Genomic DNA, 449,124 nt, shown 5'->3' on the forward strand with positions numbered 1-449,124 from the left:
GCCCTTCCAGCCCCATTTAACCTCAGACCCTGTCCCAAGCTTCACGCACCGGCAACACTGCATGAACCTGGCCGTCCCTTGCCTCCACGGCTTTGCTCTTGGTGGTTCGTATTTTCCAATCTTCTTCTTACAGTCACTGGTCCTTCAAGACTCAATTCAAGCACTATCTCCTACAGAAAAGTTTCCGAGACCCTCCAGGCTAAGTCCCCCTCCTCCAGGCTCCCAGAATGTGCGTGCCAGCACTCTGCACGGTGCCCCACGCATCAGTGTTTGCCGAGTGAATAAATGAATACAGAAACAGTCCGTTACAGTTAACAGGTGCACCACAGAGGTGAGAGAGATGCTTCCGGAGCGTGGTGGAGGTGCCTCCGCCTCCTGGAGAGTCAAGAGAGGCTCAGTGAGCAGGAAAAACAGAGCTGAGCTTGGGAGTGACACAGCGGGAGGGGAGGAATCATGTGTTAGACTCTGAAGTCACACAGGGACCCGGGGGGCTCTCTACCCGCGCTCTCTACCGCCATCTCAAAAGTCGTCATTTTTGAACACGGACACCTGTGTCTTCCCCTCGTACTGAGCCCACAACTTTGGTACCCAGTCGTGCAGAAAAGGCTGGCTTGTCCAAAGGCGTAGGAACCTAAGAGTTTGAAGGGGCTCATCAGGACCCCTGACCCTGGCTACGGTCTGGCTGTGCCCCTCCAAGCCAAACACTCAACCACATAAGGGTGCGTCTTGATCTATTTATAAACGTCTAGAGTTTAGGTGGGAAACACCATATTGTCTGTTCAATACGTAAGCATGTATATAGCATGGGGCACATCAAATCCACACGGTTCAAATTCATTTACACTTTGCTCATCAAAATGCCTCCCGGCCCTCCCCATGAGGCTATCTAATGTCCAGGAGGCCATCTTGACTCTAGCGGACCTTTGGATTTTAAAAGGGTGGGAGGCGCCTGGGTGGCTCAGTCTGTTGAGCATCTGACTCTTGCTATCGGCTCAGGTCGTGATCTCGCAGTTGTGGGATCGAGCCCCACATAGGGCTCTGCACTGAGTGTGGGGTCTGCTTGGGATTCTCTCTCTCCCTCTCTCTCTCTGACCCTCCCACTTGTGCTCTCTCTCTCAAAATACATAAATAGACATTTAAAAATAATAAATCATAAACTAAAAGGGGGGGATTTGAAAACTCTGCATGTGATGAAGACAAACTAGATTTATCTGAAAAGTTCTGATTATATTCTACAACTCTACATTCCCCCAGATCAAGGGGGGACTTGGCTTATCTGAGTCCCCCAGTCACCCCCAACATCCCTGTGCCAGGCACAGCCCCAAGGAAGGACACTTTCTCCCAGAGAGACAGTGCCTCAAAAGGACACTTTCTCCCAAGGAGACAGTGCCTCGATTGTGCATTAAGAACTGGAAACTTGGGAGAAACCATTTCAATAGCTGCTTGAGAAAAAATAAGCCTCTGGCTTACACTGCTGCATTTAGAATCACAAATCTCTAGGACTGAAAGGAATAACTGAGATCATCTACAATAATAACTATCATCTGCACAGCACTTTCCACTTGATAAATCACTCTCTTATCTAATCTTTGCAGCGATTTTGTTAGACAGGTACTGTTCTCATCACCCTCAATTCTACCGCTAGGAAAATGAGGCTCAGAAAGGTTATGTGGATTTCCCAAGCTCACACGGTAAATACAATGGGGGGGGGGGGGGCTCAGACTCATGCCCTTGACACGCCCCCCTCCAAGGCTTGTCACCAACCCCACTCGCCGCTTCTCAGGGTGAAACGAGGTCAGGATTGGCCACTGCCTGGCCAGTCTGGCCGGCGTCCATCACGGGCTGGGAAGGATAATAAAACCAGAACACCCACCTCCTGCCTGGCGTCCTTTCTGCCTCTCTCAGTGTGGCTCCTCTCCCTTTATTGGAAGAAGTCAGGAAGGAAAGGAGCTTATCTCTTCTCGTGGGGTTCAAAGAAACGGTTTCTGACATTGCCACCCCCGTCCCTTTGAAAGAGTCACAAACAGAGCAATTCACTTTAAAGCACGTGTTATCTTTGCAATTCTTATAACCACCTGGTAAAGTAGATATTCCGCCACCCATCTTCCTCCAAGAGGAAACTGAGAGTCAGTGAGAATAAATAATGGCCCCCTGTGACATAAATGGCAAAGAGCTAAGAGTGCCAGGACTTAAACCCAAGTTTTCTGGCACCGACCGAAACATCTTTCCGCAGCACTGATGGCATTTGGCTCCGATCCCACGAGGACAAGCGGTGGCAGAAGATGGAGCTGATGGAGGGAAAAGGGAGGGAGGAAAGTTACCTCCAAGGGCCGACAAATGGGACAGATGACTACACAACCTGCCTGTTTGGCCAGGATCATCGCATGCATGAGGAGCAGGACAGACGGAGAGGAAGGACACGGGCTGGTCTAGAGCAGAATGTGAGTTCATATGTATATGCAAGCAGGCGACATACCACTCTACCTCTTCAAATATATGCAAACTAAGCTATAAATTAGTACTAATCAGGACCCATGAGGTGAATTAATTAAAAAGTTATAATTCACAAGAGGCCTACATTACTCGATAATGCAGCACGAAAGCTTATGAATATGAGAATTAATTACTCGGGCCAGATGTCGAAGGAATGCTTAATTTCTTGAGCTCTTGGTTTCAAGCAACCACTGAGTTTACACGGCTTTGAGACGAAGCTAACATCATTGTGTTTACGAAGTCATTAGTTTAACAAACGACACCACTTACTAACGAGTGGATATCCAGTGCCTTGCTGTGCTGGAAGTCTCAACTCATCACCTTACGTAACCCTCACAACAACTATATGAGACGGATATCATTATCATCATGTTAGATGTGCTAAAAAAAAAAAAAAATTCTTGCGCCCCCAAAAAACCAAAGTTACACAGATTACATAAAGAAATGCCTATATGAACTTGCATCTGCCAAATTCTGCCCAGGCAATGGCACCTATGCCAAATGAACCCCTCGGCAACTCTGGTTTACTAAACCCCGAATGACTGAGAATTCATTCCATTTGTAAACCTTTTGGCTTTGCCTGTTTTTCATTTGAAACTTGGAGATACTCTTGAATCTTAAATCTGCAGGCACATCAGTCCATTCATTTCCATGCTATGTGTTTGCTCCTAATTGTTTCTCAATCCCACTTTAACCAAAACCAAAATCAAATGTTTCTGCTTGGTGGGTTGCCCAAAGACAGAGCCAAATTCCAGTCATCGCTGTGAGGTCTGAGGAGCAGAATGAGCACAAATAAGTCATAGCCACAAAGTCCCAAAACCTCACTGTGTGCAGCTACAGGAAAAAGGAAGCATGGAGAAATGAGAATTTAAAAATATGGATTCCATGTGGTTTTAAGTTTTTAAGACGTTTTAAATTGCAATAGTGTTTTTTTTTTTAATTTTCTACAATAAGCCTATTTTTCTTTGGTAATAGGAAAATGCATGATAATTATTCAAATTACCAAGGACAGTTTGGCTGGGTATCGAATTTGTGAATCACAGACTTTATACAAGTTGTTCCATTGACTGCCTTTACCCAACATAGTAGAGAGAAGTCTAATGGCTCTTTGATTTTTTTTTTCCACTGTACTTGTTTGGTGCTTTTGCTTGTTTTGCTTTTTTCTGTCTGAAGTTTTTTAGGATTCTTTTGTTATCCATGGAATTCAATATTTTCACAGGCTATGTTAATATGTTTGTCAGACTTTTTTAACTCTTCCCGATAAGATTCACATGACAGGGCCACAGATGACTTTCAGAAACTTCTTATTCCATACTAGTCTGAATACTGTTTAAGTCATCTTGTATCTCTTTGTCATTTTTTTTTTCCTCCACTTGTTTTTCTCCAAGAGTCACTCATGATTTGGTACTTTACCATATTTCTGTATGACTCAGGATTTCTACTCTGCTATTATTTGCATCCTGGCATTATTTTCTGGAGTCTGCTTTATCCTAACAATGATAATGTAATTACAATCAAAATGCAATGAAATATCTTGGGAGATTTAACATCCTAATGTGTATGTTTAGGAACAAATCTATAAAACGACGCGGGACGTTCTGAGGGCGGAAGTGGGGAACGGGAGACATTACAAGAAGGGAGCCAGACAGTAAAAGATACTAACATGAATTTTGAAACTAGAATAACAAAAATAGTCCTTGCCCGTTGTCAAAATAAGCAGGCAAATCAATGGACCAGCATAATTTTGTTTATTCTTCAGAAGGTATTTCAACTAGGAGGAAAAAGAACTCTACCTGGCAATGGTGACGAAATTCCTAGTTAAACATTGAGGGGAAACCCTAACCTACATCTGATAACTTAAGTTCTAGGTGAATTAAAACTTTCAGTTTTTAAAACACATCAAAATACTTAGATAAAATTAATGAATATTTATCGAATCTTCATCTATAAGAAGGCTGGGGAAGTATTTCCCCAAAGATAAAGGCCGTAATGTAAAATAGAACAAATTTAAGTCTATGAAAATCAATCAGAAAAATAAACGTTGAAAACAGTGAGGAAGACACCCATGGGAAATTCTCCAAAAAGAAATAGAGAGAGAGAGAGAGAGAGAGAGAGAGAAAATATCTATGACCAAACACAAGAAAAACATTTAACCTTACTAAAATGAAAACATTATAAATTGAAGGAAACTCTTCACATATTCTCAGCTTCAGTCTCTTGCTTCATAGCCTCTGTTTTTATGCTTTTGTGAGACAAAAAAGAAAGATTTGATTGGGAGAGCTTGGTAAGATCTCAAGGTGGCAGAACTTGCTGGAAATTGGTTAGAGAGAAGACAAACATGAGATGGAATAACATAACCGTGCCTCGCGATAAAACACACAACAGGTACAGGGGCGCCGGGGTGGCTCAGTCAGTTGAGCATCCGACTCTTGATTTCGGCTCAGGCCACGATCTCACAGTTTGTGAGTTTGAGCCCCACATCGGGCTCTGCACTGACAGTGGGGAGCCTGCATGGGATTCTCTCTTTTCCACCCCCACCCTCTCTCTGCTCCTCCCCCTGCTCTCAAAATTTAAAAAAAAAAAAAAAAAATCCCAGGTAGGACTGGGCTCACATGACAGAAAAGTCACTATGGACTGGTATAGTCAAAGCAGACATTTAGGAAAACTGGACCCTCGAACTTGAACTTGAGAAAAGAAAGAAACAACCAGTACAGTGGACGCGGGTATCCTCCAAACTTAGCAAGCTGCCTCAGGTGCTCAAGACGGCTATGAATTCACAGAAGATAACCAGGCGGTAGGAAATTATTTCAGTCTAGATGGCAAGAAAATGTGCTTGTCCGTCATGCTTTACAGCTCAAAAAAGCCCTTTGATGAGCTATTTTCACCTAATCTTCTTGCTATGCTTGGTATTAGGCAATGCTGAGATCGTACCCTCATTTTAAGAAGAGGAAACCAAGGCTACGGGAGATGCGCTCACGTATTTGTGGTTGCACTGCTAGGTGTTACCAGAGTAGGCACTTAACCCCGGCACACAGGGGAACCCTGCCTTCTTCTTTACCACTGTCATGTGGAATAAAAGCAACCAGTTCCATGCTTCTACATCACAGCTTCCTGGAGTTCAAAGAGTGGATTCCCATCCAAATTTCAAGTGGCTGTCCTAAGGAACACCAACTGGTGTTGGATATAAAATGTTAGCAGAGAAGAATGTTCTCAAAGAACGCAGACGCTCTTACCACCAAGAAACCTTGCTGGCTATGTCGGAATCGCCTTCTAGAAAGAGTAGGGAAACGTTACAGTGAAAGTAGAAAAGTACCTTGCACAAGAGCATCACAGCTGTAACCACGGAACTTAGAATACACTTACTGGGGCCATGTCCTTGACCAAGAAGGAACTCGCTGTATTAATCCTTCTCGCATCGAGCCTTGGTTTCTCCGGGTATAAAACTAAAGGTAAGACGCCCACTAAATTGCCTTTCACCTCTGACTCTTTTAGGCAGCGCAGACTGAGTTTATTATGCTCCTGTCTTAATGTTTATCTCTTAATGTTTATTTATTTTTGAGAGAGAGAGAGAGAGAGAGAGAGAGAGACAGAGTGCGAGCGGGGGAGGGGTAGAGGGAGAGGGAGACACAGAATCGGAAGCAGGCTCCAGGCTCTGAGCCATCAGCACAGAGCCCGACGCGCGGCTCGAACCCACGAACCGGGAGATCATGACCTGAGCCGGAGTCGGACGCTGAACCGACTGAGCCACCCAGGCGCCCCAACTCCTGACTTGATCTTGGACATGCGTGACTTCTAACTCCTATGACAATTTTAATTCGTGGGCATTATCAACCCCCGCCCCCCCTTCCAGGTCGGAAAACTGCGACTCAGAAAGAAACCATCGGGTCGACATCAGGGGTAGTGGGTTCTTGAAATGTGCCATCAAGGAGGATGCTCAAACAGAGGATGGAATACCAATTCAAACGGATTTAGGCATCACATGTGGCAGGATGGGGAAAAAAAGCATCAAGATTTTTATCTTTATCTTTATGATCCTTTCCAGCCAGGGAATCTCATGATCCTATCGCTCAAGGCCAGTCTTGTGTGACAGCAAGTGCCATCTTCCGAACGGCCCATTCTCTCCCTGCCTCCTCCTGCAGGCTTCCACGCCTGCCTTGCACCTGACAACAGAACGTACCACATCAGGAAGTAGGGGAGCGGGCTTGGGACCAGTCCCTGACCCCGTGGCTTTTTCAAAACTGTGCCCTCCGCACATCGCCACCACAAATATCCCTCCAGTGGCTACTGCGCTCCTTGAGAAACCTAAAGAACTTGATAGCTTGGGAAGCATCTGACGGACTTCTAGGCTCCCCAAGACGGCTCCGGGCCATGGTAGCAATGCCATCTGAAAGCCCTCCCCACCTAGCCACAGGAGGCGGGAGGCCACCTTGCAGAGCCTAGCTCGTTTGAGAGACTCACCGCCCCCCTGTGCCACCTTCCCTCGTAAGGGAAGGCCTGCCTTCCTCGTAAGGTGCGAAGGCCATCCGGAACTTTCCTCACGCTCAGCAATTTTTCCGACTCTCCGGCTCTTTCAGCTGAGGCTGCAATGTTAAACATGTAGTTTTGTAAATTAATTCTTTGAAGATTCACTCTTGTCAGCTAACTTTTCTCGCGGCAGTAAAGCCAAGGAAGTCGCTTACTAGCAACTAAATTTTCTCCTTTCATGTACTCCCGAGTCTCTTTAATTTAAGACAGTGTTCCGAAACCCCTATTCAGCAAAACTCACCAGTTAGGTGCAGGGATCTCAAAAATGTTCACTGAAAATTAATGGGGGAAGTTACAATCTCATCGTGGCCTTAGATATTTTTAAAAAGTGTCTGGGTATATCATCGCGGGGGAAAGGAGGCAGAAGACGAATAAGTCTTCGGTGAGCATTTGCTTCAAATCCACCCCGGTTTATGGGGCGCCTGGGTGGCGCGGTCGGTTGAGCGTCCGACTTCAGCCAGGTCATGATCTCGCGGTCCGTGGGTTCGAACCCCGCGTCGGGCTCTGGGCTGATGGCTCGGAGCCTGGAGCCTGTTTCCGATTCTGTGTCTCCCTCTCTCTCTCTGCCCCTCCCCTGTTCATGCTCTGTCTCTCTCTGTCCCAAAAATAAATAAACGTTGAAAAAAAAAATTAAAAAAAAAAATCCACCCCGGTTTTTCGGTTTTCGTCTCCTCTTCTCAGCTGTCGTTTGTGCCATGAATAGACTTTGCCAGGCTCTAGAAGAATGCCCCGCAGGTGAGAACTAAGAAGCATTCACAGGTGAATAGGAAAAGGACATACGACCCACCACAGGACAGAGCAGACAGTCCTCAGGGGTGCAGGGGTGACCTGGGGCAGCTCTGGGCTAGGAGACCTGAGCCCTGGACGTGGGCTCTTCTGCGCCCCTAATTTACTCCATGCATTTGGACAAAGTCGCCTCCTCTCTAAACTGACTCTACGAAGACAAACAAACAAAAAAGTAGAACCAGATCATAACTGAGATTCCTCCTACCGCTAGCTTCCTAAGAGTCCAGAATAGCAAAACGTTCCAGGAGAGAAACAAATGTTCTAGCAGGCATGAGGAGAGTGGTTCTCCCTGGGTTGATCCGGGCAAGTGCTGGAAAGGCTGCAATCCTGTGCTGGTCTCTGCAGAACACCCAGGATGTGGGCGGATCTGAGAGACATTCTTGTAAAGGAAACAGATGACACCCCTACTGCTGCTAAAGAGGAGTAGAAGGGGAGGTGGGGAGGGAGGGGAGGGGAGGGACAGGAGGTTGAAGAGAAACCGAATAATAACAATAATAATAATAATACCTGCATAGTCCTTTGTAGTTTATGGAGCGGCTCTGTATACATCGGCTCATTTAGCTCTCAGCACGAAGCTAGGGGACAGGGATAGGCATTTCAGCCCACCTTTATGGACTCAGGAGTTGACCACACATCTAGTAAGTGGTGGAACCAAGGTTCCAAACAAGGTCTAACCAACAGCAAGCCACACATCATACAACCATGATCACAGGCTCAGTATGCCACCACCACATGCTGTGGTGTCCAAAGGAGCCCCGCACACACGCATTCAGCGATGTTGGCGGCCAATACGGTCTCCAGAGGCAATGAAGGAGAGCGCTGACCGCCTCAGGACCACGGCTTTCACTTCTGGGCCCCACACTTCGTAAGGAAACTTGCCCAACTGGAACATTTCGGAGGGTGGTGAGAATCTTTATAGCCAAGTCATATTGGGTACAACTGAGGCATCTTGGGTCGCTCTCATGGAGACGGGAGGACACGGTAAGTACCTAGCATTGTTTCAGAATCATCTTAAGGGCTATTGTATCAGCCAGGGTCCCAACTGGAAACAGATGGCTTTATCAAATTAGGTTAATCAGAAGAAGATCTGCGTACATTGGGACTATTTGCAATAGTACTGATGTACGGGAGTCAAAAGGATAAGGCTGATACCAAAGGATCCATCTCTCCTAGACACAGAGGATGTGGGCACGAAGTAGCCATTGAGGCCTGAAGAGAGTCATGCAGAGGAAAGGTGTCCTTGAAGCAAATGGTGACCATCAGTTGAACAGTAAGGGCCAAGCCAGTCAAAGGCAACCTCAGGAGTAGGAGCCTAGGGAGTATAGACATTGAAACTCATTCTTCTCTCTCCCATCAATTTGCTGTTAAGACACCATTGTGGCCAAATCCAACCAGAAGTAAGAGCCTGCAGGACCCCACAGATTAAGTTCCAGGTCAGCATCGCAGGGCAGAGAGCAGAGTGAAGAAGGGTGAAGGCAGTGTCTGGAGGGAAGACATCAGACACAGCTATTCCATGGTAGAGTTAGAAATATTGTGAGACCACTAGGGATTGGGTCGGGGACAGGGAAAAAGAATTAGGATCAGGGGATGATACAAGGAAATGGATCTTGGCTAAATTTTATTTTTTAAATTTTTTTTCAACGTTTATTTATTTTTGGGACAGAGAGAGACAGAACATGAACGGGCGAGGGGCAGAGAGAGAGGGAGACACAGAATCGGAAACAGGCTCCAGGCTCCGAGCCATCAGCCCAGAGCCCGACGCGGGGCTCGAACTCACGGACCGCGAGATCGTGACCTGGCTGAAGTCGGACGCTTAACCGACTGCGCCACCCAGGCGCCCCTGGCTAAATTTTAACACAACAAAGGAAGAAGCTGATAGCCAAAGAGAGCTGAACTAGGAAGGAAGGTTTCCATAAAGTCTACCGAGCTCCCCAGCATTGAACTTCAAGTCAAGATTAGAAGAGTCAAGAATGGACTAGAGGAAATCCAATGTTAGGTTGAATTCAGTGACTTACAACATTTCTTCTAACTCTGATATTCCAACATTTTATGAAAAAAAAAAGAAGCAAAAATACAGAAGGGATTTTTAAAAATTAGTCTTGGAATATTCCCCCAGTTTTCCTCCTCCATCTTCTCCCAAAATAAGTATTTGCATCTACCTACCTGGCAGCTAAGAGAAGATGCCTGTTGATTATGAATGGCACTAGAGTTCAAGTTCAGATTAGGCAAAACTTTGAAATCACGTAAGGTTTTTACTAAGGAGCTTCTGCCTTGTTTATCGTGGATGACCTTGGCCAGGAGAGAAGACGTACTGTCTAGTCCAGACAACCTCAAACCACTTTCTTCGTCTTCTCAAGGAGTAGCACATTTGCTCACAAGATTGGGTCCATAATTTCCCACCATCTCTCTAAAGCAAGGAGCAGATTACAATGCAAGAGCGGCTGACAGATAATTGGACAACGCTACTAACTTTTTAGGCTTTTTTCTCTCTTGTCTTCCAGATAATAATAAGTGTTTCCCTCCTTAATCACCAAAAGAGTTTCACTGTGAACACTATCGAAGTTAGCTAAAATCTAGATTTGCTGAGGCTTCCATTTCCTAAATTTCCAAACCAATGCTTCCGAGAAGTTTAGCGATCGCGTTATTACCCGTAATGTATTGTATATACTAGAGGCATCTTGTGGACTTTTTATCAAGTGAATAATACCAATGTCGTCTTGAGTGAATAATCGTTCCGTTAACTCCATTGTTACTAATTACACTTAGTTAGAAAACCAAGAAGCTTGTTTGGAAATGTACGCATTGGAACCTGCCATTTCTCGGTTACACAATATGCTTTTCATTACTTCCCAATGTCTCGAAGAATGGAACTAATAAAGCTGATATTTCACGGTGTCGGGGGCAGACTGGCAGTTTGATGTAATGTTTCAGCTCATGATCCCTTGTATGCAAAGGACAGATTAATCTATCCAACTGGAGAGAAAGACCACCCAAGGTTTAACTGCGCAGGTGAGGCGCAAAAGGCTGGCTCACGACTATTTCCTCCCAGAATGAATGTAACCAGTTGGCATGACTCCAAAACGAGCATGGCAGAACCCTCGTTTGATAGGTTCAATTCCTATTCTAGGAGAACCATGAATCAATTCAGTTATGTTCAGTGAGCCAAAATGCTGCAGCTATTAGGGAATCCTTTAGGAACAATGGTTTTGATTTCTTTGTTCCCACAAAGCCAATAGTTAGCTGGAAGGCTTGATCTTGTGATCGGTCCATGTTACGGCACGTTGAGCAGAGAGCCGTTCGCGCACAGGCGTGCCCCGTAAGGGAGGAAAAATGAACCCCGTGTGCCTGGCAAAATCATCAAAACGCAATTCTCAGTGCCAGAACTTCACCCAATCCCCAAGAAATCCCTGTCGCCTCCATAATCTCTCCTACCCACACCCCAGGATGAGCTTGTTCGGTCCTCAACTGAACGGGCGATGCCTACCTCGTCTCTGCATTTCTCGAGCAAAAGCTGCCTTCATTCACACATTTCTTCAGGCATCATTTATAGATACTCACAGGCGCTCTGCCCACACTGTGCAGGAGGTTTTCACAGACCAGATCTCATCTCGTCCACATACCGATGCATCCCTGTATGTCATTCCTGGGTTTATCATTATTTTCCACATCTTCGCTCCCTTCCAGCAATGCTGATCCGTGTGCTTGCTAATGAGGCTGGGGAAAACAGACTCAGAGGGGGTAATGTACTTGCCCAAATCACCTGCTGTCTTTGCCTGTTCAGGCTGATATAACAACAACAACAACAACAACAAAAACGGAGGCAGGGTAGCTGGTAATCAACAAAAATGTATTTCTTGCATTCCTGGAGGCTGGAAGTCCAAGGTCAAGATGCCGGCAGGTTCAAAGTCTGGCAAGACTTTGCTTCCTGATTCTTAGACAGTAGCCTTTTTGCTGTGTCCTCACGTGGCAGGGAGGAGGGAACTCTCTGTGGCTTTTTTTTTTTTTTTTTAGTAGGGCACTAATCCTATTCATGAGGGTTCCACCCTCCATAACGTAATCACCTCCTAAGACCACCCCCCCCCCCCACCTCCTAATACCATCGCCTTGGGAATTGGGTTTCAACATAAAAATTTGAAGGTTTGGGGAAAAGGACACAAACTCAGTCTATCACACCTGGTTAGAAAGTCATAGAGCTGAAGTCAGATTCCAGGTCCGTCTGAATGTAAATTCCACGATTTTTCTACCGTAGCAAACTATTTCACACACTGCAATGTGTAGCACTGTCGTATTTATTGAGAACTTACTGTGTGCCAGGCACTGTTCTAAGTCCTTTACAGGCTGTTTACACATCATTCGATCCTAATGACGATAACGAGGGAAGTTACTAATATTACCCTCACTCAACAGATGAGAAAACGAGGCACCAAGGTGTTAAGCAACTTTCTCGAGGTCACATGGCTAGAAGTAGGAAAGTCGAAATTCAAATCCAGGTGTGTGGCTCCAGAGAGTGTGTTTTGTTAATGTTTATTTATTTTGAGAGAGAGAGACAGCATAACCTGGGGCGGGGCACAGAGGGAGGGAGAGAGAGAGAGAATCCCAAGCAGGCTTCACGCTGTCAGCGCAGAGCCCCACGCGGGGCTCGAACTCACAAACTGTGAGATCGTGACCTGAGCCGAAGCCAAGAGTCGGATGCTCTACCAACCGAGTCACCCAGGCGCCCTCAGAGTCTGTGCTTTTTTTTTTTTTTCAACGTTTTTTATTTATTTTTGGGACAGAGAGAGACAGAGCATGAACGGGGGAGGGGCAGAGAGAGAGGGAGACACAGAATCGGAAACAGGCTCCAGGCTCTGAGCCATCAGCCCAGAGCCCGACGCAGGGCTCGAACCCACAGACTGTGAGATCGTGACCTGGCTGAAGTCGGACGCTTAACCGACTGCGCCATCCAGGCGCCCCGAGTCTGTGCTTTTTTTCTTTTTTCTTTTTTCTTTTTTTTTTTTTTTAATTTTTTTTTCAATGTTTATTTATTTTTGGGACAGAGAGAGACAGAGCATGAACGGGGGAGGGGCAGAGAGAGAGGGAGACACAGAATCGGAAACAGGCTCCAGGCTCCGAGCCATCAGCCCAGAGCCCGACGCGGGGCTCAAACTCACGGACCGCGAGATCGTGACCTGGCTGAAGTCGGACGCTCAACCGACTGCGCCACCCAGGCGCCCCGAGTCTGTGCTTTTTAATCTCCACATTGCTCTGCCTTGACAGTTCCTCCAGCAACACAGAGACGTTTATGTATTGACAGAGCAACTGTTTACTAAATGACTCGTGTGCACCAGCCCTGAGCAGGTCCTAGGCACCCAGGAGTTAATGAGACAGTGTGGTCCTTCCCGTGCTAGAATTTCAGCATAATGGGAGAGGTGGGTATTAGGCAAGCGCTATGAAGGAAAACACGGACTACTGATGAGGCACAGGGGAGAGACAAGATCCTTTTAGACGGAGTGGTCAGAAAAGGCTTCCTGGCTCTAATTCGCTGACATTTGCACTCCAAAGAAATCTAAGTGACACGTGGGAATGATACCAATTCTGTCTTCACAGTTCATCTTCTCAGCCTGACTTTGCATCTCAGCTCGGACCTCTACGAGCTTGGTGGCTTTGGATGAGTTACGTCCTTGAGATACTGTCCTCTCAGCTACAAAAGGGAAGGTATAACAAAGGCTTCATGGGCTGCCATGATCATTAGAAGGAATGTAGACAAGGCACCTAGTCGAGTCCTTGCCACACCGGAGATACTGAACCAAGGTTTGTCCTCGCCCTTCGTTCTCCTCATTAGCCAGTGCTGGGGCCATGGCACCAGTGGGGGGCAGGTGTCAATGCGAGGGGTACAGCTCGGCCACTCTCACACCTGAATCTTCGTGGCCAGGCACGTGACCTGCTGAGCAAGTGTCTGAAATAAAGCAGATTTGAGCGTCAGCCGTGGACGCAGCACTGTGAGGGCTGGGTGGCCAAAAGGACGCCATCTACTTTTCAGTATCCACCATCACGTGCGTGGCACCAGGACCGACTGGGAGCGTCCGCTGTATGTCGTCCTCTGTCAGGGACCTAGAAGCGCCACCCCTGTTCCCAGCATGGCTGAGACTGGCCAGAGCACAATGGCAAAGTGAATGCTGGCTCTTGAGGCTTCTGCACAGACACGGCACAGGTCACCTCTGCCCGCGTTGTATTGTCCGTGGCAAGTCACGTGGCCACACCTAATGTCCAGGGTCCAGGGAAGAGTGATCCCCCCGGGTACCCAGAAGAACAAGAGATAGTCGGTGGACAGCTTGAGTGACCCCCACAAGGAGTCTGTAAAGACACCGCACGTGATGGGAGAAGCGCAATCCCACCCACCTCTCTTGGGGGGGGGGAGGGGCAGAGATTCTCTTCCAAGGGGGCTGCTCCCCCTGAGCACGGTCGGCCTGGCGCCCGGCAGGCTCTCCTCCCCTCTGGGAAGCTCGTCGACTTCACTCGGAGCTTTCCAAGCACTTCCGCCCAAGGAGTCCTCCTGGCTGGGAAAGCGGAGCTCACACCTCTGTGCGGTTGAGACCACAGTCCCCCCCCCCCACCCCCTGCTGTGCAGCTTCCCTGAAGCCTGTGATTTCGCCCTAGAAGCTCATGTGGCTTTTGCCTCCCGGTCCGTCACACAGCACTGTGCGTTTTAACACCGAAGTCGGAGCTTAGCAAAGGCGTGCGGGGCTCACCCCGTGTCCCTGCGTCACCCGCCCCTGTCACCCCATGCTCCTGGAAGAGCCGAGTGACAGATCCCTCTACGACGAATCTTGGAATTTTCACAAATTGCCCAAATCTCTAAACCTTCATCTTCTTCCCCAGGCCGTTTTTCTTTCCCTGAATAAAAACACTGACATTTGCCGAGAACCTGCTCCTCTAGGCCAGCCGTGCGCTCGTTGACTGATTCCATACATCATCTCCGTTGAGTCATTGTCCACGGCTCAGAACTGTTCTGAGCGGCAGGCGCAGCGTGACTGGGGTTCCCACTAATGATAAGAGGCTCAGGAAGGTCGATGGTGTGTCCGAGCCACACAGTACGTGGCCGAACAGGAATGCGGACCCCGCTCTGAACGGCTCGGAATCCCCCCCGCTTATGCCACTGCAACCACTCAGCTCGGATTCCCGTCAACACAAAAGAGAACCTGCAACACCAACTGCATTTCCTTCCATCCTTAGCATGGGATCTTGGCTTGCTCTCTTGCGGGGACGAACTTCATCAAGAAACAGCCCGGTATCGGCTGTAGGTATTGGCCCAGTGTTGCAGGTAGGACCGTGGAGCCCCAGGGAGTGGGGTCGCTGGACAGGAATGGCTTCACTCGTCAACCCGCTTAAGCAGCTCAGTCTCACACGTGAGCCTTCAAACCACTGGGATTAAAATTCTCACGTGGGGAAAACACAAACTCCTGTGTTCCACGGGCCCTTGAAGTACCTGGAGACAAGTCCCCCTGGGATTATAAAAGACTCCGAGAGGAGCTTGATGGAGCCTCCTGGTCAGGAGGGTGGGGGGTTGGGGCCAAGGGTAGGAGGCACAGCGGTGGGTTTAAGTGAGGTGCGGTTTTCATGATGAGCTATACAGCCACACCACCGGGCGACAGAGGGCCTTGGCTGATCATCCCTGTGTCAGTTAAACGGGGACCCCGGAGGCAGTTCACACAGGCTCAGCTGGAGGGGAAATTGGCACACAGATCAGCTCCACCTGTCAGTTCCGCTTCCAGAGACAGACAGCCCTTCTGAGCACCGCACTGCTGAGCGACAAAGCCACGACACCTCACGGTTTTTACGACGTGGATCAGAAATGACATTGTAAACATCAAAGCAAAGGCTGTTGCAGGAAAAGAAAGAAAAATAGATGCAACAGTGACAAGTTTGAAATAGATCTCTACGTGTCAAAAAAAAAAAAATCCCCCAAACAAAAGGCAGATGACAACCGTAAGGGGAAAATATTTGTAACTTACATGATAATGTGTCAATTACATTAATACAGGGGAATTCATACAAATTGACTTAAAATGGACATGTTTTTTTTTAAGGAAAAGGACACTCACTGAAGAACTCTAAATGGTCAATAAGTATTTCTAGGACGGTTGTCCTTGAGGGAATACAAATTAAAATAAGACATCATATTTTTTTTTTGGTCCAATTGATCTTTTTTCTCTTTTTAAGATAATACTTAGCGCTCTAGAGAGTGCCGTAATGGGGGAAGAGTGGTCCCACCCACCCTTTCCCTTTCCCTGTGGAAAGTGCTGTGTGAGAGTGAATTCCAGGAAAGCAATTCAGCAATATGTATCAAAAGCCCTATGGATGTCCTTGTCTTTGAGCCAGTAATTCACTTCTGGGAACCTGACTTGGGAGAATCATCAAAATGTGGATGAAGGTTAAATAAAAATATGGCGGGGCTGCAAAAGAGTATGGAAAGAATTATTTGATGACATGGGGAAACGCTCATCATATAATAGCAATTAAAAGGCAAACCTTGGGGGCGCCTGGGTGGCGCAGTCGGTTAAGCGTCCGACTTCAGCCAGGTCACGATCTCGCGGTCCGGGAGTTCGAGCCCCGCGTCGGGCTCTGGGCTGATGGCTCGGAGCCTGGAGCCTGTTTCCGATTCTGTGTCTCCCTCTCTCTCTGCCCCTCCCCCGTTCATGCTCTGTCTCTCTCTGTCCCAAAAATAAATAAACGTTGAAAAAAAAAAATTTTTAAAGGCAAACCTTGTCACCATTCTTCTTAAAGAAAATATCCCATAAACAAACGCATACACAGTCATACACTCACTCGTATGTTCATGAGACAGGAAGACACGTACTAAAATGCTGATCATTATCTCTGAATGGTACGTTACAGGTGATTTCTTTCTTGCTTTAAATTTTTCCACGTTTCCCCAATCTCCCAGGTTAACATTACATACATACACACATGCGTCCACATTTTATAATAAAGAATGGTTTTTTGTAAACAGAATAGAGCAGATGGAAAATTTTGCCACAAATGATTCCCTCCCTGCACCCATGCCCTTGGGGGGTGTCCTACCACTGAGTCTGAGCTTAGTCACATAACTTGGCCAGAAGGACACGGGCCACCGTGTTGCAAACAGAGATTGCCAGGTGCTTACAGCCTGGAGCTTGTCTCAACTTGCTGGTCTTGGAATTTTGTGACAACGACAGCATGAAAGATCCTGAATTAGTCTGTTGTGTGGTGAGAGACACGTGGTCCGGCTACCCCTCACCGCTCCTAAGCCAGCTAGACTCCAGAAACAAAGCAGCTGACTACAGGCGCATGAGTGAGCCCCGCCAGCATCAGCAGAAAACCACCCAGCTGAGCCCAGCCCAGATTGCCAACCCAGAGAATTATTGAATGCATTGTCATTTTAGTCCACTAAGATTTGGGGTTATTCGTCATGCAACAGAAACTCAATGAAACAGAAGAAAATTATACTCTAGTAGTAACATGGAAAAACCCTGGGCTTCTCCATTGGGTGCATTATTTGACCCCTCTGTAACTCCATTTCTCAAATCTGTAATGCCAGACTAATACCACAGGCTTCCCTGGGTGGCTGTGAGCATCAAAAGAATTAGTGTACGCGAAAGCAGCTGACATACGGTAAGGCTAAGTAATTATGCAACGACTCTGAATTGCCATTAGTTGTTAGGAACTATTAGGAGGAAAGAAGCATTAAGGAACTCGAAGGATAGATGAATCAGGATCCATCCACCACCACGGCTTACGAGTGGGTTAAAAATGTTATTTTACAAGTCAAAGGAGTTCATTACTACGAACAACGGATAAAGCCTTGGGCTGGAATTTGGGAACGTGAGTTTTATATCCTAACTCTTGCACTGACGTGGAAGATGGCATCAGACGCCTTTTATATCAATCAATGCAATTAATTCCAAAGTGGCGGTCCCTCACGTCTGAGCCAATTGCAGTGGAGCAAGGGAAGAGCCGGGGGCAGGGTTATTCCAGATGTAAAGCTTAGACTTTCACAGACTGACATCAACCTATTTCTCCTGCCACTCACGGCCCACCCCAACCCATCTGCTTAGCCAAATAAAATAGCTTGATGTTCTCAAGACACAGTACGTGACTCTTGTACCTTGCCTACCCTGTTCTTCTGCTTCCAATACCTTTTCCTATGATGAACGCCTAGCCGTCCTTCAAGACCTGCCCCCAGGAAGACTCCTCTGAGCTCCCAGACAAAACTGTCTGCTTCCCACGTGTTCCTACAGAGCTGTTCGTCTTAGGCCAGGGTCTCTGGAAGTAGGAACTAAGACAGGAATGGTGTACACGTGCTTTATTAAGGAGTTCTCACGAGAACCCTTGAGGAGGAGCGGGAAGCAGGAGAGGACAGTGGGAAAAGCTAAATGAAGATGCGGGCTCGGCTGAAGTCTACATGGAACATAGCTGAAACCACAGAGTTGTCTCGCCTCGAAACAACATCGGTCTGGTCTTCGGTATCCCATTGGCTAGAAACCATCCTCAGGGACAGGGCATAACCTTCAAAGCACTTCCAGGGCTGCACCCACCATCCAAGGCGATACGCAAGAGGAGGGAGCAGCCACAGCTAAGAACGAACTATCAGCTAAAGGGATCTAGACGGGTGCCCACAATGGCTGCCTGAGTGCACTGCCTGCGCCACTCAAACGCCCCTGCCACTCACATCAAGTTCACTCCATTTAGCTTCTTCAGGATTCTGACTGGCCATAATTCCTGGGGAAGCTTACAAGAGAGAGGCTGTTGCATTGGTGCCAAGGTCATGTCTGAAACTCATCACTTCCCTCCTCCTCCACCCACACTAAGTTTCTCTCCCTATTAGCTAGCACTTCTGCTGATCTCTGTGGATTTTCCCGAGGGAGAGGGAGACCTTCATCTTTGCCTTTCTCCTAATCACTGTGCCCTTATCAGGCCACAGCTTGCCCATTTACTGTGAAAACTGAGTGTGGGAGTACCTAGAGATGCCCAGGGGACCACCTCAATGCCAAACACATTTCTCCCGGTCCCCATTATGAAGCAGCAGCCCCACTTCCACCTGAGGGTCAGAACCAATTCCCGCTACCAATATGGCAACTCCTTCGGGCGCCTGATGATTACTGGCACCAAAACACCAAAATGGCAGCGACGGCTGTAGCTTCAAGTCGAGCGGGCTTTCGCTATATTCCCCAGTGGTAACGTCTCCACTGTGGGACCCAAGACCTCTAGACCCTCAGAGCCTGAAATTGCAGAGCGGACGGTAAGCACAAATTCCTTTAGCGGGTCATGAGGGGTGATGGTGAGCAGAACTCTCGTCTCCTAGCTTCTGGACCCATGGGTCCTATGTATTCTACAGCTTGACTCGTTCCAGAAGCTATGCTTGTACCTGTCTTCCCGTGCCTCCTTGCCCAACGGCTCCCTGAGGGCAGGTCTAGTTTTCTTGATCTCTGTATATACAACAACCCACATTACCCAGGGAGAAGAGGAGCAAAGTGCTTTCTCATAGCATACACACCATGCCTCTGGACGGTCTGACTCATATTCCACCCACAAAGTATCAAGAGGATGGTCCTAACACCTAATACAGGGACCGTGGGTCAGAATGTTAAGTTGGGACAACCCAGGATACCTGAAAACAAATGACTATCCAGTTTGGGGGGCAGTGCCGTAAAGAGCTAGCAAAGTTAAAAATACAATGAGCAGTGTCTGTGTGGTCTGGAAGAAGGAAGGAGATGGCCAAAGGCAAGGGCTTCCAAGGGCTCTGACCCTGGAGAAAATCAGACTTGGAAGATGAGATCCATTTCCCTGCCAGGCAAGGCTCCCTGATGTGGGAATCAGGGCTGAAAGGGGTCACAGCAATGTCAGGTCTCTGTCCCCAGGCCACATCTGTTCTGGCTCTGGGAGCGGAGGCAGGATGGGCGGACGGGTGACTATGGAAATCTCCCTGGCCACAGCCAACCGTGAATATCCTGCCGTGGCCAAAAGGGGCCTGGAAAGGAAGCAGACTCAGAACAATTGGGAAAGGTCTAAAAACCACAGGAGTCTGATGAATAAGGCCACGAGGCGGCCCAGTGATGCAATTCACGGTAGACAAAAAAAGAAAGAAAAAGAAAAGAAGAAAAAAAGAACCCTCCAGTCCTACCCAGGAGCATTCATCATTCAGCGTGACCTTCCAGGAATCTGCTGACAGACACAAAGTGTTCTGTGTGACTTTCTGCCTGGGTCCTGTAATGACTGGGGCCCGCAGAGAAGGGGAGGAAGGCAGGAAAGGGGGCTGGAGCTCAGGGAGGTTGGGCCGGGTGGCCTCCGTCCTGGCACAGCATGGTCGGGCGCCATCTGCTGGTGGTGTGGGGAACCACACTCACCTCCCTGCCTAAACGTAACAAAAACCACGTTTCTGAGAGAAGGTATCTGAACCCGAGAGGAACAAAAAACACATTTCCACCTATGATGAGCCAGATGCTTCCACATACCTTTCATCTCCTTCGGATGTTACATTCCTGTTCGGTGAGGACTGCTATGCTAGTTTTAGAAGATGGCCAACTGAGGTTCGGGGAGATGACTGATTTCACCGAGGGCTGGAACTGACCGATTTGTTCTCCTGGGAGAATCGTTCCTCGTTCTGAGCGCACGAGAGCGGAACAGTTCCTGGAGTGTAAATGCTCACTGAGGGAATGACTGCATAAGGCCTGAGCAGCCTGTCTTTTTGTAATTTGTCTGCAGAACAGGAGAAAGTAAATACGAAGCTGAGAATGGGGGCTGTCTCTGCAGAGGGCACTCGGGAAGCACCCAGGGCATTGCCTGCCCCCCTTACCACCGTCCGGGATCACAAACCACTGGAAAGCCTGGGATGGGTTGTGTTGCTTGTTGACCTCTTCCTAGCACCGCGCTGTCCTGGAGAGGCCACAGAAGGAAGAATTGGGGACGCTGAGCTACATAGGCAAGTGCCAGATTTCAGAGACTCAGAGAGGTCCAAGGTGACATTCGCTACTGTGACAGTTCTGCTCCAGACACCCCCTTGTGTCCTGTCCAGACTGGGACCCTCCTTCCTCCCAAATGTCTAGCGATATTCGGGTACATCAAGTCTGTTCATGCTGGGCCCTACCTACCCTTCCATCCATCTTCTCCTAACCACCGTTACAAGCGTGCACACACACACACACACACACACAGAAACGCACCTATGCACCCATACTCCCATATACAGGCAAAAACCACACCAGTCATGGACTGTAGCACAGTCAGCCTCAACATCCCCAAACACACTGGGATCCGCCACATCTTTGAAGCTTTATAATACTTTTATTTCTCTTATTCTCTCTGGCTGGGATGACTGCCCTCCTCGGACTAACTCCTATTCAACCTTCAAGGCCCATCTCCGACATTACCCCCTTGTGAAACCTCCCCATTCACTATTTAGTCATCCCCTCCTCTGAATGCCCAGAGCTTTTTTTTTCATGTTTTGCTACAACACATAAAGCATCGTCTTCATGTGTGCATGCCCTAGATAGAAGTAGATACTCAGAAAGTGTTCACTGAACGAATAAATGAATGAATGAGCGCAGGCTTCTCCCCCTAAGAAAAGAGGGGAGGAGTCAAAGCTGGCTTGAAAGGGAACCTGCATGCCGCCAGCCACTACTATCCCAGATTTGGGCACAAGCCGCTCCCAACCTTGTGGTCTGGTCTGGAGCCTCTCAACAGGTACGGCTGGGTTTACTGGAGGGAAGGGGGAGTGGGAGGCCCCTAACTTTTGCAGGAAAAATGCACAGCTAGTCGAGGAGAAGAATGATCCTACAGTCGGCAGCACAGGCCCTCCCAGGCCTCCCACACAGCTCCTGCACAAGTCTGGCCTCACTGGGCACTCGGTTCTTGTGCTCAGGCTCTGCTCTCTTGATTTTTACCTGGGGAAGGTGACTCCCAGGGTGCCTACGCTAGGAAAACAACACCTTAACTGTTTCTTAAATGAACGGTTTAAAAATGAGAGGATAAAAAAATGACCAAAACCAATGGTGAATGCACTGATCTGAGAGTTTCATCCCTATCCCAAGACCCGGAGTCCTAGACTGCCACGATCCTTCCAGAAAAGGAGAAGGACGTCAACATTTAGTAGCATCTACTGTGCCCTTGCTACTTGACCGACGCAAAGTGGCTTCAAGGTAGATGTCACCATGCTCTTCTGGAGGACAGAGGCTCAGAGACACAGAGAAACTTCCCCAAGGGTGCCCAGCATGTCAGTGGGACACCAGGTCTCAATCCCAAGAGGTTGACTTCCGTTCCACCCCCGCCCCATCCCACTGCACAAGCTAGCCTCCTGCTGCATACAGGGGGCTGGAGACCAGGCAACAAAGACAAGTGGTTTCTTTCGGGACTTGTCCTCTAAATGACCCCTTTGCAAATCTTTATCCCACTCAGGGATGATATCAACTCTACAAAGGGTTTAAGAGAAACTTCCATCTACTGGGAGGGGAAACTGCAGGCAGGAAGGCAGCCCCTGAGCCGCCGGTATTCGCTCAGCGAGCACGGGCACCGCATGCCCGTCACGGGCCAGGTGTGGACCGGCCGATGGATGCTGGGCTTACAGACCAGGGGCTGAGGCCAGCCCACCCACGGCACACCGTGGATCAACCAAGCTGCCCATACCTCGTCTGGGAAGCCGGTTCCTCACGCTTTGGGAATCTAACACGAATTCTGGGTTGCCAATAGGCATGCCACCACTTTTTACTTAAGCTTGGCAAAGGCAGAGAAGCAAGATCAAATTTTGCAGGATGTGAAAGGAAGTTTCAGGCTAGCAACACTTGTTCAGCCTTTCTGTATTGTCACAGAGCATGACGGAAACGCTCATCGTAGAAGCCAAAACCGGCCTCGTTTTTGGAACACAGAGGCAAGGAAAAACACTGAGATCTGACTCTCACGGCGAGAACAAAGGGTTGATTCATTTATTAACAAAAACACACTGTGTGATTCCCAGGTTCTGGGCACCGTCCCAGGCCCCAGAGATACGATGGGGACGAGATACCATGCAGCTTCCGTACCAGTGGAGGAAGACAGAGACGAAACCGGGGAGTGAGTCACAGGCGACATGAGACGATGTGCACCACGGAAAAGACACAACCAAGTGGGCGAGGGGAACGAATGCGCAGGCAAGTGTTGTGTGAGGCTCGGAGAAGACCGGGGTGAGTAACGTCCTTCCTGTCCCCCGAGGAGCTACCGAGAGAGGACAGGAAAAGGCAGGCTTCCCAGAGGGGGTGACCCGAGAGTCAGTGTTGGGCCCCGCCACTCGGGCGAGAAAGGCCCAGGGGCACCTGACCAGGCAGCTGTCCTTGGGGGTGTTGGCCAGCCCAATGTCTTCGTCATCTTGGGCTGCTGTAACACGATTCTACAGATGCGGACTTAACCAGCAGAAATTTCTTTTCTCACAGTTCTGGAGGCTGGATGTTCAACATGAAGATGTCAGCAAGTTTGCTGTGTTTGACTTAGGGATGGCCACTTTCTCCCTCCGGCCTACAAGGTCTTTTCCTCTGGGCACGTGTGGCCTTGGTGTCTCTGCATATTCAAGTCTCCTCTTCTTGTGAAGACAGCAGTCATACTGGATTAGCGTCCACCCCCAAAGACCTCATTTTAACTAAATCCCTTCTTTCAAGGCCCCATCTCCAAATACAGTCACATTCTGAGCACCGAGGGTTGTATCGTCAACATGTGAACTCGGGGGGAACACAATCCAGCCCATAATCCTAGCTCATTAAGAAATGCCTTCCCCCCTCCCCGGGTCACGGGCTCGCTCTCTGGAGTGAGGTGTGTTCCAGTCCAGCACGGGCACACTGGTCCCACGCTCCTCCCACGGTGACTCCCACGCTCCTGTCCCCGGGCTGGGTCCTCCCGGGGGTGCAGACAGGGAGAACAACTACACGCCTCTGCTGTCGTCTCTCACCCCAGCACAACTAATACACCTGCCGACTGCCCACACTTGGCCCAAAGGGCCGTTGGGAAAGACCCACCAACCCCCTCCTCCCACCACAGGCCTCTGGACAAGAAAGGGTAGACTGTCTGCTTCCTCTTCGGCTCTGGAAGGGATGCCTTCTAGAGCACACTCTTCTAGTTGCCCAGAACTCCAGGCTTCCTCTTGTACCAAGGAGGGCCCAGGTCTCTACTGTGGGACCCTGTTGGGATCCTGTGGTCTCTACTGTGGGACCCTGTGGGACCCATGGTCTCTGTTGACCATGGAGGCTGGCTTAGCTCTGGAGGGTACCGAGGTTGAAAATACGGTCGCTTCACGTTCTGAAAATATGATTCCCACTCTAACAATAATAGCTAATATCTAGCGGTCACTTATATGCACCAGGTAGAGTGCAAAGAGCATTCTCTTCTCTTGTTTAAACTTCAAAGTAACCCTCAGAAGCCCAGCTTTACGGACGAGGAGAGGGGAAATTACTTGCCCGAGATGACGCATCTCATAAGGGACAAGTGGTGGTGACTCCGGCACTCACGTGCCTCAGCAGCACGGTGGGAGCTCCCCGGAGTGAGGACCTGAATTCCAATAGGCAGCCCAATCACCTGACCTGACTCCCCGCCTTTTTCTCTGACATCTCATGTGCCTGGAAGTCCCAGGCTCCCAGGCCAGCACCATTCCTGTCCCCCTTCTCTGGGCGCGTGCTTTAGGCTGATGGGGCACAGGCTCTCTCCTCCGTCCAGCCTGCATCCTCCCAGGCACGCCTTCCGACCTCCCGACCACTCGCCTTGTCCCTGTTCACCTCTGCTGCTGCCCTAACGGGACGACCAGTCGCCACCCTCTGTGCTGGTGTCCGTCCTCACTGGGGACCATCTTTGCCCCCATCAACCTCAACCATTCGGCCGCCAGTGCCTTCTGGGCATGTACCTGACAAGGACCACACCCCCCAGGCACTCTCAACTTCCACTTCCCCTAACTGTCCCCTCATGTCCAAACCAGCTGCCCTAGCATCCCCGATGGAGCACGGCTCTTGCAGCGATGAGGCCGCCCATCCTGTGACCCCACCCTTATCCCCCCAGGCCATCTCTTCTTCCCTGTCCTTCTGCCCCTCAGTCACCCAGCCTTGCTTCTGCGGTCCTCCTTGTAGTCAGTCCGTGGCCCGCCCACCCGTCAGCCCTCCACTGGTTCTGCGCTGGATAGACCCCAAACCCCGTTAAATACAACCATTCGCCTCCTCGGGGGCCTCCACCCAAGTTCCTGAATGTTACTGAAGAAAGTCCACGCAACCAACGCCCGCTGTTGGTTCCAAGCTCATGACCACAAATCTCAAACATGTTCTCACAGCTGCCCGGCTGTCTCTTCCCCTCCCTGAGACACTGTGTGACTCCTCCTCTCCTCCCCTCCAACTTCCCAGCAGAGGAAGCCACCAGAAAGAAATCCTTTCATTGGCCCTCTTCTCCCCCCATTCAGAGGAAGAGGGCCCAAGGCGGATCTTTCATCTGTATGCTGAAAACTGGCGCCCTTCAACTTCTCAAGGACTTTGCTTTTCTACAACCTCCCCTCTCCTCCCCATCATGCTCCCCCTTTCTCTGGGGTCACTGCCTCCAGTGATCACGCAAGCCCACCTACCTCCTGTCTTCAGCAACAGGGAGAAGAGGCCACTTGGGTACAGGACAATATGGTCCCGAACTGTATCATTCTCTCAACTTTTCTGGAACTTTGAATTTTTCAAAATAAAAAGCAGAAACATAAAGAACGAAACAATGTCCGGAAATGTGTTGAGCGTTTCGGACTGGATCCCCTTGGATATTTGTGCGGGAGTCCAGGAAAGATTTGAACTGCTTTATTTAAAAAAACAAACAAAAACTCTCCTTGACCACACCACACCCATCCATTCACTCTTCTTGGCCGCTGAACTCATCCAAAGGGTCTCCCATTGGATAACGGGATAATAATAAGTCCCATTATAGTTCCACTGCCCCACTTCTGTTCCCCTGAAAATGCTTTTGTTGGGATTCTAAAGACTCCCATGGTACCAGGCCCAGTGGGCCCACACATCCAACCACCCATCTTAAACCTTAACATGTCCCAAGCCATGTTCAGTGGACTCTGCCCTTAGTCTCCCCCAACACCATCTAGTTGAACCCCAAACACAGGAGATACCCTTGATTTCTCCCTGTCCTTTAAGACTCACATCTGAATAGTCAAACAGTCCCCCCTGGATCTACCTCTAAAATATTTCCTAAATCCTCCTATTCTCCCGTCTCCACTGTCCCCCACTTGGAGCCAGCCGCCATTTTCAATGATCCGCCATCTTGCTGATCCCTTCATCCCCCGCCGCCTCCTTGCTACTTATTCTTCCCATACCATTTCCACCCCCCAAAATACTTCAGTGACTGCCCCGCCCCACCTCCTCACTACAGCTTAGGAAGGCCCCGAGTAATCTGCCACCGGCCTTCTCGTCCCACCTCCTGTCACATGACTCCCCTCTCCTGCCGTCCTTCGCTTCTCTGAACACAGCTGGCCCTCCCAGCCCCAGGTCTCTGCACCTGCCGTTCCTTCCGTCCGGAATGCTCTTTCTCCAGCTCATCTCACGGATGAATCTTTCTTCAGTGCTTCCCTTAAACACAGACCTTACCTGATGACTTAGCTAAAGTGGCCCACCACCAGCCCCTGAAATAATCCCGCCTCACCACCAGATAGCTTCCTTCACGGCTTCCTCTCGCTCGTGGTATGATGGTCTATACTCCCAAGTATGGAGGCAATGCCAAGGTGGCAGGGACTTTGCTCCTATCACTCCTGCCGCGTGAACGGCTTGAAGCAGCCACAGGAAGGCAGAGGGATCGTGAGGAGACCTGAATGGAAGCAATGGGCCCCAAATGCTCACATAGCACCGTCCTGGACAAATACACATTCTCAGCCCTCGGATGCTCCAGCATCACCCGGCTCGGGCCGCTCAGCGCAGGTGTCTCAGGAAGGCGTCAGTCCTGGCTGTAGCTATCTTAGATGCTCCGGAAGCACATCTCCAGCCACCTCCCTGGAAAGCATCCTCGCCCCTCGGCATTTAGGGGAGACCCACCAACACAAAGACTTCTATCTCCACCCGTGTCCCTGCTTCCTGCCCTGAACACACAGGACAAAATTTCTCATTGTTCAGTTTTGCTTTTCTCCCAGAATCCTTCAGTTGCTCCCTCTCACCGACAGGTCCTCGGATCCGGCCCCGGTTGCCCATTCGGGCCTCATGTCCTACCCCCGGCTCACAGCCGCAAGCCTCGGGACACCCCACAAGACCCCATTAGGGCTTTGCTTACACTCGTCCCCCAACCTGAATTGCTCGCTTCGCTTCTCCCCATCTCTCTAGAATTAAGTTCTTCTTCTCCCGAGGCAGCGCTGCACCTTTAAATTTATCTTTCCCCCGTGGGCCGCTTACATCGACTCTTAGATCAATAGATACCAGTTCACCCCCACTAGATGGTTGTAAGACCCTAACACTAACGCTAATGTGTGTTAATAGCGTACGATCGGCCACGTGTCACCGCACAGGAAGGTCACGGCCAGGACAGGACAGCTAAGACGGATGCTACAGCAAGGAACACACAGAATGCAGCGGGAGGTGGTGGCGGGGCGGGGGGCGGGGAGAGAATGGATTTGGAGTCGGGCAGACCAGAGTTCAAGTACCACCTCTGACACTTAACCAGGCAGGCTCACCCCCGACCTGCCTTCACCTCTAAGCAAGGTCACGGGCCCGTGTCACAGTGTCACGTGACAGTGAAGCAAGACCAGGTAGGGAAAAGACGTGGCACCCGACCAGGCATCGTTCACCCCTCTTCACCTCCCCTCCCTGCCTCCCTAGGGACTCTGCAGAGAGCGGGCCCAGAGTAACTCATCTCCTTGCCCTTCCCCCGAAGGCATCTCGAGAAGTCGCACACTTGTTCCGGAAGAGAAGACCAGTGTGGCCGCTCTGCTCCCGCCTCCCACTCCCGGCTCCGGGCTGAAGTTCTAGGGCTTCTGACGGACGTGTGCTGGGACGGTGCCGCCCCGGCCTGCCTTAGCCCTCGTGCCTCTCCTGCCTGTTACTCTGAGGAAATAAGGTGTCTCCCTGCTCCAGGCCTGCCCCTCGCCTACCCCGGGGCCGGAGGGCACACGAGACTTCAAATCTCAGATGCCAGGCTCCGGTCCCAGCTCTGCCACGCCCGGGGTTGTGTGAGCCTAGCCTAGTCTCATCAGCAGAATGTGCCCTCGCAGGGTAGTCCCAACCCACTCACCAGCCCTAGACCAAATGCCCACAGCTCACGTGCAAGTGCACTTTGTCACCGCAGACCACACGCACACTCACCGCCGTCATCCTGAAGTCAGGAACGGCGTCGTCTCCACTATTCGCGTACCCGTGGAAATTAGGGTACTCGACCCAAATTACAGTCCTTTTCCTGTTATGGCATACCCCAGGATAATCTCTCTCTCTGCTGGGGTGTCTCTGCCACCTGACGGAGGGTCTCTTGCAGTCTCCTCTCTGTCTTCCACCGTGGAGGCACAGTCCTTGCCACAGAGGAGGCGTGCTCAGGATAACTTCGTTGTGGGTCAATGACTCACGGAATGAATGACTCCGATTGAACTAAATCTCGGCCCCAACATCTCTGGGCCCATTTCTTCATGCCAGATGGAGACCATAACACGTCATGAGCCAAATGGAGTGAAGGTTGTCTCTCTCAGCTTCTAGTACACTCTCGGGAAGTCTCCCTGGTGAGATGCTCACCTCCTGCCCAAGTGCCAGGGGTCCTCGGGTTCCTAGAGGTGCCTCCAGCCAAAGGAAAGCCTACAGGATGAACTGTAGACTCATCACCCTGCCTTGTAATAATATCAGCGCCTCTCTGAGCACCTCACCTGTTCAGGAACAGCTACACTCTCACAGAAAACCGATCACTTGGGATCAGAGACGGAGGGAAGTAAATCCTAAAAACGGCTGGTGGTGACAATTCAGACACAATCCCTGACACAGAGGAATTCCCTAGAGGAATACGTCTGGAGGACCTGATGTTGACCACCCAGCCAAATACCCATGGTGGGGGGACAATTCAAGCCTGGCTACTTTCTAGCCCCCTGAGCCTCGGTTTCCTCATCCCTATAGAAAAGTGACAACAATACCTACGTGAAGCGTTACTGGGAGAATAAGTAGAGTTAAATGCACAGAGTGGATGGGATAAGTAGGTAGAAGAAGAAGTCGAAACACAGAATAATTAGAAACAGGAACCCATCATATAATGGGTATATTATTGGCCTCACAGTAAGTACGCAGCAAGGGAAACTAAATTTAGTATCCTGACTCTAACACTTCTCGTGTGACTCTGGCCAGGATATTTATTCTGTGGACCCTAGATTTTTCGTCTGGAAATTAGAAACAACTCCTACCTGGCGATCCCGCGGAGAGCATAATACAGGGTCACGGGGTAAAACCATTGAGCCTGCCAGGTGCAAAATGTAATTTCCTTCCCCTGCTCTGCCATCAGACAGGAGCTTGGGAGAGCCGGAGTCTGATGTCACATGCCCCTTCCTACGGCTCCAGGCAGATACGGAGCTGCCCAGAATCGATTCTGGGATTCCAACTGAGGCTCAAAGCAATTTTTTTTTTAATTTTTTTTTCAACATTTATTTATTTTTGGGACAAAGAGAGACAGAGCATGAACGGGGGAGGGGCAGAGAGAGAGGGAGACACAGAATTGGAAACAGGCTCCAGGCTCTGAGCCATCAGCCCAGAGCCCGACGTGGGGCTCGAACTCACGGACCGCGAGATCGTGACCTGGCTGAAGTCGGACACTTAACCGACTGCACCACCCAGGCGCCCCCCAAAGCAATTTTTGAAAACGACCCAATGAACCTCAAGTTGCCATCGGTGGACGTCACCACACCTACTACGCGCGAGGCCCTGAGATGACCGCTTCCCGCCTCAGTCCCAGGCACCCGCGCGCAAGAAAGCGGACCTGACCTTGGTGAACGACAAACCTGTCTACAGGAGCTGGGAAGGCCTCCCGTGGAAACAGATCGGCCCTTCTCGGGCTGCAGACACCATGCTGAGCTTGACTCAGGGCTCACACCCACAAACCCATGAAATCATGACCTGAGTCGGATGCTTAACCGACTGAACCACCCAAGCGTCCCCAGAAAGCACTCACTTAGTAGGTGCTGGGTAGTGCTCCAAATGTTCCCGAACATTAACTCATTTAACCTGCACGGGCAACCTCCGGGTACCATCCCCATTTTAAAGGTGAAGGAGCTGAGGCACAAGGAAGTTACGTAACTTGCCCAAGGACACAGAAAGGAGCCCGGGGAGCCTGGCTCCCGAGTGATTGTTTTCAATCACTGCGTACACGCACGGGGTCACCCTCCCAGGGTTCCAGTTATCCCTGCACATGTCACATGAAATCACACCGATTTACTTGTTGGTCTGTCTCTTCCACCACCCCTACCAATGGCCTACAACCTCCTCAAAGCCAATGATCCGTTCTTTCTGTGGTCATTAGCTATGCATTGGCTTGGCCTGCGCCCAGGGGGACAGGCCTTTAGCAAATGTTGAATGGACAGGTGCCTGAAGAGATTTCTTGGGAACAAACCCCCACATCAGTTTGAAACACACACACACACACACACACACACACACAGTGGAAAGGTACAATATTCAGTCGATATTAAATCTTTCTCATATTGCAAGATTTATTCTTATTCTAATATTTATTCTAATATTAGACAGATTTAATATTGACTGAATACATATTCTGTATCAGAAACTTTATGCATCTTATCATGTTTTAATATACAAGAGAGCCCAGGAAGAGCTATCAGGCCTTATTTTATAGATGGGGAAGCTGGGACTCGGAGAAGTTAAATAACTTGCACAAAGCTCTTATCCTAGGATTCCCCAGGGTCAGAAGCCAATTTTGTAAGTCTATCAAATGGGAAAAAATGGATTCTTGGGTGTTCTTTCTAGAGCATCTTGGCAAAAATCTGCACCCGCTGCACATCTTCGTGCTATTTTCCAAACTCTGTAATTTGTAGAAAACTGACAGTAATGCAAATAATTCTTGTCCACGGAAATGCAAATGAAGCTTGGTCCTTGGAGATACAATTGATTATTGCCCTGTGGACACTGAACTGCCTTGCATCTAATTGTACATTCATTTCAGATGCCTGACTGCCTATATGTTGGTGTTCTCCGAATTCCTCACTGAATCTGTTTTTACATTTTACTGGTTTCCTCATTAATTAACGAGCGAAATAAAATCCTTGGCATGTATTCATTATATATTTCCATGAGAGTCATAATTTTACCTTATTTCAATTTTAGCACCAATTAGGATTCAAATCCGAGGCTGTTGGTTCTTTCCAATTAATTATACACAAACACGCGCGTGCACACACACACACACATCACTGTACTTCATCATTAACTTCTCTGTCAAAGGCAAACTAAGCTCTGTTAAAACATAAAAGCAATACAAATTTAAATAGGTCTTTTTAAAACTGTATTTTTCAATATTGTCTCATAAGAACTGAACCAGTGATGTCTGCCTTGAACACTATGGCAGGCCATCCATCAGTGACAGCCCTGGTTTCCTACTTTTGCACATGAATTCCAGTCCTTTTAGTTCCAAATTTTTCTCTGCTTGCCTGCCTCCAGCTCCAGCAGACCCAAAGGGCATGAGCCGTGCGTGTTCGTGTGTTTTCTCCCTAAACTACACCATGGCCCAGAGCAAACTGGCCCATAATCAGAGCTAACTAAGGCAGGTTGGATTGAACTGCATTGAACCGAATTGACCTGAGCTTAGCTTCCTGCATCTATCCATGAATACTTTTGCCTCCCCACAATGCCAGGTCCCAGAGAACAGTCTTCCAGAGATACTCTACTGAGTCTTTTCTATAAACACAAATCCAGCAGGACGCCTTCACCTTTGAGGAGTTGCGCGGTGATAGTTGCGAATTGACTGTTCCCTAGAAAGCGACATTAGAGACACCTCTGTCTTCCGGAAAACTTGAGAAATTTGCCGTGTCCGTATCTTATCTGGGAAAATCCCAGGTTTCTTCTTCCATAAGGTGACGGGCAGTTTTTCACGGCAGGAAAAAAATGGCTGCTACGATCAGCAGACTCGGGCTAATAGTCCCAGTGCCACACACACACACACACACACACACACACACACAAACAAGATAGGGTGATTCAATGGAACAAATTCTGGAGTCAGACAGCTCTCACATCCTAGCTACGCTAGTCAATACTTCGAGATTAAACGTTATCCTCTGTGCTGGTTAATTTTATGCATCAATTTGGCTAGACTCTGGTGTCCGGATGCTTGGTCAAACACCAGTCCAGATGTCACCGTGAAGGTATTTTTAGACGCGATTAACATTTAAATCCGTAGACTTTGAGTACAGCAGATGCCCCTCCAGAGCGTGAGTGGGCTTCATCCGATCAACAGATGACCTGAAGAGAAAAAGCCCGAGGTCCCCTGAGGAAGAAGGACTTCTGCCTGCTGACTGCCTTTGGACAGCAGCTTCAACATCGCCTCTCCCCGGGTCTCCGGCCAGCCACGCTGGCTGCAAATTTCGGACTTGTCATTCCCACAGCGGTGGAAACCAATCCCTTCATCTCTCCTCCAACTCTGATAGAGAAAATTATTATATGATGATCCGGGGGGTGGACTGCAGAGAACTGGGTTTTCCGGGATGTTGGGGAATAAGAAATTTACTTTCCTAGTCCCAGCAAGAGCCTGCCTTACCTGGCTAGTGTCCTGCAGATAAATGAAGGGCCAAGGAAACTATAATGCATCGTAGCTCTCGGCTCTGTGTGACCACCTCACTTCCAGTAAGTGTCTACATCTTTGGCTGAATAAATAGGAAACTCAGTCCACCCACAGAGTGGATATGTGCCTGGGATAAGGGGGTGTCAAATCCACAACCCACCTGAAATGTTGCACAACTAAAAATATTAAATACGATTTATGACAACTCCATGTCTTTGGGGGACATTTTGCGAACCCCAGGAAGGTCAGTTTGTGTGCATGTTGTTGGAAGGCATTTGAATGTTTCATGGTGCCCACAGATCCCCGGGCCATTCTACGTGGTCACAGACCAGAACCAATAGACTGGCCGCGGTCACCGGACATGGGACGCGTTCACCGGACCTGAGTCAGCCGTACAAGCATGTCTATGTGTGCAGCTGTCCTCCCGAGGGGGCCCTCACTCCCCGAGCCACGAAGCCACTCCCTCAACGCCTACTGCTGCCTCATGTGTATCACCAAAGGTTTTGAAATGGGAAAGAACAGGATATTAGTTAACTCCAAGGTCACATTTCCCTTCTTCTGAAATTCCTCATTCGATTCCATGTTGTAAATAAGTTGGTCCATATTGTCTAATACAGTCCTGGAGAGATTATACAGTGAGCCCAAATATATATCGAGGAGCACACACACACACACACACACACACATAACAGCTCTCCAACCAGTCTTAATTGTTAACTTGCTTGAAGCTAATGCATTCCTTGCTTGCTTACCCAAACTTCATGGTTTGTAGCAGAACTAACCTACTTCCCCTGAGATCCTGCAGACCGCTGGCCTTGAGGAACAAAGGACCAGACTTTCCAGAAGATAAGGCCTGATGGCACGTGAAAACAGCCACCGTGGACCATGGGATCCTCGGCAAGAGATCCCTGGGAGCCTTGACTCCTGGTACAGATCAGGAGTCTGGACTGCGCTGCCGGGATGCGGCTTATTGGCTGGGCTGCAGGGGTACCCTTCACTGAGAGACACCTGGGAGCATTGACAACTGGCAGAGCAGAGGAATCTGGAAGCTATCACAAGGACAAATGGTTACCCACTGAGCACCAGCGTCTCCTGAACGTAACCCCCTCACCATCTCCTGGGTTTTTCCCTTTAAAGTTTATTTATTTATTTTGAGAGAGAGAGAGAAAAAAAAAACATGCACACGTGTGTAAGAGAGGTGGGGGAGAGGAGCAGAATCCCAAGCAGGCTCTGCAACGTTAGCACAGAGCTCCACGCAGGGCTTGATCTCACAAACCATGAGATCATGACCTGAGCCGAAATCAAAAGTTGGACACTTAACCCCCTGAGCCACCCAGAAGCCCCTGAGTCTTTCCCTTTAAAATCCTCCTGCTTCACCTGGAGGGGGAGACGGGCTTTGAGACATTAGTCTGCTGTCTTCCCAGACTGCTGGCTTCCTGAATAAAGCAACCTTTCCTTTCCCACCAAAGTCTGTCTCTTGTGTGTTGACTTTCGATCAGCTGAACCTGAGTTTGGAACCAGTCCTCTGTCTGGCCACATATATATGTGTATACAGATGTATATATACACACACACACATATACATATGTATATATGTAATTGTATACACACAAATATGTGTGTATATATGTATACACAAGCACGTATATATATGTGTGTATAGACACACACATATATGTGTATATGTGTCTATATACACACGTGTATGTGTGTGTATATATATATTCTATATATTATATATATGTACATATATATTGTATATATGTATATGTATACATATACATATATTGTATATATGTATACATATATATATGTACATATATATTCTATATATGTACATATATATGTATATATAAAATATATACATATATATTTATATGTATTAGACAATATACATTTATATGTATACAAGACTGTATTAGACTATATATATATTGTCTATAGACTGTGTATAGACTAATACATATAAATACATAGACATATGTATATATGTCTAATACATATAAATACATAGATATATGTATATATGTCTAATACATATAAATATATATACATATACATTTATATATGTATATACATATATATACATATATATAAAATATATACAATATATATGTACATATATATATATATTCCTTTGTATCCCAAATATGGACACGGTAAATTATTTCCCATTTTTTAATCTCAACATGGGAATTAAAGGCCAAAGAAATTGAAGTCTAAAATGATTCTTTCCAATTTCTCATTTTTATCGTACACCTGAAACTAATACAACACTATAATTAACTATATTAGAATTAACATTTTTTAATTTAAAATTTAAAAAAAAAACAAAAATTTTCATTCTGCTCCGTGTTTGAGGGAGAAGGTCCTGATGGAATGGATTTGAGATGGGTTTGTTCCGAAGCTGCCACTTACCAAACTCCTTCCAGTGGAAGGGGAATGATTCTTTTAGCTCCTGCAAAGGGACAGAAATCCAATGCCCATCTCTCATAGGTCCCATTTTCCCAAAGATCCATTAACAGCCACAAGATCATCGTAGCGCCAATCCCACACCCATGAAAGTTAGAAAACCCTGGCAAATTCCAAGCCCAAGGATTATGATGGCAGAACCAGTCCCCCGTAGAGGTCAGAGCTCAGCCAAACACCATAACAGAGACTTTATAATTGCTGGGAGAAGGAAAATACATGAAAAGGCTACATATCCTTGGTTTCAGCCTCACCGGAATACCAGCGTGTCTGGCCAGTTGTTTGACATGTTTTTTTCTATTAACACAAATCCAGCAGGACGCCTTCACCTTTGAGGAGTTTCGCGGTGATAGTAGCAAATTGTTCCCTAGAAAGTGACATTAGAGACACCTCCGTCTTCCTGAAACCTCGAGAAATTTGCAGCGTCCATATCTTATTAGAGGCTCTCTTCTGCCTCTTAAAACCTCTTCGTTTCTGTTTCCCCAGATGTTTCTGGCACCCTGATGCTGAACCAAGCATCGGATCTGTCTCCTCTCCCTCCTGCCAACCGAGCACGCCACATTTATTTTTAGCTTCTTGTTTCCTGACAATTCCATTTCGGGTTTTTTTTTTTTCTCTGCATTACCCAAGAAGATGGAAAATCCCTCAGAAAACAACTGCTTCCCCTGGGTCACAAAGGTCTTCATCTTTTTATAGATAAAACCCACCATCATGCTGCTGTGGTTGAACCCACAGTCTGGTCTTTCGAATCTACAACAACCGAGAGTTTATGATGCAAGCACTACCCTGCCAAGCTGACCCCACTGGAGGGTGGAGATTCAGAGCCTCAAATTCGTTTGGTCTGGGGTAGGACTCAGGCATCAGTGATTTTTTTTTTAATGTTTACTTATTTTAGAGACAGAGAGAGAAAGAGTGCTAGCAGGGGAGGGGCAGAGAGAGAGGGAGACACAGAATCCAAAGCAGGCTCCAGGCTCCGAGCTGTCAACACAGAGCCCAAAGCGGGGCTCAAACTCATGAACCCCAAGATCATGACCTGAGCTGAATTCGGATGCTTATCCGACTGGGCCACTCAGGCGCCCCTGGGCATCAGTGATTTTTTTTAAAAACCCCTTCATATTAATTTTAATGTACAACCAAGGTTAAGAATCCCTGCTAGTGAGATCTAGAAGGTTCTCTCCTCCTAATACCCCCCACCAGCATCAGCTACAGCTGTTTTCTGATGGCAGGACACAGCTGCTGCCTCCCCTCAGGACCAGTGAGACTCGAGGCCCACAGAGAGAGTCCGGTAAACTCTGCCTCTCCACCAAGAATCTCCGCTTCGTGTAAAACTCGTAAGGTTTATTCTCGAAGATTCCTGGCCAAAATGCACCAAAAATGTATCAGTTACCACCCCCACTCAATCCCTCAATTGTAATATGGATACACATGGAGAGCTAACAGGCATGTAGGACGTAGAAGCTGGGAAGGAAATCACAGAAGAAGCTAGAATAAAGGAGGGCAGGAATGGAGAGCACCTCTGGACCAGAGGCCAGCTGAGACTCTCTGCCTATTTCTCCTCAGGTGTGAAGATGCCAGGGCCACTCCATCAGGCTTGGGCTGAGACGTCGAGGGAGAGGAGAACAGAGGCCTGAGGGCCCCACACAGGCCTTCAGGGCTGTGCCCCAGGGGGGACTCTAAGAGGGTCCAACACTTGCTCAACCCAGAAGTGAGACCTGTCCTGGCTCAGGGGAGGCCTCACTAAGCATATCCGCCCTTCCTCTTCCTGTGAAAAGGCAGCCAGGCATCACGGCGGTGCAGGGAAAGGGCGGAAAGCGGCTTTGAGAGAGGAGCCATCTTGGAACTCACCAGAATGGAACTTCTCTGGCAGGACCCGTGTCTGAATCTCTCCTGACCGCCTTGTTGGAGACAACAAAGTTACGCCCAACCCGGACACCTTACCTGCTGCTTCCTGCCACCAGGTGGGGGTTCCTCAGGGGTCAACTACACGGCATGTCTCCAGCTGACGCTACAGCTGCCCCATCGGTGCCCTTGGCTGGTTCCGGGCACCTAGGTCCTATGATGGCTACTTGGGAGTTGTGCCGGATTCCCCCTGGGCTCCCCTCTGCGGCTGCTCCTTTGCCCCATGTCACTGCCCAGGTTTGGGCCCTCAGCCTTGCCCATCCGAGCTGCCCCAACAATCTCCATGAAGTCTCCCTGACGGCCCGACCCTGGGTCCACACTCACCTCCGGAGTGAGATTTCTAACTCACCGCCCAACCCGGTGCCCCTCCTGCCCCGGCCTGACCCCCCTGGCTGCAGCCACCTCCAGGCAGGCCTCCATGGCACCCCACACCCCTCCTCTGACCATTGTCTGCTCATGGCTGCTTCCAGCTCACCACAGGACGCTCCCCAGCTGGAAAAGTTCCAGTCATCACTCCAGACTCCATACAGGCACCCCCGCCAACCCCAGAGAAGGTCTTCCTCTCCCCTAATAACACCCAATGTATCCCCACCCCCGGATGAACTTGACCCTCCCTCCCTGGTCCCCTCCCAGGGCACATTTCTGTCACGGTACCTGCCAGGCACGGTACCTGCCTGTCACGGTCCCCTCCCAGGGCACATTTCTGTCACCCCACCCCCCACCCCCAAACTTGACCCTCCCTCCCTGGTCGCCTCCCAGGGCACATTTCTGTCACGGTACCTGCCCCACAACAGCACACAATTTCTTTAGATGTCCTTCTTCCGCTGGCCACGAGCTCCTGACATTTCATTGGTCTCACAGTAGGTCTTCAGTGTGTTTTATCCCTTCAAATGCTTTTTTTTTTCCTCCAAAGTCCTAGCCCTGCAGTATAAGACACTATTCAGCCACAACGGTGATCATTTCAGACACACTCACTCCAGACATAACGCAGCTTATGAATAAATGGATCGGTACTCTCAAAACTGGCCACTAGATGGAATAAAAGGGATTGTCCTTGGAGAGACTGACTAGTGAGGAAGGCTGGTCCCTTAGAAAATACTCAAGAATGGAGAACAGGAGAGGCAAGGTCCTGGTCTGTTCCTCTCGCTAGTTCCTTTCTCCTCCTCTTCCTTCTTTCCTTCTCCTCTTTCCCATTGTTCTTTGGTTCCCTTTTCAATCTATTCTGTCGGCATCCTTATCCTTCTATAATTTTCACTCGACTTTTTTCCCAACCAAAATAATATAGTCACATCGTGCTAAAAGTCAACGAGTAGTAACAGGAAGACACAGCACAAAATCTAACCCTGCCTGCCCCCCCCCGCCTTAGCCCCACCCCACACACACACACACCCCCCAACCCTCTCCTCTCCTCGGAGTTTGGCTATTTATTCTGCTGTTTGCGTATAGATTTCTAAATGATATGAATATGCTGTCCTATTTTGATTAGTCCAATTTAGATACTATGCACTGACTTCCAGTAGATTTTCCCGTCCCCCCCAACTCCTAATTACACATTTTTAATGTCTATAACTTTTGACTTCTTCTGGGGCTGATAGCTCCAATTTTTTTTATTAAGCATCATCTTTTCAAAGTAGTGCTAACACCTCCCTCTACCAGCGCAACCTGGTACCCAAAAAAGCTTCCCAGAAGCATTTTGCATGTTGTCAAACATGTATGTCCTTTTTTCCCTTTTTTTTTTTTTTAATTTTTTTTTTCAACGTTTATTTATTTTTGGGACAGAGAGAGACAGAGCATGAACGGGGGAGGGGCAGAGAGAGAGGGAGACACAGAATCGGAAACAGGCTCCAGGCTCTGAGCCATCAGCCCAGAGCCCGACGCGGGGCTCGAACTCACGGACCGCGAGATCGTGACCTGGCTGAAGTCGGACGCTCAACCGACTGCGCCACCCAGGCGCCCCTTTTCCCTCCTTTTAAAAACGAAAAAAAAAAACACCCCGTAAAACTCAGGCTGAAGCACACTGACCCTCCCCGTCGCCAGCCCCCTCCCTGAGGCTGCTGGGCCACCGTGTCCCTCTCCCATGAGAATCTTCCTTCACCTGCCCCCTCGCCCCGCGTTCCGGGTGGGCATGCTGGCTGCTGTCACAAATAAGCCTCTGAATCTCCGAGGTTATCACCATGGAAACGTATTTCTCACCCCACAGCATCCATTTCCATATCTGGCATCCTGGCAGCCACACAGTGATTCAGGGACCCAGGTTCCTTTGATCTGGTGGCTCTGCCCTAGAGACCCTGACTTCCCGTTGATGGATGGAGAGGAGAATGTCAAAAGAGCACACTCATTTTTTTTTTTTAACTGCTTTGGCCCAGAGGCGATCACATCCCCACTGCCAAGATGTAGTGCGGCATGACCCCACCTAGAGGTGGGGCTGGGGCTGGGCAGCTGAGTCCCTGGGAGGGAGTCGCTCTCCCACCACAACTCCACAGGAAAGCGGGACTTTGATGAGGGCAGCTGGCCACCTCGGCCACACTCCTGAGTCTCAGGGTCTCCAAACTCCCTGTCCCTGCCCCATTTTCACCGGAAGCCCCAGACGGATGAACGTCTCTGCCAGGGTATTATACACCAAACCTTCAGCAAGCACACGAGTGTCCTCTTCCTTTGCGTTGTTATGCTGTTGTCGTACATGGGAGGCAAACAAAGAACAGAATACAACTCCTTTAGTCCCGTGCCCCAAACACCATGCCCTCAGCTCAGCTGATGGGTCCGATCGGTAAGTTTCAGCTACCCTGGCAAATCTTCCAGCTCAACCAGGAAGAGGGTGCCTCTGGCAAGAGCTTCATTATATATGCCTCAATCTCCCCACCCAAGCATGATGGGTCCTTGATGGTATTTCTGAGCTGAAAGGCCCAGATCGGTCGGTGAGAGGAAGAGGGTCTGGTTTGCATCTGTTTCTGGCCCAAACAGGAAGTGCTTACCCCCATCTTATGAAACGCGTTAGCTTTTTTAAGAAGCAGTGAGTGCTCTGTGGCACACACAGTGGTTTGACCCTGAGGGCTGCCTCAAGTCTCTCCACGGCCTGGTCCCTGCTCTTGTCCTCTTGTTGCCGTCAGCTCAGCCGGAAGGGACGTTGGAGCCTCTCCTGCGTGGACAGTCCCAGAGGCTGGCTCGTGTGATGGGACACGGTGGGACGACCGCCCTGATCTTTGCACACTTCACCTCTGTCGTCCCAGTGGCCACCCTTACGCCCCCCGTTCTGGGGGGGGGGGGGGGAACGAAGCCTGATGATGCTTGAACTTGCACTGGACTTGGAGACCTGAGTTCCGGCTCTGCCTTTTCCGAGTCAGAGGTCCTCCAACCGTCTCTCTGAACTTCAGTTTTCTCCTCAATAAAAAGGAGTGCGTGACGGCAAAAAGTGGTCTGAAATAGCAACGATTAATAAAGCTCAGAGGTGTGCCAGATCTCCCAGTAGCTAAAGCACACACCCCACTGTATTATGCCATTATTTGCTTCGTGGCAACCCCGTAGGACCAGCAGGAAACACGACCATCTCCCACTTCACAGATGAGAAAAGCGTTGCCCAGGTAGGACGCTGGAGGCCACGAGGAGAGACTGCAAGCGGAATAGGAGACAGTCCAGATCGTCTCAAGTCAACCCTTCTGGGAACGTACAAGGTGCCAGGCGCTGCGTCAGTTGCTTTGCAACGAAATACAAGAGCGTGACCTTATACGGGGCTCAGGGTTGACCGGGGATGACGCAGGACAGCTGGACAATCCCCATTCCCTGGCCCGGCCAGGCCTGGCTCGGCGAGTGTGGATGCGCTGAATGAGGGGCCACTCTGCGGCCAACCAGAGGGCCTCGTGGGGGCCAGTTTGCAAGAGAGCCTGGGGAAGGGGAGGCCAGGCCCAAGACGTGCTCGAGACGCGCGGCGAGGAGAGGCGGCCGGCCAGTCGCCAGGGAACGTTCAGTCCTCCGCAAACTGTGATGACACGCCTCGGGTGCGTTCGTGTAAATACAGTCCACGGGCACGCCGGTGGAGGGCTCAGGGCCCGCTTCACTGAACATATGAACAAGCATCTCAACCGTTTGTAAAGTAAACTGGCTCCAAACAGCCATGCTTTACTCACGTGCCTGGATGAGACGCTCCCCCGGACACGTAGGGACACGCTGTTTCGACGTTTGCCCTTTTCATAGCTCATGTCTTCATCCGTTGTCCGTGGACAGCTCCCGACCACGCCTTACGTCCGGATTTCCATTTTTATACACTGGCTGAGGACTTAACTCTGTCAAGATGTTACCAATCGCCAGGTGCTGCCGCTGCTGCGGGAGAGGAAGCCAGGATTCCTGTGAAGCGTGAGTCGAAGCCACTGTCCTCTCCTCCTCCTCCATGGGGACGGCAAGGGCACCTCAGGAAGGGTACTTCAGGACGCCCCAGGTCTGGAGCTTTCTCATCGGCCCGGTGTTGCAGGGGTTGGGTGGTGTGGTAGCTCAGGTGGGACACAGGAGACCCAAGGTCCCACTATCTCAAAGTGTCAAGGTAAGATCCCTCCCCCAACCTTTTCTCCAGGTGCTGAGTGGATCGGGACAGACACTGGGGCATTGGGGAGCAGCCCGGGTCCCCTGCTGCAGCTCCTGCCAGGCCAGCGTCCCCAGTCCCCAGAGAAAGCCACCTGGCATCCCAGAGTCCCCCCTAACTCCGTGCAAAGGCTCTCACCCGACCATCCCAACTTGCTCCCAAAGCAAACAAAACCGTATTTCCAAGTTCCAAGATAGCTTTGGCCCTCTAGAAGCAGAACCGGCCGCCCTGAAGGGTGTAGGTGCACGCTGAGACCATAGGAGGCTCCACGTTGTTAGAGTGACCACACACAAGCAGGTTTAGAAGCGGCCGTCCCAGGGTCTCCGCTCAGCGGCCCCTTCTTCCTCCCCACGAAGGGGCAGGTCAGGGTGGCGGGATTCCTGAGCCTCTGCCCACGGGACCAGAGCGCAGGCCAGCCGTGACCAGAAGCAGGAAGCGGGCTCTCTCCCTTTCCAAGGTGCTCAGGCACTGGAGGCGGCTCTTGCACCGGGGGAAAGACTACTTGGGAAGCCCCCCACCTCCAGGGAGCCCGAGAGGGGAGGCATTCTCCAGCTTTGAGGGTGAAGAGAGATTTAAAAGCTTCAACTTAGCTTCAGGCAACTTCAGGAACTCCCATCGCTTTGGACAGCAAAGCTGACCCACGTGTGCTCATTTGCGTCAGCTCACGCTCCATCAGTCAGAATCTTGGAGAAGGGTGAGGGGCGCCCCACACCCAATCCCCAAGCGTGCTGATGCTAGAAGCACACAAAATGATGGCAGTAATGTCCACACGGAGCTCTTGTGGCACGTCAGAGAAAATTAGGACAATGGAGTCTGGGCGGTTCAATCCAAGCCAGTGCTACATTTGTCCCGGGACAGGATTTACCGAAGGCCCCCCGCACCGTGCTTGATGTAAGAATGTCTAACAGTTCACTGGCCGCCAGCGTAGACGGAAACATGTGATAAGAACTTTCCAACTGCTGTATTTGGTGGAAGTCAGTGTCAACAAAGATTTGAATGGTGATCTACCAGGCTCAAGAGTCGAAAGACTCAAGATGACGAATGAAATATCAAAAAGAAACACAAATGCCTCTCTTAAAAGCCCGAATCCAACATCATTCCGCTAGGTTCAATTTTCCATGATACAACACTCATGTGGATTTGTGTTACGGATGTAGTTTAGCTGCACCGCCATTTTAACTGCATTTTGGTTTTATTGTTACACACGAGCTACGGTTTTACGTTTGTACCTATCTACGTCAAATTACACAAAAATAATACAGTTTGTTGCAACGTGTTGAAGATGACCGTGTTATTGGGAGAGAAAAAAAAAAGTACTGTCTGGGGGTCTGTCCGCTTAGCACCCCCTCTAATCCTAGGAAATGCATCTATTCAGATACCATAAACTGAGTTCTGTGCAAAATCAGACGAGAACGTTACCGTAGAAGACATGACCTCCATCAATCTCGTGTTTGGTGCACTGCGTGAACGTGAGAACACAAACTTCTGTCCAGAACTAAGTCTCTCTCAATAAATCAGAGGTTAACCACCTCACTGAGTCAGCAAGCGCTGTTTATTTTTAGGATATCCCTGAAATATGCATCCAGAAGACAAAGAACAAAAACAAAAGTATCAAGCCTGTCTGGAAGGAAAAATACGAAGTTCCCAAAGTGAACGTGTGACTTGCGAACCATAGAAACCATTTCTTCTTAGCTTGGCTCTGTCATCCGTCTCGGAAAAGGATGTTTTTACAATCAGAGCAGAAATATGACTGGCCCTCCTGCATTTACATTTCTTTGTTGCAAAATGAATGTAACTTGTTCAGATTCCAGCAGCGGAGAAAGCAGCAGAAGTGGTGGTTACTTTCCAAAGTGAAACTTAAAACCACAATCTCCGGGGCACAAAAGGCAGAGTGAGTCACCGGAAGAGGCCACTTGCTTGCAAAACTCATTAAAGGCAATGCAGGGCTGAATGGACTTCCTGCAGCAGTGAAAAGAGAGCTGGCATCAGGACAGCCCCTCCAGGCTCCCACCATTTGGGGGAGGAAGGGAGCCATCAGCAAATCTGGGCACGGCCCGGGTCTGCTGTTCACACGCACCCGGCGGCCCGGGGCCGGCTCGGCAGGCGGAGTCCCCTGCCTGCCACCGGCAGCCCACAGAGATGCCGGGGAAGGTGGCTGAGCCTCAAAGGGTTACCGCAACACCTTGTGACTCACTCGAGCCCCCATACTGGGTTTCCAGGGGCCACTCTCCTGCAGGTGGTCCCTTCTGCCACTCTGGCCAGGCCAGGTTGGTGCATTACACAAGCAGCCCCCCCCCTCCCCCCCCGCCCCGGGAAAGGATCTGCTCCTCAGCTGTGTCCTCCGGAACTTGAGCACGCATCAGAACCCTGGGCCAGACTCACTAGCACAGGACGTGGGACCCACGCCCCTGGTGTGGTTCAGTGGGTCTAGGGTAGGGCCCAAGAACTTGCATTTCTGACAAGCCTCCCGGTGCTGGAGCTGCAGGCTTTAAGAACCGCGGATCTACGCGGTCCTTGGACCCAGACAACAGTCAGCCACAAACCGCTCCCTCCTCGGAGCTGGTTGGTGATGTCTGACCTTGGGCTGTGCCGACCGGAGGCACCTCGGTGCCTGAACATTCCCCATGGGGCACTCCCCCCCCTCCCCACAGGCCGTCAACACACCTGGCTGGTCTCCAAGACAAGCACCAGCCGGAGGGGCCTTTGTCAAAGCCGCCGGGATCAGGTTTTGAAAGGCTGTGCCTCCAAAGCAAACCTGATTGTGCCCCCAGGTGGCCATACGGGGCCTGCAGACTTCCGGCGATCACTTCCATCAGGTCACGTTCAGGCTTCCTGTGGACACCAAGCCTTCCCGCCCGAGCACGGGGGACCTCACCACCAATTTTGGTTGTCACCGGAGTGTGACAAGGGATCCGAAGCAGGAGGGAGACGTTAATGGTGTTTTAAGCACTTCTGTTCAGGGCAGGGGCGGGGGATGCCCTCCTCTCCACCCCCCACCCCCCCCCCCACCAGGCCCAGGCCCACAGAAGCAGGGCAGTACGGCTCCCACTCAGCGCCCCCCCTGGTCTGAAGACAAAGTACAGACGTACGAAGGGAGGAAGAGGAACGAGTGCCGGGTGACAGGACACAGCTCCTGGAACAGCCGGTTCAAAGGACGCTCCTGCTGCGAGGAGATTCAGACTCCAGTGGTTCATTTTGACGAGGCCTGCCTACCTTCCCTCCACGACTGTTCTCCCGTCCCAGCGATGCACCAGGGGCCTCACGCATGACCTTTTGTAGGAAAGGGCACTTTGAGGCCTCACGTGGCTGGGCACTGCCCCCCCCCCATGTCAATGTCCCTCCCGCTGGGGTTGAAAAGGGCGATGGGCCTGGGCGGGTGTGTGGTGTGTCGATTTCGAACTGCCAAGATACAAAGTATTTTAAATCTTCCAGGTGATTACAGCTGAGACCCTGGGAAAATTCAAGCGGCCGCACGAGCTTTTCCAGCACACGTGGGAGAGCCGCCTGCATGCCGACAGAATGGCCTAGGGGTGTATCACTGAGGGAAGAGTGGCCCAGGGCGGGAGCAGGTGGGGGGCCACCGGGCCCAAAGACTCCAGTTCACGCTGATTTTGATTCTACGCGATAAGAGAGCCTACACGGTCTGAAATCAGTGGTGGAAATCAATCGGTGATGTTCCGGGGCACGAGAGGGCTTGTTGTGTTTTTAAGATACACAAGCATTAACCCGAAGACGCCCGGATGGCCCGCTTGGCTCTCGCTTCATGAGAAGCTCAGGGGGGCGCCGGGGATCCATCTTTTACCCATGTGGGGACCAATACTCGTAAACATTTGTCCCCAAACACCCGCGCTGACCCAGGCAAATCGGCGGGCTGTCTCAGGCATGCCAACGATGCGCAAAATCCAATCAGGAAAAACGACGGCGTTCAAGGGATCTGGGTCAACTAGTCCAGGGCTCGGCCTGACTCATTCAAAATGAAAAACGAATCGGGTATACCACAGACGAGCGTCCAAATTGAGGACGGTGAATGCGGGCAAGGGAACATGTATAGCCTATACATTTGTTTTCTGTATATTAGCGTTTTGACATCTTAAAACCCCTCCTGGGGGAGAGACCGGCTTAGCCACTTCCGAGAGGTAGCAAGGGGCCCAGGCAGAGCCTGCCTGTAACGTGCAAACTAACCCACCCACAGCCCGCCCTCCTCTATCTGGTCTATGCACCCAGAAGGTAATGTTCTTCCACCTTAAATATCCCAGCATCTGCTTGTGTTGAGCGTCAGTTACGGGCCGGGCCGGGGAAGATGTGCATATGCAACATTTAACCGAGCCCACCCGGCTCTCGAGTCCCCTCCACCGAGTCCCCTCCACCGGGGTAGGGCGAGCCCCGGACACCGGCCCCTCCCCTCTACTCCCTCCCAAGTGCACACGGAGGCTCAGTATTGCACCAAAGGCATCAGAAAAGACTGGCTCTTTTATTCCAAATATTGAGCAGTTCATCACCTCAAGGATTTTTTTTTTTTTGAGAATAAAATATGCTTGATCTCACACACTAGAAAGTCAGCAACTTAATAACTTACCAGGAAACTCTTTAAAATTCACACGCCTGACTTTCAGAGGAGTCTCTCATCCGTCTCATTTATTACGTTTTCTAGCTTCGCATTCAGCACAACACAGCGGAGCATCACGGGGGTTTTATGGTGGTACCAGCATGTACAAATACAGACCCAAGTTTGTGGAGAAAACACATTTAAAGTGGGAATCTAAGCCTAACACTAAAGAGGGAGCTCCCTCTGAAGGTGCAGCCATCCCTCCGTGCACCAGGTATACTTTTCTATACACCGGGTATATATATTCTCCCTCGTCACACGGGATGATCATCTGATGACGCCACTAGGGAGGGATTCATTTCCACAGGGCAACCTTGAAATGTGTGCTGCAAATCCAGCATTCCAGCACGTGACCCCAGGGTTGCCGGGTGATGGTTGTGTGAATACGGATAAACACACACACACACACACGTGTGCGGCCGTATACAAATCCCATCTTCGGAAGCCGCGAGGGGTCACGCCCTGAACTTGACGCACATCCGAACGTGCGACCTTCTGGAAGCCATGCTCTGTTCCAGAGTGCGGGGGGTGGGGGGGGGGGAGGTGTAAGGTGCATCAAAATCAGGAACACAGAGTTGCGTGCTCTCCTACCTAGAGAATGACTATAGCTGGTCATCCTGATGAAGGGCGCACGGGACGGCACGACGTGGGATACGCTACGTGTCCTCAAAGCCCAATCCCTCCCAGCACAAGGGACAAACCATGTCAGCCTCCGCAGGCCCGCGACCTTACACGTGGTTCACAACACTTCAAGCTCACCCCAAGATACCCTCATGACGGAATTCACGTAGCTTCGAGAGGTCACTAATGAACAAGCCTGGAGCAGTTAAGGCAGAACAATTTTTAATTATTTTTAAAAGGGAATCTGCACATGCACGTTCACGTCGCTAGGCAAATCCGGGATCCACAACACGCACGTGTTTGCCTTTCTCTGCGCGGCCGCGCGAACCGTTCAGCAAAGGCACCCCTTGCTAACAGAGCCCCCCCGGTCACAATGAAGGCCACACGCCTGGATTTTCTTTCACAGAAAGAGTAAAATGTCATTCAGCTGTTGCCTTTTCTGCCCCCTAGGACTCTAACAATATGCGATTTAAATAGGAAAGCACTTCAGTCATTGGAGTAAAACACTCTTTAAAAAAATAATACTTCAAAAAGTAAAGCAAAATCTTTTACCAAAATAATTCTTTCACTTTTCCAACTGTTCTCTCCACAAGCCAATTTCACAAACAGGGAATGGAATTCTCTTCCGCCGGCTTAAAGAATGTCACTCAAATTATTATTTATCCCCTTGCCCTTAATTCGAGGGGGAAAAGTGAAGGAAAATGTATTACCCAGAAATTCCAAAAGAAGGTCAGTGTCGGGAGACATACAGAATAAGGCTCTTTGGATGGTCTAACCTCTACATCTTTTTAATATATTAACGACAGTTATAATAGGAGGGATATGGCTAAAATGCTCGTAACAATAACCCAGTCAGAGTGAAGTAATAAATAACCGTGCCTACAAAGAACATAACTTCTTGGAACTATTTTCGTAAAACCACCTCGCTTCTTTTGAGAGCTCCCGACAGAACTCCCCATCGTTACCGTGTGGCACGAGCTCAGTTCAAGTCCACGTCCACAGCACCGCCCGGCTGGATAGAGGCTGCTGGCAGGGAGTCGAGCGGATGGAAAGCACTGCCCTAGTAACGTCTACTGTCATCCGAACTTAAGGCGCTACAAAGTTACAGACAGCTGGACAAAGCACATTCTAAATAAAACGTCTGCCGCAGGTGCATTAAGGCATAAATATTCCAGCCTCGGGCCACGAAACTGAGGAGGCGGGGAGGGGGGGGGCGGGGAGGGAAAGACACCCATGACCTAGATTACCTTTCACCAAAGGAACCCCAGAACTCCTCAGCTAACAATCAGACCCGTCGGCAAATACTGCAGGGGGACCCCGCGGGCCAAGCCAGCAGGGTGAGGGCGGAGACCCCGCAGAGCCAGGGACCCTCAGCCCTCCCTGCACGAGCAGGAGGTGTGGCACACAGGCCACCAATGGACACGTGCCCCTCCTCTACCGAAGTCCTGCGCATCTGGCGTTCCTCAGCCGAACTGTCATCGGCAGGGACTCCCCCCCCCCCGCCCCCCCAGGCAGCCACCTGTGCCACATGGCCCGTCAGCCCATAACGAGCTGCTGCGGGAGCGGGCGGGACCGGACAACGTTGCCACTGGCTTTCAGCCATGACCGAGGCATACCTCCCACACTTTAAACGCACCTGATCCCCCCCCCCAAGCCTGCAAAGCACCCCCTTCACACTTCACTCAGAAACGCCAACCCCGGGGCACCGGGAAGGGGGAGAGACGCCCCTCCGATTTCTCTGCTCTTAAGCAAACGACGGCACGTCAGGCTCCTGGGCTCCTGCTCCACGGCTCCCAAAACCTATCCTTTAATCGGGGGCGCCGGGTCTTCACATGACGTCAGGAGGCTGCTTGGGACGTTTTATGCGGAGGAAGAATGAACATCCTGGTTTTCAAAAGGTGGCGGTGGCTCTCTCCAAAAGGTGAAATTACTGAAAGTATCCGAGCAGGGGAAGTCCGAAGAATGGCTTCTTTTCAGCAACGGGAAGACGTGGTCAACCACTTCGCAGAGTCGCACGTACCTGGAAGGAAAACGGACAGCGTCACTGCCCCCGCCGGACACCCAGCCGAGGGGACACCTGCCTGTACCCTGCGCGGGGCCTGGAAGTTAGGAGACATCCACCAACCCGGGGACACAAGCCACCTGCTTAACACTATGGCAGTTGTTCTAGAAAAGTTCCTCACCAATTAACACGCCATCAGTGACTATGGCAAGAGGCGTGGAGAAGGCCCCCTGGGCAAGGCGGGTGGAACCCGACTTGGCAGGAAGGACAGAAGAAGGGGGACACGCGGGAATCAGCGTGGAGCTCACGGACGAGCACAGGGAGAAGAACCTCACATAAAGCCCGTCTTTGGAGCATCAAACAGAGACCGCTGCCATTGTGCAAGGAAAAGAGCCTGGGCCCTGGGTCAAGGGGACACAGACGTGACCTGCAGCTCTGAGTGACCCTGGGCAAAGGGCTTCATCCTTCTAAGCCATAACTTCCTCAACCGAAAGGGAAAGGAAAAGAAAACTGCCCCAGTGTTCGCATGAGAATTAAATAAAATACCAAATGTGACAATAAAATAATGCATATTCAGTGCTCGAGGAATTTCTTCAACATACATTATTAACATTAGGAAACAATCAGCCCTCACTAATCATGAGCCTTAGGGAAAAAGCCTTAGCTAGCATGAGGGACAAGAGACGTGGGATCTCCTCCCACCTTATTTGCTGTGCAACCTTAGGCAAGTGTCTTGCCCTCTCTGGGCCTCAGGCCCTTCATCTTTACAGAATATGGAGTTGGGGCTAGATCAGTGTTTCTCAACATTCCCTGCAATAGTCTCCCACGCCATTTTCTGTGTATTCTCAAGACACCGCGTGTTAGTCTCTGTGGCCTATGCTACAAAAAGGACGTTGCTATACTGAATATGCATTTTCAGACCTCCGGGCGCCTCCAGCTAGAAACTCCGACAGGCCCAGACCTCTCCGCACCTCCCCGGAGTCCTCCCTGACAGTCACTGGGTCCCCCTCCGGTTCCAATTTTCTAAAAACCAAAATGGGCTTTCGACACAAACTCCGGGAATTCGCATGTTCTCAGGCGTCAAATAACTTATTCCATAAGGACAAGAGTGTGTATTTAATAAAGGACCCCCGAAGGGCTTATGCGGAACCTCGTGCTTGCACAGAATCTACCCTAATGAGCGAGAATGATGCATTTCCTGGGGAGTGAAACAGATTTTTAAAACGCCTCCCGGCTTTAAGACCCATTTGAGCTCTGTGGCTGTGGGAGGCGCCTCCCCCCCCCCCCCGCCCCCTGCGGGAACAGCCCCTCGGTGGCAGGCCTCAGATCCAAACTGTGGAGTGCTCCGGGTGCAGGCTGGGCCCGTCTGCGCTCAGCTGGCACTCTACCCCGGGCCCCGCGGACCGGCAAGGCTCCATCGGAAGGCGGCTCAGGGGTTTCTCAGGGACAGTGTCCCGGGACCCGAGGTGACGGCCCCAAGTTCAGTGCCAGAGACAGGAAGGAGAGGTGCTCCCGCACAGGGAGGGCTGCGGCCCCCGCCCAGCGTGGGATGACAATGGACAGAGTCCCTCCCGCGCAGCCGCCCACCCTGGGCCAAGAGACTCAGCGAATGTGACAACCTCACAGGCCTCCGGGGCGAACCCTCCTCCCACGCCCCCTTGTGACGGACCTGCTACGTGCAGCGTCCCATCAGTTCAAGTTGTTTGTGACTCTGAAAAAGAGACTTCTTCTTAGACCTTCTCCAGACCAGGAAACCCTTGCACATGGAGGGCGCTGTGCTGAGGAACATGGGAGACGGGAGAGAGACCCAGGTGGGTGCTGTCGGGGCCAGGCCGAGCGCGGCGGGCAGAGAGACCCTGCACGGCTGGTGGGGAGGAGGCAGTCCGTCCCCACTCTCGTCCCGCCAGTCGCCAGTTGGGAGGCAGCCTCACGTTCCAAGGACGGAGGAGGCCCCTGGCTCCATTGTCCTTTCTCCCCACGTGTCTTGCGAACTGCCTAGAAGCAGGCACGACTGGGGGAGGCAGCTGAGGGGGGCCGGCCCCAGGGCTCCCTCCAGCCTGAAGCTGGCCCCCGTTTGGGCTCCACGAAGCCTGAGCAGGTAAAAGGATCATCTTGGAAGTAAAAATGTGCTCTGGGGGGAACCTAAACCTCTCCTCTACCTAAAACCACTGGAGGTGTCTGGAGAACACCAAACCCCCAGCCCCTCTCCTCCCCGTGAGGAGGGTCCCACAGGCCCCCGTGGGGTCACTCGGGCCCCGGGCTCTTTTCTAGGTCTCCACAGACCATGCAGCCTCTGGAACAGTCCAAGCAGGAGGGCAACCGTGTGCCTGGAGTCGCCCGGTGGGCAAAGCTCACCACCACGAGGGCCAAGGAAAGGCTTCCCACCCTGAGGAGCTAGGAGGCCACGGTGAAGCACCCCAGAGTCCAGAGAGATCCGGCAGCCGGCCAGGAAGCCTCGTTTCAAACAGGAGTCCAAGTCAGCCCCCTGCCTCAGTCGGACGGGGCTCCGACCAAGGGGACGAGAAGAATTCCTACATTTCTGGTGAGCGTCATCTCAGGTCCGTGTGTGAAAACACCTAGAGTGTCTCGCCTGTAAATACAGCTTCGCAGGCTATTTCAGTCTGGTTACATTTCCCGTTTGCATGCTAGGCTTTTTGAGCCTAGCTTGGCAAATCTAAACCACCAGTTTTGAAACTCGTTCCGTTCCACTCGGTGGCAGAACCCGTCCACGAAGTTTAGACTGTGGGGATCCAGAGGGGATCTGAGTTCATGCAGACGGTCCAAAAGTGAGGTTTTGGACAAAATACAAGGAGTTAAAATACATTTTCTTGGCAGGAACTGAAGATTAAAATACAGGAAACAACAGATAAAAAGGCATACTGTGAACCATAAAGCATCATTCCAAGATTGAGACCGCAACGACAACGTAACGACCCAGGAATCCCACAAAACGTGCGCGATACTCACGAGGAGGTGTTGGTCTTTGCGTGCTCCTGTACAAGTTCTCCTTTGGGGTTGACAGTAAATATTCTGTTCAAAGACACCCCTACTTGCTTATACGAATACACATCCTGTATTTGGTGAAGTATAAATTAGAAAAAAAAAAAAAAGAGTTCATTGTAAATACGAATACGCAATATTCCGGATCTGATGCAGTCTTATAGAACTCTCGTTAACCACAACTATACTTCCAAGGAGCGTAGAGAAAGAATCTCTCTGGATGTGAAATTATTAAATCAGATTTCGCCCCTGGGCCTCGGTTCGCTCATCCATGCAAGAACTGAGCTAATGAGTAAACAGCCTACCTCGTCACCTCGTCTCCTGCAATTCTCACACCCCTTGAGGCTGTTTTATTCTCTGACCCGTTTTCTCAGGCGTAAGTTTCAAAAGGGGAATTCTCTTCCTGGGAAGTTAGTACCCAACTGTATTATCCAGACTGCCAGACTCTCCAGCAAATGTGGGTAGTACACGTAAAATCTTTTACCGTAGGCAGCAGTGCTCTTAAAACCTGCGATGCCAAATTCACCGTGGCGTTAAGGCTGGGCTTTGTGGTACCCTCCTGGTAGAAAGGGGCCAAGCCTATTCGATGTTCTTGTCTTGCTAATTCAGCAAGTCATTTGGAATCTGAAGTTTCTAGTCCGACATTGCAAGCTTCAGATTGAAATCCACTAGCCGAGCTTCCAAGGCCACGAAATAATGTGCAGTCTCCTTACAACTACTGCTTGTGGGAGGGGATGCTGGCTCCACATTGTCACCCAGGCCCACCTCTCCGATGACCGCTGTCAGAAAAGACAGTAAGGTTCAAGAGCTCTCACACAGCCCATCTGTTACTTACGGCCGGTCGGTTTCCAAAAGCAGCGTAAAAGGGTTCCGTGTTTGGAAAAAACAGATTTTTGATGTCTGTCAAACACTGGACTTTAAACTTCTCGGGCTTCTTTTCAATCACTTCTCTGTGAAAACAAATAAATAATCAATGGATCAGCCTGAGAGGAGGGGCTTCTGGAGCATCAAACCACTTTTACATGCCCAAGATGCCGTGACGCCAAGAACATTCCCGTATCTTCAAAAGTCAACCCTGTGCAAGTCAGGGCGGCGGTCCCCGAAAAGCACGAGAGAGAAGGCGGAGAATCTGTACTTTCCAGTCTTCCCACAGAGCAAACGCTGAGGACAAGTGATTTTACCAAGGACCTCCACCAGGCACCCGAGTTACAAAGAATTCCAGACACAGAAGAAGGGAGAACGTCTCGACGCTCATTTTATGAGGCTAGTGTCACCTCAAACACAAGACTTAGAGGAGAAAAATATGAGCGAAGCGCGGGCCAACCTCACTCGTGAGACGGCAGTGCAAACGTCCTCACTAAGTATGGATATGCAAACTGACTGCAACAACTTTTGGCGCAGGAGTTTTATTCCAGGAACACAAGAGTAATTCGATACGTTAAACCAAGTAATGCAGTATAACAGGGTAACAGATTCAAGTACCAGAAAATATACCAGGTCAACAGATACAGGCAGGGCATTTGATACAATGTGGTATCTACCCAAGATGAAACATCTTAAACTCGGAATAGCAGGGAATGGTCCACACCCACAGCAAGTGCCCCGGTAAAAGTGGAACAACAGGTGGCCCCTATGGCCATTTCGTCCCGACAATGCGCTGCGGGTCCTCATTGGCGCAGTGATGTAAGGAAAACATAAAAGTTTTCAGGATAGGGAAGGAGAGAATAGAAGCTCTCACTATTCACACACAAAAAAATAATAATAATAATTGATTAAAAAAATAATCCACAGACGAATTACCATTATTGATAAGAGATCGATCCGGTGCTGGCTATAAAATTAGTATAGAAAAAAAATTAATGTACAAAAATCAATTGCATTTTCACGCATCAGAAGAAACAAACAGGTAAACCTGTAATTCTGTACACAGAACTCTAAAATCTCAAAGGTCTAGGAATAAACCTACTAGAAAGATGTGCCAGACTTTTATGGATAAAATTATAAATGTTATTGAAACATAATAGGGAAGAGCTAAATGAAATACACCATGTAAGTGAACTGGGAGATTCAATATGATAAGGAGATACTAATTCTCCCGAAATTGACCTACAGATTCACTGCCATTTCAGTCAAACTCTCGACAGAATTTTGTCTGTATGCTTTTATAAGACTTGATAGTCGGTAACACACAAAAGCAAAGGCCAGAAACCAAACCACACGTTGATGGACACTTGATTCACGAGCACGACGACACTTCAGAGCAAGAGGAAATGGGCAATCATTTCAGTAAATGGTGCTGGGACAACTGAACATCCCTTTAAGGAAGACAAAAAAAAAGAAGGGAAATGGACTCTCCCGCACTCCACACGCAAAAATCAATTCCTGGTGGATTACACACCGAAACCTGAAAGGCAACACCTTTAGATAAAATACAGGAGCCTACCTTCATGCCCTCGGCCAGGGAAGCCCTTTTTTAACACACAAATAGCACAAACTACAGAGGAGATGATATGTTCAAGTACATGAAACTGAGAATTTATGTTCATCACAAGCGATAGACCGGGGGACAGCTGTCTGCAGCGCTCATAACAAAGGCTACACATATAGAATCTGTAACACACGCTTACGAACCAAAAAGAAAATTGAGAAAGAAACGTGAACAGGCACTTCACAGAAGATGAGGCCCAAACGGACAACACACACACACAGACAGACATTTCACACCCACCGGACGAGCAAAAATGTAAACCAGCTGACGTGTTGGCAAGAAAGTAGAGCAGGGGGGAGCATTTCCACACCACTGCCAGTGCATAAATGGGTTCGACCACTTTGGAAAACAGTTTGGAACAAACTCGTAACGCTGAATGTGTGGCCAGAAATCCCGCTCCTAAGTGTTCACGCAGCTAGTGAGTGCGCCCCCAGCTGGCACACGCAAGAAGTGCTGCTCTCAATGGTGAAAAACGAAGTGACCCAAGTCTCCATCCGTAGTGGCACGGATGAACCGTGGTAGGTCCTACAACAGGAGCGCAGACAGAAGTAAAATGAATGGGTTACAGGTCTACCCAACAGTCACGGGAACATACTGTTGAGCGAAAACAGCCAGCCCCACAGAACACACGGTAGGTTTACGTAAAGTTCACACGCGTGCACAATTAAACATATCGGTTAGGGTCACAAATGTATGTGATAACACGGCTTAGAAAAGCAAGGGATGTTTAACAAAGATTCAGGGACAGTGGCTAATGTCACTACTAAGATTTCAAAAGGAATGGTCTGGCCCTTTGCTTTCACTGCATGGTGGGTATGCTGGTGTTCACTCTCTGATTATTGTTTATACCCCACATATATCTTAGAAATAGTCTTCTGTATCTACTCAAAATGTCATTTAGGCGTGCCTGGGTGGCTCAGTAGGTTGAGCACCTGACTGCGGCTCAGGTCATGATCTTGTGGTTCGTGAGTTCGAGCTCCACGTCGGGCTCTGTGCTGTCAGCACAGAGCCTGCTTCGGATCCTCTGTCTCCCTCCCTCCCTCTCTACCCCTCCCCTGCTCGTGCGTGCTCTTTCTCTCTCAAAAATAAACAAGCATGTTTTAAAAATGATGATGATGGTGGTGGTGGTGACATAGCATTAACCTGAGTGTCAAAAACCCCAAAGGCTGGTCCTGGCTCTGTACTGACTTATGGGGACTCCAGAGCCCTTCTTAACCTTACCACTAAAGAGTTTTATATTCTATATCTTAGGACCCTTATGGGTAGAAACATGGCTGATGTCTGATTAGGAGTCTCAAACTTCAATCCACCTGGAGGACACCATCCAAATTCAGCTTCCTGCTTCAATCTCTCTCTCTCTCTCTCTCTCTCTCTCATACATGGACATACTCACAGCCTGTGTGCTTGAGGGTGTGGGTAAGTGGCAGGTGGGGAGGAAGTTGTCTCCACGCACACATACAAGGTAAGAAATGCACACTAAGAAAACACGCTGTGGCCCCACGCCACTAGTGCAAGGCTCCTCGTGGGCAGTAAGGTGACCCGGGAAGAAGCGGTGAGGGCTCCTGTCCAGAATGCTCCCTGGCACAGCCTGTCTTCAGTGATCTGCATTTGCAATTAGTCCCTGGTCACTCAACTCACCCTTGAGGTAATTTTCCTCCAGGAAACAATTAAGTGTCATTTATCCAAGTCTCCGAGCGCCTCAGCAAACCCCAAAGGGAAAACGCGGTCGCTGTTGAAATAGCTTCTAGTTTCCCAGAGACAGAGGCCAGCCTCTGTCTCTGCCAAACTCCAGGAAGGTCACATCTGCCCAGGAACCCCGTCTTGGGACTTGGCCAAGGCTAATCTGTCCAACCTGCCTGTCATCAGTGAGATCCCCCCGCCATGAGATGCGCCGTGCGTTACTAGGAACGTGCCCTGTGTTCACAGAGGGCTTATGAAAATGATCTAAAATGCCCTGACGCCACAACAAAAAAAAGGCCAGCTGACTAAAAAGAATCACATGACTCAAAGCCAATTTCTGCTTTAAAAGAAGAAGCTCCTGAACCAAAAGATCAGGTGTGTGAAACAGATTCCATCGGCTTCTTTTTTTCAGACACGTTTCCTCGAATCATAGCATTTCAGGGCTGGAAGGGACACTTGAGATCATCGAACAGAACCCTCCCATCTGGCAGGTGAGGAAACAGACCCAGGAAGGGGAAGCACCGCTTGCCACACCTCCAATCAGTCTCCAGGCAGCATCAGAGCTTGGCGGGGGGGGGGGGGGGGGGGGGGGGGGGGGGCGGGGAGGGGGGTCTGCTTTGGGGGGGTGGTCTCCTTCCTCACTTCAGAACCCTCTCTGCTGTCCCTACAGACCGTGCTCTACCCACAATGTTTATTTTCCTTCATTCCAATTTAGACCCAGGCGGTACAATCAAAACTGCCCCCGGGGCACCTGGGTGGTTCAGTCAGTTAAGCGTCCAACTGAGGCTCAGGTCACTATCTCGCGGTTTGTGGGTTCGAGCCCCGCGTCGGGCTCTGTGCTGACAGCTCGGAGCCCGGAGCCTGCTTCCCATTCTGTGTCTCCCTCTCTCTCTGCCCCTACCCTGCTCATGCTCTGTCTCTCTCGGTCTCTCAAAAATAAATAAATGTCAAACAAAAAATTTTTTAATAAAAAAAAAAAAAAAAAAGAAGGACTGCACCCAATGAAAGCATCTTGCTAGGGAAGGTCATTCTGGCTCACACAGACTTGCCCGTCAATTCTAGAAAATCCGCAGGGCAGCCAATACCCAGAACAGCTCAGGCTGGAAAGTAGTATTAGAAGGAACAGGCTGTTGGCTGTGACCATCATCTCTGTCCTCTGAGAGGGCACACACATTGTGAGGTTTCCCGGTTTGGTTTAGTAAGTCCTCACAAGGAAAAGGCAATAGATCTTGGACAGTGGTATTTAAATAAGAGGAAAAAATGAAAAGGATTACCTTAAACATATATTTAGTGGTAGGATATCAGAGTAATAATGTCAACGTTCTGCCTTGCCTCGCAAATCCTCAGTACTTAATACCTGATAATGAGTAGCTTGCTACAAAGTGTCGACATAAGTCAGGGACCCCATTTCACTCCAGTCTGGATTTGTACCGAGACCCACACTGTCAGGACAGCTCTCAGGATCTGAAATGCACTATGGCATCCATAGGTTTTGCCCAACTTTCTTGCCCAGAAACTACAAGTTTCAATGCAAGATCTTTTACTACAGGAAAAAAAAAAAAAAATTACAAATCACACAAAGCAAAGCTGTGATAGAAAAGGGATCCACAGATGGGGCGCCTGGGTGGCTCAGTCGGTTAAGCGTCTGACTTCGGCTCAGGTCATGGTCTCACGGTCCATGAGTTCGAGCCCCGCATCGGGCTCTGTGCCGACAGCTCAGAGCCTGGAGCCTGCTTGGGATTCTGTCTCCTTCTCTCTCTGCCCCTCCCCACTTGTGCCCTGTCTCTCTCTCAAAAATAAATAAATACAAAAAAAAAAAATTTTTTTTTTCTAAAGAAAAGGGATCCACAGAGCTGAAGAACAAATACCCCAGGAGGAGCCAATATGGCGCTTTGGGCCCATCTGGATGTTTCTGTCGTTTGCATGGTTAGCGGCAGCAAGCAGCTTATCTGGTCGTCAAACTGAGGCAGAATCATACCAAAGCCTGTCACTGGGTCTTGAAGACAGAATTCTCTGATACTCAGAACCAGCCTTTGACAGGACCAGCGTCCTATTATGAGCACAGTAGATTGTGCTTTGAGAGCAGTCAGGGAGGCTGTCCTGGGTCTCAAGCTACCGGGAAGCCCAGTGGTCTCCTCTCCAACGCCAGGAGGCCAGACTCAGTTTGGCCCGGCTTCTCTGAACGCGGCCGTGGCGGGGAAGGGGGTGGTGTAGGGAGAAGGGTACTCAGAGGCTGGCTAGCGACGTTAGAGGGCCATTAAAACAGTGTTGGGGCTCCTAGATGGTTAAGTCAGTTGAGCGTCTGACTCTTGGTTTCGGCTCAGGTCATGATCTCACAGTTGTGAGACTGAGCCTCACGTCAGGCTTCACAACTCCCAGCACAGAGCCTGCTTGGGCTTCTCTCTCTCTCCCTCTCTCTCTGCCCCTCCCCTGCTCACTCGCTCTCCCTCTCAAAATAAATTTAAAAAATTAAAAACAAAACAAAACAAACGGCATAACCAGAACTCCCAAAAAGGGTGAGTGTTCTGGGAGACCAAGGCCAGGCGGCGGCTGGTAGAGGGGCCACTTAACCCGGTCCAGGCCCCCGATTAGACAGAATGCAAGTTGATTCTCAGAATCCTTAAGACTCAGACCGGCCACGGTGGAGGGACAGCTGCCCACACAGAGGGAACAGCATGTGCACACACTGGAGGCTTCAAGTAGAGAACTCCGTTCTGGAGAACGAGTTTTAAAAACTGCAAAGCAGGGCAGGGGCGAGTCAGGAAGAGTCACGTGACCCGAGCTCATGAATGTGGACTTGATCCTGAGAGCCACGATGGGCTGAAGAAGGGTGTGGAGGAGGTGACGGAACCAGACCTGCATCTTAGGACGAATCTGCTGGTGCCCACCGTGGCTCAGGAGATGGGCTAGGGCAGACCAGTTAAGAGGCTATGCTTGCAAAAACTTGCAGGGAAGAGGGGCGGGGGCGGAACTGGCCGGCAGATGTGGGGCGGGAGGCGTGTAAGCGAGCGCCATACCTGTGCAAGGCCGAGAAGAGACTGCTTGGGCTCAGCAGCAGGGGCCCCTGAGGCAGCACCGTGCCCCTCTCGTTGACCCAGTGCAAATAGCCCCTCGTCATGTCCGCCATCCCGATGGCACGTGCAGAACAGTAGAGAAACTTATATCCGTTTCTGCAAAAGAGACAAAGCATTCGGGTGTCACGGCATCCCGCGACCGAACCGCTCCGCGTTCACACACCGTGACCTGTGCTTCTCGAAGGAAGGCATTGCTCCAAGCTTCCTCACCAGCAGAAGGCCACCTCCCACACAACACTATTTGGCACTGAGAGGGAAGCCTGAACGCTTTTCGCTGTCCCTCACTGAGCCCACGTCCCTCACTTGGTGTAATCCTCACGGCAAGTCCCGTTCGGTAGGGCTTTTCCCTCCGCTTTATGCTGGAGACGCTGAGGCTGTACGCAAACTGGCCGGGCTACCTGCCCCTGCACTGCTCATCCTCCGGGTCCCCGCTCCCCGGAAAGGCCACCCAGCCACCAGCGCACAGGGCCCCTGCAGGTGCACCGCAGCACGGAGCCTGTCCCCCCGCCCCCGGCACACGCCATCAAATCCTCCCCTCGGCGGGATGATTCCCGAAAGCACATAAATACGTACCCGCCCCCTCTCATCTCGTCCTAAATACAACCCCCGCCTTGGGTTTTCCTTCTCCGCACCGATCCCCGTCGCCCCGCTCCCTCGGCCGCGTGTCTGCACTGACTGCACTTCTCCACCCGCGTCACCCCGCTCCAAGCGGACTCGGTCCCCTGCCTTGCTAGCCCCCCCAGGTCCCTGCGACGCCGCACAGGAACAGACTTCGTGGCACACACAGCACGTGTGACAGTCCCTCCCTCTGGCGCGCCTCCGTCCCCCGGCTTCCGGTCCCCACCGCCCCCAGTCTGCTTCCAGCAGCAGCCGGCTCTTCCCAGATAGGCCTGGGCCCCGTCTCCACCCAGGCTCTAGGTGCCCGAGTCCTGGAGTCCTCACCGCCTCACTCCCCGTGGGATCACGCCCACTGCCCGACGGCCCTGAATGCCACAAACAAACCGGAGCGGTGTGCGCTATTTGTGATGTTGTGATACGATACAGATCTCTGTGGTCCTCATCCCCGGGTCCCAGCACAGAGCTTCCAGACCCTTGGACTTTCTGAGTGACCAGACACCTATTATCCAACACAAGCCCCTTCCTCCACACACCCCTGAGTTTATGCTGATGAGGGGGGCCACGGTTGCCATAGGAACCAGCCATGCAATCAGAGGGCTGGAACTTTCATCCCCACCAACACCGCCCCCACCCATCCCCCCCGCCCCACGCACACAAATTCCGGGCAAGGCAGAGGGGCTGGAGATGGAATTCAATCACCAACAGTCAATGATCTAATCAATCGTGCCTACACAAAACCCCTCAACAATGGGGTTCAGGGTTGGGAGAGGCAGGTGAGTGCCTCCACGTGCCGGGACACACCCCCACCCCGCGGAGACGAGACCCTTCCAGACATCGTTCTATGTGCCTCTGCACCTGGCTGTTCATTTGTATCCTGTAGGATAAACACGAGTGTTTGCCTAAGTTCTGTGAGCCTTTATAGCAAATTATTAAACCCGAGAGGCGGTTGTGGGGACCCCTGATCTGTAGCCAAGTTGGGCACAAGCGGGGATAAACTGGGGACCTCCTATTCGCGGCTGGCATCTCCAGTGGGAGGTGTCTTTGGACCGGGCCCCTAACCTGTGGGGTCTACCCTACCTCTGGGTAGCTGGTGTCAGAAGTGGACGGAATTGTGGGACACCCAGTTGGCGCCTGTAGGGAATTTCAGAACTGCTTCGTGCGACAGCCCCACACGTTGGGTGCCAACAGTGGTTGGGAATGAAACACAGATCGCAGGCCAATTCTTCGATGACATACAACTTTACTGCTTGAGCAGGACTGCATTTCCCTCATTTTAACCCTTCAAAGCTTAGTGACCAAAACGAGATGTGCTGTTAAGATAAAATGTATGCCACGTTTCAAAGGCTTACTGTAAAAAAACAGAAGCTATCTCCCGTTAGTAATTTCTATATTGATTTTAAACGGTAATGGTTTCCATATATGTATTGGACTAAATAAAATACACTAAACATTTTTGAAACACCATCTATACCTGGCTGCCTTCCAGATTTATACTTCCAGTCCAGACGCCTCTCTTGAGCTCCAGGCCAATACGTGCAACCACAAACTGCCCCGTCACTAATGAGACAGACGACGTACCCCCGACGCGGTGCACCCACAGTCAAATGTGCGCGGGCGCTCCTGCCGCGTCCTCGCTGAGCAAGTGGCTCTCGCTGGCCCAGGTGAAAGGTCAAACCTCAGGGCCACCCGGGAGTCTACTTCTCATGACCACTGCCCCCCCCCCCGCCCCCACTGCCTCAACTCCACCCCAGCAAGGACCCTAAACCACCCCTGAGTCCCCTGCTACCGGGACAGGGCCTCTCATCTCTATTCCTGCGGCAGCTTGAATCGGCTCCCCCCCACCACACCAAGTCTGCACACAGAAAGAAACCTCAAAACACACTCACATCGTGCTCAACACCCTGAAGAGCCTCGACATCTCTCTCAGACACGATCCAAACTCTACAAGGCCAGTGAGGCCTGGTCCCCATCGCTCTCTCCAACCCCATATACTCCCTCACTCCCGCTCGCCAGAAAGGTGCCCCTGCCAGCCTTCCAAGGCACTATGCTCATTCCTGCACTGGGCACCTGCACATGCTGTTCCTTCTGCCTGGAACACTCTTCCCCACACCTCAGGCTTACTCACTCCCTCACCTCACCTAGGTCTCTGCTCAGACATCACCTCCTCAGAGGGCCCTTCCCTTGTCCCCCTACTTAATAAAACACATACTCCCGGGGCGCCTGGGTGGCTCAGTCGGTTAAGCGTCTGACTTCGGCTCAGCTCATGATCTCGCGGTTTATAAGTTCAAGCCCCGCGTCGGGCTCTGTGCTGACAGCTCAGAGCCTGGAGCCTGCTTTGGATTCTGTGTCTCCCCTTCTCTCTGCCCCTCCCCTGCTCTTGCTCTGTCTCTCTCTGTCTGTCTCTGTCTCTCTCTCTCTCTCTCTCTCAAAAATAAGCATCGACAAAACTTTTTTTAAAAATTGTTTAAAAAAAAAAGGGGGGCTGCCTGGGTGGCTCAGTTGGGTGGGCGGCCGACTTCAGCTCAGGTCATGATCTTACAGTTTGAAGGTTCGTTGCGTTCGAGCCCCGCGTCGGGCTCTGTGCTGACACCTCAGAGCCTGGAACTTGCTTCGGATTCTGTGTCTCCCCTTCTCTCTGCCCCTCCCCTGCTCATGCTCTGTCTCTGTTTCTCAATAATAAATAAACGTTAAAATAAAATTAAAAAAGTAAAACACATGCTCCCCTATCCCCACTTCAGCGACAAAACCTTTGCTCTGCTTTAGTCTCCCTAATGGCACCCATCACTAATGTTACAGTATAGTTCCTGGTTTGAAGGTGATCTCTTGTTAATCCATAAACCCCCTGAGGGCGGGGACTTGGTCTCATGCTTCGCTGTAACCCCAGGGCCAAAAACAGTGCCTGGCAAGTCACAGACACTTAGTAAATATTTGCGGAATGAGAGAATACAAGCTGCCCACTTCTCCCTGACTTAGTCCTCCAGCATGAACATCTGATGCCGGTTAAGGGGCTCATCTCTAGACTTGCTTATGAATAAATCTGGCCTTTTGTAGCAATGTGGACGGAACTGGAGAATGTTATGCTAAGTGAAATAAGTCCTACAGAGAAAGACAGATCCCATGTTTTCACTCTTATGTGGATCCTGAGAAACTTAACAGAAGACCATGGCAGGGGGGGCGGGGAGGGGGAGAAGGAAAAAAAAAAAAGGTTAGAGAGGGAGGAAGGCAAACCATAAGAGACTCTTAAATACTGAGAGTAAACTGAGGGTTGATGGGAGGGTTGGGAGGGAGGCAGGGGTGGGTGATGGGCATTGAGGAGGGCACCTGTTGGGACGTGCACTGGCTGTTGTATGGAAACCAATCTGACAAGACATTTCGTATTTAAATAAATAAATAAATACGTCCTTTAAAACCAAGAAACAGGAAACTTTTAAGAGGGAGAGAATCCAGAAATACCAGCTTGTCTGGAATCCAGGGATGCGTCTTAAAATCAAGCAACCTTTCTACTCAAACATCTTTGTATCTTAGCTCTCTGATTAATGCAGTCTTTAAAAAAAAAAAATACCCACTCTTTCTGTATATAGCTCTTCACATCAAGTCCTAAAAGCGGCCACCTGCAGGGGTTTGAGATGCTAATTTTATTCAAAACCTGATTTCCTAATACATTTCAGGGTTTGATCAGGCCACTCACTGCCTCCTTCTCACCAGGCAAGTACTCTGCTTCAAAGGCCATTGGAAAATCAGCGCCAAGACTCCTGGAGGAGCTGGGGGGGGGGGGGGGGGGTTTGCTTGTTGATGGCAGAGGCTTCGCCCCCAGGAAAGCCGCCTGAAATACCAAGCGCTCCCATCAAATGCTCAGGGGACGCCGAGTCACCAAAGCTTACTCTCAAGGGAGCCCCTGGGGGGTAAGACTGCTCACTCCTCACTCAGGAGGGCAGGACGCGCTGCTCCCACCAGCACCTCGCCTGAGCCCCGGGTGCACACGGGCGGCACAGCCCTGCCCTTCGGGAATGGGCAGGTGGGGAGACCTACCCTTGACTGCAAAAAAGGTGGACTTGTGGGCTCCCCGGGAGGGAAGGGCGAAGCCTGCCCGAGGAGAGCGTGCGCACAGACGTACAGCACACACGTGGGTCACGCTTACCCCTCTGAGATCTCGGCAACTACAACAGGACTCGGGGACATACCAGAGCCAAAAAGAAAGAGGATTCCACGTCCCGGCGTCCCACTGACGGTTTCTCCATATGTCCCAGCCTCTTGTATCTCTCTGAAAACACTTGGCCCAGGCAGATATTAAAATAGCTTGGAAAGATCACCCCTGGGGCTATTTGCCAAGAGAAGCGTCTAGGCGGACGTTTCTCCACCACTGACATCTTGGCCTGGATAAATCATTGCAGGGGGGCCGGGCAGAAGCCCCGACAAGGCCGCCCTGTTGGACGTCTAGCAGCATCCCTGGCCTCCACCTGCTAGGGGTCCTCGACACACCCCAGGCATGGCGACCAGAAAGGGGCTCCGGGCATTGTCATGGGTCCCTGGGGGCCAAAATCGCCCTCGGTGGAGAGCACTCTTGCAGAAAAAAAGGGGCCCTGTAGCCCCGTCTGCAGGCCCAGAGGGAGGATAACCGCTCGATCCCTTAAGGATGGAAGGCTGTAGGCCAAGCTCAGACTTGTCCTCAGCCCGGCCTCCGAGGACCCCTGCCCAGAGCCTCCCTTCCGCGCCCACCGTGCTCACTCCGGCCTGGCTCTCAGCCCCACCTCCTCTCGCCCTGCCTCCCCCTGTGACGAGTGCCCTTCTCTCAAACCCTGAAACCCTGCCCACCCAAGAAGCCTCGGCTCCGGGCCTCCTTCTCGCTGAAACCGTCTTGGATTTCTCGCCCCTCCGATCAGATTTAATCTCTCCCTCACTTCCGTCTGAGAAATCTGCGTCTCACCGCGCGTCCCCTTCCCTGCATCCTTACAGGGTCCCCATCACCCGCTGCTACAGGATCCCGAGCTCCCTTACGGAGAGGCACCGGCACAGCCCCTGGCGTGCAGTAGATTCACGATCAGAGTCCGCTAAATCCGGGGGGTCCTCGCGGAGGCCGGGCGTGGAAAAGAACACCCAGCTGCACGACACACACACTTGTGACAGCAACCCCACGACGTGCGGGCACGGCATTTCTGGGCTGGCGGTGACCTCAGGGACCGCCCGGCCCAATTTTCCCCTTTTAGAGATGAGGAAACCAACGCTGGGAGTGGGGGACGAGGTCTAAGCGGCCAGGGTGAGCGAAGGGCCGTCCCCTTCAGATTCCGGCCGTCCCCCCGACTCCCCATCAGACTCTCCATCCTTACTGTCAGACGTTAACGAATGCAATCCCCTAAGATCCGGAGTGGGAGAAAAAAACATCGGCGAAAAGGAGAAAAGAAAGACCCTAACGCGTCTGCTAATGATGCCTTCCGCTTTCAGAATCCTGGCTTCACACAGCAGTCTCCACGCCGCGGACGAACCCACCCACCCACGAAAACACGGGAGCGTTCATGCTCGCTAAATCACACACACGTTGATTTCTGCTTCCATCACTATAAAAATACCCATCAAGGAAGGCGGAAAATCAGAGCGGTTATTGCCCACGTTTAGCCCCTAAAAGACCCACGGGCTCAGTGAGCTGGATATTTTAGGGAAGAGTCTTTTACTTCCCTGGTGCACGTCGACCGATACTTGAACGGGAGGGGAGAGGCTCACGTCTTCCGTTTCTATCGGCTGGCGTTCTTCTTAATCAATAACCAAGCCGGCTCTTTTACACCCTCTCGCTGAACAAGGTAACACTCAGCTCCACAGACAATTTCTCACAGCTGACTGTATTCGAAAAAGTAATTACATTTGGCAAAAATAAAATGAAATAAAATAAAATTGCCCTCATTTTCCGTTGTTGTCAGGCAGGCGGCTATCGGCGAGACCGGTTCTCCCGTTAGGTAGATACTGCGGTGCAGGAATTTTAAGCGCAGCCTGCATTCCAAAAAAGCAGAGTGAGGACAGAGTGATCCGTCCCCAAATCCTAAAGTAAATAGCATCGCCTTCCTGGAACCCTAGAGCATGCCAAAGAGCTCTCTCACTAGGCCCGTGGGTAATCACAGGAGGACATCAAAAGAATAGCAGGGACTCATGAGAAGAGGGAGTCACCGCCAGTCTCACCAGTCCTCAGTCCCCACACTTGTCCCGCTGCGGCTGCCCAGGACCCCAGAGGAGGAAGCATGCGGGGCGTGGCCAGCATGGGGGTTCACTCTAACCAGCAGTCAGCTAAGGGAATGTCGCACCGAGCCCGACCTGAGCCAGGACGCCAACAAGCCAACCCGGGCCCCTGGGTGTCAGTAAAGAGCTCAGTAAGGAGGTAGGAGCCACCCGGGGTCGCCGACTCTGGCCTGGAAAGGCATCGAGAGGACTACGGCGTCTGAGCTGGGCACAACAAGCGGAAAAGTGGGGAGACAAAAATCAGGGGTACGAGCATGCCGGGCAGAAGCCATCATTTGAGCGCAGGCGGGAAAATGGGAAAACGAAGCACGGAGTGTGGGATGCGGCCTGGATTAGAGCAGGAAGGTCTGGGGAGAAACTTGGAAAGGAAGGGCCTCGCAGAAGGCGGGGAAAGCCACGCCAAGGAGCCCCCGGGAGGTGCTCCGTGCAGAACCCCGAAGGCCATGGCCGAGCTGTGTGTGCAGACTGTTCCGGAAACCTAACTGTGTGGGAGCCGCTGAGGACACACATCAAACTCAGCGAATGAACAAACGTCAAGCCCCTTCCTCTCGGCCCAAATGAAAATACAGGAAGCATTCTGTACTCATTTTGGACTACCACCCACAGCCCTCACTCACCTCACGCTAGGCAACCAACGTAAAAAATGCTCAGGCGTTCTCTGGTAAGCTACCCTACTTGACTTTCCACAGAGATCTCTTTTCTGGGGGACAAACAAAAATGCAACTGTGCCCTTTTATGTTGTATTGTCCAGTGAGGAAAGGAGTGGATTTATGTTCCAAAGCCCAAAACGATTCAGGCCGTGAGCTTCTCGGTATCCTGACGCGGGAGGGTTTCTTCCAACTAAAAATAGATGTAATTTTCAGCGTCATGCGAGTCGCGGCAGGTCCTCGGTGGATTAATCCTTCCGAGCGAGAGGTCAGCCGTGGTGAGGCCGTGGGGAAAGGGGCCAACACACAGGCTGTCTGCCAGACTGCGGGCTGGGCCTACCTCTGCGGAGGACGATCTGGCCCCACTGATCAGATCTGCTCATGTGCTCGCCCTCCTACCAGAAATTCCACTTCTGGGAATTCACTTTACGCCAGCCCCGCCCCCTGTGTGTGCCGTCCTTATTTATTTATAGGCTCATCACACACAATGGACACTGCGTTTGAGTGCTTTGTGCATCACCGTGGGAAATGGCGAAAAGACCGGTAACTACCTCCCCGGTTCGTCAACAGAGGGCTAGTTACATACAGAACGGTTGACCCACGTTACACGATTCGTGCAGCAGTGGAGAATGAGGCAGATCTCACAGGTAATGAAACAGAAAGATGTATTACTAAACGACGCACGCACGGGTGCGTCTCAGGGGCCCGGGGACAGCGCGCGTGGATTTTAAGGACAGCGGGACAGAACAAAACCGGTCACGGTGGCTCCATTTCTGGGGAGTGGATCAGCTTGGTGCGGAGCAGAGAGGAAGAAGACACAAGCTCTGTACTCTCCAATTTCTCTAACTTTTCTTATTTCTCTGCATTTTTTAAAGACCCATGTATTACTTTTGTGATTTTTTGCGGGGGGTGACATCTGGAGAAGTAAGCTCAAACCGATGAGCCGGGCATCCGAGAAATCCGAGTTCTCCAACCCACCAGGGGCTGAGGGCCACCTCCCAGCCACCCTGCCCTCACTGCGGCATCAGGCTCAGGAGGCCAGAGACCGTGTCCGCCTCATAACATCCTGTCCCTGGGCTGAGCACCAACAGGCACTCAGTAAATGCTGGACGAACGAATGAATGAGGGGCAGGAAAGTCTATTCCATTCATCTGTGCTCACAGCACCAGCGTGGCTTTGAGTGCCCATCCCCCACCCCATCGTCACCTACAACGGGCCACACAGGTGAGCGGCTCAGCCTGGGAATCACGGCCTGGTTCTCCGGCCTGACATCCCCTAACTCTGTGATTCCTCACCTTCCTCCGCCATGGCAAGGTGGGGCTGTCCTGGGTTGGCCTAAGGCACCTTCCAGCTCTGAGAGGCTGGAGAACAGGGGCACCTGGGTGGTTCAGCGGGTTAAGCGTCCAACTTCAGCTCAGGTCATGATCTCGCAGTTTGTGAGTTCAAGCCCCACGTCGGGCTCTGTGCTGACAGCTCGGAGCCTGGAGCCTGCTTGGGATTCTACGTCTCCCTCTCTCTCTGCCTCTTCCCTGTTTGCGTTCTGTCTCTCTCTCTCTCTCTCTCTCTCTCTCTCTGTCTCTGTCTCTCTCTCCCTCAAAAATAAATAAACGTTAAGAAAAATCTTTTTTAAGAGGCTGGAGAACAGAAAGCCTTGGAGGGAGAGGTTTCACTGATGAGGGAGACTCTAGTCCACAGAAAGATGGAGAAAGCGACGAACCGTGTGGGGAGGGAGAGACCCTGACGGGCCCCGACCCTGGAGACAGACCAGAGCAGACCGGGGCGGCTGTACCTCCTGTTAGCGGCCGGGGGCCTGTGGATAAACCACTTCAACCCTCCGAGTTTCTCTCTCGGTGAATTAATGCTATCGATTCTTACAGTAACTCTGAAAGGCTAGTAAGTGAAGTGACGCGTGCCCGACACAGGACGGCAGGTCGTCCCCCCCCAACGCTAGCACCCTCCTTCCGCCAACGATTCTTGAGCCTCCTATCACTTCCCTTCTCGTCTCTGGGTACTGAACTCACACTTGGGAGCCGGCGGGATTGGGACTCACTTGTGTACTCAGAATCCTCCACCCGCCCCCCCGCCCAGACCCTGCCGCCTGAGCCGCCCGCACCCCTCTTCACAGTCACCCTCACAGTCATGGCCCGTGCCATGATGTGATGGGGGCGAGGGCCCGGTACTTACTGGCTCACTTTATGGTACAGCTTAGCAATGCCCTGGTGGGTCCAATCCTTCCCGAGGGTGGGCAGGATGTGGCCAAGAGTATCTGACCTAAACAGAGAGACGAGAAAAAGAAAATAAAAAGGGCATGCCGAAAGGGGGGGGGGAAGCCCATTCCAGCTCACTGTACCAGAAATACCTCACGAGGGGCGCCAACAGGACCCGTGACTTACTTTCCGGATAGAAAAGCCCAAAACGAAAGAGATCACATGAGGACGCTCACGGAGGGATACGTTAACACACGAAAGGGCACTTTCCAACTATCACGCCTCAAGTCCGTGACTCGCTAAGTCAAAGCAAAAAGGCCGTTCGGAAAGTCGCGCTTCGGAAGCATCCGCGAGAACATCAAAACCAGGGAGGCGGGAGCCCCGATGGAGACGAGCACCGAGCCCGGACTGCGGCTGTTTAAGGCGAGGGGCGAAGACCCCAGGACCACGCCGGGAACCGAACCGAAAGGGCCCCACACGGTGCCACAGACCGCGAGCAGAAATGCCGGCTGCAGGCCCCAGGGCCCCGACACAGCCGGACCCACCTGGTGATGGTCCCGTCGATGTCCGAAATGATGACTTTGTCGTCCCAGTCCCACAGGTAGATGGTGCCCTCGCAGCGGCACGTGCCTTGGTACTGTGTGGTCACGCTAAAGACCACGTCGTTGGGGCCGTTCTTCAACTTCAAGCTTTTCTGAAAAACATGAGCCGCGGGGCCGCTTGAGGGGAAAGCCCAGACCGAGGGCTATTTGGCCCCTCTTCCAGGAGGGGCGACGTCGGGATCGCTTTTCGAGCTCTCTGCCCTAGGCCACCGTACAACTCCTCCTTTCGCTGTCCCGCTCTCCGTGAGGACGGTTCCTCCCGGGGTCCGGCCATCCCGAACCCCAGGCCCACCTGAAAGGCAGCTCACCCACTCTCTGCAGGGGGCGGGAGGTGACGGGCAGGAAGCCTTGCCCTCATCGTTCCAACTTCAGAATAGGACCCACTCGCTACTCCGCGACTAAATATGAAAGGGGACACGAAGCCAAGTGGGGAAACGTTTCCCGGAATAACCGCAGAACCCAGGACTTCACAGCAGGCTCAGAAAGCACGGTTACCTTTTGGCGGTTTTGATCTCAGTGCTGGGACCCTCAGGGTCCCCCCGGCATCGCTGGCCCGAGCCCGGTGCCACACCACTGCACAAGAGACTGCCAGGCGAGCTGGTGGCATTGAGCGGGAGTCTGGGCCTGCTATTTCCCATGAAGCACCACGCCCGGCCCCCCGCTAACTCTCGGGACAGAAGCGAAAGAGTGGGTACACTGGCTCGCTGGCTGTTCATGGGAAACAAGGGGCAGGGAAGGAAGGGTCCGGTGAAACCCGAAGACGACACTGTGACCGTGACGGCCCCCTGCCACCCGAAGCTCTCGAGAACACCCCCCCCCCCCGGCCCTCGCAACTGCTTGACCTCCCCCAGGTTCGGAGACGCACAGCTCTTGCAAAGTGGAAAGAGCCTGGGAGAGTCGAGTCTATCAGTCACTGAAACCTGAGGATAAGTTGGCTTTGTCAGGCTTCCCTCCTCCCACGCTTGGCAACAGGAGCCGGAGGGGCACCCAGACGCCCACGTCAGCCGCTGAGTCTGGGAGGCCACGCCTCGGCCGGGGCGCACGAACACGAGGGAAGGACACACTCACCAGCTGCTCCGAAGTGAGCCGGAGGGTCTTCTTGTAGCTGACGCTGGACAACAGGGGGAGGTGGCCCGCACTTGGGGGCTTGGAAGCTGCGTGTTCGTCATCACTGGAGGATGACTCATGCTTCATCCTGGAACACACAGTGACGTAACCACCACTTAGGACATGCATCGGGGCAGCCGTGAAAAATGCGTTAGGCCAGAATCAATGGCTGAGTCGATCGGGTCTCTCCCCAGGGCCGTCTCTCGGGGGGTCATTTGCCATATGCCATGACATTTCTCCGTGAAGGCCCGCTAACTCCCATTCATACACCTCCTGCATTATTCATCCGGGGCTGCCCTTCCTCGTTCACGTCCCTACTCACTCGCTATCATCACTCCACTTTCCACCAAGACGCTCCTCTTCCCGGTAAACAGGGTTAAGCTCCCTCCTTGCCGAGGGAAACATTCTCTTCTGTTCCCCGAGGCTGCTGGCCAAGCACGAGAACTCTGAATTTCCACACACCCTGACGGATCAGTTCCGTGTTCACACCTCTCCAAACACACGTTTCTTTTTTTTTTTTTCAGTGTTTATTTATTTTTGAGAGAGAGAGAGAGAGTATGAGCGGGGGAGAGGCAGAGAGAGAGGGAGACACAGAGTCCGAAGCAGGATCCAGGCTCTGAGCGATCACCACAGAGCCCAATGCGGGGCTTGAACTCACGGACCGTGAGATCATGAGCTGACCCCAAGTCAGACGCCAATGCTCCTGACTCTTCCAGACTTCTCCGTCTGGTGAAGGGCTAGGAGGTGCGGGTGGGAAGCAGGCTCATTTTCTTTAAACAGCTCATATAAAGCCTATCGGTAATTACTTGTTCCCTGGATTAAAATCCCGCTATGGCATAATCCCCAACCCAGCGGCTTCCCACTGCTTCCTGCATCCGGGGACCATTATCTCCAAAAACGTCCTAACACTGTACGAAGTTAACAAATGTTGGCTAAGGCTAAGTGGAAAAGGCTGAGTGGCCCCAAGCAGGCAGGTCCCATCCTCATGCCTGCCTCCAGAGCTTCCTGCTCGGGACATCCCTTTATGCAAGACTGATACGCTTGGGAACAAGACTCATACACCTGGGAGCTCCGTCTTCTCTTTATCTCCAAGGGCTCGGACCTCGCTAACGCCCCCTTGTCCTCTGGCCTCCCACTCTCCCCGCCTCCCCTCCCACTCCTGTGTGGCCTGTTGCTTTCCCACCCCGTGTGTGCATCCCAGAGCAACGCCTACAATCCACGGCTGCCCCGAACTAGAGAGACCCGAGGGAGGTCACCGGACACAGCTGTTCTGCTACTTCTTCTGTTACTTCGGCTACCTCCTCGTGGGGAGGAGCCTCCTTCCGCAGCTAGAATGAGCTGCGCTTCCGTGAGCACCTGACGCCCTGGCCCCACGAGAGGGAGCCTGAGGGCTTCGGGGCTGGTGGGCTGGAGCTCATCCAACCAGTGCTTGCGAGCACTGCCGCTTCGGCAAACAGCCTGGCCCCTGCACTCCCGGGGCTTTCTGTCTCAACAATCACAACACAGCGTGGTAAGTGCTATGATCGGAAAGCAGACTTGGCCATCTCCAGGACACCGGGACCGTGGGGAATAAGCCATGGGAACGGGCCACTGGGTCCACAAAGGACGACAGAGCGCGGGGGCGCCTGGGTGGCTCAGTCGGTTGGGCGTCCGACTTTGGCTCAGGTCATGATCTCGCAGTCCGTGGGTTCGAGCCCCGCGTCAGGCTCTGCGCGGACAGCTCAGAGCCCAGAGCCTGGTTCGAATTCTGTGTCTCCCTCTCTCTCTGCTCCTCCCCCGGTTGCTCTCTCTCTCTCTCTCTCTCTCTCTCTCTCTCTCTCTCTCTCTCTCTCTCTCAAAAGTAAATAAACATTTAAAAAAAATTTTAGAAGGACAGAGCATGGAGGCTAGACTCCAGGCTAGTCCGCGGCAGGGCTGGGCTACATGCAGATGAATCTAACGAGTGACATCTGTGGCCGGTTTCTAGGTAAAGTGCAGACGGCACTGGGGTTAGAACCAGAGAAGTCCGTGTTGGAAGTCCACGGGAATCAGGCCGTTTGCACAAATCGCTTCGTTTTCTTTCAGTCCTGATGTCCTCATCACCACATATAGAGGAACAAACAGCATTCCCCTCCCCCCCGCAAAACACTCAGGATGCAGGCAGATGACAGACAGACAGAACCAGCCCAGGAGACACGAGCCCCGATGAGGCCTCACAACTGGAGAATCCCCTCTCTGGGCCCCTGGCTCGTCTGTAAAGCGACATGTTCTGACAACAGCCCTTTCCGGTCCCGGCCCCCGTGGGCCCCGTGAACAACGCTGGTTCTTCTGAACCACCAGCCCACAGATTTCCAGATGGGTCGGGCACAGTCCCGGAGCACCCAGCTGGCAACCCAGAAAGAGACGAGCTGCAGGCCCCTCGCTGAATCGGAGACTGTCTACGCTCCAACCCAGCAGCCTGGAGGGAAATGAGATCCAAATGCGAACCAAAGTTCGCACGACACCAGGCTGATGTGCGCCTCTGCCCGCGGGGTGTGGAAACACGAACGAGGCGGAATCACCGTTCATTGCCATGTGCTGCTTTGCGACCAAACAGCAAAAAACCCACTAAATCCGTGCGGCTGGCCGTGCTGGAGGGAAAACAGACACAGACTCTGGAACGCAGCTATACAGTCGGCTGCCGGTAGAGCGGCCGGGGGCGAGGACGCCACCCCGCGCAACGGGGGTCCCGCCAGAGTCCGCTGGGGCTCACGAGGGCCCGGGAGCAGGGCCGCTGCCCAGCGCTGGCCAGAAGCGACGCCACAAAAGGGCTCAGCCCGCTGGAGAGTCTGTGTTCGCAGAGCAGCTGTGAACAACACCGGGTTAGCGCCCGTCGCCGCGTACATTCTGCAAGCGGAAGTTTCACGACTCGCATGGTGACAAGCAGCTTGCTCAATGAGGCGGCTTCGGGGCCTGTTCTGTCCAGCGAGTCTGTCGATGACGGCAAGGCGCCAACGTCTTCTCTGAGTCAACGGCACGAATCGAGCGGGGAGGCCGAAGGCCTAAGAACGCCGGCCAAAATTAAGACGTTTCCCTTTCTCGAATGAACTTTCAAACTCCCGATCCCTTCTCGCAAGAGTCAGCGCTTCGTTTTTCAGGGTTAATAAACGAGCGTAGCGTGATGAACTCAGAGCGCTGCGGACTCTTAAATGGGTTCTGTTTGGCCACCAACAGCATTTTCGGCAACGTCCAAAGAGGACCGTGTCAGGCGGTGGGAAAACCTGCAACGATTCTGAGAAACCGCGCCAGCTGAGGCTCCGGCTTAGCGGGCAGGAGCCACCCTAGGGTCACGCTGCTCATCGCCCTTGGTCCCCCTCGGCCCCCTGAGCCCCCACCGGCCCCCTGCGCCCCCCTTGGGCCCCCATGGCCCCCTGTGCCCCCCAGCTCCCTCCCCGGTCCTCCACGCGGCCCCTGGGAAGCGGAGAGGAACAGTATCAGAGCTGCTGCATGCCACACTGCCCGCGGTCGTCACGCTCTGTGCCTTGGATCCTCCGGCCGGGCCCATCCCAGAGCCACCCCCCGACTGTCCTGCTACAGCTGCACCCCCCACCCCCAGCCATGCGGCCCTGTGGGGTTTGCGTTCTGGACCTCCTTCCTCATGGAGGGAACCGCCCGAGCCGATGTATGTGGGGATGGCACCATCCTCCCCATTTCACAGACGGAAAGGAGACACCGCGGGGCTGACGATTCACCAAGGATCGCACGGCAGGCCGACACAGCCTCGGCTCTCCGTCCTGCTCACGCTGCCTCTCGTGTTAGGAAACCATGGCTAGGACAGAGAAGGTTCTTCGAAAGAACGGGAGAGCAGGAAGTTTCTGGTGGAGCTAAATCACTGCTTTAAATGCTCAAGGCAGGAGAGCCAGCGCTCCGTCTGTGTCCCCTGTCACCGTGCTGCCTCCCGGGCTGCCTCCCCCGCTGCTCTGGACACGACACCTGCCCCTTTGCTCGGATATGGAGACCAGTTTGCCCGAAGCCAGGACCCCAAACCAGGCCTGCCCGACTCCAGGTCTGCCGTTCGCAGCCCGCGGCTGGCCACTCGCAAGCATAAACAACGACCCGCTGAAAGTCCACCGGCTTCCATCCCTTCAGAGGCCAGCACGTTCTCGGCCCGCGCTGCACCTTGAGCACACCTGCCTTCTCCCTTCCGGGGAGTTTTTCCTACTTCCGCCAATATTTTCTATTTCCAACGGCGAATTCTAGAGACAAAATAGTTTACGATGCAGAGCGACGGCCGGGAGGCTGAGAACCTGAGATCTAAGCCTGCCCCTCCTATGAATCAACAATATATTGGGTAAAACTTATCAAGTCAGCAATCGCTCCGCAACATTTATGAAACGAACCCATGTCCGTACTTAGGAAAGTATCAGCGAAAGTCCCAGGAAGTATTTAGATGATAGGGAAAAGCAATCTCCTTCCGAAGGAAACTGATTTCCACGTTACTGTTAATGCTGGTGCTGGCCACCATCATCGCCACCGCTGCTGTTTTCTGCACATCCAGGGCCATCAAACACCGAGACCACGAGAAGGGCTCTAGTTACAGGACATGCCCGGAGTCTCACGTTCACTTCGCAAGGTAGGTATCTAAGGGCACCACTGCCACCATTTGATTCATGGGAAACGCAGTTCATTGTTCCAGTTCGCCCACGGCTGCAACCCCGGTCCGCCTGGGTCCCAGGCCTGTATGCTCGGTGCGCCCCAGCAGCCCCCAACGGCCACACGTCATGCCCTTGGACACAGAAAGGGGCCGCAAGGGCCCACGCCAACTCGCCCCGTACCTGGTGGCCATGCCGAGCTGTGACGGCTGCTCCCCGGGGCTGTGGCTCTTGCCAGCCAAGCACTGCTCTGGCTTACTTTCCTGGAGAAGGAGACGAGAAGGAGTCAGGGGAGTACCAGAGAGAAGGGCCGGTGTGCCACGACGGGCTCCCCGGAGCGCAGGGCAGAGCCCCGAATGCCGTCCCCAGTGATACGCGCCCCACGCATGGCAGGTGCTGATTAGTGCTTTGCTTGGATGCCTTGAGTGAAGCTGAGAAAAACTGTTTGACAGAAATGAGTCTGTTTTCCAGAAGTGCTGGTGGCACCAAACCAAACTTCATAATCGCCGGAGCTTATGCAAATGCTTTATCAAGGGCTGCTTGGATACCCGAATATTTTCAAAATATTTTCTTATAATTGCTGATAGAAATGCTTGAAAATATTTTCACACCACATTTTGCTTGGGAAAATGCTTCTCTCCTTCCCAACACCACACGCTCCTCATAGAAAACGCTCCTCCGATGTACCAGAAAGAGCTCTGGGACTCTAAAGAGATCTGGGCTCAGTTCTCTTCTCTTGCTTGGGAAGCTGGGGCAAGTCATGGAAACTTCCAGAGCCTTGTCTCCTCACCGGTAAAAGGGGGGGTGATAACATCTACGTCCTAACGCTGCCATGAGGACCACAGAGATGCTGTGCCCACACAGAGCCTGGCCTGCAGCAGGCAAGGGACCAGAAGACATCCACCAGCCCCCACACACGTCATAGAAGTCATCAGATGGGAGGACCCAGGGCAAAGCGTGTACAATTGAATCCCACTATTTGCGATCATCTGGTCAGGAGGCAGGTCAGTGGCTTCAGTGTTAATAAGAAAATGAGCAACGTAAACATCAGGGTGACCGTCGTAACATCGGATGAGTACAAACTATATCCAAGTATTCGTTAGCTCTTTATAAAATTGATGTGATAACATGCCCAGTAACTTTTAATCTATTTATTGAGGTAACATAGCCACCACTGTCAACAATCCTTTATTAGACTAGTTCAAAAATACGTAACTGTCTGAAATAAATGTATTTCAGTTTTTTTAAGAAATACTTAACTTCACAACTTCATGATTTCCTTCATGCTGTTATTCCCCTTAATTCAAACTGGTGCCAATGGGAATAATCTACAATAAATAGGCCTTTGAAATAGCAACCAGCCCTCTGCCTAAATTCTAGAACATTCTACTCTCTAGGAAGGGAACTAGAAAGGCCCTTTATGTTTTAAGTCACCTAAAGTATATGTTTGCTCCAATCTACTCATACCCTTGGAGATAACGGAATAATCACCCCCACTCAGGTATACTGAAAGAAAATGTCAAAGAACAATTTCCTCTTGATAAAACCTTCCATCAGACTTCTTCCCTTTGAACTCATGGAATAAACAAATTGAGATCACTGGGGTTTCTGTTAGTATTCTAACAACCGACTTGACTACTGTCCTTGGGGTTTCTCTACACTATACTCCAAAAGTAATCAGCATTCCCTCAAATATTTGCCAAACCCCTGCTCTGAGTCCAATGTGGGCACCCAGGATACCCAGGGATCAGAGCCAGACAGGGTCTCCGCCTTCATGGCGTTTAGGATTTAGAGGAGAAAGAGATGTTAATAATCACACTAATATGACTACAAACTCTTGACAAAATTTATGAAGGCAAAGTTTCACAGGCAGGACTATGAGAGCAGAGAACAGCAACCCAGACTAGTCTGCCAAGAAAGGGCTTTTTGAGACACTAGTCAATTAAGTGAAGGGCAGTGAGAGGGGTCCCAGGAACGCCAGGCAGTGTAAATGGCATATGCAAAAGTCCTGGGGTAGAGTGTATGTTCAGCCAGTGAAGCTACAGTAAAAAAAAGCAGGGGCAGAATGACAAAAACAAGTTTAAAGAGGGACGCAGGGGCTAGGATACAAGTGTTGTAAGCCATGTTAAGAATATTGGTCTCAACCATGGAGAGACCTGGGATCCCAGAAGGTTTTAAGCAAGGAATAATATAAATTGGACCAGTCTCCTAAGTCGACCAATGCACCTACGGTATAGACGATGAAGAAGAGAGGGCGAGAAGAGACCAGTCGACCACCGGAAGCAATCCTGGGAGGGACGGCACCAGCCTACGTTTGTGGGGGTGGAACTGGAGCGAGGTGGGTGCATGTGAGAAATATTTAAGATGGAAATTGATGGGACCTGACGATGAATTAAACGTGAGACGTGAGGAAAAAGGAAGGGTCTAGCCTATGGAGGGACACCGGCACCATCTTCCGACCAGGGTCCGGCAAAGGAAGAATTCACGAGAAAGCTGTGAGGTCAGTCTTCGAAATGACCAGCTTTGAAGTGTCTCGAAACATTCACATGGAATAGCCGCGTAGTTGGCTACTTGGTAAGTGAACATGGAATACAAAACAATGCCTGATTTGCAAATAAGAGGAGTCATCGCACGGGCATGGGTGGGGCTGCCCGGGGAAAAGGAGGCCCTAAGACAACCCTCGATGACCGCCCCCCCCACCCTCGCCGGCTGCCCTTACGGTCCTGGAGCCAGAGCGGGGACAGCCTTAGGAGGAAGGAAGTCGGGTGGCCACAGGGGCATGGAACCTTCAAGAAATAGGTTGAGAGGTTGGCAGAGAGCTGGAAAGAAAGCATAGGCATCTACAGAAAGGGAAACGAAAGCCATGCATATTGAGACGCGCCCTTTCAGTGACATGACTAACGGGAATCGGTCTAGCACGAGGAGTGTTACCCCATTCAAACGAGACTCACAAGCAGCAGAGGGCTGCTTAACTTTAAACAGAAAAGTAAACTCTCAGACCGAACCCCTTCTTTTCACAGATGCAGAAATCCCAGAGGGGCAGTGACTTGCCCATAGTATCCCCCGCCAGCCAGGTCGCAGGGCCAGGAGGTGAACCGAGGCTCTCTGGCCACACCTCCCCTTCCTCGGCCCCTTCCCCCCACACCCTGAGAGGCCTCTCGCTGCTTCTCGGCAGGGCTGGCTCCCAGAAACCCAGTACTGCGCCTTGGGCACATTCCGCTCCCATCCGGAGCATGAAAACGCACTCCACACACCCAAAGTCGTCTGGGCTAAGTAGAAGCACCCTTTGGTGGCCCGTGCTTACCTCTTTGATCGTGGTGTTCCTTCCCCTCCATGAAAACCACCACCTTCCACCCTTTCTGGGCATCTTATCCCTCACGAGAGCTTCCACAGTGGCCTGTTTTAAACGGATGGGAACATAAATAATGGAACCAAAAAAAAAAAAAAAAGATCCACTCAGCACAGTCAAACCAAAAGACGCACGCATGCAAACCAAAGGAAGATTAAAAAAAAAAAAGAAAAGAAGAAGAAAGAAAATCAGAGAAAACACGACATACTCTTCGTGGCTGAAAAATTTCCGAGAAGCAAAACCTAATGGCGTCCAAAATTACATGAAGATAACTTAAGCACGAAGACTTAAGAAGATGGTGAAGGGATAAACAAACAACAAATAAAAATAAAACACAACATGACGACAACAACAAAAAAAAAGAAAGCATTGAAAATCATTAGTGATTAGTACGACCAGAAGTTTGCAAATTAAAGTGATCTACGGGTTAACATACCGTTACTCTCAACATGATGAGTATAAAATAAAAAATGAAATGACCGACATGACGTATAGGGTAAAAAACCGTTTTTAAACAAACAAAAATAAATAAATAAAATGCACAGGATCTCTTTAGTGAATGTAAGTTGCCAAATTTTGACCGACTGAACCTGAGTAGATGCACTGGGGTCAAAACCTCAAGTATTAACAAGAAAACTCACACTCTTGCCCTAAAGAAATGCGCATTTAATGGGGGAAGATCAAATAATAATTCATTATTTTCTAAGTATTTGCAAAGAAGAAAATATCAATCTTGAGGCAAATCCCAGCACCGGGGAAAGGGTTCACGGAACTATCAGGGAATCGTCACCCCCGCTAGTAATGAAAAAACAGTTTATGTCTTTCAGCCAAACAGACTGCAGGTAAGCAGAAAGAGAAATCATTCACATGTTCCGCCTGAAGCGTGCTTCTTTCGGTCATTTAAAGATCCCTACCTGATACAAAAGAAACTCCTAATATACCAAAAAGCAAATCCTTCATAACCTAGTCACAAAGAGGATAATTCGTACAGATGTTGATTTCCCCATTCCTCCTAAATTCATCCATAAATGTAACAAAATCCCAATTAAAACAAAAAAACAAACTACCAGGATTATCTTCATACCTAGACAAAGTGATTCTAAAGTTCATTTATAAAACAAAAAGATCCCAGAAAATTCATAGACAGAAGAGTATTGAGTAGGTCCAAGCCGCGATGGATATTAAGAATACGTTTAAAAGCTACAGTAATTAAGACAGTGTTATGTTGGTACGTGAGTAAACATATAGATGGAACAGAAGAGTCCGGAAATGAACCTAAATCCATAAACAAACGGAACACATGATGTAGCTGTAACTGCCTAGCAGTGGGGGAAAGAGTTATCTAACAAAAGGTACTGAGATACTTAGGTAGCTACGCCAGACCCGGTTACTTGATGCTCTGGGCACATCATCCCCTTTCTTTCTTGGCAACAAATCTAAAACCCTGTTCAAGAATCAGGTGCAGTATGTTCTGACCTCGGTTGGTCTACGTCAGTCATAGTCAATGTTTTACCCGCAGCCGCTTTGGAGGTGATCACGTGACCAAGTGGTAGCCAGTGAAAAGTGAGAAATCTGTCTCCATCCTTCCTATTTGGGAGGTGGCTGTTTGAGAAGACGATGTGGGGGGACAGTCGCCTTGTGAACATAAAGGGAAAGCCAAGAAAATCACGGAGAAGCTAACCCAAATTCATCAAGCCTGAAACTACCAACCTCTAAGACTCTTAACTGAGTCGGATAAGAAACCCCTATTATTTAAGCTACTTCTAGTCATTCTGTTTTCTACAAGCAAAGCATCCTGATGCGATAACCAACTGGAAAAAACAAAAAACAAAAAAACTGATTTTGGTTCCCGATACCTCTCTCACTCTCAGAATAAAACCCAGACCGGTCAAAGATTTAAGAAAATACTAGGAAACAAGATGGTCTATTTTCCCAAGTTTTGCAAATGAGAAAGCAGGGCCGTTCAAGGGTGATACGAGACCATAAAAGACAGACAAAGTCTACATGTAAAATGAATTCTATATTAATAAACACAATAAGCAGGGTGGAAAACTTACTGACAGCTCGTAAAAAGACTTAGGATGTATATCACAAAGACTAAGTTTAGGGGCCACGCGCACTCCTTCTGTGAGCTAACTCCTTTAAGGTAAAGGAAACTTCAATTGCATTGGTCCTTTTTCTTACTGCTGTGTAAGAGCTGAGAAATGTAACATAAAAACGTATCCTGGGCCGGGGCTCCTGGGTGGCTCAGTCCGTCGAGTGTCCGTCTGACTTTGGCTCAGGTCATGATCTCACGGTTCGTGGGTTCGCACCCCGCATTGGGCTCCGTGCTGACAGCTCGGAACCCGAAGCCTGTTTTCGATTCTGTGTCTCCCTCTCTCTCTGCCCCTCCCCTCCTCGCGCTCTGTCTCTCCCTGTCTCTCAAAAATAAATAAATGTAAAATAAAAATTTTTTTTTTTAAATGTATCCTGGGCCACGGATACCAAGGAACCAGGTGGGGACCAAACAAAACCAGCAAGGGAAACGTGACCTCAGACAAAGTACCACCACCGACGGGGTCGCAGTCTCCAAATCCCAAAACGCCTCCCCACGCAGGCACGTGCGTGTGCAGGAAGGGGTGAGCACGGACTCAACAAAGTCAGAGGAGACTTTTCGAGAACCTCAGATATCGGAACTAGCTGATCTGCTACAACACCAAATGGCACAAAGCACTTGCTAAGCGGACGAGGGAGACAAGGGGAGGCACGGTGTTGGCAGCACGAAGAACGTATAATCCAGCAGGAAGACGCAACGCTGGAAACCTGAACGATTCCAAGCCCAGCGTGCAGCGGGTCCCGAGGGGAGCGTGCGCGCATGCTGGGCCACGAGAGTCCACCTGCCCTTCTAACCCTGCCTCCTCCTTGCGGCCATCACGCTGCCTCGGGTGGCTTAGGAACCGCCAGACCCTGCCCGCTCCCCGCTTGGGCCGCTCGGCCCCGGGGCCTGCTTCCTGGCTGAGCGGCACCGACACCCCCAGCGTCTGATGCGCCGTCTCCCTGCACCCAAACTGCCACCTGCTCCAGCCCTTCTCTCTCGTCCCCTCGTCATCCCTGGGCTCTGACATCCGGGCATCCACCTGCCCACCCCCCGCTGTGTCCCTAGCGCGGCAGGTGTCGGGAGAGGAACCCTGGGGGCAGGATTTGATCTGGAACCGGCAGGACTGGGAGGTCTCGCCCTGATAAAGGAGGGGAAGGCCACTCAGCGTGCGAGAGAGGCGGACTCCACGAACTCCGAAAGGACGTCACGTGATGAACTCTGTGGTGCTACGAGAACGGTTACGTTCCAACCACCCAGAGGAGTCTCCCCGTCGCTTGCAGGGCCGCCTCTTCTTCCTCGTGTTAAAGCTCACCTTTGGCAAAGGCTTCTGGAAGGCCTGCATCGCCAGGAGCAGAGGGGCCGCCGTTGTCCAGTTATAATACCTGACGGGAGAAAAGGAAACAGACGTCAAAGATCAAGGCTCATGCTGCAAGGTCTTACGAGCGTCATGAGAAAAGAGTCATGGAAAGTTCTGGAACTCCAGCTGGGTCCCTAACAGGCCAACACCCTGGCCCTCCCCCACACGCCCCTCCCCGGCAGGGCCCCTCGTCCCGCTGACCCCACAGCAGCCAGTCCCAGGGGCCAAGCACAGCCAGGCAGGCGCGGTGGCCACGGTGCCACCAACGTGCCTGTGGCATTTCTTGCCACGTTTCATAAAAAAGGCAACCAGGTACCCCAACTTAATACCTAAACACCCTTGACTTCCCCTCAGGGAGGAAAGCTTGCCAACAGGCTACAAAAACACCTGCACGTCCCGTGACCTCAGACACCCAAGCCGGGGGAGGTCCACGGTCTATTCTGTTCCCGCCTACGTATTACACAGGCCTGAGGCCCAGGGGCCAAGTGCTGAGATTGGACACGTTCCGTAATAAAACTAGGTAACGCCCCAGGATTGTACCGCTAGTGAAGAGCTAACGATAAACTGGAACGAAGACCCCGTTTGACATCTCTAAGGTTTATACGCCGTCACCATCTCTGCATTTCCCACAGCGTGGCGTGACGGCCGAAGTGACCTCCCAGAGGAACCTACTTATTCCCGATCTTCACCACAAGATTGGGGTCATCAATGAGAGCTGGGTTGTCCACAAACTGCTGATACGACACGGCTTGTTCCAGAAATGCATCTGTGAAGGCAATCGTAGGGAATAAGAAAATATAAGGAACGTTCGTTAAGGCAAGTAGGCTCGCTTTTCACTCGCTCGCTCGCTCGCTCGCTCGCAAGTGTCTTCCAGCCGCGTAGACAATTCTTCCACTGCGCTTGGAAAGGGGCTTCAGTTAGTTCTGGGGACGGGGCCTGTGCAGAAACGAAGGGAGGCTGGGAGCAGTCGGAGGGGTCGGGGAAGCGTACCCGCAGGCAGCGAGGCCGGGAGCAGGTGTGTGGAAAAGACGTTTACATACGCGGGTGCATCCGCGGAGGCAGCTGAACGGGAAGCAGGCTCAGAAACCAGGCCGCTCAGCTTATCAGTCACGCTTATTGGCGTGAGCTTGTAGTGAGCTCGTACTTCACCCCCCCATACCTCGGTTCCCTCCCTCGTCTGTAACGTGGGGATCGGAACCACGCCTGCTTCCTCGGGGGCTATGAGGCGGGACAAGGTCATGCACGGAAAGCACGGCGTCCTGAAGGGCTCAGCCAGAGTCAGGGCCCCGGTGCTGATCCCTGTCACCTGTTGCAAGTGCCGGAGACGGCGTGACACCTGCCCGCCCAGGCCCACCGCGCTCCGAGAGGCGGGAAGGCCACCGGGTCAGGAGGCCCTGGACCTCAGCCCTGACTCCGGCTTCTAGAACGAGCTCTGACCCAAAGCCCTGGCTTCCACTCGAGGTCCCCCATTCAGCTGGGCCACGTCTTGAGCCTAGATGAGGGCTGTGACCACCTCTCTAACCCTAATTTGTTCCTACCCTTTCCCTCGGGGGGGCCTGTATCCCCCGAACGAAACCAGGACCCAGGAGACCCAGGACACTGAGAGTCACCCCTGTCCAGCAGAAAAAAAAAAAAACAACCCTGGTCATGATGCCAACTCGGAGTGCCCACGACACGGATCTTTGGAATCCTGATTCGTATCACCAGCTACTCTCCTCGCGGACTCCCAGCCATGGGAATCTGGCCTCATCCGTACGGACCCCCGTGAGATGACGGTGGGGGCGAGTGTACCACAGAGGGGGTACCACCGACACCAGCCTCCTCCCACCCCTTCCCCGCCCACAGAGTGCTCCCCGCTTCGGGGCTTCAGAGTGGCCGGTGCCCGAGATCCGGAAACATGGTGTGGCTGGTTATTAGAGGGGGAGGGGGCCTGAGAAAGACTTCCTGTCATGGACCCAACCAGCTGGGTCACATTTAGCAACTTCTTTCAGTCCATCACCAGCTGCCGGATCCGCTGGTTCAGGTTCCAGAATAAAGGGCCCCAGCCTCGCGGAGAAACTCACGAAGCCCTGAAGGGACCTGAGGACGGAGACAGGAGTCTAGGATGGCTTCTCGGGGCAGGAAGGGGAGATGATGGCTTCTGAGCGCCAAGGGTTGAAGTGCACACCCTCACCTGCCAGAAAGCACCACCCCCGGTGGGGGGGGGGGGGGGGGCGTGGTGAAGAACAGTGGAGGTAGGAGGAGTGGCGTGAACGACAGAGCCCTCCGTCGACTGCAAGCCGGCAACATTTGGGCCTTGAGCGACAGTGAGTCACTTGCCCTACCCCTGAGGCAGCCAAGCGGAAGGCGACCTTGGACGGAACTAGAGAAGCCCAAGCTTCCGGACGTTGCGGACAGTGGCCACCAGGGGGCGCCCGTGGCTCAAAGACGGGCTCGGAGGCCAGGCTCTGGGGCCGCGCTACCTTTGGTTATCTCCCTGTTGTCGCTGAGGCCTCCGCAGAGGGAGATGGCGATGGACGGCAGGTCCCTCGGGCTGTCCGAGGTGCTCTCCACGCCGCTGTCAATGCCAGAGCTGCCCACGGACTGCGGGGACTGGTTGGCCGACCGGGCGCCGTTGTCGCTGGTGTGTCTGGCCAGCCCGGAAGGCTCTCCGCTGGAAGGACAGGGGAGAGACTGTGACATCGAGGACATCAAACGACTCCCGCCACACGACAGCCCTCGAAGGAGCACAGGAGGTCACCTCAGGACCACGACAGAGAAAGGCAGGCTCAACGAATCACCTTCGGAGGGAAACAATTATTTTAGCCTCCTGGGGTCCCCTCCCAAACCCATGGGAAACGAACTGAGGAGAAGGCACGCTGTCCTAAGAGGCCACGGGACCGCCCAGGGGCCAGCCCTCCCTGCAAATCCCAGAACCGAACAGGGGCCCCGAGGGCCACGGGAGAACCTCTCCTGGGGAGGGAACCTCTCCCAGGGGGCGGCTGCCCGCTCTTGGCCACCGGTTCAGGGTGTGGGCCACACTGCCCGCTGCGACACGACCGTGGGTGTCACCGCGGGAGCCAGCCGCGAGCTTGCGTTCCTGTTCCGAAGGTGGGAAGCCAGCCGCACGGAGACCCCCGCGCGCGTCTCCAGGGGAAGCCCACTGTCGTTACCGGTTGCTTCTCACAGTAAAATCTGAGCCTCCCACTGCCTTTTTCTCCCTCGCCCCTTAGTCAGCCACGAAGGAGGAAACCAGACTCACACGGAGTCACCTAGACAACGGTAAGAGGAGTGAAAATAAATCTTACTTTTTGGGAAAATACAGCGCAGCCACTTCCGGGTCCATATCGGTGAGGTCGTCCAAGTAGACGCCGTCGGCACCAAGGTGTCGGCTTCGTTTGTCTGCAAGAGCAAACGGGCCAAGTCAGAACAGCGACCTTCCGGAAGCGCGGACTTCCGAGGCGCACCAGACGGCACTTAAAGCGCAAGGTGCAACTGTGCTCACAAGCGGCCCCCCGGCCCAAGAGCACAAGGGTCAGAAGTCAGCGGCCCGACTCCAGACGCCGAGTGACCCCAGTGCGCACGTGACCCCATCACTGCCAAGCGTGTGACCCTGACCAAGTTCTGTCGCCCTGCGGCGTCTCTGTCCCCCCGCGTGCGAAGCGCCTGAAGGGTACTAGGTGCTCCGTGTGCCGAAGCGATTCCTGTCGTCATCCTCATTAGCATCACATGATGAAGGCACTCATGACACAGGCCCTTCTCTGGGCCAGGACTCCCGGGGACGACGGCCGAAACGGTGCAGGGCCGGTCGCGGCGCACCAGGACCGCAGACCCCCTGCCCACCTCTGCCAGGGCGTCACGTCACCGGCTCACACACGCCCGGAAAACCGCACAAGGCTGCGCGGTTACCAGATCAGGCGTGACGTCAGCACCTCCGGGTAGGCAGCTGGGTGTGTCTTAAGAGAGCAATTATGGAGCACCGACTGTGTGCCAGCCGCCATTCTGAGCGCAGGGGACACAAAAGGAAACCAGACCAGAAGAGTCTTGGCCTCACAGAGCACGTATACGCGAGGAGGGGCGTTCCCGGCAAAAACAGGCCAACACCCAAATGCTCATCGGACGCAGGGATAACGCGGCGCTCGCGGCAACGAAACCAGGGCAACGTGCTAGACCGAAACCCGGGGCAGGGGGAGAGGGGACCAGGATGAGCTCCCTAATCAACTTCCTACGTAGCCCCAAGTGTGTGAAAAAGACTGCATCCCCGTGGATCCCAGCACCCCGATCTACAAAGTGAGGGGGCTCACTGCACCGCCCCCAACGGCTCCTTTCGTCTGATTGTCTATAACTCAATTCTGATACCTTAACACCTTCAGCAAAAGGGCACAAACTGAACGCGACGGCTGTCCCGGTCCAGCACCCACCTTGACATGTTCAGAACAACCGAGAGAAGGAACCCAAGCATGCAGACAGAGCACCAAGTTCATGCACAAGGAGCCAGCACACGCGGGCCTTCCCACCTTTTTTCCTGGAAGGAGAATCTGTCTTGCTCGCCGTCGGGGCCACACTGGCAGACAGGGGCTTGGGGTCTTCAATCGCGGGTAAAGGCGGGGCCGCGGCTCCTAAGGCCTCGACATCTTCTTCGTTCACACACTGTACGTCCGTTGGAGGCTTGCTCGACTCTAAACCGGGCGGCACGGGAGGCCTGGCCAGCGTCGGCGACTGGTCACTGAACGCATCTGAAGATTCGCTCTGAACGGTCTGAAAGTGCGTCTTATCACAGACTTTCCTACCGTTTAATGGACTGCAGTCTTTCATCTTGTGTGGAGACTAGATCAGAAGGGCAGAGAGAGACAGACAGACGGACACACTGGTCAGAGCGTGGGCAAACAGGAAAAGAGAGTCAGCTGGGGAAAAACGATCAACCAATTACGGACATTTAAGCCTCGGGAGCCACCCGGCGATTTCCATACCGGCCAAAAGATTCTAGAAAAACCAGACTATCCGTAGCAAATGAACTTTCATATATAACATCAGCGGCCAAAGAGAAGTCAGTGGGATCAGTAAAGGCCGACAGATACAAGAGGCTCAAATAAACGTCCACCAGTAGAACGGGAAGTATATTCATACGGCGGGTATTTGGCAGCAATGACAAGAGATGAATTACAACTACACACAACAACATGATGAGGGTTGTCAAACCAACCTCTGCTGTTAGAGCAGGGGGCTGTTTATCCTTCTGGGGGGTCAATCTGGATAGTAACTACAAAGGGTGGGGCTCCCAAGTTGCTGGTTAAGCCCCACTTCTCCGTCTGGGTGCAAGTCCCGTGGACACATTCGTAGTGTGAAAGTTTATTTTCTGCGCACTTATGATCTGGGCGTTTCTCTGGACGCATGTTATATTTTAATGACGTTTTACCCCCCAAACGTGAGTGAATAAGTAAAGATTTGGCGGTCGGTTCGCCTGAGTGGGAAACTAACATCTGATTCTACTTCTCCAAGGAGTTTCCAGTTCTGGAAAAGATTTATCCAAACCAAAACCAAAATGCAATTTATGGGTTAGAGAGAGGAGGGAGGGTATTCGTTTCTGGACCCGATCTCACAAGCTTCTAGCACAAATGACAACAACACTACAGCACGTCTGTGGTCGGAAGCGTTCTGCCAGAAGAAGTGATGGGTTAGCATTTTCACGCTGTTTCTCCAGCAACAAATGACACGAGTTTGTAGAGATGGTTGGCTAGGTCAGCACTATAGCTTGTGGGCAGTGAAATCAGCGTTTTTCTGTGAGAGCTAAATATAAACCCAGAAAAGGAAAGAATCCACAACTTTGCCCCAACAGACCTTTCCTGCAAAGGGCTGTTGGTCTGGATTCTTCAGAGGAGCGCTTTCAATGTTCACTCATTCATTCGTTCTTTCATTCGTTCATATGACAAATATTTACTGGGGTTACAAGACGCTGTAGCACGTTCTAAAGGCTTTACGATATTTTTTAAAAATTTGTAAAAATATTCTCAAGATTCTTTCAGTAGACGAGAATATGAAACAAAATTTCTTGGAAGAAAAGATTATGATGCCCATTTCACATTCTTAGAAACCATCTTCGGTGTATGGCAGAACGGAGGCAGGGGGAGAAACTTACCTTTGCAGCCTGGGGCAATTCTCCCCAGAGCCAGAGCATTTCTAGGTTATTCTTCTGCACCGTCCTATCCACGGCCTTACTGACCAATTCCGAATCACTTTTAGGGGTTGAAGGTCGGGAGCCTGAAGGACTTAAGGAAACACAAATCCACGATTAGACTGGGAAGAGACACTTTTCTTAGATGTCTTCGGTCCACAATTCTACGGTTCCAACAGCCCAGAGAATGCACACAAGCTTCATGACATTCCCACCTGTGGCCACCAGGGGGCCACAGAACGCGCGGCAGGTGGAAGGCGCCTCCCAACGTGGGCCACCTGCCCGCCCTGCTGGCAAATTCCAAGAGGAGAAGGGGCATTTAGAAAGGAGAACTGAGGAAAAGGCAGATGACAATAGAAAGGGGGAAAAAAGAGTTTGTTCTCACCTCGCAACCACCCATCTTTCCCCACCTCGCCCTGAGTTCACCTCCCCTGCGTTCTCCACGTCCAAACCCAGTCTGGTAGCTCTCAGCTGCGGAGGGGTCCCGCCTCTCTCAGACACGCCCCCATCCAATTCTACATTTAACACATTTACGAATCCGCGCTGGCTTCGAAAACAGGGAACTGTTTCGCGTGCCAACTTTGCCACAAATGCCGGATGCCAAAAATACACTCGCTTAGCGTGGCAGGAGCCTCTACGTGGAGATTTTTACAAAATACGAGATCTTCCAGGAATCCGTCAAAGACCCACCCGTTGGCTACGGCTCGTTCTGTAACAACATAGCCTGAGGCTGAATTCTCAGGCCAGCTTTTAAGTGGCTAGAACTTGTGTTCTCATCCCTCTATTTTCTGTATCTCTACTCTTTGGACAGGGACGAAGCCGTCCCTCTGTGCAGCCAAGAGTGACCGGCCAAGAGTAATCACCTTAATCTATAAACTTCTCACAGCATCCTGAACAACATCCGGAGGAGGAAAACATAACTCACTTAATCATTCCCTGCCTTTATTCTCCCACATCATTTTCCCCAGCGTTAAACGATGATACTGCACGAAGCAGGGGATGACCCTCTTCCCCAGACCTTCTAGTCTTGTGAGCCACCACTCACAGCCATGCTTGGCCTCGCGGCCCTGAGTTCGAGTTCAACTCCAACCGAATACACCTTCCCGTCAGGACGAGGCGCGGTCGTGGACGACACCCAACTTGTATCAAACCAACAGGGACCCTTCATGGCCAAATCGGTCCCCAGCTCTGTCATCAAGCCATCTGGACCAGACTAACCATTCTCTCTCCCTCCTCCTTTTCACACTGAGGTGCTCATAGGCTGGTTCATCGCCCATGGCGCCCACTGCCCAGCAAACCATCTAAGCGGTACGTTGCCATGGGGTGGCCCTCACGCTCTATTTCACCGGCACGTGTACTGGACGAGTGTATACAACGGGACACGTCCCCCAACACACCAACACACCCTCTTCTGCCCTCTGGGAAGTGGTCCCACAAGAGGAAGCCGGAGCGCTCCCTACATCTGAGGGATAACGTGCTCATCACCTTCCTACCTCTCTTGCTTCCCTCTGGTCCTACAATTAGTTTTTCCCCGAAGGGCCAATGGTCTTCGGGCACTCGTGTGTCCACAATTACGTATTCAACGTACGTGAGATCTGCGGAGGGGATGTCGTGGCCGCCAGCGTACCTACACAATCATCATCACAGAAACAGCGCACTGCGATCGGCTCCCTGTCCTTAACACCACTGCACCCAAATCTCACATCGTCTGCGTCACAAGCTCCTGCTGTTCGATTCTGTCACATAACATATGATCTCTATTTTGTTACAAAGTCCGTGGAACACAGAACTGTCTTACCCGCTGCGCTCAACGAAGTAAAGCCCTTGCCACTGAACTTGCCCTAGAGGAGGAGGGGGCCAGCAAACTTTGTCTGGGAAAGGCCAGAGAGCAAACGGCTCAAGCTTTGTGGGTTACGCGGTCTCTGTCACAACTGCACACTCCTGCCACCGTGGCGCCAAACCGGCCCCGGACGACGCGGGAACGAACTGGCCGCGTGCCCACAACACCCCGAGGACGGGTGGAGGGCCGCGTGTGGCCCCACCAGCTGCAGTCTGCCAACCCCTGCGCTAGGAAGAAGGCAAATGCTGACCACCGTTCTCTCGAGGCACCAACTCCAGAATCCCTGATATTCTGATCCTTTGATGGACACCACAAGCCGTAGGTTTCCAGAGAAGTATCCAGGGCTGCAAATCCGCATTCACAGAGAACCAAACCGGGCGTGGAAGCCGTAAGCTAGGAGTCCCTTCTCTCCCGCTCAACACGCCACACAAATGGCAGCACGTGGGCACCACCGGCCTTTTCCAAAGCATTCGGTGCGCAAACACGTGCGCACGCTCTATGGGATCCAGGCTCACAGAAGGCGAACTGGGGAGAAGACTCCCAACGCCGAGGGTGACTGATGAGAACAATGTGGCTCCAAAGTTTCCCACCACCACATACTGGGCTTTCAAGATCAAGGGTTGTTCAAAGCAGGAGGCTTACAAGGTCAATGGCTGATCTTCATAAGTAATGCATTTATTAGCCACGTTAATAGTTTTCAGGATTCTGGCAGCCCGTTAGGCAAGTCAATTTTAACCATTCACCGCTTCGTGTACTCTTTTTAAAATGGTCTCTCCTCCGCACATGTAACCCCCAAATAAAGCACCTCCTGAGACCTGATTCTTTAATCACGAAGAAAAACAGTTTCCCACATAGAACTTAATCACAGCTTCGCTGTTAAAGGTTATAAAGTAAGCCATGTAGGTCCACCATGTAGCTTAGAGTATGGGCGACACGGAGGGAAGGAGGCCGAAATCGCAGACCACGGCATCCGAGGAATATACAAACCTATAATCCGAAACCTTAAGATCCCCCTGTGCTAGTCTCTGAAATTCCATTCTAGAAATGTTGTGGAAACATGACTCCATTATTCAGGAAGTCTAAAAAGCTATTTAAAGGAGTTATAATAACTTCCCCTATACTAAAGATCTTATAAACTTATTTGCTGAACAACCCTCGAGACAAAAGAAGGATCGTGTTCCCAACTTTTATTTCATTTTTCTGTTTTGCACAGCACTCCACAAAATTAGGAAGGACTCTCTGCTTAATCACTACTAATGCGCAGAGAATCAAATTTAGTAGCGAAAAAAACTTCTAATAATCTACAAATGCTTGAAAACATCGAAGGAAAATAATCATCTCTGTGTATTTGCTTCATAAGTAATTCGGTTAGTCGAATAGATTTGTAAGCGTTAGATCAAAATTTTCACTTGCGTGACCTCTACGGGTTTTCTGCATACGTCATTTGGTCAATGGTAAACGGACTTTTACGTAAGAGTTAGAGCACAATTTTTATTAGGGAAGACATCCAAGTGGGGAAAAAAGCCCCTCTACCTTTCCGAAGCATAGAAGTGGGAAGGCCGTGAAGGACAAGAGCTAGAAAGGCCTCCCTCGGCCACAACTGCCAGGCGGGGGACAGTCCCTTGGCAATCTATCAGGCTGCTGGATACCACGTGATAGACATTAAAAGAAAGAAAAATCATAGGTCAATTAAATTACATTTCATATAAATTCTTTGACTAACTCTCCACAATAACATTTGTAAGAAAATGAACATGCTTAGGCATCCGACTACCGCAGAGGACTAGGGGACCAGCTGTTGAAATCACTAGGAAATCAACATGAATCTTTTGCACCACAAGAACAGGAAACTGCCAAAAGACTCATTTCACTTTCTCTTTCATCCTTCTGCCCATAAAAGATTGTTTTTCTCTGGTCAGAATTTAGTGCTTGATCAAGCTGCATACACCAAAGACTTGATCATCTCTGCTGCCAGCTATCTCTTTAAAGAAAAGAAAATGCGTAATTCCAAGTATGGAAATGTATCTATTTATCCTAATTTGTAACTGCATTTGACAGCAGTCAGACCCACATGATCTGACATGGTCGCTGTTCCGGATTCAGACAGGAAAACGTGAGAGACAGAGAAACATTCCCAGGGTTGACTTTAAAACATTTGTTTTGGGACGCCTGGGTGGCTCAGTCGGTTGAGCGACCGACTTCGGCTCAGGTCACGATTTCATGGTTCGTGAGTTCAAGCCCCCGCATTATGCTCGCTGCTGTGAACACAGAGCCTGGAGCCTGCTTTGGGTCCTCTGTCTCCCTCCCTCTCAATCCTTCCCCCGCTCACTCACTCTCTCAAAAACAAACAAAAAATAAAATAAAATACTTCTTTTAAACTCTTAAAATGAATGTAGAGCGTTTGAACAGATTTCTCAACCCCTTAGTGGTTTCTAAGTATTCCACATAGTTTTCTTTCTAAAGTACCATGCTTTTCCCTTAGGGTTCATCTCCACAGATCTAGGGGGACAATGGAGAAGGTTCCAGAAAGGTCTAACATCTGCACTGTCCATCACGACAGCCACAAGCCACACGTGGCTACCTAGCACTTGAAATAGGACGCGTCCCAACTGAGATGGTCCACATATGTGAAATTCACAATGATCTTACACATTGCGAAATACCTCGTTAATAACTTTCTGAAAACTAGTTATTTGATGATGTTTTGGATATGGTGGGTCAAAGGAAATATACAAAAATTAACTTCATCAGTTTCTTTTAACCTTTTAAGGATGGCTCCTAGATTATTATAAATGACATACGGAGCTGGCATTATGCTTCTATTGCACGGGGCTGGTCTGCAGACAGACCCCCACAGGGAGGCCTCACAGGCCCCCAGCCCCACCCTGGTGACTAACACTCACGGTCATGGTCCTGGCTGGAAACCAGGTATGGGACACATCTATTTTTCTGTAACTTCGACCCCAGTGCATGCTGCTGACTGTGCTGTGGCATCAGCAAGGTCACTCTAGTCAAACTTGAACCAGGAGTGTGTCTGGCAGACTCTGGAAGGCAGGGAGGCAGGAAGCCTTTGTGACAGGGGCTCCTACACTTTCACTAGAAACTAGAAGTACCTCCAACACATTAGGAACAAGAACGATCCAAGGAAGTCATCAGTTCGCACACCCCTGCACACTTGAGACTTTTTTCCCCCAGTGGCCCTCCCTCCACCGTGAAATTTCAACCCCATGGCCAGACTGTGCAACTGCTTATGTGCTGTGGCCCTTCAGAGGCCACGAGCCGTTATAACATCTAAGAAGTCTTTGCTGCTCAGGAGCCAATTTTTTGGTCTCAGTGGGGGTGAGACCATCCCTGCTGAGGACACACGGCTTCCATCTGTCCCCTCCCCAGTTCTTCTGAAAAGCGCTCAGAGGGGCTCACGTGCTCTCCGAGTTGGCACTGACAGAAGTCTCTGGAGTCTTCGGGAGGGCAACCTGCACAGGGAGCAGGTCTGGTCCTCCAAGTTTATACCGGATTCTAGGGTGACTTCAGACTTCTCAGGGAAATAAATATCCTTGAATTCGGCAGAAGGCATTAAGCATGAGGACAGGGCATCATTCTAACAGCCCAGAACCACCTCGGGGGCTCCTGGAGCGACAGCTGTGTTCCTGAACCTTATCTGAGAGCTAACTGTCAGGAAAGGCTCAGTCACCTGTTCTCTCCCACTGACACTTAGCACCGAGTAACTTAAGTGGTCTTTCCTTCAGTGTCACCTATGGGGAGCCCAGAGCCACGTTGGCAGTTTGACTGGGATATCAGATAGAAGTTTCTGGTCTGCCCATGTCCTTTTTCGATCCTGATCCGTACCTCCTACTCTAAACGGCATTTTACGTCTACTTCACTCTTTTACGTCTACTTCACTCTTTTATTAAACACACCTCCTATAACTGACTTCAAATCCTCTGGACGAGGGTGGACCTACCTTGCGCTGGGTGACCACTCTCTATCAGAATTAGGGTACGATGCTGACTGAGGGTAAGTCATGATGGGGGAAGGGTTTTCCTTAGAAACCTCTTCTTGGAATGCAGATAGATCATTAGGAAGAGTTCTGGAGGAAAAAAAGAGAAGACGAAAGTCAAGGAACTATTAGTGATAGATTCACACTAAAGGCAAGTTTCCATTTCATACCGATTATCTCTCAATTGTTTATGGAGTAACATGACCTCCTTCCACCACCCGGGTATACTGCGGGCAACAGAGAGGGAAAAAGTGAGACAGAGACACATATAAATGTGTTTCATGCGCTGACCGAATTGCAAATGTAAAGTGACTGTATTCAAGCACCTGGACTGACAGACGTGTGTGATCGTTACACAGCCTGCTGTATACACTGTGACGCCAAAACGAGACCCAGGAGGCTGTCAAGGTCTCGCTGTGCACGGGTGGGGTTGCCGAATAACTGAATGATCACACACGGATAATGCTTCATCCGGCAGAATAAATACGTGATAGAGACCAAAGGAATCTTGTAATTGCAGAATGATTGCAGATCTGTCTTGTTTCAGGTAGAATGCCTTCATTAAAAAAATAGGACGCGCTATTTCACTCACGCAGAGGCCATCTGTCCGTATGTTTGGTGTTCCCTGAGGTATCTATCACCAACCAAGTTCTGGAATGAAAAGCCACACGGGCATGGCAACTATAATAAGCCCAGCCATCAGTTTCTGAGCCTGCAGCAGATTAGAGGCTATAGTTAGGAAAAGGGACATTGCCAATTTGCCTGTATTTTTAGCCAAGAAAAAAAATAATGTCCTATTTTGAATAATGAAGCAGAGGGATACTCCTGATGTCCCTTATCCCTTCTTGATGCTAACAAGATACAAAAACAGTCATCAAAAATGATAGCGAATGACATAAAAGTCTGAACCATCAAGCTCCCTTACAAAGGAGTTTTTCTCTTTGAAAACTGGCGGTTGTCACCAAAATAGTAACACACAGAAGCACAATGTCACTGCACTGTCAAAAGCAAAGCAAAGTCAAACAAGATGACCGTTAAACCTTGGGCCTAATCAAAATTGAAAACGGGGAAGTCCGTTTGGAGGGAAAACTGGCCATGTTCTACACGTGCTTGTAACCTGAAGTCTATCACAGATCAGGCCCTAGCTAGAAGCCAGTCCGACTGCCGGGAACACAACCGGCATCCAGATAAGAGCAGGCAGGTTCTGGGGTACCTGGGTGGCTCAGTCGGTTAAGTGTCCGACTCTTGATTTCAGCTCAGGTCATGATCTCATGGATCGAGCCCTGCGTAGACAGCACAGAGCCTGCTTGGGATTCTCTCTCTCCCTTTCTCTCAGCCTCTCTCTCTCTCTCTCTCTCACTAAATAAATTTAAAAAATAAAAAAAATAAGGAGTACACAGGTCAGGTTCTGAAACTATGGTTTGGTGCAGGAAGTATTAGTTTGCTCAGTTCTCTGTTCCTTGGCTCTGTCCTAGAGGTCGAAGTTACCAGACGAGGGAGGAGGTCTGATATTACCAGCTACCTCAAATCTCTATGCTACTTTAAGGCTGGGTCCACAGAATTCTAAAACTCCATCTAAAATGGGGCTCCTGGGTGGCTCAGCCAGTTAAACGGCCGACTTCGGCTCAGGTCACGATCTCACGGTTCACGAGTTCAAGCCCCGCGTCGGGCTCTGTACTGACAGCTCAGGGCCTGGAGCCTGCCTCGGATTCTGTGTCTCCTCCTCGCTCTCTGCCCCTGCCCTGCTCACGTTCTGTCTCTCTCTCAAAAACGAATTAAAAAACACTGAAAAAAAAAATGTGTTTTAAATTCCATCTAAAATACATTACCATAAGAATAAGGAATTCTGGGGGAAAAAAGAGTTTGTAAGAATCATCTTAAAAAGTTGGGGCGCCTGGGTGGCGCAGTCGGTTAAGCGTCCAACTTCAGCTCAGGTCACGATCTCACGGTCCGGGAGTTCGAGCCCCGCGTCGGGCTCTGGGCTGATGGCTCAGAGCCTGGAGCCTGTTTCCGATTTCTGTGTCTCCCTCTCTCTCTGCCCCTCCCCCGTTCATGCTCTGTCTCTCTCTATCCCAAAAATAAATAAACGTTGAAAAATAAAAAAAAATAAAAAAAAATAAAAAGTCAAAGCGCCCGACTCGGACACAGGTCCTGCCTCTTGAGAGCACTTACCTACTGCCGTCTGGCGGGTCGGCCTCCTCGTCGGAGCTCATCTCTATGGGAAACATGTCTTCGTCCTCAGATGTGTTCATGTTGTCGTCTCTCTTCAGGGTGTCCAGCTGGGACTTTCTCCTCCTTTTTCTTCTCTTCTTCACTAAAGAGCTGCTCGAAGGGGCCTCACTGGGAGGTGAGGCCTGGGCTGACGTGCTGGGGTCCAGGGTTCGGAGCCGATCTACCGAGCTCCTCTTCAGCTGACACTCCATGTGGGCAGCTCCGTCCGACAGGATAGGGGAGGTGGCCAGGTACATGGGGATCACTTCCTACGGGACAAAATCGTTTTCAGGGTCTCATGAATTTGGGCATAAGGAGCAGGATGCTGCCAAAGGCCGGCCAGGGTCCCTGTAGGAGCCTGAGCGCCCCTGGCGAGGGCCGCGCGGGGCAGGCCGGCTGGACGCCACGTCTGGGGGGTGCAGCGGCCAGACCTGATAGCCGACCACAAAGTCAACGAGGCATTAAATGCCATTTGTACCGAATCCTGCGTTTTCCTACTTGTAACAAAGCAAGGTACTTAGTGACTTCAGGCCACCAAAAGCCAGCTGTGTTTGAAATATCTAAAGCAAAGAGGAGAAAAGGGGCTTTGAGGCATTGTATCACCCTGGGATCTGGACTCAATTTTGCATTTCACTGTGGGTAAGTGTGTGTATGCATGCTTGCGTGCAAAAGGGAGAAAGAATGTGTATGTATTTTTTCATACGCACTGAATGAAGATGACAGTAATTAAAAAAAAAAAAGAAAAAAAGCACCTGACAGCCGCCATCCCCAAACCTGCCAACAAACAGAGCACATCCTGGCACATAGCTGATGATCCGATACTGACTCTCTTTAAATTTTTTTTTTCAACGTTTATTCATTTTTGGGACAGAGAGAGACAGAGCATGAACGGGCGAGGGGCAGAGAGAGAGGGAGACACAGAATCGGAAACAGTCTCCAGGCTCTGAGCCATCAGCCCAGAGCCCGACGCGGGGCTCGAACTCCCGGACCGCGAGATCGTGACCTGGCTGAAGTCGGACGCTTAACCGACTGAGCCACCCAGGCGCCCCGATACTGACTCTCTTCTTAAAAGCAAAAGGGAAAACCATAGCCTGTCAATTTAACAGTCGTTTAACAATGATTTGGCAGTTTTTAAAAAACTGTAAAGATCATTGTATTAACGAATGACTTATTTATTATGCGACACTCAGTAACAAGAAGTAAAGAACATACACAGGGGCGCCTGGGTGGCTCCGTCGGTTAAGCATCAGACTTCAGCTCAGGTCATGATCTCACAGCTGGTGAGTTCGAGCCCCGCCTCCAGCTCTGAGCTGACAGCCTGGAGCCTGCTTCAGATTCTGTCTCTGTCTCTGTCTCTGTCTCTCTCTCTCTCTCTCTCTCTCTCTCAAAGAGGTTTAGAGAACATCCGATGTGCTGCACATATACAATGAACATCTCAGGGCCGAAGCCTCGGGCTGGGAGGGGAGAGGTCATCTCAGCCAGCCGCGCAGTGGGCCAATGTGGAAATGTGGACGGCCTTGAGATGGGGTTAAGAGCAAAGAAGGGTCCACAGGCTGGATAGGGGAGAGGCAGATCGCCGCAGGTTGGGGGGGGGGGGGGGGGAGACCGCATCCTGGGGCAATCCGGAGATGAGGGACGCAGGCTTCCCGGGCTTCCGGCGGCCTTCCAGGGGTCGCCAGAGGCAGGCGTAAGGGGCAGAACGCACTCTGGCCTCCGAAGCCCCGTCCCACCCACGGGCACCCTCAAGGCCAGCACAGCAGGCCCCCGGGTCTGCACCTTCCATGACGGCCTCGCCCCAAACGCGTCTTCAACTCTCACGGTGTAAAATCTGTCCAGAGCTAAGGGACAACAGAAATGTAAAATGCAAGTATCCATCTGAGATGGAAAGAATCGGTAATTCCGAATTAATGCTTCTCAGAGCCTTCCCTTTGAATAGGAAGGTAAAGATTGGCAGGGACTCCCCCCCTCCCCCTCCTCCCAGCCCCCCCCTCCCCCGCCGCCTGGGGTTATTAAGGGATGAAGGGTATGGGATGAGGACGCTGGTCCTCCTTTCATGTCACACCTTTGGGTGGGGGCAGAGCCTGGGACGGTTTTATTCTGCAACTGAAATTACGGGCATTCGCGTTAAAGCCTGGAGCTGCTGAGATCTGCTCCTTTCCCATAAAGGTGCTATCTTCCTGTAAAGGAACTCGTCTAAGTGGATTGTACTGAGGAATCACGACAGGATCCCTCAAGGTGGCTTTCTCGATGAAGGAAAGAGTTGAAAAGTGGTTTGTCTTAGAAGAATACATAGCGGTAAATTATCATGACCTTGGATTTGGCAAAGGATGCTTAGCTAGGACGCCGAAAGCAGGAGTAACAAAAGGAAACAGAAAGAGAGAAGCTGGATTTCATCGACATTTAAGTTTTGTGCTCCAAAGGACACCATCAAGAAAGCGAAAAGGCACATATAAGGAACTCTCAACAACTCAATAATAAAAAGACCAAAACCCAAGTTAAAAAAGATCTGAGTAGACATTTCTCTAAAGAAGATATACAGGGGCACCTGGGTGGCTCGGTCGGTTAAGCGTCCGACTCTTGGTTTCGGCTCAGGTCATGATCTCACGGTCTGTGGGTACGAGCCCTGCATCGGGCTCTGCGTGGACAGTGCGGAGCCTGCCTGAGATTCTCTCTCTTCCTCTCTCTCTGCCCCTCCCCCACTTGCGCTGTCTCCGTCTCTCTCCAAATAAATAAATAAACTTAGAAAATACACATTAAAGGAAATATACAGACGGCCAATAAGCACGTGAAAAGATGCTCGACATCATTAGTCATCAGGGAGATGCAAACCACATCGAGGCACCCCTCCACACCCCCCAGGGCGGCTGGAATCGGTCAGCCGGCAAGTGTTGATGAGGATGTGGACAAATCAAAACTCTCCTGCACTTCTGGTGGGAGTGTAAAACGGCGCAGAGCTTTGGACAACGGTCTGGGAGTTCCTCAAACACTAACCACAGAGTTGCTACGTGACAGCAATTTTACTCCTGGGTACACACCCGAGAGAAATGGTAACATATGTCCACACGAAGGTGCAACATTACTCATCACTGCCAAAAGGTAGAAACATCCCACGTGTCCCTGAGCGCACGAAGGGATACACAAAATGGGGGACATGGATACAACGGGCTGTTATCTCGCCAATACGGGCTACAGAATGGATGAACTCGGAACACATGCAAAGTGGACGAAGACAGGCACAAAAGACAACATGTTGTAAGACTGAATTCGTGTGATGTCCAGAACAGGAAATCCTATACCAGCAGAAGGCAGGGTGGTTGCTTAGAGCTCAGGCAGGAATGGGGGCTTAAGAATAGGCAGGTAATGGCTAACGGGTACAGGGTTTCTTTGTGGGGTGATGAAAATGTCCTGAAATTGACTGGTGACAGTTGCACGTACAAGAGACAATACTGAAAGCCACGGACTCGTATCCTAGAAATGGATAGATCATCTGGTACCCAAACTGTATCTTAACACAGCTGTTAAAATCTTTAATAAAAAATGCAAGGGATTTGGTCACTCACTAAACAGAAATTAGAACAGTCAGACCTCTGGGATTTGACACACCAGTGCCAAAGCTGTATGCTTTGGACAACAGCTCGGATGAGCTTTGGTTCCCGTCTCCTTGGACACGGTGGGCACGCGGAAGCAGGACCGGTGAGCCTTGTGTGGACATAGCACACACCCACCCGTCTGGCGCAAAAACCCCTAGTATAGGGAAACAGCCGCCCTTCTCTGCCGTGATGGTCTACACCGCCCAGCACGAGCATTACTTCGCCACACAAACTTCCGCTGCGTCCTCTAGATAAGCACTGCTCGAAATTCAAAACTAGGAAGTAACACTGACCGCCCAGCCTTCCTTACCTGATCACTCTCAGTCTCTTGAACAAAAAACGCTTCTCCATTGTCTCCCAACTTCATGTGCAAATCCACGGATTCCCCGTTGATTTCTATGTCAACCTGAAGGAAAAACACACCCCACCGCCACAGGAAACCTCATGGGGGATGCCGTGTCTCTACATACACATCTTTGAATCACATACATCCCCGAAGGATCTCACAATTCCAAACCTCAATCAATCAACCCAGGCTTATGTGCTCTCCGCCATCGGAAGTGGAGTCTATTTGCCCCCCCACCCACCCACCCTGAGCCCGGGAAGGCTTGCGATTGTGCCCAGCAAGCAGAGCACAACAGAAGTGGCTCTATGGAACTCCCGAGGCCGGGTCAGAAGAAGGCAGGGTCCACCTGGCTCCTTTCCTCTGGAGATGCTCACCCTATATCCAGCCACCGTGTTGTGCGGCCACCCAGGCCACATGGAGAGGCCACATGTGGGCATTCTGGCCAACGCTCTCAGCTGAGAGCCCAGCCGAGGGGCCACCAGCCATGTGAGTGACCGCATCTTTGGAGTGGGTCCTCCAAATGAGGCTCCAGGTGGCAGAGGGCAGAGAAACCCCAGCCTGTCCACGCTTGGTCTGAATTCCTGACTCACAGAACCCACGAGCTTAATAAGTAGCTGGTTTTTGCCACTACGTTTTGGAGCAATTTAACACCACAGTTGGAGATAATACACTTGTCAATTCAGTGACCAGCCCCTTCCAGTGTGAAGCCACGATCCCAGAGGTCCAAAGCTCTGTGTACAGACAGAAATACGATGATTTTTCTCTGAAGAAAGAAACTGTACCCCAGGTCACCGGGCCCTACGCTCTTACCACTTTCTCTCGGGAGCGCAGGACCCCCATCTTCCCAAAGCGCACGTGGAAAGGGGAACACTGAAGGTTCCCATTGGGTTGGCGGACGACGATGATATCAATACATCCAGACAGGGTGGCAGGATTCAAGCCCTTGTAGAGTTCCTTCACGGTGACGAACACCTGGCCCGCCAACTGCCCAACGTAATTCATGGTTTGAGTCTGGAAAACAGAGACACAAACACACACACAGACGCACAAACAATTAATTCAGAGAAGGCCATCTCTCTAGAGTCAGTCCAAATGGGCTCATGGTCACGTCAAACACATGTGTTTACACGTGTGACTTTCACAGCTTGTTCACATCATCTTGGTCCACCGGAATGAGCCCGCTATCCACCAACCCCCGACCCGGTCAGCAAGCCCACAAACCTCCACGGCAGCGGCCCCAGGAACCCCAACTGGTAGCACTGGGCTCTTCCCCTCTGGGCCTACGGTTCTTGCTTACGGCACCCTTACGGCCCCTGCCAGCCTCACTCTGTCGTCACATGTAGGTTTTACACACGAAATCTCAAGACTCTCGAGAAGAGACTGTATTTGCTACCTCGTAGAATCTATCCCCCCCCCCACCCATGCCAAAGAGAACAGATCATCAATAATATGAGTTGAAAAAAGTGGCTGTTTTCACTTGAGAAGGAAAAACAATGACTTTTATTTAGAACAACTTCCATCCCGGTCTTGGCCTGTCTTGTCTATCTGACTCTGGCCCATGACTCCAGGAGACATTCATCCGAACCACTTTGGTTTGTCTGCCCAGCTAATCAACTGAAGTCCGGTCAGCAAACACCCGGGCGTCTCCTCTACAAGGGGCCTGGTGGTGGGGACGCAGAGATAAAAAAGACCAAGTCCCTGTCCCCTGAAGGGACCCACAGGCTCATGAAGGCGACAGAAGTAAAACACAAGGAACTAGAATATGTCACTGCTATGTCTGTTCTAGGTAGACGCTAAGGGCCATGACCCAGGGAGGTGGAGGGGCCACGCCAGGGCAGGGAGGTGGGAAAAGGTGGACCAGAGCCCCGCAGGGGGTGCTGTGCCCATGACAGAGGACATGCAGGGAAAAGATGGAGAGTTTAAGCCCCGCTGGGAGGTCCGGACGTTTCTAGGTGGCAACGCAAAGCCACCGCAGATTTGGGAACGACAGAACGATGATTCGATCCATGATTTCAAGGAAGTGTCATGATAATGACGTGCAGACTGGCCAGAAAAAGCCAGAGGCTGGAAGGCCAAGTGACGGCTGCTGCTGATGGTGCAGACAAGACGCCGGCCTGAAAGGAGGCCACGAAGAGGCAGCCGGACATGCTCGGGTCCAGGGGCCCGGCCGTGAGCTGGTGCCATATTCGGGCTCCCACGGCCGCCTCAGTGCTGGTCCTCACCGGCCCACCTGCCCACCTTGGCAAAGCCCACCCTCCGGTTCCACGGTCTGGCCCCGTCGCGTGCCCCGATGTGACTCGCAGACTGGCCCACAGCCCTCGGGAGCCAACCCTGCAGCCATCGTCTGCCACCCACTGCTCCTGGCTCCGCCTCCCCGGGCCTCGTGCTCTCAGAGGTGACTGCGCCCCCTCCCACCCCCACCCGGGGTACCTGTCCTCAGGATGCAGCTCCCTTGGGGCTCCCTTGTTGCCAGCCTGCGGGTCCCTTCTTCCCCGGCTTTGCTGACCTCAAGCGAAGGCCCGGTCAAACCTGCGCTCCCCTCTCCTCTCTGTGCACTTGACCGGGCCTCCTGAGGCCACGTGGCTTCACCACCTGAGCATGGAGGGTTTGCACGCTGTGACTTCCAATGGCTGGACCCCAAGACCTCAATCACGCCCCGATTCGTCAAGGTGACCACCCACCCTCCGTGGGGGTGTGAGGGACCACGCCGAGCCCACCCATCTTCGGGTCCCTGACAATGATCCCGGCGACCACGACCTTGAGGACGCACGCCTGTCCCTGACCTGTTTGCGCAGTTCGGTTCTATGAACTTTCTCGCCCTGATGTGTCCCTGACTTGGCCCTGTGGTTTTCCTGTCACTTGGCGAAGCCAGATTGTCCCGGAGGCCAAGGACCAAGCCTTCTCTTTTCAAGTGAAAAAACCAAAAACTACCTTTCGTAAGCCTCACCTCAACTCCTGTGACGTGTGCAAGTGAGAGCAGCACCCCAACCCCCCCGCTTTACAAATGAGGAAACCGAGGCTCAATGCTGGCTGGCCAAAAGCCCTGCTGGCAGGGGGGCAAACACGAACTGTTGCTTTAGGGCCAACTTAGAACAGGCCAGAACCCTAACGGCAATGAACAAAACCTCCAGAGAAAAGAGCGCAAGAAAGCCCCGACTGGCTCACTGTACAATTTTAAGTGGCACCCTCTGGATCGCCACCACCCGTCTCCCCCAGAAAGAGACGCGCAGACCCTTCCGTGCACACATGCGGAGACGCGCTCGGGCCGGCCTCCCTTGGACGGGGTCTGCGTGACGCGGCCCGGCACCCACGGCTGACGCAAGTCACGTGGACGCGAAAATAGAAAATGGCATGATTTCTAAATCTGTGTAGTCGTGCAAGCTAACTGACTTCGTGTAACAGGGGAGAGGGGACCGTTCCCGGAGATGAACAATGCGGAAAAAAAAGGATTCCTTGGAACCCGGATACATCTTGGTTTTGTTTTAGGGTTTTTTTGTTTGTTTTTTTAAAGATTTTATTTATTTTTATTTTTTTAATTTTTTTTTCATTTTTTTTTTTTTTTATAATTTACATCCAAATTAGTTAGCATATCATGCAACAATGATTTCAGGAGTAGATTCCTTAATGCCCCTGACCCATTTAGCCCATCCCCCCTCCCACACCCCCTCCAGCAACCCTCAGTTTGTCCTCCATATTTAAGAGTCTCTTCTGTTTTGCCCCCCTCCCTGTTTTTATATTATTTTTGTTTCCCTTCCCTTAGGTTCATCTGTTTTGTTCTCTTAAAGGGTTTTTTTTTTAAGGAAGACTTATGCCCAAGATGGGGCTCGAACTCATGACCCCGAGATCAAGAGTCGCAGGCTCTTCCGACTGAGCCAGCCAGGGCCAAGAACCCTGATATTTCTTCTAGGGAATCATTTTACCAAAAAAACACAAAAAAAAACAAAAAAAACAAAAAAAAAAAAACCCCACCACCTCGATGTTCAATGTGGATTTTAACATGCAGGACTCACCGAGAGGGGTAAACCTCTAACTCTATTTGGTTCTGTCAGTCCCCCTCCCTTCTCCCTGGCCCCTTCCGGCTTCATCACCCTCAGCCGTGGGCCCTGCTGGTCCCTGAGGAACAGGCGACCGCCTCCCTGCATCGAGGCCCCCAACCCGCGCCCCAGCCCCTGCCCCTGCTCACGCGGCCGGGGACCCACCGGCCAGCATGCCGTATTCCCAACAAACGGAATGCTCGTAACTGGATGGTACTCCCACATGTCGGCATCCCAGCTCCTCATCTGTGAGACGAGGACATCTGCCTGGGTGACCTGCGAGGTCCGATGGCCTGAAGATAAAGCCTGAACGGGCATCTTCAATAATTCAGACTAAATGGTGCTCTGCTCGCCCGTCCTCAAGAACAAAGCTTCCCTCCCCCGTGTCAGCGAGCAAACTCAAGGCTGTTGTGCAGAATCTGAAGATTTCGAAGATGGCAGGACCCTGGGTTGTTATTCCGACACCTCGTTTGACAGAAAGAAGCCCAGACACGGAAGGTGACAGGCAGCGCTCCCCGTCTCCAAGAGACGGAGCGGGACCCCGACAGCCTGATTCCTGGTCCTGCGATCGTCCCTTCGTGCGTGGTGTAATTTTCCCACCACAAATAACCGGAAGTTACTTTGCTATCTTCAGCTACCCCTTCTATTGAATAACGTATTTGCAGATCGGAAAATATCTCCATTTGGAAGCAGGGAGCCTGTTCCACAGTTCTTAGCAAATGATAGGATCGTGGCCCCACCTGGCAATATGCTCCTCGGTGTCTACAGGGACTGTCTTAACCAACCACGGAGAATCTTTTAGGAAGGGGACTGCTTGGATGAATACTATCTGAAACACGGGAAAAACACGGGTTGGCAAGGCTGGGAAGAAACTGGAATCTATGTGTGTTGTTGGTCAGAATGCGAAACGGTGCGGCGCTGTGTATGGAACAGTACAGAACACAGCTCCTCAGAAAATTAAAAACAGAATTCCCATATGACCCCGCCATTCCACTTCTACGTATAGATCCCCAAAAACCAAAAGCAGGGTCTCAAAGAGATTCTTGCACACCCACGTTCCCAGACGCGTCATCTCAATGGTTCCAGGAGGTGGAAACCACCCAAGTGTCCCTTGATGGATGATGAACAGATAAACAAGATGTGGTGTATCCATCCAATGGGGTATTAGCCTTAAAAAGGAAGGCAATTCTGATATACGCTACAACGTGGATACACCTTGAAGACATCACGCTAAGTGAAATAAGCCAATCACAAAAGGGCAAATGCCTTATGTACGATTCCGCCCACATAAAGTCCCTAGACCACGGAAATCCCTAGAAACAGGAAGTAGAAGAGTGATTATTACCCTCGGCTTCAGGGAGGAGGGAAGGGGAGTTAGTAAGAAACAAAAGCTGGAGCTGGAGGGAGGGATGGACGCGCCAACAGGGTGAAAGTCCTTATACGAAGGTTCTGAACTGCACACCTGCAAACGGCTGAGACAGTCCCATTTTCTGTGACGTGTACGTCACCACGATCTTAAAAGGGGGTGAGCGAGAACACCGTACCAACCAGAAGTCATTTCAGGAAGATGAATAATGTTTGCCTGGACCCAGGAGGCACGGGACAGCCTTTCAGGGGAGGAGGGGGGCGCCCGGTTCACCCCCAGCTTCTGCTTGGCTGAGTGAGGGGTGCAGGCAAGTCAGGGGGCAGGGGGGGGTCCATGGCTCTTTATCTCTCCTCTTCCAGGATTTCCTCTAAATAAGCGCTGGGCAAATACTGGGAGAACCCAAGAACAGACGAGCCGGACGCCAATCTCACTTCCTCGGATCTGGTCAAAGTGGAAGGGCTCAAGGAAGAAGGTAATCTGATTTCCCTCAAGATAAGAAGCCAGACCAGCCAGCCTGAGATGGACTCCGTCCCTTCACCGGCTCGTCAACCTCATTACCGTCCTCCTTCCCCATGGTCACTACCACTCCGGGTCGGGCAGTGAGGGGAATGTTTTGAAGAACAAAGCATCTTAACTACCTCAAGCATAACCGAAGTACCACCTGTAAAAACACAAAACAAAATGCTTACGCATCCAGTGGGACAGAGGGGCACGCTGGAGACACCTGCTCCTTAGTCACCCCATACCGAATCCCTGTGAAGTCTAGTGGTTTTCATCTCAAAACTCGGCAAATGGCTGCTTCACCCGACAGGGCTTCGTGTATCACGTGAAACAGGATCCCACGGCCTATTTCAGTGGTATTTTGAGGAGACATAAGCCAAACCCCACATAAACATCGTCTGGCCAAACGAGGGTTCTCCAGACTCTACTGTGGGTTTTCAGAGGTTAAGAAACATATAAGATGTCATACACATAAATGTATAAACACATATAAATACATATTAAATGTTATTTGTATACTTTATATATATTTTTTATATATATGTATATATTTTATATGTATATGTGTATATATATACATATATATATATTTTTTTTTTTTTTAAACAGGGCATCTTCTAGCTTTCCAGAAGATATTCTGAGGCTAATTTTCTGAGGCTATGACATCTTATGGGAATAACGTCTTTCCAGACAGTTTTCCCTAAATTAGAAACTACTGTGGTACTTATATTAGAGCCAAACAGATAAAACACAAAATCCAAAAGCATAGGGGCGCCTGGGTGGCTCAGTTGGTTGGGCAGCCGACTTCGGCTCAGGTCATGATCTCACAGCTCATGGGTTCGAGCCCTGCGTCAGGCTCTGTGCTGAAAGCTCGGAGCCTGGAGCCTGCTTCGGATTCTGTGTCTCCATCTCTCTCTGCCCCTCCCCCGCTCACATTTGGTGTCTCTATCTCAAAAATAAATAAACATTAAAAAAAATTAAAACGAGGGGCGCCTGGGTGGCGCAGTCGGTGAAGCGTCCGACTTCAGCCAGGTCACGATCTCGCGGTCCGGGAGTTCGAGCCCCGCCTTGGGCTCTGGGCTGATGGCTCGGAGCCTGGAGCCTGTTTCCGATTCTGTGTCTCCCTCTCTCTCTGCCCCTCCCCCATTCATGCTCTGTCTCTCTCTGTCCCAAAAATAAATAAACGTTGAAAAAAAAAATTAAAACGAAAAGACAAAAAAAAAAAAAAAACCAACAACAACGGGTAACACCAGTTACCCCATTTCTTTTTTTTTTTTTAATTTTTTTTTCAACGTTTTTATTTATTTTTGGGACAGAGAGAGACAGAGCATGAACGGGGGAGGGGCAGAGAGAGAGGGAGACACAGAATCGGAAACAGGCTCCAGGCTCCGAGCCATCAGCCCAGAGCCCGACGCGGGGCTCGAACTCACGGACCGCGAGATCGTGACCTGGCTGAAGTCGGACGCTTAACCGACTGCGCCACCCAGGCGCCCCAAGTTACCCCATTTCTGATGCAGAACCCAGGGCACCAGGTTGGTGAGATGCTCGGAGTAGCACGGCCAGCAGCAGAGTGAGGGCGGGAGCCCGAGCTGAACCCCGAGACTCCCCCGCTCTCCTCCACGTAGTGCTGCTTCCCAATCTCGGTGCATGAAACCGGTATAAATGGGTGAGGCCCAGTTAAAGAAAATCGGCCGCGTGGCTTTAGAAAAAGAGACCTAAATGCCACGTAATATTCAGCCCCAGTGGACAGGGTACCCAGCGCTGTACAGACGATCATAGATCGCAATTGAAGTCAGAATTACGGACAGGACCTTCCAGAGCCGGGGGGCACAATCCGTGAGACCAGGCTTCTAAGGAAACTGGCTCATGAGAGGGACTGAGCTCACCATCAGTGGTGGTCTCACCAAAGAGTCTAAACCACCATGTGGCAAAAACGTTGTGGAGAGAATTCAAGAATTTGATGGGGCTCTAACCTGATGATTCTGTGACCTGCTCGCGGCAACACCATGAAATCAAGTCTTCACTCCAAGCAAGAAACCAAGGGTTGGTGGGGGTAGGGGTTTGGGTTGTTTTTGTTTGTTTGTTTTGTCCCATCACAAAAACATTCCACCCGGGCAGATCACCTCTGCAGCAGCCTGACAACCCTGGGAATGAGGGGGAAAGTGCTAAAATGTACAAACCAGAAGAAATAAAGAATGAGAATTGTGGGCTCCCAGGTACATAAACTTCATGAAGACAATGCTGCAAACAAAATTCACTGCAAATGCATTCAAATAACAGGCTCTTAAGACATTTCTTGTCCACAAACAGGCCATGACACAGGAAGGAGAAGAGTCTGAAAAACAAGGGCACTCGGGTGGCTCAATCAGTTGAGCGTTGACTCCTGATTTCGGCTCAGGTCAGGATCTCACGGTTCCTGGGATCGAGCCCCGCGTAGGGCTCCACGTGGAGCACGGGGCCTGCTTGGGATTCTCTCTCTCCCCCGCTGCCCCTGTCTTGCTCGCATTCTCTCTCTCTCTCTCTCTCTCTCTCAAATTAAAAAAAAAAAGAAAAGAAAAAGTCTGAGAAATAGGAATTGCATAAAATATAGGGTCAGATGGTCGCACCTGATTGTCCTCCTGCAAAATTTGTGAGCTCTGTGCTTGGGAGCAAGGTGTTAACACCACACCTCTGATGGAACCTCACCGTCATGAGCGTGAAACAAGATAACTTAGGAAAACCCTCTGCCATTAGAGGACAGGTGGCAAACGTGACTCACTGTCACTGCCTCCCTGAGTAAGTCACGAGACCAGTCGGACTCTGCGGTTGGCTCTCAAGGGGGTATTCACACCCTCTTCAGCTACCTCATCTCAGGGTCTCCCGGGAGGTAAATTCTAAGCCTTCCCCCGCGGCCCTCAAGGACTAGAAGGTCAAAACACCTTTCTTCCTGTCGGAAGACTTCTCTAGCATTTTCCCCCACACAATGATTCATCATTTCCCGGCACCAGCCTGCCCCTGACCCACTGCCCGTGCACACAGGCCAAACACGCATCGTCGTGGCAGGTGCCCAAGGAACACCTGTGGAATCTGGCTTTACGGTACCTCCGGGAGCTTCGTGACTGGGAACCGACCCAGCATCAGCCTGGGGTGAAGCCTCGGGCTCCTGTTCCTCTGAGCAGCAGCAGGTTCTACCCGGACACAGAACTGCTGCTCTCAAGGGCCCACGGACACTGACAGTTTAATCAGCCCCCAGCCTGCCAGCTACTTTGGCCGAAGGAGAACCACCGGAGAGGCTCCTAAATACCCAGAATTTACTGGCAACACCAGGCAAAGACAGTACAGCAGCGAACCAGCGTGGCACAAACCACAGTCCATTGTCACCTACCATGAAGGCTGGTACGCTGTCCAGACGGCGATAATAACAGTTTAAACTACGTATCCCTTCCTCCCAATGGTGCGAAACAGAGTTTTCCCATCTCGCAGAGAAGGAAACTGAACTGTGGAGTTTACGTATGTAAGTTGCTCTGGGTCCCGATGCAGGTAAGGGGCGGAAGGAGCATTCGAATCCAGGAGAAGTCTGGATCCGACTTTGGGACCACCCTACAAACCTCCCAAAACACTGGACAGTCGTATCTCTGTACAGAGACGCACACGCAGACTTCAGGGGACATACGCAGGAAGCTGTAAGGCGCAGTAGATGCAAATATATCCGCTTCGCCAATGGTGAGGCCAGAGCTCCCCACGGCGGTCCATCCTAGTAGGTCACTGCCTTCTCCTAAGCTGGTGCCCGGTTGGGAGACTGGTCTGCTTGCTCCACAGATAACACCTGTGCTTCCCAGGCGGTCCAGGAGCAGCAGGCCAGCCTCACCCTCTGCCATGTCCCAGGGCGGTGGCGGGGGGTGGGGGGCACACGGGTGAAGCGGGAGCCCAGAGAGGGGTTCCTTCCGTTTGAGTTCAAGGAGGAAAAGGGCAAGATTTTACTGGTCAAGTCTGAATACCCACGGATAAAATCGCCCCCTCCTCCTTTTATCCTGATCCACCTTAAATGTCGGAAAGGTGTCTCTGAGGACAGGTGAGTGACCAACCAATACCGCCCCCCCCCCCCCCCCGCACACACACACGGATCATTCCTCCTGTCACGAGGCAGAGAGGACACAGATGCTCGCCGTGTACCTGGCTCTGGGTTTGACACCAGGTAAGATTAAGCCCTGTCCTTGAGAAGCTGGAAGTCCTTTCTTTTTTTGTTTTGTTTATTTGCTCTCCGAATGTGAGCATGTGTGTGAGCGGGAAAGGGGCAGAGAGAGAGAGAATCCCAAGCAGGCTCCACACTGTCAGCACCACGGGGCTCGAACCCACAAACCGTGAGATCATGACCTGAGCCAAAACCAAGAGTCGGACGCTTAACCGACTGAGCCACCGGGGAACCCCGAGAAGCTGGAAGTCTTAGATCTTAATTGGCTCAGTAATTAACAACTGAATATGGATGCCCATTTAGGACTTTTCTGAAAACTGCAGAATTTGCCTTGGAGAGTGAGCACCCTTGTGTAGTATTTAAGTCATGTGGCTTTTAGTTAGGAATGCAGTTCCTTTAAAGATACAGTCAAATCTGCTTCCCTGGGGGCTCTCTCCCCCACAGGTCCTTGAAGCCTGGGGATGTCTCATTCTTCATTGTCCTGGTTGTCCTGAGGCCATGTGAGGACAGCTACGTGACTACCCCCCTGCACCTAACAGGCGAGGAAGGTGCTGTCAGCACCCCAGCCAGGTCTCAGAGGAGTCGGGGGGCCTCCATTCACCACCCGGGCTGTACTCTGAGCACATTCTGTCTCCGTGTCCAGGATCCACACCTGACCAGCTCGTTGTGAAAACACAAACATTGTGCTGCAGCTGGGGCTGCCCAAGATCACATTCACCTGGGAGGTTAGGAGCTGAGGGCGCATTTTCACCCAAAGCATTAAAAAAGGGGGGGGGAAAAAGACAATTTCTAAGAAATCCTAAAAACGGTCTCATGACTAATAAGGCTTGCAAGAAAATGACATTGGCTTATAAATAGCGTGTCTGCCTCTTGTGATTTATATTAACCACACAGAAGTCTTTATACAGAGACTGGTGAATTGATATTTATCAATCAGCAGGAGTGATAAGTTACACATAAACGGCAAAAAGGAAGGTGTGACTGGGTGGTAGTGTGACGCAGAGAAAAGAATACCAGCCCCAAGGTCAAGAGGCAGAGAAAAAGGGGGCACCTGGGTGGCTCAGTCGGTTAAGCATCTGACTTCAGCTCAGGTCACGATCTCGCGGTCCGTGGGTTCGAGTCCTGTGTCGGGCTCTGTGCTGACGGCTCAGATCCTGGAGCCTGCTTCCGATTCTGTGTCTCCCTCTCTCTCTGCCCCTCCCCTGTTCATGCTCTGTCTCTCTGTCTCAAAAATAAATAAATATTAAAAAAAATTAAAAAAAAAAAAAAAGAGGCAGAGAAAAGAATACCAGCCCCAAGGTCGAGATCCGTATGTTTCACCCCTGCCCCACCACGCTGGCAGCGCTCTCCACGGCCAACCTCTTCCCTCCTTGCCAGTTCTGGACTGAGCATGGCACTGCGAGAAGCTTCTTGAACAAGCGTCAAGTCCTGTGTGTGCCCATACCGATGAAAGGCGAATCGGGGCCTTTACTGGCATGCCGGCATCCGTCAGGAAACACTCCCCGCCACAGAAAGAAAATTCGCCAGAAAAGCTGGAGATGCTTCTAAAAAGCTTGCAGGTCGGACCACGAGTACCTGCTGACCAAAGTGATGAGGCGGAAAAGCCAGCTGGCCCGAGCGTCCCCCCACCAGGACCCTTTCTGAATTAAGGCGGATCGCACGGAGCCCGCGATCATCACAGCTCAACTGCAGGACCAGAGGGAGGGGAGAGCCGGCTCCCAGGCGATCCCACGGGAAGGAGGGCGCAGCGGGAGGGGCAGGTGTGTGGAGCGTGTCTGGATTGAGGGTGCTAATACCCTGCAGGAAATAGAGCAAAGGCCCGGGAAGTTTTCTCCTCCTTCGATGCCCCCCACCACGGGCAGGTGCGCCCCCCACTGGAGCTACTCTGTACAATTCCTGGCACGCAACAGATGCCCATAAGCATCAGTCAGCCCGTCTCACGTGGTTCCAGAAAAGCAGCCGTTGGCTAACGCGTGGTCAGCAGGAGGTCTCGGAACTTCTTGCCTAGTTATTACATCAGGAAAATCAACGTTTCACCCACAATCGACAGAATCTTTCTCCGGACCGCACAACTTTGCCAAGACACTCTGCTTTCTTGGAACGTCTGCCAAAATGCAAAACCCCTGGCCACACCCGTTCATAACCACCCATCTCTAGAATCTTAATGTCCGTTGAAGGTGGCCTCACGCTAACTGTATAGAAAAACAAATGGACAAAATACAGAGAGGGTTCACAGAGAAAGAGATCCGTCTGGTCAATGACACATGAGAAGATACTCAACCCCATTCATAATTTAAGATATGCAAAGGAGGTCTTTCAGATGGTATAAAATTCGAGCATTTCGTAAAAACCCCAGGGTTGGTGAGAGCAGGGGAAACCAAGTGATCACCGACTGCTGGTGGGTAATAAGCGGGGTGAACACTGGGGGCCCATCTGTCATTTTATGCACACACTTCCCCAGCAACCCTACTTCTGTAAGGTCCATGTACCAAACAGTCATGGCAGTGTTGACTGTTATCCAGAAAATTAGAAACCACTTAAATATCTCTAGGACTCTGGTTAAATAAACCATGTATCAGAAGATCATTACGATTGCTTAAAAAAAAAAAAAACCACACACATGCACACACAAAGGGAGCAGTTCCCCAAATACTAACATGAAAAGGTATAAACTGAGTGAAAGAGGACAAAAACATTTATAACATGAATGCGCTTTTTTAAGAATTACATTCCTACATATTCTGAGATGCACACAACAAAAGAAACTCTGGATGGATTTGCACACCAAATAAGGTTCACAGGCTCACCTCTGGGGGGTGTTCTTTAAACGCATAGGTATTACTTTGATGTTAATTCTTAATGACCTCAGAGAACTGGGTGAGGGATGGAAAAGGCTGGCCCACTCAATGTCAGGATCTCCCAGTCAGTGAACCTGCTGAGACATGAGGGAGTTTGGGGGGGGGGGGGGGCTGCTTTGGTCAGAAAGGCCAAAGGGCGACCACTCAGCTCCTCCTCCCCAGCTGGGATTTTGCAACACCCGGATCTTATAATCCCATGTGATGAGTGTTCGCGCGGGTCGTTGCCAAGGAGCACAAAAGGCCCAGACAGTAGGGGACGGGGACATCTAAACTACAGGGCGGCCCATGTGCCGGGCAAGACAGCTCCAGGCGTAGACCCTGATCCTCTGGCTCTTAACCATTCGACTCATTGACCAAGCACGGGGCTCACATCCTCTCCTGACGCACCTCCAAATGCTCTCCGTCTACATCTGTGTGTTGGTCAGAAAGGATGTCCTGCCTTTGCGACTTCTATTCCTGTAGGACACCCACCCACTCCACCCCAGCAGTTCAGGAAGGGCTAAGTATCACCTGACGTTCAAATGTGCTGTCGACAGCTCAGGGGATAAGAATGCAGGCTTCCTGGAGGCAGGTGCTTGGTGTCAGTTAGATCCCGGGTCCTACTAACCTGTGCCCACGGGCCAATTACTAACCTCTCTGCCAGCCTCAGTTTCGTATCTGTAAAAAGGGACTGACGTTGTCTGCCTCACGGGATTAGTCGTCCTCGGTACACGTTAAAGTACTTTGCAAAGCGCATACACCAAATGAAAGCCAGGCGCTAATCCTGTGGCCACAAAGGATTCCTGGACTCTGAATTAAGGCTCATGCCTTAACGATTTACATCGCACCTTCCCAAAAAAGACGGGGCCAAAGAATGCGGTAGATTAAGATCCACACAGATCTATTAGAAGGGTATTACTCTCGGGTGGTAGTACATTTCTGTCTGTCCACAACTCTGAGCACAAAGGCAACCCCAGGGTTGGGCAGCAGCATTCTGTGATTAGGTAGAATTCACTGGCAAGAATCCTCGGCAAGAGCAGTGGCCAAGGAGAACGTCTTGTTGGACGGTTGTGCCCTGTTATCCCATGATCTTTACTGACTGTATCCTGTCGTTTGAAAACCAAAGGGTAGGCCTAGGGAGAGCCAGGAATGCAGACAAAGATTTCACCAAAAAAGAGAAAGTACACGTATCCAAGGAGAGGGAGGGACCTTCGGGAACAAGGCGCGCGGTGCAAATGTGCTCACGGTGTCCCAGAAGCAGCCAGCAAATAGGCGTGTCTCGATCGTAGGGTCTGTGGTCGGCTTTGTGAGCAATGCAGAGTACCTCACACTCGGGGAGCAGTTGACACAGAGCCACGACCATTCTAACCGCCTGTTGCTTTGTTCTGGAAACCCCAGCATTCAGTACCAGCAAAAAGTTCTAAGTTGTCGGAAGAATCACAAAACTTGGTCGGTGGGTTGAGAGATGTGGCCATGATCACCGGCATGAAAAGCTCCCTGCTCCTCCCCAGATTGGGCCGGCCTGCTCCCTTCCTTCCTCCCCACATCTCAGCCGGGGCAGTGCACAAGCACGGCCACCCTGGGCCATCCTCCCCGCCCCCCAAGCAGGGACTTCTGTGGGCCAGGAGGAAGCCAGTGCTGGGTGGTGCGGTCCCTCCCCGCCCACACACAACCACACCCACACCCCCATCTTCCCTCTCTCCACTGGACCGCATAATCTCTCTCTCTCTGTCTCTCTCTCTCTCTCTCTCTCTCTCTCTCACACACACATACACACACACACACACACACACACCACAGCTAAAACAAGTTCCACAAAACAGTATCTATCTTCTTTTCCGTCCTACTTCACTTTTTTTCAATGTCTGTGGGCCACCGAAACTGATTTTTAGGACCAATGGGTCACCAACGGTACTGTGACAAATACTGGCCTATGCCCAGACCCAGAGCTCAGGGGAGGCAGAAGCTCTTCTTCACAACACCCCAGCTGCACACAGCCCAGCCCCAGCCCAGGCTCACTTCTCATTTGCTGAATAAAAGGTGGGGAGGGGGAGAGGGGAGGGAAGAGGAAGAGGCGCCCAGGGAAGTACAGGGGACGAAGGAAGGAGGGGCCCGGCCAAGGGCACATCAGGAGGCTGGGGCTGCCTTCAGGGCCCTGGTGCCTCCCTCGTCAAGGAGCCTGGGCCCTGGTGTCCCGGGAACCGGACCCTGGACCGGCTGCCAGGTGCAAAAGTAGACGCTGGGCCCCTCACTCACCAGACCTTCCACTCACAGCTTAGAAAGCTCCCATTTCAGAAATGGCCAGCAAATGGGCCCTTGGAGGCTTCCATAAATTAAAAATTAAGTTAGGTTGGGGCAGCTGGATGGCTCAGTCGCTTAAGCATCCAACTTCGGCTCAGGTCACGATCTCACAGCTCGTGAGTTCGAGCCCCACGTCGGGCTCTGTGCTGACAGCTCAGAACCTGGAGCCTGCTTCAGATTCTGTGTCTCCCTCGCTCTCTGCCCCTCCCCCCTTCTCAAAAATAAATAAACCTGGGGCGCCTGGGTGGCTCAGTGGGTTAAGCGCCTGACTTCAGCTCAGGTCACAATCTCACGGTCCATGAGTTTGAGCCCCGCGTCGGGCTCTGGGCTGATGGCTCAGAGCCTGGAGCCTGCTTCGGAATTCTGTGTCTCCCTCTCTCTCTGCCCCTCCCCCGTTCATGCTCTGTCTCTCTCTGGCTCAAAAATAAACTTAAAAAAGAAAATTTTTAAAAATAAATAAATAAACCTTTAAAAAAAAAAAAAGAATTAAGTTAGGCTTTGCCCGAATTGTTTCACAAATTCCATTCTGATTTTAAGTGAGTGGGCTTACGCCATAATAAACCAGGTCAGAGTTCAAGAACATGTAGACTGTGACTTCACCCTTCCCAGGGGGCTCGCCCCAGTGCTGACAGTGCACCACGGATCCACCTGGACCTCGTGTGTTCCTCATCAGTACCTCAACAGCTCCAAACTCTTCTGCCCTGGTCATGCGGAGGTGCGAACAGGTCAAGGCACTAGCCTCAGTGTCCCAGTTGGATTGCGGCCTTCTCGGTGTTTCTCGAAAGTGTTCCAAAAGTGGCCCCAAATGATGCAACCCCCGCCCACCCCACCAGGTCTCCCCCGGAGAAAGCTCCCTACAACCCTCCCCTGTCCCCATCTGAATGCTGGCCCAAATCAGTCTGTCCCCTGTGGGTTCCTTTGCGACCTTGAACCCAGAAGACAGAGAAGCCAGGAGATGCCAACTCACAATAGGAGAGGGGTGGCCGAGGAGGGGGGGGCCCAGAGTGATGATTTGCAGCCCAGAGGCCAGCATCGGGCACAAGTGTCTCAGCCCTACAAACAGCCCTCCTCACGGGCACCCTGTGCCTCCAGATCCACAAAGTTCTGCCAGGGGCCTGGCTCCCCTCCCCAACACCACACAGCCCTACATCCAAACAGGAATAAAAGCTCCAAAACACACATCCATAAGCAAATGTGCTTGATAAGGATACAAATGTTGACAAATATGAAGAATTATCAAAATACAGAACTGTAAAACAAACAGATCTTCCAACATGGGGTAAAAAAGAAAAAAAAAAACTGTGTGTTTAATTTCTCAATTACTATCCATTCCTCACTTACTTTTATTCCTAAGACCCAAATTATAGAACAAAAGATAAACTGTAAATTTCACATGCATTATGCCATTTCTCTGATTTAAAAAAAAAAAAAAAAACTTTTACAAGCTCATCTTTTCCAAGATACTTCCTACTATCCTGGGGAAACCATTAGGTTCTAAAAACTGTCCGAGTTAATCCATTGTTTTTAATTCAAGTTTCCTGGTTGGTGGTCAAACACTGGGTTGACATCTGTTTTCTTCAGCGACTACTCTGCACATAAATTACGTGCCAGCTGTCTACACTCTAGCCTATGGCACTTAGAGTTATGTCTAAGCCACTACTTTGCATCCTACATGTTCCTGGCCTTCCCCAAAATAAAATTATTCGCAGGGGCATGTGATAGAGCCGACTGGGCCTAGCACCCATAGGCTGCAGGAAAGATGCACAGAGGCCGGGCAGAGGAGGAACCAAACTGTAATCCGAGAGCCAGATTCCAGCCCCGTTCAACCTGCCGCCTAGCAGCTGTGTGACCTTGGGCACGTAGGTCAACTTCCCTGAGCCTCAGTTTCCTCAACTGCAGAGCAAGAATCCGAAGCCCCAGGGGACATTTTCGTAAAAGTTCCGGGCGCACGGCAGGGCTGCCCACTACACGGATGGAACCCACCCGTCCTCGCTGGACAGAGCGAGGTCCGGCCGCCCCTGGGGTCCGCCAGGCGGGTCAAGGTCAGCCCTGCGGGAGACCCAAAGGGAAGGCCCGAGGGATGCTCGCGAGGCCGCCGGGCCCCGGGCCTGTTTCTCCGCCTCTCTCCCCGAACCATGTCCCCCAGAAAGGGCCGCGGGGACCGAGCACGGTCCTCCGGCGTCGGGTCACCACCGTCCCCCGGCCGGCTCCGGCGTCGCCGCGCGCGCCCACTCTCCGCCGGGCTCCGCCCCGCCCGGCCCGGCCGGCCGAGGCTGCGGCCCCTCCCGGTAGCGGCCCGAGCTCCTCCGAGGCTCGGCCTGGGGCTGGGCGAGCGGCGGGCGGCGCGGAGGCGTCTACTCACCTTGCGGCGCCCGCGCGCGTGGCCTTCTTTGTATGCAAACACTCTCTGTCCGCCGCCGCGCGCTCGCTGTCACCGAGGACTGCCCGCGGCGGCGGGGGCGGGGCGAGGGGCGGGGCGGGGGCGGAGCGAGGGACGGGGCGGAGCGAACGGGGCCGCGCGAGGGCCCTCGTGACGCGCGAGCAGCTCTGCTGCTTTCAGGGCCTCTCTGGCCTCAGGGATCCGAGCCTCCTCCCTCGGAAGAAGGCTGGGACCCGCCAGCCCCTCCTGCGCCGCCCACCTTAGCTTTCCTGTGGGCACGGCACTTTAGGCCACGTTTCTGATGATCCTCCCCAAAGCCACAGTCCCATATTTTAATTCACCAGGCTAGAATGACCTGTTCCCGAAGCCTCGGAATTCAGGGGGCGTGCATCAGCTGTCGCGGTAGCCAGGTAAAGCGCTCCAAAAACCTCCAGGGCCTAGCGGCTGCCATCTCGGACAGTCCCTTAACTGTTCTGACCCAGAACCTTAGTTTCTACAACCATATCGCGGCAGTCAGCCTTACTGACCATACTGCAATTTACACTTAGCTCTTCAACCTAAGTTCACCTTCATCCTTTCTCCGAATGAACAAGCACCCCTGCTGCGTCCATGCACTAGGCATACTTGTCAAGCTCTGTTCCAAACACCGTGAAATGTTGCTCAGAACAAGAGACAGGACGCTGCCCCTTTGGAACTTCCATTCTCCAACAAGGAGACAAAGCAAGCAACAAATAATGAAAAAATAATAATAATAATCGGGTGGCAAAAAGAGGTAGATCAGATGATCACAGGCTGGCTCAGTTAAACAGAAATCGTAAACGACAAGAAAACACCGGAGTCCTACAAAGATGTGGAGGCAGAGCTTTCTAGAGATCAGAAGCAGCAAGTGCAAAGGTCCTGAGGCAGCCCTCTGTGAGAGGCTGGAGGGATAGCAGAGACCAAACATTTAGGATTTAGTTGCCCAACTAAGAAGTTTAGGTAGCCCAAGAAGGGCTTTAAACCTGTGAATTATATGATCTAATCTACATTTTTTAAAACTGCTTCTCTGCTCTATGGAAAATAGAGTGTAGAGGACCAGAGTAGAAGCGGGCACACGACTACAGGAAACCAGAGGAGATGATGTGGCTGAGACTGACGCGAGGGGTGGGGTGGTTAGGAGAAGTGGAAAGACTTCAAATACATTTGGGAGGTAAAACTCGTGGACCCACCGATGTATGGGTGGGGTGGGTGTGGCAAGTCAAGGGCGAAATCCCCATTCGGGTCTTGAACAACCGAGGGATGATGCTGCTGCACTGAGGTGCAGAAGGAAGAAGCAGCAGCAGCCTTGGGAGGAAATTCAGGGCTGCGCTTTTGGCCACTCGAAGCTCGAGATGCTTTTCAGCCATCCCAGGGGAGATGTCGGGAAGGCATCACTGCAGAAGTCAGGCTGGCTCTAGATGGAAGATGGGGTCCTCTGTCCTGGAAGCTTTGCCCAGGTGATGTGTGTTCTTCCAGCTGGCCACCTGTGGATACATTCTTGCTGGCCTTCGGGGGGACTCCCATCTAGGCAGCCTGTCCCCAGGAAAGCAGGTGAGCCCTTAACATGGGCATTTGGGAGGAGGGGGCTACGAAGGGGATCACTGATTACAGATGAGATTCCTCCACAGGATGTGTTTCGGAGACGGCGGTTCAGAATGCACACCGCGGCAGGCAGACCCCCAGGAGGAAGCATTCTTATACTCCCCACCCTCCCAGAGCTTCTGGCCTTGGGGTCAAGAAGCAAGGCTACTTGGAAAGGCTTTCTGGAAGGAAGGTCCAACTCCAAGCCACTTCAGTGAAGAGCCTGCTTAAAATAAATCTTGAATTATTAAAATTTAGAGGCTTAGAGGTCTGAAAGCATAGCAAAATCGAGTCCAAAGCACTCATTTTGCAAATGAGGAACTTGGAGGCAGAGTGGGGTTGGGGCTCACCCCAAGTCACCCCAAGTGAGCCCTGGAACTTCCCCTGCTATTCCCATTAGTGCCACAACATCTAAACAGCCAAATGCCTAAGGGGGGAGTCTTCTCAGACAAGCCCTCCAGAAGAGAGGATTACGTGCACTGGATCCCATTTCACGGTTCACTTTGCAATCCTGCCCTGTCTGGAGTCCCCCTGGGAGGGCCCTTGCTGTGTTGTCAGCTCCTGGGGCTGGTGACCCAGCTGTGACTCAGCCAGGAGAGCTGAGGTGATCCCCCTGGCCAATCCCAGCACCTACCGCCTTCAGCCCAACTCGGAAGATAAGAAGGAACCACAGGGATGAGGAAGAAGAAGGAAGGGCTGAGTGAAGCCAGGGCAAACAGCACACATACACACACACACACATCCTTGATTCTAAAGACTCAGTTTCAAAATCTGGAAAATGGGAAACAGATCCACTTTGAGGATGGCAGAGTCCATTGTGTAAAATTCAGGGCGCAGTTGCTGACCCGAAAGACTCTTAAATTCTGAAGACCCCATACATTAGGGAGTGGCGACGCCCCGAAGGATGTGTTTGCTTGGCCCCTCTGTGATCCAGAGAAAATGCCCAGCTCACTCAGCTCCAGGACTCAGCAGGCTGCTGGGCTCCCTCCTAGAAGGGACAGGCAGAGAGCACCAAAGAATGACAGTTCCTCAAATGGTGCAGTTTCGCTGCGCAGTCTGCGAGGAGAGGGATCAAATCGGCTCTGTTCTAGCTGGAAACCTCCCAGCGTTTGGCCAGTGATAATAACCGTATTATCCTGGGAATTCTGAACTTTTCCAGATTTGTTATCCACACAACGGAAAGGGCTCTGCACAGGGGATGGGGGGGGGGGTGGCAGGAGGGGTGAATGCCCCTCTTCACGGGACCCCAGGAAACAGTGTCAGTAGGTAAACAGATGACTGGTCTCCTGACAGCACCGAGAATGGAGAATGGCATTGGTCCCATTAGCTCAGTAAGTGCCCAGGGCAAAAGGGATACTAAAGAGAGAACAATGCATTTTCCCCCCAGAGGGCCGACTTGGGCTCTCAGGAAGGGAGGGGATCTCCTCGGGATCCAAGGGCAGTCCTTGGCTGGGGGGCGCCTGATGAGGTAGGGGGCTTCATGGACTTTCCCTTGTGGGGGCCTCAAGAATCAGGAGGGAATCATGAACCACCCAGTGGCACATCACCCCCTCGAAGGGCGGGAGACTGAGCAGCCTGAAAATCCACCGGAGACCGAGTGAGTCCCCTGGGTGCAGGTGGGCGGACCGACCACAGCAAGTTTAAGGGGGGAAGAAGCAGGCGGGAGCAGCCCGCGTCCCACAAGGAGGAGGAGGAGGAGGAGGGGGATGGTGAACCAGGGGAGCAAATGTCTACAACCAAATCACAAAGGCCCACCCCCCCCCCCAAACTGGAGTGAGGGTCACAGATTAGGGCTGAGGCACCCAAGAGAGCAAAAGAAGTCTCAGGGAGAGAAAGGGGAGAGGCTGACAGTTGGCCACGCCTGGACGTTGGAGGCCACGCCCCCCAGTTCACCCTAACAGATACAGGAATTGGACAGCATCGAGTACCGGCCCTGGGCTGGCAGGCGGGCGCTCAGCGGTTGAAGGGTCGCAGGACCCAGGCACACAGAGCAAGGCAAGGAAAACCCAGCGCTTGGGGCAGAGGGAGATGCGCCCACCCGCCCGCGGGGCCCGCACCCACTCCCTCTACAGCAGCCACCACCCACGCACGCTCATTTCTTGAGCGTCCACCCTGCGCCAGGCCCTGTGTGGAGTGCTGGGGCTTCCACGGGGGCGCCAGGCCAGACGTAGCCGCCAGGCCAGACGTAGCCGCCGTCCCCGGTGCGCGCACGGTCTGGGGTAGTGATCGCGGCCAATGGCACAAAAACCCATGAAACACCGTCGCCCGGCTCAGGGCTGCCAGGAACCGAAGGGTTGTACATTGCCACGGGATTTGACCTGCTCGAGTGCCGAGGAAGAGGGTTCAACTGACTTTGGTGACCTGAGCAGGCGCTCGCGTGGGCTAATCTAGGCCGGGTGTGGAGGCGCAGAACTGTGGGCGTGGGAACCGCGTGTGCAGGACAGGCTGGTGTGTGCAGGGGTGAAGGAAGTTCCTGACTGGCCTCCCTTGGGTGAGGGGGGCCACAGCAAGTCCCATGACTGGCCTGGCAGAGCTCCTGGCCTGTGTCCCCTGCAATCAACAGGGGCTGGGACATCCTTTCTCCTCTAGCCAAATGGGGATGATTCCTAATGAGCCAGGCTAGGGCCAGAAAGATGCTTTTGCCGGGACTAGTACCTTGTTCCCTTTTCCCGGTCCCCTCGAGGCCTGCAGGACCCAGGACCCAGGTCTCTATTGCTAAAAAGAAAGCCACCAGACCAAGATGGAATCCCTTGCCCCCAGAACAGCAGAGCAAGAGGGAAGTGCACTTTCAACCTCTCCAGGAGTGGAAATTTTAAGCCAATAAATTTGGAATTTTCTGGTCAGCACCAAAGAGGTGATCTGTCAGACAGACAGACCCTCTCCAGCCCCTAAGGGAAGAGGAGATAATCCACCTACTAAAAGCTCCCCGTCCTTCCCCCACGGGAAGGTGGCCTAGCCTGAAGGATCCTTTCTTTTCTTTTGCTAATTTCTTGCCCCGACTCTCCTCCCCGTTAAAACCACAGTATTTTGTGTGGCCCCTCTCTACCTGCTAGACGGGAATGGCTTCACAAGGCCAATTAGATCTTCAAATGTACTCCTTTGAATCTTGGTTTTTTGACCTCTGCAAAGTAGCCCACACACCTTGGAAGTCGTGGCCTGCGACGGAAACTCCAGGTGCGTATGTCTGAGCGGACTGTTACAGACTTCACCCTTCCCGGCTCTTCCCCAGCCTTACAGTGAACAGTCTGTCCCCAGGAATGATCGTCACACTATTTGGAATGGCCTGAACATGTGCCAGTCAGAATGGACACCAGGCACGGCAGAGCAGAGTCCAGCTGGATGAGGGAGGTGAGGAGGGGAAGGGAGCGGGCAGTTGAGGTGGCAGGAATAAAACAAGGCCACTTAGGGAACTGGGGACAATGACCAATAATCAGTATTTCGGAACTTCCAATATTTTAACCATTGGCAAGGCCATATGAGCGTGTCCGAGGTGCATCTACCCAAGAAGGAAACGTATTTGGAGTTCCACTGAGAGATGCATTTGCTGTGGACTGAATGTTCACCTCCCCCTCCCACAAATGTCTATGTTGAAGCCCTAATTCCCAGGGGGATGGCATGTGGAGATGGGGGGCGGGTAGTTAGGCTCAGGGGAAGTGGTAAAGGCAGATCCCCTCCAGGAACCCAGACCACACAGCTAAGCACAGCGATTCAGCCTCTGACCTCAGTGACTGACTTCCGTGACATCCAGATGGCTCCAGAAGAAATCAGGTTCCCTCAAAGAAGACGCTACGCAAGCCAATTACAGTGGGGTGAGGTCAGGGCCAACCTCAGGGTTAATTGCTCGCCTACTGGGCTTTTCAGTGCATGGGACTTTGCTACCAGTAAAGATAAAATCTGTGATGCTAAGTGAATACAATCCTTTGTCAGCTCTAAACAAACAGTTAGGAAAGCAGACAAGGACGGACTGGATTTGCCAATAACTGATAACATCTGTCAACACACAGCATTCAAACGCTGCTCGGCCTACAGTCACCCACACTGGCACCTGCTTGTTGCCTCGAGCCTAAATACAACCTCTTTAATTGTTGACCTAGAACCTGGGGTTGTTTGAGGAAAGTAGCTCTACACTCGGAGGGTTTCAAGTCATGAAAAGTCATCCGTCTGGTCTCTTGTTCATAGAATAAACAACGTCCTGCTAGAATTGGATATTCTAACCCGTACCTAATATTCTGAAGCAATGTTTCCCACCAAAACTCGTCACATATTAGCATCGCCCGGGAAACTATTAAAATTCTCGGTGCCCCCCGGCGGGGGTGCCTGGGTGGCTCTGTCAGTTAAGTGTCCCACTCTTGATTTCAACTCAGGTCATGATTCCCCGGGTCATGGGATTGAGCCCCACATCGGGTTTGGGATTCTCTTTCCCTCTCTCTTGCCACGCTCGCTCGCTCTCTCTCTCTCTCTCTCTCAAAATAAATAAATAAACCTAAAAAAATTTTTTTAAAAACTCTCTGAATGCCCAGACTACAGTCCACATGCGTTAACCACAGTTTCTGAGGGTAGAACCCAGCATCGGTTATGTTGCAAAACTCCCCCATGAGATTCTCCGGTCCAATCACTTCTAAGAACTCGTGCTCTAACAATCTACTTCCCTTCATCCCGTATCCTGGCCACGGCCGGTCTCTAGCAAAGCCCATCCTCCCCTCTCCCAGCCCCCCATGCCGAGGGCCACCACATAACTTACATTTCTTCTAATTGTCCATACAGTGAAACCCATACAAGCCAGCTCAAGCAAAGTGAGTGAGTGTGTGTGTGTGTGTGTGTGTGTGTGCGCGCACATGTGTGCATGAGTGTGTGTGTGTGTGTGTGTGTGTGTGTGTGTGTGTGTATGCAACAAGACATGTTCAAAGGAGCCACAGAGAGGCGCTAGCGAAAAGCAGAGAAGACAGGGTCCACCCGGAGGCCAATAGGAGGCGCCCTGGGCAGTGGTTCCAACCTGGGCCGGGACTGCTTCACCTCTTGCTAGGTATTTGATCTCAGGGAAGGCACATTTGCCCTCTCTGACCCTCAGTCTCCTTTTCTACTAAACTGGACTCAAAACACCTGTTTCTCGGGGCTGTTTGGAGGAATAAATGATCTAGAGCACTTAGTGTGATGTCTGATTCACCCTACATGGTCCACTCTGTGAGCTTTGCGGTAATAACAATGATAATCACTATTATTTTTATTTGCGATGAACCCTCAGGAGCCTGCTAACAAACACAGTATCAGGTTTGGGGCCTCAGGATGGGGAAGACTTTTGGCAGACGACGGGTCCCGCGGGAAGGCACAATAAAGGCGTGGGGGGGATGGGGAGCTCTGAACGTCCTGTGCTGCAAATGTGGGGCCGCCTCCCCAGTTTGAGTGTGAGAAGACACTCGTATTCTTCTCCTCTTTTCCCCCAGTGTCCAGTGAGTGCTGGGCCCAGAGGGAGGCCTCAGAAGACATGCTGAGTACACGCTGAAATGATAGGCTGGGTTCAGTTAGCCCAGGAAGGAATCACTCAAGAAAGTGAAAGTCAATTTCCTGGATTGACGCACAGGTTCCTCGGACTCAGGAGAGCCGAGCTAAATTTTCCTTTCACCCAAGGCAGAGCATTCATATCGCACATAAGTAACACGGCAGGCCCCTGTGAGGGATATCAGAGATGACAGAGCACTATTCCCTTGCCTCAGCGTCCAGGGGAACACTTCCTCAGCATCCTTCCAGCCTCTCTCTCCAGCCGTCATCCCTCCCAAGTCTGGTGAAGGGCACTGTCCAATCACAGCTCCAACGGCATAAGGGTCAATACGAATCAAGAAAAAAAATGCAATCCTCCCTGGTGCGCTCAGAGAGAAAGAAACATTTCCTTTCCCCCCTTTCCTTAGAGCCCTAACTATACAACACTTATTATAAATTCCTTCTCTGCCCCTTTGGGATGTGAGTAAATCTCCTTAAAAGGGAGATAAACCTCTGAGCACCTGTGCAACTCAGAAGCGTGTTGGGTCTCTCCCAGGGCTCAAAAGAGGGTGAGCACCTGACTTTGGCCATGCCTCCCTCCGGGGTGCAGAACTAGCCCCTGTCGCACAGGATACCAGAAGTTTCCTTCTGCCTTTGGGTGGAGGCAATGAGCCAACAAGATGGCCACCTTATTACCAGGTAAGCTGGGACCAGGTGCGGGTGACAAACGGTGCTGTTAATGCTCCTGCTTGACAACCACTTGTCATTTCACGTGACAACACTGGGCAGCGCGTTGTATCAGCCTGACTAGACAGAGGGATGAGACTTCTTCCCGTCACTGTAATCTCTCAGCCGGTCGTCTGTGATGCGCATCCTATTCTGGTTTGATGCTTATTCGGCAAACTTCTTTTTTTTTCTCTCTCTCTCGCTTCGTGGAGAGGTTTTCTGGGGGAGGGGGAGATTTTGGTCAAGGCTGACAGTACAGGGTAGCTAATGTTAATTCAAGAGAGATGTGGTGCCCACCTGATTGTGGTCACAGGTCAAGGTCAAGTTGTGATTACTGTCTTCCATGCCTCATCCCGTGAATTCTCCCTCAAAGGGTACTAGGTAGGAGTCCAAAGGGTCCACGGATAGAAAGCACAAAGCCATGAACTTATGGTGGTAACAAATTCAGTCTTCGTTTCACTGACTTCTAACTCAAATTTAGTCGCATCTCCTTGCATTGTGAGGGTCTGCAACAAAAGCGGTCGTATTAACCGTGCCTGTGACCAACACCCACACCCACAAAAAAACCTCACGGCCATCTTCGTGCCACGTCAGAGCGGGGGCAGACACCGCAAAATATTGTGGTCGCTCCTTACTACTCCAAGATTACGGTTGTTATTGGATCTGCTGCTCGGGGACAGGAGACACGAGGAAGTCAGGTGTCCAAGACCCGGAGACAGGCGGCCGGCCTCCACAGAGGTTTAGTCAAAACAACAGAGACCCTCTACCCCCACCACCCGACACCGTCAGGCCAACGGGAACCGCAGGGCAACGAGAAGAGCCAAGGAGAGAAAAAAACAACATGCCAAGGAACCCTCTCTGAAGTTCAGCGCAAAGGGAAGGTCTAAAGCATATATCTCCGATAAACCCACCCCTACCCTGCAACACAAAGTTCCCCGGACGGGTGGGGAACTGAGGGTGACCACCGCAGTAGCTCACGTCTCCACACCGAAGGCCCACCAGGAGGGAGAGCAGGTCCCTCTCTGGAGATAAAAACAAAACTCGTCTAAGTCTCTACGGTTCTACCAAGATGTCCAGCTTCCAAGGACAAAATTATGAAGCAAATGAAAAGGTAAGGAAAACACTGACAATAACAATACGCTCCCAAGAGACAGCAATAGTAAGAGCCAGACTTGGGTATGACATAGATGTTGGAACTATCTGACGTGGATTTTTTTCTAAAACGAACAAACAGGTGAAAGTCTGTAATGCGTAAGGTAAACGTTGTGCAAGGTCAGATGAGTAATTTCATTGGAGAGATGGAAACTGTGGGAATCCAATGGAAACGCTAGAAATGAAAAAATACCGTAATGAAAATGGAGAACAGGGCATCTGAGAGCTTGAGTCAATATCAAACGGTCTAACCTTCATCTAATGGAATCGCAGGAGAAGACAGGGAGAGAGCAGGGCAGAAGAAATATGTAAGGATATAATGACCTAGGATTTTCCAGATTAGTGACAGACGGCAAACCACAGATCCAAGATCCTCAAAGAACACCAAGCAAGCCAGCAAGATAAATATCACACACATGTGCACACAGGCATGCCGTACTTGAACTCGTGAAAATAAAAGCAAAGAGAAAATCGCAAAGACAGCCAGAGAAAAGACAAATTACACGGAGAAACAAGGTAAGAGTTACAGATCTGAACTCGTTTGTTATTTGATGTATGGATGTATGCATGGATAGATGGATGGATAGATGACCGATCGACTAATCGATCAATGTGCATGTGGTCTAAGCATGGGTTACTATACATGCAAATATTTTTATCTCTTTCCACTGAGAGGGACTAGAAGCAGTGACCCTCCAGTAGCAATGCACACACACACACACACACACACACACACACACACACACACACACCCAGGTCTTGGTTTTTCAATACCATTTTCCAGGGGCGCCCGGGTGGCTCAGTCAGTTAAGCGTCCGACTTCGGCTCAGGTCATGACCTCACGGTTTATGAGTTTAAGCCCCATGTTGGGCTCTCTGCTGACAGCTCGGAGCCTGGAACCTCCTTTGGATTCTGTGTCTCCCTCTCTCTTTCTTTCTGCCCCTCCCCACGCTCTCTCTCTCTCTCTCTCTCTCTCTCTCAAAAATAGATAAACACTAAAAAAAGTTAAAAAAAATAAGTAAATACCATTTCCAATCAAAGAAACTAGGGTTTGTTGGAGAACTGATTCCAGGGCCTGAGCAGGGGAAGTAGCAAAAGCTCCTAGAGAGTCTTGTGAGACCACAAAGTAAGGCAGTGCCAAGAAAGAAAGGAAGAAAGAAGGAAGGAAGGAAGAAAGGAGGGAAGGAAGGAAGGAAGGAAGGAGGAAGGAAAAGGAAAAGGAAAAGGAAAAGGAAAAGGAAAAGGAAAAAGAAAGAAAAAGAAAGAAGATGGGCAAGCATGTCGGAAGAGTAGAGGAACCGACCCAGAAGACCTCCCGAAGGCCGAAGCTGGACCTTGTTCAACAAGATAACGCTATTAGATTACAACCCAAATAACTCGAAAAAGTTTACGAATCCATACGGATATAAGTAATCATTGAAAAAAAAGGTGAATGATGATGATGTAACTCTTCCTTAAAGAAGAATTCCAATTAATAAGTTTAGAAAAATGGGGGAAGTAGGAAAACCACCATTATAAAACCCCAGTAATGAGTGCCATGGGCAGGACCCACCAATGGAAGCTAAGGCTGGTGCGCAAAGGTAAAAGCAGGAAGAGAATATTTACAAGGTTTCAGAATACTTAGTAATTACAAAGGGAGCTCGGCGTGCAAAGTCCTGGCCTACACCGTGTCGACCAGGCTATCGAGGCTAACATCTCGGAGATGAGCAGTGACACCACGTGTCCCCCAGTAGGACGCACTGGGGTGGTACGTAATCTCTGTTACCTTTTTCCCAATAACACGACAACTTCAACACGATCGTGGAAAAACACTAGACAAGCCCAAATTGAGGGACCTTCTAACAAAGCAACTGAGGCAACTCTTCAAAAGAGTCGAGCTCAGGAAAGAACGGGGATTGAGGATTTGTCACAGGCTCGAGGGGGACCAAGGGGACGGGACGACTCAGTGCCACTGAGGATCCGGGGTTCAATCCCGGAACCGGAAAAGCAGCTGGTGGAAAACTGGTGAAATCTGAATACATTCTGCAGCTTTGTTTTTAAAAAATGGATCGCTCGTCCGACATTGCCACATGTTTTTAATATAAAATGGTTAGTAAAGACCCAAAGCCCCAAGGAGTCTGGGAGAAAGAGCTGGGCACCAACATGGAGAACTTCCTGAAAATACGCTCCATGTCAGATGCCAGTACATAGATCTAAATGGCGTTTCCTTTGCATTTCCCATGTTAATAGAATATTGGAAAGATCATTTTTATAAGTTAGAATTTTATAATATGGCCATGGTTTATCCTTCTTAGGACTCCATGAGAGGGCGCTTGGGTGGCTCAGTCGGTGAAGCGTCCGACTTCGGCTCAGGTCATGATCTCGCGGTCCGTGAGTTCAAGCCCCGCGTCGGGCTCTGTGCTGACAGCTCAGAGCCTGGAGCCTGCTTTGGATTCTGTGCCTCCCTCTCTTTCAACCCCTCCCTCACTTGTGCTCTGTCTCCCCCTCTCTCTGACTCTCTCTCTGAAAAATAAACATAAAAAAAAAGAATTAAGTTAGGCTTTGCCCGAATTTTTTTACAAATTCCGTTCTGATTTTAAGTGACTGGGCTTACCCCATAAGAAACTGGGCCAGAGTTCAAGAACATGTAGAATGTGACTTCAGCCTGCTTCGGATTCTGTGTCTCCCTCTCTCTCTGCCCTCCCCCGCTCGCACTCTGTCTCTCTCTCTCTCAAAAATAAATAAACATTTAAAAAAAAATGTTTTTTAGGAAAAAGGACTCCATGAGAAGGCATTTACACTTAATAGATGATGGGATTTGTATAAAACCCCGGAGCAAACCAACTAATGGAAGGTAGAGTTGAAATGCCAAGAGCCTTGGTATAGGCTTTAGGGTCCCTGAATGTCAGTCAACTGATTCCATCCTCCGGTGAGCTCTGTGCCCGAGAAGCCAGCGTGGGGGAGATTTTGACATATAATATAGGCAAACCGTTAAAACCTCATTGTGCTCCACCCTCCCTCCCTGACATTTACCTTAGCTGCTAGAAAAAAGCCTTCTCTCTCTTATTTGAAGGACATATTGGCAGGACATCATTCAACTTCGTTAACTTCGCACGGAGGTCCCTGCTCATGGGAGCTTTGGCCTGCTGGTCAACCTCATTTTCCTTGTTGTCTAGTTCTCAGCTGGCATGGCCGCCCCTTACTGGCCTTCGTTAGAATAGGCATGGCTGGCTCCTCCCTGGTCTTGCCCTTCTCTCTCCTTCCTCCTCATCTTGCCCCGAAGCCCTCCTCCCTCCTATTTTCTCTTCTTCTTCATCATCCTTTCATTTGTAAGGGCTCCAGGAAAAGCTCATTGTTAGGTGGCCCACTATGATGACACCGCTGGGGCTATGATGTCAGTACTTGGGGGTGCCCAGATGAGGAGAGAGATAAGAGAGATGAATGAGGACGAAGTAGGGCTGCTCCGTGGGGCAGGTTTGAGCCCAGCCCTGGATTCAGAGCAGAGCCTGGTCCACACTGGGGTGGATAGGAAGCTGGGAGCATAGCATCACCCAATTTGTTCACGGAATCAGATTTTGCCTTGCCAATTTCTGAATTCACAACGGGCTAACTGGAGGGGACTTTCAAAAAAGCAGTCCTCCAACAAATTGAGGATATTCTGAAGGAGGAAAATAACTCACCCCTTTTTTACCAAGCATGGAAAAATTTGGAGTTATCTAGTATAGCTACAGAGAGATTTTTGTACTAGATACTGTTGCAGGGGGAAAAAAATCAATTCCCAAGAAATTTAAGGCTATGTAAGAACTCTTAAGTCATATGAAGCCTAACTCATGGGGGGAAATTATGAATGGTGGCAAGATATAAGTGTTGAATTATTGTCTAATCAACTAAAGATAGTTTTAAACTGGTGGTAAAATGTAAGGTTATTCCACAGTCAGAATGGAATCCTTTGAAATTAAGACATGACTTCCACGCAAGCATCAAAAGTCTTTGCTCAGATGGGGCCCTGAGAGCCCAAAGTTTTTTACGAGCTTTATTTTTTTTTTTTTCAACATTTATTTATTTTTGGGACAGAGAGAGACAGAGCATGAACGGGGGAGGGGCAGAGAGAGAGGGAGACACAGAATCGGAAACAGGCTCCAGGCTCTGAGCCATTAGCCCAGAGCCCGACGCGGGGCTCGAACTCATGGACCGCGAGATGGTGACCTGGCTGAAGTCAGACGCTTAACCGACTGCGCCACCCAGGCGCCCCAAGAGAGCCCAAAGTTTTAAGATTAGAAGTGGGGTTCTCTGGGCGCCTGGGTGGCTCAGTCGGTTGAGTGTCCAACCTCAGCTCTGGTCATGATCTCGAGGTCTGTGGGTTCGAGCCCCGCGTCAGGCTCTGTGCTGACAGCTCGGAGCCTGGAGCCCGCTTCGGATTCTGTGTCTCCCTCTCTCTCTGCCCTCCCCCACTCGCACTCTGTCTCTCTGTCTCTCAAAATAAATAAACATAATTTTAAAAAATTTTTTAAAAAGAAGTGGGGTTCTCTGTTCTTACTACCAAATGTTACACATCGGTGTAGGAGGTGAAATTTGAAAATACCCATTCATGAACCATTGGCCACCTCATTCTTCAGGAAAATCCCGAGCGGGAGCCAGCCCTCTCAGTCTCCCAGACGTCTGCCTCTGAAACGTGCCTCTCCCTGCCCACGTCTTCTTTGGATGGTGCTTTTGAATCTTAATGGAAAAGGCACATTTGAAGGATGAGTTCTTACAAGGAAGAGAATTTTTTTCTTTCGCCTCCAGCTCTTGGATAGCTTTGTGGTTACCGCAGAGTCCTAAAAAGAATGTTCTAATGTCAAAAGGGTGGTAGGTTCTGGTAACCACCTGGGATTTGCACATCGCTTTTATTGACTTGTCCTTATGCCACGCAGCACCTTTTAGTAAATTGCGCAAATGTGGCAAGTTCAGCTGTCCCGGACAAGAGAAAGCAGTGGAAAGCAGTGGTACCTGAAATATTTACAAATCCTTTCAACTAAATACTAGTTTTTCTTTCTTTTTTTTAATCATTATATTTTATTTTACTAACCTTTTCTATAGTTTCTCCAGATCTTGTCAACTCTTCCTTACTGAAAATTTGGGGGCTAGAAAATATCCACTTGCTCCTTAACTTGTGATTCTCATCTTCCAAAGCGTACTCCAGGGTGCAGTATTCTCCTGAGACCAGAAGGGGTGTTACCAAAGCCAGCATGTTCAACGGGCCATGCGACGCCAGCTCACGTAACGACCTGCCAGCCTCAGGAGAATAAGATCACGTAGCTCTGCGTTTTCCCAACCCCGTGACACTGGGCTGCACAGATACGTCTGTTGGCCTGAAACAAAGGAGATCCTTTTTTCTAGTCTTCTCTGCAGGTCAGACGGCACCCGCAAAGCCACATCCAGGGCTGGTCATCAGACCCGAGAGCCGTAAGGGTGGCAGCATGCCTGGCTGGAAGGGAATGATCCAGTGTGAAAGGGAGGGCTGGCCCCCTCTCCGAGTGCAGTAGCCGAAGCTGTGGAAGCTGCGGGAAGCCCTGTGTGAGGACGCAGAGCCATGGGAGTCTAGTACCAAGGGCTGATATGCAAGAACAAGCTTACGTTTGTCTGTAGATTCCAATGTGTGATGGCGGTGATAAGGACCTAGCGAGAGAGGTCAGACCCGGGCAATGTGTACTGGGCCTGGAGCCCAGGGGTTCCCAGCCGGACCCCTGATCGGAAAGGGGTTATGGAAGGTTTTCCAAACATGAGGCAGCAAACTGAACTGGAACCCTGACTGCTACTCCCAGCCCTGACTCAATGAATTAGCTCTCTCCTTCTTCCTGTCTTCCAGACGGAACTGCTCTGTCTTCTGCAAAAGCAGTGTGAGAATTCTAGGTCAGCAAAAAACACAGAAACACTGAGTCAAAGGGATACGTGTTCCCCTCTGTGTACGGCAGCATCGGCTACAATGGTCAAATTATCGAAGCAGCCCAAGGGATAAACACAATGGAATATTACTCGGGCATTACCAAAAAAATCTCGCTGTTTGCAATGAGCCAGAAAGTAGAATGCTAAGTGAACTAGGTCAATCAGAGGAAGACGAATATCAGATTATTTCATTCATATGTGGAATTTAAAACACAAAACAGATGAACATATGGGAAGGGGGGGGGGAAGAGAGGGAAACAAACCATAAGAGACTCTTAATGAAGAGAACAAACTGAGGGTTGCTGGAGGGAGCGGGGGTGGGGGGATGGGCTACATAAATGAGCGACGGGCACTAAGGGAAGCACTTGTGATGAACGCCGGGTGTCGTATGTAAGTGATGAATCACTGAATTCTACTCCTGGAACCAATACTGCACACTGTATGTTAACTAACTAGAACTTAAACAAAAACTTTAAATACACACACACACACACACACACACACACACACACACACACTGATCCCAAGAATAAGCTGATTTCAAAAGACAGTTTCAGATCTGTCCCTGAGCCAGATTCTACCTGTAGAATCCGGAACCCAGGTTCTATCTGTAAGGTGATCCAAGTCCCTACAGGGAAAGTGGCTACCCCCACTCTTCACGCTGGATTTGACCCGCGCCTCAACCAAATGCTGTATTTCCCTCCCAGAACAGTGAGGATGTTTTTTGTGGGGTTTTTTTAAATTTTTTAATGTTTATTTATTTTCTTGAGAGAGAAAGAGACAGAGCATGAACGGGGGAGGGTCCAGAGAGAGAGGGAGACACAGAATCCGAAACAGGCTCCAGGCTCCGAGCTGTCGGCCCAGAGCCCGATGCGGGGCTCGAACCCACAGACCGCAAGATGATGACCTGAGCCGAAGTCGGATGCTCAACCGACTGAGGCGCCCAGGCGCCCCAGTGAGGATGTTTAAAAAAAAAAAATCCCACAGGTTTTTCAGGAATCTAGGGTATCCTAGGTAGGGTGTGGCTCTGGGGAACCTGGATTCCAGTCTGTGCTGTGTCACTTATGAGACCCTGCACGTGTCACCTCAAGACCTCAGCCTCCATATTGGAAAGAGAGGAAATGGGCATAAAGGATCATGAGCTCTGACCTGTCTGCAGGGTGACTCCGTGGGCACAGACGTGCATCATCATCACTGCCCGCCCATCCCCCCAACACACAGGCGTAACCGTGAATCCGGTGTCCGTGGCACCCCCTGGGCATCTCTAATTATTTCAAAGGATGCTGAGATAATTTCAAAAGAAGAAACTGATGTGAATTCACTTTAATTTTAAAACAAATAACATACTGGGGCACCTGGGTGGCTCAGTAGGTTAAGCGTCCGACTTTGGCTCAGGTCATGATCTCTGGCTCACGAGTTCGAGCCTCATGTCAGGCTCTGTGCCGACAGCTCGGAGCCTGGAGCCGGCTTCGGATTCTGTGTCTCCCTCTCTCTCTGCCCCTCCCCCGCTCACGCTCTGCCTCACTCTGTCTCTAAAAAATAAATACATGTAAAAAAAAAAATTTGTAATTGTTTGAAAAATAGGTGACATACTACCAGATACTTTCTCCTCTCCCCCCGCCCCCACCTCGCCTGGGAATGTGTAAGTGAAGATTTGGGCGTCACTAACCTAATTAGAGGACGTTCTAAGCCCCGTAAGACCAAAACATCCATTGGGAGCTTTTTGAATTTCAAATGGGAGGGATGGATGGAGGCCAGGAGCGAGGGTGGGCAGACAAGGATGCATCCCTGTGCCAGTGCTATTTAGTTCTATCACGTCCTGCTTTGTTAACGTTGAATCCGCGCAGCGTGGTCTTGCTCAGTCAATGCTCTGCTGGGCCACAGGGTCCTCGGGAGACCCAGAGACAGATGGATCAGCTAGAGAGCATCAGAATGAGGGCGCATCACCCTCACACACACACACACACACACACACACACACACACACACACGTGAGTGCGCACACACGCTCCTCCAGAGCCAGCATCACACATCTGACCGCACGTCAAGTGTCACTGCTGCCCTGGCTCCCCTTTTCTACGTGCAGGCCAAGCTCAAGCCACACCGGATCATTTCCATTCCTTTATGCTTGCCCTGTTCCCTTCTACCGCAGGACCTTTGGACATGCTCTTCCCTCTACATGCAATCTTCTCACCTCTTCACCTGGTTACCCACTTATTCTTTAACCTAATCCAACCATCATTAACCTCCCTAACTATATCAGTTCTCCCTGCTAGACACTCTTACTGTTCTCTAAGTCTTTTATTTGAAGGATTTATCAGAGTTAGAATGTTCCATTTGTGTGTACAATTATTGTAAAATCCCTCTTCAGCAGATAGACTCTGTAGGAAGGAAAAGACCATTTCTGTTTAAGTATCCAGCACAGTGCCTGGCACACAATATCCGCTCCATAAATATTTTTTTAAGTTTTTATTTAAATTCCAGTTACTTAACATACAACGTAATATTTGTTTCAGGCGTATAATATAGTGATTCTCCAGTAGTATTTTTAAATAAATGTTTAAATGTCATTTCATGGGTCATAATGCCTGGTTGCAAACACATATTCATCATAGTAAGAATGATAAAAACCCAGCTATAATAAAAATATAATCATCCTAATAAAAAGAAATGAAGCATGTATTAGTGTTAATGCCAACACCCTTATCAAGAACGAAGCAGGAGGGGAGTCCCCAAGAATGCACTCATTTATGCAACAAGCCATTTCTGAGTGCTTAGTATGTGATACACTGGGGGGATAAGCCATGAAGAGATGCCTCTGTTCTCAAAGAGACCAAGATCCAGTAGATAGACAGTGTCTCCAGCAAGGGAAAACAAGCACACAAAATTCAGAACAAGTTGCCCACTGGGGAGGGGAAAGGGGTTGGTAAAAGGGAGGATTGTGAATACACACTAACATGAGACATTCATACAAGGTTTCAACTCGCAAATGAAAAAGAGGCCTTGGGATATCTCTATAAAATCGAAGAATTCACCGAACAGAAAATGACCATTCTCTGTAAGTTTCTAATTAATTGCACTATAGCTTCATCTGGTTGTGCTAGTACCTGTCACTAATCCATGCGGGACAAATATTGCAGAGTGGGGTTGTAATGGTTCTTGCTAAAAAACAAAAACAAAAACAAAAACAACCAATTGGCTGTAAGAGAGACCACAGCGCATTTCTAGATGGGAACGCAGTGACTGTCATGGGGCACCTGCAGAATAACTCCGTTAACGGTGCTGGACAAGGAAGAAAAGGGGCCGCCAGCCCAGGAGAACCTCAAACAGGTGCCCGAGCCAGAGCCACGTGGCCCCCGGGAACACACCCAGCTCCCTGGCTCTTTATTCCAAAGGAACTCCAGCCATCGGTGCTCCCAGGCAACTTTCCTATTCCATCCATGCTAACTAAAAACAGACAACCACAAATCACTAGGCATTTGAGGAGAAGCAGCAACATAAAAAAGAAAGAATGATAAACAGGAGGGGGGAACCTCCAGTCCTGAAGAAATTTAAAGATGATGGAGGGTCAGGGCACCAGGGTGGCTCAGTCAGTTAAGCATCCGACTGCGGCTCAGGTCATGATTTCACGGTTCATGGGTTCCAGCCCCACGTCAGGCTCTGTGCTGACAGCTCGGAGCCTAGAGCCTGCTTTGGATTCTGTGTCTCCCTCTCTCTGCCCCGCTCATGCTCTGTTTCTCTCTCTCTCTCTCTCAAAAATAAATGAATATTTTTTAAAAATTAAAAAAGAAAAAAGAAAGTCAGTGAAACGATGCATTCACCATTCTGTGAAACATTATTATCAGCCTCAAATTCTAATTCCAACCAAACCATCAAATGGGAAGCCAAATTTATTTTTTTGTTATTTTTTAAAATGTTTATTTTTTTATTTTTGAGAGAGAGAGAGAACGCGCACGAGGAGGAGAGGGGCAGAGAGAGAGCGCGAGGGAGAGAAAGAATCCCGAGCGGGCCCCACCCTGCCAGCACAGAGCCGGATGCGGTGCTCGAACTCAGAAACCGTGAGATCACGAGCCAAGCCAAAATCAAGAGTCAGGACAACTCCACCGACGGAGCCACCCGGGCACCCGGGAAACCACATTTAAAAAGAGTTCAAGACATGCAAGGATTCGAAGACTTGTCTTCTGTGTCCCTTTTCTGGGAGGCCGCATAAAAAACGACCTCCAGCTTTTAGTTATTTGTAAAGAATAAGTTAAGAAAGAAGAAAACAAGAACCTGGGTAACAGCGGACCTCGTGAGGGCCTCCGAACGTAACAGCTCTGATGCAGGATTTAAGAGCGAGCGGGAGAAGGGCCGTCTCCGGGCAAGAGATTCTAGCGAAAAGGGCACCTGCACAGACAGCGAGTCTGGGAAGGCAGAGGCCAGGCTAAGGGGGCTCAGTGCAGGGAGTAAACGAGGAGAATCAGAAACGGCTCAACCAGAGAAACTTCTTTCGGACGCAGCGGTGATGGTGCTTAGGAACCAAGTCTCTGCAGCCGGAAGGCGTGGCTTCAGATCCCAACCCCGCCGCTTACTAGCTGTGTGACCTTGGGCCAGTGGCTCAACATCTCTCACACGGAGACGATAACAGGACCAGCTCACGGGGCTGCTGTGAGAAGCTAAACGAGTCAGTGTGGGAAATGCTTTTAGGAAAGAACCCGTCACATAAAGTGCCATACAAAGGTCTGTTAAATGAAGAAGAAAAAACCAACGAACTACGTGAAAATCGTGGTCACCCAAATAGAAAAAAACAGATCCCAATGACAGCGAGTTAATATTTTAAAGGCTGTTGAAAACAGCTTAAAATGTCGGAAATATGTGTTAAAATGTTTAAAATATATTTATTTATATGTGTATTTGTATAAATGTAAAATTTAAATATGTATTAATTCTTATTTAAATTTTAGTTAACAGACAGTGCAATACTGGTTTCAGGAGCAGAATTCAGTGATTCATCACTTGCCTGCAATACCCAGTGCTCATCCCAGCAAGTGCCCTCCTTAATGCCCATCACCCATGTAGACCCTCCCCCACCCACCTCCCTCCAGCACCCCTCAATTCGTTGTCTATCGTTAACAGTCTCTTGCGGCTTGTTTCCGTCTCTTCTCTTCCCCCCCCCCATATGTTCATCTGTTTTGTTTCTTAAACTCCACGTATGAGTGAAATCTTTTTTTTGTCTTTCTCTGATTGACTTATGTCGCTTAGCATAATACATTCGAGCTCCCCGCCGTTGCAAACGGCAAGATTTCATTCTTTTCGATGGCTGAGTAATATTTAAGTACATATTAAACGCACCTTTTAAAGGGCACATCAAAGGTATTGTTAAGTAAGTACGGGCTTAAAAATAATGAAAGGGATGGTTTCCAAGTGATAGAATCAAGTAAAAGCTTAAGGACAGTATGTCGGGGCCGGGGACGGGGAGGGGGGAGCAGAGAGTGGAAAGAACACATTTCTCCTCCTAATGAGGCAAAAGCATCCAGGAAAAACACACCTCCCCCAGGAAGAACACATCGGGGAAAAGAACCCCATATATGAGAAAGGCAGAGTCTGAGCACAGAACCAACTAAACCAGGGTGAGATTACACATAAGCGGCAGAGCGTAAGAAACAAGAATGCCTTTGCGCCTGCTCCCTGAGAATCAGCTAGATTCTCCTCCATCAGAGCAGAAGCCTCAGGATAACGTGGAGACAGGTAAACAGACCAGAGGTAGGACCAGGAGACTGTGACCCTCTACCGTGGCTGGTATTTGCTAGTTGATTTTCTAGAAACTGGGTACCTGCAGTGCTTTGATACAAGTTTTCAAAACTAAATTTAAATCTGGACAGAATCACTTCCCGCCCCGCCCCCCCCCCAATATGCTCCCTCCAAAATGACTGCATTTTATTTTTTTTTCAACGTTTTTTATTTATTTTTGGGACAGAGAGAGACAGAGCATGAACGGGGGAGGGGCAGAGAGAGAGGGAGACACAGAATCGGAAACAGGCTCCAGGCTCCGAGCCATCAGCCCAGAGCCTGACGCGGGGCTCAAACTCACGGACCGCGAGATCGTGACCTGGCTGAAGTCGGACGCTTAACCGACTGCGCCACCCAGGCGCCCCTAAAACGACTGCATTTTAAACCCAGTCCTTTGACAACTTAAAGACAGCAAGAAAGACAACTTTTCAAACCCAAAGCAGCAAGTCTCAAGTAACTGGGCCAGGGTAACCCAGGTTTCTGAGAATTGCTGCTCTTCTAAGAACTGTCGCAATCAAAGCACAGGATGGCCAAGGGGGAGGTATTTTCAAGAACATGCTGCTGGTCGTGAACACAACAGGGAAGAGGAGCCAGGCTTCACGTAACACACTGTTCCACCACATTCCCTCCCCTCCCGGAGCAAGATGGGTTTAGCAGCTTGGGCGAACATTTCATTGCTCAACTGTCCCTCCAGAATTCCAGGCCTTTTGTCTTGAATGAACCTCTGTCGGGAAGGTGGGGGGAGGGGGGCCGGTGGAGGCAGCAGGTGCGTTGGTGAGGGTGTATTTCTTTGGGCTTCTGTTGCCCAGAGCTACGGTATTCAAACTGAGAACTAGACTTCGTGGGGAAGTTTTCCCGCAGACGTCCCTCAGATCCACGAAGAAGCAGGCAGAGGCTTCTCCGCCCTAATGAGCCACGCGTGACTCCGTTATGGCCCGTTTCACCGGGTGCTGTCCCTGTGTCATTCCGTATTCCGCTACCTCTTCTACTGGTTGGTGAGCCCTTGAACCAAAAAAGACTGACCATGACACATTCATCACTGAATCCCTGGCACCTAGCACATTTGCACAGAGAGAGCCAGAGGGACAGGACGGGCACACAGAGCCTCCCCTTGGAGGCACCAGCCGCACAGAGTGCCGTATCTCCAGTCCACACCTTGCCCCCGGCTCCAGACCAGACTTCTACCTTCTAGACACCTCCATTCAGACGGTCCACAGGCCAATAATGAACTCCTCACGGGCCCCCACTGCTTCCAAGCCCACCCCATGACTAGCCTCTAAAGGGGCTGCAGATCTGACAGGGCATCATCTGCTTAAGGACCTTCCATGCCCCCCCGCCTCCATTATCATTACCTGGAGGGTAACGTTCACGGTCCTCGGGAAAGCAGACGCGGCCCCCCGCCATCGGCACCCCTGCTTCCTCCTCTCCTCCGTTTTCATCTGCCACCGCTCCCCTGGTCCTACCGCACGCTCCGGGGTCCCCAGGCTCACCATGCTGCCGCCTCCCTCCACGCCTGGCTAACCGATGGCTCCTTCAAGACGCTGCAGAAGACTCACTTTGCCTCGGAAGCATACTTCTGAATCGCGTCTAAGCTCTCCGCCCGCCCGCGCTGAGTCACAAACCCCTCTTCTCTTCCGCACGACGCCTTGCGGGCAACAGCAAGCATGTCGTGTCTGTGACCGAACGAAGCCCCCGTGTGCACCCAAGGTGCCGGGGCTCGGAGTAGGAAGCGAACGTGCCCGATGACGCCCGGACCCTGCGGCTGAGCCTCAGGTCCGAGGCCAGGACTTGAACTCCTAATCCAGCTCCCCTGCCTTAGATGGTCAACACTCTCTGTCACTTCTCCCCCAAGACAGAAACTTCCTCCTTCACATCTGCTGTCCCTTGTCTCCTATCTTGTTGGAATGGGGACTCGGCCCTGGGAGGTGGCCTCGCACTGCCTCACGACTGCCAGCCTGCCAGGGGAGGCTCACTTACCAGGACTTCCTGCCTCTTCTCTCCACCATGGAGGATGGCTCCCCTCACTGTGGGCTCAACTGCCACTAACTGCCCACTGGCCAGGATTCCTGGCCTCTGATTGGGCCCCGTCCCCTGCCAGTCCCCTCGGAAACAGAACCGCTCCTCACAGAGTCCGTGGGGCAAGGCCTTCTTCATTCATTTAACTGAGGCCTGTGCGTTCACCCCCCGGGAGAATCTCTCACTCTGGCCCACACCGCATCCGGCCTCCTGAGCCCCCTTGCAAATCCTTCCGGTCCACGTTCTGTTCCCGAGTCCCTCTCCAGACTGGTTGTTCTTGTTTTTGTATGGCCAAGGCTTAGGACAGCCCACAGAGGGCCAAAGCCGTGTTCAGGCTTTACCACTTCTTCCCCGGATCATTCCAACAGCCTTTTCCTGAGCCTGGCCACCCCCAGACTTAGCCCCTCGAGTCTATCCTCCACAGGAAAAGATCTCTGGGGTATGTAAGCAGGTCGTACGCTGTTGCTGAAGCTTAAGGTATATAGTTCCAGGGCACGGCGAGGGCACGATGAGGAAAGAACTGAAGGCGGGCGTCGGTGGGGACCACGAAATTTCCCTCCCCAGCAGCAAAGGCTCCTCGAGCCAGACCCATGAGGAGCCGAGAAGCTGGGCCTTCGGTCAGCTGAGCCTGCAGCCTCGGGAGATCCACAAGGAAGCGTCCGTGGACAGAGTGGGAAGCAAAACACTAAATACAGTCACGGGGACGATCCAAAGGGCCCGGCCTAAGGCCTGGGGACCAGGCACAGGGCCGTGGGACCGAGGCAGGACGACAGAGGAGTCAGAGGGTGCAGGAGGAAGACGTGGAATCTGCAGAAGGGGCTTAAGGGGCTTGGGGACAGCTGCAAGGGCTTTTATTAGATACACGTGACCGCACCCACCACGAGGACCGTCCAACCGGCGGCCATGGGCACCAATACGACCTTTTCTATTGGCACTAGGGAGCCGTGGAATGCTTTTTAATCACAGAGGTGACAAAACCATTTCCGTGCCTGAGGGAGGAGGGATTCAGGGAGAAGAGGTTAGAAACCACCCAAAATGCTGTTAGCTCGGTCCCAGACGTCTCATCGCTCCCAAGGAGCTGCGGGCCAGCAGAGCAAGCACGGGGGGAGGGGCGGAGTGCTGGTCACGAGACACGCATCCGTGCGATGCGCCACCCACCGTGTGTCAGAGTACCTTCCCTCATCTTTGAAACGCAAAAGCAAACTAGCCCATTCACAGCAACTTCACTCACATTAATGTTTGAAGACCACACGTTTCTGATCCATCCAGGGTCTTTCATCATTGGAATCTGAAAAAGAAAAACGTGAGAGATCAATCACTGGAAACGTCCCGGAAAGGGGCACTGGGACCGATGGCACAGCCTCGTGAATGCACGAAAACCCAGTGGCCCGTACGCTTCAACGGGGCGAATTTTACGCTATGTATTTCTATCTCAGGAGAAAGCAGCAGTGGTGAGGACGTGGTGAGTTCTCTCTGAGCGTGTTTGCGGAGACTGTGAGGTCTGCGTTACCTGGGGCACGTGATGAGGTCGTAAGCCTCTCTCCTCCCTCTCTCTGTGTTCACCTCTCCCCCTTCCCCAAGCACACGTGGGGCCATGTGGAGAAATGATGGGAGTCGGGGTCAGAAGGCACGCCATCAAGGGCTGCCTGCACGGTTCCTTAGCTGTCGCTGCACAAGGCTTGTTTCCTCTTTTCTTTTTTTTAAATGCTTACTTATTTTTGAGAAAGAGAGAGCAGGGGGAGGGGCAGAGAGAGAGGGAGACACGGAATCCGAAGCAGGCTCCGGGCTCCGAGCCGTCAGCACAGGGCCCGACGCGGGGCTCGAACTCACGAACCGTGAGATCGTGACCTGGGCCGAAGTCGGACGCTTAACCGACGGAGCCACCCAGGCGCCCCAAGGTTTGTTTTCCTATCTGTAAAATGGGTGTAACAGTAACCCCAGCCCCAACGGCTGTGTTGTAAGCGTTAACGGAGTGCATTCGGGTGGAAGGGGACACGAACAAGCTGGGGAGACTGCCGGTGTGGCCCCCACAAAAGGAAGCAGGGCCTGCACTGTCTCCTTTTCCTACAGGAGCCCCAGGGGGAGCCCTGAGGTCCGGCCCCCACACTAAGGGACGCGTCACGTTTACGTAGGCCTCAAATCACACTCACGTGATACTCAAAAACACACACGTTCCAAGTTCAACTGTGGCAGCCCAGAGTCAACAGCCTTTGAAGCCCCTTTGGCCTGTCTCCCTTGTCCTGTCACCCCCTCACCCTGTCACCCTACCTGCGACCCACTGGACGCATTTAGCTTTTCCAGTCCATGTTGCTGATCGGCTGATACTTCGTGGTGTTTGTTACTTGATATCACTGTTTATCAGGTTTCTCCCGGGGGTCACGTACTGAGGGAGGCAGTGGGAATGCAGAGGTGAATACAAATGTAAACCTTGCCCTTGAGTCACTCGTAATCTAGCAGGGGGTGGGCCAGAAGACAGGTAGAAAATTTGTCATGGCTGAGGCCACCAGAACAGGCCCAGGGTCCCGTGGGAGCACAGGAGGGAGCCAACAGCTTTCCTGCAGGGAATGCAAGGAATCCCGTGCCATCCACAGAAGGTCTGAGCTGCTTCTGAAGGATAAGGGGGCTCTTGGAGAAGAGAGGAGGGAGAAAGGCCTTCCCAAGCAGGGAAGAGAGCAAGTTCAAAGAAACAAAGGCATCGTATGTTTATTTGCGGGAGGCCCCCGTGACGGGAGAACAGTCACTGCAAGGAGACACGAGGGGCCCTCGATAGGTCCACGGTCAGGAGACATGGGGACCGTGGGGCCATTTTCTCCTTTAGAGAAAAGCCCTCCTCAAACAAAATCCTTTGGGAGGCCATACGTAACCACACAGAACGGGAACTGTTTCAGTCGTATCAGGGAAGGGGCCCAGAGTCCCTGTCTTGGCTGCAGAACCCCGAGGTTCCAGAGAACACAGTCTGAGAACAGTCAGTGGGCACAGTGGGAGCCCCAGGGAGTGGGAGGAGCAGACCTGTGTCTTACAGGATCATTCTGACGTCTGATATCGGAGGCAGAGGAGTGAATTTAAAGGCTATTCCAGGGGTGCTTGGGTGGCTCAGTCGGTCAAGCGTCCAACTCTTGGTTTCGGGTCAGGTCACAATCTCACGGTTTGTGGGTTCGAGCTCTGCGTCGGGCTCTGCACTGACAGGATGGAGCCTGCTTGGGATTCTCTCTCCCCTTCTCTTTCTCTCTCTCTCTCTCTCTCTCTCTCTCTCTCTCTCTCTCCCTCTCTCTCCCTCTCTCTCTGTACCTCCCCGTTTGTGCTGTCTCTGTCTCTCTCAAAATAAATAAACTTAAAAAAATGTAAAGGCTCTTCCAGCAAAGGATGGTCAGGAGGTGAGCCAAGGAGAGGGCAGGGGGGGCTGAAGAGGGAGGGGTGGCCGAGAGCCCCTCCTCGTGGCAGGAGTGGTGAGTGATTCGGATTGGCTGGGTGGGCGAAGAGGGAGATTTCGAGGGCGACTGAAGTCCCTGGCCTGGGTGCCTAGGTAGATGATGGTATCATTAACTAAATGAGAAAAACCGGAAGGATAAATTTGGGGAGGACTTTTCTAGTATCCTGGAACCACAGCTGGAGTAAGAGGGATAGAGTTTCCTCTGACAAGCCCTGGGAGAGGCGGCAGACGCGGGTTAAGGGGTTCCCCCTCCCCACCCCCCACCCCCGCCAAGTCTGGATCTTTGTTGGGAAAGTGGGGCACGAAGATGGGGTTCTTCATCTATACACTGCTTAATGTGGTCCTTAGTTCAGTCCCGATTTCAACAGAAACACTTCTGGGAATCCAGCTACTGGCCCCATTTCAGCTCCTGTGGAATATTACAGCATGCCTCTAAAGAACCATGCAACTTGGATACAGATGCTCTGGACCATCCAACTCAAATTCCTCCTGGAGCACGAGCACGCGCTGGGCACAATGGCTCCACTCACTCCAGATTCACGAGGCCGGCCTGGAAGGCCAAGAGCAGCTGAAATCCACAATGCTTGCATTTGATCCCGATTAAAGACCAAGTTTCACATCGAATACCAAATACGTTCTACTGCCAGGGGAACTCTGAACCCTCCAAGGGCCTGGTTTGATTTCAGAGATTAAACGTAAGCACAAGAACAAAAAATGGCGAACTCGTGTCTTTCCAACCAGTAATTTCTCTCAAAATTAAGAAGAACATGAATAATCTCCTCCCCCCTTCCCCCAACTGTTTGTCTGCTGCTTTCCAAAATTCTAACGCAGAATTGGAAGTCCAGCCTTCGGAGCCCGTGCGCCACACGGGGACCAGTCACGGCGGACCCCAGACACGAACTTGGGTTTGAACCTCCGTTCTCCCACTAGAGCTGTGTGGCCTTCGACGCAGAATTCCAGCCTCAGTAGCCTCATCTGTGAAGAGAGGGAAACGCTGAAACGGTTTCCTCAGAGGCGACGTAAGAATGGCGAGATAATATGCCGTATAAAACAAGAACGCACCACACGCGTATCAGCTGCTGCTCGTGGGTGATGACCCTACAGTTGACTCATTGTCAGGAATAGATGAGCGTCTTCCCAACAGCTGGGTTGTTCTTCCCTTATTTATACTCTGAGCCGTATAATTGCTCGGGTCCTTCTGTAGGTAAGAGTTGCAGATTCACGTTTCTGTTTCACCCCTGCTGAGTAGGACCCCGTGAAATGCACGGTGGCACTCGCCTCATTCGTGGCTCTGTTTTCCATCTCTACATGGTTTTTTTTTTTTCCTTTCAGTCCTCATTTAATTTATATGTAGGCAATTGCCATGGACCGAATGGGTGTGTCCACGCCAAATTCAGATGTTGATGCCCTAACCCCCTGTTCTATGGTATTGGGGTTGGGGCCATTGGAGGCTGTTAAGGTCATTAGGGTAGAGACCTCATGAAGGGCGTAAGTGCCTTGTAAGGAGAGATAGGAGAGAGATGTCTCCCTGCCGTGCGAGGACACATCAGGAGGGTGGTTTTCTACAAGCCAAGAAGGGGTCTCCCAACAAAACCCCACCATGATGGCACCCAGATCTCGGACATCCAGCCTCCAGAGCTATGAGAAATGTGTATCGTTTAAGCTCCCCAGTCTATGGTGTTTTTGTTAGAGCAGCCTGAGCTGGCTGACGGAGATCCTGTTATGTTTCCAACCATCTTCTGTCCATGGTCATACACAGTGAAGGATACAGACATGATGGACAGATAAATGGGTAGGCCAATGGATACAGAAAAATGGGAGACATGCTTGGGGAACGAACCCAGTCAATGTGCACAGATGAACAGACAGAAGATAGCCAGACCCTTCCCTTCTGTCTTTTCATTTTCTGCTGTGTTTTGCCTGCTCACCTGACCACACTGATCGGTACGGGCTAAGGACTGGTGCAGGTTGAAATAGAATCACAAAGACTGGTCCTAGCCTGGCCAGGGCCTCTGCCAGTTAGAAGTGGAGTCATATGGGGGGCGCCTGGGTGGCTCAGTCGGTGAAGCGTCTGACTTCGGCTCGGGTCGCAATCTCATGGTTTGTGGGTTCGAGCCCCGCGTCGGGCTCTGTGCTGACAGCTCGGAGCCTGGAGCCTGCTTCCCATTCTGTGTCTCCTTCTCTCTCTCTGCCCCTCGCCTCCCCCCAAAAATAAATAAACATTAAAAAATCATGCTATGAGAGTCAAGTGACAGGCGTACTTGGAGGTGACCAGCATGTACCGTGTACTTGGGGACGCTGAATTTGAATCTCAGTTGCCTATTGATGAAGATCAAGTTCCAGGTCACAGTCCCTTAGGTTCCTCATGGGTTCAGGCTCTGTTACACCCCTTTTATTTGCTAGAGTTTACATGTATGAGCCCTGGGTCAAAATGCAAATTCAGTCCTGTGTGGCTCCAAAGGTCTTGCTTCAGTTTTGTGGATGGACAAACATTTGGACAGCAGGTTCCCACCAGCACAGAAGGGGGAAGGCGGGATCTCCAGGCAGAAACGCTTCCAGACTGCCAGGCGGAGGGGCCACAGCGATAGTCCAGGCGGTGCCCGTTTGCAAAAGGGGTCCCCTAAAGTTCATTTGTGAACTTATTTCTCAGCAGAGAATAACATTTTCACACAGAAACAGTTCTATCCAAATAAGTTCACTTCTCCGGGGAAGGGGAGGGCAGAGGAATCCACATCAGAGCTGAACAAACAGCAGTCCTTCCGGCTGGAGTCGTAAGAGCACGGAGTTCCATTTATTTAAAAAGCTCCTCCTTTTGGGGGAAAATTCATTCCGACTCCAACCGAAGTTTCCAGGAAGACACAGGAACGGTCCAGGATACAATGGAAGGACCATTGCTCTGGGGATCCAGCAATTCAGGCTCTAGCTCCATTTCTCAGGTGCAGGGGGATGGAGGAGGCTTGGGCAAAATACTTCCCTTCCTTGGGTCTCAATTTTTCCATCAGCCAAAATATGGAGTTGCATCTTTTGGGTGATTCCTCGGCACTTTTTATCTCCAACATTCGGCAAGTCTAAACGTCCACGCCCTCCGACATCATAAGCCCAATGACAAAACCCCCTTTCTTTTCTGTCACTATGACTTGAAATAAAGGAAGATGGTAAGGGACAGTTTGTTCTGGCTGGGGGGCAAGTGGGGTGAAGCGGACGAGGCTAAAATTAGACAAAGTCAGGCCCTAACCTGGGCCCCCCTGAGAGCTCCCCAGACCCCCCAGAAATGGAGAGAGCATCCGTAGTCCAGGGAATTAGATGTAAGCCCTGGCTATAATATTTAATCATGCTTGGTGTTGAGTAGATCACTTCATGTCTGAGAAATTCCTTTCCTTCAATTACGAAATGAGGTAAATAATACTTCTTCCGCCTTCAAAGCTCGCAAGGGCAAAATGAGCGCTTCCAAAGTCCCAGCTCTCTGACCCACTGTCTGAGCTCATGGGATTACATTGGGCCCACTTGGATAATCCAGGCTAATCTCCCTATTTTAAGGTCCGTGATGAGTAACCTAAATTCCATATGCAACCTTACTTCTTTTTCTCCATGTAATTAATAATATTCACAAGTTCCAAGGATTAGGATACCTTTGAGGGACCACTGTTATGCCTGGCACAGCCTCCTGATGGGATCGCCCACATCCCCACGTGCCATCCTGCCGTTCAGTCCCCGTGCTGCAGCCGTGGTCATCTTTGTTGACAGGCTGGTCACGTCACTTGAAAATCACTCAAGGAAATAGATACAATGTTTACAATGTTTTAACCTCTTCCTTAACTTGGTGAACAAAGTTCCCACCCACCTGTCCAGTCTCATCTCCCTCTTCTTGCTCCTTGTGATCTCTCTGACTCAGTCACCCTGGCCTTTTAACCCTTCCTATTCAACCTACTTCCTCCAGCCACAGGGCCTTTGCACATGCCATTTCCTCTGCCTGAGACACATGTCGGCTGATTAGCTACTACTCATTGCCAGACCAGACCACCGCCAAGCGTCACCTCCTCAGAAAGGCTGCCCCTGGCCTCCTCAACTGGATCACATCATAACTGCACCCCCTCACAATACCCTTATCGCTCCTTAATAGCACATAACACAGTTTGCAAGGTTATGTTTGTTTGCCGAATTGTTCACCTAATGACAGTTTCCTCCATAAGGGACAGGGCCTATGGTTCTTATCGTTGTATCCCCAGCAGTGCCTGGCACATAGTAGATATTCAATAAATACGTACTGAATGGAAGAATAAAAGCATGATTTTTTCAATATACAGATGAGGACCCTGGAGCTCAGAAGGCCGAGGGACTTAGACAAGGTCACAGAGCTAGCGGTTGGGGGTGGAGGGGGGATGTGTGAGCTGGGATGTGACCCAGGTTTGATTGACTTCAAAGTCATGGCATCACTCCGTCTGCATTTCAGTCTGTTGGGGTGGAAAGGGGCTATGCATGCCCTGATTTGTGTGCACTTTTCCTAAGGGAAAGAGGAAGGTGGTGTTGGTCCCCGTGGCTCTTTGGTGGCTTCGTGTCTTAGGCCTTTGTCTGACCAACGCTGTGGCCCGTAACCACTAAGGGGAAGTTTTCGCCTGGCCCTGGCATGTCTTCCTGGCCACGTGTGTGAGAGCTGAGCTCACCCAGGCCCCACCATTGACCGGCGGTGACCGCCCTGCCCCCGTGCCCTGTGGTCACCCAGCCATTTGTCACATAAGTGCACCTTTCCTGGAGGGGTGCTCAGCGCATGGGGGTCCAGGCAGCGGGAACCGCATGGGATACAGGCCCACAATGGGAGTCGGGGTGTCAGATGACCCACGGCTATGGGATCCCAGCTTGTGACCATGAGCGTTTGTTCCCTTCCGCTGGCCTCAGTATCCCCGTGTGTATCATAAGGGGGCTGGAGTGGACAGAATACGTCCCCTTCCTGCTCGGGCAGTCTGTGTTCTCCTGGGTATCCGTGGTATGCTCTGTGAGTCCACACTGAGCCCGCCCTGCACAGTGTCCTGGGGAAGGGACTTCACTTCCCGGATAGAAACCCCTCCCCACCGAGAAGCGAGCCCGGCACAGGCTCCTCCACAAGCCCCGTCTTCCACTGCAGCCACTGGACAGACGGACGAGGGGGTCGGCACCCTGCCCGGCTCTGCCCAGGACACCGGCCCTCACCACTGCCACTGCTTCAGGCCCAGACGTGACCCCAGGACTGTGCTCAGCAAAGGAAGCTCGAGCCTCACGTGGGGCGTGTAGGCGGTGTGCATGCACACTCGTGTGCATTAGATGGCCTCGGGTTCTTTGCTGTGGCTCCCAGTGACAGGCCGAGTCCAACAGCCCTGCCCTACAACGCGCCTATTTATGAAAAGAAGCCGCACAGCCCGCAAATGTATGCACGTGCGTGCGTGCGTCGATACAAGGATAGAATAGGCTGGAAGACAAGAACACAGCCTCCAATCAGAGGGATCTAATGGGGAAATTTGGTTTAATTTAATTGAAATTAACTTACTACAGGCAATCATTGAGCACCCAGTGTTTGCCACGCACCATGCCAGGAGTTAGGAATCCAGAAAAATGGAAGAGCCGGTCCGGTGCTCTGGGAAGGGCCAGGAGCCCGGGGAAGACCCCAGGGAGGGCCAGGGTTAGACCCCAGGGTTCTCAGGGCAATGACTTCAGGCTGCTTGGGCGCTCAAAACCCTGGCCTCCAAGCCTGGAAGACTGGCTGTTCCGAGTCTACCAGTGGGCAGCCCGGAGCCACGCCATCCCCCAAGCAGCGCAGTGGGTCCCGAGGCCTCTCCGGGGACGGGGGTGCAGGTTGCACAACACCAGCTCCGTGGCGGAGAGACAGATTTGGAAACATTAGAGGAAACAGAGATAAAGATTCTTTTCCTTCATAGCTTCTCGGTGCCCGTATGTCACTGTACATCACCAGTCTCCAAGAGGAAACATAGAAAGTGGCATTTCCCCAAGCTGTGCAATCTTGAAACCCCCTTTTCACTGAATAAATGGTGGGGGTTGTAACTCAGGGAACTTAGTTTGGAGAAATTGTGCCGCGGAGGTAACAGGAGTTGTGTCCAACGCTGGGGGCCATTCACGCAGCCTGCCCACCTCCTCCAACCCCCCCACCCCCAGTGGAGGATAAGGTAGCAGCTTCAAGAAAACCATGTCTGGGGGTGCCTGGGTGGCCCCGTCGGTTGAGCGTCTGACTCTCGATCTCGGCTCAGGTCATGATCTTACGGTTTGTGGGTTCGAGCCCCATGTCCAGCTCGTCACTGACAGCACAGAGCCTGCTTGGGATTCTCTCTCTCCCTCTCTCTCTGCCCCTCCCCTGTTCACACACTATAAATAGATAGATAGCTATATGATAGATGATTGATTGATAGATAGATAGATAGATAGATACTTTAAAAAAAAAAGAACACAAGTCTGAATGGGGAGACTCATGGAAGGAGCAAGAGGAGGTAAAATAGTGAGACAGGAGTAGATGTTTCTGCACTGAGGCCAGAGTGAGGGACGGTGACCCAGCCCGCCCAGCTTGCTCCTCACACTGTCCTTGCTGCAGAGACCCCTGGGCACGCACCAGGAATCCCTTGTTCACCAGGCCAGGCCGAGCAAGCCAAGGTCTGTCTTTCCCAAGCAACCCCTTTACGTGCTGTATTAACCACGTGTTTTATCTTCTGCATTTTTTTTTAAATTTTTTTAACGTTTATTTATTTTTGAGACACAGAGAGACAGAGCATGAACGGGGGAGGGGCAGAGAGAGAGGGAGACACCGAATCCGAACAGGCTCCAGGCTCTGAGCTGTCAGCACAGAGCCCGATGCGGGGCTCGAACTCACGGACCGTGAGATCATGACCTGAGCCGAAGTCGGCCGCTTAACCGACTGAGCCACCCAGGCGCCCCTGCATTTTGATGCTCTAATATTTAGGACCTTGCTGACCATGAAGAGACTGCCCCCTCCCCCAGACCTGCCAAGGAGAGAAACCAGTATCATCTCCACACCACAGGGCACTTACTCTTGTGACTAAAAAGGAATATCAGCAATATTTGTTTATTTTCTTAAGAATAAAAAACTCGGGGGGGGGGGGCGCCTGAGTGGCTCAGTCGGTTAAGCGTCCAGCTTCAGCTCAGGTCATGATCTCGCAGTTTGTGGGTTCGAGCCCTGCATCGGGCTCTGTGCTAATGGCTCAGAGCCTGGAGCCTGCTTCGGATTCTGTGTCTCCCTCTCTCTCTGCCCCTCCCCTGTTCATGCTCTCTCTCTTTCTCAAAAACAAGTAAACATTAAAAAAAAAAAAAAAAAAAAGAATAAAAAACTCAGGGCGCCTGGGTGGCTCAGTCGGCTAAGCGTCCTAGTCTCGATTTCGGCTCAGGTCATGATCTCACAGTTCGTGAGTTCGAGCCCCAGGTCAGGCTCTACGCTGACAGCACAGAGCCTGCTTGGGATCCTCTCTCTCTCTCTCTCTCTCTCTCTCTCTCTCTCTCTCTCTCCCTCACCACTCGTGCTCACTGTCTCCCTCAAAATAAATCAACTTAAAAACAAAAAAAAGAATAAAAAACTCTTACTAGTGACCCAGTTGAAATCCAGCTTTCCATGGTTGGCTTCTTTGGATCCCAGAGCTCGGTGACATTTACGAGAAGTGAGAATTTCTCTCCTATGCAAACCAACCAACAAATCCAGAGCCCATAATTCAACCACCTCCTTGACAAGGCACTCACACTTGGCCACCATCCACCTGCCGTCCATCTGGTACCGCGGGGCCAGGTACCAGACCACGAGGAACAGCCCTAAGCCCCAGGACCTGCTGGAATCATTCACACCAGCCAATCCAACGCCCGCTTACCCTACCTGCCACTCCTTCCCCGTGGAAACCACAGTAAAGGCTCCTGCCCACGTTTCTCTCCTTGCTCCCTCTGCTTCCACCTGTGGCCCCACGTGGAGTGTCATGCCTCCCGTTTCTAGGGATCTGTGAGTATTGCAAAATTCTTCCTTCGTGACGGTCATTTCCATGTCTGTGTGTCTTACCACACCTGAGGAAAACAACTCTGAGGTGGCCTCAGAACATCTGTCACCCTAGTGCTGCAAGACCGGAAGGTGAAACTCCGCAGAAACAGCCCTGGTAACACCGGGGCATTGAATGCCCAGGGGGGATTACGCAAAATAGTCAAGGGACAGCTTCAGCACTGCCACTGATGGAACCAAACAGACACGCAAGCAACCAGAAAGGACACATCAGCCCTGGATACAACAATGGGTGATACAAGTAGATTTTTATGGGGTAACTACAACAGAGACTCTAGAATCTGACAGGCTTGAGCTCAAATCCTAGACCCATCACAAACTCAATGTGTGGCCTTGACCTGGTCACGTAACTTTTCTCGTGCTCCAGATTTTTCAACCCTAAAATGGGGATCAGAATATATTGTAATTATATGGAGGATTAAATATGGATGAAGTTAAAGCACTTAGCACAGACACCATTATACATTATGCATTCAGTAAATGTCATATAGGGGCGCCTGGGTGGCTCAGTCTGTTAAGCATCTGACTTCGGCTCAGGTCATGATCTCGTGGCTCCTAGATTTGAGCCCCGTGTTGGGCTCTGGGCTGACAGCTCAGAGCCTGCTTCGGATCCTTTGTCTCCCTCTCTCTGCACCCCTCCCCGACTCGCACTCTGTCTCTCTCTCTCTCTTTCTCAAATATAAACATTAAAAACTTTTTAAATAAAAAATAAATGCTGTATATTATTATTATTATTACTATATTTATAAATGGCGTTACTGCAGATCTGGTGCAGTTACTCATTCTTTTTTTTGTTTTTTTTTTTAATTTTATGTTTTTGAATTTACATCCAAATTAGTTAGCATATAGTGCAATAATGATTTCAGGAGTAGATTCCTTAGTGCCCCTGACCCATTTAGCCCATCCCCCTCCCGTAACCCTCAGTTTGTCCTCTATATTTATGAGTCTCTTCTGTTTTGTCCCCCTCCCTGTTTTCATATTCTTTTTGTTTCCCTTCCCTTATGTTCCTCTGTTTTGTCTCTTAAAGTCCTCATACGAGTGAAGTCATCTGATTTTTGTCTTTCTCTGACTAATTTCACTTAGCATAATACCCTCCTGTTCCATCCACGTAGTTACAAATGGCAAGATTTCGTTCTTCTTGATTGCCGAGTCATACTCCATTGTATATACAGACCACACCTTCTTTATCCATTCATCCATCGATGGACATTTGGGCTCTTTCCATACTTTGGCTATTGTGGATAGTGCTGCTATAAACACGGGGGTGCATGTGTCCCTTTGAAACAGCACACCCATATCCTGTGGATAAATGCCTAGTAGTGCAATTGCTGGGTCAGAGGGTAGTTCTATTTTTAGTTTTTTTGAGGAACCTCCATACTGTTTTCCAGAGTGGCCGCACCAGCTTGCATTCCCAGTAATTACTCATTCTTATTGACTATCCATTGTGTGGGCCACCTGGGCCAGGGGTTGTGGACACACTTGGACGTCGAGAAACCAGTGAGGACTAGATTAGTCAAGTCCGATCATACGTCGATCAAGCATTTGCTACATTCCACGCCCTATGCTAAGTACCTAGTTCATCACTGAGGCAATCACAAAAATGACTAAGACACGATCACCCAAGTCATTCACAGTCTAGCAGGAAAAACGGTGCAGAAACGAATCTGAATACCCTACCTAGCAAATGCTATCGTGGAAGCATGAACCAAGTGCTGGGGTAGTTCCAAGGGACGACGATCTCCTAGGGAGAGATGAGGGAGGCTCAGGAACGTCATCGCAGAAGAGCTGGGTGCTGACGATCGAGCAGGAGTTCACCAGGCCGACAAGGAAGGGTGCGGCAAGCGGAAGTAAAGGCACGTGCACAAGGAGACGCAAATAACGGCATCGTCAGCCAGCGAGGAGACAAACAGAGAGCGCGGACAGCAGAGCTGAGGAAGAGCAAGGACTCTGCCATCCGGGAGGAGGACCTGAGGACTGAGACGGACAGAACTGGGGTGTCGCGGAGGTGTTTTGTCCCAGAAGTGACAGTGGGATACCAGCCGAGGCTACAGGCGATCAGCCTGGGGGCCCAGGGGTGCTCAGTGGCTCTGGGAGCGGGCAGGCAGCCGCCGATGACAGCCGCCACCGAGGGAGCGGCGACCTCGTGCTGAGAGATGCACTGGGCGCCTGCTGGGCACGTACACGTGTGTCTCTGGAGGCCTCGCACCTCCGTGAGATGCAGTTCCACGTGCATCCACCTGGAAATGAAGAAGCGAAGGCTCAAAGCAGCATCACGTGACCTGCCCAAGGTCACACGCAGCAGAAGCAGCCAAGCTGTGAACGAGCCCAGGTCTGTCCAACCCTTTCCCTCCAGAGGGGCAGGGGGCTGTTGCAGTGGCCCATCAGGAGGGCACGAGGGGTGGCGGTGGGCCAGGCCAGAGAGAGCACACGGTGGGACAGAGGTCAGCGTGAGAGCCTGGGAAGTGGGGACACACACCCACGGGCACCGCACCACCGGGCTGAGGTCGGTTAAGCCTAAAGGGGCCCTGGGGTGTAGCGCTGTGTCCCTGCCCTTGGGCAGATGCTGGGGGCCCCACGTAGGGGAGAACAAACTGAACAGCAGGTAACTGGACACCAAGCCCCCAGCACCCAAGTCACGCCCGACACAGAGTGACCAGTAGAGGCTACTTAAAGGGACTTCAACTATGCATCAGGGTGATGACCTAAGGCCACATATCCGGCTTCTCAATATGGAATAAGGACGTGCACCTGCCATGTGCCAGGTGCTCCCATATTCAATTCCTGTCCTTCTTCTCTAAGCACTATGGGCATTACCGTCCTGGGTTCTTTTTAATGTTTATTTATTTATCTGAGAGACGGAGAGAGAGACGGAGAGAGAGAATCCCAAGGAGGCACCGCTCTGTCGGCACAGAGCCCGACGCGGGGCTCAAACTCACAAACCGCGAGATCGTGACCCGAGCCAGAAATCAAGACTATGACACTTCACCGACAGAGCCAGCCAGGCTCCCCGTCCGGCCGAGTTTCAGGAAGGTTGAGTCGTTTTTCCCAAGGCCGCACAGCTGACATGCTCTTTCCCCCCTAAACCTTCACTCAGCTGGGCAGCTCCTACTCACCCTGCGCCTCCTTTGTCACGCCCAGCCACCTCCTGCGACCTATCACGTCCTCATCACCTTGCTCACACCTCAGTGCTCGCACTTGTCACACTGCCTGACCGGTCTGTCCCCCACCAGACCAGCCGGTTTTATGCTTCCTGTTCCTCAGAGCCTGGCACACCGTGGCCTCTCGGTGACCATTGACGGAACGGATGAGCATCGCGACCGCAGGTGTGGTCAGCCAGCAGACAGGCTGTTATTTATAGCTCACAGACTGTAAACTGACAATTTCTCAGTGTATCTGAGGGACTACCTGTGGACGCAGCATTTTACGGGGGACAGAGTTTGAGGAGAAGGTAAGAGGTAGCCTCAGGACAGGGTGTGAAGGTCGGGCTTCCATCTCCTCCCTATTCTGTGGTCTCTCTTTTGAAAACACCCTCCAGGGGCTCCTGACCCCCTTGCGTCTATGAAGGTGCTTGGGCCTGTGGTGTGGTCCAACCCAAACAGACATCCTCCAAGGCTTGGAAGCCATGTTGGCCACTAAATCAAATCTCATGAATTCACACCAAGCAGAGCTTGGGAGCATATAACATATTCTATTCTTTTCATTGATCTGTAATGACCATCTCAGCAAGAAAGTACTCCCTAAAAAGGTCTTTATGCGGATGCCTTTTTTTAATAAATTTTTTTTAATGTTTTTATTTTTATTTTTGAGACAGAGAGAGACAGAGCGTGAGCAGGGGAGGGGCAGAGAGAGAGGGAGGCACAGAATCCGGAGCAGGCTCCAGGCTCTGAGCCCGTCAGCACAGAGCCCGACGCGGGGCTCGAACTCACAGACCGTGAGAAAGCAACACTCGGATGCTTAACCGATTGGGCCACCCAGGAGCCCCTATTTGGATGCATTTTTTTTTTAATATAATTTATTGGCAAGTTAGCTAACATACAGTGTATACAGTATCCTCCTGGCTTCGGGAGTAGATTCCCATGATTCATCACTTACATACAACACCCAGTGCCCGTCCCAACAAGTGCCCTCCTCAATGCCCATCACCCATTTTCCCCTCCCCCATCCCCCCAACCACCCTCACTTTGTTCTCTGTATTTAAGAGTCTCGTATGGTTTGCCTCCCTCTCTGAAACTATTTTTCCCCTTCCCTTCCCCCATGGCCTTCTGTTAAGTTTCTCAAATTATGGATGCATTTTTATTTTTTTTTATTATTTATTTTTAATGTTTATTTTTGAGAGAAAGAGACAGAGTGCGAGTGGGGAAGGCAGAGAGAGAAGGAGACCCACAATCCGAAGCGGGCTCCAGGCTCTGAGCTGTCAGCACAGAGCCCCACATGGGGCTCAAACCCACGAGCTGTGAGATCATGAACTGAGCCGAAGTCAACTGACTGAGCCACCCAGGCGCCCCCATAGATGCATTTTTAAAGAGATACAGGGGCGCCTGGGTGGCTCAGTCGGCTAAGCGTCCAACCTTGGCTCAGGTCATGATCTCGCGGTCCGTGAGTTCGAGCCCCGCATCGGGCTCTGGGCTGACGGCTCAGAGCCTGGAGCCTGTTTCAGATCCTGTGTCTCCCTCTCTCTCTGACCCTCCCCTGTTCATGCTCTGTCTCTCTCTGTCTCAAAAATAAAGAAACGTTAAACAAAAATAATAATTAAAAAAATAAATAAAAAGAAATACGGACCACACCATATGCTGCAGATGAATAATGGTTCCAAAGTGCTAGAAGACCACCTGTTCACGAGAGTGATTTAAAGAAGGCTCAAAGTGCAGGGGAGAGTATGATCTTGGGCTGTGGGCCCGAGAAATGGCCTCAGGCACGTGGCTGACACACCAAAGGCAGCTCATATACAGCATTTATACTCTTTTAAGTTTCATGACGAAACTCTGTTCACAAAATGCAAAGCCTGGACCGTATCCAGAACCACACAGGTTTCCGGTGAGAAGGAGCCTAATAAACAAAGTTCATTGCATTTAAGAAGAGCCAGCAGCCACCCCCTGAAGAGCACCGAGAATTTCAGAACCACAGGAGAAAGGAATTCTGCCCGTGTTTCCAAGTGTGGATGTGGGGCATCGGGCACGTTCAGAGTCGCGTTTTGAAAATGAATCTCAGCCCCAAAGCGGGTGGGTTTCTCTCCAGAAACAACTACCAAGAGCACGAGGAAGCTGCTGCCTCTGGAGATACCCCACCCATGTGTTCTTGGATTTCTCGGAAGAGGAGGGTGATCTGGGAGCCTGTCACCGTGGCCCAGATTCTGGGAGGGACTCTTCAATAAAGAACTCAGAGGAAGCCCCTGACCTTGAGTACATCCAGTCCCTTCCAAGAAAGCATCCGGTCTCCTGAGACATGTTGGAAAGCAGGCAGCAAACAAGAGGCCATGACATCAGTGGAATCAGGATAAGGCGGGACACGGCACGTCCCCGACACGCCAGGGCTGAGCTGACTGGGACACAGCCAGCCACACCGCTAGAGAGTCAGGGCCACAGGGAGGGGCACGAGAGGGACAGGTTGCCTGTTGCTTGGAAGGAGAGGACACTGTGGTCAGTGCTGAACACAGCGCCACCCCCTGGCCACCACTGGCCTGCCTTCGGCCGGCCGGGACAGAGCAGAGCCAGGAGCTTCCAGGCTGGGGAAGCAGGGAAGCTGGGCCTGCCCTCTCCCTCCACTGAGGGCTGCCTCCGGACGCGAAGTGGGGCTTGCTCCTGGCCTGGTGACAGGAGGGTCACCCAAGGGGCTTGGTACCCAGCTTTGCCGGTGCCCACAGCCATCCAGGCCGACCTAATTAGGTGTGAGTCAGGTTTTCAGCCAAGACAGCTAAGCAAACCCTTCCCTCCTCACCCCACCCCTGAACAGTGGCCTTTCCCTGTGCCCAGGCCAGCCCCCAGCAGGCCAGGAAGGAAACCGCAGGTCTCCACGGCTCAGCAAACACAGCCTCCCAGTACCGGGAGGGCAGAGGGAATTCCTAAGTCGTGACACACAGACGCAGGCAGGCGGTGGGCTTGCCGGCCAAGGCTGGGAGAAGCGGGAGCCGAAGCCTGGACTAGCCCGGAGGGGTCAGGGGGTGCTGCTTCCCGTCCCCGTCATCAGCCACAGGCCTCCAGGAGCTGCCGTCGCTCCGGCCTGGCGGCCAGACGGAGCTCAGGACTGCCGTAAACACACGAGCGGGGCGAGCCTTCTGGAAGATGCAGGAGGCTGGCCTCTGGTCTCAGGGCTGCCCCTCTGAATGAAAGCTCTGCTTATCAAGAGGGACCAGCCGGGGGCTCCACAGAGACAGGCATCATCCTTCCGGGGACTCAGCCTCTGCGGCTGTTCCCATGAGTCACAGCTCCATTCTCGGGGGGGCGAACGCCTTCTCCGGGCCAGAGGCTAGAGATGCTGACCTGGGGAACTGGTGGGGGAGGGTGGACAGCGTGGCGGGAGCACAGGGAGGGTGGCACACGGGAGCACAGCTGAGCTCGGCTGTGAAGGTGAATCGGGATTCTGGAGGCCAATCAGGGAACAGGGAACGGCACAGGGAGACCGGGCACCAGGGTGTCAAAGCTCAGGGCAGCAGCTCCGACAGGCCTGTGACCTTTCGCGGGGCCAAGGAGCAGCCCCCTGGGGGCCGCTCTGGGCTAACGGTGCTGTGCATAGAGCCGGAAGTCAGGCTTCGGTCCTCTTTCTCCCTCCTTTGACCTGAAAGCCTCTGGCTTTCCTTTTTTTTTTTTTTTTTTTTTTAAGATATATATTTCTATTTTTGTTTTTATTTATGTACTTATTTTTAAAATTTTTAATGTTTACTTGTTTTTGAGAGAGAGAGAGACAGAGCGTAAGTAGGGGAGGGGCAGAGGCACAAGGAGACACCAGAATCCGAAGCAGGCTCCAGGCTCCGAGCTGTCAGCACAGAGCCCGACACGGGGCTCGAACTCACAAACCGTGAGATCATGACCTGAGGCAAAGTCGGACGCTCAACCGACCAAGCCACCGAGGCGCCCCGAGCCTCTGGCTTTCCTGAAGTCGTTGTACCATGGCTTAGGGATTCAGCCTGCCTTCCCAGTACAAGGCACAGAGCAAAGCACTCTGCTGCGTGCAGCTGGCCTCTCAATACATCACCGATTTTCCCATCTCTGCGGGGTCAATCCAATCAACAACAAAAGGCTCTCGCTTCGTTTTGTTTGTTTGTGGCATTTCCAAGACCTCCCTGTGATCGGATCCCCCTGCCGGCTCCTGCCCATCTGTATGCCTTTCCAGCCATCTCCTCTAAAGAGGCGTCTGGTCGTTCAGGTTTCTGTCCCCTCCCTTGTTACCACACCACAACTGTGCCCAGCAAGGTCACCGACGGCATCCACGCTGCTCAGTCCAGAAGGAAATTCCTCAGCCCTTCATCTTGCTTTTGACCCATCAACAACACTGACATAATTTCAAACTCCCTCTTCCTTGAAGTACTTTCTTCACCTGGCCTCCAGGACACCGGACTCTCCTGGTTTCTGTTCCTCTTGACCTACAGTGAGTCCTTGGTGACCTAGCCAACCTCATGGCTTTAAATACCCCCCACAGGATCATGACTCCCAAACGTATATTCTTGTATGTATGATTTCTCTCCAGACTCATATACCCCACACCCTACTTGGCATCTCCATTTATTTTTTTTTTAATTTTTTTTTTTAACATCTTATTTATTTTTGAGACAGAGAGAGAGAGAGCATGAACAGGGGAGGGTCAGAGAAAGAGGGAGACACAGAATCCGAAACAGGCTCCAGACTCTGAGCTGTCGGCCCAGAGCCCGACGCGGGGCTCGAACCCACAGACCGCCAGATCATGACCTGAGCCGAAGTCGGACGCTCGACCGACTGAGCCACCCAGGCGCCCCTGGCATCTCCATTTATGACCTCTGGCAGACGCCTCAAACTTAGTAAGTCCGAACCTCAGCTGACCCCCAGGCTGTTCTACCTGCAGCCTTCCCTGACCTTGGCTGATGGTAATTACATCCTTCCAGGCGCTCGGGCTGAAACCCTTGGAGCGACCTTTCTCCTTCTGTCACACCGGCCCTCGCCTAAGTCCGACCCTCTCCCCTCTCTTCTGGTTTTACTGCAATGGCCTCCCCCCTGGACCTTCTGCTTCTCGTCTTATAAACTACGCCCCACACTGCAGCCAAAGAGGTCAGAAAACATCACTGCGTGGCCCACACCCTGCAAGGGCTCGACGGATGAGCCCAGGTCGTCACAATGGCCTGCGAAGCCCCATCTGTCCTTTAAAACCAAATGACCAGCTCCTCGACCCCTTTAAATCTTTGCCCGTATATTACCTTCTTAACAAGACCATTCCCGACCACAGTCAGCCCTCACACTTCAGAATCCCAGAGCATTTGTCCCATGTTTTGCCATCGCACTTTTAACCTCTAACACATTATGTCACTTGTATATATATGATGCTTACTGTTTATGGACGGTCCAGAAGGTGAACTCCACGAGAACACCGTTTTATTTTTTATGTTTGTCTTGGTCAGACGTGTCCACTGATGCGTCCCAAGTTTCTGGCCGGTGGTTGCCATGTCACAGACTCTCAGTAAATACTGAGTGACTGAGTTGAATGAATTGTGGCCTCACGGCTGCCTTGCACCTTGGTTTTAAGATCCTTATTTTATGGGCAGGAACACAAAACCCTAAAGCCGCATGGTGTCCCAGATGACGAGCTGTCACGGAAATTCGCAGATGCTGAGGAAATGACTGGAGAGCGGTACGTAGAACATCACGACAACAATAATCTTTTTTTTATTGGTTAAGGAAATAGTAGGGATGTGGGCCTTCACCATACTAATCTCCATTGGATCCATGGCGGACGAGTGATAGAGACGCTCAGTGGTACGGAAGTTCAGAGGCACAGAGAGGGCTGCGGTCAGAGGAATGGGAGGACCTTCGCCAAGACAGGGAGCTGAGCTGAGCTCAGCAGAGCCGAGGGGACAAGGACTTCGCGGATGGTGGCAGACGTCACGGGTGCCCTCTCTGAATCACGTGCAGGCTCATGCGAGGATAACAGAGCATCTGACCTTGACATGTCACTTAACCCTAATGTCTTCACCCACTCACCGAGTAGCGTGTCCTAGGCAACCTGCAAAGTCTTTTCTGTTTCGAGGATTCTATAACCAAAATGGCAAATTCATTCAATGCTAGGCATCGGGCATGCAGAAATTTTAAAACTGCATGGCCCTTGCCCCCAAAGAATTCACAGTCTAATACGGGAGTCGGGCACGAGTGCCTCCAACAGCCTTGAGAAGCAGACACAGCAAAGATGAGGAGACTGAGGCTCAGAGAAGTGCCAAAGACCAAACACAACCCCTGCCTCGGCGAGCTCCCATTCCAGGGTTGGAGCCAGTGCGAACAACAAGCACTGTTCTCACAATCTCTCACGCTCTGAATTGCCTCTGAGTCAGCTGGGGGGGCTCCTTGTTAAGAATGCAGAGTCATGGGCACCTGGGTGGCTCAGTCCAACTCTTGACCTTGGCTCACGTCATGATCTCACGGTCCGTGAGATCGAGCCCCGCTTCAGGCTCGGCACTCACGGGGCAGAGCCTGCTTGAGCCTCTCTCTCCCCGTCTGCCCCTCCCCTGCTTGTGTGCGTGCTCTCCAAATAAATAAACTTAAAAAAAAAAAATGCAGAATTTGCAGATGCTGATTTGATAGTCTTGGGTGGGTCTGGAAATTTGAGTTTCTGATCAGCTCCCCGGTGATGCTGATGCGGATGCTGGTCTGAAGATCACACTTTGAAAAGCACGGGGCTGTAGATTCAAACCAGCCCAGCCTGCTGACCAGATCATTCAGCAGAGAGCCTGGATCACATTTAGATTATTCTAGAATCTCTAGATCAGTGCCTCCCAAACCTGAATACACATCAGAGTCAGATGGGCAATGTGTTAAACACGCCCAAAGCTCGATGCCAGCAACTTTATTCCATAGGGACGGGATATGGAATTTTGTAGTCTTAAAAAAAAAACAAAACTGCTCAGGGATTCTGGTGCACAGCCCTTCTAGAAGATGACTGCCCCTGCCTGATCTTCCTGAGACCCCCGACAGGCTCTCTGCATTCTCTGTTTCTCTGGCTCTCTAGCTCCACCTACTGTGTCCATCTGGACTGTCACAACCACCTGAACGTCTCCTTTATCCAACGGAACACAAGTCCTGAGAAAGCCTCTGGGGGTTGATCTGAAGTGTATTAACGAAGACTGGCCCCCGACCCAAAATAAGACTTCTCGCCCACCTTCGGCAGACTCTGCCTTAAATTTCGCAGGCTGCAATATAATCCCAAGATCTCAAGAGCGGAGCCAGAACCCTATTTATCTATGTATCATGGGGCTTAACAAAGGGTACAGAGTATAGACCAAATCAGAGGCGGCGGAATTGAAACAAAGACTTTGAGTTAAGCATTGCCCTTTCCCCTCTTTTTATCAAAGGAAGATATCTGGAGGAGAGGGCAATTTAAAGTTTATTTTTGAGAGAGAAAGAGCATGTTCGGGGGGGAGGGGCGGGGGGGAAGGGCAGAGAGAGAAGGGGAGAGAGAGAAAGAATCCCAAGCAGGCTCTGCATCGTCAGTGCGACGCTCGACACAGGACTTGATCGAGACCTGAGCTGAAATTGAGAGTCGGGTGCTTAACCAAAGGCAGCCCTGGAGGAGGGCAGTTTAAATGCCTGTCCTGTGGTGGTTTTCCTCTGGGACACAAAGTGGGCCACACCTGAACGCCCGTGTGCCTCCGGGGAAGGAGAGTCGGGGAATGTGGGAGGAGGGAAGCATCTGCTGTGCTCCAAGCACTCTCCGCTGAGCACTTTATAAACATTAGGACCCAGGATCTAAGCCTGCTTGCTGATCAGAATCCACTGGGGAGCTCATTAACACTGCTTGCTCCCACGCCCCGCCGGACGTCGATGAGTCAGAATCTCTAGAGGCAGAACTCAGGAAGGCTTCAAAGCTCCCAGGGAGTAGGAAATTTGGGAAGTGCTGCATTGCCCTCCCAGCAGCCCACTTCACAGATGAGGCCATCCCCCCCCCCGCCCCGACCCCCCCCCCCCAACACACACACAAGGACATGTAAAGGTTTCAACAAGGCATTTGTTAAAATCTTTCATGACGTTCTAAAGGAATAGGTTGGATATCTTGGTAATATTATAATGAGAACAGTTACTAACACTAACATTCCTAAGGAATGTGAAAATCTGCTTGGATGGAGGCCTCGAATGGCAGGCCACTGGCTCTATTCTTCCTCTTTCCTTCTTAAGCGTTTTATCAGTGTTGGGTTGACAACAGTCAGAAAGCATGTCTGTGACTGATAGTCAAAGACAGTGCCGTGAATTTGTGCTCTGGATGCCCCCCTCTGATCCAAAGCCAAGTATATAAAAGAATAAAAGCAAAATGACATAGAGAGGCTCAAAAAAGGGGTTGCATGAGTCACAGACGGATAACGAATGTAAAGCAGGTGTACGAGACTCTGGTCCTGAAGCAGAGGGTGTGGCCAGGACCTGCAAAGGGTCACGTGAGATGGGGCACAGGAGCCAGGCTCCACACTGAGGCCTGTCCCGGGAAGGGGTTCCCGCTGTTGGCAAAAGAGACCTGACAATTTCTGCAGCCCTGCTGCTTAGGGCCAGGGCTGTAGAGGACAGGGGGAGGGTGATGCCCAACTTGTCAAAGAGGACCTAACCGAGAGGCTGTCTGGCTCAGCATCTGTGTAAAATTTCCCCCGTGTCACCACAAGAAGGGGGCTCTAAGGGGCTCCGATGAGGCCTGGCTCTGGATTGTGCCACCGGGGCCCGGGAGAAAGCTGGTCGAGGGTGAGTTCAGGGTGCCAGACTGAGGATGTGTCTCTCAAACCACCCAGCCCTGATGCTGGAGAACAAACTGGGGAGGCAGGCGGGTTTGAGGGAAAAAACCAACAGCAAATGTGAAAACGTAGTCATTCAAAATGAGCCTGAAGGCAAAACTTCTAAACTTAGGAAGGAATACAAGGCTAGGAAAGACAGCCAAAAATACAAAAACAAACCAAAAACCATTAGGAATATAGATTCACACCAAAGTCATTTCACTGAACAGCCTGACAATGACCTTAAATAAGTAAGAGGCTTGGGGTGTCTGGGTGGCTCAGCCGGTTAAGCGTCCAACTTCGGCTCAGGTCACGATCTCGCGGTTCGTGAGTTCGAGCCCCATGTCAGGCTCTGTGCTGACAGCCCAGAGCCTGGAGCCTGCTTCGGATTCTGTGTCTCCCTCTCTCTCTGCCCCTTCCCCACTCACACTCTTTCTCTCTCTCAAAAATGAATAGACATTAAAAATAAATAAATAAGAGGCTTAAAGATACAGATTGAGGAATAACTTGCGTTAAAAAGAGGAATTATGAAACAGGTGGATATGAAAATGACACAAAAGTCAGTAGCTAGGACCAGTTCGAAGTCTTGGATATGAAAAGTACAGCCATTGAGATTAAAATGAAGGTATCAGGGGCACCTGGGTGGCTCACTCGGTTAAGCGTCCGAATCTGGCCCAGGTCACGATCTCGCGGTTCCCAAGTTCAAGCCCCGCGTCAGGCTCTGTGCTGACAGCTCAGAGCCTGGAGCCTGCTTCGGATTTTGTGTCTCCCTCTCTCTGTTCCTCTCCTGCTCGCACTCTCTTTCTCTCTCTCAAAAAGAAATAAAAATTTTTTTAAAAGAAACAATAGTTCTTTAAAAATAAATTATCCATAAACTGAGAATAACTCATATGCTGGCAAAATGCTATTATATCAGGCAGCTGCTTGTGTTCAGCATGTAAGACTCACTGTTCCTTCTCTTTCCATCTGGTGACCTCTCACCCATTGGGCATTTCCAATTGGAGAAAAATCAGAAACCTGATCCCATCTTGTTTCACCATTAATTGTGAGGTGTCTATCAAACGGCTATTAATAAACTCAATTTCTGCTTAGGTCAAATCAGGGGAAGACACCAACTAGCCAAGGCCCCTTTGCCTTTACTCTGAATGACTGAAGTTCAAATCGCCTTGTCCTTAAAGAGAATTCACTCAAGAATGTCAACAGGACTCTCATACTGTTGGTAGAAAATGTTTTATGTATGAACCCGTTTTTCATTTGCCACCCTCCCCCCCCCCTCATGAGGCAGAGGGGACACGATCCTTGCCAGAGTGCCCTGTCCCCCGTCCCCGATGTGGCAGTGCCCTCGAGGGGGTCTTTCTGGGCCACCAAATGACAGCCATTCAATGCTCTTTACAAAGGGCTGCACGTTTACGGGATAAACGGGGAAGCAGCAGGGCTAGAAGGAAATAGGGTCCCTCTCAGCCACCGCCATACGGCAAGACTCGGCCCACCACTCTGAAGCCTGGACACCGTTACTCCGTGGTGCTCCAGAAAGAATTCCGGCCGGGGCGGCTGGGAGGCTCAGTCCGTTAAGCATCTAACTTCAGCTCAGGTCGTGATCTCACGGTTCGTGAGTTCGAGCCTCGCGTCGGGTTCTGTGCTGTCAGCACAGAACCTGCTTCAGATCCTCTGACCCCTTCTCTCTGCCCTTCCCCTGCTCGCACTCTCTCAAAAATAAATAAAACGTTAAAAAAAAAAAAATTAAAACCAATAAAAAGAATTGTGACCTGTGATCCCAGAGTGGTCAAGAGAGCCAGCTGACGGGAAGTTGCCCCCCCCCCAGGGGTATTCGAACCGGGGCACAAAGCCCGGTTTTGGCCGGTGTGGTGTGGCCGAGGAGGGAGAGAGAGGGTGGGGCTGTGCGGGAGGCGGCTGGTGTGGGGGAAGGACAGGGGCCTTGGGACGGGAGGGCTCTAAGCTCGACATCTTTGCAGCCTCACACGGGGGGTCCCCTCTGGATGAAGAGATGTCATGAAGGTGCCCTTCCTCTCCACGGCCCCGGTCCGGCCTCAGTCCCCAGCCCAGCAGGTTTGCTGAGCAGAGTGTAGGCTGGATTTCAGCCTCCACCTGCCCCTCAGCTGGGGCTCCGTACAGACCCCAGGCTGAAGAATTCTATGCAGCACCCCCGTGGCACCCTCGATTCCCGAAAGTACCTGATAAATGCAACCTCCCCCATGAGTGACCGTCAGCTAGGTGACCTGAGGGTGGGCACCCCACGCTTGGGGTTGCACACGCAGAATCTCGTGTAATCTGCAGACAGCCCCGTGGGGGAGGGGGAGGGGGAGGGGGAGGCGGGCAAGGTGTCATTGCTCCAAAGTCATGACAGGTCTGCCCCGAGCCACACCGTGAGCCCAGAAGCCAGACCTCCGGACCGTTCACGTTCAAGTTCTCCGTGTTCCCCTCCTACTCAACACGATTCTCCTCTGTCTCCTTCCTAGTAACAATAAACTCTTCAGAGGTTCACGGGTAAGCCCTTCCTCTCCCACCCTGCTGGCCCTGCTGTAGGAGACGTCACATCCCCCTGCCCCTCCTGGGCCCTGGCCACAGCCCCCGACCGGGAGCATCAGCAGCCACGTCCCACAAACGCGCAGTAACACGCTGCCTCCTTGTCAATCCTGCCTGAATAAAAAAGACCTTAGGTCATTTTTATTCTGAACTTTTGGTTACTGACTGCTCGTCTGTTCTTCTTCTTTATCAAACCCAAAAAGGATCCCAAGCAGCTTAGAAAGAAAAGAAATCAAATGGCAGTACTGTTTAAAACCAGATCAAAAGCGGTGAGGCGGAGCAGGATTTAGAATGACTGGAGACAGCGGAGAGAATTATTCCTGAAATCTAGACTGGGGGTAATCCTGTGGTTGGGCACCCAACAAAACTCGGCCCCCCTGGCCGCCAGGGCGAGAGGGGAAAGGCACGTAACGGGGCCTTCTGGAACAGGACCCTTATCGGTTCGGCCCCATAGATACACCTTCCAGCCACACACCCTGCGAGGAATGCGTTTATGGGGCCTCGGACAGAAGAGACGGCAACAGAAGGACAGCATCTGACCCCAGTGGGGCCTCGGCCACAGGCATCTTCCAGGTCACCTGAACGGGACGGTCTGATCTTTCTGGGGGGGGCATATGCTCTGCTCCCGGCGCCTGGGCCCTAGCCACCCATGCCAGTCCTGTGCCTTTAAGGGAGACCAGCTCACCCACAAAAGACACCACATCACCCCTGTCCAGCAGCCAATATCCACCAGCCTCGGGCGTCCGGGACTAACTCAGCCGGGCCAGACGCTCTGGCACCAACCTTTCATACCAGCCTTCCCCTATCCCAGGGTCCATCTGTCCTAACGTTCCGGTCTTTGTCTCCCATCCCGCCCACGGACCTAACTGCAGAGCCGTCTCTAGAATGCTCCTGAGCTCTGCTTCCTCTCTCTCCAAGTGCATCCCACCTGCAGTGCGCAGCGTGTCCCCAGAGGGCAGCCCCGTGGCTGCAGACGATCACAGGGTAAGTGCTAAAACGGGATAAGGCGGGGCGTCTCCGCACGGAAGTGAAGCCCAGACCAGGCCAAAGCTCAACGCCGAAGGATAAGGACTTGGGTCTCACCTTGTCAGGCCGTCCATTCGCCTTCCCTCGACAAACCCCAAGCACTTGCCGTGGGCCCGGGACCAGTCTTGGAAAAACTACAGCGACGGCTGGCGGGTGCCACGCTCCGAATGGGGGGCGATGGTTGAGACTGGAGGCGTCACTCTCAGCCGCGGTTTCAAGGCACAGCGGCACGAGGACAAGGCCTTGAAGGGTCAGGAGGCCGCTGGCGGTGGTGACGCCCCCCCACCCCCGCCAGGTTCTCTATTAGCTGAGTGTAAACGGTGCAAGAAGAAACGGGGTTGCCTAAGCAGAGGCACAGGGAGAACGCCATGGGGATGAAAGAGAAGGAAACAGAGGGAAACTTCTAGAAAGACAGAGAAGGCCAAGTGTCTTCCGAATACAAGGGCAAAGCGAAGTTCAAAGTGGTATCTGAACGTCGGTACGTTTCCCGCATGGGAAGGCCAGGACACTGGGATTTTAGTCTCAGAAAACAGGCCAACGGCCCTCTGCGGGGCTCAGTCTCCCCATCTGCAAACCAAGGGGCTGCAGCAGGTCTGGGGTTCCTACACTCTGTATTTCAGAGACCAAGGTTACATTTCTAGCCTGGACCCTCCCGGCTTCCACTCCACACGCCTCTCACCCTCCCCTGCACCCACTGGGATCATGGCAACAGCCCCTGCCCTGGTCCCACTGCTCCCGTCCCGTCAGCCGAGGGCCCAGAGACTCGTCCCCACAGTCGGCACGGTGCGGGGCAGTGCATACCCCAAGTCCCCCACGACTTCTGTCGCTGGCCCTTACGATGCTCAGCACCCCCACCCCCGCCTTGCCCTCCGACATCAGCCCCTCCTCCCCTCCTGTTCTCTCGCTCCGGTCTCCTCGCGGTTGCTTAAACCAGCCTAGAAGCTTCAGCCAGGGCCCGGACACCTACTGCGCGCCCCCTCACTTCCTCACCGGCCTCCAGGCTTTGCTCAAATGTCACCTTCTCTGGGAGCCCCGCCCTGCCCTCCCCACGAAAGCCACATCGTTCTCCCATCTCGTCACCCTCCCCCTGCTTGTATCGCCCCCCCTCCCTGTAACCCCCTCTCCATCTGATATCTGTTTTACCTTTTCATTTGCTCATTCCTTTCTCCTCCACCTGGAGTGTAAGCTCCAGGGGGGCAGGGATGTTTGGGGGTTCATTCACTGCTCTATGTCCAGCACCTAGAAGGCCACCGGCCACATAGCAGAAACCTAAGGAGTATTTGTTACCAGAATGCACAAAGGAATAAAAACACAATCATCTTTTACTACTTTTGTGGGGGGGGGGGGGGGAGCATGGGGGTAACTGACAAAGGAGCCAGCAACTTCTTAGCTTCAGAAGGCAGGAAAGGGCCTCTGCTATTATAATCGTTTCATAAAGGAAAGATACTTCAACGTCCCCAAGATGGGAGCTGCGTTCTCTCACGATAAATAATAACCGTTCCCAAAAAAAGTCACAACGGCGCAACATTGTACCGCTCCCTTTTCTCCCCGTGCATCTCCCCAGCCTCCCGGCTCTGCGTCCCAGGGGCTCTTACTCGAACAAAAAGACAAGACGGTCCGTGCCCCAACTGGCCCTTGCTCCAGCAGACGCGCCTGCTCACGTCACAAGCATTCTTGGCTCCCGAGAAAGGGGGGGGGGGGCGGGGCGTTCCAGCTCAAGAAGCCGGCTGGGATCCAGGGCCACCGCTCAGGTCAGCGAGAGCCAGCGTGACACCAGCCTGTGGCTCGCAAACTGTACAGTCCCCACCGGGCTTGTCGGCGCGTGCATACCTCCTCCACGCGGCCACCGAGTGCAAAATCCGGAGACGGCGCAAACCTCACCCCACTTACCCGCTGGGTGGGGGCTCAGGGCTGAGCAAGGAGGCTGAGGGCAGCCCCGTCAGGTGGAAAGGGCGGCGGGGGACGGGGGCAGGCCGTGGGCACACCTGGAGGGCGGCCCTGCCCGTCTTCCTTCCTCTGCTGAGCTGGACAGGTGCACCTGTGGTTCTCCAAATCGAAACCAGCCCAGACCTCTCGTTTTCCCTCCTTCTGTCTTCCCGGCCCCCAATCCCACCCCCCCACCCCCCCCCACACACACACACCCAGGCTCAGCTCCAGGCCCACCTGCCACAACCACAAGGTTGTTGTGGCTCCCGGCTCCCGGCACTGGAGGTGACAAGTCGAGTCCTCTGTGTCCCGACCTCCCTGTTTGAAGCATGTGTATCCGGCCCCTTCTGTCCCATCACTTCACGTTTAAAAACATCAGAACACAGGGGTGCCTAAGTGGCTCAGTCAAGCGTCCAAACACTTGATTTCGGCTCAGATCATGATCTCGTGGTTCCTGAGTTCCAGCCCCGCGTCAGGCTCTGTGCTGACAGCGCAGAGCCTGCTTGGGACTTTCTCTCTCTGCCCCTCCCTCACTTGTGCTCTCTGTCTCTGTCTCTCTCTCAAAATAAATAAATAAACATTTAAAAAAATATATCAGAACACAAAATTAGACCTGATTCCCATTACACAACGTACATTATATCGCGTGGTTCTCAGCTGCCTGCCTGTCCTTTACATTTGAGACTGTCTCTTCTCTGGCCCCCACGGGGCCCAGAGCGTGCCCGGCAAACCCCTGGGGCATAAACTACGTTAGTAGGAGCTCCCCCGTTTGCAAAGTGCTGCGACTCACATAACTCATTTGAGCCTCACGGTACCAGGCAGGGAAACTGAGTCTCTCAGCGAAGTGACCTTGCCCAAGGTCACGCACCTAGTCATTTGGAATGCTAGGTCTGCGTCCCCTGGTTTCTAAACTCTGAGACTATGGCTCTTGGGCACCTCAGTATATTGCTTCTCAAAAGTGCATCTACGGGGGGGGGGGGGGGGGGGGAACCAAACAAAAAAACAACTCTTGCTGGCAGAGTGAGGTCCTCATAATATACATACTCTTAATTTAAGTGCATTTAGTTACATATATTGTTGGCAAAATAAAAGAGGGAAACAAGAAAAATAGTAACAATTTCAAGCGTGCATGACGATTGTTCTTGCTTTTTTCACTCCGGAGGGTAATTCCCAGAAAGGTCTCAACTAGAAAGCCCAGAGCTGCTGTTCCCCCGACTGTGTCGCTTCCCGGGTGGGTGTCCGGGAGTAAATATCTCCCTCTCCTCATGTGAGCATAACGCTCAGGGGGAGAGATCGCGCTGTGCCAAAGCCCCACTGCAAGGCTTAACCGAAGAAACGGAAAACTGCCCCAAGGCTCCAGAAGACAGGCCGGTGTTGGATTTGGTAAGTGCTGACACCGGTTACACACATACCAAGTGCTTCACGGCTTTTAACCCACTTGGTCTCCCAAAAGCCATTTTGCGGATGAGAAACGAGGCTAAGAAAGGTCTCGAGAGTTAGGCTTTGAACCCTAAGAGGGAGTCCGCATCATCTGCTCCCGTAACCGTGACCGCTAACGTGCAGTCAAGATCCTAATCTCTGCACGAAACACGTGGCCGCCACACGGAGCCCCCACCCAGCTCCAGCCCTGACCAGAGGGGTGGTGCAGGCGACCGAGACCCCTAAGGGACGGTGAGAAAAAAACCTTTGGGAGCAAGCTGTGGGTTAGGAGACGGCTCCAGAGCCAGGCACAGGCGCGGCCTTACTGGTATGTGCTGGGTAAGGTGATGGTTCTATTAGAGGGGACCGTGCCTGTCTCTGCAAGACGCAGAGTGTATTATGACAGCAGGGTGCTGCAAGGGGTGAAATCACAAGAAAAGGCAATGGTGATGAATCCAGATCGGGCCCAGGGATTGCTGACTTTGTTGGCGCACCACTGAGTTACACGTTCATCCTAACTTCTTGTCACTAGTGAAAGTCACGGGGGGCCGTGGTCGTCTTACGGGCAGGTGGGTGGTTTTGCTGCTTGTAATGGCAGAGTACCGCCTCCAGGGGGCACTCCGAACTCCCCTACGCTCCACCTGAGGGAGGGATGGGGTGGGTCCAGGACCCCACAGGAGGAGCGGGCCAGCTATTGAGAAGCCTTGAATACCAAGCTAAAACACCCGGATGGAGACCACACTCCGAATTCTCCTCCACCTTAGGAGACACAAGGGTCCGGATTTGTGAGTCTCCTCCTCACATTGCTTACTAAGACCAATGAGCCAAGTCCAGATGATACGATGTGCCTTCACCATGATGTCTGCGGCCCAAGCTGTAACTACAGGCTCTCTTGTCTTCAGGTTTAGTGTCATTACGCATAACAGCTCCATTCACCAAACACCCGTATTATGTCGTGAGGTATCATAGGCCCCATTATACAGACGAGAAAACTAAGGCTCCAGGAAATCAGAACCGGTAAGTGGCAAAACTGGGGCTTGAGCCCTGGCCCTGTGGCTCCCGCACACGCCCCCTATGCTGGTTTCACGCTGGGTCCCACATATTTGGCCACGGCTTGCTTCCTTTCACAGGCTGGGCGCCCGACCAATGTGAACAGCAAGGCCATGAACTGCCCGCTAAGGAGTAATCAAGTCTCAAATGGCCAGAGGAACAAACTCTGCAGACTTAGCTTGAGGAGAACGCCCTGTCCTGTCAAAACCCAGCCTGCTTTCACGTGAACCCTCAGTCTAGAAGGCTCCGCCCCGCTGAGTGTTTATTGAAACCCTACCCTCCTCCCAGGCTTGGCTCGGGGGCCAGCTTCTGAGACGCCTTCCCTGGCCCTGCCGGCCGGAATTCCTCCTGCTCTGTGCTCCCGTGAACCTGGCGGCTGGCAGGGAGCAGGCCCACCCGCTCACATTCTGCCTTGACCTCCTGTGGGCAGGGACCAGGTCTCACCCTTCCCTCGGCGCCCCGCAGGGCTCGGCATAGACTCAGGGCCTGGAGGTCGAGTCCACGGTCTGTGGCAATGCTGACGGCCAATGCCACAGGCGGATGGGGCCAAGTTAACAGGTGCCTCCAAGGGCTCGCAGCGCTGCCAGCTGCCCTCTCCCAGCCCCAGGAATGAAAGCGCCCCACAGCGGCTGAGCCGCTTGCACCCTTCCAGAAGCCGCCAGCCTGGCCCGGACTCCAGCAGCAGCTCTGGCCTGGCCCGCCTTACGGCCTCCTGCTCACCCCTTCCTGCGTGCAGTCGGTCCACCTGAGTGTCTGCCTCAATTCCCTGCTTTGCTGAAGCCTGACTCTGGACCTGGCCTTCCTCTGCCCTCGTGGGCTGGTCCGGGCCTCAGCCTCGCCAGCAGCAGCAGGAGGCCAGCCTTCCCACTGGAGCCGGCCAGGTTCCTGGTATCCCCTTGCTACAACCACCCTCAGCCCAACAGGCCAGATTCCTCCAGACGCGGGCACAAACCTGCACCAAGCCCAAACGTCTGGGCCCCTTGAGACCTGGGGGAGGACACCCTGCCGGAGGCAGGGCAGAGGCTCCAGGGTCCAGTAACCACACGCCCCACCCCCCACCGGCCTTTCACTCTCTCGCGGGGAGGCCTCCCCACCTCCTCCCTCCCCGCCCCCCAGGGCAGAAAGTCGCACAGCAGGTGCCACACTGCTTGGGCCTTTGGAATCAAGCACTTAGGGCAGGGAGGGGGCTCGGAAAGTTATGGAATGAAAGGGGACAAGAGGTGGCTTCGGAATCCTTTCGGTGACTTAATTAGAATGAGCCTTCAGGCTCCTTGAGCGGTGGCTGACCAGCATCTCGCGATCTTATACACGCCCCGCTGTATATTCTGGATCTTCTATCATGAACGTGCTTTTGTAATCAGGAGAAAATAACTAGGGGCACCTTTGTGGCTCGGATGGTTGAACGTCCACCTATTGTTCTCTCTCTCCTTCTCTCTCTGCCCCTCCCCCCCTCTTTCTCTCTCAAAATAAAAAAGGAAAAATAACTAACAACCAAAACATACAAGCAGATAACGGATATTGTCAGAGCGTCCTCAGATCACAGTGTCTACAGGGTGCCCAGGATACGAGAACAGGCGCTGTGCTGGCCCCAGGACACCAGCTTCCTGTCCCCTCCTCCCGCCAGCCCCTGACTACTGTGAACAGGTCCCAACTTCACGGCCTCAGTTTCCTTGACTGTCAAATGGAAATAACAGTGTGTGCACGGGTTGTACAAAAGAGATGCCCACAATTAGAAGTCCCATGACCTGGGGCGCCTGGGTGGCTCAGTCGGTTGAGCGTCCGACGTCAGCTCAGGTCATGATCTCACAATTCATGGGTTCGAGCCCCATGTCAGGCTCTGGGCTGATGGCATAGAGCCTGGAGCCTGCTTCGGATTCTGGGTCTCCCTCTCTCTCTGCCCCTCCCCTGCTCATGTTCTCTCTCTCAAAAATAAATAAACGTCAAAAAAAAATAAAAAAAAAAAAAAAAGACCTGCGACCCAGGGTGGTAGAGGCTGTGGGTCCCTAGAGTGGATATGGGAGAGCATCATGGGAAGCACAGAAGAGGGAGGTGCACTTCTCAGTCAGAACAGGGCTGCTCTGTGTGAGAGAGACAGTCCAGGAACGGAAACAAGACGCAGCTATCGGAATCCCCAACCACCCACAAAACCAGTCTACTCCATCCGACTGTGGGTGCCTGAGGTCTACACGACACTCCTTGGGGGAGGCCCCATTCCCGTCCCCAGCCCGCCTGTTGAGAGAGGGTCACAGGGCAGCCTCGGATAACTCCTCCGCAAGCACCTGTCCACGGTTGGATGGAAAATGTCCGCCCAGGGGGCCAGCCACAAAAGGGGGCAGGGGTGGGGGCAGAACCCAGGCCCCCTTTCTTGGTCCAGCGCCCCCACCGCGTTCCAGCCTGAGCTCCCAGCAGGGCCTGCTGCCCCAGAAGGGAAGGGGACAGCTTGAGGATGCAGGTGACTGGAGTGACAGGTGACAGGTGCTTCGGGGAGCCAGCAGCCTCGTGCGTGCCACACCTCTCGCTCTATTTCCTAGGAAGCGGACAGCCGCGGGCTCTTTCTGCTTCCAAGGCCTACAGAAACTTCCAGAACAGCCCCAGCCTTCTGCAGCTGAGGACAAGAAGCAGAGCGTCCCGGGTGTCCCAGATGCCATTCGGGGTGGCTGGTTAACGCCTTACCCTCCCTGCAGCCAAACCCCCGGCCTCTGGAAGAGACAGCAAATCATGAATTCTAACCCAGGCCACACGCTCAGTGCCCACTTCTACTTGGGGTTATCTGAGACCTCTCTTCTCCCGCTTTGCGGCTTTCACAGAAAATAACTACTTTGAACCAAAGCCCTAGCATCTAGGTGGAGCCCCAAAAGGGCAGGAAGGTATCGCCCCTGGCTTTGGAGGCCAGTGGAGGCCCACAGCACATCCATCACAGCCCCGGGGACACGGCGGTTCAATGACTGCCCTGGGCCGGCCACGTCAACACCCGCCCGCACACAAACGTGAAAGACAACACAAGTTCCCAGCAACCCTGCCCGGCGAGCAGGAAGCCCTCAGAACGCCCTGCGTCCATGTCTCCAGGATCACAGCAATCGCTGCTCATTTTCCACCCACGGCAAAGAAAAAAGCCTTTAATTCTTGGGTAAGTTCTAAAAACTCTTCTATAAACTCAGTCTCCGTGTCGCGGGAGCCCCTGGGGAGCAGCTGGCCCCATCACTCGCTTGGAGAAATGTCCCCAACCTAAGTGAGCCCCTCGGGCACAGACCATCCCGTGCCCCGCCAGCACTCCCAGTCGGGGGCACGGTGCACAAACGGCCGTGCCCTGGCCCGTACCCTTACCCACGACCAAGGCGAGTCCGGGCGGCTCTTGTCCTGTGGGGGCTCCCAGGTGGACCCACCACGGTCCTGCTCCTCCATGGCCCAGCCCGCGGGATGCCGGCCACCTCCTCGCCCAGCACCGGAGAGCAGTGTCCCAACGCGGCTGATTTCACCCTCTCGGGAGCTGGGAGGCAGTGAGGGGTGGGGACATGTAGCCCAGAGCAGGCGGCTTCCCTTTACAGCCAGGAGCCCGGCCAAGTCACAAGGCTCAGGAAAAGAGCAGGGTGTTGAATTGCAAATCCTCTCCCACCTGGGGCCTGGCTAACAAACAGCTGGAGATATGGCCTGTTCCCTGAAGGATGCAGAGTCCCAGGGCTCGCTCCGGGGGGAATAGCCTGGTGGGACCCATGACCCCTGCTGGCGGCCGCCAGCCACGCTGTATCCATTCCCCAGCAGGTGTTGGAGAGACCACCTCACAACCAGCGTGCAGGGAGCGGCGGGGGAGGGGGGGGATCTTTCTCCCTATTCCTCCAGGCCTCGGCACACTTGGGGAAGGCTGGGTTCCGGGGCCCCTCCCCCAGAGGCCACCACTGTCCCCTCTATCACGCGCAGTAGCAGCAGGCATCATGACAGCTGGCTGGTTTCGAACACTCCCCCCCCGCACCAGGAAGCTATGCACTCCGGCCGAACTCTGGTGTACGCTGTGCACAGCCACCCTATAGGGTCACGGACACAAGATAGGAGCTTCAGGAACGGCCTTGGGTCACAAAGCAGGAAGTGGCAAAAAGCAGGGCCAGGCTGACTGCAAATCCGGTGCTGGAACTGTAGTTCTGATCCTACCAGGAGCCCTGGGTCCCTGGCCATGGGCTGGGCTCACATGAGCCCCGGGTTTAGAGGCAACTGCAGCAGGGAGGGAGGGAGGGCAGGGCTGGGGGCAGAGGGCGCGCCCTGCAGGAGCGGGTGCCGGGGCTCTGACCTGGTCTGACAGGGGCCTCGAGATCCCACCCAGAGAGAAGGGGTGGCCCCCTGGGGGCGCAGCAGGGCCAAGGAAGGGCTTTAGAAGAGCGACAAGTCAGGATCCCCAACTCAACTCTTACCACGGAGGACTCCCCCCCGCCCTCCACGCCCTGGTCCTCCTCGTGTCCCCGCAACGGGTGACCGGTGACCGTGACGCTAAGGCCAACCAACCCCTGACCTCTTTCACCTCCATTTCTGCAACTCCTCCCCGGCCAAGGCTTCTCTGGTTTCACCCTTCGCAGCCTTCTCCTTCCCTCCAGACAGGACCCCGACCGAGAGCCCACCTGGGCCGGTAGGTGGAGAGTGGCCCGGTTTAGAACACAGGACAGGTGTGTCCTAGCTAATGCAAGGGGTGTCACTGCGCCTCTGTTTACAGGCTCCAGGGGCAGTGGCTTCCCCAGGGGAGGAGCAGGGAGGGACTCGGCCCTCCGGCCTCCTGCGTCCAGATCACCACCATTCTGGCCACACACGTGCCCCTGGCCCTGCTCGCCCTGGAGAGGCGTGGAGAGGGCCAGGGAGGGACCGCTGCGCAGCCCCAGAGCCTAGTGCCACCCCCCACCTCCCGCCGTCTGTATGCCCTGAATGCCACTAACTATAAGGGGGCGGGAATAACGCATTAAGATACTTCCATGAGCCGGGTCACCACCACCCTTACTATTTTTAATTCATCCTGTCAAGATATTTTAAGAACCTCATGACCAACGAGTGATAAGATTGTGAGTAATTATACCTGGTCGTGTTTAGCACTTAGCCGGAAATCTGATAGAGGTCCAGGACGGCACAGGCAGAAGGTGCCGTGAACACGGCAGACGGGTGTCGCTGCATCGATTGGGAGGGCGCAGCCCTGGGGACCCTCTGGGAGGAAGGAGCCAGGCCGGGGTCTTCGGAGCTCCGAGCCCAGGCCATTTCACGCCCCCGCGGGCAGTGCCCCGTGTTGGCGGCGGGAGGTCCGGCTGGCACGTGTCTCTCCGCGGAGGGCCAGCACCGGTTTGGCTGGTAGTTCTAGAAGCACCCATGTGAGCGCCGGCCACCGACAGAGCTCCCGGAAGCGGAAGCCGGAAGCCCCGCCCCCCGAATCACACCCACCTGGGCTCTGGGTCTGACCCTCCCCTTAGAAGCGATTCTGCCTCAAGGCGATTCACGCAGCCTCGCAGGAGACTTTGTTTCCTTATCTGGGAAACACAGGGATGCAAACAGAGTCTCTCCCTCATGGGGTTGTTGTGGGGACACCTGGGGCCTTGTGCGGCTCCACACAAGGCCTGGCATGTGTTAGACTCTCAAACAGAAGTAGCAACTATTACTCCTTACAGTAACTTTGAGGTTGGCATTAATAGGCCCATTTGACAGGTGGAGAAACTGAGCCTGTGTGTATTTTGGGCTTCTGTCAGCTGCAGACTGTCCAACATTTCCTACTCTACAGCTCCTGAGACCCCATCAGGGCCCCCTCAGGGGCCGTGGCCAGGACCAAGCTGAATTTCCCCAGCTGTGAAGAATGCACAGGCTGTCCCCTTTCCCCCAGGCTGCCAGGCACCTGTTAACCCCCCCAAGAACACCGTGGATTCTCCCATTCCCATTTTCCCTTAGCTCATGCGGTCACCTCTTCCCGGAGTGCCTTTCCTCTCCTCTGTTCCTTTTCAAATGTGTCCCCTTTCTAGGCCCACGCCAGACCTCCTTCCTCCATGGAACCTTCCCTGACCCGTCCACCCCATAATGATTCTCCCATCCTTTGGCCTTTGGGGGGAAGGATGAGGTTGAAACGGACATTTGTGAGCCCCTTCCGTGTGCCCACTGTCTCCTTACACATACCATCCCTCATGATCAAGGTTTGCTTTTTCCCAGAAGAGGAAACCGGCTGGGAGAGGCTCACGTGGCCAGGAAGACGTGGGGAGAGTCCTCCTGATCCAACATGCAGAGGGTGCCAGGGAGGTGCCTCACCTGTGAGTCCATCCCATCACCCCAACGACTGCGGGGACCCCTCTGGACAGGCCTGACTCACCTGTGGCTCCAAAAGTACTTCACCCAGTGGGAAGGACACAGCACGGGGGGAAAAAAGTCACATGGCGGGGGGCGGGGGGGGGGGAGTGTTTCATTAAGAAACTTACTTTCTCTAGAGCGGTTTGGGTTCACCTGCCAAGTTGATCTGAAAGTACGGAGCGTTCTCAAATACTCTGTTCCCACACAGGCACTCCTTCCCCACTGTCGTCGCCCTAGCACCATATTAGTGCATTTGTGGCAACGGATGAGCCCACGCCGACCCATCATCATCCCCCAGAGCCCGCGCTTTCCATCAAGGTGCCCTACGGTGTGGTGCGGTCTGCGGTTTCGACAAATGGAGACGGCTATGGATCTACCTTTTTGGCGTCACTCGGAGCGTGTCACTGCCCTAAAAATCCTCTGTGCCCCACCGATTCATCCCTCCTGCCCTCCCTGTCTCCTCCTGGCCCCATAGCTCCTTTCCTTTCAGTGCCGGCTGACCGTCCACAGTCTGGCTGGGCCATGGGTTCATCCATTCACCTGCCGAAGAAGATCCGCGGCGCTTCCGGGTTTTGGCAATGGTGAATAAAGCCGCTACAAGCTGTGTGTGTGCGCACACAAGGTTTCTGCGCGGGCCTAAGCTTCCAACTCCTCTGGGGGAAGACCAGGGAGCACGATTTCTGGATGGCACGGGAAGGGTATGTTCAGTTTCGCAGAAGCCGCCGAACTGTCTTCCAAAGTGGTCGCAGCATTCCGCACGCCCACCAGCCGTGAGCCAGAGCTCCTGCGACTCCGCGTCCCCGCCAGCGTCGGGCGTTGTTGGCGCTCTGGATTCGCGTCCTTCTGGTAGGTGTGGAGCGATCCCTCGTGGTTGTTTCCATTGGCATCTCCCCGGTGACGTACGTCATGGAGCATCTTTCCATGTGCTTATCTGTCATGTCTGCGAAAGTCGTTGGCCCATTTTTTTTTAATGTCTATTTCTTTTGAGAGACAGAGGGAAACAGCGTGTGCGAGTAGGGGAGGAGCAGAGAGAGAGACAGAACCTCAAGCAGGCAGTGCAGAGCCGGGCGCAGGGCTCAATCCCACAAATGGTGAGATCATGACCTGAGACGAAACCGAGAGTCTGATGCTCAACCGACTGAGCCACCCAGGCGCCCTGCCCCCCCCCTTTTTTTTAATATTTATTTAGTTTTCACACACACACACACACACACACACACGCACACACACAGAGTGCAGCAGGGGTGGGGCAGAGAGAGAGGGAGACACAGATTCTGAAGCAGGCTCCAGGCCCTGAGCTGTCAGCACAGAGCCCAACGCAGGGCTCGAACTCATGGACCTCAAGATCATGACCTGAGCCGCACTCAGACGCTTAACCGACTGAGCCACTTAGGCGCCCCAGCCGGCCCATTTTTTAATCAAGTTGTTGTTTTGTTATGGTTGAGTTTAAAGAGTTCTCTGTGTATTTTGGGTAACAGCCCTTTATCATGTGCATACACTAGATCCATCAAGGTCCCAGTAGAAAACAGACTGGACACTCGAGCTGGGACCTTAAAGAGGCCTATTAAAGAGACTGTGAACAGGATATGGGCAGAGTTGCAGAAGACCCACAGGGGGTGGTGACGAGACCAGCACCAGCCAGAGGAGGGGCCAAGGCCAGCCTGGGCTGGGGGGAAAGGAGAGGGGACAGCGGCCTGAGCCCAGCTGCAGGAGGCAGGGCATCAGCCCCCACAGGTGTCCACATCCTAATCCCCGGAACCTGTAACTATGTTTCATCCTGGAGGTCACATTACACCTTCTGCCACATCACACGGCAAGGGGCAATGAGGGCTGCGGTGCAGTCAGGGTTGCTGGTTGGCTGGGCTTAAAATGGGGAGGCCGTTCCGGATTATCTCCAAACAACCACCTGAATAGTTGCCCCAGGCCCCTCTTCTCCTGCTTTGCCACTGCAGAGCTTGGAGCATGCCTGACGCCCCTGCCTGTCCCCGCAGTCTCTGTCCTTGCTGTGTGCATCCAGGTGGGCCCGATACAATCACAGGGTCTTTAAAAGAAGAAGCGGGGGCAGAAGATAGGCAGAAAGGACAACATGGGAGAGATGTGTGGCACGACTTTGCTGACTTTGAAAAGGAGACCGCAACTGAATGACGCTGACAGCCTGCAGAACCTGGAAGGCAAGGACACAGGGTCCCCGCTAGGGCTTCCAGAAGGCACGTAGCCTGCCAGCACCTTGATGTTAGCCCCGCCACACCTGTACTGGACTTCTGCTCTAGTGCAGCGGAAGGTCATGAATCCTCATCGCCTGAAGCCGCTACGTTGCCTGTCATTTGTTACAGCAGACATGCAGACATGGAAGACGAGTGCACTAGGTAGCTGGAAGAGGTCCCCCTTCAGGACCTTTGGTTGAGGGCGCCAAGGGTGTCATCCGGTGCATGGTAATCCAGCAGGGAGGAAAGGAGAGGAACAAATCCCTTCAACTCTCTCCTCCCACTTTCTCACTGTGCACCACTGGCTGGACCCAAGTGGAGGCTGGAGAGCTCAGAGCAGAGAAGAATGAATAACAGATATAGAAAGGCGGATCTGAGAGGAAGATCTGGGGTGTGTGTGTGTGTGTGTGTGTGTGTGTGTGTGTGTGCATATACGTGCGTGCACACATACCCGCCCACCTGTCCCTCTGTCCCTGTCTCTCTCTGTCACACACACACACATCCTACCATGACTCAATCCTGACTCAAAGGCATTAACTCTTTTTTTTTTCAAGGTTCGAGTAGCCAATCATCTCTCCAGGTCACTGGTTGGCGTTGGGATCAAAAGCTGCATAAAGATTGGAAGCTGTGTTAGCACAACAAAGTACCAAAACCGGGGGGGGGGGGGGCTTAAGCAATAGAAATTCAGTGTCTCACAGTTCTGGAGGCTGGAAGTCCAAGATCAAGGTGCCAGCCAGTCTCGCCCCTGCTGCGAACTCTCTTCCTGGCTGGCAGACAGTTTCCTTCTCACCATGTCCTCAGATGGCAGAGAGAGGAGCTCTCTGGTCCCTCCCCGTAGAAGGACGCTAGTCCTGTGGGATCAGGGCTCCACCCTTCTGACCTCATTCAACCCTAATTACTTCCTTACTCCTAATATAGCCGCATGAGGGCTTAGGGCTGCAGCATATGAATTGGCAGAAGGGGGGCCGTGCACAAAGCAGTCCATAGCAGAAGCCCTTTTGAGGGTGTCTTGTATATAACAGGCAAGAAGGTCAGGAACCTGGGCGCACAAAGCAAGCAAAGGGCCAGGAAGCCTCGTTACTACTTTACATGATTGACCAGACGGCCCCAAACCGTATCGCTCCATCTCGGCATCCCTGGGCTCAGAACTGCTGCTTTTCCGCAATGTCCACAACTTCCATTCCACACGCCTGGCGGCACCCTCTAACACTGAGTGGTTCTGAGTTACTCGCTGCATGATTCGCGGTGGAGTGATTGAGCCTGGTCTGTGGTTAAACACGAGAGCCAAGATTTTGATTCCAACGTAGACGGTGGAGCGTATCAGGGATCAGTCTTCCAACAGACGGAAACCAGTCCTAACGCAAGGGGCGTTTTGTTTTTATTCAGAGGCAAAAATCAGGTTCATGTGGGTATGAAGGAAGCAAGTTCTAGGCCCAGAGCATCCATACATAGACATACTCTCTGAAAAGAGTTTCAGGTGAGGGGAATCAACGAATGAGATTTACAAGCAGAGACCCCAGTGAAGACAGAAATCGCGAGCCCTCTATACTGGCCACAGGGGGAACCCACGGGGTGGGTCGCCGGGGCGGATTCTTCCTCACTTCCACATTAAATGCATTTTGCAGTCCACCTCTGACCTGGCGGGAGAGTCTCATCCCTAGAAGACACCGAGGGAAGTCTCCTGTTTCTACATGACAGAGGAGGCTTACCTAGGACTGTCCTAAAAAGGCAACAATACCTCCTTCACATCTTTGACACCCCTTCCCGGGAAACGGACTCACTCCCGCCAGCGCGCAAGCGAAAAACCAGAAGCCGCCTCTTTTGTCTTTGAGCCTTCCTACCACGTCAGAGTTAAAGGTTTAACGCTCACAAGTGAAAGCGTGCGGACTCCGGTCCTGAAGACTCCTAGCTGCTCGGTGCTCTCACACAAAGGAGCACGAGACTGATGGCTTGCCTGAGACATACAGCTAGTGAGTGGCAGAGCTGAGACTCAGATCCGTGACTCCTGATCCCAAGCGCCTTGTCCCCTCCACTATTCCAGCCCAGACCTTGGGAGCCTGAGTACTTGGGAGAATTCCTCCAAAGGGGAGCAGGAACTGGCCTTTTCCAGATCCTACGGGCCTTATTGAACTACACAACACCCAGGAAAGAATTAAAAATTAATACAGATTCTTTGCTCAAAGAAAAGCTGTCTAAAACTCATATGTACGGAATCCTTGCTGTAGACTGAATTGCATCCCCCCGCCCAAATCCATTTGTTGAAGCTTTAGCCCACAATGTGACCACATGACTATGTAACTGGAAAGATAAAACTGTCACCGAGCCATAACAATTTTAGCAAAGACAGAAACATCAGGAGACCTGGGTTTGGCTCCAGCAAGCATCAGGGGCTCTAAGTGCGAGCTAAGTAAGGGCCTTTTCAAGTTCTGGCACTTACAAGGGTTAAGGAGAGAGACTCATGAAAGGTTTGCAAACACGGTAACACACTTCTTTTCACTTCCTCCCCACTCTACGGGAATGACATCCTAAAGGGCTGGGAAAGCCTGATACCCCAAGGACGCATCTAACAGTGACAAAGGGGTTGCGGGAGGATATTAGTGCGCCGTGCAGATGGCCCTTTAGCCAGAAGAGTAACAGCTGTAAAAGTTCTGGCAAGTCCTTGGCCACCCGTCTCCGGAGCTGCACACGCAGCAGCACAGCAAGGGGGCCTAGGTGCATGGTACCGCAGGATGCCTATTTACTGCTACGGGTTCGGAGCCCTCGCACAGACCGGCTCGTCTAATCCTCACAGAGATTCTGCAATGTAGATAACATATTTTAAATGCAGAAATGGGTTGGGGCGCCTGGGTGGCGCAGTCGGTTAAGCGTCCGACTTCAGCCAGGTCACGATCTCGCGGTCCGTGAGTTCGAGCCCCATGTCAGGCTCTGGGCTGATGGCTCGGAGCCTGGAGCCTGTTTCCGATTCTGTGTCTCCCTCTCTCTCTGCCCCTCCCCAGTTCATGCTCTGTCTCTCTCTGTCCCCAAAATAAATTAAAAAAACGTTGAAAAAAAATTTAAAAAAAAATAATAAATGCAGAAATGGGTTGAGCAGGGTTTAAAAAAAAAAAAAAAACGTGCCCCAAGTCACCCATCTGGTAAGTGGGGCCCAACCCCTCCGTATCACCTTCCACCCAGCACAGCGCTCCCTGGGTTGAACGGAGCGGAGAAATGTAAACGCACCGAACGGGCTCACGCTCGCTGTCCAGTCCGGTCCGGTCCGGTCCGGTGTTGGCTCAGGGACGCCCTTGGCGGGGGCGGGTCCTCCCATTCCGGAGGTTCCGGGAGAATAGGAGGCGCTCGCTCTCCTCCCTGGGCAGCTGGCCCGGTCTCGGTGCAGGGAGAGGGAGGGAGCGCTGGCCACGGGGGAGGAATGGAGAGCAGCAGCCCGAGTCCCAGCCCCGGCGCTGAGCTGGGCCTGGACGCCCGGCTGGGTGTGGACACGCGCCTCTGGGCCAAGGTGCTGTTCGCCGCTCTCTGCTCGCTCATCTTGGCGCTGGGCGCGGCGGGCAGGGCGCTGTCCGTGCGCGTGGTGCTGAAGGGGCGCGCCGGGCCCCCGGGGCGCCTGCGCTACCACGTATTCAGCCTGGCGCTCTCGGCGCTGCCGCTGTGGCCGGTGGGTGTGCCCGTGGAGCTCTTCAACTTCGTGTCGTTCCATTACCCCTGGGTGTTCGGCGACCCGGGCTGCCGCGCTTACTACTTCGTGAGCGAGCCGTGCGTCTACGCCACGGTGCGCACCGTAGGTGGCCCGAGCGCCTAGCGCTGCCTGGCCGTGCGCCAGCCCCCGCGCGCCCGCCGTCTGCTGTCGCTCTTCTGGGCCGCCACGCCCTGCCCATGGCAGTCATCACCGGGCAGAAGCACGAGCTGGAGAAGGCTGGCGGGGAGCCGGAGCCCGCTTCGCGCGTGTGCACGGTGCTGGTGAGCCGCGCCACGCTCCAGGTCTGCATTCAGGTAAGGGGGAGGCAGGCTCGGGGGCCTGTGTTTTCACTTCTGATACTCGCTATCTCCGCAGAAATTTGGGTCTCATTTCCCATTTTACAGAGGACTTGGGGAGAGGCTTGGCAGAGATGAAGCGTTAAGAGAAGCCCAGATTAGAATTCAAAACTTAATTCTGAAAGTCTACACTCTTCCCAGTATTACAAAAGTGGGGGCCAAGCATTACTGGGTACGAGAATTACAGCGTAGGGAGGGGGAGGGCTCTAAAAATGTAGATTTCATAACCCAGCCTTTTTTTTTTATCATCAAAACTAGCCATTTTCAGTCCCATTACAGAATATCCAACTTAATGGGATTTTGTGGAGATATAAAAGAGAGGCCTGAATATTCAATATTAATGAAGGATTTCAGAAGAAATACATAGCTTACTTGCAGCCTTAACAAGAATTTGGAAAAATATAAAGTTAAACCTGATTAGAAAACATTCCACTCGCTTCAGAAGACGCTTACTGTGGTCACCACGGAGAATTACTCAGAGCTGACAGGGTAGGATCCCTCGTTTTTAAAAATCCACTCCCTATATCAGACATTTCTGCAGGTTTTCCAATCTGGACCTGATGCTAAAGGAGACAAAACCAAAAACACACCGGCAAGAAGAATGGGAATGATACTAATGGGAGTGATCACGCAGGGGCTCCAGACAGCAGTCAGGAGGAGGGACCCCACTGACAACAGTGGGAGCTGCTCCTTCTGCCACATCAGGTGGGCCACTGGTGACCTGAGACCGCATCAGTCCAGCCCACACACCGCCTGCCGCCATGCTGGCCCAAGCACATCACAGCCACGGAGCAGCATGTGTAGGGCACCCGTCTACCTCTCAGCAACCTCCACACAGGCTCTGAGCTCCAGCGGAATGATCTGGCTGAATAGTCAGAGCACTGCAGCCCCTCCCTTAGACCTGACTCTGTAGCTCCCTGCTGCACCCTGTTGTGGCCGTGGCAATGAACAAGCAACTACGTGCTCAAAAGGCCTGGTAGCCAAGTTCCACCAGTTTTCACAGACTAAGGCAGTAGCTTCCAGGCTGTACCTATCTTGGAACTGGGCTCAGGGAGGGGGAAGCGCCAAGCATGGTCTGTGTTGTGAATATGTCGCATGCATAGCTTACTTTATGTGCTGCAGACCGACCAAGGCAGTAGAAACTGAAATCCGCCAGAGGCAAGCTTTTGACGTTCTACTGGTGAATTCCTTCAGCCTAACAGCATTATTCAACAAATGGTGTATTTAAAAAATGTTTAACTTGAGACACACAGTCTATGTTAACACAACAAAATAACCGAGCTCAAATTAGGATTATTTTGGTCCACCTTCCTTTTTAGGGTCTTGTCATTCATCGTCCATGTTAATCAGCGGGTTGTTTTTCTGTTTTGTTTTGTTTTTGACTAAGAAAATGTCTCATCGTTATTGAAAGTACAAAAAAACTGTACAGTTTTTCCAGAAATATTTCAAAACTCCCCAAGATTAATAACTAACGCATGAATATATTTTTACCTTCCACTTCTGTCTTGTCTAGGATTAAAGTGACAATTTGATAGTAAGTATGATGCTGTTGATAAAATGCTGCTTGGCTCTACAACAAACTCTAAACTATGTCCCACGTAGTGTTTTATTTTCTTCTTGGTGCTGATTTGTTGAGCGTCCATCAAGAAAAAAGCATGAATGATGGCCTCCTTAAAGAGGTACAGCACCCAACCCAGACATTTCGTACTGATTTTAAAGCACTATTAAAATGCTCAGGTTTTTAAAAATGCTGACACAGAACCAATGAGGAAAAGCTCTATAATACATGTACTTCGTAGATTTTTTTTTAAGTTTATTTTGAGAGAGAGAGAGAACCATCAAGGAAGGGACGGGGTGGGGGGGGTGCGGGGACAGAGGACCTGAATCAGGCTCTGTGCTCACAGCAGAGACTCCGATGTGGGGCTCGAACTCAACAAACCGTGACATCATGACCTGAGCCAAAGTCGGACGCGTAACCGACTGAGCCACCCAGGCGCGCTATAATACAAATATTTTGGGTTTTAAAACATTAAAACATTTAAAAAGCAGGGTATCATATAATAAACTTGTTCATAAGTCAAAAATTACCAAATAAAAAAACAAGGCTTGTTGCGTAAAACAGCTGTCCCCTTACCACCCCTGCACACTTTGGTCTATATTCTTTTGTCGAGGGGCAGCTGCCATGCACCCTCACCTCTTGCTGCCCCTTCCTACACATTTCTAAAGAACGCCCCTGCTTGATTTCACAGTTTGCACATTTTATCCAGTGTCTTCTAGCAGGAGAAAGAAAAAGAGCGTCCCGCCCTCTTTCCCATCCCTACTCTCCACGCCGTGCACCCACACGCACCCCCTACCCCTCCTCCGGTGTTAATTCCGTCAGGGTATAAAGCCAGTCTTGTGCTCTGTACTTACACACTGTGACTATGTTAGAACATTCTTCACAGATGAACCATGTCGGACATTTGTATTGCGTTTCCTTTCCAATATTACCTCTGCTTCCTTGCTGTTAACAATGGTCTGTTTTCAGGGATGCCTGGGTGACTCGGTCAGTTGAGCAACTGACACAATTCCGGCTCAGGGTATGATCGCGTGGTTGTGAGATCGAGGCCTGCATCGGGCTCCGTGCTGAGTGTAGAGCCTGCTTGGAATTCTCTCTCCTTCTCCCTCTGCCCCTCCCCTGCTCACTCTTGCTCTCTCCTAAATAATTAATTAATTAATTAATTAATATTTAATGTTTTTTAATTTGCTTGGTTCCTGTGCATCTGTCTCTCATGCGTTCTTAACTTCTCTACCAGAAGTATAAATACTGTTTCAGTGTATTCAGAGCCATCCAGTCAACGACCAGTTCATCTTTCAGTCGCCCCCGGGAGCCCCCTCTTCCACTCCGGCGCCACCGGATGCACAGCCAACATCTTACGTCACTCTGCTCTCCCAGCAGACATCCTCTTTTTGGACCCGGGTCTCCCCCTTTATTGGTGTACAACCTTATTTTGGTGGAACATACGCTCTTGTAACCTCCTGTGACCTGAGAGAAGGCCCACAGAAGAAGGTGAAAAATTGAGAATTTCCACGTCTGGAAACGTTCTGGATTATCCTCACATTTGCCGTAAGAGGGCTGGGCACGGAATTCTAGACAGAAACCGCTTTTCCTCTCAAATTGTAAAGCATCGCTCCACTGTATTCTAACTCCCACTGTTGCCTTAAAGAAATCTAATGCCATTCTGGTGCCCATCCTTTTCATGTGCCCTGTTTTATCCCTTTGGTGGCTTTCAAGGTCTTTATCCACAGAGTGTTAGAAGTCCTAAGAACGTGCCTTGATGGGGGCTTATTTTTATCCATTTTTTCCGGGCCCCCAGGCAGCCTTTCAGTCTGGAAGCTTCTATACCTCCCTTTTGGAAAAAACTTTCTTCAAAGTGGCTTATTTTAAAAAATGATCTCCTCCCTTCTGTTTTCTTTCTAGAACCACTATTACTTAGGTAAGTGTCCTAAGCTAATCCCAAAGGTTGTCTCTCCCTTTATTGCTGTCTCATCTGAGAATTTTCTCAACTTCATTTTTTTTTTTCAACGTTTATTTATTTTGGGGACAGAGAGAGACAGAGCATGAACGGGGGAGGGGCAGAGAGAGAGGGAGACACAGAATCGGAAACAGGCTCCAGGCTCCGAGCCATCAGCCCAGAGCCCGACGCGGGGCTCGAACTCACGGACCGCGAGATCGTGACCTGGCTGAAGTCGGACGCTTAACCAACTGCGCCATCCAGGCGCCCCTCAAGTTCATTTTATAACCCTGCTGTCACCCCCCGCCCCCTCCTGCTGCTGCAGATTCCTGGGCCTTGGGCACAGCCTGAGGACCACAGCATCACAGAGCCTTGGGGCCGTCATAAGCCTTGGAATTACCTTTGCAGGTGAACGTGCTGGTGTCTTTCGTGCTCCCCTTGGCGTTAACTGCCTTCCTGAACGGGGTCAGTGTGAGCCACTTGGTGGCCCTCAGCTCCCAGGTGCCATCCCTTTCTGCCCCCCGGCAGCCCCGTCCCCCGACCACGTGGAGCTAATGAGCGAGGAGAGGAGGAAGCTCCCCTGGAGGGCCACACCAGCCTGGTGAGACACAAGGCCTCCAGCCGGCTCCGCGGCCTCCAGCATGGCGTCCAGGGTCTCAGTTAAGTACTTGGTGACACTGCTACGAGAGGAAGGGATGGGGCTCCAGGCTGCCTCCACTGATCCCTGGCCAAGTGACCTCGAGCAAGTTACCACCTCTCTCCAGCCCCAGGGGATCGTGCGGTCGCCAACAGGCTTCTATAAGGTTCGGTGGTATGATTACGGGGTGGAACGAGAATTCCATACACGAAACCCTCATCTGCTCCAGGGAGTAATACATAAAGACAAGTGAATACCTGCTTACATTCCAGGGAGCCTGGCCTATGCAGCTGGCGCTAACTACCTTCCTGAACGGGGTCAGTGTGAGCCACTTGGTGGCCCTCAGCTGTAGTCAGGGACCCGGAGCCCCAGCATTGAGGGCGGAGACCAGCTGGGTCCCCCACCCAGTTCCCCACTTTTCCTGCAACATTGATTGTTGGCTGGTTTTCCCAAGAATCTGGGTAAACTGGGCCTTGTAGGGGAGACATTAAGAGGCACAAGAAAGCCGAGGTCTCTCCAAACACCTGCGGTAATGCAGGCACTCACTAAGGTCTGGGAACATGGAATCAGAGATCAGGTCTCTGCTCCCGTCAACCCACAGCGTTGGGCGTAGGACAGAAACGCAAGAGCTACATGTCATATGGTGTGACAGGAAGAGAGGGAGCACGTGACGGTGCTGGACTTTCTTCCACAGACAACAGGCAGCCATTGAGAGTCAACGCCCAAGAATGCAGGGCGATTTGCTTTTCAGATGTTCTACCCAGAAATCTTTGGCGTGTGGGTTACGCAGTGCTTCTCAAACTTGTGTGTGCTGAAGAACAGCGTGAACATAGGGGAAGGGAAGGGAAAGTAAAATAAAAGGAGAGAGGGAGGCAAACCATAAGAGACCCTTACATACAAGGGGACAAACTGAGGGCTGCTGGAGGGGAGGTGGGGGGATGGGCTAAGCGAGCGATGGGCATTAAGGAGGGCACTTGTTGGGATGAGCGTTGGGTGTTATATCTAAGTCACAAATCACTAAATTCTACCGAACCCCTTGTTACACTGGATGGTAACTTGGATTTAAGTTGTTTTTAAAAGTGAGCAAAAAAACCCAAAAACTAACAAACAAACAAAACAGTATGGGGAGCTATAAAACACGGGCTGCTCGGACCCAACCCGGAGATTCTGATTCGGTTGCTCGGGGTAGGCCCGAGACTCTGTATTTCTACCAGGCTCCCAGTTGACGTCGCTATCCTGGTCCAGAGGCCACACCGGACAACAGAATGGATTTGCCAGTCACGGCAGGTGTAGAGGAGGGGAGGGAACGGGTAGACGGTTAGCGACAAAGGGACCAAGTGGGAGACTGCCATCATAGTCCGGGGGAGGGGATCTAGGAGCCCCTGGAGTGGGGTAGTAGAGGTGAGAACAGAGGAATCAAGACATCCTAAAGAAGAGCTTTTTAATAGATTGGCCCTAGGGGGTAATGGAAAAATGAAAAGACTCTCTGGCTTACGGCTTGAGTGCTAGATGGCTGGTGGGGCCATCAGTCAATCAGAAAAAGGAACAGAAGGGGCGCCTGGGTGGCGCAGTCGGTTAAGCGTCTGACTTCAGCCAGGTCACGATCTCACGGTCCGTGAGTTCGAGCCCCGCGTCGGGCTCTGTGCTGACTGCTCAGAGCCTGAAGCCTGTTTCAGATTCTGTGTCTCCCTCTCTCTCTGACCCTCCCCCATTCGTGCTCTGTCTCTCTCTGTCCCAAAAATAATAAATAAACGTTGAAAAAAAAAATTAAAAAAAAAAAAAGAAAGAAAAAGGAACAGAAGAGGCTTGCTTGATAAGGCAGAAGGACATTTAAGTTATCTATGCAGTTAGACGATCAGGTGGGAATAGCTATCCCGGAGTTAAAAGCATATTCCAGTGGCCAGGAGAGGGTTATAGAGATTGTAGAAGTTTCTAGAAGCTTGTCAGTGTGCAGGTGGGAGTTAAAGTGGATATTCACCCAGACATTGGGGTAGCCTCAGGTTTGCCTACAGATCGAGAGAGGAGGGTGTCAGATAGCCTCACAGTTCCCTTCCGACCCTTGGACTCCAGGAACGAGTTCTAGGGAAATGCTCTTGTAAGCTTGGCGCCCTCCTCCCTAGAGACGGCAGAACTGAGGAGAGAACCCACTGTCTTCCTTGGCGAATTCACCGTGTGCCTGATCGCAAGAGGAAGGCAAACATCCAAGAGAAGAGAGGCCCGTGTAGCCTCCAAGGAAACAGCTGTGTCGACAGGTGCCTCTTCTCGAGATCTCCTTGTGCCCCTCGCACACACACGCATGTGCGAAGCCCTTCCCGCTTCAGAGACTCTCCATGACAAGGTGCATGGCTTCACTGCTCAGTGAAGCCACGTCTCGTGGACCACACCCAGCCGCGTGAGGCTCCCGGTGTCTCAGTGGGCAAGACAGTGGCCCCCGTCCACCAGCAGGGGAAACTTTCGCTGGTGCAGGGGCCTGGGAACAGCGCACGGGGAGCAGGGACTCAGAGGCTGGGTGAAGCGCATCCGCCAGGGGCAGCTGGTGTGGATGGGACAGTTGTTGAGGTCACACGGTGCTTCCCAAGAGCAGAAACCGGGTCCTCCTCACCTGGCCCTTTGGAGGAGAGGCGCGGTCTCCAGGAGAAAGGGGTAGACGCCGTGAGGAGGCGCAGGCCGTCTGACACACCTTCTGGGGTTCTCTGCCAGCACACTCTACGCCTACCTGGTGACAGACGCCCTCTTCTACGTCAGTTCAGCGGTGACCCCTGTCCTGAACAACGCTGTGTCGTCCTCCTTCAGAAAACTCTTCCTGGAAGCCCTGGGCTCCCTGTGTCGAGAAGGCCACCCCCGTGGAACCCTGCCCCCCCCCCGGAGAACCCCGGGCCCCACGGCTGCAGGCTCTAGGGATCCCTCAGACGCCTCGCGCTGGATGCAAGAGAAGAACGAGCAAAGCGGACCGTGACTGACTGCGCAGTCGCCTGGCACTCAGACAAGCAATTCGCTCACAGATAGTTCAAGCTCTGCCGTCAGGTGCAGACTCACCTGGACCCCCAGCCCCCACCCCCCCACTTCCCAGCTGTGTAACCGCGGGCGAGTTGCTCATGCCCTGAGCCTCGGTCTTCCCCTCTGCGCGATGGAGATGGACAGGACCCAGCTCTTAGAGGCGTTCGGAGACCGAAGCGTTCAGCACGGTGCCTACCGCGTGATGAAAAACCAATTTTCGCTGGCATCGTTGTTGCTGCCGTTACCATTGCTGTTTCTCCCTCTCCTGTGGCTTACGCTCTTCGGCCGTGGGCTCAGCTGCCCCAAGAATTTCCACAAATGACAGTGCTCCGGGAGTTACTGCGCTGTCACGAGACTGCAGTCACACTCTCCAGTCTTGCCCAGCAAGGGAGCAGCTGTTTGCACCAGGAGTAGGGCTCCGGAAGCTGCGGGAGGCAGGGGGGCACCAGCTCCCCTCTCCTGGCCTCTGGCCTGTGTGGCTGCCTCCAGGTGGCCCGTGGGAGGACAGATGTGCGACCGGCCTGGAAGCGGCAGGGTCCTGAAGTGCCGTTTCTGGGGGCATCCTGGTGGCTCCGTCGGTTAAAGCGTCCGACTTCCGCTCAGGTCACGATCTCACGGCTCATGAGTTCGAGCCCCGCGTCTGGCTCTGCGCTGACAGCTCGAAGCCTGGAGCCTGCTTCCGACCCCGTGTCTTCCTCTCCCTCCCGCTCTCCGCCCCTCCCCTGCTAGCACGCACACACACTCTCTCTCTCAAAAACGAAGTTAAAAAAAAAAAACCAAAAAACGAAATGCAGTTTCTGGAATACTGGAAATAGTCTCATTCCCACTGCCATCTTACACACGGGGAAACAGAAGCAGAGAGAAGAAAGGTACTGCGGCCACTACCTGGTAACTGGGAACGGAACCCCAGGCTTGGGACCGGGCAGCCGACGCTCATCAGAGTCCCATGCTGCTTCCGGAGAAGTCTGATGGCCAAAGAGGAACAGAAAGAAACTAAAGGCTCAACATTAAAGAACTGAGTGAATCGTGATCATCCACTCAGTCCACCCAAATCCTATTTGTTAGGCCACCCTTAAACAGGAAGTGTAAATCTTATTTGGCGGCATAAACATACCGCGGTTATACTATTCAAAAGAGAACGCAATACAAAATTACACTATGATGCTATGTAGGAATCACTCGGGTGCATAGAAAGGGTCTAGAATGAAGCACTTCGTGAAAATGGCGGGTTGGCCAAGGAGGCACGCGTGACCCAAGCCCGGGGGCGGTTTCTGTCACCTTCACGCCAGGGTCTGAGCATATAGATGCCTGGCATGCAGTAGACACACGTTCGGAGAAAAGGATGTTGGTGGCATCGTATCGTTTATATGATATCTAAATAATAAATTTCAAATAGAAGTTAAGGTCCCCTAGTGTCGTCCCTTGGGCGGCACTGGCGTTGGCTGCAGAGCCTGGAGGATGGGGGTGGAGCTTACTTCCGTCACTTATTAGCTGTGAGACTCAAGCAAGTTCCTTCACCTGCTCAGGCCGCACGTCACATCTGTGAAATAGACATCGTAACAACTCTCCCCTGGGTTTTAAGAATTAAATGGCATTGAAAATAGGGGGGAATAAAAGTTTGAAAGTATAGTATCTCCCACCCAAGAGTCTCAGTTGGTAGTGGCTGTCATCGACAGGAAGGAAGCTTTTGGTTCCCAAATGCAAATTACCTTTCTAATTCTGTATTTGAACAACTTAAGCTCTATTTGTGTAGTTGGCTGCACTGTTGGCTTGCCTAAGATCGGAGACCCCAAAAGTGGTTCATCAGCCTTAGTCCTGCGGCCATGACTCCATCAGGGCCAGAATTTTAGGAAGCTTCCACCAAATCCTGAAAGATGACGTACACATTGCCCACCTGTACGAGTTTCCTGGGATTGCCGTAACAAAGCACCACAAAGTGTGTGGCTTAAAACAACAGAAATCTATTCTCTCACGGTTCTTGAAGCTACGAATTCAAGATCAAGGTGTCAGCAGGGCCATGCTCCCCAAAGGCTCGAGGAAAGAGTCCTCTTTTGCCTCTTCCAGCATCTGGTGGTTTGCCAGACATCTTTGGTTTATAGGCTCATCATTCCAATCTCTGCCTTGGTGGTCACACGGCAGTCTTCCTCTGTCACTCTTAAGACACTGGCCATACCGGGTCAGGAGCCCACTTGATTCCAGCGTGACTTTGTCTCAACTAATTACATCAGCCCCAAACCTATTTCCAGATAAGATCACACTCTTAAGTATCAGGGGTTAGGACCTCGACATATTTTTGAGGGTGTGATTCAGCCGAAAACTTCAACCAAACCCACCCCTAGTAGGGTGGGTTGCCACCACTGGGAAAGACCCTTTTACAGAGCGAGAACCAGACTTAGAGTGGCCAGAGACCCAAGAGAAAAATTAGTGTTCCTCAGAGTTAAAGAAAGCCAAAGGGAAACTGGGACAGTATATTCAGTGAACGACAAATGTGGTCATGGATTCTTGTTTCTTCTCCAGACATGAAGGGTTTTAAAACTCCACACTTGGCTTTCCAACTGTTTTGTTAATTAAAATGCTAATTCCTTGTGAGCTGGGACTGCTGCCGTAGCAAGCAGACTAAAAAAGAAATGAAAGCTGTTGACATTGGACACGCCCTTGGTTCAGTCTTCCTTAAAGAGCTGTCTGCAGACTCTGAAGCCAGATCTGGAAGGCTTAATGCAAATTCCGTTATTAAAAGGGTTTCTAAACATTAATGCTGGGATTGCCCAGACTCGGGAAGATACATATGTAATATATTCCATATATGCTGGCATCCAGTGCTACCTCCCACAGGCAACCCAACACTTCTCCCAAAGAGAACATTTTGGTTCCATACTTTTATCATATGGGGAGCCTTAGAAGCCAACGGTGCCTCCTAATGGATGACATTTGGTGGCCATAAACTGCTCAAGACAGAAAGCAGCTGTGATGTTAGCAGGACCTATCCTTACACCTGCAAGCATGAATCTAGATCTGTTCTGTCACTTGATAGCTGTGTGATCTTGGACAAGTCATTCAACCTCTCTGAGCCATAGTTTTTTCATTTGTAAGATGATCCCAATGATATCTACTTCAGAGTGTTGTTGGATTAAATAATAAACAGTTAGGGACCTAGTTAAATGCCTGGCACACAGCAGGTGCTCAAAAATGTTTGCTACTCACTGCTGGTCATTTCGTAGCTAACACATTCTCCAGGAACGAAGTGACCTGGCGAGAGAATCAAGACGCGAAACCAAGTCTCCTGGTTTCAAATGCCACGCCCTCTCCACTGCCACATTCTGCCATGAGAACCCTGACATCCATATGAATGTTGCTTTTGCAGCCTGATTTCTCCTCCTTTACTGCAAGAGTTCTTAAGTTGTGGTGACTCTTCAGGAAAAAAGAGCCACAGTTTGTGTATTTATTATTCTTTTTTTTTTATGTTTAGTTTTTGAGAGACAGCACGAGTGGCAGAGGGGCAGAGAGGGAGACGCAGAATCCGAAGCAGGCTCCAGGCTCTGAGCTGTCAGCACAGAGCCCGACTCGGGGCTCAAACTCACGGACCGTGAGATCATGACCTGAGCCGAAGTCAGACGCTTAACTGACTGAGCCACCCAGGTGCTCCTGTGTATTTATCATTCTTATCTGGTTTGAGAGTGACTGCTATTCCTGGCCTTGCAGAAGTACAGATTTCTGTATTTTCCAATGCTCTGGGACAGTTTTTTATTATGGCAAAATACACACAAAATTTACCATTAGTGTCATTTAGCACATTCACAATGTAGTGTAACCATCACCTCTGTCTAGCTCAGAACATTTCCTGGAATTTCTATTCCACAAGAATGCCCTCTCCTTCGGAGGTTAATGACTTTCTATCAAACATATCACTGGGTCAGTCGACTCATTTCGATTGGTCTTCTATTTCCAGAGAGATGTACTAGTCTCCAGTGATGGTTATGCAACTATCCCATTATTACCCTATTTGTTTCCTATTTCTAACTGTTCTCGCCTTCTAAGATTTCACAGCGGTGCTGGCCAGATCTACAAAGTTTTGTGACCATTCTTATCCCTTTGGGTTTAACTTTGAACTTCACCCATTTAATTTTTAAATGTTAAATCTTGTTCTGATTAGCCATCTTACCCCAGTCTGAGAGTCTCAATCTGCTGCCTTATTAGGTGAATTTAATCCATTTACGTTTATTTTGATCCGGGATATATTTTTTTAATTAATATTTTTTAATATGTATTTTTGAGAGAGACAGTGCAAGCAGGGGAGGGGCAGAGAGAGGGGGAGACACAGAATCTAAAGCAGGCTCCAGGCTCTGAGCTGTCAGCACAGAGCCCGACGCGGGGCTCGAACCCATCAACTGTGAGATCGTGACCTAAGCCAAAGCTGAAGGCTTAACCGACTGAGCCCCCAGGTGTCCCTGATCAGGGATATGTTTGAATGTCTTTCTGCCATCTACTTTATTTACCAAGCTTTTTGTTTCTTCCCTCCCCAGCCTGTTCTTCCTTTATACCACATACACTGGTTTTGTTGATACTCCTTTTCCCTTTAATGTTTAGATCTCGTACATCCTGTTTCAATGCTTCCAGGGATTACTGTTTTTTAAACGTATATTTAAATATTCCTTTTCCGGTAACATGTTAACCACCCCTGCCCCATTAAACCAGGAATGTTAGGTCAATTTCACTCCTTTATTTTCTCAGTTCCTCCATCACTGGCCACTCCCACCCCCAGCTCCCATGCTGGAAGCATCTAAAACAGAACGGAGTCGGTCAAGGGGCGTTTCACGAACACTACCATTTGCTGGGCATATTCCAGTCTCCAGGAACACAGGAGTGAATGTGTCTTACGAAGTTCCTACTTTCACGGGAAAGGACAAAGAAAACACTAAACAAAATGCATTCTACTGGGGAGGACCTCATTGAGGAGGTGACCTTTGAGGGATCCGAGCGACGTGAAGGGGAGAAGCGGTCCAGGCACAGGAAGCAACCGGCCTGAGGTGGGTACTCGGCTGGCAGTGGCCAAGATGAGCCAGGAGGGCCAGATGTGCAGTGAGCAAGGGAACAGTCAAGTGTCAGCCCAGACCGCCAATGTTCATTCCTGTTTGCCGTCAGACCTCTCCAGGTGCACCTCCTGGCGGGTTCCCTCTTGAGCTCGTCTGGCTATTCACCCGTCTACCGAGGTCTCTGTTTTCACTTCCAAGATCTGTAACCATCCTTTTTTGTTCTGGATACCGTATCACCTTACTTTTTTCTGATCTGGATTATGCTTGTTTTATAATTAACCTCTTTACTGACATTATCACCTTTCACTGTATAACGTTTGCTATTTTAAGAATCGTAGTTGTTTGTTCATTTCCATACTTGGTGGCTGGGGGGGGGGGGTCCTGTTTGCTTATTTCGTCTACTATAAACTGACCCATATAACTGTGAGGGGAGAGATAGGACAATGCCACAGAGAGGAGGTGCCAATAGCTTGTCTTCACAAAAGTCTGGACCCCCTCCCGTGCCCCCTCCTTGAGGCTCCCTCCACACTCTGCAGTAAGCTTAGCAGTGGCTGCCTGCCTAGCCCAGGTCAGTGGCGTCTGTGAGTGTTGCAGAAGAGCTGGAAGGAATCGAAGGGCCCAGCTGCACCAAACCGTATCACTGTGACAAATGCCCCAGGCCCCTTCCACGTCCTTAGCTACTGTGACGCACAGAGCACCCCCGACTCCATTTTCCGACGTAGCATGTTTCTCTGTATGGTCTCAGCTGTGCTATCCTTCATTCCCGTTCTTCTCTACACCTAATTTTCTCTTTCAGGGATTCCTCCATGTGTTAATACACGCTTACTTTTATGGATTTATAATTTCCTTCCCAGAACTGTCTTTTCTGTCATGTCATGAGGTTGTAAGCAGGGAGCCGTTGGAGATCACTGGTCACACTACTCCCTCTCAAAGAAACAAAAACAAAAACAAAACCAACAGAATGAATTCCCACCAAAGAAACCAGGAGTGCATCACAGGTTTTATTTAGAAGACTGGAACAAACAAGAATATTAGTTTGGTGTCTTCCAAGTTTAAATTAACTAACAAAATGGGAAGCACGGCACACGAGCTACTATTTACAAAAGACAAATACAACTGAAGAAGGAAAGTTTTTATTCCGCGATAGGAATAATGGCATATACGAAGGGATCGTTTTATAAACACTGAACTAATCTTTTATACTCATCGGCTGGTTTTTCTTTGGGTGGGGGTGGGGGTGGGGGGAGATTAAACTCTTAGGCATCATCTTCTAAGATAATTTCTTCTTGGACTGTTATCCATCAGAGTGCTCAGAAGTGTCTAAGATGGCTGTGTACGAATGCATGCTGGTGGTGCATTTCTGAGTATCCTCAAACCCTCCCTTCGGTTAGGGGCCACTCCAAAAGCACTGTGGCCCCGGGCAAGACAGACGCTGGTCCGGAATCCAGGAGTCTACTTGTCCATCCTTCTGCTTCTCTCCTTGCGCAGTGGTCTCGGTGAGGTGCGCTCCCTGTGCCGGAACCTTCTCGTCTTCCAGGTGGAGGATCACTGCACCCACCCAGGCTGTTGGAAGGACTAAGCAAGATCATAGCTGCGAAAGCACCCAGTCCGATGCCTGGCCCATGGGTGGCACTCAAACACACAGGCAGACGGGATGGTGAGCGTCATGGAACGTTCCCGCATTCCTGTCGTCCATTCTGATCAGGGCCAAGCACTCGTAAGAGGAAACAAGCTATTGAAAGAACCAAAAACTGAGCTTCAATAAATTATAGTCAAAAGTTTAATTCTTACCAACTATTTTATGTCCCTTTGGTGGTTTCGTTGTTTCAAAGCAAGCAATTTGGTCCTCTTTGTAAGGCAAAGTCGGTCTCTTCAGGTCAACCTCTCCAACTCTAATTTCCTTCCTGAAAGACTTCTTGTTTTAAAGAAAGTTTCTTTTCAGCTTTGCCCTTTCTAAGAGGTAGGGTATTGACCCTATACTATTTTATTTTAACAGAATCATACTTGCTGCGAAGTAAAATCATCTGCTTTACTTTTTCAGAGTGGATGCCTTTGGCCTGGCTTCTGAAAGAGCAAACTTGTAGGCCGTTACGTAATTCTTATTAAATGTCCTTGTTTTTTCCTTCTCTCCAGCCTTTAAAGTTAACAGATGTTCTTCCGGAATATTGCTTTGTAGTAGGTGATAGGGAAACCCCCATAGTCGGAATCCTGTCCATCGCCCAACAAGAAGTTACTGACACCTCTACAAGAAAACCCAAGAGTGATCCTTTAGAACTGAGAAAAGTCGCATTTGTCCACGGAAGCACACGGATGACGGGACGGCAGGCAAAAGTTTGTTCTTCATCAAGTGGACTTCGATAGAGCCCAGGGCCGTGTGGCCCAGAACCCAGGAGACGTGGCTTTGCGTCCCTGCTCACCACCCACTCATCCTCACTGCTCTAAGACCACAAACGCCCAGGCCTGGGCTCCTGGCACGTAGCACGAGGGGGCCGCACAACGGTCCCGGGGCCGCTCCAGTTCGAGCACCCCACGGATCTCAGAGTCCCTTTAGCCTCAAGAGCATGAGGTGCCGAAGGCTCCCCTCCCGCGGAAAATCTGCCGGTGTCTCCCTCAGATGTGCCGCCCGGTCAGAAAAAAGAGCGGCCGGTCTTCCTTGGCGTTGGCCGTCTGGAATTCGTCACGCAGCCGGAACTGCCACTCGTCTTCCAGCTCGAGGCGGACCACCGTCTGGCGCAGGGAGTTCCGGTCCTGGCAGATCACGCACAGGGTGGCACCTGCATGGGCAACGGCAGAGGCGGTGAAGAAAACGAATGAGAGCTACGGCCTGGATTCTACCGGCAACAAGGAGACACGGTGCCGTTTGGGACGGAGGGACCAGACATCCAGGCGGCACCTCCTGCTGCTTCTGGAAAGCTTTGTACTCTCAGCGAGACACACAGCGAGATGGTTATTTGGCAGGTCTGGCCGGTGACACAACGCGGGGGCGGAAGAAATGTGCACAAAGCGGTGGAGGGGGTGGAGAACCGGAAGCAGAGAGACGCCTCGTCGGCTGGTCAGATCACCAACCAAGCGCTCCGGTTCCAGCCCTGCGCTAGCCCACCTCTCCCAGGCTGACCCCACCCCTTCCTCTCGCATGCGAGCCCCCTGCATACTGGCCAGACGCAGCGCACCCCCACCCCCACCCCCACCCCCCCAGCCTCGGGAATTCTCCCTCCTCTCCACTCCCGGCATCCTCGATAATCCCTCTGGTCAGCTCATTCATCCTGGAGGTCGGTCTACCTGCCGCCCTTCCTACCCACACGTCCTGTCCTCCTAGTACACGAAATGTTTCCCCGGGGCAGACCGTGGGAGAAATCTCTTACTACTTCCCAAGGCCGCATACAGCGCTGGTGCTCAGTAAACACCCGCTCGACAAGGTCAGAGGGCAGACACCCAAGGCAAGGGAAGATCGGTCAGGATTCCCAGCTGGCTGGAAATAATACTGTTAAGTCCTAGAGAATGAAACGTCTGTCGCTCTCAGCCGCTCTAGCCTGACAACAACTATGGGAGCAGAAAGATCCCAGTAAAGGTCAAAGAGCATGCAGTACTCCCCAAGATGAGGAGGAAACCCCAGGTACCAGGAGGAAGGCGCGTCTGAAGGGACCTGGGTGCTGATGTTAAGAATCTGGGCTGACGGGGACCACAAGTCCAAAGTATCTACCTGAAAGAAAGGGGACGTGTCTTGTCTCTATCCCGACAGGCACAAGGGGAAGAGGGCCATGCTGGGATCGCACCCCAGCCTTCTTGTACCTTCCTGGATAATCGGGGCAGTCATATTCCCTCTCTGAGCCTCAGTCTACCCACTGGCAAAGGGGCACTAAGACCACAAGTCACCTCCTCGGAAGCGCCAGGTGCCAAAAGGCATTCAAATCGAGGTCCAGGGTAAAAGGATGGGAAGTTACCTTTCAGAAAATGAAACTTTTTCAAAAAGCTAGCTCCCACAAAAGAATCACAGAGGTATAGCAGGAGTCCGCTAAACATGAAGTCAGAGCAGCTGATGTTCAGGGAGTGGGGCCTGGAGCTCACATAACACACAGAAATCTGAAAAAGAAGGAATCCAAGAGGGAACATCAGCTTTCATGAAATACCCAACGACACCATGCTAGGGCCTTGCATCTAACAAATACTAACTGCTTGGCCAATGCCCAAGGCTGGTGGGGTTCGGGGCAGAGACGAGATTCAGTGTTATGTCCAAATCGAGATCCTAAAACTCAGGTCCAAGAAATGTATCCACATTTGCCCATCCATCAATTCGAGAATCCATCAATTCGACGGACGAGTTGCCACCCATCAATTTTGGCATCCGCGTCGGCTTTCATTCCTAACTTATTACAGTGGGGGGCAAACCACTTAAACTCTCTCAGGCTTTTACCCTATCAGCTATAAGGCGGGGTAAACACCCGAGGCAAAGGAGCTGAGTAGCTATCATCCCGAGTCCTGGGTTCTGGCGCCTCCGTTTTAGGAATTTCTCGGATTCGTGGACTCGGCAGGGCCCCCTCTGAAAGTCACCTGAGATCCCAGGTTAAGGTAGCAGTCGACCGAGAGCACAGGGTGGCCGCGGTTCCGCAGGGACAGCGGGAAGAATCGGTGACTGTGGTGCTGGAGGAACTTCTCCAGCAGGAGCTGCGCGGGCGCCGCGAGGAACGTGTGCTTGCTGTCCGGGGCGCAGATGTACTGGGCCGGCACGATGGCCACGGGGTTGTCGGATACCTGCCCGGGGAAGGCGGGGTCAGCCACTCCCAGCCACCCTGAGCACAGAGGTCCCTCCCCAGGCCTCTCCTGGGGTGAGTGGCCCTGTCACGGAAGACTGTGTCATAGGGTAGAGCTGCCCAGCTGCGAACACATACCTCAACCCAGAAATTCTCTGCTAAGGAAAACTACGCTTTACCACGGCGGGATGTGTGAAACTGACGAGTGGGACCGGTAAGAATTGTAGGCGTTGACCACTCCATGCAGAAGACTTGCCGCCTGGTCTAGAATAATCAAGAGGACCACTGGACCTGGTGAACTCTCCCCCAAATCCAGAGAGGCAAACCTCTGGGAAGGATCAGCCTCCCTCTGGCCCCAGAACCTATCCACCTTCGCCTGCCCCCGCCGCCCTTCCTGCCGACCACCCGCCGGTCTGCACCCACCACCCCTTACTCCACGGCCAATGCGTTTGCCAGGCTGCAGCCAGGGAGACTTGGCGTAAATAAAACGAATCAAATCCTCTGCTGGGCACCCTTCGGTGGTCTCTCATTACTCCTAGAGAAAGTCCAGAATGTTCCCATGGCTGCTAAGACCCTACATGCTTCTCTAGCCCATCTCCGCCATGCCTTCTGCCCTTTATGCTTCTTCCACGCTGACCTCCTGGCTTTCACCTGCTCAGCTCCTTCACCCAGATCCTTCTTTGAACAGCTGTGTATTACCCCCGAGTCTCTGCTTTAATGTCACGGTCTCAGGGACACTCACGGAGACTCCCTCCCCCACCCTCCGCAAGGTTAGGTCTCCCTGTGACACACGTCACCCTCGTGGTGCTGGTCACAAGGACGCTACATGTTTAACATCCGCCTCAGCTGCAGGGCTACACCGAGTGAAGGGCCTGCGTGCTCAGTAAATACTCAATGAGTAAATGAAAGTAAGTTATTTCATTCAGATGAAAGATTATCGAATGTTCCAGCTCTCTTACACACAGCCTAAACCTAGCGGAAAAGAAGATGCTCAAAATAGGAATACACATAAAATATCTAGAGCCAGAGGATTAGACTGAGAGACATAAAGAAAACTCAGTTTTAAAAGTACAACAGTATCTTTGATAGACAATGTGGTAAAAATTAGAATTGTAAAAATTAAACTAGAAACCTAACACAATTTCAATAAGAAATCTCAGCAGCGGGGGAGGGTAGGACTTAATTCAACGACTCCCGAGTTCTGGAAGTACAGACCTTCTCTTTAAATGTCTTGCTACTTTTTAAGAGAAATGAGGATGGGCTGCTGATAGGAAGGGGCAGGTGGGTGGGGGTTTGGGACTGGCGTCTGAATTCAGACCCGGCCCAGCTCAGGATAAGCAACCAACCACACAAGGAGTGAGGGGAGATGAGGCAGGACAGAGGCTGAAAGAGTCACCGGGACAGGCTGATGTGTCCACCGCCAGGGCAAAAGTCAAGATAGATGGAGATACAAAGCAGAGAATGGGGCTCCCGTCCATGGGTCGGAGAGAACCTTCAGGCAGAGTCGTGCCAGCCCCATATGTCCTCCTGGAAGACCAGATCTCGGAGGGTGTGCTAGGACTTTCCACCCTGAAATTCTGCAGCCAGCACTGACCTAATCAGACCATGTCTCTCCCCACCAAGAGGCTGGCTCGCGCACAGACAACACGGCTACAGGCCAGCCTGTTGGTGCCATTTGGTTATCTGGCCAGGCGCGGTCCAGGGGCCCAGAGAGGAGCATGGCGCCCCACCCCCCAGGAGCTGGGTCCAGCAGAGAAGCCAGGGCAGTGAACACAGAGCCCAGTGCTGGACGTGCAGGCCGGCGAGCGCTCACGGGAAGGCTGGTGGCGGCCACACTGGCGGGACGCGTACCGGGGATACTGGTTAGAACCAGCGATCGGGAGAGAAACCCGACGGCGGGCCTCCCTTCCCCAGGCTCCCAATTCAAAACCTTTACGAAGGCCACCAGCCGTCAAGGCCGCCCCACGGCCTGGCCTCCCCGCCAGCTCCCGCACCACCGCAGCCCAGGCAGCAGACTCAGTGGGCGCACTCACCTTGGACGTGATGTGGCAGGACCTGTGCCCGCCCACGGCAATCTGCTTCTTCATCACACTAAAGCGGTTGAACCGGCAGAGCAGGAGGCCGGCGCTATGCACCCGCAGGTTGAAGTCCACGTCGTCACACGTGAACCTGCTCAGAAGCAGAGGAGGGAGCAGATAGCACTGGACGCGGCCCACGGCCCCGGGCACGCCCCCAGCAGCCACGTGGAGTGTGCACCCGCCGCGCTGGGGGGCTCGTTCCAACCTTGAAGACCTCGCTCAATAGCGGCATATAAAGAAGACAAAACAAATAAGGAGACCAGGTGTGGCTGCGACGTGTCTGCACCAGGCCGGGCTTAAACTACAGAAGGACTACCACTGGCTGACCACACGCTACAGGCACCGTGTGAGGGGCTTCACAAACACCGTTTCATCTATGCGTTACAAACAAAAAACAAAACAACAAACAAAGAACAAAAGGGAGGTGCCTGGGTGGCTCAGTCGGTTTAGCGCCCGACTCTGGCTCAAGTCATGATGTCATGGTTCGTGAATTCGAGCTCCGCATCAGGCCCTGTGCTGACAGCTCGGAGCCTGGAGCCTGCTTGGGATTCTGTGTCTCCCTCTCTCTCTGCCCCTGTCTTGTCTGTCAAAAAGAAACATTAAAAAAAAATAATAAAAAAAGAAAAAAAAGAAAGAAAACAACAAACTCCCTAGAGTAAAAATATTAGCCACATCTTACAGCTGAGAAAAACAAGGCTCAGAGATGCGAAGTCATCAGCCTAAACTGCAAAGCTGTGAAAGAAAAAACCCAGAACTTAGCAGGGCAGCCTGGCTCCAAAAGCGACCCTCCCACGGCTCCTCCGATGGTCATCTTGGGTGTGGCCCCAGGGCTCCTAAGAGGGACATCTTGGGTGTGGCCGACTGCCTGGCCTATAAGGGATGCCTGATAAGGGCTGGCAATCTGGTTATTCTTGAGATGTGAGCACTTCCGTGGCCAGGCCCAGAGAGAGAGTCATATGGAAATTACTTCCTAGTTTTCTTCAGTGTTAATGCTCCTAAAAACTGACGTATTCCAAGAAGGAAGCAAAAAAGTAAGAGAAATGACACAGTACGACATAAGTCACTATATAAAGGATCATGTGAACCGATGAAGGAAGTTGAATGATCTTATGCAAATCTACAGTCTACAGAATTATACAATTAAAAAAAATTTTTTTTAAGTTTATTTATCTTGGGGCGCTTGGGTGGCTGTTGGTTAAACGTCCGACTCCAGCTCGGGTCATGATCTCACTATTTGTGAGTTCGAGCCCCGCGTTGGGCTCTGTGCTAACAGCTCAGAGCCTGGAGCCTGCTTTGGATTCTGTGTCTCCCTCTCCCTGTACCCCTCCCCCGCTCATGCTCATGTGCACATGCGCGCGTGCTCTCTCTCTCTCTCTCTCAAAAATAAGCATTAAAACAATTTTTTAAAATAAGTAGATAAATAAAAGTTTATCTTGAGAGAGAGCGTAGCATGAGTGTATGTGCATAAGGGGCAGGGAGAGATGTGGGGTTCAAACTCACAAATCCTGAGATCATGACCCGAGCTAAAATCAAGAGACGGGACACTCAACCAACTGAGCCACCCAGGCACCCCTATACGACAAAAAAATTAAAAAAAAACAAACTGAGGGCTGATTTCAGCTTGGGTCATGGGTCTCGAAGTCTGTGGGATCAACCCTCTTCACTATCAGCACTATCAGCCTGCTTGGGATTCTCTCTCCTGCTCCACCCTGTGCCCCTCCCACTTGTGCACACACACACACACACACACACACACACACACACACACGTGCGCGCGCTCTCTCTCTCAAAATAAAAAAATAAACATTAAAAAAAACCACCCCAAAACCTGAGGGCTGAAAGCAGGGCCAGAGCAATGCCCCGGGAAGGAAGCCTCCGGTTCCACTGGCCCCGCAGCGGGGAGGCGGCCGTCCCCCAGGCCTAAGGTTGCCCTTCAGGGCGGGCTCTGGGCTGGGGGCGGTGCCGACGGCCACAGAGGGCGGGGACTCACCGGTTCTGGTTGTACTGCACGTTCTGGGTCAGGTCCACGTTCAGAATGATGAAGTCGTGCACGTGGCAGCGGGAGAAGGGCTCCCGCACCTCGGCGCTCCCGGTCTTGCTGGACCACTTCCGCATGCCAATCAGGGCATAGTGGGTGATGTTGGGGGACGCCTCGATGTGCTGCATGATGTGCTTCAAAGACACGTTTCTTTCTGCCCAGGAAAACTCCCTGCTCAAAAGAGGGAGACGGACGTCCCCAGGCTGAGGGGCAAACAGCAGCAGGGCCCCCAGGACCGGACGCTTAGGAGCTGGGTAGGGCTGGGGCAGGTGGAGCCCATCGCTGCCACCCTGAGTGCCGGGCGCCAGGCTAAGCGGGTCACATCTACTATTATGTATCCTCACGGCAACCTCATGACCTAGACCTGTCATCCCCATTCTACAAATGAGGAAAAAAGGGGCTCTGAAGAACTTGCCCGGTGTCACTCAACAGAGCTCGGACTCAAACAGCGCCGTCTCCAAAGCCTACCTCCTCCCCATCCTCCTCCCCTAGCCTCCTCCCCAGGCTAAAACACTACATTTCCCGTTTGCAGACCTGAGGGCAAAACGGTGGGGAGAGCGAGGCTTTCTGCTGTGAATTCCAGTAAGGGAATGGGAAGGAAGGAGGTAGTGTGTAGAGACCCCCCACCCTGACTGCCACTGTCTGAGGACGGTGGCGACGACAGGGACACCTGATGACCAGGGAGGGGGCTGGCGGGAGGGGCTCCAGGGCTAGGAGCTGGGCCCCAGCACGCAGCTCAACTCTTCTGGACCCCAGCTTGCTTTTCCCCAGCCAAGGGGCTTAAATAAACTCTCTAGGGCCCTGGCCAGCCCTGACATGCCAGGGCGTTAACGGCCGCTTCAGAATAGAATTCGGGAACGCAGAATGAAGGCTCCATTCTCTCCCAGTCTCAGCCCCCGGCTGAGCTCTTGCCTTTGGAAGAGCGTCAGGGAGAATACTGCCAGCAAAGCAGGACTGCTCCCATAAACTCCGGGCAGCTCTATCATCCGGAACACATTTTCTCTCTAGAAGAACAGGGACTAGTGGTGATTGCCACAGGAGGGTACCACTAACATTAAAGAGGTGAACTGACCTCACGTTTCTTAAAAAAAAAAAAAAAAAAAAAAAAAAAAAAAAAAAAAAAAAGGCCAAAAATAACCAGAAGTCATCAGGCAGCCCTAAGTTGAAACATCCATGTGGCAAAAATCACAAAAGGAAGTATTTTACCAACGATGTTCCGAGTCTATCTACTGAGCCTTCCCTACATTGTGCCCTCTGGTGCCCACCTCCAGGCACACCTTTCAGAGTTTAGTTGTTACACTAATGTCACACAGCAAATAAAAATGCAACTGGCTGTTAGGAATTAGGCTGGCGGCAGGGGGAGGGTGTGGAAGGCTCCAGGAGGGAATTTCTGGGCCGCTGGTGATGTTCCATTTCTTCCAACGGGAGTTGGTTAAATGGGTGATCAGTGTGTGAAAATTTCTGGATATGTGTCCTACTTTCTGTAGGTATTTTATACTGAATATATACTGTGTGATTTTCTGTACGTATTATACATCCAAGAAAAGTTTTAAAAAGTTAAAAACACAAGGGGCCGCCTGGGTGGCTCAGTCAGTTAAGCGTTTGACTCCTGATTTCGGCTCAGGACCTGATCTTGTGGTTTGTGAGTCTGAGCCCCCAAATCGGGCTCTGCGCTGACAGTGTGGAGCCTGCTTGAGATTCTCTTTCTCTGCCCCTCCCCTACTCTCTCTCTCTCTCGCTCTCAAAATAAATGAAAAATAAGAAACTTAAGAAAAATTGAAACCTCAAAACTACGCTGGGCTTGGAGTAAGAGCCTGCGACATACAAGGCCATGTGAACCGCATACTGTGCCTTCTAAGATGCGGTGTCCTCTGTGGTCCTCAGGAGGTAGCTAAGAAGCCCCCATTGAAAAGGAACAGCTTTGGGGCACCTGGCTGGCTCAGTCGGTTGATGTCCGACTTCAGCTCAGGTCACGATCTCACAGTTCGTGAGTTCAAGCCCCGCGTCCAGCTTTCTGCTGGTCAGCGCAGAGCCCATTTGGATCCTCTGTCCCCCTACTCTCTCCGTCCCTCCCTTGCTCACGCTGTCTCCAAAAAATAAATAAATAAACATTAAAAAAAAAAAAAGGAACAGGTTCATGTTCCTTGCAGAGTCGGGGGGGGGGCATCTCACCTGCTTCTTTCTCCGCCACAGTCTACATCCACCACGTTCCACATCACGCAGGAGTCGTCCGAGATCACGATGAAAGGCCAGATGTCCTGTGGCTTGATCCCCAGCTCCTCCTGCCGGTTCCTCTCCAGCTCCAGATTGTGGTAAGACAGCTCCTTGATCAGGAAGTGGGCGGCGCCTGAAATGGGCAAACCCCAGGCCCACTCTTGGGTCCACGGACATCTACCCAGGACAGGCCCGCCCTCAGGTCTGCCCTACCCAGGACCAAGGCCCCATCTGGAGTTAGAACGGCTCATCGAGGCCCCAGCCCATGACCAGCCAGCTCCCGACGGGCCTAATCTCCATCGCCAACCTGCACACACATTTGTCTGCTTATCCTTGTCTCTGACTGTGGAGAATGTGAATCAAAGCAGTGACCGAAGACGGAAGAAGGCTATAGCTTTCAAGATGAAAGGAGCCTGATGAAGAATGTTTAACCCATTCATCTCTAGGACCGTCTCCCAAAAGTCTCCGTTTGCAGGAATTTTACCAAGCAGGGCACGTTAAAAAATGCCTACCAACTCCAGCGCTGTTGAAGATACTTGGGAGCACCAGCATGATGTGGTTGGGCCAGTATTTCTTATAAATGGCCATTTCATACTCCTTGACGACCAGCACGTGCAGATGGCTGGCACCATCCATGGCATGGTACAGGTTAAAGAGGCCGTGTTCGTGACGGCCGGTTGTCGGGGTGAACGTCGGACTTTTTATATACTCGTGGCTCTGGAAAGCAGAGGAATGAGGAGGGGAAGTGTTTGTGAATACGGTCACGATCACTCCCCTCCCTTTGAAATGGGGCTTCGAGGAAGCTTCCGATAAGAGAACGCAGCCCGTTTCCACACTCACTGAATGCAGCTTAGCCTTGGGACTTGCTTTTCCTGAGAAGATGACGGGAACACAATGGTTTGCGCCCGTTCCGAGCCTGGCCCCCTGAGGACGGACACATTCCACCCTCTCTCTCTCAGACCCCTCCCCGGGAGGAGCCGGGGCTGGCCTGCTGGGGCAGGAGAGACCGCAGCGGGCAGGGATGGGCGTCCCCCTGAGGCGACCCTCACCCGGCCAGCCCCCAGCTGACCTGGCAGCTAACCACAGACACGAGTGATCGCAACAAGCCAGGATAACCACACAGCGGGACCGAGCCCAAGCTGCCAGCCCGAAGAATCGCAAGCGGAGTGAGGGCTTGCTTGGGAACGGTCAGTTACACAACCGAAACTAACTGGCATGTGTCAGTGACCCAAACGGATCCCCCTCCCGTGTTGGCACTGAATATGTGCGGAGTATATACTAGTCTGGACGATTTAAATCCCTCAGTCCCTCATCCCTGCAGCCTAGCTCCTAATACACTCTGGTTGTGAATCTTTAATATCAAGAACTGGGTTTTCCTCCACTCTGCCCTCAACAAAAAAGTTCTTCTGGCCTTCCACTCCTTCTGAGTTCCTCAGAGCACCTGCCACAAAAAAGCTGTGCTGCACCTGGTGCCCGTACCCAGTTCTGGCTGGAACTGGCTGGAACTGGCTGGAAAAGTGAGGGGGGGATCAGAGAAACCCTCCGCCAGTGCAACAGCCCGCCCCAGCCCACAGGGTAGGAGACGCCCTGTAATAAAGGCCCCCATTGTTCTTCACAAATGTTTTCAGTGCTTGGTAAAAGACTGCCAGGTCTGAAAGATTATTCCACCCGAAGGTACTGGCCCTCTGGAGATCGAAAAGCAGCGTCCCACACAAGGGTCACATTGGCCGGGGCTGGGGGCAGGCAGCGAGCGGACTCTGAGACAGTCAGGCTGGATCTGTGAAACCAAGCGTCCCTATGAGGAGGGCCTCTAAGAGCGCTGGTCACGGACTTCTGGTGGAGTCTATCGGGTTTTCCACGTATAATATCATGTCTTCTGCAAAAAGGGAAAGATTGACTTCATCTTTGCCAACCTGGATGCCTTTGATTTCCTTTTGTTGTCTGATTGCTGATGCTAGCACTTCCAACACTATGTGAAACAACAGCGGTGAGAGTGGACGTCCCTGTCGTGTTCCTGATCTCAGGGGGAAAGCTCTCAAGTTTTTCCCCATTGAGGATGCTATTAGCTGTGGGCTTTCCATAAATGGCTTTTATGATGTTTAAGTATGTTCCTTCTATCCCGACTTTCTCGAGGGTTTTTATTAAGGATGCTGAATTTTGTCAAATGCTTTTTCTGCATCGATTGACAGGATCATATGGTTCTTATCTTTTCATTTGTTAATGTGGTGTATCACATTGATTGATTTGCGAATGTTGAACCAGGCCTGCAGCCCAGGAATCAATCCCACTTGATCATGGTGAATAATTCTCTTTATATGCTGTTGAATTCAATTTGCTAGTATCTTGTTGAGAATTTTTGCATCCATATTTATCAGGGATGTTGGCTTACTTGACACATCTCCAAAAGCAAGGGAATTAAAAAGCAAAAATGAACTATTGGGACCTCATCAAGATAAAAAGCTTCTGCACAGCAAAGGAAACAATCAACCAAACTAAAAGGCAACCGACGGAATGGGAAAAGATATTTGCAAATGACATATCGGACAAAGGGCTAGTATCCAAAATCTATAAAGAGCTCACCAAACTCCACACCCGAAAAACAAATAATCCAGTGAAGAAATGGGCAGAAGACATGAATAGACACTTCTCTAAAGAAGACATCCGGATGACCAACAGGCACATGAAAAGATGCTCAACGTCACTCCTCATCAGGGAAATATAAATCAAAACCACACTGAGATATCACCTCACGCCGGTCAGAGTGGCTAAAATGAACAAATCAGGGGACTATAGATGCTGGCAAGGATGTGGAGAAACGGGAACCCTCTTGCACTGTTGGTGGGAATGCAAAATGCTACAGCCACTCTGGAAAACAGTGTGGAGGTCCCTCAAAAAATTAAAAATAGATCTACCCTATGACCCAGCAATAGCACTGCTAGCAATTTACCCAACGGATACAGGAGTGCTGATGCATAGGGGCACTCGTACCCCAATGTTTATAGCAGCACTTTCAACAATAGCCAAATTATGGAAAGAGCCGAAATGTCCATCAACTGATGAATGGATAAAGAAATTGTGGTTTATATACACAATGGAATACTACGTGGCAATGAGAAAGAATGAAATATGGCCCTTTGTAGCAACATGGATGGAACTGGAGAGTGTGATGCTAAGTGAAATAAGCCATACAGAGAAAGACAGATACCATATGTTTTCACTCTTACGTGGATCCTGAGAAACTTAACAGAAGACCATGGGGGAGGGGAAGGGAAAAAAAAAAAAAAAAAGGTTAGAGAGGGAGGGAGCCAAACCATAAGAGACTCTGAAATACTGAGAATAAACTGAGGGTTGATGGGGGGTGGGGGTGGGGGTGGGTGATGGGCATTGAGGAGGGCACCTGTTGGGATGTGCACTGGGTGTTGTATGGAAGCCAATTTGACAATACATTTCATGTTAACAAAAAGATAAAATACTTCAGCAAAGGGAAAAAAACCCAGATGAACTAAATGTGGCCGAATGTTGGTAATTGTTGAATTTGGATGATAAATTGCGGGGAGGTTTGTTGAACTACCTCCTTCCTAACTTTTGTAAACGTTTCACATTTCATAATAAAATTTTTGTTAAACAAACGAACAAAAAAGAATGCTGGTCACAGAGACGGCGAGTTATTAAGAACGAGCTCGTCCAAGAGAGAAAATTTATCTTTCACGGATGACATGATGCACCATCTGGGCTTCGCTTCCAAAGAACAGAAGAAGGCAGAAGAGAAGGCTGGCCGTGACAGAGTAGTCCCTGCAGCTGGGTTTGAGCCCCCCCCCCGTCGGGCTCTGTGCTGACAGCACAGAGCCTGCTTGGGATTCTCCATCTCCCTCTCTCTCTCTGCCCCTCCCCTGCTCATTCTCACTGCCAGAAGAAATAAATAAATTCCTAAAACGTTCCACAACAGCTTATTCGAGACAAAATGGGGAAGGGACGAACACGTCCTCAGCACCTGTCACCTCGCAGGCCCCGTGCAGGTGCCTCACATCGGTTATTCCCACGATGCTCACAAGAAGCTGCTGCGAGAGTGACTGCTGCCGAAGCGTACAGGGTGAGGGAACCGAGGCTCGGCGACATTCAGTGACAAGTCAAAACAACACAGCCAGACAACGGTAGAGCAAGGCCGGAACTTGACGGAGTGACCCTAACCCCAGCCCGCTCCACGTTCAGTCACACACCAGTCCCCGCCTGCCCTTGACTCATCAGGCAACCACAGCCTCCAGCTCAACGGTCACCTGTAGCCACTCTGTGCCCCCCCCCCCCCCACCGCCGAGCCAGAGCCGTACCTTGTCTGTGACCAGGGGCAGCCGCATGCTCTCCAGCTGGCCTCCGGGTTGGCTGAAGACAAAGTGGTGCTCTTTGGACTTGGGGATGATGAAATGTAGCTGAATTTCCTCTCCTAGCATGGAGTAAGAGAAGGCAAAGGCGTGCAGGGTGGACTCATAGAGCTGAGGCGTGAGGGGAAAGGACAGAGCTTGTCGTCAGAGTCTGGCATTACCTCCCAGAAGAGCCCAGGCCCGTCGTGGCCATGACACCACACAGGTCACTGCCACCTGCCCCACAGCCCGAGAAACCCACAGGTTGGCCCCAGTACGAAGCGTGCACGCCCAGGTCTTGCGGCTGGACAGACACCCGAGGCCACGCCCACTCAGTTGCGAACCCTCCCCCCCTCGTTATTATTATTATTATTATTTTTTAATGTTTATTTATTTTTGAGAGAAAGCGAGACAGAGTGCTAGCAGGGGAGGGACAGAGAGAGAGAGGGAGGCACAGAATCCGAAGCAGGCTCCAGGCTCTGAGCTGTCAGCATCGAGCCTGACGCAGAGCTTGAACTCGGGAATGGCGAGATCATGACCTGAGCAGAGGTCAGATGCTTCACCAACTGAGCCATCCAGGCGCCCCCACCCCCCCCCCCACCCCTCATTCTGATCCCGCTCCACCCAGTGACGCCACTTCTGGCCCCGACCCCTTGTGGACTCGTGCTAGGTCACCCACTAAAGCATTCACACCACACGTCTCATTGCTTAATGCCAGTAAATGGATTCTTCCCATCACAGGCGTTATGCGTAGAAACTCACTAATAAAACTATCAATAACTACACGCGCTTGCACACTTCCGTCACACGCGCTGTCTCGGCCCCCTCCACCCTTTGGGGCTGTAATTAACCCTATGAAGCAGGTAGTTTCACCATCCCCTCTTTATGGATGTGGAAACAGACACTCAGAGGTCTTGGGCTCACTCCTACCTATCCCTAGGGTCTAGCCTCACGTCCCCTCACTCCCTCCTGGTCGGCCCGCACCCGCCCCGTGGCTCTGCCCAAGCCTCCTTCAGGCCTCAGCTCGGGCATCCAGCCCTCCCCGACCCCTCCCCAGACCTGCAGCTAGTAGGTGCGGGCCACTCCTGAGGCTCCCCGAGGCCTGGAGGGGGTGGACACAGGCCAGGACACATGGGCCGTCACTCCCACTGTGGCTCCCCCAGAACCACAAAGCCCTTTGGGGGCAGAGATGAGACAGAAAAAGATTTTGAGCTGGGGAGGCAACAAGGGGGGGGGGGGTGTAACTGAGGAAGTTTCATACAACGGATCAGGGAGCCGTGAGAGGAGAGAAAAGACTCCAGGGTGCACAGGGGCACAGAAAGGCCAGCAGGGAGCGGGCATGTCATGTGCCCCTCAGCACTCCTCCCGTGGCCTGGTTCCGAGCCCCCTGCAGCCGGGGCCCCCAGACCTGAGCACCCTGAACACGGCGGGTGCGGGGCCGGGGTCTCCACGCTCAGTTCTGTTAACTCACTGCAGATGCCGACCGTGGTGACCACGACTCTACAGCCCGCGGGTCTCCGTTTCTTTAATGTCAAAATTAAGAAAACGCTCTCACGTACATACTCTCCGCTTTGAAAGAATAACTTCATCTCCACGGGGAAAAACATGAGGACGGTTTATCTGCACAGGATTACTATTTTTAATTCTTAAAAAAAAAAAAAAAACTGCTCATATGTGTTTTCTAATTTTGTCTACAGTAAAATCGCATAGTTTTGCTTTTGTTTTTGTTTTTAAACCGTCTAAAAGAAGACGGGTGCTACTTCAGCCACAGCTGAGCTCCAGGCCGGGCGGATGTGGGAGAATTAGAGCCCCTATATGCTGCGTCCCTCTGCAAAAGGGACAGGCGCGGCAGGCCGGTGCTCAGGCCACCTCTGGAAGGTGCCAAGGCCCTTCTGGAAGCAGCCAAGGCATGGGCTTTCCGCACACCAGCTCTAGCTGCTCCCCCCCTTTCCCTGCTCAGGTCTGAAATGAAAACACACACTAGACGTAAAACCCCACCCGCTACTGCTTCTGCGCGACCAGCCTCGCAGGCTCGCTGTGAATTTCCACGTGGCCACGACGACGAGACCACGCAGAAGGCAGCTTGGCCCCCATCAGGCCGCTCCATGCCATTCTCCCTGGAAAAGCCCCCGTCCCGCTCTCCGCACGGCACCCGGGGCCTTCTGTGGTGTCTCTCTGCCCCCCCACCCCCACCCCAGCATCCTCTCCTGGGCTCGCCCACCCCTTGCACCTTATGGTCCAGAGATGCCCGACTGAAATCCCTTCTGATTCCCCCAGAGACCCCGTGCCTCCCTCTACTCACATGCTTCTGTCTGCCCCGGCCCCTTGGCAAATTCTTATTGATTCTTCAAAACCCTCTCCTCTGCTCCCTGCCCGAGACAGTATCTTCATTTATAAAATGGGGATAATGTTATTTCCTTGTGCGGTTTTAGTGAGAATAAAAAGCTAGACAGGGCAGTTCCCTATCCAGTCACTCTGAATGACTGGAGGTGTGCCTTGAACACAGCCACCTGCAGGTGACCAGCCGGAACCTGAGGCAGGCAGAGCCCAGGGGCAACAGCCTTAATCCATTTGCCCCAGTGTCTGGGGTAAATATCATTTTCTATCACGTAAAAAGGTTAGAGGAAGGGGTGCCTGGGCGGTTCGGTTGATCGAGCGTCTGACTCTTGATTTCGGCTAGGGTCATGATCTCACGGTCGGGGTTTGAGCCCCACATCGGGCTCCACGTTGGGCGTGGAGCCTGCTTGAGATTCCCTTGCTGTCTGCCCTTCCCCCATTCACTCACCTCCCTCCCTCTCTCTCAAAACAAGAAAAATAAAGGTTAGAGGAAATGTGGACATATCGAAAGTGTCTGGTGCATTGCCTGGCATGTAGTAAGTGCTCAGTAAGTGCACATTCCGATCTCCAAGTATTTCTACGTGCCAACATTACTGCTTTTCCTGCCAGCTTTACATTGCTCTGAAGTTCTGCCCTGTCCAAGTGCATCTCTCCACCCCTAGATTGTCTTATTTTTACGTTTATTTATTTTTGAGAGACAGAGAGAGACAGAGCGTGAGCAGGGAAGGGGCAGAGAGAGACGGAGACACAGAATCCAAGGCAGGCTCCAGGCTCCGAGCTGTCAGCACAGAGCCCGACGCGGGGCTCGAACTCACAGACCATGAGATCATGACCTGAGCCAAAGTCGGACGCTCAAGCGACTGAGCCACCCAGGCGCCCCTAAACTGTGAGTCTTGAATACGCGGATAAAGCTTATTCATCTCTGTGACTGGTGCAGAAGCGCTCGGTGCCTGCTGCACTGAACTAACTTTGGCAATTGCCAGGACAGGACGTCAAGAAAACTAAGACATCTGCAGTCAGTTAACGTTGCTACCGGTAAACGTGTAATCCCAGGAGAATCATGGTTTCTGTAGCGTCGGCAATAATTTTGCAGCTTACTGAAGGGAACTGAAGATACAAGAGACCGGGAAGCAAGAGCTTCTGGAACTTTCCACGCCCGACCCCCCCCCCCCCCCCAGCAACCGGAACGAAAACACCGAGGAACGTGTGGAAGGGCCGCCGCAAGCGCTCCTGGAGACGCAGGGCCTCTGCGCCCCGCGGCCTACCTGGTAGCGGGGGTGGAAGCCCATGTAGTGGTGACACTGCTCGCAGTGGTGGTACGTGTTATAGGCCGCGTACTTGGACAGCCTCATCCGCGCTGTCTGGCGCCGCACGTAGAGCTCCTCCGGCTTCCGGGACGTCCCCCTGGCTGCAGGAAACCCCGGAGTTACAGAGCCGCAGGAGGACAGGACAGACATTCTCTCCGCCGCCCGCTCACAGTGGAAGGAACTGAAATGCCGTAATAGGACTTTGTGCGACGGCACCTGCCCGGGCCCCAAGGTGACTCGGCGGGTCAGAAACGACAGAGGTTCAGCGGGAGAAACTAACAGACCACATTCACGAGGGGTCTCGCCGACGGGCCCACGAATATCCTATACGCACATCTTTAAGGATTCGCCACCTGACAATGCAAATGGGTGGCCGACTTCATACGCAGACCCTGCACTTACAGAGGAATTGTCTCTGTTCTTTTCAAAGGACTTAGCGAGATGAAGACTTTAACACTAAACCTTAATTAGGGACTGGTCTGTATGAAGGATCGTTCGCTGAACATGGTTCTAGGGAGAGACAATTATCGGTTTGACACGGAGACTGGTGAGTATCTTCCTTTCCTTTCCACTCACCAAACTGTTCTGGTCAGTGCTTAATATCGCACCGGCCACGAATATCTGATGGTTGCTGAAGGTGACCCTGAGACCCTGCAGGGTCATAATGCTGTGAAAGTCGGCGGTCCCCGAAGGAGGAGGGAGAAAACAGGACACTGAGGGTAGAGAGGGAGATGGGTGCATTTCGTGAGGACAACTCAAATGCCTACATAAACATCCACGCCTTTTATCCTCTCTTAACCAGAACCTTGAGGATATTCTGACCGTGACCACCCGCCAAGAGAGCGCGCATCAAGGTCAGCATGCGCTGAGCCGCAAGCCTGCCTTCGCGGGAAGAGCTCTTCCTCGTCTGGTGGGGCGGTGACCTCAGTTCTGCACCAGGCACTGCTGGCTATTCAGCACCGCACCACCGAGCTCACCGCCGACACGGTTCCACTCGGCCCTCTGCGAGGCTCGACCCTGGACTCTGGAGGAAGGTGGGGCAAGAGATTTAGAAGCCTGACCTTCACTCTTCACGCTCTGAAGGTGCGAACAGATGAGACTGGCGTCTTCATACTTCGGGTCGTGAATAATGTAGTCAAAAGGCAACTTCTTGAACAGCTCCAGGTCTGGCCAGGGGTCACTGGGCTGGAGGTAATGCCAATCGGACTCCTCTCTGAGGTCTGTAAGATCGTTGGAAACACAGGCAGGTGACAAACTAGGAAATGAGAATGACTGATTTAAAAAAAATTTTTTTAAACGTTCTTTTATTTTTGAGAGAGACAGAGTGTGAGTGGGGGAGGGGCAGAGAGAGAGAGAGAGAGAGAGAGAGAGAGAGAGAGAGAGAGAATGAATCTGAAGCAGGTTCCAGGCTCTGAGCCGTCAGCACAGAGCCCGACGCAGGGCTCGAACTCACGAACTGTGAGATCGTGATCTTGGGTGAAGTCGGATGCTTAACCAACCGAGCCACCCAGATGCCCTGAGAATGACTGATTTTTAAATGTGTCCAGGGACGATGCTTGTGGTAGAGCTATCACTGAGTCTATGGGCTACTGGGGGGGGGGGTGCTACTGTATCTCAAAAGCTCCCAGAACATACTGCATTTTCAGGATTGTTCTAAGGAGGCAAGAGGTGCCCCTGGGTCCACCTCGTAACCAGAGGACTTACCTATGCTGTGTTTCCCACGGGATGAGTTTGCTTTCCTGGCTCCCCCACTGACTTCAGCAACTCCCAATACACCTACCACTTGCTCTGAGCTTCCCCGCAGCCCCATCCCCCACATACGTAGGTTCCCAGCGCCAATGGAACCTAACATAGTTCTTGTTCTTGTTTGAGATCTAAACGCTATGCAGCCAATATGGCCACGTCCTATCACTGCACCTCTAGAAAAGCCTCTTCCAAGTGTTCAGACCCATTGGTTCCTCCCTTCTGAATGCCAACACCACACGTGGTCCAAACTCCATCTTTACACTCGCCGTGTATCATCTTGCGATAATTGGTGTAGTCTATGACGCTCACACTAATTGCTTGCTGGCTCAAAAGCAAAAAAAAGTCTAGTTGGTCCAACTCAAATTATGTAACATATTGATTTTACATCTAGGATATGTACACACGACCAGAGTACCTGTCTAGAAGAAAGAGAAGGAAGGAAGGAAGGAAGGAAGGGAGGGAGGGAGGGAGGGAGGGAGGGAGGGAGGGAGGGGAGGGAAGGAAGGGAAGAAAGAAAGAAGAGAGGCATGTTTATTGCATATTTAGTAGGCGCTCAAGGCTTCATATGTAGAACATCATTCAACCTTCACAATGCCCCGTAAAACAGAAATTATCCACGTTTTACCAAGAAAACCAACGTATTAAGAGACTATCCGAGAAAATGGGCTTTGAAGTTTAACAAGCTGGGTTCAACTCCTGTCATTGTCATTGGGGTATCCAAGAAAGAGAGGACACAGAGACTCAACAGGGATGCTGGTTTTCATCTGGAATAAAGTTCCAAACTGTGGGTGGGGCGGGGGTAGTGTGAGAGCTCAGAGGTGGGATGAAGAGCCTCTCTCCTTTTCCTTCAAAGGGACGACCAAGGGCTGGATGGGCTTCCTTGGTTCCAGATTTCCTTCAAGTCAAAACTCAAACACGGTCAAGAGCATGTAAAGAATACAGAAGTGCTGTGTTTGCGAATGACAGGACTTTCTTCTAAGGCTGAATAACATTCCACTGCGTGTATATACCACGCTTTTCTTTACCCATTCGTCTGCTAATGGCCTTTTATCCATCAAGGGACCACATATGGTTGTTTGTGTATCTCGCCTACCGTGAATAACACTGCAATGAACCTGGGAACTACGAATATGTCAGTTAGCTTGACCGCAGTGGTGATTTCACAACGTACATGTGTATCGAATCATCAGGTCGTACACTTCCCACGTAAACGATACCAATAAATAAAAAGAAGTGCCATTTAGCCTCCGCGCAACTCACTGGTTCCCTTTCTTTGCAACACGGACCGGACTCCTCACACAAATTTTAATTCCCAAAGCAACAGACTCATTTACCAGACCAAGTTTACGAGCCACTGAAGGAAAGTATGCAGAGACAATGGAGCATAAAACACCGGCTCGAAGACAGTCTTACCTTAATCAGGGCAAACTCTGTTCCGAGAATAAGGAGAAATGGCTTTCCCCCACATGTCATATACTTGGGTTTTGCCCTAAGATATTGACCTATGCACTCGGCTGCCTGAGTGGGGACCTGCCTGGATGGATAACCCCGCTTCTGAAGGCCGGGATCAAATCCAGCTCAGTTCCAGCTCTGTTGTCTTCCCAGCTGGGTTCCTGAGCAAGATACTTATCAGGAAATAAGCAATTATTCTCAGGGTGATGCGCAGAAAATTAAATGTGGCCATTTATGTAAGGTACCCAGCACACTGCTTGCCACTTGGAAGATACTCCGTAAACAGCAGTTATTTTTAGTGGAGTAATTCCATCCCCATGAAGGCCTCCCAGGCACTATTCTGATATTGAGCAAGATGACGACAGACAAGGGAGAGACAAGAGCACCCCACAAGGCCCAGGCAGTGAGCGTGGTCACTGATCTGAGAATTCCATCTGGAGGGCAAAAGACACAAAGTCAACCCGAGCAACCAGTGACAGAGGATCCCAACCCCAAGGGTCACCAACACACGACTCACGGATATTGATCTCTTCTTCATCATAAACGTCCACTTCCGTCAGCCGGATGAGCATTCTGGACAAAATACTAAGGAACTGCAGGTAAGCACCCGTCTTCCCAACCTGTGAAGACATTGAAATTGGAGCCCACAGTCCGCACACCATCTACGTGCAGGCACCGGCCGGAGCACCGGACCCACTTCGTTTCACCCACCTTTTTCAAAGCCCTCGTCTAATTAAAGCGAGAGCCTGGGGGGCGCAAAGCCATCTCTGGGGAAACGTGGCCCCAAGAAGCACGGCAGGCCGCAGAGGGACTTCCGTGAGCGGCAGACCCGCCTGCTTATAAATCACGGCAGCGTGTCTCTAGTTTGAATCGGTCACATTTTCTAAGCTGTTAGAAATAGGACTTTACCACAAACTGATGGGAGGTTGCTTCAAAAAATGAACCGCCAATGTAAAGCATAGTAATGTCTTAAGAGGATCCTGCACAATTACAGCTTGCTATTCTTGTGTTAATACGTCGATGGTAAGAGAATAAAATCTTAAGACATAAAAGGCTGGCATCTCATTTCTCCTCTCCTAAGACCAGGAAAAGAAATAAAATTATTTTTCTCTCCTTCCTGCTCTTCCTTCCTGTATCCTAGAGTCCCTGTTCCCTCAGCCCAGCAGCAGGCGAGGACACCACGAATCTTCGTAAAACTTGGGTCACAGTTGGTTAAATGGGCACCTGTGGGCCAACTTCCCACCCTGTTACTCCGGGAATGTGCTCTCTGAGCTCTCGGCTCAATGCCTGGTTTGTAGCCAGCACTCAACAAATGTTGATGAACAGAAATGACTTAAGGAAATATGAAATATGACTGGGGGAAGCTTCAGAGAAACTATTTGCGATACATGCAGTAGACAGAGGATTAAACTCTGTAACCTCCAAAGAGCTCCTGCAAAGTAACAGGAAAGTGTCAGATGCCTGAAGGAAAAATAAACAGGAGAAACAAAGCAGAAACTCCCTGTGAAAGCCATAGCAGCGACCAAGAAATATATAAAAATATATTCAACCTTAAGAAAACTGTAACATACTAGGTTTCATCTATCAAATAGGCAAAATTTTCTTTAAGAGTGAGATATCCAATAACATGACAGTGTGGAGAAACCAGGACCCCTTTTTCCAGTTTATAAAAAGTCAACAGGGGCACCTGGGTGGCTCAGTCGGTTCAACACCCGACTTCGGCTCAGGTCATGATCTCGCGGTTCGTGGGTTCGAGCCCCGCGTCGGGCTCTGTGCTGACAGCTCAGAGCCTGGAGCCTGCTTTAGCTTCTGTGTCTACCCCTCTCTCTGCCCCTCTCCTGTTTGCACTCTCTCTCTCTCCCTCAAAATAAACATTAAAAAAAAATTTTTTTTAAAGTTAACACACCCTCCCATAAAAATTCCAGAACCACACGGTGACAATGAAAGAGAACGTTCACAAATCCTGGTCCCTCTCCAGGTTAACAATTCAGCAGCAATCCTGCCAGCGATTTTTTGGGGGGTATTTTTCACACACAGAGACGTACACATACACGCTGATACTTTTTTTTTCTTTGACATTACACTATGCACGTATTATTCTATAACTTAATTTTTTTTTTAATTTAAATATCTTAAACCTCAGTGTCAGTATACAGGCCTCTGACTCCAACTTCCTGGGCTGAACTGTATGACACAGCTGTGCCCGAATTTACTCAACCAACTTTGACCAGTGGAATTTAAATTGTTTCCAGTCGCTTTTTTTCACTATTATAAACGATTCTAAAATGAACGGTCTTACACATATGTGGGGGGGGGGTTGTATTTCTTGGGGCAGGTTCATCACAAGGAAATTAATACACCGAGCTGGAAGGGAGCAAGTCTCGCACTGTGACAGTGGCAGCATTAATGGGGACAGGAATAACTAGGACACATGCTTTCCACGGTCAGGCCGTGCCCCAGGCACCCTGCGGGGATTCCCTCGCTCAGTGCTCACATTTCTGACGTCATTCTCTGGTGAGGACACCGAGGCACGGAGAAGGCCGGATCCCACGCGGGGTGTCAGGTGAGACCCGAGGCCGAACTTGACCCCAGACGAGAGCCCACCTTGCACCTCAGCACGGTTCCGACAAAGGCCCTTCCAAGACCCGACCCAGTCTTCCCTCACACGCTCCGGACTCTTGGCAGATGTCTGCCATTTTGACAAGTGAAACGGCCTTTCGTTGTTACGAAAGCACAGTGGGGCGAGAGGCTGGGATGGGGACAGGCGGCCAAAATCCTCCAGCGCAGAACCCAGGGCAGGGGGGCGGGTGTGTGTTTCTACCTGGCACAAACCGGCCATGGGACCGAACGAAACAAGGTGGGGAAAGCAGAGTCACAGTCGGATGGAGAAGCACCCGGAGAGAAGCCCCCTGGCCCCCCGCGTCACACAAGGCGAGACGCTGAGGTCGGAGGACGGAAGTCGGCCAGCCGTCGGGGGTGGGGGGGGCAGGCAGGTCTCGGCCTCCACCCGGCCGCCCGCTGTAGGGTCTGCTGCGGGGATGGCGAGCTGTGAGGGTGTCGGCCCCCCCGCACCGGCCCGAGAACCCCCACGGGGCCCAGGCCCCCGCAGGGCGGCACCCACCTGAGGGGGCCCGCTGAGCAGCAGCCGGCGTGGGTGGAAGCCGTCCACGCGGCCCTCGGTGCGGTTGCTGTAGTCCATGTGGCTGGGCCGGGGCACCGTCCACTGCCGGTAGTACAGGGACTGCTCCGTGGACGTCATGGTCTTGCTGAGCAGCGGGCGGAAGGAGCTGGCCCACATGACCGAGTGGGAGGGCAGGAGCGAGGCGGCCTTGGGCAGGCCGCTGCTGTCGGTGGCCGTGACCATGTCATACACCAGCTTGGGCAGGAAGACGACGGGCGGCTGGCGGCAGGCCTTGGTCAGGGAGCACCGGGAGGCCTGCGGGACGAGCGCCCCGGACGAGGACGACGAGCCGGAGGAGGACAGCTGGGAGGACGACGGGGTGACCGACACCTGGACGCTCCTCTGGCTGGTCCTGGGGCCGGAGTCCGGCTGGGCGGCCAGCCCGGGGCTGCGCCTGCTGATGACCGACGGCGGTCCCCGGCCAGCGTGGGGCCTCTGCCTCTCCCCGGGGGCCCTGCCCTCCTCCGACGGGCCGCAGGGCTGCGGTGATCGGGCCCGCTCCCCCTGCGAGGGCGCCCCGGGCTGAGCCGAGGACTCGCGGCACGGTGCCGAGCCTGGGGAGGGATGCACCTGTCAGTCACGCCCCGGGAAGGACCCTCGCAAAGGAGCCCACCTTTCTGCTTTCCGCAGTGCAAACCACCCCCCCCCCCCCCGCCCCCCCGCACTAGACAATCGCTGGAGATCTTCCTGAACGCAGTTCCACCTCTGGGCAAATATCAACCCTTTGGTTCTGTGACAAAAGCAAGACTTGCTGAAGGGAGAGAGCGGGTGCCTTGTGGCAGGACTTCAGCCCACACCCTCCCCAACACCCTGCCCACTGCCTCAAAAGCCTCTCCTCTGCAACCTCCTGACCGGACCTGTTCCACAACACCCTGCCTCCAGGGCTCAAGCGAACTCTGGCCCCCCCCCCCTCCACCGTGCACGTGTTCCCCGGAACGCCTCTCCCTTCTAGACCCTCACGGAGCTCACATCTCACCTCTGCACCAGGACAGCGGTGGCTTCTGGTTCAAACTGGCAGCGAAACTCACAGGACCCAGTGGGCTTTACCGAACACCAGACCTGACTTAACCTTTAGGAGAATCCGGGCAAGGAAACGCAGCCCACACAGCAGCCGCTGGAATACGGACTCTCTTCGGCCCCTCCCCCACGTGGAGCACGTTGAGACCCTGGCGAGCGTGGCCGGCCGGGCACACGGGGCTGGCACCCTGCTCTCCTTTTTATCATCCCAGCTCACGGCAGCCCCGCAGACCGCAGGCCCCGCAGGAAGCAGGGCAGATGGGACACTACACGGTTGTCTTCACCATCCTTCCCCAGGGGCCGGTGTGGAGAGCAGACTGACTAAGGGAGGCCCGGTACCCTGTACACCCTCCTCAGAGAGGCCTTCCCGCCGCCCCGCAGCACTCGGCTTGGCCTGCAGCCCGTTCCCCACACCACGCGGGCGACCTCCCCGCCGGATCCGAGCTCCCCCGCAAGGGCCCCACCACTCAGCCCCACAGCTGGCACCTGGCACCCTTCGAGGGAGGGCACACACCGGCCAGTGCCCCTCCGCCAAAGGCCTGACTCCTGCTGAAATACCTTGTCGTCCTCAGACAAGGCACTTGAAGTGACTGGCTCAGAGTCAAGGGACGAGCCGAAGACCAGAGACGGGGAGGCAGTAAGGGACCTGGGCGCCTGGCCTGGGGCCAAGGGGACAGATGGGCCCGAAGCACGTGAAAGAGGCTTAAGGTTGCAAAAGTAGACCAAGGGAACCCCGATGTTTTCATCCACTTCCCTAGGTTGTGAGGGCCAGCCTGCTAGGACCCAGAGGACGGACACCCACATGGACCTTCCTCTCCATCCACCCCAGACCTCAGCTGCTCTGCCCCCCCTTGAATCCAGGGGCTCTGTCAGTGTATCAGATGAGACTCACCCCCACCCAGGTCCCCATCCTGACTCGTGTGGCTGTAGCCAAGCCTCACCTCCCTGGGCCCCCAAGTCCTTCACGTCTGAAACGCATGGGTTGTACCCAAGGGCACAAAAGGCATCTCATCAGAGACCCCTACGACCTCAGGACCCTCTGAGGAGTCCTGATTAAGGAAATTGTCTCACTTGACTGAAGAACCCCAGGAGGACAGAGGCCAGCTCATAGCTTGGACCCTCTACTCCTGAAGACACTGCACGGACCAGTGTGGCCCCAGAACCTTCTAGAAAGCGGTCAGGCCAGGATTGGGGAAGAAGCAAACCACCACTCCTCTCGATTCTGAATAGCATCGGTTCATTCGCTCACCCATTCGTCAGCTCCACCCTGGGGCCCCAGGCTCCCCGTACCGTTTGGGGCAGCGGACCCCGGAGGCCGCCGCACTTGGCTTTGCTGACTGACCCGAGCCGAGGAGAAGGTCTCCCTTCCGCCACAGAGCTACGGGCCCATGTGGAGGAGGCCTCGTTCTGACCCCCTCTGGCCACAACTGTGGGGAGACCCCCACACGAGGGCTGTGTGGGGAGGGGCAGAAGCCAGGAAGGCTCTGACCCCCACAGCTACGCCCTGACCGCGGCCAGGCGCCTGCCCGGAGCTGCAGCCCGTGTGACCGTTCACTGTGCCCGAGCATCAATCACGCTCACTTCCACAGCCTGAGCCTCCTCCGTCTAGAAGATCTTCTCTTCCCAAAGAGACCCAAAGGCCAGCTGCCCTCTGAAACCGGCAGCGACTGGGCCGAAACCTGCCCCCACCGGAGACAAAATTTCCTCTTCGTACGTGCGACCGTCACCCTTCACGCGTGACCACGTGTGCACAAACGATAAGACAGCCTCTCTGGTAACGTAACGTGGTTGAAGAGGAACGATGGACTCCCTGACCGCAGGACCGTATCTAGTCATCCAATGCCCTGACTCAGATGCCAAGTCGGTTCTTGGTAACAGTTGCGACCGGAGGACGGGCGGTGTCGTTGGCGGTGTGCCAGTCCTGACTGCTCCCAGACACCAGGCATCTCTCAGGCAGAGACTGGGCACCTTACCCACCTTCCCCACGGTCTGGGTCTGGGGCTGGGTGAACACCTGCTGCCATTTGCTGCTTCCCGCCCCCCCCCCCCCGAGAAATCTGTGTCCACTTCTCTCTGCCCTCAGCCTCGACCAGCACACCTCAGGTCAGCCCCTCTCCTCCCCGAAGGCGCAGGGATTCATTCCCCTGCAGAGCAGCAAGGCCACACCGCCCAGCACCGGCCACCGAGGGGGGCGGCGTCCATGATCTTCCCCCGGGAACGCTGAGGTCCTGCCCAAACGCCTCACGTCCCAGATCCCAATCCGGAAACACAACTACTCCCTCAGAAAGCCCAGTTCTTCCAAGGGTCCCTTCTCTTTCCAGTTCTAGGTGAAAATTAAGGATCTCTTTTCATTCTCTGAAATCTCAAAAAGAAACGTCCCAACACGCCACTCTCCCACCTGGGGACTTACCAGAAGCTTTCGAGGAGAGGGAGGATGACGCCGAATCATGGGAGCAGGACCTCTCCCGCTTCACCGGGCTCCTCTTCTCCGAGGTGGAGCCTGCCCCAAGATACACGCTCGCTGAAAATGCCTCGTGATCCCCACCTCGTGTGCCCGCCCAGCGCTTCACAGTTTGCAAGCTATGCTCCCACCTAGCACCCACCCACCCACCCAACCACCCGGCTAGCATCCTCTAGGCACCCACCTCTGACAGAGCCCTGAGGAGGCAGGTGGGGAGGGACACAGGGCAGGCCACCCAGGCGCTCACGGCTCATGGGGCCCCTTCCCGTGAGCCGCAGCCACAAGGGAGCGTAAGAGGTGCAGACAGAGACCTGGACACTGGGGGGCCAGGCTCCCACCCAGCACAGGGAAGCAGAAGCAGGTGATATCCTGGAAAGGTGACCCGACCTGAGCTCTGAGGGGCCAGCAGGGGCTTCTAGGTGAAGCCCAGAGGTGGGGGAACTCAAAGCCAGGGGGAGAGCCTCTGTGTGGCCCAGATGTGACAAGAGCAGAGCACAGCCAGGGAACCCAAGAGGTGAGAGTGGCCAACAGCACGGGGAACAGCGGGGTGGGGGGCTGAGAGCGGAGATGAATGAACACTGAGGCTAGAGAGGTAGGCTGTGGAACACCCAGACTGTGGACTCATCCCACGGGCAACAGGCATTTTAACGTCGGGGTCACATTCACGTTTGTGAAAAGAAGCTCCGAGTCCACACGGCAGGCCTTCTAGACTCCGTCTTATAGGTGAGCAGTCTGAGGCCAGGAAACCAGGCACGGCTGTCCCGAGTCACGCAGCCAGCAGACGGACCGGGAAGAGAAGCCTGGCCTCCCGACCCTGCTACACCGTCTACCCCACCAACACTTTGCGGTTTTGAATCGACAGCTTTGTCCTTTTCCTTGCTGTTGACGACAGCCACATGCTGTGCTCTGCTCTACCTGCCCCACTACGATTCGGGGCTGCATTTCCAGCTCTTCGAAGGAAACTGGGTCTTGCTCATAAATCTCGATAACGGACACATCCTGTTGATTCACACTACCAGAGGGTAAGGCCACGGACGAGTCAAACAGAGCATGAACCTGAGTCCTGAGGAACTCCCAATTTTCCTTCCTATTCTCTAAGACTTCCAGAGCTAGGAAGAACCCATGGGGATTCCCATTTTCTCACACCGCCAAAAAAAAAATAATAGTAAAAATAAAAATGGCAGGGGAGAGAGCAGAATCAGAATTCAACAGTGGACTCGTCATCTTCTCCAGATAGTTCTCGTCGGAGCTGCTGAGCGTCGCCCGGGGCCCGAGGGTCACAGCCGTCGGGACGAGTGCAGGCCGCCCCCCCGGGGAAGCACAGGGGGGAGCAGACCCACCACCTCTCACCTTCCGTCACCAGCTCCTCGTCCTCGTTGTCTGTGCTGCTCAGCTTTTCGGCATCGCTCTCCAAGGGCTCGTTCCGGGCCGCCTTCTCCAAAGAAACCTCGTTGCTCACGAAGTAAGCGGCCAGGCCCAGCTCCTGCTCCAGCGCTGTTCTCACCAAGCAGGAGGAGTTTATCAGACGCAGGTCACAGTACCTCAGAGACCTGGAGGGAACAAGAAGGGATCTACTGAGTGTCTTCTACAACGGAGGCACTGCTCCCGGCGCTGGGGGGAAATGGCGATCGGGACCAGCACCCTGCCCCCGCTTCAGGGCCGCAGGACTCGTCTAAACAAAGAAGCAGACGGCATCGCGGTGAGCCTTTGGCAACCAAGTCTGTGGAACGCGAAGTCTCCTGGGCCACCTGCTGTGTGTTCAGCCCTGTCCTGTGTGTCATCAAAAGAGTGCTTTCAGGCCAGAAGAAAAGCAGGCTGGCACCCCAGCTCTGCCACTTCCTGGGGCCAGAACCTTCTGCAAGCTGGGCCACGTCTTGCAGGCTCAGACTTTTTTCATCTGAAAGGGGAGAGTGAACATTAAGAGCCATCGCAGTGCACTGTCTGAGGACGATATGCAGTTAAGTGGGACGTTTAATTATTCAATCGACACTTAAAACGTGCCCAGGACGGAGCTGGATGGCAATCAGGTCGCTGCCATGTTAGAAATACGAGTCTGTCTGGAGAGACAGACACCAGCAAACGATGAAAGAGGCAGAGGAGGGGACCCAGAGGACAGGCCGACGCAGGGCTCGGTGGGGGGGGGCTTGGTGGAAACAGCAAAAGGCCTGGAGAGAGGCAGGTGTGGGTTCCAATCAGGCCCTATGGCCTCAGGCAAATGACTTTCCATTGGCTCATCTACAAAGCAGGAGAGTGATGCTGTTGTTGCAAGGAGTAAACGCTGTGTTGAAAGTCTGGCGTGGAGCCTGATAAAAAAGAAGGTACTCCGTGAATGTTTGCTCAAACCTAAGATCGCTAAAGACACGGTCTTAGTCCTTAGGGAGCCAAGGGATGGGAAGAAATAATCCATGCGAAAAGCAACAACCGAGGTCAAACGTTCTGGCCCGTGAGGACGCTGCGGGCCGTGGCCCTTGTGGAAGGAACCCAGGCTTTGGAGTTGGGCAGCCTGGAGTCCATGGTCTGCCACCCAGGCTTAATCTCTGGAAGTCCCCATTCCTTCATCGCTCAAAGGACCTCTGAAATATTACCTTCCCCCAGGGTTATAGTGAGAGTAAAATGAAATACGGCAGTGAGAATCTAGTCCAGTGCCAGCACGTAACGGGAGCTCGATAAACGACCGCTCTTACTGTTTCGATTTACCAGGAAAGACGTGCAAAGGCCCCACAGCCTGGCTGCCTGCTCTTCTCCATGGGAATTAAGTAAATCTTTAGGAGCCAACCTGTCATCACCAATTCGAGCACCTGCCTCACTGGAGGCCCAGTGACTTTCGGTCCTGAGTGTCCACCTGTCTGTGTGACGGTCTAGAGACCCCAGGAGACGCTGAGGGGGCTTGCGGCTGACTTCTCCATCCGTGGCTGTGGTCTCCCGGGGAAGAGCCTTCAAGATAGCGTTATGTGTGGAAGAAGGGGTTCTTCCTACGTGGCATCAGCTGCCTGCCACCTCCCAGAACACCTCCCACCCCAGGAGGGCCCCGCTGCCACAGCAGCCTGAACACCAGGAGAAATGTGGCCTTGGCCCCCCAGATGATCCGATACTTTCCTAACTGGAACAGCCATCCCTAACGCACATGGTGATCATCGTGCAGAGAGACAGAGGGAGGCATCAAACCCTAACTCCAGCTGTCGGACCTCCACCCACGGAGCCCAGAGACAGCCACCCCACCCCGCCCTCGGCCCAAATGGCGCCTAAGAACTAGGAGAAGCGGCCCAGACCTCAGAGACGTCTCACTGCCGTCGGCTGGAAAACCGTCGTAAGGAACACAAATCTCTGATGACTCCGAATATAAAGATCCCACCTGCCGTCGGACAGGGGAAGCCTGGCCTGCCAACCCCCCAAAGCTGTGTGCCTGTGGCCCTTCGAAGACCCCCCGGGGCACAAGCCCCCCTCCCCTCACCTTGGTAAGGATTCCCCGTGAGGGTCCATCCCACTGAAGATCAGGATGCAGGGCAGGCCCTCCAGCTCCAGGTAGGTCTGAGGTCTCCACTCGGCGTCTTCGATCTTCTGCCACAGCTGCGGATAATTAAAAAGCCACGAAGCGGTGAGACTCCTTCCTTCCGGGCGAGCCCAGCTCTGTCCTTTCGCGAAAAGGACAGTTCCTCATACTGCAAACAAGCACGTCGTCTGCACTGCCACTGTATTCCCAGCCCCACGGCCCGGCGCGTATCAGCTGTTCCCGAAATACCTGCTGACCGATCCTCTGGAAGAAAGCGCACATCCTCGATTGCCTCTAACGTTTTTGCTGTGTTTTCTTCGCCGTGCTGCCCTGCGTTGCCTTTCACCCACTTCCTACTCAACTATGCTCTCCGTATTCTTTCTAACCCTCCTGCCTTTCCTATCCTCTCTTGGTGGGTTCAGTGAGAAGCTGTGGGCCAGGAGTTTAAAAAAGCAAGACAGGGTTATTGGGCGCCTGGGTGGCTCAGTCGGTTGAGCATCTGACCTCGGCTCAGGTGATGATCTCGCAGTTCGTGAGTTCAAGCCCGTGTCGGGCTCTGTGCTGACAGCTCGCCTGGAGCCTACTTCGGATTCTGTGTCTCTCTCTATCTGCCCTTCACCTGGTCGTGCTCCCTCTCTCTCTCTCTCTCTCTCTCTCTCTCAAAAATAAACATTAAAAAAAAAAAAAAGCAAGACAGGGAGCCTGAGTGGCTCCATCCGTTAAGCATTCAGCTTTTGATTTAGACTCAGGTCACGATCTCATGGTTTGTGGGTTTGAGCCCCACGTGGGGTTCTGCCCTGACAGCATAGAGCCTGCTTGGGATTCTCTACTCTCCCCTCTCTGCCCTTCCTCTGCTCATACTCTCACTATCACTCTCAAGATAAATAAATAAACACTAAAAGTAAATAACTAGGGGAGCCTGGGTGGCTCAGTCGGTTAAGCGTCCGACTTCAGCTCAGGTCACGATCTGGCCGTCTGTGGGTTCCAGCCCCGCATCAGGCTCCGTGCTGACGGCTCCGAGCCTGGAGCCTGCTTCGGACTCTGTGTCTCCCGCTCTCTCTGCCCCTTCCCCTGCTCGTGCTCTGTCTCTGTCTCTCAAAAATAAGCAAACGTTTAAAAAAAAAAAAGTCTGCTTAAAAAAAAAAATGAATAAAGAGGCCAGTGTGATTTAGGGAAGCAACATTCATTAAGTAATTTGGTATCGCTGGATGAAAGCTGCAGGTGGGGACACGAGCGGCAGCCGGAGGGGTGGCTGGGTATAGAGGGCACGTGACGGATACCAACACTGAGGCGCGTGTCGCGGCTCCATCGCCCCGCCCCCACCCGGTCACCCAGCGCGCACACACACACACCCCCCACCCCTACCCTGCCGGGCATCTTTCACCCCGCCCGTCCCCGACCGCCGCGCCCACCTTGAGTTGCTTCACGAAGTGCTTCCCGACGGTGATGCCGGAGCTGGGGTTGCCCAGGATGATCTCAAAGTGCTCCTCCAGGGCCAGGCGTGCCCGCACGTGGGCCAGCCGCTCGTAGGCCACGGCCGCCAGCGGGGAGCAGGGCACCCGCAGCAGGACCATGAGCCCGTGGCCGCAGGGGCACTGCTTGGGGGAGTTGATGAGGTTCTGGGTGATCTCCAGCGTCTCCACCGACGTGTAGTTCTTCATCTGCGACAGGCCGCTCACGGCCATCATGGCGGCCGCGTAGTGCTGCACGAGAACAAAGGTCCTGATCACCGCGCTGTGCAGGCGGGGGAACCTGCAACAAACAAGAGAGGCGGAGCGTGACCGCGCTGCCGCGGGGGCTCCAGGATGCCCGGGGCGCTCCGCGAGGACCACGACGACGACACGACGGCGGCGCCCTTCGCCCGGCCGCCACGTGGCCCAACACGTCCGCCGGCTCGGGGGCGGCGAGACCCCGGAATCGCAGACGCGTGGCGTTTCCTTTCGGAGCCGCCTGCATCCAACCTGCAACACAAGCCTCCCTCGGAGGGCGCGTCGAACGCCGCTCCGCCATCGCCAGCGGGGAAACGGAAGCACAGGCTGGGGGCTGCTGTGGAAAAGATCGGGAAACGGGAAGACGCAGCAAAAGGAACGATCTGAAATGAAACAGAGGGAAGCAAAACCCAAGGACCGTAGCATCGGAGAGCTGAAACTTCAAGCACCTTCACGTACGTGGCATTGGATCGCTCTAAAAGGGAGGAGGAGGAGGAACGCAGGAAAAAAAAAAAAATTAGAGGAAACAAGGACCGAATTGTTCTCATACTTGCTGAAAACTCAAGTCAGGACAAAGAAACGTGAAGAAAATTATACCATGGCGGATCTTAATTTGCTTCAAATCAGTAACAGATTAAAAGTCTGAACACTTTGGGGCACCTGGGTGGCTCAGTCGGTTAAGGGTCCGACTTCGGCTCAGCTCATGATCTCACGATTGGTGAGTTCGAGCCCCGCGTCGGGCCCTGTGCTGACAGCTCAGAGCCTGGAGCCTGCTTCGGATCCTGTGTCTCCCTCTCTCTCTGCCCCTCCCACACTCACGCGCTCTCTCTCAAAAATAAATAAACATTAAAAAATTAAAATAAAAACAAGTTAATTAAAGTCTGAACGCTTTAAATATCTGCAGTTTACTCTATGTCACTTATTCCTCACTAGAGCTATTGTTTAAAAAAAGAAAAAAAAAGGCACCGCCGTATGGGAGGCAAGAACTCGCCCAGCTCTAAACAACACATACAGGTGCAATGTGCTTGCCCCTAAGCCTTTGTGGTTGGCTCTACAGGAAGGAAGCTCCCCAGAAAACATACCGGAATAGAAGCGGGAGTTGTTAAGTGTCTAAATCTCTTAAGTCCCAATAAGTTTGTGTCAGATTTGCGGCTTCCCAGACAGATTTTTCCAGCCATATGCTGGGGTCTGTGTGCAACACATGGCGAATCAACAGTCTGGCCACGCACACGGTGGGGAGAGGCAGTAACCAATGTGTTCTTACCTTTATCGCCTTCTGTCCCAGTTGCCTGTTTCGAGAGAGTTTTCCAGACACAGGATTCCTAGGAAGGGCAGCGTGGTGTGGCGGAAAGAACATCAAACCTGGCTACGGTCCAGGCTGCCACAAACTGGATGTGTGACCTTGGGCAACTCGCTTCCCCTCTCCGGGCCCCAGTTCTCACAATTGTAAAATGGGGTGGTTGGGTGAAATGATTCCTGGGAGTCCCCAGGATTCTCCATAACTCAACACTCCAAAGCCTGATGTTCTCTTCTCACTCCGTGAAATGTGAATTCTCATCTCTGTGCAACACTTCCAGTTTAGCAGAGGGGTGGGAAAGGAAGAGGATGGTGGTGACAGGGACAGTTGTGATGGTGGTGACAACGGCAGTGGCAGCTGACAGGAGCACGTAATGTGCGCCAGGCACTGCTCTTAACGTTTTGGGTGTATTCGTCCACTGAACCCTCATGACGTTCCCATGTGCTAGGTACTCTTATCCCCACAGAGGATTGAGACACTTTTCTAAAGTCTCAGCTCATAAGGGACAGACCCAGGACTCGAACCCTGGGAAGGAAGGAACCCTGGGAAGGAAGTGTGACTTTGGAGCCTGAGCGCTCAGCGTACAACTGTTCCTGAGTCTGCACAGGCCCGTGTTTCCTGAAAACTCTCATGAGAAGCCACTAGAAAAGTAGATTTGTTCCCAGGTGAGGGTACGGAAGTTCAGACAGGTTCGGTGGGTTTGCTGAAGGTTAAAACTAATAAAGTATAGGGGTGCCTGGATGGCTCAGTTGGTTAAGCGCCCAACTTTGGCTCAGGCCATGATCTCGTGGTTCGAGGGTTCAGGCCCCGCACTGGGCTCTGTGCTGACAGCTCGGAGCCTGGAGCCTGCTTCAGATGCTGTCTCCCCCTCTCTCTGCCCCTCACCCGCTCCTGATCTGTCTCTCCCTATCTCTCAAAAATGAATAAACATTAAAAAAAATTTTTTTAATAAAAAAAGACTAATAAAGTATAAAGCCAGAACGTATGGTCCCCTGGCCACTAGCCGTGAGACCCTCCTCCATACGTATGGTTAGTGGCTCTACTGTTTTGGAGTCGATGGCAAGGACTTGGTCTGGCTTCACTCCAAAACCTCCCATGTGACCTCCCACGTGACCTAAGTGTGTATCTTCCTCTGCCACATGGGGGTAACAGGATCCGTCTCACCGTGCCGCCGTGAGGATTACACGAGGCAATACACGTAGAGTATTGGGCCCAAAGTTACCTACAGCTCGCTAAGCAGCCAGCAGGAGGAGGTGCATGAGCAGGGCAGAGAGGCAGAGGCGGGGCTCCCTCGCTCAGCAAGTTTATGGCTCTCGGCTGCCCGTGTGTGAGGTGGAGAGGCGGCCTGATTAAGCCCATCAGCGTCACCGTGCCAAAAGGGATTTCGTTCCTCAAAGGGCATTCTGGGGAACGCCAGTCCCCCGATGTCCAGGAGATGCCACCTACTCTAGTTCCACTCTAGTCACAGCACGCGGGACAACTGAAGGCTCGGGGACTCTCGTGGAAAACCAAACCTTAAACGTAAGGGTGCTGCGACACGGGTGACCGTGGAACCCCTTTCGGCAGAAACAGCCGTCAGCATCCAGCCAAAGCAGGACAGCTCGGAAGATAGCTTGGAACACACCTTGAGAAGCACACGCCTGGTTTAACGCCCTCGTTGGCAAGTGAGGACGAGGTGCCGTGAGGGCCGGTGGCAGGGCCCAGCTCAACACCAATAGTTAGCGGCAAAGATCATTTTGTTTCGCACTAGGCAGTCTGTAAAACTTGGCCGGGCTTCCCGACGTACAAACCGTGTGGATGGCGGCAATCGTTTAACCTCCGGGGGCCTCGGTTGCCTCGTCTCGGAAATGGCAGCATTAAAATCCACCTCAGAGGTCTGCTGTGACACGGGCTAAAAGGGCCGGCTGTAGAGTCGGGCTGATTCTGGAGGTTCACAAAACCGGCTGCAGCCCTTGCCCGACGTGTGGCCCAAGGAAGTCGCGGGGGGCCCCTCTGAGCCTCTGTTTACTTGCAAAAGGGAGATAATCATAGCAACGGCGAGAGAAGTGGCGAGGACTGGATAAGATAGTGAAACTAAGGAGCAGTGCCGAGCACACAACCAGCACTCAACAGATGATACCCAAACGACGTGAGAGATGAAGCCCCCTGGGACTGTCGCCGTCACTCCCCTTAAAACCCTTGGGTGTCTCACCTCCCACTTCCTTGGTTTCCCTGAGTCTCAAACACCCCATTCCACATTCCAACATGTTTCTGCCCATTCTCATTTCTAAAACGTTCTAGAACAATGGCACAACAGATACCACTGGCCCAACGTGCAGGGCAAGAAATAAGCCAGGGTCCCTTTCATGGAGGGACTGTCACCCAGGAAAGGAGGAAGGCGGCTCCCTCCCTGGAATTCTCTGGCTGCACGTGCTTCCACTGGCACGGGACCCCTGAGCATTTGTAGCAACTTCCAACAGAGACGTGTACCTTTTTCCTAATGCCGTGACCATGGCCTCAAAGGAGCTGTCATATCTGAGCAAAGGGAGGCTGTGTCCCGAAAGGGTGGATTCAATGAACTCTGACAGCCCGAAGTACTTCTTGTTCTCAGGATATAAGTCCACCCCCTAAAACAGAGAGGAACATCGGTCACTCAGACACTGCATTTGTGGGGACTCGGAGATTCACACGCCGCAGATGACCGGGACCAGCCTCTTGATCTAAATGGTGCTGACTCTGTTGTCCTTTGCACGATGCTTTATACGTTAACTTCTCTCCGCAGACCCAGAGCACAGAGCGTTCTCTACTGACAGGAGGGTGCATCCCTATCCGTCAACACTTTTCCATTCGTTTGACCCCAGTGCCTTTGCCAAGAAGAAAATCAGCCTCGTTCTTTAAACCCACAACTTTGTTAAGACTTTCTTTCCAACCATTTTAAGCTAGTTTTAGGGAAAGGCAAATCAACCATCTGACATTCAGCTGCTATTGAAATCAGCAGGAAAAAAAAAAAATGCATCCCCCTGATCAATTTCACTCCCACTGACAACATTCCTCCCAAACTATCATCAGAGCCTCTCAAAAGTCAGAGCGCAGCAGATAAAACTGCAAAGACACGACCTTTGCCCTCAAACAGCACCACGGTTGAGCGTGGGGGCCACAGAGCCAGGCGGACTGGGTCATTTCCTGGCTCTGCCACTATCTGGCTGCACAGTCTTTGGACGAGTGGCTCAGTCTTCTTCTCTCCATTTGCGAATCAGAAATCGTCCAAGCCCCTGCCTCGTGTAGGAGTTCATATGACAAAGCCCTCAGAACAGTGCCTCCCTACACACGTTAAAATGGGGAATCTAACTAATGTATGTTGGGAGAGTTTCTAAAGACCAGGAAGGCGTTAAAATCTAACTCTGGGTCAACTCAAAGACCCAAGAAACGGGGACCCACTTGGCCCCCAAACGACGCTAGTCAATCAGGAGTCTTACTAACCAGAATTTCTCCCACCTCAGCTGGTGTCATTGTGACCCCAGGCCCCACAGCCCGGCGGCACTCACATTGCTGTAGGAGGCGGGCCAGTGGATCTCATTGTAAGGGCTGATGAGGGTGTGCTGTGTCTGCAGAGCGTAAGGGAAGGAAGTCACGTGAAGCGTCACGATGTTGGGGGCCTCCTTCACCTCTCTGCAGTTCAGCAACCGGTCCACCAATCCCACAGCCGGGTCACTTTGGGAATAGAGATTATGAACGGCGCTACTGAGGAAGGAAAGGGGGGGAAAGCAACAGTGAGTGGAACGAAGGTACTCTGGAATTTTATGAGGATCAAGCAGTTGAATACGTGTGTAACTAGCCCCACCCCCCAAACCTGCAAGTGATCAAAGCTTCTGGCTCTGTGCATCAGGGATGCCCTGACACTCATCACTTATTAAAAACCTGGCTGGGGGAACAGTATTCATGGAGGACTGCTTTGCAGGCTACACAATCCTCCTACTCCTCGAGAGCAGTGACTCTCACCCAGGAGTGCTCCTTTGTGGCCCCATCCCACTGCGTACTTTTGTCTCCTGAAATGTTCCCCCGAGACTCCTACTGACCTGAAGCGATCCCGAGAGGATATAAAATGGCACACTCTGTATTAAATTTAAAGAACAGGACCAGGAAGGGGAAGCATTTTGGCCAAGGAGCCAAGGAGGGCAGCACAGCTCAGCCGTTCCCTGTGGGCCACGGCCTCAGCCTTCCCTTCCAGCCATCCAGCAAAACAGAGAAAACAAAGTGATTAGCCCTTTCGGTGGCAGGGAGCTACTCGGAGAAACCTACGTCCAAATGGATGTTCACAATACAGCTCTTTCTACAATGCCGGATGTACAAATGCAGGGACCCGATGTTGCATGTCCTTCATATGGGTGATCTTTGAGTTTCTGGCCAGCCCTAAGCTTCTGACTCTGTGCTAAATCAGAGCCCCCTCTGCGATCTGACCCAGGATCTCCCTTCCCTCCTCACCCAGTCAGTGACAATGTCTAAATGCACAGCCCTCGGGCCAGTCTAGATGCCCTCCAGCTCTAACGTTCTGGAACACATCCATGGCATCGGCTTACAAATGCCAAAACCCCCAAAGTCACTCATCTTTTCAAGGCTTGTACCCACAGCCCCAAGTGTCCCCCACATATTAGCATAATAAAATGTCAACCCCGCCATACGCCAAAGCCACGCTCACCTCACGAGGTCCCAGTGGGCGTGGTCGTGGATCAGGACAAAGAGCGTATGCGGATTCTGAAAGGAGTTTTGCAGAAAGGACTTAAATTTTGTCTGCGCTTCAGCATCAAGCTTCAAGACATACTGTTCAACCCTCTGCTTGGTCATGTGCTCCTTTTCCAAGCCGAGCTCCGACAAAACCCCTGTAACGTGGCAAAAAACACATCACAAGTAAAACGGGACGAGAAAAACCCTTATCACAAGCTTCTCCTTCATTCAGCGGGCGCCTGCGGGCACCTCCTATCTGGCCGGCGCTCCGGTAGGCCCTGAGGCTACAGGGATGGGCGAGACACGGGAGAGGCGGGGCAGCGGACCCCAGGCAGACCACTGTCACACGTGTCTGCAGGAGCTGGGCACAGAGGCGGGCCTGTTTCATAGCGTGGTGTGTGCACACAGCAGCCTGCCCAGGGGCCACAGCCAAGCTGGCTTCATGATGCAGGTGATCCCGGGCACGGTGTGACTAAAGGGAAGGGTAAGGTCTCCCCCCGCCGCCCCCCGCCAACCCCAGCAAAATCATCTCCCAGCCTGAATGCCACTGAGCTGCAGGTTATATAACATAAAGCTAGGACATTTAAGACATTGACTCTTCATGTATTTCGTATTTCATCCCCTTGAAAACACAGGGAGAATACATTAAGTTGAAGCAGGATATCGACACACAGGTCATTGACCTGAGCGGGACAGAGTGGAAACTCAAGTCATGGTTCTGGCTTTAATGGATTTTAAAATCTTGGGCAATTTGCCATCTCTGAGCGTCTGTTTCATGATCCATGAAATGGGGGTAATAATACTTGCCCTATCTACTTGGGAGGCAAAGACTGGTATTTCAAATCCAAATCTGAATTTAAGGGGATAAAAGCTTCTCCATGTAGCCGTTACAACGTGTCCCCTGAATGTCCCCCCCCCACCCCCCGCCGGTACCTGAATGCCAGACGTGGAACAGGGTTTGCTGATAGGTCACTTCTGAGGGTGGAATACAAATCAGAAAGTCCACCTTCTCGAAGGATCCTAAGTCCAAATTCTGGGTGCTGGAATCCGCAATTGAACACACATGGGAGAGGAGCTTCTGAGCCACGGCCAGCTGGAAAGGCCGGATGTGGTGGGGCTCCAGATTGTAACCTGGAACCAGAGCCCCCATAAAGGCGAGGTACACTCAAGAGCAGAGAGCTAGGGAGTCACGCAGGGGGCCCCTGTCTAGTGCACAAAGTGACCAAAGGGGGAAACACACCAACATTTATCCGGTGCCTGCTCTGGGCTATGTACCATTTCACACTGTCTGTAATTTAATAATAAAAGGATGAACAGCACTCAGGGAGCACAGAGGCAGTGACCTACTGTACCCGAAGGGGACAAAGACAGCATCTCAGGGAACGTGACACCGAGACTGGGCTTTGGAAGAGGCTGCAAGTTCTCTGGAAGGGAAGGAAACTATCACAGCTCTTCAGGAACTTGGGAGGAATAAACTATTTCAACAATGCACTGATAAGCTGGAAAGCAACACAGAGCAATGCACTATCTCAGGAAAAGTGCGCATTTCAGGGTAAGAGGAGACTATTGGCGTTAAAGACTACAATTAAAATTATATATTAGTCCAGTTTGATGCTAAGAAGGTGCCCTGCCTCCCGGATGTGTCTCTAACATTGCTTCCTCACAGCCCCTGGCGTCCCCTGGCCGCTGGCTCACTAGCCCGGACCCTGGCCGCTGGCTTCCTGGCGTCACTCACTTGTGCATGCCGGTGCATCCAGGGATGCTGATTTGGTGACAGAGGAGGCAGTAAGTGACGACGAAATATGGCCTTGATTTTCCTGATGAAATTTGTCCAGCAAAATGTCAATGTCCCCCTCTGCCCAAAACAGAGAGAAAAATAGAAATGGGTTTTCCATCCCAGTGAAATTCGGCAAATATCCATGCAACGTCTGCTAGGTATGTGGCGCTGTCCCGGGCCTGGGGTAATGGAAATAAAGAAGCCAGGGCCCATCCAGCCCCGGAGCCCACGGCTTGTAAGGCAGGCAAACAGTCAGAGAAAATGGCACGGTGATGTGGTAGGTGTCAGGACAGAAGGAAGAGCCAGATGCTAAAGGACAGGAGGAAGGGGTCTGAGCCCATCCTAGAGGAGGGGGGAGCAGGGACAGTTTATGGGAGGAAATGGGGTGAGGAGCCAGGCAGAGAGGGGTGAAGGGCACAGAACTCACAGCATAGAACACACGGACTGAGGCACCGCTCCAGCAATCCGGAGGGGGAGCTGGGGAGCAGCCGTGCACGGGGCCAGGGAATACAGAGGAGGCACAAGACCCTCGTGTGCCCCCCAAACCAGAAACCACAAAGCCCCCCCAACTAGGAGAGCCCACAGTCAGCGCACGAAGATGGCTGGCCAGAAACCACCACAGAAAGGGCTGTAAATGCTAATATAGACAACGGAGGGTACGGCCTGAACATCCAAATCCAGGCCAGCCTCGGCAGGTCCCAGGGAACACCCTCCGAGAGGACTTCACCTCTGAGTCTTTGTTTCTGCCCTTCCCGCTCGTGAATTTACACTGGTCTCCCCACGGGCTTACCTGGACAGAGGGTGCTGAAAAACGCCCCCAACAAGTCCACCTTCCCGGTAACCAGCTCATAATTGACTTCTTTCTGGTACTCCGCTGGGGTGAGGAGGCTCTCAGAAAGAATTCGGGCTTGGTATTTTCCTGGAAAACAAACAACTCTCACTGGGCCCCTCCACTTAGAATTAGCACGTGAGCCCAGGGACGACAGTCTGTCTCCTCTCTCTCCCGCAAGCCCGTCACCATGCCTGGTCACGAGCAGGTGTTCATGTTGGTTAAACGAATAAATGGTGTAAAGCATCTTGGCCCAGATTAACAGGATAACAAGAGGGGAAACCCAGAACACTGGCCTCGGAACCTCTCTTCCCACTTAGTAGCCATGTAACCTGAGATACTTAACCGTTCTGGCCCCGTTTGGCCTCCTGAAACACAGGAATGACAGCACTTCAGGACTGTCCTGAGGACTGTAAACCAGGCACTGTTTATAAAAATGTTAGTCCATCCGTGAGGCACAATAGGCCACCAGGTTTATTTCTGAGAGTGCTACTCAAATCACATAAGTAATTTATTTAAAAAAAAAAACAGAGAATGAATTTAGGATCAAGAATGCTTATGGATAACTGGGGCAGTGCATAGCAACAATATATACTTTTTAAGTAAATAAAAAGATATGAAAACTTCAGGCTTAAAACAAGTAACACCTGTGGAATTTTTTTTAAACAGTTTAAAAAATAGGAGTATAGTGATTGGCCAAAAATTATTCTGAAATTGACAAACTGACCCACGAAGATCTATGAATACCATACAACAGTGTTAAGAGGGATGTTTTTTTTTTATTTTTTTGAACGTTTATGTATTTTTGAGACAGAGAGAGAGGAAGAGCACAAGTGGGGGAGGGGCAGAGAGACAGGCGGACACAGAATCCGAAGCAGGCTCCAGGCTCCGAGCAGTCAGCAGAGTTCGATGCGGGGCTCGAACCCACAAATCATGAGATCATGACCTGAGTTGAAGTCGGACGTTTAACCAACTGAGCCACTCAGGCACCCCGAGAGTGATGTTTTAAATCCTAATAGTCCCATTTAAGTTGAGAAATCTGTTTGTATTCATGAGTTGTTCTTTCTTTTTTTTTTTCAAAGAGAAATTTGAAGCCAGAAGGATTCTTTTATTTTTAGTGTTTATTTATTTTGAGAGAGAGTGAGTGCAAGCCAGGTAGGAACAGAGAGAGAAGGACAGAGAGAATCTCAAGCAGGCTCCACACTGTCAGCACAGAGCCTGATGTAGGGCTCAACTCATGAAGAGTGAGATCATGACCTGGGCCCAGACCAAGAGTCAGTCGCTTAACCGACTGAGACACCCAGGCGCCCCTGTATTCATGACACTTCAATCATGCTGACTACCCCTTAATCTCCTTCAATTTCCTAAGAAAATGCTAGACTTAGGAATTCTGTGTTCTTCTTAACTAACAGGACGAAGCTGGGAAATAATTAGCCATTGCTATTGCTCTGGGAGAGGAACTAATGAGGTCACTGCATTAATGTGCACAAAGATCAGCCTGGCACATAAAAGTTGCTTGACACACCCGTTCTCCTCCAGGGAGCTGTCCCCTGCTTCCATTCATTCACCTGCAACCAGGGGCGTGCCCTGGGCGTGGTCACCACTGATAACTCCGCCCCTCTGCCTCCTGCAACGAGGGGCGTGCCCTAGGCGTGGTCACCACTGACAACTCCGCCCCTCTGCATCCTGCAAGGAGGGGCTTGCCCTGGGCGTGGTCACCACTGATAACCCCGCCCCTCTGCACCCTCCACTCCCTGCAGCCTGCTCCCCAGCCACCTCTGACACTCCAAAAACTCCCCCGCTCTTCAAATCCATAGAGCCTCCCAGACGTGCTCCTGCTTTCTCTTCTTGTCCCCCTCCCTTGAGGGAGAGCCCACGTCCAGCAATACTCAGTCCCAACGTCCCTCCCCACAGCCGTGCTCCACCCTCTGTATCAAACCCCCTTCCTGCTCCGAGTCTTTACGGAGCTGCGAGATGTGTCTGGAGAAAAGACCACGGTCATGCCCACTTGGCTCCTGTAAACCCACTGTGCGCAGCAGCCCCGGCCCTGTCTCCTGCTGGAGGACACAGCGACCACCTGTGACGCATCCCAGGGCCCCGCCACCTGTCCACCTGTGACGCATCCTTCCCACTGCCAAACATACACCGCGTGACTCAGAACCACCACAAAAACCTGATCCCGTTCCGCCTCCAATTATTATCTCTGTTCTCTATTCCTTGTAAGGCAAAATTTCTCAAAACGGTTGTCTCCCTTTGCTTCTTTGCTCATCATCTCTTGAGCCCAATCCAATGGCGCCCTCATCCACCAGCACCGCTATGTCCGCGTCACTGATGGCCATGCCGCGGACAGAGGGAGGAGCCCGTTCGGACTCAAACAGGAGCACTTGGCCCAGTCGCTGCCTCTCCCTTCTTGAAGCACGCCTCCCCCCCCCCCCCCCAACCTCCACCCCTCGGCCTCTGGGACATTCTCTCCTTCCACTCTCAGGTCTGCTTCTCCATTTCCTCCCCTCACGGGACCGGACCTCAGACAGCCCTCGCTCCGCACTCACCGGATGGGTCCTGGCATCACCTCTGGGCTCTCAGGCCCCCAATGTGCTGACTACCCCTTAATCTCTGTCCTGAACTTTGGACTTTCTACCCAGCTGCCCACCCACGCAGCCACCGCGACATCTGAAGCATGGGCCGGGCTGGTGCAGGAGAACTTGACATTCCAGCACGACCTCCCTGCCACCCCTTCCCTCCACGAGGACAATTTCAATTTTTCTTTATTTTCTTTATTTTTTTTAATTATTTTTTTTCAACGTTTTTTATTTATTTTTGGGACAGAGAGAGACAGAGCATGAACGGGGGAGGGGCAGAGAGAGAGGGAGACACAGAATCGGAAACAGGCTCCAGGCTCCGAGCCATCAGCCCAGAGCCCGACGCAGGGCTCGAACTCACGGACCGCGAGATCGTGACCTGGCTGAAGTCGGACGACAAAACAAAAGCCAGGTCACAGCCCTTCTGTGGTCAAAATCGCACAACGGTCTCTCAATTCACACAGGGAACAATCCAAAGCTCTGATAAGGCCGTCAGGGCCCCCACACAACGCCCTAGTCCCGTCCTCTGCCCTGGCCTCCTGCTTACTAGCAACATGCCAGGCACGGCCTGTGGCCACGTGGTCCTGGGGGGGCCCCCCCGCAGCTGTCCCCAGAGGCAACATCGACCGCTGCCTCATTTCTCTCAGGCCCTCGCTCTTAACATCCCCTCTTTAGATAGGTTCTCCTGACCCCTCTTAATAACCAGCTCCCCAAATGGGATCCTCCGACCCCGGGCCCCTCCACCTGTCCACCTGTCACTTTCTGCACTGGCTTTGGTGTCTGCCTCCCACACCAGAATGTGTGCTCCAGGCGAGCAGGGACCTCGTTACCTTCCTTCCTGAATCTCCGGTCCCTACAACCCTGGCTGCACACAGTAAGACTTCAATAAATGTTTTTATACTGTATTAGTTCACTGACGCACGAGTCCACATAGACAATGAGATCGCTGGGGTTTTTGTTCTCCATTAGCTAGCTGAAGGAAGTGAGGGCCAGAGTCGTTAAGGGACCAATCACATCATCAGGTGCATGGACCCAGGCCTTCCACCCGGTCTAACTCCAGAGTTGCCCAGCCTCTCTAGGGTTTGGCAAGGTGGAATGCTCACCTTCCTCTCGGAAGAGGAAAGAATTTTAACTCAGCACGCCAGCCGGGGCACGAGCGGCGCACATCGAGGGGGCTGCTGAGCACTAACCAACCGCTGCTACAGACCCTGGGCCACGAGAGGCAAAAGGCGCGGATCTGCAAAGGAAGGGAGCCGGGAAACAGACGCAGCTGCTTTTCCCGCTGGCCCCCATCTCAGGCGCAGGGCTCACCCGTGACGGCGACGCAGGAGTCGATGGCGGGGCTGCGGCACGCGCGGACGATCACCACATAGTTGGTCTTGGCGAGCTTGCCCTCGATGAGCAGCCGGAACATCTCGGAGAGGCCCTCGGCCAGGGAGTAGGTGCACTCGATGATGTGCACGCTGTCGTTGCAGGAGCTGGCGGCCAGGCCGGCGAGCCAGGGCAGCTGGGCCGAGGTGACGGGGGCCACGGCGCTGGGCGCGGGCGGGCAGGGCTGCGGCTGCGCCTGCTGGTACTGCCGGATCTCGGTCAGGTGCGATTCGCGCCACGAGCGCAGGAAGATCTGCTCCAGGTCCTCCATCAGGGGCACCTGGTCCGCTGCTGGCAACGACAAGACGGCAGGAGAGGCTTGGGCGCCGGCCCCCGGGTCCCCACCGCGAACGCAGGGGGCGATCCTGGGGAGCCGCGCGCAAGCAAACGCGAAAGTAACACAGTCCGCGTCACCAATGCCAGATCGTCTCAGGGACCGCGGGGAGGTACAGGGAGGGCAGCCGCGCGGCCAGAAGCTCCCCAGCCTAGCGGGGCCACAGCTCTTTCTGCCTGTTCCTCGGTCTGGGTTTCACGCGCGGGTGTTAAATAGCAGCAAGGACTGCGAGCCTACGACTCCGGGGCTCCTCCTCTTTCCCTGCCTTCTCGCAGTAACCACGCACATCACGCTGTCTGCGGTCCGCGCCCAGCACGGTCCCTGGCCACGCAAAGTCCCTTCCTACGAGGCTCTACCGTTTACTCAGCGGTGTCTCCACTGTCGATCTTTTCTTTGCTGCCACGTAGCCACCTCTGCAAGCGCTTTCACAGTACACGTCTTTATGCGTAGAACCTAGCTTCCCGGCGTCTCGAATCTGGGCTTCCAGGGCCAACCTGTACACATCGTCAGACTGTGTCCCGAGGGCCTACGTGCGTCCACCTACCGGCGACTTTAATGTCACGTGTGACACTGGTTTTACTGCACCCTTAGCCCCACTGGATACCCACGCTTGCGTCACCAATTCGAGAGATACATTACTTGATTTGTTGGTCTGACGCCTAGGAGACTGAATACCGTCAGCCTTTCTTTCCTAGACGTTTTCTGGCGTATTTGTCCAAATCTTATATCTGGGGGAGTTGGAGGAAGCGTCACCACACTTGGACTCGGAAGGCGCGCTCCCTTCCGGTTCCACCCGGCGCCAGCACGGATCCAGAGCTATCTTACGATACGGGTTTCTGATCTGAAACACGGGACCACAATACACACGCACGAGGCTACGCCAAGGTTTGATCAGATTAGCCGTTAGGCCTCCCATCTTTGAAATCTTTCCCCTTGAGCCCACGCCCCCCTCTGGAATCACCATCACCAGCTCTTGGGAGAGCTGTCTACGCTCCCTGCACTTGCCTCCTGTCTCCAATCCACCGCAGCACGGCTTTTGTCCCCCACACTCCTTGGACGCACCCATCACCGAGGGTGCCTGTCACTCCCATGTGCCCAAACCCAATGGCCAATCATCAGCCTTCACTCTGCTCTTGGCTTCACTGACTCAGGCGACTGGTCCCTCTCCTGAAATGCTTTCACGGGATTCTGCGTCCCTGTTTACCTGTTCCTTCAACACAGTCGAGGGCCAACTACAGTGCAGGTGCTGTTGGACACGCAGATGTGAACTAAATCAACGTTCCTGGTCTCACGGACCCTACATCCTAACCGGGTAGAGGCACGGAAAGCGAGCAAATACTGGTGCTCTAAAGGCAAGATATGGAGGAGAGAGACTCCCAGGGGCCTGCGGAGGGGGCACTGTCTTAGATATGGTGATAAGGTTCTCCCTGAGTTGACACAGGAACCAAAACTCGGAGGATGGGTCCTGGGCAGGGGTGTTTCTCGGGGGTAGACGGGTCTGCCGCGGGGCACGGCAGGGGTGGAGCGGAAGCGGAGGTGGGAGGAGGCCTGGTCACCTGGGCCCTGGAACCGGTATGGGTTGAGTGTGTGATAGGAGACCCCGGGGGGCTCCAGCAGAGAACAGATACGATGAGATTCACAATCGTTAACAGCTGTGCAGAATGGGGGGCAGAGCCGCACCCTGGCAAGGGAGGGGTGTGGCGGAGGAGGGTGGGGGACGCCGCATCTGGGACGAAGCAGGGCTTTCCGGTGGATGGGATGTGGGTGGTGAGAAAGGATGGTCCCCGGCACTTCCTGTCCGCCAGCCAGCGTGGCTTCTCAAGGGCTCCAAGTGACGGGCAGGGATCCGGGCTGACACGCCGCCTCGGGCCGCGACCGCTGCACCAATGGGCCCCACGCGGCGGGAGGGAGGCTCACCCAGCTGGACGAGATAGTAGACGGTCAGTAGGAGCTGCACCTCCTCGGAGATGGGCTGTATCGCCGAGGCCCCGTAGTGCTCATACGCCCGGGAGATGGACTGAGAGTTCTGGTAGCACGTGTACAGGAGGGGGCTCACGACGACGTCACTCAGGTTCCCGCAGAGGTAAGGGAAGTTCCCGTGGCCTGCGGAGGAAGCAACCACGTCCGCTTGGCGGCTGGCGTGGGGCACACGTGGCCCCCACAAGCACGCACGTCGAAGGCGAGGGAGCCGAAGCGGGCAGGCGAGAGGCCCCTGGGCTGACTCACACGTCCCTCTTCGGGGAGAGGGAGAGGGAGGAGGGAGGAGGGAGAGAGGGAGGAGGGAGAGAGGGAGGAGGGAGAGAGGGAGGAGGGAGAGAGGGGGAGGGGGGAGGGGGAGGGGGGAGGGAGGGGATCGCAGATTTCCCACCCTTGCTGAGCTAGTGCACCTGCTCTGAATACTGACCAGGGCCCCAGTGTCTGCCTGTTCGTCGTGTCCAACCCTTGTGGTTCACAGGTGAGCTCGCTGAGGCCCAGAGAGACGCGCCCAAAGCCGAACAGGCGCCCCACTGACTACAGAACGCCTCTTGTGAGCACTCTGCCACCCCCACCCCGCCAGCCAGCCTGCCCCTCCCCGACTCCTCCGTGCTGGCTTCTGTTTCCCATCCTCCCAGGACTCTCTGGCAGGCTGAGTGAGGAAAACGAGTCACTGCGCAGACCGGGGGCTCCAGATACTGACGGAACCCGACCAATGTTTTAGCACACGTTAGGAGACCAATTCTGACGAGAACCCTCAGCGTCAGAAGAGCCTGGCTGGACTGATTCTCCTCCGCGCTGGGCATCAGCTGTGTGGCCCTGCGCAGGAAGTAGGACTTCTCTAAGTCTCAGTCTCCACATCTGTAAAATGGGTTGAAGACACGCAGCCCCCATGGGGCTGCCGAGATAACTGGATGGGCCAGATGCACGTGCGCCGTCCTGTGCTTGGTCTGAACTCATTCACCAAACACACACTCACTGAATGCCCACTGTGTGCTACGTGCATGTGGCATCATGCTTGGCTCTGGGGAAATCTGACGCCCGAGACAGTTCACATCCTCACACAACTGCGTCTCAAACCTGAGGGTGCATGAAGGTCCCCCGGGCCCCTTCTGGGCCTTCCCGCACAGCTTCTGATTTGGAAAAGGGGCCTGATTCTGATTCCAGGATGGGCCTGGTTATTCACCTCTCCAACAGGTCCTGGATGATGCTGGACCTGCTGGACCAAGGACCACAGTTGGGGTGCCACGGCTTGTGAGCATTATGGCTTAAACGGCGTTGGGGCCCAGGAGAAAGAAACTAAGGCAGCCTCGTGGAGAAGGCACATGGGTTTGGGTCCTAAGGCACAGGTGGGGTTTGGGCATGAGGTGGGCTGGGGGCGGGAAGACCCAGGACAGCAGGCATGTTACAAAGAGTGCGTGGCTGGGGCGCCTGGGTGGCTCTGTCGGTAAAGCGTCTGACTTCCGCTTGGGTCATGATCTCACGGTTTGTCGGTTCCAGCCCCGCGTCGGGCTCTGTGCTGACAGCTCGGAGCCTGGAGCCTGTCTTTGGATTCTGTGTCTCCCCCCTCTCTCTGCCCCTGCCCTGCTTGTGCTCTGTCTCCATCTCTCAATAATAAATAAATGTTTAAAAAAAAAAAAAACACAAAGAGTGCGTGGCTTAAACCGCGCAGAAAGTGCAGTGACCTTGAGGAATAAGGAGGATGGTCTATAGCTGAGGTCGTCAGAGGCGGGTCTGCCGGACCCTCACCCCGACTCCTCTGAGGCCCCTGGCTCGGGGGAGGCACAGATGCCACCCTGCCTGTAGTGGTGCCACCGTGCTCTGTCTTCTCATCCCCGCGTTCTCGCAGCGCCTCACAGACACGTAATGACCGTGCACAGGTTACATGTAACACTGTTGCACGTTGACCTTCTTCTCAATTAGCCAAGAGGGCCCGATGGGATTACCGGCCGTGACTCATGCTCAGTTCAAACCCAGATCTGCACCCCTCTTCCTAAAGACCCTGTCCATTTTTTTTTTTAGGAAAAAAAAGCAGTGCCTCTCTTATTTCTTAATTACCGGTAAGATACCTCCCACTTGCCTACGACCCTCTCTCCTCTGTGCCTCCAAACACGATGCTAGATGCTGTACCAGCTTCTTTAGGAAGGAGGCGCACGTGCGTGTGTGTGTGTTATCACACGGCCCCGGCGACCGTCCTCATCACGCGAGTCCCGCCAGACCTTCACATTTCAACCTCTCCTGCTTCACTAGAAGGGGATTTCTTTACTTGCGGCAAGTCTGCCCCCACGGGGCCTATGTTAACCTACTGTCACAAAACAGATCGAGTCTAGTTTCCTGCTTCCATGTGGCGACCGTGGCCGTCTCGCCCAAAGTCAGAATTGCATAGTCAAAATGTACTAGTGGCAGAGGATGACACAGGACAATCCACCGGACCAGGGGTCCCGGGAGCAAGGGGCTGACTGATCTGTCTCCATTCCCTGGTGCTTTGTACTGGACCTGTCATTATGGCACGAATGAGTGAATGAATGAGCGAGCTAGTGAATGAGCGAGTGAATGAATGAATGAGTGAATGAGCAAGTGAATGAGTGTGTGAACGAGCAAGTGAATGAGTGATCGAGTGAATTCGTAAGTGAATGAGTGAGCGAAAGAGTAAGCAAATGAATGAATGAGCAAATGAATGAGCCAATGAGTCAATGAGTGAATGAGCAAGTGAACGAGTGAGTGAATAGGTGAGCAAGTGAATTAGTAAGTGAATGAGTGAACGAGTGAGTGAGCAAATGAGTGAATGAGCAAGTGAACGAGCGAGTGAATGAGTGAGCGAGTGAATTAGTAAGCGAATGAGTGAGCGAGTGAGCGAATGAGTGAATGAGCAAGTGAGCGAATGAGTGAATGAGCATGTGAATGAGTGAGCGAGTGAATTAGTGAATGAGTGAGTGAGCAAATGAGTAAGCGAATGAGTGAATGAGCGAGTGAATGAGCGAGCAAGCGTGAGCGAGTGAATGAACAGATGCATATCACAGAACAGAATCGTTCCACTTGGGCTTGTCGTGGAAAGCTGTGAAAAGCCCTAGAACTCTTGGCATCTGACCAGGGGCAACACCAGTGACTGGTCTGCTTAGTTCCTCCGTTGCCCTGGAAAGGGTCTGAGAGTTTTCTCAGGGGGACACCCTTGGAGTCAGCCTGTCCCTTGTTCAACCCTTCAGGCTCTCCGACCTCCACCACCTGTCCCACTGCTGTACTTGCCTTTAAATATCACCGGCTTGGCCTTGCATATTTTCAGCAAGTTGTCAGGGACGGACACTGGTTCTCCAGAGGCCACAACGGGGAAGGTGACCGACGCTGGTCCCACCGAGCCAACCTGGGGCACGCAGGACATGCCTGCGCTCTCTAGGGACAGGCCAGGAGAGTTAGGAAGACAGGCCAAACAAACCACCCACCTCTGGCAGACCTGACGTCAGGCCGGCCTGCGAATCTGCTACAATCTGACCCTCACCCCTACTTGTGGGAGCCCCCAAGTCTTGGAATCACAGACTCCTGAGGTCAAAGCATCTTCAGAGTCGCTTGATCCAATCTTCTCCACCAAGCAACCCAGTCCCCTCCTCTTCAGTCTCCCTGCCACGTGACAGGCAAGCCCCTTTTAAATTCCTTTAGGGTCAGGGAACAAGCTCACTGTCATACAGGAAGCCTGGGCTTGGTTGAGCAGCCCCACCGTACGAGAAAGAGACCCTCTGTTATACCCAAGTCTGCCCCCCAGAACATCCTCGCCACTTCACATGGAAGCACACGCACGTGCACACACGCCCACGCCCCACCAGCAGCAGCACCACCACGGGTCCCCGAGTCTCGGGTTTCCGGCAACGTTGCCGTCACTTACCGTACTTAGCTCTGTTCCCACCACCCTGGGCGTAGCCGGCGTCTGTCGCTGATGGAGATTCTGGGGACCACCCTTTGTGGCGTTTTTTCGGGGGCCCAGAGTTTGATAAGATACCTAGACAACATTCAGAGTACGGATTAGGCTTTCGCTAAGGATGAGCTTCCAAACACTCCCCCTGCTCTGGAGAGCACGTATTTGTTATTTTTTAGAAAATCAGAGCCTTACGACGGTCGTTAGCTGTTTAGGGAAGCGTCCAGGCATGAGGAAATACCCTGTCCATTTCCGTGAACGTTTCGTTCCAAACCGCGCAAGTGCCTCGGCCTGATCTCTGAGCCCTTAGCACACCCTCACCTTTAACATGGGGTCACAAGCCCTGCCGTTAAAGGTGGTCTCATGAAGACTAAAGAGAAATGTAGCGAAAGCACAGCCTTGGGGCCCACTGGCCGGCAGCCCCCAAGATCACATCCTCCTTCGCCTCCTCCTCTAAACTGCCCCGTGAACGCCCGTGTGCTTCTGGGATAAGCCACGGTCACGTTCGACCGACCACCACACAGTTTCACCACCTGGGGGCAGGACCGCGCTACCGGTGTTCCTCTCCCACCCCAGCCTTGACCACTAACTTCAGACCAAAGAAGTCTGGTCTGGAACAGGCCAGCTTCTGGAACAGAGGCTGGTACCTGCTGTTGTTAACGAGTCATCCCCGCCCACTCTAGATAACAGCATGTGCGGGACTCACGCTCTGCTCCTGGGTTAGTCAAAATATCCAGAGTTGGTTACCACATTCGTTTGAGCACTCCGACTCAAAATCTCCCCTACGTTTAGAAGTACACACTCAGCTGTGGCTGCACATTAAACACCCCTGGGAAACCTTTAAAGCTCTCCGTGCCTGGACGCAAGCCCATCCCAGGTAAAGCGGAACCCCGCGTCTGGGGGAGCCCCGGGCACCGTGGCGACTCCAAGCTCCCTGGCGACCCTAACTCACAACCAGGGTTGAAAACCACGGTGTAGGGCAAGGTTCCTACAAATCTGGCCTGAGGAGCTGGGCAGAAGCAGTAGGGCCCTGCTGAACCCATGAGCTCCCGGCCCCCCCCCGACCTACAGAACCAGACTTCTGGAAACAAGAATGAGAAAATGCCACCGTTCGTGGGCACCCTGGTTTTGCTCAAGCGCCCTGCAGGGTCTTGCTCCAGAGTCTCTTAAAGGTGGTAAAATTATGCTTGACTCCGCCTTAGACGGATCAAAAATGAACAAAGGGAACAAAAAGTGAAGACAGAAAACAGGTGGCTCACACAGAGCTTTCCAGCCGGCGGGCTCCTTAGACACGCCTCCTCCCGGCAACACCTGAGGCAGCTACTATAACCGCTGTTCCGTTTATCTTCTATTACCTTCTGCCCACACATCTGTTCTCAGGTGCGGACAGAGGCGCCCCACAGAGACCAAGACGCCTCTGAAAACCACACTCAGCTACCGTAGAGGGGCCAGGCCTCGATACTAAGGATGGAGGGTCTACAGATGTCCTCCCCCTTTGGGACACAAGCCCTCACCGCTCTGCTGGACCCAGCTCGACTCTCCCAAAGTGACATCACTGGGAGTCGTCCCTGGGGGTGCCAATGTGGACCAGCCCTCGCGGTGCCTCCTGGTATCGGGGTGGGGGGCACCCCTTGGCATTTTGGGTGAGCGAGTTTTTATTACGTAGACTTCCATGTCACTCCAGGACACGTAGCACCCAGACCCCCCTGTGTGGACCAAGCCAGGATCCTGGGCACTTGCTAACGCCTCCCCCGCCCCACCGCCCCCGCGAGGGGGCAGGACTTTTCCATTCAGGACCACTGAGCTACAGCCCTCGAGCCGGAATTCAACACCTCTTGTCGTTTTAGGAGCAGTTGATTAACATGGGCTTCCTCTCTCCCCAGAGCGGGCGGGAAGGCACAGGACCTCTGACATTTCAGCTGCGCCGTCTCAGTCTGTGAAGGTGTCCCGGGTGGCCAGGTGCCGAGGCCCCAAGATGGGAAGGACGCTGGCCCTGCTCTCAGGACCTTCGGTACCTGACGGACATGGATGGCCATGGAACTGAGACCAGGCAAGGTACCCCGCTGCAGGAGGAGGGGACAGCTGAGCTAAGCCCTGAAAGGCAGGTTTAGCGGCAGTCAGGACTCAGTGCCTGACCAGGGGGTGAGGACAGGAAGGGGAGGGGACTCCTGGAGCGTGGCGGTCTCAAACAGTGGGGAATGAATAAGGTTCCTCAGGTTGGTTGGGGCCAGATTCCAGAAGGGCTCAAGGGCTGCCAGGGACTAGGGGCATCCTACTTCCCACACGGCTCCTCGTTCACCGCGGAGTGGGGCCCCCGTGCCCTGCTGCCCGGGCAAAGGCTGGACGTATACAGGCCTCCACGCAGGCCGGGCAGGTGCCACAGTGCAAGGCTGCTATCACCATCCCAGAGGCCCGGTCGTTGGCCACGGGGCCACCCTAAATTCAGCACCTTGTCAAGAAACACCAGTCACAGCCCGGAGCGGCTAGAGGAGGGACAGAGGCTGGACCTCAGATTCCATGCTGGTTAGGACTGGGGAGTCTCAGGTCCAATTCAGAAAAGACACTGGTCCTTCCACCAGGGAGGGGACACTGGTCCTCTACCAGGGATGTCCTCTGCCGGCCATGTAACAGAAGCAGGGAAGCCTGGCCTCTAGGCCTGGGCTGCCTCTCTGGGCCTCACTTCCCTTCTCTACCAAACAGAATGTGGGAGCAGAGAGTTACTACGGGCTCTTCCAGTTGGACAGTCTTGGATGCCAAAATCCACTCAGCTGCGTGCAGGGAGGACGGGGAGAGAGGTAACCCTGGCTTACTAAATGGCTCCTGAGAGCCCAGAGGGGCGAGCACTGAGCTCGGAGTCAGAGACTCCACGGCCTCTACTCTAGCAGAAGGTCTGTGTAACCCCTTCGTGCACCTCTTCATCCTCTTCTGAGCTTCCTCCCTCACCGCCTCTCACGCTTCCCCAGCTCTAAGGTGCAGCTCGACTGTCACCTCCTCCAGGAAGTCCTCCCTGCAAAGGAGCTCAGCGATGATGCCGAGGGGGGCATGGTCACTCAGTGAGCTGCCAGAGGTGTCTGAATCTCCGTACAGCGCCTCACCTGACCCTCTCAGCTGCCCTGAATGCAGAATTCTGATCTCCAGATGAGGGAACAATTTAGCCAGAAGGCTTGTCCAAGATCCCCCTGACCAATAAGAGACAGAGTTGAGTTTCGAGTTCGTATTTATCTGATTTTAGAGCCCATGTTTTTCCCATGACACCACACTGCCCCCTATTTCTCCAGGACTTCACAGCCCTCCTGACGTGTAGCCCACAAGACTGGCCGCCCACCTCACAAGGGGCTCCCACTGCTTCTTGCCATATACCCACCACCCAAGTCGGTGGACGAAGCCACGGCCCCACCCACACCAGGGCCTGGGCACAGCCCCACGGACCCGGGAGGCACCTGCCAGCCCGTCCTGACTCTCTCTCCATGCCACACCCACTCCGTGAGGCTCAGTGGCCCCAGCACGGTGGCGCCCACAACCCCCACAACAGCCTGGCCTAGAAAAAAGCAAGACACCCCCCCCCCCCCCCCCCCGCCAGGACAGGCGATGCTACCTAATGCCGAGGGCCGTGGCATGGCCGATAGGTCGTTCTTCACCAGCTGTTGGTGCTTCGGAGAATCTTTGCCATTGAAAACAGCTGGACCCACGGCCGTAGCAAGTGAGGGGTGCTCAGAGGCTGGTCCTGGCAGCAGAGAGAGAGAAAAGGGGAAGCACAGAGTGAGTTCATAGGAGCCCCGCTTAGCAGGAAATTACTTCTCTTCCATTTTTACCAACTAGCCGACAAGTGGTTCTGCCCACTGAGGACACACACCCATGCACGCACACCCATGCACACACACTCCTGCTCCAGAGAGCGCACAGCCCGGGTCAGTGAAGGACCAGGGAGACAGGAGTGGCCAGTGGGGCCCCTGCATCCCAGGAGTGCACCCGAGGCTGATCCGCCTCCCTTCTCCCACACCCTCACCCCCCAGGCTCTGGTTTGCACCAAACACGCTCAAGACAGTTGTAGGGCACGCAGTCACCCAGGGCCCTGGGGCTCCCCAGGTCTGAGGATAATGCCGGGGGAAATTACGGGTTCTGGTCTTGTGAGGCTCGCTGCTTACGTGCTCACATCAGCCAGCGTGGTCTGGAAGGCCCTCCAGAGTCGGGGGCAGCACAAAACCTTTCTTGTGGGTGAGGTGGCATGGTGAGGGGCTTAGGGGCATAGTTCTGAAGCCCACCGCCCTGGGTCTGAATCCCCTGCTCGGTTGCTGCCCGGGGCCGAGTGACCTTACTTAACCTTCTGAACCCCTTATGCTTCAGTTTTCTCAGCTACAAAAGGGGACAATAACAGAGCCACTGGGAGAAAGCCAGGATTTCAAAGAAGTGTGCCGAACGGTGCCTGGCAGGTAGTGAGCGCTGAGTATTTGCTATTGGCACCATACTTAACTCTTGCAATCACCCTGCAAGTTAGAAAAGATCTGCTCCAGCTTTACAGGCGAGGAAACAGAGATGCGAAGAGTTGAAATCAGTTGCCCCGAATCGCCCAGCCAGAGGCTATCAGTGCTGGAAACTTACACCCAGCTATTCCGATGGCAAAGGCCAAGGGCTCCCCAGCCGCCATGGTAGCAGAGGTTCCTGGGGGCCCGGGCGCGGTGAGGACAAGAGCAGACGGCATGCAGAGAGGGAGGCCCGGGGCCTCGGTGGGAGGGCACAGTTCCCAACCCTGGCGTGGCCTCTTCGTGGGAGCCAGGGCACCGACTCCCCTCGCTAGGCCCCTCTACAGACCTCGTGGGCCGGAGAACGAAAACAGCCAAGCCTCCCAAGCCCTTGAGAAGGCTGCTGGAGTCAACGGCGACCATGCTCAAAGGTCCGTTCAGGATGGCAAAAGGCCAAGCACACGACCCAGAAATCCCTGCTTGTCAAATCTTGACTTCACCTCCAACTGCCCGGGAGACCCCAGGCACGCAGCTCAGCCTCGGGTTCCCCAGAAGTACCGCGGGGAAACCCAAGCCTGCTTGCAGGGAGGCTGTTAGGACTCAAGGAGGCACATGCCCAGACTTGTGGGATCCTGAGCACACGGTAGATGGCGCATGCTCATCTCACCTGCCCCTTGCAGGCTCCCCACTGCAAACTGGGGGGGGGGGTGCTGCGGGACCCCAATTCACCACACCACCGATAAGGGGATCATATTACGTAGCAGACAGCAACAGAGGACATCTTTCCAAGTTAAAAACACAACATGCGGGGGCACCTGGGTGGCTCAGTCAGTGAAGCGTCCGACTTAGACTCAGGTCATGACCTCACAGTTTGTGAGTTCAAGACCCGCATCGGGCCCTGTGCCGTCAGCGTGGAGCCTGCGTGGGATCCTCTGTCCCCCTCTCTCTGCTCCTCTCCTGCTCCTTCTCAAAAATAAATTTAAAAAAAAATTTTTTTTAAAACACAACACAGCATTCTGTGCCAGAAACTACCACAAATTCAAGATAAAATGCTAAGGCTTTGTAGGCAAAGATGATGTACAAAGCACGCTTCTTATTTATCTTGAAAAACGTTTGGCTGCAGGGGCACCTGGGTGGCTCAGTCGGTTACTCATCCAGCTCTTGATCTCGGCTCAGGTCGTGATCTCACAGTTCATGAGATCGAGCCCCCCCTCCGGCTCTGCGCTGACAGCACGGAGCCTGCTTGGGATTCTCTCTCTCTCTCTCTCTCTCTCTCTCTCTCTCTCTCTGCCCCCCCCCCCCAACCACCACACTCTCAAAAATAAACACACTTTACAAAAAGAAACAAGAAGATCGCTTGGGCTGCACCCTCAAGCTGCCAGGCTTGTGGGTTTAGCTCCTTTGTGCTTCTTGGTCGCCTCACCTGCCTGCTGGGCTCCCAGGGGGACGCTCGGGCTGGCTCCGGGAACGGGCTCGCTGGAGAAGGCAGCCAGAGGCCCGGAGCTCTCCGCTGGCGGGAAGAGTGAGCTGGAACAGGCACTGGCGGAGGTCGGCCGGCTTCTGAACTCTAAGGGGGCAAGACGCGTGCATGAAAACCAACCCCCGCCCCCGCAACCCCGGTCACGCGAGGCCTTCCTAGACCGGAGGCTGTCCCCCAAGAGAGTCAGACACCTAGATAACCAAAACGGTGCCAATGCCATGCCAGCCTTGCCTCAGCGTAGCTGGGGGAGGCGGGGGTGCGATAACCCCCACGGCTCCGTGCCAAGGGCAGGGGGATCCGTCCAAGGGGCAGCTCTGATTATCAGGAGGGGGAGCAACCCTGAGCGTTTGGGACAAAGAGAAAAACAGAGGACACGAATGAGTCACCCCATCGCTGCCCTTCAAGCCCAAGGAAAGAACAGATTATTACTCAGAGGCAGAGAAAGAGCTGAGAGCCCCCTGTCCTGAAAGCCACCCTCTGCTGGAAAGATTCCCTCCCAGGAGTTGCATCTAGCCTGTGAGGTGCTTGGTCACAGCACGTGATCAAAGACTCTTCCTGGGTCCCACAGCAGAAGCACCACTTTGTACTACTAATTCTTGGTACCAGCTCAAGAAATGTTTACTGAGTCAAGTAAGAAAAGGAGTAGGGGTGGGGGAGGAAGGCCCAGAGCCAGCCCTTCCTGAAGTCCCTTCCTTCTATTCACAGAGGCTGGCCAGGAGAGGCCAGGTGACCAGAGATGAACCAACCCAGACCAGGTTCTCGTGGAGACCCCTCCTAGGACATGTCCCTGCACAGCTGGCTGAGTGGGGGCCTCTCAGGGACCATCCAAGGCTGGGCCTCTGAAAATCCACTGCCCCCCACCCTCTTCTCTCCATAGTTGACTTAGCCATGGGTGATCCGGGAGACAGGAGGGAGAAGGGAAGCCCAGTGACTTCTACGACGCTGGCCTTCACAGGGTTCGGGGCGGAGAGAGGACGGGTATCATCCGAGCCATTATTTCTCTAAATCAGAGTTTCTCAACCTCGGCACCGCTGATTATTTAGGCTTGATCGTTCTTTGTGGGTTGGGGTACAGGGCAGGGGGGGCGGGGGGCCAGAAAGGGCTATCCTGTGTGCTGCTGGATGTTTAGTAGCATCTCTGGCCTCCATCCACCAGATGGCAGTAGCGCTCTCCAGTCACGATGGGGTACAGAATCACCCCGGGTTGAGAACCTCTGTCCCAAACTCTTGCCACAAGAAGACACAGGATGGTGTAGCCCCCTGCAAACTTTTAAATGTCCCACACAATTAGGCTGGCACTACAAATGTTTACCCATACTGCAAAGCAGCGCTTTGATTTCACGGGGCTGACCTTCTGCCTGCAATTGTGCCCATGGAGCCTGGGCGCTCCTCGAAGTCCGGCTGACAGGCACCTGGGCCCTCTTGGAGGGCCCTCGTTCACCCACCCAACCCTGCTCAAAGCCGAACTGCTCACCTGAGCCTTTCCAACAGATGAGAGGTCCTTTGGTTAGAGTCCCTTGTGCATTGCGGACCAGGTAATACTTCAAGTGTTTCTGCTTCTTGGGCTGAGTGGTCAACTTGAGATTTATGTGATTAGAGAATTCTGTGAAGTAGCAGAAGCCTTTCTTTCCACAGCCAACGCAATTCCCAGAGAAACCTGGGGGAGGGAAACCACCACGAAGGTCTCCAACTTACCTCCAACATACTCGTCAAATAACGCAGACTTTGTGGGAATTCTACATACTCCCATCCTGTGCCACGAACCCGAAAATTCCACGGGGCAAGGGTCCCTGGCACCTTATGTTGCTCCAAGGGTCGAGATGACCTTGACTTGAACAGAAGGAGGCCCAAGAAGACTTAGTCATGGAGGAGGCCCTGAAGCTTGGAAGACTGAACTTGCCCGGGGGGGGGGGGGGGGGGCAGATTTTAAAGCCTATACACACAGCAAACATTACAAGATGAGACTATCGCATTCAACCGTCTACACTGATCAAGTGCCTGCAGGAAGTGGTACACGCCCATCTCCTTCAGTGCTGACCGGTCACAGAATCTCAAAGCCGTCAGACCACTGACGACCTCCCAGGAGCCCCAAACTCCATCCTGATCCCATGAGTCGCTGCAAGAAACAAAGAGAACTCCACGGGGGGGGGGGGGGGGGGGGCTGGAAGGGTTTGGCCACCAGCGGAACGGAGACCCGCTGCCCCAGTGTGGCTGTCACAACGTTGGCATCCTGCGGCCGAGGCCGGAATGGGCCTTTCTGGGGACGGACGGAGGTTCCCACCAGCTGTGAGGCTCCAGAAGGGTCGCCCAATGACAAAACGACCTCTTAGGAACCATTAAAATCCAGCGAATAGGGATAAAGAGACCTTTGCAAGCTATAAAGTCCATTCAAACCGCACTCAGTGCAACCGCGGGTTAACATGGGACAAATGTGACGATTGGCCTAGCTGCTCTGGTCTACACCCACCATCTCAGGAAGACCTTCCTGGGGACCTTGCTTCGCCCACTGGGGCGTCTGGTTTCTGTGGTACAAGGTCCTTTGGCAGGAAAGACCCTAAAGCGGAGACTGATCTGTTTCATCATATTCTCTGGCCGACAAGTTTCCAAAGGTCACTTTGACTTAGCCCATGAGGGCCACGTGGCTCGGTGTGTGAGCCCTGCTTTCAAACAGGGTATTCCTGAGGCCTCTGGCTAATGTTCAAAGCAACGTGTTCGTGAAGGTTCAAAACATCTCCACAGAGAAATAAGGCACCTACAGTACAGACACTCACTGGATTTTCTGATCTATTTTAAGCACATTTAATCCTCCTTAAAAGGCCTTAGAAATAGGGACAGATCTCTTGGTCTAGCCACAGGACAGGGACAGGTTCAGTTTAAACTTCCAGAATCCTGTTCTCTCTGCACCAGAGCAAACAAAGTATCGAAGAGATGCCAGGCACTGGGCTATTTCCTTGTTCTTAAAGGGACAGGAAAGGAACTAACACGCACAGAGAGCCAGCGAGATGCTGGCCCTTTTACCGTCCTCCAGACAAGGTCACTCAGCTTAACTGACACAACACCCGGCCCCTTGGGACACGAATCCTTCTTTGGGGAGGGCTGAGGACCGGAGAGGTCACGGAATATTCCCCAGTGGAGGTAGACGGTGTGGCACTCCAGCCCAGCAGGCGAATGGGGTGGAGACTCACAAGCGTGGCATTCAAGGCCACCCCAAATGCTACCCAACCCCCATAGCTCCAGCCTTCGCCCCGGTTCCTCGCTCTGCTGTGCCGAATCCCCGAGCGGACCCGCCCGCCCACTCCCACCGCCCTCATGGCTCCAGGCTCACACTCTTCCTCCCTTGAGTCCCACCTGCGTGTTGCATGTGTCCCTGCCACTCAATGCCCAACTCAAACGTCCACTTCTTCGGGGCTTCCCTTGACCCAAAAGGCTGAAGCTCCCTGTCCTCCCCTACAGCTCTTCATATTGAACAGAGAACCACCGTAACCTCTTTTTCAGTGTTTAGTCATTGAAATTCACATCTTTTTCCCCCATAGCTATTCCCTCGCTCTAAAGGACCAGCGTCATGGGGTGACTGCACGTAGGGGTGGGTTGTGTCTGTACATGTTAAGTGTCTGTGCACAGACCAGCGTCCAGCACATCATAGACGGTAGATATCAGAAGGGAAGGAGAGGCGAAACAGGCTGACTATCAACGTGAACATATCAGGATTTCTGCACCTCCTCTGAAATAACAATCTAATGTTTTTATTTCCTCCTTTGTCTCCAACCTGGATCTCTGAAGACAAACGCAGCTCAGCTGCCATTTAAGAATACTGGATGGAACTAGAGGGGATTATGCTCAGCGAAATTAGAGAAACGCAAAGATCATATGACTTCACCCATATGTGCAATGTAAGATACAAAACGGATGGAAAAAGATTCTAAAAACAAGGAGGGGGACTCTTGAAAACACAAAGAACAAACTGAGGGTGGCCGCACAAGGTGTGGGAGGGGGGGATGGGCTGAATGGGCAAGGGGCATTAAGGGAGGAGTGCTGGGTACACATCGGGGATGAATCACTGGAACCTACTCCTGAAATCACTATTGCACGATATGCTAACTAACTTGGACGTAAAAGATAAATAAGTAAATAATGAAATGGGGGAAAAAAACAAAAAAAACAAAAAACAAAAACAAAAAAACAAGGCCCTGAGAAACCTTCCAAGCTCTCTGGAAGGGATTCTGACCCCAAGTGTTGAAAAGATGGATGTGGGGCGCCTGGGTGGCTCAGTCGGTTAAGCGTCCGACTTCAGCTCAGGTCACGATCTCGCGGTCCGTGGGTTCGAGCCCCGCGTCGGGCTCTGGGCTGATGGCTCGGAGCCTGGAGCCTGCTTCCGATTCTGTGTCTCCCTCTCTCTCTGCCCCTCCCCCATTCATGCTCTGTCTCTCTCTGTCTCAGAAATAAATAAAGGTTAAAAAAAAAAATTTAGAAAAGATGGATGAACGAGAAACAGAACTACAAGACCAAGGTGTGCGGAAACCACCCTGCCGGGGCCCTGCTGCCATCCAGAGACAGCTACATGGACCACAGGCCTTTGATCCGTGACAAATGTGGGCGGTGGGACCACTGCGCCCTTTCAGATGGAGGGATGGGACCACAGGCCATCGGGAAGGCCTTCTCGCGGTTCCGAGGGTGGAAGGCCTGGGTCTGCCTGGTAAGTATTTGGGGAGCCAGCTGCAAGCTGCAACAAATACGGACTGCTCTTCTAAGAGGTGACTCGGGACCACAGGACGGCTGACCAACTGGTCCCAGGAGACAGGGGAAATGGTTTAAGCCACCCCTAGCTGAACATGTGAGGCAATTCTAATTTTCCCAGAAGTCGTCTCAACGGCAGTAAAAAAATTTCACAAGGAAGAATAAAATGAGCCGTTCTCTTTGGAAATCTGCCTCAGGACCAGGGAGATAATCAGGACCAGGACCAGGATGATACTCTCTTTAATTTTTTTCTTTTTTATGTTTATTTATTTTTGAAGGAGAGAGGGACAGAGTGTGAGATGGGGCGGGGGGGAGGGGGGCAGAGAGAGAAGGAGACACAGAATCCGAAGCAGGCTCCAGGCTCCGAGCCGTCAGCACAGAGCCTGACGCGGGGCTCGAACCCACAGACTACAAGATCATGACCTGAGCCGAAGTCAGACGCTCAACCGACTGAGCCACCCAGGAGCCCCAGGATGATACTCTTCTTTAGAAGACAGGCCTAGAAAGCCTGTCCTGAATCCTCAAACTCTCCGGCATAAATATCCAGAGTGCAGAGAAACGGTTCCTTCGAGGATACCACCCCCCAGGAACTATTCCAGAAAAACCAGTCTTTCTTGACCACCCGGGGGCGGCACTATCGAGTTCCCCCTCAGGCCCAGCCAAGCCACGTTTGGCACCCCGGGTGGTGTCGCACACGCACACCCCGAACTGGTGCCCACACGTGCTCCCCCTTCCGTGGAAAGACCTCCTGGCGAGGCAGGGCTTAAATTGGACGCTGAAGCCGAGGTCAGACCTGAGAGGGGCTCCGTGCTCCTCTTAAGGACGGAGTCATCACAGGCAGGCCCTGCCCTCCTGTTCCCTGAAAGCGAACGGCGACGATAAAAGGAGCATCGTCCTTGGGTATTGCAGCAAGTGCAGCAGAAAAACCAAAGCCGAGCCTTATGTCCACGCTTGGGAAATACAAGCTGTGAAAACCATTTCAAATGCCCCGCCTGGATGGCGCACGGAGAAGAAAACGGGCAAAGTGCAATGGAGGTTCACTCGGGGGTGATGGGCAACTTCCTCCTTTTCCACTTTGTATTTGACTGCTGTTGTTTCGGCCACGATCCTCGTTGTGGAGGTAAGTAGAGCCTAACGGCCAACGAGGAAAAAAACACGTCCGTGGCCCCCAGCCTCGGTACTCTGGCCACGTTCCGACTAAAGGACGCAAGGGATCTACTTTCTCCTTGCGTCTCTGAAGGTGGGCCTCTGGAGGACTCCAAAGCGCACCTCCCTTTGCAATTCTCCCGCGTGTGCCCGGGAAGGGGGACACAGGCCAGAGTGTACCAGGCAGCAGCCAGAGGCACGGGGAAAGCCTTAAGAGCCGCGTCAGGCTTCAGATGAGACGGAAACGGGATGGGGGTGATGGGCACAAGAAGATGGGACCAACCTCAAGGCTGGCTGGTGGTGCATTCTTGCCACATAACCAACAAGACCCCCGGAATCCTGCAAGAGGCTCACGGCCACTTCCCCTGCCCCTAATTGTCCCTTTGGAAGAAGGGGGCAGAAATCGGTTATTCACGTGACCTCTAAGAGATCGTTCTAACACTGCAAGTTAACAACACGGCAATCGGGGGCGGCTCAGTCGGTTAGGCGGCCAACTTCGGCTCAGGTCATGATCTCGCTGTGAGTTCGAGCCCCGTGCCAGGCTCTGTGCTGACAGCTCGGAGCCTGGAACCTGCTTCGGATTCTGTGTCTCTCTCTCTCGCGCTCTTTCTCAAAGATAAATAAACATAAACAAACAAACAAACAAACACAGAAATCACCTTCTTTGGACATGTCCAAAAATAAAAACTGTAAGGGACAACTAGGAAGGAGGGACCTATGCATGAAGACAGAATTAGCAACAGGTCAGCCAAATGCTTTGGGACAATCTTGGTTGGATGTTGATTCAAACAAAACATCCATCAAGGGGTGCCTGGGTGGCGCAGTCGGTTAAGCGTCCGACTTCAGCCAGGTCACGCTCTCGCGGTCCGGGAGTTTGAGCCCCGCGTCGGGCTCTGGGCTGATGGCTCAGAGCCTGGAGCCTGTTTCCGATTCTGTCTCCCTCTCTCTCTGCCCCTCCCCCGTTCATGCTCTGTCTCTCTCTGTCCCAAAAATAAATAAACGTTGAAAAAAAAAAATTAAAAAATAAATAAATAAATAAATAAATAAATAAATAAATAAATAAAACATCCATCAAAACAAAACCAAAACTGTAAGACAAAATTTGAACACACTGGCTATTGGGTAATATTATGGCATTACTGTTAAATTTTGTAGATACGATGATGGTATAGGAACTCTAACAAAGAGCCCTTATTGTTGAGAGATACACACGGAAACGTTTACAGGTGAAACGACACGTCTGGGTTTGCTTCCCCAACAATCCAGAAGTTCGAGAAGGAGTCGTGGGTGAAACAAGACTGGCCATGTGTTAGTAATTGTTAAAGACACAAGAGCGGCGCCTGGGTGGCGCAGTCGGTTAAGCGTCCGACTTCAGCCAGGTCACGATCTCGCGGTCCGGGAGTTCGAGCCCCGCGTCGGGCTCTGGGCTGACGGCTCGGAGCCTGGAGCCTGTTTCCGATTCTGTGTCTCCCTCTCTCTCTGCCCCTCCCCCGTTCATGCTCTCTCTCTGTCCCAAAAATAAATAAAAACGTTGAAAAAAAAAATTAAAAAAAAAAAAAAAAGACACAAGACAGACGCATTATACTGTTATTTGAAAAATGATTTCCCAGGAATGGCAGCCTTGCCCAGGCGGGGCCCAAGCAGCCCCCACTCCCAGCCTCCGCTCCTTCATTTCAGCACACCGTGTTCCTTCACGCACACGGTTCCCCCTCTTCCTGAGGGCACCCGTTCCCCGGAGTAGGAGGGCCAGGGCCAGAGGCCCTGGGCTCAAATTCAGGACCTGCCATTTACCGGCCGGGTGACGACCCTGAGCAAGTCAGTTAACCTCTCTGTGCCTTTGCGACCTCATACACAAATGCTAGATAATAACGTACCCACCGGTACACTGATAACCTATTTAGAACAGTTTCTAGAACACGATAAGCGCTTGGTAAAGTGGCTGCCATTAGCGTGTAGGTGCTATTGTTCTCCGACTTGCAAAATGCCACTGGTTTTTCAGGGCCCAGCTCACACACCACACCCTGGGACACTGTTCCCGTCACTGGGCTCCGTGTGCCCTTCTGTACCCCCTCGGCACTTTAACCCTCAGCTCTCACGTGCCGCCCAGAGATGTGTTAGCAAGTCCCCGTCTGGCCGAGCTTTCCCACCAGCTGGCAAGCTCCCAGCGAAGGACCAGGTTGGACTTGACTCTGGGGCCCTGGGCTGAACCGAAGGTCCACCTTCGACACGGGGTACACATTCCACAAATGCTGCGTGAACATAGGACTCATTTACACCCCGATAGAAAAGGACATTCTAGCTGGAGGTCGTCTCCTGCCTCAGTGATCAGCCAATCGAGAGGAATTCCTGTCGTCAAAAAATGGAAACACACATCTAGATTTTCATCTTTCAGCTTCTCAGACAAAATCCCTCTGTTGATCCCAAGTCACTGAAACAAGATTCCTTTCGTTACAAATTGGGGGGGGGGGGCGGCTATAAATTAGGAGCTAAAGCCATTGCTTCCCCCAAGATACTCCACAGCTTCCGTTTTATAGGTCACTAAAAAGCGCGGAGCCCAGGCCCCCGGAGGGCTGTAGGCCCACCTTGTCCCGCACAGCCATCAGGGTTAATTGCAGGAAACCTACACAGTGTTAAGTGTGCAAGCTGAGAGCATAAAGTTATTTTAAAAGAAGAAAGCGTCGGTTATTACCGACCGGCCCTCGTAACCCACCTCCGATGGCTTTTTGGCGAGCAATTAACAAGGCCCCCACTTCCTCTGCACTCGCCACCTGAGGAGCCAAAGCTGTTAGGGGCTGGCGGTGAATGAACTCAAAGATTCTTGTCCCCACGCTTCAAGACACAGGACCTCCTTGATTTACTGCCCTCGCAATTCCTTTACAGTCACTAAGTGGTGGAATTCAGCCCAAGCCGCGGCTGCCGCCACATCAAACGCTGGCCAAGTCACTGGCACAGTCTTACTGGCACGTTTCATCCTGAGTGGCCTCGACGAGCAAATTAAATCCGAGACGGAAGGACTCCGTGAGCTCCTTTGGTAGAGTGAATTTCCCGGGATTACTCTTGTTCTCGAGAACTAGTTATAATAAGCCCCTCCTGCCTAGAGAGACGGAGTTGGCCAGAACCTTCTCTCTCTCTCTCTGTCTCTCTCCGGTCACCATCCCAGAGCTGTGTCTGTCTGTCCAGCCCACATTCACCTGCCTTGATTCAGCATCTACCCACAGTCATTGTCTCCTCGTGGCAGGAACTATTCGTCTTCTGCGGGTCAATCCTTGCTCTCCCCTCTTCCCCTCCTCCCCTCTCGGGTCCTTTGCATAGTGCCTCAGTCCTAAAATGTGCTCAGTAAATACCCACTGGCGTGCATTTACCTACTCAGCTTTTGGGGGGGGGGGTGTATCGAGCATGAAATTTAAGTGTTCTACAGCGCGAAGACTCTTCCTGATGCTACGTCTGGACCAGATCATTACCAGCCCTTCTGCCTGCCTGATTCTCCTCCACGGGAGACACCGGACCAGGTGAAGGGGCCAGGGCACGTGCAGGAATCGCTCCCCACTTTCTGGAGAAGGCTATGAATGTTCCGCAAGCAGGGACGCACACTCAGCCCTGTTCTCCCACCGCCTCAGGTCTGATGCCCTCTGAAAGCATCGAGCACAAGGCCCGTATCCTATTCTTGACACAGGCAGGCGCTTAGAAAAGGCTTGATGAACATACGCACAAGACAGTACTAAATGATGGGCTTTCTATAGGAGGTCAGCCACATCTCAGGATAAATCTCATTTACGTTCCACTTCACACGGAAAGAGCCTACTGAAAAACAAACGGGGCGGTAGGACGCACTGATCAAGAGCCCCCAAAGGCGGCCTGTCCCCCACCCCCCATGGCCTGTCTTGTCCCTGTCCCCCATGCGGATGGAGCCACAGGGAAGGGCAAAGAAAGGACTTACCAAGAAGAGCGTTGTGCCCATTGTCATCCGGCAAGAACCTTTTGTCCACGGCACACACCAGGAGATGGTCTGGCAGGCTGGGGGACTTGGCCCCCACGAGGAGAAAGCCTGCAGGGACGTCTATGGGCTCACTGGAAATGGAGACGAGACGCAGGTCCTTCCCCGCCTGGCAGAACCCTGGGAGGAACGGACGAGACTCACACACGCTGCCCAGGGGCCTCCCCAGACCCGGGCTCCGCGTGGGCAAAGGGAGGACAGCGTTCCAGGTCTTGTCGGGAACAAAGCTCACCTCTGGATGTGGCTGACTTTCAAACTAGTTCTAAGAGGTAAGATTAGGACCCTACTGACTGAGGCCACTCACCACACGCTAATTATTTTTATGACGATGGTGTCACCATATGATACACGTTGACGTACAGATGAAACTCACCAGGAAAAAGTGTAGGCACGTGATGGTCAATTAGAATGTACACGAGATAAATCCATAAGAGACTGTGAGCAATTTGATATTCTTTACGCCCGGTGTTCCTTACTCGTATGAGGAAAAGACAAATGTCACAAATAGGGAGCAAGAGCCTGGTAACACTGGCCATCTCTGGGGACGGGACACAAGGACACTGACCATCAAGGAGGCTTTCACTCCGTACCCTTTTGGACATTCTGTATCTTAGAGCTTTTAAGTAGATTTCCCATTCAAAAAATAAGTGTCCAGGGGCACCTGGGTGGCTCAGTCAGTTAAGCGTCCGACTCTCGATTTCAGCTCAGGTCATGATTTCACGGTTCACGAGTTTGAGCCCTGCATCAGGCTCTACACTGACAGTGCGGAGCCTGCTTGGGATTCTCTCTCTTTCTCCCCCTGCCCACACTTGCTCTCTCAAAATAAATTCCTAAAAACTTTTTTAAAAAATTTACGAAATACATGTCCCGAGGCATCTGGAAATAGAGAGAAACACCTGAGACTTATTTGGACAGGCCCTTCGCAAGGTCTCTGGGCACATCCAGCCCCATCCTGTGTCCGTTCCATCCTTAGTTACCGACGGAGGCGGTGACAGCTAACATGGCCTGATGGTCCCAAGGCTCCCCCTGCAAAACCCTACAGTACCGTCAATGGACTCCTCCCGCACGCACCTGCTTCGCCATCGACAACACCGTGCCCCCGGCGGGAGGGCCACAAAGGGGCCCCGAGGGGTGGGGAGGCCAGAAGGCACAGAGCCAGTGCCCACAGTGGGCCAGGCCCTGGGCCGGGATAAGCTCTGCAAAGCTGTCACTTGATCACCTGTGGGGAAGTGTTCCAGCTGCCAGTCTGAAGACACGGAAATCGAGGCCCCGAAGAGGTTACGTGATTTGCTGAGAGCCGCAGAGGAGGGCCAGGGTGGAGGCAGGTCCGACCCAGCTCGGGGTGGCTCCCCTCCATCGTCTTAGGGAAGCAGGCCTTCCACCTACGCGGCCTGGGCCCAGCCTTCTGAAGAGCTAAAGGAGGGGTGCCTGGGGGGGCTCAGTCGGTTGAGCGTCTGACTTCGGCTCAGGTCATAATCTCACGGTCTGTGAGTTCGAGCCCTGCGTCGGGCTCCATGCTGACGGCTCGGAGCCTGCAGCCTGCTTCAGATCCTGTGTCTCCCTCTCTCTCTGCCCCTCCCCCATGCTCTCTCTCCCTCTCAAAAGTGAATAAACAATAAAAAAAATATTTTTTAAATGAAGAACTGGAGGAAGACGGGCTATGGGCACCATTACTGCGTTTACTTGGAAATTCTTTGAAAATCACCGTGATGACCACTGGAGAGCTCGCTGTTTTCTTTCTTCGGTGGACACGAGAAGGCCCCCTCATGAAGGGCCACTGTGCCGGTGTCCCTCACCCCAGAGCAGCAGCCCCAGTGAGGGCTGCCTGCCTCCCCCGCCGCCATCCTGCACAAGGTCACGTCCAGCCCCACACACGGGGCCTCTACACCCCACATGATCCCCGCACCGAGCCCTGCCCAGCCACACCTCAGACTCCTACCTAAACTGCCGGCGGCTCCCCACGCGGGCTCCCCGCTCCCCATTCTGAGCCTCTGCCCATGCCGTTCTTCTATCTGGAATGTCCCAGCTTCCCCCAACCCTCTCACAGACTCCCGCCAATCCTCCAAACCCCAGACGATGGGCCACCTCCTCCGGGAAGCCTTCCCTAAACTCTCGACCTGTGTCAGCAACCTTTCGTGGGCTCCCAGGCACCCCTGGTCGCCCACCCCACCCTGCTAGCACTTCCCACGTCGTGGACGAAGGGTCTGCTTACCTAACTACCTCCAATACCCGAGAGTATCTTTTATCTCCAAACTTCCAGAGTTGGGAGGGGCAATAATTAATTCACTCCCTAAACCATCCGCCTGGTGTGGTGACAGATGAACATTCGCCACTCAGACAGGCTGTTGGGCTAGAGAGTGGGAGAGCCAGGGGTTTGCTCCGAGTGTCTCCGCATGCAGAGCGCGAGCTCTTACGACCAGATGAAGCATCTGGCTTCCCTGTGCCTCGGTCCCTCAACAGCGCGACGGGAGCGAGTCACCGACCCTACGGGGTTCCTGAGAGACCACAGGTCTGTCTTTTTCAACCGTAAAGTGCGATAAAGGAGAAAGATCGTTCCCGCGTATTGGTCTGAGCTAAACGTGCAGCGCCAGCCGACCCGAATTGAGAGGCACGTTCTAGTTTTCAAACAGCCAACGTAACAAAATGAACTGTTGGACCCAAACCCGTTGGTGAAGTTGAGGCTGTCCAGGGAGCGCTGAGGGGTGAGAGCCTGACGGCCACGGTGAGGTGCAGCCAACGCTGCTGGGTGGGGGAGGGTACGCCTGCTGTCACCTGCCAGGGGCCAGGGTCACGCACTCTGCGGGCTCACCGTCTGTGGTGCAGCAGCCTTCGGGCGGAGGGTGCATCTGGTAGGGATTCGGGGGACCGCTGGGCTCCAGCGCCCCTTCCCCCTCTTCTTCCTCGTCCTCATTGTCCCCTCGGCCTCCACCTGGAAGGGGCAAAGGGGAGCGAGGCGTCAGGCAGAAGCAGCTAGTCCGCAAGTCTCGGCCACCGAACAGCCAGCCCGTCCCGACAGACACACCCCAAGGTCGGGCGTCATCCCCCGTCTTTGCTGGAGGGGCCAGCTGAGGTCAGGGGACTCTCCCCAGGTCACAGACTCAGGCTCCAAGCCTGGCCTCGCGACCTCGAATCCGGGTTCCCCTCTCTCCCCATCCACCAGAGCTGCGCTTGTCTGCACACGCACAGGGGTCAACACGCGGTAACTGGTGGAGAAGAACGGTGCACGAAGCCTGGTCCCTGGTAGGCACTCCAAAAATATTTCTGTGGGAGGTACCACAGATTAAGATCTAGACCATTTTGCAGGTGGGCACACTGAGGCCTAGCGAGGCCCAGTGATCGGCCTGCCGCTCTTCAGAGACCCGCTAAGCAGCAGAGCTGGCCTGTTCCCAGCTGCGTCTGCTGCCCGCGCCGATGTTCTAGCGACTGACTGCACCGGTTAGTTAAGAACAGAAAACGTGGCATGAATCGCCTCTACAGAATATGAACGGTACCTTTTTATTCATCCCCAAGGGAAAAGGGGACGCAGAGGCATTTCTGAAAACACGCACCCAAATTTGTCACATACACACAAGGCACCATTCCAGAACAGGGCCAGGCAGGTTATGACTTCAGGAAAGTTTCTTTTTTTGTTGTTGTTGTCTTCTTTTTTTTATTTTTTTTTAATTTTTTTTTAATGTTTTATTTATTTTTGAGACAGGGAGAGACAGAGCATGAACAGGGGAGGGTCAGAGAGAGGGAGACACAGGAATCTGAAACAGGCTCCAGGCTCCGAGCTGTCAGCACAGAGCCCGATGCGGGGCTCGAACTCACGGACCACGAGATCGTGACCTGAGCCGAAGTCGGCCGCTTAACCGACTGAGCCACCCAGGCGTCCCAGTTGTTTTTTTTTTTTTTCCAAGTGAAATAGCATTTTAGGAGTCACGGAAAACACGAAACTGGCCAGGAGAGCCAGGAATGGGCCACAGGAATCTCACCGTGGGCACTCTACCTGGGCAATGGAACAGCTTATTGTCATTCCCCAGACTCTCAGCTCCTAGATTGTGGGGACCTTGCCCTTCTCCGTCTAGATACTCCGGGCACCCCGTAAAATGCTCATGCAGAGAAGCACCCAGAAAACACCTGTCCAGCCGATGCGAGCACGCCGTCTTTACCCAGCTCGACTAGAGAAGGGGGGATCATGTTCGTGAATTTCCAAGGCTACGCAAGAATAGTCCTGACTTTTTTAACAGAAATTTGGGGTTAAAAATCCCTCTCAACTTGTCCACGTTTAAATGTCATTTAACAAACAGCATGAACATGTCTTCGTGGGACAGGGTCACTCCCAGCATTCTTAAATAGGCCGGGCTGGGAGACCATTGTTTCTTCTTTTTTATTTCTCTGTCTCCTGTTTTCTCCATTTCTCCAACCTCCTCTTCCTTGGCTCTCACACCCTGCGTCCACCCGGTGGTTCTAGTTTAATGACGAAGTCATGTGCCGTGGAGAGAGGCAGAGCTGGGAACTGCGGATCCAAGTTCTACTACTTGGGCTTCCCATGGTCTGTGTGGCCACAGGAAAGTGACTTAACCTCTCTGTGCATTAGATCCTGCAACTTTTCGGGGCGCCTGGGTGGCTCAGTCGGTTAAGCGTCCGACTTCGGCTCAGGTCACGATCTCACAGTCCGTGAGTTCGAGCCCCACGTCAGGCTCTGGGCTGATGGCTCGGAGCCTGGAGCCTGTTTCCGATTCTGTGTCTCCCTCTCTCTCTGCCCCTCCCCCGTTCATGCTCTGTCTCTCTCTGTCTCAAAAATAAATAAATGTTGGGGCGCCTGGGTGGCGCAGTCGGTTAAGCGTCCGACTTCAGCCAGGTCACGATCTCGCGGTCCGCGAGTTCGAGCCCCGCGTCGGGCTCTGGGCTGATGGCTCGGAGCCTGGAGCCTGTTTCCGATTCTGTGTCTGTCTCCCTCTCTCTCTGCCCCTCCCCCGTTCATGCTCTGTCTCTCTCTGTCCCCCAAAAAATAAATAAACGTTGAAAAAAAAATTTTTTTAAATAAATAAATAAATAAATAAATAAATAAATAAATGTTAAAAAAATAAAATAAAAAAAAAAGATCCTGCAACTTTTCTATTTTTTTCTAATATTTATTTTTGAAAGAAAGAGAGAGAAAGCGAGAGCGAGCAGGGGAGGAGCAGAGTGAGAGGGGCAGTGTGGCACCCGACACAGGGCTCGAACCCATGAACCTTGAGATGATGACCTGAGCTGAAATCGAGGGCCTGATGCTCAACCACCTGAGCCACCCAGAAGCCCCCAGATCCCGCATCTTTAAAAGGAGGTGTTTACATAAGGGCACTTTGAGCTGTTGTAGTCTATGCAGGGGGGAAACGCAGCCCTCGGAGTTGCACAGAATATTGCTGATGTGATTGAATCAGCACAGGGTACTGGGAACATATCTTCATGGTGGCCACCATTTTAAAAGGCGCCCGTGGGACAAGAGGCGGAAGAAAGTGAACACCGTAAGCCAGCCTGGGCCCGTGACCTTGGGTAGGTCAGAGCAGGAAGTGAAGATTCCTGGGGTCTCTGTCTTTCTGGGCCTGGAGTACACAGAGGCGGCAGGAAGACTGTAAAAAGATTACCCAGGAAGAGCACAAGGGGGGTGGGGATAAACTCCGGAGCCTCCTTCAGATGCTTCCTTCCTGCCATTAAATGCAGGTCTGGAGTGGCTTTAGCAGGAGGGACAGAGTCCCGCCCAGACCACAGGCGCCCGCAACGCAGCACAGGACCCCGTGGGGGCTGGGACTGTCCTGTAACCACCAGAGGAGAGGGAGTCACAGAAGGCTCTCCTGCACAATCACATCTGCTCTTTGAGCCAGTACCCCCCCCCCCGGGAAGGGGCGGGGGGGGGGGGCTCCTGGAGGGGACGGCCAAGACACCAACCAAGTGAGTGAAAGGGGGCAAGAAAGTCGGAGCCACTGGAGCGCTCGGGCACCCAGGAATGTCTGTGTGCACATTATTCTGCTAAGCCAAAAAGAACAGGAATTCAGACTCTCAGAAAGAATGAAAGAAGGGCATCTTAAGCCTCCGAGAGTCAAAGAAAGAGCTCAAAATCCAGCAGATAAGAAAGCTGCCCTCAAGGGTCAAAGGTCTATAGCAGACATCCCAGGGCCTTTGATGGGATCAGTCGGGCAGCAGCGAGGGCGAGGAAGCTTGTAGCCGGGAGCAGACCAGACCAGACCAGACTGCTGGCCAAGGTCTCCCGGCAGGAGGAGGGAGGGAGGAGGGCATTCACACGGCCTCAGACAGACAAAACCAACAGGATGGGGACCTTAGGACCTTCACGCTGGAAACCCTGGAATCCAGAAATGCGACTGCACCACCTTCACTCTGCAGAGCATGGGGGTTGTTATTCACTGTAACGTTCCCACCTCATTGCATCTTTCTGTGGCAAGAAGCTGTAGGACATTTTGAGTGGGTGGGATCCCAAGAATTACCTGCGTCTTGTTTAACTAATTAATACTTACCTCAAAATGCTGGTATCTGTTCTGTTTGCTCTCTCTCTAAAAACAGCAAACAACACGTAATAAAAGGGTTTTCCCCTGGGAGGAAGTGGTAAGACCTCTAACGCCGGGGAACAAAGTCACAAAGGCCCCTGCTGCATCACCTTCACAAATACAGAAAACGTTAACAGATCGAGGGCTGTTTAGTATACCGGCACCCTGGTCATAAAAACCATCTTTAATGTAATTGTCTGAGGAAGGACAGTAATAAGAGACCCAGGGGGAGAGACAGACACACAGACTATAAAACAAGGTGTCGCCAGCACAGGCCGTCTACGCCAGGTTTTATGATGCAGAAACCAGGGGCAGAGCTGTGTGCTCAGTTTATTGTGACACCCAGCAAACTCAAAAGAGTGTCCTCCCCTTCTCACCAGTTCCCCCTCCCCCTACCCCCCCCCCCCCCCACTCCCAGGCCCCTGCACCTTGGGAGGATTTCTCTATTCTGTTTGCGGGACAAACAGGGAAAGCTGGAGGGTCTGCTCTGGTTTGCATTCAACATTTGGGCTGAACAAGCAAGCCCACTACAGCCGGCCCCCAGCCCTCAACACAGGAGGCCGGGAGGAGCATAAGGCTCAAAGCTGTCTCTGCAAAGTGTCCCATGCCCAGTGCCCTATCAGCAGGGGAGGACATCCTAAGAAGTCAGAATGTCCGAGATGCAGCCTCCCAGGTAGTCCGTGGAGATCTGGGGCATAAGGAGAAGCTGCCTGGGGAACCTCCGGTCTCTCCCCAGGTGAGCATCTCCACCCCCCCTCCCCGTCTACTTAACCCCCTATCTGCCCCCTCTTCATCAAAGAGCTGCCAGAGTTAAGGGTTCAACTGTGAGACTCGGGCTCTCCTTCAACACTGCAGGCAACCCCAGCCTCTCCTTCAACACTGCAGGCAACCCCAGCCTCTCCTTCAACACTGCAGGCAACCCCAGCGCCCATCTTCCCAAACCGTGGGATTCAATCACGTTAGACGGTGGAGGTGAACGCGCTTTGCAGATTTCAGGATGCCAGGCAAACTAAGTTGTCGGGACCATCGTCAATTTATCATTAGCAACGCAGCCTTTCGATACGGAAGGCCGTTAAGGATGACCGTTGAACGTGTGTATGCCTCACGGAAGTCTTTGAGCCGGCCAAAAACGCAGCCGGCACCCTCCAGTGAGTTCTCATCCCCCCACCATGTTGCAGCCACGCCTCCCCTCCAGGAGGACATGCACGCGCAGACAATCGGCCCTTTCCCTAGTTGGTGCTTTTGAGCCCAGCCCAGTTTCTCCCAGACCCTCTCTCAGGTCCTTACTGTTGCTATTTGCAAGGTTAATGTTGTAAGATGTTTCAAAGATTGACCCAGGGAGCGCCTCCCTGCGAGAATAACTATCAGGCACTACACAAGCCACTCTGTGCCTCATTTTCCCCTCAGGTGCAGCCCTCCTGGTCAGCCATCCCCACACCCTGTCAACACACACACACACACACACACGCACACGCATGCACACACACACACACTGATGCCGACCCACACACGTCGTGATCACCCCAATCCAGGGGACCTGGCAGGCTGCGTGCTTTCTTAATTGACTCATTTTTGTTGTAAACAACAGTCCTTTTCCCCTTCGGTATCTAAGTTGAGTCTTCAAGCAGAAGGCATAAACTGACCAAAAGGACTTCCGTAAGAGTAAGGGTCTCACCCTATGAATTGCCGTGGGGTTGCTTCTGCCATGAAAATACATGGCTATTAAAGATACAAATCAAAGGGGCGCCTGGGTGGCTCAGTCGGTTGAGCGTCCGACTTCAGCCAGGTCACGACCTCGCGGTCCGTGAGTTCGAGCCCCATGTCGGGCTCTGGGCTGATGGCTCGGAGCCTGGAGCCTATTTCCGATTCTGTGTCTCCCTCTCTCTGACCCTCCCCCGTTCATGCTCTGTCTCTCTCTGTCTCAAAAATAAATAAACGTTAAAAAAAAATTTAAAAAAAAAAAGATACAAATCAAAGATTGAGAAACAGAACCATTTTATTCTCCGGATAAATAAGTAAACCCTAAAGTTGTCCCCATGCCTGAGTATGATTTATGCATTTATTTCTGGCACACGTTCCATTCATCAGGGTGTGTTTTCCTGGCTTTTCAGAAGTTTCTAGAGGGCTCTGGCATCTGCCATCACAAAAACTACCCAGACTAGTTTGCAAAGATACCGCCGGCCGTGAGTCCCGAGGCAGAGAGAAAAAAAAGACCACTGAGGGCCAAAGCATGTTAAAATTTCTCACTTACCAAGTGACTTTCTGATGAGAGCCTAAGTAACAACCACTCCAGGATACCCCTCCCCGGCCTTCTTCCTCCCTCCCGTTAGCCAGTGAATAATTTGATTCCTTGTAACTTTCCGGCTGAAACTTTATCATTGTTTGGTTGGTTGGTTTGTTTTCAGCCAAGTTCAAGTGTATGCGCAACTTTTTCTAATAGTTCTTTTCCGCCAGACTCAACATTTTGCACACAGGGGAGGAAAGCGTTTCCAGCTCTGTTGCAACAGGAGCTGCACACAACACAGGACAGACGCGAGGGCATCTCCTACCTTCTAGCGTGGAGAGCTGCTGTTCGGCTTCTAGATACAACTGGGAGAAGACGGGCCTCGGCACCAGGCTGTTGGACCGCAGCGAAGCCTCGATGGAGTTGTGCAAGACCTCTTCGAACCGCGTCGTCTTCAGCTGGCCGGCGTACGAGTTTCCCATCTTTAGAGAGGACGACGGAGGCTGCTGTTTAAAAGGGCATCTCAGTGTCAGTTAAAGAGGCTGACCCTGTGCACGAAGCCCAAAGGCAGAGGTCGACCGCTTGAAGGGGCCGTGGATCCCCCGCTCAGCAAAGAGGAGAGGGCGGCTCTCAGCCGCAGCTACGGCCGGGCGTTTACAGGAAGTTAGATAAGCAAAAGCTTTCTCTAATTTAGCACTCAGATAGCAGAGTCTGACACCTCTTAGGATATTTTACTAGAAATTGGCTCTTCGTCATCCCTGGCTTCCCAGAGCCCCGGCTTTTCCCTGAGAGGTGATCCTGCCCCCCCCCCACCCCCGCCAAGAGAGCTCAGACAAACGATGGTTTATTTTCCTCGACTTCCAGAACAGCCCTGCACCACTTAACGCACGGGACGGCAGCTGGCAATTCCGTGACCCGTGGCAACTAGTCTCCAGATCTGAGGATTCCAAGACCTCCCCTCACCTTCTCGGAGGGCGGGCTAGCAGCTCTCCCAACATTGCCCTTTTTTGCTAAAAGGCCAATTGTTAACATTCTCCCTTTAAAGTGTTTTTGTAGTTTATCAATACTTCCATTGCCCAAGTCGTGCAGACTTAAATCTGGGAAACCTGGAAATTCCAGAAGAGGGTGGAAAAACCATAGGAAAATCACTGCTTTTCCCATTCCCCAAGATGACCACCGTGATTTTTTTTTTTTTTTTTTGGCAGCCTAAGATAGTATTCACATGCCATGCCATTCACCCACTTAAAGTGTACATCTAGTCGGTGTGCTGCAAACGTCGCACGATCAACTGTAGAACATTTTCATCGCCCCCAAAAGAAACCTCATACCCTTTAGCTGTCACTCCTCAATCCCCACCCCTCCCCCTCCCCCCCCAGCCACTAATTTACTTTCCGACTTTGCAGATTTGCTGACTGTGCAAGTTTCGCAACAATGGAACCCTCTGGTCTACATCTTTGGGGACCGGCTTCTTCCAGTTAGCGCAATGCTCTCAAGGTTCTCGCGTGTTCGACACCTCGTTCCCACTGTGCTAGGATGACGTACTCTTTCCGGACTTCATTTTCTTCACGAGCGGGGGGTAAGAGGGGAGATGGCATTGACATATTCAATGACGACATTTTTGATTCTGCATTTTTCCCTTGACATAAGCATTTTATTCAATGCTCTTAGAAATGCTCTGAAAATAAAGGTCACGGCTACCTCATATTCCGTTCCGTGAAGGTGCGGACATTTGCTCAGACACCTCTCTCGGATCGTACGTGGTAAGCCTCTGTGTTTATTTCGTGCTTCCCAAGACCAGCATTTAAATTTATATTCTTTCCTCATGCTGCCATTCATTTTCTATGGCATTAAATTTAGGTTTCTGTTTCCTCTTGGCTTAATCTGTTGTACTGTTTCCATACTGCTTAAAATGATCACTTTGTTACTGTCTTTATTTTCCACCTCCTTTAATAATGAAACCATTTCGGGCTACATATTTTCCTCTGGACACGTCTTTTGCTATGGCTTCGTAGGGCTTGGTATAAAGTGTTCTCCTTTTAGACACCTCGCAATCTCCCTTTCGATTCCCTCCTTGATCAGATAATTATCTAGGAATGTATGTTTAATTTCTAAATAGCCACGATTGGGGGTGGTCAGCCATATACTATTTGTAATTTTTATTGGGTTGTAATCATGACTGTGGCCTTTAGAAACTCTGCTTTCAAAATGTCACAGGTTTCTTTTTTTTTAATGTTTGTTGATTTTTGAGACAGAGAGAGACAGAGCATGAGTGGGGGAGGGGCAGAGAGAGCGGGAGACACAGAATCGGAAGCAGGCTCCAGGCTCTGAGCCATCAGCCCAGAGCCCGACGCGGGGCTCGAACCCACAGACTGGGAGATCATGACCTGAGCCGAAGTCAGACGCCTCAACCAACTGAGCCCCCCAGGTGCCCCTACAGGTTTCTTTTTAATGGATACCCGATGGATTTTTACAAATAGCCTATGACTATGAGAAGAGAGATGTATAAACTCTCTAAGGGAGAAAAGGAGATAGATTACCCGGTTCTTCTCTATCCTTATGTATTTCTTATCTACTACGCTGTTGATTTTCAAAGTAGCGTCTGACTTAAAAAACAGCCCCCAAAATAGCGTCAACATGACCACAGGACAGTAGCTCCTGCTTCATCACAGGGATGCAACCCTAGTTGTGAGACCAGCCTCACAAGCCAGGCACGACCGCACACATCAATCACTCTGACTCAGGACATGTGTAAGAAATGCTCCCTTGTTTGGGCGGCGAAGTCATCTCAAGATGGGGCCGCTGGTGCCCCTCTGAGGGCTCTGGTTTCCCTCCTGAGGACAAAATGGGCCAAACACTCACACTGATTTTCTGCCTCTCTTGCAAGGAAGGTCCAGCCTTTCCTCTTCCAACTAAAAGTACATAAAAACCATTAAACGCTTCCTGCTTCTAGCAATAATCCCTAACCACAGGGCCCCCTGGTCAGCCCCTGCTTCCAGCCTGGGGCAATGAGGCATCGGAAGGACTGCGTCAGGACTTAGCCCCCGACACAGAGAAGGCACTCCAGAGAGAGAAAGAGGTCAGCTGCCAGAGCCCCGGAAGAGCCCACTCGTCTGGGTCGGAAGGGGCTCCAGGGTCCTCGTGTCTGCCTTCTTCCTTGACCCGACGCACACCTCGATACACAAAGGAGGGGTTACTGGCCACATTCGGGGACGCTTGCGTTAGTTTCGAATCGGGGTGGTCTGTTTGAAGCTGCTGCCCGTCGGGGCGCCTGGGTGGCGCAGTCGGTTAAGCGTCCGACTCCAGCCAGGTCACGATCTCGCGGTCCGGGAGTTCGAGCCCCGCGTCGGGCTCTGGGCTGATGGCTCGGAGCCTGGAGCCTGTTTCCGATTCTGTGTCTCCCTCTCTCTCTGCCCCTCCCTCATTCATGCTCTCTCTCTCTCTCTGTCTCAAAAATAAATAAACGTTGAAAAAAAAAAATTTTTAAGCTGCTGCCCGTGAATAACATCACAAATGCCCGTTTCTATAGATCTTTGTCTGAAGAGCTTAAGGCACACAGAAAGCAGATTTGAGCCCATCCCTTTCTACATGGCGTCTCTACAGAACCATGCTCGATGATCCAAAGAACACGATGGAGGCGTCCAGACCCCACCAGCCTCCCAAGGCCCCTTTCTGCTCACCTGACAGGGGACAGGCGCTCGGAGCCCAGAGGATTCCACCGGCTATCACAGATCAATGCCTCACGTGGACGGAGCCACGAGGAGGAGGGGAAAGGAATACTCACTGTCCTGCTACTGAGTACGAGGCACGTTCGGTGGCCAGGGGAGGGATAGCATGAAGCCCCTTCTAAATAAAGATGGCAAATCCAAGTCTTGGAGGGGATACTCACCTGAAGGAACTCTTGTTCAAAGAAAAGAAGAGAATTGGGGTGGGGTGGGGGAGAAGGAGCAGGCAGGGACACGGAGGAGGGAGGGGGAGAAACACAAATGAGCCAGGAACAGCGGCACAGAAAAGGTTTCACAGTCAGAAAACTGGAAACTTACCGCCCTACGCACACATGGAAGCTTTAATGTCTAGAAGCAAATGGAGAGGAAATGTACCCCGCGCCCTGTGGGATGATGCATTTGAAATCCTAGGAAGGAAACGCCAGCAAATGAGGATGGAGAAGGAGCCCGGAGAATCGAAGGAAAATCGTGTGGCCCTGTCGTCAGTAGCCGGGGGAGCACCGTTGGACGGGGTGGGAACTCCCCAGGGCAAAGCTCCAGCTCACAGACAAAACCACCTGCCAGGTGAGAGGCTTTGGGAGGGGAGGACACAGCAGGCTGAGGTGGGGACACAGCTGGAGCTCTCTGGCCTGTTAGAAGTGTTAGAATCCGGCCCCCTCGTGGGGGGACTGGAGAGCCCCAGTTTGGCTCAGGGTCAAACACAAAAGCTGAGATCTCCCGCCACCCCAGGCGACAGGGTAAAGGGCCCCGGGGCTGCGGCCTCTCCCTGCTCCCTCCCCGTGCAGGTCTCTGCCAGCCTCCTGCTACAGCTACCCCGGGCCACAAGCTGCAGGGATTTCTTCCACACCCTGGACACACCACCCTCCACTGCCTGCATTCCAAGGCCTGGCCCGCTTCCTCCCGATGCGGGTGCACGACGCTCCTCAAACCCCAGGCCCTGAACCGCGGCCTTTGCCATAACGCACAGGAGCCTGGCTGCGGCAGAATGGGCAGCGCATGCGTGACCCCGAGCAAAGTGTTTGACTCACTGGGCCTCGGTGTTCTCATCTGTAAGATGGGCACTCTGAAGCACTGACCGGCCGGTCATTTTGGAGAGTAAGAGAGGCAGAATACGTGGACAGTGCCTAGCACAGCACCTGGCAGGCAGTGCGCGAGCATTCATTTCTGGCTAAATCTGAATATTCACCCGGGAAGAATTGCAGATCGGAAATGACAAGTGACAAAGAACGCGTGAGGCGTCAGGAGGGAATCAGTGAGAACTTGGCCCCAGGGGCCAGTACTCAAAAAGGAAGAGGAGGGTATTTTGGTGGGACGGATTTGGCAAGATGTTTAAGACAGGGACAAGAGGGTACGTGGAAAGGAAAGCCCCATGAAGACAGACAGGCTCTCGGAAAAGGAGTTGATCTTCCAAGTAGTAAATGGGACAAGAGGGTACATGGAAAGGAAAGCCCCATGAAGACAGACAGGCTCTCGGAAAAGGAGTTGATCTTCCAAGTAGTAAATGGCTCACAAGACGGCACCGTGCGAGAGGAAAATCAAAACTGAGGGTGAAAATCGGACATCGTTTTCGTAGATAAGTCCCTGAAACCTCAGAGCTAGGGATTTATGGTGACGAACGTGGCGTTTTAGGCCGGCCAATCAGACAGAGAGATGTTTGGATAAAACGGGAGGCCTTGCGCATCTGCTTGTTTTTTAAGACTAACGCACAAAAAGTTGAAAACTCTGTACCCCAGGAACGCCGCTGGATGGCTGGTGGGCCCTATTTCACCGAGTCAGCCTCAAACAGAGTCAGTTCTACGTCAGTTCCAGTCCCAGAACTAGTCCTGCACGTCCACTGGCTCATCAGACCCCAGGAGCACCTACGAACTTGACCAGATGAATGAAGCAGACTGATCTCCAGTGAGTCTGGAGTCACCAAGGCGGGCTATCTGGGCACGTTCTCAATGGCTGAGACGCCCATCCCAAGCCATTCTCCTCCCCTGGCACCTGTAAACCAAGCAGTGTCGTTGAGAGCATCCGGTTAGAGCAGCAAGCTCTAGTTTGGGTTGAAGTTCAGTGAGAACAAGCACGGGGCGGAGCCATCAAGGAAGATCAAGGGTGATCACAGGCGAAGACAGAGACAGAGGCGGCTTCGGCGAAAGGGCACAGATAGAATACACACATCATCCCTACTTCCTCCCAAACTTCACTAGGAGTAGGCGAGGAATCCAGAAACATACCCCCCCCCCCCACACACACACGCAGAGCAAGGAGAGCCAGTGACAGCAGACAAAATGTGCCGCCACGCAGTTTAGAAGATGCAAAGCGGAAGTGGAGACAGACTTTGAAACAAAGGAAGAACTAAGGCATCCTCTGGGAAGCACACCAATTCAAACCACAGCAGAAGCCAGAAGAGGCTTAGGAATTGGAGGCAACGCAGCGAGAAGTGGGGCTGAAGACCTGGCTGGGGGAGGGGGCCGGGGGGAGGAGAATCCCTCCCCACTCTCCTCCCCCCTCCCCTCCCTCAGCAGCCTCTTCCCTGTCTCCACCAGACCCTGGAGGTTTACTCAAGAAAAAAAAAAATCACAGAGATTCTCCAGGATACAGCTGACAACTGGTGTGCGGGACTGAAAAGAGGAACGGGTTCAGTCTACGGTGCCCTCCCCTCTCATTCCTTTTCCCGATTTGGTTCCCCCAAAATGCTGACACTCGGGCTTAAGGATGGACAGACACTGCAAACTGGGGGTACCCCCGATGCCACAGATCCACATCCAATCATGTCCCACAAGGGAACACCCCCCTCCACCCCAGCTACCTCCTGTGTATGGCAACTTTCACACAAGCTCCTGTACCTGATCCTTAACTACGAGCAGACATCCAAAGACCATGAGCATCACAGAGGCTTTTGAGAAACTCCTTCAACATAAAAGGTCAAGACCAGAAGAAACGCACAAATAAAAGACAGCACACAAAAAATGCAAAGGATAACACCCACCACAAATTCCTATCCTCGGAGGAACACTGTATCCACAAAACAAGAACAGAATGCTGTACTGGTCAACAAGGAATGTGTCAGGGCAGGGAGTATATGGGAACACTTAGTACTTTCCTCTCAATTTTGCTGAGAACCTAAAACTGCTCTAAAGAAATGCAATCTTTAGAAAAGAAAATGTAAGAATGCAGAAACCCAAAATGAACTCTTATAAACCATTTAAATGGTAATAGAAACTTAAACTTTACTGGGAGGGCTACAAGACAGAATTGAAGATAAAGACACAAAGATAAGAAAATTAGAGAATAAATCCATGGTCTAATAGGAGTTCCAGGAAAAGAGAACAAGGAAAAAGGAGGGAATAACATTCCCAAAGAAATAATCTAAAAAAAAAAAATTCCCAGAAGCAAAGAATTTAAGTTTCTGGATTTAAAAATCCCAAGGGCTCGCCATAATAAATGAAAAAGGAGCATCATCATGAAATTTCAGAACACCAAGGATCAAGAGAGGATCCCAAAGAAAGATCCAGAAAGAAATTAAACGGCACATTCCACATTGAAAATAATCAGAATGACTTTGGATTTCTCAACAGTGATAATTGGGAAACAATGAAATAATGCCCTTAAAAATTCTGAGGGAAAATGGTGTGCTATCTAGAATTCTATACCCAACTAAAATAACAACCCAAAGTACGAGTAGAATAAAACTATTTTCAGAAATTCAACATCTCAAAACAAAACAAAAACAAACAAACAAAAAACCGTATCTCCCAACTATTCTTTCTCCAGAAGCTACTGGGGAATAGAAAATATTCACCAATGTGAAGACATGAGACCCAGGGCAGAGGGTCCAGCACAAGGAGAGAAAAGGAGTTCCCAAGGTGATAAGGACAACAGCTTGGAAAAGGACATCTCCGAGACAAAATCAATGAAACAGATCTGATTATCTGATGTGTTGAACTATGTTGAAAAGAGCTTTAGAAGTTCTATCAGAGGGGTGCCTGGGTGGTTCAGTCAGTTAAGCGCCCGACTCTCTATTTTGGCTCAGGTCATGATCTCAAGGTTCAGTAATTCAAGCCCCACATCGGGCTCTATGCTAACAGTGTAGAGCCTGCTTGGGATTCTCTCTCTCCACTCTCTCTGCCCCTCCACATCCCCCAAAATAAATAAACTTTAAAAATTTTTTGAAAAGTAGTTCTATCAGATCAGGATGAATTATTGATAGGTCTACAAAAATTCAAGTAAACAAAAATTGAGACAATTAGTGGCTGCACAAAAAATAAGATATTGCACAGGAATTAGAAATTTAAGTTAATTGTAGCTATAAGTCTATGCTGAGTACAGATTCAAAGTTTGCGATAGAATGATTTTGGAAGGATGGGTAAAGGGAAGTGGAGCGTGCATGCGAGGGTACGTTTTAGGGACAGAAGGAAGGAGGCCTGAAAGGCCACAGTCAGAATGGAATGGAGTGGAGTGGAGTGGAGTGGAGTGGAGTGGAGTGGAGTGAAGTGAAGTGAAGTGAAGTGAAGTGAAGTGAAGTGAAATGAAAGTGAAATGAAAAGATGGTCTGGAAATTAACTGCAGCACACGTTACTATTTGTAAATTAAGCAGTAAATTCCAGAAAACAATTAAAAAGAAAAACTAAAAAGTTAAGACAGTTGTCTCTAGGTAGCAGGACCTGGAGTGGGAATAGGTGTTTTTCATTTTAAAGGTTATAATAATGACTTGTTTTTTTAAATGCTATATTTCTTTTTGAGAGAGAGACTGAGACAGAGCATGAGAGGGGGAGGGGCAGAAAGAGAAGGAGACACAGAATCGGAAGCAGGCTCCAGGCTCCGAGCTGTCAGCACAGAGCCCGACGTGGGGCTCGAACCCACGAACTGTGAGATCATGACCTGAGTCGAAGTCTCGGACACTTAACCCACTGAGCCTCCCAGGCGCCCCCATAATGACTTTTTACACTGTGTTCGTATTCACACTTATTAAAAACTGAAGGCTATGTTAAAAACTAAAATGCAAGCACAAAAATGCACAGCAGACATCACGCAGAATCTCAGCAGAATGGCCACTGAAAACCGTGGTGGACGACGGGCCAAGAGCAACGGAAGGCCAAGCTGCCAAGCATTTCCTCAAGGTCATCTCGTCTCATCCCAGCAACTATCCTATCTGGCAGTTAGTTCTGGCCCTACTTCATCGCTATTTTACAGATGAAGAAACTGAAGCTCAGAAAGGTTGGGAGAGGTATCTAAGGACACACAGCTACTACCTTGTGTGGCCTTGAAAGCCCATCCCCAAAGAACATCTTCCAAGCAGAGCGGTGTGAAGAAGATCCAGTTAGCAGAACAGGAAGGACATCTCAGACACCCTCGGTTTAAGGGTTATAAGTCTGCCTTACTGTTCTCTTCTAGAACCTTCTCTAGTAGTGGCAAGGCATTTCCCAACTTCACAGAGAGCTATGGCATTCCCGTAAACTTCTCAAGGACAAAGCCAGGAAGTCAGCCTCGCGGGACTGAGCACTGCAGACACGTGGGAATCTGGGCTGCCCCCTGGGCTCCTCTGGGAGCCCTTAACATCCCGCAGCTACTCATAGAAGGTTCTGCCTCTACTCCCAGAACCACACGACAGTGCAAGGTCCCTATTACAGTACGCCTACATCACACCGTTATATCCACAATGGGGACAAAAACAGAAAACATCAAAACTTCTGTTTTCAGGGGCGCCTGGGTGGCGCAGTCGGTTAAGCGTCCGACTTCAGCCAGGTCACGATCTCGTGGTCCGGGAGTTCGAGCCCCGCGTCGGGCTCTGGGCTGATGGCTCGGAGCCTGGAGCCTGTTTCCGATTCTGTGTCTCCCTCTCTCTCTGCCCCTCCCCCGTTCATGCTCTGTCTCTCTCTGTCCCAAAAATAAATAAACGTTGAAAAAAAAAATTTAAAAAAAAAAAAAAAACTTCTGTTTTCAAAAAATGAGAACAGGGACGCCTGGGTGGCTCAGTCAGTTAAGCGGCCGACTTCGGCTCAGGTCATGATCTCGCAGTCCGTGAGTTCGAGCCCCGCGTCGGGCTCTGTGCTGACAGCTCGGAGCCTGGAGCCTGTTTCCGATTCTGTGTCTCCCTCTCTCTGACCCTCCCCCGTTCATGCTCTGTCTCTGTCTCAAAAATAAATAAATGTTAAAAAAAAAATGAGAACAAACTGAGGGCTGATGGGGGGTGGGAGGGCGGGGAGGGTGGGTGATGGGTATTGAGGAGGGCACCTTTTGGGATGAGCACTGGGTGTTGTATGGAAACCAATATGACAATAAATTTCATCTATTTAAAAAAAAAAAAAACTTCTGTTTTCATCTAGTCCATCTCATCCTTTTCATTATTTTCCAGTCTATGTTTTGGAATGTAAATAACATATACCATACACCGCGGTCCGTGTATGCGACATATAAATCAATAAATACATATGTGGAGAGAGACGCAAGTTTGAACGGAAAAACGAGAAAAGCAGTACTTGTTTGGTAGCTGCTGTGTGCTAACACCTCTGCGACAAAAGCACGATCTTCCTTTTGCAGGTGAGGACACGGGGTCTGAGATCTAAAGCCTTTGTTGGTTTCACGTCCTTATTATTTCCTTTAGCAACGTAAGCCCCAGGAACATAGGAAAAATCGAAACAGCGGCTATCGTTTATTAGGGCCACTTTGTGTAGCCCCTTTGCTCGGTTTTTACCTCACTTTCATCACGGCTCTAAAAGGCACACGGCATGATTCTCTTTTTACTTTAGGAAACTGAGACGGGGCGGGGGGAGATTAAGTGACTTGTCCCAGGTCCTACATTTTGGACGATTTTAGAATGTCCAACGATGGCCCGAAGTAGGACAATCTTTGCTTTCAAATGAAGCCGGTGACTTCAGAAAAGAGAGTGTTGTTTTTTTTAAGTTGGTGGGGGTTTTTTCATGCCATTCACTTGTCTAGCCCCGCTGGAACTTTGGCTTAAGAAAAAAAAACTGCCTTGGGCTCTTTCATAAAGGTGCTTGACCAAAGGGGGGCGAGGAGGGGTGGGGAGGGCTTCCAGAACAAGAAAATAAAGCCTCAGTGAATGAAAAGCCCCATTTAAAAAAGACACATTTCTAGCCAGACAACGGAAACCGAGAGCATTCTAAGAATGTTGCCTGAAGACAGGTCTGCGGGAGGGAGGAGGGCGGAAAGACCACCGCTCAGACCACCACTTCGAGAAGCAGCAAAGCAAACAAGGGGCCAGCAGCCGGCGGGCCGGGGCCTGGACAGTGTCTGCCTGTCAGCCCGACTGGCCGTTCCCTGGAGATTAAAGCAGGAGACTCAAACTCCAGCCGTTCAAAGAAAAATATTCCGGCTCAGCCTGTGACTGCTTCTCTGTTCTTCCTTCCTTTTCTCTCTTCCTTGCAGAAGAGAAGATCAGAAGGTTTGCCCGAGAGGCAGAAAATCCATTTATCTTAAAAGGCTCCTGACACTTACCGGGGAACCCGAAGACGTGTGTGTCCGGCTAACCTCTGGGCCCCCAGTTATTCCCCGTTCCCTCCTGAGCACTTTCCACTTTGCTTTTCTGTCAAGTAGGGAGGCGCCCGTGCCACAGCCCAAATCTGTGAACAAATGTTACGGACTTCCCAGAATGGGCTAGCTCACGGTCCCGAAGAGCACACCCAGCTCTGTGCACCCCTGGGTGCTGCTCATGAGGATAAAGCCGACACCTCGCCTGCTGCACACGTGCCCGATCCGGCTCTTCTCCCAAACGCCCAGGGCACACGCTGTTGGCTCAGTCCCTCTGCACGGAGACCGGAGGCCCACGATGTGCTGAGAACAAGCCCTTCAGTCCGCCCGTCATGCTGTCCAGTTAGATGGGAACCAGCAGGGCTCTCAGAGAAGGGCTTGCAGCTCCCCTTCAGTTATCATAAGCCTCTCAGTAAAGTTCCACTTTACCAGCTTCCAACAATTTTTCAAAGGTGGGCCTTACAAAGCATTCATAACCCTCCTGCCTGCTAGCTGGTAAAAAACAAAAACAAAACAAAACAAAACAAAACAAAAAAACAACCATGTACGTTGGAAGAGGACCACCAGAGGCTTAATTCATAGCTGTGCTATTTTCAAGCTGTGTGACCTTGGGTGAGTTACCTAACCTCTCTGGACCACCGTTTCCTCGCTTGTAACATGAAGAACTGCCTTCCATAGCCGAAGGGAGGGCCAAATAAACAAATATACAGAGGGTAGTTGACACACGGATGTCACCTCTGTAAAATGGAAATTAACCCCTCATGGCGCTCATTTCTAGACGCCAACCAGAGGTGTGGACTTGGTTCGACTCACTGTACCCCAGCAGAAGTCATCAGGCTCCTGGCTTCCTTCAGGGGTGCACCGACCGAAATGCGCCAGCGCAAGCAGGTACGTGATTTCTGTGTGTCTCATCCTCCTTCTCTCCAAACCTAAAGCTCCCTGGGGCACCTGGGGGGCTCAGTCGGTTAAGGGTGCGACTCTTGATTTCGGCTCAGGTCATGATCTCATGGTTCATGGGTTCGAGCCCTGCGCCGGGCTCCGTGCTGACAGCGTGGAGTCTGCTTGGGATTCTCCCTCTCTCCCTCCTTCTCTGCCCCTCCATTGCTCTCACTCTCTTGCTCTCTCTCCCAAAATAAATAAATTTAAAAAAAAAATTAAAAGCTCCTTGACAGCAAGAACTAGTCACCTCTTTACTCCCCTGGGACACTGCACACACACACACACACACACACACACACACACACGCACGCACGCACGCACACACACACGCACACACACACACAGAGCAGAAAATACCTCCTAAACAGAGGGCATGGGGGAGGAGGTCACAGCGAGGAATGTACAGAAATGCAGCACAGTCCCGTCTGAAAGCTGCACCCGTCGGGTGCAGAATCTGAAACCCCAGCTGTACCAAATAAGCACACCTGAGGTTTTATTTCAGCCCCCCCCCCCCCCACCAGGGGATGCCACTGCTCTTACAGTTCCAGAAAGCGTATTAGCTACTGCCCCGGAGACTACCCGGACTCACCTCACCGCTTTCTATTCCGAGCGGGGTCGGGAGGAAGCCCTCCCTGTTGAACATCGAAGTACAAGATGTGCACTTGTGTTCTTTCCTCATGAGCACGCTGCTTGCTGGAGGGCCCTGTGGGGGCCTGTTCCCCCTTCGGCTGGCTTGCACCTGAGCCAAATTCATCGCTCCCTCTTCTGTTCCGCCACCCGCAGAACTTTGCTGCCGCCCCCGCCGGGTGCTGACCCCCCTAAGACCACAGGGTGCGCGTCTCCCACCCCCTCGGGGTGGCGGGGGGGGGGGGGGTTGAGCTGCTGCAGACAGCAGCCAAGTTCGCTCAGCTCTCCATCCCTTACAGAGTCCAGAGCGCTTTCTCACAAAGAGCAGGTCTCTGGCAAGGAAGCGGTGGCTGACTGTGCTCATCACCCCAGGCTGCTACAGACCCTGCCACCCGCACCCAGGCCACCCCTGCCTCCGGAAGAAGACGCAGCTGGAGGCCTTCGGGGTCTCAGCACCAACTTGAGGCAGCTGGGTCTGCCCTGAGCCACACACTGACAAGCGTGGCCCCTACTGTGCCTCCTCTGTGAAAAGGTGAACTTCCCCCCCCCCCCTTCCAGAATCATGATTTTGAGCCTTAAAAGTGAAAGCTTAAGTTTGGCTATATAGTAGAAATCTTGCCTTCTCACTTGGAGCTAAGGGCGAACGTGAACTAAAACAGGAAGAGCAGGAAAACAATGAGCCCACGACCCCGGGAGGCGGTCGCCTTAGCAAGGGTGCAGGCAAGAAGGTGGCTTCAACGGAGACAGAAGAGAGCGGGAGTTTCTCTCTCAGGTCGGTCTCAAAGGGCCTCCTCGGAAAGCTGCGTCGGAAAGGATGATGAGCTCCAGTTTGCGGCAAAGGCGAAAGGGCACTCTGGGCAGAAGGTGGACGGCGCACCCACGCCTGGCCCAGGGGGACACGCCGTCGTGCACCTGGGGGATGCAAGTCCTTCCAGACGTGGGCATGTAAGGTCAGGGGTAGAGGGGTGACGAGGGGCCGGCTCAGACTAAGCCCAGCCAACGTGTTGAGAACCAGCTTTGTGGAAGCAGGAAAGGACTCTGCGCAGACGTAGATTAGGCTCTATTTCAGAGAGGCTTCCTAAGGATGGTCTACAGGACAGTATTGCAATATACACCGCAACTCAAAGACCGGCCCCACGTGCAAGAGGAAGGAGGGGGAGGCTGGTGACTTCAGGGCCGAAAACAGAAGCTCAGCGTCCCAAGTGCCGGGGACCTTCCAGCCCCGCCCTTGCTGGCGCCCCATCCCCAACACTCCTGCACACCCCAGACACTCGGACCGCAGGCCCCCCGTCCCTGCAGGCAACAGCCTTCCCCTTGACTCCTGCCCAGCTTTCAGGGCCTCAAGGGAAGGTACCGGATGTGCCCCGCCGGCCACAGAGACACAGCACCCCCCCCCAAAGTCGTATCAGAACCCCCCCAAAACTCCAGCTCTGATCTGAGCCGCCACGAACCGCTGTCCCTTCCTCCTCCAATCTCCCTACAGCAAAATTTAAGAATCCTTCGGCCACCGGACAACTACGGTGACATTTCGAGTTGAGTCCAAAATGGAGTCAAAAAACCAAAACAACAAAAACCATAATTAGCACAGCACTCTCAAGCTGCCGCTTTCAGCCTCACTCTGTGACTTCCACAGGCGCGCTGGGGCCCTCCCCCAGGGAAGAATGGGGGTGTAGGAGCAGTTGGCCCCCAATATATGATATGGCCATAAACGCATTCAGACCGCGGAATGGTCTCCTATAAACTCTTTGACAGTCCTCCTGGCAGGAAACGCCATTCAAATGTAGATTTCTCCGATTTTCCCTAGAGGAACCCATAAACTCCACAGGTGCTGTTTAAGGAAGAAAAGCCGGGGCGAGGGGCTCACTTGTCCCACCACGGCCGTCCCGTCCTGCCCCCCCCCCCCCACCCCCGGCAGCTGCTGCGCCACCGCGGCCCTGGAGACATCCGCTGACAGTGCACAGTGCTTCATCCGAGAACGTCCCCAAGCTCTCTCCACGGGAACTACAAAGCAGCGTGGCCCCTCCAGCTGCAGTGAGAACTGAATAGGGGCGAGGCACCTTCAGAAGAAAGCCAGGCAAGATTTTCAGGGAAGAACAAACTACTGAGAAACCTTTCTCCGGAAACAAGCAGGCAGGACCCAAAGAGTGCTGCAGACCTTTATACATGATGTATGTATACAAGATACACAAGATATGTAGGGTATCTTTAGCACATCATATCCTCACTACACCCACTGCTGCTCCTGTGCCCACCTTGTGCAGAACTAATCATTTACGACCCCTTGAGATGCCACTCCAAACAGTGCACTTTGCTCGGAGCACCTGCACCTGCGGCTTATTGAAACGCTAATGCTTTGCCATCGTTCTCCTGATCACAGACCAGTTCTCCTGACCACAGACCAGTGCTGTCTGTCTCATAAGCAACGAGCCAACACAAACCCTTCCGCCCCCGAAAGTGGGTGCCGCACTCCCCGAAGCCAATGCGCCGTACCTTACAAAAACCTGGTCATCTCAGGCAGCCCCATAAACAAAGCAGCCAAGAGCAGCCTGCACCCAGCAGAGTGGGAGCGCTCGCGGAGGCTGACGCCTCCCTGGGGCTGTGCCTTTGATCGCGTGGGGAGCCCTTAATGCCCCTGAGAACAGTGCGGTCAGCCTGACACCCTGGCTCCCGGCCCCTGCCCAGAGAAGCAGCGGCAGCCAAGCCAGCCAGGGGAAAGGTTTCAGAGCCAGTATCTGCTCCTGGGGCTACAACAACAACTGGAGGGGGAAAAAAAAAAAAAAAAAAAAAAACTTCAGCAGACCTTCCAAGTTGAGCTCCATCTGTCCCAGGCTCCTGCTGGGTCAGATGGCCAATGCCACAGTTTTCTGTCTTCTTAGCACGGAAGTGTTTTGCCGGGTCAGAGTGCTCTCCACGCAGGTACAGGCCAATCTGTCAGTCTAACCACCAGCAGTTAAACCGAGACGTTTTAAACAACGTGCAAGTTTTGTACTTGGGGGGGGGGGGACCGCGTCCTCTTGCGCAGAGAACAAAGGGTCGGGAGAAGGGCCTCGGCTTTGCCGCGGGAACCTGGCAGGCCCGTCTGCTGGCAGGTGCCGCGCTGACCCACGGAAGCACGTGCCCTCAAAAATGATCCCCGTGAACACCAGGAGCACACCCCAACAAGGAAAACTCCCCGGAGAGGCACAGATGCACATCCTTAAGCTTCTTTCATTGAAATCCCTTCCGGAGCACCTGGGTGGCTCAGTTGGTTAAGCATCCGCCTTCGGCTCAGAGCATGATCTCATGGCTCATGAGTTCGAGCCCCGAGTCGGGGTCTGGGCTGACAGCTCGGAGCCTGGAGCCGGTTTCAGATTCTGGGTCTCCCTCTCTGCCCCTCCCCCACCCGTGTACACGTGCCCTCTCTCTCTCTCTCTGTCTCTCTCTCTCTCTAAAAAAAAAAAAAAAAAAATTGAAAGAAAGAAATCACTTCTGCCGTGGAAAAAAAACGCCAGCTCTTGGCCAGAGTTGCCTACACGTCCCTGTTGTAATGGACTCTGAAATCCAGGAATCCTGATCAGGTCCTAACTGAAAAAGCAAAGGAAAGAAATCATGGGGGCTTACTTCATTTGTGCTGAATACCTTTAACGTTTATTTTTATCTGCTCGTCAGGATCTTCTCTTTGCTCGCAAATACGACGTGGATGTGACCCAGGGTTTCCATGCCACCTACCTTTTGTGACAAAGGCCAAAGTGCCGGATTATTCTTGCCAGCGCCCCAGTCAGCAAAAAGAGCTCTCAGCCGTTTCTAGGTCCAGCTCCAAAAAGGACTAGGAGCTACAGGGTGGAAGGAAGAACCTCGTATCGCAGAGCCTTCCCCGGCTGAGCAGCGTCTCTAGAAAGGGCTGGAAGAGACCCCACTCATGCCCAACCTTCCCAGCAAGGGCGGGGGGCAGCGCCCCCTGGTGGTTCTGCTGGAGTGAGGCTCCGAGAGTCCAAGCAAACCCCTGGCACGATGGCTTTGTCCATCTGGGGAGGCCGTCAGGCCCGGTGACCGTGCACGGAGGACCTGTTGCGACGTCTGCCCCTCGGCGCGCTGTCTGTAATGGCGGGAAGCTGGACACTTCAGAAACGCCCGACAAGAAAGGAAAGCTTAATGTGGTCTCCGATAGCCACACGCACAAAAGCTACGTACACGAAGAGTTTCCAAATGACGCAGACGTACTTAGGATATAACGTGCTGCAGCAACAAAAAAAGTGTAAATTGTCACAGAGGGGCACCTGGGTGCTCAGTCGGCCGAGCATCAGTCTCTTGATTTCCACTCGGGTCACGATCTCACATCACAGTTCGTGGGATCGAGCCCCACGTCAGGCTCTGTGCTGACAGTGTGGAACCTGCTTGGGATTCTCCCTCTCCCTCTCTCTCTGCCCCTCCCCTGCTCTCTCTCTCAAAGTAAACAAACATTTAATAAATAGTTACAGAAATAGGGAGAGAGAAATATATATGTACGTGTATATTTGATGTAACATATATGTGTTACATAAAACACATTTATATTTATATATCAATAATACTGTGTTAATATTACAATAATGTACGAGGTAGTAGTATATAATATAGGTTATGTATTACTCTGCATTACATGGAACATCATATACTGTATGTTTATAATTAACATATATATTACATTTATATTTATATATTGAAAAATGTCTACAGCGATTGCCTCTAAATGAAAGAATTGAAGATTTTTGTTACACCTCTTTAATCTTTCCTGTCCTGTGCTAACTTTGTAAACTGACGTAAGTTGTCATCATCACGGGGAGAAAATGAGCGAAGAAAAATCTGTCTTCCTTAAGGCTGCATCACAATACCTTTGAACAGATTATGCTCTGCCATTACTGTCAAAATAGGCTTTTGATGTGAACATAGCATTGAGGTGTGTGAGGACGAGAGAGAGCTCAACACATCAGTTCTGCAGGGATGTTCCTGGTGTGAACCGCCCTTCTGAACGCAGATCTGCAAATCCAACAGATGTCAATGCCCATATATCTCCCTGCCATAAACCCCTTTCTTCTATTCCACGTCAAACACTCTTCCCCCCCCCGGGCCAAGTCCCCTGCACGTTAAATATGACGAGCGCTGATTACAGTCACCATACCAGCCGCCAACACAAACACTTGAGACTGTGATGTGTCGGCTTTATTTTTCTTTCTGACCACAAAGGCTAGACGTGATGACCTTCAAATAGCAGAAGAGTCTCCATCTGTCCAGCACAGTGTCCTGTGTTAGAGATCATGATAACACCGGTAACAAATACACACGTCTTGGTTGTTTTTTTTCTTTCTAGCAATTTTATTTATTTATTTTTTTCAATATATGAAGTTTATTGTCAAATTGGTTTCCACACAACACCCAGTGCTCATCCCAAAAGGTGCCCTCCTCAGTACCCATCTCCCCCCCTCCCCCCCCAATACACCCGTCTTGTGATGCCTCTTTGTGCCCACTGTACGTTTCATCCCCCTGGAAAGCCCACACCCCTCATCTGTGATACGAACTCCTACTCATCCTTCAAACTCCAGTTCTAGCATCTCTTTTCTGGTGCGGTGGCCCTGACCTCCCTATACAGACCCGACCACTAACCTTCTTTGTTTAGGCTTAACAAACCTCCAGAAGCCAGACTAGAGAGACAGACTCGTGGCTGAAGCAAATAAAGGGTACTGCGGTATGGTGCCTATGCAGAGGAGGCCAAAAGGTGCTACAAAAAAAAAAAAACGGAGACTCGGGACTCGGCGTATGTTAAGTGGAGAAGCAGCCCTGAAAAATAGGAAGCTTCTCTGAAATACCGTAGACAGAGCACTTGGTCCCTCCACTCCCACCCTGTGGCCACAGGCAGAAGGTCAGGACACAGGCATTCACCCCCAGGCAAAACACACAAGGGTTCCTCTCCACACAAACTGAATCAACCGAGAAGTAGGCCCGCTCTTAAAGACACAGCCTTCAATTTAGAAAGTTCCAGAATACCAGCTGAGTCGCGCCTGGGCACCCAAAAAAGCAACACTGCCAATCCACAGAGCTCCATCTGAGGACACACAGAGCTCCCAGCGGACCTCCTCTCTCATCCTTACACACACATGAAAATCCAGAGGTCACAGCATCTGAAGGACTGAAGCGTGAAAAGAAAATCCAGGAGGAAAACCAGGGATACAAAGAGAATCAAAACAACACAACACAAAACAAAACACAGTGACTTGGGTTATCCTCTGAGAGATCGGGGGGCCATACTTGGCCACCAGCCCATTCAACGAGAGACCAAAAATCAGAGAAGGAGCCCTTCGAGGTGACCCGGGCCATCCTCTGGTTTTAGAACCAAGGGATGGTCTTGGGCCAGCTGGGCCGCTATTCACAAAAACATCACACAGAGAGGGGCTTCAACAAAAAGCATTTCTTTCTTACAGTTCTGGAAGCTGGAAGTCCAACATCAAGGTGCCCAAAGACTCAGGGACAGTGAGGAACTGCTTCCTGGTGCGGTCGTCTTGCTGTGTCCTCACATGAAGAGGCAAGGCAGCTCTCTGGGGTCCCTTAGGAGGGTACTAATCCTATTCCTAAGCTCCTCCCGCGTGACCTAATCACACCCCATAGGCCCCACCTCTTAACACCACCACATGGGGGCTTAGCTTTCAACCTATGAATTCGGGGAGGACAGGAACGTTATTCAGTCCGTAGCAGGGACCCACGGCTGCTGGAGAACTGAATAGGAAGGCTGTGGGTAGGAAAGCCACACGCATTTCCACAGGAAAGGGTTTCAGCCATTCGGTTATGTTGTTCCTATATACAGACAATTCTGCTACAACGTTGGGTTTTGAACTGCAAATCGGTCCCAGCAGATCGACAGATGACAGAACAATTTGACCGCTTTGCGAATTTTCTGTGTGCTTGGGAGTGCCTTCTTGTGCAAGAAACACTAAGGCGGACGCAGAAAAAAAGGGCGCCCAGCTCCACAGAGCTGCTTGGCAGTGAGCAAACTGGGGACCCCCTCAAACCGGGACCGGCGACCTCCAATCGCCACACGTGCCACGCCCACCCACAGCTGTTGGACCCTTCCACACGATTCCACGCCTCCCTCCTTTCCCTGCTTCTCACAAGCTGCAACCCCTCCGACGCACACAGAGCTTCATTCGTGTGATCTTACACTTCACAGTAAGGTTCCACATTTATGGTGGGATTTAGGTACTTCCTAACCGTTTTGCATATGTAAAACTGCGCTCTCCTTTTCTGATAGGATTTTTTCGTCTCCCCCCCCCCGCCCCCCAGTGTGTCATTGATGAAGTTTCTGAGTGCTATGCCCATAACCCCGGTTCTCCTATAACCCTTTATGGTGCAATTTCTGACGATGCAGTCACTCTGAGGCACACATATGTCTTGTTACGGCAGGATCGACTGCATGATGTCTTGCTATATGCCTGCACACAAACCAGTTCCAGGAGTCTCTCTGATCCTTGAACGAAGACACAAAGGCCACGGTGTGCTGATTCTGCTTTGGAAAATGTGATTGCCGCCACCGAATCGCTCCTCGTGCGTTATTTCTGGCGACCCCGAAACTTTTCATCTCCTGCCTGACCTTCTCGCCACAGCGATGGGGCTGGAATCTCTTCCTGGGCTAAGGCCATTTGTCGGGTTTTGTTAGCACGAAAGAAATCTGCAGATCATCCATTTTCCCTCCCACCGCATACGAAATAAAATTCAAGCATAAATAATGAAATCTTCATTCCCGGCTTCTGTTTACAAGACAGCAGCCGAGTCTCGGGGAAGCTGTGAGGCTTGCCCCTGGGGTCCCGTGCCGCCCCTCGCCCACCTGGTAGCTGTGTGACCTTGGGCAGACTCCCTGACTCTCTGAGCTCTGGTTCTCTCTGTCATGAACGGAGATAACAAGGTTCACTTCAAAGAGGTTTTGCGAGGGGTGAGTAAGATAATGGAGTGTTTAGCGCAGTGGCTGGCACTTAAGTGTTTTCCCGTTGATTGTATTTATTTCTTTATTTTTAGGACTAGTCAAGCTGATGTCTTTGCTGCTCACACACAAATCCCCTCATCTGTGTCTTGTGTTATTTGCCTACATTGCAACCCCCTTCCCTCCCCGACCTCACCTCTAATTTGGAGCTTAAAAATTGCAAAACAGGAGTGACTGGGAAGGTACAAAGCCTCTTAATTTGGAGGGCCAACTCTTTTGGCCCATCATGGCCAGGTTCTCCTCTTTGGCCTCTCCTCGCCCTTCATTAGCTCGCAGCTGTCATTCGTTCATACACCCAACATTTGCTAGGTGCCCAGCATACGCTGGGTAGTTGCGTGATCTGGGTTCCAAGAGCCTCCGTTTTCTCAGCAAAATGAGGGCCATAATACCTATATCATGAGGTTGGAAGGCTTAAATGGCGCTAGGACCGTAAAGCACCTTTACGCTGCCTCGCACACAGTAGGTGCTCAACAAAGAGTAGCTTTCATCCGCATCATCGTGGCGAAAATGACTAAGCCACAGCCCTGCTGTCAGGAAGCTTAAAGTCCAAAAGCATAAAGAACCCCCCCTTCCACCTGTGCACTAGCACAGACCTGCTGCGGTTCCTATGCCTGGAAGGTCTGCAAACCTCTCTCCTACAGACCCAGACATGCTGGAGCAGACGTTTCACTGGCTACGAAACAATGAGTCTGATTATGCATGCATAGCACTGAAAAGGCAGCAAGCTTGCGAAGGTATGATTCATCACTGCCTGCTGCAGTAATTAGAAGTATTTTGGTTGGTTCTAGGTCAGAATGACCCAGTTTACTGCACCTTTTTTTTTTCTCACTGTGAAAGTCTGTGGTGAACTTTAAAACAAAGCTTGGGAAAAGATAACTGCTCTGTGGCTTTTGCTCAGAGGAAAGACATTATCGGCTCTGCTCCGCAGAAACAAGCCCTCATCACGGAAGCCATTAAGGCTCAGTCTTGGATTTTACCAGAAAGAAGGACAGTCTGCATGGACCCTCCCACCCCCCCTCAACCGGAGTTCCTAGAAACTCACCCGTCTGTTTCCCCAGCACCAAGTATAACATAAGTACCAAGAGAGTGTTTACTGGAGGAGTGCTCCTATAGGCAGTTAACTTTCTAAAAGTAAGAAAAAAAGAAAAAAAAAAGAATGAATGACCCAAAATATGTGATATTTGCTAAACTCTCCAGGAATAAAGTAACATTTTCTACTTTATTCCTGCTGACGGTGACTCATTGGCAAAGATAGTGTCTACATGTGTAATATGACATGCTAAAGGACCAAAAAAAGCACAAAAGCCGTAACAGAAGGCAGAGAAAACACACATAAGGATAGAAAGTTAGATCACTCACATCCTTGGCAACTAACAGAATAGTATTTTTTTTTTAATGCAATAGAAAAAAGACTGGAAGGAAATACAAGAAAATTTTAACAGTGGATGGTTGGGGAAATGGAATTATAGACAAATGTTTTTTCTCTACATTTTTTTTTTTTTACAAATGGTCACATGCATGGGGCGCCTGGGGGGCTCCGTTGGTTGAGCGTCCGACCTCGGCTCAGGTCATGATCTCGCGGTCTGTGGGTTCGAGCCCGCGTCGGGCTCTGTGCTGACAGCTCGGAGCCTGGAGCCTGCTTCGGATTCTGTGTCTCCCTCTCTCCCTGCCCCTCCCCACTCACGCTCTGTCTCCCTCCATCTCTCAAAAATGAATAAACGTTAAAAAAAATAAAAACAAAAAAACAAAAAAAAACCCCACAAATGGTCACATGCGGTTTGTATAAACACCTCTTGGGGATGAGGGGGCAGGATGCTAATCATGACATTCCATCAAGGTGGAGTCCACTGGGGGGCGCTGCACAATATGGGGCAGGTGAGGGGGGGCTGGAGCCACACTGGCCTGAGGCCGCCACTCCGCACCGGGCAGGTCCTGGCGCCTCTGTAAAAGGGGAGGCCAGGCTAGGGGCCTCTTTGGCAGCAGCCTTCGGCTCTAGCTCAACAGCTACTCATGCGTTTCAGGGGACGACTCTCCTGGGGTAAACTGGACACCCTACTCGTGGACTGAGTGGGGAGCAAGCGTCCCCAGACTGGTCCTCCAATTCAGGCCCCGAGTCCCTGCCTGAAAGCGCCCCCTTAACACCAGCCCACTCACCTGTGGAACTCCTTCTCCCCGGAAATGGACCCACACAGGGGCCGACAAAGTTCAGAGCTGGGATGGGCGGGCTTGGACACAACTTCTCCGACCCAAGGGAGACCTGGGATGCCCCCGCTCCACAAAAACCAAAACTCACCGTCTTTCTAGGCCGGCCTCGGGTCCTACTCGCTCCAGGCAACCTCCCAGATTGCTCCCATCCCCACTCTAACCCCTTTCTTTCTTTGAATTGTGCTTTTTGAATCTGAGCAGATACAGAAGAACGTGCAGAAGATACTTGTTACGAAAACTCATGATACAACGAACAGCCATGGGCCTCCTCCTGTTTAAAAACAAGAACATCAGTGGATGGCTGGGTGGCTTAGGTGGTTAAGCGTCCGACTCTTTGTTTCAACTCAGGTCACCATCTCAGAGTTTGTGAGCCCACATTGGGCTCAGCACTGAAAGCGTGGATTCTGCTTGGGATTCTCTCTCTCTCCCTCTCTCTCTGCCGCAACCCAGCTCGCTTGTTCTCTCTCTCCAAATACATCAATGAATGAGTGAATGAATGAATGAATATTTAAAACATTAAAAACAAGAACATCAGAACAGCTACCGAACCCTGGTGAGCTCCTTCCTTACCCCCGCCCCCAGGTAACTGGTATCCTGAATCGCTTTACTGTACAATTTTAACAATTTTTTTCATTTAGATGTAATTTACTATTAACCTAAAATCTAACACAGATGTAACTTTCTTTTTTTCCTATTTGGCAAAGACCAACTTTAGGGTGCAGAAGAGACACCTGGAGGTCTTGTTAAACAGAAGCTTCTGTCTCAGGAGGTCTGGGCTAAAACCTGAATTCAGCATTCCTGACAAGCTAGGTTCCCTTAATTCTAATGTAGGTTCCAACCTAAGCAGCATGCTGTCCACTTTGACATTTTTAAGCTCTGGGTGAACGGACTCGCACTGTATGATTTTTCTCGACCTGCGTTTTTGCTCAGTACAACGTTCCCGAGATTCACCGCTGCCGTTGCCCATATCCGGGAGCCCCTTTCCCCCTGGAACAGCACTTTATTGTATGGACATCCTACGATTTGTTTTTCCACTCTATAGTTGATGGCTATTTGAGTTACTTCTGAGTTTGGGTCTGTGTGTTATTGCAAATGAAGCCAATATAAACATCATCGTGCGTGTCTCCTGCTACGCACACAACCCACGAGGCTGCCACACAACCCCAGGGGGCACCGTTCACATTGTAGGCTGCATCAACAGCGCCCCCTAGAGCAAAGAGGCTGGTACCAATTTAGGTTCCTCTCCTGGAGAACAAGCGTCTGGTTGTTCCGCGTCCTCATCCACCCTTGATGTTGTCAGACTTCCAAGTTTTGCTCAGCTAGTAGGTGTGGAATGGTATCTCACTGTGGTTTTAATATGCATTTGCCTCTTTACAGCTAAAGTTGAGCGTCTTTTCCTGCTTCTTAGTAGCAGATGTGAAATGGTAGTTCGCTGTGATTTCAACGTGCGTTTCCCTCTTTGTAAGTGAAGTTGAATGTCTTCACGTGGTTAGCTATTTTTCTCTTGCCCCTTTCTAAATTCTGAACTATCGCTTCCGTTCACCTTGTCAAACCAAAACGAAGCTTCTGTGAATATTAATATCTCATGTCCACCTTATAAATGCAGCTCCTGCCCTACAATATATTCTACTCTTTTTACTGTTTTATGCGGTTTTTTTCCCCTGATGGGGGTGAGGGGAACCGCTCCATCTTCACAGGTTTACTAAAGATTTGGTGATTTTATTCTTTTAAATTCTCCATTTTTAGAATTTCTGCCCATTTACTTTCAAAAGAGAAAGATCCTCTGAATCCTGGTGAAAAGGAATTTTCAAAGTCACCGTGGAAGCCGAACATACAAACCAGGGGAGAACAAAAATAATTGGTCTTCTGGTCATTTTTTGAAGGTAATAACCACCCTGTAGGACAATTCTGTGCTTCCAGTGACCAAAGTCACATTTTAGTAATGTTGAGAATTGCCCAAGCCAGTTGAAAAAAAAATTGTCAAGGGCTAATGCTTCCTCCAGTCAAATTACTGAATGACTTCCAATCTGAAAAAGTTATCTGGTCATTCTTTCCAAACAACTATCTACAGCCAGCAAAAAAAAAAAAGTAAAATTTGACAAATGTATATCATTTCATAAGAGTATTGGTATTAAGAGTTTCCCCCAGAAAATACAGAGTTGGTACCACTTAATGCATACAGATAGAGCTTGGCAAAGGGCTTTACAAAACATTCAATAACCATAGGTTTTACAGCTGAAACGGAACTCGAAACTACCACCTGGTCCAACCCTCTGCCTTATACTAAACTGTTGTGTCATTTTATTTTATTTTTTTTTAAGTTTTTATTTATTTTTGAGACAGAGAGAGACAGAGCATGAATGGGGAAGGGGCAGAGAGAGAGGGAGACACAGAATCAGAAGCAGGTTCCAGGCTCTGAGCCATCAGCCCAGAGCCCGACACGGGGCTCGAACTCACGGACGGCGAGATCGTGACCTGGGCTGAAGTCGGACGCTTAACCGACTGCGCCACCCAGGCGCCCCTGTTGTGTCATTTTAAAGACCTAGAACATTTAATGCAAGTAAATAATCCTGCTACTTTCAACGAGGGTGTTCACACTTTATAAACTTTTGCCTTTTGTGGCTAGGTTGGAAAGGGATTTCTGCCACTAATTCACCTTGCCATAAATGTGAATTTGGAGTGGATGTAAAGCAATAGAAGATCTTCATCCTTGAAAAGTTACCATTCTCCCGTTCTACCAGGACAGTGACCCCAGGAATTTTGTCATCTGTTCCTCAGACACAGCAGCAAACACACAAACTCGGGCCCCTTCCCAGTGTGGACAGAGGAAAGAGGAGTGTCCAACCTAATCTCGGGGGCACTGTTTTCCCTGAGCAAGTTTCATAATTGACGGAACGGGGTTTTACAACCTGAAAAAGACTGATTCTGCAATCTTGTGGGTTTACTCTAGCCAACAGCTATTTGGTTGTCAATGCGGAAAGGAGATAAACCTACAAAAAAAGTTGAAGGAAAGGGAAATTAAGGGATTTAGTGTATCTATATCAGCAGAACAATAGACGTGGCAGACTTTGTTAAACTCTTGGTAGAATTAGGACTGGGTAACACAGCCTCCCAGGCCACCCTGCCTCTTTCCTTTACAACACACATCACACCAACAATTCACGCTTCAACGTCTGTCTTCCCACAAGACCATGAACTCTGTGAGGGCAAAGACCACATCTGTTTTGTTGATTACAGACTCTCTAGGGTCCAGCCCATACTGGCTGTCTCCATTTACTTCCTGATTGAGTGAATGAGTGCAGTCCTGCCATTTAGACAAAAGATCGTCCGGGAGCCACAAAGTCCATCTAATCCACCAGGCGCCCAAGTTTACTCTTGGATCAAGTTTCACCACAAGACATTTTTAACTCATTAGCTTGGTCCCTCGTGCAATTCTCTTCCCAGAACTTCCCATAATAGCATCACCTTGACTTTTTTCCAACACCATCATGGAAAACGGCCGTATGGAACTGGCTTTGGCATTTGCTTAACATTAAGTCCATTGTGTTACGATATCACTTCTACGTGACCCCACAACAGAAATTATTTTGAGAAGTTAATGCCAGGGAGAGAGTCCTTTCCCCTGAAGAACTGGTATGTTTCTCCCTTTCTGGTAATATGCCTGCTAACACTTCTCACTTCCCCATTTTGTACTGAGCACCAGATAAATAGTGATAAGTGCATACAAAAAATAGGCAATTACTAATTTCAGGAAAAACAGAAAGCTACACGGGAAAAAGGAAAACTAACAGTAGCACATACATGGCTCAGTTGTCAAAACGTTTACATGACCACAGTGATGTACGCATTAAGTTGAGCTATCAAAAACCATAAATCACCATAATGGGAGGGTGGGGGCCAGGACGGATATATCTGTATGGGGAGAAGAGGGCATGTGTGAAAGAAAGAAAAATCCTTACCTTCCATATCAAGAAGTTAACAAATTTACCCCAAACTCAAAACTCAAGGAGCAGCAAAATCTGTTCTTCAGAAAAGTCAACACAATTACCAAAAGAATCAGTTAAAAGGATAGGAAGCGACTGCCTCCCGAAAACAAGAAAAAGGATGAAAGAGTGGTTAACTATAGAGAGTAAGACTGCAATTAGGATTTGACGTATAATACCTTTATTTATTCTTCACTAAAATTCTCATCTTATTTAAATTAAGGCTCACTGACATTAAGTAACCAAGATCACACAGCTGGTATTCAATGCAGGTTGACTGAAATCCAAAGCTCATCATCTTTCCACTACATGATGCTCCCTTCTCCACCCTCCTCTCCTAAAGGAACTAACGACATAAAGAAAACTTAGAGCCACACGGTCTCAAAATGTCATAGGATGTAACGAAAGAAGAAAAGTGGCAAAGATGAAGAGAGTGAAGAAGAATATTTAAGACCGTCCATAAAGCTAGGGTCATATTAATCCACATGAACTCAAGCTTGACCCCAGGGGTTTTTTTCCTCCTAGAACAAGTCAAGTTGGCATTTATAAAAGTAAGCCTTTGATAAAAAAAAAATAAACCCTGCCAAGTGTGTGATCCCTCAATGCAACGCTGGGAGAAGCCTTCAGAAGCACCAAACAGGAGCAATCACTGGGTCCCAGGGCAAGTTAAACTCAGAAGATCAATTAAGCCCACGCAGTGTGAGGTTTACAACCAAGAATCAGCCAAGGGGACCTCAGAGCACAGTGTCCAAAGGATACCGTGAGTCAAGGAAGAGGGAAGATATGCCACAGACAGGGTCAGGCGTGGGGATATCTGGGCGAGAGTTCAGAACCCGGCCTTTCAACTGCGACGGGGTGTGGGGTCCATCAGCTGGCACGGCCTCCAGAGGATGAGCAGAGCCGTCTGCCGCGAGCTGCATGGGGTCCAGTGCCCATTCAGCCAGCGACGAGATGAGTGATGTGTTCTGGAAAGCACAGTATGAAAAGCAATGATAAGACGAAAGCAGACCAAGGCCAAATCTGTCCCAGACAACGAGGTCACGGCGACCTTCTGGGGAGAAGAGGATGTTCAGACAGAACGTGGTAGTGCAAGGCAAATGCAAAAATATCAACGTGTCATTTACAATCTTGCAGGGGCAGCTATTTTAAGGATTTGCTGTCCACCTGATAGGGATTGCACATGCACTGGCCCAGAGGCCACTTCTGCTGGGCATCTCACAGTCAACTTCATTTCATCCTGTGCAGCCCTGGGAGACCAACAGGAGGGGAAACGTGAGGGCCAGAAAGAGGGCGTGTCCTGCCCAAGGACGTACAACTAGTAAAAGGCAGAGATGGGAGTTGGACGCAAATCCAACACGGTTGCCAGCCGGGGACCCCTCCACCTTTCCTCTCACCCACTTCAATCTTCTGGATCCTGAAGACATGAGCAAGACTCGGCCTCTGTTCTGCTCAACCCAGACCTCTGGCTACTGAGCCAGACCGGGGTCTCAGATCACACCCACCTCCCACAGAGAGGGTTCCGGCTGTCCCACACTCTGACTTGGCTTTGTCCCCAAGAACCTTCCCTTCTGCCCGGCCCGCCACCCAGCCTCTTGATCTCCAGTTGATAGCTCAAGCTGTGAGGCTGTGCGACCTGCCTCTAGTCCCGGCCTGCTCTGGTCTGGCCTTGAGCAGCCCCTACAGACCTTGAGAGAACTCTCTCCTTTTGTAGGTCCTCACCACATCTTACCGACAACGTCCAAATTGTCTTCTGTGACTAACACCTTCTAGCGAGAGAAAGGAGGAAAAGGGGGTGAATTTCCTATTTGAGCATTTATTTATTAGGAGTCTAAATTTCCACTAGCACATTTTTTTTCAATGTTTATTTAACTTTGAGAGGGAGAGAGAAAGAGAGAGAGAGAGACAGAGCACAAGCAGGGGAGGAGCAGAGAGACAGGGAGATGGAATCCGAAGCAGGCTCCAGGCTCTAAGCTGTCAGCAGAGAGCCTGACGCGGGGCTCGAACCCACAAACCGTGAGATCGTGACCTGAGCCGAAGTCAGATGCTGAACCGACCGAGCCATCCAGGCGCCCCTCCACTGGCACATTTAAAAAGCAATTCTGGGGCACCCAGGTGGCTCAGTCGGTTAAGCATCCGACTTTGGCTCAGGCCATGATCGCCCAGTTCGTGAGTCTGAGCTCTGCAACAGGCTCGCTTCTGTCAGCGCAGAGCCTGCCTCAGATCCTCTGTGCCCCTCTTTCTCTGCCTCTCCCCCGCCCACACTCTCTTTCAAAAATGAATGAAACTTTAAAAAAGCACCTGGGGGGCTCAGTCGGTCGAACGTCCGACTTCGGCTCGGGTCGTGATCTCACGGTTCGTGGGTTCGAGCCCCGGGTCGGGCTCTGTGCTGACAGCTTGGAGCCCGGAGCCTGCTTCGGACTCTGTGCCTCCCACTCTCTTTCTGCCCCTCCCTCACTTGCTCTCTGTCTCTCTCTCTCTCTCTCTCTCAAAAATGAATAAACATTAAAGAAAAAAAAAGAGTTCTTCAGCTGAGCCTGTATGAACCCCAAGAAAAGACTTGCCTACATACGTGCTTAGAGTGCCTCCATTCTGTGCCAGGCACTTTGAACCAATCGGTCGAATAGACAGTGACAATTCAGAGACCCCAAAGCCATGAGCTATGCACCTCAGCCCACCAGGGGCAGAAAAGCAGGGGCGGCCTCTGTGATCAGCAGTGCACCCTGTGGGTCATCTGGAATAGGAAGCAGGAAGGAGACTGGCCAGAGATACCCAGAATAGCAGGGTTTTACCCAGTCCCTCCTGTCTTTCAGGTCTGACTTTGAATCTACAACTTTGGGACTTCTGCCTAGGACACTAGACATCTAGCCAAAGCGATGGATGTCCCTCACAGCCCAAGGGTGGTAAGACCTCTGCAGGTTGCCCGGTTACTGCGTCTAAGCAAAGGCACCCTTTGTGAAGTCTACGTTTGCGTGGAGGTTCCAATCAACACACTTTTGTGGAGCTCCTACTAGGGCAACCCAAGGCCAAACAGCGGTTTGTTTTCAAGGTAAAGGGGCATGGAAAACGTTACAGGCAGCACAAGGCAGCAAACGAGAAACCGTATGCCATTTTTTTGCATTTGATAAGACCTTCACATAAATTTGCAAGTAGACTTCTTTACACGGTAACATCGATTCTGAGGTAGAAGCATCTCCACCATGACAACTGGAGCGAAAGTATTTGTAGCCGATGTTGTGTCTCAGCCCTCAATACTTGAAGGAGAAACTCGACTGGGTTCAGGGACACGACGTGAGCAGAGGTAAAACATCTGAGTTTATTGCAAGGCAGCTTTTCAAATCAAGGTAAACTTGCAAAGACAGAGGGCTGCTTAGGACACGATTGCTTCATCTTTCAAAACTGGAGGGACTAACACATTCCAAATTGTTCTTCGCCTTGAATACAGATCAGTCCGTTCCAAGAGGAGTCCAGCGTGAACTTACACCTGACTGGTAGGTGTTGAGCCTCCGCGATGAGCCCGGCACCAAGGGCGAAGCAGAGGTAAGGCAGCTGGATGAGGACAGGCACCAGAGCCAAACTGCCCGCATCTGAGACCCAGGTCCCCACCTGCTAACTGCGCGACCTTGAAAACGTTACTTACTCGCTCCGTACGTCAGTTTTCTCATCTGTAAAATGAAGACAATGCCCCCCACCAAAGATGACCCTACTCTACTCCCTGGAATCTGTGACCGTCCCCTCCCGTGGCAAAAGGGACTTTGCAGAAGGGATTAAAGTTACCGACTTTGAGACTGGGAGATTATTCTGGATTCTCCAATAGTCGTCTAGTCGCATGAGTCCTTAAAGGAGGAGAACACGTATCTGTGGTTGGAAAGAGACGAGACCAGAGAAAGAAGAAGGAGAAGAGGAGCAGGAGGGAGAAGAGACGGAGGAGGAGGAGGGAGGAGGGGGAGGGGGAAGGGATAAGAGACTCCAAGTGGCAAAGGGACTTGACCAGCTACTGCTGGTTTTGAAGATGGACGAAGGGCTGAGCCAGGAGATGCGGGAAGCCTCTTGAAACTTCGAATAGCCCTCAGCAGACAACCTACACCAGAATTATGCCAACACCACAAAAGAGCAAGGAAACAGATTCCTCCTTGAACAGCCCGAAAGGAACACGGTCCCGCTGACACCTTGGCTTTGGCCTCCGGCGACCAATTCTGGACTTCCGACCTCCAGAATCGTGAGCTACACCTGAGTTCTTTTGAAGCCCCTGTATTCAGGATATTTTGTTACAAGAATGACAAGAAACTCATACTCTACTGCAAAGGGTTGCTATAGAGATGAGAAGAGTTTAATCTGTAAGACATCTGAAGCAGGACTTGCTTGTAAGTACTTACCTCATCATTTAACTTTCTAGAGGGCGAACAAGATACAGTTCACATTTGCACAGAACAGTCTTGCAGGGGAGGGACCGTCACACAGACGATCTTCATAAAGACCGTCGAACGTGGTCCCAATGCCTTCCATTAATGAGGCAACGAATGGTAACATCTAAATAACCCTTACTACAATGGTACAGGTTCCATCTATACTCTCTGGAACTATATTCAACTACTGGTCTGATTTAAAGAAGAAACAAATCGGGGCACCTGCGTGGCCCAGCCGGTTAAGTATCTGACTTCAGCTCAGGTCGTGATCACAGTTCATAAGTTCGAGCCCCATATCGGGCTCTGTGCTGACAGCTCAGAGCCTGGAGCCTGCTTCGGATTCCGTGTCTCCCTCTCTCTCTGCCCCTCCTCCTCCTCCTCCTCCTTCTTCTTCTCTCTCTCTCTCTCTCTCTCTCTCTCTCTCAAAAATAAGTAAACATTAAAAAAATTTTACTATTATTTTTAACGTTTATTTATTTTTTTGAGACAGAGAGAGCCAGAGCATGAACAGGGGAGGGTCAGAGAGAGGGAGACACAGAATCTGAAACAGGCTCCAGGCTCTGAGCTGTCAGCACAGAGCCCGACGTGGGGCTCGAACTCACAGACCGAGAGATCATGACCTGAGCCAAAGTCGGCCGCTTAACCGACTGAGCCACCCAGGCGCCCCAAAAAAATTTTAAAAAGAGAAAACCAATAAATGCTTTTCTGTCAAAAGGTTTTCAACAAGACCTCCCAGTAAGGTAAGACTTCTGAGGGTATCTTTCATGTAAAAAAAATCACCTGTTTCTATCTTATGCTTGTACCTTTTTTTTTTTCCATTTCACTCTATTCACCTCATTGGACCCGGATGAGTTGCCCAAGTGCTATTCAAACTGCCACCAAAATGTCAACAGAGTCTAATGTAAGTTGTTTTCACAGGTTTTAGCCTTGGCTAAATAAAGCACCTGGCTAAGGCCAGGACCGGTCAAATGATGTGCATGAAGGCCCCCACGCTCCCCAAAAGCAGCAGCACGTCCCAGAAGCGCAGACAAAACCTCATCCTGTACGATCCACCCTGGAATTCTAAAATTCCAAACGCACAGTCTGAGACACAAATGAGAAGCCCCCGAGAGACGCAACAGCGACTTTTCCTACTGAAGAGAAAAGAAAACGTCGTCACGTTACCTGCACCGTCCAAATTTGCCTTTACAGCATGACTTTCTCCTATGCTAAAACGTTTTCATGTGTTCGTTTTCAGCTCTCAATGACTGTGAAGTGATAAACTCCCGCCCGAAAGGATTCTCTCTCGCACTCCTCCTGACCTTGACATTAGACACCTATCTGGAAAGAGGCCCCCCGCTTCCTCAGCGGGGTGTCCACACCAGATTGCGGCGATAAAAGAGAACTATTGCCAGTAATTGAGTATGCGTTGACCGTTTTGTTAGAGTTGCTGGTTCCTTTTTTCCCTTTGCCCTTGAAGAGACAGCACGACACAACCTCCAGGAAAAAGCCCACAAACGAGAGGAAAAGAAAAACCACAACCCCTCCTCAGAAAACTCTCTGGGTCTTACCAAGTTACCAGCACCTTCTAATTACTCCTAAACGTTTCCCTATCAGTTGCGAAACGTGACAGAAACAAGAATTACATGAACACGTTAAAACAAAAGATCACAAGCCTGCGCTAGACTCAGACTGATACGTAAAACAAGATGGGCGTGCAGGTGTAGGAGAGTCCCTTTGAACAACGCCTCCTGGGGAGGAAGCCAACTTCCACTGGGGGAAGAAATAAGAAGCACTTTAGTTTCTTTTCAATAACGGAGTGGGTAAGGTGGCCATCACCGTCACTTTTTGTACAGAGAACGAAAGCGATGGATCACACAGGACCACGCAGGCTTGATTGTCTCTACCTTGGCACACCTGTTCCACCATCGGTTTACAGAAACTCACAAAACAGGAATGTCAAGAAACGTGAATTTCAAACTGTACGCTTTCCAGAAGCCCGGAAGTTTCCAATAGAATGCTACGACAGATATCGCATATATGCGTTTGGAGGAAGCCATGACCCGTTGTGGATCGCCAAAACAAGAAATGGGAAAATATCTGCAAACATAATAAGGAAGTGCTGGAAAAGTGACTCCCCCGTTGAACGAAGCTGGTCGTAAGTTACACCGGAAAAACAACTGGTAATGCGCAGATTTTTGTTAACAGGATAATTTCTTGGAGAAAGAACAGACTTTGAAATGGGCCAGGAAATATGCTGTAATTCCTTACAACTTCGTAGTAAAGGACTTGTTGCTATTCCAAAGTACGTGCTGCCTTGTGATACCCGTGATCATAGCCTGGGGCCACCAAGAATGCAGAGCGACCCCTGCCAGGGGTGGTGGGAGGACCATGAACATATTTATTAATCAGCAAGGATAGTAATTTCCATATGCTATCTCTTGTTCTTCCGCGCGATTATTTTACAGGTGACGAGGCAAGATTCTGAAATTTACCAGGGCCCCCAAGAGTTCAAGCCCTGAGTCAAGCCCCCACGCACAGGACAGACACCTGTGGGTGTGGACAGACACGGCAGGCCCCCTGCGGTCTGGGACTCACCGTGTCCGTCCACACCCACGACAAGTGCAAAGCTGCCCTGACCTCCTCACTATCCATGCGGGCAAATTCTCCCAATCACGCTGACATCACTTCTAAAAAATCTGCTCCCGGGAAAACAGGCGTTGAACCATATCCTCTGGGTTGGTCTACAAAGATATGACTCGATTCAGAACACAAAATCCAAGCTGAGGCCAAGCGTCTCCTGTCAGGGAATGGGTCACCCGGTTAGCACGTTTGCAACCCCCTTTGGGCTGCCCAGATACGAAAGCTCGAGGAGGAAATCATTTGGGGGGGTTCCTTAAGTCCAGCAGGGTGATGTCCTGTGGATCTGAAGTAACGTACGTAATTAAAGTGCCCAAGTTTGTCCTGGGAACTAGCTTCTCAGCAGGGTGAAGTGAACCACAGATCAGACGTAAGGGGTGTACGTACACAGGGGTGTAGCACCTTGGGAGAAATAGAAGAAGCCCCCCCACACCTCCATGCCTTTGCCCCTGTGCCCCCCCCCCCCACCTCCCATGTCACTGTCAAAGCCTTAAGCCCCTTTCAAGTCAAGAAGGGAACTGCTACGGGTTAAATGGGTGCCCCCAAAACTCATACGTCGAGGTCCTAACTCCTAGGCGCTCAGAATGTCCCCTTATTTGGAAATACAGTGGCTGCTGATGGAATTATTTAAGATGAGATCATGCCACAGAGGCTGGGCTCCTAATCCAGTATGACGGGCGTGCTTACAAAACAGGGGACTTAAAACACAGACGCGCACACAGGGAGAACGCCACGTGAAGTCTGCAGTCAGGCTGTCGGGAACCAAGGAACCACCAGAAACCGGGAGAAGGGCCTGGAACAGATCCCTCCTAGTGCTTCAGAGGGAGCACGGCCCTGCCGCCACCTTGACCTTGGACGATGAGGCGCCAGAACTGCGGGAGGATACATTTCTGTGGTTTCAGCCATTCAGTTTATGGTACCCTGTTACGGGAGTCCAAGGAAACCAATACAGGGAGTATCTTATTCCATTTAGGCCCCTTTAACAAAATACCACGGACTGTGTGGCTGGTAAACAACAAATTTATTTCTCCCAATTCTGGAGGCTGCAAGTCTGAGATCAGGGGCCAGCGAGGATGGGGGCTGGTGAGGGCCCTCTTCCGGGCTGCAGACGGCCGCCTTCTGGAAGAAGTCTGGCAGAGGGGTGAGGGAGCTCCCTGGGGTCTCCTTCACAAGGGCGAGTCCCATTCGTGGGGCTCCGCCCTTGCGGCTTCGTACCTCGCAAAGGCCCCACCGCCCAATACCATCACGTTAGGGGGTTAGGTTTTAAAACAGGAATCTTGGAGGGGGCACACGTCCACTCGATAGCAATGACTTAAACCTCATCTTCGCTAAGAGGACCTTCCCAGGCTCCCCCCACCCGACAAGAAAAGGGGGATGCCCTGCCCTGACCTGCCCTTTGTTACAGGGGTCCCCTTTTCAAACAAGAGACCGCACACTCCCTGCAGGGTGGGGAGAAGGAACTTTAGTGGCACGACCCAAAATGAAAAACTGGGCCAAATCCCTCTGTTGGGACTTTGAACCCAGAAGATGCAGGTGGGGGGGGGGGGGGGGCGGGAAACAGGAAGACGCAGGTGCACGTGCTGCTGCTGAGTCACGATGGTGGCAGAGCACAGGACCCAGAACCACAAGCTCCTACGTCAAGGACCCAGACCGGCCTTCAACCCAGGCCCACTCAGTCTCGGCCTGGGGGCAGCCAACCCATGACAGTGGGACAGTGCTGTCCCCCACACTGTGCACCACCCCCCACCCCATGCCCCTCACGGCAAAGCCCCCCACCCGACGTGACTTCAGGGGATCTCGATTTCTGGGGCAAATGATGCAAAATTAAAAAGCCTAGTCTCTCGGTGCAGTCACAGGCACCTCCGTCGAGCAGGGGTTTTGCCAGCAACCGGCAAACCGCGGAGAATGAAGGGAACACGGAAGTCCTCAGCCCGCTTCCACGTCTGGCGACTGACCGAGAGCCTGGCACCCGGCAGCGCTCAGCAAACACGGCTCAAAATTCATCCCAGTGCAGCCATGCCAGGCGGGTGCCCGCCAGGCAGCCACCCAATGGCTCTGTAAGGTGTGACGGCTCTGGAGACCGGGCTGGCCCCACATCTCGGCATCCTGGGGACCGGCACAAACACCCATCGAGGCGTCAGCTTTGCCCAGGGAGGGAAAGGTACTCATTGCTGGTCCTGGGGTAGCCACCACATACTCATGACATGCCAAGGGGCCAAGATGGCCACGTTTGGGGGACAAGACCAGGGAGAAACAGGGGCACTGGTTGGCTTAGTCGGTTTAAGCGTCTGACTCTTGGTTTCAGCTCAGGTCACGATCTCATGGTTTGTGGGTTCGAGCCCCGTGTCGGACTCTGTGCTGATGGTGAGGAGCCTGCTTGGGATTCTCTCTCCCTCTCTCTCCCTCCCTCCCTCCCTCCCTCCCTCTCTCTCTCTCTCTCTCTCTCTCTCTCTCTGCCCCTCCTGAGCGCTCTCTCTCTCTTCCTCTCAAAATAAATAAATAAACAACAAAATGAAATAAAATAACATGGGAGAAACAGGGTAGGTACTACTGAAATTTATAGAGAAGGGACAGCAATGAGAGTTAGAGAAGTCTGGAAGGCTGGACTCCAGCATCCTGACGCTTCCCCCTCCGTGCCTCCTCACTTCCAGTCGGGGAGCAGGTCTTTGTAAGGCCTTTCATCATCTTTCTGGCTTATCCACTTTATACCTCAGAACCTGTTCCTAGTAGCCAACCTCAATCCCTCTTCCAATCAAGCTCATTTCTCATTTTTTTTAAACGTTTATTTATTCTGGGGAGAGAGAGACAGATAGAGTACAAGCGGGGTTGGGTGGGGATGGGGGCCAGAGAGAGAGGGAGACACAGAATCCGAAGCACGATCTAGGCTCCAAGCTGTCAGCATGGGGCCCGACACGCGGGGCTAGAACCCATAGACGGCGAGACCATGACCTGAGCTGAAGTCGGACGCTTAACGGACTAAGCCACTTAGGGTGCCCCACACCCATTTCTCATCTTAAATTTGGAACCCAACAGATATGTGATCCATTCATTTATCCAACAAATTTGCTCGGGGCCCTCTACGTACCGAGCACTCTAACATCAGGCACGTTAGCTGGCTTGACTCTAACATCAGGCACATTAGCTGGCTTGAAGAGCCCCAGCAGTAACGGAAGACGCTAAATACAGCACAGTAGCAAATAACACTTAGGGAAAAACACCCCACTCAGCTGGGAAGGAGGAGGTCACACAGACAGCCTAAAAAAGCTGGTACCCGGGTTAGGGAGGAGAGCCAGATGGGACCAGGCAGGAGCAGAGCCTTGAGGCAGAGGAAGACTCCAGCATCACCCCGGGAAGGGGAACAGTCAGGTCCCGCAGGAAGGCAAAGGTATGGCGGGCCGGGGGAGCAGGGAGGAAGAAGGGCAAGCCTGGCCACGGAAGCAGGCGCTCCAGGACACAAACCCCTCCCCTGAATCCACAGCCTGGCTCATCTGGGTAACCCTGGGCCACTGCGCACACCAAAGAACCTTCCAGACACATGAGCAGAGAAGAAAGCTGGAAACATAAGCGGGCCCAGATGGGTAAGGAGCTTGGTCTTGACTCAACAGTCAAGGTCAGAAAAGCCCCATGCCCTGTTCCTAGAGTCCCCAGGTGAAGGGGCTTCCCAGAGCAATGCTGCCAGCCTCGTGGCCCTCACACACTACACAGGCGATGGCAGCCACTGCTCTTGGTGGCTCAGGTCATGGTCTCCTGGTTCTGTTCGAGGGATCGAGCCCCGTGTTGGGCTCTGCACTGACAGGGTGGAGCCTGCTTCGGATTCTCTCTCCTTCTCTCTTTGACCCTCCCCAGCTTGCACACACTCTGTCTCTCAAAATAAATAAACGTGAAAAAAAGAAGAAAAGAAGAAAAGAAACAACCTCATATCTTCTTGGAGAGCCCCAGGCACAAAGATAACGATGTCTGCATTCAACCATTTTTTCTACTCACCACGTTTCCTCTTATCGTGCCCAGACTTTGAGCTCTTTGACAGCATGGTCTCTATCTGACTCAACCTCTGTTACCTCAGCACTGGCCACAGTACCAGGAACACTGTATACTGTTTGGAGAACGTTGAATAAGGGATTGAGTAATGAGCAGATAGGCAAATGGATGGATGTGCGGGTGGGTGAACAGGTGGGTGGGTGGGTTAGTGGATGGATCAGCAGATGAAAGGTTGGACAGACGGATGGATTAATGGATGATGAAAGGTTAGAGAGATACATGGGCAAATGGATAGATGAATGGATGGATGGATGGATGGATGGATGGGTTGGTAGATGGATGGATGGATGGATGGATGGATGGATGGATGGATGGATGGATGGATGTTCTTATATTTTTAAAGCAAGACTGAGAACCCTCAGTTAATTACAGTCATCAGGAAATGGGCTCCTGGGGGACCTCTTAGTCGCCCTTCAAGGTTCTTCCAACCCAACGCTACAGAAGTTCAGAACAGAGTGGCTAAGATTAAGGAAGGCTTCCTGAAGGAAGTAGGCCTTGAAGGGTGATTAAGAGGTTTCCCAGAGGCCCAGGGCTGTGCTAGGGATTCAGGGAGTCCAATTATGGCAAAGATCTTGAATGTCGATCCTGGAAAAATTAATTACAACAGCCAAAATGCTTAAGACCTCCTTCCCTGAGGAGCCCATCCTTCAGTTCTTAGACTGAAATCCCTCAGGAACGACATAGAGACTTACTCTCCCCACACTGGGACTAAGTTTTAACTTTTTTTTTTTGACATTTACTTATTTTTTTGAGAGAAAGAGACAGAGCGTGAGCAGGAGAGTGGCAGAGAGAGAGAGAGAGAGAGAGAGAGACAGAATCTGAAGCAGGCTCCAGGCTCCACGCTGTCAGCACAGAGCCTGACGCGGGGATCGAACTCACGAGCGGTGAGGTCATGACCTAAGCCGAAGTTGGCTGCCCAACCAACTGAGCCACCCAGGTGCCCCACACGCTGGGACTAAGTTAAAGACGCCCACCTCTCTCTGTCAAGGAGATGAGCCTGTGGATCCCCAATGGACCCACCAGAACAGATGCGAAAACATCCTTCCTTGGAAAAACAAAGAGAATAGGTTAATCTGCAGAGCTTTCTAGAACAATATATATAAATGTCCCATTTATGAATAACAGGAAAACAATCTGATCCAATTCAGCCTACTGGTTTTAAACTTTCCTTTCCAGCTCAAGACCAGGGAAGCTCTGACTTTATCAAAGTCTCCCGTCCCAGGGAGAGGGTTTGATAAAAGAACCTATAACCATCTCCCCACACAGCCCTTCCCTGGGTTCCTTTACCCAGGCAGCTCCAGAAACAGGAGGCGGGTCACTTTGACCTGATTGTCTTGGTCTATAAATCTTAAATCGCGTCCACTTACATAAAACATAAAACCAGCGAGGCTGCCTAAAATGTCTCTTGAGTTGCTGGGAAGAGGCATTTCTTTCATGCTTTTGAGAGGATCCTTCGGATCTAGTGCCGGGTCACTGAGCACCGGCGTGTGGGAGGCACGGCTTTGTCTTCTGTGAGCCTTTAGGTGGCCTCTGGAGGTAAGAGGTCTCAGGGAAAGGGACTCAGAGGACCCACCGCTTTGCTCCTGCCCAGCCCAGGAAAGCTCACTGTGCCTTCCACCAAAACGGAGCGTGCCTCAATCCTCAGCCCTACAAGACTAATTTTCTTCTCAAGCCTTAGGAAACATGCAAACCTCCCCTTCCCCAGATGTTTTCAGGAAAATCCTGGCAGCAGTCACATCTTTGTAGTGCGTTACTAAGTGCGCCGGGCATAGCACGGAGTTAAGTACTCCCTAAATATTTGTTGAGTGAATTAGTTTTTCTTTATAGGAAAAGAGTTGCTTCTCTGATTTACTACTTCAGCCCCAGAAAAGTTATGATTTCTTTCTTCGAGTTCTACGAAATTAAATGATGGTCCTAAGAAACGAGTTCTTCCACAGAGACCAGTGGTCGACAGAGCACCTAGAAAAAAGGGAGCGTGGCCTCGAGGCCCCGTATTGTGGCCAGAATGTCATTTGCTGAGGTGGTGGCAAAGCAGGGTGTGGTCAACCACCTTAGGAAGAAAACAAAAAAATGTGGGAAGAACAAATACAAAAAAAACATAACAATCTAAGTCGGATAGAATTAAATCTCATAGAGATTTAGAACTGGTGCTCCTCCCACAGCATTTGAACGTTAAAAAGAATCCAGAGACAGCATTGTTAGAGGTGACAACGGCACAGAATTGCGAATGTACTAAATGCCGCTAAAATTTTCACTTTTAAATGGTTAACTGTATGTTATATAAATTTCACCTCGATTAAAAATTTTAAAAAAATTTTAAAAAGGCTTCGCATTTCTGGCACCGGTTCCGAGGGTAACTCCACCACCTTGTGCTGTGGAAACGTCACCAGCTGCGGGCTGGGAGTCACCTCGTAACAGAGCACGTGAGACTGAACCAAGATGCTTTTCTAGGGACACAGAGGGCAAAGTGACGGGCAGCGAGGAAAGTCTCACCGGCGGTGATGGTGGTCACACCCACAGAGGTCCTAGCGGTGCGCCGGGAACTGGGCATGCACCTGGGGTGTATTATCTCATTTAATCCCCATGACACCCCTAAGAAACAGGACTACTGTTACTCCCCCAGCTCACGGTTGGGGGTACCCACCCAAGTATCGATGTATCTATGAGGAGTGTCTGTTCTGGACCACATGTGGGTCTGCTGTTTCATTAGGAATGGTCCCTGTCCCCAAGAAGCTGTCTCGGGGTGGAAGGGAGCAGGCGAGTCCACGCAGAAGGAGGAGGCAGCACAGCAGTGGAGAGTCCTGGGAACAAAGGCGGCATGAGAAGCAGGTGCTGTGCTCATCCCGCACCCCCACCCCCAAATCCACCCTAGTTCGAGCCAACCTTGCCCTGAGTTCACAGTCGTCCACCTGGAACGCCATCCCCTGCCCCATCCCCACCCCCTCATTGGTTTTCAGGGACGTAGAGCCAATGTGCCTGGGTTGGATCCCCAGTTCTGCCTTTTCTGGCTATGTCGCCTTGGGGGTGGGGGGGAAGACTCGACTTTCTTTGAGCCTCAGCTCAGATAGGGATGATGGTGTAACGCCAGAAAGGCTATGACCTCTGCAAAAATGCTGGATGGACGTGGACAGAGAATGACCTTCACCAAAGTCTGGCTCCCCAAGGCCATTCACAGGGAAAAGCTTTGTTCTCAAAGAGACCATGGGAGGAGGTGAGCCTGGGCTTCACGCTGAGGCCCAGCTTACAGGAGCCAACTCGAGGGGATGCCACTGGCCAGAGGTGGGCACTACGAGCACCAAAAACAATCATCACTTCACCGAACGGGGCCCTCTGAATGTGTTAACAACCCATACGTTCATTAAAAACACAACAACGACCCTCCCTGGTCAACTCTGGAGGATGCTGGGAACAAACCCATTATTCTGAAACCTGGTGGATAAAGAGAAGGAGCCAAACATTTTCCCTGCTTCTCCCACCTAAACTGTATTGTAGAGCAGCCAAAGAGTGATGAGAGAAAGTCCTCCGTAAGAAGGCCAGCAGCTGGGTGGCCGGGTGGCTGAGTCGGTTCAGCGTCCGACTCGTGACTTCAGCTCAGGTCACCATCTCGCGCTTTGTGCGTTCGAGCCCCCCATCAGGCTCAGCACAGCCAGCGCGGAGCCAGTTTGGGATTCTCTCTCTCCCTCTCTCTCTCTGCCCCCCTCCCGTTCACGTTCTCTCTCTCAAAATAGGTAAGTAAGCATGAACAAATTTTTTAAAACAAAATAAATTAAAAAGAATGCTGGCAACTACGTGAAGAAGGAATTATAAATCAGGGTATCATCATTTTGCAGCCCCTAATGAAATCAGGATCTTAGCTGTGACCATCAGCAGTGGCTAAATCCAGTGCTGAAAGGCTGATGGGGAGTTTTTAAATGGATAGATCAGGCTCACGATGCCTGGACCCATTGGACCCGTGGGCTGATCCCAACATCACAGAGGGGGACAACCAGACCCGAGGTGCCTTCCGTGGTGATGCAAGATAAGGTCCAAATCATCACTTGGACATCTCTGGCCAAACACTGGACCTCTGCATCAAGCTATCAATTTACTGCACACACAGAGGGAAAGGTAGATATTAAACAGCAGCCCGCGGATGCAATCGATAAATCCGGAAAGCGGGGGACTGCAAGAGACAAATGACCTGGTGTTCTCAACAAATAAATGGCAAGGAGACACAAATAATAACAAAGGAAGAACTTATCTTCCTAAGATAAGGACTTTTCAATAAATTGCAACATACGGCCCTTGTTTGGATCCTGATTCCAACAAGCAAACCGACTGCAAAAACACCCTAAAGATACATCCGGGGAAACCGAATCCTAATTGGACAGTTCTGATCGTAAGGAATTACTGTTAATTTCTTCTTTAGGTGTGGTCATGGCTTCTTGAAAAAGAGAATCCCTTTAGAGACACCCGCAAAAGTACTTTCCGGTTGGTTTTGTTGTGTTTTGTTTTGTTTCTGGTAATTGAGGTTGGGTGGAACTGAATTGTGTCGACACGCAACGTGGCATTCGTTTCAGGTGTGAAAACCCAGCGACTCAACAAGTTCGTGTGTCACGTGGTGCTCACGAGGGTGGCTGCCACGGTCACCTTACAACCCTATCACAAAGCCACTGACCACACACACTCCACTGCTCCACCGCGGAAGTTCGGAAGTTCGGAAGTTCGTTTGGATGCAACCCCGTATCTGGCATTTGCCTTACAATAACCCAGCAGGGAAAAGAAAGCTGTTTGAGGCACAGTGGGATAGACACAACAGGATTTCCACGGGTTGCTCATTTTTTTTTGAGATGCGAAATGCTTATGTGGAGGCTCGTTATGAGAATTCTTCTTTGTGTACGTTGACAATTTTCCATGATAGAAGGCCGAAAAAAGAGAAAAGGTAGATTTGGCCCGGGGGCTCCGGGATTTAGGGGCAAGTGGTCATTTCTGGCAAGTCAGCGGTCAGTCGGTCTGGACCGAGTTTCCAGGTGCTCTGTGCTCCAGGAGACACCCCCGAGGGCATTCCCGGCAGGCAGGGGGCAGGCGGGAGACTGTTCCAGCAACGACTGGCTCTGGAAAAACATCGTCTTCGACATGGTTGAGGCCACATCTCTCTGGTTTATATTGGCTCCAAGATGATGTTTTGTTTTCTTTTGTTTTCTTTGCTTTCGCTCTAAGCATAGGTTTAGACTACGCTGTCCCGGACGGTGACTGTTTGTTCCTGAAAGGACTGTGCGTGTTCTTGTTTGGCTGACTACCACGCAGAAGCCGGTGTGGCAATCCAGAGACGTCAGGAAGGATGTGAAGCCAGCCTTCCCTGGGCCACATGCAGGGCAGAGGGGAGGCCGCTTGTGTGGCCGCTGAAGAGCCGGTAGGGTACGGCTGTGCTAGCAAATGAGCTCCGGGAAACACTCCAGGGTCACACTCCTGTGTCCCAGATGCATGGGGTGGGGAGGGGCGGCTGTGGGGCAAGGCCAGCCCTGGTTGAAAGGGCTGAGGTTTCTCCCCGGAAAGAATCAGAAATTCCAGCTGCCGAGGGTCCCTGGAGAAGGAAGATCTCGTGATGGAAAGTGGGCACAAAGAGCCTGGTACGCGGCATTGGGGCCACGGTGGGCACAGGCCTGGAGACCTCCTACACTAGGAAAGTGGGCTAGAAGCCTCTGGAAACAATGACATCCACTATGCAGTTTGGTGCCTTCCAGGTTAGAAATGCCTCCAGGGATCGTTTCTTCCACACGTTATGGTAAAGCAACACAACCCAGGTTTAGATGACTTACAGAACTAGGGAGAGACCAGAATCCCCACCTGAAGTAATTCAGGAGAGCACGAAACAGACGTTTGCTCCTCCACCCCAAGGCCAGTTCGGCAACAGCAGCAACAGTTCCCAAATTCCGTGGTCTGGGGATCCCCGCCTAGTGGAGGGGCAGGACAGGTTTGGTGGGGACCTCGGGGGCCGCGGGGCGGGGGGTGGGGGGTGGAGGGGGGAGGCGGGGGAGGGACTCTGAGAAGCAGGAGGTGCCACGGGACTCCTGTATCAGCCATAATAATACCCATTTCCCGGAACAGCAAGTTCCGGACGAGTTCTCGGAAACAGTAACAACAGCAAGAAGTGAAACGATGCAGGTTCACTTTAATTGTTTCTTTTTTTTTTTTAATTTTTTTTTAACGTTTATTTATTTTTGAGACAGAGAGAGACAGAGCATGAACGGGGGAGGGTCAGAAAGAGAGGGAGACACAGAATCCGAAGCAGGCTCCAGGCTCCGAGCTGTCAGCACAGAGCCCGACGCGGGGCTCGAACCCACAAACCGCGAGATCATGACCTGAGCCGAAGTCAGATGCTTAACCGGCTGAGCCACCCAGGCGCCCCAATTGTTTCTTGATTTCAAACATAATGCACCTGATCTCGTGGCCAGGCTGGAGTAGACAGTCCCTGCAGGGCCGCTTTCGTCGTTACTATTTATTCTCCCTGTTTCGTTGTTGCTGGTGCCAGAGACCCTCCAGTGAGGAAATGTCAGTGCTTCTCCTATTACCTGCTCGGCAAAACTAGTCACGTGGTGTTTTCATTCCTTGGTTACCTGGGTTATTAACTATCGTGTAATTCTGTATCGAAATCAGTGTATTTAAACGCAGAAGGCGACATCACTACTTTGTAGTTAAGAGGGCGCCTGCTGTGGGCGCAACTCTGATCCTGCAAGGGAGTTCTCGGCCGCAGCGCAACTGCAGTGTGTCCAGAGTGTCGGGAAAGGGCTGCACACCTGGGGGATGGTTGGAGAGGAGGCAGGAGCCCTGGACTCGAACCTGCTGCACGTACTCTATTCTGGAGCCAGTTATGTAACCTTCCCCAAGGCCTCCACGACCTCATCCGTGAAACAGGGCTGATGAAGTCCCGCCCTCAGGCTTTCTGCCGGAAGTGGAAGCGGCAGGTATAAAGTGCTCAGCGCTGTGCCGGGCACCTGTCAACAACCAGATGCCCAGGAGGCGGCGGTGGCAGCAGCAGCCACAGCAGGGCCGGCCTCATCCTGGTTCCACCTGCTCTGTCTCCATTTGCTCATCGGAGACCCAACAGCTGCCCGAGGGGGACGTGGTCATAGTCACCGACTCTCACCACCTCATTTGTATAGGAGAACGAGACCCCATGCCTGGGTGGCTCAGTCGGTTAAGTGTCTGCCTTCGGCTCAGGCCACGATCTCATGGTTCACGGGTTCAAGCCCCGCATCAGGCTCTGCGCTGAACTGCGGGGCCTGCTTCCGATCCTCTCTCCCCTTCTCTCTCTGCCCCTCCCCTGTTCTCTTGCTCTCTCTCTCTCTTTAAAAAAAAAAAGAAAGAAAGAAAGAAAAAAGAAAAAGAAAAGAAAATTGAGACCCCAGAGGACTCCATCATCGTTGACACTAGATACACTGAAGATACTCACTTAACATTCAATTTTAGAAAAAACAAAACAAAACACCTTGACCTTCAGATGTGTGCTGGTACAACTCCCTCCATGGGGAATGTGTGTTTCTCTTCACCTGTCCCAAGTGCTAACTTAAAGTGCTAACTCAGGGGGCACCCAGGTGTCTCCGTCAGTTAAGCATCAGACTTTGGTTCAGGTCATGATCTCAAGTTTCATGGGTTCAAGCACAGAGCCTGCTTGGGATCCTCTCTCTCTCTCTCTCTCTCTCTCTCTCTCTCTCTCTCTCTCTCTCTCTCCCCGCCCCTTCCCTGCTCACACTTTCTCTCCCTCTCAAAATAAATAAACTTTAAAAAATGAAAACAAAAGAAAATAAAGTGCTAACTCAGATGACCTTCCTCCATGAAACTCTCCATGACACTTCCAGCCAAAAGCGCTCCTCACTCCTGCATTCCCACGATACCTTTGTGGTATCTTACCTCCTTCTACTGCAAGATCAGGCCTTATTCTTTTTTTCCTGGCCACCAGATATCCCAATGCTTAAGCATAACAAACTTTTAATAAATGAAGGGAGGAGAGAGGAGGGCTTCATCTCCTGTGGACAAAGCCGCCCCCAATTCTTAACCACTTGCAAAGGCGTCTGGTCTGGTGAAAACATAATACACCAGCAAAACCCTTAGTGTTGTCCATTTGCCACCGTGGGTTTCCCATCACGCAATTAACAAAACACCATTGATCGGGAAGGGTGTGCGGAAAGGACTGCCCAGGAGGTCAATCATGGGAAGAGAAGCTTTGATTCATGGGCCTGGGCAGCGGCTACCTGCACTGGCCTTACTGATGAGAAAGCGTGGCTGGTGCCCCTTGGTCCACTGGCACAAAGCTTCTGCGCACAGCGTGGCCACTCCCCCCCTCTGCTCGGCTCCGTGTTAACTACCTGCTTATGCGTCCCGCCCCCATCCCAAACCACGCTTCTCAACGATAGGAAACCCCACCGTCTACACCCAAGCAAGACTGAAGGAGGAACGCACTAGCTGATGCACTGCGACAGGAAACACTACCGCTGGGCCAGAGGACGGCAGCGCTGAGCGGGACCCCCAACCTCCCAGTCTCACCCTCATCTTCCAGGTGACAGAATTCCCACCCAAAGAGGCCCAGGAAGTCGGCGACTAAATCCCACCTAACCCCAGATTCCCAACTGTGCCAAACTAAGGAATCAAATATGGAAGAAAATCCACAGCAACACGTGTTCATGTTACATTTTCAGAAAACATTTTCTTGCATGTATAGGCACCCAGTGCACATGCTCACACCTCCGGGGAACATTTTTATTTACTTCTAAACCCACCCCAGCAAACCCAGGCTTGGGAGACAGTGGGGCCATTACATGTGAGCCCACAAGCCTCTCCTACTCGGCCTTCTCAGGACGAAATGCATCTAGTCCACCAAGTGACCCCAAAGGTGAGGACGCAGGTATGTATCTTGCAATCACGCATCCACTCGATAGCCTTGAGAAGACATCTGTGCCCAAAGATCAAGCCGCTGTGACTCGTCTGAGAGCAGGACTCAGGACGTGAATGATGTGTGGCCTCATTTGTCTCTGCTCGTGCAAGGGAATCCCGGCCTGCCCCTCCTGGGGCACTGCACAGATGCCTCCCCTCCCCCAACCCCCAGTCCCCCACCCACAACAGAGGGAGGGAAGAGGGGAGGAAACGGGCGTTCTCTCTCACCCGAGGGGCTGGCAGAGTGGATGGAGAGTCAGAAAGTCTGAAGTCAATTCCAGCATCTATGAAAGGCAGGAAGGCAAAGGAAGGAGCAGTCCTTGGCTTTTCTCCGGATGCGTGTGTAACGTATCAGGTGCTTGCCAGGTGCCCTGGGTCACGGAAGTGTGCAGAGCTGGGGAGTGAAAAGCAGACCCTTCCTGCTCGGCCAGCAAGGACTTAGGCCTGCCCGCCTCAGTGCTTTACCTTGATACCCTTCCCCCTGCTTCTGTAGTCTGAACGATAAGCTTCAAACAGAGGAGACAAAAGAGATCAGAGAATGTCTGCAAACACAGGGAGGGTTTCTTAGAAGACTCGGACTCTTGGGAATGCAAGCTGGTGCAGCCACTCTGGAAAACAGGATGGAGGGTCCTCAAAAAACTAAAAATAGAACCGCCCTATGACCCAGCAATTGCACTACTAGGCATTTATCCACGGGATGTAGGTGTGCTGTTTTGAAGGGACACATGCACCCCCATGTTTATAGCAGCACTATCCACAATAGCCAAAGTCTGGAAAGAGCCCAAATGTCCCTCATGGATGAACACACACACACACACACACACACACACACACACACACACACACAATGGAGTATTACTCAGCAGTCAAAAAGAATGAAATGCTGCCCTTTGCGACTACGTGGATGGAACTGGAGGGTGTTATGCTAAGCGAAATTAGAGAAAGACAAAAATCATACGACTTCACTCATGTGAGGACTTTAAGAGACAAAACAGATGACCACAAGGGAAACAAAAATAATATAAAAACAGGGAGGGGGACAAAACAGAAGAGACTCGTAAATATGGAGAACACACTGAGGGTTACAGGAGGGGGTGTGGGAGGGGGGACGGGCTACATGGGGGAGGAGCACTAAGGAATCTACCCCTGAAATCACTGTGGCACAATATGCTAATTCGGATGTAAAATCTTAAAAAGTAAAAAATAAAATTAAAAAAACCAAAGGAGACGAGGACTCTGCCAGACTTCCAAATGGGGAGCGCGTGGATAAGCAAGAGAAGGAGGTCACCCCATGAACGGCCCTCAGTGCCTCAAATTCTTGCAATGCTACGAATCTGGCAAATCGAGGAAAGACACGAAGGAAACGCCAGTCACGGCTAAGGCCCAGAAAAGCTTATACTGACTCCTACCCGTGTATAAATCTTGACTGGGGGGGGACCCAGGAAGGCCACCTGCCAGCCAGCTTAGAAAACCACCGGCTGGACAGTCAAAGGCCGGGAAGGAAGCTTCACAGGGAGCATCAGGTTTCCAGAGGCAGCTTGGGAGGCAGACCGCTAACCCGACCACCCACCCCACTCCCACCCACCCTCTTCAACCCCGACAGCAGCTTCCCATTGCTTTGCAGTGAGATTCTCTCACCCTTTAACAAACCCTGAGAGGTCCGCCTGGGCAGGCCCCCACCTGGCCGCACCCCTCTGCCTCCTGCAGGCACCTGCCGCACGGGCCGTGCCCTTGGATGCTCACAGTTTCCCAGGTCAGGACAAACCGCCCTCCCCCACAGCCTCACGGTTACTGCCAACTATCTCCGGATCACGTCCCAGTCTACATCAGGCTGTGCTACTCTCCTGGAACTCTCTTCCCACCTAAGGACATTCCTCCTTGCCCACTCAGGGGTCATCTGATAGTCTCTCTCCCCCACTCAACGGCACTCCTGTGCACACAGGGGCCGTGTGCGTTTGGCTCACCAGTCTGTCCCTGGTACCTGACACAGTACGGCTGCTAAACAAATATTTGTCATAACAATAAACAAACGTGATGCCTTCACATTAAAAAGGATGAGATCTTGCCGTCTGTGACAACATGCAGGGACCTAGAGGGTCTATTATGCTAAGTGAAGTAAGTCAGACAGAGAAAGACAATTACCGTTCAATTTCACTCATATGTGGAGCCTAAAACACAGGGGCACCTGGGTGGCTCAGTCAGTTAAGCGTCTGACTTCAGGTCATGATCTCACGGCTTGTGGGTTCGAGCCCCGCGTCCGGCTCTGTGCCGACAGCTCAGAGCCTGGAGCCTGCTTCGGATTCTGTCTCCTTCTCTCTCTGCCCTCCCCTCTTGTGCTCTGTCTCCCAAAAATGAATACATGTTATAGATATTTTTTTAAAAACAAGTGAATTAAACAAACAAAACAGCAGAATCAGACCTTTAAACACTGAGAACAGACCGATAATTGCCAGGAGCCCAAGATAGCAAAATGAAGGCAGGAGACAGTAGACACAGGCCTCCAGTTACGGAAAAAGGAAGTCATGGGGACGAAAGGATATTGGGAACACAGTCAACAGCACGGTAATGGAATCGCACGGTCATAAAGTAGCTCGTTGAATCACTGTGTCGTACAACCTGAAACTAATGTCCCGTTCCGTGTCAACTGTACTCCAGCAAAAATTAGAAACAAATAAAAGTAAAGAGCGAGGGGCCCCTGGGTGCCTCAGTCGGCTAAGAGTCCTACTTGATTTCTGCTCAGATCATGATCTCACAGCCGTGGGACAGAGCCCCACGTCAGAGCCCCACCGTGGAGCCTGCTTGGGATTCTCTCTCTCCCTCTGCCCCTCCCCCTGCCCCCCCCCAGAAAAAAAATTTAAAAAAAGGTTAAAAAGTGATCCCTTTAATGCCAGCCTGTCACTTTCTCATTGTAGGACTGTGAGCAAATCACTGTCTCCCTGCACCACCCCTGAAGGTCTGCCAACACCGAGCGTAATCATCTTCCCTGATTCCATAGCTATTGAGGCGTACTTTCCTATAACTTTTCTTCCAGTATCTGTGTGCAAGCAAGTGCGAACATTGTCGCCATTTGTTACCATTTATTGATTTGTTACTACCAGATTTCAAGGACAGGATCAATATTCTGGCGCTTTGTCTATTATTGATCACCCTCTTGATGTGGGTGTACCTTTCTCTAAACGTGTGAAAAATAATAGAGAGTTGGAAATGTTTTCAATGTGTCATCATCACAAAAATAACACCAAATCAAAATTAAAAGCTGGAAGGAAATGTTACGGTTACTCCGGTGAAACATGTCAAGATCCAAAGAGAATTTCCAGATAATGGACAGCAGCACCTGCTAAACCGACTCACATTTCCTGGCTCTCTGGTGACTCTCTGTTTCTGCCACATCGGGAATCTGCCACCGGCTTTCAGGCGCTCTTTCCCCCAAAGTCACCCGAAATGCCACTATCCTTTTTTTTTTTTTTAAGTTCTGTTTTCCCCACAAAAACTGGCCACTAGAATTTCTAAGGAAACCCATGGAAAGGTAAATGATGTCTTCCAGACATCTTAAAACCATAAGGGTATCTGGACTGGGGAGGTCATCTCTGACCTAGGGCACACGAGGAACCCGTATCCAAAGCGGGGGTGCTAAGGCAGGGAGGGTAGCATCTCCTGTGCCCACACGACCATCCTCTGAAAACCGGTCCTCGTCGCCAATCAACGTCTGCCGTAGCCCCTTCTCTTCCATCACTGGCAATGAAGTAGGACAGCCCGGGGGCACCAACACAGCCTTGACTCCGGACAGGCATCAGTGTGAACGCCAGCCGCACCCCTCCCCCTGCATGACCCCATCAGCGTGGCTTTCGCGGCCTCCGTCCCTCAACTATGAGACGGAGACGATACGGCTTGCCTCGCGGGCTTGTTACAATAATTATGCACTCGCTCGGCCTCCTATGTGCCTTCACTAGATGAAGATAACAACGTAGGTGGAGAGACGGAGTATCTGGTCCGAGGTGCGTGGTCGGTAAATATTTTCCTAAGTGTAATCGCTGCCTTTATTCAAGGAGCACAAAAACGAACTGAGCAAGGCTCCGTGTTGTCCCAGTTCTGTGCACGTAAACAGAAATCCGGGCTCTGACAAGTTAAAAATCAGGCCGGCGCAAACAGAAATAAAAAGGGGGCCCTGGGAGTAGGATTCCTGAAGATAAAAAGCAGCGACCTGGCAAGAAGTAGGCACTTACGCGTCTGCAGGTGGACACATCTCAAGATTATCTTCCTAAAAAGCGTATTGCAAAATAGAACCTAAAACCACCTTCCGTCTAGAGGGAACCGGGTCATAGGAATACGGAGAGAAACAGGAAACGTCTTAAAGTGCTGGACACCCCATCATGGAAAGAATCCCGCTCCCCAAGAACTGAGATGCCCACCCCACCGCCCAAGGCACATCCTTTTGCCCCTCGTCACCCCTGCGGCAATTTACTCAAAGATGCTCAGGACGTAGACGAATAAACGCGAAGTCGGCAGGGCGCACCGCTGATTAAACAGGGTCCCTTCATGAAAAACCCAAACAAGCTCATTGGCCGATTCCAGGAGGCCGGGGCGCCCTGCTCGGTCCAGCAGGTGCCGGGATGAGGGAGCCCTGGTGCCCGCCCTCCAGGAGCTGGGCGAGCAGGGCGGGGAGGCACCCGTGACGTGTGACGGTATCACGGCACAAAGGCAGAGCTCGTCCCCGCAGGATCTGTGACTCTCAGATGGGACCTCCGGCCCAGCCCGAGTCACATCACAGCTGAAGATGGGGAGTGAACTGGCAGCTCGCCCACTGTTCCTTCTTCGGGCATCTCGGGCTCGCACAGAAATCCAACGGCAGCTTGCCAGAACTCTCTACACCTTCTCTTGTTTCTTAGCCAAAAGCCGGCCTAGGGAAAATGTGCCGGGGACCTGCCTGCTGTCTCCCTTGGTCAGACCTCTCCCAGAGAGGGGCCCTGTGGGGGGCAGAAGTCTGACCAGCATCCACTCCCTGCCCTGAAGACATCAAGTGCCCCGGAACGGCTCCACAAAACTCTGCAAATCTCAGGGTTCCCTTTTCTCTGCGGCCAAAACCGCTTTAACTAATAAAGTAACAATATGTTACTTGAATGATACTTTTGAAACATTCCTGTTAGCAAAGCAGATCATTTTTAGCTACGGCAACAATTCTTTACTAACCAGAAAAGGCAACCGTACCATTTTAATTTTTTTAAAGCAATGTTTCTACAATGCAAAGAAATTATGCAAAAAGGGATTATGATAGCACACGACTATCAAAATTTGTGGGGAAGGATATTTGCAGTAATGACCTGCTTAAAGTTTCCTTGTACATCTACAGGAAAATCACATGTATAATATATGATAGTCTGGGTAATACGTCTATTATATACATATACACTTAAAAAAACAAGAACTTATGGGGCACCTGGGTGGCTCAGTCAGTTAAGCGTCCAACTTCGGCTCAGGCCATTATCTCACGGTCCGTGAGTTCAAGCCCAGTGTTGGGCTCTGTGCTGACAGCTCAGAGCCTGGAGCCTGCTTCGCATTCTGTGTCTCCCTCTCTCTCTCTGCCCCTCCCCTGCTCACTCTCCCTCTCTCCCTCCCTCTCTCTCTCAAAAATAAATAAATAATATTTTTTTTTAATAAAAATAAACAGGGGTGCCTGGGTGGTTCGGTCGATTAAGTGACGGACTTCAGCTCAAGTCGTGATCTCACGGTTCACGGGTTCGAGTCCCCCATGGGACTCTGTGCTGACAGCTCAGAGTCTGGAGCCTTCTTCAGAGTCTGTGTCTCCCTCTCTGCCCTTCCCCTGCTCTCTGTCCCTCTCTGTCTCTGTCTCAAAAATAAATAAACATTAAAAAAATGTATTTTAATATTTTTTTTAAAACAAGAACTTATTTCTAGGTGGAGGAATTAGTTTTCTGTTTTGCACCTGTCTGTGTTTTATACGTTTTTCTGCAGTTAACTCGTATAACATTTGAAATGTGAGAGAAAAGGTTTTCTAGTGTTTTCATCGGCTAAGTAGACCAATTTCCCTCTGAACAAAACAGAGAGACCGAGGTAAATGGTCGAGGCAAATACGACTGATCAGCTCTTGCCTGGAATTCATAGCATGATGGAAACCCGGCTCTCCGGGGTTCCCTGTGGGGAGACCCGTTAGACCCTCGGGGCAAAGGACAGAGGCAGATAGCAGTGTTTAGACACGAGACGTCCTCAGCCGTCATCCTGGACAGCTGAACAGTGGAAACAAAAGATCATTCTCGCAGTCCTGGCTGCAGCCGGCCCCCCTGCGCCCACCTTCTGGCAGGGCCGCGTGCCCCCCACCCCCCGCTGACCACGGCACCCCACATGGGCCACGTGGGCCTGTGGTCAGCAATGTCACAACTCTCCACTTCCAGCCAACGAGAAAACAATTTTTTTCTCTCTCTTTTTCCAAACCAGCTCTGTGTCTTTATGGCCCAGCTGGAGACTGGAGCTTTTGAAAGAAATGAGCAAAAATAACAATGACTATTATAATCTTCCTTCCAAAATGAATACTTTTGTGTTTACAGGGATTACCTTGGGGCCTGGGGATTACAGATAAATGCTGTTTAACCGTGCTAGCTACCTCCTCTCCAATGAACACGTTTGTGTAACAGAAAACATTTTTAAACAGTAACAGCATTTTTTTTTAAATATGTGCACTCACACTTCCAAAGCCGCACTTGAGTTCTGCTGTGTCCTGCACCCTGGGATTCGAACAGCCAGCTGCTGGAAGCCACAGGGGGAGGCCAGGAGACCTCACAGAAGCTGACAGCTGAAATCAGTCGGAGACCAGGCAGGGCTGCAGTTGACACAGAAGACAAAGTGGGAGCCTAACCCGGTCATGCCCATGCCTACCACAAGGCCAACTCCACCCCCAAGGTCAGCGTGCCCCAGATTGACCCAGGACACCCAGCGTCACCACCCCTCCCTGGAGAGGAAGGCCGCCCAGCTGCACAAAACTCCCCAGGACATCAGCCTCCCACCACCCGCCCAGATTCCCTGTGCCATGACTCACGCCCCCACCTAACTGCCAGGAAGTCCGGACCTACAGTGTTCCTGAGCTGAACTGTCCTTAGGGATCTCTTGAAGCCTAAAATTGTATCGTATCTCAAATTTTTTGCGCAAACTTTAGGCCCTTTTGTGGCCCAAATAATTTGGGTAATAAAAAGCACCAATTCTTGAAATCTTAAATGAGTACGAAAGCAATTCAGTGGAAGACAGCCTTCTCCACAAACAGTACTGGTACAATTGGATACCCGCAGGCGAAGAAATGAATCTTGCCCTAAACCTTCACACCTGATACAACTCAACGTGGAGCGCTGACTTACGTGTAAAACATAACATATAAAACGGAAAGCAAAAGCCACAGCTGAACATCTTCACGATTTAGGGCAAGGCAAAGAGCGTTTAGATTTGACACCATAAGCACAATCCTTAAAATGATATACAGATAGGGGAGCCTGGGTGGCTCAGTCGGTTGAGCGCCCGACTTCGGCTCAGGTCATGACCTCACGGTTCGTGGGTTTGAGCCCCGCGTCGGGCTCTGTGCTGGCAGCTCGGAGCCTGAAACCTGCTTCGGATTCTGTGTTTCCCTCTCTCTCTGTCCCTCCCTGCTCATGCTCTGTCTCTTAAAAAATAAATAAATGTTAAAAAAAAAATTTTTTTTAATGACACATTGATACGCTGGATTTCATCAAAATTTAAAAGTTTGGGGGTGCCTGGGTGGCTCAGTCGGTTGAGCGTCCGACTTCCGTTCAGGTCGTGATCTCACAGTCTGTGAGTTTGAGCCACGAGTTGGGCTCTGTGCTGACAGCTCAGAGCCTGGAGCCTGCTTCGGATTCTGTGTCTCCCCCTCTCTCCGCCCCTCCCCTGCTCATGCTCTGTCTCCCTCTGTCTCAAAAATAAATAAAAACATTAAAAAAATTTTTTTTTTAATTTACAAGTTTGGCTCTGCAAAAGACCCTATTAAGAAGATGAAAAAGGGGCGCCTGGGTGGCTCGGTCGGTTGAGCATCTGACTCTTGATTTCGGCTCGGGTCGTGATCCTGGGATCACCGGATGGAGCCCCACGTGGGGCTCGGAACCGAGCGTGGAGTCTGCTTGGGATTCTCTCTCTCTCCCCCCCTCTGCCCCTCTCCCCTTCTCCCTTTCTAACATAAAAAATAAAGAAAGAAAGAAATTAAATAAAGAAGTTAAAATTCATGTTTACACAAAAATGTTACACTAATGTGCACAAATGTTAACACTAGCTTTAGTCATAACAGCCAAAAACTGGAAACAATTCAGATATCCTTTCACAGGTTAATGTCAAATAAATTGCTGTACATCCCTAGCCTGCAAGGTAACTCCACAATAAAAAGGAACGAACTACTGATACTCAAAACAGCCAAGTGAATCCCCAGGGAATCGTGCTAAGTGGGCACGGTGAGGGAGCCAACCTCAAGAGATCATGATCTGGGGGCACCTGGGTGGCTCAGTCGGGTGAGTGACGGACTTCAGCTCAGGTCATGATCTCACAGTTTGTGGGTTTGAGCCCCACGTCGGGGTCTGTGGTAACAGCTCGGAGCCTGGAGCCTGCTTCGGATTCTGTGTCTCCCTCTCTCTCTGACCTTCCCCTGCTTATGCTCTGTCTCAGAAATAAACAAACATGAGAAAAAAATATGTAAGAGATCTGTATGATGACATTTATAAAACACTTGTGAATCAACAAAATTATAGAACGGGATAACAGACCCATGATTGGATTGTGGGGACCCAGGGATGGGGGGACAAGAGTGGACAGCAGGAGCTGTGTCCCCGAAAGAGAAACGTAAGGGCTCCTTGCAGGAATGGAACAATTCCTATCTTGACTGTATCACCACGGTGATAGCCGTACTATAGTTTTGCAAGATGTTACCACTGGGGGCCACCTGGGTGGCTTAGTCGGTGAGGCATCTAACTTCAGCTCAGGTCATGATCTCTGCTGTCAGCACAGAGCCCGCTTCGGATCCTCTGTCCCCCTCTCTCTCTTTGTCCCTCCCCTGCTCATGCTCTCAAACTTGCTCACTCGCGCTCTCTCTTTCAAAAATAAACATTAAAAAAAGAGAGAGATTAACATTGGGAAACACTGAGTGGAGGGTACATGAGAGCTCTGTACTGTTTCTTCCCACTACATGTGACTCTACAATTATCTCAAAACTACAATGTTAATTAAATCAGCATTTTAAAAAATCAGCATTAAAAAATCTATATTCTTCTTGCTAGCAACTTCTACTGGCACCTGAGCTGTAGAGGATGCTTCCCTCCAGACTCCTCACTTTGTCAATCAGATATTCAAGCGTGGCCACAGGGCTGGAGAAGAGGCAGGCGCTGCGGTTCCTGGCCTTTGTCTCTGCGAGAGAGGCCCCTCTGGGAATCTGCGGGCTTCGCACCACGGAGATTGGAAGGGAGCAACCGAGGGCCAACTCTGAGCCGTTCCTTTTCAGCCATGAAATGACCGCAGATAAATATAAACTGAGGGGGTTAAAATCCCCAGCGAGGCATCATCTTTGCTCCCTCCCACGGTGACCACATAATCGAAAGGAGATCCTCCTGGCGACCCCGGCCCCAACCCGAGAGGCGTCCTCCTCCCTGTGAGTCGAGAGCACTGCACAGTGTGGCCAGCGCCTGATCTCAAGAGAGCGAAAGCGGGAAGCGGACGCTTTCTGGAAGGAAACTGGATCCCTGAGGACAAGGACAAGGACAAGGACAAGGATGGACAGGGCTCTGCAGTCACACCCAGGCCCCGGGACGTGTGAAATCTCGCCCCATCGCTTTCTGCCTATCACTTCCGTCACCTCTCCCAGCCGGGCTTCCCTTGTCTGTGAAACGGGGCGATGCTGAGGACATCAGAGGGCTGCCGTGACAATTCCGTGACACGGTGCACAGGGCGCCTAGCACAGACCCCCCGAGGTGCTCCAGAAGGCCCTCCCTTCCCGGCTCGCCCGAATCCCGCTGACTCGAGAAAAAAGCACCTTATCCTACCTGGGACGCGAGAGAATAACGCGCATGGGCCTAAGAGCTCAGACCCTGGGCCCAGGCTGCTTGCGTCCAAATTCTGTTCCTGCCGCTTCCTGGGGATGTGGCCTCGCACACGCTACTTACCTTCTCTGTGCCTCACTTTCCCCCTCTGTAGAAGGAGAATGATGCCAATAGCACCTCCCTCCTAAGGCGGTTGTGAAATCTGGATGAACCGTACGGTGAAGTGCTCCGCAGAGTGCACGTAGCCCCGATTTTTTAAGTGTCCTTCTGGGTAATATTTGGGTCAGAAGAAATACGATTATTTCCTCGGGACCATTTTTTTTTTTCTATGTTTGTGAAAAATAATTCTGTGATTAGGTCGAACCATACAAAGCTGCCAATACATCACATCATTTTTGACCCGCGAGAATAGCAATTCCACGTGGTTCTGCCTGGCGGCTAAATCTCTGGGCCTCAGTCTACCCATGTGTGAAACGCGCTTCCTCGTCCCTACACTCCCAGGCTGTGGCGAGGCCCGCGGACCGTGCGAAATGCTGGCACAAAGCGGGGGCTTAATACACGACAGCAGCCAGCTGTACGAAGCCACCCACCTGCTTCCCAGTTGCGATGTTCAAAGAACGCAACGTACAAGCAACATCGCTCAAGAAAAAGAGGCGAGGTGAGCCGACGATGACGTTGCCGGCCCGATTCCCATGCAGACCACTCAGTGTCACGCAGGGGGACCCTCTTCCCAAGAAGTCACAGAACGACCCAGTGCAATCACCACAGAAACGAGCGAGAGGCGTGGATGCTGAAAAATGAGCACCCCCACCCCCCCCCCCGCTCCCCAGAAAGCACCTCTGACGCCAGACGCCTAAGACAGGCTGCGGGTGATAACAACGATAACGAGCACTTTCTACGCAAGAGGCCATGTTCTAAGCATCTGACTGACACCCGGCATGCTGAGCTCTTCCAACCAGCCTGTGAGCCATTTATTACCCGCCCCGTTTTACAGAGGAGGAAACAGACCTAGGGAAGATTAACTGGCTCCCCCAAGTACAGCTGGGCTCCAGTTTGACCCTGGGTCTGCCTGACTCCAGATGACCAGCTCTTAACTACACTCCCATTACCTTCACCACCCAGGTCACCCTCATTCACATAGACAAAGGATCGTGATCGAAAAGCAAGGCCGACGAAGACGAAGGAAGCCAGAAGCCAGCAGCTGTGTCCGGAATGGACTCCAGATTTCTGGAGCAAAGATCTCTCCCACTGACTGACCTCTTGCCAGGGCGGTTCAAAAGCAGCCTCTACAGCAGAGCTTCTCGACCGTTGGCATGCATAAGACTCACTTGGAGGGCTTCTCAAAACAGGTTCCCGGGCCCCAGCGTCCGGAATTCTGCCTCAGAAAATCTGGGGGGTGGGGAGTTCCCTAAAAACTTACATTTCTAACAATTTCCCAAGTGATGCTGACGCAGCTGGCCCATGGACCACACTCCAGGATCCAGAAAATAACCCACAACCCCAAAAGTCTCATGGGTCTGTGTGACAGGAAGTCAGGGAAAAGGGTCTTGGTTGGGGGGGTACGCGCAGGCCGACCGCCCCCGAAAGTCGTCTTCGCAGTCTGGCTCTGTCCAGCCCCCACTCCCGCTCTGGAGCCAGACCAAAACGGGTTCTCTGCCATTCGCTGCCCGTGGAACCCTGAGTGGGGCCATTGGCTTTTCCAAGCCTCTTTACAATGGGAACAACACTCCTCCTCACCCAGTAAGGATTAAGTGAGGTGGCATGTCTAAAGTATTTACGCTTAGGACAAAGTCAACCGCTGTTCATGTCTTCTCACTTTTTCCCAATCAGATTCGTTTTCCCTAAATCGCCAAACACGTCAGCCCAAATTCTACTTCTTTAGAATTTTCTATCGTGTGTGTAGCCATCAGTAAGGAAAGCAACAACATTTCATATCTCTATAGTTTGCAAACTCCTCAGGGGGCAGGGCCTGCGGCTTACACACTGTGTGTCCCACACCACACCTAATATAATTACTTGGCATAGAGTAAGCATTCAGTATGGGTTTACAGATCAAGCAAACAGGTCGAATTTGCTGTCCAACTAACATTTTGAGAAGACAATTTAACCTTCAGAGATGTGAGCCTACAGGACTTCTGGCTTTCTGCTCAACCCAGAACCTTTCCTCTCTGCTAACTTCCAAGGGATGCTGTAAACAGTCAAGATTAAACAAGAGAAGGTTTGTGATTTGAAGGTGAAGGTAAGATCAAGCCAGCCTCCTGGATACAGTCCAGCAGAGGTTCTCTCCTGGAGCTACAAAAGTCACAAGGTCTAATTCTGCAGGCAAAATCAACAAATATGTCTTAGTGAAAGAGGACCAAGGAAGTTTCTGGAATAATCCTCCATAACTGCCCGTGAGAAAATGCAGGTTCTCAGGAAGAAACAGGGGAGACGATAGAAAGGAAAGGGGCAGAACGTTCATCTTGAGATAGAAGTGCTACTCCAGGGGCTCCTGGGTGGCTCAGTCGGTTAAGCGACCAACTCTTGACTTGGGCTCAGACCATCATCTCACAAATTGTTAAGATCAAGCCCCGCGCTGGGCTCCATGCTGACAGTGCAGAGCCTGCCTGGGGGTCTGTCTGTGTCTCTCTCTCTCTCTCTCTCTCTCTCTCTCCCTCTCCACATAAATAGACTGTTAAAAAAAGTGCTACTCTAACCAGCCCAGGGGCCAAAAGAAGGGGGAATCGAATGGCAGACAAATGAGAAGTCCACGTAGAAATTAACTTGAAACGGAGATGAAAACTTGGGAAGTTAACAAAACGGACATGCAGATCGTTTCTCCTGAGGCCAAGATTTGGCTTGTCTGTGGCACAGCTTTACAGTCAGACGGACGTGCGTTCAAACCCTGATACGGCATCTTCCTGCTACACGACCTTGTACAAGGCACTAAACCTCCCTGGACTTTGGCTTTCCTGCATACGAGGTGGGAATGTTAGCGCCTCGTCCGCACAGAGCGGTTGTGAGGGCTGAACGACCTAACAGCCACACGGCCCGACCTGGAGCTTGGGCCCCGGCGGTCACGGAAGTGTTGTTTCCCGCTGACTTCGCCCCACTGGTAACCACGGAGAGGAACCGCCCCATCTGACAGCCTGGAACTCTGCAGGGACTCCCGGTCACTGCCATGTGTGTCCAGCTAAGTAACTAACCAGGTTCCAAGTTGCACTGCTGTCACAGAGGAGCCAACTCCTACTACCTAAAATGAAAACTCTGCAATGCCTGCCACTTGGTAATGCAGCCAAACTCAGCGGGGCCCACGACCAACTTCGCAGGACTCTATTCCGCTATTGAAGTGCTTTCAACAGTCAGTGGCATTGTAACCATACTGCAAGGTGATGGAGGGCGGTAACACTTGTGGTGAACCCAGCGTGACATACAGAGACGCTGGATCACCAGGTTGTTCACCTGAAGCCAATGTAACATTACGTATCAACCACACTCAAAAGGAAAAAAAAAATTAAGTTTTTATTTATTTATTTATTTTGAGAGAGCCAGGGACAGCGCCAGCGGGGAGGGGCAGAGAGAGAGGGAGAGGATCCTAAGCAGGCAAGGCTCGAACCCATGAACCGTAAGATCACGACCTGAGCTGAAATCAAGAGTTGGGCGCTCAACCCGCTGAGCCACCCGGGCGCCCCTCAGAAGAAAGTTTTTAAGGCTTTCAAGTAACTCAATGGGGTTTCGTTTTTAAATTTTTTTTTAACGTTTATTTATTTTTGACAGAGAGAGAGAGAGAGAGAGAGACAGAGCATGAGTGGGGGAGGGGCAGAGAGCGAGGGAGACACAGAATCGGAAACAGGCTCCGGGCTCCGAGCCATCAGCCCAGAGCCCGACGCGGGGCTCGAACTCCCGGACCGCGAGATCGTGACCTGGCTGAGGTCGGACGCTTAACCGACCGCGCCACCCAGGCGCCCCTAGAGGAATTTTTTTGAACTACCTTTTTTTTTTTTTTTTTAATTTTTTTTTCAACGTTTTATTTATTTTTGGGACAGAGAGAGACAGAGCATGAACGGGGGAGGGGCAGAGAGCGAGGGAGACACAGAATCGGAAGCAGGCTCCAGGCTCCGAGCCATCAGCCCAGAGCCCGACGCGGGGCTCGAACTCCCGGACCGCGAGATCGTGACCTGGCTGAGGTCGGACGCTTAACCGACCGCGCCACCCAGGCGCCCCTAGAGGAATTTTTTTGAACTACCTTTTTTTTTTTTTTTTTAATTTTTTTTTTCAACGTTTTATTTATTTTTGGGACAGAGAGAGACAGAGCATGAGCAGGGGAGGGGCAGAGAGAGAGGGAGACACAGAATCGGAAGCAGGCTCCAGGCTCCGAGCCATCAGCCCAGCGCCCGACGCGGGGCTCGAACTCCCGGACCGCGAGATCGTGACCTGGCTGAGGTCGGACGCTCAACCGACCGCGCCGCCCAGGCGCCCCAGTGGGGTTTCGTTTTTAAACCTCTCTAGAGGTGCCAGAATCGGAGGTCACCTGTGTGTGCCCCAGCCTCACCCACCCTGAAGAGCACCCTTCCTCCTCGGGGTCCCCCAAACCGGCACCGGGTGCTCCCGTGCGGTCTTGCGAACCCATCTCCCAACTGCAGATCCAAAACTGAGCATGCTCACCTCAGGGGTAATCTCGGGGGGGGTGTTACGGACTGAAGGGTCAGGTGCCCCCACCTTCACCACCAAAACGTACACGCTGAAGCCCTAACCTCCAGAGAACCAAAAGGAGGTAATTTAGGTTAAGTGGGGTCATAAGGGGGCATGGGGGGGGGCATCTGATCCTATTGGATTAGTATCTTGATTAGAAGAGACATCAGAGGGCCCCCCTCCCCTTCCCATGTGCCCACAGCAGAACGGCCATGTGAGGACACAGCAAAGAGGCAGGCTTCTTACGATGAGCACGGGGTGTTACATGCAAGTGATGAATCACTAAACTCTACTCCTGAAACAACAAGAAAAGGAGGTAGCCTTCTGGCCGGCCGGAAAGAGAACTCTCACCTCTCCAAACCAGACCCGTCAGAACCCTGATCTTGGAAGCTCAGCCTCCAGACCTGAGAAATAAATTTGTATTGTTGTTTAAGCCACTCGGTCTACAGTATTTTACTATGGCAGCCTGAGCGAATACACTAGGGTACATGCAAGGAGGCAACACCAGATCTTTGTTATTATGTCTTCCTTACTTTAAAAATTATAAATACATTGGGGGCACCTAGGTGGCTCAGTCCCTTAAGCGTCCGACTGCAGCTCAGGTCGTGATCTCACAGTTGGTGAGTTCGAGCCCCACATCAGACTCTCTGCTGTCAGCACGGAGCGTGCTTGGGGATCCTCTGTCTCCCTCTCTCTCTTTCTCTCTCTCTCTCACTCTCACTCTCGCTCTCTCTGCCCCTCCCCCACTTGTGCATTCATGCGCGCGCTCTCTCACTCTCTCCAAAGTGAAAATAAGATTTTTTTTTAAAGTTGTACACAGAACGTTTTAAAAAAAATTACAACCACGCTACACCCTGGTAACAGGTTGACGCTGTCAGCCCCATGGGTGCGGGTGTCACATATGGCCGGAGAGGTACCCCCCAGCTCCGGGGAGTTGTCAGAACACCTGCACCTGTCCACCTGCTCTCCACTGACTGCAACACTTTACAGTTTACGTGTGGCCAGACTGCGGTCTTAGATAATAAAGTCATTGCCATATTTTCCTTTTTTTTTTTAGGTTCATTTATTTAAGACAGAGAGAGAGAGAGAGGGCACAGTGTGCACGTGTATGTGTGAGCAGAGGAGGAGCAGAGAGAGAGACAGAGTGAGAATCCCAAGCAGGCTCTGCACGCCCAGCGTAGGGCCCGATGTGGAGCTCCATCTCGTGAAGTGTGAGATCACGACCTGAGCCGAGATCTAGAGTCAGATGCTTAACCCAGTGAGCCGCCCAGGGGCCCCAAGAATCAGGACCATATTTTCTATGGAGACAAAGAATGATAATGACAACCACAGCACTGGGCTCACTGGCAATCTTACTGCTAGAATGTCAGCCCCGTGAGAGTAGGAGTGTCTGTTTTGCTCACTGCCGCACCTCCAGCACTCACACTAGCAATGGGCACATAGTACATACTCAATAAATACGTACATATTAAATAAATGATGGGATTACGTTGCTAAAACATGCCTTACCTTTCCAGACCATCATGTCTGCGGATTTTTCAATTGTGGAAACAACTCTCTAAGCCTCTTTTAAATTTTTACAAATGAAGATTTGTACAGATTTGAACATTTACCCAATTTGCGTATAATACTTTTACACGGTCGATACCAATAATTATTATTCAGCTAACTCTGGTGTCTGAGAGCAATCGAAAGAAAGGTAGTCATGAATCAACGGGATGCTCTCATATGCGTGAGTTCCTTTTGTCTTATTCTCTTGTATGGCCCTTCATACTTCTCCCCAGAGTCTGAAGACGTAGCTAAGCACGTAAGAGACGCTTTTATTTGACAAATACGAAACTGAGTCAAAACCTCAAAGTAGAACCCTTAATTGTTCCTGAATTGTTTCTATCAGTATTGGGCTTGGCTCTCTAACCAGAGTTCTGCAAGTTCCCTGAAGAACAAAAGCTCATTCGTTCATCAAATATTTACTGAGCACCTACTATGGGCCATCCATTGTGCTGGGCACTGGGGCACAACAGTGAGCAAAGGAGACCTGATTCTGCACAGCACTTATCAAGAACCATGGGGAGATAATTACACACAAGTATGTGTGTAATTATAAATGTGGTGCCCCACACTAAGTGGTTTTCAGCATTTTTTTTTAAGTAGGCTCCACGCCCAACATGGGGCTTGAACTCACAACCGTGATATCAAGAGTCATATGGTCTACCGTCTGAGCCAGCCAGGCACCCCTCAACCATTTGTTTAATGCAAATTGCCTACACACACCCCAGTTCAGAAACACTTTATAATAATTCGGCTCCCAAATCTTTTTGAGTCAAGAACACGTAACCACCTGGGACGCCTGGGGGGTGCTCAGTCTGTTGAGTATCGGACTTCAGCTCAGGTCACGATCTCGCGGTCCGTGGGTTCGAGCCCCGCGTCGGGCTCTGTGCTGACAGATCAGAGCTTGGAGCCTGCTTCTGATTCTGTGTCCCCCTCTCTCTCTCTGCCCCTCCCCAACTCATTCTCTCTCTCTCTCTCTCTCTCTCTCAAGAATAAACATAAAAAAAAAAGATTCCTTCTCCCCCTCTCCCTCTGCCCCTCCCCTGCTTGTGTATGCACTCTCTGGGGGGGGGGGGGGAAGGGGGGAAAGGCACATGTAACTACCAATCTGATTTCCTGATCAGCAAAAGATTCTGCAGTCACTCCACAGTTAACAGCAGCCCGCACAAAGGGAAGAAGCCTGACATCGGATTGACTTACAGAGCCAGATGATAGGTAAATGCACAATCTCCAGCAGGTTTTTGTCTCTGTCTTTTTAAAAGAGCTTACAGACTCTCAGCTGACCTTCACAGATTCGCGGTTCATCAAATTCACCCAGAGGGTTTGTTAAACCAGGTTGCTGGCCAGCCCCCCCCCCCCCCGCCCCCCAGGGTTTCTGAGTCCATCTAGGCAGGGGCCTGAGAGTCTGCACGTTGTACAAGTTCCCTGGCGACAGCGAAACTGCTGGTCCTGGGACTAACAATTTGAGAACTACCCCCTTAGACTAAAAGACAGACCTTATCGTGAACAAAGCTAAAAGTTCAAGGACAAGACCTTCCACATTACCCAGGTCAGGCTGCTCAGGTGACAGACTAGAGCAGGAGCCCAGGGAGAACCGACCCTCTCAAGGTCAAAAACGAGCAAGTCAGACAGTTTCTCTAACTCTTGAGTCACCGGCCTTTGTGTCACACAGCCTCCTGGAAACCTCCCCCCCCCCCCCCCCCCGCCGCCTTCTGCTGAGCCCCCGAGGACATGCTCTTCTCATTGGAAAATTAGGTAAACTCCTCGTCAAAAACACAGGGGTATGATGGGCCATTATGTCTTAGACCTCAAAGACATCCAGGAGGCTTGCAGCGGGGGGAGTGGGGGGAGTGAAAACAATCACAACTGACCAAATGTTGACAATTGTCGAAGCCGGATGATGATCACAGAGCACGTTGTACTGGCTCCCCGCTTCCGTACATGTTCAAAGTTTTCCATCATAAACTAGGTCACGGATACCAGTTGGATCAAGACTTGTCACGGCACATCTCTGAGAGGCCTGAGGTCTCTCACATGGCCCCTGAGACGTACTTCCCTCCTCCCAAAATATTTTGACACGCCAAGCCTTGGCTGAGCACTAGAGTGATTCACAGAAAATTAAGATGCACATTTCTGTCTTCAAGAAGCCCATCGTTCGGTGGAGTAAATAAAACGCATAGTATTGTGTGACAGATACTGATGAACGGCAGAGACAATTAAGAGTGAACTAAGAGATTAACTGAACTGAGCAAGACTGCATCCTTTTCCAGAAAGGGAAAGGATATCCCAGAAATTACACTTTTTTTTGCCTAAGAGCAGTCGCATTTTAGAAATGTGTACGACCATCATCATGTGTGTTCTATCAAAATGAAAAGACATCAAGTGGAAATAACAGGGAAAAACCAAGAATCTGTTAGACAAATAAATTAGTATTTTTTATACAATATAAAATTATTCAAAATGACAATATGAAAGAAATGATAGGCAATATCAACTTTTATTTTTATTTTTTTATGTTTATTTATTTTTGAGAGAGAGAGAGAGAGAGAGAGGAAGACAGAACGAGCAGGGGAGGGGCAGAGAGAGAGGGAGTCACAGAATCCGAAGCAGGCTCCAGGCTCTGAGCTGTCAGCACAGAGCCCAACGTGGGGCTCGAACCCACAAACCGTGAGATCATGACCTGAGCCGAAGTCGGATGCTTAACCGACTGAGCCACCCAGGGGACCCAATACCCAGAACTTTTAAATGAAAAAAGATACAAAGTAACATAACACATATACCATATAACATGTAATGTTGAGCAATGTTTAGAAGCATATAAAATTTAGTTTTAATACCAGAAAAAATACACCAAAATGTTAACAGTAATTATATCTGAATCACAGATTTCTGCTTTTTTAACTTTTCTGTATATTCTTAAATTATATATCACAAATGTACATTACTTCTATAATAGCCTTCCCCCTCCTGTATTTTTTTTTAATTAGCTTCAAAGTACAGCAATCTATCTGTATATCCAGAAACGGACCCAAAAAGCCAAGAGGGCCCATTAGGCAGCGGATGAGCTGAGAAGATTAACTGCCTGGAATCTTTTTGAAGAGATTAGAGGTCCATGAGCCCTCTGAAATGGCCAGGCCAGAGTTCCATGAGCTGCTCTTAGCCAGCTGTCATGGCCAGTTGCCCCCACGAAAGCCCTAGAGGCTCCCTTTCCCAGAATGGACCAGAACCCAGGAATCACGGGGGGGGGGGGGGGGAGGCTGGGAAAGTGTGATTATTAAAAGCAGGCTCCCTTTCCCCACTTGGTGCATGAACGGTCCGTGCCACAGCCTTTGTTGCATGTCCTGGTCCCTCTAGATTCTGATAACTGCCTGGGCACGGTGCAGGGGGGTGGCGCAGCGGGGCAGGGGAGCAGGGGCCCTGCCCTCTCTCTTTAAGCTACAGTCTGTCTTCTCATTCTGATTGTTTAAACTTTTACCAGCCCTACTTTGAGATGGCCTCGGAACACTCTGAAATTGCTAAATCAAATGTTGAATCCACAAAATGGACACAATGTTCTTAAAAAGGGGATTTCTAATGTCAAGCATAATAGTAGCTCTAGAATAAATACCTACAACACTATAGGGCGTTAATAAGTTGCTCACTAAATGAAAGACAGAGTGGTCACCTTCATGTTAAGCACAGAAACCTTTAGACAGGCTCTAAGATTATAAACTCTCCTGTTAACAATTCCAAGACAGGGGCACCTGGGTGACTCAGTCAGTTAAGCGTCCGACTTCGGCTCAGGTCATGATCTCACAGTCCATGGGTTCGCCCCGTGCTGACAGCTCAGAGCCTGGAGCCTGCTTCGGATTCTGTGTCTCCCTCTCTCTCTGCCCCTTCTCTCTCTCTCTCTCTCTCTCTCTCTCTCTCTCTCTCTCTCTCTCTCTCTCTCTTTCTCTCTCTCTCTCTCTCAAAAATAAACATTGAAAACCATTTTTTTTCAATTCCAAGACAAAAATACGCATATTTAAAGTATAGCTTCAAATTACCCACCCAGTAAGATTAAAGGTATTGGCCCAACTGCCTATTTTCACTAATTAAAAACACTTAAACCACAAACAAACCATTTAAACCATCGGCAATAATGAGAAAGTCCAGGATGCAAATTCAGCTTCCACCTGAGCTTCCTTCTTAAGCCATAAAGAACGCTTGTTCTAGAATGAACAGCAGCACCCCTCACCCACTCCTGTGGGCAATCAACACTGTCACAGACCACACTGCAAATTTTAAATGCACCAGATTTCAGCGTGCAAAGACTGGCAGAAATATTTCCTCACCTGGGTTTCACTTCACTGTTTCGCATTTTAAATTTGGTTTTCATTTCCTAAAAACAAACTTTTTGAAGCCAGTCAAAAACCCGTGCTCTGGAAGCAATGGGTTGGTTACAAGGAATTCGTCAAATCTGCCCGGAGATTTAAGACATTCTAAGAAAACTAGTTAAAGGTGGGGCTCTGACTGGCCTTTAAAACTTCCAATAACACTTTCCTACAAAGTGCTGCAAACCGGGCGACTTTAACACAACATTTAGGTAAGACGAAGCTCAGAACCTCTCCAGATCTCCTCCTAACACCTCGTGTTAAGCACAGAGATTAAAATGCTCTCCCTGGGAATCGACGTTTTCAAGTGAAATTTACACATTTACCGTTTCAAAGATATTCTAAGAACACCCCTCAAGCCCATAGCAACACTTACCTCTATAGCGAGAGTCTAGTCAAGAAAAGTTTCAGTTTACAAATTCACTAGTCCCTCCTTCCTGCTGGTCCTCACGACCAGGGATCAAAAAAAGGGTTGACAGCAAAATGGCCCAGCATCCTTCCCAGTGAATGGCGGGTCGCCCTGGCCTCCACACCGGCCTGGCGCCCCGGCGGCCGGCCACACACACACACACACACACACACACACACTTTCTCGGACTTCAGGAAACCAGCCTTTGTTCCCAAGACGCAAAAACCTGGGCTCCAGCGACTAGGCCCCCGCCTCCCCGCAACCGGCCTCTCCGAGCGTCCCAGGCCGGTCTGGGAAGAAGCCCCATTTTCTCCCGTGTCCCAAGTGCTGGGGACACGTGGCTGCCACCTGGGGCTCCAGCTTTCTAAACACACACACGCCGACACCCACACCCGCACGCCCCGAAGGGAAGGATCGCCGCCGTCATTGTCATCTGGCCGAGCTGTGCCCCGCGGGGCGCGCTCTCCAACTTCCACGATCTCACACGGGCGCACGCGCGCGCGCGCGCACCAGGCGAGGGCGCCCAGGGCCCACGTGCCCTCGAGGGCGCACCGCGACCCTCCCGCGCCCCCCCCACCACCACCACCACCACCACGCGGGCGCAAGCCCGGAAAGCGCCCGCGTCCGCCCGCGCCCTGCGCTCCCCGCCCCCGCGGCCCCGCTCCGGAGCCCGGCGCCCGGCCGGCGGGACGGCTCTCACCTCGGCCTTTGTCCTCCCGCCGACGCAGCCCCGCTCCGGTGCGACCGCCGCCGTCGGAGGGCCGGCCCAGCCTACCCGCCGCGGTCCCACCCACAGCTGCCGGGCTCGGGGCCGGGCAGGGGGCGCTCGGCAAAGCCCGGAGCCGCGGAGCGCGGCCCGCGCCGGGGACGCGACCCCTGACCCCGGCCGCCGCCCCCCGCCCCCCCCCCCCCGCCTGAGTCCACTTCTCCGGGTCTTCGGGCCGACCGCGCGGCAGGGACGCGCGGTGGGCACCGCCGCCCCGGGACCCGGGCTGGGGAAGGGTCGCGCGCGGTGTGGGCGGCGTCCGGCGAGGGGTGTGGGCCACGCGGCAGGAGCCAGCCCCCGCGCCGGGAGTTCGGGCCCCCGCGGCACCCCGGCCCCCTCGTTCCCCACCCCCGCGCCCGGATCCCCGCGCCCACAAGGCCGGTGGGAGGGTCAGCCAACGGCCCTGCCCGGCGCCGGCGTCCACCTCGAGGAAATAACCAGGTCCCCACCTGAAGCGCCCGGCACCCGGCCGGCCCCGCGCGCTGGAAAGGTCGCTTTCTTCTCGGTCCTCCCCGCGGGCCCCCTCCCCGCGTTCCCGCGTGACCCAGACCTGGAGCCCCTCCGGCCACCGCGGACATCGCGGGGCGGGTGGGGGGATCTGGACACAAGTGGGAAGAACCCGCCGAGAACAGAGGTCATTTTGTCGCTTGGGACCCAGGCGCCCGGAGGAGACAAGGCAAGTGTGGAAGGCAGGGAGAGAGGAGTCTAGACCTTCCGGGACCCCCACCCCCACACGTCGGCGCCGGGACTGAGTCCTGCAGAGGGTCCTGTCGGCCGGTCTCCCAGCAGGTACCATGCTCCCCCGTCCCCACCCGACTGCGCCCGTCTCCCGCAGCGCTGCCCACCCGCTCTAACAGCCTGACTGGTGGACCGTGGTCCCCAGAAGCCCGAGGCAGCGAGAGGCCCACGAGGGGCTCCGCCTGAGGCCCACAGAGCAAGAGGAAGATTTTGGAAGTACAGGCTCCTGTAGGTGGCACCCAGGCACCTTTGCCCTGGCCCCCTCCCCACGCCCGATCAGAAGAATGAGTGAATAAAGGAGGGAATGAAAAAGAAGGAACCTCAAATAAGACTTTGTAGATGTCGCTGGCGGCTGGTGCAGAGGTAGCCTGAGGGATGAGCACAGGGCTGGAGGTTTCTTTCCTCTTTTCAGCAGATGTCGTTGCCCCTGTGATTTCAGGAACCTGTGAGATGCTGCACAGGAGTCGGAGGACCTGTCCTGGACCCTCCCTGCCCCTCACCTCCACGCGTTGCCAGCGAGGCCTTGGGCCTATGAGTCACTGTCCTCCTGGACTGGAGAGTCACAGCCACCCAGCTGGGCAGTTAAGCGAGGAAATGACAGAATGAGGGGACAGCTCCCAGCAAATGCCAGCACACAAGCAGGGCCTCAGTGAAGACGTTGACTGAATCAATCGTGGCAGATCTGTAGCCTGAGTGGCAGCACCGTCATGTTCCTTACTGTGAAGTATTTCAAACACACGCTGGAGAGGCGACGTCATGAGCCCTCCCTGTGTGCCCAAGAACCAGCCAATCCTAACATCTTGCCATACTTGCTTCGGATGTTCGTGTACAAAATAAATAATATCACAATACAGTTAAAGCCCCTGGGCAGCCCTCCGTGATCCCAGTTCTTTCCTCCCCGGCCCCCTCTCCCAGTACTCTTCTACAACATGCCATCCATGTTTCTATACTATTACTACGTATGCACGCGTTCGTGAACTATATATAACACGTTTACCAGTTCTACAAACTTTCTGGGTATTATCACACCCTATGTTTTGTTCTGTAATCCGGTGGGTTGATTTCGTGCTGTTTTGCTCAATGTTATGGTTGTGAGAGCCATCTGGTCATTCACGGAGCCCTACTTGATTCATTTTAACTGCTAAATGGTATTCCATTGTATGGCTATGGCACAATTTATATACACGTTCTTCTGTTGATAGATATCAGCGCTGATTATGATATGGTTGAAAACAAGACTGTAATGGGGCGCCTGGGTGGCTCAGTCGGTTAAGCATCCAGCCTCGGCTCGGGTCATGATCTCACGGTTTGTGGATTCGAGCCCCACGTCGGGCTCTGTGCTGACAGCCTGGAGCCTGGAGCCTGCTTGGGATTCTGTGTCTCCCTCTCTCTCTGCCCCTCCCCCATTCATGCTCTGTCTCTGTCTCTCAAAAATAAACATTAAAAAATAAATAAAATAGGGGCGCCTGGGTGGCTCACTCGGTTGAGCATCCGACTTCAGCTCAGGTCATGATCTCACGATCTCACGGTCTGTGAGTTCGAGCCCCACGTTGGGCTCTGGGCTGATGGCTCAGAGCCTGGAGCCTGTTTCCGATTCTGTGTCTCCCTCCCTCTCTGCCCCTCCCCCGTTCATGCTCTGTCTCTCTCTGTCCCAAAAATAAATAAACGTTAAAAAATAAATAAATAAATAAATAAATAAAATAAAGACTAAAAAACAAGACTGTAGTGAACATTCTTGGAATTGTATTTGTGTTTCTAGAGTATAGCCCATTTTCAACCCAGTAAAAACATGTACAGAATAACTGTTGAATTAACGGTAACCAATATGTTTGCTCTGTGGTTTAGGTACTGCAATTGCTAAACCAGTAGTCACTGTAAGAAATGCCCTCACTTTCTTTTCCCCTTCCATTTTGACAGCTTACAGTTTATCAAGCAAATAAAATCCTACAGAACCGAGGTTAGCACACTTTTTTCTTAAAGGACCAGAAGTAAATATTTTATGCTTTGCCAGCCAAAAGGCAAAATCTGTGCTGTCTTTTATATAAGTACTTTAAAATATAACCTTTTAAAAATGTAAAAGAAAAATTATCTCACGGGCCATTAAAAATTTTTTAGGACCAGGGGCACCTGGGTGGCTCAGTCGGTTAAGCGTCCAACTTCAGCTCAGGTCATGATCTCGCAGTTCGTGAGTTGGAGCCCCGCGTCGGGCTCAGTGCTGACAACTCAGAGCCTGGAGCCTGCTTCAAATTCTGTGTCTCCCTCTCTCTCTGCCCCTCCCCAGCTTGCACTCTGTCTCTCTCTTTCTCTCTCTCTCAAAACTAAATAAACATTTAAATTTTTTTTTTTCTAGGACCAAAACAAAAACAGGCAGCTGAGTGCATTTGGCCCATGGGCCATAGTTAGTTTGCCTATCTCTTGTTATAATAACATCATTCCTTTCTTTGAAATCCAACATTAAAAAGGAAGTCACTTTTAATAAAGACAAAAATAGGGGTGCCTGGGTGGCTCAGTCAGTTAAGTATCCGACTTCGGTTCAGGTCATGATCTCACAGTTTGTGAGTTTGAGCCTCACATCGGGCTGTGCTGACAGCTCAGAACCTGGAGCCTGCTTCGGATTCTGTGTCTCTCTCTCTCTCTCTCTTCTCTCTCTCTCTCTCTGTCTCTCTCTCTCTCTCTCTCTCTCTCTCTCTGCCCCTCCCCCGCTCGTGCTCTATCTCTGTCTCTCAAAAATAAATAAATGCTAAAAAAAAATGTTAATAAAGACAAAAACATAATTTGGCTCACCAGAAGAATCAAAGCGAATATGAGATCACTACCTGGGAAAAATTCTTAGAAACATGTCCCATACCTTAGCTGAATGAATACAACGACTTTGGAGAAACCATTTAATCCTATCCTTAAAATCTGCAACAAATTTTAGAAATGCATAGGCTCCTCCCAACTAAGAATTAATTAGACAAGACATGAGATCCGACGAAAAAGTTGAGTGTTGTTTTGCTGCTTAATGAATCATCTCTCCGTTCCTAGTTTATTGATTTAAACACTAGCACACAAATACGAACGATTAGATTTGTTGCCTGAACCAAACCTGACCCGCTTACTTTATGTGTCTTTATCGAACTTGAACAGAAAGTAATTTCAAGATATTTTCTCAAATGAGGAGAATCAACCTCGTTTACCATGGGGTTGAGAAGAATGAGAGCAAACTAAAAATCTGTGGTGGCCAGGCTGAAACTCACAAAGGGGCTGTTAATCCCCAAGCCCATTCAGTAAGCAAGGTTCTCGCAGAGGCCATGGGGTCGGGAAGGCAATTAGACATGGCTTCTGGGCACATTTGTTTCCCTGACCAGCATTATCCTGAAGAATCATACGCGTCCACTTCTCGCACACCTACACACACACACACACACACACACACACGCATTCTTCTATCCTTCGCACATACGCATCGTCCCACACGCAAGTGCGTAAGTCTATGCATGTGCTAACACGTGTACCCCTGACCCACACTGCTTTCTGAAATGCACACAGCACACGTGCTTCAGACATACCTATGGCTCTCTTTCACATACATATGTGTCTCTCGTACCTGTGCTCCTTCCCACAGACCACCCAATACTTCTCTCCCTTTCACACACACAGGCCCACCCACCCGCCTTGTCACACAGACAGTTCTCCCCTCGGGACACGCATTCTCCCCGTGCCCATATTCCTCCCGTTTCTAGCACAGGCAACTCTTTGCCCGCCTCGTGCTTTCCAGTTTATACCCATTTTCCCACAACTTCCCCCCCTGATGCGCGTGTACTCTCTCACACGTTTTCATATCTACGTATATTTGCTCATCTGGCCACACGTACAGATGTATACGCAGTCCCCTTCCTTTCCTGCTTTGGTACAAGTAGCATCCGCTCGCGATCACATTTAGCCCGACCGTCCAAGGGAAATGCGCAGAGTGGAATTAGGATGGAACCTTTGGAAGTCCCCATCTGTGCCTGTCAAGCCGCTTGGAGTCATTTGTTATCAGCCTGCCACGTGTTCCTACATAAAGAGCGCTTCTAAATTACTTAAAGTTTAGTCTCTGACAATAAATATTTCTGTAACCTGGTCTGTGTTAAGAAAATGTTCCTGTGGCATAGTAACTGCTTTCAACTTGCTTAAATTCCCCCAAAACGTGTGTGGCTAGGTGCATTGGTTCGTTTGCGTCGCCATAAGAAAGTCCCACAGACTGGGTGGCTTCAACCACGGAAATGTATCATGTCACAGTTCCGGAGGCTAGCGGCCCACAGTTGAGGGGTCAGTCTGGGTGGCTTCTGCTGAAGACTGTGAAGGGGTATCTGTCCCCGTCCCGCCATCTCTGGTTTGTGGATAGCTGTCTTCCCTCCATGTGTCTGTCCAAATTTCCTTTCTCCTAAGGACACCAGTCATTGAATTAGGACCCACTGTAGGGACCTCATTTTAGTTTGATTACCTCTGTAAAGACCCTTTCTCCAAATAAGGAGGGTTGGGGGTTAAGACTTCAACTTATGAATATGGAAAGAAGCAGGAATAAGAAACGCAATTCAACCATTAATGGTTCAAACCAGAGATGCCAAACTCTTCCTTGATCACATCGGAACCCTAGATGTGGCCAGGGCTTCGTTTGGAACCTTAAACTCGGATCCAACTGCACCCACTCTCTTCTCCACTTCCATTTATTTATTTCTTTAATGTTTATTCATTTTTGAGAGACACAGGGACAGAGCTGTAGTGGGGGCGGGGCAGAGAGAGAGAGAGGGAGACACAGAATCGGAAGCGGGCTCCAGGCTCCGAGCTGTCGGCACAGAGCCCGACGCGGGGCTCGAACTCACAGACTGTGAGATCATGAGCCGAGCCGAGGTCGGAAGCTTAACTGACTGAGCCACCCAGGTGCCCCACTCACCTCCATTTTAGCGGGGATATCGAGCACCCAAAATTCAGAAGCCCTTTTCGATGGACTCCCTGAGGTGAAACTGCTCCACCTGGTGGAGAGTCGAGACGCTACACTTTAGCAAATGACCGACCAGCTTGTAAGGCGACCGCTAGCAGGTTGATATCAAAGGAAAGAGTCAGAGGAGCAAAACAAAGTTGGTGCAACTGATACATTTCACGCGGGTAGTGCATGGAAGCTGAACATTTAAGTAGAGCACATCTAACAATAAGACACTAGTAAGCAAACTAGATGGCGCTTACATAGAATTCAGGTGGAATAGAATGCAATAACTCAACTTGGATGAGACTTTCTTTTAAAACCCGTTTGCAACATAGGCACAGACTAAGAGTTTCACGCTGGACCTTCATAATCAGGAAATATGAAATTATATAAAAGTTTGCGATGCCCTGCTCCAATGTATGTATAGAAAGAAATCACTCTGTATAGAAATATCACTATGTATAGAAATAAATCACTCTGCCAATTGTGCAGCAAGGTTTAATAATGCCATCGCTAATGGCATTTCCAGAACACAATTACATAGAGCTGAAGACCATGTAAATGATACAAATAGTATCACTTGTAGATACTGGGACCCATCACACTTCTTCCTTCTCTTTTTCTCCAAAAAATACCTCTGGGCGTCTGGGTGCCTCAGGAGGTTGAGCATCCAACTCCGGCTTAAGTCATGATGTCGCAGTTTGTGGGTTCAAGCCCCACGCGGAGCTTTGCACCGAGAGCACAGAGCCGGCTTCGGATTCTCTCTCTCCTTCTCTCTCTGCCCCTCCCCCACTCATTCCCCACCCCCCAAGAATTTAAACCTTAAACCTTAAACATTTTTTAAAAAATAGAATACCTCTTGGGAATTTATTCCTCTAAGAATGTAATGGTATAATGTACACCATGCACATTACAAATATGTACAAAACACCTGGATTGTTGTCATGTATCCCCAAATCCTATGTATAACTCATGGAACTGACATGTCAGACTTTTAGCCCCAATGTTTAGCATCAGCAAAGAAAAATTACTATTCTGGTGGTTGGTAGCTTCTTGATGTATAACTTCTTTCTATTCAGAAGAACAAGGATGCCTTTGTGGAGAAATGTATGAATACAAAGCGAAGAGTGCTATTTCTTAAGGGCCAAGTGAAAATTTTATCTGCTTTATCTTACTTTGCACGCCCTTAGCTCTTGCTAGAGGGAGTGTAAATTGATTCAACTTCTTTGAAAGACCATTTGACAATAGGTAACAAAATCACCAGGGCGCCTGGGTGGCGTGGCGCAGTCGGTTAAGCATCCAGCTTTGGCTCAGGTCATGATCTTGCAGTTCATGAGTTCGAATCCTGAATCGGGCTCTGTGCTGACAGCTCAGAGCCTGGAGCCTGCTTCAGATTCTGTGTCTCCCTCTCTCTCTGCCCCTCTCCTTTTTGCACTCTGGTCCTCTCTCCCTCCCTCTCTCTCTCTCAAAAATAAACACTTAAAACAATCACCAATGCATCTCTGAGAGCCTAGTGGTTCACTCCTAGCCACTTACCTTTTGGATATACTCACACCTGTGTGAAAGGAAGTATGCACAAGATTAGCCCACACCGAGTGTTGTTCCTGGTAGGAAAATATTAGAAGTAGCCTAAGTGCCCAGCCTTGGGGAACAGCACGGGGGATTTATGGTACATACACAAAAAAGAGTGAGAAAAACTTTTATTGCATTGAACAATCTGCAAGATATTTTTCTAGGTTGAAAAAATCAATGGTATGATTATTAGTGTGCAAACAAGGGTCAGGAGAAAAAACATAGATAAAATATGTGTGCATAAAACATCCCTGCACGAATGCATAAAAAGCTGGTATAATGTAGCCTCCCAAGAAAGGCCTTTGCTGCTAAAGGACAGAGTGGGAGAAAGATTTTTTTCACTATTTACTCTTCTGTACCTTTTCACTTTGGGGCCCTATAAATGTATCGCTTCAAAAAACTAATGTTTTGGGGGATGCTCAGTCGGTTAAGGGTCTGACTTGGGTTTAGGTCATGATCTCACAGTTTGTGGGTTTGAGCCCCACATTGGACTCTATGCTGACAGCTCAGAGCCTAGAACTGCTTCAGATTCTGTGTCTCCTCTCTCTACTTGCCCACCCCCCCGCCGCCCCGCTCATGGCTCTCTCTCTCTCAAAAATAAAAATAAACATTAAAAAAATAAAATTAAAAAAATTTAAATTAAAAAAATTTTTTAAACTAATTTTTTAAGTTTATTTATTTTGAGGGGGAGGAAGGGCAGAGAGAGAGAGAGAGAGAGAGAGAGAGAGAGAATCCCAAGGAGGCTCCACACTGCCAGTGCAGAGCCCTACTCAGGGCTTGATCTCACAAACCATGAGAACATGACCTGAGCCAAAATCAAGAGTTGAATACTTAACTGACTGAGCCACCCAGGTGCCCCCAAAAAGAATATGTTTTGAAAATGTTTTAATGTTTTTATTTATTTTTGAGAGAGAGACAGACAGAATATGAGCTGGGGAGGGGCAGGGAGAGAGAGGGAGACACAGAATCCCAAGCAGGCTCCAGGCTCTGAGCTGTCAGCACAGAGCCCGATGCGGGGCTCGAACTTGCAAACCACGAGATTATGACCTGAGCTGAAGTTGGATGCTTAACCGACTGAGCCACCCAGAGGCCCCTAAAATGAATATTTTTAATTTAATTTGCCTTGACCAAAATATCTCAAAAACTTAAAACTATTTTTCAATTTTGGTATCATAAGTCTGAAAACAATGTGATTAGTCTCTGACATTTAGCAACTTTCTCTTCTTTTAGGGCAGGTATGGTCTACCTTTTGTATGTTGATATGTAATTATAATAAATATATAAATACATAAATACATAAATAAATAAATACATAAATAAATAAATACATAAATGATATGTAAATACCTAAAAAGATTCCAAGTTAGATAATTGTATTTCTTTTTTCCACACAATTAATTCAAATAGGCGTTTTGATACATATCCCTACATGCAGAAAATGCAAAAGAAAAATTCAAATAATGCATCTGAATTATTACCAGTGAAACTTTGCTATGATAAGACCTTTAACAAATTGGAACGCCACAGATTTGTGCAAGATGAATTATCAAAAATATGACAACCTAAGAACAGGTTTTCTTGAAGTGTATTCCTTATTAATCAAATTTATGAGAATTCCCAATCCTGACGATATAGCATTCTTTCTCCAAAATACAACTAATTTGGGGCGCCTGGGTGGCTGGGTCGACTGGTTAAGCATCCGACTTTGACCCAGGTCATGATCTCGCCATTCATGGGTTTGAGCCCCACTCTGGGCTCCACACTCTTTCTCCCTATATCTCTCCCTCTCTCTCTGCCCCTCACTCATTCGTGCTCTCTTTCTCTCAAAAATAGATAGATAGATAGATAGATAGATAAATAAAATTAAAAAAAACTAATTTTAAATCTACAATATTTAAGAAATACTAAGAAAATTGGTATGCATACAAAAATCAGGCAGGAAGAAAAATAGAAGTTGCTAAACTTATCAATAACCTGATAAGTCTGAATCAAAACCAATCCATTGTCAAAAGTATGCTCGGAAGTCTCATGGCAACATGGTATTATATTTCGGGGTGCTATGCTTTGCTTTAGACTTCACATTTCAAGGCGAGCATAGTAAAGGTGTTATTTCTCCCAAGTGCTATTTGGTTGTTGATAATGTAATGTACCTATTGATAGTGAAATATTATGAAGGCATCAGCCCAGGTTTCAGGGCTCATCAGACGACACAGGGGGAGGAGACTGGGGTACTAGCCTCATCTGGGGGTTCGGGGAAGGCTGTCTGAGGGAGCATCAAAGGGAAATGTTCTAGCAAAGAAAACAAGGTGTGAGAGGGCTCAGCAGGGAGGGAAGAAAGCTTTTGAGGGAAGGGATAAAGATCTCTGTGGCTGTGGCCAGAGACAGCAGTGCCCCCCAAAGGGCCCATGATGGGGACAGGGCGTGGGACCTGCCCTCCCCAAGGGCAGTGGGGGAGACAGCCAGGCAGGCAAGTGACCAGCGTGCAGGGGAAAACTACTAACCTCGGGTGACGCGCGAGCAAGCCCACCGGCAGATTCAAGCGGAGGAGGGATGAGATCAGATCTGTGCCTTAGAAAGATTTCTCCAGCGATGTGAGGTCAAGTCAACCACCTCCCCCCCCCCCCCCCCCCCCCCGGCCAAAAAAAGGCGATTGTTAATTTGACAGTGATAGTGTGGCGTCCCTTGTAGGTGGGGGGACGGAAGACGGGGAAATGAATTAGGAAGCAGTGATAAAGGCCCTGGAACAATGAGGAGGAGGGCAGCAGCGGGGCAGCGGGAGTCGGGAGGGGGGAGAAACCAAAGCTCCTGGCCTTTGTTGCTCCTCATTGGAGCCCACTGAGGCGCGAGCCCATGGATCATCTCTCCCACAGCAATTTTTTGACAAGCCTTCCTGGGGATTTGCCCTTGTGGGTGGATTTGACTGCGCGCGCTTTTTTGTTTCCTGTCCGAGGCGGGAGACAAAGGCGGTTGCTAAGCGGAGGGACCGAATCCGTGAGGCTGGGCCGAGACTCTCATGGGCTCGTGTCCTCCTGGGAGCTCTCAGGGGAGAGCTCGTCCAATTCTGAGCAAAAACCTCTGAGAGTTCACTGCGCCTCTCTTGGTTCCGTGGGATGTCATCGTAGAGCCATTTGCCATCGCTGGAGAGGGAGCTTGGAGGCTGGATTGGAAGAGACCCTGCGGAAAAGGGAAGTCCGTGCAGGTGCTGAAGGTCGTGCGTCGAGGCTTGCTGTCCCTTACCCCTCATGCAACCGAATTGCAGGGACGCTCGCCCCCAGCTTACGAACGCACAGACTGACGGTCCTAGAAGTGAAGTCACCTGCCAGTGAGGGCTAGTCAAGGTGGTTGTGGGACCCACATGGGCCTGCCCCTTCCTCCAGGCCACCTTCTCCTCTTCCGGCGTCTGTCCATCTGTCCATCTCATCGGTGCTCCTCTCCTGCCACGTGTGTCTCCTGACACATCACCTCACCTCCTTTTTTTTTTTTTAATGTTTATTTATTTTCAAGAGAGAGCGCGTGCGCACGCAGGGGGAGGGGCAGAGAGAGACGGGGGGGGGGGGGGCAGGGGATCTGAAACAGTCTATGCTGACAGCGGTGAACCCAATGGGGGGCTCGAACTCACCAACCGTGATCATGACCTGAGCCAAAGCCACACGCTTAACCGACTGAGCCAGCCAGGCTCCCCTCATCTCACTTTCCAAAGAGGGTGCTGATCTGGAGAGGAAAAGGCCAGCACTGGAGTTGCAGTTCTGCACCTTTTTGATCTTAAGCAGGTCACTCCACCCCTCGGTTCTGTTCGCTCTCCTGTGAAAGGAGAGGGTTTTGCTACGTGATCGCCAGGACTGCTTCCTGCTCTGACTCAGGACATGACACACAGAAAACTAACGGGGAAAAGTCCTTGCTGGCATCATTTCTCCTCTGCCATCTTGTACACCGGCCCCTTCTTCCTCCACCTGTCATAGGAGGGGATGCACGCAGAGAAACTACAAGCCAGCCGTGGACCAGAGCAGAGGTCTACAGTGTCATCCACAACCTCACCGTGTTTCCCAAGTCACTGTCCTCCAGGGCGCCTCACCCGCCCCATCCGTCTATAGCATATGGCTGAGCACCTGCACTGTCTCTAAAATCTGCAATTCTGCCGTCTTCCCTTAGCCCCAGCAGGTGACCTAGGCTTCGCAGACCAGGGACTCCCTCCACTTTCTGCCAAAACTACCTTCCAGGCTTGCCTGCCTCTGTCCTGACACTGTCCTCCTGTCCCTGCGAGAGTGGGGTCCCTCCTCTGGCCTCTGCTTCCCTCCTTCCTTCTGTATCGCACCCCCAGGAGCGCTCTCAGACTTGTCTCCTCCATTGGGTTTTCACCACTTCCCTTCCTCCTATCAACTTCCCTTCCTTGTTATCAACATTGAGAAACTTGGGTCTCTTCCACCTTAAAAAAAAAAAAGAGAGAGAAAGGAAAGGAAGGAAGGGAAGAAAGAAAGAAAGAAGGAAGGAAGGAGGGAAGGGAGGGAGGGAGGAAGGAAGGAGGGGAGGGAGGAGGGAAGGGAGGGAGGGAGGGAGGGAGGGAGGGAGGGAGGGAAGAGGGAAGGAAGGAAGGAGGGGAGGGAGGGAGGGAGGGAGGACGGAAGGAAGGAAGGAAGGAGGGAAGGAAGGAAGGAAGGAGGGGAGGGAGGGAGGGAAGGAAGGAAGGAAGGAAGGAAGGAAGGAAGGAAGGACGGAGGGAGGGAAGGAAGGAAGGAAGGAAAGGGGATAGGAGGGAAAAAACCCCATCCTTTCTTTTAATCTCTAAAACACTCATAGCCCAGATTCATCTTCCATCTCCCTGGCTACTCTCTTAATTAGTGTTGTTGTTTAATTTAAAAACAAAAGCAACAGTTGTGATAGTGGGGCACCTGGGTGACTCAGTTGGTTAAGCTTCTGACTTCGGCTCAGGTCAGGATCTCCCCAGTCATGATTTCAAGCCCCGCGTCAGGCTCTCTGCTGTCAGGGCAGACTCTGCTTCAAATCCTCTGTCCCCATCTCGCTCCCTGCCCCTCTGCCGCACACTCTTTCTTTCTTTCTCTCTCTCTCTTTCTCTCTCTCTCTCTCAAAAGAATAAACATTAAAAAAACAAAACCCAAAAAACAGTTGTGATAGTATTTTCCAGCGCTTTCACCCCTGGCTGTTCTCTGGTTCCACCCTCTGGCTCTGCCCCACCTTCCTGCTCCCTGAACAAATCTTGTCTATTCCCGGACCTCAAGTACCCAGATCACCTCCTTCAGCCCAAGCCTTCCCTTAAACCCGATCAACCCCCAAGCTTTCTGTCCCTTCTACCTCTCGAATCTATCCTTTCCTCCATTTTACTATTGCCGGCACCTTTGGGGCCATCACCAGCCGCCCTTTCAGTGACGGTGACAACCTCTCGTCCATTCTCCTTCCCTCCAATTTGACTCTTTCTGTTTAAGATCTAAAAATGCCTATGCTGGCGTGACAGGTATATGCAGACAGTTGTAACATCTGGCAAATAATTGGATTACAATGGCAACCTTTGGATTTGATCCTCATTCCCAAAAGGCTGCATTAGAAAGATTAAATTGGCTTCAATTTAGCTGGGGTATCACGCACTTGAAAAGGGGCTAGGGATCAGTTGCTTCATACGAAAAATAAGGGTTTGGGCTAGACCAGTGCCTCGCAGAGTATGCCCAAATCCTCAGAGTTTCTGATTCTGTAGGTCTGGGGTAGGGCCAAAAACTTTGCATTCTTAACAAGCTCCCATGTGATGGTGATGTTGCGGTCCACAGACCACACTTAGAAGAGCAGTGGACTAGACGATATCTGTGTATTTTCATTTCTTCACCTGCGCTATCCAATGTGGTAGCCACCAGATACGTGGCTATTTAAATTAATAGTGTAATTAAATTAAACATTAAATTAAAATTCAGTTCCTCAGACATACTAGCCACGTTGGAAGGGCTCAATAGCCACGTGTGTCTGGGCACCATTGTGGGGCATGGTTGGTAAAGGGAAGGATATGGTGACTGAAGTCCTGCGAGTCCCCACAGGGCCCCCTCTCTGAGCCTCTATATCTAATCTACAACGTAGTCTAGAAATATCTGCCTCACAGGGAGATGTGTAAAAAAAAAAAAAAAAAAAACACCTGTAATTTACACGAAATTCCGGTTCCTTTTTTCTTCCTCCTCTGTGCTCCCATAGCATGCGATGCACATTCCGATGGTACTTCTGTGTTCTAGTGATGTGTCTCCCCAGGCTGGGGACAGCTGCAGCACAAAGTAAGGTCCCTGGCAGACTGGACTCCCCTTCAGCCGCTCCTCCGTGCCAGGCTCTTGCTCCAACAACGTGTGAATGATTAAGTCTCGCGCTGAAGCCAAGTGTCATTGCCTGGCTCTCCACAACCATTCTCGTGCTGTCTTCAGCCTGGAGTCCCTGCCACCCCCATCCCGACCCACACTCCACCTTTACTCACCCAACAGCATCTCTAGCTGGACACAATCTAGGCGGTCTCCAATTATCTTCTCAAGGATCGGCATCCCAGATGAACTAATCAGCTATGGAGTCAAATCCTGCTTCGAACCGCTGCCTTCCCCCGGACCCTGGGTGACGTTTGCAATCTCACTAGTCTTCATTTTCCTAATCTATACATTGGGCAGGAAAATACCTTTCAGTTTTGATATAAGCTTTACATGCGAAAATGCATGCAGAACATTTAGCAGAATGCCGAACATATAGCAAATGCTGGCTTACGTCTTTTTATGAAAAACATTCATTTCTGGTCTCCAGCACTTGCTTTCTCAGGGACTCTGGTGGGTATAAAGGCATGTTTTAACCGCTCTGGGAAATTCTCCATTCTGCAACAAAATCCAATCTTTTAGACACTTAGCCCTTATGTTATTCTTTATTTCGAGCCGTTCATTTAGCAAACATTTACTGGGCTCTTACTATTTATTTGCCACACATTGTGCTAGATGCTGGTCATACAAAGATTATAGAATGCCTCTGCCTGGAGGAGTTTATAATCTAGCGGGGAGCCAACTTCCTCTGGAAGCCTGCCTTGCCCCCCACCTCAGGCTGGGTAGAAACCCCCGGGGGTCTAACTACCATGAGGCTCAGGGGCTGCCCTCTACCCTGTGCTGAACCACATTGCCTTGCCTTTTTATCCCAAATATGTGTCTGTCCTTGTTCTAAGTAAGTTAATTCATTTCACAACAAACTTACTGTCATTATTCCCATTTAACAAATGAGGAAACTGAGGCACGTTTTAGGATCTTGTAAACTGATTAAGGAGAGAAGCCGGTATTCGAAAACACGTTTTCTGACTCCAGCTTTACACTTTAAATGTTTTAAATGTTCTGTTTATCTGGTTCCTCCATCGGAAGACGAGATTGAGTCTGTGCCAAACTCCGATGGATATCTCCTGTGCCCACCACGATGTCTGACACGACAGATAATCATTTATTTATTCATCAGATGAAAGAAAGGAAACAATAAAAAAGAAAAGAGAGAGGAAAGAAAGAAAGAAAGAAAGATAAAGAAAGAAAAGAAAAGAAAAGAAAAGAAAAGAAAAGAAAAGAAAAGAAAAGAAAAGAAAAGAAAAGAAAAGAAAAGAAAAGAAAAGAAAAGACGCTCGTAAGTAGACAATTGCACCACGGTCTGGTTACCATTTACTAAGCATCAACACGGGGCAAGTGCCCGGGGTGTGCAGAGGAAGCTCAAGATTAAATGAACATCCGTGCGCTCAGAAGTTTCAACAATGTGTCCACAACTGCGTTTCCCCCGCCCCCAAACACACACACCCGCGGCCTCTCTTCTCTGGCCCCGTTCCCTTCTTCTGAAATTCCCGCTCCGCCTCTTCCTCCCCCTTGCCATCCTCTCCGTGGATTTCGCGTCCGGGCTTTCCCGAGCTCCGGCCGCGGGAGAGGGTTAGGGCCTGGGAGCGCTCCGGCAGCGGCAGGCATGCGCACTGGGGGCGGCGCACTGCGCATGCGGGAAGATGGCGGGCCTGGAGTCCTGAGAACCGTGGGTCGCCCTGCTCTCCTCCGGCCTGCTCCGTAGCTCCCCAGGTCGTGGGGCAGTGGCGCGTTCGTTCGCGGGCCGGCCTCGGCAGCGGCGCCTCCGAGCAAGCTGCAGGCCCGGTTCGTGCTCGGCCTCCGGGAACCGGCGCGTTGGGGGCGGCGCCCGGCCGGAGCGGGAGAAGGCGGGAGAGCTCGCGGGGTGCGAGGCGAGGGGCGGCCGGCTGGGCAGCATGAGTCAGCAGCGGCCGGCGCGGAAACTGCCCAGCCTGCTGGTGGACCCGGCGGAGGAGACGGTGCGCCGCCGGTGCCGCGACCCCATCAACGTGGAGGGCCTGCTGGTAAGCCCCCGGGGGGTGGCTCGTGCCCGGAGCGCCCGGGGCCCTGGCGCGGCGCGGGGTGGGGCGGGGGCGGGTCCCAGGCCCGGCCGCCTGCTCTCGTTTCGCGGGGAAGCCGGACCCACGGTCGTCTGGGTCGTCGTGAGTTCCCTCTGGGCCGGGTTCCTGGCTGCTCGTCGGTCTCCCCGCCTCTCCCGCAGGCTGGTCGGTCATTCACGTGAACTCTCTCGCCTTCCCATTCAACACTTGCTCCCAAACGTGTTGTCAGTCTTCCTGGCTGTTACCTCGGGGCTGCGCAGCGCTGTTGGAGAATATTGCCCAGCATCGCGTTGTAAAGCCCCGTTTTTCTACCAACACTGGATCCTTGCTATATTTCTGCAACGTATTTGGGTTTTTTTTCTTCATTCTCCTCTCCCATTCTCTTAACTGCGGCCTTTTAAAACCTTGTGCACGCTACGTTTCCCACCCCGCAGCTGCCCATTCAGCAAATTAAGGAAGCTTGTGCTCCCTCCCTGCGTAAGGTTAATTTCCTCTATTCTTGCTCTAGGCTACAAGCAGTATATTCTCCTTGGTTCTCAGAGGCGCTGATGAATTCATCATTTTCTGTTTCTCCCCGTGTTTTCAACTTATCTGCTTGTTTCTTCCCGTAATGACTAAATGTTGGCTGAAGTTAATATTAAGCCCCATCCCCGTGGTGACTCAGTCCTCAAAAATAGTTTGTGAGCACAGTCTCGTTTAATTCTTCACAGCAGTCCCGAGACATTACTATTCTTGTTCTCCGTTTGTCAAAATAGACTTGGAGATGTTAAGCGACTTGCCAGCGACTAGATCGTGCCTGGGAAAGCCTGGATTTAACCTCACGATGTCCGACCCGTGATGATGAATTCTTGACTACGTACTTAAACTGCGTCCTAAATATTTCCCCATCTCAAAAGAGACTTCCTTTCATTCTAGTTGCCCTTTCGCCTACTGTATCTTCCCTCCAAACTTTTCCAAAAAACTGGATTCCCTGTGTCCACTGCTCACTGTTATTACCACTGGGGAGGGGGTGCTCTGCCCTGAGCACAGCTCTAAGACTGTTCTAACCAAGGTTGCCAACAACCTTGTCAGTTCCAGCAGATGTCTGACTCCTTATCTCTGTAGTTTTGACACAACCGACCGATGTCTTGCTTTTGTTGGAAACTCGCTTTGAGTCGCTTCTTTGATGCAGCCTGCTCGTGGTGCTCCAGATGTAGTCATCTGGTCTCTCCTGTGCTCCCCTGCAAACTCCTCTTCTCCACATTCCTTACATGCCCGTGTTATTTGGGGTTTTCTTCTACCCTCCCTATGCATTCTTCGTGTGGGGCGTCATTCACCCCTCCTAGGATTTCTGGTCCATTCTTTATTGTTACCATCTCTATTGGTGGGTCTTCCCCTTTGAGAATTTGATACAAGCCCTGCACTCTCACCATCGAAAAACCACTTAATTTCGTATTTAATACCAGAAGAATACCCACATCCCTTGAAGTCTTAGATATTCTTATCTACTTTGGTAGTTTCGGTTGCCACATCATAATGACTCCCAAATCTATAAATTCAGCTCAGTTTTCCAACCGTCTACTCGACATCTCTACTTAGATTTCAAACTCCTATCCAGCGTTGAATTCGTGATCATCTTGGCCTAAGCAGGCAACAACGTTGCTGTGTCTCATCTTCATAAATGGTACCACACCCACCATATTGTCCAAACTAGCATCTTAGTTAGGCATCGTCCTTGCCTTTACCGTTTTCCAAACTGACCCCCTCTCCCCTCCCGATCTAATGAAACTAATCAGCAATAGTTGCGCCTGTAGCCATCTATCTTTAAGATTGTTGCAAGGTTTTCCTGCTTCTGGTCTAGCCCCCCCAGACTTTTCTATATGTTCTCCACATAGTAACCGTCTATAATGGTCTTTAAAGCATGTTTCTGATCATGTTGTTTGGCTTAATCAATCATGGTTCCCTAGTGCTCTCAGAATAGAGTAGAATAAAGTTCCTGGTGTTATCTTCTTTGAACTGCTTGTAGTTACTAGATTTCCAAATTTCCGTATTCTTTTGGATTCCTACATGTACATACTCCCCCTTCCAAAACTTACTTTTTCTTGTTACCTGCCCTGGTTTTCAGGTCTAGATGTAGAGGTCCCTTGTCTGAAGCCTTTCCTGATGTCTCAAGACTAGGTTAGGCACTCCTTTTGTGCTCCTAAAGCACCCTGTGCCTACCCTGTCTTTGCAAAGTATGGCTCTTAGGTCCCTGAGTGCAGTGACTCTGTCCATTTCATACACAGCGGTGTGGTGCCTCTCACAAAAGGATTTGGTAAATAGTTCTTGGATGGATGAAGCAGATACTTAAATGTTTGAATGTGTGTTTATTTTTCTGATTGTACACTGGTGGTGTAAACAACTACCTCATTGTTTTTTAACTGCCTAGTGACTGGAAGTATTTAACAAACTACATAGCTGTACAAAAATTAGTTATTATGTATCTGAGTGATGTTCCCCAGGTAAATGGCTTGAAAACTGTCGGAATTTAGAGAAGGGAGAAGGTAGGGTTGGTTGGAGGTGGAACTTAGTCTGCACATTGAAAAGTAAGGGAAAATCGAATGAGTGAGGTGAATGCAAACCCCTCGTTTAATGGTCTATTTCCCGAGAGCTCTTAAAGGAGTAGAGCTCCCCCAAATAGGCAATCGGTACAAAGAGGCATCTGTATAGAGAAATTCTTAACCAATTTAGAGGCAATGCTTAAGATTTTAGTCCCTAAAATGACCTTTTCTCTTTTCTTTGTCCTTTGCGATCTCAAATTATAATTTCCTGCGTAGTCTTCAGATGTGGGACTTGAAGTACTGGTAAAACAGCCTCGGATGTTCTGACTTGCCTGTCAGGAGCTCCCGTTCCTAGAGAGCTGTGTGCACCCAGATCGGTCGCACTGATCTTTCAAGTTTGGCGGCCTCTGCCTTCTCCATTCACTTCCCAGGCTGGGTGTTCAGTCAACAAATGGGGCACAGAAACTGTGTGAGGATTGAAAGGGAAGGTTCTTGGGATGTGACTACCACTGAGCTGTCCCCAGTCATCCCTCAGGGAGATTACCCGAGAATTGAGCTCTCAGAGAGACTTCCTTAGAGGAACGGAGACGTGGTTCAGCCCACGGTGGGGCAGAACCGGAAGCCGCGGTCTGTGCTGCGGCCTGGGCAGCTTCGTCCCGCAGGGATGGGAGGACTGCCACCATAAAGACGCTGGAAAGGTCCAGAGTAAGTGCCCTGCACAGGAACCACTTTGCAAAGGCTCCCGCTGGCCTAATCTGGGACACTCTGAGCCTTACAAGAACAGGTTTTCTGCTCACAGAATAAAAGAAGAATCCAGTTCCTGAAGCCCAACTCAGTCCTGCTTCTCCGGGTCTCCAGGCCAGGGAAACTAAAAAGACCATCATCCGACCCTCCTCCCTCCACACCCAGCCCACACTGCTGGGACAGACCGGGTAGCTGCCGCAGACCTTCCTGTTCCCAGGGGAGGAGACGGGAGTCACAGGGGAAGGTAACTGGTCCAGAGCAATTCTGAAAGTCAGCTTGGGAAACGTTAGGAATTCCTTGGTTAGGTCCCAGGGCCTGGGAGCATTTCTCTCTGCTCCCAGCTCGACTCTCTGGGCTGTTGGCTCCACTGTGTGTGTCTTCCTTTCTTCCTCATGAAAGGAAATGCCTATTTGTAACAGAGTGACTTTCTCGGCCTGCTTCCTGGCAGTAGAATTTGGGGTGTTGAGTCACCTCTTTTCGATTTAAACACCCTGTGTCCCTTTTAGTCCAAGCTGACGGTGTTTTCGCTGGTACGGTTCTCTCAGACACGGTGTGGACCTTCTGTGAATCCTGTTGTGGCTCACTCAGCGGAAACAAGTCCCACCTTTCTTCAGGATAAACCCTCCTCTAGCTCGGGCTCCTGCTCGAATGGCTGATGGACGGTGCCCCAGACCTTCCGAGAGGCCCCGGCTTCCATCTGGAGGATCTGTGGGGCTCATCCTTCGTCTCCGTCAAGGCCTTTTATGTGACTGTGCAGTGCTGTGAGGCTCCCGCTTTGATCTACTGGGTGTCTTACCCCCACGCTGTGCAGTCACCCTCTCACCTTCTTCTTTAGATTATGCCTTTGGTTTGGTCTTTCTCAGAAGTCATTTCTTACTCTGAGCTTCTGGAGAAGCTGAGAATTTTTAAAGGCTTTAAGTCCTGGCTCCTTTTCGTTTAACAGTCCTTTTCTCGATTTCTCGATTTCTCTCTCTCATTCTGTGCGCCGCGGGGAGAGACAGGTGCCAGATTTGCCTACGTTGTAGGGAAATCTCAGATCACCCGCATCCGTTAGCATCTGCTTCCCGCGGAAGTGCGGTGGACGGTGAGCGTCCCGTCTTCGCGTAACAACCAAGGTCTCCCTTCCGGCGTCTGACGGCGCAGCCCTCGCCTCCTTTGGAACCTTCACCGCGGCGCCCAGGGTTCTGCCGACAGTTTCTTTCAAAACTGTTCAGTTTGAACAGACTTGGGTGACTGTACGGTGGCCGTGTAAGAGAATATCCTTGAGATGCACGTGGGTTGTCTGAGGGTCTGCACTTTGGTCCCAGTTGATTCAAGGAAAAAAATCGTGTGTCCACAGAGGAAAAAGCGGTAAAGCAAATGCAGTAAAACGTGAACACCTGGGGGATTTGGATGAAGGGTATGCTGCAATTCTTCTGCATCTTTTACGAAGGCTGAGATTATTTCAGCAGAAAAAGAAAACGGGTGTCCCTGAGAGGAGCTTGGACAGTCCCCTGTTGAGAGGGGCTCAGTTCCTGACCTTGAGGGGGAGTCCCCTCCACTCCAGCCCTGTTTCCGTTCCCGGGTCCGCACTTGGGTCCGCACAAGAAAGTAGAGTGTCGCCGGTCTCCGTCCGGGGCCGAGGCGCACTGCTCTGCACCGAGGGACTCCAGTAACGTGGGGTCAAGTGCAGGGGTGGCATTTCGGTTCCTTTTTTTTTTTTTTTTTTTTTTTTTTTAAATAGCTCACTAACTTTTCTGTGAAGAAACGTTCATGCTGATTTTATTTTTATTTATTTTTTTTAATTTTTTTTTTCAACGTTTATTTTTTTTGGGACAGAGAGAGACAGAGCATGAACGGGGGAAGGGCAGAGAGAGAGGGAGACACAGAATCGGAAACAGGCTCCAGGCTCTGAGCCATCAGCCCAGAGCCTGACGCGGGGCTCGAACTCATGGACCGCAAGATCGTGACCTGGCTGAAGTCGGACGCTTAACCGACTGCGCCACCCAGGCGCCCCATCATGCTGATTTTAAAGCCACTTCAAAAGGAGTCCTGTCAAGTCCCTTCTACTCCCAGAAAAGCTCCTGGCCTCCTTACTGAAAACCGTTGACCAAAGTTGGAGTAGCTGCTGGGGTAGCCAGGTGATACATGTTGTATTAGGAAACAGCAAAGGGCACCCCAGCATCTCTCAGGGATCTGTATTAATGGGGTGCACAAGAGCGCGTCTTCACCCTGTGTCCCCGTGTCTTGCATACTCACCGTCTCAGGGCTCTGAGTTACTTACAAGTTGAAGTCCTCTGTGACGAGGTACCCTTTCAACTTCAGATGTTAGCAAATGTTTGCCAAGTGCTCAAATGTGCCAGGCACTGTTCCGCTTCAAAACGCAGAAGGGTAATAGTGTCTTAGGCTCGCCGAGGATTTCACAGTTTACGAGATTTCCTTTAATCTTCACAGCAGCTTGGAAAGTGGACAATAAAATTCCATCAACACACTGCGTTTCAGATAAAGACTGGCATCTCTCCGTGTCTATGAAGTCACGTGACTGGTAGTCCTGAAGCCAGTCTTAAGCCAAGAACTATTTTGAACGTAAACGAGATGAATGTGTCGTCACTGTGGACGCTTTGGAAATCTCCGAAATTGTACACCTGTAGGGTTTATACATCTAGGATGTCTGCCCCCAAGGGGCTGTGAGACTGTTGTGATTCCTCCAAGGTAAAGAGATCGTGTTTTCATAGTCAAAGGAAGAAACAATGGCTGCTGTCGGAGTCTGCTCTCCTGCAGGTCTCAGCGTAGACCAGGTGGTGCGGCTGCACGTGTGGTGAGGAAAGCTGTCCTTGCTCCTGCTGCTGTGCCCGATTGAGGCATCATCCCTGTGCCAGCCTGGGAACGGCAGCCGTCTCGATAAGAGGACGAGAGAGAAGGGAGCAGAAAAGAGGCCCTTCTGAAATATGTGGCAAGCAGATACCGAGAGAGCCAATTAGGATGCCGTCAAGTACTCGTATGTAGGCCTTGGCCTTGCTACTCTCAATTAGGAACAGCAGTCCATTTGTAGCACGGCACCCACGAGCGCAGTGGCGTTAACCCTTTCTGTGTTTCCTGTGTACTCTCTTAGGAATGTAGAAGAGTTTAGGGTATTTGTTTGTATGTTGCAAAGCAATGTGATAAAGACGGGTTATTGGTCGTTTAAGAATCTTGCTACGATAAACGCTGTCTCGTACACTTTTAGCAGAAGGGTTAGATGTAAAAATAGCAATGACTGTGGGTCACATTCATCTGTGTCCTTTAATAGGACTGCCCGTCAGCGTTTCGGCGGTGGGCACCGTGTTTGCAGATCACTGCTGTTGTTTGGCGGGGCTCGTCAGGCCCAGGCCCTCCCCCGAGACAGGCCTTCCCAACTCTGGTTTTGCACAGCCCAGCAGGTCTGCGTTTTCCCTTAAATCCTAACAGCTGAGTTCATCTTCTAGCAGAATCCTCTGTCAGTATCGTTAGTCCATACGAGATTCCCTTGCTGGTAGATGCCATAATCTTGTCCTAAATGGCAGGGAGATCGTCGTGGCAAAGATTGGTCCTTAACGCTGAGGCAGACAAAGAGCTTCTAAGCCATCCACCTTGCCTTTAGGCTTCCTCAGCCCCCAGTCTTTTTGCTGTGTTGCCACCGTACTTCCATCCCTACACCGTCAGCTGGGGTATGTCACGTTCTCATTCAGAAATCTGCCGGGCGTCCTCACTGCCGTGACTCCTTAGCGCACACTCCTTACTTAGCGTGACTTCCGTGTCTGTGTCGAGGGTGGTTCCTCATGCCCTTCCGACTTCCGTGTCAAGTCAGTCTTGCACCAGCCACACGGGTGGGTGTGCAAAAGGTGCCATGCGATTTGTATTTTCGTACTCTGGGTGCATTTCATTTCTTGCACTAGGAATCCTATCTTTTCCCTCCTTCGTGAAGCTCCCACAGGTTCAGGCAGAATCTGGCTTGTCCTTCAAGGCCCAGCTGGGGATCCCCTTCCTTGTGAATGCTTCTCTGATATCCCTCTCCGGGTGCATCCACAGTATTCCTGTTGATTCTTCTCTTATCCCAGTTTTGCTACAGCCAGTTTGGGGGCGAGTTTTCTCACTAAGACAAGAGCCGAACCTGATCACGGCCTGTCTGGAGGCTCCTCTCGTCATTGTAGTTTGTTGTAAGCATGAGGCTAATACAGGTTTTTGTTTACATGGCTTTATCTAAATGTTTTATTTCTTTTTTGCAAAAACAGTTTCTAAGCGCGTGGCAAATGTTTTACTAGCAGTTTACGTAAACTTTCATAGCTTCTAAATACCTGATAAGATGGTAGTCATTGGTGGCAGAACTAGTACTCATTTCCTGGTTGTTTGAAGAATTTAAAAGAAGCGGTTTTTTTAATTAGTCTAACACCAAGGTTTCTAGTTAGGTAGCATACGTTATTTTCCATTATTAGAAACGCTGCTGGGGGCGCCTGGGTGACTCATTTGGTTGAGCGTTCAACTCTTAATTTTGGCTCGGGTCAATGTCCCAGGGCCGTGGGATTGAGCCCCCAAGTCGGGCTCCAAGCTAGGCATGGAGCCTGCTTGGGATTCTGTCTCTCTCCCTCTCTCTCTGCCCCTCCCATGCGTGCGTGCTCACTCGCTCTCAAAATAAATAAACAAAAAAAAAATAAGTAAATAAAATAAATAATGTTTAATTAAAGAAATAAATGCTGCTGTTTTTACATTAATTATAGTGGAAATGCATGGCCACCTGTGAAAGCTTGTGAGCAAATTTGTTAGAGCCACTTACACTTAGATAGCAAGGGGTGAGCATTTCCTGGTTTAGACCTACCTATTCTGCACCTCTGCTGAGCTTTCCAGCATCAGAGACAGTGTCCTAGTCATCTTCGTATTCCTTTTTATTCTCAGTATCTGATACAGATGATAGAGTAATGCCTATTCAGTAATAATTTCTCATTCGTATTTCTCCTCCACCCGTTCTGTAACTACTTAACGTCCATACTTACGGAAGCCCGTGCAGCGTTAGAAACTTAACTCCATAAACCCTGCCAGTCATGAATACAGTTAGTGTGGTGACGGCTTAGAAGAAAGAGTGCTTTTCTCGCATCCAAGTTATCACCCCAGGGAGAATAAAAACCTCTATATTTTCCAGTAAATGCTGTTCATTTGCATTTTTTTCATTTGCATCATTGTTTTTAAATTACTAATTTACATTTCTGTGTTTTCCTTTTTCCAGCCATCAAAAATAAGGATTAACTTAGAAGATAATGTACAGTATGTGTCCATGAGAAGTAAGTTGATTCCTAAATAGGTTTTAGGTTTTGTAGTTTGAACTTCATATGGTTTAAATGATTTATTTTAAACGTACATAAGTTGATTCAAAACTGAAAATGTATTATTTGTACATTGATTTTCAGCAAACACTTGTGAGGTTGTGGGCTGAGTAGTGTAAACAAATGTCAGTTTATTCTTTGCTGCTTAGGGAAATGCATTTTAAAAATGGAATGGTCCGGGGTGCCTGGGTGGCTCAGTGGGTTGAGCGTCCCAACTCTTGATTTCAGCTCAGGTCATGATCTCACAGTTCATAAGATCGAACCCAGCATCGGGCTCTGTGCTGACAGTGGGGATCCTGCTTGGGATTCTCTGTCTCCTGTCTCTCTCTGCGCCTCCCCTGCATACATATGCTCTGAATGAACGAATGGTCTGTGTTTAAGGGTGCTTTCTCGAAGTTCTGTGAGAGCGATTACATGTTGCTGTCAGCAGAATTGAAGGCCATTGACCACGGTCAGGAGAACCAGTCTTTTGCCCTCCAGGTTCCTGGGACTCCCTTTGCTGTCTCCCACCTCTGCCACAGACCAGGGCGCGGAGTCAGTTAAAGGAGGCGAAGTGCCCATTGCTCTAGTTCCCTATCCTTCTGGAAATTATAACCGTAGAACGCCCCACCCCTGATTTTCTCTTAATTTTGGTCCTAACCGCGATGGATGGACAGTGCATAGATCCCAGATAAATCTTAATATCAGCCCTAATTTCTCCTCGGCCCCTGCCACAATCTCACCTGTAGTTGGTCCGTTTTACCTGTGAAGCGTGTCCTCCGTCCGGCCCACAGCACCACCTCACGGTAACGTCTAACACACGTCGAGCTTGTACGGTACGAGCTGTGTTAAGCTCTTTGCATGGATTATCACCACAACCCTTTAAAATGTAAGCGTGGATTGTTTTTCATTTTGTATAGTTGAGTAAACTGAGGCCCAGAGAGGTCAAGGGCTTGCTCGGTCGGGATTCAATTCCCCACCTCTCTGACTTCACCTCTAGTTGGAAGCACGGGGCTAGACCCCTACTTCTAGCGTAGACTCTCCGTCTCTCCCTGCCTGGTGTGGTGGGATAGCCTCCTGAGTAGGTTGTCTGCCCATAGGCTCTTCCACGCTGCTGCCGGTGTGATTTTCCTAACACAGAAATGGGATCGGGACCTCCCTCGACCCGGAATTCTTCCACTATGTTCTGTTACATACAGAGAAAACTCCGACTCCTCGTGTATTTCATTTTACTTATTTGTGTCAAATTTATAAGCCACCTCAGATCCTTAAGAGGAGCGAGGCCGTGGAGAGCAGCCAGGTGGAAAGACGGGGCCCTTGCACGTTGTCTCTTGCCCCACGGGCGGCCTGGGCCTCCAGCTGCCGCCCTCACCCATCGCTGAAGCTCCGCCTGCTGGGGGTTCCCTACATACACCTGTCCTCAGACACAGCTCTGTCTTTCGACGTGCTGTTTCCTCTGTCTCATTAAGCCCCTTGCCCTCTGTCAAGAGGGAAGACACCCTCCTCTTCACGTTCGTGTCCTCTGCCCACACACCCCCTTCGTGAGGACCTCCTTCCTTCCCGTGCCGGTTAGGTTTCGTCTCGTCTTCTCAGGCAGCTTGGACACCTCTCTTAGCACGGACCTCAGGGCGTTGGGATCGAGTTCCTTAATAGACTAAGGAACATCTTCAGTTTGAAGACCTTTTTAAGTCATGTTTATGTTCTTTCAGCAACTATCATATTCTAGGTTTTCAGTTAACATCTGTTCTTTCTAAAGTGACTAACATGGTGGCAGTGTACTTATCCTGAGCTTGTAAGACCATGTTTTGTTAGTAATGAGGGTGATTAGATTTATGCTTTCTGAAGTTAGAGTTTCTCGAGCACCTGGGTGGCTCAGTTAGCCAAGCATCCGACTCTTGATTTAGGCTCAGGTCACAATCTCACAGTCGTGGGATCGAGCCCCATGTTGGGCTTTGCACCGAGCACGGAGCCTCCTTGGGATTCTCTCTCTCCCTCTCTCCGCCTCTCCCCGACTCTCCCCAACTCGTGCTTGTTCGCTGCCTCTCAGAACAAATAAATCAACATTTAAAAAAACCCTAATAAAGTTAGAATTTCTCTTTTGTAGTCTTCAACGGGTTTTGGTAGAATTCTGACTTCTAATTTAAATGAAATTTTCATTCCTCCCTAATCCCATTTAATCTGGAGTGTAGGAGTAGTCTCCACAGAGAAGACATGTGCATTATAAAATACATACTTCTGTTCTTGGAGTAACCACCAACAGCCTTTAAAGTGAATGTGACATTGTAGAGATTCTGAACACGGGAATTTCCGATTGAAGATAGCATGAATATTTCTTCTGAAGTGTACTGGTCACTGTATGCTGTGAAAGTAGCAGAAAGGAGAGATCATATTCTCCACCCCAAAAGGGCAGCTCCGTGATTCCTGAAACTATTTACTCTGCACACCAAACTATTAAGAACTTGTTTTTTAGTATCAAATTAGGGAAAGATGAAAGGAACGTAATACTCAGTTCTGAGGCCCTCATTCACTGTGTGAAATCGGTAGGCTAGCAGGTGTAACAGCACATGTTCACACGCCTTAAAGTACCCTTTTACCCATCAGTTCCAAACCGCAGAACTTACCGGAAGGAGACAAAGATGCAGACAGAAATTTAGCTGCAGGGAGATTTATTGAAGTATTGGGCCAAACAGCAAAGTTGGAGACAGTTGGAATTTCCAGTATCGGAGTAAGTGTAGCAAATACTCCATGAAGTGAACTGTCACGCAGCCCTTCAGAGTAACGTTGAAATACATTTGTTGACAAGCGACGATGTTCACGATGTTGAGTTAAAACAACATGCTAGAGGATAGTCTGTTCTTTTGTTTTTAAAAGTCACGTATACATATTGACAGATAGGTGTATGTCTGTGTGTGGAGGGGGCCGGGCATGTATGAAAAACCAGAATCACAGTAGGTGAGGGATGGAGGGAATTAAAGACATTTTCCCCCCTTTATTTGCTTATTTGTTAACATAGGCTAGTGAATATTTAAAAATGGAATAATAATCAGTTTGAAGACTTTTGCTTTTCCTCAAGGTATGTCTTAATTGTTCTAATGGAAGACCAGTTTGAGCTCTTACAGAAACTTCCATCAGGGTTCCGCTGTGACACGTACAGGAACATTTTAAGTATTAAAGAGAAAAAGCCAAGCCTCTGCCTTTGCTTCTATAAAGAACGTCTTGGGGCGCCTGGGTGGCTCAGTCGGTTAAGCATCCATCTCTTAATCTCGGCTCGGCTCGTGATCTCACAGTTTGAGTTCGAGCCCCGTGTTGGGCTCTGCGCTCACAGTGCAGAGCCTGCTTGGGATTTTCTCTCTCTCTCCCCTCCGCCATACCGCTCCCCTGCTCGTGCCCTCTCTCTCTCTCAAAATAAACTGAAAAAAATTCTAATCCTGTTCCTGAGAGTGGTGTAGGTACAAATGCAAACTCTCCGCTTTATGTTTGAGAAGGGGCCGCAGACCCCTGCAGATTCCCGTGTCCAGAGGACCTGGCTCCATATTTCAGATACTCTGTTAAGTCTAAAGCCTCTGCTTACTTGGCATAGGCTGATACATTTTGATCTGGTGTGAGAAATCTAGTTCATAAAAATCAGCTATGATGTGTTCAGTGTGTAGAATTTCGATGGGTGTCTATGCTTAGGAGATAAATTATTTTTTTTAATGAGCTGAGAAAGAAATGCTATAGAGAATTTTACAAATTTGTTTGTTTTGTTTCCCAGAAGCTCTAAAAGTGAAGAGACCTCGTTTTGATGTATCTCTGGTTTATTTAACTCGAAAATTTATGGATCTTGTCAGATCGGCTCCTGGGGGGATTCTCGACTTAAACAAGGTCGCCACGAAACTGGGGGTGCGGAAACGAAGAGTATATGACATCACCAATGTCTTGGATGGAATCGATCTGGTTGAAAAAAAGTCTAAGAACCATATTCGATGGATGTGAGTTGGTTTTGAACTTTTCGTGTTTTTTTTTTTTTTTTCCTTCTCTTTACGTGACAATACCCAGGTTTGAAACAAGCTAGTATTTGTAGTGTTTTGACAGGACAAAACAAAGTAAGATATGGCTTCTTGCTAGAAAAAGATTCTATAAAAATTTTGTTCATTTGTTGTCGCACAAGGTACATAAGTATTTTTTTTCCTATTTAGGACTGAATAAAAGCCATAGATCTAGGATATCGTTCTGGTGTTATGGAAAAGTTAAATGGAATAATAATCGGTTTTAAGACTTGCTTTTCAAGATCATAAGAAGATCTTAAACATCTGATTGTTTAGGAAATTTTTTTCCAATTGGTTATTGCTATCAGGAAGCAAGTCGCTAAGGTCGTCGTAAGACAATGTAATGTAATAAACGCTTAGAGGCTTCCTGCTCCAAGAGTTGTAATTCATTTGTTCTGGGGGAAGGTGGGAATCTCATCTTCCTTCTTAATTACCCCAGGTGGTTATGAGTCTGATAGACTACGGATCCACACTGTCCTGAATGTAAAAATAAAAATCAGTGGACCATCTCTAAAAGGCAATTGCTAAAGACTTTATTTTTGATGAGGAAGACCCCATGGAGAAAAAGCCTATGGCATAGACGTAGATACACCCATGGATGTGTGTGTGCGTACGTGCACGAGAAGAAAGCTGTTAATACACATGTGGATGTGGATACGTGTGTGCATGAGAAGAAAGCTGTTAATACTTCTGACAGGCAAATATTTTGGAAGAGTAAGAAACAGTTCCAGCTTCGAAGTACATGTAAATACATTTCATTTCGGGCAATGACAGATGTCCCAACAAAGATCATGAAATGGTTTTAAATAATGAACTTTGCTGATAGAGGAAAGGGGTTCATAAAGGAAGTTATTTTTTTCAGCAATACAGAAATGCAGATTGAATTCTAATCTGAATGTGTTTGCTAAATAACATTAATAACACCTTAGGGGTTAATATCAGATTGCATTCCGAATCGTAATTGCAATCAGATTTGAAAAGTAGCAAGCAAAAGGTAAAGTAGTAACAGCCTTTTTCCTCATTATTTTTCATGAAGAAGAAAAACAATGAGTATCAGTTGCTCGGGTCAGATCATAACCACTGCGATAAGGTAGACAGTAATAACTAAAGAAAATACATCTTTTAAGAATAATGCATACAATCTTATATTCAGCTCGAACCAGATAGTAGATGCGCATTAGGGAGAATCCTCAATTTTATCAGAGGAGCTGTCATTTTAGTCAGAACCCCTTGTTTGTCATCAGGGGACTAAAAGATTACAACTTCTCAAAAGTCCTGCTGTAAGTGCTAGAGCTGGGACCTAAGCTGGGTCTCGTTGACTCTTGGGCGGTGCTCGGTGTGCTTCGTCCGCTTTGCCCACCACTCAGTCTCCGTAGAGTTCTGACGGTCCCTTGGGTCTCCTCAGATCGCTGTGTAAGAGACTAGAACGGGGACAGAAAGCAGTGTCGCTCTACAAAGAATAATGGTTGTCTGGAATACAGGGAGGTCAGGAGTGAAGTGAAGTACCTAGTTTTGTCTGTCGCTTTGGGAAATGCCTGATGTCAACATCGGGAGAAGTTCCAATAACCTAACTTGCGTCTTCACCTCCTGGAGGTGACTCACAGGGAGTTTTTTGTTTGTTTTTGTCTTGTCATTACTATTATTTTTTTAAATGCCTTTCTCTTAAAGAGGGTCTGACCTTAGCAATTTTGGGGCGGTGCCTCAACAGAAGAAGCTGCAGGAGGAGCTTTCTGACTTATCAGCAATGGAAGATGCTTTGGACGAGCTGATTAAGGACTGTGCCCAGCAGTTGTTCGAGTTAACAGATGACAAAGAAAACGAAAGATATCCTTTAACTCTGTCCTTTAAAAAAAAAAAAAAAAAAATTCCCCTTCCAAGGCAGAGGTTACTTTAAATAGTAGGGTCAGCCTGGGAATTTAATTCATATACTCAGGATACAAAATTAGACCTTTAGAAATTTTGAAGTAACCAAAGAGTTAGGAGTATAGCCTCAAACACACACAGATAATTGCCTTTTCCTCTTCCGTGTGGCATTTGTTCAGGTCACATGCTACATTCAGACCGTGTACCAAGGTTCATGTTTGCATATCAAATTAAAATAGTGACACATTCTTGCTTCGTTTTTTTAGTCAGAATGCTGTAAAGGTAGCAAACTATCTTTTGTGAAATTGGCTTTTGTGAAATTCAGGTTTTCCCTAATTTGTTAACTGAGGTTTCTTTTTCTTTTTTTTTAATTAATATGTATTCATTTTTGAGAGACAGACTGCAAGTGGGGGTGGGACAGAGAGAGCGAGACACAGAATCCAAAAGAGGCTCCAGGCTCTGAGCTGTCAGCACAGAGCCCGACGCGGGGCTCGAACTCACAGACTGTGAGATCATGACCTGAGCTGAAGTCGGACGAGTTCGGTCTGACTGAGCCATCCAGGCACCCCACTGAGGTTTATTTCTGAAACGATGACATTGCCAATGAAATGGCAGTGGATGAAATGGCAGCTGCCATTCTGGTCCACAGAGCCCGGTGTAGCTACACGGGACCAGCGGGGCAGACCTGTCTTTGGCGGCGATCTTCTCCTGGGTCTCCTGGGCCCACCTACTGCTCTGTTTTCACTGCACCTTTGCGAGGCTCCACTGGTTCCCAGCTGCTTCCTGCTTTGAGTTTACTCACACTCTGCATCAGTTAAAACCTATTTTCACAGTACAGTTATCACAAGGGAAATAAATGCTGTTCCTCTACCTAATCAGAAAGTCTGTGAAGTAAGCAAAAAAAAAAAGAAAGAAAGAAAATGTTGGGGAAATGCAGTAAGTCACTTAATTGGTAACATTTCAGCAACCCAGTAAAACAAGAAGAAAAAAATTCACATAGTGAGATGGAAAATAATTTGGGATGTGGGAAATCCCATGAGTACATGGTAGTCCTAGAACACATATTCTCCAGGTTGATGCCACTTTTTTTTTTTTTTTTTCTTTTTTACAGATTTTTTTCCACCTTGCATTTTTGGAGAGTCTCATCAAAATTGAGTATTTTTTCCCCAAACATTCTCATAGTTAGATCTAGCATCGAATAGGGAATTGGGGGCAGGGAGCAGTTAAATACCTTCACCTGAGGTTTTTGTGTGCGTGTGTTACGTGTATGTGGACAGTTTGTCCGGAAATTGTCACCATAGTCACGACGGTAGGCTTTAAAGGAATTCTTTGAGCTATACATATTGTAAAACATTTTGTAAAGTCTAAAGAATTGTTTATGAAGTAGTAAGAGTTATATATGAAATGATTTTCTACTAATTGCTTTCCTTAATTGTGAGTTTGTATCCCATAAAAACTACAGAGATTCTAACATGACACTTATATTCGTGTATTATCAGAGATCACTTATCTCCTCCGTAAGTAGCATTCTGCTTAGAGACCCTTGACTAACGTTTACACTAGCGTACGTGACGTATCAAGATATTCACAGCATCCAAGCCTTCCACGAACAGATTGTTATCGCAGTGAAAGCTCCGGCAGAAACCAGATTGGATGTCCCCGCTCCCAGAGAAGTAGGTATCCCTGCGTGTTTAAGAAGACCTTGTAAAGAATGGGGGCAGGTCAACTGTTCAGGCTGCTGTGTTGCAGTCGTAATATCTTCACAAGCATTATGTGTGTGGTAGTTGCACATCTGACATTGCTTGAGGCGCTTTGCACGTTTTAGCTTGTTTTGCATAACGCAACAAAGGAAGCGGTCGTGATCACGATCCTCTGACGGGAGGAATCCGAAGCACAGAAAGATTAACTTTCTCCTGGTCGCACAGTAAGCGACAGGCCGGAATTCAAACCCAGATGGTTTGTCTCCAGAGTATGTGCTTGACCATTGTTCTGTCCGTGAACTCTTCCTATACTATAACGCGCTGCAGTGCCTCCACTGTGCCACAGTATGCTATAACCTATTGTAATGCCTGCTAGAGGAGTCTCCAAGAATTGGCCCCGTTGCTGGAGTTCCAGGTTGGGTGTCGGTCAAGGCTCTAGAAGTTCGCTCTAACCAAGCTCATGAAAGACTAAAGAAAGAATAAACAGGAACGCTAAGTGGTACATTTAATTTTTTTTAAAATTGTTTTTCACTGTTTATTTTTGAGAGAGAAAGAGCATGAGCAGGGGAGGGGCAGAGAGAGCGGGAGACACAGACTCCGAAGCAGGTTCCAGGCTCTGAGCTGTCAGCACGGAGCCCGACATGGGGCTCAAACTCAGGAACCGTTGAGATCATGACCTGAGCCAAAGTTGGACATTTGACTGAGCCCCCCAGGCGCCCCCTAAGTGGTACATTTAATATGAAATGTAAAATTGCTGTATAAATGGAAAGATGCTTATCAGCCACCAGCTGCTTAGCACACTCTTTCCCTTGCAGGAAAGTTTATATTGAAAGATAATTGTCATCAGAAGGTTGCTTGGTAAGGATGGAATCAGGACCAAGGAATGTGGCCATTCTTGGGACAGATCGTCAAGTTCTGACAGCCTGTAGACCCATCGGTGCTCGTAGTGACCGCTCTGCGTTGCTATAGGGGCTTCCCTCCCTCACAGTGAAGAATGTTCTTACCACTCATCTGTCCTTTCATCCCCACCAGACCACTGTCCAAGTGAGCACCATGTTGTTACTTGACAGTGTGTTATAAGTCAGGGGACAGCCTTTAATCTAGTCACACTCAAATTGTGACTTCTTGGTGACGCTTCCTCATTATTTTATTTAGATTTGGATATAATCCAAGTTCCTAAGCAACATTTGTGTTTAATAGGAGTCGTTTGAGAGATGTTCAAACTTTTTTTAAATAACCACTAATCTTTCAACACATCCTTACCCGGGGACATGATAGTCCATCCGGCAGTGACTGACAGGGTTTTGGTTTTTTTCCCCCTGCACTACGAGCTGCCTCAGGCCGTAATTGCCAGATTTTGCTGGGTTTTTTGGTCCCGCCCAAGACTGAGAGTCCAGTTTGAAGGCTGAGGAACGTGGGCCCTCTGGGCAGCCCTGCTCCGCGGTCGGGCAAGAGCGGGAGCAGTGGACAGGAGCACACTGCGTGCAGGGGAGCCCGCCGCCCGCAGAGATCCAGGGCGAGATCTGGGGAGCTGGTGCCAGGGTGGTTGGGCTTCAGGTCAGATCTGGCTCGCTGGCTTTGAGGCATAGTCTTGTTGGGACACAGCCACCTGCCCGTTTGTTTAGATATATTGTCTCTGGCCGCTTTCAGTCTGTGATGGCAGAGTTGTGTAGTTGTGACCCAGGGATCGTATGGCCCACAAGCCCCTTCACGGAAAACGTTTGTCAGCTCTGATTTGGTGGAGTAGGAAGTCCTCGGCTGGCTGCCAGTTCCGAGCAACGTCACAGTTTCTTTTGTTTAGAGAGATTTTTTGAGTTGCGTAAGATAATACCGTTCAAACCAGACCTGGCCTGGCGATCTAGAGCCTGAGCATACGTGTACTTTCTCTGGCCTACACGTCTGGTACCAAGAAGCCCCTCTGAGAGACCGCATCTCGCCGAGCCCTATTAGGAGATGACAGTGAGGTTTGTGGGGCAGGAGGGGGCCCCGGTGTCTGTGCCAAGCCCGGGCCTCCCCGCGTGAAAGGAGAAGAGAACAGACTCTGTCACAGTTGGACCCTCTTCCAGTCAGAACAGCAAAGGAATCCTGTATAACTGGAACCGTTCCTTCAGATTTTGGCATAAATTGGTGCATTTCGGGGTCCTGGCACACAAAGATGATGGTTTAGCATAACTGTCAGTAGAAGCCCGTATTTCCTGATACCTTACAGAAAAAATAACTAATCCTGAGTAAATTGAAAAATCCAAAGCCAAAAGATGTGAATAATCGTAATTAATAGTCCTTTATACGCAGTACTTTTTAAATCTTTTTTAAGTCACTAAGGTACGTTTTGTCAGGATCTCCTCTTTTTCACGTGGACGAAAGAGCGGCTCTTTCAGTTAACTCGGCACCTCTCAGGGGTCAAAAAATCTGAACACACCCTTCTTATTTGAGACTACAGGGTATTTTAGATTTCTCTGTTATCCAGACACTGATCGTGGACCCTCAGGGACCGACTCCTAGAAGGGGTCAACTCCTTGAGTAGAGAAAAATGGGCTCTTGAGTGCTGAAGTAGTCACATCATGACTCCCATCGAGTCGTCGCTTCAGCCCCGTGAGCTGGCCGGTGGCTTATTGGCCAACACTGAAGTGACTAAAGCCACGTACGTGGTTTTGTCAAATATACAATAGAAAGGAAACCACCCGCGTTTAAATTTTCAGCAGTATCCCTTGAATTGGCCACGTCCGTGGTTTTTTCAAATATACTATAGAAAGAAAACCACCCGCATTTAAATTTTCAGCAAGATCCCTTGAATGGAAACTTTTGCAGTTCTAGTGAGTGAAAAAATACAATCAGTGAACAGACATCCTGACGTGTCTTCTTTAGGGTGTTTTATTTATATTTTACCAGGACTCTATCACAGTACACATAAGAAGCACCAAAGGACCCATCGATGTTTATTTATGTGAGGTGGAACACGATCATTCGGGTAATAAAGTGTCTGAAGGAGCGGGCACCTCTTCATCTAAAAACAAACATCCAGAACACCCCGATAAAGGTAAGTATACCAAGTGTGTGATGGGGAAAATTGAAGATTCTGATGGCTTTTTACAAAACCATACAAAACAAATTTGTATATTTGTATATACAAATATATATATATATGTATGTAAAAAATCATTAGAATCTTAAATTCGTGTACATACATATGATTTTTAGTATATTGTTACAAATGCATCTTACGGCCTTACGGATATTTTTACCCTTTCTAGCCACGAAAACACGTAGTTAAAGAATTACAAGGTAATTTAGACTACTAGACGACAAGGTAGTTTAGCCTGTTTCTAACAAAAATAGAGTTAGATGCTGTGCAATTTTGATCTCGAAAACTTAGAATCTAGTCAGTCCCGTGGTGGTGCCTCCCAGCGCGGCCTCTGGGTAGAGAAGCCGTCTCCGTTCTGACAGGTGCTGGCAGGTGCACGTGCGACCTCGCTTGACTCTGGGGAGACTTACAACAGGAGCCTGTGCCATTGACAGATGGTGTGGCTGTTAGCCAGGGCTCTTCAGGGTTCTTTTAAGCACTTGAAGTGCGGGTTCGCTTACCTGTCCGCCTTTCAAACCCTCGCTCAGGAGAATTTCTTCCGTGTTTGTTACTTTTCAGAAGAAAAGCCTCCACAACAAAGTGAAGAATTACTCGAAGTGAGCAACTGACAGCATTTGCAGATGCGTGAATGGAGTTTTGGGGAGCATCCCGTGTGGATGAATCATGCATCAGATTTGATTCTCAGAGCAATAAATCATCCACGAAGTTCTCTGCTTCTCCGAGACAGCATCAAGGCCAGTGGTGGCTTTGAGGGGTTCACTACTTAGGTCTACTGGTTTCTGCATTTGCAAACAACTCTTTTTATAATTATTCACTGCTTTTTGTCAGTGAAATAGACACCCTGCCTACTGAAATAATACTCTTCCGTCACGGAGAGTATGCCTGAGAAAGGCGGTCGGGCCTGAAGCAGACCGTGCTTTGTGGACTCTGCCCTTCCCTTCAAGGATCATGTGTCATTATCACGCAGGAAATTGCCTTACGCGGGTTCATGTCTGCAATTAGCTCTTGGATGAGTATACACAGGCGTCTAACCGTGATGTCTCTGTATATATCTGTATAATGTTTAGATGACTTATGTAATATGTCTAAGTAAAACTTTCCACCCTTGTACAGCCAAAATAATGTATATATGGAAAGTAACAGACAAATTCTCTAATTTCTGTGGTATCGATAACTTATTAGAATCCTCAGAATGGGGGTTAGAGGAAAGTTTTTTCCAAACTTCTACATGTAGAAGTATCATAAATACGCTAGACATTTGAACATCATGGATTTAATTAAAGTGTTCCCATATGGTTCCCAGTGCTGAAATTGAAATCTGATACTTCTTGATTTCAAGCTTCCTCCAGGGTTAGTGTGTGTGAGCCGGTTAATGCGGGCCCTGAGGCTTTAGGGGCAAGTATAGAAATACTATCAGGTAATGGCTTAATTCTTTGCAAGACATGAATTTAATCATGATGAAAATTGGAAACTATTTTAACCTTTTTGCAAGCAGATTTTGTAACGTTTCTGTATGCAGCCTCGCTTTTCAATCAAAGGGGTTTACTTTTGATGAGTTGGTTGTACCCTGCCCTCTCTCCAGCTCTAGTCCCACATTTCCAAGAACCTAGCTATTTCTACCTCATTGGGTAAATCATTTACCACTCTGTGCCTCAGTTTACTCAGTAGTTTACCATTAGACTGTGAGCTCCTTGAGGGACTTTGTCTTAATCATTGTTATACCCAGCGCCTTGCACCATGCCTGGCACATAAAAAGTGCTCAATAAATGTTTGAACAAATCACCGAGTGAGTGAGTGAGTTGTAAAATTCGTCTGGAAACACTCGTCTGTCATACAGGATTCTTGTTGGCATCATGCAGAGTCCTGTTTTAAACTTCTCTCGCTTTCAGAGAGATTTGAAGCAAGTTGAAATTAAAACCGTGTAAAAAAAAAAAAAAAAGGTAATTCAAGAGGAGTCACAAATCAAAATACTGAAAAGTAATGCCGAGGGCTGGGATCGAGTTACCTCCGAGCTCTGCGGTGCGATTCGGCAGACGTCAGGTCGTGTGCGAAGATGATACCGTGCGACTGGACGAGCCCATCTAACGAGGGGGTGAGCCGGAGCAGAGGAGCGACCCGCGGACACCTCTTCTTAAGAGGAGATGCAGAATAAAAAGCCTCTCCTGAGCAGGAACGATGGGCCGGGGAGAAGGTGGTGGCCCGGGAAGCCTTGCCGAAAGTCCGCCGTTCGTAACCAGCGGTTCGTTCCTCACGTGTGAAATGTGACAACGCTTGTGCTTTACAAACTGCTCTGAGATCACGTAAGCAAAAGTCCTTTGTCCGCCGGAGGCGTGTTCTATAAACGAATCTCTCTTTGTCACTTTGTCTTCGGGTGTTTGGTCCCTAATCTTTACAACCGCCAAAGCGGGCATCCTCAGGACTGGTCCCGCGGCCCTGCCACCCGCTCCCGGGCTCAGCGTCGCCGCCCGCCTGTCTGTGAGGAGACCGCCACTTACTTTCGTGTCGCTCCCCCAGCTCCGGGCTAAAGAACCCCTGAGTGTTCCCCTACTTCCTTCGGGCTGAAGTCCACACTCCGGATGTAGAAGTCCTCCCAGCCGGCCCCAGCCTACTGTCCAAAGCTTGTTACTTGTTGGACAAGCCCCCAGCCCGGACCAAATCGATCTGGCTGCTGTGCCTTTGCTCTCACCCTTTCGCCCGGGATTGTCCTCTTATCTTTCCAGAATTAGGTCTTCATTCTGGACCTGGCTTAAACCCCTCCTTCCGCTTCCTGCCCGCGCGCCTCCAGTCACTACAGAGCATTTGGTAGCCACCCTCTTCGGTGGCTGTTAGGTTTTCCCAGCGCATGTTATGTGCTCTCAGAGTGGAGGGCCCACACCTGATGTGTTCGTAGTTCTCGTATTTAGGTACGTTTCCGTATGTTTTGGCTGGTTGGTAAGAAAAGTGACCGATTTTGTTCAACCTGACTCCCAGGAATTTAAAAACAAACTCTGATTTTGCAAAAACACTGACCAACAAACTGAATTTTCGCTGGAAGAAAAAAAAATTACCACTCCGTACTAATTTTGCATTTGCGTTTTGTGAACTCCCGGCACATCTGCCTGATGGTCCCTCACCTCGGCAGAGGAAGACCTTTGTGGCGTGAGCACGCCCTTTTCAAGAGGGAGGCTTTAAACTTGAGTCAGTAAGGACCCCTTTTGTCCCTCCCTTTGGGCCGGGCTTTGGCACCAGGGACGCATATCACAGCTGGTGTCGAGTTGGACGCTGAAGGTCACACGAGTGAATGGTTGCGCCTCTAGAGGCTTGAGGGCCTTAAGACAAAAACATTTCTCTTGGGAATATGAGTGAGAAGTCATGGCTCAAAATCTAAGAAATCTGGAGCGCCTGGGTGGCTCAGTCGGTTAAGCATCTGACTTTGGCTCAGGGCATGATCTCATGGCTGTGAGCTCAGGCCCCGTGTCAGGCGAGCACGAGAGCCCCGCTTCAGGTGAACCCTGGTTCTCTCTCCCTCTCTTTCTCTCTCTCTCTCTCTCTCTGCCCCACGCTCACTCCCTCTCTTTCTCAAAAAAAAAAATCTCAGGAATCTGCTCCTTGAGTATCTACCAAAATTAAAACTCGGAATCAGAATAAAGTCACATAAGTCTCTAAAAGCAAGTTGCTGGGGCACCAGGATGGCTCAATCGGTTGAGCGTCTGACTTCGGCTCAGGTCATGATCTCGAGTCCGTGAGTTCGAGCCCCACATCAGGCCCTGTGCTGACAGCTCGGAGCCTGGAGCCTGCTTCGGATACTGTGTCTCCCTCTCTCTCTGCCCCTCCCCACTCATACTCTGTCTCTCTCTCAAAAATGAATAAATGTTTAAAAAAATTTTTTTGAAAGCAAGTTGCCCTATTCCGGTGTTTCTGAGTTGGCTCATCCCGCTCTTGTGGGCCATGCAGCCACCAGGCCTCAGTGCTGAGGATTAAGCCGTGGCTTCTGTCCCTTGCTCTGACAGCTTCCCTGACCCCTGAGGACAGACCGGCAGCTTGTTCTTCTCAGGCCCCGTTGTCCTCATAGGTGGACGGGACTGTTTGGGTGGCCCTGCAGAGGACAGGAGGTGGGGCTCAGCAGAGGAAGAAGAGTCATGCTGAGAGAAGGTGGAGAAAGTAAACAATGAAAGGAAGCGGGAAAGAAGGAAGGCTTTTCGGGAGCGCTGCGCCAGCCTCAGCGTGGACTCTGATTGGAACCCACCACTCCTGGCCTCTGCCGCCCCCCTCAGTCTCCTCTTGAGAAGAAAAGGGAGGCTTTTCTGCCAGCGAGTCTGGAAAACGGAACTGGGCGTGCAAGGCTCAGGCCCTCCTGGGTTTCCTCTTTTCCTGCCTGTGGAAGGGGCTTCTTGACTCGCCCGGATGGGGCCCTGCAGGTGTTCAGTGCGGCCGGGGAACCCCCGGCGGGGGGAGATGTCATTCCCCGGGGGACACTGGGCAAAGTATGGGAACACCTTTTTTGGTCTAGATTCGAAGCTTATCTTTCTGAAAAGTTCCAAGACGAGTGTGCAGTGGAGAGGGACATTTAACAAAGTAGGTAAACGGCTGGCTTATTGCCATTGTTTACCTGGTGGTTGGTTCGTGACGTTCAAGTTGTATCCGGGTTTGAGAGGGATTGGTGGTGATAAAAGTTACCCAAAATAAGGAGTCGTGACGTACTTGGGCTTTGAAAGGATGCCACAGTCCTGCAAATGCCAACTTCGCTCAAGTGCAAATACATGGGTTACATTGTACGTCTCAGTCTATCCAGTTCATACCTCACGGTAGGTTTTGAGAACTGTCCCCCACGACAGGCTTCAGTTCACAGAGGGACTTGCATAGTGAACCATAGCAGGCATCAAGCGCCATAAACGTAAGACAGTCACCAGCGCTGTTCACGCACCTCCTCTCCGTCGCCCTGTCTGATGGCCACTCTCCACCCTCGAGGAAATTGTCATTTTCCTAACCAGTCCCCAGACTCTGGGGCCCATTAAACTTGAGCACTCCTCCTGCTCAAGTCTGTCGCTCCCCCGACCACACACACACACACACACACACACACACACGCACACTTCATTATAAATTGGGACTTGCGTTAAGCCACGTTAAGGAATTTAAGATCTGTCATTTTGATATCAAGTGGCACCCTAAAAACTTCCGTAAGCATGAAGTCCCATGGAGGGCTTGTTGTTCAACACAGATTTCCACACCTGCCCTCGGAGCTTTCAATTCTATAGCTTAGGTCAGGAATTGCCACCATGTTTCTCCCTCATCTCTAACACAATCAAGTGCCATGGTGTGGACCTCCTTGGTTTCTTGCGTGGACCTCCGTGTCTCCTGAACCTGGACATCTGTGTCTTTCCCCAGGTTAGGGAAGTTTTCACCTATTATTTCCTCAAACGAGTTTTCTGCCTCCTTCTCTTCTTCTGGGACCCCTGTAATGCGAATGTTTGCTCACTTAATGATGCCCGAGACACCCCTTAACCCATCCTCATTTCTAAAAATGCTTCATTTCTGCCGTTCAGCTTGGGTGCTTTCCGTGACCCTGTCTTCCAGATCACTGATCTGTGCTGCACCCACTAATCTGTTGACTCCCTCTAGTGTATTTTAAGTAAGCTCTACGCCCAGTGTGGGGCTTGAACTCACGACCCTGAGATCAAGAGTCACACGCTTTTCTGACGGAACCAGCCAGGTGCCCTTCTAGTGTATTTTTCATTTCAGTTATTGTATTCCTCAGCTCTGATTGGTTCCTCTTGATACGTGCTATCTTAATTGATGTTCTCGCTGACTTCCTCCACTCCTCTCCAGACTGGTGGCATCTCTATGAATAACCATTACTTTGAACTCTTATCAGGTAGATGGCTTATCTCCATCTCGTAGGTCTTTTCTGAGGTTTTGTCATGTTCTTTTGTTTGGAGCATAACCCTCTGCCCCATTTTGCTTGACCTTCTGTGTTTGCTTTAGTGAATTAGGCAGAACGACTACTTAAACTTGAAGGAATGCTCTTGTGTCTGGTCATGCATGGTGTGGATGCTGCCTGGTGACTCTGGCTGGAGCTGTGGCTGGTGTGGGTTGGGGGTCCCCGGGCGCTTTGCTCTGGGCTGCTCTGGTGGGACAGCAGGGGCTGAAGCCGGTGCAGGCTGGGATGTCCAGGGACGCTCTGTACAGGGGGCACCCTGCTGGGGTAGCTGGGGCTGAGGCAGGCAGTGCTGGGGGATTCTGTCAGTTGATTCTGAAAATAGAAGGGGAGGAGGGATGTTACTGGGAAAAGAACCCACAACAGTCTTTGCACTGGAGTCTGTATTGGGATTAAATGCAGCAGCAAGTAACAGAAAAAGCCCCAAATAACAGTAACTTTAAGAAGATACAGTTTATTTCTCACATATGGGAAGTCTGTAGCTAATTCAGAGCTGCTATCACTGTTGAGGGGGTCATGGACTGAGGCTCCTTCCAGGTAGTTTTCTTCATGCTTGACAACTTAACCATTTATACTATGTACATGTATATATATACATAGTATAAATGGTTAATGTGTGTGTGTGTGTGTGTGTGTATATGTATATACTATAGTATACATCACATATATATACATACACTTAAGATTTTATATATAAATACATAAAATTTATATGTATTTATATGTATATTTGTATATATGTATATGTATATACTTATATTTATAAATATATATATTTATATATATTTATATATATTTATATAAAATATTCTTCATGCTTGACAACCATTTATACTATATATATAGTATAAATAGTTAATGTGTATATATATATATATATATACACCCACACTATATACTATATATATGTGTAGTGTATATATATATATATACCATAGTATACATCACTTATATGTAAGTACACTTAAGATTTTATATATATAAATATATAAAATTTATATAAAAATATATATGTATATATAAAATCTTCAGTGTATTTATTTATTTTAAGAGAACGTGTGAGTGGGGCGGGGTGGGGGGAGGGTGGCAGAGAGAATCCCAAGCAGGCTCCGTGCTGTCAGCTGGGGCCGGATGCGGGGCTCAAACCCACAAACGGTGAGATGATGACCTGAGCCCAAGTCAGGCACTTAACTTTCTGAGCCACCCAAGCGCCCCAACAACTTAACCATTTAGACTGAGAAAACGTAGTCGTTACTGGGGCACAGACGGTCGCATACCCAGCGAACGCCCTGGAGCTTGGTCGCTGTTGAAGAAGGGAAGAAAGGACGTGGGGTGTGGTAGGCAGCGCTGGTGTTTGCGGAGATCTGACTGTCTGGGCACCTCCTGGTGAGACCACGGGACTAATTCCAGCCAGGTGGCCATGAGGAGTGACACGCGGCGAGAAAACCATGCACGATTCTCCAGCAGCTCTCCCCCCCCCACCCCACCCCCCCAGCAACCACGAAAGCCACAGGGGACACAGACACCGTTCCCAGATACTGGTGCCTCTGTCCGCCTGGGTCCCCGAGAGGCCATGTGGCATAAGCCCTGGCAGCCTGCTGGCACGAAGAAATGCATCAAACCATTGGGATTTATTTGGCGGGGATTTGCTACTTACTGCAACAGAAGCGACATCATCCAAACTAGTAGGTTTGGGGACCCCTAGCCACAGGTCGGGGGGTGGAAGAAGAATGCTGTCAAAACAGCCTCAAGTCAAACCCGTGTCCTGTACCTCTGGCCCACTCCCAACGGGCATCGGTCAACTGACTGAATCCGTTTGTTTGCAACCGGTGTGGCGGAAGTCTAACTCAAATGTACGTCATGATTGCCACCTAGTGGGGAATCGACACTTGTTCACATTTCTTCAATTGCTTTCAATCAAGCAGGGGTTGCTAGAGAATTGCTTTACCTTTTTCTTTTTAATGTTTGTTTATTTTTGACAGAGACAGAGACAGAGCATGAGAGGGGGAGGGGCAGAGAGAGAGGGAGACACAGAATGCGAAACAGGCTCCAGGCTCCGAGCTGTCAGCACAGAGCCCGACACGGGGCTCGAACTCACGAACTGTGAGATCACGACCTGAGCCGAAGTCGGACGCTTCACCGAAGGAGCCACCCAGGCGCCCCAAGAATCGCTTTAACTTTAAAAGGAAATGTTCAGGCCCCATTCTGGTTGATGAAGTGAACTGATACTAATTTTCATGTGTTACTATTTAAATAGGATAACTTGGAAAGAAGGAATGGACAGCTGCCAACTTAAGAATTCAGCGTGATATCCAGGCTATGTCAATTTTTCTGTTCTGGTTGTAACCTCACCTACAGAGATCTCCATTTCCTTGATGCTGTTCAGAACGTCACAGTGGTCCATGACATTGACCTGTTGGTCTGGAAGCCACAAGTAATTCAGATAGAAGACATAAGTGTGCTAAAGGGACTAGACAAGCCAACTCTTCATATCAAGTGCTGGATCAGTCAGGGTCCAGTAAGAAAACCATGGTAGGGTTTGTTGTAAACTATTAACAACAGAGGTGAGTTCGTACAAGAAGGCTGGGGGCACCTGGGGGGGGGGGCTCAGTCTGTTAAATGTCCGACTCTTGATTTCAGCTCAGGTCATGAGCTCACGGTTTGTGAGATTGAGCCCCGTGTCAGGCTCTGTGCTGACGGCACGGAGCCTGCTTGGGATTCTCTCTCTCCGTCTCTCCCTGCCCCTCTCCAACTCGCTCTCTCTCTCTCTCTCAAAATAAATAAACATTTTCCATGGGGTGCCTGGGTGGCTCAGTTGGTTGAGCGTCCAACTTCCGCTCAGGTCATGATCTCACGGTCTGTGAGTTTGAGCCCTGAATCGGGCTCTGTGCTGATGGCTCAGAGTCTGGAGCCGGCTTTGGATTCTGTATCTCCCTCTCCCTGCCCCTCCCCACTCATGCTCTGTCTCTCTCTGTCTCAGAAATAAATAAACATTAAAAAAAAAAATTTTTTTTTCCAAAAACACAAGGAGGTTGAACTAGCACAGAGGGGACACTGATGTCACAAATATGAATAATTCTGGAAGTAGCTAACCACCCCCGGGGATACAGCAGGATCGCCACAACGTAGGAGCTCAGAGGATAGGACGCACATCTCCGAAAGAGATGCCACACTGGTGCTTGGGCCTCCGGTGGGGACAGAGACGCCCAGCAGGTGGTTGGTACTCAAACCTCCAGTTGGGGTGTGACCTAGCAGGTGTGCACGCCCCTGAGGGGGTTACAGCCACTAGTGCCGAGACTTTTGGAGGGGACGCACCACGGCTGCTGCTAGGGCTACCCGCAGAATCAGGAAACTGGGGCCACTGCTGTCCCCTGCTGCTCGAGGGACACTGGCAGAAGCTAGAATGAGGAAGTAAGCCCCTTCCCTCCTCCTCCTGCCTGCTGTCCTCTTCCCGTTGCTTCTTTCTCAGAACCCCACCAGCCGGCAGGGGACACAGGACATGGAATTTGCAGACCCCGCCCCCCGTGACCGAACAGAATGGACAGGCGGGCCCGGATCTGAGAGAGAGCGAACACCCAGCGGAACACGTAATGACAGCGGCCCCAGGGTGGGGCAGCCCCAGCTCTGACCTTGGCCAACTCTAACATTAGGCAGATGGCCCCGTTTGCTCCTCCGCAGCCTCATCATAAAAGCCCTTTGTAGTTCTCAGATTCTGTGAGGCTAGGTTGATCCCTGACTCCAAGATCGCACGCAGCCCAAGTCGATGCCTGGGAGAGGAGGTGTTTCTTAGATTGGCATTCCGACGGTGTGCTTCGTAACATGGTTTGCACCACATGGACACAAGCTGACCTCTCTGGGGGCTCTCACCTTCGCCCATCCGCACTGTACTTCACCGTGATCAGGACAACAGGGTGCCTGGGGGGCTCAGTCGGTTCTGCGTCCAACTCTGACTCAGGTCGTGATCTCGCAGTTCGTGGGTTCGAGTCCCGCGTCGAGCTCTGTGCTGACAGCTCGGAGCCTGGAGCCCGCTTCGGATTCTGTGTCTCTCTCTGCCCCTCCCCCGCTTGTGCTCTGTCTCTCTGTCTCTCTCAAAATAAATAAATTAAAACTTAATTTAAAAAAATAAGCCTCTTTTTGATGCATCATGGTTTCTTTACACTAAAAAGTGCATGGATCTTCTGAAATGCGCTCCTGATGGATTTCTTGATTTAGACGAGGTCGCATCGATACTGGGAGTGGGAGAAACAAAGACCATATGACATCACACATGTGCTACGTGGTGTTTGCCTCATTCAAAACAGATCTAGGAATCACCCTCAATGGATGTGAGTTATCGTCAAATATTCTCATGTTTAAGCTTTAGTAATAACAGGAATCGTGTTGCTGTTTAAAAGCTGAAAATGAGGGGAGCCTGGGTGGCTCAGTAGGTTAAGCGTCCGACTTCCGCTCAGGTCATGATCTCGCGGTTTGTGAGTTCAAGCCCCGCATCCAGCTCTTTGCTGACAGCTCGGAAGCTGGATCCTGCTTCAGATTCTGAGTCTCCCTCTCTCTCTGCCCCTCCCCTGCTCACACTCTTGTCTCTCTCTCTCTAATAAGTAAACATTAAAATAATAATAAAAGCTGAAAACGGAATTTTCAGTAATTGGAAATGATAAGACCTCTCATGTGATGGATTTATATCCCATAAACGTTAACTGCAGGCAGGGGTTCTCTAAAAGAGCGAACATCTGAGTCCTTTCCGGAGACCAAGTTCTGTCTGAGGCATCTGAAAGACAAAGACGACATATTCCCTGCTGTATTTAGCTCTCTCGGACGCCAGCCAACAACCCGCATGCAGTGGTTCCGAGCACAGAAGGTGTGCAAAGAAAACCACGGTCCACCCTCAGAAAGGTGGACCAATTCGGCTTCAATCCTGGATCTTCCACTTACGATAATCCTTTACTTAACCTCTCTGAGCTCAGGTTTAACACCCATGGAAGTGTTGTTCCCGTGAGGGGGGAAGATAGCTCCCGGCTTAAAACAAATGTTCAGTAAATATCTGTTTTCTCCCTCCACGTAGGAGGGACTTAAAAGAGGGAAGCAAGTGGCAAAGAAATAAGATTATTTTTAATTTCCGCGTCGGTCATTTTGGAAAATGTATAGATTATATTGAAGTTACTGACTAGGACATTTTGCTCCTAAAAACTTTAAATTTCAGGGGCGCCCGGGGGTTGCAGTCCCTTGAGCGTCTAACTCTTGATCTCCACTCAGGTCATGATCTTGTGGTTCCTGGGTTTGAGCCCCGCGTCAGGCTGTGTGCTGGTGGCACAGAGCCTGCTTTGGGATTCTGTCTCTCTTTCTCTCTGCCCCTCCCCTGCCTGTCCACGTGTGTGCACGTGCTCTCTCTCTTCCTCTCAAAATAAATCAACAAACTTAAAAATAATTTAAAAACCTTAAATTTTGAGAAGTGGTTTGACGTGCTTTAGAACACATACATGGTGTGTTTTAATTTGATATCTTATATTGGACTGGAAAGGAGTTGTAATCTACTCTGTGTCCAAAAAAATGATCAAATGCATGAGTCCTTATATGAGGATTAAATGCATTTAATATTTTTGAGGCGCCTGGGTGGTTCAGTCGGTTAAGCGTCTGACTTCGGCTCAGGTCGTGATCTTGCGGTTCACGAGTTCGAGCCCCGCCTCGGGCTCTGTGCTGATGGCTTGGACCCCAGAGCCTGCTTCCGATTCTGTGTCTCCCTCTCTCTCTGTCCCTCCCCTGCTTGCGCTCTTTCTCTCTTCTCTCTCTCAAAAATCAACATAAATTTTTTTAATGCATTGATATTTTTTAGTACTTATTTTTAAAGTGTTTTTAATGTACAGGGCCTGGCACATAGCATGTCACTCTATGTAAGTATTTGATTAGTTAAAAAAAATCTAAGAGAAATGAGGCTGATCTGAATTCTGTGTTAGTTGAGGCTGTAATTGAATGGATATTTATCAGTCCATCAGAGGGTCTCCTTACATGGTAGGGGGCCCGCTGCATCTTTCAAGGCCCTGGGCTGACCTGTGTGCGAACAGATGGAGCCACCCACAGCATCCATGCACACCGTTGCTGCAGCGAACGCTCTGGCCAAAGCCAGACGAGTTTCAACTCCCAAAGAAGTAGACGGTGGTTCACAGGCTTTATGTTCCCCTTAAGAAAAAACCGTAACGCATCTGCGATTGATTCCTGCTGTAGCCTGTTCCGTGGCGCTGCTGAATTCAGGACTGAGTGCCAGGAGGGCCTAGCAAGCTGTCCTTATCTGTTTAGCCATTTTATAACTAACGTTATGCCCAGGAGGCAGGTAGGTTGGAGCCGGTTGTGTGGATAGTAAGTACACTTTGCTGCGACTCTTCTGTCCCCGAGGGCGTGGCCTCACTCTGTGCACTGAGCTCCCTGTGGCTCTTTCCATCGTCCCACCAGCGAGAGGCAGCCGCTACGCTGTGTTGAGGCTTCTGAACATGCCCAAGCCTTTCTCGGTCCCAGAGTGTGTGCTCATGGCCCTCCTGGCCAGCCGCCTCGGGAGCACGGGACGCACCCCGGGGGAGTGCACTGCTTCCGCAGTCTCGATGCACAAGACCCGGGCGGACCTAGTTGGACGCGAAGGCTTCTGTGGGCTGCTTCCAGAAATCTCCGGGGAGAAAAGTGCTCCTTCTGGGGAAGGAGAACCACGCAAAGCCAAGCCAGGCCCGTCATCAAGAAGGCCGCAGATCACCTTGCGTCTGAATGGGAAGCCCGGATGTGGCATGACAGATGAGGATTCGAGGCTGTCACCGTTCATCTCACTGCTGACTTCAAGTCATTCTGTTGGAAGACGGCGGACGTATGGGACAAGCAAGACAATGGGCCCCAAGGGCGTGCTCAAGCCTAACAGCCTGGACACGAAGCCACAGGGGCAGTGGAGGCTGGGTGCTCGATTCCAACCTCCAGACTCCTGCTTGGGGCTTTTTAATATTGTCACCTTGATAATGAGCCAAAGCAGGCCTTCCTGAAAAAGCTGTTTCCATGCCTGGAATGGAGAATAAGACTGAAAATGGGCAGAGATAGAATTCCCATGAAGAACGGACAGTTCAACTTTGGGCTGGCGGTGATTCTCAAAAGGAATATGTCCCTTTCTCAGGAACGTAAGAAGTCAGACCTCAAGTTTTTAAAATAATTACAGAGAGGGGCACCTGGGTGGCTCAGTCAGTTAAGCTTCCAGCTCTTGGTGTTGGTTCAGGGCATGATCTCACGGTTCATGGGTTCGAGCCCCGAGTCAGGCTCTGCATTGACAGCATGGAGCCTGCTTGGGATTCTCTCTCTCCCTCTCTCTCGAAATAAATAAACTAAAAAAATTAAAAAGTAAATAATGTAATTACAAAGAAATGAATGTCTGACAAACACAAAACATATTCGTACTTATCCTGGTTATCATGTTCAGGCTGTCTGAGATTAATAATGGTTCACTAATTGGGGCGCCTGGGTGGCTCAGTCGGTTGAGCGTCCAGCTTCGGCTCAGGTCACGATCTCACGGTTGGTGGGTTCAAGCCCCGCACCGGGCTCTGTGCTGACGGCTCAGAACCTGGAGCCTGCTTTGGATTCTGGGTCTCCCTCTCTCTGCCCCGCTCACACTCTGTTTCTGTCTGTCTCTCTCTCTCTCAAAAATAAATAAAGATTAAAAAAATAAATAATATTTCACTAATTACGTGGGAGCTAAAGCAATGTGAGCTACACTTAGGCGATCTCTTCCTTTTGTAACAGAAAAGGAAGACATTCTTGGTTGGCCTAATGTGTCCGGAAATCACATTAGGATGAAAACAGGTAAGCATCCTTTTGGTACTTTGGTCCCAGCAGTTTCTTACCAAGTTCCAAATATCAGTGAGAGAGACTGAAGTGCCAATTCATACAAGATGAAGTACTTTTTATATAATGGGACTTTTATTTCGGTTTTAACCCTTGCTCTGTAAACCTTCACCATCCAATACAGGAGCCACTAGGCTCTATGTGGCTATTTTTTTTTTTAATTTTTTTTTTCAACGTTTATTCATTTTTGGGACAGAGAGAGACAGAGCATGAACGGGGGAGGGGCAGAGAGAGAGGGAGACACAGAATCGGAAACAGGCTCCAGGCTCCGAGCCATCAGCCCAGAGCCCGACGCGGGGCTCGAACTCCCGGACCGCGAGATCGTGACCTGGCTGAAGTCGGACGCTTAACCGACTGCGCCACCCAGGCGCCCCTCTATGTGGCTATTTAAATCTAGATTATAATTAATGTCAAATTCAGTTCGCGAGTCATAACTTGTCACCTTTCAGGTGCTCAATGGCAGATAAGCTCCCACACTGCACAGAGAACGTTTCCGTCCCAAGGAAAGCTCCATTAAGCAAAGTTCTATACAATTTTATTATAGCAGCCACCCCTCCCCCAAATGTTCATACATAATAACTAAGCTTTGCCAATTATTTCATTATTTAAAATATTTAGGGGTGCCTGGTGGCTCAGTCTGGTAAATGTCAGACTCTTGATTTCTGCTCAGGTCATGATCCCAGAGTTGTGGGATCAAGTCCCACATTGGTGTGGAGCCTGCTTAAGATGATCTCTCTCTCCCTCTGCCCCCCTTCCCCACTCACGCTCGCTCTCTCTATATAACAAAAAATTAAAAAAAATAATAAGTTGAGCTATTAAAGTAGTTAAGCTGATTTATCTAGCTGCATGGTCATCAATAAAGCATATTAGCGATAAATTTATACTACTGGCAATATGGAACACATTACATGAAATATAAACTCGGGAACCAGCTTGCTGTTTAACCAAAGGGTGAGCGATTAGATAAGTCTATCATTGAACATGGGTCATGACCGTTTCACGAAATTGGCATTGTGGGGTTTTTTTAATCTCTACTCATTTTCCTCAAAAAAAGGCGGAGAAAAAAGAAATCTTATAATCCTTATGTGTGGTGAGAAAGAATGTGTATTAAACTTTTGAAGAAACAGAACTTTGCCTCTTCCCGTGAGTAAAACGAACACGTTAATCATTGAGTATCCACAATTTATCTTTTCTAGGATTGTGGCATGGCCCATATAAAGAATCCACACTTTGAGCTCATTTCCCGTTTGGGAAAATATTCTTACATTGGCTCTTTCTCAGCCTCTGGTTGACCGAGGTGGTAATATTAGGATTAACCAAAATGTGTCAGTGGTGGGGAAAAAAAATCAGCCTTGAAAGAAACACTGAAATGTTGCTTTCTTAAACAGGCTTTGAAAAATTGTCTCCTTTAACTTCTGGTTCCTTACTCAACTCATAATCCGGTGAAGGAGAGATAAGGTCATGTCACCCAATTGCTATTTATATTGCTGAGTACTCGTCAGCTTTCCGAAGAAGCTGAACATCGTGTCCAGTACTTTGCAAAATTCTTTTGAATCCTCTAATGATCACTTCGGTAGCAAATGTCAACCAGGCCAACTCGGCTGTCTTTCGCAGGCTCTGGTTTTATATTTAACTTTGAAAATAGAGCCACAATCCTTTCAGACAATCAGCCTGCTCGCTCGCGCTGCTGGATTTAATTCGTCGCGAAAGGAAAAGTGGGCGGCAGGTAAATGTTAATGTCACGGTTGGGCAGGGAGTTGTAGCAATTTCCAGCCACGCCTTGATCTGTCTCGCTCTTAGTTAGGCGTCGCCTTACATTACATTACATTACATTACATTACATTACATTACATTACTTTTCTAGCTATCATCTACTCCTAAATAACTACTTTTAGTGAACGCTTATCACGTGCTAATCACTAGAATACAAGACAGTAGTTGTCTCCACGTTATCTTACCAGGTAGGCATCATTATCCTCGTTTTAGAAACGAGAAGGCCGAGGCTCCAGCGGGCCTGTGACATGCCTGCCCAGGGCTGCACCAGCCAGTCAGTGCCAGAGTCCGGCTTTGGACCCAAGACAGTATGATTCAGTCCCAGACTCCTTCCAGGCACGACCGCGATCCCCTTCTCAGCCTACGTGACTTGAAGTTCTGGAATTCTTTGGGCTCGCGCTCTCGCCGCGGGAACATGTCTTAATTTGGGGACAATTATTCAGAAGCTGGGACAAATGATAGATAGATGATAGATAGATACATACGTACATACATGCATAGGGTGTATATATATATATATATATATATATATATATATATACTGAGAGATATATAAATCTGGACAGTGAGCTCCTAAAACTGTAGTTAGAAATTTGTATTATATGTCTCACTAGATAGATAGATAGATAGATGATAGATAGATACATACATACATACATACATACATACATGGGGGTATATATATATATATATACTGAGAGATATATAAATCTGGACAGTGAGCCCCTAAAATTGTAGTTAGAAATTTGTATTATATGTCTCACTAGATAGATAGATGATAGATAGATACATACATACATACATGGGGGTATATATATATATATGTATATATATACTGAGAGATATATAAATCTGGACAGTGAACCCCTAAAACTGTAGTTAGAAATTTGTATTATATGTCTCACTAGATAGATAGATAGATAGATAGATAGATAGATGATAGATAGATACATACATACATACATGCATAGGGTATATATATATATATATATATATATATACTGAGAGATATATAAATCTGGACAGTGAGCTCCTAAAACTGTAGTTAGAAATTTGTATTATATGTCTCACTAGATAGATAGATAGATGATAGATAGATACATACATACATACATGGGGGTATATATATATATATATATACTGAGAGATATATAAATCTGGACAGTGAGCCCCTAAAACTGTAGTTAGAAATTTGTATCATATGTCTCACTAGATAGATAGATGATAGGTAGATACATATATACATACATACATACATACATACATAGGATGTATATATATATATATATATATATATATATATATATACTGAGAGATATAAATAAATTTGGGGTAGAACTGTTTAGATCTTCATTTTTATTTATTTTTTTAAGTTTCCTTATTTATTTTGAGAGAGAGTTTCTCTCTCAGGGGAGATCAGGGGAGGGACAGAGAGCGAGGGAGAGAGAGAATCCCAAGCAGGCTCTGCACCATCAGCACAGAGCCGGGTGTGGGGCTCGAACCCACGATCGGTGAGACCACGAGCCGCGCTGAAATCAAGAGTCAGATGCCTAACCCACTGAGCCACCCAGGTGCCCCTAGATCTTGATTTTTAAAATCTGGAATATTTATTTTTATGTTCAGTTAAGGAACTCAGTGTGAGCTCTTTTATGCAGCCTCGCCTAAAACAACCTGTCACAGCAAATCCAGAAAGTTATTAGTGCTTTGAAATATGACATTCGTACTCATCTGCACCTCACATCGTCTCAAACCGTATTTTTAACATTTGGGGAAAATACGCAACGCGATGTATCTTTCAAAGAGTTAAGGAACTGGGGCAAAGGGCAAATGAGGGGAGAGAAAAATAAAACGAAACCAGGGGAGAGAGGTTAGTACACACTTCATGCCGTGCTGTGTGTGAGTCATTCATGGCATCTCGATTTAAAAATAAAACAGCACACAACCTGCTTTCCCCAAAATGTGGCTTCTTGCTCGGGAATCTCCATCTACTTTTTTCAGCGTTGGAACTTCTTATCCTTTTTTGTACTTGGTTCTTTCTACCCTGCCTTGGGAAATATCCCGCTTGATTTTTGTCCATTTTCTTTTCTCTTTTTTTTTTTTCCTCTAATAGGCAACCATCCACAGCAGCCTGAGACAATGAAAACTCACTGGCGCTTTTTTAAGCAAGTGATGATGAGCATTTGAGGATGCGTTCGTCAGGTTCGTTGGAACTTATGCGGGCAAGCTCATGTTTCCAATTTGGGACTCAGAGCAAGCAATCAGCTGTATAGACGCTTGACCTTAGCGCTGAGAGCCGCGGTATCTTTAGCAGCTCACAATGTAGGGTGACGCCAATTGGATGAGTCGTCCCCATGGAAAACAGCCCACTTGGCGTACGTTCCCGAAGCTACGATCTGGCAGCGGTACCGAGACCTTTCTTCTAGAAATTGCTGTTACCGCCACACACGGGAGACAGATCCAAAAGGGGAAATTTAGTTTTTCCACCGGCTCGTCCTTTGCCGTGAAGCTTGTGTAGGGCACCCTCCATAAAATCCCTTTTGCAAAGTGAAAACATCGATAGCATTCTTCACGTCACTATTTTCCGTGGATGAGTTGAACGTGGTAACGTGGAATGTAAATACCTCTACATGTAACTACAAAATGTTTTAAATCAAATGGGAAGCGTGCATTATTTTCATTTTGTGCCACTGTAAATATGGAAAGAAGTAATCGGATATACTAGGCAGAATTGGGGGGGGGTAGATGGGGCCTAAATTTCTAAAATCAATGTTTGCTGCATTTTTATTTTTCCTTTCAATGACTTAAAAAAAAAGGACTTCGTATTTTGGAACAGTTTTAGATTTACAGCAAAATGACACAGAAATTTCAAAGTCCCGGGGCACCTGGGTGCCTCCGTCGGTTGAGCGTCCGACTTCGGCTCAGGTCATGATCTCGCGGTCTGTGAGTTCGAGCCCCGTGTCGGGCTCTGTGCTGACAGCTCAGAGCCTGGAACCCACTTCAGATTCTGTGTGTGTGTGTGTGTGTGTGTGTGTGTATGTCTATCTCTCTCTCTCTCTCTCTCTGCCCCTCCCCTGCTCATGCTTTCTCTCTCTCTGTCAAAAATAAATAAATATTAGAAACACAAATACTTTTAAGAAATTTCAAAGTCCCATACCCCGCCCCTCCTGCACTGTTTCTCCTGTTATATTAGTGTGGTATGTGTCTTACATTAGTGGGGGGTGTGTTACAGCTGATGAGCCAACATGGCTACCTTGTTATGAACCAAAGCCTTAAGTCTACATTAGGATTTACTCTCTGTGTGGTCGTGTTCCGGGGAGTTTGACGAATGCCTCATGTCTTGTAGCCACCATTACGGTATCATATGAAATAGCTTCATCTCCCTGAAACCCCGCCTGTTCTACCCATCCGTGCCCCCTCTCCAGCCTCCCCCAAGCCCCAGCAACAACTCACCTGTCTCTAGTTTTGTGGTTTCCAGAGCGACCTATAGTTAGAATCATACCACACGTAGCCGTGTAAGCATTGAGCTCATAAGCGTTAAGCTTATATGGATGTATTACAGTTTCTTTTGTTTAATATTTATTTATTTTTGAGAGAGACAGACAGAATGCAAGTGGGTTAGGGGCAGAGAGAGAGGGAGACACAGAATCGGAAGCAGGCTCCAGGTTCCGAGCCATCAGCACAGAGCCCGACGCGGGGCTCGAACTCACCAGCCGCGAGATCGTGACCTGAGCCGAAGTCAGGCACTCAACCGACTGAGCCACCCAGGCGCCCCAGGTTTGTTTATCCATTCACCTACTGAAGGACATCTTCGTTGCTCGCAAGTGTTGTTAATTCTGAACAAAGCTGTAAACATTCACGTACAGGTTTTCACGTGGACCTAAGTTTCGCCTCCTTTAGGTAAGTGCCGAGGAGTACGGTTGCTAGATCTCACAGTAAGCCCAGATTTAGCTTTGTAGGAAACCCCCAAACTGTCTTCCAAGGTGGCTGTACCATTCTGCCTCCCCCCCAGCAATGACAGGGAGCTGCTCCTGTTCCACAGCCTCACCAGCGTGGCACAGGTCACAATCTCCCAGTCTGTGGCTTGGCTTTTCTTTTCTTTTCTTTTTTTTCCACTACCTACTCATTTAAGTAATGTCTACACCCAACGTGGGGCTTGAACTCACAACCCCGCGATCAAGAGTCACACGCTCTTCAGCCTGAGCCAGCCAGGCGCCCCTTGTCTTCTCTGTCTCTCCACAGGGTCTTTCGCAGAGCACAAGTTTTAAATTGCAGACAAGTCCAACTTATCAACCACCATGGATCATGCTTTTGGTATTGTATCTAAAAAGTCATCGCAGGCCTGACCGAGGCCACCTAGATTTTCTCCCGTGTTATTTTCTAGAAGGTCTATAGTCTTGTGTTTTATATTCAAGTCTGTGATCTGTTTTGAGTTGTTTTGTGAAAGGTGGAAGGTCTTTTTTTTTTACACGTGGCCGTCCAGTTGTTCTAGGATTATTGGTTGAAAAGTTTGCTGACCATTTTATGATGTCAGGAAGGAAAAAAATGTCCTGGAATGTCACAGTACTGCTGGCCATCTTGGGACAGGTACCAACCTCCTGGAGGCCCACTTACTCATCCCCGTCCCACATCTCAATCTTATATTTGCAACACCTACTCCTGAGATAGTATATTGATCAAATATTGCCACAATAATGCTGTGCAACAATCCCCCTACCCCTCCCCTCCTCAAACTCAGTGGTTTAAAATGTTACTAATTTGGGGGCGCCTGGGTGGCTCAGTCAGTTGAGCGTCCGACTTTGGCTAAGGTCATGATCTCATGGTTTGTGGGTTCGAGCCCCACATTGGGCTCTGTGCTGACAGCTCGGAGCCTAGAACCTGCTTCGGATTCTGTGTCTCCCTCTCTCTCTCTCTGTCTGCCCTTCCCCCACTCACGCCCACGCACTCTCTTACTCTCTCTCAAAAATAAACATTCAACAAAAAAATGTTTTTAATGTTAATAATTGGGGGCCCCTGGGTGGTTCAGTCGGTTAAGCATCCAACTCTTGGTTTCCGCTCAGGTCGTGATCTCATGGTTTCGTGTGTTCGAGCGCCACATCGGGCACTGTGTTGGCAACTCAGAGCCTATTTGGGATTCTCTCTCTCCCTCTCTCTCTGCCTCTTCCCACCCACGTGGTCTCTGTCTCTTTCAAAAATAAATAAGTGCTCACACCGGCAGCACATATACTAAAATTGGAACAATACGGAGAAGATTAGCCTGGCCCCTGCACAAGGAAATTCGTGAAGGGTTCCTTATTTTTATGAGGACTTTAAGATACAAAACAGATGAACATAAGGGAAGCAAGAATAGTATAAAAACAGGGAGGGGACAAAACATAAGAGACTCCCAAATATAGGGAACAAACAGAGGGTTGCTGGAGGGGTGGTGGGAGGGGGGAAGGGCTAAAGGGGTCAGGGGCACTAAGGAATCTACCCATGAAATCCTTGTTGTTCTATATGCTAACTGGGATGTAAATTATAACAATAAATAAATTTTAGAAAAATAGATAAATAAACCTTTAAGGAATAAATACGTAAAATAAAATGTTGATAATTTATCCTCAAGCTCCCAGGTCTGTGGATTGGTTGGACAGTCTCATCTGGGGGCCCAGGCCGGAGGGACGGTGGTTGGTCCTTGGGGCCAGTAGAAATACGTGATACCTCTTAAGGCCTAGGCTGGGAACCCGTACGCTGTCCCTTCTGCCCATATCCTATTGGCCAAAGCAAGTCACGTGGCCAAGCCCAACATCAGTGGGGCAGGAAAATACATTTTTCCCGTGAAGATGGAGAAGAAGGGCGTGAATGTTTGTTGGACAGTGGTAAAGGAATCGCATCATAATACGAACAGGCAAAGTTAAATGTAAAGAATTATTAACTAGAACAGGAGATTGAAGTTACAAAGGATTGGTTAAAAAGAAGTAAAGAAATATAGGAACAGCCGATGTAAGGAGTGGATGTTTTATATCTAAAAAATACAGGAATAGCCGATGTAAGGAGCAGCCATTACACCTAGGACTAAGAGAGAGAGTTCAAGGTAGAGGCCCTTCTACCCCCAGGGCTGACATTCAGATCCTGTTGGAGAGCCAGCCGCGGCTGGCTGGATAGCACGGAAGACAGCCTGCTCCTGTGTCGCCAAGTGCCCTCGTCAGATCTGTGATGACAGAACCACCCCAGGGGCTTGTTACAATGCCGAGTTCTAGGCGCCACTGGAACTAACTGAACGAGAATAGGGGGAGGGAGATAGGAATCTGTAGTTTCATCTACTACTCCAGCTAGCTTTCCCTACACTAGCTTAAGATCTCGGAGCTCTGTGAACAGGGAGACCTTGTTGATTCACTGTCGTATCCTTGTCTCTTAGCCCCGTATCTGCCACTTGCTAGGTGTTGCTGTAGACAGGTTGTTCCTGGACTGGTTCCCATTGGTTGGTTGGTTGGGAGATAACATTCAAACCCAACCGGTTGTAACTGGCCACAAGCCACATCCCCAGCCATAATTTCATGGTGTTTGGTTGATGAGCACAACGTCCCTCCGTTATTGTTGGCGAAACCCAAAGGTAACGTATCCTCCCGGAATGGCAGGTGGTATTTTCCAAAAATATCTGCGACACTGCTTTCCATTCTACATGTTTTCCTGCGATGTGACCTTGACAGGCTTCCATGGAGAGGCAGAGTCTATGTCCCCTGCCCTTGACTCCAGGCGGGCTTGTGACTTGCTTGTAACCAACAGAATGTGCCAACAAAGCGATGACGCAGGACTCCCGAGGTTAATCTTAAAGGGCAACACAGCATGGTCCTTGCTTTCCAGAACACTCGCCTGGGGAGCCACGAGTCTCCGTGTAAGAAGTCCCCACACTGGGAGGAAGCCCAACCGCTCAGAAAGGCCACACGAGGATTTCCCGATGGCTAGCTGCAGCGGAGGCTCCGCCAACGGCCGGGTCAACCAGCAAACGCGGGAGCGAAAGGTCTCCAGGGTTTCCAGTCCCAGCTGCTGAGTCCCCTCCAGTCCTTAAATCTCCCCAGACCTCAGGAGGCTGCGGAGCCATTGTGAGAGTCATCACAAAGTCATTTTCATCTTTACTTCCTGGGGGGAGGGAGGGGCGTGGGGATCATTTGTTAGGTGGCCATACTAAGCGGAACCAGTCCCGGATCAGCATCCCCCCGCCCGCCTCTTCCTACACCATGAACTTGGACTGGAAGTTCTTCCCTCTCCCAGCGATATCGCTGTGACCATCTTCCCTCCTGTCCACGATCCTCGCGAAAGAGAAAGCCGGCACTTCTGAACGGGCTGGGCTGACGAAGGGTTCTCTCTAAGTGCTTCAAAACACGGTGTCAGACGCGCCACGGGCCTCACTGCGTTAGCGCCACACACTGCGTTAGCTTAACCAGGCAACACGGGAAACCCAACCAGGGTGATTTTCGATCCCCTTCCAACGCAGAAACGAAAGCGACTGGAGACTCCTTTGTGCCACCGCAGCGTTCGAGAATGGGGCCGAGTGACCTTTCTCAAGCCCCTTGGTTTGGCACATTGAACGGAGGGATGGAAAGAGGCAAGAACTGGGGATTCGCAAAACCTGGGGTCGAAAATGAGTTCAGCCCCATCGCCTCTGTGGGATCTGAACGAGCTGTCTAGCCTCTCGGCGCCCGGCTCTCTCCGTCCCAAAACGGGATCGGGTAATGACCATCCCAGCCCCTAGGGCTGTTCCGCGGATGCCCTGATGTGGGCAGAGAGGCGACAGCGCTTTGTAAATCTGTGACACAAAATACAAACGCTTGCTGTCTCCTTCCACTTTATATACAGGGCGACTTCCGAAACACGAGAGACTAAACAACCCGAAAACTTTCCTAGGCAATTTAGGACAGGGTCAAAGAAAGCAAAGCAAAAGACAAAACAAAGTCCTCTGCGGACATGTCCTTTCTTGGTGGGCGATACTCCCGGCACGCACCTGTGCTATCTACGGGTCACAGTGGTAAGGGGACAGGGGACAGGGGACAGGGCACCGACCGGGGCGCCCTTCGCTGCCTTTCCCCTCAGAGCCGGTTTACCACCCCCCACCCCCCACCCCGAGTGGTAAACTGTGCTGCTCTGATCGAGTTCACCCTCTGCGGCTGAAGTGTTTCCTTCCCCCAACAGCCCCGCTTTCGAAACAGGCAGCCGCTCCGGCTGCTTTGCAGAGACCCGTCTCCAGTTCTGATCCTGAAGATAAGCTACCGGGTTTGCACCTCGGCTCGGTCTTCCGTCCCGAGACAGAGGCGCAGCCCGCCCTTGCTGCCCCGTGGCCTCAATGCCAATGTCCTAGTTCACACTCGCCCGGCGGAAGGGACCCTTAGAGGCCCGCCGGCCCACCGCCGGACCGCCGTGGAAATGGGGACGCGGGGAAGGAGCGAACCGTCAAGGCAAAGGCACAACAACACCCCCCAGGCTGCAGCTCCTCTTCCCAGAAATAGTCTCCCCTCGTTATTCCTGCGTCACGCGTGTGCTCCTGGCGGGCACAGCCAGCTGCCTGCTCCACGTCTCCAGATGGTGACTAATGAGTGGCTGCGACTTGACTTGTCTAAGCAGAGCTCCGGATTCTACCCACCCACTCACGCTTGTTCCTCCCCCAGCCTACCCAGTTAATTGCCCAGGTCCTGGGGCCACATGCCTCGGAGCCCTGCCACTGATCTTTCTTTCCCCCATCCGGTTCACCTGCAAGCCCCGTGGCCCTACCCTCAAAACACCGGCAGGGTTGGTCTACTTCTCACCCCTTCGATGACGACCACCCAGCCACCCTGCCCTCTCACTCAGGCTGCTGCCACCCCTACCCGACCTGATTCCGTCTCCACTCTTTTTTTTTTTTTTTTTGAGTTTATGAACTTCTAGGGTATTCTTTTTTTTTTTTTTTTAATATGAAATGTATTGTCAAATTGGCTTCCATGCAACACCCAGGGCTCATTCCAACAGGTGCCCTCCCCAACGCCCGTCACCCACCCTCCCCTCCCTCCCACCCCCCATCAACCCTCAGTTTATTCTCAGTTTTTAAAGAGTCTCTTATGGTTTGGCTCCCTCCCTCTCTAACCTTTTTTTCTTTTTTTTCCTTCCCCTCCCCCATGGTCTTCTGTTAAGTTTCTCAGGATCCACGTAAGAGTGAAAACATGGAATCTTTCTTTCTCTGTGTGGCTTATTTCACTTAGCATAACCCTCTCCAGTTCCATCCATGTTCCTACGAAAGGCCAGATTTCATTCTTTCTCATTGCCAAGTAGTATTCCATTGGGGATATAAACCACAACTTCTTTATCCATCCATCAGTTGGTGGACATTTAGGCTCTTTCCATAATTTGGCTATTGTTGAAAGTGCTGCTGCCCACATTGGGGTACAAGTGCCCCTCTGCATCAGCACCCCTGGATCCCTTGGCTAAATTCCTAGCAGTGCTATTGCTGGGTCGTAGGGTAGATCTATTTTGAATTTTTTGAGGAACCTCCACACTGTTTTCCATCTCCACTCTTTATTTATTTATTTTTTCAACGTTTATTTATTTTGGGGACAGAGAGAGACAGAGCATGAACGGGGGAGGGGCAGAGAGAGAGGGAGACACAGAATCGGAAACAGGCTCCAGGCTCCGAGCCATCAGCCCAGAGCCCGACGCGGGGCTCGAACCCACGGACCGCGAGATCGTGACCTGGCTGAAGTCGGACGCTTAACCGACTGCGCCACCCAGGCGCCCCTCCATCTCCACTCTTAACGCTCCTTGGGTCTCTTCTCTACACAGCGAAGCTTGGAAACCACAAAGCCGATCGCATCACTCCACTCCTCAAAGGGCTCCAACGGCCACTCATCTCATGATAAAATCCAAACTCCTTACCATATTCTATAAGATCCTACATAAAGGGCCCTGCCTACTTCTTGGATCTCATCTCCTACCACTGTCTCCTTAAACTCTCTCCTTTCCAGCAGCAATGGCCTTGCTGCTGTTCCAGAAACACACAAGCTCATGTCTGCCCCGGGGCATTTGTACGTGCTGTTTGCTCTCCTGACATGCGCTTCACCCACATCTTGGCATGGATCGTTGTCCCATGTTATCCACCTTTCTGACTGAACCAACCTTGATCACTCTCTCCAAAAGAGTACACCTCACCCAGTCATTCCAATCCTCAGCCTGCTTTTTTCTTCTTTTATAGCACCACCTCCCCCATGAAATTATATCATGCATCTGTTCATGCGCTTGCTTACGAAGTGTTTTCCCCACTGGAACTTAAGCTCCATGAGGATAGAACTTCAGTCCGTCTTCGTCCTTTGTCTATCCGGAGTATCTCAAACAGGATCCATCACCTATCAGTCACCTATCACAACGCCTGCCACAATATTAGTTGAATGGATAAAGGAATGAATTAAAAAACGACCATGTAAAATTTGGGACAATCCAAAAGTTTTTGAGAAACAAATGTGCGAATTTAACACACCATAAGCATTCACGTCATTTTTTTCTTTTTTCCTTTTCTTAAGTTTAAATTTTAGTTAGTTAACATACACTGCCATATTGGTTTTAGAGTAGAAATCAAGTGATTCTTCACTTACATACAACACCCAGGGCTCATCACAAGTGCCCTCCTTAGCACCCATCGTCCATCTAGCCCATCTCCCACCCACCTCCCTCCATCAACCCATAGTTTGTTCTCTATCATTAAGAGTCCCTTGTGGTGGGACACTTGGGGAGCTCAGTTAAGTGTCCGACTCTTGATTTCACTCAGGCCGTGATCACATGGTTCGTGAGATAAAGCCCCACATTGAACTCTGTGCTGATAACACGGAGCCTTCTCGGGATTCTCTCTCTCCCTTTGCCTCTCTCTTTCTCTCTCTCTCTTTCTCTCTCTCTCTTTCTCTCTCTCTCTCTCTCCAAATAAATAAATAAACTTAAAAAAAAAAGAGTCTCTAGGGCTCCTGGAGGGTTCAGTCGGTTAAGTGTCCAACTCTTGATTTCGGTTCAGGTCGCGATCTCAAAGTTTATGAGTTCAAGTCCCACATTGGGCTCTTTACTAAGAGTGCAGAGCCTACTTGGGATTCTCTCTCTCCCTAGCTCTCTGCCTCTGTCTCAAAATACATAAATAAATAAATACTTTTAAAAAATAGTCTTTTGTGGCTTGTTCCTTCTCTTGTCTCCCCCTCCACTTCCCATATGTTCATCTGTTTTGTTTCTTAAATTCCACATATGAGTGAAATCATATGGTATTTGTCTTTCTCTGACTTATTTCACTTAGCATAATACATTCTAGCTCCATCCGCATCATTGTGAATGACAAGATTTCATTCTTTTTGATCGCTGGGTAATATGAAATCTTGTCATTCACAATGATGCGGATGGAGCTAGAATACACACACACACACACACACACACACACATATAGCTTCTTTATGCATTCAACATTCTATCGATATTTGAGCTCTCTCCATTGTTTGGCTATTGTTGATAATTTCATGTCATTTCTTAGCACATGGTTCTTACAGGGGCAATTTTATCTGTAATGAATCTACCAAAAGACCATGGTGCTTACAAAGGAGAGAGAGACTAGAGTATTAAAAAATTTATGTTGTGCAGGAAACCCACTAACTGGTCCTGGGATTTCCGTTTGGCTCTGTGTTTTCCCGATGCATAGTATGTACTAGTGAGCTTAGACCTAGATGTTTTCCCAGAACGTGCATCTCCCAGAAGAAAGGTGGGTCAGTTATAAGTAGTTGAAATGTTCCATCTGTGAGACACGATTTAGATTCGCTCCAGAGCCATTTTCCTGGTGGACCTCCAGGAATTTCCTGGCAGGAAAGACTCGGGCCTGCAGGGGGAGCTGATGGCACATGTCCATTCTGGAAAGCCTTGGAAAACTGAGGTCCAGAAATTTAACTCTTCCTTCCAGTGGAATGAAGTAAAGAGGTCACTGAATTTTAGAAACGTCCAAGATGTTCTCCTATTCCTGCCGGAATCCGAGAGATGGAAAGATTCTTTAGACTCGAAATGTCAAGCGGTCAGATTGGGTTCATGCAGCCCACATAATGCAGGATTTTATCTCAACTCTGGGACCACTTCCTCTTCATGTGTAGACTTGGATGTCCCCACACACCGGCCAAGACGACGGCTCCGAACGATGGCGAAGGATGCCCAAGAAACACACTACCGCGCATTCTAGCCTGGAAAAGCATAAAAAGTCAGCGTTCATCATGACACAGAAAGCCTTGTGGGTTTATCAGGAGAACCCCAGAACTTTGCCTCCTGCAACTAGAGAGCAAAACAATGTGACCTTTCTGTTCAGAGATATAAAGTTACTGAACAAAATGGAAATCGTTCTATTAATAGTTTATTTACGACCGTATCACTGGGTCAGAATTAATTCTCACCTTGCATCTAATTTCACAATGGCAACCCCACGTTCAGGGAGCCTGCCCTTCTTGCAAATTAAAGAGACTCTGCTTACTCTCGGACTCCAGTCCTTCAGGGCAACCCTTGAACATGGAAATAAGTCATATTCCCCACCCAACCCACCATAATCACACACACAAGAAGGGACAGCAGCTCTTCTCGGTCCCAGCTGCGTTGAGTCTTAGAAATAGTGCTCGCTCTCCCTGCATCAAAGGGCAGAAGGAGATTTCTGCTCCTCCAAAGGCAAGCCTGCACAGTGGGGCTGCATCATTTCCTTTTCGATGTTGGGATTTCCTGGACTTCCCGCGCAAGATCTTAAAAACCAAAAACACAGTCTGTAGAAAGATGCCTCGAAAAACCCTTCATCCCTCATCCCCGCTACACATACGATGTCACCGTGTCTGACATGCCCTCCATTGCAAGCAGACGGTAGCCACAACCTAAGGACGTGCGTCAATCGGAAGGACTCAACACCCCCACCTGCCCAAACCGCAGCGTGTCCGGGCTCCTTCCCTTGACTCCCTGTTCAAGTTCCATATTTACCTAGTATTTTCTTGCACAATCGACGACTCTGAGAGGGTGTATCTTGCAAGGAACACCAAAAAGGAAGGCACGGCCATTGGGATAGCCAGGCCCAGGTTGTTACCAGCGGTGTGACGGTCCTCACCCGCCTGTGGGCAGGGTCGGTCCTTCCGGAGACGCACCCCTGCAGCCGGTCATCTGCAGCCGAGTCCTCTGCGTCGGTGCTGTCCCACACCGTGGTCTTCGTTTCAGTGGGGATCCCGAACTCTTATCGAAAATGTCTTTGGAAGGTCACACGGCACCACAGCATGGAGACGGAAGTCATTTCGATGCCAAAGACGACCCCTCATATACCAGTGCAATAAAATGTAATTGAAATCACCAGATCTCTCAGAATATCTTAGATTTTTCTTTTTTTTAAAGTTTATTTATTTATTTGGAGTGTGAGAGAGAGAGAGAGAGAATCCCAAGCACTCTCAGTGGAGAGCCCTATGTGGGGCCTGAACCCGTGAACGGTGAGATCATAACCTACGTTGAAATCAAAAACTGGACCCTTGGGGCACCTGGGTGGCTCAGCCGATTTTGCGCGCTCTCTCTCTCAAAAATAAAAAATGAACATAAAAAAAAGAGTTGGACACTTGGCTGTCTGAGCCATCCAGGTGTCCCATAGATTTTCTTTTAAAGATTTTTTTTTTCATTTTTGAGTAATCTCTGCACGCAACGTGGGGCTCAAACCCACAGCCCCATGTTCCATCAACTGAGCCAGCCAGGCACCCCTCTCTTAGATTTTTCTAAGCTAAGCAGGGTTAGCTTAGAAAGGTAACTTTTTCCAGGTGTTAGAACAACCATCAGTCAAAAGCTCCATGGGGTGCCTGGGTCATGGCTTCAGCTCAGGTCATGATCCCACGGCGTTCATGGGTTCGAGCCCCCCATCGGGCTCTGTGCTGACAGCTCAGAGCCTGGAGCCTGCTTCGGATTCCATGCCTCCCTCTCTCTCTGCCCCTCCTCTGCTCATGCTCTCTCTCCTTCTCGAAAATAAATGAACATTAAAAAAATTCTTTTTTAATTTAAAAAAAAGCTCCTGACTGATTACCAAGAAAATTGTTTTAGCAACAGTGATAGGTAATTCCATTGAGAAGGGGAAAAAAAAAAAGAATCCAACTAGGAGTTTAACCCAAAAGGAAATGCAGATATGTAATCTCAATATACTGATCAATTCTGAAGGCGACCAAGTTCAAGGTTATAAAGGTCACATGTCCTCTGGGTGCCATGTATCCCTGCCAACAGCAATTCATAAACGTCTCCAAAGTCGGGATGGGCTCAAATAAAAATTTTTACTGTCCAATGAAAAAGTTGAGATGTGTTTCAATAAAATATTCACTATACCATAAAAAGACAGTACATGTAATTAACTGTACAGGGACATGTATGCTCCTACCCATTAATTTTTCTTAAATTGTGGACATTAGCATATACCGATGTGATCCCCGCAAAGCTGTGATTAAGTCAACTGTGCATTTTACAAGAGCCCGTTCCCCCCAGGCCCTCCTAGCTGCTTTCTCCCCCAGGCTCTCCAGCTTCCCGAACAGGTGGGAGGGGACACTCAGGCACTGAGGCACTCTACGCACCCCTACAACCCAGGGTGGGGGTGAGAGGGGCTTCCGGCCTCTACCTGCTGTCCCCAGTGCCCATCCTGGCGCCCCCGGTGTCCACAGCAACTCAGTGAGTTCCAGCCTGCACTGTTGAAACGGCGGGCGACCTCTTAAGGATTCATTTGGAGAAAGGGATCCACAGCTAAAAGTATTTTTAAGTCTACTGGACTATTTTATCTCTAATGTCATTTGGGTTTGAGTGTTTCCTGATTCACCGACTACACTACACACTGCTTTTCATTTGAACTGAGATAGGCATTGTTTTCTTTACTTCCCTTCAAGGAGCTCCATCAGAAGGTAAGAGGCTCAGCCAGGAAAAAGGGGGGGGGGTCCAGTTCTTGCCCAGCTGTTCTCAACTGAGGTTAAAAATAAAGGGGGGAAAGAAAAAGAGGTCTGAGCTCTAGCTGAGCTCGATCCAAGGCCTGGCACGTCAGAATCCCTGGGGGAAAGACAGACTTAGGTGTTTTTGTAAAAAGCTCTCCAGTGATTCTAATATGAATCACGCCGAGAACCACTGATGTCGTGGGGGAAAAAAAACATTACGCTCTGTGGGACTCGGGGACCCTGAGGTTCTAGGCTCTGCTGTGTCTGGGGCAAGGCACTTAGTTCTTTGGACCCAATTTCCATTTCTGCAAAATAAAAGGCGTGGGCTGGAGACTTAATCCTTTCGGATCTGATGCTCGTGCCGATGGATGTCCAAGTCTCTGTCACCGCGTGCGGAGATATTTCAGTATAACCCTGACTCAAACTGCACTTTGGACAAAAACTACCAATGTAGACCACAGCCAAAGTGGCCTCCTATCGCCATCGTATCAACCTTTCCCAGACCTCATTCTTCTCTGCACCTTTGGCGCTGTGGTCCCTCCTTCTGGGTCCCTTCTCCCTAAGGGCACACATTGCGTTCACTAGAAGGAACGCGCCAAGTTTTCAGTAAAGGATCCAAGAAGCCCTGAGCGGAGGGGAGGAGCAGAAACAGAGGGGGACAGAGGAGTGACCAGAGAGAAGAATCAAGCGTGGGGGTAGATCCCCCAACATCTCCCCGATTTCCAGCCGAGTTGCTGATGTTCTGCGACAGACGAAACGTGCGCGGAAGGAGGGCAGGCTGTTTAGTATTTTGGATCTGCTGACTTTGAGGCACCAAGGTCCACATAACTGTATCCTGAAGGATTTGGCCCCGAGGACCTCCGAGATTCTTCCAGACCTTTCTCTCGTGCCAAAAGCAAACCCTATGACGCTGTAGGCCGCTCTCTGATGACACTGGGAAATCGGGTGCGCGCTCTGGGAGGGGGGTCCGTCGGGCTCACGGAGTGTATCCTGTCAGTCTCCTCTCGCTCTTTCGACCTCCTTGTCAACTCCTCCACACTCATCCATTGTTCGTTTATTCGTCCCCTCTCCCTCAGTTCTCAAAACACTGTATCTGGAGCTCTTTCTTGGCACGCATTTTCCTCCTTGGATTTTGTCGCCAGTGGATGTTCACGAGCGAATGGAATGAGGCAGCACGAGGAAGGCGATTTCTGACAAGCACACTCAGCAGGGAGAGGTCTGGAGGTAAGGAAGGAATCAGATCGCCTCCCCCTTCAGAAAAAAAAAAAAACACGTAAAAAACACAGAACAGACGTGAAACTCGATGATGTTAATGATATAAGCGCATCCTACTTGTCAGGGATGCTCCTGAAAGTTTTTCGTACATTATGCACATACACGATCTCATTTAATCTCCACAACAGTCCCGGGGAGGGGGGAGGATTATTATCTCTGCTTTACGTAGGAAGAAGCTGGCTGAGAGGTTCTGTGAAGGTGGCGTAGCTGGGGGTGGCGGGGGGGCACAGCTGGATTCAAACCCGGGTCAGCCGGACTCAACGGCCCAGACCGCCCCCCTGTGTCGTCCGGCCCCCATAGCATCGCTATACAGGGGCAGTATGATAAGTGATGTTGCTATTACTGCCCTTCCTAGTCTCAGAAGGTGCAGGAGGTGAGGGAGCATTCGGGAAGGGTCCTCCCCAAATGGCCCAAATCCATGGTTCTCAATTGGTTGATCTCCAACTACCTGGAAAATTCCCTTATACGGAGATCTTATCCCCCATCAGGTAAACAAACGAGCAACTCCAGGAGTTCTCTTGAGATCAAACCGCCAGAAGTGCACCCAGAATGCCAGGCGCAAATGCACTGGGATTTCGCACGGGAGGAGGATGATATATTCTGGTTCGTTTCCCAAACCCTAAGAAATCGTGTCCCAACTGGCTTCGCCTTTTTTTTGTTTTGTTTTTAAGAAAGATCCTCTAAGAAATGCACAGCAACTGGTAGCAATGGCAATTTTTTAAAGTTTATTTATTTTGAGAGAGAGAGAGAGAGAGAGCACAAGTGAGGGAGAGGCAGACAGAGAATCCCAAGCAGGATCCGTGCTGCCAGCAGAGTCCGGTGTGAGGTTCAAACCCACGAACCGTGAGATTATGACCTGAGCGGAAGTCAGGAGTTGGGTGCTTAACCGACTGAGCCACCCAGTTGCCCCTGGTTTAGCCTTTTGAGCCATAAAAACATAGTAGCCTGTTGGATTCAGAGAATAATCTATACTGACTCTACCCAAAGTCTTTCTCCTGGGTCCCTCTTAAAACATGAGTCGTTAATTTTTTTCTATGTAGAAGTTGAATAATGTCCCCCTAAAAGTCTTTCCTTTTCATTGGCCGCCCCCACTACTGTTCGCCATGGATCAGCCCAGAAACAAAATGTCCTGCCAGCATCAGGTCAATCTCCTGTTGGCTTACTCCCCCACCCCGACCCTTCCCCCCTGGATTATGCTCCTACAGGTTTTCAAATATACTGCTCAGTGGCTTTCTCCTCTTCTCCCTTTGCTTGACCATCAAAATAGCAAGAGTCAAGGTTATTCATTAAACTTTCAGGCTTTTACTTTTCTTGAGCCAAGAAAGTGGTCAGAGAGAGCTGTAAAACACAAGCGTGGAGTTAGAAAGAGTGTCCCTTACACCTTGGTGGCTCGGCCGGTTGAGCGTCCAATTTCGGCTCAGGTCATGACCTCACGTTCCTGAGCTCGAGCCCCTCGTCGGGCTCTGTGCTGATGGCTCAGAGCCTGGAGCCTGCTTCGGATTCTGTGTCTCTCTCTCTGCCCCTCCTCTACTCATGCGCGCTCTCTCTCTCTCTCTCTCTCTCTCAAAAAGAAACATTAAAGAAAAATTAAAAAAGAAAAAAGAAAGAGTGCTCCTTCCTCCCTGAGCATGTTGCTTTGCTTCTTTGAGTCGAATCTGCACAGTGGGGTTATAAGACCTCCCGGGCGTGCCCCTCCTTTGTTATTTTCTCACTGTACTCGTCAAGTACATCCTTGCCCTGTCGGAAGCCAAGGGGAGTACCTGCACTTGAAGAGGAAGCTTCTAGGGAACTAGTCTTACCTTGTGAGTCCTCACTAAATTCGTTATTCTAAGTACTAAGGGGGCAGTCCTAGATGGGTTCACAGGAGGCCTGAAGGTCAGCAATGCTCACCATTGGCCCCAGCACAGCCATCGGGAGGATGACCCACGGTTTAAGTGGCATAAATTCTGGAGCATAGGTTGGCTTTGGGTTTTGGTCAATGGAGTACGTTGAATGGTGTCCCCCCAAATTTGTGCCACCTGGACCCTCAGAATGAGACCCTATTTCGAAATAGGGTCTTTACAGTTGTATTTGCGATAAAATTTGAGCCCCAGTCTCTGAATAGCAAATGCTAATGTAATGTGTGAACTCCTGGTACCCGGGAAGGGGCTGCGAAGGGGAACAACCCGCCATCACACCCACACAATCACTGCACTAGATTAAGACCCAGTTCCTTACTGTCCTTCACGACTCAGCATGCCCTGACCCAGCCCAATCTTTCCAGGGTCAGCTTAGCTGGAACACGGTTCATCCCTCATCCAGCCCCATGCAACTGTTCAGCCACTGGGAATAACCCTGTCCTCTCCCATCTCACAGGTCCGAGTCCTACTCATTGTCAAGTTTTATGTCATAGACCACCTCCTCCAGGAAGTACATCCTATATTAGTAAGGAGGCTTTAAACTGGAAGTTCAAAAACACCCAACGCAAGCTGACATTAGCAATGACGGGGATTTATTACCTCATGCGACTGATCAGATCAGGAATAAAAATGGTGTTAGGTAAGGAACATTCCGGTGATTCAGGAACTAGTTTATTTTGGTCTCTTCATTCACCTTCTGCAGTCAAACCCCTCCCGAGGGTGACTGGCCTCATGGGTACAAAATAGCTTTCAGCAGCTCCCGGGACCTCTACCGTCACATCCAACAAAAAGGAGAGCTTGTGGTCGCTTTCCCAGCCGAAGGCTTGACCTTCACTCTGATTGGTCCAGCTTAGAGAGCATGGCACTCAGGAGCCAATCACCGTGCCCAGGGGGATGGAGAGCTCTGATTGGCCAATCCAGGCCACGTGCACCACATCGGTGCTACTTTCCTCGAACCCTGTGTCTCCCCCAAGGAGAGCAGAAGGAAAGGACGCTGGGAGACCTGACCTCATTACACACACTCCCTCTTCTGTGTGCCCAGTACCCTCGTCCACGGTTGTGTGAAGGCACCGATCATCCTTTGAATGCATTTTATTCCAGTATCTGTACCTCCCCAGACAATTCCTTGGGACTGGAGACTGTGACTTGCTCATAGGCAGGCCTCAAGTTCGCCGTTCACATGGTGGGAGCTCAATCAAGTTCTGTTGAAGTCAATTATGTCTTTTAAAAAGGAAGCGAAGGATAAGTTGTTTTCATACTTTCAAATTCCCAGAGGATCGTGTTTCGTTGCTTGCGGCACATTGATGAGTCCCCTGGCCAGTAAGGCAGGCCGATCGCGGGCGGCACCCAGGGTTCTCACGTGCTGTAAGCAGATACATTAGAACATTTTAGTCATCTAGAAACTGAGTCGAATGTCCACTGCATTTTTTGTGCGTGAATGTGTGGATAGTTATAAATAGACTTGGAAAAACACTGGGGCTGGGTGACTCCTTGGCGGGGGCCCTGGATCTGGACCCCCAAATATAGCCTGCTAACAATTTGCCACAGGCACTCTTTTTTTTTTTTTTTTTTTTTTTTTTTTTTTTCCACACAGTTCATCATTTCAAACATTCTGAGCAACCATCCTGGATATTTGTTCAAGAGTACATTTTTTCCACTTTGTCTTTTGGCCAAATGTGTGGCTTTTTCTTTAAAAAGAGATGAGAACCTCAAGGCCCGGATAAATATATCCCCTGACACTTGGCTATAATACAATTCTCTATAGGCAATTCTGTCGCATGTCTGTGGGATTGGTTTAAATCTGGAAGCCTCTGGAAGGCCTCAGTCTCACACTCCTGCCCCCATAGCTGCTTCTGAGGAGAAGGCCCCGGGAGTGGGCCACAGACATTGTTTTCCATTAAATAGAGCCAGACAGAAAAAGGGACGCTCAGGGAGGAGGAGTCTCTTGACAGACCTGAGCCCAGGGCAGCCTTCACTTTTGAGCTGCCTGGTTGATATTACAGCACGCCGTCCCCCGCCTTTTCCCAGTGTTGTCATACCGCGGGGTCACCTACATCTCTGTCCCTTCCCGTCCCTCTCCCACCGCCAACCCCCTCCAGCTTTCCAAGCCCAGCCTCCCTGCCGGATTTGACACATCTGATTACAGTTGACCCAGGCATTTCCCAGTGTCAGTTTGGTCCACGTCCCAGCCGCTCAAGTGGATCCCAGCGCTGGAGATCAGAACAGACTTTCCCATGAGCGCCGTGGAATTAATGAGGTTTAGATTCCCAGGCTAGACCAGAGGACCCAGATGTGCTAGTGATATCCTGGCGGAGAGTTTGGGGGAGTCAGATTTTGGGGGGGGGGGGGGAAAGTAGACCTGGTCAGATCTTCATTTAGCCCTTTGCCCCTTCGGTCTCAGATGCGAATGGGAAGGATACCTGGAGGTGAGCGGCTGTCAGAAGCCCTCCTTAAACGGCTGCAACAGCCCAGGGCTGCCTCCCTCTAGGTCTTTTTTACAAGTAGAAAAAGAAAAAACAAAACAAAACAAACAAACAAACGAACGTAAGCCTCCTTGAATCATCCACTGTAGGCAGGCGTCCACTTAATGCAACAGAACACAGTCCTAAACTGAGTCACGATCATTCTTTCTGCAGCTCCAGAGGTATTGAGCTTGGATCGCAAACAACATGGGTCTGCGACCTCTTGATCGCGAGGAGGCCACTGTCGGCCTTGCTGATCCTGGTGTCCCACCCCCGTCAGGCCTGGTGGACGCGACGGGCTTTGTAGAAAGACCAGTGGACGCACCTGATGGAGTAAAAGGCTGGAAGGAGGGGCAGGAGAAGCCAAGGAAAGTGCCCTTGTTTTGAAATGGGTGCAGGGGTGGGGGTGGGGGCGCTGGGGGACGCCTGGGCGGCTCAGTCGGTTAAACGTCCGACTTCAGCTCGGGTCATGATCTCACGGGTTTGTGGGTTCGAGCCTCGTGGTGGCGTCTGTGCTGATAGCTCAGAGCCTGGAACCTGTTTCCGATTCTGTGTCTCCCTCTCTCTCTCTCTGTCCCTCCCCTGCTGTGCTTGGTGTCTCTCTCTCTCTCTCTCTCTCTGTCTCTAAAATAAATAAATGTTTTAAAAGTGGGTCCGGAAACCTGAAAGCTCTGGGGCAGTCACAGCCCGCCTGGCCATGAAGTTGCCACGGGCAATTTTCTTTCTGACAGAGCTTGGAGCAGCCTGAATCCCCGCCGGCTCTCACCGAGTCAAGCCCGGCCCACCCTCCGCTCCCCCGGGAGGGACCCTGGCGCGCATGTGGTCTCAGCGGGGATGTCGAGCTCCCAGCAAACACAGCCAGAGGCTGCACGGGTGGGAGACAGAGCTCAGAGGGCCTGCAGCGCAGCCTGGGGCCCACGGCCATCATTTGTCAACGTGCGGTGGCAGCGGCCGTGAGAGCTGTGTGCCGTGTCTGGTCACAAAGTGTCATCTCTCTGCAGGCAACAGGATTTCACGACTAAGGGAAACAGCTTTGCCGGGCACCAAAAATGGAATCCCTGCTCCGGTGGCGGAGAGAAGAGAGGGGGATCGGAGGAGAGCGACGGGCAGGAACCCTACGACTACTATCAGTTTGAATCAGTGGGATCATAGTTACTATCTTATTTTTTTTCCTATTTTCCCCGATGTTCTGATGTCTCGCGATATCCCTCGGAACGAGGAAAGGCTGGGGGTATTAGATTCTTATTTCACGGTTGAAGGAACTGAGGCTCGGAAGGGACCGCACACACGGGACATCAGGCCTGATTCTCATCTGAAGGTGACCCTGGGAAGACCTGTAGCGTCTGGGGTCCCCGCAGGAAACAGGTGGCACTCTTCAAAGAGGTGACTCACAGGGGCATAAGGAAGGGACTGTTGACAACGGTGTGTAAAGAGAGTGAAGCATCCCGGGGCCACCAAGAGCAGGAAAGCCCTTGCCACCACCCCCAGGCCTGCAGGGGCGAGGAGAGGGAGCAGCTTCTGGAACTTTGGGGAGAGCGTGCCCACGGGAGAGGGCCACCAGGCAGGAGAAAACCCCATCGCTCTTTCCTCCCATCCCTTCCCATTTCCTGTCGGTTGGTGCCTCCCGTGGGCCAAACCCAACTGGAAGCCAGAGGGCAAATATGGCCCATGTTGTGTTCCTGTCCGTGAGGTCAGGTTCCCACAGCCGGGAGCCAGCGTAGAGCAAAGCTGGGGGTTGGGGTGGGGGGTGGAAAACGTCCTGCCATGATCTGCTGCGCACTTACTTTGTGGCAGAAACCGTCCCTGGGGACGTCTGCGACAGTCACCTGTAATCCTCGCTATGACCCTGCGTGGTGGGTATGAAACCTCAGGTGGCCAACTCGTGTGTGTAAAGGTCAAAACTTTGTGTTTCTAGAATTTCACCGCAATGTGGGGCCTCCGTTCTTCTGACGGGTGGCGGAAACGTTCTCTCAGCCGGCTCGTGGTTTCTTCAGCCGGTTCTGGACCCCAGCGCAGCGCAGGCCCTGAGACACCTGCCCCAGGGCCTTCACGCGCGCCCACGGGACTCCCAGAATGCCCAGCCAATAGTGGTTTCTCTCCCCGCTTCCCCGCCGACAGCTCAAGGCATCCTCGTTCCCCCCTGGTCTCTTGTCCTGAGATCAGATGCACGCGTGCCTGTCCCAACTGTAGGATCCCTCTAGGTCCCGTTCTCTTTCACCCCTCTGGAAAGCCCAGAAACCTTTGGGTGTTGTCCTGTCGTTCTGCTGGGGGCGGGGGGCAGTCCCTAGGGGCTGTCTCTGTCCTGTCAGCATGCAGCCTTCTCCATCTACCTCTCTCGTTTGGACCTGTGGCGAAATTCTCTGAGACGTGCCACGTCAGGGCTCCGCTCGGGAAGCGAGCGAGGCTAAAGTCCTCTTTGGAGCCAAGTCCCCAAATGGACTTGGGGACTTTCCCCTGGGGGCCTGCTCTAGGATCCTTTTCTTAGGGTCACATGGCAATATCTACCCAGCCCTCTGGCCGACCTCCTTCTCTGCCACCGCCTCTGGCCCGCAGAATCTTTAAGCAACAAATACTTTGGGGTGTGGGGAAATCGCTCTGAGGAGACAGGTACGCTTCTGTTTCCAAATATACTCTTCATGCATTGACTTTATCTTCTAAATCATGCGAGGATTGGGATTTGGAAACTCGAAAGTCTAGATCTGGGCCGCCCAGAGTCCTTTCTCTTAAACTTTTTTTTTTTTAATCTCCACCGTGGCAATAGTTGAAACTTCAAGACGTGCCATCTCGGTTGTCTGCCTTCGCCTGGGGCACCCCTTTCCTGGGGTAGGAAGCCTCAGCTGCCATCTGAAAAAGAAGAACCTCTAGCTCCAGGAACTTTCCAGAATGCAAGTGATAGCAGTTACAGCAGAGATGGCTTCCCCACGAAGCTAATGAGCTTACGGTTCGGGGTCCCTTGCTTTCAAGGGTCTCGGAAGAGACTCAAGCAACGGATTCATGGATTCATGCGTTTCTAAAACATGCAAAATTTAAGATGTCTTAAAACTACCGTGAGTTAAGACCGCTGTCTCCCGCTCAGACTCTGCATTACATTCTATCCACTTTGGGTGGCGCTCTAGTGGCTGTGGGTGTCTGAGAGCTTTAGCCAAGGAGAAGTTGAGCTGCGTCTACGCAGTGGCATCCTCAGTTCAGGGCAAGAGCAGCTATACCCTAGACTTTAGAGGGTCCCGCTCTTTTCTCCTCTGGCCTCACCCCTACACTTAGGGTAAGGAGTCTACAGGACCAAAGAGACAAGTGCCCCGGGGAACTTCAGCCTCTTCTGGACCACACCCCAGGTGTGGCAACCAGGGAAGTTGCCTGTGAGAACTCCCTTCATGAAGAGTGTGCTGGCCATTGCTGTCCAGTGGGGGCCTCTTATAATGGGCCATCCTTTTATTTTTAATGCGTATTTATTTTTGAGAGAGAGAGAGAGAGAGAGAGACATGGAGTGTGAGCCGGGGCAGGACAGAGAGGGAGATACAGAATCCAAAGCGGGCTCCAGGCTCCGAGCTGTCAGCCCAGAGCCCGACGCAGGACTCGAACTCACAGACCGCGAGATCATGACCTGAGCTGAAGTCAGATGCTTAACCGACTGAGACACCTGGGTGCCCCTAATGGGCCCTCCTCGTACCACAGCTCCGGATTGGGTTGGCTAAGACTCCAGGTAGGCATTTCAGACTGTGTCTATTGGCCTCGTCTCCTTCCCTACCTCCTTCCCCAGGTTTCCGATTTGCCCTGTGGAGTCTTTCCCCACCCATTCCCGCTCTCCCCTCTTGTAGTTTCCACAGGCATTACCCCCAGTAACCTCTAATACTCCTGGGGCACCTGGGTAGCTCAGTCAGTTAAGCATCCGACTCTTGGTTTCACCTCAGGTCATGATCTCCTGGTTGGTGAGTTCAAGTCCCGCATCAGGCTCTGCGCTGACAGTGCGGAGCCTGCTTGGGATTCTCTTTCTGTCCCTCTCTGCCCCTCCCCTGCTCCCTCTCTCTGTCTCCCTCTCAAAAATAAATTAATAAAAACTTAAAAAAATAAAGAAACCTCTAATACTCCCACCTCTGTCTCAGCTGCTGCTTTTGGGAGGACCAGCCTGACACGATCCGGAGAAAGCAGGCAAGAAGGTGTGGTCTGGGGACCTGACCAGTTATCATTGGGGGGGACTCGATCCCAGGGAGTATGTACACAGATCACAGAGGGTTCCCGCAGCAAGGGGGAAGCCAATAGTCATCATCTTCACTGACATCGACTTGGGAGAATGTTCCGATGGTGGGAAAACCCAAGCAGCGCAATACTTCAGGCTTTGGAAAAGTAGTGGGGCGTGAAGGTCACGGGGTACAGAACAGATATATAAAGACCGTGGGATCCATTGGTTGCCTGAGGTTGCACTGACCTTCTAGAGAGAGAGAATGAAAAACCGAGGGCAATTGACAAACAATAGAAATCTCAATGCGAAAGCCAAAAGGACGCTTTGGTAGCTCCCAAAAGGCTCGTGTCTCCTGCAATGGGAGAGGAGGAAAATCTAAAAATGAAACTCAGGATCCAAGGTGGAGTCGCCAAGCTTCACTGATGGTTGAATACTCAGCCACAGCAGGTTTGTTATGGGTCTGACACGTGGGATGGGGTCGCCTGGGTGGACACCCCTGATAGTCCTGGCTCCCGAGACTCTGAACCCTCTGAATTGCTTCTCTTACTGTGACGTTGGGATTTAGAATAAAAAATACATTACAGTAAAGCCTTGGTTTGCGAGCATAACTCACCCTGGAAACACGCTCGTAATCCAAAGCACTCGCGTATCGAAGCGAATGTCAAGAACCATTGGCTCAGTTGTGATCATGTGACGTTTGGCCTCATGTGCTACTCGTATTGCAAGACATCGCTCGTTTATCAAATTAAATTTTATTAGAAATGTTTGCTCGTCTTGCGGAACACAAGTTCCTCGCCATCCGAGGTTTTACTCCACTCGGTCTTTGTCCCCATTTCTGGCACGGAGCTTCTTAGAATTTCCTAGGTGCCATAAAGGTATCTTGTGTTATGGCAAGCAACCCAGGCATCACGGCAGAATGTTGTAGAACTAAAAGCCACACCGTGAAATGAATGAGTTCAGGCTGCAAAAGGAGGGGGTTGTGGAGGAGAAGCAAGTCAGAATATGTCCGTGGAAAATTCTTCCCATTACTAAAATTCTTCACAATCTTACAACATAAAATTGCAAACAGAATTTGGTTCTTATTGACATCTATTCAAAACTGTCAATCACAAAAAATAACCTTTTTTTTTTAAATAATTTATTTCAAGTTGGCTAACATACAGTGTCTACAGTGTGCTCTTGGTTTTGGGGGTAGATTCCCGTGATTCATTGCTCACATACAGCACCCAGTGCTCATCCCAGCAAGTGCCCTCCTCAATGCCCATCACCCACTTTCCCCTCTCCCCCACCCCCCATCAACCCTCAGTTTGTTCTCTGTATTTAAGAGTCTCTTATGGTTTGCCTTCCCCGCCCCCGCCTCTGTGTTTGTAACTATTTGTTTCCCTTTCCCTCCCCCCATGGTCTTCTGCGAAGTTTCTCAAGTCCCACATATGAGTGAAATCATATGACATCTGTCTTTCTCTGCCTGACTTACGTCACTTAGCATAAGACCCTCCAGTTCCATCCACATTGTGGCAAACGGTTTTCATTCTTTCTCATTGCCAAGTAGTATTCCACTGTGTATATAAACCACATCTTCTGTATCCATTCGTCAGTTGATGGACATTTAGACTCTTTCCATAATGTGGCCATTGTTGAAAGCGCAGCTATAAACATTGGGGTGCCTGTGCCCCTATGCATCAGCACTCCTGTATCCTTTGGAGAAATTTCTAGTAGTACAATTGCTGCGTCCTAGGGCAGTTCTATTTTTAATTTTTTGAGGAAACTCCACACTGGAAAACCAGACTTTGATCAACCGGGCTGGGGAATGGACTGAATCAACTTTCAACTCTCTATAGAAAATGCTATTACAGAGGCTCCTGGGTGGTTCAGTCGCTTAAGTGGCCGACTCTTGTTAGGAGCTCAGGGTGTGATCTCGCTGTCGTGAGATTGAGTCCCGAGTTGGGTTCCGCACTGAGCAGAGCCTGCTTGGGATTCTCTTTCCCCCTGTCTCCCTGCCCTTCTCCCCTGCTCTCTCTCTCTCTCAAAATAAATGAATAAACTTTAAAAGTTAGAAAAACAAGTGTATTTAAAAAAAAAAAGAAAATGCCATGATCATGATCATAGGAGGAGCTATCAAAGTATACACAGCCAAAAAAAAGGCAGAAAAAAGCATGATAAAAGCATATAAGTTAATTAATAAAATATGTTACTTTTCTGGATTTGGGGGCCCTTATGGTATTTGTTCTTTAACGTTTATTTATTTTTGATACGGAGGCAGGGGACGGGCAGAGAGAGAGGGAGACACAGAATCCGAAGCAGGCTCCAGGCTCCGAGCTGTCAGCACAGAGCCCAACGCGGGGCTCGAACTTATGAACCGTGAGATCATGACCCCAGCCAAAGTTGGACGCTTAACCGACTGAGCCACCCAGGCGCCCCTGGTCTTTCTTTCCTAAATTGCAATCTGTTGTGACCTCTTTCTCCTCAGTAACTATTCCCTTTCATATTTAGTTTTGTACTTGTAAGTTTCTATTCTTCTTAAAGAGGCTCCTCCAGACCGAATAAGCCTCAGGTCCCACAAAACCTGGGTCCCTTCCTGAATGAATGTTATTATCGTGAGCCCATCATTGTGGTCAGGTGGACAAGATTGCCCCGTTTTACAGAAAAGAAAAATGAAGGCCCACAGATGAAGTTGCTTACTCATCCTGGCTCTGAATGCTCTCTCGGCTAGGTTCTGGGATCTTCCTGCTTCCTGCTCCTTGGCTCTCAGCCTGCTGCGTCTACCCCCCAGGCGAGGCAGAGGGGGACACTAACTGGGAAGAAGACGCCTCCCTAGTTAAGCCTCCGCTCTGGCTGCGCGGCAGCCCCAGGGTGGGGACGCGGGGACGGGGCGGGATGACAGCAGAGAACTACGGCCCACGCAGTGGCTTTTGCAGGACAGAGCAGGGGCACCTCCAGGCCCTGGGTCCCCGGCCAGGACCCCGCAGCTTCGGGGAGTTGCTGGTGTGGCTTAACCCTGATGTCACCAACAGACGCGGGAAGGAAGGTGGCGAAGGATTGCACATCTGTGCTTCTTCATTTCCGGAAGGCGCGGCCGGGCACAGAGAGGCCTGCTGGGGACAACCAGAACCTGACCCCGGTTCGGTAGGGCCCCTGAAGGCACCTGACCCGTCCCTCAGCTTCGGGCCCCTGGACACTGCTTTGGCCAATCAGGCTGTTAAGAATTACAGAGACATTGCCTCTTAGAGCAGAAAGAACCTACGTGTCGCCGAATCTAGCATTTCCACTCTGGTGGGGCAGAGGATCCATAAGGACAATATAGAGACTTGTTCCAAAAGCCAAATGTATCCGCTTTAAACCCTGTCGTTTTGGCTTAGATTTGTTCCCATCTTTTTTTTTTTTTTTTTTTTTTTTCAAATCTCCGTTTGGTGTTAACATATCCCTTATGAGGGGCGCCTGGGTGGCTCAGTTAAGCATCGGACTCTTGATTCCTGCTCAGGTCATGATCTCGCGGTTTTTGAATTCAAGCCTCGCGAGTTCAAGCTTTCGAGGAACGTGCTCCCCCTCCCTCGGGCCCTCCCCTCCCCTCCTCGCTCGCACTCTCTCAAAAATAAAAAAATAAAAAATAAATTTTTAATTACCCACAAAAAAGAGAAAACTTAAAAAAACTGTCCCTTAGGAAATAATGGTGAGAGTGATAGTATTCATAAGTTTTGTTGTGTGTTGCCCCATGCTGGGCATTGCGCTGAAAGCTTCACCTTTTTTCTCATTTTTCTAATGTTTATTTATTTTTGAGAGAGAGAGAGAGAGAGAGACAGAGCGTGAGTGGGGGAGGGGCAGGCAGAGAGGGAGACACAGAATCCGAAGCAGGCTCCAGACTCCGAGCTGTCAGCACAGAGCCCGACGGGGGGCTCGAACTCGTGAATCAGGAGATCATGACCTGAGCTGGGGCCAGACACTTAAGTGACTGAGCCACCCAAGCGCCCCTCCTTGTGTCTCATTTAATCGACCCAAGAACCCTACAAGGTGGATGCTAGTGTGAATCCAATTTTGCCTCCAAAGAAACAAAGACACAGCACATGCTGTGGAGCTAGCACCTGAGCTGTGGCCCTGTGACGTCACTGAACATACTTAGTCATCTCACCATCCTGCTTCTGGAGAGTAAACGTGCAATTGGATTGTTATGTCTTCATCTCACAAAACGAATGTCTGGAAAACTTGCTGGAGCCTGGTGCTTCCTTAAAGAACTTGTACTGGGGCGCCTGGGTGGCTCAACCGGTCAAGCATCCGACTTCAGCTCAGGTCACGATCTCACAGTTCGTGGGTTCAAGCCTCACATCTAGCCTGCTGCTTGCTGTCAGCACAGAGCCCTCCTCAGATCCTCTGTCCCACCCCCCCCCCCCCCCCCGCACTTCCCCGCTCACTTTCTCTCTCTCAAAAATAAATAAACATTTGGGAAAAAAAATTAAAAAAAAAAAAAAGACCTTGTACTGGTCTAGAAATCAGGAATCCCAAGAGCCATTGAGATAGCCCATCAGATCGACTTGACCAAGGCCCAGGAAGACGAACTGAGTTACCCAGTGTCTCCCAGCAGGTTGGAGCAAAATTAGACAAAGAGAAGACAGATTTTCAGCATTTGTGAGACAAGAAAATTGGGGGGTTTCCTTTGATCTGGACAATGGCCGACTCAAAGAAAGACAGCCTCTAGAAGTAAATCCAGAAAACGATTCTTCTAACCTATGTTTCCCCAGGGACACCTTGGCTTTGACATTGTACCGCGGTGTAGGCTCCGGGAATGTCTCCACATTCTTCAACGGAATGGGAATTTCCAGGCCTTGGGCTCCTACCGGATGCTGCCTCTCAAACCTACCAAGGAGCGTCTGGAGGCATGTTCTCGCCTCTGCCTCTGCGGCACCCCCTCCCACTCGAGGAGCGGCCTTCCAGTTGGCTGTCTCCATGGTGAAGGTGCGAGAAAGCAAGAGTTCAGCCGGTTTCCCTGGCAACGGCAAGGGAGAGCTTGTTGCCTTGGTGATGCCGAGGCAAGGGAGGCGATGGGACTCAGAGTATCTGTCCTCTGCCCCCGCTCCCACCCAGCACAGGTCCTACCCCGGCAGGCGGGCTTGGGGTGCGGCACATTAGGTCACCTTTGGGGTTCTTCGTTGCCTCACGGGGCAATAATAGGATCTAATGGGGCTAATGTTAGGATCAACCCCTTGCGGCCGAAAGGAAAGTAAACATACGTGCCGGTGAAGGGTAACCATTGTTATTAGGCAGTAACTACCCTCGCACGCTAATAACCATTGTTATTACAAGGCGGAAAGGGAGGCAAGTTGAATGTACTAAGACCATTTTAGGCAAGAGGAAGCAGGAGCCCAGGGATGGCAAGCGACTGCCTGAGTTCCAGCATGGTCAAGTTCTGCTGGAGCGGGAAGCCAGATATTTGGACTCGAAATCCAGCGCTGTTTCCACCCGCCCCCTCTCCTCTTGCACAGTAGACACGCCCGGCCGCCGGCCGGGCCTGCCCTGGTCTCCCCGCCTCCATCAGAGAGGCCGGAAGCAAAGCGTCTAGTCCCTCCCTCCCCCACGGCTCCCACGGGTCGCGCCGTTAAGCCTGAACCGCGTCACCACGAGCCTCTGGATGATGGTCAGAACAATTAATAAGCACAAGATGGGAATAGTGAATTCATTTAGCCAAGTCTTCCCATGCCATAAATTACTGAAATCAGTCCAGACGCAAGTCTGATGGAATGCTTTACTGCCTCGCTAAACGGTTTTGGCATCGCCTCGCCTCTAATGGCATTCCTGAATCATACAACTTATGAATTATTAAGGTTTTTACTTGTGTGATCCATTAGTTATGTAGAAAGCGATACATCATTCTGGGAAGACGACTGGCTTTGGAACTAACCAGACTCGGAATCAAATGCTAAATTCCACCGCGGACGAGCAGTGTGACTTTGGACGAGTTCACAAACCTATCTGAGCATCAGTTTCCTGACCTGTGACGCAGCCGTATGATAATAACGCCTCCTGGCAAATTTGCTGTGAGGTTTGGAGATAATGTATCGGAGACGGCTGGCACGCGTAAGTCATTCAAACAACGGGTCGCCTTTCTCATCAGACACGGGCGGTCTCGTCACGTTTCACAGCTTGTTCTGTGTCCGCGGCTCCTGTCCGTCTTCTGTTGGGGGTGTGCTCCAGGAAGGAAAGACCGTGCCTTACGGGGTTCTGCAGCGGCACCTGCAGGGGACAGTTCGGGAAGGGTTCGCTGAGGTCAGCACGGGCCCTTGGTTCCTTCGTATGCAATGCTGGGAGCAGATTTCAAGCCTGAAGCCGGTCATCTCCACCCAGGTCAGATAGCACAGGGAGCTGCTCAGCTAAAACCTTTCACAGCGTGCTCTCCAAGGCTGGCTGGGTGTGCCCACGTTGAGGGCTGTCGGTCACAGCCATCGGACTGGGTCCTGGCTGGCTTGGACTGCATGATCCTCCCACCCCCCCCCCCCCCCAGCACCCGTGTCTAATTGCATCAGAAGTTAATATCCGACCACAGTCCACCAATAAAATTGTATCACCCAGGAATTTAGGATTGGGTCCAAGAAAGAGTTGAGTTCGTTTCTTAATATCATTCAAATACTTGTTTAGAAAGCCTGGAATGGATGTTTAGCCACTGGCCATCACGAGGCCCTTGATCTGGGGGGAGGCACACACACACGTGTACACGCAGGCACTCGCATTGGTGTGCAGGTGCAGAATTCAGGGACAGAGGTCTCGGATCACGGACCGGATCGCTTCCTGAGTCCTGGCAACACTTCTGACCTTGGGTTTGGTGAAACGCCGTGTAATAAATCCCCCCTCTGGCTTCTGTTGTTGCTCTTAAACTAAGTCAAGTTGCTTTCTGTCACTTGTAACCAAAGCATCCTGAACCATGTAATCCCTTACAGCAGGGAGGCTCAGGATGGAGGGCAGAGAGAATGCTATGATCCCCTTGAAAGAATTCGGTTCACCAAGGTACAACTCCTCAGACTTTAGATTTTTTTGTGTGTTTATTTTTGAGAGAGAGAGAGAGAGAGAGAGAGAGAGCATAAGCAGGGGAGGGGCAGAGAGAGGGCGAGCCACAGAATCCGAAGCAGGCTCCAGGCTCTGAGCTGTCAGTCGAGGGCCCGATGTGGGGCTGGAACTCACGAACCATGAGATCGTGACCTGAGCCGAAGTCCGATGTAACTGACTCAACCACCCAGACGCCCCTCACTCCTCAGACTTTAAATAATAATAATAAGGCAACTCCCACCTGCTGTGCAACAAGGTCACGAACTTTTCTCATCTCAGACCCTCCTCAACATAAAGACCCTGCAAAGGCAGGCAGACATCAGTTTTTCCAGAAACCCAGCCGTCCCCTGGGCCCCTAGGACCGTGAATTCAGAATCACCCGTGAGAAGGCCCAAGATGGCGGTGCACCCAGAAGCCTGAGCCAGGCCGAAGGTCGTGCAGCGGCGTAGTTCAGAGACGAGGAGCCTCTGGGTGCCAGTCTCTGAAGGTCTGTCATGAGGAAGAAGGGAGAGGTGGGTGCTGGTACAGGATGGGCCCCCCAGGAGGCGGGCTCGGAGAAGAGTTTAGGGACAGGATGTCTGTGAAGGACCGTCACCGGAACCATCCCCTGAGGAGGGGGCAGGAGGGAAACAGGACTGGGCAGAGGGAGAAGGTGAGGCCCAACAAGGGAGCCCACAGAGAACACAGTGACCTTTGCAGCTGTCTCCCTTCGGACCGAGCTGACCAAGCCTTTATACCTTCCCCGTAGATGCGGCTCCCACACAAAGGGTAGAGCCTCGGACCAGCCAGCTGTCTGCAGCTGAGGCAAACCCCGAGGAAGCCGACAGCTCAGTTGTCTGAGGACAGCTTTCCCAGCAGCTGGGGGAAGCAAGTTCTCCAGGAAAAGCAGGGTCTGGTGGCACATCACGGTGTCCTCCAAAAATACGCCGAAACCTGAGCATGTTAGCCAGCAGTGAGAGGCATTAGTCTACAGAGCTCAGGGTTTCACCGCGACATCAAATTTCAACAAGTAGAACTGTCACCCAAATTGGCTAGGGGGAAAAAAAAGGGAAAAAAGAAAAAAAAAAAGCAAGCTGGTCTAGGTATCAGAAAACCTGGACTCGAACCAGGCTCTACGGGCTGTGTGAGCTTGGGGAAGCCTCTGAGCCTCTCTGAGCCAGGCCTGAAAATGGCAACCGTGATACCTATTTGGCAGGGTTGATTCGAGATCGAAAAGCTAACATGTGTGGCCGGCACCAGCCGGGGCAGAGCAAGGAGGCAGAGCAAGTCAGGTGGCTGGCTGGCTTTCGCTGATAAACACCCAGCCACCGTGGATATCATAAACATGACGGTTCCAACCAGAAGGGCCACAACCTCTGTTTCTTTATGGCCTAACGAAGCCAGATGCCAGGCAGGGAACCACAAAACTGACGTTTATTCCTGAAACCTTTGGAACGCACCGGTTGTTCTGTGACTGAGGACTCCATTACCCTTGCGCTAGGGATGGGGCACATTTACACACATCACCTGGGGCTCTCATTCAAATCTGGCCAAAATCTGTGGGGACTCGGTCATCCTGAGCGACGCTGGCCGGACAACACCCTTGTGAAGCTGGAGAAGCTGTTATGACAAGCAGTCCCAATACACACGTGCGCGCACACACATACACACACACACACACACACACACACACACACTGTCTTAGAATAGGCAGATTTTCACAGATGACCATCTGTAAAACCAGCGGAGGCTCACGTAAAAACCAAACCAAACCAAACCAAAAAACCCCCAAAACTCATTTCAAGGGTGAGAACAGAGCCATCCGTGGCTCAGATAATTAGGAGAATTGAAATCATGTTTGCCTCCCAAGTTTGCAGGGAGTAGGAGGCAGCGGGATATTTTTATTCCCGGTGACCTAAACGCTGTGTCATAAACAGACCAGTCGGAAGGTCCCAAGCCCAGCAGCCTTATTTTTTTTCCCCAATTATTTTTTTTTATTGTGGTCAAGTACGTATACCGTAAAATTTGCCATCGTAACCATTTGTGAGGGTGCGTTTGAGTGGTGTTAAATATGTTCGTGGTGTGGTACAACTATCACCACTAGCCGACTCCCGAATTCTTTCCTCTTGGAAGACTAAAGCTCAGGGGCACCTGGGTGGCTCGGTCGGTGAAGCATCTGACTTCAGCTCAGGTCATGATGTTGAGTTCATGAGTTCGAGCCCCGCAGCCGGCCCTGTGCTGACAGCCCGGAGCCTGGAGCCTGCTTCCAATTCTGTGTCTCCCTCTCTCTCTCCCCCTCCCCTGTTCACACTCTGTCTCTCCAAAAATAAAATAAAAACGTTAAAAAAACTAAAAAAAAAAACAAAACAAAACCTAAAGCTCTCCACCCATGAGACAATAACTCTCCATTCACCCCTTCCCCTGGCCCCTGGCAACTGCCATCTAACTCTCTTACAGCTAAGGAAACCACAGCCCAGAGAGGGCCAGCAACTTGTTAAAGACACACAGGCCATCTGTGGCTGGTTGAGGACTCAAGCCAGGTCCCGGGAGTCCTGGTCCATTGCATTGCTCTTTCCTTTCTCTTATTCGTGGGGCCAGAAGTACAGGGCGTGGTCAGCGGGATCCCCGAGCGATGCCAGTCCGGACTTGAACCTGTAGGTAATAAATCACCATCCTATGTGACCTCTGGCTTTGCAAGCAGGGAAGAGCGATAGGGATGGGGAACGAAAAGTGGAAGGTGGAACAGACACTCTCTTTGTTTCCTAGAGCTGCCGTGACAAAGTACCACACACTGGGTGCCTTAAATAACACAAGTGTATTCTCTCACAGGCCAGAAGCGGAAAGTCCAAGATCCAGGTGTCGGCGGGGCGCGCTGCTCCCCAGAGCTATGAGGGAGAGTCTCTCCTTGGCTTGTAGATGGCCGTCCTCATGTTCACACAGAGTCCAGCCTGTGTGTGTGTGTGTGTGTGTGTGTGTGTGTGTGTCCCGAGTCCCTTTTTGGAAGGACGCCACGCGTATTGGTCAGTAGCCCACGTTACCCCCAGGCTGACCTCATCTTCATTAATTACCTCTGCAATTGACCCTATTTCCAAATAGGTTCACGTTCTGCGGGACTGAGGGGTTAGGATTTCAGCATATGAATGGGGGGGGGCAGATGATTCAGCTTATAGCAGAGGCCCCTCCTTTATTCATTGGTCCAGAAGGACAGAGAGACCCACAAGCTGACGAACTCAGGCTTAGTCTCGTGTGGATTTGGCAACATGACGCATGGTATCATGGGTCAACAAGAAGAGGGTGGGCTAGTCAATAAATAACCCAACGATGGGGCGCCTGGGTGGCTCAGTCGGTTAAACGTCCGACTTCGGCTCAGGTCACGATCTCGTGGTTCGTGAGTTCCAGCCCCCCCATCAGGCTCTGTGCTAACAGCTCGGACCCTGGAGTTTGCTTCCAATTCTGCGTCTCCCTCTCTCTCTGGCCCTTCCATTCTCTCTCTCTCTCTCTCTCTCTCTCCAAAATAAACATTAAAAAAAATTAAAAAAAAATGTTTTTAACGTTTGTTTATTTTTGAGACAGAGAGAGACAGTATGCACGGGGGAGGGTCAGAGAGAGGGAGACACAGAATCTGAAACAGGCTCCAGGCTCTGAGATGTCAGCACAGAGCCCGACACGGGGCTCGAACTCACGGACCGTGAAATCATGACCTGAGCCGAAGTCGGCCGCTTAACCGACTGAGCCACCCAGGGGCCCCCCCAAAATTTTTAAATAACCCAAAGAGCTCAGCAATTCCACTCCGAGGTATGCCCACTCAACTCCAGTTGGGAGATGCGACATAGCCCTGTGTGAGAATATTCACCCAAGCGTTGTTTATATCTCGAAAAGTCTGTCCACAGGACAATGAGTATGTGGGTGGTTGTTGAGGACTGAACTGTGTCCCCCAAATTCACTTGTTGGCATCCTAACACCCAGTACCTCAGAATGTGACGGGACTTGGAGACAGTCTCTAAAGAGGTGATTAAATTAGGATGAGGGCCTAAGAGTAGGTCCTGGTATCTTTATAAAAGGAGATTTGGACAAACACAGGAGGAAGCCCACCGATCTGACTGAGGTCCCTATAAGAAGTGCACATTTGGACAGAGACACCAGGGATGGGCACGGACAGAGAGGAGAAGACACAGGGAGAAAGACGGTCACCTCCAAACCAAGGAGACAGGCCTCAACAGGCACCAACCTTGCTGAGGTCTTGATCTCGTAAGTGCAGCCTCCAGACCCGTGAGAGAATTTGTTTCCGTTGTCTAAGCCGCCCAGCCTGTGGTGCTTTGGTTTTGCATTGTTAGCAAACTCATGCGGGGGTATAAGTGCAAAACCGCATATAGGAGAGGGGCGCCTGGCTGGCTCAGTCGGTTAAGCGTCCGATCTTAGCTCAGGTCATGATCTCACAGCTCGTGAGTTCGAGCCCCGCGTCCGGCTCTGTGCTGACAGCTCAGAGCCTGGAGCCTGCTTCGGATTCTGTCTCCTCTCTCTGCCCCTCCCCCATTCATTCTCTCTCTCTCTCTCTCTCAAAAATAAACATTAAAAAAGAAAACTGAACCATCATGAATTAACTGTGGGCTAAAAAAAACCCTGTACATGTTTTTAAAAAATCCCTCAAGTTTTCCTTTTTTAATTTTTACTGCGAAGCATAACATACACACAGAGACAGGCACCGAATAAATGTATAGCTTAGTCACTGTTTATTGCCCAAGTCAAGAAATGGCACGTTGCCAGAACCCTAGATGGCCGTCATGGCCTCCTTCCCAATTATGACTTCCTTCCTCCTCCCTAAAGATAAACACTTACTCCATCATTCATTACCTCTCAGTTGTGCCTGTGTTTATAAACCTTTTCTTCAATAGAATCCAAAGTATGTGGGTTTTTCTGTGTCTGCTTTCTTCTGCACATTGTGTTTGTAAGAATCCGTATGCTGTCTTCCATTTTCCTTGCCGCATAGTATTTCACTGAGGGGCGTCCCATGGCTGTTTCTACCCATTCTCCGGCTGATGGAATTCGGGGCTGCTTCCAGTCTGGGAGTCCTTATGAATAATGCTGCCATGAATATTCTGCATATGTCTCTCGGTGAGCACACACTTCCGGGGGACAGATGCTTCGGAGTAAAATTTCAGGTTGTTGGGAATGCCTGTCTTTAGTTTTGGTCGGTGAAACCAAACTCTTGTCCAGAGCAATATCTTTGGGGGTCATTAGTCTGTCTACCACATCTGGGAAACAAAACAAATAATAAGGTTTTTAAAAATCACGATTTTACGCCTTTCAAGTTGAGATTTTTATTTTTTTTATTTTTGGGACAGAGAGAGACAGAGCATGAACGGGGGAGGGGCAGAGAGAGAGGGAGACACAGAATCGGAAACAGGCTCCCGGCTCCGAGCCATCGGCCCAGAGCCCGACGCGGGGCTCGAACTCACGGACCGCGAGATCGTGACCTGAGCTGAAGTCGGACGCTTAACCGACTGCGCCACCCAGGCGCCCCTCAAGTTGAGATTTTTAAAACATAATAATGGTACCCACTGCTGGTAAAAAAACCTGAATTGTTAGACTTCTAAACTACTCCTTACTGAATTAATACAATCTCCCGCAAGGGAAATTTGGCAATACGTATTAAAGATTTTAAACCTTGTAACCCCTTGATTCTACTTCTAGAACATTAGAAGAGTCATACATTGGCCAAGTATGCGGTCATTAAAAATCATAGACTTGAAAGATTTTTAACTTTTTTTAAGGTTTTATTTATTTATTCTTGAGAGAGAAAGAGCACATAAGCCAGGGAGGGCAGGCTCTGCATTGTCAGTGCGGAGCCCAACACGGGGCTTGAACCCATGAACCATGAGATCATGACCTGAGCGGAAATCAAGAGCTGGACGCTTAACCAACCGAGCCACCCAGGCACCATGGGTGACACTTATTACAAGATACACCATATGTTAGGTGCCACTTACTTATGTGTGTAAAACGCTAGTTTTATATAATGTCTGCAGGAAAATGTTCCAGAGTTAAATATTGCACCCATATCCTTGCTTTGGAAATGTATGATAATATTAGAACAGTAAAGTCTCCAAGAAGCCCTAGAAGAAGAAAAAAACAACTGTTTAAATCAACATTTCCCAAATTTACTTGACTCTAATTCTCTCTCTTCATGGAATACATATCACAATTCTGCCAAACTACTATCCTACATAACGCAATTGAAGAAAATTTTGTTAAATGAAAATCTCGAGGGAGGAAAAAAAGACCCAGAGAATGACCTTAGGGTCATAGACAGATATGTAGATATATCACATGTACGTAAATGACTAGAAGGGCACATATCTTTGTGAATTGCTGTCACCGGCATTTTCTTTGTTTCACGCTTTTCTACCTTTAAAATTTTTCTACACTGAACATTAGTACTCTTTTTATAATCATAAAAAACATGCATATATAAGTGCATGCGTACGTGTATGGCTACATGTGTTGGTTTCCTTAAAATAAAATGTCAGCCATCCACGGCCCTTAAATGGAGACCCCAGGTCCTCGCAGTAAGGCCACGCTGAGGGCTCTGTTGTGATTCTGAAGTGTAAGTTCTTCCTGTACTTGTCCTAAGAGTGCAGGAACATGACAGGCAGAAATGCCTTCCTTGAGTTATGATGTTCCCGGTGACCTCTGCCTTTTTGGAAATGCCCTACAAGCATAATCTCTTTGTTTACTATTTATTTTTTCTAAAGATTAAAAATATTTTTTTTTAGTGTTTATTTATTTTTGAGAGAGAGACAGAATGCAAGTTGGGTAGGGGCAGAGAGAGGGGGAGACACAGAATCCGAAGCAGGTTCCAGGCTCTGAGCCATCTGCACAGAGCCCAATGCAGGGCTCAAACTCGTCAACCACGAGATCATGACCTGAGCCGAAGTTGGACGCTTAACCGACTGAACCACCCAGGCTCAACAAAAGATTTTTTTAAAGGAATCCCTACACCCCACGTGAGGCTCGAATTCAACAACCCCGAGATCAAGAGTCGCACGCTCCACCAGCTGAGCCAGCCAGGCGCCCCAGGCATCATCTGTTTGAACAATGTCTGTGGGTCTTGTGTAATACTGTAGTGGCAGCCATGGTCCGTTCCATAATCCAGGGTCTCTTTACAAGGACACTCAGAAGTTTTGGCAAGAGCTTTATTCCAGGAAAATGTCCGGCTCTTGCAAATCAATTTGTATGCATTCTTTTGTCAGAAAAACTAAACTGTGTAACCCAGTATGTTCCTCGCTTCATTTCAGTTGCCGGGAGATGTAGACCCAAACTCAGGGACCCTTTCGAGCAATAAACTTTTAGGATCGCTGGGCTCCGAAATGTCAGAACCGCAAGACCCCCTAGAGAACATGTGGTCTCGTGCACACATATGGGGAAATCGAGGCCTCTGGTCCATCCTGGACTTTTTCTCAGCCGCCCTGTATCCCTGATGTAGCTTATTCCTAAGTGTGTCCCTTTGCGTCATTGATATCGGGAAGCTGCAAATCTAGGGTTGGCACAGATCAGAGCTCAACGGAACGGGAGCACAGAGGTGGTCTTCCAATAGCCCAAAGTGTCGCTGAGACTTCGCAGGAAGGGAACTAAGGTCACTTCCACTAACTAAGGAGACAGAGTCCAGCGGGTGTCTGGGACACGTTTGGAGAGATGAGCTTTGATTTAGCGGAGGACCTGAGCATTGGAGGGGAGGATATGGCTTTGCCTCTTGACTTTTTGAACCAAGGAGACGGTGGTGTAGCCCAGGGAGATGGTTTGACAGAGAAGCAAGGTATATTTCAACAAGTGTCATCTTAGGGCTTCAATTCTGTGTCAGCCCTGAAGCTCGTAAGCCGTTATCTGGCCCTGTAACCCTGGATCCCCAAATGCTGCTGCAGCAGCTGGGGGTCAGAGCGTGAAAATGGATTTTTCGGTTCGGTGGTTTGGGTGGTCTTAAGCACAGTGAGAAGAACAAGGGGGGGCGGGGGTGTGGAGAGTGTTCAAAGAAACCAAACTCCTTCCCTTTTTTGGTTTTACCGTTTATTTTACGAAACGCTGGCCCTGGGAGTTGTTCGATTTGCTCTTTCGGGGCAAAATAAAATGTCATCAACCCACGCCAGACCCTCCCCAATTTCTCTTGTAGAAATGATTTTTGGTGATGTGCGAGAACCCCCCCCCCAAAAGTCCGCGAGCCCTTGTTCTCTGGCCCCTGCCCGGTTTTACTGCCGGCACGTGCCTGGAGAGGGAAGCCAGGCCCCCCGGGCCCTCGTTCAGAAGCAGCAGGTGAACCAGGTCTGAAGCGCTGCCCCCAGGCCCTTTCCCCTTCACCTCACGCTCTCCCCACTAAGCACCCGATGGCACTCTTGATACGTGGGATTACTGGCCATTCCTTACACACGTACAGCTTTGGGCCCCATGCCTTTGAGACGGGACTCTCCCTGCCCACAGTGTCCTTTTTCCTTCTGTCTCTGAGGCCCGGCCCGCCCACTTGGCCAGAAGAAATGAACTATAAATGTTTGCAAACCGGTTGCGAACCGTAACCCCACAGCTTCCAAGGAGCTTAACCACTAGGTTTTCCTTGCATGAAGCCCTCCCAGAAGATTCTGGCGGATGTCAGGCCTCTCTCCCTCCAACCCATGGCATCCTGTATTCCCAGTGTCCGCAACTATGCGAGGTCACACGTGTCCTTTAAAGATCTGTGTACTTGAGGGCAGGGAACATGGCTTCCCGGTGTTTACATTCCCCGTGGCCCCCCAGTGTATACCCATTTCATGTGTATGGAACAAAAGAGTGAGTGAGGAAGGAGTGAGCCACTCGGTGGCCCAGCTCCGGAAGTCGGCACTAGGGCAGCACGTGGGACCGGTGGCCTACCTCCCTGAGCTTTCTGCCCCGAGAGCACTGGTGGCAGTGCTCACACCGGGTGACAGGGGTCGGGCTGTGCGAGCGGGCGAGAGCCCCATCTTTCCCTGCTGGGCAAAGAGGCCAATAGCGATTATCATCGATTAGAAGTCTGGTCAGAGCCAAGCACCTTTCATATATCATCTCATTTGTTCCTCATCTCAACCACATAAAGTTAGGAACCCGGGGCTCAGAGAGGTAGAACAAGTTGCCCAGAGTTGTACGGTCAGTGAGCGGCTTGACGGGTGGTGTAGATGGTAGATGAAAGATTTGTGTCCCCTCCAAACTCCTGTGTGGAAAATCGAATTCCCAGCGTGTTGGTGTCGGGAGGTGGGGTCTTAGGGGGGGTAGGTCATGAGGGCTTCACCCTCATGAATGGGATCGGTGCCCTCATAAAAGAGACCCCAGGGAGCTCCTTCACCCCTTCCACCATGGAGGACAGAAAGGCATCTGTGAACCAGGAAGGGGGTTCTCTGTAGACACCGGCAGCCTCTAGAACTGTGAGGAATGAATGTTGGTCGTGGAAACCCCTCAGTCTGCGGTATTTTTGTTAGAGCAGCTTGAATGAACTAAGACACAGAGGCTCAGTCTGACTCTCAAACCTGTTTTCGCTCCACATTTAGGCAGAAGGAGCCAGCCACGGTGCCCAGGCCCCAGGGCCCAGCGGCCCACCCCAGATTCCCCCTCGTCAAAGCCCGAGAGCCAAGTTCCCTGCACCGAAGGTGCGGTGACCATTCGAGGGGAAGGGGCCGTTCATCACAGCGGGCGATGTCACCACGTGCCACCACAAAAATATGACTATTTCAGACACCGCAAGGTTTGCAAAGGCAAAGGCAGGAAGAGAAGCTTGGTTTAGCCTGCGTTTATTTTTGTGATTGGAGAGTGAAGGCAGTCGAGATATCACAGGGCGTTCAGAAAGTTTCAGAAAGGGAAGTATTTGTGCTTTATCACTTGACCCAGAAACTCCAGCCGAGTGCTAATCTTTGATGGATTCTGCCCGCCTCATAGGCGCACTAATAATAAAAATGAGGCAGATGGGGAGCGTTTCAACACATGACACATCAAATCCGTCTCCTGAGATGTGCCCATGCCCGTCACAGCCCTGCCTGGGTGGCTTCGAATGCCGAGCACGGGTAAGTGGGTCATCAGTGTTTGGAACCTGGCAGCAAAGAGGGGAACGTACAGTTCTCCAGGGAAGCTAGCGGCTAAGCTCCCCCCCGGTCAGAACGTGAGCTCGGCTTTCAACAGACCGAGGTTTCATGCCTTACCAAATTGTCTCGTTTTCTTGAATGTCCTTCCTCCAACTCTTGCCTCTAGGCTTAGGCAAGAGTTGTGCATTCAATAAATATTACTGGGCGTCTGCCGGGGGAGTCTGGGGACAGAAGTCAACCTTGGTGGGGCGTGGGGGGGGAGCGGGGGGGAATGTCAGAGGAGGCTCCTGGACGAAGTGACATCTGAACTGGGATCTGAAGGCTAGGAATTCCCCAAGATGCATGCCAGGCCTGGTGTCTAGGGTCTCAGTGGCTAGATCTTCAGTTTTCTAGATTTTTTTTTTAATATTCTTTTAAAGTAAACATTCTGCAATATCTGGCGAGCTGTCGTTGGCATTGCAAAGAAATGCAATATTTATGTACTTCTCCCCAGATGGCCTGGTTGCCTAAGGAAGTTATGTGGAGATTAGAGGCAAGATGCAGGGGTGGGGGTGGTGAGAGGCAGGGAGGCATTTTGGAGGGCAGCCGTGAGGACTGCTGTTCATAGTTGTCTTGGGATATAATTCACATCCCATTAAAATGTGCCCTCTTAGAGCATACAACGTATGGTGGATGTAGAATTTTTTAAAACAAAAATATACAGGGGTGCCTGGGACGGTTGAGCGTCCGACTTCGGCTCAGGACATGATCTCGCGGTCTGTGAGTTCAAGCCCCGCATCGGGCTCTGTGCTGATGGCTCAGAGCCTGGAGCCTCCTTTGGATTCTGTGTCTCCTCCTCTCTCTGCCACTCATGCTCTCTCTCTCTCTCTCTCTCTCTCTCTGTCAAGAATAAATAAACATTAAACAAAAGTTTAAAAAACTAAAACAAAAATAAAACAAAAATATAGAAAAACAATGCTTAAATTTCTCACAATAAAAATATACCTTTGACTCAATATTTTTTAAATGATTTCACTTTTCTAATTGCTTTACTGTCATCATGTTTCAAAGGTGTATACAAATTAAAATTTCCCCATTTTCAGCGATGGATAAAAAACTAAAGTGCACAACTTAGCGGGTTTTGTGAAGCCACCACCACTGACTTCTCCCAGAGGATTTCCACGACCCCCTCCGCCCCCACCAGAAATCCCATATCTGTTAGCCATCACTGCTCCTCCCCTGCTCCCTGGACCATCTTGTCGAAGGCAACAGTCGATTCCTCCACAGATCAGAATCAAGAGGGCCCTCTTGAAGCCCCGAGAGGACAAGCACTTGGCTGTGGTCCTTTAGGGAGCTAGTGGTGGATGGGACAGCACTGCAGGGACGGGAGGGTGAGGATATGGAGCAGTGCTACCTGAAGGTTCTAGGGAACCTGTTGAAATGAGGCTCTGATTCCACAGGTCGGGGGCAGGGGAGAGTCACCATTTCGACCAAGCGCCCAGGGGATGCCACCTCGATACCCTCTTTAAGAACAAGGAGCCGGAACCACAGAGCGGCACCGAGGGGCTCTTCCCCTGGAGGTCAACGGAGAGGACAAGGGGTACAGTGGGAAGTCCTTGGATCTGAGCCTGGCTGACCTGGACCTGGGTCCGGCACCCCACCCCCACCCCACTGGTTGTGAGTTAGACAAGACACTTTGATCACAGGGACACAGTGCCACCCAGACTGGTTTAAGCAAGAAAGGTGACGTTATGGGAAGCGTATCGGGGGTCTACTTTGAAGTCTGAAACCAGTTCTCAGACAGAAATGTTGACTTGCCAAAGCCAGCGGATTCCTCTTCTACGTGCAGATGGCCCCATGTGCCAGCAGCATGCGGAAGCGGGGGGCTGGAGGGACCGGAGAGCCCAGGCTCATGACCTTAACCTGGATGGCAAAGCCGGCCGCCCAGAAGTGCCTGGATGCTCTTAGAAGTCAGGAAGGAAACATCGCAGCTAGCCCCACCTGTCTTTCTTCCACACACCGTAGCTACTTAGAGACTCGATGTCCTCGAGTTTTGACTGGGACATCTCCGATCACCTCACAGCCCGCCCCCCACCCCATCTCCAAATATCAGGAAGAAGCACCCTTTCCCTTTGCCGGAGTTTCCCAGGTCACTCTACAAACTGACCCCGTCCTTTCCAGAGTTCTGCAGACCACCTGGAGGGGCTGGCTTTGCCAAGTCCCGGCTCGCTTGTGCTAAGTGAGGTCACCAAGGACCTGCCCCGTGGTGACCTTTTGTTTTTGTCTCTCCAGATAGCAGCTGGTAGATTTTTCCATCAAAAAAAAAAATTTTTTTTTTCATTCTAATAGATCATTGTGTTACGTAAGTCTAAGCCCTAATAGGACATTCTGTTACAAAAAGATACAGGGATATTTCAGGAAACCGAAGGACCCCAAGAGTGATTAGAACTACAAACAGGGAAGCTGTCAGAACCGTCTCTCTGGGTTTCTGGGGCTCATCGTCTGACACTTTTATCGCTTCCTCTGTGGACAACAAGCTTCCTTCCATTGCTTCTGTTTGCATATGGCAGAATCATCACCGGCCCTTCCCATTTCAGGACCTAACAGAGGCTGAGAAGTACTTCTTTTCTTTTTCTTTTTTTCAGTTGATTTATTTATTTTGAGAGAGAGAGAGAGAGAGAGCATGCGTGCGTGTGCTCGAGAGCCAGTAGGGGAGGGACAGAGACAGAGAGAGAGAGGGAGAGAGAGAATCCCAAGCAGGCTCCTCATTGCCAGTGCAGAGCCCGAAGCAGGGCTCGATCTCACAAGCAGGAGCTCATGACCTGAGTCAAAATCAGAAGTGAGACACTCAACCGACCGAGTCGCCCAGGCACCCCTGAGAAGCATCTCGGAATCCAGAAGCTAAACTTTGAGAGGGAATATCCGACTGGCCTTGCTTGGGGCGTGTGCCCCTCTCTGGTTGAATTAAATGAAGTTTGTGAGACACGAGGTCACACTGGCAGGAGCACGGCTGTGAGTGGGGACAGTTCTCAAGTTACGGGGAGTATGATGGGAGGCAGGCACTCCAAAGCTTATCTAGAACAGTCTGATAGCGGATGCAGAACGGATGTGCTGCTCTGTTTTAAAATGGGGATGGTAACACCTACCCCTCTGAGGAAGCGAGCTCCGTGAACAAGCACAATGTCAACTCCAAGCGGCTGTCCGGAGCCTGGTGACCGTTCTCATCAGGGAGATACTGACCCTGCGACGTGGACCGTGGGCTCCTCGATGCCCTAAGTTGAGGGGAGGAGAAGAAGGGGGGCGCTGCATCTTTGCGGGGCGGTGGGGGAGGCACCCGGTGCAGGGCAACTCCATGCTCCCCTGGCTGGAGGCGGCACCCAGCCCGAGTCAAGTTCAAGGTTGTGGCAACTCCATACCCACCCCCTTGGAGAGGCACCAGGCAATTCATAGGTTGTCCCTAGAGCACTAACTGTCTAGCGATTCCTTGTGAGCCCTGGGAACGAGGGCAGGGGACCACAGCCCGATCTCGGGCCGGCTCGCCTCCCCCCGCGTCACGTTCTCTCTCATCTACGATGGTGGGATTTTGCCATAGCGTGGCATCGGGACTGGACCCCTAAAATATCTGACTGCCTGAAGATCCTTGGAGGGGAGGGGTGGCCAGTATTTGGTTTTTGTTTGTTGGTTTTTGAGAGAGAGAGAGACAGAGCATGAGCGGGGGAGGGGCAGAGAGCGAGAGGGAGACACAGAATCCGAAGCAGGCTCCAGCTCTGAGCTGTCAGCCCAGAGCCCGACATGGGGCTCGAACCCACAAACAATGCGATCATGACCTGAGCTGAGGTCAGGTGCTGAGTCGACTGAGCCACCCAGGCGCCCCTGGCGGTGTTAGTTACGAACGAAACCCATTCTCAAACAAAGAGAGTGGCTATTCGCTTGTATCAAGAATAAAGTTCTGCTTCTAACTGTAAACTTATTTGCTCTATGGAAAACATAGAACTTTTTTAGTTCTACAGCTGCGGGGGTGTGCACCAGGGACATCACCTTGTAGAAGAGGAAGTCCCTCCTTCTCGGGTCTCACCCTGGAGTGGGTGGTGGTCAGGTCTTCCCGAGTGATTGGCATCTCCGTGTGATCTCGTCCTGTTTGAGAAAGCAAAGGGGATGCCTCTGCAGAGAACGTTTTTTCCCCCGATGTGCACAAACTACGCACACACACACAGTCCCACCACTTACTAAGTCTTTCTGAGCCACCCAGGCGTCCCAAGTCTTTTTTTAATGTTTATTTATTTTTGAGAGAGAGAGAGATAGTGGGAGCAGGAGAGGGGCAGAGAGAGAGGGAGACATAGAATCCGAAGCAGGCTCCAGGCTCCGAGCTGTCAGCACAGAGCCCGACGCGGGGCTCGAACTCACAAACTGCAAGATCATGACCTGAGCTGAAGTCGGATGCTTAAGAGACTGAGCCACCCAGGTGCCCCAAGTCTTTTTTTTTTAATGTGTATTTATTTTTGAGAGAGAGAGAGAGAGCTCATCTGGGGGAGGTGCAGAGAGAGAGGGGGACACAGGATCCAGATCAGGCTCCAGGCTGTGCACTGACAGCAGAAAGCCTGATGTAGGGCTCGAACTCACAAACTGTGAGATCGTGACCTGAACTGAAGCCATACGCTTAAGCAACTGAGCCACCAAAGCGCCCCGCCACTTACTAAGTCCTAGTGAGTTAAATTTTTTAGTTTGTTTGTCTCTTAATAATGGGCACATTGGTTTGTACCCGTTGGCGTAATTTGGGTACGAGGTTGAGGCTGGGAACAGCTGTTCCCAGTGCCACTGCTTACCTTTTTTTTTTTTTTTTTTTTTTCCATCACAGAAAGCAAGGTCAGAAGTTTGGGGTTATTGTCATGAGGTCAAAGAAGGGGACCACAGCCTTGAGCGGCCCGGTGTTGCCTATTTCAGGAATGGAACTTCTGAGTCACGACCTGAATTAGACACAGGTGTTCTCAGCAGCCCAGAGAGTTGAGAGATGTGGCTGAGGGCCCGTCCTGCCGGCTTTCCTGGGTGAGGGTCCACGAGAGGAAGAGAACCCGGGATGGTCAGGACGGGGAGAAGAAGAACACAGACACTCCTAAGAGTAGAGGTCTGAAGTGGCATCCTGGTAAAGGATAAATTGTGGCCATTCCTTGGCAAGGTCTGGTTTCAAATCCTACTCCCAGAAGCTTCCGGGATACAGGGCAGCTCACTTATCTTAATTTCATAGCCTATCACATAGTACGAATTCACAAATTCCAAGGTCATCGTACAAATGAAAGATGGTGACTGTTATGTGCCCCGCCCCACGCACACAGCAGGTGCTTAAACGGTACAGGCTATTGCTGGTGTTGATTCCATCTTCCACCTCCAGACCCCCAGGCTAAGCTCTTGGAGGGCAAGGACCGATTTATTCATCTTTGAAATCCCCGAAGGCCGGGAAGGCGTGGCCATCGGCAAATCCTTGAGGGTCAACCCACCAGTGGCTGGGACTCCCCCTATCATCCTAACCCTATCTTGCCATACACCCCTATGGGTGTACGTTCCCTCATACATCATGGTATTGTATTGACCAGCAGAGTGAGAGACAGACAGCAAGCAAGCAGCAGAACTTGAGAAAACCACAACATATTTCCGTTTGTGTCAAAGGCACCGGTAAAGAGGACAGCCCCGGGGTGGGGGTGGGGGGGGGGTGGATAGGATTTGCAGGGAGGGGTCAGAGATGAACCCTGCGGAGGCTTTTGATTCTGATGCCTCAGACCCTGGTGCAAGGCCAGCGGGGGCTGTGGCGTTGCGGGGGCCACGTGGCTGAGGGTATGGAAGGGAAATTCCCTCTCATTCGTTCGTTGAGTGCTACGAGGACCTGCTATGTGGGCTGGGCACTGTGGGTGCAATGGTCCAATCGGGATGTAGAGAAAGGAGAGCGAATGACCAAAGTTTCTGAGGCCCTAGGAGCCAGTGCAAAATACTCCAGGCGTGCACAGGAATTAGGGAAGGGATAGCCCCTGCGGGTATCAGAAGGTCGAGTTGGAAAAGGACCAGCCAGAGGAAGAAGGGCGTTCCAAAAACACAGGGAACAGCATTCAAAAGACCCTGAGAGGCTGAGCTTGAACGTGGCAGTGAATGCTTACAGAAGCCTGCAGTTACAGGAGCTGGCGTTAGGGACCCCCTGCCAGATCCAGCAGGGGGTAGCCCGAGGGAGCGTCCTGGGAGCTTCCTTCCTGGGAGCTCTGGACACTCAGCCCCCGGCCAGGAAGGGGAAACCTGAAGGCAGAACTTCACCCCTGACGATTTGGTCGCGGCTGGGTTTCTGCCTCTTGTTCTGGAACTTTGGGCTAACGAAGGAGGAATTTGAGCCTTTTCGTTGGCAGTCCCCTTGGGAGACCTGGGCACAGACGCCCAGGACAGCAGCAGATCAGATTACGTTCCAAAGGTTAACCGCCTTAGGACAGGGCTGGCACGCGGTTCCGATCAGAGGACGCTCGGATTCAGAGTCAGCCTCCAGCAGTGGTCGGAAACACCCTCATTCCCGTGACACCTGTCTGTCATTCCAGGCTGCAAAACACCGCCGTGCAAGAGGCCGACGCCTCCGCGGCCTAGCTTGGCGCCAGACAGAAGACAACACGCACGAGGTGTTTGCACTTGAACACGAAAGAGGCACAAGCACACACCTCTCCACCCACATCCTGTCCCCAGGGCCTGCTCTTGAACAGCAACACAGCGTGCCGGAGGGGCATCAGGAGACCCGGGTCTGGGCCACTGTTGATCTGTGTGACCCTGGGCATGTCGCGTCCCTCCTGGAGTCTTTTCGTCTGTGAGCAGCATGGTTAGGAATCCGCCTGTCTGGCTCACAGACTTATAGGTGGTGGCCAGTGGATAAATACCAGTCACCTTGTGACCGCCCCCCAGAAAAGAGATGTCCACGCATCTGTCCCTAGTTCAGTATGACGGTTGTTGCCATTTAACGTGGCCAAGTGGGAAAGAGCTGGTAGTTTTCTTCCCAGAGAGAAGCGGAATGTGCCCTCTCTGCTGACCCGGACGGGGACACCGACTCCAAGCCCCGCGAGCATCGTCACGAGGAAGTCACAGTCGGGGCTCCGGGAAGCTCCGTGCTCCCGGCTCCTCTGTGCTCATTCAGGTAGCCAGAGAGGCCACACGAGGCCCCTGCAGCAAGGGTGGGGCTCCCTGGGGTCAAAGTCAGAGAGGAACTCAGAACCCCGGGAGGGACTTTGAACGAACGAGATTCAGCAAACACCGGTTCGGCGCCTCCATTTCTCACCAGGCACGGGGCCGCTGCCTTCTGTGCATTAAATAATCCGCATGACAAGCCTGGCTGAGGCAGCAGCGTTATTTCGATCTTGTGACGCTTGGGTCCACATCGCTTGGGTGTCATCTGAAACGTCACCTCCTCCTGACGCCTTCCCGGGTTCCTTCTCTCACACAGCGCCTGGCTCTTTCACGTAGCAACGTTGGGATTGCACACTGCTTTGTGCTGCTGTCCCTGATGTCCACCTGGACCGTAAGCACAGGGGCCCCGTCTCTTCTGTCACCGCCGTCTTCGGGGTGCTTTGGAGACATTCAGGAAAACACTGTTGGACAGAGTGTGGGAATACACACAGGCAGTAGGGACTCAAACACGCGTTGCCTGCCTTCCTTATTTTCCTCTTCGTCATTTTTCACCACGTTTCTTTCCGGATCCGAGAGGAGACGTGATATTTCAGGGGGGACTTTGCAATAAGACCCCAAAGTTCCCACAATCTTACTCATCTTGAAACCACGGAGCACCTGGCTGCGGGGTGTGACGGAGGCCTCGGCAAATCCCGGGACCCTCAATCATCTCTTCCCGCCTCGTGAGTTGCACTGTCTCCGGAGCCCTGCAGGTGCTCAAGGATTTCGTCGAGGCCGTGCAGTAAGCCCGTGAAGCTTGTTGCTTACCCGTGTGACGCGCGCGCAGATGGCGTCTGTCCCTGCCCTGGCCGAGAAGCCTGTTTTGTCTATACAAACATCTGATGACGAGAATAGGGGTCAGCCAGAGCTCAGAGCATGCTGTCACTACCGTCATCAGTGTGCATTAATGTTCATTGCACCTGCTGGAAACGCCTTCTTCCCCCTCTTCTCTTCCAACCCCAGTCCTGGGAGTCATCAGAGATAAGTAGGCAAGCCTCTCACCCTGCTGCCGGCACGTAGTAGGTGCTTGGTAATTACTTCCTCCCTTCCTTTGCCCGTTTGCCAAGGGTGGGCCCCGGCCCGCGGCCTCTCCACCCCGGTCCCCAGGTACGTCCCCTTCTCAGATTCCCCCACCACTGACTCTTTCCCCTTGCAATTGGCCAGTAAGCCAGGAAACTGAACTGGGACACTTCTCCTCTGCACCTGTTGGTCTCCAAATCTAGTCTGTGAGTGAGCTCACAGCTCCTTGAAGACAAGGACTCAGCCTAATGTGTCATAGTCTTACCATTCTTGTGCCTTAACAACGCTGGTCTCGGGCCTGGCCTTGCCGGTGGTAGACGCCCCGTAAATCAGGCCTCAGAGCCTTTATAGGCCAAGGCATGATGGATGTAGAACAGGCTAGGAAAGCGAGTGGGCGTAAACGGTGAACCAGCTCTTCCTCCTTCGGGTTCTGAATTGGGTTCTGCAACCCTGTCATTATAATGCCCAATCCCCCTTCCAAGGGGCAGCCCGTACCCAGCAGGATTCATAGCGCGTTAGCACTGGAGCTAGACCACGGTGGGAAGATCCACAGCATACAAGCAAAAAGCTGAATTAGGAAGCGATGAGGATCGAAGCAGGGGAGCAGAATTCTGTCCAAGGCGTTAGCATGGAGTCAAAATGCGTGTGAAAGCCAGAACATCAAGAGTCAGGCCCTCTCTGAGGCGTAGACCAGATAGACAAGGAGAGGCCAGCAGGAGCAGAGACGGCGGCAGAGAGACTCGTGACCCTGCAGCACCTCTTTCCTGGAGGGGCCCTGGGGCCTGGGGCTCAGCCCAGTTTGATGGCTTAGAGTCTAAGGACACCCACGCAGGCCTCCGCGGCTTCCCTTGGCTCACTGGTATCCAGACAAAAAGGGAACCAAGCCGTGGACAGACAGAAGTTCCTGTTTCCCATTTCATGAAAACTGTGAATCTCTGTCACATTCTGGGCTCGGGCTGTGTCCGGGGCCCAGCCCCTGGCCCTCGGCCAACCTGCAAAATTCCATTTCAGTTTGGAGTTTGAAATCTGTCATGCGTCGACATTTTGGTCAGACGGCTTAAGAGCGCTGTTGTCCGGAATTCACTGAGTCTGCATTTTGTACAACTGCTCCCTCTTCATAAGGTGTAGCCCCCGTGTTCAGCGAGAGAGGCTAAATACACGAGAATCTTCAAACCAGAAATTGGCCGGGTTCTCCCGGAGCGCTTCTGTCCTGGGAGGGCAGGGGCGAGGCTGTTGACACAGGAACTTATTCATTAACCTCATTCAGAGGCTACAAATTGGTTCTTTATTCACAACAGGGAACACGGCTTCATGAGCTCTTTTTTTTTTTGTCTTTCAAATCAGATACACAAATAAGCTGATAACCATTTTCAGAATATATAAAACAAGAATCTCCAGTTACGGGAGCAAAGCCTGTAGCTTCTGAGTTCCTGCCTTACTGAGGAAATGGATTTGAAATGCCAGGAGGTAAACGTTCATGTCTATTTTAGATTTCCGGTGAGGTCCTATTTCCTTTGGATTCTGTATAAACAAAGAGAGAACAGTTGTTGGTTTGGTTATTTCAGATAACCCACGTCTTTCAAGTAAATGGAGTCTATCTAAATGGAGATCTAATAAATGACTAAACTTTTCCAAAATAGAACTCCTCAGCTAATAATGAGTATAACAGCAGAGCCCATTTATCGGGCAATTACCATGTGACAGGCACTTACTAAGCAATTAGCATACCCTAGAAACACTGTTGACTGGCTATATCCACTTCGCCCAGAAATTCCATTCCTAAAAGTCTATTGCAAAGAAATAAAATCCCCTCTGCCGCAAAGGGGTGTGTGTGTGTGTGTGTGTGTGTGTGTGCGCGCGCGCGTGCGTGTTACAGCATTGCTCCTTGTGGCAAAACCAGAAATGAGGTGAATATCCATAACTATGGAAACAGATGAATTAAAAATATTATTTTCAAATCATGAAATATCATGCCGCCGTTCAAGTCAGAGCTTTACCGAACGACCGGAATGGATTTGCAGAAATTGTTGTTGAGCGAGAGAAGGAAAATGCATAAAATCGTGTGTCATAGGGTTTCTTCTTCACAAGGACGAAAAGCCTTTTGTATGATTATATAAGTTCAGTGAAGTGTAAATATCGCTATGCTTTTTGTACTGTAGTAGCATGGAGGAAAATACAGATCGTACGTTCTAGGGTGTCCTGTGGTTATGTGGGATGTGCGGTTGGCCCAGGTTGAGCAAAAGCTGTGATGTGAGGAGAGCAGCCTGGAGGGCGAGGGAGGAATCAAACGAAGGAGAAGGGGAAAAGGATTCCACCTTAAGGAAATCTGAAATCCACCAGGATATATTATAGAATCGTGTTTATGTATTTGTATACAATCATCTGTGCCAGTTAAAGTAATAAAAATGTCAGAAATATTAAAATAGTCTCGATTTTTTTTCAACCTTATGAAACGTTATCGTTTCTCACTTTAGAGACGAGGAAACGGGGGATCTGATTTCCTAAAGGGCCTCTGATTCCAAAGCCTAAATTCAGTTCCTGAATAGATGATGCCCAGCGATTGTGAAGAAAGAAAAAACACTAAAGTATACTAAAGATCGGAAGGCTTGCTGAGACCCAGAGATACCGCTGCTAAAATGTGGGAAAAGGGCCATGTGGCCATTTGTGCACACACACAGAGGTACACGTAGTAGGTCCTGAGCCTTAGCTTGGTAAACACGCTGACGTCAGTCTCTGCAGAGGCTATGGGAGGGGCACCACGTCCCTGAAGGAAACACACTCTGAAAAGTGGGTAATCCCGGGCAGGAAATGAGGTCGGTCTCAGGGCGAAGGGAGGAGGGCACAGGTCCAGGACCTGCCTGGGGGCCTCAGAGTGGCGCCTGCAGTGGAAGCAAGAGGCCTGACTACCTGCAGGCAGCCAGTCCACCAACAGTAGGTGGTGAATGCGTGGTGTTGACCGCGACCTCTACCCGAAAGATCTCTTCACCCTGGAAGACATTGAAAGCAATTAGGAATGACGCCGGGACAGGAGGAGGACTCTGTCCCCACCCTGAGGTCAGAGAGGACTGCTGTCGGGGCAGAGCACGCAGCTGACCTCAGAGCTGCCCCTAACGTAGCCCCATCGTGCCTTTGGATACGTGGCCCTCTGCCTACGTGCATAGAAGGGGCTGGTCAGGGATGACATAGTTGCCCCCGGAGGCCTCTCCCGAAAGTGACATGGGCTGGAGGGTCCTCTCTTTATGCTGAGGTGATGCAGCAGGCCAAGCATCGGCCACCACGGAGGCAATGATGCTCACGTGGCCACAGATGGGACCCCTGTAATTCCACTGGCTGCATAGACGGTCACCTTTCAAGGAAGACCGGTAGCCCCTGCTTTAGTGACTGCAGGGGGGCCACCCTGGAGGCCACCGGCAGAAGCTGGTCGTCCACAGATGGGGACAGCCTCAGAGGACACAGCCAAGTGTATGTTCTTCGGGGGGCTGGAGGGAGGGCAGCAAGGATATGTCTGTGAGGACAGAAATATTTGGGGGGGCCACCTGGGTGGCTCAATCGGATGAGGGTCTGACTTTTGATTTCAGCTCAGGTCCTGATCTCGGGCTCTGGGATGACAGCAGGAAGCCTGCTTGGGATTCCCTCTCTCTCCCTCTCTCTCTCTCTCTGCCTCTCCCCTGCTATGGGCACTCTCTGTCTCTCCAAATAAATAAGTAAACATTAAAAAAAAGAGAGAGAGAAGCATTTAGGGAAGAGAATCTCAGAGATACTATTTCTTCTAATCTAGGTAGGTAAGGGCTCCTAGCATTAAGATTTGAATATTAAGGAAGGGTGACTTTATTTATTTACTTACTTACTTAGTTACTTATTTTAGAGAGACAGTGTGAGCCAGGAAGGGGCAGAGAGAGAGGGAGACACAGAATCCGAAGCAGGCTCCAGGTTCCGAGCTGTCAGCACAGAGCCCAATGCGGAGCTTGAACTCACGAGCTTCGAGATCATGACCTGAGCCAAAGTCGGATGCCCAACCCACTGAGCCCCCCAGGTGCCCCTGATTTTGTAGACCAAGTTGGTGAATGGGAAATGTCAATTACATGGATAGAGATACACATATTCAAACTACAAATCTTGTCACATCACTCCCCTGCTTAAAATCCACAATGGTTTCCTTTGGGGTGAAGCCCAAACTCTTTACGTAGATGCCAGGCCCGGAGGGCTCAGCCACATCCCTCCAGGGTCCTCAACCGCAGCCACACTGACATCTTCGGGTCTCCGGGCCTTGGCACAGCTTTGGCTTCTGTTTGGAACGCTCCCTGATCCAGTCATCTAGATAGTTCTCGTTTACCCTTAGAGATGTAGCTTGAAATGTCACCTCCCCTGGGAAGTCTTCCTTTGCCCATCCCTCCTCACAGTGCTCGGACAGATTAAGCCCCAGTGCTCCCAGATTAAGCCCTCCTGCCCAGTGCTTGGACGGTCACAGCATTCGGTGGCCTTTATTGATACGTTCTCCTACCATATTGATATGGCTCCTACCATATACAACCATGATGTGTTGACAAAGCTGGGTCTCTGACTCACCTTGGATCCTTGATGGTGCTGGCACTGTGCCTTCATCCACTGGTTGTCTCCAGCATCTAGCACAGCCTCTGCCACATAATCGATGTTTAGTGAGCATTTGTGGAAGGAAGGAATGAGTGAACGGACGCACGAGCAAATAAATGAATGAAGGACGTTTACAGTTTTGCTCTCGGAATACTACCTGGTAGGCTGCAAAATCAATTGGAACCCATCCCAATTTATTGCCACAGACCTACAGACCCTGTCATTTGCAATCAGAATCAGAGAGATCATCCCAGCATGCTGGAACGAGGTAGAATCCTTTCTTGTACCTGGTGCAATTGAGGTCCTACATGGGAAGGTTACACAGCAAACTGCATAATAATGAAATTGGTCAAGATATCAAGATCGATACCCAGGCATTTCAAGGGTCATTAATCATCCGCATCTGATGTCACCCCTATTTCAGGTGGCCTGTAATGCACTTTTCATTTCTTTATTTTTTAAGTTTATTTATTTTGAGAGAGAGAGAGAGAGAGAGAGAGAGAGAGAGAGAGAGAAAGCAGGGAGGGGAAGAGAGAGGGAGAGAATCCCAATTAGGCTCTGTGCTGTCAGCACGTAGCCTGATGCAGGCCCTGATCCCACAAACCACGAGATCATGAACTGGGCCAAAATCAAAAGTCAGATGCTTAACCAACTGTGGAACATAGGCACCTCTGAAGTTTTCATTTCTTAACAAAATAATAACAGTTCCTTAAAATTGTATAGCACTTCATAGTTTACAAAGTCCTGTAAAAAAAAACACACACCAAAATTCTGAGCTAGGTGTTTGTGGTTAAGTTACTTGCCAAGATTATTTAGCTCTGAATCGATGGATCTAGGGCTAGCACTCAAGATTTCTGGCTCTGTGCACTTTCCAGGATATAATATCTGCCTCCAACATCACAATAAACACTGGTTAAATATTGATTCTGGGCTCATTCGTGGGAAACACTAGCATCTCTAATCGATATCATCATTTCCTACTTCTAAGAATTTTCTGAAGGAGACATAGACCAGACTTGTCAAACCTTAGCTGATAAGATCAAAGGTAAGCTACACGAGGAACCGGAAGTGTGTGTGTGTGTGCGTGTGTGAAGCATGTCAGTGACTCTGCATATAGAATACTTGATGCTTTAGGGCACTCAAAAGTGTGACTGTGAACAAAATAAGCAAATCCCCAATGCATGGTGTCCGGACAGATTATGACCTTAATAAATATTTGCCAATGAATTAATGTGCCTTGTGTCTAAAAAGTTCTCATGTAAGTCTACTGCATTTAGTCAGTGTTTCCATAGAGTCTTTCAAAAATCTAAATGTACATTCCAAATAACTACATCCATTCACACTTTCATTCAATAAAGAATGCCTATTATTAGTACCAAGATGCAGCTCCCCTAAAATACAACAGTGATCAAAATAGACAAACCCTAACCTCGTGGAGTTTACACTCCTTTGGGGTAAGAGAGAAGGTTAATAGCCATACAGTTATATAGTATATTAGATGATAATTGGCGTGAAGAAAAATGTGGAAAGAAAGGGGGCTAAGGGATGCCGGGAGTGAGTGGGGCTGGAATTTATTTATTTTTTTAAGTGTATTTACTTACTTTGACAGCACAAGTGGGAGAGGGAGAGAGAAAGAGAGCGAATCCCAAGCAGGCTCTGCACTGTCAACACAGAGCCCGACACGGGGCTCCAACCCACAAACCATGAGATCGTGACCTGAGCCAAAATCAAGAGTCGGACACCCAAAGGACTGAGCCACCCGGGTGCCCCAGGGGCTGGAATTTAAATCAAGGTGTTCAGGCAGGTGACGTTTGAGCAAACCTCTGCGAGCAAGAAGAGTGAACTGTGAGGAACTTTGG

General features: G+C 51.1%; 5 protein-coding genes, 4 long non-coding RNA genes and 1 pseudogene across 33 annotated transcripts; 7 read left to right on the plus strand and 3 right to left on the minus strand.

Moving 5' to 3' along the window:
- Nucleotides 1-46,905: 46,905 nt before the first annotated feature.
- Nucleotides 46,906-176,519, minus strand: LPIN1 (lipin 1). 11 transcript variants are annotated; one of them, XM_045054929.1, is made up of 23 exons: nt 176,501-176,519; nt 141,338-141,394; nt 100,686-100,886; nt 99,840-99,935; nt 97,716-97,778; nt 95,901-96,208; nt 93,693-93,818; nt 91,265-91,372; nt 87,856-87,985; nt 86,237-86,546; nt 85,028-85,121; nt 84,203-84,393; nt 82,413-82,506; nt 81,696-81,765; nt 78,262-78,354; nt 75,141-75,220; nt 70,309-70,435; nt 69,184-69,332; nt 68,616-68,702; nt 58,888-59,040; nt 52,538-52,652; nt 51,670-51,773; nt 46,906-48,720 (listed from the first exon to the last, which is right to left on the minus strand). In XM_045054929.1, exons 2-23 carry the CDS (start codon nt 141,386-141,388, stop codon nt 48,561-48,563), a joined length of 2,910 nt encoding a protein of 969 aa, XP_044910864.1. In that variant the 5' UTR covers nt 141,389-141,394; nt 176,501-176,519; the 3' UTR covers nt 46,906-48,560. The 11 variants fall into 11 exon arrangements, with proteins under 11 accessions (XP_044910864.1, XP_011279623.1, XP_003984545.2 ...); XM_011281321.4 differs by lacking the exon at nt 176,501-176,519 and adding an exon at nt 174,775-174,918; XM_003984496.6 differs by lacking the exons at nt 97,716-97,778; nt 176,501-176,519 and adding an exon at nt 174,775-174,918.
- On the plus strand, nt 140,136-145,680 carry LOC123384616. The gene is made up of 3 exons (XR_006595990.1): nt 140,136-140,545; nt 141,376-141,568; nt 143,905-145,680. It is a non-coding gene; the product is annotated as an uncharacterized LOC123384616 (long non-coding RNA).
- Nucleotides 176,520-176,621: 102 nt separating the features above from the next.
- Nucleotides 176,622-178,373, plus strand: LOC109498415. The gene is made up of 2 exons (XR_006595991.1): nt 176,622-177,780; nt 177,953-178,373. It is a non-coding gene; the product is annotated as an uncharacterized LOC109498415 (long non-coding RNA).
- A 4,722-nt stretch (nt 178,374-183,095) lies between these two features.
- Nucleotides 183,096-191,064, plus strand: NTSR2 (neurotensin receptor 2). Its single transcript, XM_045055109.1, is given in 5 exon segments — nt 183,096-183,805; nt 183,808-183,935; nt 187,880-187,990; nt 187,993-188,072; nt 190,809-191,064. Coding segments are annotated over 5 exon segments (1,023 nt in total). The 5' UTR covers nt 183,096-183,357.
- A 6,058-nt stretch (nt 191,065-197,122) lies between these two features.
- Nucleotides 197,123-342,347, minus strand: GREB1 (growth regulating estrogen receptor binding 1). Of its 15 annotated transcripts, none has more exons than XM_023252096.2 (34): nt 341,482-341,955; nt 274,983-275,155; nt 273,920-274,100; nt 267,656-267,775; nt 264,790-264,966; nt 256,447-256,629; nt 254,917-255,060; nt 252,629-252,757; nt 249,004-249,117; nt 248,373-248,516; nt 245,073-245,258; nt 242,762-243,112; nt 238,833-238,961; nt 238,001-238,120; nt 237,199-237,396; nt 236,240-236,420; nt 235,089-235,284; nt 234,034-234,170; nt 229,971-230,310; nt 228,520-228,635; nt 226,419-226,618; nt 225,018-225,107; nt 221,532-222,145; nt 218,928-219,030; nt 216,274-216,432; nt 215,171-215,313; nt 211,539-211,700; nt 207,726-207,930; nt 207,172-207,346; nt 204,952-205,170; nt 202,917-203,052; nt 200,684-200,884; nt 200,077-200,215; nt 197,123-198,909 (listed from the first exon to the last, which is right to left on the minus strand). In XM_023252096.2, the coding sequence occupies exons 3-34, from the start codon at nt 274,074-274,076 to the stop codon at nt 198,746-198,748; spliced, it is 5,832 nt and encodes a 1,943-aa protein (XP_023107864.1). In that variant the 5' UTR covers nt 274,077-274,100; nt 274,983-275,155; nt 341,482-341,955; the 3' UTR covers nt 197,123-198,745. The 15 variants fall into 15 exon arrangements, with proteins under 15 accessions (XP_023107864.1, XP_044910872.1, XP_023107866.1 ...); XM_045054937.1 differs by lacking the exon at nt 341,482-341,955 and adding an exon at nt 286,321-286,901; XM_023252098.2 differs by lacking the exons at nt 274,983-275,155; nt 341,482-341,955 and adding an exon at nt 342,215-342,347.
- On the plus strand, nt 331,470-343,871 carry LOC123384687 (basic proline-rich protein-like). Its single transcript, XM_045055110.1, has 3 exons — nt 331,470-331,493; nt 341,922-342,956; nt 343,458-343,871. Exons 1-3 carry the CDS (start codon nt 331,470-331,472, stop codon nt 343,551-343,553), a joined length of 1,155 nt encoding a protein of 384 aa, XP_044911045.1. The 3' UTR covers nt 343,554-343,871.
- Nucleotides 343,872-357,466: 13,595 nt separating this feature from the next.
- Nucleotides 357,467-378,921, plus strand: E2F6 (E2F transcription factor 6). The gene is made up of 7 exons (XM_023252103.2): nt 357,467-357,879; nt 366,394-366,448; nt 370,224-370,440; nt 372,166-372,321; nt 373,919-374,033; nt 376,950-377,097; nt 377,701-378,921. Exons 1-7 carry the CDS (start codon nt 357,772-357,774, stop codon nt 377,748-377,750), a joined length of 849 nt encoding a protein of 282 aa, XP_023107871.1. The 5' UTR covers nt 357,467-357,771; the 3' UTR covers nt 377,751-378,921.
- Nucleotides 378,922-397,891: 18,970 nt separating this feature from the next.
- Nucleotides 397,892-397,989, plus strand: LOC111559910 (annotated as a pseudogene).
- A 20,166-nt stretch (nt 397,990-418,155) lies between these two features.
- LOC109498416 lies at nt 418,156-423,790 on the minus strand. Its single transcript, XR_002155239.3, has 2 exons — nt 422,139-423,790; nt 418,156-418,383 (listed from the first exon to the last, which is right to left on the minus strand). It is a non-coding gene; the product is annotated as an uncharacterized LOC109498416 (long non-coding RNA).
- Nucleotides 423,791-434,180: 10,390 nt separating this feature from the next.
- Nucleotides 434,181-436,792, plus strand: LOC109498637. Its single transcript, XR_002155474.2, has 2 exons — nt 434,181-434,479; nt 435,937-436,792. It is a non-coding gene; the product is annotated as an uncharacterized LOC109498637 (long non-coding RNA).
- The last annotated feature ends 12,332 nt before the right edge of the window (nt 436,793-449,124 follow it).

The sequence above is a fragment of the Felis catus genome, chromosome A3 (genome assembly GCF_018350175.1).
Source record: "Felis catus isolate Fca126 chromosome A3, F.catus_Fca126_mat1.0, whole genome shotgun sequence".
NCBI classification, from domain to species: Eukaryota; Metazoa; Chordata; class Mammalia; order Carnivora; family Felidae; genus Felis; species Felis catus.

Excerpts from the sequence above, each read along its gene's own strand:
- LPIN1 (XM_011281321.4), bottom strand. The coding sequence starts at position 174,852 with ATGGAGGAGCAGGACCGTGGTGGGTCCACCTGGGAGCCCCCACAGGAC. Across the intron at positions 97,779-99,839 it reads AAGAGACTGAGAGTGATCAG|GCTCTGGACAGATTTTACAC; the intron begins GTAAGGAAGGCT and ends TGTTGTCCCTTA. Across the intron at positions 51,774-52,537 it reads CTTTTGGAAACCGACCGGCC|GATGTGTATTCGTATAAGCA; the intron begins GTAAGTAACAGA and ends CACCAAATACAG.
- GREB1 (XM_045054932.1), bottom strand. The coding sequence starts at position 286,722 with ATGAGCACAGTCAGCCACCGCTTCCTTGCCAGAGACCTGCTCTTTGTG. Across the intron at positions 230,311-234,033 it reads GTCACGGCATTAGGAAAAAG|GTTCCCCCGCCTGCACAGCG; the intron begins GTACACGTCTCT and ends TGTTTGTTGCAG. Across the intron at positions 198,910-200,076 it reads AAAGTTTCATTTTCTGAAAG|GTGCCACCCTGTGCGTGATC; the intron begins GTAACTTCCCAT and ends TTGCCCATGCAG.
- LOC123384687 (XM_045055110.1), top strand. The coding sequence starts at position 331,470 with ATGCTGAGCTCTTCCAACCAGCCT. Across the intron at positions 331,494-341,921 it reads TGAGCTCTTCCAACCAGCCT|GGAAGGATCGCCGCCGTCAT; the intron begins GTGAGCCATTTA and ends CACGCCCCGAAG. Across the intron at positions 342,957-343,457 it reads AGGCGCCCGGAGGAGACAAG|GAACCTGTGAGATGCTGCAC; the intron begins GCAAGTGTGGAA and ends CTGTGATTTCAG.
- E2F6 (XM_023252103.2), top strand. The coding sequence starts at position 357,772 with ATGAGTCAGCAGCGGCCGGCGCGGAAACTGCCCAGCCTGCTGGTGGAC. Across the intron at positions 357,880-366,393 it reads TCAACGTGGAGGGCCTGCTG|CCATCAAAAATAAGGATTAA; the intron begins GTAAGCCCCCGG and ends TCCTTTTTCCAG. Across the intron at positions 377,098-377,700 it reads TCCAGAACACCCCGATAAAG|AAGAAAAGCCTCCACAACAA; the intron begins GTAAGTATACCA and ends GTTACTTTTCAG.